General features: G+C 41.0%; 1 protein-coding gene across 1 annotated transcript; it reads right to left on the bottom strand.

Annotated features, from left to right (window-relative positions):
• Positions 1–96,721: 96,721 nt before the first annotated feature.
• Positions 96,722–416,860, bottom strand: LOC126484512 (protein madd-4-like). The gene is made up of 22 exons (XM_050108049.1): positions 416,772–416,860; positions 412,107–412,251; positions 403,346–403,475; positions 398,867–398,969; positions 377,704–377,799; positions 355,034–355,187; positions 347,128–347,236; positions 327,874–327,915; positions 310,251–310,439; positions 255,404–255,543; positions 240,710–241,050; positions 219,749–220,053; positions 214,940–215,067; positions 212,431–212,565; positions 182,828–183,033; positions 174,780–174,944; positions 167,439–167,559; positions 145,580–145,662; positions 131,337–131,523; positions 120,078–120,223; positions 117,534–117,681; positions 96,722–97,352 (listed from the first exon to the last, which is right to left on the bottom strand). The coding sequence occupies exons 1-22, from the start codon at positions 416,793–416,795 to the stop codon at positions 97,240–97,242; spliced, it is 3,210 nt and encodes a 1,069-aa protein (XP_049964006.1). The 5' UTR covers positions 416,796–416,860; the 3' UTR covers positions 96,722–97,239.
• Between the last annotated feature and the right edge of the window lie 159,856 nt (positions 416,861–576,716).

Genomic DNA, 576,716 nt, shown 5'->3' with positions numbered 1-576,716 from the left:
TGTTGAACTTTTTCTATTTAAGAGTAATTTAAGATATAAGCTGGCAGCTGTTTTGTTTGATCGAATATTGTCTTGTAACATAATTGATTGCAACCGTACACAACTTCCACATTACCGACGGTCTTGTAGATTAGCTGTGGTCCAGCATGAACTTCGACCCAAGATGACGCCGTCAGAATCACTTCAGCAGTCAGAGGTCGCAGTACTGACGTGGGGAGGCCACCTACGTGCTATTTACCATAGTTATTGTTGAAAACTTTGCTGAACGAAATTACGAAAGAATTGTTGCTGACATTTGTATCGCTACTAATGTTACGCCTTAAGGGTCGTATTAAGAGGAAAATGTCTTGCACATATGTGCAACAATAGTAGTGAAATCCTGGGGGCGAACATTAGGCGTCACATTACACTGGTCAACACTCATTTTCTTGCCAAGGATATTTGAGTGGCTTTAGGATGGGTTAGTGGTGCTGAGGACGAATATAGCAACCATTTATGCAGTTTGGCTCTAGTTTTTGAGATAATGCATGATTTATTCAAAAAATTAGAAAAAATTGCTAATACTGAACTCGAGCGCTACAAACTACAATGAAAAAAGAAAATAATCTTTATAAATAGCTTCTATGAAAACCTGATAGGCATTTGTCCACGTATAAAACATAATTGAAAAGTTTCTCTATAAGTATATCATTTTCCGTCCATGACGAACCGCTTCCTGCACGCTTTCCTTTTATAGGTATCTTCAGAACAGTAACGTTGCAGATTCCAGCAATAATCTGCCATCATATGCCTGTCCCATCTTCCTTTATATCTTTCCTCTATTCCTTTCATATCTTGATGGAACCGCTCTCCTTGTTCCTCACTGAAATCACCTAGATTACGAGGAAATCGATCCAAGTGGCTGTGAAGGAAGTGCAATTTTATGCTCATGTTAGCTCCTAAGTTTTGAAAGTTAGTGAGCATGTTTTTGACCAGTTCCTCGTAATTGGGAGCTTTATGATTGCCCAAAAAACATTTTACAACAGCGACATAACTGTTCCAGGCCGATGCTTCAGTGACAGTCATGACACTTGTAAAATTGGTATTGTTGATGAGCCTGCGAATTTGAGGACCATCAAATATTCCTGCCTTAAATTTTTCGCTACTGAGTCCAGGGAACGTATTGCAGATGTATGTGAAGCAATTACCATTTCTGTCTAAAGCTTTGGTGAATTGCTTCATTAGTCCTAACTTAATATGTAATGGTGGAAGAACAATCTTGTCCCTACTAACCAGAGGTTCATTAATGATGTTTGGTTCACCAACAGCCATATGTTCCCTTGGAGGCCATGTTTTCTGCTTCCAATGTTCGTGCTTTGCCCTACTATCCCACATGCAGATAAAACATGGGTGCTTTGTGTATCCACTTTGTTGTCCAAGCAAGAAGTTCACCATTTTCAAATCAACACAAATCAACCACTGGTGCTGCATATACTGAATTTTCTGCAGAACCATCTTGATGTTAGCATATGCTTCACAAAGTTTTGTTGAGTGGGCAATTGGAATAGATGCGTAACGATTGCCATTGTGTAGGAGAACACATTTTAAACTTCTAGTGGAACTGTCTATGAAGAGACGCCAGTCCTCTGGTCTATATTCCGGCAGCCCCAATTCAAGTAAAAGTCCAGGTATATTGCTGCAATACACTATAACCTCTTCTTGGTTGAAGTATGGAAGAAGGTTTTCTTCTCTCGTCCGGTAAGCTGTTATTTTAACACTTGGATGAAGACAGTTCTTTTCCTTAAGCCTGGATGCTAAGAGTTCTGATGCTTGCTTTGAAAGATTGAGTTCTCGTATCAATTCACTGAGCTCCTTCTGGTCGAACTGCTGGGGTTGTGTCTCACGTCCTTCGTATTCCGAACCACTACTTGTACATTCCTCGCCGTGCACATCGTCATCTGATGATGTTAGCGTGGGTAATGTTGTGAAGGTTGGTACAGGAACATCGTTGCTGTGCACCACCGGTCTTCTTGCTGACTCCAAATCGGGATATTCCCACTTTCGTTTTTTGAACCTATTAAAACCTTACACATTAACAATGCAAAAATAGCAATCATCTGTATGGTTCTTCTGCTCTCGCCATACCATAGGCACTCCGAAGTTTAAGCTTTTCCTCTTTCGTTTTGTCCACTGCCGTAAGCACTCCACACAGCATTTACAAACTTTATGGGGTGCCCACGCCTTGTCTTGATCTCCAAGTTTAATTCCGAAATATGCCAGATACGCTTCCTTCACAAAAGGAGTGATATTCTTCCTGTTCTTTTGAAGAACGTATTCACCACAAATGTAGCAGAACTCATCTGGATGGTTCACGCAAAGACGGCGTGAAGAACTCATGTTTTCCTAAAACAAAATTGCACAAATACTACATATTATGCAGAACTTTCTTGTATTTGCATGTCAATCACATCCAACAAACATCATTAATTGTTTTGTGTGAAATGAATACTCACCTCTTATTTGCTACGTCACGATGAAAAGGTTCTATCTCCTTGAAGTTGCACTGCACATGTGTGTGACTTTCGACCATCGCCATTTTTCTTGTTTACACTGAACGCTACCTATCGGCTGTTGCGGGGATTACCTCGGCCAACAAATGAATGTCGAGTACCGCCGAATTCAAATCTGCACAACCCTCAATATCTTCAACACACGCACCGCACAACAGGACTGAACACATGCTGACAGTGTGATGTTTGCATGATGTAATCCTCAACCACACAGATGCACTCCCTGAGCACAATTGTTTAATAAAGATAGTACAATATCACTAATTAAAAAACAGGTAGCAAATACATTACACCATATATGGACCCTGCAGTCGATATTATCCACATGAAACTCTCATTTCCACAAATAACCCATATCTCAAAAACCAGAGCCAATTTGGAAAAAGTACAAATATACTCGGAATGAGTATCATAACAATATCCCATTTTCGTTCAAACTTCCCTGGCAACGAAAAAAAAAAATTATTTTGTAGAGCTGTGTTATTGGCGAGGTAAAAGGATCAGTGTGGTAGTTCGCCTTTAATGTAGAGGCCAACTGATGCGGCTTAAAACTGCTGCGATTTCTCCTGATGTGGGCTTAGCAGTCACCAAAGCACGTCGTAAAGACGAGTGAGAAGCAGTCGTTCCCTGTCATTCGCTATCCATGCGGTTCGGTAACTCTCACTTTCAAACGGCACTCGCCGATTGTGACCCAACAGACGAGTGCCCCCCCCCCCCCCCCCCCCCACGCTGCTAGAAAACATGGCAGTCGTGGGGCATGTGGAAGAGCATCGAGCCTACGCAGGCTATAGCTCCACGCTGTAAGCACGTTCACGTGATTACTGCATGGTAATGCACGCTGCGCAAGTGACTTTGACAGTAGGCAGTGCGCAGGCACTTCCAGTGCTCCAGTAGCGACTCAGTACCAGCTGAGGTGGCTGGGGATGGGAGAGGGAAACGGCTGTGCCCACCCAATCAAGGCATTTTTAAGGCCATTTATGCAACCATAGGAAACCAAAACCTGGATGGGCGAAAGTAGGTTTGAATCCATTCTCTCCTGAACATGAGGACGAGATCTCTTTCTTGACAAACTCTTCGACCTCTAGTCGTGTTTATTAGACGTATGAACGACGACTATAGGACTGTGCAAGCATCCCAAGCCAAAATAATTAAACTTGTCCTTATAACTTCTGTGGCATGCTCACATTCATGACACAAGGCCATAACTGAAGCGCTTAACAAAAATGGAGTGAATTCCATCGAAAGGTGAAAGCAAAAGCCTGATATCATCACAAATATTCTATTACGCTGGGTATCACATGCTCCGTTCAATGCTGCCAGGCTTGTATATTCAGTTTAGGCTACGGTTTGCAACACAGTGGTACTTGGGGTTGCCAGGGGTCTGTCATCTTGCCTTACGTGTGCCATCTTGCCATAGCTGTGCCATTCTTGATACATCTGCACCATCTTGCCGCGTCTGCGTCATCTTGTCACGCCTTGCCTGCACATATTCCAAACTCTGTTTTTCCCCATAGTTTTTATCCTCTACAGCTCCTTCAAGTTCCACACCTACAACATTAGAAGAAAAAATGACCTATATTGCTCATTATTAAAACTTCAGTTAACTCAGAGAGGAGTTCAACATTCAGAACCAAACATTTTTGATTATTTGCCTAATACCATAAAATGTCTGGCACGTAGCAAAATGTAACCTAACATCTTTTCTCCTTGACAACTCCTTCCATACCTTGGACGAACTGCAATTTAAAAACCGGCAGCCTGAAAAAAGCTAATTTTTACGGCTAGTGGCATGAGTACGAGTACAAAATAATGTATCCAGTAATGTTAACTGTTAATTGACTCATTCCACATCACTTAGATAAGACTCGTTCAAACTGTTTATGAAAAATGTAACTCACTAACTGGAAGTTATTCCTTGATGTCTTAACACACGCTCCATCATCATGTTCTTTCTATTTGTCATTGTTTTCCACGTTTTTCTATCCTCACCTATTATGTGGAGAACCTCCTCATCTTTATCAGTTCCTCCGATTTTGAACATCCCTCTAAAGCATCATATCTCAGACCCTTCGATTCACCTCTTTTCCGGTTTTCTCACAGTCCAGGATTCACTGCCCTACAATGTTCTGCTTCAAACATGCATCATGAGAAGTTTCTTCTTCAAGTTAAGGACGATGTTTAATACAAGTAGGCCTCTTTTGGCCAGGAATGCCTTATTTGCCAATGCTGCTCTGCTTTTTTTTTATGCAAACTTGGTGTACATTTGGCTTAGTATGAGGAGACTACTAATGTGGGTGCAAGACAATCGTAACACCCTTATTTTTGGGGATGCAGAAGTTGTGACTGTGTATATATCACTGTATTGCCTGAAACAGTCTCAAGTTAGCTTAGAATAAATATGATTTAATATCTGGGAAAAAATAACATGTTGGAGGGCGGTGAGGGAGGCGGGGGAGGGGGGCGACGGCACCACTAGAATCGCTGGTTATGGAAGTGGGAATCAGATAACATGTAAAAAGAATCGAAAACTAGTGTCGAGTCGATAATTTCAGACGTTGTTAGTATAACTGCATGGGTTTGATAGGAGGTTTAGTGAGGGTCGGTACAGGCTGACATAAAAATAATGGAAAACGACGAATACTAGTATCGAATACCTACATCTCACGTACATCGAGAACCGGGGACTCAAGGATTCAAAAGCATGATTAAACAAAAAAGGACACGCCTGGCCAACACTCTGACATGTTTACTAAGTATATAAATGATTAACAAAAAGGAGGGTTGCCGGGGGGATTGGTATGATGACGAAATTGACTCTAGGGGAGTGTCTGGGGGATGTGGATAGGAAGGAATTTTTAACGTGACCGCCTCTCTTTCAATGAGCTGAAGTTAACGAAAAAACAAAACTGACAAATGAAAATATTAACTTCCTGAAAATTCTGACATGGAATAATTAGCAATCACGGCAACTTTAACGAAAACTGGGGCCTCTTTACATGAACTATAATTTCTTCGATTCCACTGTAATGCTATAATGCAAATTCTTAAACAATCTCAGTAGCAACTTCAAAAATAGTTACGGCCCACAATTAGCTAGGAAGGCAGTTCTTCTGGTAATCTATAATCTGACCGTGTAATTTAATGCTATTTCTTTTCGGAAGAGAATATATTATTTGTAAATTGATTGCAGTTTCTATCGGAATTTAAAGACAAAAGATAGCTGTGTATGAAATGGCGCTTAAAAAATCTATGGACAAGAAGAATAGCTTCCGCATTTAATTATTCCACAATTACGAATCCTGTAAGGAAAGGAGTGATATTTTAAATAAAATAAAAAATGACTTTAACAATATATTTTCAAAGTAAATGACACACACATTTACATTTGGTCATCACAGCGACTAATCGATAGTTATGTACATCTACATCTACATCCATACTCCGCAAGCCATCTGACGGTGTGTGGCGGAGGGTACTTTGAGTACCTCTATCGGTTCTCCCTTCTATTCCAGTCTCGTATTGTTCTTGGAAAGAAAGATTGTCGGTATGCCTCTGTCTGGGCTCTAATCTCTCTGATTTTATCCTCGTGGTCTCTTCGCAAGATATACGTAGGAGGGAGCAATATACTGCTTGACTCCTCGGTGAAGATATATTCTCGAAACTTCAATAAAAGTCCGTACCGAGCTACTGAGCGTCTCTCCTGCAAAGTCTTTCACTGGAGTTTATCTATCATCTCCGTAACGGTTTCGCGATTACTAAATGATCCTGTAACGAAGCGCTCTGCTCTCCGTTGGAGAGTTATGACGGAAAAACAAAAAAATGTCTGTGAACATAATACTTTTATATGATTCTTATACATTTAATTATTCCCGAAATGTGATTAAACATTTATTCTCCAGATAAGAACTAAGGGAAGAACACCCAGGTAAATTAAAGCCAGATCAAAGCTGGCGCAATTGAGAATCAAGCGAGATAACAAAGCGAGGGAGCAGAATAGAGAAAAAAATGAGATCAAAAAGTGAGATCAACGACCCTTGTACAATTGTTTATATAATCCCTCATGTCGATGATCGTTGTCCATTTAGAAATTACACTTATAGTTACAATTCATATATCACTTAAGTTTTATACTTTTTGTTTGTGCACTTCAAATTGTCTTTTTCCACATATTTACATTAATAAAATTCAGGGGAAAATTTTGTAAAGTTCGGCTGTGACGCCATAGATTTATACGCTACTCGCCATTAAAATGACTCCACCACGAAGATCACATGCTACAGACGCGAAATTTAACCGACAGGAAGAAGATGCTGTGATATGCAAATTATTAGCTTTTCAGAGCATTCACACAAGGTTCGCGCATGTGATGGTGTACTCAAGAAAGACAAAACGTCATTTTTTCTGATGAATCCAGGTTCTGTTTACAGCATCATGATGGTCGCATCCGTGTTTGGCGACATTGCGGTGAACGCACATTGGAAGCGTGTATTCGTCATCGCCATACTGGCGTATCACCTAGCGTGATGGTATGGGGTGCCATTGGTTACACGTCTCGGTCACCTCTTGTTCGCATTGACGGCACTTTGAACGGTGGACGTTACATTTCAGATGTGTTACGACCCGTGGCTCTACCCTTCATTCGATCCCTGCGAAACCCTACATTTCAGCAGGATAATGCACGACAGCATGTTGCAGGTCCTGTACGGGCCTTTCTGGATACAGAAAATGTTGGACTGCTGCCCTGGCCAGCACATTCTCCAGATCCCTCAGCAATTGAAAACGTCTGGTCAATGGTGGCCGAGCAAACTGGCTCGTCACAATATGCCAGTCACTACTCTTGATGAAGTGTGGTATCGTGTTGAAGCTGCATGGGCAACTGTACCTGTACACGCCATCCAAGCTCTGTTTGACTCAATGCCCAGGCGTATCAAGGCCGTTATTACGGCCTGGGGTGGTTGTTCTGGGTACTGATTTCTCAGGATCTATGCACACAAATTGCGTGAAAATGTAATCACATGTCAGTTCTAGTATAATACATTTGTCCAATGAATACCCGTTTATCATCTGCATTTCTTCTTGGTGTAGCAATTTTAATGGCCAGTAGTGTATGCATGTCATTAGTATATAATGGACAAAATATTTAAGTCTACGTTTAGTACAAAAATCAGCTGCTACTTTGAAAAGCATTACTCCCTATGCATGGGGATGAGAAGGTGGTGCATTAGTGTTGCATCTATAGACATTCATGAGCATCGGCTGATTGATGACAACCTCAGTGACATTTAGCCTAACTTGGTAATTCCCTGTAGGAAGTTAGTGTTCAAATAAATTTGATATCCCCTCTCATCACTCCCTACCAAGCTTTCTATGCAGTTGCCAGTTTTTTTTTTTTTTTTGTTTTTTTTTTTGTGGCACTGGAATGTTAGTGAATCAATCGGGAAGTTTCAACGAAAGGAAACACCACCGTGAAAGGCCTTTCTCTAAGGTAATATGATTTCTAAATCTACATCTACATTTATACTCCTCAAGCCACCCAACGGTGTGTGGCGGAGGGCACTTTACGTGCCACTGTCATTACCTCCGTTTCCTGTTCCAGTCGCGTATGGTTCGCGGGAAGAACGACTGCCGGAAAGCCTCCGCGCGCGCTCGAATCTCTCTAATTTTACATTCGTGATCTCCTCGGGAGGTATAAGTAGGGGGAAGCAATATATTCGATACCTCATCCAGAAACGCACCCACTCGAAACCTGGACAGCAAGCTACACCGCGATGCAGAGCGCTTCTCTTGCAGAGTCTGCCACTTGAGTTTGCTAAACATCTCCGTAACGCTATCACGCTTACCAAATAACCCTGTGACGAAACGCGCCGCTCTTCTTAGGATCTTCTCTATCTCCTCTGTCAACCCGACCTGGCACGGATCCCACACTGATGAGCAATACTCAAGTATAGGTCGAACGAGTGTTTTGAAAGCCACCTCCTTTGTTGATGGACTACATTTTCTAAGGACTCTCCCAATGAATCTCAACCTGGCACCCGCCTTACCAACAATTAATTTTATGTGATCATTCCACTTCAAATCGTTCCGCACGCGTACTCCCAGATATTTTACAGAAGTAACTGCTACCAGTGTTTGTTCCGCTATCATATAATCGTAGAATAAAGGATCCTTGTTTCTATGTATACGCAATACATTACATTTGTCTACGCTAACGGTCAGTTGCCACTCCCTGCACCAAATGCCTATCCGCTGCAGATCTTTCTGCATTTCGCTGCCATTTTTCTAATGCTGCAACTTCTCTGTATACTACAGCATCATCCGCGAAAAGCCGCATGGAACTTCCGTCACTATCTACTAGGTCATTTATACATATTGTGAAAAGCAATGGTCCCATAACGCTCCCCTGTGGCACACCAGAGGTTACTTTAACGTCCGTAGACGTCTCTCCATTGAGAACAACATGCTGTGTTCTGTTTGCTAAAAACTCTTCAATCCAGCCACACAGCTGGTCTGATATTCCGTAGGCTCTTATTTTGTTTTTCAGGCGACAGTGCGAAACTGTATCGAACGCCTTCCGGAAGTCAAGGAAAATGGCATCTATCTGTGAGCCTGTATCTAATATTTTCTGGGTCCCATGAATAAATGAAGCGAGTTGGGTCTCTCACGATTTCTGTTTCCGGAATCCATGTTGATTCCTACAGAGTAGATTCTGGCTTTCCAGAAATGACATGATACGCGAGCAAAAAACATGTCCTAAAATTCTACAACAGGTCGATATCAGAGATATAGGTCTATAGTTTTGCGCATCTGCTCGACGACCCTTCTTGAAGACTGGGGCTACCGGTGCTCTTTTCCAATCATTTGGAACCTTCCGTTCCTCTAGGAACTTGCAGTACACGGCTGTTAGAAGGAGGCAAGTTCTTTCGCGTACTCTGTGTAGAATCGAATTGGTATCCCGTCAGGTCCAGTGGACTTTCCTCTGTTGAGTGATTTCAGTTGCTTTTCTATTCCTTGGACACTTATTTCGATGTCACCCATTTTTTCGTTTGTGCGAGGATTTAGAGAAAGAACTGCAGTGCGGTCTTTCTCTGTGAAACAGCTTTGGAAAAAGGTATTTAGTATTTCAGCTTTACGCGTGTCATCCTGTATTTCAATGCCATCATCATCCCAGAGTGTCTGGATATGCTGTTTCGAGCCACTTACTGATTTAACGTAAGACCAGAACTTCCTAGGTTTTTCTGTCAAGTCGGTACATAGAATTTTACTTTCGAATTCACTGAACGCTTCACGCATAGCCCTCCTTACGCTAACTTTGAGATCATTTAGCTTCTGTTTGTCTGAGAGGTTTTGGCTGCGTTTAAACTAGCAGTGAAGCTCTCTTTGCTTTCGCAGTAGTTTCCTAGCTTTGTTGTTGAACCACTGTGGGTTTTTCCTCACAGTTTTACTTGGCACGTACCTGTCTAAAACGCATTTTACGATTGCCTCGAACTTTTTCCATAAACACTCAACATTGTCAGTGTCGGAACAGAAATTTTCGTTTTGATCTGTTAGGTAGTCTGAAATCTGCCTTCTATTACTCTTGCTAAACAGATAAACCTTCCTCCCTTTTTTATATTCCAATTTACTTCCAGGATTCAGGTATGCTGCAACGGCCTTATGATCACTGATTCCCTGTTCTGCGCTTACAGAGTCGAAAAGTTCGGGTCTGTTTGTTATCAGTAGGTCCAAGATGTTATCTCCACGAGTCAGTTCTCTGTTTAATAGCTCGAGGCAATTTTCGGATAGTGCACTCAGTATAATGTCACTCGATGCTGTCTCCCTACCACCCGTCCCAAACATCTGAGTGTCCCAGTCTATATCTGGTAAATTGAAATCTCCACGTAAGACTATAACATGCTGAGAAAATTTATGTGAAATGTATTCCAGATTTTCTCTCAGTTGTTCTGCCACTAATGCTGCTGAGTCGGGAGGTCGGTAAAAGGAGCCAACTGTTAACCTAGCTCAGTTGTTGAGTGTAACGTCCACCTATAATAATTCACAGGAACTATCCACTTCTACTTCACTACAGGATAAACTACTACTAACAGCGACAAACACGCCACCACCGGTTGCATGCAATCTATCCTTTCTAAACATCGTCTGTGCCTTCGTAAAAATTTCGGTAGAATTTCTCTCTGGCTTCAGCCAGCTTTCCGTACCTATAATGATTTCAGCTTCGGTGTACGATATGCAATATGTAAGTGGTATGAGTTCCAATACGATGCAAAAGCAACCCGCATTGGTGCGTGTCGAAATATTGTTGAAAACACTGAACTCGATCACACTGGCATGACAGTGATACAACACGAATACGATTATCTGTCGTACTGCCAGCTGCAACACGGAATGCTTGCTGTTCCTCCTCACACCTATATCATATGATACATGAAGAGGCAAATTTCATGTCACCTGATGTGCCTCAAAAAATTGGCTTATATAGATGAAGCAATGTTACATCTGTCTCTCTAGTTAATTTCTCATTAAAGTTTTTACTTTTAGTGTAAAAAATTGAAAACATCTATTCTTGGATTCGTCCATGTTCTGTGCTATGCAATCTTTCTAATTAGATTTTGAAGAAACTATTCGGTAATGAAATTAATTTTTTTGCATCATGTATTCATATCGAAGCCTTATATTGAACTGGTTTTCTTTTCGCTATCTCCCACAGTTCTTGTGATATTTCGAAATTAAATAAAACACAGCACATATTTTGAAAAGTTTGCAATAAAAAGTATAGTTGCCAGCCAGTTTATGTTGGTTCATATTGGATCATACAATGCTGCATACCAGATATAGCTGTACTGTTTTTAAGGGGATGTAGTGGCTTTGGTCCAAAAAATCGATTTTTCAAAAATATTGTTTTCTTGGTTTACACAGTTTAATCTGGGTTGAGTGTGAATTTTATCGTAATAGCAGCTTTAGAAATGCCTTTAAACTGCTAAATTGATTAACTCTGCAATGTCGGCCACTCCCACTTTTTCCGGAATTTGGGAAACTGCTTGCTTCAGCGGAATTTTTCTCAGTGTGGAGGCTATTTTCTTTCGATACCTTTGGCTGACATCTATATCCCTGACTGACATTTATATCTTTGCCTTTCTTGCGTGTGGTTTATTTACGTTTAGACAAAATTAACACATATTAATAGGATGAAGATTGAATTCGCACACCTTTACTTGGAGTCAAGATTTATGCATAATGGGTGGCGGAAAAACTGTGTTTAGGGAACGGAGGTTTCATGGAAATCGGTTTACCAACAAAAAACAGGAAGCAGCTCGAAATGAGGCTGCTGCAGTTGTGAGGATGTTCTCCAGATCTGAGGACCAGTATGGTGTTATATATACTAAATATCTTGGTGGTGGGGACTCCGCTTAGTTGAAAGCTGTAACAGATAAAAATCCGTACAATACAACAATAGAAAAGTTGGAATGTGTTGGTCACATCCAAAGGAGGCTTGGTGGTAGGCTTCGCCGCTTGCTGAAAGAGAAGAAAGGTGAAGTACTTGAAGGTGGAAAACCAGTAGGATGAAAAGGTTACTCTGAAAGAAATTGATTCTCTTCAGTTATTTTATGGGAGAGATATTAGGAAAAACACATATAATTTAGAGGCAATGAGGCGTGCGAGCTGTGTGGGCAGTATTTTTTCACAAACTATCCACTGACCAAACACCAGTGCAAAATTTGTGTCCGAAAGACGGTTGGTGTAAGTTCCACAACAGAAATGAGACGTATTCATGTAAATTCTCCATACCGGAACATGTTATGAATGTAGTTAAGCCCACATTCCGGTTTCTTGTAAACCGTGGTTTATTGATGTATTGATGAAGTGTCTTCACCGAAAGACACAAAATGCAACTGAAAGCCTCAATAATTTAATTTGGATTAGATGCTCAAAAAGGACATTCTATGAAATTGAAGTACTCAAAATGATGCAATTTTATGTTACAAAAACGGAAATAATGGCAAAATTGAAGTGCTGAAGAGAGTTGATATAGATCCTGGTGTGTTTACAACAAAAGCATTTTTACACCATCGACGAGAGCAGGGTCAAGAAAGCTAACAGATCAGTGTCTTACTTGCAAATACAGGCCAGGCAGATTCGTAGAGGAGAGAAGAGAAACCTGTAGGATGAGGAGTATCAGTATGAAGTATTTTTAAAATTGAGGTAAGCTTATTACATGTAGAAGTATGAGAAGAAAACCTTTGAACCTCATTTTCTCTGTTTTACGTTTTTTACGTTATTGGAAGCCTTTTCTCAAAAAGTATATGCGCTAATGGTATGAAATTTTCACAAACTGTTAGCAACGTGTTGATGCCCCCCTGGAACTAAAAAATTCGAGACCGTGCAATTACATTCTGATTTTTAGATGATTGTATGTAGAAAAAAACAGATAATTTGGAATGTTCAAAATTAAAAACTTCGTTAATGATACAGTTTGTACCGGAAATTAATAACTGTAGTTCAGTGGTCTTATAACCTTCTCAAGACACTACAATAAAATTTTCAGATTAATTGCATGATAAGAATTTGAGTTATGGCTTCTTATAAAAAAACAATAAAAATTAAAAATTCAAATTTTCTGGAAAAATATTAATCCTGCACATTTTATTATATTTTTCCGTTAAAACACAGCTATTTTGATTTACACATGCAAAAGTTTAGACTTGTATATTAATAAATATGGCTGTAATGATTTTTTAAATAAATGTTTACATTTTCCGTTACATCCCCTCTCAACACTGGAAGGAGAGCCATGTTTCTATCGAGTGTCACACAGATAACTGTGGTTGTGTCGTGTGACCGTTATTGTAACGATATCGAACCGCCTGTGTTATTCAGAATTATGATAGAGTGTTCCTTCGGACACGCATGCATGTTCAAAGCAACAGTCTGCGGCGAATACAGCAGTTATGAAACAGCCGTTATGTATTTGCAGTTGCGAATATGGATATCCATCAGCTGCATAATGGAATGACGACTATGAACATTTGAGCCAGACCAGGACTCGAACCCGGATTTACGCTTCCTGCGAACGATCGCCTTACCATCTGGCTATCTGAGCCAGACCCAGACTTCCACATGTCGTCAACCATGCATCTATAACCTGTCCTCGTACATCCATTATGTATATTCCCGTACAGGCACACATTTTACTTGAAAGTCGTTTGTCCGGTGTCGGCGGATACATACGAAATTGCAGTCCATGTCCAAAGGAACACTGTGTCGTAATTCCGGAATAACACAGGTACTGCAATATCATATTTACCCGCCCACACCGGGTAAGCGACTTTCAACTAAAATGTTGGCCTGTACGAGAATATACGAGGTGCGACAATAACGTAATGAGACTGATGTGGGAAAAAAAAGTTGCTTGCCGTTTTAGTCAAGTTTAGTATTGTCTCCTTCAAAGTAGTTCTCTTCTGATAGCACACACTTTTTCCAGCGCTTCTGCCATTGATGTAAAATTTCTGGAACTCATTTTCTATAACATCCTCAAAGACCCTCGTCACAGCTTTTTGGACATCTTGTGTTGTTTGAAACTGTTGTACCTTGGCCGCCGTTTTGACTCTTGGAAATAGAAAAATGTCGCACGGAGCGATATCTGGTGAATAAGGTGGTTGTAGTAGTACCGAAATTTGTTTTGAGGTTAAAAATTGCTGTACTGACAGAGCAGTATGGGACGGGGCATTATCGTGATGCAGATTCCAGTTATCAGCAATGTTGGCATGGGCACGAAGAACTCTTTTACGAAGTCTTTCTAAAATTTCTTTGTAGTAATATTGGTTAACAGTTTGTCCAGGAGGCACCCCCTCTTTATGAACAATTCCCTTAGAATCTTTAATGAAATTTGGTATAATTTGCATGGAATTTCATTAAAGAATAAAAGTAAATAATCAGTTACCTTTTTTAAATTTTTTGCTTTTAGTTAATTTGCCTTTCTTTCTTTCTGTACGTACGAACGAACTTTGTTGTAGAACCTCTCATTTACTTGTGGTAATAAAAAATTCATTTACACGGAACTAAGTACATTTAAAATTACGTGAACTCATATTAACTGATTAAGAATATTTATCTCAGAATTAAATCCTTTACATAATTCGGCCTTGGCACACATTTTCTAAATGCAGTGGTTTTTTTTTAAGTATTTACTGAATTCTTTCCCGGCGTTAGCTATGGAACACAAGACTGTCTCTATTAGCAGAAAACGGTTAAATATTGCCAAGCCGACGTTTAATTATCACTGATAAAACACACATCCCTATACACTTAAGTTATTTGAAAGAACCAAAATTGTTAAATTTCAACATTAACTATCCGCCTATGAATGCACAAATGTGAACTAATTTAAAATCCGTAAGTCTCAGGATCGCTGTAAAAGAAGAACATTTTCTTAATTCACTGCTAATTTTTATCTGTTCCCGATTTACGGGTTTGGTTAATTTTTCTTAGCGGAACGATTTTTTAAATGTGCCGCCGCTGCAAATCGTTCGGTCGCGGCACAGCCCAGCAACACCGCTAAAAATGCTGAAAATTCTTTCAAGAAATATTATAGATGACATGGGCAAGCTAATTTACATTAATAATACACACTTTTGATAAATTATAATATATTTAAACCACAACAAATATTGAACTCACATTAGTTTGTAATTTCTCCTCTAATGGCGGCAAAATCTAGCTACAGACAAAAGACGTCTACCCATTCATAAAATGCTTCGTCACAGCTTGCTCTCGCTTTCAGCTCTACAGGGAGACGACCAAAGAATACTCAGTACGTGGTGCTTTTATACTACTGCTGACTATTAACATCTCTTTGTGATCATATAACATTATTTTCGTCTGTGGCTGAATTTTACATTTTTGTTATCGCAGATATTGACACATTTTGCAATTATATTATGAATATAGAAATATTACCATCCTAAATACAGAAAGAATATTACTACAGAAAATATTACAATAATAATGAATGTCCTTTACACAAAATTCAATAATATTTTTTGTTAAATAATTACAGTATTTACAAATTGCTTTATAGCGGCGTGTATGGTACAATTAAATTTTAGTTTATTAATAGTGTGAGTTTGCCAGGGAACGTTACAAATCAAAGAAGCACACAAGCATGCATTTCACTTTTGACTTTGACATGTGAGCTTTTTTTGGTCTGGGCGATCCCTTTGAGCACCATTGCGAACTTTGGCGTTTTTTCTCTAGATCGTACTGAAAAAAAAAACCTTTCATCACCAGTGATAACACGGCTCAACAATTCTGGATTGATTTCCGTTTGCTCTAACAGATCGGCTGCCACATTTTTCCGTGTTTATCGCTGTTGTGGTGTGAGATTTCTGGGGACCATTTTTGCACAAATCTTTCTTATACCAAGATCTTCAGTTATTATTAGACGAACCGTTTCTCGATTGATGTTCCGTTCTTCTGAAATCATTTTCACGGACAATCTTCGATCAGATCGTACGAGTTCACGCACCCTGGCCAAGTTGACATCCGTCCGTGAGGTTATGGCCGTCCACTGCGGTCTTCATCTTCAACATTCGTTCTGGCTTGACTAAACATGTTATGCCAATGAAAAACTTGAGATCTTGACATAACCTCCTCTCTAAAAGCCTTCTGATGCTTACCGTAAGTTGTCATAGCGTTTTCACCCAATTTAACGCAAAAAGAAATGACACACCGTTGCGCAATATTATGCGGTTCCATTTCCGTGACGAGAGACCCAAACACGTGTTAACTTATTACAGCACAACTCATGACTGAGCAGTTGCATCGATGTGCTGCTTGGACTAGAAGCAGCTTATAGACCAAGGTCAAAGATATTGTGCCTGCGCAAGCCTGCAGGGTTGCCACATCTTGCAAAGAAAATCAGTCTCATTACTTTATTGTCGCACCTCGTACATCACAGATGAGCGAGTACAAGTTGTAGACAAGCGGTTGACGAAATATGGAAGTTTGGATCTGGCCATGAGTTGTGCTCGGATAGCTAAATAATAAGGTGGCCACTGCCGATAACCAGGAAATGCCGTTTCGAGTCCTGGTCTGGCACAAATGTTCATTATCGTCATTCAGTTGTACAGCTGATGGTTATCCATATTCGCAACTGCTGTTACATTAAGTGTATTTATTGTCGTACCACGTTCATATTGCTTCAGTGAGAAAAGCACCTTAGACGAGGTGCAAGTTGGGACGCAACTGACGATGGGCAAGGCAGGGCATCGAAGGTTTTGTGACACATGGGCGTAAAAACAAAACCACAAATTGAAGCACAGAACAGATCAGCACAGTGCCTTTTTCCGCCTTGCCTGTGCAGTGTCCAACACACAGTTTACTGCGCGAGCGCCACAAGTGCTCTCACGGGATCGTGTCTCAGATCGACGATAACGAAGGTGAAGGTATTGATAATATTGACAGTTACGAGGACGTTACATTGTCAAACTAAGGGTCGTGCAGAATTGGACATTTCCTCATCAACCAAGCATCGATGCTGTAAAGAACAACCAGTCAAAAAAAAATGAAGAAAACTTATGGTTTCAAGCTTATGCAACATTTTATTGTGTAGTCTGCCTGCTTAGCTGAGTGGTAACGTGTTTGCCTACCATGCAGCAATCCCAGGCTCGATTACCCCTGGGTTGGGGATTTTCTCCACTCGTGGACTGAGTGTTGTGATGTCCTCATCATGGACGCGCAAGTCGCCCTATGTGGCGTCATCTCAAATAAGACTTGCAGCCCGGCGGCCGAACTACCCCGCATGGGGCCTCCCGGTCAATAATGCCGCACGATAATTTCATTTTGTTTATGTTTCATTGTGCAGCATGAATGAAGGGCAAAGAGAAGAGCGATTGAACCTAAAAAGATTGAAGACTCAAAATCTGCCAATGACCAGTCCTACCATTTCTTAATGTCGATGTACGAGGCAACTAAAAATATACAACCAACATGTAACATTTAATTCAAGAAAAGTATCTAAAGTGATTTCGTAAACTGAGGTATCTCTCCTAGGACATCACAGTCCTCCTGCTCAAGAAGTCGAACCACCTCGGAATTACGACGCAACAAGTGCTTCATATGTATAGTCCTCTTCGGAAACCAGTGGTACGTCTTTAACACCTATTCAGAACTCAGTGGACGAACCTTCGAGAACAACTACTGGAGCTTACGTTCTATTCGTGAATAGTAATAACAAATTCTCTAATTAATTTTCCAAAGTAACTTATTTAACGCTTGCTTCTGTCTTTCCTTTATGAGAAATTTCAGTAAAACTTATCTAAAAAAAAAACAACGAGTTTTTCTTCTTTTCCAATTTGTTTTCGCGCATTACAACCTTCAGAAAATACAGACATCAAGAAAAGTTTTGCACCACCTCGGTTCCGAGAGTCCCGGAACCTGTAGAGAAAATTGGAGTAGAGATCAACATAAACATCATTTCCGCCCTTTTTGTAGCTCATGACAACCACACATTGCATGCTGTACCACCATACAGCGAGACCATCAGAGGTGGTGCTCAAGATTACTATACACACCAGTACCTTTAATACCCAGCAGCAGGTCCTCTTGCATTGATTCATACCTGTATTCGTCTTGGCATACTATCCACAAGTTCATCAAGGCACTGTTGGTCCAGATTCTCCCACTCCTCAACGACGGTTCGTCAACAAACATCCGTTTTCAATCTATCCCACGCACGTTCGATAGGGTTCATATCTGGAGAACATGCTGGCCACTCTAGTCGAGCGATGTCGTTACCCTTAAGGAAGTCATTCACAAGATGTACACGATGGGGGAGCGAATTGTTGCCCATGAAGACGAATGCCTCGCCAATATGCTGCCGATATGGTTGCACTATCGGTCGGAGGTTGGTATTCAAGTACCGTACAGCCGTTATGGCGCCTTCCATTACCACCAGCGGCGTAGTCGGCCCCACATAATGCTACCCCAAAAACAGCAGGGAACCTCCACTTTGCTGCACTCGCTGGACACTGTGTCTAAGCGTTGAGCCTGACCAGGTTGCCTCCAAACACGTCTAGTTGAAGGCATATGCAACACTCATCGGTGAAGAGAGCATGACGCCAATCCTTAGTGGTCCATTCGGCATGTTGCTGGGCCCATGTGTACCGCGCTGCATGGTATCGTGGTTGCAAAGATGGACCTCGCTTTGGACGTCAGGAGTGAAATTGTGCATCATGCAGTCTATTGCGCATAGTTTGAGTTGTAACACGACGTCCTGTGGCTGCATGAAAAGCGTTATTCAACATGATGACGTTGCTGTTGAAACGTCCCCTTAGAACAATTACACAGGACTGTGTTTAAACTGACACACAATATTTTTAGCGCAACGCAATCTGACTTTCAAAAATCCCTACAAAAGAATGGCCCTGACTGACATTAACCTATACGTTTCACAAATCACTTACCTCACAAAAATCTTCGTTACTCGAATTAATTGCAATACAGCGAGCGCCACTACTGCCAGCTAAATAAAAGATTCAAACTACTGAAGGCACTAACTACTAATAGGCATAGTTAGCAAATGAAAGATTTTGATAGAGAACAAACAATTTATTTACCTTAATAGTCATAATATATATAGCAGTTCATGACATCCAGTCTTACAAATTTCAAAACTCCGCCATCTCTCTCCCCACATCCACCACTGCTGGCGGCTCACCTCCAACTGCGCAACGCTACGCGCTGTTAACAGCCAACTGCCCAACACTACAATGGCCAACAACAATGCAAACCAGCCACAGACTGCACACAGCACAGCCAGTGATTTTCATACAGAGCGCTATGTAACGTTGCCAATAAGAAAACATAAACAGCCTACTTACACTGTCAGTGTTCCTCCGAGCCATAATCCGTAGGTAGCTGTCATCCACTACAGTAGTAGCACTTGGGAGGGCCGAGCGAGGCATGTAATCGACAGTTCCTGTCCCTCTGTATCTTGTCCATGTCCGAACAACATCGCTTTGGTTCACTCTGGGACGGCTGGACACTCCCTTGTTGAGAGCCCTTCCTGGCAGAAAATAATGTGGGCGCGATCGAACCGCGGTATTGAACTACAGACAACACGAGCCGTGTACCCCCTTCATGGTGGAATGACTGGAACTGATCGGCTGTCGGATGCCCTCCGCTAATAGGCGCTGCTCATCAGGGTTGTTTACATCTTTGGGCGAGTTTAGTGACATCTCTGAACAAAGGGTCTGTGTCGGTGATAGAATATCCACAGTTAACGTCTGTCTTCAGGAGTTCTGGGAACCGGGGTGATGCAAAACTTTTTTTGATGTGTGGTATATATTTCCGCACAAGTTCGTGAACCTCGTGAGACTGCTTCCGATCCAAGCAGAAATAGTCCGTAAACTATTTATCATAAAGCTCTAGACGTAAATGCGAATTCATCATAAGTATTTCTCATGTTTATGTATCTACTTTTCCATTCTGTTAATTTCTGTTTTCAAGTGCTGTATAATAACGACAGAATGTCCCTTTCCTCATCAGTATCCGACTCTGAACTAAGATTTGTGGGTTGAGCGATACTTTCGCAAGGAAGAACTCCACACTGGATCAACAAGGAAAGACTACGTGACAATAGCTAAAGCTGTAGGCGCACACACCGTACCGTCGAACGTCAACGTTGAGCATGCTTACAAGGGAACCTCCCCATCGCACCCCCTTCAGATTTAGTTATAAGTTGGCACAGTGGATAGGCCTTGAAAAACCGAACACACATCAATCGAGAAAACAGGAGGAAGTTGTGTGGAACTATGAAAAAATGAGCAAAATATATAAACTGAGTAGTCCATGCGGAAGATAGGCAACATCAAGGATAATACAACTACAGGAGCGTCGTGGTCCCGTGGTTAGTGTGAGCAGCTGCGGAACGAGAGATCCTTGGTTCAAGTCTTCCCTTGACTGATAAAGTTTAATTTTTTATTTTCAGTTTATATGACAAACTATTATGTTTTCATCAGTTTTTTGGGAGTGATTATCACATCCACAAGAAAGCCTAAATCGGGCAAGGTATAAGAATCTTTTTACCCATTCGCCAAGTGTAAAGTTTGGTGGGTCAACAACAAACTCCTGTCATGTGACGCACATGCCGTCACCAGTGTCGTATAGAGTATATCAGACGTGGTTTTCTGTGGAGGAATCGGTTGACCTATGACCTTGCGATCAAATGTTTTCGGTTCCCATTGGAGAGGCACGTCCTTTCGTCTACTAAACGCACGGTTTTGCGGTGCGGTTGCAAAACACAGACACTAAACTTATTACAGTGAACAATGACGTCAATGAACGATCGGACAGATCATAACTTTGCGAAAATGAAGACAGTAAATTTTTCTCTCGAGGGAAGACTTGAACCAAGGACATCTCGCTCTGTAGCTGCTCACGCTAACCACCGGACCACAGAACTATTGCGCCTACTGTCTCCTTGATGTTGCATACGTTGCACATGGACTACTCAGTTTGTATATTTTGCTTATTTTTTCATAGTTCCACACAACTTCTTCCTGTTTTCTCGATTGATCTTTGTTCAGTTTTTCAAGGCCTATCCACTGTGCCAACTTATAACTAAATCTGAGGGGGGTGCGATGGGGAGGTTCCCTTGTTAGTTCAACGTGCTGCTGAACGCTCAGGAACGATGCGACTCGTACATACGGTACGTGGGCCTCAACGTGGTATATGCGTTCACAACGCACTCCAGCGGCAGTTGCGGGATGTTTATAGTTCGTCAATCACACTGTTTACTAAACGGGCGCGCGTGAAATTCCCACGTCAGCTGTATTAAAACGCACATTTCTTCCATCGTCCACGACAGGGAAAGTACCATGTCAAATCAATAAGGACTCAGGCTTATAAAAGTTCCATTACAAACAAGGCGATACAAACTTGAAATACTTCTCCACATAAGATAAACATTATTTCATCATTCCCACATTTTAGTAAAACCCCAAGGTCAGTCTTACTTGATCACTGTTCCTACCCAGTGGCAGAATCTTTGCAACATGTGAATTACGAAGCGTAAAAGAAAAAGGAGCTATATATCTTTATACAAGTAGCGCAAGCTGTCCAGTAGATTAAGCCAACCGAACAAACTCACCCCTCGAAGAAGGTGAACTTATATTTACATAACATCAAATATTGTAGTATATACTTATATTAAACTAATAATAAAGTATCGGAACCTAATAAAAACGCAAATGTTAGAAAAAAAAATCGTAAGTTCCGGGACGTTAATCACCGCCCTACGTTACAATCTTATACGGATCTGTGACGCTACTCACAACGCTAAATCAACAACACACTGCTTATGACAAATCATAGCGTGTTAGCAGTTGCTGAAAACTTTGATCGTACATATGTTACTGATTGAAATTTAATTGTAACAAATTGAACCAAGAACAATGGGTTTTGGGTGGATCTACAGTGTATCGCTGCCTTCAAATAGCATACACTCATAACACGCAAGTTTCAATAATTCTTTTGCCACGAATATGATGTTTCTCATTATTTTATTGGAACGAATCACACAGTTCACAACGGGTTTTCCAGTTATTCTCAATTTCCTGGTGCTCAGATACGGCATGTATACATGTAGGCTCGAAATGAATGCCAATGTGGCGCTTCACGACTCTGTGCTGAAGGGAGATGGCGTGCATGTGACGTAGGTGGCGTTGTGCCATCTCAATGGTCAACGCTCAGACGCACGCTCAGAACATCTGACATGCTAGATATTGCTCTGTTCGTTAGCAAAGACTCTCGAATGTGCTATTGCACGCTATGACGTCAGAAACTCTGCACGCTCAACGTCCTGATGCACGGTCCGTGTGCCGACGGCTTAAACCACCCTCAATATGCGCACACACTGCATCGCGAAGTATTCCCTTCGCTGCGCTGCCATGCCATGCCCTTCGCCGGCTGCGTCCCAGTGTGCGTAGTGTCGAGCATGTCGCGTTGAAGTGAGCCGGGGCTGTTGTCGCCAGGCAGAGGCGACAGCGAGTGCGCGGCGGAGGAGCAGATGTGGTACTCGCGCTTGGACGCGGCGCGCCTGCTGTCTTTGGGCGGCCGTGGCAACGCGCAGAGGTGGCGCTGGAGCACCGATGCCGTCTGCGGGGGCGGCGCGGGAGGCTGGCCGCTGCGCCGCTGGCTGCTTGGCCGCTGGAGACAGGGCCGGAGTGTCGCCAACGCCCCAGACAGGCACCTCTCGCGCTGGCTGCAGCTACGGTACCAAGGTCTCTGTACTGTGCACACTCACCAGTGGTAGTCTTTGAGTCCTCCATCTCCAAACCCAACCAAAAATTCCTCTCCTACGCTAACCTTTCCATCTGTCTTCCTCTACAGTTTTTTTTGTCCTCAGTTGTTTGCTGGATGTATCTCAATCACTACGGCTCCATCCAGTACAATGGAAGTTACCCCTTGATATCTTAACAGACCATCTATCATCCAGTTCCTTCTTCTTGCCAGTGTTTTCTACATATTGCTTACCCCGTCAATTCTGCGGAGAATCTCCGCATTTCTTACCATATCAGGCCACTTAAATTTTCATCATTCGTCTATACCACCATACCTCATGTGCTTTGATTCTCTTCTGTTTCGGTTTTCCCAGAGTACATGTTTCACAGCCATAAAATGCCGTGCTTCGAGCATCCATTCTCAGAAATTTCTTCCTCAAATTAACGCTTATGATTGATACCAGTAGACCGCTCTTGCCATTGCTAGTCTACCTTTTATGTCCTCCTTGCTCCGTCCTTCATACGTTATTTTGCTGCCCAGGTAGCAGTATTCTTTAATTTCGTCTACTTCGTGTGGCGTCCCCGCACTCCAACAGCGTGCTGATATTGTCGACGCCGTAGAGCTGCTACTGCCACAGCTCTCGCGGTGGAGTTGAGACACGATGCGCGATGACTTAGGTCCCCTTGGTGAACGGGAGACAGAAATGGGAACTCGTACAATGGATGCTTCATCTGATTTAATATCGAGTGATTCATTGCCCGGATATGCAGTAGTTGTGAAATCTTATCCGCGTCGTACACACCACCAATTGCGAGGAAACATTGTAATTATCAGTCTCCTCGTACGTTGTTGGCTCGTTGCTATGGAGTTGTTGAACCTGTATGAAGCGAGATCCACAGATACTCTTTGATCACGTCTGAGTGAACCTACGCCGTAATGTTAAAAAAAAGTTCAAAAGTTCTCTTTTCAATTAATGAAGTAGGTATTTTGATATTCAGATTAAATTGTCCCTGCTGAACAGTCGTTGTTTAACTATCATTGATTAAATCACGTAATAATGTAGTCCACGCTTGATATTTCACTTGGAACGAACAGTTTATTGTTCCTTGGCCACTAAATACTTTATAACTTTCGCACCACACGCACACCCAGTTGGTTGGTAAAGTCAGTTCTATTACAATTAAGTTTCTTGACAATTACAACTTAACTCTTCAGCGTAATTGTATTATCTTCGTGAAGTCGTGTAACTGTGTCCTACTCGAGACTGAGTGTTGTCCTTTGATATACTATCCATTCTTCTTTTAGTTCCAACTATTTGAAAGTCAAGTCCAATATTCACTAGTTTCATCAATAAAGTTCAATTAACCCGTTATGCACGGTTAAACGCGTCTATCAGTTCCTGTCTCTGCTTAGAAAATCCGTTTCCGAAGTTCGTGAATCACGTCACGCAGGAAACACTTCTGAACGCAAAACAATCTCGTCGCGATCCGTACTTTCAATAACTAAGACAAGAATTGTTCTCGCACGTCTTTACAGGACGAGAGCCAGCAAGCGACTTCTTCTGTGAAAGAGTATTGTAGGCGCATTGAATTTCTTCGTTGCGCTTACAACACTCTTCCACATAAAAGTTATCTCTGACTAACATCTCCTCGGACTTAGATTTCAAGATATTAATTGCAATTATCACTTGGATATTTGTCCATTAATTAAATCTGAGGTTTCTTCCTCCTCTTTTCATAACAAAAAATCTCAGTGATGTATAATTTTGTTGTTATCGAAACTTCTTGGTGTTAGCTTATCGGCAAAGATGTCGTATTTGCCAAGATAACTCTTCCCTACTTCATATTATGATATTCTGTCTTAATTGACTTTAAGGGGTCGTTGGGGTGTTATATTCGCTACCTCCAATTCTGATGATCGGTTCCTCGCTGTTCACATTTCTGCTACTTCTCATTACTTTCGTCTTTCTTCGATTTACTCTCAATCCATATACTGTACTCATTAGACTGTTCCTTCCTCTCAACACATCCTATAATGCGTCTTCATTTTTACCGAAGATAGCACTCTCGTCAGCTAATCTTTATCATTGATATCTTTTTACCTTGGATTTTAACCCCATCTTGAACCTATTTCTTATTTCCGTCGTTGCTTCTTCGATATATAGACTGAATGGTAGGGCGAAAGACTACACCCCTGCCTCATACCCTTTTCTTGGTCTTCCACTCTTATTGTTCCCTTTTGGTTCTTGCACATATTGCATATTACCCGTGTTTCCCTTTAGCTTGCCCCTGTTTGAATATCTTGCACCATTTGACACTGCGTAACGTTATTTACAAGTCGACAAATCCTATGAACGTGTCTTGACTTTCCTTCGGTCTTGCTTCCATTATCAGCCGATACGTCAGAACTGCTTCTCTGGTCTCTCTATCTTTCCTTAAGTTAAACTGATCGTCGTCTAACACATCCTCAATTTTCTTTTCCATTCTCCTTCATGTTATTCTTATCAGCAATTTGGATGCATAAGCTATTAAGCTGATACTTCGATTATTCCTGTACTTCTCGGCTCTTGCTCCCTTCGGAACTGTGTAGATGATGTTTATCAGAAAGTCTGATGGTTCTACATCTACATTTACATACATACTTTGCAATCCACCATACGGTGCGTGGCGGAGGGTATCTCATACCACAACTACTATCTTCTCTCCCTGTTCCACTCCCAAACAGAACGAGGCAAAAATGACTGCCTATATGCCTCAACACATCCTCAATTCGTTCGTCGCCAGTTTCATATATTCCACAAACCAACGTGAGTAGCCTTTTTTTTGGCACAACCCCCAATGATTTTAGAAATTACGACGGAATATTACCTAGTCCTTCTACCTTACTTGCTGTTACGTGGTCCACAGCTCTTTATATTCTGATTCTAATACTGGATCACTTGTCTCCTCCGCCGGCCGGGTGGCCGTGCGGTTCTAGGGGCTACAGTCTGGAACCGCATGACCGCTACGGTCGCGGGTTCGAATCCTGCCTCGGGCATGGATGTGTGTGATGTCCTTAGGTTAGTTAGGTTTAAGTAGTTCTAAGTTCTAGGGGACTGCTGACCTTAGAAGTTAAGTCCCATAGTGCTCAGAGCCATTTGAACCATTTTTGTCTCCTCCCTGTCGACTCCTGTTCCTTCTTCTACCGTATCATCAGGCAATCCTCCCCTTCATTTTACTCTTTCCATTTATCCACTTTCTAACTATGGGATTCTCATTGCACTCTTGATGTTACCGGCCTTGCTTTTAAGTTCACCGGAGTTTGTTTTGACTTTCGTATATGGTGAGTCGGTCCTACCGATTATCTTTTTTTTTTTTCATTTTCTTCACATTTTTCACGCAACCATTTCGCCTTAGCTTCCCTGCACTTCCTATTTTTTAGTTCTTAAGTGATTTGTATTTCTGTATTCCTGAATGTACCTGAACATGTTTGTACTTCCTTCTTTCATTGATCAACTGAAGTATTTCTTATGTTAACCATGGTTTCTTGGCAGTTGCCGTCTCTGCATCTACAGTTTTCTTTCCAACTTGTGTTTTTTCTCTTTTTAGAGATGTCCATTTCTCTTCAGTTGAACTTCCCACTGAGCTTTTCAGTATCGTAGGATCTATATCCTCAGAGAATTTCAAGCGTATCTCTTCATTCCTTAGTACTTTCGTGTCCCACGACTTGTCCCACTTCTTTGCATATTGATTGTTCCTGACTAGTCTCTTAAGCTTCAGCTTACTCTTCATCATTATTAAATTGTAATCGGCGTTTATGTCCGCTAGGCAAAGAGTTTTAACTATCACGTCGAAATAAAACTGTGGGAGTGAAACCTAGTGAATGCTTCAGCCGTTCTCTGCGTATTCACTCTCTTCAATGGCATACATTATTTCTGACAATTGTTGATTTATAGGGGACTTCAGTTGTGCAAATCTGCATTTTGGCTGTTCAGGAAATATAACATTTCGAAAATCGCCTTGTCGACATTCTGGAAATACCTGGCACGTAAAGGATGCTTCATCCGAGGGAAGAGGAAGAAGTCACTAGGTAACATGTCAGGATGAACGAGAGGTGAGGTAAAATTTGATAGCCTCGTTGTCACAGAACGGAAACACAAATGAGATTTTCACTCTGCAGAGGGGTGTGCGCTCATATGAAACTTCCTGGCAAATTAAAACTGTGTGCCGTGCTTCGTCAGCCTCTCGTATTCTCGTCAGGAGAATACAGAAGTATGTCCCTGCGACAGTTTGTTTAGTGATGGAAGCAACTGGATGAAAACAATCGATCCAGCCTGTTGTTAGACAAGAATCGACTCATTTGTAGTTTTATATATCGGTTGGATTATTCATTCAAATGGCTCTGAGCACTATGGTACTTAACTTCTGTGCTCATCAGTCCCCTAGAACTTAGAACTACTTAAACCTAACTAACCTAAGGACATCACACACATCCATGCCCGAGGCAGGATTCGAACCTGCGACCGTAGCAGTCGCGTGGTTCCGGACTGAGCGCCTTAACCGCGAGACCACCGCGGCCGGCGATTATTCATTCATCGATTTAGTCTGTTGTAGAGAGGAGAAAGTACAAACTGGATCGGACTAGGAAAAGGAATAAGACAATGATACTGTCTATCACCTATCCTTTTCAACCTCTACTTGGAAAATATGATTGACCAATGCTCATTAGATGACAAAGGAGTAGAAATTGGAGGAAGAAGAGTAGGGTGTTTTAGGTTTTCTGATGACATAGTCCTTCTAGCCACATGGGAAAAAGAATTACAGGATTTAGTAGACACCATTGAAGCTAACGGAAAAAATTATGGAATGAAAATTAACACAAAGAAAGCAAAAGTATTGGCACTAGGAGAAAATAAAGAAATAAAAACTATGCTGAATGGAGAAATACTAGAACAGATGCAAAATTTTAATTATCTTGGAAGCATGATAGACACCGACTGGAAGTCCACCACAGAAATTAAAGCAAGGATAGCAATGGCAAAAGAGGCGTTTTATAAGAAAAGGAGAATTTTCTGCAGCGATTTGGACAGAGAACTCAGGAAGAGACTCATAAAATGTCTTGTATGGAGTGTTCTTCTATACGGCGCTGAAACATGGACTTTGAGGAAGAAAGACAGAGAAAGGCTGGAGGCTTTTGAGATGTAGACATCGCCATGACATGAGGACGGAAGGAATAAGTTGGATGGACAGAGTAAAAAATGAATAGGTACTGAGAAGAGTGGGAGAGAAGAGACACTTACTAGAAGTAATAAAAAGAAGAAAAAGAAATTGGATTGGGCATATATTAAGAAAGAATGACGGACTGATAAAAACAGTTGTCTAATGAAATAACGACAACGAAAAGTTTTGCCGGACCGGGGCTCGAATCCGAGTTTGCCTCTTATCAAGAGAGGTTGCCTTACCATTTGGCTATCCGAGTATGACTCACGTCGAGAAGTAAACTTCCATATGGTTCAAACGGTTCAAATGGCTCTGAGCACTATGGGACTCAACTGCTGAGGTCATCAGTCCCCTAGAACTTAGAACTAGTTAAACCTAACTAACCTAAGGACATCACAAACATCCATCCCTGAGGCAGGATTCGAACCTGCGACCGTAGCGGTCTTGCGGTTCCAGACTGCAGCGCCTTTAACCGCACGGCCACTTCGGCCGGCAAACTTCCATATGCCCTCAGCCATGTGTCTACGAACAGTACTCATATATCCCTTACGTATATTCCTGTACAGGCGAGACATATTACTTGAAAGTCGCTTACCCCGTGTCGGCGGATAAGTACGATACTGCAGTGCATGTCCAAAGGAATATTGCATCCTAATTCGGAATAACACAGGCACTGCAATATCGTTATCTGTAGTTTTTCTGTCGGTTGAACTATCTATTCGTTCTTTCAAATGACTCTGAACGCTATGGGACTTAACATCTGAGGTCATCAGTCCCCTAGAACTTAGAACTACTTAGACCTGACTAACCCAAGGACATCACACACATCCATTCCCGAGGCAGGATTCGAACCTGCGACCGTAGCGGTCGCGCGGTTCCAGACTAAAGCACCTAGAACCTGCTTAGCCACGCCGGTCGGCTTCGTTCTTTCAGCTGAAATCACTTATCAGTGCTTTAGCTGACTGAGCTGTCTATTATTTCTTCTGAGTGAAACCCGTCTGTAGTATCGTGATTAGTTGCAAAGAGCCATGGCATACAACAGGGGTACACATACCCCCGATGAGTATTCCTGCCTGCGGGGCTATGAGAAGACGTATGAGAGGGTATGCCGAAGTTACATGGTGAATAGATTAATCCTCCTTTCTATTATTTAAAGTGATAAATATATTACTGTGGCTTAGGTTGTTCCAGATGCAATTATCATGTGACTAATTATATCGCTAGGTTACAAAATTGAGGATAAAAGTCCCGTTAGGTGTATTGTAACGACGTAAGTTTTGTATAAATGATTTTCTTTTGACATATGACCATGTGCAGACTTCGTCAGCAACGTCAGTTACAAAACACTTCAGAATTATTTAACCTCTTTTTAAAGTGGTCGCTGAATGGTTCTTGAACGAAACTGTAATTAAAACATCATCATTTGAGTCGTATGCGCAGAATTACGTCACTCAGTCCAATTGGTTTCCGCAAACTTTTTTTCAATTTAGATGTCGTTTGTTTCTTCTCAGAAATTATATTAATGCACGTTATCTGCTTTAATAAATATTAGAACCACATTGAATAAACTTTTAAGACTCAAACTCGCGATGAACGTTGTCAAAAATTAATAATCTTGTCAAATAAATCAGTAATACTTCTTCCTTAATATAATTCTTCATAAATAAATTCTCGGAACACGTATTTAAACTTTTGTAGTATACACTAATTTATTATCTTCATATATACTATATACAGACGTGAACACGAGCCTTGACAAGATAGAATTGAACATTTACAACATGATTAAACTTTCTATGACGTCATTGTTGTAGAAACATTACAAATTCTTATTTTTTCAGTTATTAGAAGCACGACGCAACAACTCGGTTTCAGGATCTTCTGTTGCTCTTTGGCTGTCGACCCGCGACGCATAGTGGCCAGAAATTTTCTCTCTGGTCCCGGCAGTGAAGATGCTGTCTCCGTTCGTTGCGCCGCCCTCTCCGTACATGAAACATAAAAATAAATAAAAAACTTTAGATAATTCACAACCATTACAAATATTACAAAATACATAAACAAAACACTAAATTAAACTTATATTCACCTGCAAACTGGGCTGACACTGGTGGATGGGTAACGCTTCAATTTCGCGTCCCACTACATAGGATGATACATCACGAACTTTTAGCGACTGTTTGGATTTCGTTTTACTGAAAAGGTGTCAGGATGTCCCCATCTGAATGTAGCCCTTCAATATTTATTCAGCCATTTATTTTCGTGTGAGTAAAATATACTGTGTAGAAAATTACGGTACCTCCTACGTACGTACAACTCATATAGATGCACACAAACCTATTTGCCTGTTACAGCCTTTGAAAAGTAGCAGGGCATTTCCCGGACATGAAGTACTGTTTATATTCGCAAACACAGTTCATCCTCTCTCTGTCCGTCGCTGTTAATAGCCTGTAATCACCTTCGCACACTTCTGGGAGAGACAAATGGAGAAATCTCATCCCCGGCGCATTCAGTTCAAAATGGTTCAAATGGCTCTGAGCACTATGAGACTTAACTGCTGAGGTCATTAGTTCTCTAGAACTTAGAACTACTTAAACCTAACTAACCTAAGGACATCACACACATCCATGCCCAAGGCAGGATTCGAACCTGCGATCGCGCGGTTCCAGATTGTAGCGCCTAGAACCACTCGCCCACCCCGGCCGGCCGCATTCAGTTCCGAACGTCAACATTCGATAGGTTTGGTGCTGTTAAGTCAATATTGTTTACTGCATTCTGATATCACCAGTCGTCGCCGTTCTTGTCGCCTGATATTTGATTTCTGTCGAATGCCAATTAGTATATAATAGTTCAGTTTTTCGATAATGTTTGTGATGAGGCGTTTTCTTAACAGTGAACTTTTTGTCTGGCTCAAAATGTCGAAACGCTGAGTGGTGTGGGAATGGAAGAAACCATATGTCTTGATAAAAAGTGATTTTCAAGGTAAATTCAATGCGATAAACAGTATCTGCAAGGATGATTCGTATTCTGAGCTATTACATTATCAACATTCAAAGAAAATTAACGAATGATCACAAAAACATCTTGCAAAAAAATACTTACCGCAAGTGAAAATATATGCTTAAAAATCAAGTAATTAAATCAACAAACAAAATAAATTGCATGTTATATGGTTTCCGTCCACGTCACCTCGGCGTAAATCGAAAGAGAATTATTGGTGACGGCTGCAAACTAGCAGGATGAAAGATTGATTCAATAAATTAAAATAAAAAGGACATGTTCACTTATTTCACCATTAATTCATAACGTAGCACCAGTTGTTAACCTTTTAAAACCAACCAAAAATCCGAATTTATTGCGAGAAGTACGAAAAATTCTTATTTAAGTAAACACAAAAATTTTGTAAATACTTCATTTTGAGAAATATACTTCTTACTCACCTCTCCTTGAAATAAATTACGTTGTTTGTCGCTAGCAAAGTTGGCAGCCCTGGTCATTGTTCATGTATAACAGAAAAGACTGAAAAAGTATGTGAGTGAAATCCCTCACACCCGGAGACAGAATGAAAACATTCATATTACTTAGGTGACTGTGGACACTAGTTTCATTCGGCTGTTGCACTCGACTGCCAAAACCGACTGACGAAAAACAGTCGACTGGTCAATCGGTTGGGAAAACCAGTCCCATCACTACATTTGCCATTTACTAGTAAATGTTATTTGATGGATAAAGAAGCTCTTTAGCTTGGCATGACGCCTGCTGCCTCGCTTCGGAGGGCCTTATTGTTGGTTGTGAGCAGTCGCGAAGCCCAGTGGGAAGCGACGTTTTTCTTGTTCAAAATGTCCCATAAAATGTTGAAAATTGACCCTTGACTGATGTCCACTTTTTCCACAATCACCTCGACTGTGGTACTCCGCTCTTGAGTACCAGGGCATTGGCTCCTCCTGCGGCTGCCAGTTCTTCACAGAGAGATGGTCTACCACTCCGTTCTTCCACATTCAGACTTCTCTGACCACTCTGGCAGGCCGGTTGGGGTAGCCGAGCGGTTCTAGGCGCTACAGTCTGGAACAGCGCGACCGTTACAATCGCAGGTTCGAATCCTGCCTCGGGCATGGATGTGTGTGATGTCCTTAGGTTAGTTACGTTTAAGTAGTTCTAAGTTCTAGGGGGCTGCTGACCTCAGAAGTTAAGTCCCATAGTGCTCAGAGCCATTTGAACCACTCTGGAAGCGTCTGCGTCATTCAGTGGTACATTGTTGCAGTGCACTTCCACCAACTCAGCGTGGACTGTTACTACGTTGTGTGTAAATTAAATTACCGCACTGTACTCATCATCATGAATAGGTTGGCCTGGGTATTTCTGTGTGTGGAAGTACCACAGATATGTACCTGCAAGTAAACAAAAAATTAATTCCATAACTTTATTTTATTTTATTTATTTTTTTTTATTTTTATGTTTTTTTTTTTTTTTTTTTTTTTTTTTTTTTTTTTTTTTTTTTTTTTGAGGTGATGATTAAAACTGTATGACTGCATCTCATAAAGGAGCGTTCTCCGTCACTCTGCGCTCAGGAGGCCTTGAAGCTGCCTCCAGCCACCCACGCTTATGTCCATACTTCTCAAGCCAGCTTTCGACTTGCAGGGGAGGGTACTTCTGGTACCACTGCCAGTTTATTCGTTTCTTGTTCCACTAACGAAGGGGTCGCTGGAAGAACTCTTTTTATCGGTATTACCAAGATACTTTGCAACAAAAATTGTTTGGCATAGAGGATGTTACACGCATCTCCGCCAAATAATGAAATTAAGTGTAGATTTTGAAATAACAGAACAGCCTACACAGGAAAATAACTTCCTGTATAAATGCCGTCCTTAATAAGAGTTTCGAACAACGAGAGCCGGCCGCTGTGGCCGAGCTGTTCTAGGCGCTTCAGTCCGGAAACACACGGCTGCTAAGGTCGCAGGTTCGAATGCTGCCTCGGGCATGGATGTGTGTGATGTCCTTAGGTTAGTTAGGTTTAAGTGGTTCTAAGTCTAGGGGACTGATGACCGTTGTTAAGTCCCATAGTGTTTAGAGCCACTCGAACCATTTGAACAACGAGACGGTTGCATCACTGACACGCGTCCTACTGAACACGTCCTGTGTGTTTCACACTGATGTTGTTTTGCTAAAGTATCTTATTGTATTACGTATGCTGGTTTAATTACAAAACCCGCATAAGTATTGTACTTTGGTCTGTTTTATGTATGGAATTTATTTCTGTGATACCTCTGTCCATACCTACTATGGCTGCGCGAAACTCTTATTGGGAAGGCCACTACACATTACTTTATCTCCATACTTCTCTATGGATCCCGATATGCTGTAAGCACAACTACTTTTCATCGTGATATTGTTTGATAATGTCCAAGCGGACGAAATTAGATAATTGCTAAATGATGAAAGAAAGTATATATTTCCAGAATGAGATTTTCACTGTGTAGCGGAGTGTGCGCTGATATGAAACTTCCTGGCAGATCAAAACTGTGTGCCGGACCGAGACTCGAACTCGGGACCTTTACCTTTCGCGGGTAAGTGCTCTACCATCCGAGCTATCCAAGCACGACTCACGCTCCGTCCTCACAACTTTACTTCTGCCAGTACCTCGTCTCCTACTTTCCAGATTTTACAGAAGCTCTCCTGCTAACCTTGCAGAACTGAAAGAAAGGACATTGCGGAGACATGGCTTAGCCACAGCCTGGGGGATGTTTCCAGAATGAGATTTTCACTCTGCAGCGGAGTATGCGCTGGTATGAAACTTCCTGGCAGATCAAAATTGTGTGCTGGACCGAGACTCGAACTCGGGACCTATGCCCGCGAAAGGCAAAGGTCCCGAGTTCGAGTCTCGGTCCGGCACACAGTTTTAGTCTGCCAGAATGTTTTATTTATTTCGAAATAGAAGAACGGCCTACGCAGGAAAATGTCTTCCCATATGAAACTATTGAAACGACCGTCGAATCCGAGCATCATTACAAGACTGTGCCCGAGTTAACTTATGTTAAGCTTTACCGTAGCATGGCGGAGAACACCGATAGACAAGAGGCGGTCGGGGGCGACACGGTAGCTGGCGGACCTTCAAAGAAGACGTTCCAGAAGGCTCCGGAGCGCGATGCCCGGGAGGGGTAGGGGGTAGGGATGTTAGCTGTTTGGCAACTTACACCAGTGTGCCTGCGGCTGGAAAAAAGTAGTTCCGGTGTCAAGTTTCTGGGTGGTCAAGCGGCTAGCTATCGCCTGCTGAGCCATAGAACTCGCCGCTTCCTTATGCACCAGAGGTTTCCTAACCTGACGCAGCCTCGGCCGTTGGGACTGCGGGCTTTTCTGTGTTCGACCGAGAAGACATTCCGCTTAAACTTGAATCTTTTCAAAGGCCTCCGTCATTTTGAAAAATGTATTAATTTCTCTCAACATGACGGCAGCCCAAATCTGTCTACAGATTTCAGTTCCTCTGTGTAGAGAATTATTATTATACTGTTTCTTTCGTTTCTGTGATTATTTAGATGCTTTAATTCGCGGTTGAATTTTTAGATAAATCGAAATAAAATTCATACGTAAATTATGGATAGAACAGCGGTTTGTTCCTCACCAAAGGTCCCGAATCTGCCACCTGATCCCATATTCATCAATTACTTTTCCATCCGTCCTTGTTTTTCGACCTTGCGCGGTCGCCCAAGTGTTCGTCACGGCAAGTAGCGTTCTTGGGAGGATTGGGGTGTGTGTGTGGTTTGAAGTTTTCGGGCGCTAAACAGCGTGGTCATCAGCGCCCAGGAGGGGAGGGAGGGTTGCTAACACGGTGTTGGTTCAAATGGCTCTGAGCACTATCGGACTTAACATCTGACGTCATCAGTCCCCTAGAACTTAGAACTACTTAAACCTAACTAACCTAAGGACATCACACACATCCATGCCCTAGGCAGGATTCGAACCTGCGACGTAGCGGTCGCACGGTTCCAGACTGAAGCGCCTAGAACCGCTCGGCCACAACCATTATACCATGTACTTTATTTTCATTCCATTCGTGTATGGAGCTTGGGAAGAAAGAGTGCGTAAATGCCTCTGCACATATAGTAATTAATCTAATCTTGTCTTGGCAGTCCCTACGGGAACAATACATAGATTTTCAGTATACTCCTAGACTCCTCACTTATTACTGATTCTTGCAAATATGTCAAGACTTCCGAAGTATTCTTGACCTCTATCTTTAAACAGCTGCCAGTTAAGATTTTTCAGCATCTCCGTGATGTTCTCGCATGGGTTAAACAAAACTGCGACAATGCTTGCTATCCTCTATGTATATGTTCGGTTTCCCTTTTAGTCCCACTACACTACACTATAATGCTACCTGCGTTTATTACAAGCTGAATAGCATCATATTAATTCCTTCCCTTTCACAGCTAAGAAACATGACCCCATTTACGATTTATTATCTATCCCTGTGAGTTACCAACGGCGTTACAATACATAAAAACATAAGAACCATCAATACTAAAAGAAAAAAGAAGGAGATTGAAATACACAATGTTTCTTTTATAAATATTAGTAGTAACTGAATGTCAAAAATGTGTGATACACACTAACAGATTTCGAGAAATATTCATAAATATTTCCAAAAACGTATATGTAAATATTCTGGTCACGAAAACTGACAATGGCGGGGATAGCGGTGTGCTGACCACATGCCCCTCCATACCTGCATCCAGTGAGGCATATCGGCAGAGGATGATACGGTGGTCGGTCAGTACCATTGAGTCTTACGAGGCCATTTCGGACGGAGAATATGTATATATATTTTGCGTGAAAAATTAGGAAGAGGAAACCAGTTTTTAATAAATGGAACAAAAAATATGATTTCGCTTGTAGTTTCGTAAAAAAAAGGATAAGACAAGACAAAAGACAGTCTTATCACTTATATAGCTTTTTTATCTCCACAGACATCACAAGTGGCTACTCTGCTTTCGTAAATTTACGTAACAGGTCGTTATTGTATTTCACGCTACCGTCAGCAGTGGTTTTGGAGATGGAACTTGGGGCCGGCTGAATTAAGGTCTAGCGAAGAGTTGCAAGAAATAAACTCGTGAAAGTTAAGGTAGCAAGTATTTAAACAGTTAAATCGAGGGATACATTGTTCGAAAAATAAGAACTGAAAAGTACTTCACGTTGAGCAACAATACGGAAGTAGCTTACGCAGTTCGTGTTAGTGTGGATAAAGGTATGTGGAATAATTTATAGCCGACCTTGATCAGTTTCTTACTGTTCATCATGTACATACTGTCGCTTCACTAAATAAACGGACTTTGAATTGGTAATTATATCAGTGTTAACATAAAGGACACTGTTAGGCATTTTCTGTTGTTTCATGGTTAATAAACCAACAAAGGGACCGCACCTACTCTTCAACAGCTATTTCGTCTAGATTTATGGTATGTGCAGGACTTAACGGAACTGGGAACTCCAGAAGGCAGAGCGTTTAGGAAAATTAGCATTTTTCGCACGGGTCGGGCGTGGGATGAGCCATTTATGTCAGTGTAGTTCCCAGGCAGCGGAAAGGGGACGTTATGGTATTCCGAGGGTCGAGGGATCGAGTCTCCGTGCCAAAGCTAGTTTTTCTCTTTCCAGTTTCTACATTACTTGCCCTACAAATAAACGCAATAATGCTCAACGTTTTGTATAAAGGTCAGTCAAATGAAAGCGAAGCAGAAGAAAAAAATTAAGCAACCTGTTTTATTATTTCAAAAGTAATTTCCATAACTGTTAATACAGTTGTACCCAAGCACGTATCTCTTCTTCCTAAGCAAATCTACAGAGATCGGCTTCCCAGCGAAACTTCTGCAGCTTAATCGAAACAAAAGTCTCGCCAGTTCCGGGAAACTCATGATGGCCTTTCTGTTTGACTGATAGGGCCCGCTGCTCAGTGACTTTCTGGAACATGGCACCACGATTAACGCATGGCGGTACGTGGACACTGTAAAAACTGAAGAAGCCATCAAGTCCGAACTCCCAGGTTGTTGGCAGACGCTACAATTCTGTCTCAGGATAATGTCCGCCCACATGTTGCCAAGGTTCTTTCCAGTACGCTGCACAAGTTTCGCTGGAAAACCTCTACACATCCTCTACACCACTCCGACCCCTCCCCATGAGATTTCCATATTTTTGGAGCCCTGTAGAGAGACATTCGTGACATCTGGGTACAGTCATGGTTCCGTAGGCAACCGCAAACTTTTTTCCACGAAGCCATTGACAGTCTTTTCTCACAGTTGGATAAATCTGTTACAGTTACGGCGATTGCTTTTGAATTAATAACCGTGAACTTATTTTTTGCATCTGTCTCGTTTTCATTACGCTGCTCTTATATTTATTAACATTTTCATAAGAGGCACGAAAAGAAAATGCAAAAATTTGGGATTGCAAATAAATTTCCGGGAAGGGGCTGTAAGGCGTACACGAGAACTTCTATAAAATTCGATACTTTTATTATTTTACACTTGATGATATACATGTACTTGGTTGATATTCATCGTATAAACAGGGGACGAAGCGATTTTCTTGGTACCTTGCAAACGTTATAAACGTTGCATTTTTTACAATTAGATGGTTTTAAAAATTCTGGTTTACATTCATAAAAGATTGTCTCTCATCGCACAGTCTGGCAGCAAACCACGCCTAAAGCATCAATCACCCAACATTGGCAATGGAATTTATTCTGAACAATCTTCTAGGGATGTGATTCCTTTTTATCTCTCTCTTTCGATGAGACACAGTTTTGAAGCTTTTTCATCAATTTCTTTACAGCTAATTGGGTAAACAATTATTTTACTAACAGGTTAATAATTTTCAGTTTACAAATCCGTAGCGTTGAAGAAAGGTGAAGCTCTTGAATCTGTACTTCACATTAATACTGTCAGCTTCACAGTTCAAAGGAAGTGTTCCCTTAACGGTACCTCTAAAGTTTTTTTAAAGGATGGTGATCTGGAGTGACGCCCACCCAGCTACTCAAGACATTGGCACCGAAAATCATTCACTATTGGACATAGCTTTGCTTTATGTAAGCCGGTACCCTTTGAATGATACGCTCGGTGGTTCCCACTGCATTTTGCATTTAAACATATAATAAAATTGTAATTTGAAGATGTCGGTATGTAGGAGATATTTAAGAAAACTGAATATGAAGATGTTTTATACAACAGCTAACGAAGCGAAAGCATTATTTTTAGAATTTTTGTATGTATGTCTTACCCGCACCACGAAAAACTAATGCACGGAATTGGATGCGATTTTCAGTTGTATTTTTGGAGATCTGATACATCTTTCATTTTGACACGCCGGGTAGAAGTAAAGTTATCTCACCTTTGCCATAAAAGCGTATGCTGTTACACAGCATAGGACATTGTCGCTTGCTTCAATCAAATGTGCCGGCAGGACGGCAAAACTTTGAGAGCCGCCGACCACGTCGGCGTCTTCTATGCGCGGCCGAAGTCACGGGTAAAAGCTAGTCCCATATAAAAATAATGTCCGTTGAACGAAACTACGCACACAACTGTCGGCATATAGTAAATTTTTAGCAAAGCGTGTTTATTAATATGTTGTTCACAGTCACTCCAATTTCTTCGAAAACAGAAGCAAGTGCGGGCTTATTTCAGACAGTCCCTGCCCGCAATGGACGGCCCTGGATGCGGTCAATCCGAAGACAAATCCGGAGAAAGCCACACTAGTGACAACTCTAAAACAGTAGGCAATCCACTTCCACCAAGTTTCATCATCATTCCGGAAACGGCAGACTCTTTAGTTCTTCACTCATTGACAAGGTTTTGTGACCTGAAAACTATGACGGAATGAAAACTAATCTACTGTAATCGAGTATGATTTTAGAAAACATGTCTTCTCGAAACATCCGTCTGTATTCCTTGTCAGTAAAAAGGCTTGTCTGCTAAACTACGATCCCCGCAAAACAAACTTTGCTCAACTTGTGCCCCTAGTATGCACGTCGCCTCTTTTAAAAGTAGAAACAGAGGTGACAGCCAAGTGTCGATCTGCAGATACCGTTGGCATGTTGTGTAACTTTATATGGTATTACTGACGCGTAGATCGCACGAGTGTGTCGTCTTTCGCCACTTTTTGATTGGAGGACGACCATAGGTGATTTCTAAAATGAAAATACGCTTATATATATTCTATCAAAAGCTCACATAGACGCAGTAGATAGGGTGCCGTTGAAAAATTCTTCACACTCGTAACAATACCTAGTTGTTTTGTTGTAGTGTGATGGGTTACCTTTCGCACCACAATAGAGCTCTTATTGAATACGTACGCCCACGTAACAGATTATTTTAAAAAATTGGGCCTACTTGTATTGTGGCTACAACGTCCCATTACTCAATATGTTAACGTCGCGTACCGTCACGTTATTGTAGCATACGGTATTAAATTTATGTAGATTGATTATGTTTACCTTTGAATATATGTGCACACGCGTACATCGCTTTCTACCCTATTTACTGCCAATTTAAAGATCGTGTTTGTTATTATTGATATCACGTAGCAGACCCTTTGTGGATCACGTGAAGCTTCTACAGTTCCTCCTGCGGTTTTTCCATTAGACCTTCATTTTCTCGCTCATGGCTTTCTTTCTTTCATCTGTCCACTTTCTACCGGTCTTTTTGGTTTTTGTCTCTGGCTGGACTTCCCACTTGTGTATTTTGCTTCCTTAGATGCTACGGTCTGCAGTATCCTGAATGGTGAGTTGAGCATCAATAAGGTCCTCTTCGTACTTGTTCGGCCCACGCCATACCTTTAAGGTTTTCAGTGGCTCTGAGCATGTGTCTATACTCATGGAGTCTGTGTATGTGTTCATAGAATTTTAGGCGTCTTTTTCTAATGTCAGCAGCAATATTTGAAATTTTCTCTGTAGTTTTGTTGGTTTGCAGTCTATATACAGCTCCAGTTTTTCGTGGTCCAAGGATTGTCCTAATGACCTTTCGTTCTTCTTTTCGTAGATTTTGTAGCAGCATCTTGTTATGGAGTGACGAGGTTTCTGTTGCGTTTAGCGCCTCGGGTTTAATGACAGCGCTGTAGTGCCTGATTTTTGCATGCATGGACATGCACTTTTTATTGTGAAGTTGGTGTGTTCGACCGTAGGCTCTCTTTAATTTCTGTGCTCGAGTTCCTCGATTTTTTCTAGTCCAGTGAGTTCCAAAATTTCCCATATTTTGTGGTGAGATTCTGTACGTTCAAGAGTGTACACATAAATTCGGTTTTCCCAAAAGAAATTTGCAAGCCAACCTTCCCGGCGCATTCCTTGAGTATTTCTATTTGATGTACTGCATTTTGTTCACTGTCTGTCAAAATTCCAAGGTGGTCCGGCAAAGGCTAGGCGGGTGACTTCAGTTTTCCTTCCAATCTTCATTGGTTTCCATAGGCCACGTTTTCTAAGCTCACTCTCCCATTCCCTTATGAATTTGTCCAAAACGATATTAAACAGAATTGGAGATAGTCCGTCTCGTTGTCTTACTCTGATCTGTGTTATAATAATTTAAAAAAATCTTAACGGCCGTGAAAGATTCTCTTCATTATAGTCTTCCAGAAAGTGACATACCGTTTCGTATACTCCTTCGCTATCATCTCGACCTATTACTGATTATTTTCAATCTTCTGAACAGTCTTCATTATCACTTATTTCATTTTAGCGTCCATTGTCCTTACCACCATTGGAGGTTGTAAAGAAGCATCTTCATTTGGAAAGTTGTCTATGATATCTGCAACGAAACTGAAATGCATAAATAAGAGCGCAAAGAGAAGCCCATACACTTCCATTTGCATGTGAAATAGCCGGAAAATAATTATTATTGTCAGTCATGTATTTACTAGCTCTCGCTATTTTACATTCAACCGTTTCAATTGGACCGTCTTTCCATTCAAATCCAGGAACTGTCGCAGTGTAGCTCGTGGGTACCCGTTGAATCGAGGTTACGTGTGTACTAAGCGCTTAGGCTACAGAGCGACTGACGAACAGCCAGTGCGCACAAGTATAGACAGGTCTTGAATGCATACTTTCACTATGTGGCCAACATTCTCAAACTATGTCGTTTGTGGGAAACGACATTTTACCAGCGTGGTTCCCATGTTAAATATAAAACACGGAGCCAAGTTACTGATGTTTTGTTGAGCTAATTTAAAGATGTGCCTGAGTTTGTATTGATGGGTAGATAACATCTGAGAGCTCACTCTGAACTCGTTTTTTTCTTCTTCCTGCATAATTTTTGTGGGCAGAGATCAATAGAACTCGATAGGCGAAAAGCTGTAGTAGTATAAACTCTCGGAAGGCGAACGTCGATTTCGCCCCACTCTCGTATAGTGCTAGTGAGCAGACTCTCGGTTCTGCTTACACGGCACGTATCATCCGCAAAAGCATTTAAGCAGTCAACTGGCACTAGCTTCAGCAGAAAATGGACGTATATTATGATACCTATGCGTTAAGCAATCCGATTAAATAGTAGTGTTCCATTTCTTAAATTTATTTTCCCTTCTGAGAGATCAAGCTAACAACCTTGGGCAGCAGACAGAGTTACTGGACGCCTCTACGCTTCTGGAAGTGCAACAGATGAAAAGGAGAGAAAGACAGAAGCTGTTATATCTCAGACACGTACACTGAGTTTTTTAATACTCCGGATGATTTTGCCGAATATACAGAAAATGAAGTACAAAATACAAAAGCTGTAGTTGATTGTAAGTATGATAGTTATACTACAGAAGATTGGTCAGAATATGCAACTTTTTCCGATGCAGTTACGTTTTCCACAAGTGATACAGCAACTGAATAGACAGCAAGTCTTCCTATTTCAGCCATATCGTCTCGAAGCCAAACTGAATTGAGAAGCATTGGAAGTCCTGTCGGCCCACAGACCTCGTCTTCAAGACAAAGAGAAGTCGATCTTACTGCATCTTGTACAAGTGGAACACAAAGCGAAAGTAAAATATATTCTAACGATATTGGTGAGTGGTCAGACAACTTCGACAGAGATTATTGGATTATGAAAGGAAGTAGCCAAGTTCACCATATGAACAGTAGTTTCTTGTCTTCAATGAAAATATATGAGAAGGAAATAAGCCAAGATTCTGTAGAAAGTAGTTTCTCACGTATATACATAAACTAACGAATAAAACTTAAATAAGAGGTTGGTTATGCTATTCAGAAAGCAATGGGTGACTTCTGTTTTGTTTGCAAAGTGGCAGATTCTCCAAATATTTTGCTGAAGAGACATGAAGAAAACAGTTCACATAGAAAAGCGATAATTTCCGTGTTAGTTCTTAAAAAACAAAATGCACGTGTCAATTCTCAACTTGTAAGCCAAATTGAGAGCGAACAAAGGTATTGGCAAACACTATTAGAACGAATTGCGGCAGTTTTTTAGCTGAGCGAGGGCTAGCATTTCGAGGTAGTGATGGAATTGTTGGTTCAGCCCACAATGGAAATTATTTTGGGTAATTAGAATTCCTAGCCAAATTTGATGTGTTTCTGGCCCAACATATACGTATTCATGCAAATAAAGAAAAGGGACGTACGTCATATTTGTCAAAAACAATGTGCAAGGAATTTATCCATCTAATTGCGTCAGCCATACTGGATCATATTACTTGCGAAATTATGAGATTCAAACACAATATAGTCGCACTGGATTCTACTCCCCATACACTACTGGCCATTAAAATTTCTACACCACGAAGATGACCTGCTACAGACGCGAAATTTAACCGACAGGAAGAAGATGCTGTGATATGCAAATGATTAGCTTTTCAGCGCATTCACACGAGGTTGGCGCCGGTGGCGACACCTACAACGTGCTGACATGAGGAAAGTTGCCAACCGATTTCTCATACACAAACAGCAGTTGACCGGCGTTGCCTGGTGAAAAGTTGTTGTGATGCCTCGTGTAAGGAGGAGAAATGCGTACCATCACGTTTCCGACTTTGATAAAGGTCGGATTGTAGCCTATCGCGATTGCGGTTTATCGTATCACGACACTACTGCTCGCGTTGGTCGAGATCCAATGACTGTTAGCAGCATATGTAATCGGTGGGTTCAGGAGGGTAATACGGAATGCCATACTGGATCCCAAAGGCCCCGTATCACTATCAGTCGAGATGACAGGCATCCGCATGGCTGTAACGGATCCTGCAGCTACGTCTCGATCCCTGAGTCAACAGATGGGAACGTTTGCAAGACAACAACCATCTGCACGAACAGTTCGACGACGTTTGCAGCAGCATGGACTATCAGCTCGGAGACAGTGGCTGCGGTTACGCTTGACGCTGCATCACAGACACGAGCGCCTGCGATGGTGTACTCAACGACGAACCTGGGTGCACGAATGGCAAACCGTCATTTTTTCGGATCAATCCAGGTTCTGTTTTCAGCATCATGATGGAGGCATCCGTGTTTGGCAACATCGCGCTGAACGCACATTGGAAGCGTGTATTCGTCATCGTCATACTGGCGTATCACCCGGCGTGATGGTATAGGGTGCCATTGGTTACACGTCTCGGCCACCTCTTGCTCGCACTGACGGCACTTTGAACAGTGGACGTTACATTTCACATGTGTTACGACCCGTGGCTCTACTCTTCATTCGATGCTTGCGAAACCCTACATTTCAGCAGGATAATGCACGACAGCATGTTGCAGGTCCTGTACGGGCCTTTCTGGATACAGAAAATGTCCGACTGCTGCCCTGGCCAGCACATTCTCCAGATCTCTCACCAATTGAAAACGTCTGGTCAATGGTGGCCGAGCAACTGGCTCGTCACAATACGCCAGTCACTACTCTTGATGAACTGTGGTATCGTGTTGAAGCTACATGGGCATCTGTACATTTACACGCCATCTTCTCTGTTTGACTCAATGCCCAGGCGTATCAAGGCCGTTATTACGGCCAGAGGTGATTGTTCTGGGTACTGATTACTCAGGATCTACGCACCCAAATTGAGTGAAAATATAATCACATGTTAGTTCTAGTATAATTGTTTGTCCAATGAATACCCGTTTATCATCTGCATTTCTTCTTGGTCCAGCAAATTTTAGTGGCCAGTAGTGCATATCTCACGTAGATCAACTGAGTCTGATAGTGCGCTATGTCCTACCATCCGGACCAGTGGAAATATTTGTGAAGTTTTTGGATATGGAAGGTCATAATGTTGAACAACTCACCCAAAGCTTACTATCTTTTTTAACAGAGTATGGCATTAATATCAAAGATTGTCGTTGGCAAAGCTATGGCAGTGTCAGTAACATGAGTGGCAGATACACCGGCTTCGAACCACGAATTTAAGACATAAATAAGTGCACAGAATATATTCCCTGTTTTTCACATTCGCTAAATTTAGTCGCCAAGTGTGCTGCAGAGTGTTGTACAGAAGCATCCATTTTCTTTGATTTCCTTGAAAGCTTCAATGGTTCAAATGGCTCTGAGCACTATGGGACTTAACATCTGTGGTCATCAGTCCCCTAGAACTTAGAACTATTTAAACCTAACTAACCTAAGGACACCACACACATGCCCGAGGCAGGATTCGAACCTGCGTCCGTAGCGGTCACACGGTTCCAGACTGAAGCGCCTAGAACCGCACGGCCACACCGGCCGGCCCTTGAAAGCTTATATATATTTTTTTTCCGCTGCTACCTATCGATGGGCCCTTCTTTTGAAAACAGTTAAAAATAATAATACTAAAATTCCGATTTTGGAAAGGTTATCGGACACTAGATGGTCGGGCAGAGCTGATGCTGCAAAGGCGCTTCTATTTGGTTTTCATACGATCGAGCAAGTATTGAATGTCATATCTAGTAATATGTATCAAAAGGTAGAGTGGCGCATTCAGGCTCACGGATTGGGTTTGAAAATGAGTACTTTGGAAACGTAAATAATGTGTGTCGCATGGAACAGAATCCTATAACGCTTGCAAGCGACTAGCGTTTCGCTGCAGTCGTCTGGTCAAGATCTGAGCACCGGATTTGCACTTTATAAATCCTTACATGAATATATCCAGGGAATGAGGTTCACATTTTCAGAAATTGAGGCAAAAATCAATCCCTGACTAGCTGTGAAGAATATCAGCAACAAACATCAAGACGACACAAGCGAAACTCAAAGTACGACCATTTTAGTGGATCAACTACACTCGATGAGACTGTAGAAAATCAAACACCTGCAGAACATTTTGAATTTCAGGTGTTTTTAGTGATAATTGGCAACGTACTGGGGGCATTAGCTAAACACATGGAAAAATACGATCACCTGACTAATGCTTTTGGAATACTACGGGACTTGAAATCTCTTACAGCAGAAGAGATCTTGAAAAGAACTCCTGGAATAATCTGTATCACTTCAGGCAGGGGGTTACCTTCATAGTCCCGGATGTTATTGAATTTAGCAAATGTTAAAATTCAGGAGTAAATAATTAACACGTATTTTTTGTTTTCTCCAAAAAAATTCCTGCCCCGAGATACAGGCCTCCACTGCGAGCACCATTTTGATGGTGCGAATTTCGGAAAAAAAATTTTAAATGCGGTTTCTCTGTAACAGTTCTAGATATTTTGTTAGAGCTTTTTATTTTAAAGATAATTGCTTTATGATTACAATGGTATCCTCCGTTTGGACATATCTGTCAAGTTCTTTTACTGTCGCCTTTTGAATTTTTTTAGAATTTACTGAAAATTTTTTTTCAGAAATGCCAATCCAGAAAATTTTGATTTTTTTCTGTTGATTAGTGTCATGTAGTACTACATTCTCTGTAAAGGAGAGCTTCCATTTTTAAGTTGAACAGGTTTTATTTTTTAAAAAATCATTTTTTAACTTTAAGGGTAATGTGTGTCTTCTATGAAGTTGTTTCTTACTAATTTCTTTGTTGCAATGTTTATTTCTATTGTATTTGTTGCAGTTATTTCTTATCACTTTCTTTGTTGCAGTTATTTATTTTTACTTTCATTGTTGCAGATATTTCTTAGTTTCTTTTTCGTGGTTGTTCAATGCAGGTTTCTATATTGTAGTTGTCCAGTGTTAATTTGTTTGCTGAAGAGGCTTCTAAGAAATCTGCACAGCTGCAGTGTGTTTCGTGAAAAGGACTGTTTGATATGTCTTCTGACTGGGGCCACAGGAGAGTGAAGTGCGCTGACTGTTTGCATATCCATAAAACAGTTATATATAAGATAAACAAAAAACCGACTTTGTTCAGATTGGGAATAAGTGTTCTCATTTGAAGACTCTGTTTCAAAGTGAAGATGTTTCCAGTGACGACTTTTTGTGTTCTACTCATTTTGACAGGATAATAACAATGATAGTATCTGAACAAGGTGAAGCCTCCCATGGTGCAAATGATGCAGATTTTGCATCAATAGAGGAGGAATTAAATACTGTGAATCAGTCAACTACAGAGGCAGGTGTTAGTTCTTTTAAGAAACCGTGGTGAGTGAAGTTGAGTCATAAGCTCTATGCATCAAGAAAGCGCAGAGAAATTACTAAAGCTATGGATGAATACACTACAGCAAAACTGACCACACTCTTCAAAGTAGAAATTCCACCGTCAGAAGAAAATGAAACCAAAGCACTCTTGCACCTTCTGCCAGCAATTTTTCACAAATATCAATTCAGCTGTTGAATACTGTGCATCCTACAGTGACAAGGTGAAAGTTTTAACTATTATTCCACAGACATTTTCAAAGAAAACAATTTTGAACAACGTTCTATTAGTATCATAGTATATGGTAGACAAATCAAGAAATGTGAGGTCTGTAAAAGGAGTCTTTGGAAGACTAGATACGTATTGTGGTCATCCTGTAGAAGCAGCTCAAGTTCAAACAGTGCAGTCATTTTATCTGGAAGATAAATGGAACTGTTCTCGCCAGAGTGCCAACAAAAGACACTATAACAGTTGAAGGTCAAAATGTTGTGAAAGTGAAGAGCTACATTACTCGCGGTATGAAAAGAACTTTTGCAATTTATAAGAGCTACTATACAACTTCACATATTGAAAGATCAAAATTTTATGCACTACGACCCAAGTGGGTAGTTCCACACCCACCTTGAGATGTCTGTTTATGTGTGTACTGCGCCAGTTTTGAACTTTGTGTGGTAACTTTGAAGAACTTACTGGAGCACGTGACATATGATTCCTTGATTGGGCGTGTGAAATCATTAGTAGTGTGTGACGTCAAGCGAGAGACTTGTTTGTTTCAAGAATGTGGCGACTGCACTGGAAAGGGAGGACTGTCCTTACAAACACTGGACCCGGAAGCCGTAGCAGATAACTCTGCAGAAATTATACATTTTCGACATGGCAGGAAAATAAACTAATTAAGAAAACTGTTGGCTTTGACTGTTTCTTTGATAAATTTGGTAAATGGTCAGTGAAAGCAGTAACACACCAGCATCTGAAGAAATTGCAACAACTCATTGTAGAAGTGAAAGGGTGTGTACAGGCTGCTGAACTATGTTTAGTGCTTCACTGTGATTTTGCTGAGAACTGGTCTGTAACTCTCCCACAAGAAGTACAAGGGTATAATTGGAGTAATGACGAGGTTTCAATTTTTACTGGAGTGAAATATTTTCAAAACAAGACCACAAGTGTTGCTGCTATAAGTGATGACACAGGACATGTCAGCACACGCTTTGCTAGCAACACGCGAAATTCTTCAACTGCAAACAGGGGCAGGGATGGTCATCATTATTTCTGATGATGCTCCTAGACATTTTAAAAACCGTTACCGGCTGTTTGAATTGAGTAAGTCGCTTGTTCCAACTAACTGGGTATATAGCGTTGCTGGTCACGGGAAGGGGCCTTGTGATGGTGTAGGAAGCCTGCTGAAGCGCCATGATACAAAACATAATCTTTCCAGACCAAATACAGTTGCGATTCAGAATGCTGAGGATTTTACGAGAGTCGTGAAACCTTACACATCCACAGCCCTCATTCTTTTGTCCAAAGAGGAAATCGAAGAATTCCATCAGCATAAAAAAGAAGAATGGCCCAAACGAACTACTCCTGTGAAAGGAATTCAGAAGACACATTTTTGGACTCGAAAGTGATGGACGAAATCATATTGCAAACACTTTAAAGAGCAAGAAAGAAGAAATTTCGTTCGTTCGGCCAACACCTCAGAAACAGCAGGATAATGTACAGATTCATAACCTGAGAAGGTGGATGTTTGTGGCGTGTGTGCATGACTGCGACTGGTGGATTGCAGAGATTATGAGTTAAACGAAATTGTAGCGAACTTTATGCTACCACATGGACCAACTGCTGGATATAGGTTTCCAGCTGAAGGCCAGCAACAACGCCATCAGTGCTCACTACCTGTTTACAATGTTTCGAAGACTGTTAAGTGCTCCAGTTCCTGTTGGTTCAATAGGAAGGCATCACTCTATATCAAAGGAAGATACTGAAGCAGTGGAACGCATTTTTAGTTCATTGACTGGCCAATTTCGGTACAAAACAGAGTGCACAGAAGTTGTATAAATTGAAACCTTTAAGTCTTTGGACCATTTAAAATGCTTGAAAAATGAGTCTCTTACTCACTTTTCAAAACTGAATTATGTTAAATAAGGCTAGGTTTTGATTTTTATGAGCCTGTTATGTGATAAAGTGGTAATAAAACAGGTTTTATGTATGGCAAAAATTTCAATTGTTTGTAAAACCTGTTCAACATAGAAGTGGAAGCTCTCCTTTCCAGGGAATGTAAAAATATATGGTACTAATCAACAAAAAAAATCAAAATTTTATGGATTAGAGAATTTTTTTCCATAAATTATTTAAAAAATTCAGAATGCTATTGTAAAAGAACTTTGACAGATAAGTCCAAATGGAGGATTTCTTTGTAATCATAAAGCAGTTATCTTTCAAATAACTCTAACAAAATATCTAGAACTGTTCCAGAGATACACCATTTTCAATTTTTTTTCCAAAATTCTCATATTCAGTATGCGCAGTGTCATCTTTGTAGGGCTTGTATCTCGGAGCAAAAATTTCGTTGGAGAAAACAAAAAAATACGTGTTCCTTACTTAGTCCTTCATTTTAACGTACGCTAAATTCAATAACATCCGAGACTACGAAGGTAAGATTTCTTCCTATCCTACCTGAATTGATATGGACTATGCCTCCTAATATCGTGATGCTTACCCAGATTTAGAAGAGTCGCTAGGCGACGAATTGGTACAGTTAGCTGAGCTGCTGAAAACGGATATCGCTGCTGCCATTGACAGAAAAAAGAACGAAGCTTTGGAACTACAAATTACAAAATTTTATTGGAAAATTCGTTAGGATCGTGTTTTCCAAATGTAGAAATAGCCTTACGCATTTACTTATCCTTAATGATCACCAAGCGTAGTGGAGAAGGTTCCTTTTCAACGTTAAAGCGGATTGAAAATGAATTAGGAAATACGCTGGGACAGGAACGTCTAAATGACCCAAGTATAGTGAACATTGAGGTATGAGATCCTGTAGTAATCTTTTCCGAACATATTTTCTCCAGTTAGTATGAAACATATTAAGCTTTGCGAAGTGTCTCCCTAGCTCTGCTGCGGTACGTGGCTACTGCGTTCTCCATATTCTTAAGTTTGGTGGTTCACGTTTCCTCTTGGAAATAGAACATAGCCTCATCACTCATCAGTAAACACGAAAGGAAATAGTTATCCTCCCTCTCCATGCCGAAACTGAATTTCAAAAACTTTTCACGTGGTTTTTTATCACTGTCATGAAGGAAATGTACCAACTGACTCCTGTGTAGCTTGAAACGCAAAGGTCGCCTCGAAACACACTAGGCAGGGAATGATGAATGACAAACTCTTGGCAGGCACGACGAGTAGACTTTGTGGAGTAAGAGCGAAACCCAATAAAATGCGAACATACGGAGGCGACCTGTGCATTTTCTCTTACATAGTTAACTAGTGTCTTGAAACTGCTGGCGCAGTCAGTGATTTCTTGTAGCCGTAGGAGAAGCAGCGCCGTGCGTTCAACAACAATCACGCCGCACAATTCCAACTGAAGTGTATTTGTTGAAAAGGTGAACGCAAAACGCTTTTTGCCACAGTAACCTTTCGATGCCGGTTGGGTAATTTACAAGTGAGCTAGACATAACAGGGAAGTCTCTACCGGCTATTTCTGTCTTCTCTCATGTAGAGGTTGAAATGGGATGATTCTTTCTGAAACTTATTGCATTATGCCCAGTTATGTATTCTCGAACACACGAGTATTAGATGTTATTTCGGGACTGCAGCGGAATATTAGTTCTAGAAATGTTTAATATCCGTCTGCAGTGCCGAAACTTTAATGACAAAAATTATCCTTCAGTTTGTTTGTTTTGTTACCGCTCTGACTTTCTCAGAGGTTCTGAGCTACCATGCATGTGTGTGTGTTTTGTATAAGCGGTGCTTCTCCAGAGTGCGGTTTTTATTGCGCGTATTACTTTCGTTTTACTGAGAAAGCTAAGTACTGACATTGTCACATACGTAATGATTTTTCGGGTGTTCATTGTTTCAGCCAGCTACGCCTTTGACCTGGACTTCTACTGCACTCTGTGACTGGGAGCCGATGCCGTCAAAATACGTGAAAATTCCCCGTACTCGGCCGCCTCTGTCTTCGTCACTTGTTTGTCGTATTGTATGCATTTGACTTAATTTTGGTGATTGAAATATACCAAGCTGTGTTACTCTCCTCCTGTATGGATTTATTACTTGGGCACATGACGAGAATGAAAAATTTCAAAAGTTTGAGACGCGACATTAATCCAAAATTCTCTGACATTGCAACCAATGTGATAAAATCAGATTCTGCATTCGCGAAATGTTTGTCAGAAATGAGCTCAAATTTAATATCCCTCTATTTCCGGCGCAGCACGAAGATAATCGGAAGTTCACGCTCATGTGTACCGACCTACTTAGGAAACTGATTTCATCATGCGTTAGACGATCTGTGCGAGATAATTCTGTTGGGTTCTCCGCAGTTTTTGTCAATCTTAAGGCTGTCGATCAGCATCTAAGTGATTGCTTCGGGCCGGCCGCTGTGGCCGAGCGGTTCTAGGCCGCGCGACCGCTACAGTCGCAGGTTCGAATCCTGCCTCGGGCATGGACGTGTGTAATGTTCTTAGATTAGTTAGGTTTAAGTAGTTCTAAGTTCTAGGGGACCGATGACCTCAGATGTTAAGTCCCATAGTGCTCAGAGCCATTTGATTGCTTCGGATGGAACGCTCTTTGCTCGCCATTTCTTCATACAGAGAGATCCTTGTTCGTTATACAGAGTGTTTCAAGGTCTTTTTATCAAACGTCTAGGGGTGATGCTTAGTATTACTCGTATTTCGTATTGGTTGTGCCCCTGAGAAGCGTCAGGGAGTCGTTTACCTGCAGCATGACAATACCTCGTGTGTTGCCTATGACCAGTCATCTGCTCCACATGAAAGGGGGTAGGTAAAGTGAAATCTGTGTTACTGATTCGCTTTTGAAATCATATTTCTCCGTTTAGAGAAATACAGTCTTATAGTTTTCTTGTTGAAAATCACCCTAGCGTTTTACTAGGGTATGCAGCGCACCTGATTAGCAGGAGCTGTTAGGTCGATGAAATCACATTGTACTAGGACCGGTGGATACTGGTTCAAATGGCTCTGAGCACTATGGGACTTAACATCTTAGGACATCAGTCCCCTAGAACTTAGAACTACTTAAACCTAACTAACCTAAGGACATCACACACATCCATGCCCGAGGCAGGATTCGAACCTGCGACCGTAGCAGTCCCGCGGTTCCGGACTGAAGCGCCTAGAACCGCACGGCCACCGCGGCCGGCCCGGTGCATACTAAAAGACGCCTAGTGTCGCCGAGAAACGTCATCGAACAGTTTGTCTTTAACAAAAGTTGTTCCCCATGCTGTAATCTGTCGCCCTAGACATTCGATGCGAAGATTTTGAGACACTCTTTATGTATACAATGGCTGGACAGAAATATGAGAACACCGCGAGAAATGCAGGCTTGAACATAAATGCAAATGCTAGCCAAGCCTGCAGCATGTGTTGTTGTATTTGACAACGAATGACGACGGTGCAGTGTGAACGCGCTGTAACGGTCAGACGTGGTCAGTACATTGTTCTCTATTGTTGTAAGTGCATTGATTGTCGGAGCTAAGTGAATTCTAACGTGGGCAAATTGCTGGTGCTCGTATGCTTGGTGCTTCGGTAACCAGGGCGAAATGTTGTTTGGTGTTTCAGGAGACACCACATCTAAGATTCATTCCGCATACAAGGAAAGCGGAAAAACATCGTCCGCTAAGTCACAATGCGGACAAAAGTGTGTGTTAAGTTATCGTAAGAGGCGGTCATTAAAGAGGACTGTGAGGAAAAATAAGACGATAGCTGAAAAAGGCATTGCAGAAGTGATTGTCGCACTCTCGAATCCTATCAGCACCAAAACACGAGGGTTGTCCAGAAAGTAAGTTCCGATTGGTCGCGAAATACAAACCACAGTGAAAACCACAAACGTTTTATTTGCAACAGTTAGGTACACCTTCCACCTACTTCGCTACATAGTCGCCGCTCCAACTTCGAGTTTTGTCGTAGTGTTGTATCAACTTTCCAATATCCTCGTCATAGAAAGCAGCCGCCTGTGCTTTCTGCCAGTTATCTGCTCGTTGTCTGTGGAAAAATTTTGTCTTCATAACCAGCAGATCTTGTGAGTAGAGATGAGACTCAGGGGGAGCCAATTACGGACTGTATTGAGGGTGATCAAACACTTCCCATCGGAAACGCTGCAGGAGCGTCTTCATTGCCCCTGCAGTGTGCGGCCGAGAATTGGCATGAAGAAGGAACTGTTCGACAGTTGTGTTATGTGGGCTGCGTGACACAGGCTTAATCTCTAACCAGGCCCTCATACTTGGTGCCAGACGCTATTCCCTACGCATCTTTACGTGATCATTGTTCACTCAAAACAGAAAAGAACGACCCGACACGATCGACGGGCATACTAGAGACACTGCCCAACACATCTGTGCAAACCTTTACCGGATTTTCCCAGTGGTTTTCATTTCGTGACTAATCGGTACTTACTTCATGAACAACCCTCGTAAAACAACACGAAGGGATATCCAAGCAGAGCGAGGCGGAATTGCAAAACCATACACCAGTGGTGCAAGTGCCTGTAACAGGAAAACGTGGTACCGAAGACATAAAATCTACTATGGGGCAATGGAAGAAAGTCATTTGGTCGTACGAGCTTTTTTGCACATTGTATCCAATTTGTGGCTGAGTTTACGTTCAAAGAGTGAACCATGGCGTGCGTTCGATGATGATTTGGGCAGCCACATCGTGGGTACTCTCCAACTTCGCATTACTGCCCAGCCATTTTGGCTGCTCAGGTCCGTCTCATGGTAGAATGTTTGTTCCCTATTGGCGACGGTGTGTTTCAAGATGACAGGGCCTCTTATCTCATAGCTCACGTCATCGAGGACTGGTTTGGTGAGCATAAGAGTGAGCTGTCGCATCTCCCCTAGCCACCGATCACTAGATCTCAATATTATCCAGACTTTGTGATCTACTTTGGAGAGAAGGGTATGCGTTTACTATCCACCTCCATCATCGTTCCCTGACCTTGCTACTATTGCAGAACGCTGGTATAATTGCCTTGAAAACCGTTCACGACCTGTATACATCCATTCCGATACGGGTGGAAGCTGTTTTGAATGTCAATTGTTTTCGTACACCCTATTAGGCATGGTAATGTGTTTCTGGTGTTTTCATATTTTTGTCCACCCCCTGTACAAGATGTCCCATTTATCTCAACATTTTGTCCAGAAGAAAAATAAAAAAATGTATGAAGCAGATGTTGTTTTGCCCCCAGGGGAGGCATTAAGCAGCATGTTTGCCTTTCTTTTCACTTTACTCGTAATGAAGATACGATAGCATCCTACAATTTTAATCGGTATTCCGCGTCATTCCCTCACTACCTGTTCAAAAACGTTTCCCAATCTACCATTCACCGAAGCATGACGCTATTAAATACGGAACACGAAATTTACTTTGAATCTCCTGTTGTAGACGACAGTGCATGTATATGTACTTTTGGAGTTGAAAGTAAACTCACTGAAACACAAGGAAAATGCACAGCCGTCTTTAGTTGAATGTTTGTATGAGTACAATATACTCTAATGAAGAGAAGGTAGAAACTGCACTCATCTATGGAGAATGTAATGTAGTAGAACTACAACTGCAGTCATGTTGTCTTATGTACGAGGGCAGGAACTTTAATAGTGGCAACTATTTATTTACAGCTCGTACAATATAGATACGTGTTTCAAAGTTTTACTGACCTTTAAAGTAATCACCAACACTGTGATAACCCGTTGCCAGCGATGTGGAAATTGTAAGATACTCCTAGCAGTGCCAGATGTGTTGACAGTTCGAGCGGCGCGGTCTATTGCCCGACGAATTTGTAGCAGTTCTGAAGCGAATGCTGTGAAGTGTTCCCTTCAGTTTAGAAATCGAATTGAACTCACGAGGGCTTAAGTCATGGGAGCGCAGTAGGTGGTATAGCACTTAGCAGCCCCATCAGTCAAACAAATCAGTAACAGCTTGCACTGTACGTGCTTGAGCATTGTCCTGCAAAATGATTGTCAGGTCCCGCAGAAAGTGCCATTGCATTGGAATGATTTCCAGAATTGTGTAAAGTTTTGTCAGTGGACACAGCACCAAATACTTGCCATCCAGAGCTTCTTCTCCGATACTATTTTTGCCGATGAACGTTTGTTCTCAAAGGGCAATTAAGTACAAAGAACACACGTCATTGGTCCAGCAAAAACGACTTAGACATATGGAACATCAGAGTCAACGGTGTGGGCTTCTTAGTACTACAGCTTCTTGCCACAATTTCATCAATGGTAGCCTAAACAGCAGGACATATACCATCTTTCTCATACATATTCCTCCTCGTCTTCTAGATGAAGTGCTACTAAAAACCAGAATGTTTATGCGGTACCAACACAACGGATGCCTTGTGTACACGTCGTCTTCTGAACTGGATGCATCCTACCAAATGGACTGGTCACGGAGGAACAGTCGATTGGTCTGCTATTTCTTTGGGGATGTATAATCAGCGTTATCAATCGCGATAATCCTACAATGCCATAGAACGTACCGTATTTGCTTGTAATTCACTGCGGCAGGCAACACTGGAAGGAACAATGGAATCATCCATCCAGCACGTAGACCTGTTTACACTGTCCATGGTAACCATTTCGAGCATCTTTGAATTTTCTACCCCTTTACGGTGCTACAAAGTGGTATCGAGATCCCCATTTTTGTATTTTATTAGGGTGAATATTGTGTTCATGTGAACATGTAACAGGTTTGAACAGGTCTCTGGGTAAGGAATTTGATTATCGAATACAACAATAGAGTAAAACGTTTGTTTTTAACTTACTGGTACTCACTTTTGGCGAAATTCTAGATTTTGACTTTCACTAACAACTGTAACAAGTTTATTAAGTGATATCAATCAAAACAACGATTAATATCAATTATTTTTATTCGAAAACGAAGATTTACAAAACACTAGTAAAATAGCAGTAAAAATCGGGTAAAAATATGGGCCTTAACCAAAAACGGCACAAAAATCTTTTCAAAAGTTTTAATTAAGCTGGATAAAACATTACACAGCAGTAGACGATTCTACAAAGAGCAGCTTGTTTATTTAAGCATTTTATACACACATTAAAATGTTTTGCATCACCTTCGTTCCGAGAGTTCCGGAACCTGTACAGAAAATTGGAATAGAGATCAACATAAACGTCATTTCCGCCCTTTTTATTGCTCATGAAAACCACACATTGCCCGTACAGTGATACCATCAGCGGTGGTGGTCCAGATTGCTTAACACACCTGTACCTTTAATAACCAGCAGCATTGATGCATGCCTGTATTAGTAGTGGCATACTATCCACAAGTTCAAGGCACTGTTGGTCCAGATTGTCCCACTCCTCAACAGCGATTCAGTGTAGATCCCTCAGAGTGGTTGGTGGGTCACGTCGTCCATAAACAGCCCTTTTCAATCTATCCCAGGCATGTTCGATAGGGTTCATGTCTAGAGAACATGCTGGCCACACTAGTCGAGCGATGTCGTTATCCTGAAGGAAGTTATTCACAAGATGTGCACGATGGGGGCGCGAATTGTCGTCCATGAAGACGAATGCCTCGCCAATATGCTGCCGATATGGTTGCACTATCGGTCGGAGGATGCCATTCACACGTATCGTACAGCCGTCACGGCGCCTTCCATTACCACCAGCGGCGTACGTCGGCCCCACATAATGCCACCCCAAAACAACAGGGAACCTCCAACTTGCTGCACTCGCTGGACAGTGTGTCTAAGGCGTTCAGACTGACCGGTTTGCCTCCAAACACGTCTCCGACGATTGTATGGTAGAAGGCGTATGCGACACTCTTTGGTAAAGAGAACGTGATGCCAATCCTGAGCGGTTCATTCGGCACGTTGTTTGGCCCATCTGTATCGCGCTACATGGTTTCGTGGTTGCAAAGATGGACCTCGCCATGGACGCCAGGAGTGCAATTGCTAATCATGCAGCCTTCAGTCGCAACACGACGTCATCTGTCTGCACGAAAAGCGTTATTCGACATGGTGGTGTTGCTGTCAGGTTTCCTCCGAACCATAATCCGTAGGTAGCGGTCATGCATTGCAGTAGTAGCCCTGGGGCGGCCTGAGCGAGGCATGTCATCGACAGTTCCTGTCCCTCTGTATCCATATGTCAGAACAACATCGCTTTGGTTCACTCCGAGACGCCTGGACACTTCCCTTGTTGAGACCCCTTCCTGGCACAGAGTAACAATGCGGACGCGCTCGACCCGCGATATTGACCGTCTAAGCATGGTTGAACTACAGACAACCTCCTTCCTTGAGGAATGACTGGAACAGATCTGCTGTCGGACCCCCTTCCAACGAGGAGCTTATAAACACCTGACTTTGATGCCTTCATCAACAAATTCGCCTGATATGAACCTGATGAAAACGCTATCGGGGCGCCAATTCCGCTTTAGCAAACAACCGGCCAGCAAGGATACCTTTACCTGTATCCTTAAAAAGTTGCTCTTGTGTAAGAGTGAAAGCGTCAAAACGAACTTTGCCGGCAGTTTCTGAGTGATAGGGAATTAGGACTTTTGCAACCTCACTGTTTCATTTATTCAGATTACGCCAAGATCAGTCTGTCAGGGTAAAGAGATCTCGCAAAACATGCACCATTGTACATGAGAGAATCCTCATCAGTACTCTGAAGAGTCGTTGCATATATCAAGATTGGTACATTGTGTCCGCACCGTGGCATGATTCTTTCACCAAACTCTTCATGCTTATCAGTACCTGCAGAAACTGTTCAATCCACATGTGGATCAGCTCAGAAAAGATGAAAGACTATATGGATGTGTTCAGCAAGACCGAGTAATATCACGCACCGCCTCGGCAACCTTGTCACGTATGCGCGGAGTTTTCGGTCAAAAGAGTACATTCAGCAGGGGCAGCGCCATTTCCTAGCCATCCCGATCACCTGGTCTCTCTCCTTGCGATTCTTACCCGTGGAGAAAATGGATAGGTCAGCTGTACTCACAGAACGCTCAAGCACTGCAAGAGCTGCGGCGGAACATTGAAAACCATATTGGTTATATCCCTCAGACAGAGGCGTTAGACATTTCCCAAAGTTTGATAAATCGAGAACAGCGGTGTATCGACGTCAACGGTGGCCATTTCCAGCATATTCATTAAAAGGGGTCTATCCCGCGTCACTCTTACTGTAAATATTTTTTTCACAACTTTTATTGTGGCCACCCTGTGTATGAGCAGAACAGAGACGAGTGGGGGAGGGGCCACTGTAGGGACTAATAGGCTGTAAATGAGGAAAATCCACTAACATAAGATACTTTGGAAAATTGCACATTGTTATTACCCGGCTCATGAGACGGGGATCTGGGAAATGTCGAAGGTGGCTGGCTGTTGGCATGCTGCTATTGTGGGCATGCATAGTGGCTGAAAGACGATGAACCACGAGATAGCTGACAAGGCGATGGATGTCCACACTTCATCATGGAACGCGGAGGTCGGAAACTCAGCCGTTCTATAAAGCAGGATAGGCGGCGATCTGTGGCAGATCTGGAGACAGGTACATTGCTGGTACGGGACAAGTGTTTCAGATCGAACCGTTCAGAGAACATTGTTGAACACGGGGCATGATGACGTTGAACCGATACGCCGTCATTCAGGTGGTCGTCTGCTGAAAATATGCACTGCGCCACAGACAATTGGTCGTTGAGTGCAGTATTACGCTATGGGGGACGTTTACCTGGGATTCGAAGGAGACTATAGTAGTAACCAAAGCTACCAGGACAGCTGCGGTCCACAAGAATGCTATTACGGACCACTTGCATCCCCTCATATCTGATATTTCCCGCGACTGTGACAACTTCTTCCAGCAGGGTAATTGTCTGTGTGATAACGCCAGAATCGTGCCACAGTGATTTGAGGAGCTTATAACCACCTGACTTTGATGCCTTCATCACCCAATTCGCCCGATAGGAACACGATGGTAAACGCTATCTGGGCGCCAGTTCCACTTTCGCAAGCAACCGGCCAGAAATTTACGAGAATTACGTGACCTGTGCGTAAAATCTGGTGCCGAATACCTCTGAATCTTACCAGGGACTTGTCGAATACGTACCACACAAATCGCCACAGTACTGCATTCAGAAGGTGGACCAACGAGCTACAAAAATATGGGCGGGCTTAATATTTTGGCTCACCTGTGTATATGTGTGATTCAAAAAAGAGCTTTTCATATGAAAGAGTCGATGAATATACAGAGTCAGTACTAAGACGCAGCGTAGCATAGCATTCTTTGAATAAGACATCAATAGGTATTGGTTAGAGGTCATATCACAGCCTTTATACATCTGCCTGCACAACGACGCTTGTGCATCTCGCTCTCGTGTTTTGGTTCTGCTTCAGAGCACTTACTTTAGTCCGTCTGCTCTCTCTCTCTCTCTCTCTCTCTCTCTCTCTCTCTCTCTCTCTCATTTTGGCTTCACGCAAAAAATATCACTGTTTCCCACAATTGCGTATCAGGCTGACATTCCTGAGAAGTCAGCCTCTCCTGGATATTCCCGATGTATCTTGCATATTTCAATAAACGCAAATGGGATAACTCACTGACATAGGCGACATTTGAAAACAGCAGATTCTTATGGCCCAGACCATGGAACAAGCATCTCGAAAATGGAGATGGTTTATTTACGAAGGTGTGCTGAAAAGTAATGCCTCCGAATATTTATTCTGTTCTGAAAATCGGTTGAAGTATTACGTGTCATTCATAGAGCTCGGTCGACTTTCCCGCTTTGCTGACGCTAGTTGCAACCTTCTGCCGCTAGAAGACCCCGAATTGTAGCGTGTAACGTGGCGATGTGTGACCTAACCATGTCGGTGCGTGAGAACGCCTCAGAAAACTGAAAGCACGAATTTGAAGAGCGTTGCGATATCTGCAACAATCCCACATCTCGGATTCATTGTTATCGATCATCCTCCATACAGTCCTGACTCGACCCCGCACGATTTTCGTCTGTTTCCAAAACTCGAAGAATACCTTCGATTGTGATGAAACGGAGAAAGAAGAGGTGAGGTTGTGGCTCCGTCTACAAAGTCAACAGTGATGGTATCAACCAAGTGGTCTCTCGTTGGGAGAACTGTGTTCGTCACCAGGGTGACTATATTAAGAAATAAACTTGTAGACATGAAGAATAAAGATGTAGAACGTCAATAAAGTTTGTTTTATTTTAAAAAACTTTAAGAGTTTTTTCATAAAAAAATCGGAGGCATTACTTTTTTAGCACGATCTCGTAAGTGTCTCAAATACCCTGAAACATCAATATATTCCCTCCTGTCCACATTGCATGCGATGCTCTGAACAGTATTTTCGGTCCAGGAAGATACCGTTCGCCTTACCAGTATTACACTTGCATCACAGAACCATGATGTTTCCCACGTTTCTTTTTTTCTCTGTATCCAATCGCGCTTACGTAACCACGCTGCAAATGAAGTGGCACTCGCATTCTTCGCAGATCACCCGACGCATGAGGCTCTGAAGTCGTCACCGCTTCATAATCTGCAAAGAGAATGCTCCAACCGTAAAACAGAAGCTGTTACGTGTGATGTAGATAAATGGAGAGAAAGACAGGAAGCAGGCACGAGCTGCATTCGCGGTTCAAATTACGGTTGACACATGTATCTGTAATAGTTAACCTTGTGCAATGAGAGTTGATTGACAGTACTTGTAAGCTGCAGTGCCATAAAACCTCGTCGTAAAATGGGGAACACGATACTTCCTGCAAACGATTACTGCGTAAATTTTACGACACGAGTATCAGTTACTGTGAATATGTTTCACTGCCTATGCTACATCCCACGTGAACGGCCGTGGAGGCGTAAGAGGTAATGCCAGACGGATTGATTGTGAAGGAGCACCACATTAATAGCCTTAAGACAAAGGCAGCTCACTGCAGTTCCGGTGCACGATCTTGTATGCCCCGTTCACAGTAACTGATGCTTCTTGCAGCGGTGTACCGTAGGTCTCTAGAAGGATTGGAAAAGGGCACAGGTCATCCCCGTTTTCAAGAAGGGACGTCGAGCAGATGTGCAGAACTATAGACCTATATCTCCAACGTCGATCAGTTGTAGAATTTTGGAACACGTATTGTGTTCGAGTATAATGACTTTTCTGGAGACAAGAAATCTACTCTGTAGGAATCAGCATGGGTTTCGAAAAAGACGGTCATGTGAAACCCAGCTCGCGCTATTCGTCCACGAGACTCAGAGGGCCATAATCACGGGTTCACAGGTAGATGTCGTGTTTCTTGACTTCCGCAAGGCGTTCGATACAGTTCCCCACAGTCGTTTAATGAACAAAGTAAGAGCATATGGACTATCAGACCAATTGTGTGATTGGATTGAGGAGTTCCTAGATAACAGGACGCAGCATGTCATTCTCAATGGAGAGAAGTCTTCCGAAGTAAGAGTGATTTCAGGTGTGCCGCAGGGGAGTGTCATAGGACCGTTGCTATTCACAATATACACATAAATGACCTTGTGGATGACATCGGAAGTTCACTGGGGCTTTTTGCGGATGATGCTGTGGTGTATCGAGAGGTTGTAACAATGGAAAATTGTACTGAAATGCAGGAGGATCTGCAGCGAATTGACGCATGGTGCAGGGAATGGCAATTGAATCTCAATGTAGACAAATGTAATGTGCTGCGAATACACAGAAAGATAGATCCTTTATCATTTAGCTACAAAATAGCAGGTCAGCAACTGGAAGCAGTTAATACCATAAATTATCTGGGAGTACGCATTAGGAGTGATTTAAAATGGAATGATCATATAATGTTGATCGTCGGTAAAGCAGTTGCCAGACTGAGATTCATTGGAAGAATCCTAAGGAAATGCAATCCGAAAACAAAGGACGTAGGTTACAGTACGCTTGTTCGCCCACTGCTTGAATACTGCTCAGCAGTGTGGGATCCGTACCAGATAGGGTTGATAGAAGAGAGAGAGAAGATCCAACGGAGAGCAGCGCGCTTCGTTACAGGATCATTCAGTAATCGCGAAAGCGTTACGGAGATGATAGATAAACTCCAGTGGAAGACTCTGCAGGAGAGACGCTCAGTAGCTCGGTACGGGCTTTTGTTGAAGTTTCGAGAACATACCTTCACCGAGGAGTCAAGCAGTAAATTGCTCCTTCCCACGTATATCTCGCGAAGATACCATGAGGATAAAATCAGAGAGATTAGAGCCCACACAGAGGCATACCGACAATCCTTCTTTCCACGAACAATACGAGACTGGAATAGAAGGGAGAACCGATAGAGGTACTCAAGGTACCCTCCGCCACACACCGTCAGGTGGCTTGCGGAGTATGGATGTAGATGTAGATGTAGAATGAACAGCGCGTTGGGTCTCTTCCCATTCAAGATGAGATCCACCTAGTGGCGCTTTTCATCTTACACATAGGTCTATCTGTAAATGCTGATGGCGATACAATCATGACGCTGCAGTCTGTGGTCGTGACCTTCGTGTTGGCTTAAGGTACTGAAATTTGTCTGACATCTCGGAGGGTGTCGGGCAAATTCCTACACCCGGCTTGCGCCTCTAGTCCAGACTGCACCTATTCGTCGTCGACGACTTCGTCCAACTGCCCAGCACAAAGGAGGGTAAAAGAACAGACTCGCATAATTACAGACCAATATCCTTAACATCAATTTGCTGCAAAATTTTTGAGCATATTCTCAGTTCGAATATAATAAATTACTTCGCTACGAAATAGCATCTGTCCAAGAATCGGCACCGTTTTAGAAACAATCAAGTATGTGAAACTCATTTTACCGTTTTCTCACATATCCTCTGAACTATGGCTGAAGTGCAAAAGGTAGATTCTACAGTCCTAGGTTTCCAAAAAATCATTTGACATGGTGCCGCACTGCAGACTGCTAACAAAGATATCAGCATATGGAATAGGCTCCCAGATATGTGGGTGGCTCAAAGACTTCTTCAGTAGCAGTAACAGAACGTGCATAGTATCGGCGCACTGAAGAGTTCTTTACGCTACGCAACGAGCGAGGCCAAGATGTGCGAATGTACGTCACTTGTGAGCGGGCGGTCTAACGTAACGGTGTCACTATGTTTTCGAAACAGGTACAACGGAGTTGGGTAAGACGCTATGCAGCACGACAGTGTCATCAAGGTCTTAAAGAGGCGTGTGGGGAATCGGCATTGCCGTACAGAACGGTGGCACGTTGGGTAAAAGCCTTCAACGAAGGTCGGCAAACTGTGGCAGACATGCTTTGGGAAGGTCGTCCTAGCGTCTCTGAAGAAGTAGTGCATACTGTTGCCGCGCTAGTGGACAGTGATCGACGCCATACGATTCGTGAGCTCGCCCACGAAACCGGATTAGTACATACGACTGTGCTTCGCATCCTGAAGGAATGCATGGGAATGAGAAAAATTTCATCACGATGGTTTCCGCATGACTTGACGGAAATGCAGAAATGGATGCGTCATGACGCAGCTCAGACCGACTTGGAGCGCTATGAGCGCGAGGGAGAGGCTTTCTTACGCGGTATCATAACACTGGATCAGACATGGGTCACATCGTACGAGCCAAAACTGAAACGCCAATCCAACGAATGGCGTCATTATGGGTCGCTACGAAAGTCGAAAGTGCGTCAGAGCCCCAGTATGGTGAAAGTTATGGTGATTCTCATGTACGACTGTGGAGGTGTTATCCTAACGCATTACGTTTCTCCACGGCAGACCGTCAATGCACAGTATTACTGTTCGTTTTCGGAGCATCACCTGCGACCAGCTTTGCGAAAGAAGTGGCGACACTTTCTGCGCAACCCACCCATCATTTTGCACGACAATGCGAGGGCGCATACAGCGCAAGCTGTGGCTGCTTTGTTCGGTCGATGGGACTGGAAGTACTGCACCATCCACCTTACTACCCAGACTTAAGTCCTTGTGACTTTGATTTGATTCCGAAGATGAAGGAACCACTTCGTGGCAATTGCTTCAGAACTGTTCCAGAGATTCGACAGGCATAGACGCTCCATTCGCACCGTCAGCAGAACAGGCTCTGTTAACGGTATACTACGCCTTCAACATCGCTGGCAGCGTGTGACCTGTCGCACGACACAAAATCTAGTACTGGTATTAAGTCAACAAAAACGCCCATCGTTGCAGTTTTTGGGCAGTTCGTACAAGCACCGGTTTCGTCGGATGAAACAAAACCTGGAGTGGCTTGTGATCCGTTACTAAGTAGAATTTTCTGCCCTACAAATAATGGTGGAAGTTGGTGACAGCATACACAATAGTGCGCCGGTACCTCCCAGGTCCGGACACCGTCTAAGTATACTTTACTGATCATTATGCCCGGCGAGAGCATGAGTGAAGCACTTATTTGGAGGTCCGGACTCAAGAATCATGATAATATGTGGGAACTGAATCTATACTTTTGTAAAATAATTTTTTGATTATTTAATAGCACGCGACTCACCGCCTTGTTAATATAGTATTGCGAGAGGCGCTTTTAGAATTTATTGAACTGATGGCTACGTGAAGCGTTTATACCAAAAAGAAAGAAAACGAAAACATAATCTCAGGGTTGTATCTCGTGTCAGCATATTAAAATATAGGTGCTTGATGTCTTTGCTGTAGTGACAATTAAGTAAAATAAACCTTGAAATGAAATAAAGTATTTCCTCCTTTTTTTCTTAACAATTATTCTTCGTCTTGCCGAGAAGCGGCCAATATCTGATCTGAACGTAATGTTCTTAGTTTTTACTTTTAATGCAACATAAATTTGAATATTCACTTTCCTTCTCTTGATAATTACGTCCAAGTCTTTTAAAGGCGTCCGTTGATGATGGAACGCGACGAAATTCTTTCTAAACAAGACGTCTGCCAAGAATGGGTGATTCATAGGCCATTCTTGTCGTTTATATAGCACGCTGAAAATCTTACAAATGATATTTTTATTTCTGCATGAAGGCCACTAGGCATACGAAAGAAAAAATGCACAATCAGCATAAACTAATATATATTATTTAAAAATTTACACTTACAAAGTGAAATGGCCACCGTAGTATCTGTTAGCTTCGAGACTAGAACAGAGTGTGAGTAATACAGCTGGTCTTTTTCGTTTCTTTCGCCAGCGAGTAACATGAATTAGCACAGAGAACATATACAGCTATTTTATAGAGTCTCTTCCTACAATTAATATTTCACTTTATTATAAATTACTATTATGGCAGCTAATCGCTCGCACATTTTCAGTCTTTTACAATTTTCGTTATACTTCTTTTTGTGTCTGACTTTTCGTCGTACGATTTAATGTTTTGTACCGTGTGTCGGTACAATATCCAATGCGTCTTTCTGTATTTCCGAATAATTACACTGAACTTTTGTCAACACTTTTGATGCGAAAGCAATAGTCCTGTCGTTATCATCAATTCTGTGTGAAAACACTGCACCGATTCCATAAGAGGAAGTGCCAACTTGCAACATAACCGGTTTGTCAGGATCATAGTGAACCAAGCAGCAGTCACTGAGCAATGCATCTTTAAGTTTTTAAAAAGCTTCTTGGCACTCATCTGTCCAAACAAAGGGGACATTCTTTTGACACAAGGAATGCAATGGAGCTGCGATTTGTGTAGCATTCGGGATGAACCGAATATAAGTACATTTTCCCTAAGACTGACTGCAATTCTGTGACATTCTGAGGAACTGGGAGATTCTGTATGACTAAAAAATGTGACTGAAGAGGATGTACACCTTGACGGTTCATGGCATGACCAAGATACTGAAACTCAGGATTAAAAAGATAACACATGTCCAGTCTACACTTCAGTCCTGCATCAGATAACACACAAAACAAGTCACGCAAATTTGCAATGTTCTTCAGGTGTATGACCTGCTATGACAATATCGCCCACATAGCTTTAACAGTTTGGCACTTTGGCACTTGACCAGACAGCTGTTCCAAATACCGTTGGAAAATGGCTGGTGCTGAAGCACTGCCAAAAGGCAAACGCAGATATTCAAACAAGCCTAAATGAGTGTTCACAACCCACACTTTTTGAGATTCTTCACCTAGTGGTATCTGAGGGTATGCGTCGCACAAATCAATTTTTGAAACTTAGGCGACTAGCACCTAATATGTCCATGAGATCCTCAGGGCGTGGCAATGGATAAACATCAATCACAGTTTGTGGGTTGACTGTAGACTTAGTCAACGCAGAGGCGAGTGCGACGTGAAGGTTTGAGAACAAAACCAGTGGACTTGCCCATTAACTGGCTTGTGTAAGCGCAATAGCTCCGTTATCTTGCAATTCTTTAAGTTCAACGGCGACTTTGTCCCGTAACGCAATGGGAACAGTTCTGGCCCTGCAAAATTTCGGCTGAGCATTGTCTTTCATAGTAGTATGTGCAACAAAATTGTTAGCCTTGCCTAAACCTTCAGAAAAGAGTTCATGGAATTCTCTCAGCAAGCTAGCCACACTGTCATTGGCATTGAATGCAGTCACTGACAACACATTGTCCTGAATTTGAAAGCCAAACAAATCAAATCAATCAAGGCTCAATATGTTCTCACAATCGCGTGATAGCACAGTGAAAGTTAGAGTTCACGAGTGTGAGCGATACATAGCAGGTAAAATACATTTTCCGAGAACGAGAATGTCTTGTCCATTATAAGCTATCAGGTGCATGCACACTCATGCTCATAAATTAAGGATAATTGCAGAATGTGGTGCGATACAACGTGGCACTACACAAAACTGGTGCTAATAACGTAGGAACATAGGGAACACACACGACACAGATCTGTAAGTCCCTGGTATTAGTGATAAGTTGAGAAAATCATTCCAAAACACATGTGCTACAAAACGCCACTGTTTCCTGCACATGTACCCCGACACAATATGGGATATGATCACCATGTACACATACACAGGCCGCACAACGGTTGGCATACTCTCGATCACATTCTGGCACCAGTGCCTGTCGGAGCTCCTGAAGTGTCGTAGGGGTTTGAAGACGTGCAGCGGTATGTCGACCGAGAGCATCCCAGACGTGCTCAATGGGATTTAGGTTTGGAGAACAGGCAGGCCACTCCATTCAACTGATATCTTCTGTTTCAAGGTACTCCTCCACGGTGGCAGCTCGATGGGGCCATGTGTTACCATCCACCAGGAGGAAGTTGGGACCCACTGCACCCCTGAAAAGGTGGACATACTGGTGCAAAATGACGTCCCGATACACCTGACCTGTTACAGTTCCTCTGTCAAAGACATGCAGGGGTGTACATGCACCAATCATAATTCCACCCCACAGCATCAAACCATGACCTCCATACCGGTCCCTTTCAAGGACCTTAAGGGTTTGGTATCTGGTTACTGGTTCACGCCAGATGAAAATCCGGCGAGAATCACTGTTCAGACTATACCCGAACTCATCCGTGAACATAACCTGGGACCACTGTTCCAATGACCATGTACTGTGTTCTTGACACCAGGATTTACGGGCTCTCCTGTGACCAGGGGTCAGTGGAATTCTCCTTGCAGGTCTCCGGGCAAATAAACCATTTGTGTTCAATCGTCTGGAGACTGTGTCTCCAGAGACAACTGTTCCAGTGGCTGTGGTAAGGTCCAGAGCAAGGCTACCTGCAGTACTCCATGGCCGTCTGTGGGCACTGATGGTGAGATGTCGGTCTTCTTGTGATGTTGTACACTGTGGACGTCCCGTACTGTAGCGCCTGGACACGTTTCCTGTTTGCTGGAATCGTTGCCATAATCTTGAGATCACACTTTGTGGCACACAGAGGGCCCGTGCTACGACCTGCTGTGTTTGACCAGCTTCCAGTCGCCCTAGTATTCTACCCCTCATAACGTTATCAATATGTGTTCTTTGAGCCATTTTCAACACACAGTCACGATTAGCACGTCTGAAAACTTCTGCACACTTAACTCGCTGCACCGTTCTCTCAAACCGCTCACCAGAGCGCTGTTTCAACATGTATCAGCATTATCCTTAATTTATGAGCATGAGTGTAGTTTTAGACAATCATGGGGGAGCCTAACAGTTCATGTCAATCTAACAGATGCACCCGTGTCCAATTGCAATTTCACACGTTTTCCATTAATATGCAAATGTACAAAAAGTTTGTTGGACTGGCATAGCACTGAAGAAACTGTTCGCTTACTAGGTTTGCTACGGCCTGAAGCACGCTTTGCATACACTGCATTGATTACATGGGCCTTTTTATGAGTGGACAGAATTCTTATGTTTGTTCCATTGCAAACATACGGATTGTACATGACTTTTCATGCCACAAGCGTAACACTGCGCTTGTCTGGACGGGCAATCTTGACGTTTATACCAGGAATAGCACCAAGGGCGTCACTTAATTCTGTTCACCTGTTTAGAGAGCTGATTATGCGGCATGGAGAACTGTGTACGCAGTGTGACATGTGCATGCTGTTGCTGCCTACTGGGCTGGTCATAAGCAAGGGACGACTCAACCTGACAAATTGGTGGCTGCTCAGATCGGTTGACACAGCACCTGAATCGTACTGATCTAGTATTTGCAGTACATGTTGAAATGTGGATCTGACTGTTTCAAAATATGTTCTCGAAGTCTGAGGTCAGTTACATTGTACGCAATCACATCAGACAACATAACATCTGAATATAATTCACCACAAGCACATTTGAATTTGCATTTCCTTGCCATACCCTGCAAATCTGTTACCCACTTGTGATCCGTTTGTTCTGACTGTTTCTTGCAACGAAAGAATTGGTACCTAGCTGCTACCACATTCACGTGTTGGTCATTATAGTCTGTTAGCTAATCTACAACATGTTCATGGAAAAGTTCACTTGGAGTGGCGTTAGGGAACAATTTCCGAATGAAGTAAAACACTGCACTTCCTACCATTGACAAAAAGCTATGTAGTTTCACAGTACCTGGTACATTGTGAGCAATTACGTGGGCATCAAACTGTTGCAACCACTTGAGCCACTCCTCATCTTTGTCATTAAACTGGCGAAAAGGCGGTATGGCACTCAGAGCTACAGTGTGTGTCTACTGCACTGAGCAGTGAATAGATGCTGTACCATGTTTAGCAGCGTGCAGTTTGCTGGTCTGAAACTGAAACATCTGAGTTAGCAGTGTTGCCTATATCGCTTACAGCTGTGACACCTGAGCAGGGGGTGGGAAAGGTGGGTTGGTCGTTTTGGAAGGCAAATGTGATAAACGGACAATGCAAGCAATAAAAATAAGCACGCAAGCAAAGAAAAGTTCTGCAACGCCCATCTGAAAACAATGATTAGCAAAAACTCTATAGGAGACTTAAAGCAAGTGAACACTGCCCTGTAAGAAAAAAGACAAAATAGAATTAAGGAGCCATCAAAAGGTGTGGCCGCAAGGTGTGGGTTTTTCTTACTTGTTGCCAATTCTGCCTAGTCGTCAAAGATGGGGTGTCTAGGGAACCTTCTTTCTCGGATCACTAGACAAAAATTCACGAAAATCTTATTAATGAGTTTTACTACGAAAAGTAATTTACATGTTCATAGGAAAGTTCACTTGGAGTGGCGTTAGGGAACAATTTTTGAATGAAGCAAAACACTACACTTCCTACTGTTGACAAAAAGTAATGTAGTTTCACAGTACTTGGTACATTGTAAGCAATTACGTGGACATCAAAATTGCAACCACTTTGAGAATTATATAGATGTGTTGCAAGCAAAGGGTAACATCTGAAATAAACAAACTTCTTCAGCATAAACAATTCCTAAGCTTGAGCTACATAGAAGGTGCAAACAAAGGAATGAGCTTTGACACTGGTCTTGAAGATTCTCATAGGACTGGGGCTGCGGCAAGTTGGGCATGGTGCTTATGTTCTCTATGCATAGAGGCCACTGCTGTCACGTTCCTGGAGAGGGGTTGGTCAGCGTGCAACTATCTGATGTCTTCTTCACAGTCCTCTGTGCTCTCTCATTCCCGACTGGCATATCGGTGCTTGACTTTATATCATAACATTTTGTACATCACAAGGTCAGTATCATGACAATTATTTACATTTAATTCTGATAGAAATGTTTTTCTTACTTCATTATTGCAGAATATTATTATCTGGAGTCTTCAGTTGCCTCTACATGATCAGTGTGATGAAGATCTTTCACAATTTCTATTAGCATACGATGAACACAAAAAAATCAAATTGACCAAATGCATCAGAATATACTGTCACAATATACAAAAAGAAATTAATACTTCCCTTCTCATCACGTATGGCCAGTCTCCTCTGACCCACAGTTCTGGGTGACTTTTCTGAAATCTACCCCTTTTCCTAGACCTGTCCAGTCTTTTCCTTCACCCTTCTTTCTTCCCCTTCAACCCTCCTGCCTGAAGAAGAAGCCACTGGCTCCGAAAGCTTACCAATTACAACCATCTTTTATGTGTGTGTTCTGCCACCGCTTGGTGAGTAGATTTTTCATCTATCCAATTAAATAATTAATTCAAATAAAATTGTATATTGAGTCACAATGTCCACAAATACAGTTCAGTAATGAAACCAGTCAAATTATTTATCATCTTTTGCTAATTGTATTAAAAGTTTACTTTAAATATCAGAATATGAAGTAATTTTATTGTAAGACTTTGAAATTAAATGAAGTGGACTGACTACTCAAAGCTACATAAATTAGACCTATGTACATGTCAGGTAGTTTGATCATAGTGGCATAAAAGTTATTACAAACAGCACTTTCTGAAGTCTTGTATTGCAGCCACCTTTAGCTTATTTCTGTTTACTGGTATCTGTAATGAAATGAGCAAAACATAATCTTACACTCATATCTTTAGGGTGATTTTTTTTTTGTGTTTCCTTGTGTTGCGTAAATAATTAGCTCTACTAGAGTGGTATAGACATGCTCCCTATTTTCAAAGCCTTGTGGTACTGATATTACAACTTCTTGAACTGCCTTAATTGTTGATAGCCCACTTCTTAATCCAAACTGGGCCTTGTTAAGTAGTTTGCGACAATGAAAAACATAATTCAATTGGTCTTTCATTTAAGTTTCAATTATTTTTGATATTACTTGTACTACTACTATAGGTGATGAATATCTGCCCTCTTTTTTGTATATGGGTGAGACAACTGTTTCAGGCAGTCCAGAAATGTCCTCTCCCTAAGTATCCCATTTATAAGGTAAGACATTGGAGCACATATACTATCTGTTATTTTCTTTAGGTTAAAACTGGAGAAACCATGCATGTTTTAACCACATATGTTTTCAGTTCTGGAATTGCTCAGTGATCTGACTACATTCAGTGCATCCTTATGATAGATAGTTCTCCTCCCAAATTTTGGGAAATCTAGTGTCAGCTCCATTTCCTATGAATTGGGATGTCTGTCCTCAGTGTCATCTAAATTATTTTCGTCTGTCATAGCTAACTTTCTGGAATTTATAAAATTAGTATTTAGATCACCTGCACTTAAAGGAACAGGTAATTTTTTCTGCGGTTATCTCTGTTTTTGCTTCAACTATTTACCAAGCGGCTTGACATTTGTTACTGGACTGAGAAATTCAGTTATCATTTGGCTTGCAGAAATCATATCTTTTACGTCAATCTTTTTTAGTTTGTGACATGAATGTCTGTGCTTGTTATTAGTGCATGATTTATCATAGCAAATTTTTAAAAGAATTGTTAAATTATTCAAGTAAGGTGTTACATAATTAGGCCATTTATATTTCTTTTCTGTTTTTTTCCTTGCATTTAATCTATTATGTATAGTGATGAGGGGACAATACTCATTATAGATAGACTCTGAGTACTATTGGTTGATCATAATCTTATTTGAATCCCATTAATTTTGGGAATATTCCATCATGGTCAGAGAGCATAGGTTTAACAACATTTAAATCTACATCATCTTTGCAAATGATTGATTTCACATTACTTAGACAGGTATTCTGCCTGGTAGGTTTATAGTTAAGCAAGAGAAATTATATGACTTAAGGGTATCCAACAGAAGTTTACTTTCAGAATTTTGCATCATCACATCAGTATTAAAATTACCAATTATTAAGAGTTTTTTTTCTTTCACCCTGAGGCAGGCACAAGAATCATTAGAACTATCAGATAGAATGAGATCTGCATGGCCCAACAGTTTACAACTTATTTTCATCTGTAATTGTCTGTCTTATGAGACTCTGGAGGAATGTCTGTGATGTTGGCAGTTCTTGTCTGTTTATTGGAGTGTCTTTTGAAGACAAATTCTCTGATATTCTGGAGAGAGCTATGGTGTTCATAAAAGTTGGAGGTTGAATTTCTTTATGGATCTTTTATGCTTCATCATACAAAATCTTCTTTGTTGTTTTCATCTCCCATACATTCTTTTCTTGAAGTATACGGTGCATTTTCCACTCCTAGCTGGGCAATCCCAGAGCAATTAATGCACCTTGTAGGGAATGAACAAGTAACCCCATCATGGGCAGCCTTAAGCCTTATCTCATTTGTTGCAAGTGGCTTCTCTCTTCCATACTAGAGTAGTTGGCCCAAAGTATTGGCATTTAAAGCAGTACATCAGATTGAGAGTATGACATTTGACTTTTAAAAGAATGAATGCAGTCCTAATGTGTTCTAGGAGTGTTGTGCTATTAAATGCAAGAATAATGGTGCCTGATTTCACCAGTTTGCCTTCCACTCTTTTCAACATATTTTTCACATCAACTGTACCTTTTTGAGCCCACTTATCTTTTAATTCTTCATTGGGGGAATATATATTACATCCCTGCATGGCATCAAACCTTTGCTATGGAGGCTGTTACATTTCATTTGCATGCCAGCAGGCAGCCAGGTGCTGGCACAGGTGAGCAAGGATAGGCAAACTGCTGATGCACGGACAGTCAGGCAGCCTGGCCATAGCCTATGTGACAGTTGTGCACTAGCCTAATGCACGTGGGCAGGTTTGCCCAAGTAGTTTGTGCATGCAGAAAATACATGTAATATAGCCTCCTAGTGGGTAGCCTACATTAAATGTGTTTGCCCATGAGTGAGCTGAAGTGTTTCGGAATAAAAGACTGACAGCTGAGTCAGTTTTTGAAGTCTTGCCATTGTAATGCAAGAGGTGAGCAAAGGAGGTCAATATGAAAATGCTGGATGGCCCCAACTGGGTAGGACCACTGATGTTGCATGTAATATGGCTGCAAGATGGAGTTAATTGCTACACACAATTAGGGCTGGGCATCCAAAGTTCCAATGCAGCAGAATGACATCATATAGAGAGAGGGATGTCATCACTGTGTTGACCAAGCATAATGGAGTCAAAAGACATAACTCGGATGCAAGAATAGCTATTCAGCACACTGACTCTGCAAAATACACTCACCATCACCCCTGAAAGACGGAGCTGGGACACCTTTCAACTATGACCACACTGACTAAAGAAGCCAAAAAGCAGCCCAAGTGATGTCACTGCAAAACACATGGGCCAGCCCTGTATAAATATTACTTCTGTTCTGGTAGAGGATCTACTCAGTTCATGTGTCCAGCTTGGCAACCAGGAGATGACAGTCCATCTCCTGCTCATCTAATGATCTATAATTTTGATTGGACAGAAAGTCCCACTGGGTGACATAGCAGTCACGAGCTGCAGCATTGGAATTCTAGTCAAGACTGATGGGGAGCTCTGGGCGCCATCAACCAGTGGACCTCTTGATGGCTCAACCAGGGGATCCAAGCAGGAGGGCATGCCACTGCCACTGCCACTGTACACCTCTTTTCCTGTAGGCAGGCTTTGATGTTGCTGGCCTTTCTCCTGCCACAAAGCTGCAGCATAACTCATCATGACAATGCACACTCGATGCAGAGTTGGTGGGTGCCTTCCAGGTCATGACCTGGTCACTCAGTTCCCCAAGCAGCTAGCAACCATGGGGAATGCAAATGACAATGCCAGTACAGAGTGGCCAGTGTCCCTGTGATGTTGCTGGGGGCTGAGTTCACTAACCCCCTACCCCTACTGCTGTGGCCAAGACAGAATGCTGCACCCTTGCATCAGCACATTCCTGTGATGTGTGCCGTCTCCACAGTGTCACCACTGCAAGCAGTCCATGAATCAAGACAATTGTGTATCTTTGAACAATAAATGTTTACTTTGTCACTGATGTTTCATCAGACAGACCATTTCACACCTAGCCACTGCTAACCCTCAGTCAGGAGTGATGGATCATCTGGGTGCTGACCTTCATAACTCAATATATAAAGTCTGTTCTTGGCGGCATTACAGAGCTAAGGGGGACTCAATAGTGCCCACACCCTGTGGGGCAACATTGTAACAGCCTGGTTCAAGGTGTTGTGGAGCTTTGTTTCAATGGCATATTCGTCAAGACATTTAGGTGCATGGAGGATGGTTGCTTATTGGGAACTAAATATTTCAGCCAACTGTGTGTCATTTCTCAATTGCATTGTAGAGTTGGTGGGTGCCTTCCAGGGTGCTATCTACAGTGACAGAAATGCCATCTACCGTATACCCTTTTGGATATGAAAAAGTGAATCTTCCTTAAAGCTGCAATTAAAAATGTTCTAACTAGCAGTATGTGTTCTGTTACCGTTTATTGGGTTATGTTGAACATTCCTTTTCTCAGAGGAATGATTACATAAAACTGCTTCTTGTGTTAGTTGTTGCTACACATTGATAGTACGCTCATCCCACTGAGAATTCAGAGAGATTGTTTTGATGGTCCACCCAAACAGACCCTCTCTTTCCTGGGTAAGACTTACACAAAAGGGGAACAGCAGTAACCCCAGAGATTGCTTGCTAATGACTGTTTTACCTCAACAGATCACACCTACAGGTTCAGGTTTATTTTATGAATGTCTGCACCATCTTCACAATCCAGGTGATTAAGCCAAGATGCCCATTCCCTCTGACATGCAACTTTCCTCTAAGTTGTCATTTGGCAATTGCTGAAGCATGTCCAGAGCTTACAGTTACAGAGGACAGTTGGTGCTCTCTAGTACCCAGCTCAGGAACCATAGGTTCATCACACCAGCTCCCAGCTAACAAAGGCTGAGCTCCTGAGGCAGCTGCCATTTGGTATGACTCAAGAGCCATTTGTGGCTTGTCAGATCCCATACACAGGGTGAGCATTACTCCCCTTGATAGTTGTCATTTCTCTGTCTCACAGGTAGTATCACGTTATTTCAACATACACTGCTATATCACAATGCAGGCTGTTTCAAAAATATTCATCTGATTTCATACCGTATCTTCCAGATGAATGAAGATAGAAACTTGGGTAAATTTTAACTTACACATGTTGTGTAAGTTTTTTTTTCTTTTTATTCCACTCCAGACAACATTTTAGGAACTAGAATATTACCATACTTCACAGTATGTATGCCTTACAATCCTCCTTCAAAAATAAATCTGAGAAACAATTTGCATGTCGTACATCAATAAACAATTCTCAACACCATCACATTAAGGAATTTCCTTTCTTTTGTATTACCATCACATGGAAATTATAAAAGTATAGCTTTAGGAAGTTTATACAATTGTAGAGTTCAGTACCTCAGTCAATAACCACATAACCCTTAAAGGATGGCTTTCTTGTCTGTCTGTCTCTGTCTGTCTGTCTATCTGTTAAAAAGCTTCTTCGCAGCAACAGGTTGACATATAAAGCTGAAATGTTTTACAAATAATAAGACAGCCCCTTGGTGATGCAAAAAATTGAAGCTTCTAAGTCAATGCAATCAAAAGGTACGGCCATCTACGTTGCACATTTTGATACTCACAAACTCACTCATAAAAACCTATGGGTACCGTTGCTTCTCAATACAACCAGAATGAAAGTTGTTTATTTGTCATTATGTCACACACAAAAAATTGCCATTTGTTATCAAACTGTCTGCCCAACTGTCTGTTGCAACCCCCTTTTCTCAGGTACAGGTGCACATATCATGTTGAAATTTATGTTACATACTGAGGTCCTCTTAGGGTGTAAAAACGTTAAGCTACTAAGTCAATGCAGACAAATGATTCAACCAGTTACTGTCACATATTTTGATTCTCACAAACTCTCTCATCAAAACATGTAGAACTGTATTTGGAAAGAAGAAAGGTTTCACGGTACAGCCAAAGGAAAAAGTCTTAAAACTGATGACTTGTAATTATATCATATGAAAAAATATTCCATATTTCATTTGTTATTCAATGTCAAACTTGAAATTAAATCATTCCTGAAAGTCTGGGTATCCCTGGGATTGATATCTTGCCAGCAGCAATGTTGATACAGGAAAAAATTGTTGAGTTTCTCGATATCCAGAATGAACGAACTGTCTATGTACGTTATGAGGTTTGTAAAAACCTACAGTGTGCAAGTCCTACTCCCAACTGGCAAATTTTTATTTTTTTCCTTTATTTACATATTAAATCTATACTCTGCAAACCATTGAGAGGTGCATGGCAGAAGGCGTGCCCCATAGTACCAGTTATTAGGGTTTCTTCCTATTACATTCACATATGGGGCACAGGAAAAATGATTGTTTGAATGCCTCCGTGTGTGCAGTAATTATTCCAATTTTATTCTCACGATCCTTATGTGAGCGATACACAGGGGTTGTAGTATATTCCTACAGTAATCATTTACGGCCAGATCTTGAAGCTTTGTTAATAGATTTTCTCAGGATAGTTTACATCTAACTTAAAGAGTCTTCCAGTTCAGTTCCTTCAGTATTTCTGTGACGCTCTCCCCTGGATTAAACAAACCTGTGACCATTCATGCTGTCCTTCTCTGTCTATGTTCAATATACCCTATTAGTCTGTCTGGTGTGGGTTCCACACACTTGAGCAATATTCTAGGACTGCTCACATGAGTAATTTGTAAGCAATGTCCTTTGTAGACTGATTACACTTCCCTAGTATTCCACCAATAAACTGAAGTCTACTACTTGCTTTATCCATGACTGAACCTACGTGATCATTCCATTTTATATCCCTATAAAGTGTTACACCCACGTATTTGTATTATGAGTAGGCCAATTTCAACAGTGATTCATTGGTATTATGGTCATAAAATAATATATTCTTCATTTTGTGAAGTGACAAATTTTACACTTATGAACATTTAGAGCAAGTTGCCAATCTCTGCACCACGTTGAAATCATATCGAGATCTGACTGAATATTTATGCAGTTTCTTTCAGATAGTACTTCGTCATAAATAACTGGGACTTTAGGAGGTGGTGGGTGACTGGGGAGATAAGGCATGGGAGATATGTTTTTGTAGAAGGTCCCACTGTTTGGCCACAGAAGAGCATTCCCTTTGTATCTCACTACCACCCAGGCCTGGAGCAACTGAATCACATTCTCGGCCTGGGTTTCGCTAGCTCTTGTTGTGCCCTGAAATGATGACTATCCTTCCTATGCCACCCACCAAACCTACACAGTATCCTTGTCCACCCTACACAACACCTGCTCCCAACCCTTGCCTCATGGCTCATACCCCTGTAATAGACCCAGATGCAAGACCTGTCTCATACGTCCTCTCACCACCATCTACTCTCGTCCAGTCACAAGCATCACCTATCCCATCAAAGATAGGGCTACCTGCGAAGTCAGTCATGTGATCTACAAGCTCGGCTGCAAGCACTGTGCTGTATTCTACCTGGGCATGACAACCAACAAGCTGTCTGTCCACATGAATGGCCACCGACAAACTGTGGCCAAGAAACTGCTGGACCACCCTGTTGCTGAGTGTACTGTCATGGCAGTCTTCATTTCAACAACTGCTTCACAGCCTGTGCCATCAGGATTCTTCCCACCAACACCAGCTTTCCTGAATTGTGGTGGTGGGAACCCTCCCTGTAATATAGTCTACATTCCCATAGCCCTCCTGGCATCAACCTTTGTTAGACACTGTCCTCAACCATCTAGCCCCTTCCCTGTTCCTATTCCAGCATTACACAGCCTCTATTCCACCAATGCATCCACAGTCTTTTTACTTCTCTTCTTTCCTGCTCCCTCCCCCCCTCCCCTGTCCACCATCTAACCTTTCCACTGCACCTAGCTGCCCTACTCCCTCTCCGTCTCTTCCCTGTATGGTCTCACAAGCAGCATTTTACCATTCCCCCCCCCCCCCCCCTACCCTGGTATCCCTACCCTCCCTCCCCCCCTCCCAGACTCCTTCTTACCCCCACCAACCTTGTTGCTTCTCCCATAGATTGTGCTCATGTGTGTGTGAACTGCATTTGCATGAGTGTGTTTATGTTGTCTATTTCTGATGGAGGCCTCACTTTCTGACCGTCTTTTTGCTGTGTCTGTTGTGGCTCATCATCTCCGCTATATGGTGAGTAGTGACTATCCTTTCCATGATACTGAGTGTTATTTAGTGAGATTAGGACACCACTTGATTACACTGTCATTTACACCATTTAAATTTAGGTCAATCATTCCCAATGTGATTTAAGACCAATATATTCATTTAATTTTTCTTTCTCTTTAAGTAAGATTGTTTCTGAGAAATAAATCCTAGTACCCACTGTTCCTATTATTCTGCAACAATCAACATATTTTCAAAACAAATGTTGGTTTGGTGAATGAAAAAAAGTAAGTATAAATCCAATTAAATTCGCAAGAATAGTGTTGGTGGTAAAGAAAATTTTTATTGTAGCCCTTGAGAAACTTATGAACTTGTTGAATATTGTACATCTAAAGAAAAGTTGGCTGAAGATAATAAAACATTCACACATATTTGAAATTCAGTTGTAATTATTGTGTAAATGAATTTATGTAGAAACTATTGTGGACCTTCAGTAGCTTTAACAGTGTGTTTGATGTTCATAATTGCATATCATGCAAACCTAGTTTGACATATTGTAAAAAGTATGATGTAGAGCCTGTAACTAATTGCAATGAAAATAATTTGTCATTTAATGTTTATTTATTGTTAATACTTGCTGTAAGGTGTGGTTTATTGAGGTGTACTTTGAGAGTTTTAGAGAGAAATTGAAGTGTCTTGCTGGCCGGGGTGGCCGAGCGGTTCTAGGCACAACAGTCTGGAACCGCGCGACCACTATGGTCGCAGGTTCGAATCCTGCCTCAGGCATGGATGTGTGTGATGTCCTTAGGTTAGTTAGGTTTAAGTAGTTGTAAGTTCTAGGGGACTCATGACCTCAGAAGTTAAGTCCCATAGTGCTCAGAGCCATTTGAACCATTTTTGAAGTGCCTTATAGCTCTTACAAAATATGATTTATTATAGTTTGGCTGGATGTGTCACGTCACATGGTATAATGAACGTTTTAGTTATATTTATCACTGGTTTATTTTAAATAACAGTAAACAAGTCGCAAAAGAAAAAGAATGAACACTAACTTCTTCCCTTTATCTTCTGACTTCCAGATTCAGAGTTCATTGCAACTGGCCTTCTGCTCTGTCGTCTACACATCATTCGTTTGATCATTCAAAATTCCTATCTGGCTCTTTTCCTTTAACAGAACTACTGTAAACTGTAAAAATTTAACACATGTGCAGTTTCAACATGTGATGATTTTTCATTCTAGTGTGTGTTTGAATTCCCCAGTTCCTGCTGTGTTTTCACAACTAGTGGACACGTTTGAGGTTTAGCAATGTACATTGCCCATATAGAATCAGATGAAAGCTAGTTTCTCACCTACAATATGTCACAGCTTCACCATGACAGATGTTATGTGCATGAACCAACCAGCAGCTTCAGCTGATAGGTGTACTACCTTACAAGCAATGGAAACATTATTACATTCATGATTAGAAATTAAATTCCACCTTTGCCATATAACAAATGGGATAGAACTTGGTACAACACTTTTTTATGTCAGTAGCTAACATTGGTGTAAATTTCTGCTTCATATCTATGGTACAGTTAGAGCTACAAAAAGGCACATAAAAAACAGAATGTACAACTTCCATGAATAAGTAACTTCCTGAAAAGTGCATAAGCATCAGTTAAAAGTTAACGAAGGTGTTTGATGATAGACTTAAGCTTTCAGCAACAGAATGAAACTATTTTCTCTGAAGTACTAAGTTTTACATTTTCTTTTTTTCACCTCATAGTTTGTAACTGCTGAGTCTCCCAGGTTGTGTGGCTGTGGTCCTTGAAACTTTTCTGTTCCTACAGTTATGTCCAGAGCAGCACTGGACATCTTCAGAGGTGCTCCTGGTTCCACTGAGTCTCGCTGACTGATGGGCTGGACGTCGCAGAGCAAATACCTTTAAATAGGGAGCATGCTTGAGTTTACATGTGACTGGAAGAGATAACTCTTATCAGAGATGAAACTTAACTGTTGATTGTCAACTGTCAAAGATAAAACATGCCTATCAATTTGAGCCAAGTTTCATTGCTACTTCTTTTCTGTTAACATTTATCACTATCAGAACACATAAACATGAGTACAGTTTTAACAGAAAAGAAGTAGCAGTGAAATTAATGATATATGGACAGTGGCTCTATCTATGACACATGACAAGTTTTATATCTGAGAATATTTATCTCTGCTGATCACTTGTAAACTCAACCGTGCCCCTTACCCACAATATTAATGTCGTTTTCCAACATCTGACCCATTCACTGACAAGACTCAGCAGAACCTCTCAGGATTTACACTGCTGCTCTGGGCAAACTGTTGGAACCAAAAAGTTTCATGGACCATGGCCATGCAACATGGAAATTCACCAGCAACTAAGAGATTTAGTTGCAGAAACCAAATGATTATGATTTGTGTTAAATAATGCCCATTTCATTCATTTTATTACTTGAGTTTGAGAACTAACACACATGCTGGCAAGCTGTCAGCAAAGCAGAACCAATGAGAGGGCAATTTTCAGCACAGCTTAGCTGGGCTGGAGCGAATGGCATGTTTGATAGCAAGAGGTGAGCAGAAGGACGTCACAACTGGTAAGGATGGTTTTACTACAACCTTGGGAGTGGGCAATGCAGTTACCCATTTGGATGGCAAGAGTGAAATAAGCTGAGATGATAAAAATGGTAGCTGTCACAAAATGGCAAACAATAGCTACTTAGTAGCAGTTTAAAATTACATACTAATTCACCAGTTCATTGTATTGCAAACAAATCACATCAACATAATCACAGCATTGAGATACACGTATTGAAACTTTAGTATCAGTTAAATTATAAAAACTGCACAAGTTATGAAGGAACTATAAATGTTTAATATTATACAACAAAAAATGATTACTCTTGAACACCTCATATGATCTTTATGATTATGGTGTTGGATAATAGCTAAGGGCATTAGCTATCATCACTGAAAGTTCCACACCTGTATACATGGTGGTCCATTGATCGTAACCGGGCCAAATATCTCATGAAATAAGCATCAAACGAAAAAGCTACAAAGAATGAAACTTGTCTAGCTTGAGGGAGGGAAACCAGATGGTGCTATGGTTGGCCCACTAGATGGCACTTCCATAGGTCAAACGGATATCAATTGCGTTTTTTTTTTTTTTTTTTTTTTTAATAATACGAACCCCATTTTTTATTACATATTTATGTACACTCCTGGAAATTGAAATAAGAACACCGTGAATCCATTGTCCCAGGAAGGGGAAACTTTATTGACACATTCCTGAGGTCAGATACATCACATGATCACACTGACAGAACCACAGGCACAGAGGCACAGGCAACAGAGCATGCACAATGTCGGCACTAGTACAGTGTATATCCACCTTTCGCAGCAATGCAGGCTGCTATTCTCCCATGGAGACGATCGTAGAGATGCTGGATGTAGTCCTGTGGAACGGCTTGCCATGCCATTTCCACCTGGTGCCTCAGTTGGACCAGCGTTCGTGCTGGACGTGCAGACCGCGTGAGACGACGCTTCATCCAGTCCCAAACATGCTCAATGGGGGACAGATCCGGAGATCTTGCTGGCCAGGGTAGTTGACTTACACCTTCTAGAGCACGTTGGGTGGCACGGGATACATGCGGACGTGCATTGTCCTGTTGGAACAGCAAGTTCCCTTGCCGGTCTAGGAATGGTAGAACGATGGGTTCGATGACGGTTTGGATGTACCGTGCACTATTCAGTGTCCCCTCGACAATCACCAGTGGTGTACGGCCAGTGTAGGAGATCGCTCCCCACACCATGATGCCGGGTGTTGGCCCTGTGTGCCTCGGTCGTATGCAGTCCTGATTGTGGCGCTCACCTGCACGGTGCCAAACATGCATACGACCATCATTGGCACCAAGGCAGAAGCGACTCTCATCGCTGAAGACGACACGTCTCCATTCGTCCCTCCATTCACGCCTGTCACGACACCACTGGAGGCGGGCTGCACGATGTTGGGGCGTGAGCGGAAGACGGCCTAATGGTGTGCAGGACCGTAGCCCAGCTTCATGGAGACGGTTGCGAATGGTCCTCGCCGATACCCCAGGAGCAACAGTGTCCCTAATTTGCTGGGAAGTGGCGGTGCGGTCCCCTACGGCACTGCGTAGGATCCTACGGTCTTGGCGTGCATCTGTGCGTCACTGCGGTCCGGTCCCAGGTCGACGGGCACGTGCACCTTCCGCCGACCACTGGCGACAACATCGATGTACTGTGGAGACCTCACGCCCCACGTGTTGAGCAATTCGGCGGTACGTCCACCCGGCCTCCCGCATGCCCACTATACGCCCTCGCTCAAAGTCCGTCAACTGCACATACGGTTCACGTCCACGCTGTCGCGGCATGCTACCAGTGTTAAAGACTGAGATGGAGCTCCGTATGCCACAGCAAACTGGCTGACACTGACGGCGGCGGTGCACAAATGCTGTGCAGCTAGCGCCATTCGACGGCCAACACCGCGGTTCCTGGTGTGTCCGCTGTGCCGTGCGTGTGATCATTGCTTGTACAGCCCTCTCGCAGTGTCCGGAGCAAGTATGGTGGGTCTGACACACCGGTGTCAATGTGTTCTTTTTTCCATTTCCAGGAGTGTAGTACGTAAAGAAATATGAATGTTTTAGTTGGACCACTTTTTTCGCTTTGTGATAGATGGTGCTGTAATAGTCACAAACATATGGCTCACCATTGTAGATGAGCAGTTGGTAAGAGGTAGGTTTTTTAAATTAAAATACAGAAATTAGGTATGTTGGAACTATTTATTTCGGTTGTTACAATGTCATACATGTACCGGTACCTTTGTGAACTTATCATTTCTGAGAACACATGCTGCTACAGCATGATTACCTGTAAATACCACATTAATGCAATAAATGCTCAAAATGATGTCCATCAACCTCAATGCATTTGGCAATATGTGTAACGACATTCCTCTCAACAGCGAGTGTTCGCCTTCCGTAATGTTTGCACTTGCATTGACAGTTCGCTGACGCATATTGTCAGGCACTGTCGGTGGATCACAATAGCAAATATCCTTCAACTTTCCCCACAGAAAGAATCCAGGGATGTCAGATCCAGTGAACACGCGGGCCATGGTATGGTGCTTCGACGACCAATCCGCCTGCCATAAAATACGCTATTCAATACCACTTCAACTGCATGCGAGTTATGTGCCAGATATCCATCATGTTGGAAGTACATTGCCATTTTGTTATGCAGTGAAACATCTTGTAGTAACATCGGTAGAACATTACGTAAGAAATCAGCATACATTGCACTATTTAGATTACCATCGATAAAAATTAGGGACAATTATCCTTCCTCTCATAATGCCGACCCATACATTAACCTGCCAAGGTTGCTGATGTTCCACTTGTCACAGCCATCGTGGATTTTCTGTTGCCCAATAGTGCATATTATGCCGGTTTACATTATCGCTGTTGATGAATGACACTTCATCACTAAATAGAACACGTGCAAAATATGTCATCGTCCCATAATTTCTCTTGTGCCCAGTGGCAGAACTGTACATGATGTTCGAAGTCATCGCCATGCAATTCCTGGTGTGTAGAAATATTGTACGGGTGCAACTGATGTTGATGTAGCATTCTCAACATCGACATTTTTGAGATTCCTGATTCTCGCGCAATTTGTCTGCTACTGATGTGCGGGTTAGCCATGACAGCAGCTAAAACACCTACTTGGGCATAATCATTTGTTGCAGGTCATGGTTGATGTTTCACATGTTTCCTTAAATAACGTAACTATCCGCTGAACGGTGCGGACACTTGGATGATGTTGTCGAGGATACCAAGCAGCATACATAGCACACGTCCGTTGGGCATTTTGATCACAATAGCCATACATCAACATGATATCGACCTTTTCAACAATTGGTAAATGGTCCATTTTAACAAGGGTAATGTATTATGAAGCAAATACCATACACACTGGCAGAATGTTATGTGATACCACGTACTTATACATTTGTGTCTACTACAGTGCCATCTATCACAAAGCGAAAAAAGTGGTCCAACTAAAACATTCATATTTCTTTACGTGCTACATGATTATTTAATAAAAAATGGGGGTTTCCATTTAAAAAAACGCAGTTGATATCCGTTTGACCTATGGCAGCGCCATCTAGCGGGCCAACCATAGTGCCACCTGGTTTCCCTCTTCAAGCTAGATGAGTCTCGTTCTTTGTAGTTTTTTCCATTTGATGCTTATTTCGTGAGATATTTGGCCCGAGCACTATCAATGGACCACCTTGTATATTTTATTTATTGAATTATTCCTTGTACTGTGTCTTTTCAATATGCAAATGTGTCAGAACATTACGTTTGCCAAATTCACACAGAGTGAATGCAGTATGACATCTCTTGTAGCATGTATCATGTGTATAGTTTAGAAAGTAATTTCTTATTTAATTGATAAAATGTTAATTAAGTTTATAATAAAGGCACTCCTCACATGAAAGCGGTGATATGTACATAAAATCCAACACTACCATAAATAGAGTACAAAGAAACTTCTGTAAAGCAGACCGTCTTTGCTGTTTATCATGTACTAACAACAGTTTCTTTGTCATTAATATTGAGTGCATGCATCAAAATCATGTTTTACTTAATTGTGGATAATCTCCAACTATTAGATATGGTATATTGTGTGTAGTCTGAGGAGGGCTGTCAGAGAAAGACACTTCTTTTAACGCGTGTGTTGTATTCGCAAATTGTATATGTTTAAATGGTGGTCCATTTTATGTATTTTTGTGATCATTGTAAAACTTAGTGAGCTTCTAAGTGGGTATGAATGGCCACTCCTGTTCATTCTGCATCAAGCAGTCATTCCGTTGAGGTTATTTGGGTAGCTCTTAGTATGGTTTACAACTTGTAAAGTAATAGTTTGGGAAGAAAGTGTCTGAACAAATACTTTAACTTTCATTTGTACTTAGAAGAATTCTGAACTGAATGGGACTTATAATCTGTAAGCTAGCTGAGACCCTAACATTTTGTGAGTGTTAGACAATCGACAGCATTGTACTCTGAATTATTTCAGCTGCAATTTTGGAGTTGTTACTACAAGTTAATTAGTGTATTGATCTTCATTTCTTTGTGCGCTGGGAATTATTTTGTTTATATTTTAGCACACTGGGACTTGGTGTTTTCCAAAACACTGATGTTTAGTTTGTATTTGGGGGATGCACTACTACTTAAATATGCAAACTTAGACACCATTGATTATTATTATTGTTATTTTATTTTTTGATTACAGTATATTTGTAGAGCCACTATTTTAATTATTGTGTGTTTTTGCCAATTGAGTGAACCACCAGATCATTGAGTCTAGACTGTCTGATGTTGCCTACTATCAGCTATTCAAAAGAATAGAAGAATTCAAAAGAATAGAAGAATAGAACTTCATTAATTTCAACTTGTATTTTATTTTATTTTACATATCTTTCCAAAACTTAAATAACTTAGACTGCAGGCTCACAAGATTTGTTCAAATGGTTCAAATGGCTCCGAGCACTATGGGACTTAACATCTGTGGTCATCAGTCCCCTAGAACTTAGAACTACTTAAACCTAACTAACCTAAGGACATCACACACATCCATGCCTGAGGCAGGATTCGAACCTGCGACCGTAGCGGTCACGTGGTTCCGGACTGAAGCGCCTAGAACCGCACGGCCACACCGGCCGGCACAAGATTTGTAGCGAGTTTCACTGCTGAGTGGGGAAGCATATGGAGCATAACTCGGCATTAAGGCAATACTGAGCTAATATTTCAGAGTTGTGTATTTGCCAAAGTGTGTGTGTATGCGGGGGGCAACACGCATTTTGCCAGCTGTGACTTTATTTCAAATAGCTAAAACTCTAAATGGCATGCTGTATAATTATAACAAAGAAATTTTTGTATGAATTGAACATTTGCCAAACATTGTGTGAGCTTTCTGGTCCTAGAAATCCATGTGTTTATTTGGAACCAGGTTAGGGTAAAAACCTTAAAGTAGCCACTAGAGAGTATATGTTGTATGTATGAAAGATGTATTGCAAACTATATACAGGATGAACTTGATTATGTATATTTGTACATCAGGGTGATAATATATCGGAGTTTTCATTCAATGAGTGTCACTCATTTGGTAATAAATTGAACCTGGAACCTGAAATCATTTTTGCACCCTGTCAACACATAGAGTGCAACTAGATTTTCTTACAGCTTTTCCTGTCGAGAACATTACATGTTGTGCCAGTGCAGGCTTGTGCCTATGAAGAATTCACCCTAAGGTCTGTAAACATTCTATGTAGGGTGACAAACCATGCCAATGCAACATCTCTTTTGCCAAACGTAATATCAGTTAAAGCATTTATTAAAGTTCTGTGAACTGATCACAATATTATATGAAACAATTGTTTTTCTTATACAGGATGTTACAAAAAGGTACGGCCAAACTTTCAGGAAACATTCCTCACACACAAGTAAAGAAAAGATGTTATGTGGACATGTGTCTGGAAACGCTTAATTTCCATGTTAGAGCTCATTTTAGTTCTTCCACCTACGCTCAATGGAGCACGTTATCATGATTTCATACGGGATACTCTACCTGTGCTGCTAGAACATGCGCCTTTACAAGTATGACACAACATGTGGTTCATGCACGATGGAGCTCCTGCACATTTCAGTCGAAGTGTTCGTACGCTCCTCAACAACAGATTCGGTGACCGATGGATTGGTAGAGGCAGACCAATTCCATGGCCTCCACGCTCTCCTGACCTCAACCCTCTTGACTTTCGTTTATGGGGGCATTTGAAAACTCTTGTCTACGCAACCCCGGTACCAAATGTAGAGACTCTTCATGCTCATATTGTGGACGGCTGTGATACAATACGCCATTCTCCAGGGCTGCATCAGCATATCAGGGATTCCATGCGATGCAGGGTGGATGCATGTATCCTCGCTAACGGAGGACATTTTGAACATTTCCTGTAACAAAGTGTTTGAAGTCATGCTGGTACGTTCTGTTGCTGTGTGTTTCCATTCCATGATTAATGTGATTTGAAGAGAAGTAATAAAATGAGCTCTAACATGGAAAGTAAGCATTTCCAGACACATGTCCACATAACATATTTTCTTTCTTTGCGTGTGAGGAATGCTTCCTGAAAGTTTGGCTGTACCTTTTTGTAACACCCTGTATATGTGAGTGCACACATGAGACAATAGTGACCCTATGAATTCTCATAGAAGATAGTTTAAGGAAAGGTAAACCCACATTCACAGCATTTGTTGACTTAGAGAAGGCTTTTGACAATGTTGGCTGACATACTGTCTTTAAAATTACAAAGGTGGCAGGGGTAAAACACAGGGAGAGGAAAGATATTTACAATTCGTACAGAAACCAGATGACAGTAAAAACAGTCAAGGGGCATGGAAGGGAGGCAGTAGTGGAGAAGGGAACGAGACAGGGTTGTAGCCAGTCCCCGACGTTATTCAGTCTGTATATTGAGCAAGCAGTAAAGGAAACAAAAGAAAAATTTGAAGTAGGAATTAAAATACAGGGAGAAGAAATAAAAACTTATAGGTTTGTCAATGACATTGTAATTCTGTCAGAGACAGCAAAGGACTTGGAAGAGCAGTTGAATAGAATGGGCAGTGTCTTGAAAGAAGGATATAAGACGAACATCAACAAAAGCAAAATGAGAATAATGGAATGTAGTTGAATTAAATCAGGTGATGCTGAGGGAATTAGATTAGGAAGTGAGACACTGAAAGTAATACTGGAGTTTTGCTATTTGGGAAGCAAAATAACTGATGATGGTCTAAGTAGAGAGGATGTAAAATGTAGACTGACAATGCCAAGAAAAGCGTTACTGAAGAAGAAAAATTTGTTAACATCGAGTACGGATTTAAGTATCAGGTAGTCCTTTCTGAAAGTATTTGTGTGGAATGTAGCCACGTATGGAAGTGAAATATGGATGGTAAACAGTTTAGACAAGAAGAGAATAGAAGCTTTTGAAATGTGGTGCTACAGGAGAATGCTGAAGATTAGATGGGTATATCTCGTAACTAAAGTGGAGGTACTGGATAGAACTGGGGAAGAGAAATTTGTGTTGCAACCTGACTAGAAGAAGGGATCATTTGGTAGGACGCATTATGAGGCATCAAGGGATCACCAGTTTAGTACTGGAGAGAAGTGTGTGTGGGGGGCAGTGCGAGGGGAGGGGGTTAAAAATCATAGTGGGAGATGAAGAGATGAATACAGTAAGCAGATTCAGAAGGATGTAAGTTGCAGTGATTACTCAGAAATGATGAGGCTTGCACAGTATAGAGTAGCATGGAGAGCTGCATCAAATCAGTCTTTGGACTGAACACCACAATAACATACACTCCTGGAAATGGAAAAAAGAACACATTGACACCGGTGTGTCAGACCCACCATACTTGCTCCGGACACTGCGAGAGGGCTGTACAAGCAATGATCACACGCACGGCACAGCGGACACACCAGGAACCGCGGTGTTGGCCGTCGAATGGCGCTAGCTGCGCAGCATTTGTGCACCGCCGCCATCAGTGTCAGCCAGTTTGCCGTGGCATACGGAGCTCCATCGCAGTCTTTAACACTGGTAGCATGCCGCGACAGCGTGGACGTGAACCGTATGTGCAGTTGACGGACTTTGAGCGAGGGCGTATAGTGGGCATGCGGGAGGCCGGGTGGACGTACCGCCGAATTGCTCAACGCGTGGGGCGTGAGGTCTCCACAGTACATCGATGTTGTTGCCAGTGGTCGGCGGAAGGTGCACGTGCCCGTCGACCTGGGACCGGACCGCAGCGACGCACGGATGCACGCCAAGACCGTAGGATCCTACGCAGTGCCGTAGGGGACCGCACCGCCACTTCCCAGCAAATTAGGGACACTGTTGCTCCTGGGGTATCGGCGAGGACCATTCGCAACCGTCTCCATGAAGCTGGGCTACGGTCCCGCAAACCGTTAGGCCGTCTTCCGCTCACGCCCCAACATCGTGCAGCCCGCCTCCAGTGGTGTCGCGACAGGCGTGAATGGAGGGACGAATGGAGACGTGTCGTCTTCAGCGATGAGAGTCGCTTCTGCCTTGGTGCCAATGATGGTCGTATGCGTGTTTGGCGCCGTGCAGGTGAGCGCCACAATCAGGACTGCATACGACCGAGGCACACAGGGCCAACACCCGGCATCATGGTGTGGGGAGCGATCTCCTACACTGGCCGTACACCACTGGTGATCGTCGAGGGGACACTGAATAGTGCACGGTACATCCAAACCGTCATCGAACCCATCGTTCTACCATTCCTAGACCGGCAAGGGAACTTGCTGTTCCAACAGGACAATGCACGTCCGCATGTATCCCGTGCCACCCAACGTGCTCTAGAAGGTGTAAGTCAACTACCCTGGCCAGCAAGATCTCCGGATCTGTCCCCCATTGAGCATGTTTGGGACTGGATGAAGCGTCGTCTCACGCGGTCTGCACGTCCAGCACGAACGCTGGTCCAACTGAGGCGCCAGGTGGAAATGGCATGGCAAGCCGTTCCACAGGACTACATCCAGCATCTCTACGATCGTCTCCATGGGAGAATAGCAGCCTGCATTGCTGCGAAAGGTGGATATACACTGTACTAGTGCCGACATTGTGCATGCTCTGTTGCCTGTGTCTATGTGCCTGTGGTTCTGTCAGTGTGATCATGTGATGTATCTGACCCCAGGAATGTGTCAATAAAGTTTCCCCTTCCTGGGACAATGAATTCACGGTGTTCTTATTTCAATTTCCAGGAGTGTATAAGTGTCCAATAAAAAGCTGTAGTTTTAAATTTGCCTGGGGTGGTCCTCGTTCTTTCCACATCTTTCACAGAGAAAAAGATTTTAGTTTAACATCTTATTGAGAAAAGTACACTGAAAAGCTAGCACTAACACAGTTGGAGAGGGGACATGAAGAAAATCGATCATGGCTAACTCAAAGGAACCATCCTGGCATCCAACGAGCAAGGTGGCACAGTAGCTACCACACTGGATTCACATACTGGAGGGCAATGGTTCAAACTCATGTCTGGCCATCCTGATTTTGGTTTTCCATGATTTCCCTAAATCGCTTTAGGCAAATGCCAGGACAGTTCATTTGGAAGGGTATGGTGACTTCCTTCCCCATCCTTTCATAGTCCAATGAGACCGATGACTTTGCTGTTTGGTGCCCCCCCCCCCCCCCCCCCCAAAATCCACCAACCAGCCACCTTGGCATTCATGTAAAATGATTTATGGAAGCCACAGAAAACTAAAATCTGGATGGCGGTTGGTCATTTCAATCCCATTCCTCTCAAATGCAAGTTCAGTGTTCCATCTTGCTGTGTCTCATTTACAGAAGTAAAAAAGCAAAAAAGCAGATTGGAATGAATCAGCTGCTGAAATGAGATTTGATCACAGTAAATGTCTACTTGTCAATATTTTTTTTTTATTTAAGAGGGAGTGAAGTCCCAGATATGTTAGTCATCAGTGACATTACAGTCACAAAGTATGAAGTGTATTCTTAAACAAGTACCATTTTATTGAACATGTGCATTCTTAAAATAGTTTTGTTGTTATATGAAGATTATACTCTACTGTACTTTCAAACACAATTTTCACCTATATTGTAATAATGAACAACTTACCTCCAAAGCCCATTCTCATTATAAACTGCCACACTACTTGCCAACAACTGCTGAAAAGCCATTTTTGACAACATCATTGATGTCGTGGCACTAAACACTAAATCAGAGAGCTATAGCATGGGTGATAAAATTGTACCCAGTCATATGACGTCATAATGTCTTTTGCTGATTGACTCATATGCACATGAGTATTGTCATGAAGCAACAATTTCTTTTACTGAAATTACCAAACCATTTGTTTGTATTGCTCAACAAAAGTTTATGGACTTCCAACATTTTGGAGTAGCTGTGGATCAGCAACTTCTGTTAATTAATACAATGAAAAACCAGTCCAAAGGTACACATTTTACTCTTTTTATTCACTCAGTGGCTACTTTCAGGCTGAGACTCATTTTCAAATCATCATAACATAGTCAAAAATTGTATATCCAAAGATTTGAAAACCATGTGAAAAACGTACAATGAACAGTTACAGCCCATATAGATAACTTCTGTATCTGTATGTGCTGCAACTGTTCGTTGCACATTTTTGACATGGTTTTCACATCTTTGGATATACGATTTTTGACTATTTTATGATGATTTAAAAATGGGCTTAGGTCCATAACTAGTCACCGAGTCAATAAAAAAAATTAAAATTTACAACTCTGGACTGGTTTCTCATAGTACCAACAAAAATTTGTTTTAAATCTCATAATAAGTCACAGAACACACTGTGTTACCCTGAAGCGAATAATCCATATTCATAACCCCCCTACATGTCCCAAAACAGAGTACATATTATTTTTCTGGATGAAATTGTTTACTTGAACATCACCGAGTTTGGTGATATTGTATGCTTTCACTCCATCAATTGTTATTTCTGTTCTGTTGTAACATGAGTTCATTACATTTGATCTCAAGTTACAATTTAGCTTTAAAATCATCACGTTTGTTACTATAACACTCAAGGAAATTCAAAGCATTTGATACTCAATTAGTTTTGTGCACCACAATCAACTTTCTATTTAATATGAATATTAGTTTGGCCATCTTTAAATGCTCTAAACCAATTTCTCATGATTTCACTTGTAATGTTTTCTCCATAAACTTTAATAATCTGCACATAAATTTCAGAAGTGTTCACACCTGTTGCACACAGAAAACAAATTACTGCACATACTTCACACTCGGCAGGATTATCAATTATCTCAGGCATATTAATAGGTACAAGCAAGTTTGTTTATTTACTAATGTGGTGTTCTCTTTTTGTCTCTTATCTAGGTACCAGAACAGACCAAATGTTGTACATGAATTGGCATGAATATAACACAAAATTTTAATATAATGTCAAATGTATTAGTATAACTAAACACTATGGTGTTTCATGGGAGAAAACCTATGTAAAATATCTACATAAAAATAATTATTAACAAAAAAAGTCTACATACTACTCGTCGACCATCTGGCAGATACACGATCATCTGGAATCCAGAAGGCACATGCTACCGGGCTGCTGTACTATGCTGCATTGCTGGATCACAAATTTAGTAATTTATAAGTCTGGACAACACTATTACAAAACTGTACCTTAATAGCACTACACTACTGTACTTGGTATCAGAACAGAGCCAGATTTTCTCACTTATCTGTAAAGTTAATCCCCAAGCATGCTGAAACACAATTTAGGATTCACAGAGGCTGTGCTGTTGGTGCCACCTATTGTGTGAGATTGGGAAGTGCTGTCAGGGTCTCAGGAAATTCTTCCTGGTCCTCCCCAAGGCTCATCTCTTCACTGCTTCCAAAAGGCTGTTGTAGGTGGATGTTCTAGTGTGGTATGTCTCATAAGTCATAGAGTTTGGCATCTTCTTGGTTGTCTGTCAGGCATGTCACTTCACAGTACATAAATCAATATTTTAGCCGTCATCAAATTCAGCTTATGCCACAGTTCGTCATTCCTTATTATGTTATAAACTGTTGTATTAGCAAAGAAGTTCCTGTCTTGATATGTAACATCTTGTCTAATGGCACATTCCCTGACAGTGTGATCCAGATTGCCAATTGCTCCACATTTGCAAGTGTCTATGGTGCATTTAATATTTTCAGTAAGTACATGGTATATGGAACATGTCAAAGTAGGTAGTATATAGCTCATGTGGTTGGGAGCGAGGTGGCAGAGTGGTTAGCGCACTGGACTCACATTCAGGAGGACAATGGTTCAAATCTGTCTCCGATCGTCCTGATTTAGGTTTACCGTGATTGCCCTAAATTGTTTCAGGCAAATGCTGGGATGGTTCCTTTGAGAGGGCACAGCTGATTTCCTTCCCAATTCTTTCCTAATCCGAGCTTTTGCTCTATCTCTAATGACCTCGCTGTCGACAGGACGTTAAAACATTAAGCACCTCCTCCTCCTCCTCCTCCTCCTGTGGTTGGAAGGAAGTATGGCATTCTGGATCTTCCTTTTGGGTTAGGAAGGAATAGATAGGTTATACTCCCTGTTTCTGCCCTATCCCATACTTCTCGCCATTCTCTATCAATTTTATTTCCTAATTTGATGAGGCTCTTGTGGCCAGTATCTGCCCCTTTTGAGCCAACATTATGCACCTCTTTTTCGTACAGCTAGGTCCAGAGGTAGTCAGCCTAATATCCCCAGACAGTCAGTGTTGTTTTGTATGCCTGTCAGGTGCAGGAATATATTTCTCTGTGCTTGACATGGAGCCTGTGCTGTCCTTACCTTTATGGCTCTATGAGTCTAAAGACTTGATCCATATCCCACAATAGTGATTAAGGTTACATTGCGGTACACTCCATTGGCAGCTGAAAACTTCTTTGGCTGACTGTTGTTATTTTGTTCAAGATTTTAATGGTTCTTTGGCAGGTAATTTCTACATGTTTATGAAAGTTTTGCTTTTTGTTGATGTTTACACCAAGCTATCTATATATTTCTTTTTCTTTAGATAGGTGGGTCATTTATTCTGATTGTGGGCTTTCTATATCTTGATAACATTTCTTTTACCAACATATAAACTGCTTTGTGTGTCACTGTCATTATTTTGTTTTCTATGCAGCAGTTGTTTAGTGTTTCAAGAACATCCCTAGTTTTTTCCTCTAATTTGGCCCTCATTTTGGTGGACACTATAATCAGAAAATCATCTGCATAGGCAGTGCAGCCTCAAGTGTTTGTTATACTCTGATGCTAGTTCAGTAATGGCTAAGTGCCAACATCACAAAATTCTGGACCATAAACACAGTCCTGTGGGTGACCTTTGGTGATGTTTTTCTTTGTTTTTCACCATTTTCTTTCTGGCACATTCTAACTGCATGCTTTAGAGTGTGTGTGTGTGTGTGTGTGTGTTTGTGTGTGTGTGTGTGTGTGTGTGTCCTCTAACTTCTAAGTTAGCAAGTGTTCTTTCTCTTTTGCGGTGCCCATTGACAAATCAATGCCTCTGTTATTTGGCGAGTGGTTTCCTTTATTCAAAAATTATTTACATTCAGTCAGAATTTTCCTACATATTTTTATAATGTGGGATACATGGAATTTAAGAAGCCATGTGTGTAACACATTACTCTGGAAATGAACTTCTCTCATGAACCAGCTGCCAAGAAACTGTAGTCGGGAGAAAATTTTATTCCCAGTAATCAGGAGTGTCTTTTGAGTGATGTAGAAGAAACAGTATGGGAACAGAAGTTGTACAAAGAGTACACCCTGTTCAGCATGAAATGTACATGAATGTAGTGATCAAGACAACTACTTCTCAGTGTAATGCAGCATCATGTAGTGTTGCAAGTGTGTATTTGCATCATGTAGTAAATACAGAAAGATCCTGAAAAATGTAGACACTCTCTGATAGTAAATATCTTTGGAACGAAATGATGTATCACTGCAATTTTGTGTGGTAGCTAGTGCACTGTTTTGTCAACAGATCTTGGTTCTTGTTTTCTGGCAGATGACTGTCAGCAATGAATGAAGTAAGATCGTCATTTGAGCAATGCAGGGCTGTTTTCAAGTGGTACTGGAAGTACAAAAACACAATGGTGGAACAATGGAAGTGGCATGGTATTTATGGAACTCAAAAGCTGGTGGTAGTGTTCAGGATGTACATAAGGAAAGATCTGGCTGATCAAAAATATCAACAAGTCCAGCTTCCAGTGCTACTATGTTGCAACACTTCACTAGGCCCCCTCAAAAATCTGTGAAAGGGGGGGGGGGGGGGGGGGGGGGTAAGCCGATCAAGAAGGGCACAATGAATTCTGAAAGCTGCAAAGTAGAAAGTGTACATTCCAAGATCACTGCATGCTAAGATTGAGGACAACCTGAATCGAAGGATGGAGTACTGTGAGTGGTTTGAAGCATTGCTTTGCAAGGATGAATGGTTTACAGGTATGGTTATTTGATATGACAAGAGACAATTCAAACTGAACACTACTGTAAACCACCACAACTGCATGTACTGGGCTCCTGAAAATCCTCGCATTCACGTGGACAAACATGTTAATCTGCTGAGTGTGAATGTGTAGTGTGGTGTGGTGTGGTGGTGTTGTCTGTCATCATACTGTTTGATTGGCTCATTCTTCTTTAAAGGTACTATAATGGTGAGGTGTTTCTTCACATGTTGCAGACACCGATTTTTACTTGCCATCTGAGAGGTGTTTGGAGAGGAAAGGTTTTACCTACAACAAGATGGCACTCCACCTCACTACTACAGAGATGTCAGAGCTTACTTGGATGAAAATCCACCTGGATGACGGATGGGTCGAAGAGGACCTGTTGAGGACCCACCACGGTTTCCGGTCCTTATACGGCTTGATTTCTACCTATGGGGGACTTTAAAAATGAAATTTGTCAACAGAAGCCAGCTACTCCCAGAAACCGTTGAAGTGTCCTGGGCAGCTATTACACTGGCAACACTGGCTGCCATAGTTCGGTCAACAGTTCAGTGGCATTGACACTGTTTGGCAACCGATGAGGGTCACTTTGAACACACAAAAATAACCTTCCCCCCCCCCTCCCCCCCCCCCCCCCCCCCCCCGCCCCGCCCCCCGAGCAAGAATTGTAAGAATATGTTATTTTTTCCATTAATGTTGACTATCAAAGAGTGTTTACATTTTCCTGAACCCCTCTGTATTTTCGTGCCACTAGAGGCACTGTGCTGTGCAATGATGATGTGATTACTCTGTGGCTAAATGCTGTGCATCCTTTGTTATAAATAGTTACCTAATTATAGGCTTGGAACTAGTTAATGCTGTGTGGATAATACTAATGACAGGTGGAATTTCTCAAATTGTATTCTCCATTGACAAGCTCTTCCTTCCTGTACATTTCAATAAAGTTTGAGAATTGTTCTCATATGAAAGTGTTGCCTTTTGTGTGTCAGATACCCTGGTTGTAACATGCTCGATAACTGATCGGATAGCTTCTGATTCACAGCTATCTGACATGAGAGTCAATTAACAAGTAACAACATTTCACGATAGATTAGGAATCGAGATCAGGTGAACTTTAGCTTAGCTGACAAAAGAAATGTATCATGTAATATGTGATACAACATGTAAACTGTTTAAAAAAAATTCATTACAGAAGTGCATATAATCTTCATTTTGAAAAATAGGGCACATAGTTTTAATGTGTTACAAATTTTCATGCCAGCAAATATTTAGGTAACAAGCAAAGCATTTCACAGTAATAAACCTAGATTGTGCCAAACCAAAGTTCTCAATGTTCCTTCCTTGACAGTAAAAGTCAAACCTATGTCAGGATTGCTAGGAATGAAGATACATGAGTCGCAAGTTGAAGCTCTGAGTTGTTTTCTTGAAGTATGCTTAGATGACTGAACTGAAAGGACATAGGTAGGGTTGTACGACAGCAAAATATCTAAAAAAATTTCTATGAATTATGTCAAAGGAATGTATTTCAATAAATACAATATTTACAAGTATACTACAACTTATGCTACATTATTTACAAATAACAAATGGAATGTGTGCTTGTAGGAATACTGGTAACAACACCATCGTACTTTATGTGTACTTAAATATCTCATTACAGCAAGACAACAACTTTTTAAAAAAATAAGTAATGTAGTAAGAGTATTAAACTAGCCCCAATCTTCACTAATAACAGGACCAAACAACTTGGAAAACTGAATTATAAATGTCTTAAAGTAAATAATCTCATAATTTTAGATAGAATTTGTAAGTATCCAATGGAAGTCTTTCTAGTTTGATAATGTGAACAAATATGAAAATGGCAGGACATAGTTATTTTTAATATTTTCAGTCTTCAAGAAAATAGTACTCAAAGTTTTCACCCCCACTTAGGGTTTTGCGTGAAACATTTCACTATGGTACTTAGTACCATGTCACCAAAAATATGTGAGGGTCAATAATATGTCATTTCTGACATATTAATATATAGTTGTCTCTGAAACTCTTTGACTCTATTACCACACAGTGTCTTAGTCCACACTGAGGCAATAATTCACACAATTCATCAATAAATGATGCTAGAGGTATACAGTCACCAAACTAGGTTTTTTTCCGACATGAGTGACAACACTGGTTCCAGTATTGGTGTATCCCACAAGCTTTCATTGTTTTCACGATTTGGCAGTACTTTGATTGATCTTTGCACCTCGACACTGAAAATAAACACAAACAAAATAATTTTCTTTTAATAATAGCTTCTTGGAAGAAAAGTATTTCTTTTTCAAAATGTTATTTAAAAACTTGAGAATATTTTGTATGGTTGATAGGATGGGAGAGGGAGAGCAAATAGTACTCTTTTACCAAGAATTCAGAAGCATTAGTACAATAAAGCAAACTTAGTAGTGGCAAACAATTGACATATGTGTGTCACTCAGGCATGGCCAGGAAAAGTGAAAGCGGATACAAGTTACTGAAAAGTTATCTATAATAAGATATAATCAGAATGAACTGAAATGTAAACAAAGCCTAAAAGTAAGAAAATAATAGATATAACGTATGTATCACAGAGTACTTTCAAATTTTAGCACTTTAATTGGTATTCTAGACTACTGAGCCATAGTTATGTTGCCAAATAACAGTTCAGAGTATATATTTTTGGATCAAGAATTTTACTGTTCTGGTGTTCCAAAAAATTTCGCCTAAACGGTAAATACTTAATTATAATTTTTTTGTTCTATCTGCAAGATGTCTGTGAACATTTTCTTTCATATAAATCTGTGTCACTCTTACATCAGATGGACAGTCTTAACAGATATTTGATAAGTCAAAGGACGTGTTTTAACATATTTGTGATATGCAAGATGACAGTATATAAGACAGAAATGTGCATCTACTTGCAAACTGGAGCACGACCTAGTGTGTACCAGTGGAGAAAAAGATACAAAATCTTGATCTGGAATAAGCTTGGGCATGTAAACAGACACAGAACTGGATAAAGTTACTATTAAGGCTGGAGGTTGAGCTCATGACACTCAGCTGTTACTTCCATCTACTTACTTGCTGCTTTTACTTCAGTTCTTTTATGACTTGGGATAAATTTTCTTCCTTCCTTTCATGTATATATCTCTCTCTTTCTGGATTTTTCCAAATTTCCCTCTAAACAAAAAGATGCCTCAAGAGTCTTAAAGCTCACACTTCAATGTCCATTTCAAGCCTGTCTGCCCTTCTACAGTTACTCCTGGGACAGAAGCTGGTATGTAGGCACGTATCTTCTACAGCCTATTAATTGTAGCACAGTTGACCACCCCAAGCCAAAAACATGCTTTGTTGATGCTCCAGGATTTTTGTTATTTTTAGTGTGAGAAACAGTGCTGATCTTTGGCAGCACTATCTCGTCAAAAAATTGTTTACCCCTATTACAGTGCATGTACCATTGTGACTGGTGTAGACTTTCCACTTTTTTTTCACTTCCTGACCTGTTTTTCTAGGTCAGTGTATGGATTTTTATGACCTAGATGTGAACTTAACTCTTACAAAGTTGGCTGCTGTGGCATAGTATTGCATGTTCCCAGATATTATAACTGTCATATTGTGTTCCATTTAATTTCCTCATTCAACAACAATATATACTGTTCACATTTGTCATTACCAATGCTTTAAACATTGCTACACAAATCTGACAGAAGTGCAAAACATGAAGTTACTTTCACGTATCAGTAAATATTTTCCCATGTTCATAATACAAAGCACTTTCTTGGGTGTTATAACCTCAAATCTTAAAGGGGAGCATGTAGTCCTTGTCGTGTACAGATCTTGGAATTAAAATTGAATCAGGAAGGTTAATATAAATTATTTGTTTAGAATTCAGCTAAACATTGCACCAGCGACACTGCAGTGCCATTGCAAATGCTGTCATTGGGCATGGGATGAATTAGTAGCTGTTTGCAACCAGGCGGAAATTGCCCTGACTGCTGTCAAGTGACTGGAAGCTGCTGTGAACTGCTGTGTTGTGTGAGCTACAGAGACTAATGTACCAAAGGTAGCTTGAGCACTACCCTCTCCTATGGATACTGTCTCCTCTCCAGGAAATACAGAACTTATCACTACTTGGCCTCCTGACTGTGATTGGTGAGTCAGTTGTAGGTCTAGAAAGTGTATACAGGAGAGACAGGGACCTGGGAAACTCAAGATACATCTGTCCATAACCAACCAGTCTGGAGTGCTGTCTCCCACTGAAAGTGAAACTGAGCCATTGCAGTTTCTTCACCCATAGGAAAGCCTATTGGGTCTCGTAAGAGGGTTAAACAAACACAAAAGAATACAGGTATGTTAATCATCGGCAGTCCAGACACAGAGAGTAATGATACACAATAGGGAAAACACAAGTGATAAGAAGGATCACCTCATGTACTCGGTGTGTATGTCTAGGGAATTTTGCAGAATACCTTAGTGAAAATCTCAGTACCTAAGTTTCCCAAGCATACTTTTATCATCAGAGAGGACTTTAATCGTCCAGAAAACAACTGAAGTAACTACAGTATTATAGGTGTTAGGTAAGACAATATTCCCTGTGTCATACCTGAAACAGGAACTACAAAACATTAACAACTGAGCTGGAGCATGTAGAAGAACTGTGGTTCAAGTTTGAATGACAAGAAATGTACCTAGTGGAATAGTTCATCTTAATTGTACGGTCACCGTCCATAAATCTGCAAGGAAACAGCAACTATTGCATATTAGCTGGCAAACAAATCATATAGTTTATAGATAGAGAGATGGTGTATGAAAGAATGCGCCAGTTTAATTCTTGTAACACTGCAACTGACATTAATATCAGTAGCATTTGATAACAGCTGAAATTGTAGAAGTTGAACAAAGCTCCAGGGGCCATGAAATCACTATCAAATTCTATACAGAATTTGTGGCTGAGTTATTCACTCTCTCAGTCATAACGTACATTACATCCATCAAATACAATCTTTAACCAGTAGTTGAAAGGAAGCACTTGTCACCCTTTTCTACTAGAGTTGTAGCAGAAGTTATCCACAAATCTATCTCCAATCTCATTGACAACCATCTGCTGCAAAATCATAGATCATATTCTCTGCTCACACACATTGAGGAATTTCATCTGCCACCTCCATACCAGCAACATAGAATCTATAAATATTATGTGAAATACATACTGGGCTGTTTTCATGTGAGAGGCTGAAAGTCATCAACCAAAATAACCAGATGGATACAATATTTCTAAGCACTGGACTCATTAGCACACCAATGTTAACTAACAAAAGTGCGATAATGTCATGGTATCAAATAAAATTTGTCACTGGATTGGTGATTTCTGGTACAAAAGATGCTATATGTTATCTTGGAGAGAGTCATTGAAAGAAGCAGGAATAACTTCAAGTGTGCCATGGGAGAATGTATTGAGACTCTATTCACATTCTTTACTAATAACCTGGTAAAATGTATCAATGGTAATTGGCAGCTTTTTGCAGGTTATACAGTTATCTGTAAAACAGTCCATCTGAAAAAATCTGAGTAAATATTCAGGCAGATGGTGATAAGATTTCCAAGTGATGCAAAGACTGGTTACTCACTTAAAATGTACAAAATGTAAAATTGTGCATTTTACATAATGCAGAAACATAGTATTCCATGACTAACACCGCCAAGGATGCACAGTTGGAATCACTCATACAAGCACCTGGTTATAACAGTCTGTATGGATATACAATGGAGATCACATAGGCTGAAACCTAGGTAAAGGAGGTACCAGGCTTTAGAGCATTGGTAGGATATTTGGAAAACATAGTAAATTTGCAAAGAAGACTGTTTACAAAACCATGTGCAACTTAGAATATGACTCAAGTTGGTAGTATTCATATCAAATAAGACAAAAAGGAGATATTGAAGGGCAGTACAAAAGGCCACAGGTTTGTCTACCCCTTGCAGAGCATCATGGAAATGCTGAAACCCAGCATCAAGTGAAAGAACCAGAATTAGGCGAAGAATCAAGTAATATACATTGCCCCCCTGCATATCACTCCCACAGTGACCACAAAGAAAAGACTAGGCTAATTACAGTGTGCATACACAGCCATTCAAGCAGTAACTCTTCCAGCACTTCATATGTGAATGAAAAAGGGAGAAAGCCTAATGTGTGGTACAGGATCTAGCAACAAAACTTACTGTGAACAGTCAATTGCCACTATGTAGCATAAATTTCATACACACTTCAATATTCCCACCCAAAGTCTTAGTCTTGACTGTAAATTAATTATTTCATGGTTGGACACATGGAGGGCTACTATAAATGTGTGAAGGAGCACAAGAGGGCTACCACAGCCCAGAAAACTATCACAAAACGTCACAGCTGTAAGACTGTTTATTCTGTGATATCCTCAGTGTCAGCATGCAAGCATGCTGTAACTCTTCTGCTTTCTGAGTGTTCTGTGAAGTGAAATCTTCATGATGACCTCCATTTCCATCCATAAAAGTTGGCTGTGGTGCAAAACGTCTATGAATGCAATTTTGTTGCTCTGAGAAATACATGGGAGGAGCTGCTTGAAATTTGCTTAATGACTGGTTGGTGTTCTTTACTGATGAAGCACACTTTAATCTGCCAGTATACACAAATAAACAAAACATGTGCTACTGATGTGCTAGCAATCCTAGAGAACTTGGTTAGGGGCTGTTTCATTCATAATGTATGTCTGCTTGGTCTAGTAGAGAGAGTTTGTTCTTTACCATTTTACAGAAAATAAGTGTACAGTAGCTGAATTCTCTTATCCAGTGTAGCATCTTGTGAATTTATTTATGAGAAGGCTACGTATAACCTCCATTGTTTACACGGATCATTGCACATTCAACATTATGTTCAACAGAGTCGACCAGAACTTCAGAATCTTAATTTCTCTCTATATATACAAGACTCATCATCACCCAGCCCACACAACTAAAGACAGAAATGTGAAATTTGGAGACTTACACTAAGCATCATTTAAGAAGGGATTTTTTAAAATTCCACCCCTAAGGGCGTGAAATAGGGGATGAAAGGTATTTTGAAAATATTACACTATTAAGGCAATTTTGACATGAGAACCACAAAAATAGGAAATTGGTTTTACACTGTTTGCATAGTGTGTGGACTTACTCACGAGCAAGGGGTGTAATAATGTAAAATTTTGATTGAAGAAAAACAAAACAAAAAAATTAAGCAGACCATACACTCTACACGAACAAAGCACACATACACTAAAAAAACTATAAATAATATATAAAAAGAATAAAAACAGGCTCATCACAAAGGAATTATCCAAATGGGAATTAGTGTACATGTACAGATAAACAAGTGATTACAGTTTCAGAAAAACTGGACGATTTATTCAAGAAAAAGAGCTCCACAAGTCAATAATGCATTGGTCCACCTCTGGCCCTTATGTAAGCTGTTATTCAGCTTATTATTGATTGATATGAGTTGTTGGATTTCCTCATGAGTGATATCATGCCAAATTCTGCCCAACTGGTACATTAGATCATCAAAATCCTGAGCTGGTTGGAGGTCCCACCCATAATGCTCCATACATTCTCAGTTGGGGTGAGTCTGGCAATCTTGCTGGCCAAGGTAGGTATTGGCAAGCACAAAGATAAGCAGTAAAAAGTCTTACCATATGCAGGCTGAATTGTCTTGCTGAAATGTAAGCCCAGGATGGCTTGATATAAAGGACAACAAAACAGGGCATAGAATATCATCATCGTACTGCTGCACTGAAAAGGTGCTGTGGATGGAAACCAAAGGGATTCTGCTATAAAATTAAGTGGCATCCTGGATCATTACTCCTGGCTGTCAGGCCGTATGGCTGGTGACAGTCAGGTTGTTATCCCACCACTGTCCGACACAGCTCCAGATACATCTTTGCTGTTCATCAGAGCTCAGTTCAAAGTGGGACTCATCACTGAAGACAATTATAGTCTAGTTACTGAGAGTCCAGGCCACGATGACCAGTGAATATGTGTCCCACTTGGATAAATCCTTCATGGTGCATTATTTTTCTAGTTTGTTTGTGTGTGTGTGTGTGTGTGTGTGTGTGTGTGAAAAAAAAAAAAAAAAAAAACAGGTGTCTCCTAAGACTCATCAGGCACACTTTATTTGATGTTTTGGCAGATATTTGCACTGTCCTTTTAGCTATATATAGCTGGAGTCAGCCCAAATAAATATTGCTCATCGCATCTTACACGCAAGGGCCATAATCATGCCAAAGAATCGATCTGTTTAATGTTACAAATTATTTATAATGTGGAATTACACATGCCCATTCAATAGAGCAGCCTCAAATTAGTCTAGTGTGTTATCCGATGTAGCAGTATGTATTAACAGAGATCGTAATATGCCAGAATAAACAGTCCTCCAGCAGCGACTCATGTGCAACCCTGCCCTGTGCTGTCTGGTACTGCCATGTAGCAGTGCTTTTCAGTCACTTCTGGAGTATTAATTATTCTTTATGTTTTACTGTCCATGTTAATACATATTAATAAAACAAATTTAACACTAGGCTAATTTGGGACTCCTGCATTGAATGGACAAATAAAATTCTGCTTTAAAAATAATTTTGCTTGTAATGGTAACAAACTGATGCTTTCCACTGACACTGAGCGTTGCATGAAACATGTGGTGAGCTATTTGTTTTTGACCAACTCCATCTACATACTGCAGAAATGAAACTGCAAATATCTGCCAAAAACCAAGGGAAAATGCACCTGACATCTCTTAGGAGAGACACCCTGTATATATTTTTGCTGACCTTCAAATCAGCAGTTTTTGTTGCCACACACTACGCAATGTTAAGTAACCTCTGTCATGCAATTCATACCAATTTGCAGAGTATGTGTATAATGTGGATGTAGATATCAAGGGATAAGCTGCCAGAGACAAGCAGGTGTAACAGACTACTTTCATGTGGCACAGGAGCAAAAAATTCATCTGCCACATGAAATGACACTGTTCAATACTCTGGTTTCTTTGCATTATTTTGTTGTGTTATTGACATTTCACCCTTATTCACCTGCATTTATATTTTTGCATTCTCTTACTTCAATTCTATGACAGATCTGTTTTTATGCAAATTTTATTTTATTGTTAATAAAATGGCGAAATTTTAAGGAATGAGATAGGATACACGAAATCTTCCTTATGTTTTGATTCATTTGCCAGGCATTCTATTTTAGGGGGTTTCTTTTTACTCACAGTTTCTTTCATATGTATGTATAAGTAGTGAATGATCTGTGTGATACTTTATCCATCCTTAAAATATTACAAATGTGAACCCATTCTGAAGTTCTAAACCTATCGTCCACTCCAATTCCTCATTTCTTAGTCCATGTGAGGAAATATTTCTTACCATCCTTGCCGGTCTAGGATATTATTCTATAGTCAGGATGTTCTGCTATGGACATAGTGTTCTTAGATAATCGCAGCTCAAACTCCTGTCAAACTCAAATTTATCTTCTGTACCAGTGCATCTACTATGACTTATTGCAAACCGCAAAATACTTCTAGTTACTTACTTTCAGAAATTCATTACTATGAAAATAAATACATACTACATTCACAGTTATGGCACTAATGTAAGTATAAGTTGTTGCTGTACAGCACTGGTGGCACACTTCACAATTAGCCCTAAAACAGTATTTTAATTTTTATTAGAGAACAAAAAGTTACACAAGTCATTTATTTTGTTCTGTGCATATGTAAAATGTCCTTTAATCATATTTCTCCAAAATGTTTTCTCAGTTCTGTACCAGTTGGGCAGAATTTGGCATGATATCACTCATGAGGAAATCCAACAACTCTTATCAATCAATAACAAGCTGAAAAACAGCTTACATAAGGGCCAGAGGTGGACCAATGCATTATTGACGTGTGGAGCTCTTTTTCTTGAATAAATCGTCCAGTTTTTCTGAAACTGTAATCACTTGTTTATCTGTACATGTACACTAATTCCCATTTGGGTAATTCCTTTGTGGTGAGCCTGTTTTTATTCTCACTCACTCACTCACTCATTCACTCACTCACACACACACACACACACACACACACACACACACACACACACACACACACACACACACAGGTAAAGGAGAGGCACGAGGTGTGGAGGAGGAGGGATAGCAGGGTAGGGTAGGATGCTGTAGTACTGCCTGTGGTAGTGGGCAGGGACGTTGTGGGGACAGAAAGATGGGCTGCTAGAGGCAATATCAGATGGATGTGCTGTTGTTTTTATTCCATTCCAGATTTTCCATTGTTTGTTAGAGGTTTAGTCTATCCATTCATTTTTACATCATCCGACTCGTCTCCATTTTTATACAATTTTATAAACACAGCCTAAAGAAAAGCAAGTTCTCATTATCATAACTGTTTTCCACCTGGCCTGCCTTAGAAAACATATCATCAATAATAACAATAGTGAATTTCTAATTTCATCCTTCATTTTTAGAAAAGATGAAGAGCACAAAATCTAGCTTCTACATGTACTGCAGAATGACTGGCGCACACAGTCCGCTGTAGTGCCACAACACCCACGTCAGATCCGGCACCTGTTTACTGCAATCTACATGTTTACCCTCCAAATTGCTGTGGAGTGTTGTACCACATATTAGGCCTCCTTCTCGATCCATTAGTGCATAGAGTATGAGATAATTGATTGCTTAAATGTCTCTGTGCACACTGTAATAGACTAAACTTGTCTTCAGGGTACCTATAGGGGCAATGTGTAGAGGTCTGTAATATATTCCTACATTCCTCACTTAATACGGTTTCTTGAAACTTTGGAAGTAGGCTTTTGCAAGATAGTTAGCATCTATATTCAAGCATCTGCTAATTGAGGTTTCCCAGCATCCCTATGACTCTCTACCAAGGGTCAAATAAACCTCTGAATATTGCTTCCAATATAGTGTTCATAACAGAACATTTAAATGTTGCTAGGATAACCAGATAAAAGTGATTACAATTTATAAGGCACCTCTCTATTATGATCTACATGTACATCTACAGCAGCTCTTTGGTTTCATTTTCAATTTCATCCAAGATGAACCGAGCGAGGTGGCGCAGTAGTTAGACACTGGACTCGCATTCGGGAGGACGACGGTTCAATCCCGCGTCCAGCCATCCAGATTTAGGTTTTCCGTGATTTCCCTAAATCGCTCCAGGCAAATGCCGGGATGGTTCCTTTCAAAGGGCATGGCCGACTTCCTTCCCCGTCCTTCCCTAATCCGATGAGACCGATGACCTCGCTGTCTGGTCTCCTTCCCCAAAAAACAACAACAACAATCATCCAAGATGTCATACATAATTTCTGTTTTCAAACCAATACATATATGTTATCAGAAAGATGAAGTTGCAAGCACAGAACACAATTTACGGATACCCAGTCTTTCAAGACACAAACCTTTCATATTAGTAAAAACATAAATCTAAAAGAAAGAAGAAAATACTAAGAAAGATATATTGTAAATCATAAGAAATATGTTTTCTTTCCAGTTACTTACAAGTTAACACTGAATAGTTTGGCACACTGTGGTAATGGCCATATTTATAATAAAAAATGTTACCATTTTTAGCAAGAACTATATTAGCAGCACGATAGTGCCATGCATTAAAGGGAAAATGCATTAAGATGTAAAAATATAATTATTAAGAAAGTGTACCAGAATATAACTTTATACTAAATGCAATTAAAGATTACTCTGCAACAGTTCTGAATGTAACAAAACTCAGAGACTTTTAAGGTCTATCAAAATATTAAGAACTGAAATATGCTTTTTTGGAAGTGGTGAAAAAAACTGTATAGCTAAAAGAAATGGTGAATAATACAGGTGTTACATATTTTAAATAATGAAAGTGTAACATCCTGGATTAAATTTGGTGTCATTTGATTTTGAAATAGAGGACAGAACACTATCCTTCTTGTAGCAGTACTAGAAAATGCCAAGCACTACTTCCCACATAGTACTGCTTTGTGCACTGGAAGATGTGGCATCATTGCAGCAATATCCTAATATTGAACAGTAAATAAGTACGAATAAGAAAAACCATGGTAGTTGTAACATCTCAAGAGGTCCATTCATAAATACCATTCTAAAAATTATCAGTTCTTAGTGATAAGTCAATCATATTTTGATTTACTCTGCGAAATTATGATTACATGAAAACTAGAGTGGATTGCTTACATCCTACTACAGTAAATCTTAGAGAAGTGACTTGCACTGTATGAGGCATTCGTCTACAAGTAGACACACAATACAAGCACCTGATTATCTCCTAACAATGTTATCAAAAATTAGTAACTAATTGAAACTACAAGAAGTCTAGTGAGAGCTTTACGTTCTAAGACTGATCGTTAGCATTCACATGCGCTCCTGTTGCACCAGCCACGATTTCATGACTGACCAACAACATAGTAAAATTGTTGGAAAACAAGATACCAGTGAACTGGAAAGAATGATAACATGCTCTTCATGCAAAACAGACAAATAAAAATAAATCAAAACTGCCAAGACAGCTTCATACATTTTCATGCCATAAATTGTGCACCATACTAGATTCCTTTAATAACCAGTGCTGAGAGGTGTATAATCATGCACAAACACTTAGGTACACAACATAAACAATAAATATTGACAATTGTGCAGTCAATTACAGGTAACTGGGCCAGCACTGATTTCAAATGACAAATTACTTTATGTTATAATTGTTTTAAAATTATTTTTCTCAGTAAAACTTGTATATTAATATTATTAAAAAAACACAAAGAGAAAGAAGGAAGGACAATACTTACCATCAGGAGGCACACCTCCCTGCAGGTTTGATAGAAACACTTACAACACAACACTTTTAACTTCTGGAACAGTAGGTTTCTTCTTTCATTTAAAACCTTTTGCTGTTATCAGTAATTCATTCATTGTATCAAATGCACAGTATTTAATGTTGTTCTGTTTTAAATCAAGATTTTTTCCACTGATTTTTGTTAGTGACACAAAGGGTGTCTCAGCTAACAAAGAGAAAAAATTAAAAAAGGATAAAAGAAGAATTTTTTTATCTAGTAGTTGTATGTTGTATCTCCCTGACTGCTGTTTTATTTTACTCTCACTTCTTTAAAAATTTTCTTTATAGGTTCAATCTCATGAAGGGCTTATCTGATTATACAAATATCCTTGATACTTCAACTTACTTTTCCAAACCAATGTTTACCAATTTTAGTAATAGCCTACTCAGTGTCTAGGTCTATCAGACTAGATTGCAAACATGCACATTATAGAAGTATTTAGTTCACTTTCAAATGTACTGAAATTTTAAATACAGAAATTATACAAGATAACTCAAGAGAATAATCCAGTATTCTGGGAGGTGACAGAAACGGCCACTTGAGCAACAAATGTTTTATTCTGAGTGGTTTCCATGTACATTGTTCTAGTATATATGCAAAATACAGTTCCTCACATTTTGTTTATTTATGTTTAAGTGGGTTAGTCTAACAATTAGAGGCCATACTATTTTATCACTAAGGAATGCAGTATACTTCTACCAGCATGGAGTGCCTCCACCATGTACCATAAAGGTGAGACAGCATCTCAAAATGTTTTCCCTAGCCAGTGGATTAGTTATGGTATTACCATTGCCTAACAAACCTCCAGACCAGACAACATTATATTTTTGGTTATGGTGTTGAATGGAGACAGAAGCACACAGAGGAATGTTAGCTATATGAGATGAACTGCTAGATCACATGATGGACAGTGTTGACCATTTTAAGGGAGTGAACACTGACTTCTTGAATGTTGGTTGCAAACGTTTTGAAATTGATAGTTAACATTTGTCAGTTTACTTCTACTGCCAGAAGTGTATGGTGGCTGTAAAAAAATAAGTGACTTTTCAAATTGCATGCACAACATACATTTGATTATTGATCTTTTTTTTCTGTTACATTGGTACACATGTCCCGAACATTATGTTCACAGTTTCAAGTGTATGGCATACTTTGTTTGTTTTTGATAAATAGAAAGGTTAGACATGTTTTAGTGTGCTCAGCAATTTTCAATTATTATAAAAAATGGGGCAAAGAATTTGCATCAAATTTTGTGTGAAAAATGGAATCAAGTACTTTAAAACACTTTAAATGGTGACAGTGGTACAATCTCTTCCAAGATGGCCGAGAGGATGCCAATGACGAACCTTGCTCTGGATGCCACAGCACATCAACATCAGGATCAGCATCAGCTGTGAAGAAAATTGTCAAATTACTGTAAGAGACGTTTCTGAGGATGTTGGCATCTCAGTTGCATCGTGTCATGCAAATTTTTTCATGTTTTGGGCATGAGACATTTGTCAGCAAAGTTTGTTCGAAACTTCTCAATTTTGAACAGAGGAACCATTGCATTAGCATCGCTCAGGAGCTCTTGAATGATGTCAAAGATGATCCTGTTTTGGTCATAAGGGTCATAACTGGTGACAAAACATGGGTTTACAGTTATGACATCAAAACCAAAGCCCAATCGTCCCAAAGGAAGCATCCTGGAGAGCCAAGACCAAAAAAAGCACGCCAAGTTCGATCAAATGTCAAAGTTTTGCTCACTGTTTTTTTTCAGTTACTGTGATGTAGTGCATCATGAATTTTGGCCTCAAGGTCATATGGCCAATAAGGAGTATTACCTTGACATTATGTGCCATTTCTGTGAAGCAACATGCAAAAAACATATGGAATTGTGGAAAAACAATTCATGGCTTTTGCATCACGACAATGCTCCTGCTAGTTCATTGTTGCTTGCGAGAGATTTTTTGACCAAAAACAACATGGCAATCATGCCTCACCCACCATATTTGCCTGCTGCAACTCTTTCCTGTTCCCAAAATTGAAGAGACCTATGAAAGGATGAAGATTTGAGGAAATAAAAACTGAATCGCTGGAAGTACTCAAGGCTGTACCAAAAAGGGCTTATGAGAAGTGCTTTGAGGATTGGAAGAAGCATTGGCACAATTGTATTGTATCTGAGGGGGATTACTTTGAAGGGGACAACCTGAATATTGATGAATAAACAAATATTTTTTTATACAAATATAAAGTCACCTTACTTTTTGAACACACCTCGTATAGCAAACTTCTGCAAATGTGGTATCAGCCATTGTAAATGGGCACACTGGCAAGTAAATAATAGAGCACGTGTGATATCTGATCCTGAAAGCCTGTCAAGTGAAATACAACATTTGAAGACAGTGTTCCGACAAAACGGTTAGTCTGAGAGACAGATACGTAATGCATTCAGGCCGTGGCAAGTTAAATCTAGGTAGCAGAATGAAGATACGAAGACACCCACCACTTTGGCCTTTTTGGCATATTTTGGTGCCATATCATCCAGAATCAGAAGAGTCCTTAGAAGATATGGAATTAAGTGTGTTTTTCAACCATCTGCAAAACTGAGAAACCTGTTGGGTTCGGTTAAGGATGACCTTGGCCTAAGGAAATGTGGTGTGTACAAGACTCCTTGTCAATGTGGGGCAGTGTGTATAGGCCAGACATGCTGCACAATACAAGAAAGCTGTGATGAACATCAGCATCATGCACGCCTCTGTCAACCGGAAAAGTCGCCAATTGCGGAACACCGTCTAAATACAGGACATTGCATGATTTATGAAAAGACAGAAACTTTATCCCCAGAATCATTTTTCTGGGATTGCGTCATTAAGGAAGCAGTACATATCTGTACAGCCGATAATCTCATCAGCAGGGATGTGGGATTTCAACTGAGCACAGCCTGGAACCCTGCATTGGTTGCTGTTAAATCACAATGTGAAAATCAAGATTCTTTGATAACAAACCTGTCATAACATTGGTCTAGTACAACCTTTGGTGAGTAATATTTGGCCACACTGTTGGTAAATGCAGCGTACAGTACATGCGTGGGAGAGCTGCTCTGTGATTTTCAGCAGAGAGAGTTTGAATATGGCACAGTCTATCTGCAAAACATTGTGCATGCGCAATTTCCATGTCTGTGCATTCTTTGCGCAAGTGTTCTAGAAACGGGGCATCAACGTGCAGATACCGTCAGTCATACCTAGCCACCATCAAAGTTGAACTACCTGAAGATGTCGGACAGTTGCTCTGAGGAAATATTGCGGAATTTGCACAGCGTGATTCAGCAGCAAACTATTTATAACATTTCCACCAGGAAAGCTTGAAGAGTCACAAGTAAATAATAATCTGTCACATAAAGAATAACTAAAATTAAAAAATAAACAATGAAATAAAACCATTTAATAATTATGTAGATATTAACAAGTATTTATTTTTTCAATTACTTGAAGTAAAGGGTATGACATTATTAACTTTTTTTCTTCAATCAATGATTTCAGTTACATACCAGTTGTGTACCTTTCCTTTTTGGAAACCAAACATTATGTATTAGTTAACAAATTTACCACTAATGTGTACTACATGCAAATATTGTTTAAATATACACACACTATATACAGAATTTTAAATTTTGTTAGTACCTTGTTTCTCATTGTTGATTTTTTGTTATTCTGTCTTACTGTGATTCATTTCACTATAGACCCTGAGTGCCAATCTCGCTTTTTCAGGCCTCATAAATTTGACTTAACTATTTTGATTCACATTAAACAATGTTTTTAAATATTTGTATAATGTTTTCTGTCATATTTCAGTTACCCATTTACAATTCTTCGTTTTCTCTATCAGATGACGTGACTCCTGGATTCCAAACTTTCAAATATTTGATGTCTGTACATATGTTGCTGCCAGGAAAAATTTCTCCTATTTTTCTTTTGTTGTAATTATATTTTGAGTTACTATATACATCTCTCTTCACAATTTAACAGGCTACAAAAATTGCATGTAATGCAGTAGTGAACAATATACAGGGTGAGGCAGCTAAGTCATAAAACCCCTTGTATCTCCCCAACTGTAATAGATACAAAGATGCTATTTGGACAGTGAATTTTAGGGACAGGGGCTACTGGAATACATCACATTTCATGTTTGTGCTATTTTTTTATTACAGAGATATGAGGCCATCTTAGCTTTTTTTTTTTTTAAAAAAGGAACCCTATGTTAAATTTTAGCGTAACATGATGGGCTTAAAAAGATGGTTTCAAATATGTGTGTATCATAATATTTAGGCAAATAGTTTTTGAGACACAGATACGTTCCCATATAATATTCATCCTTCAAAGTGGCTTTGTCCAATGTGACCTTTTCTGTTGACCACTAAGTAACTTAACAGGGAATGGATTGTTTTCCTGCTTCTCGATAATGCCTCAAGGTGATGCATGAGGTAGCTGGAGAAATGTGCTACTGGAGTAATGAGACATCACATTTACATCACAGTTTCTTGGAGCAGACATGTATACCAATGAAGAAAAGTTAGATATGCTTCTAGTGTATGGCAAAAGCAGATGAAATGCTGTTTAGAGCAATAAAGCGATATGGTGAGCTGTATCCTGATCGTCAGCATCCTACACGCCAGCTTCTTGCATTTATTTGCAAGAAACTACTTGAATCGGAATCATGGAATGCCATAAAGAGGACAAGGCAGAAAACTGCAACTGGCGAGGCACATGAAGAGGGAGCATAACGACCCTGCTGTTTCATTGCGACATATCGCCTTGGAATGTGGTATAAGTCAGAGAAGTGTTCTATGCATATTGCATCGGCATGGATTTCACCTGTTTCACCTCTTATTACACCAAGCACCCTCTGGTGTGGATTTTGAACGGCACCAGGAATTTTGTCGGTTTGCTCCGCAGCACCTACAAGATGATTCAACGTTTCTTCAATGGGTGCTTTTTACTGATGAAGCAACTTTCACCAACTACGGTAATGTGAATTTGCATAATATGCATTACTGGTCAATAGAGAACCCTCAATGGCTTTGACAGGTACAGTATCAGCAACCATGGAGTGTTAACATGTGGTGCAGCTTCGTCGGAAATGTCATTGTGGGGCTGTACATCATTCCGGGTATACTAAATGCCAATAACTATGCACAGTTCCTGCGAAATATTCTGCCCATTTTGCTGGAAGAGGTACCACTAACTATGTGTCAGTGCATGTGCTTCCAACATTATGGCTGTCCTGCTCACTCTTCCCATGTGCTTACAGAGCTGTTAAACGAAAAGTTCCCGGATTGATGGATAGGGAAAATGTGCTGAAGTGATGTGGCCAACCCGGCCTCCTGATCTGACCCCTCTCGATTTTTTTATGTGTGAAGCAATCAAACATAAAGTGTATGCTCAAATACCAACTATGCCAAACAATATGAAGGAACGTATCATTGAAGTGTGTGCTGATATCTCACGACACCCTCACAGCCGTTCACAAATCATTCGAACGGCGACTACAAATATGCATTGCAGCAGAGGGGAAGCATTTTGAGCACATGCTTCAGCAAAGTTTTGTATCATGGACAGTATGTATTTTGCTCTTTGTGTGTATTTGCTTCGTATTGTGATCAATAGTAAATATTTTCAAATAAAAAACAAATACATACAAAATAATTCTGACCAACAAGAGCCTCCTCATTTACACTTGTATTTCTGTTACTTAAAATGTATTAACATCTTGTAGTATTTTAATACTGTATGTTGTCTGCTATTTTAGTATCACAGTTGTCAAATAATTGAATAATATTGCGCAACATCATTAGTTAATTTTTGCGCAAAATATCGCAGTATGTATTCCTATTGTCGGGTAAATGGGCGTGTTTGTGTAAGGAAGGACTAGCAACGTTTACCATGTACTGTACACAACAGGAAAGGTCACATTGGACAATGCCGCTTCGCAGGACGAACATAATACGAGAACATATCTGTGTCTCAAAAACTATTTGCCTAAATATTATGATATACACATGTTTGAAACTGTCTTTTTAAGCACATCATGTTATGCTAAAATTTAACATAGGGTTCCATTTAAAAAATAAACAAAGATGGCCTCACATCACTGTAGTAAAAAATAGCACAAACATATCACAATAAAAAGTGTAATGCTTACAGCATGTTACATTCTACACATCAGTGTGGGGAGAAAGCAATGTGGTGGCATCCTTATTGACACATTTTAACTGAGGCACTTTATTAAATATATTTTATTACTACTGGTTGACATTAAACATATATTTAATGTTTACAATTTACAACTTTTTCTTGACATCCTTTGAAGCACACACCTTCATGAGTTTTACTTTCCTCGAACGTAGGGGACTGCGAAGTATCAACATTGCCACCTTGCATTTCCTCTCTGAAAATCAATTTTCCACCATCAACATTTATGCACTTTTCAAAACTTGTATGATGCTCTTCATTACTTCTAAAATTGTACTAATTCTTGATACTACATACTCATAGTTTCCTTCCTATACTGACATGATTTTTTTTTCTTATGTGCTGTAACAGTAAATGTTTACTTCTTGAAGTAGCTTACTATCACAGTTTTCTTCATGGAATATCAAACTTGCTAAAATTTCTTATCATTCTAACAAATCATTATATGATTCATAAAGTTTTATTGACACTATCATGAAAGGGAACATTTTGTGAGTTAGAATGAGCCACGTATGTATTGACACAGAGAAGGAGCCACCATACATTAATTCTCATGCAATTTCCAAACCATTACCCACACCTGAGTGTTCCTACTTCTGCAGTTGTTCTCAATGTATAATCATCCCCATGCACCCAACTCACCACCACTTGCTCCAACCCCCGTCACTCATAAACAGCAAAGTCAGAGCATCTTGAGAAACTGTCCATGTTGTTTATCAACTAACATATCCGCACAGTGTTCCACATAGCAATGACCACAACTGAACTTGTGGAGCATGTTAGTCTTGGAGGTACCCAGTACCCAGTAGCTGAACATGCTCTACAACATAACTCAAGATACCTGTGTGCCGCTACACTACATGGATTATTTGGATCCTCCCACTCCATAATGACTTTCCTTAACATCAGAAACTGAACTCCAAGTTATCCTCACACTTGGACACCTTCCTGGGCTTAAAATCCATCAACTTCTCTTTTTTTATTATTATTATATTTTTAATTTTTATTATGTGTCTTAAACCTTTTTTAGTGCTTTTTAGTTTTCCATCTTCACTTCATTACACCCACCCCCTCCTCCACTCTCTTATGATTTTCTCCAATCCTTTTCCTCCTAGTTCTTTAATTTCTTTTCCTTTTTATCTCACACTATTCTCACTGAGTCTGAACAGAAGTTGACACAGAGGAACCATTGCATTAGCATCGCTCAGGAGCTCTTGAATGATGTCAAAGATGATCCTGATTTGCTCATAAGGGTCATAACTGGTGACAAAACATGGGTTTACAGTTATGACATCGAAAGCAAAGCCCAATCGTCCCAAAGGAAGCATCCTGGAGAGCCAAGACCAAAAAAAGCACGCCAAGTTCGATCAAATGTCAAAGTTTTGCTCACTGTTTTTTTCAGTTACTGTGATGTAGTGCATCATGAATTTTTGCCTCAAGGTCATATGGCCAATAAGGAGTATTACCTTGACATTATGTGCCATTTCTGTGAAGCAACATGCAAAAAACATATGGAATTGTGGAAAAACAATTCATGGCTTTTGCATCACGACAATGCTCCTGCTAGTTCATTGTTGCTACTATCTTTGATCTCCTGCTCTCTCTCTCTCTCTCTCTCGCTTGTTGAAGATTCCCCCTTCACATTTATTCTCCTCATCCTCACAACAGGCAGGTTCAACTCATCCTGAGGTTTGAGTGATATGCACTGCCCTTCTAAACTTTCCCAAACTATCTGAGTCAAGTTACTTTCATTCTTGCAAATCAAACTCAGGGTCAAGCTTCCTTCTTCCATTTTATTGAATATCTATCCTTTGATACATGATCTTTCTTCGCCCTTTCCATTTTCATTGACAAAAACACTTAGGAACTTTCAGATATTTTTCCTTTCCTCAGATCATATATTTTATCCACACTCAGTCCACTGGTCAGTAACTGCCTTGTGTTGATAATAGCAGCTTCTGCAATGAAAATATTTAATCTAAATTCTCTGACACTACAGGCCTTTTTTGCAAAATCAAACTCCCTAAACATTCAAAAGGAAGAAAAATGATTAAGTTTTAAAATTTCACTGATAGTTTGTTCAAGTTAAAGATGGGAGCACAAGCTCAGACTGTAGAAGGATGGGGAAATAAATTACCTGTGTGTGCGTGGGTTTTTGTTTTTCCTCGGCTGAACCATCCTAGCTTTTGACTAAAGCAAGTTACATAAACCAAAGACTATCTGAAACGGTATGGATGATGAGGTTTCTAATCTCGGTCCTACCATATGCAAGTCTTGTGTCAAAATTTGCAGATGCACAACTTTCCACTAAGATTTGATGTGACCTGTCAGTGCTTTACATTCTTATGACACTTTACTAAGTCTATGTGAGCCATAGTATCATGTTCTTTCCTCCTTTCCCTCGACTGTATGTGTTGCTTTCAAAGTTTTTTTTCTCCAACAGCTGCAGTAGATCATCTGCATAAGTTAGTTACTAAGACTATCATTCCACGTGCAAAACTTCCTATTCTTTCTAAAACTTATCATACTAAATATTCTTCACAGGTATAACACAGTGTGTGTGACAGACAGATACTGGTCCAATCACACACCTGTTCCAATCTCCACTCTTCCTCATTATCCAGATAGAGCTTAAAGATGTATCTTCTGTCCATCCAGTAAATCTCTTTGATAAGGGTCATCAAATTTTTCCATTTGACCACATCAAATGTTTTTACAGGCAGCTAGGAATTTTCTGAAGATGATCCTTCCAATTTCACTTATGTATTTGTTTCCACTCCCTTTTCTACTCCTAAATTGGTCTTCTCCCAATACTGTTTTACTTTCTAGTTGCCTCCTAAGCACATATGGCACAACTGTTTCTTTGTCATTTCTGTGGTTGCAACATTTCCTGGCACTGCACTTCTTCTTTAGGAAACACACCAGATTGACTATAAATTTCAGGCATTGTCAAGCAATGTGCATCTGTTGACAATTCAGTCATCTTTCTGAGTCCATTTTCTTAGATAGATGTATAGCTGTCACCTTCAGTTCCACTCCATATCCTTTAAGCTTTGATTCATGTCGCTTATAGCTCATACTCAATTCTACAAAAAAAAAAAAAAAAAAAAAAAAAGAAAATGTGCTTTGAATCCAGTTTCTATCATAACTTATAAACATTTCTATAAAAGTATGTAAGAACTGGATTTACTAAGTTACTAGTACCAGTCCAGCTAAACAGCATTATGGCTATTTTAGGCAAGTGTCCACTGGAATTTAAATGAATATATATACTTACTTTGAGTACAAGGTGGTCCTTTGCACATCTTCATGACAGAAGGGCGTGGCTGGCCACGACAGGCATTGCCTGCAGGCTTCTTTGTCCCATACCAGACACATTGGAGTATACGATACTTGATACCCTGCATCTCACAGGTTGCCGTGCACTGTTCCCACATTAACAAAAATACAAGAATGCATGCAGCAAAGCAAAAGCATCAGCAATGAATGTTAACAAGCAAAAATAAAAAATATTTTTGAAATGATTGTATTTTAAATTTATGTTACATAAAACAGAAACATAACTGAGAATTCCAGGATTAGCTCTAAATACTTAAGTCAACAATCTAATTTCAAATCACAACACAGAGATACAAAAAATTTATATTATTTTACATTTGTAAATACAAATATAAGGGTGTTACAATAAAATGTTTGTGATCTTCATTAGGAACCTTCTAGTTCAAAAGTTAATGACACTATCTCTTTAGTATAGTACAGTTCATAATACACATAGTTTTATATGCTGATAAGACCAAAGTTTACATGCCTCTTAACAGATATCTCACATGCAATAAAGACTGTGTTAAGGATATTTTGGGACATTTTAATCATCTATATAAATTCATACTTATAACATTTTTTTGTTAAATATGATAAAAGTATTTCCTCTAGTAAATTCATGTTGTGTTCCATTTCCTGGGAAAGAGCCCCCCCCCCCCCCCACCCCCCTCCCTGCCCCTTCTCCCCACAAAGGAAATTTGAAAAGCAAAAGGGAGTGATAGTGATGCTTTAACCTTCAGTTAGTTTCATTGGTATAAAATGAATTTTCAAACCAAATATTCTCTACTGGCATCTAATATCATTTCCACATTCTTGCAGAATATTGAAATGAAATTTAAAAAATAACAGCAAAAATATCATCAAACTAATTACACTAAAGGAACAAAATATTTTTGTTTATTTCTCTAGATTCTAGTATAAGTTTTATAAGTAACTATTAACATGTGAAATATGAATATTTGTAATCAAGAGATGAATGGCTTATTCTGAGCTATCAACAGACCTTCAACGTTTGTCCAACTGTTTTTATCGGTTCCAAAATATTGCTGTCGACTGGCTGAAAGAAAATAAGGCATATGTCTACACTGAAAACACCAAATATCATCCTCCTGAGTATGCTGTGAAACATAAGGGCAGTGACCATACTGCCTTGTTCATTACTCAATTAAACGGAGTACAGATCTCCTCCCCCTCCCAATAACAGTGCAACTGGACTTTAGTACAGGTGCTGGCTCTCCAATGAGTATTTGGAAGGATTTTCCATTCACTTCCATATGTATCCCCTCCTCTTTTCAATTTGTAATTTGATCATCACTCTACTTGTCTTATTTTATCTTATCCATCCTCTACTTTGACCCCACTCAGATCCATCTTTGGTTTTCTTTCTCTTCCTATTTCATTTACACCATCTAATTCCTTCAGAGTTCTGTTTTCTTCTTTGATGTGTTGAATACCAGCAGCTCGTTATTAGCAGTGTAATGTGAATTTTGTTTCCTATTGTATTGTTCTTTTCATATTCTTTACTGCAGTTTGACCTTCTCTTGATGTAACATTAGGAACAATTTTTCCTTTCTTGTCACATTCTATATCACTTCCTCCATCATTTTTTTGGTTTCTTATATTTACAACTAACCTCATGCAGAATATTTCTAAATAAACTTGAAGTTACAGATTAATTCTGTTTTTAAATCTGTAGGCACTTTAATTCTGTTTTAGTAATACTTGTTTTCTAGCAACGTGTAAATTATGCACTCTTCTTTTGCTGAACTATTGTGTTTGAAAAGCTCAGAACTTAGTCTGTTGTTTTAACATATTTTAAATGTGGTTCTGTGCCACACATTATTTATCTGCAGAAGAGTGGTTGCCTTTCCTCATTTTTTGTTTAAATGAATTTTATCTATATTTTCATGTAATAATGTTGTTTGCCACATTTCAGAGAGAGATGAAAATGAGCAGAAGGTCCACAGCTCAACCTATGTGATCTAGAAAATGAGCTGAAAACAATTTCACATACACCTAAAGTAAAATAATACGACATGCAGACTGAATTGACATCTGCCGTTAAAACCAGTGCATTGTACATTGCATTATCTGGATGTACCATATCACCCTAGAGGAACCCACATGTGAATATCCACAGATAAACATTAATGACATCTGTTGATGGCCACATGAATAAGCAGGTGCTCAATGAGTTTGCTTGTTCAAATGCACATACTGTTGTTCACACTGAAGGCCCTGTACATATAGTTGCTACATAGGGTATAAATAAAATTAAGAGAGAGAAAGATAGAAAAAAATAGCAACCATGCATTTCAACAAACTGTCGTGCTATCACATGCACTTGCCACACATTACTGTGAGCGTGCTCTGACAAAAGTAATGAAAGAGAAGCATTTAAGTAAAACATTGCAGATAGTCTCTTAACACAAATTTACCATATCCATCTTTACTTATTTCAAGCAAAAATTAATGAAAAAGAAGGTTAATATGGACTTACCTCAGACCATTCACCTACCCTCCAAGTTCCTTTACACTTTTCATTGTGACATTCTCGTCGTTGAGTGGGTTTCTCAGCTTCACTGCAGAGACCTTCAACTTCTGTACCATTGCTTAGTAAGCATGCTACCTCCCTGCGTTGCATCGCTATGGAAAACAAAATGTCATAAACATATTACAGTAACAAAGTAGCAATTTTAATGACTTTTGTTTTCAGTATTTATGCCAGATACACCATCTTATTCATTGGATATATTCCGTATGCAAAGTTTCTTTTGCTTTATACGTCTGAAAAAAAAAAATTTCCAGTTATTGAAGTATAAATCAACTTAACCCTTTGCACTCCGTAAGGCAGACACAGGACGGCTCTGCGTGCTCTTATTTAAATCATCGCCACCTGGGCGGCAGTGCACCGCAGAGATTTGCGCGGATCTCTTTGTGGAAACAATGTGGCCGCTGGCCAACAATTGGGGTATACATTAAAACAAAATGTGTTATTTCATTCATATATTTACGTAAGCTTTTACAGTACAAAACTTTCCATTGTGTGGTATTTTTTGAAACACTCTTCAGGGTGGAGAGCTGGGTTTCGTGAGCATGTTTCGCAGTAGTACACAGTTTCACGCCTGCCACCTTTCTTTTTTCTGTCTGAGCACACTGCATAATCCTTATGCTTTTTCCCAGGAAGCTTGTTGATAATGTGCAACTTTCCATTGAAGCGTTCCTCGTCATCAGAAGTTGACTGGCGTCCTCGTTGCTGTCCTAGAGTTCTTTCTTCGGCAACTAATCCTCTTATAACACTTTTACGGAATGCTTTGTGAGACAGTACTGTCAAGTAGTTTTTCTAACAGTGGTTCTTGTATAGTAAATAGCTGTTTACAAGTCCTACCTCCAACAGCCAGAAGTATAGTTTTCTCCACCAGTTGAGACTTTTCATTAGAAAACTGTAACTGGAAATCAAATGGTCAGATCGATCAACTCCACCCATCTTTGAAGTATAATCAATAATCACATTTGGTTTCTTTATTTCTTCCCTTTCCTTTCTGTTTCTCCTTTTATAAGTGACGATGAGTTATTGGCTTTTGTAGAAAGCATGAGAACTGTTCGTTTATCTTGCCATGCCAGAACCACCATTTTGTTGTTGCGGAGGCATTTTATTTCGTGCTTCCTTAGACGCAGAGCTCCTTTCTTGATGGCAGCTGGAAGGTTTTTGCGATTGGCCTGAATCGTTCCTGTGAGATGCATGTTCTGTTTCAACAGCTCATCAGCTAATGCAACACTTGTATAAAACCGGTCAGTGTACAAATGATACCCTGATTGCCCTGTAACATTTCTGATATTAGCTAGCAGCTGAAGAACTATTCTCTCAGAAAAATTCAAGTGTGGACAAATCAATGACTCAGTTGTTACAGTGCCAAAATAGGGTATCAAACTGCAGATATAACCATTTGATGAATCCGAAATTACATAAACTCTGAGTCCCCATTTTATTGGTTTTTGAGGATTGTACATCTTGAATAGTACATGACCCTTGAATGATTCTGTAGTTCATCAGCAGCTAAATACTGATATGGTCAATAAATTTTGAGAAACATGCCAGACAAGTAATTCAGTACATTTGTCACTTTACTCAGACGTGACTGAATCTGACTGTTGACATGTGTAGCACTCGTCGGATTAGAAACATGAAGTGCCCAGAAAATATGCATAAATCGTCGGCGACTAAAACAGTCTGGAAAGAAGTTGGATGATTGTAATCATTCTCTTGCAAAAAAGTCCTGCAAGTTCTTACACTTTTGTAATGCCATATTCAGTAGCACACCATGGAAGCGTTTCATTTCGTCCATGGTAACATTTATCCAGTCCCACCATGCAGAATGTTGTGGAAGTGGTGTCACTTTATGTATTTTTGATGTAGCATACCTACACGTTTCATCTGCTATTTGTTGAAATCGGTTATCTGTAAAAATTAATTGAAAGAATCCAACGGGCGATGATGGAACAGAACTACATTCTGTTATAAAACCACACTTTGATTCATCAAAAGGAAAATCTGTGAAGTCAGTGTCAGTGTCGCTCCACATTCACCACGAATCCTCTGCTGGATCACTAGAAACATGCACATTGTCACTGTTTTCTTCGTCATTGTCACTCGAATTGTTTTGAAATGAATCACTATCATAATCAAAATCATTTTCACACTTGTTTTCACTTAGAGATTGCTCTAAAAGATCTAGTATCTCTTCCTCAGAAAGGACTGTAGTAAGTGAAGAACTAGCCATTTCGAGCGCGTGGACTTGAACGTAATAATTACAAACTTTGACTTAACACAGCTGCTACTGTTCGACACCGAGTTAACACTAGTTCTCCTAGATGGCAGCACACTGCAGCAATAGTGCCTAGTAGACTCAAAATACGTCTGAGAGCTTTGAAAAGTCGTGTCGAATGTGGCTCGACATCGGAGCGGAAAACAAATTTCGCGATGTTGAGTAGCACTCGACACTGGAGTGGAAAGGGTTAAATTCTGAAATGTTTAAAACTTCTGACATATAGACTGTTCTGTGAAACTTTGACAGAACTGCTAGATGCATAACGTCCTGGCACAATATTTCAGGGCAGATTCTTCATATTTTCCTCATGCACACACTGGTGAAACTACACTAAATACCCACATTTCAAACCTGTCTGGTGCATGTGTGGAATACTCTTAAGTCAGCAAGTGTGAGTTACCTGAGCATATGCACCTCTGCTGCAAGTCTGTACATTTGTCCAAGTGCATCATTGGTTGCACTTCCGTGTAGCTCAGTTTTGTATTTTTGGTTGCAAGTTCCTAAAACAGGGTCTCATGAAAGAACGTTTCTGAACGTCTCTATTGCTCATCCCTGCTCTTCTTCAAACTTACATTCCTGATTTCTCCATAGTAAATCAGTCAGGCATTAGGCAACTATGAAAAAATTTGAGACAAATTTCCTAAAGTATCCTCAGTGAGAAGCCAGGATGGAATATCAAGATGGAAATGATTGATGGCTAATCACCAAATAGATGAGTCATTGGGCCATGCCATTGTTATTGTTCTTAAAATATACACTAGTCCTGCAATGGATTTCAATTGTGAAAAGTTTTGAAAGGCTTGTTCTTTTGAACATGACCCAAATAATAGACACCATTTTGAACCAACAGCCATTATGAATTAAGACACAAAGGAATTACAGACATTGGCTGTGAGTGAGCATTGATGGAAATCAATGGGGGAAGCTGAAATTTTGTGCCCAACCGGGGTTCAAACCTGTGTCTCCTGCTTACTAGGCGGACTCACTGATCACTGAGCCATCTGGACACAGTGGTCACTGCAACTGCATGGATTACCCTACCAGTCGGCCACTGTGGCCAAGTGGTTCTAGGTGCTGCAGTATGGAACCGCGCTGCTACTACGGTTGCAGGTTCGAATCCTGCCTCTGGCGTGGATGTGTGTGATGTCCTTTGACCTCAGATGTTAAGTACCATAGTGCTTAGAGCCATTTGAACCATTTCAAACTACCCTAGCACATCTCCCATCAGATGAGAGGCATGCTAGGGTAATCCATGCAGTTGCAATGACCACTCTGTCTGAATGACTAAGCAGTCAGAACATCTGCCTAATAAGCAGGAGACCCAGGTCCAAATCCTGACCCGGCACAAATTTTCAGCTTTCCCCATTGATTTCAATCAATGCATGTTCACACCAATGTCTATAATTCCTTTGTATCTTAATTCATAATGGCCACTGCAATGGCCGCTGGTCCAGATAGCCAGTAAGCAAAAGACCTAGGTTCGAATCCTGGTCAGGCATAAATTTTCAACTTTCCACATTGATTTCAACCAGTGCCTGATCACAGCCAATGTCTGTAATTCTTTTGTGACTTTGTCTACACTGCATGAAATATCCAAGTAACTATTCACATACTGGCATTTTGTATAATCAATTTGGAGAGAGCAAAGAGTGTAGAGTGCAAAGCACACAATCATATTGCAGTTTATTTAAGAGAGCTTCTGTAATGGGTCTTTCACCATAATTTTGTTTACTGTTTGTGTAGTCATAAACATGAGGCTCTCTGTTTCTTGTTTTTTACATCTACAAACTAGCTAGTACATTGGCTACTTGGTTCAAGCTATACCTGGACTTGTCAACAACTTCAACTCCTGGTAACTATCTTTTGCGTGTCCTGTAATGTTGGCTGTTGTTCTTTCACAACACTTTTCATTCTGACATCTGTGGTCTTTGTCTTTATAGAAATGTAATAATTCACCAAACCTTCAATATATCCTGGAATTTTGTCACTAATAGTGCCTTCAGTAGCTGACTCTGGTTTGTCCGGATACATATGAGATGAGCTTCCACTTCTGACTTCCTTGTAGTCAATATGTCATTACTGTATTTATTACAACTTCAGCTTCATGACATAGACCATTCCCAACTATCAAGTCTAAATGCATAGTTTCTCCAGAAACAATATATACAGTTGTTCAAATTTTAACTGTATCAATCTCAACAAGACCTGTTTTTCCCCAGTGCTTGTCATGATCACATCTGTTCCCACAATCTTGGAGCATACATTGTGTCATAATCAGCATAATAAATTGATTTCCTGTCCAATGAGTGAGTGCTTTCACCTCTCAGCTACATATTTAGATAGTTTTAAATTTAAAACTGTTATTGCCTTTCTAACAGTGTTTACAGTCATAGTTAAATTTTACTTCTTCTGCTTTTACTTCATGCATTTTTGTGAGATATGGCCAAAATCATGACTAAAACATCTATTTTTCTTGTTCTTGTGGTTGCAATCACTTGAAGCACTTAGATTCCAAGTTATGTTTTTGATGTATGTGTTACTTGAATCTTTTTATCTTTGATACTCGAGTTTCTGAAACTTCCGTTGCTGTAACTTCTGTTACTTCTTTTTTACAATGACTTCACAACACTTTGCAATGTCTCACTTTTTCCTTAAATTACTATCTATGTGCCTAACCTGATTCTATCCTATCAATCATATACTGGAATTATCAATATTAGCAACTGCTTTGATTATGATTAAATATTCTTGAACAGACTCTTGCTGTTTCTTCTATCAGTATACAGCAGTTTGTGGATCTCTGCAGCACTGGTCTTCACACTGGATTCTCCTGTAAAAAGCTTTTTTTTTTAGAAAAAATAATTTAAGCAGCCCATGATGTGAAACCCTTATTGTCCTAAATAAAAAGCTTAGCTAAGCCTTCAGATGTTTTTGTTGCACTTGGTTCCAATCCATTAAAAACACTGTTTCCTCACAGTCCAAGATCCACTTTTTAACAGGGTATCCATAATTGCCACTAAATAATTTAAGTGCACTCTTAGTGTCACAAAATGGCAGAGGAAACAAATATTGATCATGTCGAGGTGGTGAGAATTGTGCTTTGCTTTTATCATGTTCCTGAATTATTCCTTGCTGGCTTTTTCTCCAGTGAACTCAGTTTTTTTGTCAATATTCTTTTGGATACGATATTCTTCTTCTTCTTCTTCTTCTTCTTCTTCTTCATAAACTCATTAATTTCAATGCAAGTTTTTCAGTGAATAAATAATAACATATTTCAGTGGTCATCTCATTTTTATTCCACTCTTTATATACTACATTCATTGCCAAGTGCTCCCAACACCGTTACTGCAAATGACTTCATAGCTTGATGTTCACCAGAGTTTGACTGAAAAACGGAGGCAGAAAATCCTCTCACACATTTACAATTTTTTTCTGTTGTCTAGAACTGTTTCAAAAAAGCATTTATGTAAAGGTTTAGTAGCTCTGACTGGTGCAAACATTACATTTTCATTTATTTCTTTTATTTTGACTAGCAATGGTATTTCTGCATACTTAGACGATTTTCTTCACTCTTAACAAGTAGCCCAATGCTTTTACTATAATGTCTCAAAATTAATGTGTAGATAAACCTGTCACTGCAAGTTACAACTTGGCATTTGCCATTCAAACTTGATCTGTCTAACAATTTTTTTCGTATAATTTTCTTCTTATGTCATTATGCTACTGTTAATTGTCATTAAAACATGAATCCTCATCATAGTTTCAAAATGTACACAATCACATGTTGTGTTGCTACCTAGTTACAGGAAAAACAGTGCCCCGGAAAGTTTGGCTTAAATCTCATAGATAGATGTCCAAAAATTGCATCATCATTTATGCAATTGATCACAGCAGAGTGCCCTAAATTTGCAGGAAAAAAAGGTTCTGAGTTCCACATTATCATAGTTACAAATTCTATGGATAAATAAAATAAAAGAATTCTAGAAGTTGGTCGGGAAGGGGGGGGGGGGGGTGGCAGAATGGAATATTGCTTCACAAAAGGAGAGTTGGGATCCTCTGCTGACAAACTGGTAAAATATGATGTTGCTTAAAGTAGTTTTGGTAACTGTTTTGGAGTTCAGGGTAAAAATGTGTCTCCACAATGTGTGTGCCCAGGAAAGTAATACGATTTGACCCAGATATCCAGCGATTTCGAAGTTTTTGTCTGGGGTCAGCAATTTAAGTGTTGGTAGGCACACCCAGCATATTTGGCTTTCTTGATTATTGTAAATGGTACTTGTACATTAATATCATCCAGTGTATATTAATAAATAATAAGATGCCCATTTTTAAGTTAAATGATATTTATTGGATCAGATAGTGAGCTACTTGCCACTCTTATTCTTTTGTTAAAATGCATTTGAAATACATTGCAACCTATATTGCTACATAATAATATTAAAAAAATGCTTGAATCTGTTCAAATAACATATTCGCTGATTTCTGAAGTAATTTTATCCAATGTAATATGATACCCCATTGGGGGGGGGGGGGGGGGGGCTACAGCCCCCATAGCCACACCCCCTTGCCACCGCCCCTGAAAGAATATGACAATGCAACTCTCATCTTCTTCAAGAACATAGAAAAACTGCTCCTCACTGGTTTTGAAAACTTTAAATCCCACATTAAGAAGACCAATGTTTTATTAAATGACTCAGTGCATCAAAGAAAATAACACCTTTGTGAAAATATAATGGAACTGGAAGGAGAAAAAAATATAATTACCAAGCAGTGGCAGGAGAACACACGTATAAAGGTATTGAAATCTGAAAGCTTTCTAAGACAGTGGCTCCTTCTTCTGGCACAAGGGTTGAGGGGGAAGGAAGAGGGGTGAAGGAAAGCGACTGGTGAGGTAAAGCCTTCTTCTGGCAGCACTTTAGGCAGCAGTCAAAGATGAATTGGTGCTGCATAATTCTATCGGAGTCTAGTAAATATTATGAAGGGGAAAAACCCACACATTGTTCAGGAACACATTACAGAACATCAATGGTAACTCATCTCCTCCAAACCAAAAATCCACTAGTACCAAACAGTCTATTTCTGCTCATCATTCAATGGACTATAAAGCACTGAAAATTGTGGCTTATACTTTGAACTTTTGAGACTTCATCATTAATGAATCAGTGGAAATAAGTGTGACTGGGGAAGTTCTGTGTTTTGTGCAGCTGACCTCTTGTTGTGATTTTACAGAACAATGATGCTCAATCTGATATTCATAAATGGAACTTCCACCAGGTAGGGCACTCAGGACAATGCACAGACTTCCAGCAGAGGAGCCTGTGCTCAAGTAATGCCTGAGCATTGTGCTTTCAGTCTTAAATAGAGCAACTTAGCATATCTTTGCCAATAAACATCTGAAAATGACCATAAGACCTTGCGCCAAAATATTGTGGCAGAAAGTTATGGATATCCAGCAGCATTCCAAGTTTTCTATTAACTGATCCCTTTTTTTCGAAAAGTTGGGCCAAAAACTATTTTACTGCTTATTTGCTTCAGTACCTAATCATCGGGTATCTGATCAACCCATCTAATCCTCAGCATTCTTCTGTAGCAACACATTTCAAAAATATCTTTGTATGTAGTTGTAAACATGAATAATCACAGATGAAATGCTGTTATCTCTGACTGCTGTGGAGTCATAAGACATATTATTATATTATTTTTCTCCAAAGCTAAAGAGAAATAGATTCAGGAGAGTAGATCTGGAGGTATTCAGGAAAAGTGACTGACACACTGAAAATCACCCAATATATGGGAGGGGAAGGGTAGGTGCACGAGAGAGAGAGAGAGAGAGAGAACACCCCAAAGTGCGGAATACGAAATTGGTTGCAAGAAAATATAGAGTTATTTGTGCACACCTACAGAGTATCAGGATATGGATGTGTATCAGCTACAAAAGACATGATAAATACAAACATATATGCACAACAGCAAGATCGCAATACATTTACCACTATTTCTGGGCATTGAGGTCGGACTGCAATCAACTGCACCTGATGGAAGAAGCAGTCCATGGGTGGTAGGTGTAAGGAGAAGGCTGGGGTTGAGAGGGGATGGGTACCAGGGTAGGGGTGGGGTAGGGTGAAGTGCTGCTTGTGGGAGAATGCAGGGATGCTAAGTGCAGTCAAAAGTTTTTTTCTGGGGGGGGGGGGGGGGGGGAGGGGGGGAAAGGAGAGAACTAGAGGGGGATAAGACTAGTGGGTGCACTGGTGAAATAGGAAGTTGTGTAATGCTGGAGTGGTAGTAGTGAAGGGGATAAGTGGGTGAAAGGCAGAGACTAGCAAAGGAGGAAGGACTATATTGTAGGAGAGTTACCATCTTTCCTACCAGCACCAGCTTTTCTGAATTGCACAGGTGGAAACACTCCCTGCAATATATCCCACATTCCCATAACCCCCCTGGGCTTAACTTTCATTAATCTCTATCCTTCACCCACTGATCATCTTTCCTGATCCTGCTCCAGCAGTACACTGTCTTCTATTCCACCAATGCACCCACAAATCCTTTTTGCTTCTACTTCTCTACTTTTTCACTGTCCCCCTCAAACTTTTTTTACCACACCTAGCAGCCCTACCCTGCCCCACCACGTCTCTGCACGCACCCACAAGCTGCAAAACAGCACTACACCTGCTCCCCCACCCCTCAGTCCACCTGCTCCTTACCCCTAAAACCCATTGATTTTTTCTTCCATCAGGTGCATTTGTTGGCACTCCAGCCTCAGCGGCCAGTGACAGTGGTTTTGTGTGTGTGTGTGTGTGTGTGTGTGTGTGTGTGTGTGTGTGTCTGTGTGTTTTTTTTCTGCTTGAGAAGAAGGCCTTTTGACTGGAAACTTAAATGTATACCCTTTTTTTTTTTTGTGGCTGTCTGCACCTCAACATCTCTTCTGTATGTTGAGTAGCAATGTATATGTATTGTTGTTATCGCATTTTGGATTTTCCATTGTTTATTTAAACAAACATGTAGGGATGCTAAATCAATTATTCAGACTGGTAAAGTGATAAGCATGAAGAATAACATGGAAAATCTGGGGGCACACAATAGTCTTGATGTCAGTTGTTTACCAGATGTGAAGTTTAATAGTCTTCCACTTATGGATTTGATAACTTTTAATTATGTGTGACATTAACTTTTCAGTTACTGTGCATTTCTGTGTTAAACATACATCTATACTGTTCCTACAAATTACCTGTGGATGAATAAACAACAAGTAAACATCAGTCATCAGTGAGGACTCATAAAAGACATAAAAACAAAAATAAAAAGTAGACATCTATCAGCCTCCTCTCTGTGATGTAAATAATCTCACTAAAATTATTATGAACCACTTAGAAAAAAACATAAGATTTTAAAGTAGCAAAGAACAAGGTGGCTTGAGAAGTGAATACAGAACAATAAAGCAGTTGCAAGTCACAAATGCAATTACAGAGATGAGCAATGAGTATTAATTAACACTTTTTCTGAGATTCAAACATTTTGAGAAAGATTTTGACCTGAGAAACAAGACAATGACTCATCTTATGTTAGTATACTGCAAAAATACATGTATAATACTAAAATTTCCATTGGACTTCATTGGATAACAAGAAATTGAACACTGAAAGAGTAGTTTTCTGCAACCAAGGTGGAAATTTTCAAATCCTCAACAAATGGAATATTGGGAGGAATAAATATTAATGGAACATATCAACTACCTTCACTGATCTGATAAAATTGCTCTGTCTGCCCCTACACTTTGACAATGACATTGGAGTTGCAGAACCATTTGGCGAGTTTTTGTATTTAGAGCAGTTGAAGATGAGGGCTGGATGGAGAGAAAATAAATACACAGAAAAGTAAAAATGCCCTGGAGTGTGCTTGGTAAACTAAACATGGTTTTCACAACGAATTTCTGAAGTGTATGAGAGTAAAATTTTCAGAGATTGTGTATTTACAGTTTAGACTTAATGACAGTGTGACATGGATTTTCAATGTTAAAATCATTCAGAAACAGAGGCTTGCCCAGTGAAAGAATGATGTACATTGGAAATTATTAGGAGGATCAAGACAAATGGAACCAAAGAACAAACTGGAAAGTAAGATGTAATTATAACTACAAAGGGATCATAACACTAAGAATATGAAGCCATGTGAATGAATGGTAGCTGGACAAGCAGATGTATCTTTTATATATATCACTGAAACCATAATCCATGGAAAAGTCTATAGGCTTCTTTTCCTCAACTGACATTACAATAGTTGATGGTCACAACATAAACATTGATTGAAAGAAAACAGCATAAAAGTATGCAGCTAACTGAGAACACCAAATTATTTGCTATCAAACAATGGAAAATCCAGGATGGGATGTAACAATATTATGAACAAGACAGTTGCTACTCACCATATAACGGAGATGCTGAGTTGCAGGTGGGCACAACAAAAAGACTGTCAGAAAGCGAGCTTTTGGCCAACATGGCCTCTGTCAAAAATTGAGAACACACACACACACACACACACACACACACACACACACACACACACACACACACACATATGCAACTCACACACATGCACACTGTGGTAATGTGTGTGAGAGTTGCTTTTGGCCAACATGGCCTTTGTCGAAAATTAAGAACATACATACATACGCGCACACTCACGCATATGCGACTCACACACATGGACACTGTGGTAATGTGTGTGAGAGTTGCACTTGCATATGTGTGTGTGTGTGTGTGTGTGTGTGTGTGTGTGTGTGTGTGTGTGTGTGTGTGTGTGTGTGTATTTGTTTTACTCTAGCTTGTCAAAGGATAACTTCATCTAGCAAGTTTTCTTTCTTTTGTGTGTCCCTATTGACAACTCTTCTATGTGTATTTTATATAAAAGAGACAAATAATTGATATTTCCATTACCCTTATTCCATGTAAAACACCGTGAATCCTCACAAGAAGACCAGCTGCTGGTGATCCACTGTGGACATTCTTCAAGTCCACATTGCTGAGTGAGAGGAGGTGTTGGTAGACCAGCATCTTCACAGAGATTGCCTTGCACATTCTGAGTGTTGTTATTAAGTCGCACCATACAATGTGCAGTTCTTGTCTGTAAATAATTGAAATGAAGTAAGATATAAATAAGTCAGATGGAATCAAACCTGTATCATAACATGTATGGCAACAAACAAAATACTGATATAGGCACTGATTTTGTGAAATAAAATACAGATCGCTGAACAGAGGAGTAACAAAATATCGACCACATATTAGCAATATGACCCTGTTTTGTAAGAACCTAATTCAAAGGACCTACAGAAACTAAAAAAAATTGTTGTTATGGACTCTGGTTTTGACAATGCAGTTTTTATCAGCTTAAGTTTCTTGATATAACATGTTTAAAATAAATTATTTTCATAACATATTCATGTCTGCGGGCCACTAATGGGAACATTAATGCCTTTTTGGGCAGCCACGTAAATGGCACTTTGTATATGATCAGAGTATGGGAAACTTTATGGTGGCTTTCACATCTACTCATCAAGCAGCACACAGAAGCCATTGAGCTGGAGACTGTTCCATTGCAATGAATGGCTGTTGTGCCATGTGGGGTGCTAGTGGCTCAGCAGTCATTGTTACCTTTAAATCTTTCAGGCACACTATGACATGGCAGAGTCTCTGAGACAACTACAGTGTATAGATAAGTTCATTCATTCCATTTTTGTTTCCTACCCTGTAGGTTGATGTAGTTTCTTGCCATAGATTGACACATGGTTTGGAAATAAAACACCAAGTGATTAATTTCTTTAGTGGAAGTTATATGACAAAACTCTGGACAATGACAAGGGAATGATTCATATGACAATTGGATGGTTTCATATATTGAAGAATTTGAATGGACCATTTCAAGAGATGGATGACAATGTCAGTAATGAATACAGTAAGTTCATTGACTTAAAAAATGTTTTATTGTAACATTTTCAAAAAGATGTTTACCTTAAATGTAGTATTAACGATCTTTCTGAAGACTATATTTTAAATATCCATCAACTTATGACAGAACCAGTAATCTAATATTATGTTCCTTGCATTATTTGCTGCAATTTTTCTAATCATTCAAAAGTACTGAAAGAATTTTTCATGATCTCTATGGATGTCTTGACATATGATAGGAAATACACCACATTTGTTCCTTTTTACAGTGATTGGAAGAATCTACTGGGTTATGTACCTTTTCCTCCTTTTTAAATGAACATAAACTAAAACCCACACCAGCATTTGTTCATGTTCCATTTCACTGGAGCTGTTCTATATAAGATGATGTGACTTACCAAACGAAAGTGCTGGCAGGTCAATAGACACACAAACAAACACAAACATACACACAAAATTCAAGCTTTCGCAACAAACGGTTGCTTCATCAGGAAAGAGGGAAGGAGAGGGAAAGACGAAAGGATATGGGTTTTAAGAGAGAGGGTAAGGAGTCATTCCAACCCTGGGAGCGGAAAGACTTACCTTAGGGGGAAAAAAGGACAGGTATACACTCGCACACACACACATATCCATCCGCACATACACAGACAGAGACACAGACACAAGCAGACATTATATATATATATATATATATATATATATATATATATATATATATATATATATATATATATTATATATAAAAACAAAGATGAGGTGACTTACCGAACAAAAGCGCTGGCAGGTCGATAGACACACAAACAAACACAAACATACACACAAAATTCAAGCTTTCGCAACAAACTGTTGCCTCATCAGGAAAGAGGGAAGGAGAGGGGAAGACGAAAGGAAGTGGGTTTTAAAGGAGAGGGTAAGGAGTCATTCCAATCCCGGGAGCGGAAAGACTTACCTTAGGGGGAAAAAAGGACAGGTATACACTCGCACACACGCACATATCCATCCACACATACAGACACAAGCAGACATATTTAAAGACAAAGACTCTTTGTCTTTAAATATGTCTGCTTGTGTCTGTATGTGTGGATGGATATGTGTGTGTGTGCGAGTGTATACCTGTCCTTTTTTCCCCCTAAGGTAAGTCTTTCCGCTCCCGGGATTGGAATGACTCCTTACCCTCTCCTTTAAAACCCACTTCCTTTCGTCTTCCCCTCTCCTTCCCTCTTTCCTGATGAGGCAACAGTTTGTTGCGAAAGCTTGAATTTTGTGTGTATGTTTGTGTTTGTTTGTGTGTCTATCGACCTGCCAGCGCTTTTGTTCGGTAAGTCACCTCATCTTTGTTTTTATATATAATTTTTCCCACGTGGAATGTTTCCTTCCATTATATTGATATCATATATATATATATATATATATATATATATATATATATATATATATATATATATATATATATATATAAAAAAATAGAGGGAAACATTCCATGTAGGAAATATATATCTAAAAACAAAGATGATGTGACTTACCAAATGAAAGTGCTGGTAGGTCGACAGTCACACAAACATACACACAAAATTCAAGCTTTCGCAACAAACTGTTGCCTCATCAGGAAAGAGGGAAGGAGAGGGAAAGACGAAAGGATGTGGGTTTTAAGGGAGAGGGTAAGGAGTCATTCCAATCCCGGGAGCGGAAAGACTTACCTGCTTGTGTCTGTATATGTGTGGATGGATATTATGTGTGTGTGCGAGTGTATACCCGTCCTTTTTTCCCCCTAAGGTAAGTCTTTCCGCTCCCGGGATTGGAATGACTCCTTACCCTCTCCCTTAAAACCCACATCCTTTCGTCTTTCCCTCTCCTTCCCTCTTTCCTGATGAGGCAACAGTTTGTTGCGAAAGCTTGAATTTTGTGTGTATGTTTGTGTATGTTTGTGTGTCTGTCGACCTGCCAGCACTTTCATTTGGTAGATGAGACTTACCAAACAAAAGTGCTGGCAGGTCGATAGACACACAAACGAACACAAACACACACACAAAATTCTGGCTTTCGCAACCAACGGTTGCTTCATCACACACACAATGACCAAAGCCCCATGTCTATCTGTGCACAACAGCAGGTTGATAAATGAGGAATTCCCACAACAGTATGCTGTGAACATGTTGTCATATGGACGGCTGCTCAACATGTGTGCTTGTGATAATGCAGTAGCTGATTCAAACTTAGCTGATGAAAGAAATTATCATAGCAGGTTTTTAACTGGTAGAGACAAATGAGGTGTTGAGGTACAATTTGCAATCTCCAGATCAGTGTCCAGGTAATATCGCAAATCTCTCATAAAGTGAGACTGAGGCCCATGAGGACAGCCTGTGGTGTGTATGTCACAGCACGTGACACTGCAGGTCTTATGAGTGCTAGCAGCTGCCTCCATTGGGAAGTGAGTAACTATTTCAGAAGAATTTAATAATTCTTGACTGCACTTTTAAATGCATGCAAGCCCTCGACATCACACAAAAAAGTTAAGACCTTTAGCAGGTACCTTTTCAATTAAATATTGATTTCGTATGGGCCTTTCACAGAGCTGAGTGCTCGCAAACTGTGGCAGACAAGCCAACTAGTGTGACATCACAAGTTTGTTGCAGGGTCCATATATTTTTTTTGTCCTGAGTGAGACTCTGTGACACCACTGAAGTCAATGAGTACATCTGATGAGTGTGTCAAGCTTGGTAATCTCCTATGTGTTATTGAAAAGGAGTAGACTATCAACAAGAATGAGGTTTTAACCTGCCCTTCTTTTTTCTCATTCTCACCAGTGACACACACTCTTAGCAGTCACCTACACCAATTATTAGTACTTAGGACACAACTATTACACTTCATGAAGGAAATGTACCAGTGTGTGAGAAGATGGAATAGAGTCTCTGCTCTCAGGTGGCTAAGCCTACAACTTCCCCACCAAGTTTTCAGAGCTTAAGCAGGGAAAATGAAAAGTGGATTTATTTATTTCACATATTTATAATATTTGATACAGAGGACTGTATCTAATTATATGAAGATATATTGTATATGAAATTATTACATCTTACATCTGCAAAGGATTTGCATGAAATTGTGATATGTCCATGCAACTATCTAAATAAGGATGGGTGTGAAAACTCTTAAAGCCATTTAAATAAAACAAACATTTTTTTTACACACACACACACACACACACACACACACACACACACACACACACACACACACAAGGTAAATCTGAATAGAGACTATGTGCAGCACTTTCTCAATTAACTACAAGTTTGTTTAAAAGAAATATAGTAATTAAAATAAAATATTAATGGAAAAAGAAAATTGTCAACAGCATGGATAACAGAAATGAGGGAAGAACTAAACAGAAATACCATCACAGAATAAAAAGAAGAGAGAGAGAAAGAGAGAGAGAGAGAGAGAGAGGTTGAAATCTTGTGGAAAAGTAAAGCAATAAATGTCATAAATATACATAAGAGTAGTTGCAGGAAATATACACTGAAGCACAAAGACACTGATATAGGCATGCATATCCAAATACAGAGATAGGTAAACAGGCAGAATAAGGCACTGAAGTCGTCAATGCCTATATAAGACAACAAGTGTCTAGCAAGGTTGTTAGATTGGTTACTGCTGCTACAATGGCAGGTTATTAAGATTTAAGTCAATTGGAATGTGGTGTTATAGTCGGCGCATGAGTGATGGGACAGAGCACCGCCAAGGTAGCGATGAAGTGGGGATTTTCCCATATGACCATTTCATGAATATACTGTGAATACCAGGAATCCGGTAAAGCATCAAATCTATGACATCGCTGTGGCCAGAAAAACATACTGCAAGAATGGAACTGACAAAGACTGAAGAGCATCATTCAATATCATAGAAGTGCAACCTTACCACAAATTCCTGCAGATTTCAATGCTGGACCATCAACAAGTGTCAGCGTGTGAACCATTCAAAAAAACATCATCGATTACGGCTTTTGGAGCCAAACACCCACTCGTATACCCTCGATGACTGCAAGACACAAAGGTTTACACCTCAGCTGGAATCGTCAATACTGGCATTGGATGGTTGATGACTGGAAACATGTTGCCTCGTCAGACGAGTCTCATTTCAAATTGTATTGAGCGGATAGACATGTACGGGTATGGAGATAACCTCATGAATCCATGGAACCTGCATGTCAGCAGGGGGCTGTTCAAGCTGGTGGAGGCTCTGTAATGGTGTGGGATATGTGCAGTTGGAGTGATATGGGGCCCGTGATACGTCTAGATATAACTCTGATGGGTGACATGTATGTTTGCATCCTGTCTGATTACCTGCATCCATTCATGTCCATTCTGCATTCTGAAGGACTTCGGCAATTTCAGTAGGACAATGTGACATCCTAAAAGTCCAGAATTGCTACAGAGAGGATCCAGGAACAATCATCTGAGTTTAAACACTTCCGCTGGCCACCAAACTCCTCAGACATGAATATTGTTTAGCAGATTTGTGATGCCTTGCAATGTGCTGTTCAGAAGAGGTCTCTACCCCCTCGTACTCCTACTGATTTATGGACAGCTCTGCAGGATTCATGGTGTCAATGCCTTCCAGTACTACTCCAGCCATTAGTGGAGTCCATGCCATGTTGTGTTGCGGCACTTCTGCATGCTCGTGGGGACCTACAAGATATTAGGCAGGTGTACCATTTTCTTTGGCTCTTCAGTGTACATAAAAGGAGTTGTTGTTGTGGTCTTTGATCCAGAGACTGGTTTGATGCAGCTGTCTGTGCTACTCTATCCTGCACAAGTTTCTTCATCTCCAAGTACCTACTGCAACCTACATTCTTCTGAATCTGCTTAGTGCCTTCATCTCTTGGTCTCCCTCTATGATTGTTACCTCCAAGCTGCCCTCCAATACTAAATTGAAGATCCCTTGATGCCTCACAACATGTCCTACCAACTGATCCCTTCTTCTAGTCAAGTTGTGCTACAAATTTCTCTCCTCCCCACTCTATTCAGTACCTCCTCACTGGTTATGTGATCTAACCATCTAATTTTCAGCATTCTTCTGCAGCACCACATTTTGAAAGCTTCTATTCTCTTCTTGTCTAAACTATTTATTGTCCTTGTTTCACTTCCATACATGGCTATACTCCATACGAATAACTTTCAGAAAAGACTTCCCAACACGTAAATCTATATATACTCAATGTTAACAATTTTCTCTTCTGCAGTTTATATCCTCTTCCCTTCGACCATCATCAGTTGTTTTGCTCCCCAAATAGCAAAACTCATCTAATACTTTAAGTGTCTCATTTCCTAACCTAATTCCCTCAGCATCACCTGATTTAATTCACCTTCATTCCATTATCCTCGTTTTACTTTTGTTGATATTCATCTTCTATCCTCCTTTCAAGACACTGTCCATTCTGTTCCGCTCTTCCAGGTCTTGCTGTCTCTGACAGAATTACAATGTCATCGGAAAACCTCAAAATTTTTATTTCTTCTCCCTGGACTTTAATTGTGACTCAAAATTTTTCTTTTGTTTTCTTTACTGCTTGCTCAATATATAGACTGAATAACATTGGGGATAGGCTACAAACCTGTCTCAGCCCTTCCCAACCCCTGCTTCCCTTTCATGCCCCTCGACTCTTAGAACTGCCATCTGGTGTCTATACAAACTGTAAACAGCCTTTCGCTCCCTGTATTTGACCCCTGCCACCTTCAGAATTTGAAAGAGAGTATTCCAGTCAACAATGTCAAAAGCTTTCTCTAAGTCTACAAATGCTACAAATGTAGGTTTGTTTTTCCTTAATCTATCTTCTAAGGTAAGTCATAGGGTCAGTATTGCCTCAGGTGTTCCAACATTTCTACAGGATCCAAACTAATCTTCCCCCAAGGTCAGCTTCTACTAGTATTTCCGTTCATCTGTAAAGAATTCGTGTTAGTGTTTTGCAGCCTTGACTCATTAAACTTTTTATTAAACTTTTTCCAAAGCTGTTTCACAGAGGAAGACTGCTCTGTAGTTTCTTCTCTAGATTGTTGCACAGATGACAAAATGGTAGATATTGAAATAGATGAGAGAGGAATAGAAAAAGAATTTAAATCAGTCAAAAGAGTCAAAAGAGGAAAGGCCGCTGGACCTGATGGGATACCAGTTCGATTTTACACAGAGTACGCGAAGGAACTTGTCCCCCTTCTTGCAGTGGTGTACCATAGGTCTCTAGAAGAGCGTAGCATTCCAAAGGATTGGAAAAGGGCACTGGTCATCCCCGTTTTCAAGAAGGGACGTCGAACAGATGTACAGAACTATAGACCTATATCTCTAACATCGATCAGTTGTAGAATTTTGGAACAAGTATTACGTTCAAGTATAATGACTTTTCTGGAGACTAGAAATCTACTCTGTAGGAATCAGCATGGATTTCGGAAAAGACGACCATGTGAAACCCAGGTTGCGCTGTTCGTCCACGAGACTCAGAGGGCCATAGACACGGGTTCCCAGGTAGATGCCGTGTTTCTTGACTTCCGCAAGGCTTTTGATACAGATCCCCACAGTCGTTTAATGAGCAAAGTAAGAGCATATGGACTATCAGACCAATTGTGTGATTGGACTGAAGAGTTCCTAGATAACAGAACGCAGCATGTCATTCACAATGAAGAGAAGTCTTCCCAAGTAAGAGTGATTTCAGGTGTGCCACAGGGGCATGTCGTAGGACCATTGCTATTCACAATATACATAAATGACCTTGTGGATAACATTGGAAGTTCACTGAGGCTTTTTTCGGATGATGCTGTAGCATATCGAGAGGTTTTAACAATGGAAAATTGTACTGAAATGCAGGAGGATCTGCAACGAATTGACGCATGGTGCAGGGAATGGCAATTGAATCTCAATGTAGACAAGGGTAATGCACTGTGAATGTTTCAACTTATGTCTTTTAGTGCTCTATCAAACTCTTCGCACAGTATCATACCTTCCATTTCATCTTCATCTACGTCCTCTTCCATATGCATAACATTGCCCTCAAGTACATCACCCTTATATAGACCCTCTATATACTCCTGCCACCTTTCTGCCTTCCCTTCTTTGATTAGAACTGGTTTTCCATCAGAGCTCTCGATATTCATACAAGTGGTTCTCTTTCCCCAAAGGTTTCTTTAATTTGCTTGTAGGCAGTATCTATCTTATCCTTAGTGATATATACCTCTACATCCTTACATTTGTTCTCTAGCCATCCCTGCTTAGCCATTTTGCATTTCCTGTTGATCTCATTTTTGAGATGTTTGTATTCCTTTTTACCTGTTTCATTTATTGCATTTTTATATTTTCTCATTTCATCAATTAAATTTAATATCTCTTCTGCTACAAAGAGTATGGTCATCAGTACAAGATGCAGACTGCCCCAATATTAAAGTAGGACAATCTACCACTAGCCAAGTAAGTGCATTTAAATATCTTGGAAGCACAATAACTGAGGGCTTGAGATGTCACCAGGAAGTGAAAACTCGAATTGCCATAGTGAAGGAGGCGTTCAACAGAAAGAGAAGACTCTTATGAGGCAAATTGGATATAGGTCTAAGGAAAAGGCTTGGCAAATGTTTTGTGTGGTGTGTCGTACTATATGGGGCAGAAACATGGACGCTGAGACGAGAGGATGAAAAAAGGTTAGAAGCATTTGCGATGTGGATGTAAAGGAGAATGGAAAGAATAAGCTTGATGGAAAGAGTGAGTAATGAAAGAGTATTGGAAAGGGTTGGTGAGAGAAGATGTCTGCTGAAGGTTGTAAGAGAAAGGAAAAAGAACTGGTTTGGACATTCATTGAGAAGGAAGTGCTTGCTAGCAGATGCTTTGGAAGGACTGGTTTGTGGGAGAAGACTGAGAGTAAGAAGGAGATACAAGATGATAAGATGACATAAACGAAAGAGGAAATTATGCAGACCTGAAGAGGATGGCAGAAGACCGGGCAGCCTGGAGAACTACCATACTGATGATGATCTGTTACCCAAGGATTTCTGCTAGCCCTTGTCTTTTTACCTACTTGATCCTCTGCTGCCTTCACTACTTCAATGCTCTCTCTGAAACTCTCTACATCCTCTGGTTCTTTCAGTTTATCCAGGTCCCAACTCCTTACATTCCTGCCTTTTTGCAGTTTCTACAGTTTTAATCTAGAGTTCATATCAAACAGATTGTGGTCAGAGTCCACGTCTGCCCCTGGAAATGTCTTACAATTTAAAACCTGTTTCCTAAATCTCTGTCTTACCATTATACAGAGCGAGTCACCTAATACTACCACTGGAAACATCTCCCAAACCACAACAAACATTTTACATTGTAAAATGTTAATTACATCCAGAGTAATTTGCAATGTAAAGCTGATGCTTCAGTAACTCCTCAGCAGTTCAGTTGTATGTATTTGAGAGAACCGAATTAATTAGGGGCACAAAAAGAACAGTGATGTAAAGTAGGTACAGAAGAGAATTGAACAGCACCTTACGTCCACATGCTAACATTTTTATTAGTCTTTTTCTCTGAAGAATACTGTATGGCATTGATTTTTTAGTTAAATTTACAAATTTGTTTTTTGTTTTCAATTACAGAATGTAAAAGAGTGTGTTCTGACATTTCAGGTCTATAAATGTTCAAAGTGGTGCCCATCATTTGCTGCACACATTTTCAGTCTACCGAGTATTGAATGTCTTACACGATGCAGTACGTCTGGTGCAATATTGCCACAGGCTCCCTCATGTTTCATATCCGCTGGGGTTGTAGGCACATCATCGTACAGGTTCTCCGTTAACGTACTCCACAGAAAGAAATCTAAAGGCATAAGATCAGGAGAATGGGCTGGCCAATTTATGCGTCTGCCACATCCTGTGAAATGTCCGTTGAACATGCTGTCAAGGGTCAGCCTAGTGGTCATTGCAGAATGTGCAGGAGCACCATCATGTTGATACCACATATGTCTACACGTTTCCAGCACCACATTTTCTAGCAATGCTGGCAGATCATTTTGTAGAAACTCGATGTATTTTCCAACTGTTTGGATGTCCACAGACCAGTAATGCACGTTTCATAAATTCACTACACCGTGGTTTGTGAAACCTGCTTCATCGCTAAACAGATAGAACTGCAATGCATCCTCTGTTAATGCCCATTGACAGAAAATCACTCGAGTATTAAAATCATCTCCATGTAATTGCTGACGCAGTGACACATGATACGGGTGAAATTTGTGACGATAAAGTATGCACATTACACTACTTTGACTCATTGCACTGCCTCTAGCAATATCACGTGAACTCATGTGTGGGTTCATGGCAACAGCGGCTAACCCATCAACTGCATCTGCTTCTCCTGTGATGGGTTTGTTACGGACCCGTTTGCGTGTTACAACCACACCTATTGCATACAATTGTTTGTGATCTCTGTCCGGGTACCATTCTGCATACAACCTGCAGGTTGCAGCTGCATTTTGTCTATACTCGCAATAGATGAGTATCATCTCTGCATTTTCAGGGTTAGAATAAACAGTTCTTACAACACTTTACATACTGTTGTTATTGCGACCTTCTCATGTTCCTACTGTGCATACTTCTGTTCTACTTGTGTACAGTACAGTATCACAGATGTCTGGTAATACACTGTACTACAGTTATTCTGAGTACAAGGACAAATTCAGCAACATGTAGACACAGAGACAGCCAAATTCGTAAACATTGTAGTCTTCGTAAACATACCCCTACAGATCTTGCTCGTTACAACACATGACTGAACATCTAAGGTTTCAAGTGTCAACTTTTGGAAATTTACGGTAAGTTCCTGTGGGACCAAAATGCTGAGGTCATTGGTCCCTATGCTTACACACTACTTAATCTAACTTAAACTAAATACGCTAAGGACAACACACACATCTATGCCAGAGGGAGGACTCGAACCTCTGTAAGGGGGAGCCACGTGAACCATGGCAAGGTGCCATAGACCGCGCAGCTACTTTGTGTGCCGTCAACTTAATGTTACAAATTATTCTGGATGTAATTAAAATTTTACTACGTAAGAAATGGCATTGAATAAGTATTTGTTTCTATTTTCAGTTGTGCTAAAGATAATAACAGGTTTCCATTTAGAAAAAAATAAGTACGTGTTGAAAATCAGACTTCTGTGCATTACTCAGTGGTTTGTATTAACTAATTACAACAGCCCCTCTCCTCACTTTCGGTCTGCAGAATTGGTTATTCAGTGTTTCTTGTCGTTTGAAAGGTGTTTCCAGTGGTAATGTTACGTCACTCACCCAGTATAATCTATCTGAAACTTTCCAGTATCTCCAGGCCTCTTCCATGTATACAACCTTCATTCATGATTCTTAAACCAAGTGTTAGCTATGATTAAGTTATGGTCTGTGCACAATTCTAAGAGGCAGCTTCCTCTTTCATTCCTTAACCCTATTCCATATTCACCTTCTATATTTCCTTCTCTTCCTTTTCCTATTATCGAATTCCAGTCCCCCATGACTATTAAATTTTCGTCTCCCTTCACTATCTGAATAATTTATTTTATCTCATCATACATTTCTTCAATCTCTTCATCGTCTGTGGAACGAGTTGGCATATATACTTGTACTACTGTGGTAGGCATGGGCTTTGTGTCTATCTTGGCTACAATAAAGCGTTCACTATGCTGTTCGTAATAGCTTACTCCTACTTTTTTTTTTTTTTTTTAACCTACTCCTGCATTACACCTATTTGATTTTGTATTTATAAAAAATGGCTCTGAGCACTATGGGACTCAACTGCTGAGGTCATTAGTCCCCGAGAACTTAGAACTAGTTAAACCTAACTAACCTAAGGACATCACAAACATCCATGCCCGAGGCAGGATTCGAACCTGCGACCGTTGTATTTATAACCCTGTATTTACTGACCAGAAGTCTTCGTCCTCCTGCCAACGAACTTCACTAATTCCCACTATACCTAACTTAAAGCTATCCATTTCCCTTTTTAAATTTTCTAATCTACCTGCCCGATTAAGGAATCTGACATTCCATGTTCCAATCTGCAGAATGCCAGTTTTGTTTCTCCTGATAAAAGGAGTAGACTTATGGAAATCTGACTTTTATCAAAGAAATATTTTGTCACAGAGGAAGCCACTTCAACCAACCAAAGATTGGTCTGTATCATGAAATGAGACTGAGAGCAAAATAAATTCATTAATCTAATTTGGGAAAACGGACATTCACATATTTGGCATAATGAAATAGTATATGGTCTTTCTGAAGAAAGTATCAAAGAAGGGGACTCAGCACTTACACAGCTTCCATGTTATGATTTTCTCTACATATCAAAAACAGAGGTTTATGATCAATGGGAAACTCAGTGGCAAATATCACGGCAGCAAAAGGGCTTTTCACTCACTTCAGTTCAATGTACTATACTAATAAAACCCTGGTACAACCATAAAAATATCCTAAGGATATATATAACATCAATTATTAGAATGAAATTGGGACATGCATGTTTCCCTGCACATCTCTATAGGACTGGAGTGACAGTCGCTTCCACTGTAGCGAACATCCAGAAAATGAAGGAGATCTGACTCACATCATATTGCGATGTCCCAAATATATCCCACATTAAAGAAAAAAATGTGGGAAAAACCTTTTAAAAATGAAGATTCCCATGCCAACAAATATTAAAACATTAATGAGTGAATAACTTCGAAATTAACACTTCAATAGCTTGTTACCAGCAACAAGCATATATAAAGCTCTGACATATCAAAGACTGAATTTTATGCATGTACAAAACAGCCATGTCTTTAAAATTTAACTTTTCAGTCACTAACTTCAGCAATTGTAACAACAGTATTGTTTGTCACAAAAAACCAATAAATTTAATTAAAAAAAACAAATAATGAAAGACAGTATATAAACCTCTAACATATCAAAGACTGAATTTTATGAATGTACAAAACAGCCATGTCTTTAAAATTTAATTTCAGTTACTAACTTAAGCAATTGTAACAACTGTATCGCTTATAACAAAAAGGCAATTGATTTAATTAAAAAAATACGAAATAATGAAAGACAGTATGTTTACTATGCATACTGGTACAATGGCAGGTTATCAAGATTTAAGTGAGTTTGAAGATTGTGTTATAGTTGTGCATGAGTGATGGACATAGCATCTCCAAGGTACAAGGTACAACACGTTGTACATCAAGTTTCTACTACAACTAAAATTTTTATATGATTTCAGAGTTTTAGAGCATTTGATTATTCATGGAAATCCTTATTCTACACTTGCACCTACTGTCAAATGGAACAGAAAGAAACTGTTCAGCTTAGCTTCAAAATGTAATCAGTCATTTGTCATCTAAGCTCTTCCTTTCTCTTGTATTGTAACTGATCTTATACTGTAGTTTTTTACTGTGGTACATTCTAGCATGTCATCATATTTCTCTGTTACTCAAATTACTGTGCAATGTACAAATGTCTTACTTTTTCTTTTATGCCATCTGGCTCAATGGATCACGCTCTGCTAAAGGTTTCTTTTCCACTGTCTTTTATCCATCACTGTCATCTGCCATCCATCCTCCCAGGGGTGTCCTACCTGTCATGATGCAATCCTGGAGTTCCTGTGGACATCTGTCATGTTCCATCTGAACCAATGTCTAGCCCACTGTAGTCACTTGCATCTTATGATTTCTGCTATATTGGCTTCTTGGTACAGTTTGTCTAGCACATGGTTGTGTCTGTTATTTATCCTCTCTTTAACTTACTGCTAACTAGCCTACATATTTAATTAAATATATGTTCTCTGAAGCAAAAAATGTTTGATTTTCAAAGATGCAGATTATATGTTTATAGTACTGACCAATTGGTGTGATGTGGCAGCTCAGTGGGTGTCAGATTACAAATTCGAAGGACTGAGGTTCAGTGCCTGTTTGGTCCTAATATTGTTTCCATAACTTATCACTTTCTCTAGCAATAATTTATATACATAAAAAAATGTTGAGTTGCACCATAATTTGGAGTCACTGTAAATCCCCATAACTGGCTGAGTAAGTCAGTTCGAAGGTTGCAAGGGCAAACCATATCCAGCAGAACAATACCTAGTTAAACACTATGAAGTTCAAACCTACTGGCAGGTTGGTGACAACTTCACTATTTATGCCACAACATACTACTTTATGCCTACATAAATATGGTGTGTTTGTTTTCCAGTTACCTGAAAGCCACCACCTCCACAAGTCTGTGAACATTTGGACCACTCAGTTATCATCCAGTCAAACTTAAGGTTTTCAGCACTTCCTGTAACAAGTTTTACAATATTAATAAAGGAACCTTATCTTCATACATATCAGTTAAATGGAGAACAGTTACAATATCACACACAATTCATACTCATAAGAAAGAGGAGTTACCTCTAAAAAATGAGCATACAAATCAATAGACGTAACCAGGTACAATAGTATATTGTTTTTGTGCTGCATATACACATAAGCAAGAGGTATTCCTCTCAATATGTACCAGTTACATATTATAATCTAAAATGATGCTGGAAACCTAAGATACATGCTTGGAAATGACCAAATGTCAAAATTGGCCAATCATATAGACAAAAAAATAATAATGCAGCCTACCTTGACCATGTTTTCATTCACAAAACACATTGAGGCTGTGAACCGCCACAAAAATAATTTTTTAAAAAGATTTCACAAGTTAGAGTACAATGAAGTAACTTAGAAATGGTTCAAATGGCTCTAAGCACTATGAGACTTAACATATGAGGTCATCAGTCCCCTAGACTCAGAACTACTTAAACCTAACTAACCTAAGGACATCACACACATCCATGCCCGAGGCAGGATTCGAACCAGCGACTGTAGCAGCAGCGCTGTTCCGGACTGAAGTGCCTAGAACCGCTCGGCCACAGCGGCAGGCTAACTTTGAAATACATGGAAGATCAGTAAGAACATGAAACAAACTATAATCCTGCTTAATTTAATCCACTATAGATATGGCTGAACACCACGAATGTCAATGCAAATTCAGTACAGTTTCTTGAAATGTTAACTGGTAACTATTTTGTTTTAGGATATTTTTATTAATGAAATCATTATCAATTTCAAATTTGTCAGCATTCATTCTTTTACTTTATTATATTTAATTATTTTGTATCAGGACTCACATTGTAACAAACATATGTGCAACTGTTTGATCATGAAATATCAACAAAGTTAATTACAGAAGGTGATTCTCAGTTAAGTAACATATTAAGCTATCTGTGTAACCAGTTGTTCATCAGTGAAATATTCCCTGAATGTTTGAAATATCCTGATATTAAGCCACTGTTTAAGAAGGGAGATAAAGAAATAGTGGTAAATTTCCATCCAAATTCACTTTTGCCAGCATTCTCAAAAATTTTAGAAAAGGTCATGTACAATCAGTTTTATAACCATCTTATTACAAATAACATACTGTCAAACAAGCAAGTTTGGATTTCTAAAGGGTTCTGATACTGAGAAGGGTATCTACACTTAATGTACTTAATTGAGTAGATAAAAAATTGCAGGCAACTGGTATATTTTGTGATCCGTCAAAGGCATTTGACTGTGTAAATCACAATATCCTTTTAAGTAAATTAAAATATTATGGTGTAACAGGAAATGCTGTAAAATGGTTCAAATCTTATATCTCTGACAGGAAACAAAGAGTGTTATTAGGAAACAGACATGTATTAAGCTATCAGGCATGGGAACTAATTACATGTGGGGTCCCACAAGGTTCCATCTTAGGAACCTTACTTTTTCTTGTTTATGTCAATGACCTTTCATCAGTAACATTACCAGATGCCAAGTTTGTTTTGTTTGCCAATGATACAAACATTGCAATAAACAGTAAATCAAGTGTAGTCTTAGAAAGATCAGCTAATAAAATATTTGTGGACATTGATCACTGGTTCCTAGCCAATTCTTTTCACTAAACTTTGAAAAAACACACTACATGCAATTCAGAACTTGTAAGGGATGTCCCATGAGTATATGCCCAACATATGATGACAAGCAGATAGAAGAAGTAGACAGTATTAAATTCTTGGGATTACAGCTTTGTTATAACGTCAAGTTGAACACATATATTTCAAAACGACACAACACATATAAATCACTGAGCAAGTTGACAAAGCAAGACATGAACACGGTAACATTCGAACGAGCACCGAGTCCAAGTCTAGCGGCCGCTGGCTGGCAGGCTGCTTAGGTGGCGCAGCTGCTGCATGGCTGGCAGACAGCGCTGCATGTAGAGGACGCGCGTAATTGCGCGGCGGCACTTTGAATGATCGGCGAGTCACAACACTTCCCCCCCCCCCCCCCCCCCCTTCGAAATTTTTGCACCGGTCTTGATGGAGGTGGCCTGTAGATTGCTAACGTCCATAGGCGTTGTTTGACTGGCCGTAAAGTCTCGAGGGGGAGGCTTCCCGTACGGACGGAAGTGTCCCCGATGATAGCGGGTTGAGATGACAGGAGACGTAGGGGTCGAATCTGCTAGGGCCCCGTGCACCAATCTGCCCATTGCGGCAAGTCCAGCTGATATAACTGGAGACATGGGCGATGTGTCAGCATCTGTAGGAAAAGGAGGCGAGTAGATTGGCTCCGACAGATGAGGGTCATCCGGTTCCTGCATGGGCACGTCTCCTGGTGGCGTCCGTTCTTGTACTGGCACGGAGATGACAGTGAGAGGACTGCGTTGTGAGTAATGAGAGATGCCAAGATCCCGAGTGTCAGGTAGAGCCGAAGGTGGTGTAGCAGCATTCGGAACAGGCGTTGCCAGCACACGAGGCTGAAGCTGGTCAGAATGATGCACTGCAACACTCATGTCCGTTTGCATTTCATACAGGCGTTGGCCACAGTGTCGTAAGATGTGGCCCGGACTCCATTTTGGCCGCCTGACATATCCTCGTACCCAGACAAGGTCGTCGGCGGTGAAACGGCCAAGCGAAGGCACCCGCGGCCGTGAGGTGGAAGGCAGCAGAAGATGAAGTAGCATGCGGGGCTGCCGGCCATGTAAGAGCTCAGCCGGGCTGTGGTCGCCAATGGGGGTGAAACGGTAAGAAGCCAGAAACTGGAGAAGTGCATCATCAGCAGCAGAAGAAGTCAGGAGTTTCCGCATCTGAGCCTTAAATGTGCAGACCAGTCATTCAGCCTCACTGTTTGATTGTGGATGGAATGGAGGGGCAGTGACACACATAACGCCATGACAAGCACAAAAATCCACAAATTCGGAAGAGGCAAATTGTGGACCATTATCAGTAACAAGAGAAGAGGGAAGGCCTTCCAAAGACAAAATGCAGGCGAGAGCACTTGTGGTTGCCACAGTGGTAGGCGACGTGCAACGGACAATGAAAGGAAAATTAGAGCAGGCGTCAATTATGAGGAGCCAATAAGTACCTAAAAAAGGTCCGCAAAGTCAGCATGAATGCACTACCAGGGCGTCTCAGGTGAAGGCCACGGTGACAAAGATGACATCCGGGCGGTGGCCTGCCACGCACATGGGCCGCAGGCAGCGGCCATGTGTGCTATTTCAGAATCGATGCCAGGCCAGTACACCTGAACACATGACGGCACGCCAGAGATTTTGTGCGAGAGACATCCCAGTGCCCTTGGTGAAGGAGGCGCAAGACCGAAGCACGCAAAGACGTAGGTACCACCACACATGGCGAAGCATTGTCGGTGGAAAGGAGGATAACACCATCCCTAGCCGTGAGGCGGTAGCGAAAAACCGTAGTAGTTCCGCAACGGGTCAGAAGTCTTTGCGGACGGACGATCTGGCCAACCATTCTGAATACAGTATAAAACCCGGGAGAGGGTAGGATCAGAACCCGTAGCAGCCGCCAGCCGGTCCCCAGTGATGGGGAATCCGTCCACAACCTGCTGCTCGGCAACATCCAGGTGGAAACAGAAAAGTTCGTCCCTATCGAATGCCAGATCAGGACCCATGGGAAGGCGAGACAGTGCATCAGCATTCGCATGTTGGGCCGTTGGCCGAAAATGAATCTCATAATTGAAACAAGACAAGTAAAGAGCCCAACGCTGAAGGCAGTGTGCAGCCTTGTCGGGAAGTGACGATGATGGATGAAACAAGGAGCATAAATAATGGCCAAAGCTTCTTTTTCAATTTGAGAATACTTTTGTTGGGCATCCGTGGGTGTTTTGGAGGCATAAGCAATGGGTTGTTCAGAGCCATCAGAAAAACAGTGCGCAAGGACTGCACCGACCCCGTATTGAGAGGCGTCCGTGGCAAGAAGAAGATGTTGGCCAGGTCGATAAGTAGCCAGGCACGGGGCCTGTTTCAGCATAGTCTTCAATTTCTGGAAAGCCGCATCGCATGACGCGGACCAGTGAAAAGGCACGTTTTTATGCAACAGGCAATGCAACGGCTGAGCCACTGATGCAGCAGACGGTAAAAACTTGTGATAGTATACTATCTTCCTCAAGAAGGCCTGCAGTTCCTTAACAGATGTAGGGCGAGGAAGGGCATTGATCGCAGCGACAGTTTGCTGAAGCGGACGAATACCACCCCGAGAGAGTTGAAACCCCAAGTAAGTGATAGATACCTGAAAAAATTGTGATTTCTGAAGATTACACTTAAGACCAGCAGTCTGTATGACATGAAAAAGTGTGTGGAGGTTCTGAAGATGTTCTTCAGTGGTGGAGCCAGTCACAACAATGTCCTCCATATAAGTTATACACCCAGGGACAGGGAGCAATAATTGTTCCAAGAATCTCTGAAAGAGAGCAGGGGCGCTGGCAACCCCGAATGGCAATCGTTGGTATTGACAGAGGCCGAAAGGCGTGTTAAGGACCAGAAACTGCCGGGAAGCAGCATCGAGAGTAAGTTGATGATAAGCTTCTGACAGGTCAATTTTAGAAAAATACTGGCCTCCTGCAAGTTTAGTGAACAATTCTTCAGGTCGGGGCATAGGGTAAGTGTCGATGAGGCATTGTGCATTTACAGTGGCTTTAAAATCGCCACAGAGATGAATATCACCACTGGGCTTAGCAACTACAACAACAGGAGAGGACCACTCACTGGAAGTGACAGGAAGCAAGACCCCTGAAGTAGTGACACAATCCAGCTCCCATTTTACCCGATCACGAAGGGCCACAGGAATGGGCCAAGCCCAAAAAAACTTAGGCCGAGCAGTGGGTTTGAGCGTGATATGAGCTTCAAAGTCGTTTGCATGGCCTAACCCAGGAGAAAAAAGGGACGAAAATATCATTGACAAGGAATCCAAATGAGCATAAGGTATAGTATCAGAAACGATATTGACAGAGTCATCTATGGAGAACCCAAAAAAGTGAAACGCATCGAAACCAAAAAGATTCTCTGCAGTACTCTGGTCAACCACAAATATGGGAACAGTGTGAATAATGGATTTTTAAGATACCTCAGCATTAAATTGTCCCAAGAGAGAAATCTTCTGTTTATTGTACGTCCGTAATTGCCAAGTGACAGGTGATAGGAGTGGTGAACCCAACTGAAGATACGTCTGAGAATTAATGATAGTGGCATTAGAACCAGTATCCACCTGCATGCGAACATCTCGAGGACAGTGAGGAATAACTTTCCTGAAAGGGAAGAAGTACAATTGACAGACAACACAGAATCAGAATCAGCGTCATGTTCATGAAGATCATGTATGCGGTCGGATTTGCAAACGGAAGACACATGACCCTTCTTTTTGCAATTGTGACACACAGCCCAACGTTGGGGACAATCCTCACGTGAATGTTTCGTAAAACACCGCGGACATGAAGGAAGTTGCCGGGGGTTTTGCTGCATTTTCTTAGAGGGTTGTTAGCGGTTAGGCCGAGGCTGCACGTGGGAGCATGCTGCGGCCACGTCGGCCAGCGGGGACGCACCACACGCATCGTCAACAGCGCACAGAGGTTGTATTTCCCTGATGTCACCCCATGCCTCTATTTGCACCCCAGCGACGCGAGAAATTTCAAAAGACTGTGCGATGGATAGGACTTCATCTAAAGTCGGATTTGCCAACTGAAAGGCACGTTGCCGAACTTCTTTGTCGGGCACCGACCGGATAATAGCATCCCGTACCATGGAATCGGCATAGGATTCTTTGTGAACATCAGTAACAAATTGACACTTTCGACTGAGGCCGTGAAGTTCAGCAGCCCAAGCGCAATAGGATTGATGCAGTTGTTTTTGACAACGATAAAAGGCAACACGAGAGGCTACCACATGCGTTTGCTATTGAAAATAGACAGACAGAAGTGAGCACATTCCAGCAAAGGACAAAGACGCAGGATCTTTCAAAGGAGCCAATTGCGATAACAACCGATACATTTGAGGTGAAATCCAGGAAAGGAACAGAGACTTACATGCTTGTTCATCCATGACATGAAATGGCAAGAAGTGCTGTCGAAGACATTTTTCATAATCAGACCAGTCTTCCGCCGTCTCGTCGTAAGGAGGAAAAGGAGGTATAGACAACGACGAGAAACGCCCCACATTTGATGCCGTGACAAAATCACGAATTGCCGATGTTAGAAGCGTTTGCTGTTCAGTGAGACCTTGCAATAGTTGCTCAACAGTAGCCGTGGAAACCTGTGGGTCAACGATGAAAAGGAAAAATCCCATCCTTATCACCAATTGTTATAACGTCAAGTTGAACACATATATTTCAAAATGACACAACACATATAAGTCACTGAGCAAGTTGACATGTGAACACAGTAACATTCGAATGAGCACTGAGTGCAAGTCTAGCGGCCGCTGGCTGGCTGGCTGGCCGCTTAGGTGGCACGGCTGCTGCATGGCTGGCAGACAGCACCACGTTTAGAGGATGCGCGTAATTGCGTGGTGGCACTTTGAATGATCGGCGAGTCACAACAAGCTTGATAATAAATTCAACTGGGAGGAGCACACTACAGAACTGCTCAACTGTCTAAACAAATCTCTATTTCCAATGCGAATTCTGTCAGAGATAGGGAACATAAAAATGAAAAAGCTGGCATACTATGCTTACTTTCACTCCATAATATCATATAGAATTATTTTTGGGGTAATTCATCAAGCCAAGCGAAAGTTTCCTGGGAACAAAAATGTGCAATAAGGGTTATATGTGGTGTGAACTCAAGAACATCCTGCAGGGGCCTGTTTAGGAAAGTAGGGATACTAACTACTGCTTGCCTATATATTTATTCCTTAATGAAATTTGTCATTAAAGATACATCACTTTTTCAAACCAACAGCTCAGTTTGTGGAATCAATGGTAGAAATAAGAATAATCTTCACAAGGATTTGAAGTCACTTACTCTTGTACAAAAAAGTGTGCATTATTGAGGAACACATTTTCAATAACTTGCTTGAAATTCAGTTTATTGGTGGCCAACTCCTACACACACACACACACACACACACACACACACACACACACACACACACACACACAAATAAAAATCAGTTCTTCTACTGAGAAATTCATCAATGGAGTAGAAGGCGTTGGCCACCAATAAATCCTTTAGGCTTCTCTTAAACTGAATTTCATTGGTTGTTAAGCTTTTTATGGCTGCTGGCAAGTTACTGAAAATGTGTGTGGTTTAATTTACCAATGATTGCAGTGCCTCAATCATCACAGCATACAAACTACAGATAACTTTCTTCTGGCTGAGAAGAAAGATTGTTTGAGAGGAGCTGAGAAATTCATCAATGGAGTAGAAGGAGTTGGCCACCAATAAATCCTTTAGGCTTCTCTTAAACTGAATTTCATTGGTTGTTAAGCTTTTTATGGCTGCTGGCAAGTTACTGAAAATGTGTGTGGTTTAATTTACCAATGATTGCAGTGCCTCAATCATCACAGCATACAAACTACAGATAACTTTCTTCTGGCTGAGAAGAAAGATTGTTTGAGAGGAGCATAAAGTTGGAGTCAGGTAATTTTCTTAAAGAAATAATGTAGAAAAATGACAGGCTGCAGAGGCACATGTTAACAAGTGTAGTGACACAACACTTGTGAAAGACAGAAATTTGTGTGCTGTGTAAAAAGTGCCAGAAAGTGAATGTAAAAGGAATTCTGAGTGTGAAGCCACATGAAAACATAAATAAAAATCAGTTCTTCTACTGAGAAATTCATCAATGGAGTAGAAGGAGTTGGCCACCAATAAATCCTTTAGGCTTCTCTTAAACTGAATTTCATTGGTTGTTAAGCTTTTTATGGCTGCTGGCAAGTTACTGAAAATGTGTGTGGTTTAATTTACCAATGATTGCAGTGCCTCAATCATCACAGCATACAAACTACAGATAACTTTCTTCTGGCTGAGAAGAAAGATTGTTTGAGAGGAGCATAAAGTTGGAGTCAGGTAATTTTCTTAAAGAAATAATGTAGAAAAATGACAGGCTGCAGAGGCACATGTTAACAAGTGTAGTGACACAACACTTGTGAAAGACAGAAATTTGTGTGCTGTGTAAAAAGTGCCAGAAAGTGAATGTAAAAGGAATTCTGAGTGTGAAGCCACATGAAAAGTGCGCTTAAAAGTTATTAGTGTTTATATTAAATGGTCATGCCTAGGCTGTTTGTAGGAAAAAAACATGAACTTGTTTCCACTTGATTTCACAAGAAGACAATATGAAAGTGCTATGTGGTGACAGTCACACTTTAAAAGCAGAATTGTCAATCCTGAAGCAAAATAATTGTGACCTAAAGCATGAAAGAAATGTTTTTGTAAGAAAAGTTAGGCGATAGATGATAATATTCTCAAAAACGGCAACACAGTAAACAGTCGTCGTTGGTCCCATTCTTGCACGATCTTTTTCCAGCTGCTGCGATGTTAGAGATTTGATGTTTTGCCGGATTCCTGATATTCACTGTACACTCGTGAAATGGTCATATGCGCAAATCCCTGCTTCATCGCTACTTTGGAGATGCTGTGTCTCATCGCTCAAGCACTGCCTATAACACCATGTTCAAATCCACTTAAATCTTGATAACCTGCCATTGTAGCAGCAGTAGCTGATCTAACAACTGCTCCAGACACTTGTTGTCTTATATAGGCATTGCCAACTGCAGCACCGTATTCTGCCTGTTTACATATCTCTGTATTTGAATATGCATGCCTGTAGCAGTTTCTTTGGCACTTCAGTGCATTACAAAAGAATCTTCATCCACATTTGTATGAATTCTCATAGAAACAGGAGTAAAGAGGAAATTGTTAGAGCAACAAAAAACTTAATTCAATATGCCGGTAGACTCCAAAAGACCTAGAATTGTACTGAGAGGCACTGTCTGCAGATCTGTCAGTCATCAATGTAAAGAGAGAATTAAATGTGATATAAACAAAAACTGAGTCTAAGGCAAACTGCTCCTAGGCTGCCCCATGGGGCATTGGCACTGTGTAGCACCCATTGGCTCATTCACAGGCTGGTGCAGAATGGGTAGACCACCTGCCAGGCAGCTCTATTGGACATGTTCTGCTCATGTGCTAGTCACTTGGCCATTCACAGTTGTGGGCTCCCATCCACTGTAGTACTTTTGCATACACTATAGCACAGCTGCCTGACTGCCCGCCTATCAGCTACTTGCCCACCTGTGCCCATGGGACCCTGCCTGCCCACCAGGAAGCATGTGAGCTGGAACAACCTAGTCTAGGTGCAATGTTTATAAATATGAATAAGTTCTTGAGGAATAAATGCTTAGATAAAGACAGTTTACACTTAAGTAGATTAAGATCCAAAACTCTTAGTACAATGTTTGCTGATACATGGAAAATTCAAAATAGTAGGAACAACATACAAGGAAGGATAGGTATGATTAACAATGTTTAGTAACAAAAATGGTAAAATGAAAATACTACCTAAAAAAAGTATGCTTTAAATCATAAATAAGAAAGGAAGTCTCTACAATATGCACTGGAATATTAATGGTCAAATACTGACTTTGCAAACAAAAGTTATAAAGTTGATGAGCCACAAATTATTGATTACAAACACAAAATGTTTAACTTATTTGTCTCAATGGACATTGTTTTACAGATAATAAAATAACATAATATTAAAATTCATAATAAAACAGAAAATTTCGAATCAGCCAACAGCTTTTGCAAATAAAAGATATCATATGGAGACTCATGTACACTTCTACATTCCAATTTAAAATGAGAAATAAGAAATGAGTTTGATTATTTGAATGAATAGTGTATATCTGAGAGCTCCTGTATCAAGTTAAGGGACCTAAACACTATAGCATTTTCTATTTACTGTGTATCAGAGCTTCTGGTCAGATTTCAGCGCCTTGCTCAGATTTCGCAATAAATAAAAAAGGAAAAAAAGTTGTAAAATTTTCTGAATTCATTATTAATATTATAGTTAATAACAATGATAACTCCAAATTCAATTAAATAATAAAATCACTTTGTTTTCAAAGTAAACATCACTGAACCCAATACAGTAAATGCGCAGTGTCCTTTATTTATAATATTTTAACTAATTACATGTTTGAAAATGTTTATTAATTTTGCCTGGATTTAGGAACTTCTGAACACTCTGCATGTTTCATATAAGTACCAAAAAGTAACAGAGAAATTTCATTAACAAAAGCCATATGCAAAGGAACATAAATGAAAAATGCAACTATATTTAGTAATAAGTTAAAGGAGGTAAATGGTCTATTGACAGGACTCATTCAAGCAGTGGTAACTATGAGAAATTTCTAAGTAGCTTTCTTGAACTGTTAAATGAAACCTTTCTGCTTAGAACCACATGCAACAAAATATCTATCAGATTTGAAAGGATAATTCAAGATATAAAAATTTCTAGTGCCAGAAAAAGTAAATGCCATGACAAACTAAAATAAAACAAAACAGGCATTTTACTGTATATATTAGATGTCTAAAGAAAGCTGAAGAGGCCACAAAAGACAATACATTCATTTTTAAAAAGTAAAAGTAAGACAAAGACAGTGTGGTCAATTATCAAATCAAGAAATAGGCATTAGAGTTAGCAGTCATCAAGTCAGAGGATTTAACTAGATGATAGCTTCATTGTAAATGGATTAAAGTACATGATAGCTTTATTGTAAACCCAGGTCAAATATCAGAAGGTTTAAATGAATTCTTAACAAATGTAGCAAAGGCACATGCTATTCTAGCAGAGTATAACATTAAGGTAAATCCCTTTACATTTCACCAAGAATCTGAGTAGCTTACACATTTTTAAAAAGTTTCAATAATGAATGTGGAAAATGTTGTACTACCATAAAAAATCAGACACACTGCTGGGTGGGACAGGATACACACTGAAGTGATTAAAGCAGTGTAACACATGACAGCACCTCCCTTAACTGAAACAATGAACCAATTATTTGAAAAGGGATGCTTTCTTGATGTACTAAATTAAGCAGAAGTAGGATCGAGAGAAGACATGGGAAACCATCATCCCATTCCTATTCTGCCAATCATGTTGAAAGTGTTGGAGAAAGTATCTGCAATTCAGATTCAAAATTTTATAAATAAAATGATATTACTCTAAGTAACCAACTTACTCACCAAGCAGAGGCAGGAGAACACACATATTAAGATATTTCAAATTTCAAAGCTTTCAGAGCTAGTGGTTCCTGATTCTGGCAGAAATGTTCAAGAGGAAGGAAGAGGGGTGAATTACATTATATTTTCAAAAATTGATTATTTTTTCCTTCATATATAAGAAACCAGTTTGGATTCCAACAAGGAAAAAACAGCATAGATGCAGTCAAGAACTTTATTGAAAACATAAGCAAAACATTAGATCAGATAAGTAAAGTTTGAGATATCTTCTGCAACCATACAAAAAAATATGGCTCAGTACACCATGGTTTGATTATGAGTGTATACTACTGATGAGCATTCTATAATTTCAGCATGGGTGGCAGTTTTAAAATACTTGAAGTTCTCGATGAAGAGTATGACACTTGTCAAAATGTTGCAGATGGATGGAAACCTAACAGACTCTCATCGTGCTTTGCTTTTCCATAAATTAGATAAATATGAAATGAAGAGCAGTGCTTTGCAATAGTTTGTATCATATCTGCAGAGCAGAAAACAAAGCTTAACTGTAACTTCAAAGGCTGTTAGTTATTATTCAGAATAGAGTACAGTATCACTAGGCATATGTCAAGGTTGCATCTTAGGGTCACTCCTGTTCCTATTCCACATAAATATAAATTCTTTATTAGTCCTTTTTAGACACATTAAATCTGTTTAATTGAAGCTAAAGGTACAGAAAAAAAATCCAAGCTCTATTGCAAGCCCACTTGATAATCTAGAAAACTGGTTACAGTTAAATGGATTGAAACTGAACATTTCAACACCCCATATGGTACATTTAAAAACCATGCATTCAAAATGCAAGGAGTTTAAAATACAGCATAACAATTAAGTTTAGAAGAAGTTCACATAACCAAATTCCTTGGGCTAAATATGGACAAGAATTTAAACTACAATATGCATACTAACTCACTATCAAGTAAATTAAGTAAGCATGTAAAAAATATAATATCATAGCTATTTTAAATCTGTTATGAGGTATAATAAAGATCGCAGGGGGTGTTAAAATAGTGTATCTCAACTATTGAAGCTGTGGAAGAAACTTCTGAGATACATGTGCTATGCTTAGCTGAAAGAATCTTGCCACACATTGGTTCAGAAACTACCACCCCTAACCATCCCTTTCCTGTGTATTTACACAACAGATAAAAATTATTTGAAGAGAATCATACATATATCACCAGAAGTATCCACATGTGTAATTGACCACTAGATGTCACAAGAGGTTCAAAAGGAGGAAAGGAGGTAGAGAGTACTGTGTTGTCAACAGAGAAACAGTAACTCCAAAATGGGTCAATTAAGAGAGCCCAGTGGCATTCAATATGGAATAATCGGGGAAGGAATCACTCATCAGTTCCAAAATGCAACCAGCAGTCCAACTAGCACAATGACTGTGCATAACGAGTTAAAAAGAATGGGATGCAACGGTCGAGCAGCTCCTCAAAAGTTACACATTTCTGTAGTCAATGCTGTGTGATGCTTGAGGTAGTGTAAGAGCAATGCCACAGGACAGTGGATGACTGGACATGAGTGATGCTGAATGATGAAACAAGCTACACCCTGTAGCAATCTGATGGAAGAGTTTGGATTTGGTGAATGTGGAGAAAGTTACCTATAATCATGTGTAGCATCAGCAGTGAAGTAAAGAGGAGCCAATGTTATGGTATGGAATTGTTCTTCATGGTTATGGTATGGTCCCCTCATTACACTTAAGAAAATGCTAAATGAAGAAGGGTATGAACATATTTTATAGCATTGTGTATTGTATACAGTAGAGGAACAGTTCAGAGATGATAATTGTATCATTATGATAATCCACCATCATAAAGTAGCATCCTTGAGGCAATGGTTTGTGGACATTAATATTCCTGAAGTGAACTGGCCTGCCCGGAGTCCTGATCTGAACCCAATAAAACAGCTTTTGGATGAGTTGGAACATCATCTTTACTCCACCCCAGCATCCACCATCACCCCCATCTCTGGTTTTGGATTGTGAGGGAGAACAGGCTGCCACTACTCCACAAACATTCAGATACTTTATCAAAAGAGTCGCCAGCAGAGTTCAACCATCCTATAGGTGAAGTGTAGACATATCCCATATTAAGGTCCACTAATGAGCATGATGATACTTTTAATCAGGTAGCATACAACACGAGAAAGAATTTTTGTGTTTCCCATACACCAATTGAAATTACACGTACACTCCACAATATACAGGGATGAACATGTATGACAAATTAATATGCAATAACATGCTTCATATGAAACTATATACTTTAACAGTAAGACTGCAGCAGATTTTGGGAGAGAGAGGCTACTACTGAGCATGATTCATGGAGGATGAAACCAGTACTGTCTAGGATTCTTTTTCCATATTGACCAACTAGGATCACATAACAACTTAAGTTCCTCTTCTTTCTCTGTCATTTCCTGTTTTTCTAGAAGTCCTTCAGTGTCTCTCCATGTTGCCTTTTCCATTCTTCTGTCCACATTGCTCCCAATCTCTTTGTTATAACTTCAAGTTGAACAAATATATTTCAAGGAAGACGCAATACATGAAAGTCACAGATTAAGTAAACAGAGTAAGACGTGTGTACACTTTAACAGTCAAATCATAACTGAGTCCAAGTCTAGCGGCCGCTGGCTGGCTGGCCGCTTAGGTGGTGCTGCTGCTGCATGGCTGGCAGACAGCGCCACATGTAGAGGACGCGCGTAACTGCGTGGCGGCACTATGAAAGATCGGCGCGTCACAACACTCTTATTTCCTAAAAGTCTTCTAAATGAAGTATTTCATTCTTAAAAATGTTTCTCTCCATTATTTCTGATTATTTGGTGTTGTTTCAATCTAGTTCTCTTTTTACTTCTGTAATATATGATGTTAACTTTTTTCCAGAAGTACAGAAATATTTGTTTCATTAGCCTGTTTTCATTCATTTAGTACAGGTGTCCAAAGAACCTTAATCTTCACCTTTCCCTTATTTCAGATAATGTCTCTATATTTTTGTAGGTCTGCTCATTACTTCTCATTTTCCAACCATCTGTAGTTGGTACTGCACCCTTTATTTTTCTAATAATTCTTTTTCAATTACTTCTACTTACTGAATTCTTAGGTGTCCATATTGATGAGAATTGAAACTGGAAAAAGCACATTTTAGAACTCCTACAATGCCTTAGTTCAACCACATTTGCCCTTAGAATCACTGCAAATCTTGGGGAAAGACAAATCAGTAAGTTAACACATGTTGCATATTTTCATCCAATAATAAATGGAATAATGTTCTAGGGTAACTTATCTTTAAGAAAGAATGACTTCATTGCTCAAAAATTTGCTTTAAGAATAATATGTGATCTCACCCATAATCATGTTCTAGACATCTATTTAAGAAATTGGGTGTTCTGACTATTGATTGCTTCACAGTACATTTATTTCCTCATAAAGTTTGTTGCAAATAATCCACTGAAGTTCAAAAGGAACAATGGTCTACATAATTACAATACCAGAAGGAAAAAGAATATTCATTACTGCACATTAAGGTTGTCTTAGCACAAAAAGACGTGTAGCAGTGTTGCAACTAATTTTTTTTATAACTGCCCAGTGATATAAAATGTCTGATAGACAGCAAAGTTAAATTTGAAACCAAACTGAAAAAGTTACTCCTTGACAACTTTTAATCTTCTGTAGAAGAATTTCTGTTATTGTAGTGTGTAAAAGGTGGCAGGTAGAAATTAATAACTCACATCTGTATATTTAATAATAATGCTAATAATAATAATGAAACTTATAAACATTCAGCATGTAGCCATACTTATAAACTAATTTGTGATGTGAATGTAAAATGTCTCATCCCACATCATTACTGTTTAGCAAGCAAATGATTCATGGAATATGAAACAAAGTAACTATCTATCTGTTCTTTCCAGCTTATGGTTCATCATAAAACATTCATATGCATATAAACATTCTGGTCTTACTTTTATTTATTTATTTGTAGGATAAATACACAGAATACATTGTATGGATTGGGCAGGAACTGTATTACATGCACTGATAAGTAGACATTGCTTACTAACTAAAATTCAGCAAATTATGATTTTACACAAATAATTTCTAGGACTATTGCATTTTAAATTACAAATTTGTTTACATCACTTATCATATATGTGTACGTATATGTAAGTTAACCCTCTTGGGAAAAATATATCTAAAAACAAAGATGATGTGACTTACCAAAAGAAAGTGCTGGCAGGTCGATAGACACACAAACAAACACAAACATACACACAAAATTCAAGCTTTTGCAACCAATGGTTGCTTCATCAGGAAAGATGGAAGGAGAGGGAAAGACGAAAGGATGTGGGTTTTAAGGGAGAGGGTAAAGAGTCATTCCAATCCCGGGAGTGGAAAGACATATATGTCTGCTTGTGTCTGTATATGTGTGGATGGATATGAGTGTGTGTGCGAGTGTATACCCGTCCTTTTTTCCCCCTAAGGTGAGTCTTTCCACTCCCGGGATTGGAATGACTCTTTACCCTCTCCCTTAAAACCCACATCCTTTTGTCTTTCCCTCTCCTTCCATCTTTCCTGACAAAGCAACCATTGGTTGCAAAAGCTTGAATTTTTTGTGTATGTTTGTGTTTGTTTGTGTGTCTATTGACCTGCCAGCGCTTTCTTTTGGTAAGTCACATCATCTTTGTTTTTAGATATAAGTTAACCCTCTATTCGATACAGCAATTTCATTGCAATTTGTCTTATACTGTAGCGTACGCAAAATCGTTTATACTGTAGCAAAAGTTTTCTGCAGCTAAAGTATTAAGAGATTTCTTGATAATATTTTTATTGTTTATCTGTCTCAATTTTGAACAGAGGTTTTCTATGGCTTTTCGTCCTGCATGCAATGGCTTTGATTTGTTTTTCATGGTATTGTGTTTGGGCACATGGAGGAAGTTCCATTTCCTTGTGTCATGGTTGTGTAGTGCCTTGTTGTCCTGAGTATTGGGAGCACATAAGAATTTTGTTCAGCATACAAGTTTGTATAGGTGTATGTTGATTAGTGTTACTATCTTTGTTGTTGTTGTTGTTGTGGTCTTCAGTCCTGAGACTGGTTTGATGCAGCTCTCCATGCTACCCTATCCTGTGCAAGTATCTTCATCTCCCAGTACCTACTGCAGCCTACATCCTTCTGAATCTGCTTAGTGTATTCATCTCTTGGTCTCCCTCTACGATTTTTACCCTCCACGCTGCCCCCCAATGCTAAATTTGTGATCCCTTTGATGCCTTAGAACATGACCTACCAACCGGTCCCTTCTTCTCGTCAAGTTGTGCCACAAACTCCTCTTCTCCCCAATTCCATTCAATACCTCCTCATTAGTTATGTGATCTACCCATCTAATCTTCAGCATTCTTCTGTAGCACCACATTTCGAAAGCTTCTATTCTCTTCCTGTCCAAACTATTTATCGTCCATGTTTCACTTCCACACATGGCTACACTCCACACAAATACTTTCAGAAATGACTTCCTGACACTTAAATTAATACTCGATGTTAACAAATTTCTCTTCTTCAGAAACGCTTTCCTTGCCATTGCCAGTCTACATTTTATATCTTCTCTACTTCAACCATCATCAGTTATTTTGCTTCCCAAATAGCAAAACTTCTTTACTACTTTAAGTGTCTCATTTCCTAATCTAATTCCTCAGGATCACCCGACTTAATTCAACTACATTCCATTATCCTCGGTTTGCTTTTGTTGATGTTCATCTTATATCCTCCTTTCAAGACACTGTCCATTCCGTTCAACTGCTCTTCCAAGTCCTTTGCTGTCTCTGACAGAATTACAATGTCATCAGTGAACCTCAAAGTTTTTATTTCTTCTCCATGGATTTTAATACCTACTACGAATTTTTCTTTTGTTTCCTTTACTGCTTGCTCAATATACAGATTGAATAACATTGGGGAGAGGCTACAACACTGTCTTCCTCCCTTCCCAACCACTGCTTCCCTTTCATGCCCCTTGACTCTTATAACTGCCATCTGGTTTCGGTACAAATTGTAAATAGCCTTTCGCTCCCCGTATTTTACCCCTGCCACCTTTAGAATTTGAAAGAGAGTATTCCAGTCAACATTGTCAAAAGCTTTCTCTAAGTCTACAAATGCTAGAAACGTAGGTTTGCCTTTCCTTAATCTTTCTTCTAAGATAAGTCGTAAGGTCAGTATTGCCTCACATGTTCCAATATTTCTACGGAATCCAAACTGATCTTCCCCGAGGTCACCTTCTACCAGTTTTTCCATTCGTCTGTAAAGAATTCAAATTAGTATTTTGCAGCTGTGACTTATTAAACTGATAGTTCGGTAATTTTCACATCTGCAAACATCTGCTTTCTTTGGGATTGGAATTATTATATTCTTCTTGAAGTTTGAGGTTACTTCGCCTGTCTCATACATCTTGCTCACCAGATGGTAAAGTTTTGTCAGGACTGGCTCTCCCAAGGCCGTCAGTAGTTCTAATGGAATGTTGTCTACTCCTGGGGCCTTGTTTCGGTTCAGGTCTTTCAGTGCTCTGTCAAACTCTTCACGCAGTATCGTATCTCCCATTTCATCTTCATCTACATTCTCTTCCATTTCTATAATATTGTCCTCAAGTACATCGCCCTTGTATAGACCCCCTATATACTCCTTTCACCTTTCTGCTTTCCCTTCTTTGCTTAGAACTGGGTTTCCATCTGAGCTCTTGATATTCATACAAGTGGCTCTCTTTTCTCCAAAGGTGTCTTTAATTTTCCTGTAGGCAGTATCTGTCTTACCCCTAGTGAGATAAGCCTCTACATCCTTACATTTGTCCTCTAGCCATCCCTGCTTAGCCATTTTGCACTTCCTGTCGATCTCATTTTTGAGACGTTTGTATTCCTTTTTGCTTGCTTCATTTACTGCGTTTTTATGTTTCCTCCTTTCATCAATTAAATTCAATATTTCTTCTGTTGCCCAAGGATTTCTACTAGCCCTCATCTTTTTACCTACTTGGTCCTCAGCTGCTTTCACTACTTCATCCCTCAGAGCTGCCTATTCTTCTTCTAGTGTACTTCTTTCCCCCACTGCTGTCAATTGTTCCCTTATGCTCTCCCTGAAACTCTCTACAACCTCTGGTTCTTTCAGTTTATCCAGGTCCCATCTCCTTAAATTCCCACCTTTTTGCAGTTTCTTCAGTTTCAATCTGCAGTTCATAACCAATAGATTGTGGTCAGAATCCACATCTGCCCCTGGAAATGTCTTACAATTTAAAACCTGGTTCCTAAATCTCTGTCTTACCATTATATAATCTATCTGATACCTTCTAGTATCTCCAGGATTCTTCCATGTATACAACCTTCTTTCATGATTCTTGAACCAAGTGTTAGCTATGATTAAGTTATGCTCTGTGCAAAATTCTAACAGACGGCTTCCTCTTTCATTTCATTCCATATTCACCTACTACGTTTCTTTCTCTCCCTTTTCCTACACTCTTACTTACTATCTTAAGAACTTCAAATGCTGGAATGCATGAATCTCTCCACTTAAAGCTTGCTATCGTTCTTATTGCATTTTTTTGTGTTTTGAATATTTTATTAATGTTCATTTTGGAGTTGCCTCCCCACAAAATTATACCATAACTTAATGTCAAATGGAGTGATGCATAGTATATGATTTTCATAATACCTATATTCTTTAGGTAGTTAGGTTTGTGCAGCACATGTAGATTTGAGCCGAGTTTTCACTTAGACATACTATGTGGTTGTACCCATTTACATTTTCATCAATTATTATCCAAGAAATTTTGTGTGTTTGGAGCTGCCAGCTATGCACTCATCCATGCTAATGTTGAAATCTTCATTGTGCTCTTTTAATTTTAAATTTAGGGAAATTTTTTAGTAACATTGTCATGCAAATTTAGTTCAGTAATGTAGGAAAAGATAGATTGCTACTTACTATAAAGATGACACTTTAAGTTGCAGACAGCCACAGTTTTAAAGACATTTACACAAAGCTGTTGACCACAGCCTTCATCAGAAAATGAGAAACAGATCATCTATTCACACAAAAAGCACACTGCACACACAAACACACACAAAAGACCAGCAACTCCTGCAGCTTGGGCCAGAATGCAACCATTACGTGGGAAGCAGCAATTTAGAGAGGGCAGGGATAGCAGTGTACAGGTGGGAATTTGGAGGGGGCAGGGGGGGGGGGGGGGGGCAGAGAAAGATATGCAGGTGCGTTGGCAGAGGGCAGCAAACAAAGATGGCAGGAGATGAGAATGGGGAGGAGGTGATAGGACAGAGTGGGTGGAAACTGTTGGCTGGAGGGTGTGGGGACAGTAAGTTAATGAAGGTTGAAACTGGGATCAGTACGGCACAGAGAATGTGTTGCAAGGATAACTCCCACCTGTGCAGTTCAGAAAAGCTGGTGGTGGAGGAGAGGATCCAGATGGCTCAGGTAGTGAAGCAACCACTAAAATCAAGCATGTTATGTTCAGCTGCATGTTGTGCCACAGATTGGTCTACATTGCTCTTGGCCAGAGTTTGGCTGTGGCTGTTCATCCTGGTGGACAGATCGTTGGTAGTCTTATCAATATTTAAAAAACTGTGCAATGATTGCAGAAGAGCTGGTAAATGTCATAGCTGCTTTCACAGTTGGTCCAGCCCCTGATAGGGTAGGATAACCTGTGACAGGACTGCAATGGGAAGTGATAGGTGGGTGGATCAGGCAGGTCTTGCATGTGGGTCTTCTGCAGGGATATAATCCTTGTGGCAAAGGGTTGGGATTGGGAGTGGCATAGGGATGGACTACGATATTGTGGAGCTTGGGTGGGTGACAGAACACAATTTAGGAGAGATGAGAAGCATGTCCCTCATTTCAGGGCATGATTACAGGTAGTTAAAGCCCTGGTAAAGGATGTGGTTCAGTGGTTCTAGTCGGGGGTTGTACTGGGTTGGTTCTTGGAGACGGTAGGAGGATTGGGAGTGTGAGGGGAAATGGCACAGGAGATCTGTTTGTGGATGAGATCTGGGAGTTATTGCCTGTCGCTAAAGGCTTTGGTGAGACCCTCATCATACTGGGAGAGGGAGTCCTTGTCACCTCAGATACACTGTCCTCAGGTGGCCACACTGTATGGGAGGGATTTTTTTGCTTGAAAGGGATGATAGCTGTTGAAATGCAGATACTGTTAGTGGTGGTGGGTTTAATGTGGACAGAGGTATGGGTGGAGACATCAGAGAGGTGGAGGTCAATGTCTAGGAAGGTAGCACACTGGATTGAGGTGGACAAGGTAAAGCAGATGGGAGAGAAGGGGTTGAGGCTGTGAGGGAATGAAGATATGGTGTCTTGGCCTTGAGTCCAGATCATGAAGATATCATCAATGAACCTGAACCAGACTTACGGGCCTGGCATTTTTGGAGACTGGAAAAGTCTCCTCTAGATGGCGCATAAACATTTTGGCCCCATCAGGGGCTGGGTGACATGTGAAAGTAGGTATGACATTTACCAGCTCTTCTGCAATCACTGCACAGTTTTTTTATATTGATAAGACTACCAACCATCTGTCTACCAGGATGAACAGCCACAGCCAAACTCTGACCAAGAGAAAAGTAGACCACACTGTGGCACAACACGCAGCTGAACATAACATGCTTGATTTCAGTGGCTGCTTCACTACCTGAGCCATCTGGATCCTCTCCTCCACCACCAGCTTTTCTGAACTGCACAGGTGAGAGGTATCTTTACAACACATTCTCCACAGTTATAGTTATCCAGGTTTCAATCTATGGTAACATACTGTCACCACACCCTCCATCCAACAGTTTCCACCCCCTCTGTCCTGTCACCTCCTCCCCACTCTCAACTCCCACCCTCTTTGTTTGCCACCATTTGCCAATGCACTTGCCCATATTTTCCCACTCACCTCCTTTTTCTGCCAAAGTTGGTGGTCATATGTGTGTGAGGTGTACTTGCTTGTGTGTATGAATAGTGTGTGTTTCTCTTTTTCTAATGAAGGTGTGGCCAAAAGCTATGTGCAATTGTCTTTTAATTGTACCTGTCTGCAATTTAATGTGTCATCTTTAAGATTAGAAGTAATCTATTTTTTCCTACATTGTTGATATTCATACCTGGAGTTTCTGTTGATTAAAGTTAATTCAGTGATAGGCCAACAGCGTTTTAGTTTTTTTTCCAAATATGTATTTCTTGTTGTAGATATTGTTTGTAAAATCAAACTTTTTCCATTTTAATAACTTCTACATCCACTTCAAACATTTCTAGTCTATTCTGCCACATACAGTAGTTTGTCGGTGGTATTTAAATTTATTGACTTGCTCTATTCTACCTTTGTGGTTTTATGTAAATTTTGAGCCAGTACTATTCATCATTTTTTCCAAAAGATTAATTTGATTTGTTTTTTTATCCTCTAGTATGCATTAAAAATAATAAATACTACAAAAGTGAAAATGATTGTTTTTACCTCTTCCTAAGACAACTGCTGGACCAAATTCATCTTCGTACATGTCTTCATCTGGTTTGCCATATTTCACAATGGGTATTGAATCACTGACAGTGCGATGTCCTCTTGAGTTGCTGAAGGTCTGAAATAGCCAAAGTGTCTGTGCTCTTTGTTATTGTGCAAGTTCACAAAGACATAGCATCAGAAATTCTTGACAGGCAAAATAAGTATTAAAACATAATATTGTAAGCTGTCATAAAATGAAGTGAAAATTAACTTAATCAGGTCAAAACAAAATAAGAATACTAAAATAATATTTGCTAAACAGAGTAATACAGAAAAAAATTTGGGATGGTGCAGGATGTTGAACAGTGATACTACCTCAACTTTTGTAACAGGTAATGAAAATAAACTTTGTACCCAAGATCACTAGGTTTTTAATGTAGAATGGTATTATCAGAAAAAAAAATATTTCAGTTGGAAAGTGATGACTGTATAAAAAATCTATTAACCAGCCATAATGCAGAAGTAAATGGGAAGGTGCAGATGCCACCTGTCAGGATATTTATTAATTTAGGATGGAATCACTGCAGCCTCTGTACAAGCCATTTTAACAGAGAATGTTATTGTAGGCACACACAATATACCGGAGGCTGTATGTAGCAATCCTGCATTATTCAAACAACTGTGAATTTGAAGTCACAATCCTTGCAAGGTGGAGCATATGCTCATTTCATTTCTCTTTATGTGTCTTCTAGTTTCATTGCTCCCGTAGTTGATCAGTTAATGTCAAATTCCAAGCAGAATACATCTATCTTCTCTGTGTAGGATGAACATCTGATTTGCATTTTGTGATTCTTGTCTTCTAGTAAATGTGGTAAATTGTGAATAATTTGCTAAATCCATAAATTACAAGAGTAACTGAATTAATTGACATATATAAAACCAAATCTTGTCTGTTTACTTCAGCCAAGGTAAAAACATTGTTTATAACAGAAGATACAAACATGAAGTGAGATTTTTAAGCATACAGCATGACAAGTGATAGTAGCAGTGCAGAAAATATTTGTCTATACAGGTGTTTCTCTTCATAAGGCAAGGAAATTTCTATCCAACATTGAAAGAATGAGAACAGACAAATGCTAGTCACACTCGGTTACACACCAACTATGTCTACATCAAACAATGACAGATAATATATTTCTATTCATAACATAAGAAAAAAGAACTAATTGAAAGATTTAGAGTAGGTACTGCCAAAGTGCCAAAATGAAAGCTTTCAGACCAACACAGAGATGAAGCAAAGGAAAGAAACAACACCCATCAGCTCTTAAGCACACAATGAAGTGAGGAACATGCTTTTAGTCAATAAAAGTTTATCAAGGAATTTTCTGGAGTCAAAATAAGTAAGAATGCCATGGTAAATAATCCTCCATATATCATTATTCAGACATCAAGGGAATTTGTTTTAACTGTTTGTGCAAGACTTTCTATTACGCAGGTTCAAAATAACAAATAAATTACAAAACTTACCATGTTTTTTCATTACAAAAGAAAATTATTTTCAGCAGAACAAAAACTACTAATGAAATTTCAATTACGAAATAATTCATATGCTTGTTTATAGCTAGTTTTGGTATCCCCTCCAATAGGCATACATGTGGCTGCACATGAGCTGGTGTGGATCTCGAGACAAGAGTGGGGTGTATAGCTATAATAGACAGACACACAGAGCATTGTATGGGCAGAACCACTACCCAGCTGTTTACTTGCCAGTGGGAATGGGCCAGGTCAGTCAGTTCTTGCACTGAAATCGATTAACACGGATCTGGCTTTCACATTGTGCCGTGTTCTTGGTTCCACACAGTACTTGTTTTGTTCATTTGCTCTTGTTGCATTTTGTGCTTCTCTCCAGTCTCTACACAGCATTCAGACACTCTGGTTGCCAGTAGACTGATCTGCACATCGAGTTTTTTCCTCTCCATGGGTTGAATTTCGCAGCTTCTGTGTGGCACACACACTGTGGGAGTAGTGACATTTGTGCCAATAGGATGGTTTCCACAGCATTGTCACACCAGTGGAGGTAGAAAACTGGCAACAGAGGACATTCTTATGTGTGCAATGTTTAATTTTTTTGTTTAACATTAATTTGTGGTCACCATGGACCCAACATTTTTGCAATATTGGTGAAACAGTTGTGCCTCCAAAAGCATCGACAACTGCAGCAGGAGCAGATGCAAAAGCTGCTCAAACAGAATGCAGAACTGATCTGCTCTCATACAGTGCTGGTGGTGGGCTGGGCATCTGTCATGAAGCCTTCTCCCCTGCTGACCCTGATGCTGCTTGTGATAAAGCTATGGAAAGGTTGGAGAGTTACTTGTGCTGGTGCAGTGTGTCATCAGTCCAGCTGGGAAAGCCTCCTTGTTACTGTCCAGCAGTGTGGAATTGTACAAAATTATGCAAAATTTGAAGTCCTCTACTGAATGTGAGAAACTTAACCCTGAGGGCCTCTGTCAGTTGCTCACTCAGTACTTGGGGCATCAAACCCATGTGGTCATGTGGAGGTAGCATGACTGCAGTTCAACCAGTACTGGAAGTGCCCCAGATGGTACGTGGCTTGGATCACTGCCCACAAGATCTCTCATGCAAGTGTTGGTTTTGGAGTGCCTTATGTGCTTGTATGCAGACTCACTCATTAGGGACATAATCGTTCACATAGCATCTGACTCTGAGGCCCACTCTAGGACTTTGGACTTGTCCAACACTTTTTAGCTAAAGTTGCCCAGATTGACAATTCACTTGAACTTACGGCATCATCAAAGGATATACTTTCTGGCAACTGGCGAAGTTAGATATGTGCAGTAAACAACCCCTGGTGGGCCATGTGGTTGGCCAGGCGACCTTTGACCTTGCCATCTGCTTAGCTGCCATGTGGCGATGCTGTTGACAGTTTTAATGAAATAATGTCAACAGTGCTGCCAGTCTTTGCCTGTGGCAAGTACAGAGGGTACAAATAAGTCAAAGAGTCATGATCTCCACTTGTGAGCGACGTTATTAAGGTTTTCAGCATCATTGTCCTCCCGCATCTGTTTCCACTCAAAGGGCACAAAGGCAGTGCTACCCCAGTCATCATTTGGTGCATATCAGACAGGACTGCCTCTAGATGTCGTGTAGAATATGCTGAGAAACAGGCCATTTGGCATCAGCTTTTGACAGTTGGCATGCTGCAAGATGGTTATCAGTGGCCCCAGTGTTTTCCATGGTGTGAAGACTGCCTTTGATGCCCTCACAAATTCTACTAACATTGGTGATGGGTGGGCAACCAACTGAGTTTCAGGTAGACCCGGAGGCAATGGTCAGCCTAATTAACTTAGACACATGCAGACTCTTTGGCTGCCGTGCACTGTAACAGCCATTATATCAAGAAGTATTTTATAACAAGCAGCTTATTCTACGTCTCAGAATGTTATGAGGCTGTGGAAAGGCAACTTATATTATTAGTGGCAAATTCACTATTGACAGATTTCTGGATTCCAGATAGTTCACAAGGTCCACTTAGTGTCCCAATTGGTTCCCTTCAAGATTTGGACTCTTTAATAAGGTCATACAATCAGGTGTTTGAGAATACCTTGGGGCAGACTGAAGATTTTGAGGCCTATGTCTCCCATAAGCCATCAGTGATACATAAATTTTGTCACACCAGCCTAATTTCAATGCTGATTTGCATTGTTGACAGAAACTTGGCATCATTTCTCCTATTCCATATAGTCAGTGGGCCATCCCTCTGGTGGTGATTCAGAAGCCAGTTGGCACCTTGTGCTTTGTGAGAATTTTAAACAGACAGTTAACATGCAGTGTGTCATGGGTTCATTTCCACATCTGAAGGTGATGGTGAAGTTGTCAGGGGCCACTATTTTTCATGCATCAACTTGAGCAAAGCATACCTTCAGTTTCCATTTGACACCACTTCTCAGCATTTCTTAGTGTTCAACACCCCTTTGGCATTTGAGATTAATCTGCCTCTGGAATTTATCAGAGACATTTGAAGCATTTGATTAAGGACACTCCCTGTCAGGTCAACTACTTTGATGACATCTGGGTTATAGGCTCCACATGAGAGGGAACACTGCAGGCAGTTTCCCAAGTGCTTCTGGTGAATGGCCTTCATTTAAAATTGGAAAAACATAGTTTGTTTGGACCACAGGTGCATTTTTTGGAACATGTGCTTAGCAAAGATGGCCTCACCCCTACAGATGAGCATGTCAAAGCCATCATCAATATGCTGGTGCCCAAGAACTTGAAAGAGCTCCAGACCTTTTTGGGCAAGATTTCTTATTATGCTGAGTTAATTTCCCAGTCCACACACACCTGCCATCTTAAGTGACTTCCTCAAAAGGGCATCAAATTTGTGTGGTCCATGCACTATCAATAGGCTTTTCAGTCCCTCAAGCAGTGGTTGTGCCCAATTTCATATTTGGCCTCTTTTATGCCAGGTAAGCTGACAACCATGGCCACCAATGCATCCCAGTAAATCTACATATACACACAGACTCTGCAAGCCAGCATATGGTGTAAGGCAGATGGTATCATGTACCACTACTGGACACTTCCTTTCCTGTCCCACTACCAAATATAGTGATGGAAAAATGACTATCTATAATCTCTGTGTGAGCCCTGATTTGCCTCATCATATCATTGTAATCCTTATGCAAAATCTATGTTGGTGGCAGTAGAATCATTCTCCAATCTGCCTCAAATGCTGGTTCTCTAAATTTCCTGAACAGTACCTCATGAAAAGAATGTTGTCGTAACTGCAGCGATTCCCATTTGAGTTTACAAAGCTTGTCCATAATACTTGCTGGCTAATCAAACTTACCGGTAACAAACCTAGCAGCACTCCTCTGAATTGCTCTGATGTCTACCTTTAATCTCAACACATGGGATACTGGTGTGGGCCTATTGCATCAGAAACCAGCTAGCACCAAGCAGCCCCTCACTTATGAACTGTAGACACTTTCAGCAGTGCAAAGTAACTGTTCACAGGTCAATAAGGATGTGCTGGGTGTCATTTATGGAATTAAAAAATTTCATGTTTTTCTGTATGGAGCAAAGTTCCAACTCATCATCAACCACAAGCCACTGACTTCATTATCCCCACCCTCCCCCCCTCATTCCAAGCTACTGGATAGGACAGCTCTCCGATAGCAGAGCTTGGTACTCTTTCTTAGTAATTATTGCTATGACATTGATAATGCACCACACAGCACACTGCTGCATATGCACTATAATGTTACAAACAGCATCCAGTCTGGAGCTCAATAGACAGGAATATCTCATTTTCACACTGGATGATGCCTTACAGTAGATGCTGTTGGATTTTCCTTTAACAGCAAGGGAGGTCAGCTGTCACAGCTGCTGATCTGCTTTTACAGAAAACCATTTAAGCAGTCCAGATGGGATGGCCTGAGAACACTCCTTTGGGAGAGGCTTTGGTGTGCCATAAGTGAGGGGAAGGGGGAGACATTCCTTTCTCAAAGAAAATCCAAAATTGAAAGTAAGAGACCTGGGGCTAGATGAATTTGTGCACCAGGTCACTTGGACTCATCATACATGTGATTTCAAACAAAAAATCCAAAGGACACTATTTGCTTTGAAGTATATATTGTCTATATTCTATTTTATGTTTCCTTATTTAAATAAACTACATCATCATTATACACTGCTTAATGAAGGTGGTAAAATTAACTTTTTTCATGCAAGACTCATTCCACGTGAGGTACAGAAAAGGAAGGAATGGAATGTGAAGAAACTTTTTGCCCTGTGGCTGTATAGGAGGCTAGTGCTGAAGCTGAGTAAGTGCCAAGGGTACTTCATCATAATGGAAATAGTCGCTTTTTTATATGTTTTAAGAAGACAATTCAGCCAGAAACAAAGTGACATATTTATCAACTGAACCTCAAATGTTAAAATTACATGAACAAATCTTAGCATTTATTTTTTTGTGGGTGTAGTGACATGCAAAGTGCAGTGTTTTAAAGGAATTTTTATTTTAACAAATGTAGCAAAGGCTGAATAAATCAAGTAAAAATTGGTTCATGTGAGGCTAGTTGTTGTTCACAGAAGGAAGTACCATACTATAAAATATTTAAATGCTTTAGATTCTTCTTGGAGCATCTTACCACACAGTTTACTTTTGTGCTAAATCCAAAGAACAAACATAATGACTGAAAGCCAAATAACTTTTAATTCCTTACAAGAAGGGAATCATTATAATAAATTTTTCACAAACACAGTCAAAAACAAAACCAGTGCAATTACTGATGTAGATAACATCATAGAAGATTTAAGTACAAGGCAATCAGTGAGTAACATCACTGTGACCTGCAGAGGACTTAACTTTATTGAGCAATCAGATTACAAACTCCATTGCTCTATCTGATCACTCTAATTACTGAAGGGCTCAAAAAGATATTTTGCAGAAATATCGCTGAGAACATGCAGTCCATTAAGTTGCTAAGACACAAATGTACATGGATGAAGCTAGGACTTCCTAAAAATTCAAACTCTCAGGTAGGCTGAAGCAAAATAATTAGGCCTCTCAGGCTTACCTGTTATAACCGACATTGGATAATTACTGCACAAGGGAAAGAACTGTTCACATATGAAAATGTGGGATTATTTTGCTGCAGGATTTCAGTTCTGTGGTGTGTTTGAATCATAAAATCCTATAAGGAACACATTGATTAGTCTCCCAGCTACAAATTCGAAATTGTGTGTTAACAACATATAATAAATTTCTTTCTTTAATATTTCTTCCTTCAGACAGTATTACATTTGTAATATCATACCAGAATTCATTCAACTTCACAAATCAGTAAAATTACAGTCTTGTTTTATTCCTTATTATGATTGGATAAATATTGAATTATGCTTTTGCTTTATTTTTATTGAATAATCTTGCTCAAATTGTGCCTGTTTTCATTCCTTTGCACTTATCTCCTGCAGTATCTGTGAAAGTTCTTCTATAAGTGGAATTGATGACCCAGTGCAATATTCTTAGTGTATCTTTGAACTCTGACATCATATTATGTGGAATGTGAATGTTTAAAAACTACTTCAGTGACTACTAACTCTGTGTTTTTTCTGGTTCTACAACTTTTTATAAAGCTTTATTATTAAAGCTGTGTTTCTGTACATGCTGTGTTACCATTTTTCCCTCAAAATTTTAAAGCAAGTGTTCAGCATTATCATTTTAGCTTCACAAAATTAATATCTCTTGTGGTTATAATAAAGATGAAAAGTGTTTATCTATCATGAAAAAAAGGTACTAAACATTATCCTAGTAAAATTTTAGTGTCTCACCTGTAAATTAGAAAGTAGATGCTGGAAGTGCGGCATAGGACGTGCACTTCCGGAACTTAAATGAGGAACTGTTCCCTCAAAAGTGTCTGGCATTTGAGTAGAAGAAACAGCGGATAGTGTTACTGAGTCACCACCACGCAACAGAGTAGTTGCTCTAAATTCTTCCTGACCACAAGAATAAAACATAATTATACATAATATAGACAGCAACAGCCTGCCATAGCTACTAGAAGAATCAAACATGATATGAATTAATGAAAAATACATAGCTACTAGAAGAAACAAACATGGTCTGAATTTAATGAAAAATACACAGTTAAAGGGCGAATTAAAAGATTCTACTGAAGGGCTGTATTATTTATCTAGTAACAAGAGATACAGACTTTTACTGTCCACCACCATACTATATTATTAACCAATATTACAAATAATCTAACAAGGAAATGCCAATATTACTACATATCAAAAGAAGCAGTTACAACACAAATCACAGCAGCGAAGCATTTTGCATGACACTACAGCTCTGCCAGAGTCACTTATCCTAAAAGTGTAACATCAAGTTGTACAGACAGTAATGGGCTCAACTGTCAGTTAATAACAGCAGCTGTTGCTGAAGCAATACTGTTGGCATTTAAAAAAGCCAACTTGTGAGTCAGTTACCGAATTTAAGCAAGCTCTAATTTTGCCCCATTACTCTGTTGTTCATAGTCAAAACTGATTGCTTATTGAACCACACATACTTTTTACCTATTTTCTTATGGTACTGATATACAATACAGTACTGATACATCCTACATCATTTAGCACCTAGGAAAAAGGTTCATAAAATGGAAATATTTGAAATGTGGGTGGAGAAAATTATCTCGCAAATTCACAGTAGATGGAAAGAAGTTGAGATACCTTTTGGAACCAAGAGCTCCTCCTCCATGCATAAGAGAGGAAAGACTTGGAAAAAAGGGGCATTTAAGGATACAAGAAAAGTAAATAAAGTTGTATGGTATGTCTGGCTGGCAGATCTCAAGAGGCAGGTTCAGCCACCTCATAGTAAAGGTTTTCCTACTTCCATGCACAATGGCACCTTTCCTTCACTAATTGTGCGAACTGTGTCTCAGGTGTATCTGTTAAGGGTATGTGACAGTAATAGATGTGAGTATGGTTTAGTATGGCTGTGTTGTATGAAGAGGAGGATTGCCAGCTCATCGCCTACACCTCGTAAACGGGACCAAGAAGGCTACCGAACTTAACATTCATTTCCAATGGCCAATGGGCAAATTAGCATCAACAGTGGCATCAGTGTCAACAATGTCACATGCCATCAGTCTAACAGACAGTGTGTACAGGTTTGGAATTTAAGAGCTCAAAGTTTGGCAATCAGTCCTCTTCTTTCCTTTCCAGTCAAATACAGGGTGTATCAAAAAGAATCATTCGATTTGGCATGTCTATATTTCTGAAACTAATAAACATATACAATGAATTTTGTTTTTTGAGGAACAGGAAACTCAGTTTTTTTCATACTTTTTCATAGGTGTTCAATATTCCTCCCTTCAGATGCACAACATATGTCAATGCAGTATGCGTTTGACGTCTGTGTCAGACTCTCAGAGACGGTCTAGCCATTTGCCTTTACTAAAACAAACTATTTCTTAGAATTGTTCATACCATTGTCTAATGCTCTGTGCTGTAGGAGGATCCGCAGCACACCTAGTACAAAAGTCATGTTGAACAGCTATTGCTGACCTGCACTGCACAAAATGTAGAACACAAAATGCTTTCTGTTGTCCCGAAACCAATGTTACTAGAACTGAAGTGGGTGCACACTGCTGCTACCTAGCAGAAACCATGTAAAACTCAAGCATTCGCTCTTTCCAACAGTATGTTGTTCACACAGTTAACACAGTAGTTATGATTTTTTTTAAACAGATGGTTCTTTTTGATACACCCTGTACTAGTAATGAAAATTGTTCCAACACCAGAAATCAAACTGGTTGTCTCTGAGTCGAGTGCCAAAGCACAAGTAATTTCACCTTAGGAGGTGGGTATAAATGAAAAGTCAGAGGGAAAGTCACCTTGTATCTAGGTTGAGGGACATACGCCAGATGACATGGCAGGGAAAAATATAGTTGGCAATGGACAATATTTGTTAACCTGAGGAATCAGAAATTGCAAGGAGGAAAGAAGACATTTAAGAGATGAGAGACATAAGTGATAAAATGTCTTAAAGATGTAAAAAAAGATGGGAAAACTAAGTGCAGGAAGAGTTTTATAGGGGGAGGAAAAAATAAAGAAAATAAAAAAGTTAAGCAGAGTAAAGAAAGTTAAAAGAAGAACGTAGAAGAACAACAGATGAATCAGTGTAGAATGAGGTCAGGTGGGTAGTCATAATCAAGCATATGTCACTGACCATGTTCCCAAGTTCTGTGATACTAGTATCATGAGGGGAGCACCAGGCAGCACATGTCTTACAACACGTTACTGCTTATTGTCATATATACCCTATACATGAGTATATGTCCATTCATCTGTAGTGACAGCTTTGCTCTTGTCATACCAATTAAAAAAAAAAAAAAAAAAGCCAGACGGTGATTGTGAGATCATGATACTTTTATAGGTTGCCTTCTCTTTGTTGGAGTAGGTCATGCCAGTAAAGGCTGGTACAGGTAGTTGTAGGAAGGTGCACAGGACAAGTCTTACAGTGATGTTGCTTATAGAATAAGAACCACAATGGCAAGGAAGTGGATTCAGAAGGATCACAGGGTTTGATTGGTTGTAGAGCCAAAAGGGTGAAGTGAGGGACAAACAGCTGTTTTGCATGGTGTGGGGAAAATACAAGGCAGTACAGACCTCACATTGGCATGATTTAAGAAAATCATAGCCCTGCCAAAGAAGTTGGCTACTGTGTTCCAGATCAAAATATTATGAGATAATGGAACTTCTTTGATATTTTTGAAAGGAATGAACAGTTGACAGTTAGATAAGGTGGCCTGCAAAATCTGTTTGTGAATTAGGTTGGCAAGGTAATCATAGGCAGTAAAGTCAGGGTTGAGAGTAGCAGAGCATTCCATTAAGAAGCCAGCAACTGAGCTCATATGTTAACCATGAAGGTCAAGACTGTGTGAAAAAGAGTGTTCTTGTAAAAGAATGGTGACTGTCAAAGTGTAAGTTCTACTTTTGGTTTGTTGGTTTGATGTGTACTGAGGGAAGTGGCTGGTATGACTGAGATACACTGCAGGGTGAAGCAAGATTTACAAAATGGCCATGTGAAACTTTACTGCAAAAATTAGTTCAGAGGTTCCAAGAATTTCACCAGTTTAGTCTCACCGACAATAAATAAGTTCACTATATGGACCCATGCTAAGACTGAGTTCTTTCTCTCTCTATACCATTTTTTATTGGAAGACAGAGACACAGAACAGAAAAGTAATGCATTGGAAGATAGGGGGTCATATGTATGCCATGTAGCCCCAGTGACAAAATACCAAGAGCATTTTTTCACTTCTTCTTATCACAACCTGTACCAATTCCTATGATTACTTCTCTTTTCCTTGTATCCCAAATCCCTATCCCCAAAAGATTTAACATTGGAATCACCATTTTATAATCCTGACCCTAAAACTGGCAAAGCATGGCTTTGACAATTATTTTTTATGTGGTATGATGATTCATATTTTACTTATATATTTATGCACAACCCTGAAGCAGTTACTACAGAAAACTACCACAAATTGTTTCTACAGCCCCTTTTTGTGGTCTGTAATTAGAGTATTTGTTCATCTCTATTTTTATGGGCGGACCTCACTAAAGTAAATGCTGAGGTGACAAAAGTCATGGGATAGCAATATGACAAAGTCCTGGGATAGCAATATGCACATAAGCAGATACACTATGTGATTGAAAGTATCCGGACACCTTGCTGAAAATGACTTACAAGTTTGTGGCGCCCTCCATTGATAATGCTGGAATTCAATATGGTGTTGGCCCACCCGTAGCCTTGTTGACAGCTTCCACTATCAGAGGCATACATTGAATTAGTTGCTGGAAGGTTTCTTGGGGGATGACAGCCCATTCTTCATGGAGTTCTGCACTGAAGAGAGGTATCGATGTCAGTCAGTGAGGCCTGGCACGAAGTCGAGATTCCAAAACATCCCAAAGGTGGTCTTTAGGATTCAGGTCAGGGCTCTGTCCAGGCCAGGCCATTACAGGGATGTTATTGTTGTGTAACCACTCTGTCACAGGCCGTGCATTATGAACAAGTGCTCGATTGAATTGCAAGAAGGTGTTTAAAACATCAATGTAGGCCTACGCTGTGATAGTGCCACACAATACAACAAGAGGTGCAATCCCCCCCCCCCCCCCCCCATAAAAAACACAACCACACCATAACAGCACCACCTCTGAATTTCACTGTTGGCACTACACACACTGGCAGATGAAGTTCACCAGGCACTTGCCACACCTGTACCCTGCCATCGGACTGCCACATTGTGTACCATGATTCATCACTCCACACAAGGTTTTTCCACTGTTCAATCATCCAATGTTTACTCTCTTTACACTAAGCGAGGCATCGTTTCACATTTACTGGCGTGATGTGTGGCTTATGAGCAGCTGCTCAACCATGAAATCCAAGTTTTCTCACCTCTCACCTAACCGTCATAATACTTGCAGTGGATCCTGATGCAGTTTGGAACTCCTGGTGATGGTCTGCGTAGATGTCTGCCTATTACACATTACGGCCCTCTTCAACCATCGGTGGTCCTGTCAGTTAACAGACGAGGTCGGCCTGTACGCTTTTGTGCTGTATGTGCCCTTTACGTTTCCACTTCACTATCACATTGGAAACAGTGGGCCTAGGGATGTTTAGGAGTGTAGAAATCTCGCTTACATATGTATGACAAAAGTGACACCCAATCTCCTGACCATGTTTTAAGTCCATGAGTTCCGTAGAGCACCCCATTCTGCTCTCTCACAATGTCTAATGACTACTGAGGTTGCTGATATGGAGTACCTGGCAGTAGATGACAGCACAATACACCTAATACGAAAAAATATGTTTTTGGAGGTGTCCGGATACTTTTGATCACACAGTGTAGCAGTAGTATCATGTATACAAGGTACAAAAGAGCAGTGCATTGTGGGAGCTGTCATTTGTACTCAGGTGATTCATGTGAAAAGGTTTCCAGTGTGATTATGACCACATGACAGGAATTAATGGACTCTGGATGTGGAATGGTAATTGCAGCAAGATGCATGGAACATTCCATCTTGGAAATCATTAAGGAATATTCAGAAATCCAAAGTGTCAAAGATGTGCTGAGAATATCAGATTTCAGGCATCACCTCTCACCGTGGACAATGCAGTGCCTTATGGCCTTCACTCAAAAACCGAGAGCAGCAGCATTTGTATAGAGTTGTCAGTACTATCAAGCAAGCAACACTGATTGAAACAACCACAGAAATCAATGTAGGATGCATGATGACCTTATCTGTTAACACAGTGTGGTGAAATTTGGTTTTAATGGGCTATGGCAGCAATACATGTGCCTTTGCTAATAGCACAACATCACCTGCAGTGCCTCTCCTGGGCTCGTGACCATATCGGCTGAACCCTAGATGACTGCAAAACTGTGGGTTGGTCAGATGACACCCCAGTATCAGTTGAGAAGAGTGGATGGTAGATTTTGAGTGTGTCACAGACCCCACAAAGCAATGAACCCGAGTTATCAACAAGGCACAGTGTAAGCTGGTAGTGCCTCCACAAAAGTGTGGGCCATGTTTACATGGTATGGACTGGGTCCTCTGGTCCAACTGGACCAATCACTGACTGGGAATAGTTATGTTCGGCTGCTTGGAGACCATTTTCAGCAATTCACAGACTTCGTGTTCCCAAACAACGATGGAATTTTTATGGATGACAATGTGCATTGTCACATTGATCACAATTGCTTTGAAAAACATTCTGGACAGTTCAAGCAACTGATTAGGCCACCAAGATCATCTGACATGAATCCCACATAACATTTATGGGACACAATCACGGGTACAGTTCAGGCACAAAATCCTGCACCAGCAACACTTTTGCAGCTATGGGTGGCTATAGAGGCAGCATGGCTCAGTATTTCTGCAGGGGACTTCCGACTAGTGGAGTCCATGCCACACTGAGTTGCTGCACTACAATAGACTAGATCAAACACAATACTAAGAGGTACCCCATGACTTGTTATGTCAGTGAATCTTGATTTTTTCAGAAAATATTTTCCCACAAGTTAAATTCAGTGTTAACAATCTGAGTATTTCTGCGTTACTTTCTTTGATTGATTTTAAGATCATCACTGCAGAAACAGGTGGCTGATAAAAACATTTGATAATCAACTTGAGTTCACCTAGACCTGCTACTCATGTCCAGGTAACTTTAGTCAGACTCAATTTCAACCGTGATAGACAAAATATTTTTGTCAGCTACAACGAACGCTCTGCCTCCTATGGCATCTAAACTTGGCATATAAACATCTTCTTGAAATATGTTCCATGGCTCATGAAATATTTCAGAGCTTTCTACTTCAAGTTTCAGCCAGTGCTTGGTTTCGAGACAAATTTTAGTGTAACATATTTCCTGAGGTCAGCATATCCAAGAACTTGGTTATGAATATCTCAACAATTTGTGCATTGCACAAGCACTCTGCTACCTGAGTAGCTGCTTCCTTATTGTAATGCACCCCTGACCTATACAAGGGAGCCCTACAATTTACAATTCTCTACCCCATAATGAAGGTACAGAAATCTGCGGCCAAGACTGTCACAGAATCAACAAGGCCTTTGGTTGAGACCTTCCACACAGCTCCACACCAAAGAACCCTGATCAATTCTGGGAACAATGCTGCAAATTGTGAGTTCTAATTGCATCCTGTGTGTGGGGGCAGTGGTTTTCACCATTTCATGAACTGAGGATAGCCTCAGAACAGAAGTGATAGACACCACTGATACTAAAATGAGCCACAACTTGCAGATAACTGCACCCTAGCACCCTACATGCTCAAGAGTTGCAGGCACAGTCTCCTCCACATCTCTGATGAGGCTCCCTGGCACCCATACTGAGTGCACATTGGATTTGTTTCTGACCCTGAACACTATTTCCCTAATGTGTGTAACATTGGAGCTTCCAGTAGCTAATAAACCCTTCCCCCCACGTGTCTGCTTGGACCCTGCTGAAGGAGTGACCACCTGTTCACTCACAGGGTGAATGCATGAGTCCAGACAGCCAGTCTGTACATTGCCTCTCCACGTTGAGTGATGCAAATGCATTACCACCCACCACTCACCCAGCAATGAGGATGGATCCACCATGCCAGGTACACTGCACAGTGTCTCAGCAACAGAGCCCACAGTTGAAACAAGAGACACCTGAGGATCCTCTGCCACTGATACACCTAGAGACAAAAGCCTAAAGATGGCTGAGTATGGCCAAAAGCATATTCAGCTGTTTGTGAACTGTGGCTAGTCCCTCCTGCATCCACTCACAGCAAGCACATATCATATCCATCCTAATACTACAAACTTAAGAATTAACTAAAAAAGTACACAGAGAGAGCTGAATATGCAACTTGCTGATGTAGGTTGCAGTAAGTACTGGGAGATGAAGAAGCTTGCACAGGATAGAGTAGCATGGAGAGCTGCATCAAACCAGTCTCAGGACTGAAGACCACAACAACAACAGCCTCCCTGAACTGATTTAAGTCTAAATAAAAATCGAATATGTTGTGATATTGGAGATGGACTCTCACTTGCCTTTAAATAATTTATAGTAACATATCATGCCTCAGTTTGCTGTTAGTTGAGAATGATATCTTATACAGACTTGTAATTGCACGTGCTAATGAGAGATGATGTATGTGTGTCTATATATTGAATGGAAATTTAGCCCAGGGGTCTGTTTTTCTGATTATCACTTGTCCAGAAGTTGGCCCTATTTGATTTAGTGTTCTCTGGCTCAAAGCATAAAAACTGATATGCAAATAGCTTTGGCAATATGAGTATCATGTTGTTAGTTGTACCTGCTTTTGGTCTGACATTTGAATATTGTTGAACAGTTGCCAGTTGTCCACATTTTTCACATTTACCTCCTCCTCATGATTAGGTGATGGTGGAGATGTTGCCACTGTAGTGGTTGGTCGAACTGTCATTTTTCTTCCTTGTTTCTCCTCTGGCTGTGTTTCATGGCTTCGATCATCTCCTGGGAATATTACAGCATGTCTGGGACCTGTGAAATAAAATAGCAGAAATTATTAATTTATTTATTGAAAACTGTGTGTGGTAATGTCTCATACAAAATAGTAGAACTACATGAATCCGAATTTCCATAAAAGTGTGCTGACAGTGCAGAGGGAGGAGTATATGCAGTTGAGTAAGAGAAATGAAAGTTATAAAGGAAGACTGGGGTTTAATCTCACATTAAGAATGAGGTCATTGGAGACGGAATGTGAATGGGGAAGGAAATAAAGCAATGTTCTCTTCAGAGGAACCTTCCAAACATTCATCTTAAATCAATTTGGGGAACCATGGAAAAGCTAGGTCTGAGACCTACACTGAAGACTTTAGCACTGCAGTTCACCAATGGGTATTCTTAACAGTACTAAAGTATTGAAATGATTAGCAAAACTTAGTACTCTCTAGGTGAATATGAATAAATACTGCATGTCACTTACTCCCTGAGCCCAAACTCAGGTTGCATACAGATACAAGCCACAAATTGTGGAGATAGAAAAAACTGTATGGCTTCTATCCCTAACATTTCTCAAATTGCTTTAGCTAGTTCCAGACATATTCTTTGTTGTTGTTGTTGTTGTGGTCTTCAGTCCTGAGACTGGTTTGATGCAGCTCTCCATGCTACTCTATCCTGTGCAAGCTTCTTCATCTCCCAGTACTTACTGCAACCTACATCCTTCTGAATCTGTTTAGTGTATTCATCTCTTGATCTCACTCTACGATTTTTACCCTCCACGCTGCCCTCCAATGCTAAATTTTTGATCCCTTGATGCCTCAGAACGTGTCCTACCAACCAGTCCTTTCTTCTTGTCAAGTTGTGCCACAAACTCCTCTTCTCCCCAATTCTATTCAGTACCTCCTCATTAGTTACGTAATCTACCCATCTAATCTTCAGCATTCTTCTGTAGCACCACATTTCAAAAGCTTCTATTCTCTTCTTGTCTAAACTATTTATCATCCATGTTTCACTTCCATACATGGCTACACTCCATACAAATACTTTCAGAAACGACTTCCTGACACTTAAATTAATACTCGATGTTAACAAATTTCTCTTCTTCAGAAACGCTTTCCTTGCCATTGCCAGTCTACATTTTATATCTTCTCTACTTCGACCATCATCAGTTATTTTGCTCCCCAAATAGCAAAACTCCTTTACTACTTTAAGTGTCTCATTTCCTAATCTAATTCCCTCAGGATCACCCGACTTAATTCGACTACATTCCATTATCCTCGTTTTGCTTTTGTTGATGTTCATCTTATATCCTCCTTTCAAGACACTGTCCATTCTGTTCAGCTGCTCTTCCAGGTCCTTTACTGTCTCTGACAGAATTATAATGTCATCAGTGAACCTCAAAGTTTTTATTTCTCCTCCGTGGATTTTAATACCTACTCTGAATTTTTCTTTTGTTTCCTTTACTGCTTGCTCAATATACAGATTGAATAACATTGGGGAGAGGCTACAACCCTGTCTCACTCCCTTCCCAAACACTGCTTCCGTTTCATGTCCCTTGACTCTTATAATTGCCATCTGGTTTCTGTACAAATTGTAAATGGCCTTTCGCTTCCTGTATTTCACCCCTGCCACCGTTAGAATTTGAAAGAGAGTATTCCAGTCAACATTGTCAAAAGCTTTCTCTAAGTCTGCAAATGCTAGAAATGTAGGTTTACCTTTCCTTAATTTTTCTTCTAAGATAAGTTGTAGAGTCAGTATTGACTTACGTGTTCCAACATTTCTACGGAATCCAAACTGATCTTCCCCGAAGTCGCCTTCTACCAGTTTTTCCATTCACCTGTAATGAATTTGTGTTAGTATTTTGCAACTGTGACTTATTAAACTGATAGTTCGGTAATTTTTACATCTGTCAACACCTGCTTTCTTTGGGATTGGAATTATTATGTTCTTATTGAAGTCTGAGGGTATTTCGCCTGTCTCATACATCTTGCTCACCAGATGGTAGAGTTTTGTCAGGACTGGCTCTCCCAAAGCCGTCAGTAATTGTAATGGAATGTTGTCTACTCCTGGGGCCTTGTTTCGACTCAGGTCTTTCAGTGCTTTGTCAAACTCTTCACGCAGTATCGTATCTCCCATTTCATCTTCATCTGCATTCTCTTCCATTTCTGTAATATTGTCCTCAAGTACATCGCCCTTGTATAGACCCCCTACATACTCCTTCCACCTTTCTGCTTTCCCTTCTTTGCTTAGAACTGTGTTTCCATCTGAGCTCTTGATATTCATACAACTGGCTCTCTTTTCTCCAAAGGTCTCTTTAATTTTCCTGTAGGCAGTATCTATCTTACCCCTAGTGAGATAAGCCTCTACATCCTTACATTTGTCCTCTAGCCATCCCTGCTTAGCCATTTTGCACTTCCTGTCGATCTCGTTTTTGAGACGTTTGTATTCCTTTTTGCCTGCTTCATTTACTGCGTTTTTATGTTTCCTCCTTTCATCAATTAAATTCAATATTTCTTCTGTTACCCAAGGATTTCTACTAGCCCTCATCTTTTTACCTACTTGATCCTCAGCTGCTTTCACTACTTCATCCCTCAGAGCTACCCATTCTTCTTCTACTGTACTTCTTTCCCCCACTGCTGTCAATTGTTCCCTCATGCTCTCCCTGAAACTCTGAACAACCTCTGGTTTAGTCAATTTATCCAGGTCCCATCTCCTTAAATTCCCACCTTTCTGCAGTTTCTTCAGTTTTAATCTATAGTTCATAACCAATAGATTGTGGTCAGAGTCCACATCTGCCCCTGGAAATGTCTTACAATTTAAAACCTGGTTCCTAAATCTCTGTCTTACCATTATATAATCTATCTGATACCTTCTAGTATCTCCAGGATTCTTCCATGTATACAACCTCCTATCATGATTCTTGAACCAAGTGTTAGCTATGATTTCCAGTCACCCATGACTATTAAATTTTCGTCTCCCTTCACTACCTGAATAATTTCTTTTATCTCATCATACATTTTATCAATTTCTTCATCATCTGCAGAGCTAGTTGGCATATAAACTTGTACTACTGTAGTAGGCATGGGCTTCGTGTCTATTTTGGCCACAATAATGCGTTCACTATGCTGTTTGTAGCAGCTTCCCACACTCCTATTTTTTTTATTCATTATTAAACCTACTTCTGCATTACCCCTATTTGATTTTGTATTTATAACCCTGTATTCACCTGACCAAAAGTCTTGTTCCTCCTGCCACTGAACTTCACTAATTCCCACTATATCTAACTTTAACCTATCCATTTCCCTTTTTAAATTTTCTAAGCTACCTGCCTAAGGGATCTGACCTTCCACGCCCTGATCCATAGAACGCCAGATATCTTTCTCCTGATAACGACGTCCTCTTGAGTAGTCTCTGCCCGGAGATCCGAATCGGGGACTATTTTACCTCCGGAATATTTTACCCTAGAGGACGCCATCCTCATTTAATCATACAGTAAAGCTGCATGCCCTCGGTAAAAATTACATCTGTAGTTTCCCCTTGCTTTCAGCCGTTTGCAGTACCAGCACAGCAAGGATGTTTCGGTTAGTGTTACAAGGCCAGATCAGTGAATCATCCAGACTGTTGCCCCTGCAACTACTGAAAAGGCTGATGCTCCTCTTCAGGAACCACATGTGTGCCTGGCCTCTCAACAGATACCCCTCCGTTGTGGTTGCACCTATGGTATGGCTGCATCACTGAGGCATGCAAGCCTCCCCACCAACGGCAAGGTCCATGGTTCATGGTTCTTTAGCAGTTCATATTCGGAACTTTGCAGACCAGTCCAAATGTGTGACTGCTCTTGTAGATTTTTCATCCATGCAGCTATAGTTTTGGTAAGGAGGACATAAGATTTGTTATATCAGAACAGTACCCACTCATTAAAAGTGACTGGTGAAAGGTGGTTGTGTAGCTGGTTGATCTAATGATTGTGACCCAAGATACCATTAAATCAACAAATTAGGGTTCAAGGTTCCTTTTTTTTTTTACGGACCTATTTTCACGTAAATGTAAAAGATAAGTAATACTGTTCTCAACTCAAAGTTAATTTGTACAGCACAGTGCTTCTTTAGGCATGGCACATTTGGATGTGGTATCCTCTTGCCTTCGTCCAACATATGAAATGAATAACCAGATCAGTTATAGGGGATTCTATAGTTTAGTGTGGAATCACATTATTCAAAACATACCCAGAATATAATGCAGCCTCCCCCAGACTCCACCAGCCCTTTCATGCAGTCTATCCAGGAAATCTTCTCATCAAGTGGCAGCAGGGACGGACACACGGACACACACACACACACACACACACACACACACACACACACACACACACACACAAACGGATTGAACTTTTACAAGGTTTTGGAGCCAGTGGCTCCTTCTTCTGGTAGAAAAGTTGAAGGGGAAGGAAGAAGGGTAAGAAAAGGACTGGAGAGATTCAGGGAAAGGGGTACAGCTTAGAAAAGTCACCCAGTACCCTTAGTCAGGGGAGACTTATTGGACGGGACCAGTGCAGTCCCCAAGAATCAGCCTTTCCTTCTCATTCCATCCCTAAATCCTTTGTGTGTGTGTCTCCCTGCCACCACTTGGTGAGTAGATTTTTTTATCTACCTATTTAAATTATATTATGAATAATTGATTATTTTCACTGTTATAGACTATCAGGAAGGCGTTCCAATGTTTGCATTTAAATAATGAAGAGTAGTATCTAAGACTACATCTCCAGTCACACTCTTCAAACTTTCAGATGGTGTGTGTGTGTGTGTGTGTGTGTGTGTGTGTATGTGAAGATGTGAAGACAGACTATGGACATCATTTTGTATAATCCAAAATTTCTCTCTCTTTACAACCTGTGGTCATTACAGGAGACATATGTTGGAGATCTTCATACTTCTTGACTTGCTTTGAAATTTTGCCTCTCAGATTTTATGAGTAAGGCTCTCCATGGTGCAAAAATAACAGGAAGATTAGGGTTTGACATCCCATCAACATCAATGTCATTATGGATGGTCCGTAATGCATAACGGCTTTCTTTTAGTGTCCCCCACACCAGTGTGTTGAACATTTCTGTAACTCCCCCTCATTAACCAAATGAACATGCAACAAACTATGCTGCTCTTCTTCAAATATATTTACCTACTCCACTTATCCACTTGGTAAGAATTCTGTCAAACAATATTTAAGAATTGACTGACCAAGAGTTTTGTAAGCAATCCCCATGTGCAGCATCTGTCTTTCCTTTGACAAGATTTGTGTGTTCATTTGCCTTTATATAGCTACATGCAGATACTTCTAAATACTTGGCAATTGTGACTGATTTCTGATCACAAAACTAAAAAATGATGGGTCTTTTCGTCTATTTTATGCATATTCATTAAATTTATTTGTGCTGAAGTTCAGCTTCCAATCTTTGCATCAGATGCTCATTATCTGTGTATTTAGTAGCAGTAGTAAATATGAAACTTTCTGACAGATTAAACCTTGTGTCAGACTAAAACCTGTGGGCAAGTGCTCTACTGACTGAGTCAGGAAGTTTCATATCAGTGCACACTGTGCTGCAGAGTGAAAATTTCAGTCTGGAAACATCTCCCAGGCTGTGGCTAAGCTATGTCTCCTCAATATCCTTTGATCCAGCAACGCTACTCTTGCAAGGTTAACAAGGTACTGGTGGAAGTAAATCTGTGAGAATCGGTTATGAGTTGTGATTAGGTAGCTCAGTTGGTAGGGCACTTGCCTGTGAAAGGCAAGGGTCCAGAGTTTCAGTCTCTGTCTGGCACACAGTTTCAATCTGTCAGGTAGTTTTACATCAGTGCACACTCCACTTTAAAGCAAAAATTTCATTCTTGAATAGTAGATATTTTGGGAGACAGTAGTATAGAGTACTAAAATGTTCAATATGATAAGTGTCCAATTTTTGTTTGTTGCTGGGATACAGCTGTTAGATTGTAACCCAAAAAGTTGAAAGTCAGGTTTCATAAATTCTGCCCCTGATTTCAATGCATTTTTAAATTCTATTGACAACACCCTCTATAGCTCTTTTGAAGTAATTCTTTTGTGGGACAGCATTTTTCATAATTCATTTCTTATGGTCACTTTTTTTTTGTAGGCTTCGCCTATCAACCTTCCCAATAGACAACAATATAAAGGGTAAGGTCCAGAGACCTTGATGAGCAAGATATGCACCCATTTTTGCCAATCTGTCTTCTGGAGAATGTTAGGTTTAGATTATGTGTAACCTAATGACTAGAATGAGTGAGAGTCCAATCATACTGGAAGATTAGACCAATCCTTGCAGCCAAAACATCTTCTTACAATAATACTACAAGCTCATTTTCCATAATGTCCAGACAATGGGGCCCTGTAAAACAATATGGTAACACAAAAGGCCCAATTAACAAATTTCCTACAACAACGCACCACAGATTTACAGAGAAATGTTCTTAAAAATGAGCCTCCATAAGTCCATGTGGATTTTTGATGAACCAACAGTATGAGTTATGAGTGTTATTGATACTGTCATGAGTGAAAAGTGGCTTCATCAGTAAACAGTATTAATGGGACTACTTGGCATTTCGCAATTAATCAAAAACAAAAATCATATTGTTTGCCTTCAGTTCCTTCCTGAAGGTGTTGAATCAATTGTAAATGATAAGGACAGAGGCCATGCATACATAATGTTTGCATATTCTTGTATGTGGAAGACAGATATGTGTAGAAATTGGATGTATATCTCTTGAAGAACTACATTCTATTAACTGTACAATGTCTAGTTCTTCACCCACACTCTGTACCTTTGCATGTTCAGATGAAATATAACTGCTGGATACTGCACCAGTCTGTAACAGTTTAGTGAGAACACACATAAACACTTTTTAATCTGATACTCAGTGGTTGGGAAATCATCTACTATATTACCTACAACCAGCACCACCATTTCCATTGCAAAACCCAAAACCAAAGCACCATATTGGCATCCAAAAATACCTGTCATGTGCATAGGCGATACTCTGGAATTGAGCAACAAATCACAAGTCACAACATAGTTGATAAATGCAGTTATGTGTACTCAAATGTTTACTCAAGTGTTCATCCCCTTAGCTGTGCGATCTGTGCATCTGACTGCCATGCAGTGAGCCAGGGTTTGATTCCCAGCCAGGCTGGAGATTTTCTCTGCTCAGTGACTGGGTGTTGCGTAGTGTTGTCCTCATCACCACTGACAACCAAGTCACTTAATATGGTGTTAACTGAAAAGACATGCATCTCAGTGAACGAATTTTTCCCAGGTGGGGACTCGTGGCCAACAGTCCCATATCATCATTTCGTTTCACTCAAGTACAAGCTCACAATGTGAATTTCAAAAGAAAACCGACATTCAATAAATAAACCCACAACAACTGGAATACCAATATGTGAAATAAAAATGTAGCTTAGAAACCAGATGTCTCTGTAACTAATAAAAAATGGATACATGTTCTATGAAATGTTTTGTTTGAATTAGACTATACTATGAGCTCCAAAAATATTTGCTATTCACCACGAAACAAATTTGTGTGTGTGTGTGTGTGTGTGTGTGTGTGTGTGTGTGTGTGTGTGTGAACTACCTTCAGGTAAGTTGCGGGCTACGTACGCATTACGCTTACTAGATGAAATTTTGAAATTGTATAAAAGGCTTAATGGTAGTCAAGAAACACAGCAGCAAACTGCAATTCACTATCTACTGTCTTTTGGATCTCATGGGAAAGTTGCATTTTGCACAACTGATACTTATGGAGAACATGTTTGACCTACAGAGGAGTTGTTCATTCTTCAGAAAAAGTCAGCACATTATGTCCCATACTTCTGCAACATATAACATCAGTCAGAAAGCTATATAGTATGTTGCAGTACATCTGTCCTGAACCCTAGTTACATATCTTGTCCAAAGGTCTGCATAGAGATGACTGTAAGACATAATAAGACATGGATCACCCCTAAGAAATGGACCACCCAAGAAATCATGAATGCTAGAGAAGATTTAAAAGATCTTTATGAATGATACAGGAAATGTAATAATCAAACAGACTGTGAAATGTATAGACACAAGGAGAAGGTTTATAGCAAGATGATACAGCAAGCAAAATCTGTATGTTGTAAACATCAAATTGGAACATCATCAAAATTTCTAACACAGTGTGGTCACACATAAATACAAACAGGACTGAATCAAATAAGACAGAAAGTGGAAACATAGTACTTACAACACAAGGGAAGTAACTGACTGACATGAAGTGTGTGCCACTTTAAATCAAGATTACAGGGATCACACATAATTAAGGCCCTCAGAAGGAGCCACCGAAAAAAAAAATATTAAAATAAATTACTCAATAACTATTACAGAATTTAAAATATCAGAATGCATTTTGCATATTTCCCAACTGGATTTAAATAATGCATGTTTGTCAACATTTTGGAACTGTTGATATGTGATACCACATGATGTTTTTTGAACAGGTAGCTCTAGTCTTATGGCTGCACCTTGAAATCCTGCTTAGCTCAAGTGTACAGCTCTTATGGGCATCCTGAAGGCTCTGGTGTTTCGGCACACATTTTATATGTTCCACTGCTTAAATAAAAAATGAATGAACAGAGTTGCAGAAACTTCCCTATCGAATTCTTGTCTCTGCTGCTGGAGGTGGCAGGCATTTGTGCATGAGGTGTGCTTGCTAATGTGAATGAATGGTGTGTGTTCCTCTTTTTTCAGTGAAGGCTGTTGCTGAAAGCTTATGTGTAAGTGTCTTTTAATTGTACCTGTCTGCAACTTAGCTTGTTATCTGTATGGTATGTAGCAATATATCTTTACCTATATTGTTGAAATCCCTACTTGGAGTTTCCAATTTTGAGAACAACAGGTGTGACAGACGTTACAAATATAATTAGATCACTGAGAGACAAAGACAAAGAGGGCATAGATGGAATATTTGCAGAAGTAGTTAAACATTCCTCACAGTATCTAACTAAGCCTCTGACATTCCCAGTAAACTTAGTAATGGAGAAGGGAATGTTCCCAAAATGTCTGGAAAAGAATAAAGTAATGCTGATTTACAAACACTGTGGTAAGGGGATCCTGGTAGCTCTAGGCCTACAACAATTGCATCCACCTTACCAAAAATTGTAGCAACAGCTTTTTAAAACAGAGTTATAAAATTCAAAGAAAAATAAAATATCTTGGATAGAGCACAGCATGGGTGTAGGAAAGGGAAATCTATGAAAACAGTATTGGCAAGTTTCATGGCACACATAATTAGAGCTTTTGAAGAACGGAAGAACGTTTGTAGCATATTTCTTGCTCTCTCAGAGGTTGACTGTATATGTATAAACTTCCTAGATATGGTATCAGTGGGAATGTAGCCAGTCTAATAAAATCATTTGCAGAAAACAGAGAACAAAGTGTAGAATTAAGATTGAAGGTAAACAATATGTTGGAAACATTTTACTCTTATTTCCTAGTGGTAAAGTATGGTGTAGCACATGGCTCAATAATTGGTACACTAATGTTTATATAGTCTGTGAATGACATGACAGCATCAGTAAAAGAAAATGTAATCATGTATGCAGATGATATGTCTCTCATGGTAAGTGGTAGCTCAACAAATGATTTTGATACAAGAACTATCACAAGGAAATACTTGCAAACAGAACAATAAATGAAGAGAAACTAAAGTTCCTGGGATTGACAACAGACACATTTATAACTTGGAAAAATAATGTAGAAAAGATCTGCTCAAAAATAGGCAGCAATGTATTTTTAATGAAGGAAATGTCTCACACAGTGGATGTACTACACACAAATCCATCCTCATTTATCATATTGTGTAATATGAGTAATATGGTACCCCTCTCTGTGTATATTTGACCATCATGTACCTCTCAAATTAAATTTTAGACCAATGTTAAACTAGAGCTACACAGTTGCAGCACGACAGTCAAAGATAACTGTCACATAAACAGCAATCAACTACAAATGGCTGATGAAGACCCTATAAGGCAGGGTACTTATTACACAACAGACTGCTACACAGTTTAAAAAATATAAAAGCACTACCAGTTTTCAGAATGAAACTAAGAGAGTACTTAGAAACAGCATGTTTGTACTGTGTTAAGGAATATTTTGAGACTAGTACAAAAGAGTTGGAAAGAACTTGCAGTATTAAAGCAATATCCTAAGAACCATGCTACATATAATGTGTAAATGAAAAGTAAACATGGACATTTTCTTGTTTCATCAATACACAAGCACTGCAACAGTAACTGAAAGTGGTTGCCTACATCTAGTAAATTAAATGAGTACCAAAGTTTTTGTAAAATAATATCCATGCTCAAATTTTAATTTATCCTGTAATTATAAACGTATACTAATGTATCCAATATTGCTCTAAACAGTGATCAAAGGATGAATAAACAAACAAATCATAATGCCATACATCATTCACACAATGGTAGAACTGTGATCCGTTAAAACAGATAGCACATGTCAATTACTTCACAATCCACTGCTGATGTCTCTTCACCTACAGCCCTAAGTATTTTGATATATGGGAGAAAAGTATCATCAGAATAGACTTGAAAAAGAATTTGTAGTGAAAGTTATTGGAACATGATGGTTGCACAGGAGTATGTGTAATTTAATTTTGTCCTTACTACCCATAAAAGTAATTGTGAAAACTGAATGTGGTGCAAATACCTCTGATAGAATTATATGTAGGTTGTGAGAACTATGCTACATGGAAATCAGCTGTGGTAGCCTACTTACACTTGGGCAGTTTATGGAAAGAAGTGAATAGTGAACTGAAACCCACTGAACAAAATTATACAAATAAGCACCAGAAGGCAAGATCATGGTTAATGTTATTGGTAGACCCACTGAACATGTCCACATAGAGAAAGCTGTGAAGACAAAAGATGATTGGAACAAGTCAAGGAATGCATTTTGTAATGTCCAATAAGCCATCTGGACCATGTATAATCTCAAATTTACGACCTTATCCTTTTTTTGGTCTTATTTGAAATGTTTTAAACTCTGACTGTATAGCAGTATATGCCATGCTAACACAGTTAACCCTTGTGATTTAAAAATCAAAATTCATAAAGTTACTGTAATACAAAAAGACAAATTTTGTTTATGTGAATGTATATTATCATAATTTTTCTATTATGCTGTTGAGTGAATATGATTTTCTGTAAATGGTTTTCGATTTAATGTTCTATGTTTCGATCTTAGTATGACTATATCTTTACTGATGTACTTTGGAACAATGTTAACTGGTTGCCGGCTGATTGTATGTTGTCTGGCAGGAAGGAACAAAGGAGAAATGTAACGTTTTCCGGAGTTGCATACAAATGGAATGTATTTTGCTGAGTGAACATTGTAACTGATGGCAGCAAGGAATCTAGGACTATTAAAAATGAAAATTACATACAAATCAGTCTGTCATCTATGTTTTTTCAAGAAACAAGTCAACCTATAGGGTTTCCAGCTGTACAAGAGAACCTGACTTCCAGATAGAAGAAATTCAAGAGGCGGATTGAAGGATATCCCTCATAAACAAGATGAGTATTTTTTTCTTTAAAACTACCACTAGACCCAGCCAACAATATTTTAACTCCATGAACATTTATTACAATTAATGGTCTTCCAATTGTGCGTAACAAAGGAGGTCGTCAAAATTTGAAGTCTGAGGTCTCACAAGAAACGTCATTGCTGAGGTATGGGTGTGCACACTATTTAGCGGAACTGCCTCAAAAATATGCACCCATGATTATGGGGTTAGAAACCTCAGGCATACTGATTAAAGGAGACAGCATAAAAGTGAAGATCTCCTAGGATGCAAAAACTATATCAGATTGCCATACTGCAGAGAAGGAAACATAATCAGCATTTAATTGTAAGTATAAATAGAACAAACTAGTCAAGTGCTACAAATGTCAAGAGGATAGGTCAGTTCACATCCAGATGCAGTGAAAAGTCAAGTACTAAGTGAAAAAGGTATGTTGGAAACAGCCCAGATAGAAGAACTGCTAATCAAGATATGGCACTCACCATTTATTACTGTTTTGTAAAAACTGGTAACTGAGAACCAGAATGGATATTAGATTCAGGAGCATCAGTGCATACCATTTTAGATACGATAGCTCTTTATGATGTTATGTAACTGGTTGGAAAAGTTGATCTTAATATAAATGTAAATGGAGAATCACAAAGTATTACAGCACATAACGTTTACTGTGTGAAAGATGTTGCAATTAACTTCTTCTCCATTAATGTTAGAGTCAGGAACAGCAACAAAGTAAGCTTCAAAATAAACGGAGTTAGATACTGCTAAAAATGCAAATGAAGATGGAAACCATCCTGTGCACTCTACAAAAGGTTTTTTATGGCACAGGAGTGTAACACAATGATTTATATAAGCACGGATACCACATGCGGTGAGACATAGTGACTGTCCAAACCAAGCTCTATCCCAAAGGAAGAGAGAGAAATAAAACATTATTTTTTAATGTCAATCACACATTCGGTCTCCTGATAAAATCCTGGGTAATTTTATACTAAATTCAGACTTGTCAGTTGATTAATGAACAAGCTGCCAAACTTAATTACCCTTTTTTACTATTAAATTAATTTTTCCCAGGCCAGCAGGCACCACTGATGTCTTGTCTACAAAGAAGACCATCATTTAATATAGAAAATGCCTAAGATGGCAAAATCCAGCAAAGTTCCCTGGCTGTTATTTCAAAAGTAAGTAGAAGCCACACAGTGGTGGAGGCACACTAGTTCCTCCCTCATTCAGAGAACTGACACCCAAGAAGTTACCCTAGCCTGAAAGGAAAAGAGACCTTTCTATTGTCACAGCAAGGCCTCACCAACAATTCGTTTCCATCTCTGGTGGCACTGGCTGCAGGAACCTAGTTGTTAACGGTAGATGCACATCAAGGTGTGGTGTTCAAGTTTACAAATAGCATGAAGAGCCACTCTCCCTCACCAATTAGTTGTACTTTCTGGGTGAGTCTACATTGTTAAAGTCATCACGTGACAGTTACCACCATCTTGTTCCGAGTGTAGCCTTCCATCACTTTGGGAGCAACATTGTGTTCATCCATTTATGATCTGTCCATCATGATTTGCGTTAGGAATTATACCATAACTATGCTAAGGTGGCATCTGCACATCCCGAACTTGCTGAATTCTTTCATTATTGTGTTTCACTGGCCAGGGTGACTGAGTGGTTCTAGGCGCTACAGTCTGAAACCGCGTGACTGCTACAGTCGCAGGTTCGAATCCTGCCTCGGGCATGGATGTGTGTAATGTCCTTAGGTTAGTTAGGTTTAAGTAGTTCTAAGTTCTAGGGGACTGATGACCTCAGCAGTTAAGTCACATAGTGCTCAGAGCCATTTGAACCATTTTATTGTGTTTCAATTTGGTTTACTCTACACACTTCCTCAAGGGACTGGAATTTATTCTGCTAGTGTAACTGTTTATAGAATTAATTGTTAATTCCTACTTGTCCTACAGTAAGTCAATTACCTGTCAAGAGGCTGCTATTTGTGAGCAATATCTTAAGGTAGACATTGTGACAGGGCTACCTAGTATTTTGTATTAATTTCTGAATACACAACTTCATTACCAGAATCTACTGACTTTCATTGGTTTGTAGCTTCCCTGCTGTCACTTTCTAGTTTGATCGATTCATTAGTGGGCAATGAAACAGATGTAGCATCAGAGGAAGTCCGATGCCAGGAATGCATATTAGTATGTCATCCATATGGGAGTCCGTCCAATGGTCAAATGATGGTATGTCTGTATGGTTCACCTGTGTGAACGATTTCTTGAAAGTGAAATTTAAAACTTCAGCTTTCATTTTGCTATCTTCAGCTACTACACCAGACTGAGCAACAAGGGACTGAATGTAGGCCCTTGACCCACTTAGCGATTTTACATAGGACCAGAATTTTCTTGGGTTCTCTGCCACATCTTTTGCTAAGGTGTAACAGTGATAGCTGATGTATGCTTTGTGCATAGATCTTTTCACAGATGCATGAATCTCTACTAACCTTTGCTTCTTGTCATTTGTGTGTTTTCTTTTGAACTGAGAGTGCAACAGCCTCTGCTTCCTCCGCATCTTCTGAATGTCATTATTATAAAACCATGGTGAGTCTTTTCTGTTCCTTATCCACTTAATAGGTATATGACCCTCTAGACCTGATTTACAATCTGCTTAAACTTTGCCCATAATTCCTCTACATACATCTCACTGAAACTAAGTGATGTCGGTTCACTCTCTTAATGAGATGCCAACAACTGCTTATCTGCTCTATCTAGCATAAGCACTCTCCTAGCCTACTTTACTGATTTATTAACTTTTGTTACCGTAGTTGCTATAATGACATCACCATCACCAATCCCTGTTTCCATACTGACATTTTCTATAAGGTCCAGCCTATTTGTAGCTAAAAGGTCTAAGATATTTCCATTGCATGTGGGCTGCCGAGGTAGCTGCTCAAGACTGTTTTCAGAAAACATGTTCAAAAGTATTTCACATGACTGTCTGTCTGTACCCCACAATGAATCCACAGACATCCTAGTCTATATTCAGTAGGTTAAAGTCACCTCCGATTAGTATTGCATGATCTGGGTATTTACTTGCTACTGACCATATACTGTCTTTCAGTGACTCTAGAACTGTTACAGCAGACATGGGTGGCCATTAAAAACACCAAATAATTAACTCGGTTTCACCTACACATATTACACGTGACTGGAAAACTTCACTGTCACACTCTACTTCAAGCTCAACAGAGACAATATTTCTGTAAACTGCAATGAACACTCCTCCTATAATCTGTCTTTCCGATATATGTTCCATATTCGTTAAATATCTCAGAGCTTTCCACTTCAGGTTTCAGCCAGTCTTAGTTCCAAGAATAATCTGAGTGTGAAAACTTTCCTGGTGGGCAATAAATTCAACAACTTTATTGCAAATACTTCAACAGTTTACCGATAAAATTTTGACTGTCAAAATGTCTATACTCTGAACGTTGTCTGACTTCCCTTGTTGTGTATTGACTGATGAGTGTTCATTAGAGCACCTCAAACTAGCACCCACCTTAAAAAGCCCTCATGTGCAATGAACAAGTACTCTGCTACCCAAGTACCTGCACCCTTTGTGTATTGCACCCATGGTCTATCAAGGGGGTTCCTACAAATCCCCACATGATAACATAGGTCTAGAAATCTGCAGCCAAGACCATCACAGAGTCGACGAAGCCTTTGGTTGCGAGCATCCACTTGGCTCCAAATCAAAGGATCCCGATCAGCTCTAGGAACAATGCTGCAAACTGAAAGCTCTGCTTGCACCCCACACACAAGGCCACTAGTCTTCTTCACCTCCACCAGCTGCCTGTATGAACTGAGAATTTCCTCAGAATCCATGCAACAGGAATCATTTGTACCGATGTGAGCAATGACCTGCAGGTAACTACACCCTGCATACTCGATAGCTGCAAATAGGGCCACCTCCACATCTCAGATGCGGCCACCAGCAGATGTACTGAGCACACATTGGCTTTCTTTCCAGCCCTGAATGCTACCTGGCTACCTGACTAAGGGGCTCCATAACTTGCCTTATGTTGAAGTTCCCGATAACTAGTAACCCCCCCCCCCCCCCTCCCCCTGTGTGCCTGCTCGGGCCCTGCTGAAGGAGCAGCCACCAATCCACTCACAGGATGAATGGGTGAGGCCAGCAGCCAGTCCTCACAGTGGCCCTCTGCCTCGAGTGACACGAACGTGTTACCACCCGCCACTCACCCTGCAGTGAGGGGCAGATCAACTGTATCACATAGACTATGAGGTACCTTGGAAGCAGAGCCATGGGCAAAACAAGCAACACCTGAGGTTTCTCATGTATTGCACCAGATTCTCTGCCAATGCTATATCCTGAAGCAGCAGCCTGAAGGTGACTGACCATAGCCAATAGCACTTTCATGTGTTCCTGAACTATGGCCAGCTCCTCTTACATCTGGACACAGCATGCATACATCCTAACCATCCTAGCATGACTAATTCAAGAAGTAAACTGTAAAAGCAGCCAGAATCCTACATACACAACTTGCTACCCTCCTGATGCATCACCAATAGATGCTGATACATTAATGAGCTATATAGCTGGTTGTTCAGTGAGCAACTATTGTGCTACAGACTGGATGAATTTGCCTTTATAAAAATGTGAAACTGAACCTCTTAAACAGAAAAACGTGCATGAAATTGAATATTTATTCTATGAGAAAAACACACAAAATGATAGACACTTAACTTGCCACTCTGCAGATGTATATCAACCGAGAGCTGCAGCCTGACTGACTGCCTTACTAAACTAACAGATGGTCGCCTTCAAAAGAATACAAATGAGAAAATACTGCACTACACACTGAATGAATTTACATTTACAAAAATGCAAGATTGAACCACTTAAAAAGAAAAATACACACAAAATTTAATAAATATACTATGAGGAAAATACAGAAAAAGATAAGCATTCAACTTGCTTCACTGTAGATGTATACTAGCCAAGAGCTGCAACCTCTCTTCCGCCACCAGCTTTTCTGAACTGTGCAGATGGGAGTTATCCTTACAACACATTCTCTGCTTGCAAAGTTATCTTGGCCTTAATCTACAGTAACCTACTGCCCCCACACACTCCATCCAACAGCTCCACCCCCTCTGTCCTATCACCACCTCCCTACTCTCATCTCCAACCCTCTTTGTGTGCTACCCTCTGCCAATGCACTGGCCCACCTTTCCTTTTTCCCACTCCTCTCCATTTTCACTTTCTGTTCTCCCATCCCTTCCCTACCTCCCTGTCCCACAGCCTCTTGGTGCTTTGCCTGTTGGCAGTCTAGTTCCTCCATGCTCTGCCCAGTTCTCCAAGCTCAGCACAGTTCTCTCTCCCACCTGTACTCTGGTATCCCTTCCTCTTCCCCTTCTCCATCCTCTCCAGACAGCTGTTTCCATTCTATGAACAGATACATCCCAGTCCAAGCTGCCATAGATGGCAATCTCATGTGTGTGAGGTGTGCTTATTTGTGTGAAAGAATGTGTATGTGTTACCTTTTCTGATGTAGGCTTTGGCTGAAAACTGATGTGTGTCTTTTTTTTGTGTCTGTCTGCAACTTAAAGTGTCATTTCTATGGTAGCAATCTATCTTTTCCTTCTATAGTTGATATTCCAACCTGGCATGTCCATTATTTAATTTTCATTTGTGTTAGATGTACGGGTTAGGTGTAATACAGAGGAACAATAGTGAAGGAAGAGAAATAGTGAGAGAGGAACACTAGGGGTACCACACTATGGTTGTGTTGGGCTTGACAAACTGCTCATTTAGCTATTCTTGGAAATCATGATTGAGAAAAGGCTAATAGCGAATGGAAAAGCTGCCTGATGAATAAACTAGTATCTGCCTAGCAACTCTTGTTCAGGAATAGTAATTTGAAAAGAACAAGGAAACTCATGAGGCAAAGGCAAATCAGTGCAAGTAGAGGGTAAAATGTTGTTTGTTGTAGTAGACTGTCAAAGTTGAGATGAAATGGAGGCATAGTACAATTAGTGTAACATTAGTCTCTAGAAAACAAACAGACCAGGGCTGTTTATCCAGATAGATGGGGTTATGTAATGTTAAGCAACTGTACAAGTGCTGGGTGCTTGAGAATTGAGGCAGTATCACTAAAGAAGAAGGTGACTAAAAAGGGGAATTATTATACAAACATATTAGGCCATTTGTTATGTATATTGTTTTGTGTTAGCTACAAAATATTTATTTGTGATGCTGAAGACTCAGGGACGCTGTCCTGCAACTGGGTCATTGTAGCTTGTCAGGCATAGGCTTAAAGTGGTGACAGCTTGGGGAGGGGGGAGGAGGAGGGCAAGTGCACATCTTTCAAAATCACCGGCTAGGAAGGAACAGCATGGTCAGGTGCATAGGTGTGTGTTTCAGAGTTGTCAATGATCAGCTGCTGCTCGAGCAATGTGGAGTGTGGTCCAATAGGCTGTTAGCCATAAGTGGCCTCAGCTAGCTGCAGGAAAAGTGCTAGTAAAAGCAGAACCATGGAGTTCTTCCAGATAATACATACAGACATTTGTAGACTGATGGAGTGTGAAACTATAGGAGGAAGCTATAAATTCTTACATTTACAGAAAACTACTGAAATATAACCATGTTTATTTTTTAAGTTCTAACGATCAAGTGAGTGATATATCTGAGAAATTTTTGACGTGTGTTAGAAAGAGTAATGGAAATGAAGATTAAAACTGTCAGATATGATAATAAGACAGAGCACATCAAAAAAATTCAAGAAACATGTGGAGGAAGCAGGAATTAGACACCAAACCAATGTCAGATAAAGTCCATCCCATGATGGAGTTGCTGAGAGAACAAATAGGATTATTACTGAAAAAGCAAGAAGTGTGTTAACTGATGGTGGGTTACCTATACGTTTTTGGGCAGAGGCAGTGTCAACAGCCATGTATTTGATCAGTCTTTTTTTTTTGGTCATCAGTCTACTGACTGGTTTGATGCGGCCCACCATGAATTCCTTTCCTGTGCTAACCTCTTCATCTCAGAGTAGCACTTGCAACCTACGTCCTCAATTATTTGCTTGACGTATTCCAATCTCTGTCTTCCTCTACAGTTTTTGCCCTCTACAGCTCCCTCTAGTACCATGGAAGTCATTCCCTCATGTCTTAGCAGATGTCCTATCATCCTGTCCCTTCTCCTTATCAGTGTTTTCTACATATTCCTTTCCTCTCCGATTCTGCGTAGAACCTCCTCATTCCTTACCTTATCAGTCCACCTAATTTTCAACATTCGTCTATAGCACCACATCTCAAATGCTTTGATTCTCTTCTGTTCCGGTTTTCCCACAGTCCATGTTTCACTACCATACAATGCTGTACTCCAGACGTACATCCTCAGAAATTTCTTCCTCAAATTAAGGCCGGTATTTGATATTAGTAGACTTCTCTTGGCCAGAAATGCCTTTTTTGCCATAGCGAGTCTGCTTTTGATGTCCTCCTTGCTCCATCCGTCATTGGTTATTTTACTGCCTAGGTAGCAGAATTCCTTAACTTCATTGACTTCGTGACCATCAATCCTGATGTTAAGTTTCTCGCTGTTCTCATTTCTACTACTTCTCATTACCTTCGTCTTTCTGCGATTTACTCTCAAACCATACTGTGTACTCATTAGACTGTTCATTCCATTCAGCAGATCATTTAATTCTTCTTCACTTTCACTCAGGATAGCAATGTCATCAGCGAATCGTATCATTGATATCCTTTCACCTTGTATTTTAATTGCACTCCTGAACCTTTCTTTGATTTCCATTATTGCTTCCTCAATGTACAGATTGAAGAGTAGGAGCGAAAGGCTTGTCTTACACCCTTCTTAATACGAGCACTTCGTTCTTGATCGTCCACTCTTATTATTCCTTCTTGGTTGTTGTACATATTGTATATGACCCGTCTCTCCCTATAGCTTACCCCTACTTTTTTCGGAATCTCGAACAGCTTTCACCATTTTATATTGTCGAGCGCTTTTTCCAGGTCAACAAATCCTATGAAAGTGTCTTGATTTTTCTTTAGCCTTGCTTCCATTATTAGCCATAACGTCAGAATTGCCTCTCTCGTCCCTTTACTTTTCCTAAAGCCAAACTGATCGTCACCTAGCACATTCTCAATTTTCTTTTCCATTCTTCTGTATATTATTCTTGTAAGCAGCTTCAATGCATGAGCTGTTAAGCTGATTGTGTGATAATTCTCGCAGTTGTCAGCTCTTGCCGTCTTCAGAATTGTGTGGATGATGCTTTTCCGAAAGTCAGATGGTATATCGCCAGACTCATATATTCTACACACCAACGTGAATAGTCATTTTGTTGCCACTTCCCCCAATGATTTTAGAAATTCCGATGGAATGTTATCTAGCCCTTCTGCCTTATTTGACCGTAAGTCCTCCAAAGCTCTTTTAAATTCCGATTCTAATACTGGATCCCCTATCTCTTCTAAATTGACTCCTATTTCTTCTTCTATCACATCAGACAAATCTTCATCCCCATAGAGGCTTTCAATGTATTCTTTCCACCTATCTGCTCTCTCCTCTGCATTTAACAATGGAATCCCCGTTGCACTCTTAATGTTACCACCGTTGCTTTTAAAGTCACCAAAGGTTGTTTTGACTTTCCTGTATGCTGAGTCTGTCCTTCCAACAATCATATCTTTTTCGATGTCTTCACATTTTTCCTGCAGCCATTTCGTCTTAGCTTCCCTGCACTTTCTATTTATTTCATTCCTCAACGACTTGTATTTCTGTATTCCTGATTTTCCCGGAACATGTTTGTACTTCCTCCTTTCATCAATCAACTGAAGTGTTTCTTCTGTTACCCATGGTTTCTTCACAGCTACCTTTTTTTACCTATGTTTTCCTTCCCAACTTCTGTGATGCCCCTTTTTAGAGATGTCCATTCCTCTTCAACTGTACTGCCTACTGCGCTATTCCTTATTGCTGTATCTATAGCGTTAGAGAACTTCAAACGTATCTCGTCATTCCTTAGTACTTCCGTATCCCACTTCTTTGCGTATTGATTCTTCCTGACTAATGTCTTGAACTTCAACCTACTCTTCATCACTACTATATTGTGATCTGAGTCTATATCTGCTCCTGGGTATGCCTTACAATCCAGTATCTGATTTCGGAATCTCTGTCTGACTATGATGTAATCTAATTGAAATCTTCGCGTATCTCCTGGCCTTTTCCAAGTATACCTCCTCCTCTTGTGATTCTTGAACAGGGTATTCGCTATTACTAGCTGAAACTTGTTACAGAACTCAATTAGTCTTTCTCCTCTTTCATTCCTTGACCCAAGCCCATATTCTCCTGCAACCTTTTCTTCTACTCCTTCCCCTACAACTGCATTCCAGTCGCCCATGACTATTAGATTTTCATCCCCCTTTACATACTGCATTATCCTTTCAATATCCTCATACACTTTCTCTATCTGTTCATCTTCAGCTTGCGATGTCGGCATGTATACCTGAACTACCATTGTCGGTGTTGGTCTGCTGTCGATTCTGATTAGAAGAACCTGGTCACTGAACTGTTCACAGTAACACACCCTCTGCCATATCTTCCTATTCATAACGAATTCTACACCTGTTATACCATTTTCTGCTGCTGTTGATATTACCCGATACTCATCTGACCAGAAATCCTTGTCTTCCTTCCACTTCACTTCACTGACCCCTACTATATCTAGATTGAGCCTTTGCATTTCCCTTTTCAGATTCTCTAGTTTCCCTACCATGTTCAAGCTTCTGACATTCCACGCCCCAACTCGTAGAACGTTATCCTTTCGTTGATTATTCAATCTTTTTCTCATGGTAACCTCCCCCTTGGCAGTCCCCTCCTGGAGATCTGTATGGGGGACTATTCCGGAATCTTTTGCCAATGGAGAGATCATCATGACACTTCTTCAATTACAGGCCACATGTCCTGTGGATACACGTTACGTGTCTTGAATGCAGTGGTTTCCATTGTCTTCTGCATCCTCATGTTGTTGATCATTGCTGATTCTTCCGCCTTTAGGGGCAATTTCCCACCCCAAGGACAAGAGAGTGCCCTGAACATCTATCCGCTCCTCCGCCCTCTTTGACAAGGCCATTGGCAGAATGAGGCTGACTTCTTATGCTGGAAGTTTTCGGCCGCCAATGCTGATTATTTATCAAAATTTAGGCAGTGGCTGGGATCGAACCCGGGATCAAAGACGTTTTTTTTTTTATTATGAGTCAAAGATGCTACCCCTAGACCCCTAGACCACCCACGGGTCAGTCTATCACCTACTAAAGCAGTAAAAAATAGAACTTCATATGAAGTGTGGACATGAAAGAAGCCAAACCAAAACAACTTAGAAGTTTTCAGAAGCAGGCTATGGTATAGGAGGAAATGGGACTCAAAGTCTAAGAAGTATCTCTGTGTAGCCTACCATAAAGATTCAAAATTTACTGATTTGCAAGTTCATGAATAAGAAGATACTGACCGGAGATTTCGTATTCCTTGAGAATTATAAATATGAAATGAAAGATAGTCGGAAGGAGTGTACAATCATTTTATTAACTTCGTCAAGTTTAAGAAATATTTATTCTGATAAGAAACAGAAACTGGAGTGGAGGAAGAAGAAGATTGTCAAACATATAAATAGATTCTATGCCAATGAAGTTCTGGCAGATGGAAAATAGGAAGAAAATATTTAAAGATGTTCTTCTCAAGCATCTAAAGAATACTATGGTTATGAAATGTATATAGCCCAATATTTTATGATGATCATACAACAGTTGAAGAGGCTATAAGTGGTATGAATTCTCAACAACAGAGTCTCCATTGTTGAAAAGAGAACTGCAGTCATTTTCTCAAAGTGATACTTTCACACGGGCTGAAATGGAAAAAAAGTTACAGGCATAATGAGTGTTCGATGCAAAAAATTCTGACAGATCAGCATCAAAATACAATACATGACTTTTAGTCAAGGAATATTCACAAAAAGAAGGGATATTCTGCAGAGAAATATTTTCACCAGTGGTAAAATATTAATAATTTGGATATCTTTTAGCAGAAGAAGGTTTACTAATGCACCACATAGATGAGAAAACAGCTTACTTAAATGGGAAATTAGCGAAAGAAATATGTGTAATCCTAGCAGAAGAAGGTAGAATATTGCCTAAAAAAAGGTAAGATTAGTTGACTGAAGAAAAGGCAAGAAACCTTGCTAAAGAGGGGTATGAAACAACCCAAGGCAGATACCAATATCTATTGCAGAAGCAGTGAAGACATCACAGTAATAAGCTATGTGAGTGGATGACTGCTTCATTTGAACAGTTTTAAGAGACAACCCAAAACCAAATTTAACATATATGACCTGGAAGAGGTGGAGCAGTACTTGGATCCACAGATGGTTACAAAGAGGACTGTAGAAGAGTCATGCATAAACTAATTGTCATACACATACAAAGTTTTGACAAAAAAATTGGTATCACAGACTACAAATCTGTTCCGACACTTATGGAACCAGGAGCTGAGTTAATGACCAAGAAATTAAGTGGCAAGTGCAATGGAAATGTGGAGTACCATATTTTGAGGGAGTAGGGAACTTTCTGTATCTGTCACAAACTTGAAGGAATGATATCACTTTTGCCACAAATGTTGTAAGGATATCCCACAAAAGCCCAAGAGAGCAACATTGGAAAGCCTATTAGGCGGAGGGGGTCCGACAGCTGATCAGTTCCAGTCATTCCACCAGGAAGGAGGTACATGGCTCGTGTTGTCTGTAGTTCAACCATGCCTAGACGGTCGATACCACAGTTCGATCATGTCCGCAGTGTTACTTTGTGCCAGGAAGGGCTCTCAATGAGGGAAGTGTAAAGGCGTCTCAGAGTGAACCAGAGCAATGTTGTTCGGACATGGAGGAGATACACAGAGACAGGAACTGTAAATGACATGCCTCGCTCAGGCTGCCCAAGGGCTACTACTGCAGTGGATGACTGCTACCTATGGATTATGGTTCGCAGGAATCCTGACAGCAATGCCACCATGTTTAATAATACTTTTCATGCAGCCACAGGATGTCGTGTTACAACTCAAACTGAGTGCAAAAGGCTGCATGATGCACAGCTTCACTCCCGACATCCATCTTTGCAACCACAACACCATACTACGCAGTACAGATGGTACCAACAACATGCTGAATGAACTGTTCAGGATTGGCATAATGTTCTTTTCACCGATGAGTGTCACATATGCCTTCAACCAGACAATCATCGGAGACATGTTTGGAGGCAACCTACTCAGTCTGAACGCTAAAGACCCAATGTCCAGCAAGTGCAGCAACTTCGAGTTTCCCTGATGTTTTGGGGTGGCGTTATGTGGGGCCAACGTATGCTGCTGGTGGTCATGGAAAGCACCTTAACAGCTGTATGATACACGAATGCCATCCTCTGACCGATTCGTGGATGACAGTTTACGCCCCCATCGTGCACATCTTGAAATGACTTCCTTCAGGATAATGACACCACTCGACTAGAGTAGCCAGCATTTTCTCCACACATGAACGTTATCAAACATGCATGAGATAGATTGAAAATGGCTGTTTATGGATGACATGGCCCACCAACCACTCTGAGGGATCTACGTCAAATCGCCATTGAGGAATGAGACAATATGGACCAACGGTGCCTTGATGAACTTGAGGATAGTATGCCAGAACGAATACAGGCAGCATGCATCAATGCAAGAGGATGTGCTACTGGGTATTAAAGGTACCAGTGTGTACAGCAATCTGGACCACCACCTCTGAAGGTCTTGCTGTATGGTGGTACAACACGCAATGTGTGGTTTTCATGAGCAATAAAAAGGGCAGAAATGATGTTTATGTTGACCACTATTCCAATTTTCTGTATAGGTTCCAGAGCTCTCAGAACGGAGGTGATGCAAAACTTTTTTTGATGTGTGTAGATCAGGGTGTCATAATGTAAGACACAACTAATAGCACAGCCACCAAAGACAAGAGATTATTAACCACATTCAAGTACACACAAGCATAGTACAAAACAAATCATTAGAACACATCTGACAGCGAGCACCTGCTGCACTGTCCTAATATAGGGAAGAGCTCCGGTAGATGGACAGCAAGTGCCATGCCGTGTGTACAAGTCACAGGCGACCTCTGGTGGCTGGCTGGTGCAGATGCTGATGGTGGACTGTTTGAAAGTAGCCCACTGGTGGCCACACCCATGTTACGTATCCAAGTATGATGGATGTACAGATTTATAGCACCTGTCCCCCCCCCCCCCCCCCCCCCTCTTCCTTTAGGAATGGACACTTCACTGATGCTGGCATCAGGACAGCTATTAACAAGTCCATGACATTTTCAGTGGGCACTGCAGGTGGTGACAGTGGTGATGGAAGGAGATTCCGGGCCAGAACAGGTGAGAAGAGGTGGAAGTGGTGCAGCCATGGACACACATGGTAGTCACCTCCCATGAAGTACCAGAAGCGAGGACAGGTGAAGAGGGTGCAGGAAGCATTTTACTCCTCTAGAACCTTGACGTAGCAGAACTGTGCTGATGGGAAAGGTGCTGGCTGTTCAGGAGGGAGTATCAGGAATGCAGCACTGAGGGACCCAGTGGTGCCAGTCCAGCCAACAGCAGAAGTGCAGATGGTGGTGGAGTGTTGTGGGAAGAGCCAGCAGCAGGCGTAAGGGCGCTGGATCCCAGAGAAGAGCCAGGAGGCAGAAACATCCATATGGAAGGCAGGTCCACCACTGCAGCAGGAATAGTCACAAGATGAGGACAGGAGGCACTGAGGGAGGAAGCAGAGGTGACAGCGGCAGACATGCAGGCCTTGTCGAGGTGCAAAGATGCAGCTGATAATGATGGTACGCCACTGTCAGCCAATGTTGAGCACTACACAGGTAGTGGCCGCACCAGCTGTGAACTATACCCACAATTCGTTTCATTTGGCAGCCAAGCCCCCATGCCAGGACCAAACGGCAATGAGGGTCATGGCAACGGATGTTGGTGAGGCAGCATAAACAGATGGAGGAGGGTGGGGGTTGGTGACTATGGAGCACCTCAGCTGGGTTCCAGGATAGTGCATTGGTGTTGACATGCTGTGAAGTAGGGTGAAAATGTATCTCATAGTTGTAGCAATACAGAAGCAAGGCCTAATGCTCGATATTGTTTGCTCTCTCGTTGGCCAACATAGCAGGAAGGGTAAAAAATTAAACTAAAGGCTTCTGGTCCATAATGAGTTGGAATTTAGACCTATACAAAAATAAATGAAACTTTTTGGGGGCATAGACAATAACAAGCACTTCCTTTTCAACTCGGGAGTAGTGCTCCTGAACAGAGTTAAATGTTTTTGGTGCATAAACTATTGGACACACGGAACCATCCTCATAGCGATGTGTGAGAAAGGCCCTGAGGCCATACTGGGAGGTATCTGTAGCTAAGACAAGGAGCTGGTCGGGATGGGAGGTAGCCAAACAAGGAGCAGAATGTAATTTAAATTTCAAGAATTCATGGTGATGTTCTTGAGATAGTTGATGCTGCCCTGTAACGGCCATTGTAAACTGTTCCAAAAAACTCTGAAAAATTGCAGGGGTGCTAGCCACACTAAATGGGAGGCACTGATATTGGTGCAGCCCGAAGAGTCTGTTAATCACAAGGAACCTGAAAACAGGCTTAAGATCAATCAACTTTAGAAAAATCAGGCCCCCAGCAAGTTTGGCCAATAATTCATTCTAATGGGGCACAAAGCTGATTATTCAGTTTTTTATCAATCATGAAGGGGGTAGACCACTCACTTCATGTAATAGGCTGGATGACCCTCAACAATGTCATGTATCCAACTAGGATTTCACATGTTCATGCAAGACCACAGGAATAGGACATGCTTGGAAGAAACACAGCCTACCATAGATTTCAGAGTAATGTGGGCCATAAAATTAGTGGCACAACCTAACCCATCAAAAAAAAAAAAAAAAAAAAAAAAAAGATGATGAGAACTCAGAACACAGAGAATTTAACTGCTATAAGGGACCAGGTCAGAAACAAGATGCACTGCACCTGCAATAGAGAACTCAAAAGCATTAAAATCATCCAAACCAAACAAATTGTTGGTACCAGTTTCATCCACCCCAAAAAAAGTCAGAAACAAACTACTGATTTATGCACAGTGGGAAGTGCAATGTTTGCCAAAATTGGAATATGCTGCTTGTTGTAGCTCACCAGCCATTGAGTAGCAGGAGACAACACTGGGGATCCTAAGTCCACATACGTTTGTGAGTTCAGTTATGTCACAGCTGCACCAATATTTGCTCATAGCTGGAGCTGTTTGTCCATCACTCACACTTCAATAAATTGTTTGTTGATATGTATAAGTACTGGAGACATACAATTAACATCCACATCCTTATCTGCAGGAGAAGGCTGGGAATGACACACAGATGCTTCATGTCCTTTGTTTCTGTAGTTGTTGAAGGTCACCCAGCACTTAGGGCATGTGGCCATGTCATGTTGCATAACACAGTATGGACGAGTGGGAGCACCAAGTACTGCCATTGCTGTGGTTGTAGTTGTTGCTGTTTGGCATGTTGTTGTCTGCTGCAGCAGAGAGGCTGCATTTATACTACTGCCACATCCCTCTCCCCCAAGAACTAACTGACACCGGATCACCAGGAACAGAAGCCACCCTGGTGACATCACAACAAGCCTCAATCTAGTCACCAGCAGTACAGGACACCTCAAAAGACTGGGCAATATTCAGCCAAAGATGGATTTTTGCACTGCAGTGCCATTGACACACCTCCTTGTTGAAAGCCAACCAAGTGGACCATAGAATCAGCACAAGAATCATGGGGATTGATAACAAACTGACATTTGCAACTGATGTCATGGAGTTTGGCTGCCCAAGCCCAGTAGGGCTGGTGGGGCTGTTTATGACAGTGATAAAACCCTACATGTGCTGCAATGATGTGTGTGCATTTATAGTGATAATTTGACAACAGCTTACACATTTTGTCATACGAAAGCAACACAGGTTCCTGGTGCAGGGCTAACTGGCAGATCTGAGGAGAAATCCAAGAAAAGAACAACGCCTTACACGTGTTAGCATCAGTGACACCAAAAGGGAGGAAGTGTTGCTAAAGATGCTTCCCATAAGCATTCCAGTCTTCGCTGCACTGTCATAAGGGGGTAATGGCACTGAGTATGCTGACAGCATGGGAGCTTGCGAAGTCAGTGTGGTTGAGAAGTTTGTTATAGTAACAATAAGAGCCTATTGCTGCTTGAGGAGAGATTTGAGCACTGCCTCTGTAAACTGAAGGAACAACCAATAGACTGAGCACACAGGTGTGAATACCACAATCATCTCCAATTGTGTCATAATTTAAGACAGTGTGGCCACCAAAGACAAGAGCTTATTAATCCACATTCAGTATAGGAACAAAACAAGGCAGTAGAACACATATGAAGATGAACACCTGGTGTGCTGTCCTTAGATAGGAAACATCTCTGGCAGACGGCAGAGCGGGTGCCGTGTTGTGTGCACAATTGACAGGTGACCTCTGGTTGTCAGCCTGTGCACATGTTGATGGCAGACTGCTTGAATGTAGTGCATCAGCAGCAGCCACACTTGCAGTGGGTATCCAAGTATGATGTACAGGGATACAGCAAAAAGTAATATTGAGGCAGACTATTTATACACAGAAGAGATGTTGGCTGATCTGTTAAACAAGCCCTTGAAGAAGCACAAATTTCAGAAGATACTGAAACAAAATGGTTTGACTTGTGAAAGCAATGTCTGAAATCTATGTTCAAATGGGGGAGTTGGAGACATTTGAACAATATTATGTAAGTATGTGTCAGCAGCAAAGTCTACTGCAGAGAATGTAATAGATCTCTCTGTCAGTGCTGTGTTGTTTTGTTAACACAGTCTTATGAACAAGTTCTGAGTTTTTGAACATTAAAACATAGTTTTCCTTATTTCTGTAAGGTAAAATTCAGAGTTTCTTATTTCATTTTCCTAGTTCTAACTATAACGGTCTCTAACAGACAATTCTGCTCCAGATATCAGTGTGATGAAATTAACTCTGGAGTGTACATTTAGAAACATGTTGGAAAATACAGGAGGACAAGTGTTGACATCCTGCAGCAAGTCCTTCCTTGTAGAGGAGTTTTCTCCAGATCCATTATGAAGGTCTTCCAACATGTTGCTAGTAAGCATACATGCAGCATGTGGCAATATACCCTTGAATTCTGTGCTATAAATCCACCATTACACTACCTCTCCAATACTGTGACTTTGCTTGCAGAAAGAAATTAGTCCTGTTAAAATTGAAGACATAGAGCTTCAGCCAGGGAAGTGTGGAACAATGACTGGAAATGTGGAACGAAGAACAGCAGAAGTCTTCCAAAAATAGGGGAAGAACTTTCTGAATTTTCATTTGTAGAGTAGATCATTGGCATTAAACGGTAGTTGAAATTTCCACAATACAAAGTATTGAGGGAATAAATTGCAATATGGAGAAAGAAATCAATATCTAACAAACTAAAAATGCAGCAGAAGCAATAGGGCATATATTAGTTTAAACAGTCAAGTTAGAAGTTAAGAGATGAAAAAAAGTTGAGAAAGAGTTGTCTTTTGGAGAACCTTGTTTACATACCATCAATGATAGTGATAACTACAGAATTCAAATAATGCCCAATAAGGAGCAGCACATCTTCTAAGAAAACCGATTTATAGTTAAGACTTTCAGACTGACATATACCTCCAGCCTTGAGTCTTCTGTCTTCTGAGCGTGATCTTCCAGGCAATACTTTGTTGGCATTCTCAACTTCTTCAGAACTTGTTCTTGTCAAAGGAAGCTTCACTGAAAGGTATAGATCAGCTTTTGACTGACCAGCTGCAACACGAACATTGAACATGGTCATTTATACTTTCTTTGTAATAGACATGCTTGCATAAAAATTTAGAAAAAATGTGCCTCTGTTATTTGTCAAGAATGTAATACTTCTAAAAAGTTCCTTATTATTTAAAATTATTAATCACAATTCATTTCATTTCTTTTCTTCTTTCACATAATTATGATCTGAACAAAAACAGCAATACACAAAATTCATTTTCTTGGGATTTTTGGAAATTATTTGACAAGTTGCAAAAGAGTATGTCAACAGCCACGTTATCTAATATTCTACCAGAAATCAAATAAATGTTCTGCTAGTTACAAAACTCAAGAGTATACTTAGTCCTTTCAATTAATCTTTAGTAAACTCTTTCAAATTTTGTGCATTAACAGGTGTTTAAGGTCAGGTTTCATTGGAACATGAACTGTAGACTCACAAAGTAGTAGTGTAGCTCATTTAATTATTTAATGGCAATGCAAATATCCTAAGACTAGAGAAGTTATATTACTTCATATGTCTTTTCATGGTTCATAGCAACAACATTTTTCAGCAGAGAACAGAGTAGTCCTTTCCTACGTGCCTGTAATAAAAAATAGATTCATTATGTTAGTACATATATGTAATGCCTGCATTCCTTCAGAAGACCAAATTCTAATACCTTCTCAAACTATCACCTCTATTTTTCAGTGGTTGCATAGTAACCTCATGTAAGTTCACATACAGTCAATTAGCACTTTCATCCACAAATAAACTAGTATCCAATAATTTGGCGTAATTCAGAAATGATAAATTTGCACCAAGATCCCCTCAAAAACTGGATGGGCTATCTGTGTTATTAAGGAGAATTGTCTGCTCAGTAGCACATTAAAATATAATGAAAAGCAGTGCATTAGACCCACAATTTCTTGCCAGTGCTTGCACATTTGTTGTCAACAGAGCATAATTTCATGGTGAAGTTTACAAAGTAATGTCACAAATGTCTTGTTTGGCATCTCTTTTGTAGGATACAATTTTCAGATGCAATGAAATAGATCACACAGAGGTTGCAATAAAGTTGTGTATGCCACACCATCACCAAAAGTAACCACATTAGAACAGCATCAACCTTCAACCTTAGTAACATGATGAAATCTAATAACAGCTACAGCACAATTGTTGCATAGCTTATAGCTTCCTCAGGAGTTGTACTTTCACAACACATTGTGTAGGAGATACTTGGAGTTGAGTTATGTTTCTTCATTTCAAGCCTTTGGCAACATCACATACTTGATTTTAGCTACACAGCTCAAATGCAGAACATGATGCACAATTTTTGACTAAAATGCAGAATATGATTCACAATTTTTGACTAAAACACAGAATATGATACATAAGTTTCCATTAGAGTATCACCTTTCTTTGGTTTACAGTTTTAACTGTATTGTATTCTTTGCCTTATTTACATACCTATATATAAAGAATGTGACACAGCAACCTGTTTTTCATGTGCTTTCTGTTCATAATGATTGAGAAGAGCAATTACTGTATGCCTGTGAGTGAGCAAGGTGACCCAGTGAAAAAGGAAGGAAAATGTATTCCGGAGGACAGCAATTCAAATCCCTGTCCAGTCTATCACATTTAGGTTTTCCATTATTCCCTAAGTCAAATACTGAATGGTTCCTTTGAAAAAGGTATTCCAATATCCTTTCCAAATATGGGCAAGTGCTCCATATCTAATGACCTTGTCATCAATGAGCTGTTTAACCTTCCTTCCTTTATGTATAGATGTGCACTCACATGTTTCTAAATATGCACAAAATTGGATGTCATAGTCTTTTGTAGTGCCTATCATTATTCCATCTTGGTTTTTCCATTGTTTGATTTTGCAGATTTCATCGTTACTATCATGATTACAACATTAGTTAATCAGTCAAGTTGTTTTCTTGACACACTTCTTGTTTGTATGTTATTTCATGCTGAGTGTTGCTGCACAAACACACCTAAATTAAGCAACAAGTCCTGATATCAACTATGTCTTTCACATATTGATTTTAATTGTAGCTGATGATGCTCAGGGGGTGTCCATATGCAAAATATACAGTCAGAGGTGATTTGAAATGGAAAACACCTGTCATATTTTGACTGTTGTATAAAAAATTTTGAATCGTTACAACCAGTACTTTGATTTGTATAAAGTATTTCTGTTACTAGCAATTTTATTTTTAATGCCCTGACATGTTAATGAACTTTCTACATACATCCTGAAAAAAAGTTATTATCACATCAACTTTTTTAGAAGCACCATATAAAAAGGAAACATTATGCTGTTTGATTTCTATTTCTGCAGAATAGACTTATCAAATAACTTCATTTATACAATGATAAAGTACTCACCAATACAGGTGTACTTTCCACTGTCAGTGAACATTATGTCATGTATTTTCAGTGCTCCTTGTTTAGTAACCTTATATTTCCTAGAGGTTGTTATCTGTGTGCTGTTCTTTTCCCACTGTATTTTAGTCCTGGAAATAATGAGTATTTGGTCAATGAAATGCTTTAAACAGTTAGAGAGCTGCAACATAAGTAAACAAATAGTAAAGGACTCTGATCATGAACTGCTTTACGTTTGCTGTTCATACTCGTTCCAGTTCATGTCACTTTGCAACATTTTTTAAAATTTTATTTTATTTTTGTTTATTTAGCCATCCGTGGACATTTTAAAATGTATGGGTGTTGTCTGTTTGTGTACATTCATATATTTATACAGTTACACCTACATATTTACTTGACGTGACTGTATCAGGCAGCACATCACTAATACTGAATTATTTTATCCATTTTGGGTGGAGAACACAGAAGCTGTTTTCGCAAATTACACTGTAGGAAATGAGGCTACCATCCAGAAATTTTCTTGAAAGTATTTTGTTATACAGTCACACGCCTGAAACTAGTAATGGCTAGTAATGGTATAATAAATTAATTTAAAAAAAAACTTATGGCTGGTTGTAGTACTTCCTACAGCGTAATGTACTAATACTGTAGTCGAACATTATTGGATTGTTTTTCAAACTCATCTGCATTAATTTGCATTTTTTAAATTTATAGCAAGCTGAAATTCATCACACCAAACAGAAGTTCTAAATCATTGTATAGCCTCCTACAGTCACTTAGCAATAACAGTTTCCTATACACTACAGTGACATCAGCAAAAAGTTGCACAGTGCTGCTCACTGTATCCATCAGATCGCTTATCTATTTAGAGAGCAAGAGCCAGTCTACCACACTTCCCTGGGACACTCCTGATGAACAATCGTCATCCAAGACAATGTACTGGATCCTATTACTTAAGCTATCTGCATATCAACTGGCAAGCATTCGTCATGTGCACCCTGCTACCCAAGTATCTGCATCCTCTTTGTAGTGCACCCCTGACCTATCGAGGGAATCCTACAATTATCCACCTCATAATGAACTCCAGAAATCTTCAGCCAAGACCATCGAAGAATCAACAGAACCTCTGATTGACACCTTGCACTCACCTCAAAACCAAAAGACACCAATCACTTCTGGGTACAACATTGCTAACTGGTTTCTCCCATTGCATGCCACAAGCAAGGCCAGCAGTTTTCATCACTTCTGCCAGCTGCCAAGGATTGTCTCCAAACTAGAAAGAGTGGCTGACACGAGTCACAACTTGCAGGTGACTGTGTCCTGCACTCTCAATAGCCACATGCAGAGCCTCCTCCACATATCTACTGAGACCTCTTGGCAGACAAACTAAGTGTGCGTTGGACTTATTTCCAGCCCTGGACACTACTTCCCTAAGGAGCTCCATAACACATGTAACACTAGAGCTCCCAATAATTAGCAAACCCCAACTCATGCACTTTCTCAGACCCTGTTTGGAGAAACAGTTACATGTCCCCTTGTAGGGTGGATGGGTGAAGCCACATGATCAGTCCTCCCTTTGACACGCTGCCTCAAGCGATGTGCACTTGTAACTACCTGTCACGCACCATGTCATGATTGTGGCCCCCTGCACTGGAAGGTACTCCACCAGCAGAGAAAAGAGACAAACAAGTGACATTTGAGGAGCCTTACATGATGCACCCATCACCACATCACTGCTACACCCCAAGGCAACAGCCTGTAGATGGTTGACTATTGTCGACAATGTTTTCAGTACAATATGCACACTCCATTTCTCCAGCCTACTACTAAATTTGATTGAAAACAATGGGTAAAAAATAAATAACAGCCAAAACACTTGTCTTTTAAACAAGGTTTTGCATTACCAAACTTTATTAAAAACATAAATGCAAACTACTAAAAGACACTGACCCTGTCACTGACATTAGTTTCATTGCATGCTGGTTGACAAGCACTCCTCTGAAAATTGGTAAGCTCTTCTAGTTGATGTTTAAGGATATTCAACAGCAGCTAGCACATGAAGAACACAAACTGGGCAAATATCCTCATTTGGGCCAATGTAATGGTGGCAAAGATCCTAAAGGATGCATAAATTGTACTGCAACATCATGTTCTGTTGTATTTAATTTAATGATTATCTCAAGGTACCTCAGACTGAAATATTTACAAGCTACATATATTGGTCCTATCAAATTTTCTGCTCTCACAAAGGATTCCTTATCTTAGCCCCATATTTAACATGGGCTCCACGTCGCTACTGATACACCATGCTTCCACATTACCTATGCAGTTTAATGGCTTATAGTTATGGAAACTTCTGTGACTGATTATCAGGCATCATATTTGTAGCATATGGATGTGTATTCATTAAACAGGCTGAAATGAGCCCTCTAAAGGGCATAACTTAGAGTATAGAGGTATAAGATCATAATAATATAATAGAAATTATTGTTGTGAATATAATAGAAAGAAACATTCCACATGGGAAAAACATATATAAAAAAAAGATGCAGTGACTTACCAAACGAGAAAGCACTGGTAGATAGACACAATAAGTCACAGCATCTTTTTTTAAGAAATTATTGTTGAATACAATTAAAGACTAAAAGGTGTAATCTGTTTCTCAAAGTGATGGGGGGGCATTATTAGAAGCTAAGGAGTGTACCAATAGACTAATGTGTGTTGGTACTACATTATAACTTCAACACAGAACAGTTTTATAAATAGATTTGTACAAACACAATAGCAGTGTGTGATGGAAGTGTGTGAAGAACTGTAAGTGTATTGTGAACACAATCCAATGGTACAGCATGGAACACTATAGTACTAAGCATAGTAAACTAAAATATTAAATCAGGAGGACTGAAAACAGTTTAACAGCTTTATTTAAACTGGTCTAAGGGCCTTAAAACAAGAAGGGTGTTTGGAAACTGACAATGTGTTATGGCAGTGTAGTAACAGATGGACAAAGCTGTGATATCAGACTGTGTGTAGACAGTGAGAATGAATGAACTATCAAGCAATTGAGAACAGTGACCTAGAGTTGAAGTTATTAGTGGTCTGTGTGATGTAAGCCACTGCATGTATACATGTAAGGGTAGCTAATGGCAGTGGAAGGGCCCATCCAACACCCTTGCAGACACTCTGCATTGCAAATTAAACCCTTAATAGATGCAGGAATGATTCATAATTGTTTTCTTTTGAGTAATGTATTTCTCTCCTAAAGACTGCATTTGATAAATGTGTCACATTTATGTTTGTGTGAAATGTCACTAGATGTGTATTTATACCAGTTCCAGAAAATGATTTGTTTGTATACTATTTGGATGTGGTATAAAGGGGCACAGAGTTATCACATTGTTCTCTCAGCTGTTGTCAACTTTGCAGATTTCAGAGGCCCTACTTTGCATTCAAGTAGCTCCTCATTTGACCTCACGAGGCTAAGTGCTCTCTGTTCCAGTCCTCCCACCAAGGAACATCACTGGTAATACTGAGAACTGACCCCAGGTCTTCTGCAATACTGGTGAAATACATATCAATGAACTATGGAGGCAGACACTCAAATTAACAGTTATACTTGCATTGACCTTCATTAAAGTATAAGTGAAACAGCAGTTTCTTAATTTTTGACATGCACTACCATGTTTGTATTAAATGTTCTGTCCTTTACAACCTCGGAATGGAAGGGAGCTGGAGATGCTCTGATGCTTATTTTCTATATGAATATACTAGCAAATTTCAATTTTTTTTTGGAACTTCTTGTTCTCTTGAGTAATCATGCCAAATGATGCTTTACTAAAAAAAAAAAAAAGCACTAAAATTTTCAACTTATTACACAGCCTCCATCTGGACAGCTTCAATTAATTAACAACAATGTTGTGGGCATGACTGTTTCAAACAAAACAATCTCCCATTCCTTATGAGCTTTTACCACTCACTGGTCCTCTGGAACCTACTTTTAAGGTCTCAAGCCTTCCTTAACTATACTGCAATAAACCTTGGTTCCTACTCATCTGAGTAACCCCACCTTAAAATATTTCTAAGGCATACTCCAACCATCACAAACTGCAGATCTACCAATTATCTGTTTATATAATGCATAATAAATAGAAAACCATAAGTGATATTAAACATGTGAGATATTAACTATCAACTATCAGTAAATTTTACCTATTATTTTGATAGTTGTACAACCACCACCAAGCCATATCTACAAATAATGCCCATACACATATTTGTCTTCACAATCAACACACAACATCCTAAACAAAACAAGTTAAGAAAAATGAAAGCAAGAGATACTTGCTTCACCACTCAAGTCATCTGTAACACCTCCCCCTTTTCAAAACACTACAGTATTCCCAAGACACATTTACTGTCCACTTGATCTTAATAAGTTTTTCCATTCTTTTATTCTCCATTTCCTTTGAAGGCCCTCCTTTTTCCTCTTTATTACTTACAATCTGTATTATCTCTGTGACACCCTATTGGCATTTTTTGTTGTTTCAACTTTGAGCCATTGAAAAATATAAAAAAATTAAACTGTTTTTCAAATTCTGAATCTTTCATTTTGATTTCTACTAGATAATATCTTTGGAATTCTCACATCCTTGCCACATTTGTTTCCAGCAGCTGATTCTTAACACTCTGAACTAATATTAAATCAATATCATACAGTATCTGACACTAGCAAACAAAGTAAACATTAGGTTACTATAGGATGGAGGTTGTCTGTAATAATATAATACTTCTAGGTGAACTTTATTATCTTACCTGTTAAACTTCCTCACAGGACATCTGATCTTCACCTGACTTCCTGCAAATACTATGGCTTGGCCACCAATTTTAAGATTCACTTTCTTTTCATTGGCATTTTCCTGGACATATGTCTTGTTTTCAAGATGTATCTGTGGCTGAATACTCTCTACTGAACATGGTTTCTTATTACATGCCTTTTTCTCAGGCGGTTTGGGGCCCGTGCATTTTGTAGTATGCCGAGGTATGATATTATTTTGTGCCATTGTCTGCTTGCACTCAACAGATCTCGTCTTTGTCCCTCCTCCACATGTGGCTGAGCACTGGAATTGAGGAGACGAACTTGTTGAACAATTTTATAGTGACTTACTTTGCAGGAAATTAACTTAATAATAATTTACCAAATTCATTTCAAATAAATTAGTGAGTTTTAGGAACCAATGAAATCAAGAATACTGCAATATTTAAGCGAGTTACATGAAACTTTGTGTGAGAAATGCAAAAAACAAGTTGCAAATTTTGAGGAATTTAGCTACGTTTGTATCTATATATTGGTAGCTACGTTTGTATCTATATATTGGTACTAAAACACAAAGCACTTATACAATGGACAAAAAGGATGCCTACCATCTTATAAAAGCTTTAAATACAGCTAATTCAAAAATAAATAATTCTTTGGTATTTGTACTTTCATTTAGGGGCAGTTTGATAATTGTGCTTTGTGTAGTCTTAATGGATATGTACTGACATGAGCCTAGACAGTTGTGTTTGATGCTGTAAAATGGACCACTTATAGCAACTTGCTGACCCAGTGTTGCACCACAATGATCAATGGGCAATGACGACTGATTGCCAATCAGTGTCCAGATTATTACAATAACTGAGGTTACTCTGGTATGTGGCATATGTGAGTTTTGCAGCCAAAGAACCATAACAAACCCATTTTGGCATGAATAAATACTGGCCATCCGGCATGGCTGGGCATATGTTGAAGCAGTGAATCACTGAGTCATCTACAGTAATACTGTTGGCCTTAGCTGTGAGGTCACTGCCACTGCTGTAAATGTGACAGGCCCACCTGTCTATCAGCTTCCTGATGAGCTGAACATCACACTCAGGCCTTCCCTGCTACTGAGCTACTGGGGCACTTGCCAGTGCCCGTCACCATCAGTCAGCTGCCAGTCCAGGATTCCCTGGACATCTACACTTGTCATTTGCCACAGCCAGGTGTGGCTCAGTGTCTTGCACTCAGCAGACACAGACACAGACAGTGTCAACCTGCCATATCAGCCCTGACATTTCTCGGCAATTGCCAGAATCACTGACTATGCACGATTGCGCCACATTTGGACCACATTAAGCACAGCGGCAGCTGGAGTTCTACGGCAACAATTTGCTGCCAGGCTCCGTGGGTCAAAGCTTGCCTTCACTACTGTCTGATATGAACCTGACCTGTACTATGAACTAATGGGTGTAATAAAGGTATTATACAGCTCCTGAGTGGCTTCCAGTGCCTGGATCCACCATACTCCACCAGAGCATACACACACCCTCTGCAAGCAGTGTCAGAAGTGGTGATGGAGACTGCAATGGTAGCTTGACATTTTCAGCAGCAAAGGGCAACACAAATAGAAGTATATGCATTCTATAACCATTTATTAAGCCCTTTTATCTGTTGTTCCTCTGTTTCTCCTGTTCCTAATGCCCTTTCTTTTCTGTTATGTCAGGTATAGATTCAGTTGTGGTGCCTGGAAGTGGTCCAGGGGCTGAACCAATGAAACCAGTTGTGTGGACACAAGGTAACCTAGCATGTCATGAGGCCTAGAACACTGAATCGCACAATGTAGTATGCTGGATATGCTATCACAGAGAGCATTACAGTAGGCAATGTAGGTAGCATGTTTGGTTGAGATGTGAAAGGTACCAGGGAAATATAGACCAATGTAGAACATAGGCAACTGAAGGCTTAGTTGATCAACACAATGTAGATAGTAAGCAACTGATGGCTTAGCTGGTGAATGCAGTGTTAATATGTGAATTATAATTTTAAAACTTCTCCAAATGCCTACACTAGAAGATATGTTGTTTGCCAAACACAGAGTGCTTGAGCTGTGTGTGGAGCTTTTCTCTTCCTTCCTGTTGTTACACCACTCTCCTCCTACTTGTTCTATTTCCTAGTAAAGTAGTTCCAAATCATGGTACAGCACTGATGAAGCAAAAATAGATCAGTGTCACAGCAGTATCTTATAGTTTGGGGGTTTTCATCTATATATCATGTGATGTTGTCTCAAAACAGTATAGCAGGGAGCTGAGATACAATGGATGTGAGATGGAGCACTGGCCATAATGTCATATCACACCTGGTCCCTCTAAGTTCACTGAGCATGACAGCAGAAAATTTATGCAAGATAACTGTCCAAACCAGTGTATGGTAATGATAAGAGAATTGTGGAGTATTATAGAGTTGTGTTAAGGCACACAGGTTGTAGCTAATAAAACCACTATTGTTCAGTGAATATGTCAGAAGTATCGCAGAGCTCATGGAACCTGATAAGCTAGATGGGTCTCTCGGGAATGAGAGGTGACGGTTAGGGTTAAGTGCTAGTTCAATCATCAATGGAGATGCAATGGTAGTGACTCTTATCATGGTTTCCCTCTGTATATAGTTCATTTAAAGCTCTTCTATCTGAACTTCTCTGATTATCTTTCCATGATGTGATGGTAAGGCATAACAGGTGGTCAGGACAGTGTGTCACATGAAGGCTGGGATAACTAGGTCAAAGAAGATTAATTGTACCTTTTAAAGAAGATAATGCTTGGAAAAGGGTTGGTGTGAATGTTCATAATGTTAGTGGGAATACTGATATACAATGTCTCACAGATTCCCACAATCCTGGTCCTGCAAGTTGGTTTGAAGGAATATTAATGTCCCAGTGTCATTGAGATCATTGGAGATAGAGCGCAAGCTCAGATAGCTTCAAAGCTGGGCAAGGAAATCAGCCAAGATCTATCAAAGGAACCATTCTGGCATTTGCCTGAAATGGTTTAGGGAAAATGCAGAAAACCTAAACTATGATAATCAGATGCTGATTTGAACTGTTGTTCTCCCACATGCTACAGGATGGTTTGACACAGCTGCCGACACAGAATGAAAATGAGATATGGACTACTCATTTATACAGATTGGGGAGTACTGTTGAAAGCAGCGAGCATACCATGAAAAGGAACTTAAACCATGTGTACTATAAGTGTGATAGCACATCTCTGGTATTTGTTATCAAGACTAGCACAAGTTTTCAGAGACAGCCTGTGGATGGAACCATATATACTGTGGGAAGATTCCAAATGCTTCAGGGTATCTGCTTTAGCTGCTTCTTTACATGTTGTGAGACAAAGGCTAACCAAATGTGTCATCAATGGACTGTAAAGAATTAATTATTTCAAGATGCCGCAACATTGAGAATTCAGTGGATCAAATTTTTCGAAGGGGGAACGAGTATAACAACATGGGCCTCAGAAAATGGACTCTATGCTGTAAGCAGGTCACCTTAGGCAATACACTAACTCAGTGTTGTGTAATGATGCTTGCCAGGCAACATCATGCCTGGATGGTTAATGTAATCAGGGAGGTCTCTGGTACGTGACTTCTGCAGCAACAATACCACAACAAACCCAGTCTGGTGTGAATAATACTAGCTGTCCAGCCAAGCTGGGCATATCTCAAAGTAGCCAGTCAGTGAGTCATCAACTGTCATAGTATCAGCCTCCACCATGAGGTCATCGTTGCTTAGCCATCATCCTGACAGGACTGCCTGCCGAAGGGGCCCAACTGCCGCTTTGTGAGAGAGTTGAACTGAGGCCTTCCTACCCAACAAGTCATGGGGGCTCTTGTTAACATTGCTCACTGCCAACCTGCTGCCAGTCCAGGGTTTGCTCACTGGATATCAGTGCCTGTCACTTGTCACGGCTGGGAAGGACTCAGCATTCCACACTCAGCAGACGATGATAGGCAGCTGGGTCTGCTCTAACATCGCTCAGCCACCACTGGGACCACTGACTATGCAAGGTCGCACCATGCACCAAGTGTAGCAGCAGCAGCCTGAGTCCAATTACAATGCTTCACTGCCAGAGTCCATGGGTCGAGGCTCACATTCCTGGAGCACCTGAAGTGGGTCTGAGTTGTACTACCATCTATTGTGACTAATGGGATTATATAGCTTCTGAGCAGCTTCTAACTCACCCCAACATACAATCCTGCACCACATCCTCCGCAGTCTACTCATTTTTTAAGCTAGAGAAGTTTTTTTTTTTTTTTTTTTTTTTTTTTTTTTTTAATAATCTAGTTTAATTTCACAACAGTGAAACTGTCTACTCTTTAGATAAGTTGAAACTTAAAAAAGAAATCTTTCTTTAGGTGAGTACCTACTTTTGCCAGAACATTTAACATCAGTTAGATAATGTTAGTGCATTTGGTTTCGAAAAGAAGCAAGAAAAGAAAAGTACGAATTCTGTTGATATTGAGGTTTTTAGCGATGGAACACAGTGGAAACAAGTTTTTAATGGACCCATGGCTTTGTCTAGAGAACCCTTTCTGTATTAACCCACATTATTTAGGAAAACATAATTGAATGCATGGGGATTTAAACCCTATTCCACTGTGCCACATTGCCCATTGATTTGTGGATGAGTCATTGATACCAGTCAGATCAATGGACATTGTGTTCAGGCTTGAAGATTGTAGTGCTCTTTGAGTAATAAGACTGGCTCTGGCTGAAACATTCTGTTAAATGTATAAATGCAGAACTTCTTCAAAACTTGCTCAACAGATAGGGGAAATCACAACTGTTGTTACTGATGTGCCTTGAACACAATTGCATTACACTTGTTCCAGATCAGGACGTTTCTGATAAGAGGATACTTGTACAACTAATTTCAAAAAGCGTTCAGTGTAGCCAAAGCACCATTTGTCCAATCACTGTGAGTTTCAGTATCTTCACTTGGCCTTTTTTATGGTAAATGTTTCTGAAACACAGAACTCTGGAATAACTACAGACACAGTTGCAAAAATCAGCAAGAAATCAAAACAGGAAGCTTGTATAGTACAATCATAATAAATATAGAATTTCCCATTAAAGCACATGGAGCTTGTTTAATAAGAAAGATCTCAAGCTTTTTCTACAGATGTTATAGACATAACACAACATTATTTGGAAGTCAGACAAGTTGAAGAGAAGGAACTAGATCAGGGGTATCCAAACTTTTCCTCTGACAGAGCACTTTGAGAATCCTCGTATTCCGATGAAGCACCTCCTTCATTTTGAAGGTTCACAAAATTTTAAAAAATGAAAAAAAAACTTTTTCATTCAGTCATTACTTCAGTTTTAAATCATAACTCATAAATTCCGCGGAACACAGTTTGTGAAACATTGACATAGATGGGCACAAGTTAGTATCACATTACTTTGGTAGTAATATAAGGAAAGAAGGAGTGGGTCTATACAGAAAATATGAAATACAGGATCAGGCCATAGACTTAAATAAGGTCTGTATTTAGCAGATCTTTGAATTCTGTACTTCACTAACATATTTGCAAACATTAAACAATTGGACAAGATACTAAAAAGATATAGTAGAAATAAGAAAAAAGTCATTATATGTGGAGATTTCAACATTGGTTTCATTTCACACAGTTTTGATGTCCACCTTCAGTTTGATCCCCAGAGTGACATTCCCACCAAGAATCCAAGAACATTGTGCGACAGTGATTGATAACTTACTTGGCTCAGTCACACTGTTCAGAGACAATTTACAGGATGAACAATGGGAAGAAGTCTATCAATGACACACAGTGGATGAGAACTTTTACTTTCCCTAAAAATGTTTTCACAACACTATGAATCCAGATTTTGTCTAAAGGATATATATCAAGAAAGAAGGGGCTTATGAATACAGTCTTAGAGTGGTATGTGGAAGGGAATAGGAGGCTAGGAAGGAAGGGATTTCAGACCCTGTATAATGTGATGGACAGTACCACATACAGCAACATTAAGAAGGAAGCAATAGATCACAGGAAATGTGGCTGACAAGAACCTGCTAATATACCAGAAAGCTGATGATGATGATTCTAAAGTGAGGGTTGCAAGTCTTATAACATCAGGCACCTGCAGTTTTGAAGTCATAGCTGCAGATACAAAAATCAGATCTGTCTTCAGCCCAAGAACTTTATCCTTCACCTCAGATGTGAGGTGGTCTTTAAGGGCATCCACCACTAACATAGGACTCTTACTGAGCACTGCACCAGGTCTATGATTCCAATCAGCTTGTCCATCATTAATTCAATTGTCATCCATCATTTCCTTGCCACTCATAAACACTTTCAGCAAATTTTCCTTGTGCAGAATAACATTGGGACGACAGTGAGGGGGGAAGGGGGGGGGGTGCAGCTTTCCTCCCTATGTTGTAACTGCAAACATGATAGTAATTATTTATTTTTTTCATTTCCAGTTGTTCTTGATGAGATAGTTCTTTCTCCTTCACAGCCCACTGTCATATTAGTCTACATATCTCAAAAGACAGATGTCTTGTCAGCGTTTCCTATCTGGTGTGGAGGGTAAGACTGCTGCTGCCTGCAGAAGGTGCTAATTTTCTCAATGAGCAGAAGGTTCTAAGTTTATCAATGAAAGTTTCAGTCAAGCTCTTCAGTGGTGAAGTACTTCGTCAGTTAAAGAGGACAATTTTATTCTTAAACTATAATAATTTTGAAGTGCTTTAACTGGTTTATTCACCCAGAGACATTACCCCATCTTCCATTTTATCTCATACAAAGCAAAGGATCATAACTTCATGGTCAGGGTATTCCTCAGCTTGTGGTCCTCTGTAGGTTTTGTTTGATGAAAAGCAGTTTGTAACTTATTCTCCAAAGCAGTCCAATGCCATGCAATAGTGTTGTGCAAACAATGCTTTTTGCCAACATGTATATTACTTATAAATTTCTGTTGATGGTGACTGCAACCACGAAATCAGGAGATGTTTGGTGGTTGTTAGAAGAAATGTGGAATGGTGAAGAATAGACTTCTTTGACTTTTGGTGTTGAAGGAAACTTCTTAGAGTCCAAAGGACTGCAAAGGGAAGAAATATGTCAATATTAGAGCAAATAAAACCAGAGTGCTCCCTGGAAGGTCTGATACTAAGACAAAAGCTGATCTACTTTGAACATATCATGAAAAGACATGTTTCACAAGAAAAAACACTAATGCTGGGAAAGATCAAAGGCACTAGAAGAAAAGGACATCAGAGTATGAGATGGATCAATGGCATCACAGAAGTAATGTATTGCAACCTGGAAATGTTGCAGGAGAAAGTGCAGGACAGAAGAAATTGGTGTGCTTTGGTCGATAGGGTCACAGAGAGTTGGAACCAACTAAAGGAATGGAGAGAGAGAGAGAGAGAGAGAGAGAGAGAGAGAGAGAGAGAGAGAGAGAGAGAGAGAGAGAAGAAGGGGGGAAGAGAGACTAGTTGTACTTTTCACATATGACTAGCTGTGAGTTCGAAATTTGCATCACAATTTATTTATAGTTTTCATTCAAAGTTACCAACAATTGGTGGAGGCAAAATTTTACTCTTTCATTGGAGAAAAGCTGTTCCATTCCTGTCACATAAAATAATGGCACTGGGAGCACAGTAACAGTCAGTACCCCCATAAATGTTTAACAATCAAAGATGGTAACATTGTTACTGTAACTCATACACAATGAAGAATTGTCAAATATTAGCAACAATGTTGGTGAACTATGGAAGGAGTACTACAGTTGATGTTTATATGATCCAAAAATATATCGGTATTTGTAGGTCATGCAGATAAGTTCCAGTCTAATTTTTCACAGTTGACTTTTTTGGTAAAAAGTAAGGCTCATATCTGAGCCAATACATTACTTAGCCCCCCCATGAACCATGGACCTTGTCGTTGGTGGGGAGGCTTGCGTGCCTCAGCATAGTGAACGCATTATTGTGGCCAAGATAGATATGAAGCCCATGCTTACCACAGTAGTACAAGTTTATATGCCAACTAGCTCTGCAGATGATGAAGAAATTGGTAAAATGTATGATGAGATAAAAGAAATTATTCAGGTAGTGAAGGGAGACGAAGATTTAATAGTCATAGGTGACTGGAATTCGAGAGTAGAAAAGGGAGAGAGGGAAACATAGTGGGTGAATATGGATTGGAGGAGAGAAATGAAAGAGGACGCCATCTGGTAGAATTTTGGACAGAGCATAACTTAATCATAACTAACACTTGGTTCAAGAATCATAAAAGAAAGTTGTATACATGGAAGAATCCTGGAGATACTAGAAGGTTATCAGATAGATTGTATAATGGTAAGGCAGAGATTTAGGAACCAAGTTTAAAGTTGTAAGACATTTCCAGGGGCAGATGTGGACTCTGACCACAATCTATTGGTTATGAACTGTAGATTCTGAAGAAATTGCAAAAAGGTGGGAATTTAAGGAGATGGAACCTGGATAAATTGACTAACCCAGAGGTTGTACAGAGTTACAGGGAGAGCATAAGGGAACAATTGACAGGAATGGGGGAAAGAAATACAGTAGAAGAAGAATGGGTAGCTCTGAGGGATGAAGTAGTGAAGGCAGCAGACGATCAAGTAGGTAAAAAGACGAGGGCTAGTAGAAATCCTTGGGTAACAGAAGAAATATTGAATTTAATTGATGAAAGGAGGAAACATAAAAACGCAGTAAATGAAGCAGGCAAAAAGGAATACAAACATCTCAAAAATGAGATCGACAGGAAGTGCAAAATGGCTAAGCAGGGATGGCTAGAGGACAAATGTAAGGATGTAGAGGCTTATCTCACTAGGGGCAAGACTGATACTGCCTACAGGAAAATTAGAGAGACCTTTGGGGAAAAGAGAGCCACTTGTATGAATATCAAGAGCTCAGATGGAAACCCAGTTCTTAGCAAAGAAGGGAAAGCAGAAAGGTGGAAGGAGTATATAGAGGGTCTATACAAGGGCAATGTACTTGAGGACAATATTATGGAAATGGAAGAGAATGTAGATGAAGATGAAATGTGAGATACGATATTGCGTGAAGAGTTAGACAGAGCACTGAAAGACCTGAGTCGAAACAAGGCCCCGGGAGTAGACAACATTCCATTGGAACTACTGACGGCCTTGGGAGAGCCAGTCCTGACAAAACTCTATCATCTGGTGAGCAAGATGTATGAGACAGGTGAAATACCCTCAGACTTCAAGAAGAATATAATAATTCCAATCCCAAGGAAAGCAGGTGTTGACAGATGTGTAAGTTACTGAACTATCAGTTTAATAAGTCACAGCTGCAAAATACTAACATGAATTTTTTACAGACGAATGGAAAAACTGGTCGAAGCTGACCTCGGGGTAGATCAGTTTGGATTCCGTAGAAATGTTGGAACACGTGAGGCAATACTGACCCTATGACTTATCTTAGAAAATAGATTAAGGAAAGGCAAACCTACGTTTCTAGCATTTGTAGACTTAGAGAAAGCTTTTGACAATGTTGACTGGAATACTCTCTTTCAAATTTGAAGGTGGCAGGAGTAAAACACAGGGAGCAAAAGGCTATTTACAATTTGTACAGAAACCAGATGGCAGTTATAAGAGTCGAGGGGAATGAAAGGGAAGCAGGGGTTGGGAAGGGAGTGAGACAGGGTTGTAGCCTCTTCCTGATGTTATTCAATCTGCATATTGAGCAAGCAGTAAAGGAAACGAAAGAAAAATTTGGAGTAGGTATTAAAATCCATGGAGAAGAAATAAAAACTTTGAGGTTCGCCGATGGCATTGTAATTCTGTCAGAGACAGCAAAGGACTTGGAAGAGCAGTTGAACGGAATGGAAGTGTCTTGAAAGGAGGATATAAGATAAACATCAACAAAAGCAAAACGAGGATAATGGAATGTGGCCAAATAAGTCGGGTGATGCTGAGGGAATTAGATTAGGAAATGAGACACTTAAAATAGTAAAGGAGTTTTGCTATTTGGGGAGCAAAATAACTGATGATGGTCGAAGTAGAGAGGATATAAAATGTAGACTGGCAATGGCAAGGAAAGTGTTTCTGAAGAAGAGAAATCTGTTAATATTGAGTATAGATTTAAGTGTCAGGAAGTCGTTTCTGAAAGTATTTGTATGGAGTGTAGCCATGTATGGAAGTGAAACATGGACGATAAATAGTTTGGACAAGAAGAGAATAGAAGCTTTTGAAATGTGGTGCTACAGAAGAATGCTGAAGATTAGATGGGTAGATCACATAACTAATGAGGAGGTATTGAATAGGATTGGGGAGAAGAGGAGTTTGTGGCACAACTTGACAAGAAAAAGGGACCGGTTGATAGCACATGTTCTGAGGCATCAAGGGATCACAAATTTAGCACTGGAGGGCAGTGTGGAGGGTAAAAATCATAGAGGGCTACCAAGAGATGAATACACTAAACAGATTCAGAAGGATGTAGGGTGCAGTAAGTACTGGGAGATGAATGAGCTTACACAGAATAGAGTAGCATGGAGAGCTGCATCAAACCAGTCTCAGGACTGAAGACCACAACAACAACAACATCACTTAGCTAGGCACTCTTCCATCACTCATCACTTTGTCAAATATTATGTGAGAGAGGTCACAAAAATCATTAGGTCATTAAAAAGCTGTAACTTTCCTGGCTATGACAGTGCTTCAACCAAAGTCTTAAAATCTTGTGCTGGCTTGGTAACACCCACCTTGAGTCACTATTGTAGCTAGTTGATGACTCAGAGCATGTTTCCCAGAAGGACTGAAGTAGGTTACTAACTCAGTAACATCCATTTACAAAATTTTAGGTAAGCGACTGAACCATCTCCCTTCTTCCCAAAAATTTTTGTGAAGACATTACAACAGAATACTACCACTGTGACAATAATATTTTCATAACAGTTTGGTTTAGCTTCTGCAGAGTCATAAACTACCTACCTGAGAATAATATTTTAATAACAGCTGATTTTGGCTTCCACAGAGTTTTCTCTATGGGTGAAACAGCAGTGTATGGCCTCATAAACTCATCTCTTGAAACACAGCTTGTAACCTATGCTTTTTAGTGCTCTCTCCAAATCCGGTGTAGAAATATCTACCAATTTTCTGTACAGAGAAACTTCCACATTCATCATATTTGATTTTATAAATTACTGACAGTGTAAATGTCTTATTTTTCCTTTTTTGTGTGTCATTATTATCCCGACTTTGTAGTTAATGTGGAACCCAAATATTATTGGCTTTTTTATCTGATGTGGCACCATAATAAGGTAAAGCAACATATCTCGTTTTTCTGGTTATCCTTCTCATGTTGATATTATTTCTTTATCAACATATTCGTTTTTGTTCTGCAATTTTGTACGAGATATTTTCTCTACCATATTGTCACCACATGTTATGTGTTTTAGTACATATAAGTACGGTATATAACTCTCTGGTGTCTCTAGTGCAGAGTGCCCTATCTTTGACTCTGACCTCTTTGATCAGCTTTTGCTCTTTGTCTCTCAGTGAACAACTTCTGTTGAGCCATGTTTGTTCTTTCTGTCTCAGTGATTAATAAATGTATAAACAATACTTAGTGTGTTATTACTGACCACCCACATGTGATAACCACAGTGGTGACCCCAACATCATCATTGTGTGATCGCAAGTTATTTTGTACTTGTTTTTGTCATTAACGAACTTCATGTGCCAGGCCACACTGTTCTTGCCACAATGGATCTACCAGTGTCTTTCTGTGCTAGTGCCACACACCCTATTAATTGTGCTTGTGACCACGAGTGGTCACGTGTACCTAATGCACATGTGGTTAAAAGTGAACAATTATTTAAGCCGGTGGCCGGCTAACCTTAACGGGCTCCTGCCTGGCCTAAATATTCGACAGCAAGAGCACTGCTTGACAAGTGCCTTTCTCACCGTCCAGAGGAGGCTATCTGCCACATTATTCACGACGAGCATCTAGATGACTGCACCCCTTCACAGCTTTGGTGGCGCCTACCTGCATTAACCAACAATCAAGCATTGCCTGGCACCGCGCTTGGAACGTTGTGGATGGTCAAGATGCCTTCAGATCTGCAACTTCATCTGCTGTCTCACGTCACTGACCCACTAGAGGTTTGATTATGCATGGCAGATCAGGCTTACACTATCATTTGTCACAGTCACTGCCTGTCACGAACAACGTCTCAATCAACCTTAGTTGGTATGCCTGCACCTTCGGTTCCGCACCCAGGCAGCAGAGGCCGGCGTGCTCGCCTCGGCTGCTAGTCAGGAGCCTCCACCTAGCAGCCTACCCGTGGTACTGCCAGTGGGCTCCCAACAGCTGGTGACCTTGCCTGAGCAGCAATCTGATTGGCTACCGGCCCCGTTGCAGTCAGCTACTGTCTCCTTCCACACAGCACGGCACCGTCCCGACAACCGACCTACCCGCTGTGCTGGTTCCACACTACTTACAGGGCCACTGCCCGCAACTGCCACGTTCTTTGCGCCTACCCAAATGATTCTGTCAGGCACGTTTAGGCGCCACGTCACACCATGTTCCTTCATGGCACCTACCGTCTGACACTGCGCCACTCGCTTCAGCGACGTGATGCCTCAATGCCACAGATATGTCATCAGGCACCCACTTTCTCATTGACACTGGTGCCAATGTTAGCGTTATCCTGGCCAAGTATGCCAGTGACACACTTTCACCTGCTAACCTCACCTTGATTGCTGCCAATCATTCTCCTATTGCGGTCCATGGCTCCATCAAGATGTCGCTTCGCCTATGATTGGTCCACACCTTTCCCTAGACATTCAACATTTCTGATGTGGATGAACCTTGATCGGGTTGGATTTTCTACACCATTACAAACTTTCACCAGACCTGCAGGCCACCGTGCTCCGCCATGCATCCAGCTCTACTGTTCTGCGCTCAAATGAGTTCAGCACAACTTCGCTCTCTGCCTCCATGGCTATGCTTTCCATATGTGCATCCCTCCTCGAGCGCCTTGTTACACAGCTCACAAATTGACGAACTCCACATCCAGAATGATGCATTATGCACCCGCATTGCCTGTGCTTCTGCTGAATTGTCACACACATGACATATGATATGTCGCCTATCTGAAGAACCACTACGGGGTGACCCAACACACGCCTCTGCTGCACCTTTCTCCCCAATCTGTTCCTGTGTCTAGCATTCTTCCGCCTGCTGTCATTTTCTCACCACCGCAGACAAATCTACAAGACGCATCTCCATGCTCTGATCCTGTACCCTGTCTTCCCTCGCCAACTTCAGTCAATGCACCGCCTACGCCGCCCTGATTCAGCAAGGTCAGTGAACCGACATTCCTGACCCCTCTTGCCGACCTCCCTTTGCGAGTATCGGCCATCAGTAATGGCACTTCCTTCGGCCTATTTGAATACAGTTACATGCCTTACGGACTGAAAAATGCTAGGCAGACATGGCGGCAGGTCATTGATTCCATTTTGCTACCTCTGCCACTTGCTTATGCTTACTTAGATGATATACTGATCTTTTCCTCCACTGCTGAGGAGCATCAAGTTCACCTCGATGCAGTCCATTTGGTTCTCACTGCCAATGGCATGGTGATCAACCATGATAAATCTCAACTCTGTTCCATATCAGTTACCTTCCCAGGCCATAGTGTCTCTGCCGACGGCCTCCGTCTGACGAATTCTTGTGTCGAAACCATACTCATTCTTCGTCTTCCTGTGATTATGCTCAGCTCTGTCATTTTCTGGGTATGACAAACTTTTACAGCCACCATGTTCCTCAAGTTGCCTCCATCCAAATGGCCCTCACTGACACCCACTCTGGCAAAAACACCACTGGGAAACAGAAGTTGGACGGGGCAAACCTATGCTCAATGCATTTATTTTTTCAGAGAAACTGACTAAGAGCCAGTGTAAGTGGTTGGCTTTCGATCGTGAGCTCCTCACTGTGTACGAGGTGATTAAACACTTCTGTAGTGACATAGAGGGGCGACCTTTCACGATCTACTCAGATCACAAGCCTCTCGTGGATGCTATTCATAACCCAGCTAAAGACTTTCTGCCAAGGCATTTCCACCATATGGACTACATCTGTCAGCACATGCTATATCCACGGCGCAGAGAATGTTGTGGCAGACTACCTATCCCAAATCTGCGTACTAACCGCAACACTGAATCTGGAAGAGCTCGCCTGACTTCAAGCCGAAGATGACGATATACAGTGATTAATTTCAGACAACGAGTCATCGCTCTCTGTCCAACCTCATATCCTACATGGGTTGATGACGCCAGTCCTTTGCGACATCTCTATGGGCACTCCCCGCCACCTGGTCCCTACTGCCCTTTGTCACAGTGTCTTTACTGCTTTGCACGGGTTGGCTCACCCTGTAACGCAAACGATGATGAGACTTGTTACTGAGCGCTTTGTCTGGCCCGGCGTGAAGCATGACTGCTGCACTTGGATCCACGTATGCGTACCATGGCAGCGTAGCAAGGTCGGCAGGAACACTCAACCTCCATTAGGCAAGTTTGATGTTCCAAGAGGGCACCTTCGGCACGTCCACATCGACGTCGTTGGTCCCCTCCCCCTTTCTGAGGAGTACAGATACATCTTATCGATCATCGACCGCATAACCCACTGGGTCAAGGTGGACCCTCTTGTTGACATCATGTTTGAGACCATTGCTCGTTCTTTCATCTCGGCATGGGTTGCTAGTTCGGCTGTCCCGTCTCTCACGACTGACCAGGTGTGACTAAGAAAACTGAGATATTTTAATTCCCCTCTTGTTTTGCCATTTGCCTCCTTAAATTCATTTTTTCATTTACTGGACTACGATTAACATACGTGAGTATAATCTGCATTTTCATAATAGAGAAAGGTTGGCCCTCAGTTTTAAAGAATATAATACCAGATCAAATTTTGTGCTTAGTTTTATGTATGTAATTGATTTTATAATTTATTTTGACTATTGCTAGTTAGTATCTTTCATTATAGGGTGAAATCAGTAATTGTTTTGTAACTTAAATTCTATTGTTGACATTTAAACAAATATAAATTCTGCAATAACTGTAAACATTTGGAAGACGAAATGCTAGTAATTTTAAAGTATTTATTTGGCTCTATTAAAAAACATGTGAACAAAGCCAGCCCTTAATTAATTCCAAAGTAGTTAACCGTTTTGTCAAAAGTATTGTTTGCGTAATGATATATGTCAATTTCATCATTTAAACAAATAATTCGGCCTAAACCTTGTAATAGACAAAACTGTTAAAAGGAAGGAATTTTTCTATGTATTCAGTTAATTGAATGAGTTAAGTTTTAATTGTAATTTCTGTAAATTACACTTTGAACAATGTGTAGTTTCAGTACCTATTATTGTGATGATATATAATAGGGCCCGATTTTTGGTCACGAGACAGTCAGTCCATGGCTGAGTTTCAGACGAGAAACCTGTGTTGGTTAAAACAACAACAATGCGTCAACTTAACTGTGGAACAAGTGTTAAACTATTAGGCTGTGTGTAAAACAAACGACGGTGTCTGTTCCATATGTACCTGATTATTCCGAAAGAACAGTGAATTATTTGGTTATGCTTTCACTGCTCATAGATGTTCAATTGTAAACTATTGTAGCAGTATGTGGAGGTCCACGTGCTAAATATTAAGGAGGCTTCTGGTAAGTATAACAATAGTGCAATGGCCATGTATTAAATGTGTATATGGGGGGTTGTGAAAAGTGACAGTAAAAGACAGTGAAACGTAACTGTGCATCAGTCGGCTACATTATTTACCGTAGTCAGTGTCCAAATTACAAACCACATTTTTCAGCCAGTGTAGTAACGCAGTACATTGACACCGAGGACAACAAATGAAGAAATAAAGTGGGCGGAACTGTGGCACAGGGACGACAGTTTGGGCCCAAGCTCTCTACATGACTGTGTGAACTCTCCAGTGTTGCTAAATTCCACATCACGGCTTACCACCCACAGACGAACGGCCTGGTCGAATGGTGGCATTGCACTCTCAAGGCCATGCTTATGTGTTATGACGGCTGATGGTCTGAGGCCCTCCCTTGGGTCCTGCTGGGCATTCGCTCGGCCCATAAAGACGACTTGAACGCATCGCTCTCTGAGATTCTCTACGGCGAACCCCTCCTTCTTCCAACAGAGTTCGTGGAGGGTTCACCGTCGGCTGATACTATGGATCTTCCGGCTCTGGTTGAATGGGTACGTGCACATGTTGCATGCCTCTACACTCCTCTTGCCACGCCCTCACTCCACTCTGCCTGTGTTCGTCCACAAGGACCTTGCATCATGTGAATTTGTGATGCTGTGTGACAACTCCATGCAAGCAGCCTTGCAGCCACCTTATTTGGGACCTCACTGCGTGTTACGTCAGGGAGCAAACACGTTCATTATTCAACTACATGGATGACCACAGCCTGTGTCTGTTAATAGCCTGAAACTGGTGTGGTCACTCTCCGACCTGCCTTCCAACGCTTCTGACTTGGCTCCCGTCACTGTCAGTCTGCTTCCCGACACCACCAACCTGCCTTTGACTGACATATCTCCTCCTACACAGCAGTTGACCACACAGGACCCTTGCAGCACAGTTTCCAACGTACCTACTTCTCGTGCCGGCTGCTGTCAATGACCGCTGCGCTGGCACGATGGTTACGAATTTGAGTGATCAAGCTTCCCTCCGCCATGCTCCACACTACAGGGGGGGAAGGGGGGAGGGTCGGCTCTGTGGCGCTGTGGCATCTCTGGCACAGAGCACTCTATATTTGACTCGACCTCTTTGAACTGCTTTTGTCCTATGTCTCAGTGCTTAATAAATGTATATAAGATACTTAGTGCAAGTTATTACTGACCACCCATAGGTGATAACCACAAATCTTTGATAATTTCACTCTGTTCTAAAGGGAGCTTAATTATTCTGTTGTCATGTAGTAAAATCAGACTTCCTTATGTATTTCTGCATGGCATGAACAGTTATATACAGTTTATACTTTCAGTGCACGTTGATTTCCAAAATATTCCAAATGTATTGGTGCCATTGTCATTTTGTATCACTGATGAATCTAAAAAATTGCTTGTCTAGTTCCACAGTAAAGCCAATATTTGGATGGACACTGTTAAATTCTGAAAGCATACTTTTGATTTCAGTAGTTGTACCATTAAAAGAACAAGATTATCACCTTCCTACAGATCATTATATAAAATCTTCTTAGTCGTGTTAATACATTTTTCACAGAAATGGTTCTCTACATCATTTACATAAATATCTGCTAGTGTGCTAGCAATAAACTGCCCATGGCAACACCACCCTGTTGTGAATACATCTCAATTTGCAATTTAAAATACTTGAAAGACAATATCAATTGTAACAACTGAATAATTTCATCAGTTTTGGCTATTCCAATTTAATTATGTTTGAGTAGGTTCTTTTTTATAACATCAATGATTTCTATTATCAGAGCATTAGCACGTTTAAAGAACCACCACAATATACACTCAATAAACAAACAGACCTCAGAAATAAAAATTTTCTCAGTTGTTTTTGACATTTACTCTAATGTATTATAAGCATACATTTCTTAAGATGTGTCACCCTGTCATGATATACACAGTCCACTCAAAATTACATTACATAAAATGGTTATCTAATTGATAACTGACTGGTATCATTAACTGGTTGCTCTTTGATGTGCATGAATATTTCACTGTAAACTGTGCCCCATGTCAGTCAACCTGTATGTCAAAAATCTTGTAAGTAAACAAATGTCAACAAAATGATAACTGTTGTGCATACTGTTAATCCCATACTACACTGTTCTCAATATGTTGTATTTCATTTTGTAGCTGCTTGAAAATGACCCAAAACGCTGAAATTACAATAATAAAACAAAAAAAACTAACAGCTAAAAGCAACATGAGATCATTTAAAAAAGCTACTTGTTATGCTCCCATGGCTCTGCAGCATTGGGGCAGTTAGAAAACCACAGTGAGGTGCAACTTGATGGAACATTGCTGGACAAGGTCTGTGATGTTGGAGTCAATATTTGCCAAGACTAAATGTTGTCACGCCAAACTTTTCATATGTGACATGCCTCAGCGGGTGATGTTGCGGAGGCACAGTACTTGCAGCTGAAGAGAATGTGGAATCAAGATGTGACAGTGGTCCTCAAGTGAGATCCAGAACAGAAACCCTTGATTTAGGTGTAGCAGTTGCTGCTGTGGCCAGAAGAGAAGAAATTTGGCTCAGACATGTGTGCCCTTCCAGCCATGCTGTACAAAGCAGGCAAGTCGGTGTAATTTACCGTGGATTATTCATTTGCAGAGGATTACAAAGCTGGAAATTTAAGTGTTCCAGGGATGAGAGGTCACCATTGCCGCATCTCAATCGATATTGGAATGAATACCAGCTCTGTGAGGAGCAACAATGTGTGGCTAAGCATCTCTAGGTTCAACAGAGAGTTTCACAGTTTCTTGCTTTTGAGGCACACCAGTGATTAATATGGAATCTAAAGATGTGATTGGACATGAATACTTCATCGGATGAAGTGTTTAATAGAAAGCCAAGTAGTGTACTGACTTTTATGATTGTAAATCAAAGGAATTGTGGCCAGTAACTCGCTTGTAGGGAAAGCCATCCAACATTGAAGCATTCACGAAAGCTGAGGTTCTATTCAAGTCCTTTGGCATTATTTTGCTACTGCAATTGGATAATACCTTGCAACAATGGAAATAATAAATCTAGTCCATTATGCTTAATGAACTTCACCCAACTGGTCAACAGCTAATACTAATGCAGAAAGAATTCATCACTGAAAAGGAGAAGAGCAATTGTCAAAGAAGTGTGCAATCGAAGAGGAACTTCACAAATTGTGATTCCTACTTAGCTCCTGTAGGTCGGCAGCCCAATCCACATAAGATGGCTTTGGGTCCTTTTTTCACTGCAAAAATTCTAACCTGACGGCAATAACTGTTTAACTGTTTTTTTTTTTTTTTTGGTCAAATAATCTACTTGTAACATAAAAAAATATTATAGACAACTAAGATATGCCTGGGTAGGCCCTAATTTTTATATTATGTGATGAGTTCAGGATTTCCAGACAAGAACATGGTAAGCGTCCCGCTCTTCATGTTGTTGGTTAAACTGTGGAAAAGCCATAAACATGAGTGAGACAGGATTTGTTCCTGGTACATTCATTAATGCTTGCTTATAATACAGTTGTTGTTAGCTTCTGATAACTCTGTGTGGCTTATGTTAGTACTAGTTACCAGTGTTCCATGGTTGAAAACTCTCACAATTGTTCAAGGTCCAATTTTTACACTTGACAGGTCCCGAGTCATTGCCACTTTGATAAAATATGATATATGGACATTACCAACAGAGGCTTGCCCAGTTTATTCACAACAAGGGAGATATAGAAGATGCTGCTCAGAAACTGTACAGGCTATCTTAAGTTCACATTCCAAAGCAAAGCCCAGTCCATGCCTTAACAAAGTTAAGCCTATGTGTCTATGAGGAACCGAGTTCACAATATAAGCACATTACCCAAGCTGATAGCATACTCGCAGTGAACTCTACAGATCACTTCACAACTGACTCAGACCCACCCTGGACCAGCTTACATGGAGAATTCTTGTGTGGTATCACCAGAAGTCACTCCTGATTACAAGCACCCTCCAGGTAGTTCATCACACCAGTTGACAGTAATGATGCACCAGCTATTTGGTTTCCCTAGCGACATCAGGTGATCTAGCTACATTACACATGAACAAAAATCGGCTACCTGCTTTATCTATGTCTGAGCCTGTATGATTATTCCGTATCATATTGCCACAAATACCTGAATGAGTTAAGTTGCTCTAGTCCAAGGTGACATTGGGTAATGGATGATGTGCTCTTTTGCGGCTGGTTCTTCAGAATGGTTTGAGTGTAAAGCTATGTTTGGAATAAGTCAAATTGCAAAAGTAAAGAAAGATATACTAGAGTTGATGTAAAGTTACTTTAAAGCCTACAGCAGTAGATGCACCATGTACAGACAAGCTGTAATACTTCCAGCTCCTTTAGGTTGTAGCACATGAGAAACACACAAAAGAGAAAAAAGGTACTAATAATAAGCTGGGTGGAAACAACAGGTCAATAAGACAAGAAATTACAGATTAAAAAAGTGACAGAAAGACACATGGTTAGAAAAAAATCATTGTTAATGTTCCAGAAGTTGAATCTAAAGTGTAATACAATGCAGACCTTCATCTGTCTTACAGCATTTTCTCCTAGTGAACGAATGTCTTGAAGGGCACAGAAACTAGGAGTTTACTTTTACAAAGAACATTGAGAACATCGACATTTATCCATGAAGTACATTTAATGCAGCTTTAAGGTAAATATTAAACTAAGAGAAAAAAATTCTTTGGTTATCCAAGATGAAAATGTAGGTAGAAGCTCTTTAAGCAATGATTAAGATTATTGCCAATTTTGATTTCCCAATAATCCGTGCCGTATGTTCCTATGTGTGGCTCACAGTTCATGAGCTTATTCAAGTTATCCTGTTTTATGTTTATTTATTCATTCATTCATTAGATGCCGTTAAGAAGGGCCACCTTTCAGGAATGTGGCAAAGTCATTACATTTTGCAATTTTGTTTACATTTTCTCTCCTACACAAAGTTATAAAAGATTGATGGTCAGTTTCTGTTCTTGAGCAGCTCCCTTACATTATGTTTTCCCCCAACTTTCATTTATGTTTGAAGCTTTCATTTGTGATTTTATTGTTTAATTGAAAATATAATGCTGTAGCCAAAAATAGGTATTGATATTTCATCCATGAAAAACAAAATATTTAAATATTAAATATGTAACTAATTCTTATTTAGAAAAGTGATACTTTAAATTATATTTATGCCATTACTGACCTTAGACCAGGTACCAGTGTGCCACTTCACAGGACAGTCCACAATGTTGCAATACTGTCTGTTAGGAGGAGGTGGTTGAGGACACATGCTATTTGGCACAATGATTGTATTACTTCCTCCTCTTGTTACCTCATGGATGCACGTTACTTCTCTTGTTCTTATACCAATGCCACAAGGCTTAGAACAAGCTTGATACTCAGAATAATTCCATCGAGGAGGACATGGAAATTCATTACATGTTCGATATAATGTTTCTGGCCTGCTTTCTTTATCACAGAAATATGGGTTCACAGTTTTCTGTGTGCTTTCATGAACACATATTATAAATGACTCTTGCATACCTATTGAAAATAAAATGAAGATATGATAAAATTAATGCAGAATTACATAAATATTTATTTCTTCCTTAACATATATGTCCTAGTTGTGCTATGATTTATTTCTAGAAATGTTCTAATTTCATTAAAATGCATACAGTCATGAAAATGTGTGCAAAAGTCCAGTTTGCTTTATGTTATCTTGACATCATGAAACTATGGCTTGTGAAAATGTTCTTACTGGAAATAAGAACAACAACAAACCCTCTATTAAATGTCCTATTTATTTGTCAGTGCACACAATTAAACTTCATTTAGTCCACTGATTCATGAGGAGTATGTATTTTGAATTTAATGTTATGCAAGCACACGCACATGCCCTCACAAAAAAACACACACACATACACAGAAACACACACACACACACACACACACACACACACACACACACACACTGTTCACTTTAATCTTTCAATATATGCATGAGGACAAATCACCACTCTTCAAATAGAAGCTGCTGAGTGTCAAGCAGATAAGAAACAATGGTAACTAGTTGAGATTTAGGAAAAGTTTTTTTCAGCTCGCTCTGTTTGTGTGTGTGTGTGTGTGTGTGTGTGTGTGTGTTAGTTCTCTCAAGAAGGGTTTTGCTTGAAAGTTCAACTGTTATCAATATTTTCTACATGCGAACCTGTTGCTCAGTGTTTCTCTTTACTTGATCTATCCTCATTTATATGCTGTCCTGTACATTCCACTGACTGACATAATTTTGTTTCCCAAGCTTTTATCATCTGTACTCACCTTTATTTAAATATACCTACTCAGTATTGCAGAACAGTAAAATGTTGAGACTTCATCATTAGACAAGAAAAATTATGAACGTAAAAATTTTCTGTAGTAGTTTTACAATTTCTCTTCCTTGGATGCAGCCAAAACATATTCATATAAGCTAAATTATATATTAACTTCTGGCAGTAATTAACCCTTAACTACACTACCTATTCAGACTGAGATTAGTAAATTCATGGGATAGTTTTCACCCCAAAAAATGATAACCATCTGAAACTTATTTATTTCTACGTTTCTCTAAGCTACTGTGAAGCAATCACTAGAACAAAGGTTTCTATTTATGAAAATACAATCTGTATTAAAAAAGAAAACACAATCTTACTAACAATTAAGGCTGCTACATCCTTTTAAACAGAGTTTTTGGAATGAACTTAAAAAACAAATAAAATCTCAATAATATTCAGAAACATGTTTCGAGATCAAATAATGATTGATTAAGTAAACTAGAAAGAGAAAAATAAACAATGACTTTCAATAAAAATGTGGCAGTAGATACATGAATGAATCAACTAAAACCATGAAAAGTATCCTATTTTAAATGATGGGACTTATTTTCACTCTTCACAGTCAAAATGTACTTTTTTGTGAAAGGAAAGAATTTTGTACACTTATTTTTGACATTTAGAACATTTTTGGTAGTTTTTGTGTCTTTAAGGCACAGTCATATGTGACACCATTACAGCCTTGACTCTTTTGACTGACTTGATGTCACTTGTACTTGCACTACAATTCAACTCTGCTATAATTTTCACAATTTTTGCCAGGAACTTCGTCCACTGCAGTCTGCAAGTCACTAGAAAATTTTTGGAATTCATTTTTCTCTTTTTGATATTTGCTTTAATCAGTGCCATCTACATCTTCATTTACATCTATACTCTGCAAATCAGTGTGAGGTGCACGGCAGAGGGTATGTCCCATTGTATCAGTTACTAGGATACCTTTCTGTTCCATTCACATATGGAACATGGGAAGGATGATCGTTTGAGTGCCTCTGTGCATGCAATATTTATTCTAATCTTATCTTCATGATCCCTATGTGAGTAATATGTAGGGGGTTGTAGTATATTCCTAAACTAATCATTTAAAGCCAGTTCTTGAAACTTTGTTAATAGACTTTCTTGGGATACTTCACATCTGTCTTCAAGAGTCTTCCAGTTTAGTCCCTTCAGTATCTCTGTGACACTCTCTCAAGGATTAAACAAACCTGTGACCATTTGTGCTTCCCTTCTCTGTACATGTTCAATATCCCCTGTTAGTTCTATCTGGTATGAGTCCCGCACACTTGAGCAATATTCTAGAACTGGTCACATGAGTGATTTGTAAGCACTCTCCATTGTAGAATGATTACACTTCCCCAGTATTCTACCAATAACTGAAGTTTACCACCTGCTTTACCCATGACTGAACGCATGTGATCATTTCATTTCATATCCCTACAAAGTGTTATATCCAGCTATTTGTATAAGTTGTCCAATTCCAACACTAACTCATTGATATTATAGTCATAGGATACTACATTTTTTCATTTTGTGAAGTGCACTCTTTTACATTTCTGGATACTTAAAGCAAGTTGCCAATCTCTGCACCATTTTGAAATCTTGTCAAGATCTAACCGAATATTCATGTTGCTTCTTTCAGATAGTACTTCATTATAGATAACTGAACCATCTGCAAAAAGCCCAGTTCTACTATTAATATTGTCTGCCAGATCATTAATATACAACATGAACAGAAAGGGTCCCAGCACACTTCCCAGGGGCATACCAGATGTTACTTTTACATCTGACGAATACTCTCCATCGCAGATAACATGTTGCATCCTCTCTACCAAAAAATCCTCAATCCAGTCACAAATTTCACTTGATACCCCATATGATTGCTCTTTTTAAGATAAGCATAGGTGTGGTACTGAGTCAAATGATTTTTGGAAATCAAGAAATACAGCATCTTGATCCAAAGCTTTCAGTATGTCATGTGACAAAAGTGCAGGTTGGGATCCACGTGATCGATGTTTTCGAAATCCATGCTGGTTGGCATTGAGGAGATAATTCTGTTTAAGATACCTCATTATGTTTGAGCTTACAATATGTTCAAAGATCCTACAATAGAGTGATGTCAACGATATTGGACAGTAATTTTGCAGATCACTTCTTCCACCCTTCTTGTAGACAGGTGTGACCTGTGCCTGTTTCCAACAATTGGGCTCAGTTTTTTGTTCAAGTGGTTGACAATAGATTACAGTTATAAGAGCAGCTATCTCAGACACAAATTAAATATAGAATCTGACAGGGATTCCATTGGGGCCTGGAGCTTTGTTCAATTTTAATGATTTCATCTGTTTCTCAAGACCACTGACGCTAATACTTATTTCATTCATCTTTTGAGTGGTACGGGCATTAGATTGGGGCAATTCTCCTGGTTTTTCACTTGAAAACAGAGCTAAGTATTTCAGCTTTTGCTTTGCTCGCCCTCAACTTCAATTCCTATCTCTTTCATTAGGGATTGGACACTAACTTTAGTGCCATTAACAACCTTTCCGTACGACCATAATTTCTTTGGGTTCTGTGAAAGATCACCTGCCAGTATTCTGCTACGGTAGTCATTGAAAGTATCACGCATTGCTCTCTTGACAGCCAAATGTGTTTCATTCAGTATCTCTATATCTACAGCCCTACACCTTGTTTTACACCTTTTACGCAGTAATCTCTGTTGCTTTAGAAGTTTCTTTACAGTGACTATATGCCATGGAGATTCCCTGCCATTACAGACCATTCTAATAGATACATATCTATCCAGCACATGGTCAACTGTTCTTTTAAACTTCAGCCAGAGTTCCTCTACATGATCCTGCCCTGTGCTGAAAGTTTCAAGTTCCTTATTGAGATATAACACTACTGACTTTTTTTATCTAGTTTACTGAACACATACCCTTTCTGCGTGTTTTAGTTGTCCTTTGTACTTTGGTAACCATTGTTGCTACAACCACATCATGGTCACAGATACCAGTGTTGATGTGGACATCCTCAAAGAGGTCAGGTCTATTTGTTGCCATTAGATCCAGTATATTTCCATCATGAATGGGGTTCCTAACTAACTCTGCCTCAGCGATACAGATGGCCGTACCGTAGGTGCAACCACAACGGAGGGGTATCTGTTGAGAGGCCAGACAAACATGTGGTTCCTGAAGAGGGGCACCAGCCTTTTCAGTAGTTGCAGGGGCAACAGTCTGGATGATTGACTGATCTGGCCTTGCAACAATAACCAAAACGGCCTTGCTGTGCTCGTACTGCGAACAGCTGAAAGCAAGGGGAAACTACAGCCGTAATTTTTCCCGAGGACATGCAGCTTTACTGTATGATTAAATGATGATGGCGTCCTCTTGGGTAAAATATTCCGGAGGTAAAATAGTCCCCCATTCGGATCTCCGGGCGGGGACTACTCAAGAGGACGTCGTTATCAGGAGAAAGAAAACTGGCGTTCTACGGCTCGGAGCGTGGAATGTCAGATCCCTTAATCGGGCAGGTAGGTTAGAAAATTTAAAAAGGGAAATGGATAGGTTAAAGTTATATATAGTGGGAATTAGTGAAGTTCGGTGGCAGGAGGAACAAGACTTTTGGTCAGGGGATTACAGGGTTATAAATACAAAATCAAATAGGGGTAATGCAGGAGTAGGTTTAATAATGAATAAAAAAATAGGAGTGCGGGTTAGCTACTACAAACAGCATAGTGAACGCATTATTGTGGCCAAAATAGACACAAAGCCCATGCCTACTACAGTAGTACAAGTTTATATGCCAACTAGCTCTGCAGATGATGAAGAAATAGTTGAAATGTATGACGACGTCAAAGAAATTATTCAGGTAGTGAAGGGAGACAAAAATTTAATAGTCATGGGTGACTGGAATTCGTCAGTAGGAAAAGGGATAGAAGGAAACATAGTATGTGAATATGGATTGGGGGGAAGAAATGAAAGAGGAAGCCGCCTTGTAGAATTTTGCACAGAGCATAACTTAATCATAGCTAACACTTGGTTCAAGAATCATAAAAGAAGGTTGTATACCTGGAAGAATCCTCGAGATACTAAAAGGTATCAGATAGATTATATAATGGTAAGACAGAGATTTAGGAACCAGGTTTTAAATTGTAAGACATTTCCAGGGGCAGATGTGGACTCTGACCACAATCTATTGGTTATGAACTGCAGATTGAAACTGAAGAAACTGCAAAAAGGTGGGAATCTAAGGAGATGGGACCTGGATAAACTGAAAGAACCAGAGGTTGTACAGAGTTTCAGGGTGAGCATAAGGGAACAATTGACAGGAATGGGGGAAAGAAATACAGTAGAAGAAGAATGGGTAGCTCTGAGAGATGAAGTAGTGAAGGCAGCAGACGATCAAGTAGGTAAAAAGGCGAGGGCTAATAGAAATCCTTGGGTAACAGAAGAAATACCGAATTTAATTGTTGAAAGGAGAAAATATAAAAATGCAGTAAATGAAGCAGGCAAAAAGGAATACAAACGTCTCAAAAATGAGATCGACAGGAAGTGCAAAATGGCTAAGCAGGGATGACTAGAGGACAAATGTAAGGATATAGAGGCTTGTCTCACTAGGGGCAAGACAGATACTGCCTACAGGAAAATTAGAGAGACCTTTGGAGAAAAGAGAGCCACTTGTATGAATATTAAGAGCTCAGATGGAAACCCAGTTCTTAGCAAAGAAGGGAAAGCAGAAAGGTGGAAGGAGTATATAGAGGGTTTATACAAGGGCGATGTACTTGAGGACAATATTATGGAAATGGAAGAGGATGTAGATGAAGAAGAAATGGGAGATAAGATACTGCGTGAAGAGTTTGACAGAGGACTGAAAGACCTGAGTCGAAACAAGGCCCCGGGAGTAGACAACATTCCATTAGAACTACTGATGGCCTTGGGAGAGCCAGTCATGACAAAACTCTACCATCTGGTGAGCGAGATGTATGAGACAGGCGAAATACCCTCAGACTTCAAGAAGAATATAATAATTCCAATCCCAAAGAAAGCAGGTGTTGACAGATGTGAAAATTACTGAACTATCAGTTTAATAAGTCACAGCTGCAAAATACTAACGCGAATTCTTTACAGACGAATGGAAAAACTGGTAGAAGCGGACCTCGGGGAAGATCAGTTTGGATTCCGTAGAAATCTTGGAACACGTGAGGCAATACTAACCTTACGACTTATCTTAGAAGAAAGATTAAGAAAAGGCAAACCTACGTTTCTAGCATTTGTAGACTTAGAGAAAGCTTTTGACAATGTTAACTGGAATACTCTCTTTCAAATTCTGAAGGTGGCAGGTATAAAATACAGGGAGCAAAAGGCTATTTACAATTTGTACAGAAATCAGATGGCAGTTATAAGAGTCGAGGGGCATGAAAGGGAAGCAGTGGTTGGGAAAGGTGTGAGACAGGGTTGTAGCCTCTCCCCGATGTTATTCAATCTGTATATTGAGCAAGCAGTAAAGGAAACAAAAGAAAAATTCGGAGTAGGTATTAAAATTCATGGAGAAGAAGTAAAAACTTTGAGGTTCGCCGATGACATTGTAATTACGTCAGAGACAGCAAAGGACTTGGAAGAGCAGTTGAACGGAATGGACAGTGTCTTGAAAGGAGGATATAAGATGAACATCAACAAAAACAAAACGAGGATAATGGAATGTGGTCAAATTAAATCGGGTGATGCTGAGGGAATTAGATTAGAAAATGAGACACTTAAAGTAGTAAAGGAGTTTTGCTATTTAGGGAGTAAAATAACTGATGATGGTCGAAGTAGAGAGGATATAAAATGTAGACTGGCAATGGCAAGGAAAGTGTTTCTGAAGAAGAGAAATTTGTTAACATCGAGTATAAATTTAAGTGTCAGGAAGTCGTTTCTGAAAGTATTTGTAAGGAGTGTAGCCATGTATGGAAGTGAAACATGGACGATAACTAGTTTGGACAAGAAGAGAATAGAAGCTTTTGAAATGTGGTGCTACAGAAGAATGCTGAAGATAAGGTGGGTAGGTCACGTAACTAATGAGGAGGTATTGAATAGGATTGGGGAGAAGAGAAGTTTGTGGCACAACTTGACTAGAAGAAGGGATCGGTTGGTAGGACATGTTTTGAGGCATCAAGGGATCACAAATTTAGCATTGGAGGGCAGCATGGAGGATAAAAATCGTATAGGGAGACCAAGAGATGAATACACTAAACAGATTCAGAAGGATGTAGGTTGCAGTAGGTACTGGGAGATGAAGAAGCTTGCACAGGATAGAGTAGCATGGAGAGCTGCATCAAACCACTCTCAGGACTGAAGACCACAACAACAACAACAACAACAACAAACTAACTCTGATCTAGATAGTTTACAGAGAAGGCATTTAGTGAAGTTTCACAGGTTGTCTTATGACACCCACCACTAACAAAACCATAATTTTTCCAATTAATTGTTGGACGATTAAAGTCTCCACTGATTGTTACAGTATGACTGGGTAACTTACGTATAAGTAAACTGAAGTTTTCTTTAAAGTTCTCGGTTACATCAGGAGATGAGTCTGGTGGGTGATAGAAGAATCCTATTATCATTTTATGCCCACCTCTGAAACTGAGTCTTGCCCAGACAATTTCACATGCAGCTTCAATTTCTACCTCAGTCGATTTAAGTTTCTTGTCTACTGCAACAAATACACCACCTCTATTTCACATTTGCCTATACTCTTGATATACCCTTAAATTTTCCCCAAAACTCACTGCTATCAATTCCAGGTTTCAACCAGCTTTCTGTACCTAGTATTATGTGCGCTTCACTGCTTTTCATGAGCACTTCGGCACTTTGTTGCAAATGCTTCGGCACTTTACCATTAGGATTTTCGTAATCTCGTGTGTGACCTTACACTGAAACTTCTGGGTTTCCTACAGCTATCATTATCTGAATTGGACAGAGGGAAAAATTTATAAAAAACAAAGATGATGTGACTTACCAAACGAAAGCGCTGGCAGGTTGAAAGACACACAAACAAACACAAACATACACACACAATTCAAGCTTTCGCAACAAACTGTTGCCTCATCAGGAAAGAGGGAAGGAGAGGGAAAGATGAAAGGATGTGGGTTTTAAGGGAGAGGGTAAGGAGTCATTCCAATCCCGGGAGCGGAAAGACTTACCTTAGGGGGGAAAAAGGACGGGTATACACTCACACACACACACATATCCATCCACACATATACAGACACAAGCAGACATATACAGAGGCAACCGTTTGTTGCAAAAGCTAGAATTTTGTGTGTATGTTTGTGTTTGTTTGTGTGTCTATCGACCTGCCAGCGCTTTCATTCGGTAAGTCACATCATCTTTGTTTTTAGATATATTTTTCCCACGTGGAATGTTTCCCCCTATTATATTGATATCATTAATGTGAACCCAATAATTTCGTTTGTTATTGTCACTGTTGCATTTCGAAATCTTTTCTGTCGTCTTATTTTCTCTTTCTGTTTTTGCCAGTAGTTTCACTTTGTATTCACCTTCTCCTTTTTACCGTAATCTGCTATACAATTTTATCCCGCCTAGATATACTCAGTAATACGTAACCCACTTCCAAACCATAACCAAAAAAAATTTTTTTGCCGCTTTCAACACTACCGCCGCTATAAAATCCACCATTTCCAGTTCACAAATAGTTCCTTTCACCTTTTAAACAACCATTTCGGCTAGTTCTAATAACTTTCGCTTTATTTCCATTTCCGTTTTTCCCACATCACTGATAATTTTTAGCCGCTTCCCACAGGTTTTAACATCATTATTTCTTCGTCAGACAATTGTTAGCCTCATTTTCATAATCTGCCACCACAAAACCACTCCTTTTAATATATTACACGCAGTTTTTTCGAAATTTTCCCGAATTTCCCCGTCCTCTAACGTGTTTTGGCGGCAACACAACCACCTAACCTTTGTGCACATCGTTGTCTACCAACCCAAGTCCAACATAGCCCAGCTGTAACCAACACCTTTTCGCCTTTTTTTCACACCAGATCTCCAGTTACTTTCCACTCCACCTTTATCTCTCCCCATATATTTATATTTTCATTTTCATTTCAGCCTCATGTTACACTTTCCACCTTCTAATACCATGTCACCCTCACAACACCCCCACAACGACCCCATTAAGTTTTATTTACATTCCCTCCGCAAACATGCCTTCGCCCTAGCCAGATTACGCTCCCATATTCTATTTTCTCAGGCTTGTCTGACATTTGGCATTACCCCCAAAGGCCTCACACTTAAAGTTCCCATCTCTGGCTGCAACCCTTCTTTCCATCAGTCCCAATACCAGTTCCAAACTGAACAATCCATTGTCCTCACCCACCTAATCCTTCACCTACACATCAACTCAGCCAATGAACACACCCGTCAACTCCTATCCATAATAAAAGTCCTCAATCTTTCCTCTCCCACATCCACACCGGCTGTTCAGAGCATCCTCCTACAGGCCAACCGTAAATTAGAACAGCATGCCTATTATAGGTGGATGGATATGTGTGTGTGTGCGAGTGTACACCTGTCCTTTTTTCCCCCTAAGGTAAGTCTTTCCGCTCCCGGGATTGGAATGACTCCTTACCCTCTCCCTTAAAACCCACTTCCTTTCGTCTTTCCCTCTCCTTCCCTCTTTCCTGATGAGGCAACAGTTTGTTGCGAAAGCTTGAATTTTGTGTGTATGTTTGTGTTTGTTTGTGTGTCTATCAACCTGCCAGCACTTTCGTTCGGTAAGTCACCTCATCTTTTCTTTTTATATATAATTTTTCCCACGTGGAATGTTTCCCTCTATTATATTTATATCATTAATTTGAATCCAACAATTACGTTTGTTAATGTCACTGTTGCATTTCGAAATCTTTTCTGTCGTCTTATTTTCTCTTTCTGTTTTTGCCAGTAGTTTCACTTTGTATTCACCTTCTCCTTTTTACCGTAATCTGCTATACTATTTTATCCCGCCTATATATACTCAATAATACGTAACCCACTTCCAAACCACACCAAAAAAAAATTTTTTTTGACGCTTTCAGAACTACCGCCGCTATAATATCCACCGTTTCTAGTTCACAAACAGTCCCTTTCACCTTTTAAACAACCATTTCGGACAGTTCTAATAACTTTCGCTTTATTTCCATTTCCGTTTTTCCCACATCACTTTTAGATTAGATTAGATTAATACTAGTTCCATGGATCATGAATACGATATTTCGTAATTTTTAGCCGCTTCCCACAGGTTTTAACGTCATTATTTCTTCGTCAGACAATTGTTAGCCTCATTTTCATAATCTGCCACCACAAAACCACTCCTTTTAATATACTACACGCAGTTTTTTCGAAATTTTCCCGAATTCCTCCGTCCTTTAACGTGTTTTGGCGGCAACACAACCACCTAACCTTTATGCACATCGTTGTCTACCAACCCAAGTCCAACATAGCCCAGCTGTAACCAACACCTTTTCGCCTTTTTTCATTCCAGATCGCCAGTTACTTTCCGGTTCACCTTTATCTCTCCCCATATATTTTTATTTTCATTTTCATTTCACCTCATGTTACACTTTCCACCTTCTAATACCGTGTCACCCTCACAACACCCCCACAATGACCCCATTAAGTTTTGAAACTTCCTGGCAGATTAAAACTGTGTGCCCGACCGAGACTCGAACTCGGGACCTTTGCCTTTCGCGGGCAAGTGCTCTACCATCTGAGCTACTGAAGCACGACTCACGCCCGGTACTCACAGCCCTACTTCTGCCAGTATCCTGTCTCCTACCTTCCAAACTTTACAGAAGCTCTTCTGCGAAACATGCAGAACTAGCACTCCTGAAAGAAAGGATATTGCGGAGACATGGCTTAGCCACAGCCTGGGGGATGTTTCCAGGAACCTATCCTTTGGGGTACCCCAACATTTTCACACATCTCTTTCTTTCTTTCAAATTTCTAAAACTATTGCAACTCACAACTCACAGCATCTCCTCAGTCTTTAATTACAACACAGTCATCTAACCTATAGTCAATATGTAAAATAACGAAAAGGCAACCACTCACCTATAGCGGAAACAGAGTAAAACATAACAAGGAAACAGTATTCACACTATCTTTCGAGCATTAGCTCTTTTTCCAGCAATAATACACACATTCACACACACAACCAGACAGGCACTCAAACAAAAACCCCTATGACCACAACAGCCCTGTGAGGTTGTGTGTATAAATGTGTATACCATTGCTGGAGAAAAAGCTAGTGGTTGAAAGCTAGTGCGAATGCTCTTATTGTTACATGTTACTGTGCTCCATGCATCAATCTGCTATAGCTGATTGGTTGCCTTTCCATTATTTTACATATTGCTCCAACCAGGAAAAACCTATATCCAATGTGACATACCCAAGTTGGTGTAAATTAATTACTGACAGCTTCACTGGGCTAGGCACAATAGCGTCATGCACATATCTCAACCAGTCATGCAACATGAGTCCGTAAATGTCTCTGTGCTAAAGCCTCCTTCTATCACAGCTCCATAGATGGCTATTGTTGTCATCTCCAGCCATTTGCACTTCACAATTGAAAGGTGGTAACAGTGCTACTAGCTATCAGGGATCTTCTTATGACAATTTGACTGTAGTCTTACAATATTATGAAAAGGATAGTTGTTACTCACCATATAGATGTTGAGTCGCAGACAGGCCCAATAAAGTGACTGTCACACAATAAGCTATCGGCCAACAAGGCCTTTGTTAAAAATACACACACACACACACACACACACACACACACAAATGCAACTCACACACATGACCACAGTCTTTAGCAGCTGAAGCCAGACTACAAACATCAGCTTAAGGTGGAAAAGGCAACCAGATTGGGTAAGGAAGAGACTTGGGTGAAGAGGAGGAGGGATAGCAGGTAAGAGTGAGGGATAATAAAGTGCTCCTGCGGGAGTGTGCAGGGACAATTTAGAGAGAGGGTAGGACAGCTAGACGCAGCTGGGAGGTTAGACAGAGGGCGGGGTAGAGAGGGGGAGGGGAGAAGCGGAAAAGGAGGGAAGTAAAAATACTGAGTGCGTTGATCCACCAATGCAACCAGTCCTTTCACTTTTCACCTCCCCCTCTCTCTACCCTGCCCTCTGTCTAACCTCCCAACTGCATGTAGCTGCCCTACCCTCTTTCCACCTCATCCCTGCATGCTCCTGCAGCAGCACTTTACTGCCCCCACCCTTACCCCATTATCCCTCCCCCTCTCCACCCCAACCCCTTCCTTACCCCTACCCGACTGCCTCTCCCATCATGCACTGCTGCTCGTAGTCTGGCTGCAGCTGCCTGAGACAGTGGTCATGAGTGTGTGAGTTACATTTGCATGAGAATTTGTGTTCAGAATGAGATTTTCACTCTGCAGCCGAATGTGCACCGATATGAAATTTCCTGGCAGATTAAAACTGTGTGCCGGACCGAGACTCGAACTTGGGACCTTTGCCTATCGCGGAAAAGTGCTCTACCATCTGAGCTACCCTTACACGACTCACGACCGGTCCTCACAGCTGGTGTTTATTTTTGACAATGGCCTTGTTGGCTGACAGTTTATTGTGTGACAAACTTTTTGTTGTGCCTATATGTGACTCAGCGTCTCTGCTATATGGTGAGTATCAACTGTCCATTTCATAATATTGATACATTCCATCCTGGATTTTCGATTGTTTGACTATAGTCTTAATAACATTAATGTGAACTACAACTCACATCAGTGAAACTGCTAAATTTGGCTGAATGGTTCAAACATAGATGCTTATTTAATAGTTTTGTGTTGCCTGAGCGACAATCACTGTATCAGCAAATAGGAGCAGCATTTGCCTTCATGCAGGTTGTGGCACACCATTCACATTTTAAATAGCTTGACATTATTCACAGTAGCTTCTTTTTCTTTTCACTTCTGAAAAAGTTTGTACTCTTTTTGATTCTTTTGGTAAAAAATTGAATGAGTTTCTAGCTTTGCAAGTTTAGTGAAGGATAAAGAACTAAATCTACATTTTTGCTAAAGCAGTTAATACAAGAGACTTACTATGATATAAGTATATAATCTGAAGCATTTTAGGACTAGATACTTGAGAAATGAGGGTTATTTGAAAAAAATAGTAAAAATAGTTTATGGAGGGTAATGGTAAACCAGTTCAAGTGAGGTGCTGTAAATAATGTGATTAAGATTAGATGTTAAAACGTAACATTTACTGTTGTAGAGACAAATGCTGAGTTTGCTCACAACTGTTACAGAAATATAGACAGTCTTTAGTGACCATGCTGTCGATGAGCTGTTAAACCTAATCTTCCATCCTTCTACAGATATACAAAATGAATTGTAATAGTTTTTCAGTGAACATGTATACCCTCAGTAACACACAATCAATATTTTTCATAGGATATTATATTCACTGTTGACTGTAGAAATCATTTATTTCACAACTGCAGTTTCAGGCTTTGGACCATTTTCAAGTGGAACTGCAAAAGAGTTTGCATCAGCAGATGTCAGACTTTAAAATCCTCAGAGATGTATAATGTCTGGAATGTGCTGAAGAAAATTTTTTTACATTACCACTTGAAAATGGTCCAAAGGCTGAACTGCAATTGGTAAATAAATAATTTCTATAGTCAAGCGCAAATTTGATGTCCTTTTAAAACTTCTACATGCCTGTGAACTGTGAGCACAAGAAGAAAACCAGACTTAATAATTGCAACAATATGTTAGTAAATAGCTTTTCCAGGTCACAGTTGTTGCACCAATGAAGCTTCGTTCAGGCCTTAAGCCATATTTAACTCTCTTGGAAATGTTTTATTTAGGCAGTTCCCCTCAGATAGTTTCAATAAACACTGCATTCTCTAATCGAGTATTGGGCGCAGAGTCATGTTCACAGCAGTGGTAACTGTAGCATCCAAGAATTGCAAAGACAGTGATGTATCAATAGAGCAGGGAAGGATGATAACTTCTGCTACTCTGAAACATGGCACTCTCAGTCACCCCACACTAAATGACTGCTACCAATTCTCGTCATGCCCAGTGAGTGCTGGGCCTTATTTTAGTGGGCAATGCTTTGAGCTTAATGTTGCAAGCCAGCTCAACAGCATCAAAGGTTTTTTACCTATTTATTGAACTTCAGCTAAGAATTCAGACTGCAAATGATGTTACCTACTTGGACTTAAGTAGGTGCTTAGCTTGGCAGATTTATTCTTTGACTGTTGCTATTTCCATGACAGTCTATATTCACTGACCAGCTTACTACTGCCTTTAATCTGTCGCATAACCTGGGATTTTTTTTTTTTTTTAACTATTATGAGCAACTTCCCTGCATCTTTGACGTTCTTGTTTTAGCTATTTCACCACCATAAGAAATAATTTTGGATTCTAAAGGAGCAATATTCAGCACTAATCAACTGTCTACAGCAGCTGGTAGCTTTTGGTTTGAATTCATAGTAAAACCTTATAATCAGCAATTTAAGATATCATACCTCCCAAGCAAGAAGCACTGCATGGCTTGTAGCCCATTGACTTCCATATGTATGGCCCAGGAGAAGTTCTTGCTATTTTCATATCAAATGAGGGTTCCTCATGGACGGCCTGGTAACTTTGAGTGCCATCAGAATCCATACTGAAAAAGAATTGACAGTACTGTACACCATACTCATTTTATTACATTTGTGCACTATAAAGTTAAAATTAAAAATAAGAAAGAAGAGTTTTGCTGCAGATGACTTACACCTGTTATAAAACTGATTTGGAATGTAATATGTTAAGGAGATGGTGAAAAGAAATAGGCAACTTTTATGTGTATCAAACCAAGTAAGGTATGAAATTCTCTTACTTTTCTGATAAAATCTTGATGAAGTGAAATGATAATGATAATGAAATAATTGCCAAGATCTACAACTTGGACATTCACACAAAGTGAAACAGAATGTGATTGGTAATAAAGCAAATGAGAAGCCAGGAAGCCATTTTTAAATTGGAGCAACATGTGTTACTTTCCTCCACTGTATGTTACTTTTCTTCAGCCTTCTTTTATACATGTAACAATGTTTAGGAATCTTGATAGCTTTTCATGTTTTCTTTGTAATGTTATTTGCCTTCATTATTAACTCTACAGGGGCTTTGCAGCAGGTGTTGTCATTTATAGTGCACCGAATCTCCTGCAGATATTTATTCTTTTCCTCCCAATATTTTGTTTTCTCAACAAAAAGGAAAAATCTTAGATCTTTAGTTGATTTATCTCTCAACTATCTGAGAAAAAGTAGGCCATACAGGAGTAATAATTAAAAAGAAAATTTCAGAAACACTAAATCATCATTTCAATGCTTATTAACATTTTATGTGCAATGCAGGATTACATTTTATAAAACAATTCTAATTCACTGAAATCTATGCTGTCATGCAGCAGAATGTGAAAACAGTGTTTGTGCAGAAAAAGGCCCTGTTTCTGAATCAAAAATTCTTATCACCAGTTTCATAGTTTGTACACAGAAGTATATTTATATATCACATCTTTGTTTTTCATTCTCTACTTAGTTCATTATACTAACAGAAATAGAAATATGAAAGAAGCACCATAAGATAGAGAGGAGCACAGTAACCTGTCTACCAAATAAATATGTTGGATGACTGACTCCCAAATAATTACAGAGTGCATAGATAAATGTGCAAGTTTCACAGCAGAATGCTCTAAAATGCTGAATATATTTTGTTATTTAAGTTAAAATATACCAAGTTTCCAAGAAGCTATATTCTTATTGAGTGATCAAAAAATACGTAATTAATCATGTATGGCTGTGCCCAGTGCTTCTGAATTTGCAAAGTGGTGAATGTCTTTAGGAAAAATGGAACATCATGGGCTAATCACTACACTCGATACAGAAAGAGTTGATCCCTGATAGCTGGCAGCTTTCAATCATGAATTTCAAAAGGCTGCTGTCAGAACTGTCTTGACAGTCACCTACAAGTGCAGAAACACTGAGTCATTGACATGGAAACGTCAATGAAATTGCATTACAAGACAGTTTATGGGAGACATGTGAAGCAGCTGCATCTAGCCCACTTTAACTGGTGGGTATCTATTTTCACCATACAGGCTATAGTGACATCATTATTGTTATCATCACTAGCAGATGAGGACAACAGTGTGAGGTATTCAGCACTCGCATCACTTTATGATGGCAGAATATAACTAACATAGATATGCCAAAAGCTTGTGGTCTTTAAATCATGTGACACATCTGGAAGCTCAGTAATATTTTAACTAAAATATATTGCTGTGTATTAATGGGTATTTTTCTTGTGCTCAAATTCATTAAGTCTTAGGGAAATATGAAGACAGAAGGAAGCACAGCAACAGATATCACTGTTTCCATGAATGTAAATGTGATAAACTCTATATTGTCTACTGTCAAATTCAAATAATGATAATACAAAGAAGCATGTAGCAAAATAATACTGAGATGTTAGATATACCCATATCTCCAATTTAAGAGATTTCCAATGGTATTAAATGACCAGATGTCTTAACATAAAATAAGGTATAAATTCAACATATTATCATTATGCAGTCCATTATCAGTTTGGTAAAGTCAGTGCAAACTTACATACTTTGTAACAAAAGCAGTAATATCTTATAATACATGTAGTACACTGCTACAACAATCTATAGTCCCTCAAGCTACAAAATTAGGTTGTTTCTTACATGCTCATAATGCAACAAGATTTTTGGAATGGCTTTCATTGTGCATAGTTACAAATAAATTCTCATTTTTCTTGATTATAAGGAGCAAACATGCATATAAAATGATTGCTATCAATGGAGTAGAGTTATACAAACATTAGAAACTGTGTTGGTACATTTCTTATATTTTCAGAAATTGTGAAAGCAGTTTTTGAATTACAAATGAGATTATTCTCTACAAACCAATTCAAAATAATTTGCAGCCATAGACTACCCATTCATACATGAATTCTCCAAACATTATAAGCAGCTTGAATTGAAGAAAGAAAAAAGTTTTTACTTCAAAAACTGAAAAGAAAAGAAAGAGAAATGCATTCTAAAAAATATAATACAGAAATGATATGGCTGACCACTAAACTGAGGAAAGAAATTGTTATTTGCCAAAAAATATATATGTTTCAACAAGGACCCATGATGTTCATCCACATAGCAACAGGAATAACAAATCACCCCATGACAAGAACGTAGCTCAGAGAGCTTTAGGGGGGAGAAGGTAGAGTTTGGGGGAAAGGAATTAATGAATTGAAGACATGAAAAAGGAGTGTGTGAAAAAAAAAAAGACAGACTAAAAGTGCTTAACAGAGACACATGCACGTATGTACTTGTACACAGACACAGGTGCCCCCCCCCCGCCCCCCCCCCCCCTCCTCCACCTCCTCCTCCTCTTCTCTCTCTCTCTCTCTCTCTCTCTCACACACACACACACACACACACACACACACGCACGCACACACACACACAGAGAGAGAGAGAGAGAGAGAGAGAGAGAGAGAGAGAGAGAGAGAGGGGGGGGGGGGGGGGGGGAGGGAGGGAGGGAGACGGAGACGGAGAGCTTTAGATGACAATACCAACTGTAGCAATGCAATAAAGAACTAAACAATGCTATAAGTTATATATGTTTCCTCTCTCATTCTTTTGCCTTTAGTCTCTTCAGTCTGTTTATGTCTTGTTTTTACTCTTAAGATTTATCTTTTACTTTGTTTTCCACTGCGCTATGAATCTGATTAATCTTGTCTTCCAATTTATTGTATTTCCTTGCAGATAATGTACTAACTGATAAATGAAAATCTGCAGCTACTGCAAAAATGTTAGAATATCTTACATAATGCAAAAAAATATTCAGAACATTTTGCTCACAGAAGCAATACAACTAGTAATTAATGTGGAAAATGAAAACAGGTACAAACTGACAAAGACACAAACAAGTATGCTAAACTTAGGTGAAGCTGTCAAGTATTACAATAGGGACTTCATCAACATTCTTTGCTCTGGATCTGGATATTAAACAATGGCATTTTTTGCAAAAGCAGTGATTTCCTCTGATCTCCAACAATTTTTTTTAAACAAAAGGAATAATGCTTAATACTTAATTTAAAAATGAAACATGAGTCAGTAGTCCATGCAAAAGTATCAAAATATGTATTTCAATGAACATGCAGATAATACAAAATACACAGTACTGGCACATATTCTAGTAATAATAGTCATTACAATAGACTTTGGTGTCACAAAAGCTTGTAAATGTAATCAGTGCACGTATCATCATCTACTGAATCATGCAGAATTAGACAGAAGGGTCAAAATGATTCCATATGATGCATTATCTTTGTTATGGAAAACAAGAGAGTCATTAAAAAGATAATTCAATTACAAATATAATATAAATAATTATTTAGTTTTGCGATTGACACAATTTCATTGCTTTTGAAATGTAGGATGAAATTCAGTTTACTATTTAAGAGATAACTTGAAATTTAATTTTGCACTACCACTGAAAAATTATTGTTTTACAGATATGAGTATTGAATCTTAACCACAATAAAAACTGGTATGCAAAGATAGAATCTACTGTAATATCTCTCATTTTGGAAGGTGAACACAGCAAGATATTGCCTTCTTACGGCATAGGAATGAACTACTTGTAGCGAGATATGTAGTCTAAAATAGCATTTTAACCACAAGGACACTTGGTATTTTCTGATATACATATTGATCATAAAGTATAAAATATGGGACTGCTTGGAGAAACAGAATGCTCCAAATCTCTAATTATGAAAATTCAGGTGCTGTACAATAACTGTGAGAATAGTGCACAAGTAGGAGATGAATGGTCAAACTGATTTAGTATTAAGAGCAGTATACAGCTGGGAGGTTCCCTTTTCCCATTACTCTATAATCATCAATACTGTAATGAGTGACTGCAAGGAATTGGAAAATGAAGATGTAAATGTTCTTACATTTGTTGAGAACTGTCATATGAGATAAACTCAGCATGAATATATGGAAGAAACTGGATATGTGAAAAGTGATGCTAGTGCTAATCCTGAGGTTCTGCATAGAGTAACCAAAAGATCTAAATTCTTCAATCTAACACAAAGATATGTCTGTGGTAGGGAGGTTCCCATGAAAAGCCAAACAGACCATGTTCAAAACTTTCCTTCTGCCCATCACTGATTATTGTCTGGAGAGCTGTGTCATAACTAAAAATCATGAAAGTCAACTGCAAACAGCTGAAATGAAGTACCTTTGGTCTACTCTACAAAACAGAAGAACAGACTAGGTCAGATATGAAAATACATGGAGTTACTTGTAAGTGAAAGTGGACATAGAGGAAAGGCTGAGTATAGTGAGACGGAGTTGGTTTGGTCATGAGAAATAAAGTGATGAAAAAAGAAATTCCAATACCAAAAAATAATTGATGTACAGTAATGAAATTTCAGGAATAGGTTTGGCTAGATAATATATTTAAGTAATTAACATTGCAAGAAGACAGGCTAATGTAAGTACAAGATAGACCATTACAAATGTGAAATTCTGATACATTAGTAACCAGTATAACCACCAGAATGTTGAATACAGGCAAGCAAATGTGTCTGCATTGTGTTGCACAGGTGTTAGATGTCAGTTTGTGGGATGGTGTTCCATGCCTGTTGTATCTGGTTGGTCAATACAGACTGTTAATGCAAGTTGTGGATGACGATGGAGTTGTCACTCACACACTGAGAGGTTAGTTAAGAGGCCCTCAACTAGCCTCCTCCTAACCATAAAATGGCCATTACTGGCACCTAGGCAGAACCACCTTTCAGCAGAAAACACAACAGACCTCTACTCTGCTCTCCAATGAGCTCTTGCTAGCCACAACTAAAGTTGCAAATGGCAGCGATTTGGGATCAGTGGAATGCAAGTTACAGGACATCTGCCTTGGAGCTGTCTTTGAAGTAACCAATTTGTAAGAGTTCACTGTGTCACTGTTGAGCCAACTGCAGCCCAGACTGCTGCTGCAGATGCAGTACAATGTGCCAGAGCTATAAGCTGAACACAATGTAGTGCCACTTGGCAGTCCAGAGCTTGGCCTTCTTGCGACCATACATTCTTGTGAGAAAGGCTGCCAGAAATCATATAGTGGCGACATTCCTGCCACGTTTTTCTGCAGTATCATTTAAGTAACATCCAGATTCTTGTAGCCCCATTACATAACCTCGTTCAGTGTCAGGGAGGTGTTGATATGGCATCTTTGTCACCTTATAGGCATTCTTAACTAACATCAGTTCACCACATCCTATCTCAACTCACGACTGCTATAGCATGTATTTAAACAAGCCTGATTTGTATCCTCATAGTGGCTTTACCAGCACCACTCATATGCAACTGGTGCAAAATGTGAACAGACATCATCTTTCAGATGTAGAAACATGCCTATAAACTTTCATTTATGTTACATAACTCTTTCTTAATGCTGCAATTTTTTCCCTGTCAGTGTAGAAGCAACTAAACTGAACCCCCATCAGTGCTTGGGATAACATGTGGCAGGCAAACACCATAAGGTGTCCATGAAAGAGTTGGCTGGACCTGATTAAAGAAGAACTTAAAAGTAAAGTAGAAACTTGGTGAGAGAGAAAATCCGCCAAGACAGAAACAGATGGGGCAAATAATTCAAAAACTACCTAAACTGGCTTGTCAGAAGGAGATGATAATGTGATGGTGGTGGTGATGATCATGATGATGATGATAAATGTCTAAAACACATATGAAAGTGTATGATTCTAGTTAATACTGCTAGTCACTTCACTAAGTTGGGCTCTACAGTGGACTGCATCTCCACTTCCCCTTCTTTAGAAACACGTTTAGAGTGTAACTCAGCAATTATGACCAAGACCAATGATAATTTTTTTCAAGATTCAGATCTTTCTTTAGGGAGGAAGTCTTACTTCAATGGGTAAATCCTTCTTTTAAAATATTTGTCATCCAGGGCAACTGAGAAGCCCATCTAACTCAAGCAACTAAGCAAATAAGGTGTAGCCACACACTACACATACAATAATAGATTAGATGAGCAGTCTGTAGAAGTGAGGGTGTTAGAAAAACTAATAAAGAAAGACATAGTCTCCACTTTATGTAATTCTTAGAATTAAGCAATCAGTTATGCTTTCAACTGTCACCTGTTCCATATGCTGGAAACATTTCAGAAAAAGACGACATCTTAATGCTGTTGCTAGTGAAGGAAACAGGCTTTCCAATAGAATAATGTGTACAGTCAGCCACAGAAAGTGAGCTCAGGTATACATAGTTGTGCCCAACTGACATATCATCATGACCTGATCAGTGTCCAGACAGTGAACATTCATTAATCATATTCCATCATAGTCAAGTATGTACTTTTGTTCTGTGCATGACTGTGATGAGTGTTTGTTATGAATGAAGGAAAGGAAGATGGTGAAACCCAGTACTAGTACATAGCCTTCTTTTCCTGAAGCACACCGAGGGGGCCACCGAGCTTAATGCCCTCTATATGAAAGCTGCATCGCCTTCAACAGAGTCACCTGCCCTCACTTCATGAGACACTGCAGAGGTTTGGAATTAAAACCAGGATATTGGCACAGAGACTAGTGATCAGAAACCTTACACTGTCACCTATTCTCCCTTTGCTGGCCAGAACCTGGCAGTACACATTTTCCACTGCCAGGATTTGAATCAGCTTACCTCCAAACTGAACACCACAGCACAGGCATGTGTTAGTGACCGTGGGTATGGAGGCTGGATTATATTCTATGCATCCCATTATTTAGGAGAACTTTTGGGATGAAAAACAAGGTATGCATTAACATAATGAATTAACTGTTAGAAACCACATTAAAAATTAACTCCCATTAATATTTAAGTCACTTCTGGCAACACTTCAGAAAGAAACATAAGTGAGCTGACATATTATATGAAAGAATCGAACCAATAACCAAGGGGTGCAGTGATTATTGTTTTATTAAAGAAGCCAGGTAAAAAAAAGCTAAGTATAAACCTTAATTTCAGCCAGTAGTGTGTTTTTGGTTAATTTTTCTTGTAGTCTTCACCACAGATTTACTATTATATCCTCTCAACTTGTCTTGAGATTGCTATTCTTGGACATGTCTACATGAAAAGCATCATGAAAGACCTGATTATAACTAATTTTTGACTTGGGGAAAGAACACAAATTATAACAGAGAATTTCCCTTTGTAGCACTAATACACATAGCTGCTGAAGGGAAATAATGCTTTTTCACAGGAATAACGTGGACAATAATGGACAATCACTGGCTCCATTAATTCTGGGTGAAACTTTTTCTGTTCATTATCATGCATCTAAGTTATCTTATTCACCTCTCAACACTAAAATGAATAATCAAGTTTTCTTCATATATAGAGTCATTTTATGTATTATTGTTTAATGTAAAATGTGTGAGGAACACTATTTATTCACAATAAAGAACTATGGGGATCTTTTTACACAATCTATGAAAATAAGAGTAGATAAACTGAAGTACACTTCCCGGGTTCGATTCCCGGCGGGGTCAGGGATTTTCTCTGCCTCGTGATGGCTGGGTGTTGTGTGCTGTCCTTAGGTTAGTTAGGTTTAAGTGGTTCTAAGTTCTAGGGGACTGATGACCATAGATGTTAAGTCCCATAGTGCTCAGAGCCATTTGAACCATTTTTGAAGTACACTAAATAATTACACACATCTACTGAACTTGGCAGATGCACATTTTTTACATAGAAGGTAGGAGACATTCTTGGGAAGAGAAATACCACACTGCATAGAGCTACAACCTTAAATACCCATAACATTTGCTATATAAGTTGAGCCAAATGTTGAGGTCTGATCTTCGAACATTCCCTTCCTTACCTTATTTTAGCTAATATTCAGTCTTTAGTTATTTTTATGTAAATGGGTTGTTGATCTATATCTTTCTTCCACATACTTCAGATTCTCATATTTTGGATATTTTAATATATTTAGTTATTCTGCACACCAAAATTTATAACTGTATTGAGATTCACACAATAAAAATAAAGATAAATAAAATTACTTGAAATAATTTTGTTAACTGGATAAACTCAGTCAGTATTCTGAATAATATGTGCTATTTCAGTTAACACAATTGGTCACTGTTTTACAAAGAATTCTATCATTAGCTGATTTTGGGTAGTTTTGCCCCACTGCTGATGGCTGTTTGATTTACTTGTGTACTTCTTTTGACATCAGTAACACATGTATGCTGATGAACTGTAGGTCATTAAACACTTTTGCATCTGCTGGACTTTGCTTGGCTGCAAGCCAAGCACAAATTTTGCAGTTAGCACTACAACACAGTCTACTTATTACTTGTTTCTCAAAAGGTAAATTATGATGTAATGATAGACTATTTCTTTCCACTCCTTGTATACATGCAGTTACAGCAGACCTTCGCACATCCTATTTGGCAATGCAATAATGAATAATAAAGGGACTAAAGATAAGCTACTTGTCTAAAGTATTGCACACCCTTGATTGCTTTTATTAGTTATGCACTTACAGGCATTTTTTCTTTTTGACAACTCTTAGCAACAACGTGACATACTGTTAATTATTGTCTCTGAAAGTGCTCCTTGTTAACTAAGGTTTGCTGTTTGCTGGCTCGGTCTGAAAGTATTGCTGGATTTTTTAAATTTTCTTCCTACTGTGCATATACCCATTTACCATCATGGTGAAAACTCATGAAATCACCCCTATAAAGAAAAAGTGCATCAAGGTTTTACACAATTAAGGCCAAAACAACACTGAAATTGCAAAGAGATTTAGCTGTTTGAAGTCAACTGTGAGTCAAAATCTGCAAAAGCTGACAGCCAAAGGAAATGTGGGAAATTTACCATGAAGCAGTGCCCACACATTTCTTTGCTCTGGGAGGACAGAATACTTCCTTGACTAAGCCAAAAAAACAGGAGTGCTACTCCAGTTGAATTGGCAAAAGCATGACAAGAGCAACAGGAGCTGATTCCAACTCATCACTTGTCAGGAAAAGACTCTGTGCAATGGCAATGAAGGCTATATGTGCCAAGAAGAACTGCTGCGGTGAGGAAAAAAGAGGATGGCATGGTCCAGACTGCACATAAACTGGAGAAAAGAGCAGTGGAGAATTGTGGTACTTTCAGATGAAAACCGATTTTCCATGATTAATGACAAACCACAGCTCTTCAGGTGTAAACCCAATAAAAGGATGGATCCTGACTGCCTTGTAAGAACCACGAAACATGTTCCATCGGTAATGGTGTGGAGAGCAATGACATGCCAAGGTGTTGGAAGGCCGTAATTTGTTCAGGGAACTATGAACAGTGATCAATGCAAAGTTGTGATTCAGCACCCTCTGACGTTCACTGTATGTGATGCATGTGATGCTTTCCTGGATGCACAGTGCATTTCCCACACCACATATCGAAAATTGTGGATTTTGGTTATTTTATCTGTGTAATACAATTTTTAAGGTTACTGCTGTTACATACCAGCAGAACTTCCGTGGCAGGAAATTTGCCAGACCTTAATCCAAATGAGACTTTGTGGCAACTGGTTAGGAAAAGGGTTCAAAAAAAGAACAAAATAGGAGCTGTTAGAGGTGACTGTGAAAGATTGGTACCATGAAACTGACATCAGCTCGTTTAGAAAATTGATTGACTCCATGCCTGACAGAGTGAAGGTTGTTACAAGGGCAAAGGGAGGGAGGGGGGAGGGGGAGGGAGTGTCCAACAAAATACACCTTTTAGTGAAAAAAGTCCTCAGAGTCGTGCAGACTGCCTGAACTTGCTACCCCCACCCTGCTGCTGATTGTAGCACAGAACAAATAACAAGTATGTACGTGTGCATGAGAGCACGTACGACATTATGCTAATGCTGCTGATAGCAGCAGAAGTGTTCATATCCATGAGCGCTTACAGTCAAGGGGTCAGCAGCTGAACACTTCACAGCTTCCACAGCATTCTGACAAAGTGGTTTCATGAAGAAAGAACGTGGATTCACGAGCACCATGGAATCATAGAGTAGCCAATGACTTTTTACAAGAAGGAACACTTTTCCCATTCAAATATGCAGCTTCATTAATTTCTGTTGTACAATGTCTAGTTGGAGTCAATAATTATCTTTACTCATTCTCAATTAATTCTGAAATGAGTATTCATACTCTAAAACAAGTTATTTTGAAGAAATGCCATGTTTCCCTTGACCTTCCATCTGCTCATTCTTTTTTTCCCCCCATAATAACTCTTCTTTTCATGTTATTCAATGCCAGGGCATATAATGCTGTGTGCCTGCAGAAAAAGTAAGACTTGTTGATTTCCTTTTAGCAGTCAATGCCACTTTGGTTTGCATTGTTCGTGCAGTACTGATGCACTCTATCTGGTCCATGCAAACACACAGGACTTTTTCCGTTCACTTTATAATGCACTTTGTTGGGCGTTTTCAGGACTGTGTAAGTATCCACTAAGGTGACATGCTTCAGTTAAGAATACTGCAGCATTGTAAATTGGTCTGTTTCCTTTTGCACCAAAGAAAGGTGTATAGAGCATATGAGCATGAGTTGGACAGACATGCATGGAGCTTTTAAGTAGATAGGACAGTGAGCTGCCCTTGGTGGCTAGTCTGACATAAACCCATATGGCTGGAAAGTTAGGTCAGGTACCCAGTGCAGAGGAAGCTGTGTGTTTCCAGAAAATTATATAAGCTTTATGCTGTATATAGACCATCCATAGTGTGTGAGATGCTAGGTATGGCTTAGTCATAGGGAAATCTGCTTTTGGATACCTGCAGTGTGAGGTATCAATGTCATGAACTAGTAATATTTTGTAATTGACTCTCCAGGTAGGTCACCTGCACTTAAATAGTTAATGTCAGTCTGTCAGTTTGTAGTACTGATGTTGGCAGATATTCACCTTGAACTCTCTCATGGGAGGAGACACCCTGCCTTTCACAAGTCAGGATAAAGAGAAAGTGGCAGAGGAGTAACATCTCCTGTAATGAATCTAAAAGATGTGTAACACAGAACATAATGAAATGAAGAAGGAGAATAGTTAGGCAAAAGTTACAGCATGATTTGCTGCTGAAAACAATATTTGAAGGAATGGTAGAGAGAGGTAATCACAGGGGAAGGCCTACAAATGAGTACATATGGCAGATCAATGATGAAATGAGATGCAGCAGTCATGCTAAAACATTGGGTTCAGCTGGCAAGTAACAGGAATGGTGACATGCATGAATCAAGCTTAGGATTGATGCTTAAAACAAGAAATTCCCACTCCTCCAGACTGAAGTCTGAATAGTAGTAACACGACTGACTGTGGTAGACAGGCTAAAGTTTTTGAAATGATTAAGGCCTCCTACAACTCACAGCTTCTTTGTTTATTCTCAGTGCAATTTTCACACTGCAGCCTGAAGCCATTCTAAGTACATTAAATGTAAATCACAAGGCAGAATCACAAAGTCTCTCATGGCAAACACTTCAATGCTGGTCTTTGCACTGTCTTGTAAATACACTGGTGTCCAAAATTAAAGCAACAAACTGCTATTTCCCCTTCTTGTGTCTAATTCATAATATAATCATACAAACTGTCAACAGATGTCATTATGATTGTGTTCTGCAAGGAAGATGGTATTCCAGTCAATGACCATGTTAGCAATGACATCAGGACACATATCACGCAGGGCAGTGATTGCAGGGTAGTCCCATAATGACAATTGCTGTGTACACAGTCACAGACGGTGCAGTATGGCACTGAGATGATGCCTACAGACTCTCTGCTGTGGAGGGCCACAGGAAGAATGGAAGCAGGAGTTACAAACTGATGTGGCTCTATGGCTTAATGTGAATCATTCTGTTGTTAATCAGATGCTGCAACAGATTATAGAGACCGAAACCATATCCCAGAGACCAGGATAGAGCTGACCATGTGTGACGCCAGAAAGAGTGGACTGTTATTTGGCTGTAAGGGCATTATGGTACCGCCTTAGTACTGCACTGCAACTGGCATATGACCTCACAGCAACCCCTGGATGTGTTGTATCAAGGCTTCAGCAGAATGGTCTTTGTTATTGTAGACCTGCTGTCTGTTTACCTCTGGTGTGTCTTCACACAAGGGAACATCTAGGGCGGAGCTGTCAACATGTCACCAGGACAGTCGTACAGTGGACCAATGTTCTTTTTGCAGATGGGTTCTGATTTGGTCTGGAGAGTGATTCTCTATCGATTCGCTTCTGGAAGCCACGTGAAACATGATTTCGGGACCCAGATATTGTGTAAAGAGACTGACATTGAGGAGGACCGCTAATGGTGTGCAGGGATTATGTTGACCACCCAAACACCTCTTCATGAAACTGAATGGGTGAATCAGCCAGATTTAACTGCTGTCAGGTACTGTGAGGAGACCTTGGCATTTCATGTGCGGTTGCTGCAAGATGCCATGGGCCCTGACTTTGTATTGATGGACAATAATGCTCGACCTCATAGAGCATGGGTGGTTGATGTTTTATTGGAAATGGAAGACTTTGTGCACATGACGTGTCCTGCTTGCTCTCCCAATTTGAATCCCTTAGAGCATGTCTGGGATGCATTAAGGAGACAGGTTGCATCATGTCAGCATCCATCAACCACTCTCCAAGACTTGTGAGCAGCTCTGCAGGAAGAATGGGCGTTAGTGCCTCAACATGAGATTGGTGACATCATTCACAGCATGGCTCATCATTGTCATTGGTGCAAGAGGTAGTCACAACCCACACTGAGCACATTAACATATGTGTGAAAATCCTTTAATTTGGAAAAAAATGAATATTTTTGTCTACCACTATGCAAGTTGTAGTTGTTTACATTCTGTATTCTTTACATTGTTTCTACTTTACTGTCACCTGTTTATATGTTTTGTGGCACAATAAACACAATCTTGCAAAATCTCCGTTTGTTGTTAATTTTGAACACCAGTGTAATTTATTTGGTTTGTTATCTCATTCAGATCACTGGGAGGGGACTCCCAAAGTAGAGATGACCATGAGAAAAGGATTCAACCACCAAAAAAAGGATAATGTTCTGTGAATCTGAGCATAGAATATCAGAAGTTTGAATGTAATAGGGAAGCTAGAAGGGAGATGCTACGGTTCAATCTTGATATAGTGGGTATCAGTGAAGCGAAATGGAAAGAAGACAATGATTCCTGGAATGATAAGTAAAGGATAATATCAACAGCAGCAGAAAATGGTATAACAGGAGTAGCATTCGTTATGAACAGGACTGTAGGGCAGAGAGTGAGTTACTGTGAACAGTGCCGTGATAAGGTTGGTCTCATCAGAAACAACAGTGGACTAACACCGAGTTCAGGTATACATGCCAATGTCGCAGGTCAAATACGATGAGATAGAGAAAGTATATGAGGATATCAAACATGTAATTCAGTCCGTACATGGAGATGAATCTCTAATAGTCATGGGGGACTGGAATTTGGTTGTAGTAGAGGGAGTGGAAGAAAGGGTTATGGGAGAATATGGACTTGGTTCCAGGAACAAGAGAGGAAGAAGACTAATTGAGTTCTGCAATAAATTTCAGCTAGTAATAAAGAATACTTTGTTCACTAATCACAAGAGGAGGAAGTATATTTCGAAAAGGCTGGTAGATATAGGAAGATTTCAGTTAGATTACATCATGCTCAGGCAGAGATTCCAAAATCAGATAGTGGATTGTAAGTAATACCCAGGAGCAGATGTTGTTGTTGTGGTCTTCAGTCCTGAGACTGGTTTGATGCAGCTCTCCATGCTACCCTATCCTGTGCAAGCTTCTTCATCTCCCAGTACTTACTGCAACCTACATCCTTCTGAATCTGCTTAGTGTATTCATCTCTTGGTCTCCCTCTACGATTTTTACCCTCCACGCTGCCCTCCAATGCCAAATTTGTGATCCCTTGATGCAGCAGAACATGTCCTATCAACCGGTCCCTTCTTCTTGTCAAGTTGTGCCACAAACTCCTCTTCTCCCCAATTCTATTCAATACCTCATCATTAGTTATGTGATCTACCCATCTAATCTCCAGCATTCTTCTGTAGCACCACACTTTGAAAGCTTCTATTCTCTTCTTGTCTGTCATCCATGTTTCACTTCCTTACATGGCTACACTCCATACAAATACTTTCAGAAACGACTTCCTGACACTTAAATCTATACTCAATGTTAACAAATTTCTCTTCTTCAGAAACGCTTTCCTTGTTGTTGCCAATCTACATTTTATATCTTCTCTACTTCAACCATCATCAGTTATTTTGCTCCCCAAACAGCAAAACTCCTTTACTACTTCAAGTGTCTCATTTCCTAATCTAATTCCCTCAGCATCACCTGACTTAATTCGACTACATTCCATTATCCTCGTTTTGCTTTTGGTGATGTTCATCTTATATCCTCCTTTCAAGACGCTATCCATTCTGTTCAACTGCTCTTCCAAGTCCTTTGCTGTCTCTGACAGAATTACAATGTCATCGGCGAACCTCATAGTATTTATTTCTTCTCCATGGATTTTAATACCTACTCCGAATTCTTCTTTTGTTTCCTTTACTGCTTGCTCAATATACAGATTGAATAACATTGGGGAGAGGCTACAACCCTGTCTTACTCCCTTCCCAACAACTGCTTCCCTTTCATGTCCCTCAACTCTTATAACTACCATCTGGTTTCTGTACAAATTGTAAATAGCCTTTCGCTCCCTATATTTTACCCCTGCCACCTTTAGAATTTGAAAGAGAGTATTCCAGTCAACATTGTCAAAAGCTTCCTCTAAGTCTACAAATGCTAGAAACACAGGTTTGTCTTTCCTTAATCTATTTTCTAAGATAAGTCGTAGGGCCTCACGTGTTCCAACATTTCTATGGAATCCAAACTGATCTTCCCCGAGGTCGGCTTCTACCAGTTTTTCCATTCGCCTGTAATGAGTTCGTGTTAGTATTTTGCAGCCATTGCTTATTAAACTGATAGTTCAGTAATTTTCACATCTGTCAACACTTGCTTTCTTTAGGATTGGAATTATTCTTGAAGTCTGAGGGTATTTCGCCTGTCTCATACAACTTGCGCACCAGATGGTAGAGTTTTGTCAGGACTGACGCTCCCAAGGCCGTCAGTAGCTCTAATGGAATGTTGTTTACTCCCAGGGCCTTGTTTCGACTCAGGTCTTTCAGTGCTCTGTCAAACTCTTCACGCAGTATCGTGTCTCCCATTTCATCTTCATCTACATCCTCTTCCATTTCCATAATATTGTCCTCAAGTACATCACCCTTGTACAGACCCTCTATATATTCCTTCCACCTTTCTGCTTTCCCTTCTTTGCTTAGAACTGGGTTTCCATCTGAGCTCTTGATATTCATACAAGTGGTTCTCTTTTCTCCAAAGGTCTCTCTAATTTTCCTGTAGGCAGTATCTAACTTACCCCTAGTGAGATAAGGCTCTACATCCTTACATTTGTCAGGAGCAGATATAGACTCAGATTACAATTTAGTAGTCACGAAGAGTAGGATAAAGTTTAAGAGACTAGTCACTCAGTGTGCAAAGAAGTGGACTGCGACAGTACTAAGGAATGAAGAAATATGCCTGAAGTTTTCTGAGGCTATAGATACTGAAGTAGTGAAGAGCTCAGTCAGTAGTTCAGTTGAACAAGAATGGACATCTCTAAAAAGGGCAGTCACAGAAATTGGAAAGAAAAACATATCTACAAAGAAGATAACTGCATAGAAACCATGGGTAACAGAAGAAATACTTCATTTGATCAATGAAAGAAGGAAGTACAAAACTGTTCAGAGAAATTCAGGATACAGAAATACAAATTGTGTAGGAATTAAATAAATAGGAAGTGCAGAGAAGCTAAGGTGAAATGGCTGGGTGAAAGATGTGAAGAAATTGAAACAGAAATGATTGTCAGATGGACTGGTACAGCATACAGAAAAGTCAAAACAACTTCAGTGAAATTTGTTAAATGCAGAGGGTAGAGTGAATAGGTGGGTAGAGTACAGTGAGGGGGGCCTCTATGAGCGAGAAGACTTGTCTGATGACATGGTAGAAGAAGAAACAGGAGTCAATTAGAAGAGATAGGGAGTCAAGTATTAGAACCAGAATTTAAACACACTTTGGAAGACTTAAATCGAATAAAGCAGAAGGAATGTATAACATTTCATGAGAATTTCTAAAACCACTGGGGGAAGTGGTAACAAAATGACTATTCATGTTGGAGTTTGAGGTCTAGTGATGTACCATCTGACTTTTGGAAAGACATCATCCACAAAATTCTGAAGATTGCAAGAGCCAACAGGTGCAAGAATTATTGCACAATCAGCTCAACAGCTCTTGCATCCAAGTTGCTGACAAGAATAACAGGCAGAAGCATGGAAAAGAAAATTGAGGATTTGTTAGATTATGATCAGTCTGGCTTTAGGAAATGGAAAGGCACTAGAGAGGCCATTCTGACACTTCCGCCGATAATGGATGTAAGACATGTTCACAGGATTTGTTGTCCTGGAAAAAACATTCAACAATGTAAAACAGTGCGAGATGTTTGAAGTCCTGAAGAAAATATGGGTAAGCTATAGGGAAAGACAGATGACACATATGTACAGAAGCCAAAAGGGAACAATAAGCATGGAAGACCAGGAATGAAGCGCTCAGATTAAAAAGGGTGTAAGACAAGGATGTAGTCTTTTATCCCTATTGTTCAACCTATCCATCGAAGAAGCAATGATGGAAGTAAAAGAAAGCTTCAAGAGTACGATTAAAATTCAGGGTGAAAGGATATCATTGGTGAGATTTGCTGATGGTATTGCTATCCTCAGTGAAAGTGAAGAAGAATTGATGAAAGTAATGAGAAGTAGCTGAAATGAGAATAGCAAGAAACTTAACTTCGGGATTGGTGATCACAGAGTAGATGAATTTAAGGAATTCTGCTATCTAGGCAGCAAAATAACCCATGACAGTCAGAGTAAGCAGGACGTAAAAAGCAAACTAGCACTGGCAAAAAGGGCATTCCTAGGCAACAGAAGTCTACTAATATCAAACATAGGCCTTAATTTGAGGAAGCAATTTCACAGAAGGTATGTTTGGAGTAAAGTACTGTGTGGTAGTGAAACATGGACTGTGGGAAAACCAGAAAAGAAGAGAATCAAAGCATTTTAGATGTGGTGCTACAGAAGAATGCTGAAAATTATTTGGACTGATAAGGTAAGGAATGAGGAGGTTCACAAGAGAATCAGCAAGGAAAGGAATGTATGGAAAACACTGACAAGAAGAAGGGACAGTTTGATCAGACATCTCTTAGGACATGGCAGAATAACTTCAGTAGTACTATAAGGAGCTACAGAAGGGTAAAAACTGTGGAGGAAAACAGATACTGGAATAGATCCATCACATAATTGAGGAAGTAGGTTGGAAGTGCTACTCTGAGATGAAAAGATTCTCCCAAGAAAGAAATCTGTGGCGGGCCGCATCAAACCAATCACAAGACTGATGAAAAGAATAAAATAAAACAAAATAAAACAAAATACAATAAATTAAAAACAAAAAGACATCATTTACTTTTGTGTATGTGACACTTTCATGACAGTGAAAAAAGGTCTGTAATATGCAAGCACCAAAATGTACCACATAGAATGATCTGCAGATGCCAAAGTACTGTGATTTTGTTGCTGTTGTTGGGGAAACAGCTCAATGTAATGTCTTTGTGCCACTCTTCCAGTGCATTCAGTGAACCCCTGCCCAAGTTGCACACTAGCTAACTGCTCATCAGGAAACCTATCCATACTGTTATTTCTCCCATTTTAATGTACAACAAATGCTGCTGGAAAAGTAAACAAACCTGAGACAGAACCAGGTAGTACCAAATCCAAGCCTGAGTGTAAAGCAAAAGTCATCATTACTGTTACCAACAGGAAGTACCACTAACAAGGATAGAAACTTGTGTGAATCCATCTACATGAAATTATAGACTGGACAGGTGGAGGACACAATACAAAATATGTGCCCCTGAGGTTATTATCAGGAAAGAGAAGAAAAAAGTTCTTCCAAAATCATTTCTTTTTACCATCATGCACTTATGTTATCAAGGATGAACTTTTAATTCAATTTTTGAAGCTATGGAAGACAGAACTGAATAGTGTGTTGATTAAGCAATCCCAATGTCTGTCCAATACATGAAAATGACAAAGAAGTCCATTCAAATGGGATTTCAAGTCCTTAGAGTTCTTGAGTCCAGTTACTTAGAGGGGGGAGAAAAGGTAATAAAACGTACTGTATATATGTGAATAATCTGCGGATATTTTTTTCTGAATTTATGGACAACAAACTGGATTATGCAGGTTAATCGTAAGAAGGCTGGTACTGCTCTGCCTCCAACAACTGATCCTATCATACTAGAGTGTTGTTCCAGCCTCAGTCTGTGGCATTTAATTAACATGCTATAAGTATTAACCATGTGTTAACTCATTAATTATGGTGACAATTTCTCATTATAATTCACACACAACTAAAGAAAAACTTAAATTATTGAAAAAGCAGAGGACATTGAAAACCATGCAGCAGGACAAAAGTATGACATGAGTGAGAGTTGTATTCATGACTGTAGGAAAAAAGTAATTGCAGCTTCAAGAAATGAATGGTAGTTGCCGGGGATTTTGTGGCCAAAAAGCGAAGCAATCAGTCCTTGATAAAAGGTTCTGCAATTATGTAGGTAAGAAGGATAAGAAGCGACAATGTGGATGTGCAGTGAGTAGGGAGCTGTGCCAACCCAAAGTTTTGGCTTTAGCCAAAGAATTAGACATCACTGGTTTCAAAACTAGCTGGGAATGGCTATCAAGATTTTTCAAATGGATTAATTTTCCAAAAGAAAACTACCATCACTCAACGGTTTCCAGTTGATTATGATGAATTTTCATCATTCATTGTTAAATTTGGACCATAAACAGTCCTTTACACAAGGTGTGTGAGAAAAGTAATGAGACAACTACCAAAGTGTTTATTTTTCTCAGACAACAATATTGCCCCCTTCAGCAGATATACACCAGCAGAGTAATTGTTCCCAGTCTTGGTAACAGTGCTGAAAGACTTCTGGTAGGTCCTTTAACACCTTGGTCACATTCTTTTGAATGTTTTCCAGAGTTCCAGAATGATGTCCTTTTGAGACAGTTGTCAATTTTGGGAAAAGAAAAATATCGAGGGGACTCAGATCAGGTGGACGGGGGGCCTGCGGAACAACAGGAATGCCTTTTGAAATCAAAACTTCCATGATGCTAGTGGTCGTGTGACATAGAGCATTGTCATGATGCAGCATCCACTAGTCTGCGTGTCCAGTCTCACTCAATTCACCCTTTTGCTAAACCTTTCAAGGACATCTTTGGTCAAACACTTGGTTGACAGCTTGTCCTGAAGGAACAAATTCTTTACACGTGATACCCCTGCCATCAAGAAAGCAAACACACTGTTTTGACCTTTCATTTGCTCATTCAAGCTGATCTGGAAGGGATGAACACACCAGTCTACATATAAGTAGTACAACATGGTGCAGACTGATTGCAGCGTTGTCAGTCTCATTACGTTCTCACACACTTTGTATTATTGTAAGCTGGTAATGTGGATCAAACATCAGTCTATTTTGAGATGCCGCTCAACAATGTCATGAACAGGTAAGGGGACTCATCATGACATGAACTGTTGGCAATGAGGAGCAAAGTTGTACAGTGATGTTGTGTGTAATTGGTTATGGACAAAAGCTGCCACCTTATGGGATACTTATAAGGAAAACTATTCCAAAAATATTGGTGAAAGGCATACTGGTGAGAGCTAATATGAAAGGGTGAGCGGACACTGATCTTGTGGATGACTGGTGACACATGTTTGGCAGCATCACCCTGGTATATTACTGAATTTACATAACATGTTGGTCCTGGATAGCTCACACAGACATATAATTGACGAAGAACAGTATTGGTTACAAAGGGGAAAACTGACTTGGTCATTATCCTTGGAGGCCTAACATCCATCATGCAATCACTAGATGTATGTATAAATCAGCCATTCAAAGCTACATTTAAACAGGAACATACAGAATGGATGGACAATGAAAAGCATAGGCTTATGACGAGTGGAAAAATTAAGTAGTCCTATTTGTCCCAGATTTGTGAGTGGGTGAAATGTGCACACGGCTCCATTTCAGTACCACTGCTGAAAAACTACTTCAAAAAATGTGGTCTCAAATATTCAGATTTACTGGATGGAACTGAGGATGATGCTCTAAAGGAAGATGGTGATGACAACAATGATTCTTCCACTATTGATGATGATGAAAGTGATGATGGATCAAATCATTATGTTATAATTTTTTCAAACTAAAACACAAATTAAAGCCAATATTTCTCTTTTTCTCTTCCCTTAAAATTAGATTGCATCAATTGTTCAACGGCAGACAGTATTGGTGTATATATAGAATTTTCTGGCGTCAAAATCTTGCAAAATGTATTATACACAATATTTTTTACTTTTTCAGTCAAAATACTGATAGCTACTTAACAGAACTATATGGAGAATATTCTTCTTTCGGAGTATGTTAACTAGGTGAATACTCTTCAGTTTTTCGTATATATGTAGGCTTTCATAGCCAGCACTGACTTCACTAAAGACTTTTGGGCTGATAGGCTGTAGTCAGTACATAAAACTTTCACCTAATGTTTCATCTCTGAGTGTGGAAAATATCTTCAGAGGTAAAGCAGTGAACTGCAGCCAGAACTTGATGGAGCACCAAATGTAGAGGCAGTGTAAAGGGAACCACCATCCACCACATGACATTGGCTATGAGATTATCTCTGGTAATGCTAACAATCTTGATTGAAAGTAATCGATCAGCATTCTTTCAGTGCAATCTTGACATCCAGATTTTACCTAATTTAACAACTTCCTCTTTTCTATTAAAATTATTATGGTGTTTATAAATCTCAATAGCCTCTCTATACATGCAGACATGTTAATGTGTTGCTTTCAGTATGACACTCGTCTCGATAAATTTTATTACTTGATTACCCTCTCGGTAAATATGTTCCACTATGGCTGATTTATGTGTATGTCTCAGGTGATAATTCCTCTTGTGTTCAACAAGGTATGTGTCAACACTTCTTTTCGTGTTTATATTGGTACCACAAAAAGAAGTGTTAATGCATGTCTGGTTGAACACAACAGGGATTACCACCTGAGATGTACGCCTGGGACTATCGATTACTTTCAGTCAAGAACACTGGCATTGCCAGAGATAAACTTGTAGCCAACATCATGTGATGGACAACAGTGCCCTCTACATTGCCTACAAACAGGGTGTTTCAAAAAGGAGTGTACAACTTTGAAAATTCATATAAATTAATTCATAGTACCTACAGAGGTGACTGTAGTGTCAATTTGTAAGGAAATACATCAAGTTTTGTCTCATATAGTTCACTAGTGCCAAATTGCACCATAAGGAGTGCTAGCGGCAGTTGTGTTAAAGATGGCTGCCTTCACTGGACCCACTAGTTGTGTATTTTGGTTTGAAGAATTGAAATTGGCAACAACAGTTCAGTGTAATTTCCGTACCAAGTACACTAAAGAGCCTCCTAGTAGGCCCACAATTTCTGAGTGGCATAAATGTTTTGTAGAAACAGGGTGCTTTGTAAGAAATGGAAAATCATCAGGTCATCCAAGCACATCTGACAACATCGTTGAGCGAGTGAGACAATGTTTTGTCTACAGCCCTATGAAATCAACCCGGTGTGCATCTGGCGAACTGCAAATCCCACATACGACTGTTTAGTCCGTGTTGAGGAACTGTTGGCATTTGGAATAGACTGACAATCATACAAGCAATAAAAGACACTGATAAAATTACTCACATGAAATTACGCGTGGATATGTTAAATCGATTACATGAGGATGAACGTTTCTCGGATGAAATCATTTTTCTGAATGAGTCAACTTTTCAATTAAGTGGCAAAGTTAACACACATAACTGTAGGATTTGGGGCAGTGAAAATCCACATCAAACATTGGAATAAGGGTGTGATAGCCCTAAACTGAATGCTTTTTGTGCATTGAGCAAGAACAAAGTGTACAGCCTCTTCTTTTTCCATGAGAGACCCATCAACGGGATAGTGTACCTGGATATGTTACAACAATTTTTGATTTCAATGAGGATGACCAAGACTGAAATGTTTACTTCATGCAAGATGGTGCACCACCCCACAACCTGTCCAACCTGCCTGATGTGCAAGATTTTCTCAGTGACCACTTTCTAGGTCAATGGATTGGCCCTGATGTGCCAATTGCATGGCCCTCTCGTTCCCCAGACCTGACATCTCTCGATTTTTTTTAGTGGGGCTTCATCAAGGATATTGTGTTTGTACCTCCTGTGCCAGCTTCTCTACCTGAACTTAGAGCAAGAATTTACACCGTCACTGAGCAAGTTACACTTGCAATGAACAGTACGTTTGGGAACAAATTGACTTCCAATAGGATGTGTGCAGGATAACCAGTGAAATCCACATACAACATATTTAGTTTTTAAAAAAAAAAAAACTTGATGTGTTCCCATACAAAGCAACACTAAACCCAGCTCTATAGCTTCTTTCAATAAATTTATATGAATTTGTAAAGTTGTAAAGTCCTGTATTTGGTGCTCCGTTGAATTATGGCTGCAGTTCGCAGCTTCACCTCTGAAGACATCCCTGGAGTCAAAGATGAAACATTAGGGGAAAGTTTTATGTATTGACCATGGCCTGTCAGTCAGGAAGATTTAAGTGAATTCTTCAATTTATTCCAGCAGTCTCTGAGTTAGTTTTCACAAGACATTTGAAACACAATACATACAATTTCACAATAGAGTACAATAGACGCATTACTGATACAATGATCAAACAATACACATGCAGTAAAAATTTCCCATTTTTCTTTCTTTATTTATTTACTTATTTATTTTGGCATGCATGCATAAAAGTACAATCAAATGTAACAAGCAGAACTACAATAAGTGATGAAATTGCTAATCTGAATAAACAAGAATTTAAAACATCAAATGAATTACATACAAAATCACAACTACTGATACAAACATATTTGATAAAACTTTTAAACCTAAAATGAACCATGAAGTAGTACAATGGGAAGATGAGCAGTAATCAAAATGGTAAGAAAAAAATCAAAGACTTAAAATTACCTCAGTAATTACACTGAAATATTTAATATCTCTTCATCACAGTTGAGAAATCGTGAAATCAAGAATATATGCTCCATATGAAAAGTACTGGAAGTAAATGTTAAAAAGTAGCAGAGGATAAAAAGAAGACCCACTGTACAAACCAGAAGACTAGAAGAAGCTAGTAGTTTTATTTGTTACAGTTAGTCCTTGTGATGAAATAATATGGTACTGAAATCTAACTGACATATAAGGTAGTGGTACGTACAGTCACTGAACATGCAGATGTATTACAAAATTTTGATTACACAAAACATTTAACTTTTGCTATATCTCTTTGTGCTACAAACTTACACATTTTTAAATGCTCTGTAAGAAGCACAAAGCACAAGTGTTATACTGCATCTGTTCTATACGAAGTAGGTGAATAATTCTCCTTCACCTTGTGGCAGTGCATGGGTGGGGCAAAGTTTCCATCTTATTCTCCTCCCCCCCCCCCCCCCCTCCCCCCACACACACAACCCTTTCATCCATTAGGATCCAATAAAGATTGCTGCTATTCATTACCATCAGCATCATCATTATCATGACCATACTAGAATTACTAGAAATAACAAGGAAAGGAAAACATTGTTCTGAAGGCACACATGTAAAGGATAAGTTAGTAGGAAACACAAGGTGAGCAATATGTCACATTGTATTGGAAATTTAAACAGCAGCTATAAAACAAAACCAAATTATGACCAACATACAGCAATCCTCTTGGGAGCAACAAAACTGCTGTTTGTGAGTAGTTTGGCTAGCTGCTGTAGGTTGCTCATTTTGAATACTGAATGTAAACAAGCTGCAATGTTCAAAGTAGACTTATCATTAACTGGTACTGTAATTTTTGGTTCAGATTTTACAAGAAACTGTACAGGAGACTAGTTTCTGTGCAACATGTTATACAGTGCCACAAACCCCCCACACATCATTCTTTAAACAATTGAAGTAGGTGCACATAACACAGCTTCAAACATCTGAGCACTTCACAAATGAGTTGAAGTATGAAATACTTGATGTTAACCATGTAAAATCTTTATGATTCAAAACACAAAACACTAATTATGTTGGTTTTATTAGTTTTGGGTTTTTCACCCAATATTTATGATGATATAGCTTCTAAGCTATGTGTCGCACTGTGACACAATTCTGCAGGTACATTCAGTGTTATATATGGATACTGTCTGCAAAATTTGTTGTGAACAGAGTTAGTGGTAAAGCAGGAATAAATTAAAAAGTCATGCCTGCTGCTTAAGTTTTACAGCATGAACTGTGAAAATGTAGTAAGCAATAAAACTTTTCCCTTGTCATTATTTTGTTGGGGTTGTCAGTGAGAAAAAGTTTTGAAATGGTTTCAGATTATGTGTAAAGTTCATTGGAAGTCACTAAGTTCTCTCATTCTCAAATACTGGATGATTATAGTCCTGGTAACCTGTGTGCCTTGAGTTAAATTACCTTAGGACACACACACAGTTTCTAACTGCAATATTTGACTTAACGTGTTAAAATGTTAATGTAATATTATACCACTCAATGAGTCCTATGACAGCATCAAAAATTCTTTAAATTCAATCAATAATTATATGAAATACTAAAAACAAAATTTTCGCTACACCTAAAGCTGTTAGACAGACAACCTGCAACTGGGACCAGGTGACATTTTAGCTATTTAGTAATACAGATCTAAACCAAAAGTATACAGCACAATTGAAGCCAGGTGCATTATACATGGTATGGCACCTAGAAGTCCTGAGCACTCACTACATGTCATGGAACTGGAAAAACTTCGAAGGTGATCTGACATTACACCACTCAACCATATTAACGATATGATGATTCAGCAACTGGCTGTAGGGACTCCAGTCAATGAGAAGATGAAGAATGGAGACTTCATTGATATGTACACATCATACATGCACCGGCAGTTCAGTCATCAGTACACCCAACCATCTCACTATCGAAGGCCAAAGACAGTATGGAAGACCTAAAAAAAGGTCACTGGACACTGGTAGGAGGAGGTAGATCAAAATAGGTGGAGGAGAAGGAAATGACTGAGACAGAAGGAGGAGGAAGAGTTGGACAGAGATACGGACAGGAGGAGATAGACAGAGAGAGAAGGAGGAGGAGATGGACAGAGAGAGGAGGAGGAGGAGGAGATGACAAGAGATATGAGGAATAGAGAGGTAGGGGTAGGGAAAGAAGGAGGTGGAAAGAGAGGGAGAGGACAAGGAGATGGACAGTGAGAGAGGGGGAGGGGAAGATGTGAGCAATATATGTGCCATACGCATATGCAGGTGACTCACATGTATAAGAATATATACATATATAAAAATGTGAGTGTATGTGTGGATGAGTTTCAACCAAATTTGGTACACATACTATTTACTGTCTGGGAAAAAGAATAGTAGTGGTAAGAACCACCTAGCTCCCAACAGGCTTGTTGTAAAGGTTCTGTCAGGATGCTTTGCAGGGGCTATACGAGTAGATGGGCTTGGCTGACCAGAAAGATGGGGAAGAAGGAGAGGAATAACAGTGATTTGCAAGGATGAGTTGGACACTCAAATCGGGAAGGAGGAGAGGGACAGACAGAGACAGGAGAGGAGGAGATTGACAGACAGAGGCATGAGGATGAGATGAACTGAGAGAGAGCAGACAGTAGAAGTGAGGAACAAAGAGGGATGGACCGGCAGGAAGGGGGGATGAAAAGATATAGAGAGGTAGGAGGACAAAGTGGACAGAGAAAAGGAGAAGAAGGTGAAAAGAAGTAGGGGAGAGGGAGAGAGAGAGAGAGAGAGAGAGAGAGAGAGAGAGAGAGAGAGAGAGAGAGAGAGAGAGAGAGAGAGAGAGTGATGTTCCATATCTTCTCCTAAATCAGTGAACTGATTGCAACCAAATTTGGTACACATACTATTTATTATCTGGGAGGAAGTACTCTGATGGTAAGAAATACCGAGCTCCCATAGGGATGGGTAGGAGAAAGTTTTGTAACCCCTGACATCTAGGCTGCCCTGCACAACATGTATGTTGTGTGGGTAGCATTGAAGTATGCTCCATGGGCTACACTAGCAGATGAGCATGACTGAGTAGAGAGAAGAAGATGGATAGTAAGAGAGGAGGAGGAGGAGGATGATAAGACAGATAGACGAAGGGGAAGGACGAGATGGACTGATAGAGAAGAGAGGAGGAGACGGAAAGAGGGGAAGGAGGACATAGCCAGAGAGATAGGAAAAGGAGATGGAAAGAGAGAGGGAGAAGGAGGAGGGGATGGTCAGGCAGAAGGGGGAGGAGAAGCTGGTCAGAAAGGAGGAGGAGCAGGTGATGTGAGCAATATATGTGCCAATACACACATGTAGCCATGGGTAAAAGGCTAGTGATTTATAATATAGTCAGTGACAGATTATATTATTAGTACTGGTACTAACATTCAATATAGAGGTTTTTTTAACACTATTTGGTATCGCTGATACATCTTAGCTTTATCCACTATACCATGAAGTTATTTCATTGGAATGGTCTATTGTTTATCACATTTTGGTCAACAAATTTCAAGTAAACCCACAGAATATCCAAACTGGAATAATTATTTACATTAGGACAGATAGTACCTATTATGACTGGAGTCAGACAAAGATCGGAAGCACCTCAAAGAACCTGCAGGAGCTTGCCGACTGTCTGGAGTTATCACCAGTGGATCATTGAGTGCAGAAGGAAGACAACAAAAAACAGACAGATGGAGACAACATGAGAAACAAACAATTACAACAAGTAATCCAAACAAAGTAATTAAGATGTAGCAAAGTAGAGAAACAAGAAAACAATGTGTTACAGCTAGCAATATGAGTGCAAGCCAATTGCACCACTGCAAGCTGTACCATGGTATTGCAGAATCTTTAGGACATCCATGAGCACTCATTAGGTGGCAAGAGAAGTGTGGTATTGTGACAAGATAAGCACTGCAGCATAATGAGGATCATGGCAGCTTCACTTAGTGGGTGTGGTCAAGATCCATACTCTCCAGCGGGCTTTCAAACTCTCCGCTGGGAAGCGGCAATGTGGGCATCATTTGCTGTGGTTGAAAAAGACATCTCCTTTCCCTTGCCCTTGGAAATCACCACTGGTGGTCTGGAGTACAAGTCATACCTGTGCAGTGGTGAGATGGCAAATAGGGGCTGTACAGATATGGGTGGCCCACCAGTGGTGGTGCTGCTGCTAGGTGGGGACAGAGTTGTTTGTTATGATGACACTCCTAACCCCTAAGAGTCTCATCTGACATAAGGCACCACCTATGGGTGGTAACCACTGCAAGTTGGTATCCACAAGTCTTTCACTCCATATGAACATGCCCATAGTGCTATGCCCAGTATGTAGTGCCTGGCATGACAGTATGGGGCTAGGAGATGGAGAAGAGTTTGAGACAGCCTCCAAATAGAGGAGCTCCGCTGGGCTATGGCCATGGATGGGAATGGTCCTGTATGTCTTTAGAAACATCATGAATGTTATGCTACGGTGGTGGAGTTGGTAATGGTTCTCACTGTCTTTAATATTTGTTGTTTAAATGTCTGCAAAGTACACTCTGCTTCACCAATGGAGAATGGGTGAAATGGTAAACTGAATAGGTGTTTGATGGCATCTGATGCACAGAATTGTTCAAAAGCTGTCGCCACGAATTGGGGCCCATTGTCTGACACGATGGTTTGGGGAATATCTTTGATGGCAAAAATTTGGATGAGCACATTAATTTTGGCATCTGTTGTGGTGGATGCTATGTTGACCACGTATGAAAAGTTAGAGCCACATAGAGCCTAGAAACGGGCTCTCAAAGTCCATACAAATGCAGTACCAGGAGCAATAAGGGATGGCCCTGGAGCGAAAGATTGAGGTGGAGAAGACTGATGACAGGCACAAGCAAAAGAGCTGGTTATCATGGCTTCCATGTCCTTATTTAACCCTAGCCAGTAAGCCTGTCACCATTCTTGGGCTTCCGCCCATGAAATTCCCCAGCACCAACATGTTGTACAACTTAAAGCTGCAGTGCAGTTGGGATGATGACATGGTGAGTATTTGCCAAAGTGTAAATCAGAAGAACAGCAGAAATGACAAACAGATGGTGGGAGAAGTGAGCCCAGGCCCAGAGTTCAGGACAGCATTCTTTGAAAAGTATATGGACCGTCATGGAACACATAGAGTGTGCTTGCCATAAGATAGGGTCGCAGGACATGTCTGTGATTCAGGCATCTGTAATGGGAAACATGTCCCAAGTTTGTTGCTGCTCCACATCTGTGTTGAAACATGAGATTTCCTGCTAGTTAAAGGCTGGATATGGTCCTATGGGTAGGCAGGATAAATTCTCTGCATTAGCTTGTTGTGCTGTGTGCTTGTATTTAATGGTATGAAAAGTGTACAACAATGGAGCCACTGCGATGTTAATTCTGGAAGAATGGAGCATGGTACAAATAGCATTATGAAAGGTTTGTAGACCATAATTAAAGTGAACTTAGTCCCAAAGAGGAAGACATGAAATTTCTTAAATGGTGAAATTCCCTAGTCTATCAGCAAGTAGTTCATTCTCAATGGCAGCCATCCATGGTACTGAATGCCTTTTTTCCATACCTGGTTTAGCAGATGCATCATACTGGCTGCTTGTGGGAGGAAGTTAGAATAATAATTCATCTTTTGCAAAAAATCTTGGAGCTCATGTGAGTTTTGTGGGCAGGATAGAGTGTCAATAACTGTGACATTGTAGTCAGTGGGTTGGATCCATTCTTTGTTGTGCAAGTGCTTGAGACATTCCATTTATTCCTGAAGAAAAAAAACTGGCATTTGTCTAAGTGGCAATTTAGCCCTGCATCACATAACATAGTAAAGAGGGTGCAAAAGTTTCTTAGATAGTCCTGATATGTAGTACCTATGATAATTAAGTTATTGAGATAGTTAGTGCAAGCTGGGATGAGCATGATTGATTGTTCCAAGTACCTCTAGAATATTGCCAGAGCTGACAAGATTCTGTTTGCATAATTTGATAATCACAATGATCTGCCACTCCTCATCCAACAGGATATGCAAATATGGGTCAGCAAAGCTTGTCTAAGAGAAATATTCTACCACATCAAGCTTAGTGAGGAGTTCCTCTGGACTTGGTATGAAGGAGGTTTTTACTTGTGCCTGGACACTTGAGTGTTAATTTAATGTCTCTGTATAGCAGGAGGGAGCCATTGGGTTTTTTGACCACTACCAAGGGCCTGGCCCAAGTGCTGGTTTTAACAGGTTGTCACCCCAGCCTTGTAGAGTCGATCAAGTTCCTGCTGAATGCAAGGACATATAAGCCTGTAAATCTCTGGCACATCACATATCCAGTTGGAATGTAGATGCAAAAGCAGCACAAAGATAGTCAAGTTCCTGAAGGGAACAGTATCAGAGTTTACCTCAACCTTGCCACTGATGGAGAATCAAAACAATGAGAAGGCATCCAAACCAAAAAATGTTTCCAGTTACGTGACTATCAATGACAAACAGGATTATCCACTGTGTGACCTTTGTGTGGTGATTGTAAACTGACCCTGGAGGGGAACTGAACTGTCACTATATGTGACCAATATGTGGGAGGGTGGGGCCAAGCCTTCTCCTCCATTGCTTCCTCTACCCCTGCAATCTTTCTTTCAATGATTCATCATAGCAGACAATTTCTTTGGGTTACTTGTCTCACACAATGTGCCTTCCTTGCTCTTATCTTTTTGAATAGTCTTCGTGTTTCACAAATTTGTAAAGTATTTTATTTATTTCAAATTTCATCCAATATATACATTTATCTTAAGCATTTTTCTCCACAACCACATTTCTGTGGTTTTACTTCTCCACTTATGATAATACTGTTGTTGTAGTTTTGGTGATCTACAGTTCAAAGACTGGTTTGCTGCAGCTCTCCATGCTACTCTATCCCATGTAATTCTCTTCATCTCCGAGTAACTATTGAAACCCACATCCATTTGAACTTTTTTAATTTAGTTGTCTTTTAGACTCCTTCTGTAATTTTTAATCCCTACACTTCCCTCCAATACTAAACAGACAATTTCTTGATGTCTCAGAATGTGTCCTATCAACTGAGACCTTCTTTTAGTCAAAGTCTGTTCAGTACCTCCTCATTAGTTATGTGAAATACCCAATACCCACTACAATAGCTTCTATTCTCTTCTTGTCTGGACTGCTTGTTGTTCACATTTTGCTGCTGACAAGGCTACACTATAGACAAATGCCTTCAGAAAAGACTTCCTAAAAGTTAAATTTAGATTCGATGTTAACAAATTTTTCTTCTGTAGAAACGCTTTCCATTCCATTTTCAGTCTGCATTTTATAGCGTCTCTACTTTGGCCATCACCAGTTATTTTACCGTCCAAATACCAAAATTCATCTACTACTTTTAGTGTCTCATTTCCTATTCTAATTCTCTCACCATTTCCTAATTTAATTCACTTGTGCTCCATTACACTTTTTGTGCTTTTGTTAACCCAGCAGAAGTTGCACCATGGTTCATACCATTAGTAGTCGCTATGGACTGTCGGCCCATGTGGAGGTAAGTGTAGATTTATAAGTAAAAATTAACAAAGTAATTGTGAATATATAATTTACTATGTTTAAATTCTAGTGACAGCTTAGGCTAATAAGACGACAGGCACAGAAAATCTCTTTGTCCAGTGTAGCTGACTGGAATGTTAGCAGCATGGATTAACTACAGAACTGATACTTTCAACATTAGCAGAGAATAAAATATGTCAATGGGCATTTGCAAGAATTTCTTGTGCACATTTAGACAGCAAACAACTGTCACACATGTTTACAACTCCTTTTTTCTTGTTGTATATAACTATCATTTCTGCTGTGCCTTTCTCTTCACCAACACTGTCAACATGGTGGAGACAGGATACAACATTTTTGCCTTTCTTGGGAATAAATAGTACAAGATTTTCCTAATACAAATCTGAACCTTCTGGACATTTACTTTGCTTCTTGAACTCAGCAAAAATATATAAACAGAACAACTAACTGACCTGTCCCTATCAAAATAATGCAACTGAGAGAAGGTAACATCGCAATAATAAGAAATACCTTGAGAATAAAGTATAGTAAGTCTGTTATGGCTTCCCTTTTACTGTTTATCCTCAAAGCAACAATGCAAATTATATCAAATGCTCCTGCTCTCATGGGACTGTCAGACCATAATTCTTGACCATTTCACCATTTCTGCTCTAGTCAAAACGAAACAAAAGAGTAATGTAGTACTGCTAATAAATAAAGGGTACTCAGGTCATGTGATTCCTAGGTCGGAAAAAATGGAAAGGAAAGAAAAAATAGATTCGTGCAGACTGTCAGTCCATGTCCAACTACTGCAGGGTTAATGTTCTTTGTATGTCTTCCAATCAAGACACTGACCATTCCTTTTAACCATAATTTCAAGTTCTTTGCTGACTCTGACAGAATTACAAGGTCATCAGCAAACCTCAAAGTTTTTATTTCTTCTGCCTCAACATTAATTTCTTCTCCAAACTTTTCTTTGCCTGCCTTACCACTTTCTCAATGAACATACTGAGTAAATTGGGGATAGGCTACAACCCTGTTTCACTCCTTTCTCAACCACTACTTTTTCATGTCATTTGATTCTTGTAACTGATGACACTTGCAGTATTTTGCTCCCTGTATTTTACAAGTGTGAATCAAATATAAATCAGAATTTTTGTTTTATGCATCTTTTTGTAAACAGAGAGCAGTATAATCCCTGCTCATTGTTGCTTTCATTTCCAGTGATTGTTCTCCACAGCCAGAATGTTGCAGTACTGTTTCTTTAGTCAGAATCGCAATGTCAGAGCAAGAGGTACCATCATCTGTTATGCAACACATCATAATCAGGTTTCTCACAGCAGAGGGCATAAAACTATCCAAAATTTTTAAAAGATTTGGTGTACGGTTCAAGATGCAAGTGTATGTGTGGCACAAACTGTTTTTACAATGATGAGGCACAGTTGAGAATCCATCTCACCAATGTTGTCTGAGGACCAGTATGAATGAGGAGAATATTTGCAACAGACTTTTGTTGATTTTAAAGAAGTTCTTCTCATCAATTTTCTCCATGAACTCAGTACTGTGAATACTGCAGACTACTGCCGAATTTTGGACTAAACAAATCATCGGAAAAGGCATTCATTTCCGATACAGGATGTGATTGTGCTTCATGACAACACTCGACCCCGCACAGTTGCCCAAACTCAACAAAAAATTCTAGAATTATTCTGGACTACACTAGAAATCATCCTTACATCCGAACTTGACACCCTGCAGTTTTCATTTGTTTTGACCACAAAATGAAACAGTCAGAGAAAATAGGAAACTATACAGAAAAATAAGTTCATGTGTATGAGTTTTTCTGAAGCTTAAATAAATTTATAAAAAATTCCATTTCACATTTTATTCACCTTTGCCCTTCTGCTACCTTCACAATTTCATAGAATTTTTCCTGTTAACAATATTATACACTTTCTCTAAATCTACAAAAGCCATAAAAGTAAGTTTGCCTTTCGTTAACCTATTTTCTATGATAAGTCATACGGTCAGTATTGCCTTGTGTGTTCCAGTAGTTCTCCGGAACCCAAATTGATCTTCCCTAAGGTCGACTTCTGCCAGTGTTTCCATTCTTCTGCAAATATTTTGTGACAGTAGTTTACAACCGTGACTTATGAAACAGACAGCCTGGTAATAGCTCACATCCCACATAAAACAATTTACAAATCTCTTCCTTAGTTCTATCAAAATTCATTTTGCTGTTAACAAACCTTTCACTTCTTCAAAAGCTCTTTTACCCAGACATATTGCAATTGTCATTTTCCTCACACAGCTTCACTTTTCATCACTACGCTCCCAAAGTAACAAAAAAAATATTACTTGTTTCAAATTGTTCCTTTCCAATGATACTATGACAGGACTGTGCGTTTTGATTCTCATTAGTTTGGTTTTTTTACATTTGTCTTCGTTCTACGCTGAGGTGACAAAAGTCAAGGGATACCTCTTAATTTTGTGTTGTATCTCCTTTTGCCCAGCATAGTGTAGCAACTAGACATGGCCTGGACTCAACAAGTTGTTGGAAGTTCCCTGCAGAAATATTGAGCCATGCTTCCTCTACAGCCATCCATAAGTGTGAAAGTGTTGCTGGTGCAGGATTTTGTGCACAGACTGACCTCTCAATTATGTGCCATAAATGTTCGATGGGATCCATTTAGGTGGTCAGGGTGACATAATCATTCACTTCAATTGTCCAGAATGGTCTTCACACTGATCGCAAAGAATTGTGACCTGGTGACATGGTGCATTTTAATCATTTGCTCGAATTGTCCAGAATGGTCTTTCAAACCAACTGCTAATAATTGTGGGTCAGTGACATGGTGCATTGCCATTCATAAAAATTCCATCATTGTTTGAGAACATGCAGTCCATGAATGGCTGCAAATGGTCTCCAAGTAGCCGAACATAATTATTACCAGACAATGATCAGTTCATAAATACAGCCCACACCATTATGGAGTCACCGCAAGCTTGCGCAGTGCATTGTTGACAACATGGATCCGTGGCTTTGTGGAATCTTTGTCACACTCAATCTCTACTAGCAGCTCTTACCAACTGAAACTGGGACTCATCTGACCAGGCTGTGACTTCCAGTCATGTAGGGTCCACTTGATATTGTCACAACCCCAGGAGATGCATTGCAGGCAATGTTGTGCTGTTAGCAAAGGCACTCATTTTGGTCGTTTGCTGCCATTGTCCATTGACACTAAATTTTGCTGCATTGTCCTAATGGACACCTTTGTCATACGACTCACACTGATTTCTGTGGTTATTTCATGCAGTGGTGCTTATCTGTAGCACTGACAGCTTTACAAAAATGAAGCTGCTCTCTGTCTGCATTGTTCTTGGTGAGAGGTAAGGCCTGAAATTTGGTATTTTTGGCACACTGTCGACACTGTGGATCTCGGAATACTGAAATCCCTAATGGTTTCCAAAATGGAATGTCCAATGTTTCTAGCTCCAACTACCATTCCATGTTCAAAGTCTGTCAATTCATGTTGTGTAGCCAAAATAACATCAGAAACCTTTTCACGTAAATCACCTGAGTACAAATGATAGCTTCATCAAGGCAATACCCTTCAATACTGCCATATGTATATGTGCATATCACTATTCCATGACTTTTACAACCCCCTCTATCACAAATTGTAGTTCTTATGATCCTGTTATCAATGCTTGGTGTTCCTTTCTCCTTCCACTATTATGTCACTTATTTCCTAAAAAAAGGTTTTATTCCTAAATTTCTCAGAATCAATACTGAAAATCATTGGTGACAAAAATCTAACACCTCTTTGAATAGTCAGATTGCCTATTCTTGCTACACTTTGTCTTTCATACAGTTCCTTTATGTACCTTCTGTCCATAAAAGTCTCAACAACATAATTAAAAGTCTTGAGGAGGCTGGAGCAGTCAACTCTGTGAGTCATGAGTTATGGTCAGTGATACAATTTAGCGAACTGGTAATTCACACTGGACATATATAGTAAACTGTTTGCATTTAATGGACTTAAATTAAAAGCAAATAAATCCAATGTACAGAAAAGAAAACATATCTCTGTTTGGGCTAAGATACATCAGGCTGGAACCTTATTATAGGTGCACTCTGAAAACACTTAAAAAATGGGCACAAGTCTTCCATGGTAATGTAGAATTCAAAATTTGTTTGAAGTTCTGATAGTTGGCAGGAACTATCAAATAACACAAGTCCTTCATATTTTAACCCATTTATTATCTTCACACAGATATCAAAAATTTAAATTAGAAGGAATTGTAACAAATCAGCCAGACCACGAGTCTCTGGTACAGTGTAAAGGTTAGTAATTAGTGCACAAAAGGTGAAAAAGTTTGAGCAAAGCACTAGGCTATTACAAGATGCTCTGCAAAAGTTTGACGGTTATTGAACACCGATAACATAGGCATTTCTTTTTGCTCCAGTCTAGCAGATAGCACATCCTCCACTACAGATTGAAAAGTGTCATTTGGGAACATTTACATTTTCATTGAATACAATTAAAGCAGAGCAAACAATATTTTACTCATTTCAGCAGTTACAGGCAATGACGAGTGGCGTAATTGAAAAAGTCCACTTAAATAAAAGAGACAGCTACAAAAAATTTCACTGAGTTCCTATGATGAGATGGGCAGAAAAATAAATGAAACAGATTAACTATCTTCGTTTAACTTCCTGCAGTTTTAGCATAACATGTGATGCACATACATGAAAGTGGATAGGCTGTGTGCCAATGGGTTTTCATTGTATACAGCCATTACTTTTGGAACATGTCACAAAGGGAAATATCGCATCCATAAAAAATAAATCTTAGAATAATTAAACTTGTGCCTCTTTCCTCCACAGAAAACAAGATTTACTGAATATTCTATGAGTACAATGCATTTGCACCTTTGAAACAGCATAATAAGCAACTCTCTACAAGCATTTATTACACTTTACAAGTATATATTAGTAGTGGAAGTAAAATATTACCTCATCTATCATCCAAATAACTTTCCACTGGGTGCTACAAAATAGTCTCAGTAGATGAATATGTTTAAAGATGCTTACATCAAACAAGTCTCATATACTTTCAGTTTCCCTCCAGAAAAAGAGGAGAGTAAACATAATGATGTTGCTCAGAAGAATGTTTGCATATTGCAGACAACTTAAGGGGTTTACTTAATGAGTTAAGTTAAGGAGTGCACATTTGTAATAACCCTCATATTAAACATTACACATTTTTGTAAATTACTTTTATGCTTACCAATTGCACTAATATAGATATGAAGGCTTTGTTTTCATTAAGTACCAGCTGTGGTGTCTGTATTGTTGGTGCCTTTACACATAAAGTCATTCCCAAGTTGTTAAGTTAGCATGAGCAATACATATTTATTGGCTATATAGTGTATAATACATATTTATGTGACTCTAATTTAGATGAACTCTTTAAGTAAGTTTCTTATATTAGACGCAATGAGAACACATTGCAAGAGAGCTACATTTGAGAAATCAAATCAAAGACTGCAAATTTTTGATATCCCCTAATTTATTATCCCACATTATTCAGATTCTATAGATTTCTGTGGGACTTCTCTGCCCGTTGCTGAATCTCATAGTTCAAGTATCTAAAATAATGAGGTGAGGTACATATGAGGCTAATCATGTAGATTGTGTTTAAGAGCACTGAACCACCTTTTTTTGAAACAGTTAGTTCCCTTTTTGAATATTCATTTTATTAGATGTGTTTTATTTCTGAGATTACATGCCAATTTAAACTAAAACTGTAAAACATTCTGCCACTAATAAAGTTTTTAGTAATTTTCAATATTTTTAATCACACAGTCATGAACTACTGAATTAGTTACACTCAATAAGCAGTGGCTAGCATCATGATAGCAACATTATCATGAAGTTATACCCATGAAACATTAAAGGCATTGGGAACCATTCTGGTTAACGATCACTCAACCATGACTGATAATTTACATGAATTGGTCATGAGACGAGTCTTAGGGTCTCAAATATGCTAAACAGGGTAGATGTTAAGGGTGATGGGGCCCACACAGGCACCCTCATATCTATGGAATGTTCCTAGAGGCATTCTGACACATATCAGTAGTAGCAAGGCACTGCATAGTAAAGCTGAAATTATGGGTTGCCTGTAGGACTCTGTAGGCAAACAACCTTATATATGATTGATCACTAGGTTCCAATATTGTTCACTAGTGACAGCAGGCCCATCAAGCAGAATATCTTCACCTATCTGAATGATGTCCTGTTTTGTCAAGCAGGAAAATTACCTCATTTCATTTTCCACATTCTCTTACATAGTCATTGTTTTTACTATGTGAATTGTTGCTCATCAGCCAGATGACCCGAACATTCAGTGGCACTGTTTGCATAATGAGCACTGTAAATTGCGGTGAGTATAGATTCATGCCTGAATTAGTGTCTTCTGTATCCCCTTGCAATGAGGTGAATCTAGATGGTATTGCTGCCACCTGATCCCTGTAGTGCAGCAATTAATTGGCAGGTGATTCACTCATGGTGCATCTTTTAAGGCAGTGGCACCTTGTTTGTCCTTGGAAATTGATTGCCCCATGTATTGGACATCATCAAATAGGCCACTCCTAAATGTGCTGACACTGTACACCTTGCCTGTCCTGTGCTCAGCTGCCAAGCCAATGATCAGTACAAGCCATGACAGCATCCTAGTCATGTGGCACAATGAACTATTTACTCCCTTTGGTGTGCTAACAGGAGTGCTCCCTTTACAAAACATTAGTGAACTCTTGATTCCATTGATCGTGAGTGTGTATGTTCTCATATGATTTCTCTCCTCCTCTTCTACTTCTTCTTCTTCTTCCTCTTCTTCTTCTTCCTCTTCCTCCTCCTCCTCCTCCTCCTCCTCCTCCCCAACCTCTATTACTCTTTCTTTTAAATTCTTTGGAATTTTATGCCTCCCCCCCCCCCCCCCCCCTTACTTCTCTGCTTCCCATATTCATCAGTAATTTTCCATTTGTTATCAAACTTGCTGATATAATTGTTTCAGACATACTACTGAAGTCCACAGTAATATCTATGACAGGAAAGCACAAAAAATTTATTGAAATATTATGAAATGAGGCAAAATAAATCTTTTACAAAATTACGCTTGTCAAGTTAATAACAAATTACGTGCACAAGCGTAAATCTGTACCTTCTGACTTTCCTCATCAGTCAGGCACTTTCTTGTCATATGATGATCTAATATATTAAATGAAACTTCCTCTGATGTTTCATAAGAATGATCTTCAAAACAAGCATAATTTAAAGAAGACTAGACAAGAAGACATGATAAGTTTTACTCAAACAGCAGAACTACTTAATGGCAATGGAGTAATTTGCAATGCTCTTTTTTTTTCTGTAGGTACACAATCCCATTGTCTTCAACCTGTACACTGTTTTGATGCAACATTTTGTGCTCCTCAATTTTGTCCAGACCTCTTCATCTCTGCATGAATTACTGCAACCTAAATCCATCTTAATCTACTTTCTGTGGCCAAGCCTTGATCTCTCTCTCTATAATTTTTATCTCTCACACTTTCCTCCATTCACGTTGCACCATGGGAAGGTGAGACAGACTCCTAGAAATAGAGGAGATATAAAACCCAACAAGAAAGAAAGATTGTTTAAGAACTGAAATGGGGGAACATGATTTATCCTCATGTTCCTATCTTCTGCCTGTGAAAAGTTTTTCCCCTTGACCCACTGTTGCCACAACATTACTTACAGTGTCATATCACCCACAACAAAGAAATGACTGAAGGCTTCTGAATTTTACTGATTTCTGCTAACTGAAGTCTGAGGACTGACAGTGAAGGAAACAACCAGAGGGTTTTTTTTTTTTTGGGGGGGGGGGGGGGAGGGGGGGAGGGGAATTTGAAATTTACTGGTACATCCCACCAGTAATTTTGTTGTTTTGCTTGATACAATCTATTATCTAAAAAAGAAAAAATAATTTGAGAATAAGCCTTCTACAAGTGCCTTATAATACTATGCCCATCTAAATTTAAAGAAAAAAAGACAACTGTCAAATGTACCTATCTTGGTGACAGAATACCGTACAGAATTTAAACTTGACTTCAATCACCCAGTCAGTGAGTTTCCTTCACTCAAAGGAAATGCAAGTTAAAACTTTAACAAAAACATAATTCTAGAGAGGGTTATTTTCTCAACACTTAATTATAAACACTACAATGATACATTTAATTTATAGTGACAATTTTTTCTTTAATATAATCCATTTAAGTAATATTTTCCAATATTGCTTCATTTTTATTAACCCTCATTACAAAATTATAAAATTTTCTAAATCTATGTAGACAAAATTGCAGAAATGTTGTTTACGGGGCATGGCTTTGGCAGTTCTGTCAGAGACAGAGTCATATTGGTATGACACTGCCTCTATTACCAAATGATGATTCTTTGATGCTTTAATATGAGGTATATCAAGCCATCCTTTCTTTTAGCTATGCTGTGACATATGCTTCTTATTTCCCCCATTTCAATTCATTACCAATTTGTTCGACCCATACAGAAAGAGAAAGTAAATTCTTTGTTGAAAGAGAACAATATCTACTCATAGATGAAATGTTTTATAACTGAAACACAAAAATCTGGAGGTCATCATGGCTCTGTTGAAACGAAATGTTGCTAATACTAAAATGTTGTAGTAAAACAATGAAATTACAACTAAGCATTTCTCAAATTTAAAAAAAAATGTTTTATAATAGTCAAAATATAATGTTAGTAAGAACAATGACTAATATCAAAATACTCTTCTATAGTTTTCCTGTGAGCATGAGGAAGTCACTATTCCACAAAGGATTTCTGTAGTCTTACAGAGGTTGTTATTAAGTGGGAGTACTGGTTGATAAGTAGAGAGGAACAGAGGGTAATGTCATTGTAATGTGTAAGGGGGGGGGGTGGTCAAATGAAATGAGACAAGTGGAAAAAACAGTAAGTAAATTGTTTTTCATTTCAAAAGTAATTGCCATACTGCTAATGCATTTATCCCACTGTGAGAGACAAGACTGTTGATTCCTTCATGGAAAAATGTTCATGGTAGCCTTCAGGCTCATAACTGCACCAATCTGTGTATCTCTTCATGCAAAGAAAATTGCTGGTCATGACTGTCTTGCTTCAGGGCCACAAAAAATTTGAAATCACATGAGGAGAGATCAGGACTGTGACAGTATTACGATGTGTATGGGGCTGTTTAGACTAAGCTGCGGAAGTTTCAGTGGGAGCCTTTACACATACTCCCTACAGTTCTGCTCTCTCCCCACGCAATGTCCATGTTTTTGGAGTCCTGAAGAAATACATTCATGGCTATCAATTTGCTTCACACAAAGAAATGCACACATGGGTGCAATCATGGTTCTATAGGCAACCACAAACACTTCTCCCTGAAGGCACTGACTTCTTTCCATCAATCTAGTTTTCATTTGTCTGCCCCTTATACATTTGTCACTGTGTAGATGACATATCTTGCATAAACAACTTAAACTATACGAACGTTTGCACTCATAGATTAGTGCATATTATGCAATGGCAGTATTATAAATGGTTAGTGCTTTATTCAATTATTTTATTTGTTCTTCAGCAGCAAGAACAGATGTAAATTGCACTTTTGAATGGATTGCTGAACTATCAGTTTTAATTTGCTTCAAACTGTATGCTGTTTTCCACTTTTATATCATGAAATTTACTTAACGCCAGGAAGAAACAAAATCTAGGCACTTGGCAACTGATTTAACAAAATATCACAACTTTTAAATTTGTTTATTCTTATGCAGGTTATCCTTGTACTATATATTACCGACTTGAAATGGTACGAGACCTCTTCACTCACATATTAAATAAATAAACTATGCTAGTTATGGGGTTGTAGTGTACACGAGTGTTTATTCACAAGTATCCTATAGTGGGATATCAAAACTGCTGGCTATTATGAGATAAATACTGTTCTCAGGACTATTCATCTGTAAACACACTAAAGAAATTGAAGCTGGCTATGGAAAGCCTGAACACAATGTGGGAAGTACCTTCCAAAAGACAATATATTGCTGCATGTCTTCATGTATGTAACAGCACATCTACAAATAAACGCATGTGCTCTCTCTCTCTCTCTCTCTCTCTCTCTCTCTCTCTCTCTCACACACACACACACACACACACACACACACACACACACACACTCTCTCTCTCTCAACAAACTTTCGATGTCATATTTTATTCAAGTATCATTTATCAATGTCTTTAGCATTTGTCAGGGATTTGTCTTTCTGCTTACTGTTTAGATGATTTCCATTCTACTCTAGTCTCCTCTCTATAAAACAGCAGTTTTCTCTTGTGTTACAGGCCTTGTTTTTTACACTGTATGTGTCAATCTTTGTCTTCACCAATGTGAGTTAAGTTCAGCATTTCCATTATCATTCTTCTCCAAACCTTCTTCTCTTGCTTTTCCTTTTTTAACAGCCGAAGGTAGTTATCTGCCTCTTGCCTGTAGAACCTCAACTGGCTCTCTTGCTGAATTTTTGAATTAATCTTCATTTTACAATTTTAGCTACCTTCACCTTTAATTGTAGTATCAATTTTTGAATGCTTTATTTCATTTCACAAGGATCTCTGCAGCAAATGGAAATACTGTTTTTATATTTCTTCTGGCAGTTTTGGAGGAAAATTGGTTCTACACTCTCTCTCAGCCTACAGATGAGAATGTGATAATGTGTAACGTGGACAAGTCAGTCCACTTGAGTTTTCATTCTTCAGATCACTTCCTCACTCGTCCAATCAGTACTATAAACAGAGCTATAATGTGTTGAAACATATTAATTGAAATCGTTTTTTGGGTTAACTGCAATGGAAAAGGGGATATTACCAAACATGTAGCTAATCTGGAAAATTAATTGTAGACCTAAATGAAGAATTAATGAAACATGACAAGAATACATTGTCTGAAAGAATATTTAATGGCTGAATTTTATCTACACAGAGAAAATTATCAAATTTCATGAATAAAATACAAAAGAAACAACTCCATTTCTCATTTCTAACACATGAAAAGGGAATGGAATAACAGTCACTATCAAGATGCCAAATGAGTAAGTGAATCAAAAATTTTCTTATTAGGGAAGGTAAGTTGCTACTCACCATACAGTGGGAGTCACGATAGGCACACCAAAAAGATTCACACAATTATAGCTTTTGGCCATTAAGTCCTTTGTCAGCAATAGACACACACACACACACACACACACACACACACACACACACACACACACACACGTGCAAACGCAACTTGCACACACACGTCTGCTGTCTCAGAAAACTGAAACCACACTGCAAGCAGCAGCACCAGTGCAGGATGGGAGTGGCGACTGGGTGGGGGTATGGAGGAGGCTGGGGCGGGGAGAGGGAGGGATAGTATGGTGGGGGTGGCAGACATTGAAGTGCTGCAGTTTAGATGCGATGGAGGGCAGGAGAGAAGGTGAGGAAAGGGGGGGGGGGGGGGGGGGGCGCAGGCTTAAGTTGCGGAAAGGAGAGAAATAACAAGAAATTAAAAGACTGGGTGCGGTGGTGAAATGATGGCTGTGTAGTGCTGGAATGGTAACAGGGAGGGGGTTGGATGGGTGAGGACAGTGACTAACGAAGGTTGAGGCCAGGAGAGTTATGGGAACGTAGGATGTATTGCAGGGAAAGTTGCCACCTGTGCAATTCAGAAAAGCTGGTGTTGGTGGGAAGGATCTATATGGCACAGGCTGTGAAGCAGTCATTGAGATGAGGGATATCATGTTGGTAGTATGTTCAGCAACAGGGCGGTCCACTTGCTTTTTGGCCACAGTTTGTCAGTGGCCATTCATGCGGACAGACAGCTTGTTGGTTTAGTGACCGGACTGGAGTAGGTGGTGGTAGGAGCATGTATGGGAAAAGTCTTGCAGCTGGGTCTATTACGCGGGTATGAGTCATGAGAGATTGGGAGCAGGAGTTGTGTAATGATGGACGAGTATGTTGTTTAGGTTCACTGGATGGCAGAATACCACTTCAGGTAGTGTGGGAAGGATAGTGGGCAGGACATTTCTCATTTCAGGGCACGATGAAAGGTAATCGAAACCCTGGTGGAGAATGTAATTCAGTTGCTCCAGTCCCGGATGGTACTGAGTGCTCCTCTGTGGCCGGACTGGGAGGCTTTGGGAGGTGGTGGGAGACTAGAAAGATAAGGCACAGGATATTAGTTTTTGTACATGATTGGGAAGATAATTACGGTTAGTGAAGGCTTCAGTGAGACCCTCGGTATATTTTGAAAGGGACTGCTCATCACTGCAGATGCGATGACCACAGGCGGCTAGGCTGTACGAAGGGACTTCTTGGTATGGAATGGATGGCAACTGTCGAAGTGGAGGTATTGCTGGTGGTTAGTAGGTTTTATATGGGCAGAGGTACTGATGTAGCCATCTATGAGGTGGAGGACAAAATCTAGGAAGGTAAGTACTCAACCCAGTCGAGTAGGACCAGACGAAGCAAATGGGGGAGAAGTTATTGAGGTTCTGGAGGAATGTGGATAGGGTGTCCTCACCTTCAATCCAGATAGCAAAGATGTCATCAATAAATCTGTACCAGGGGTTTAGGATTCTGGATTTTTAGGCAGGATTCCTCTAGATGGCCCATGAACAGGTTGGCACAGGATGGTGCCATGCGGGTGCCCATACCTATACCCCAGATTTGTTTGTAGGTAATGCCTTCAAAGGAGAAATAATTGTGGGTGAGGATATAGTTGGTCATGGCGACTAGGAAGGAGGTTGTTGGTTTGGAATCCATAGGGCATCTGGAAAGGTAGTGTTCAATAGCAGTAATGCCATGGGCATTAGGAATGTTAGTGTACAGGGAGGTGGCATCAGTAGTGACGAGCAGGACACCATGTGGTAAAGAGACAGGAACTATGGATAGTTGGGGAAGGAAATGGTTGATATCTTTTATATAGGAGGATAGGTTCTGGGTAATAGGTTGAAGGTGGTGGTCTATGAGAGTAGAGATCCTCTCAGTGGGGGCACAGTAACTGGTCACAATGGGTAGTCCTGGGTGATTGGGTTTATGGACTTTAGGAAGCATGTAGAAGGTGGGGGTGTGGGGAGGGGTAGGGGTAAGTAGAGAGATGGACTCTGGGGAGAGGTTCTGGGATGAGCCTAAGGATTTGAGTAGTGACTGGAAATCCTGTTGGATTGCTGGAATCGGGTCAATGTGGCGGGGTTTGTAGGTGGAAGTATCTGACAGCTGACAGAGTCCTTCTGCCAAATAATCCTTGCAGTTCAAAACAAATGGTGGAGCCTTTGTCTGCAAGTAGGATTATAAGGTCAGGATCAGTTTTTAGATGGTGGACTGCGGTTCTTTCTGTGGATGTAAGGTTAGTTTGCATGAAGGATTTGGGGAATGATGTTGAGGCAAGGTTCGAGGTTAAGAAATTCTGGAAAGTTAGCAGAGTTCCAAAGGCCTCACCTTTTGCCCCATAATCAAATTCAATTCCAAAGGCCTCACCTTTTGCCCCACTCCCAAATTCAATACTGCAGGACTTGTTAAAGACCTTCTCTCCTTCTCCCAGTCCCTACAGTGGAAACACTTTTTGGCCACCAATCTGAGCAAGCAGACTCTACCAAAGACCAATACTGAACCTTGTCTAACTCAGTTCACTCCTCTATCCAACCGTGATCCACCACATGAGTCATGTTGTCAGTAGCACTACTGTTCAAAAACAGTAGTGCTACTGACAACGACTCATGCATATGATGTTATTTATATATATTTGATGACGCTGGTGCTGATTTTGCATTTAACATTTGATGATGCCACTTTGGCTGCAGTACATTAGGACTTTCTTTTTATGAAACAGATCTAATGATTGTCATTATAGACAGAAACTGGTAATCTGTTAACAAAAAGTTTGTGACCATAGACATAAATTAATGGAAACATTTTCTCGCTGGGCCAGCTGCTCTACTTGAAGCTACACTGATAGAAATAAATGATACTCTGATAGTGATGCTATTACGCATATCACTCCAAACAAACAGTACTTTGTTCCTTATAGTTTGTTGTTCGCGAAGTGACTTCATTGGGAAAACAAGGTATTAATAGGTGTGAATTTGGCAAAGGAACAGCTGAATTTGAAAATAGCGGGAGTAATGAATACTACATTGCTAGAATGCCTGATGCAAGTGTTCATTTGTTCACAGCCACAGCTGATGCATACAATGGCAGCAATATAACATTTTTATTATAAAGTGTTAGGACTCAGGAAAATCCAGTGGCGACATTATTACATGCTATATGAAAGAGCAGCTGTACATGTTAAATATGTATGTCATCAGGCTATGAAAGAGCATCAAGTGAACTTAATGGCATCCCCTCAAACACTGCAAGCATATCACGAAAGATTTGGTCATCAAAATAAACAACATGTCAAAACATCTTGAAGAAATGTGACATCAACGTACAAGGTTGCAAGGTGAATTTTCTTATGGTTATGCATTGTGAAAGATGCACAGAATACCATTCAAAAAATGAGTGAACACTCCACACTTACTGGCAAACTAATCCACACAGATGTCAATGGACCAAAGAGTAGAGTGTCATGTGGAAGCACTTTATGTAGCCTTTATAGATTTCAGTCAATTACACTACTGGCCATTAAAATTGCTACACCACTAAGATGACGTGCTACAGACGCAAAATTTAACCTACAGGAAGAAGATGCTGTGATATGCAAATGATTAGCTTTTCAGAGCATTCACACAAGGTTGGCGCTGGTGGCGACACCTACAACATGCTCACATGAGGAAAGCTTCCAACCGATTTCTCATACACAAACAGCAGTTGACCAGCGCTGCCAGGTGAAACGTTGTTGTGATGCCTTGTGTAAGGAGGAGAAATGCGTACCATCACGTTTATGACTTTGATAAAGGTCAGATAGTAGCCTATCGTGATTGCGGATTATCGTATCGTGACATTGCTGCTCGTGTTGGTCGAGATCCAATGACTGTTAGCAGAATATGGATCGGTGGGTTCAGGAGGGTAATACAGAATGCCGTGCTGGATCCCAACGGCCTCGTATCACTAGCAGTCGAGATGACAGGCATCTTATCCGCATGGCTGAAATGGACTGTGCAGCCACATCTCGATCCCTGAGTCAACAGATGGGGACGTTTGCAAGACAACAACCATCTGCACGAACAGTTCAACGACGTTTGCAGCAGCATGGGGTATCAGCTCACAGACCATGGCTGCGGTTACCCTTGATGCTGCATCACAAACAGGAGTGCCTGCGATGGTGTACTCAATGACGAACCTGGGTGCATGAATGGCAAAACGTCATTTTTTTCAGATGAATCCAGGTTCTGTTGACAGCATCATGATAGTCACATCCGTGTTTGGCAACATCGCGGTGAACGAACATTGGAAGCATGTATTCGTCATCGCCATACTGGCGTATCACCCGGCGTGATGGTATGGGTGCCATTGGTTACACGTCTCAGTCACCTCTTGTTCGCATTGACAGCACTTTGAACAGTGGATGTTACATTTCAGATGTGTTACGACCAGTGGCTCTATGCTTCATTTGATCCCTGCGAAACCCTACATTTCAGCAGGATAATACAAAGCCGCATGTTGCAGGTCCTGTACGGGCCTTTCTGGATACAGAAACCGCTCGACTGCTGCCCTGGCCAGCACATTCTCCAGATCTCTCACCAACTGAAAAAGTCTGGTCAATGGTGGCCGAGCAACTTGCACATCACAATAAGCCAGTCACTACTTTTGATGAACTGTGGTATCGTGTTGAAGCTGCATGGGCAGCTGTACCTGTACACGCCACCAAGCTCTGTTTGACTCAATGCCCCGGCGTATCAAGGGCGTTATTATGGCCAGAGGTGGTTGTTCTGGGTACTGATTTCTCAGGATCTATGCACCCAAATTGCGTGAAAATGTAATCACATGTCAGTTCTAGTATAATATATTTGTCCAATGAATAACCGTTTATCATCTGCTTTTCTTCTTGGTGTAGCAATTTTACTGGCCAGTAGGGTACATCAAAGTTTCTTTCTGAAATGCAAAAATGAAGTGAATGAAGCTCAAACCAATGAACATGCTATTAAACAGTTTATATGTGATGGAGGCAAATGAAATAATAATAAGAGCATTACAGCAGTTACTCATAGATAAGGGAACAGAATTACTGATTTCTCCACGCTACATCACTGAACAAACTGGTGTGGGGCAATGTGAAAATAGAGCTATTGTTGAAGCTGCATATTTGATGCTGAACACAAGTAAATTACCAAGAGAATTGCAGACAGAAGCTTGCAACATAGCAGTCTATATCCTAAATCATACTGGAAGGTCTTCAGTTCCAGTCAAAATCACATGTGTGTTGAGGTACAATAAACCAGAAGGAAAACTCTATCACCTCAGAATTTTTGGCACAGGTTGCTACATTCACATCACAAACATTTTCATTCAAAGTTTGAAAAATAAAGCTATTTTTTAAAAATTTGGTAAGTATTTCATTGGTAAAATGGATTTACAGTCTGGATTCATTCTGAAAGGAAAGCAACCTCGAGTCATGTCATAATATGTAACCCAGAAGTAGTTTGTAGTTTCTGTAGTGATCATGATAAATTTGAAATATCTCTGCAAGAATCTCAGGACAGATACAGTTGGATATGGCCTCCAATGCAGAAGGCTATCTGCTTCCAGAGGAAGTCTAAGTGAAGAAAAATTTGGTGTACATGATTCTAGAGGAATTCATGTGTGAAGTGATGGTAACAAAGAAACAACAGAATTCCTAAAAACAGAAGCTTCTGAATTTTCTGAAAAAAATAAACTGGAGAACAGAAGAAAATGAAGAAAACCTGCCTGGATGGAAAGTGAGTTCTTGATGCTAACCGAAGTTGGTGCTGATGAACAAAAAGTTCCAAACCTTTTTATGAAGTGCTGCAGTCAAATGAGAAACAAAAATGAATGCAAGCTATTAATGAAGAAATTTAATCACCTAACAGAAACAATATAAGGATCTTTAATTGGATATCCTATGAATGTCAAAGTATTACAGAACTGCTGGGTTCCACATCAAAAAGTTATGGCTGACGGAAGTACTTGCTTCACGGCCCAATTGATTGCTAAAGAGTAAATTCGGGAAGCAGGAACTGATCATGAAGATGTATTTACACATGTTGCACATTATGAAACCATTCACAGAAGATTATGGTAAAACAACTTGATGTGAAGACAACTTCTTTGAATGGAATGCTTGAAGGTGAAGGTTTTGAAGATAATACGGGCTGAGTATCTCTCTTGAAACAAATCTCTAGGGTTAAATGAAACAACAAGTTTACTGTTACCAGTCACCGTGACTGGTAACAGTAAACTTGTTGTTTCATTTAATGTCAGTAACAGTCACGGTAAAGCCTAACCTAAAAATGTTCGCATTTAAAATCTCTAGGGAATCAGACAAGCACCACATTGTAGGAACAATTTATGGGAGCCATGGGGAAGATGCATTTTCAAAACAGTACTGCAGATCCTTGTCTGTTTTAATGCAAACACAATGAAAATTAACATGGACAGGGACTGTGGATAGGTGGCACTAAGTGAGTATGCGGCTCACCAGGAGGTGTACCAAGATAGTGGATAACATCAGAAGTTCACTGAGGCTTTTTGCGGATGATGCTATAGTATATCGAGAGGTTGTAACAATGGAAAATTGTACTGAAATGCCGGAGGATCTGCAACGAATTGCCGCATGGTGCAGGGAATGGCAATTGAATCTCAGTGTCGACAAGTGTAATGTGCTGCGAATACACAGAAAGAAAGATCCTTTATCATTTAGCTACAATATAGCAGGTCAGCAACTGGAAGCAGTTAATTCCATAAATTATCTGGGAGTAGGCATTAGGAGTGATTTAAAATGGAATGATCATATAAAGTTGATCGTCGGTAAATCAGATGCCAGACTGAGATTCATTGGAAGAATCCTAAGGAAATGCAATCCGAAAACAAAGGAAGTCGGTTACAGTACACTTGTTTGCCCACTGCTTGAATAGTGCTCACCAGTGTGGGATCGTACCAGATGGGGTTGATAGAAGAGATAGAAAGGATCCAACAGAGAGCAGCACGCTTCGTTACAGGATCATTTAGTAATTGCTAAAGCATTACGGAGATGATATATAAACTCCAATGGAAGACTCTGCAGGAGAGATGTTCAGTAGCTCGGTACGGGCTTTTGTTGAAGTTTCAAGAACATACCTTCACCAAGGAGCAACCAGGATATTGCTCCCTCCTATGTATATCTCACGAAGAGACCACGAGGATAAAATCAGAGAGATTAGAGACCACACAGAGGCATACCAACAATCTTTCTTTCCAAAAAAATACGAGACTGGAATAGAAGGGAGAACCGATAGAGGTACTCAAAGTACCCTCCGCCACACACCGTTGGGTGGCTTGCGGAGTATGGATGTAGATGTAAATGTAGATGTAAATAGTGACCGCAATGCAATAAACACTGTGTCTGGGTGGGCATGTTGGTTAACGTAACTGCCTAATAAGAAGGAGATCCTAGGTTAAAATTGCGGTCCAGCACACACTTTCACTCATCACCACTGATTCCGCATAAAGTCTCAATGCAGCTGACATCAATAGTCACTTCCTTTTCCTTTCTTCCCCCTCCAACTTCAATTTACATAATAAAGAAAGTAGACTTTATGTAACAATTTATATTGATGAAGGCCTAATTGTTGTCATTAAAAATGAAGAAATTATAGCTTTCTGAACAACTGACAATGTGAATTTGATATAACAACAGGTATTCCTGGCAGTTCCCTTCGCATAAAAACAAAGCAAAATGGAGATGGAACAATTGTAACAAGTCAAGAACAATATACAAAACAACTACTGGAAAGATTCCAAATGTCAGCATACAATATGATCTCAATTGTCATTGGATGTGAAGAAAATACTGAGGACTGGAATCAAGTGTAACACATATTCCAGTATCTGAAAGGCACATTAAATTATGGTACTAGTAATGACATAGAATAACATTTGAAAATTTACAATGAACTACTTTCACTAATGACAAACAGACAAGGCATTCAACAACTTACACTGTGGCAAAGTACGCTGGTGGAGCAATATCATGGACAAGTCAGTTGCAAGAGGTAGTGGCTACAGATACCACTGAATCAGAAATTATTTCAGCAAGTGAAGGAGCCAAAGAAGCAATTTGGTTGTATTGCTTACTAAGTGGATTAATATATCTAAAAACACAGATGATGTGACTTACTGAACGAAAGTGCTGGCACGTCGATAGACACACAAACAAACACAAACATACACACAAAATTCAAGCTTTCGCAACAAACTGTTGTCTCATCAGGAAAGAGGGAAGGAGAGGGAAAGACGAAAGGATGTGGGTTTTAAGGGAGAGGGTAAGGAGTCATTCCAATCCCGGGAGCGGAAAGACTTACCTTAGGGGGAAAAAAGGACAGGTATACACTCGCACACACACACATATCCATCTGCACATACACAGACACAAGCAGAAAATGTCTGCATTAAAACTACCAATAAATCCTGAATATCATCAACAGTCAAAATGCAGAGGTCTAACACTACTACATTTGTGAAAGACTCTGAATGGTGAAATTATGTTAGAAGATATTGCTGCAAAGAACCACTTGGCTGGTCTTCTGATGAAGCCACTTGAATGAGTTTGGTTTAATTTGTTAAGAGCAAAGATGAAATTGCAATAGCCGAACTTTATAATTTTTTAACAATTTTAAAACAAAATAACAACAAATGAAAAGATTTACTAGATTACATTTATATGGCATAATCACAAATGCTATTATTAAGTTTGCGCAGTTAATGTATTAAGTTTCTATGATTGTTTTGTCTTTTGGTAATATATACCTAGATGTCTTCCTCCAATAGGATCTGTGAACATGATGAATGAAAAAAATGAATGACAATCTATGGATAGAACAACTACTGGAGTTATATTAGCCTTAACACTGTTAAGCTTCAGTTGTCTGAGAAATATTTTACATGTACCCGCTTGAAGCACCTTCAGTTTTCAGAGAAAATTTGTTGTTGACTATATAAGATACAAGTGCCATGTGTCATATACATGCTAGCATGGAACATATGACAGGGGATACATTATGTACTCAGCAGCTCTTAACTTGTAACTGCACTGTTCTGAAACATCATAATGATTCACTTCTCCATTTTTTCCAATTCCTGCATAAAGTTAATGTTTATTATCACTTAAATTACACACATCATTCACTTTTAGTTACTCATTAGTATAATTAATTTAACTATCACCAACCAGCTGCTGACACCTGGGTGCTATTTTCTGCCTGTAACATTTTTTGTAATTGATTTTTCCTTAAATTTGGCTCAGAGACTAGATAAACCAAAACAAGATGAGATCAGAGTTGAACCTCATTTGCAGCATGCTAGTGGCTGATTCAAATTTCTATTTTACAGTATTACTCACAGGCATACGTGACTGAATAGCAAGAAAATTGATCTATGGAACTTCCATAACTGCCTGTCAATCAATAACCACATTTCGTGTCATAAGAGTTGCACTGTCATGCTCCATAATTGGACAAAGTGCACATCTAGTCTCAGTAGTTATGTAGAAAAGCTATTGAAATATTTAATTTCTACAAATGTACACCAAATGCCAAACAGAATGCAGGCAGAGCAGTAGTATAATTAGTCATGCACTGCCATTGCTGTCTCCAGTATGCAAGGGCGGTAAGTTTTGTCTCAAGGTGTTAAAAGGCTGCAATGAAGTAGCGCAAATTATTACTACTAATTTCACCTGCTAGCAATTATAGCATTAAATTTTGTTGTAGTGTGAAACTCCATGCCTGCAAAGGAAAACAAACTGCTATTTTCATTTCTGCAAATGCATTCCAAAGTGATTGAGTAACATCTGCACTATTAAATTGCTTTTAATAATACATTAAAATAACAGCCTCTGGAATTCCTAAGAACAAGCTAAACTGCATTCAGTATGTAACTAATAACATATAAAACAATACCAGTTTTGCTTAACTCAAAGATAGTGATAAAAGCTACCTTGGCTGCAATTACTTATGAAACAAAAATTCATCTCAAAAAATATCATGCTTGTAGCTGTTTCTGACTCTATGTGGCATCATTAGTAGTGTGAATGATAATCTGAAAGAACTGTTTCACAATAAGATAAACATTCAGTAATTCTGAAATTAAGAGATTTGTTGTTGAAATAGGTGTTTAACAGTCTTCTATGACTAATTAAAAGTGAAAACAAAACATGAAACTCAGATAGAGTTCAAATGCTAAGTTACTTGCTCAATATAAATAACAATGACCTTAAACGTACTACGAATACGTCTGTGCACTCTGCAGTTCAACATGAATATACATTTTCGGAATGCAAGAATATCAGCAGAATTGAAGAGGTACATTAGTTTTGGATTGGGGTACATTGCCAAAGAAAAATGTAATTATATCCAGAACACAATGGAGTACCAGCATATTACTTTTATAAATTCTCACAGGTAACATATCGTAACTAACCATATACCACATTAGAAAGAATTGTCTTCTCTGTCAAACGTATTGTTACAAGAAATGAATAAAATAATTGAAAAATGGGGTATTTTGGAATATAAAATATTATAACCAATGGGAAATCACATAATATCACTGAGGAGAGATTCAAATGTTGTTAATACATGTAGTGGCAAAAGATATGGAGCACGGAAAGGGCAAAATATAATAATAAAAGATCTAGAAGAAGAGGCATCATCCAGCAAAATGCTGCTCAAAATTTTGCTTACACATATTTGCTTGCTTCTTTGTTGAAATTTTGAATATTAGAAGACAACCACATTCTATTCCTTTTTCAATGAATTGACACAGTTTTCTACTACTTACATATTTGCTTGCTTCTTTGTTGAAATTCTGAATTTTAGAAGACAACCACATTCTATTCCTTTTCAATGAATTGACACAGTTTTCTACTACTTTCATAATTTTTGTAAATATGGAACTAAGTGTATGACTCACAATAATTAAATATTTTATAAACTGTGCAGCCATAACATTACGACCACCCTATGTTTTTTGAATGGGAACACTTGCATCAGACCAAGAGCATGTGTCATGGTAAAATAAGTAACAGCTGTTGAAGATAAAGAGGAGTGGCTTCATGTGCACAGAATGGGTAAAACTGTTGATTTAAGTGATTTTGACATAAAGCAGACTGCGATGTTACTCTGTTGTGATTTAATACACGGAAAGTGGTGGCACTAGTACAGCATTCACATTTTGCCATCATCTGCATCTATCAATAATGGATTGGATAAATGAATGATGTGATGTCCCCCTTAGCACCATTGTTCTCCAGTGACATATGGCTGCTGCAGAAGGAGCCATAAAAGTTGTGGCCACTTTATGAAAGACATGTCTGTTCCAGCACTTAAGGTATTTTCCATCACGGCAGTCCTTCATTCAAGACTGAATTAAAATACTCTTAATTCCCACTGATGCTTTGGCACTGAATTCACAACACATCAGTCATTCTGAATACTGATAAATATCATCAAGCACCCATTCAGAGTTTACATTTGCATGCAAAAAGTGAACCCAAGTGCTATAGGGCAAATGATCATATATTCTGGTTTTTAAAAAATTTAAAAAGTCATGCAAAATAATATTTACATGGGAAAAATTGCTGCACACTTTCAGAGAAAAATTTGTGAAATTCTGTATTCATCTAACTGGAAATGAAACATCTGCTATGGCTGGAGAGAAATGTACACAAGAAATGTGTTAAAAATTGAGACGTGCAAAAAACATTTTCACACTAAACAATATTGCAATTTCAAAAATGTGCTTTAATAATGTAGTCAGTGCAATTTATCATTTCCCAATATACATTAAAACAAGAACTTCAATAGCATCCACCAGAAAATATTTACAAGCCATTGCCCAAGGGAAAAACTGTGATTGCAAGATATTGTAGACGCTACAGAGGAAAAAGGTAGTTATGAATTTTAAAGAAAAATCTATATTAAAATATATAGAAGGAAAAAGAAACAAACTACTGAAAGTAAAAATTCACTAACACACATATCCCAGAAAAGGTGAGTTCTACCAATACCTAGCCAATACATAAACAAACAATTTACTACCTTCTAATAAGCACCTTTGGCAGTAAATACTTAATAGACTGAATATACCTGTAGTTCTCTCAGCAAACAAAAACAAATTAATTCAAGCTATAACAATCAAATTATTATTTTTCCTTAACAAAGAAGATAAACACATCAGCCTTTTTCATATCGCCTTTCTTTACCTGAGTTCATCATTGCACGGATCTAGTTTACATTTTTCAATTTCTGCTGGTTTCTTCCCATGGCATTGGGCATCTGGCACTCTAGCATAGGTCTTGACGAACTCCAGATATGTCTTGCAATGAACTTCTCGCTTCCGAACCCCTACACCACACGTCACACTACAGGGTCCCCACTTCTTTGCCATGAAACTGATATAACAAGGATATGGCTTGTAGCAGTCTCTAGGACCACAACTTTTATTAAGTATATGAGCAAATGGTAACAAATGACACAGGTAAGAGTGAATAATCCTAATTTTCCATGTACTTTCACAAGCTGGATGATAACTTAGCTATGTTCAATAACTTGTCTATAGTGTGTGTACTTTCTGTATTATTCCAGGTATTAGTATATTAAATTATTTGTTTATCAACTAATGAAGTGACTTCATACATTACTTAATGATACAACAATTATATCACCCTGTCTGGTATAGATTAAAGCAACTATATTTAAAGTTTCAGTGTAAAATCACTTATACATTTACCTCCCAATTCACAAAAGTATAAAAAGATCTTGATTCTGCATAAGCCACAAAAGAACCTTTTTTGTGAAAATTTAGTTATTTGTGTTCGTGTGAATATAATTATTGATAGGTGCTCCATGAAGCCCTAAGCAAAGAAGGAAAAGTGTAGCACAGCATGTTAAAATATATTTACTCGGTTATTAAGCAAATGTTCTTTTAGGCACACATATTCTTTCAAAACTCACACAGCAGAAATGGATGAATGTTTTCAACTAAACATAATTACAGTTGCATTTCAACAATCTTTTAAATTATTATCATCTATGAAGTCATGATAATCTAGTCAATGTTACATCTTCACATAATTCATTAATATCTTATTTTCACCTGCACGGTAAAATACACACAACAGGCATGCTAGCTAAACTATTATTAGGTTTGTAATGTAACAAGCTTCTTACATAGTACTCTCTAAAGGAAAGGATTCTCTTCCTATGAGTACAGGGTTCTGACACTATGACTAAAATGTAACAGAAATAAGATTTTCTCTTCTTTAATACACATTTTAAAACATATGTCAGTAATTCAATACAGTCAATGATAGGTATAACACACTCAAAGATAAAAATTAACTTGCAGTAGTTTGTCTGCAGTGAATTTCACAGTAATTCACAAATCAGATTGGTTTCTGAATCCATTACTTATTAGGTACAGTTATCTATTTTTCACACCTGTCTCTTGTAGCACATACTTTAAGTACTTTGGAGTAACAAGTAAAGACTTGCATGTATTACTTAATTAAGTAAGTGGTAAATGATAAGCCATGTGGAGTAACAGCTGAAAATCTGATTTAGAATCATTATTTCTGCTATTATCAGTCTGTCATCTACTCATTACAATTACTCGCCTCAGGGCATACCAGGAATTGTATTCTCTATATGTGAAAACATGCATGAAATTACATATGTGTTGCCTCACAGCATTTCTTTTTTTTTCAGGGGCTGAAAATAAAATAATACTATGTGGCGTTCCACAGTCTAAAGCCATAAGAATTTATAAACTTAGTAAAATTATTCAGTTTAGAACATAATCAAGAACTTATCTCCTAAATACTTATAACAATATTGGACAATTTGCAAGAAAATACAATTCAGCAGGGATGCATATCTGCATTTATCAAAACAAACTGACCACTTAAAGTTGGTTATTCATACTAATAGCAACAGCACAATGACTTACTCTCTTATTAGCACAAATTTACTACAATCATTCCTAGCCTGCAAGAGAACATGCTTATGTCTCTACCTCATGAAGAACTAAAGGAATAGAAACTATGAGACATAAGTTACATCTAGCACAAACTATTAATTTCTCTTACTTGATCCTACATCTAAAAAATCACAGAAAGTTAGCATATGTAATGTTAAATTCATCACAGTCTTTAGTTTTTCAGAAATTAAAATTGATGGTACCATCAGCTTGATTGCTGGAGCACCTGCAGATTTTTTTAATGAGTATTTCTTAAGTAAAACTCATTTTCGCATCTCTCCTCTGAATGTACTGTACTGTACTGTACTGTACTGTATAGTGTATATACTCATCAAATTTCAATGTTTTTTCATGCAATAATAGAATCATTAGTTTAAAAAAAAAACATTATACAGAGGGAGATACATACACTGTTAATATCAAATTGCTCTGGAACCACTGAATATACCAAAATAAAGTGATAGTACTGATAAGGATAATATTGTGCTGTACTGACTGCATCTGTAAGTTTTTTTATTTGCAAAGTTATTGAAAAAAACGTATCCTTTCCTTAAAAGTGTTTGAAAACCATTGAAAAGGGGAGTATAGTGATGTGATGTTTGCCATGGTCCACAGTGAGTTTTTTCACAAACATATATCCATACCGTGATAAATATGAAAACAAAGGCTGCTGACGAAGTGGGGTTTACGTTGCTCCACCCCGTAAACTTTGGGTAAAAGTGTAGAATCTGCATTGTACAAGCCCTTTTGACCTTCATATTTAGTATATTCCTCACCTCTGTTTTGAGGAAACTTTCACTGAAAAGGATGGCCCACTTAAAGGATCAAAAACAACATTAAAACTGACAGTCAGATTTTTTTAAAAATGCACAAGTAAAAACCTGTGATCTGCTACCTTCACTGCTTTCCTTAACAATTGAGGTTAACAGTCAATATGAGACCCTAGATATAAGATACTTTTTTCATGCAGCTGTGTTAGCTTGTAACAGGCAAACACAGCATCCAGATATGATGGATTAGTTTAAAAAATAATATACAAACAAAACTTAAAAAATTTCATTAAATATCTTAATTATAAAATACTATTCAAGCTAAGTGTATGTAGTGAGTAAGGAAATAGAAAAGCCCACACCATCCACAAAAAATATTATCAAATATCTCAAAACACTAGAAAGTAAATAACAATACTGAAGTTTTGAGACTAATAGTTTCGCCCTTGTAAGTTCTCAAGGAAAGAGCAAATAACTGTCTGAGAAAATGTTCAATATCACTACAGCCACTAACTAACAGGAAACAGAAATAAGGATTCAGATGAAAGAAGACAAGGAAGTAAAGCCATAGTTCTAAGATAAGAACTAGAATGTAGCAATATCTATCAAAAATGTGTTCACCAGGAGCTGAGATTGATGTTTCCTTTCATTTACTAATTAGTTGGAGTGTGATATTGTTTCTTGTTTGGTATTTCCAGAAACTTACAGAAGTGTCTATAATTTAAGAGTAACCAAGTTTTATCCATAGGTACCTGGAGAATTAACTACCATTTAAGAATCTGGCCCTTAAGCTAGTTTGCAGAAGTGAAAAACTTTAGTTGTTTAGTAAGATTTGTCTTCTGCGTAAGCAGAGCCTTCTGAAGCTGTGCCTTGGAAAACTAAACATCGGGCTGGTGTGTAAGTTCACAGCATTTTTCCATATTATATTGGAACAAATAAGCCCTCGGTCACAAATATTAAGTGAAAATTGACCTGGTTTTGACGCTACTATGAGCATTGTCTTCAGAATTAGACTAACTGTTCTAAAACATATTAGGTATATAGTACATGAATAAAATTAAAGTTTGTACTGACTGGAAAAGATGCAGTACTTACAAGGCACATAGAGGAACAAGTCAGTCTTGTTGCAACCCTTGTTCACAGTACGAGCAGCCCTTAGCGGCTCGCCATCTCACAACTGTTCATGACGTCGCCTTTCCGGCTCAGACCTTTTTTAATATGTGACTTGTAAGTACAGCATCTTTTCCAGTCAGTACAAACTTTAATTTTATTAATGTACTATATACCTAATATGTTTTAGAACAGTTAGTCTAATTCTGAAGACAACGCTCATAGTAGCGTCGAAACCAGGTCAATTTTGACTTAATATTTGTGACCGAGGGCTTAGTTGTTCCAATATAATTCTGACACGGTCACTGAACCTTAGCAGCTATGTTCAAAGTTTTATTTTTCCATATGTTTAATAAACATAACAGATGCACATAACAGGAACTTTAGTCCTCAGTAACATATTATCCTTCACTATTTACAACAGTCTGCCAATGCCAGGATAACTTTTCGAACCCACAAATGTAGAAATCACATGGTTCTGAGGTGAAGAACTCATCGAGCCATGTTCAGAGCACATTTTCATCCAGAGAGGAAGTTCCTTGAAGACTGTTTGATGGTGAACAGAAAAGGTGAGAATCTAAGGATGCAAGATTAGGTGAATATGGTGTGTGCAGAATGACTTCCAACCCAAATCCTCCATAGTTTTTTTTTCTTTTTTATCAATTTAGCAGAATGCAGGTGGGCATTATCATTGAGTAGCATCACTTCACGCATCTTTCTGGTTGCTGTTCTTGGATTGTGTCTGAAAGACATTCATTCAGTTGTTGACAATAAATGTCTGTAGTAATTAATACACCTCGGGGTAGCAACTTGTAGTACACTACACTGCTGTTGTTCCAGTTTGTTTGAGCTCAACCATTCCTTTCTTTTCCTTATGTTAGCATAAAGACAGCATTTTTTGTCACAAGTAACAATGCAGGATAAGAATGGCTGGTGTGTTCCTCAGCCAATTGATGATGAACATGCAGACGCACATATCGCCACCTGCTGATTTTTGTGGGTTAGAGCATCCGGTACCTATACACCCAATTTTTGAACCTTCTCCATTGTATGCAAATGCTGCACAGTAGTGGAATGATCTCATTTCATAACATTTGCCATTTCTCAAGTACAATAATGTGGATCATTGTAGGTTAATGCATCAATAAATAAACTCATAGCAACTGGAATACCAACATTCATAACATAAACACTATGATTTAGGCACCAACCTAACACAGGTGCATTGAAAAATTTAAACATTAGGATACAGCCTTTCAGAGATACTTTATTTATCCTACTGTCACAATTAGATTAACAAAATACATGAACCTTTGTAGATTTATATTACTCAATCTACTCCAACAGAATAAATGTTTACTGAGAAGATATGATATGTTAGCAAAGACTTATCTCTCTATCACTTTCATCTGCAAATTGGCCAAAAGTAAAAAAATATGATTAGAGTTTATTTTTAATACATGCAAATAGGTTTATGACAAAGGATATGTTTTATTGTATCACATGTCATAGTCTGTTTCAGTTCCATTCACAGAAAGAGTACTGGAAGATCTAATGCTTATATCCAACTGTGGAAACATTTATTATTTCCTGATGGAACAATGATGTGCATTCTAAAAACAAAAGAGCGTCAGCAAAACAAAATAAATAATGAGGGAAATAATGGTAACAAGTCACCATGTAGTTTAGACACTGAGCATTCGATAGACACATACAAGACTGAAAACATTGTTAACTTTTCAAATTACATCATTCTTCAAAATACACATGAATACACACATATTCTGCATGGCTATATTGTCCCAACTGATTACATTGCCCCATCTCTAGTGTCAACCTGCAGTGTTGGTATGATGTAGACAGCCAGAACAATATTGCTTTGCAGGTGTATGTGCATGTAATGACTATGTATTCTGTGCTAGTTTGCTCTAAAGAATTATTTAGTCCAAAAGCTTAGCACCATTTTCAGTCTTGTTTGTGTGCGTATCAACTGCTCAGTGCCTCAATTAAATGATGAGTTGTTATCGCCACTTCTCTCATTATTTATATTCCACCCAGGACTTTCCATGGTCACAGTTGTTTGGTGGACTCTCTTTTAGTTCCAGAAGTCACATCATAGTTAATTAGGGAGTGATACTTTCATTTAACTTATTCTTCAGTTTTATTATTAATAACAGGTTTTTTAATCATCATTTCCTTCAACAAGGCTATTGACAGCAGTAAAAATATGGATGACAGAAGGTTCAGGCATGTCTTTGTTAATTGATTTGATTTCTGGAAAATGTGGGAAATCTAATTGGTATGACCAGAAAGGGATTTGACTCCTTTTCTCTTTGAATAGAAATCTTCTGTCACAACCACTGTGTCATTAAACTTAGAACGTGCCACTTTCATTTAAACTAATGCAGAAGAAAGCTAGACCTTTCCTGTTATTAATATAAAAGCATGTCTGTTTCCATATACATTCCTTGCTTTATTATTTTCCTTCAGATCTGATTATCATCCCCAAAGATTTTAGCAAATAATCTGTAGCATTTATTTGTTACTACATGCAAAAAATTGAGTTGCTCTCATCACTTTATCTACAACTGTCATATTGCTACATCTGTATGTTGTTCATGGCTGTCTCTCAGCAGTGATATTGGATTTACTAAATGATACCTATTTATAAATGAAAATTACAGTCACAGATTATGACCACTATGTACCAGTACTGACAATCTTCATTTATCACAATATCATTGACGGATGTGCCACAAAACATAATTTGACAACAATCATCCCCAAAACACCAAGCATATAGTAGATAGTCCATCATTGGTGAAAGCAATCCTTCAGTGATCCATCATAATAGAAAGATATCCTCTGCATGCAGATTGTGACCACAGCATATGTCTTTTCATAAGATTAACAACATGCCACTTTTGACAGGGCCTAACCCAGTAGTGAAGACTGGCTGTCAGACGTATGAGGACAATGCTTGACGAGCTATGTTCCTTAATGCATCCACAAACTTAATTCTAGATCTATGAAGATGCCTAGTAATGATATAAATCAATCAGAAACGCAATTGTAAATGAAATCTGAAATTAACAACAAATACTTATCCAACAGTAAACCCATTTTTATACAGCAAAAGGAGATTGACAGAGATTTCCACTTGATTGGAACATATAAACAGGATTTTGTGGAGCAAGGTATTTACTTCATAACTAGTTATGCAATATTTCTTAGTAATTACATTAATTTTTTTTCTTTGGAAACCTACCTTTACATGCAATAAATTACTCAATGTGATTCTAGAGGTTTGCATTAACATGTCAATTTATAAAAAGCAATTGATGCACTATTCTGTTGATTTACAGCATATTTTCATTTGAATAAACAAACAAAATCTCACGTTATTTGCTGAATGTCTTTCCACAATGATGGGTTATCAAAATAGGATATTCATGTAATCTGAGTATAAATCTCTATTACAGCACAACAAATTTCAATAGGTATATTAAAAAATGGTACTCATGAAACATTTTCTGAAATATAGGACTGTGAACCCTTGTTATTTCAACATGATATGAATCTCAATTACTTAAGTCATATTCTAACACAGGCTATATTGCATATAGCATATTACAAACAGTAAGTATGAAAAGAATAGACTGTTACTCATCATGAAGATGACAGGTTGAGTTGCACACAGGCATTCTTTGGAAAAGAAAGGAGAACACAAACACATCCACAAAAGCACGCACATCTCATGCATGCATGACCACTATTGCTGGTTCTTGGACTGCAAATGTTGCATTGAATAAAAGCAGCAGGAGTGGAGCAGGAAAGGGGGAGGGATAGAATATGTATGAGTGGTAGGAGGAGAGAACTGTCTGGTGGAGCATGCAAGGACTAAAAGGTCGCAGAACAAGACTACCAGGGTCAGCGTCAGGAGGCTGTGGGGAAGAAGGGGGGGGGGGGGGGGGGGGGAACAGGGAGCAGAAAAGGGCAAGGAGCAGAGAGGGCAAAAGACTCATAGTTTCACTAACAGAGAAGGAGAACAATGAGGGTGAAGTGACATGAATTGAGAGGGCAGAGAGGATGGAAACTGTTAGTTGGAGGGTGGGGGAACACTACATTATCATTGGTTATAATTTTGGGAGCACAGAATATGTTGTAAGAATAACTCCCATCTGTGCAGTTCAGGAAAGCTGGTGGTGAAGGGGATGATCCAGATGGGTCAGTTGTGAAGCAGCCATTAGATTCAAGCAAGTTATGTTCAGCTGCATGTTGTGCCAAAGTGTGGTCCACTTTGCTATTGGCCACAGTTTGGCAGTGACCATTCATCCTGGTGAAGAACTGGTTGGCGGTCATGCCAATATAAAAAGCTGTGCAATGATTGCATTGCTCATCTATCATCCAAATAACTTTCCACTCATTTAAGTTCTGGACAAATGCCAAATCAAACTCTTAGCCTTGCAAGAAATGAGATTAATGGATGCAAATACAATGGAATTTGAGGCATATAAAATTTTTAGGGTGAAAAATGACTGGAATACACTGGGATCCCACTCCTATTAACAGGATTAATTGTTCACAGCCAAATAGTAACTATATAACAGATTTATATTCACCACATGAGTGTCTTTCAATTTTAGTCCTATGATGTGTGAACAAAGCTTATACTTCAATACATTGCCACACCCCAATTAATAAAAATAATAAAAGAAATGCTTAGCATGAAATGCCTAAAATTCAAGGGAACAATACCCAAATACTACTGGATGACTTCACTGTCTGAATAGGATGAGAGAAGAAATATGTAAAAACAGTTGGAGAACATACAGCTCACAAAAGAATGAATAATAACATGGAAAGACTAATATAACTGTGCACAGAATCTAACCTCATGTCAATGTCCACAACTTTTTAAAAACTTACAGAAGACAGAAAACACGGAAATCACCAAATTCCCTTTTAGGAGAATTTCAGATTGACAATGTCATCATCTTGTTTCAACATGAAATGAATGTAGAAGTTAAAAAAGAGCAAATACAGAAACAGATTACTATCTTACCACTATAAAAATTAGATGTGCCCCGACAAGGAGAGATTATTATTAAAACATAAAACCTTAAGAAAAGATACAGATATCCTGAATGCTAAAGAAAAATATTTTCGAGAAAAACTTGATATACAGTCATAAGATCTGGATGAAATTCAATCTAAATTGATCAAGTCAGTTCTTGAAATGGCTATGGTAATAGGTAGAGGAAAACAGAGAGTGAAATTCACAACGTGAAGAAGCACTAGAAATAAGAAAATGAATTTGGATGAAACACTGCTCCATCAAAAAGCCTGAAGATTATATTGAATTTACAACACAAAGTTCACTGACAGCAAAAATTATTAGATTAGTTAAACGGAACGATGAGAAGGACCAACTTTTGTAAATTACTGAAGAAAGGGAACCTTAAACAGGAAAACTGTAGAATACTAGAATACTGGTAAGAGACTAATAGACACCTGTAAAGTGTGAAGAACTGAACAAGAAACTGCCAAAGCAATTCCACAACATAACTTTGGATTCACAGCTGCAGAGCATTCAGGAAATACAACAAATTATTAAACAACTAAAAAACAACAAAGCTCCTAGGGATGATCATATAATTGAAAAAAAAAAAAGTGTGATGGAACTGTCAAGCAACAACAAGAAGGAATTGAAAATATCTCAAAGACTGAACAAATACCACAAGGTTGGAAAATAGCACTTATTTATACATCACACAAAAGGGGTCAAAACAGATGTAAACAATTACAGAATGATATCTCTCCTTTCAGCAATGTATAATATCCTGTCAATAGCTTTGCAAAATTTATCAGAAAATCAAACAGAGGAACAAGTAAGAGAATATCGGTGAGATTTTAGGATATGATGATCACATGTCGAACAAGTGTTAAACATAAAGCTCTTAATCAGGTATAAGCAACTTAGAGTTAAAATCTTTATGTGACTCTTTTCAGCTTTAGAAAAGCCTATGATTATGTTGACAGAGTCCTAGGAAAATTTAGATCTAACAATAAAACAATGACAATCAATAAGTAAACTTTGACTAACAGAATTTTCAACACTAAGTTTGTTGGCAAAATGTCAAAATCTTTTGAAATTTAAAAAAAAAGCATGAGCCAGAGGGATGTATTGTCTTCATTATTATTCAGTAGCATTTTTGAGAAAATACTATGAGAATGAAGCAAAAGAACAGTAGAAGAAGTAATAAATAAAGCAAAGCTTGTAAGAAAGAGGGGGAACTTCAAGATTTTCTGTTTACCTTTTGCTGATGAATCAGCAATGTCGACAGAGAATTTACAAGATGACTGCAACAGATAAAACTTCCATCAAATAGTAGCAGGAGAAACTGGATTCAAATTACAAATCTTGTTTGAGAAAGTGTATGCCTGACCAACATTAAAGGTGCACCAATATATATGGAATTAAAATATTGAAAAATAAAGAAAGAGTGTTCCAGAATTTAAATACTTGGGCGAAATAATCCAGCCAAATGCTCTGGAAAAGACAGCTAATCTAAACAGAGCCAGAAAAAAGGAAATGGCATGATACTTAACAAAGAAGATGTACAATAAAAAAATGCTTAGCTATTAATACAAAACTGAGGCATTAGAATCTGATGATTAAAACTGGACATCTTTATGCCTGAGAATTCCTTGCAAAAAAAAAAAAAAACAAGGAAGTGTACTGAAAAACTGAGACTATAATAGATACAATGAGAAAGTGAAGGATTACATAATATGGCCATTAAAAAGACTGGATAACAAGAGGCTGATAAAGAAATCAAGTTCTTTCATAAAACTCAAAAATCTAATTTTTTTTTTTTTCACAGAAGTTGAGAAATACCAACAGTAGTTAGGGATAACAAACAAAGACATAGAAAACGGACATGAATTAAGGGGAAAATGTACAAAAAATCATGGTTTTTACAGAAGAAAATACAAAAGAACAGAGAAGGGACATGGCTGAAAGAAAGAAGAGAATAACAAAGAGCAAGAATAAGAATGTGGTGGGAAGTTAAAAAAAAGGAAAAGAATAACGATATAAATTACTGCTTCATGTGGTCCTGAGTTTACCAAATTCAAACAATAACAATAATTGAGGTTCATCATTTATACCTGCAACCTATCCAACAAATGATATACACTTGCAAGAGACATATTTATGTTATGGTTATGCCTACTTCAAGAATTTCTAAAATGTATTAAGTGCCTTTTTTGTTGGATATATGCTGGTCTACAAGCTTTGATAATCAAGAAGAACTTGTTTGATTCTGTAGAAAACTCATACTTCATCCCAAACATATACCGAGCGAGGTGGCGCAGTGGTTAGCACACTGGACTCGCATTCGGAAGGACAACGGTTCAATCCCGCGTCCGGCCATCCTGATTTAGGTTTTCCGTGATTTCCCTAAATCGCACCAGGCAAATGCTGGGATGGTTCCTTTCAAAGGGCACGGCCGACTTCCTTCCCCTTCCTTCCCTAATCCAATGAGACCGATGACCTCGCTGTTTGGTCTCTTCCCCCTAAACAACCCAACCCAACCCATCCCAAACATACAATTATCATGAGCACTAATGAGAAGAGAATATAAAAGGATATGAAGCCATAAATTTCAAATTAGATCATAATGTCAGCTACATAATGAACACTAGAGAAAAATTATTCTGAATGCAGAGTCAATATAAAACACTATTTACCAACAATTTAAGGCCTTGTGTATTTCCTCCATTTACAACATGTTTGCCATTCTATGTAGAATAATGAAACATCTAAAAAGTATCCTGAATATTTAAAATTGTCCTAAAATCTTTCCTAACAGAAGAACAAAAAAGTTTTATGTTTCACAGTTGTGTTGGGTGTCATCTAATATTGCAGATTCTCAGACAAAGTCGTCGTTTCCTTATACATCACAAACTGTAACCAGTCACATATAATGACCCAGCCATTAAATATTCAGCACCATATTCACTGTACTGAAAAAAAAAAAAGCTGCTGGTGGTTTGAGAAAATCCAGGAATATAGTCAGAGGTGCAATTTACACATTGACTTACACCATTCTTGTTCAACTGCTTGCAGAAAAAATTGACTTACTGTTGAACTCACCAAAAATAGCAACTAATGTGTTATATATCATAATGTGCACTAATAGTTGTATAAATAACAAATTTTACGACTTTGGCCTTAACTGAAGCATGCAAAACATTGAGTCTCAACATCATTATTCTGACTACTGAGGTTTGGTATGAGGATAAAGATGCTGACACTGCTGCTTTAGAGCATTCAACACATAATTATCAGTGTCCTTGGCAATAAGTTGGTAGCAAAAGGGAGAACTCATTCGATGGAAGTTGATGTTAACTTTTAAGGAAATTTAAAGGAAACAGGTAAATTTTAATTTTCTGTTAAAATTTGAGAGCCTGTGAACACAATTTCAAACATAAAATATATGTGTATATTATCAGTAAATGTTCTGATATTCCTGTAGCACCTCCTTTCACTGCTTGAATTTTACATAACTGTGTGTTTTCAAACAATAATATATATTTTTTAAAATAATTTATTTGTCTCCAGCAACGTCATCCCCTTCGAAACAGTCCCCATGACACATTGTACAATTACGCCAGCCCCTTTTTCCTGTCCCCCAAACACTCCTAGAACTCTTACCTTTGGGATAGCTCTTTCAGCAATGCATTTTCAATCTCATATATACTAGTAAAGCAATGGCCTTTTAACATTTTCTTTCATTTTGAAAAAAGTAACAAGTCACATAGGGCCACGTCTGGCAAATATGGAGTCTGGGGCATCATTGTCATGCTGTTTTGAACAAAAATCCCTGTACAACTAATGAAATCTGAGTAGGTGCATTATTAGGATGCATTAGCCATGAACTGTTTCCCAACAAATTGGGGCATTTCTTCCAGATTGTTTCAAACAAATGGCACTGAGCTGATGAGTAGTCTGTCTTATTCATCGTTTGAAACTGTTGCAAGAACTCATAGTGCTCTGTCAACTTACAATAGAAGAATACAGTGAGTATAACCTTCACATCGGAGTGCACCTGTCCAGCTTTTGTCAGTCTTGGTGATACGTGGAGGAGACAGAGCATTAGTTTCTACAACATATCCAAAAACGCATGTTCTGTCACTTGCTATTACATATTTCGGTAGTTCTGTATCATTGCTGACTCCTGAGTAACTTGCATTCACACCTATTTTTGTTTGAAATTCAACAATTTTGGAACCAATTTTACTGTCACAAATTTCATAGCCAAAACATCCTAAAAATTTCAGGGCATGAGCCAGCTGATATGCCAACATCACTGATTGTGATTCATCAATAGCTGTTAACAATTTATTTAATTTTTACATGATTTCAGCAGTTGATCACATCCTGGGCATCCCGAGCACTCATCTTCAACATCTTCATGACCTTTTTCAGAACATTTATACCACTTGTATACCCTTGTTCAACTCACAGCAGACTCACCAAAAGCAAATTAATACATGTAAAACTTTGTAGCACTTTATTTTATTCTTATATGAAAATTTAATACAAATTCCCTTAATGATTCTTATAGAAAGTAAACACTCACTGGTACTATTAAAAACACAAGTAAGCTTTTTGACTACTGATGAATGACTACATATCCAACATGGATGTCAGTGTATAGACACTTTCCAGATAAATTTAGCAAACACCAACGAAAAAATGGTGTGAATTGCTTTAATATAGACACAAATTACAAAACACACCTTGTCTATAAATTTGATATATTTTGTGATGATATGATCACATGCAGAAACATATGATAGACTGATTAGAAGATGAACCATAATTAATACAGTATGTTTACCTTCCAATATGGGAGAAATAAATACAAAGCCTATGTACAATAGTACAAGACTTGCATGTGATATTTATATGGCACAATAGTTCCTCCCTGATACTGAGTTACATGTCAAGCAAAGTACATGCATTGCACAGCAGAGCCATTGTGTTCATCAGCACATAAGCATCCCTCTTCAGGAACACAAGATATGGGCAGATAAGCATGCAGATGCTTGCAAATTCACAACACTAGATGTACATCTGAAAGAGATTCACTTAGATGAACATTTGGGAAACGTTCACTGTATTATTTCTGCATGTTTCTCTGCATAATTAAGTAATATCATTGTCTGGAAGTGTGTGATTTTTTTATTTACTGTTTTATGTATTTTCTACACCACTAACAATACTTTGTCTGACATTTTACTGCTTGCCTTGTCTATATTCTTCATATAGTTAACCTAATCAAAGAAAAGAAAAAAACAGAACCTTCAAATGTCTTCATTAATAGAAATGTGAATTGATGGTTGGTGACACTTGAATTAGGATATTATAAGCTTCAGCTTTTGAAAGAAAACCTCACTTTCTCTTAGATACTTAGCAAAAAGAAGACACGTCAAGTTACAGACAGGTACAATTAAAAGATACTCACTAATAGCTATCAGCTGCAGCCTTCATTAGTAAAACACACACACACACACACACACACACACACACACACACACACAAGCATGGAATGTAAAATCACATGGGATGGGAGCAGCAATCTGCGGGTAGGGAAGGGGAAGGGGAAGGGGAAGGGGCAGGGGAATGGGGAGGGGGAGGGCAGGGATAGTAGTGTACAGGCGGGGAGGGAGACGAACGTTGTCAGGGATTAGACTGCCAACAGGTGCAGCACCAGGAGGTTGTGGGGCAGGGAGATGGGGGGGAAAAGGAGAGGAGAGGGACACGACAGGTGAATGCATTGGCAGATGGCTGCAAATAAAGAGAGTAGGAGATGAGACGGGGAGGAGACGGCAGGACAGAGTGGGTGAAAACTGTTGGGTGGAGTGTGGCGACAGTATGTTACAAGTTGAGACTGGGATAGTTACAGGAGTGGAGAATGTGTTGTAAGCACTTACACCTGCGCATTTCAGAAAAGCTGGTTGTGGAGGGAAAGATCCAGATGGCTTGCCTACTGAAGCAGCCACTGAAATGAAGTGCGTTATGTTCAGCTGCATGCTATGCCACAAGGTGGTCTACTTTGCTCTGGGTCAGTGTTTGGCGGTGGCTGTTCATCCTGGTGGACAACTGGTTGGTAGTCATACCAATATAAAAAGCTGTGCAATGATCGCACCACAGCTGCTTTCACAGGTGGCCTAGCCTGTGGTGGCATAGGATTAACCTGTGGCAGGACTGGAGTAGGAAGTGGTGGATGGGTGGGTGGATAGGCCAGGTTTTGCACTGGGGACTTCCACAGGGATATGATCCTTGTGGCAAGGGGGTGGGAATGGGAGCAGCATAGGGATGGATTAGAATGCTGTGGAGGTTGGGTGGCTGATGGAACACCACTTTAGGAAGTGTGGGAAGTATCTCAAGCAGGATGTCCCTCATTTCAGGGGATGATGATAGGTAATCAAAGCCCTAGCAAAGGGTTGTTCCAGTCCAGTGATACTGGGTGGTGATGAAGGGGACACTTCTTTGTGGTTGGTTCTTGGGGGCTGTGGGAGGACTGAGGGTGTGGGGGGAAATGACATGGGAGAAGTGTTTGAGGACTAGGTCTAAGGGATAGTGCTTTTCTGTGGAAGCCTTGGTGAGATTCTCAGCATACTGGGCAATCGAGTTTTTGTCACTGCAGATACACCATCCCTGGATAGCCAGGCTATATGGGAGGGATTTTTTGGTGTGAAAGGTATGGCTACCAACCAGCTGTCCACCAGGATGAATGGCCACTGCCAAACTGTGGCCAAACGCAAAGTAGACAACCCTGTGGCTGTGGCACAACATGCAGCTGAACATAATAAACTTTATTTCAATGGTTGCTTCATTACCAAAGCCATCTGGATCTGTCCCTTCACCACCAGCTTTTCTGAACTGCACAAATGGGAGTTATCCTTACAATACATTCTCCACTCCCATAACTATCCTGGACTCAACCTATGGTAACATACTGTCATTCCCACACCATCCACCTAAAAGTTTCCACCCCCTCTGTCTTGTCATCTCCTCCTCATTCTCATCTCCCACCCTACTTATTTGTAGTCCTCTTCCAATGCATCCGTCGATCTTTTCCCGGTCCTTTCCTTTTCTGCTCATTTTTTCCCCATCTCCCTGCCCCACAACCACCTACTGCTGCACCTGTTGGCAATCTAGTCCCTGCACACTCCACCAGACAGTGTTTGTCTCTCCCCCCACCTGCACACTACTATCCCTTCCCCTTCCACTTCCACTTTCCCACCCCCTCCAGATTGCTGCTTGCATCCCACGTGATGTCGCATTCTGGCCCAAGGCGCTGGATTTGGCGGTCAGGTGTGCTTGCTCTTTTGTGTGTGTGTGTGTGTGTGTGTGTGTGTGTGTGTGTGTGTGTGTGTGTGTGTGTGTGTGTGTGAAGGCTGTGGCCAAAAGCTCAATATAAGTGTCTCTTAATTGTGCCTGTCTGCAACATGGCATGTTTTCTTTACAGTAAGTATCAATCTGTTACACACAATGCACACAACACAATTTGTTACTCAAAATAAGGAAAAAGAGCTGACAGCTGGAAAGCAGAACCTACACAGAGTGATGAACTCAGTATTTCCTATTTTTATGTCCTACTGATCTAAAGTTCTCAGTGTTTTACCCTTCCCCAATAGTGACGTTTTTCCATTTGGAAAGACAAATACAATATTTTTCTATTTTTATTATTTTTGCTATTTTTGCACATTTATACCTAATTATAATTTTTCTTTCAATATCCCAAGTGAGCTCATGAGATGATAAAACATCTCCGCAGCAAAAAACGGTGTTTTCTTCAAATTGAATGATTTTATTTGCTGAATACACAGGTAAGTTCTGTTTAGCCAGGGTACACAGAACTACTGTTGTTGTTGGTGACACCAGTTTCGTTGAGACTGTTTATGTAGTTGTTCATCTACATGTTTGATTGCAAGGCTTAAATGTGTCACATAGTCTGCTGTGATCATAACAAATACTCTTGGTGGTTCATGATGATCAGTTCTGCTAACGAGATAGTTCAAAGAACATAATTAATAAAAAATGTTGGTGGAAGATGTATTAATAACTTGTCATGCAGCTTTTATTGTTCTACATAAAGAACATATCCCTCATACTTCTTGCTTATCTTCACCAACTAAAAAACTGTTTATAGCATTTTCAGCAAACTCATCATTGGGTATCACCAAAGAAATAAAATCAAATCAGGAAGGAAAGTGTGAAGATGTCAGTTTAGTAAAACTGAATAATTTTATGTGTTTATTGTAAAAGTGTATTTTCATATTTTTCTTTACTGCAGCCAGTTTTCTTTACAAGTGAAAGACACAACAGTCAATTCTACTTTCTATATAGAAGTTTTCAGAAATAAAGGAGCCTGAAGTTCTATGAGTTTCAGTATCAAATTGAACAGTTAATCAGATTTATTTCAGCTTAAATTCATCATGTCATATCTGTTTATGTCATTCACTTGTAAAGTACTGTATATTTACAATCAAAAAAACCATGAAGAAATAAACCTAAGATTTATGTATATAGTGACTTATCATTTCATGCCTTACAAAATGTAGTTGAATGAAATGCATAAAAAATTAACTTGTGCTCTCGTTTCACAGCTGTCTTACAATTCCATGGCCCACTAAGACATTTGTAATCTAATCTAACAAAATGTCTTAGAAATAAGGGAACATGCGAAATGATTATACCATTGGGTTCTTCATTAATCCCAAGATGCAATGTGGTCAGGTGAGCTAGAGAAAGCAAAGTGCCTTGTTAAGTGAAATCTGTAGTGAAAAACTCAGTTTAAAGTGTTTATCTAGAATGAAAAGTGCTTTGTGGGAAGAGCGTGATGTGAGATTAGCTCTATTCAACTATGGTAAATATACATACTGTACCTCAAATACAACCAGCCGCAGGCAAAGAACATTTTGAAAGGGCTGAAAATCACAATGGAAGATGGTTTTCAGGTCAAGATATGAGTGCACTCATTTAAGAGTTTGTGTGGCAGCAGATATGTATGGCAAAACATAAAATTAACACGGAGGCTTGCAAAAGACACAACATTGGAACAACTGTGTTACAGTGATAATGTGGCAGTGTAGAGCCTACTTGTGATTTTTGTGCTTTACAGAAATATTTCCACAATAATCATTCTACTTATGTTGTGAAGACATCAGAGATAAACAGAACATTACTAGTGTAATTAGAGAATGGATGTGCTGCAGGGGTATAAAATAGTGCCCTTCTCAAGTAGGTTGTCAAAACAGAACTACCTTGCAGTGCAAAATTTTGTTTTGTAAGTTTCTATGTGCTTTTACAAATTACCGTTAGAATGTAATTTCATCTATAGGTAATTCCTCTTTTATAAAAATATGACTCTTCAATCTATTATCAGTCTTATTTTCTGTTCATGTCATTACCAACAATTCATTCCCAGCATTAAACACATTTTTTAAAACAAGATTTTTCTAGGAGATAATGATGGGAATTTCTGTAGATAATTATGCACTGCACAGAAATACTGTTCCTAAAATTAATTACCTTCTACTGTCACTATTAATAAATTATAAAGTTGTATCTCAGAGAAAATACAACACAAGGTAAGCATTACCAATACAAAATACATACAGAATTATACTGCTCAAACTAGTATGGTTGCTTTAGTGGTTAAATTGAGAAATAAAAATTTAAAATGAAGTTTGTTATTCTGGGTGACTAAGTCCTCATTAAATTGTCCATTGAAATTAAGCTCTCATTATGAGGTAATTTTTCATAATTGTGAGTTTATTTCAATATCTGTTAAATACTGCCTACAGTTCTTCAAGATCTTTCTCCGTTTTCTGATATACAGGTATGGATTTTTGAAAAAAAAAAAATCACTGTCATTTTATGCCCACTTAAGAATGGAAGATGGCTGTATGAAAGCTGGTGTTGCAAGGGTGATGCAGCAAGGCTGTAATACCACAGGCTGGATAGTGCAAGAAAATCACACATGAACACATGGAGTAGTGCCTGTGAGTGGGCCACCCAAAGAGATGCTACTGAAGATTCATGTATTATGTGCAGAATAAAGAAATGAACAGATACCAAATAACTCACACGAAACGTCATAGTACTAATGTCAAGTAAAACTGTATGTTATTCAGAGATAAGTAAGAGTATCTGCCGAAATCCTAGATGAACCAAAACAAGAACTGCAAATAACAATGTCATATTTGTATTTTGTGTAAACAGCTCTGAGATGATAGCAATCACATAAACAAATATCCTAATACTCTCTGGATTTCCTTTCCAGAATGAATTTCTCACTCTGCACTCTTTTCAAACTTTTAGCAGATTAAACTGTGTGTTGGACCAAACAACTGGCTCAGTTCATGAAACACAGTCAACAAGATCAGTGATGGCTCATTCAGAGGCACAATTATTACAGCATTCACTAGAACTGATTTTAAGAAACCATAGAGACTTTAAATCTATATGGACAGATAGAAATTTTCTTAATTAATATGAGTCCAATGTCTTAACCACTGCTTCATCCTACTCTATGTATCACATAATCTTAATCTGCATATACATACATACTCTCAAAACCACCATATGGTGTATGGCAGAGGATACCTTGTACCACCACTAGTCATTCCCATTCCAATTCCACTTCCACTCACAACCAGAGCAAGGAAAAAACAACTATCTAATGCCTCCATATGAATCCAACTTTCTTATCTTGTCTTCGTGATCCTTAGACAAAATGTGTGTTGGCAGTAGTATAACCATTCTAACATCAGTGACAAATTTTCTAAATTTTCTTGATAGTGCTATGCAAAAAAGAATGTAATCTTTCCTCGAGGAATACCCATTTGAATTTGAAGCATTTCCATAATAACCATTTGTTGGTCAAACCTATTGCTAACAAATTGCTTCATCTTGTTTTAATATGAGCAGATGGGGATCCCAAGCACTCATGCAGTTCTCAAGAATGGGTTGCACTGGTGCTCCATAAGCAGTTTCCCTTATAGTGTTGAACTGCAAAATAATTTACTGGGGACAACTGAGCAAAATTGAGAAAACTGCCATGGCTAACACAAGAAGCCATGAAAGATGGTCAGACAAGAGTTGATTGGACTCTGTTAGATGAGGGACTGCCTGCTGATACAACAAGAGTTGTTGCTACCATGCCAGGCAATTACCACATCACAGGGAGTCGAGGGACCAGAGTTGAAATATCAGCAATGCAGCAGAAAGACAAGGCCACTGCAGCATTGGTGGGCTGATTTCTCCACATCCAGCCTATGGTTTTGCTGGGCTTATGCAACAGAAACTGATCTTGTAGCAAAACAAGGACAGGCCAAGTCCATTTAAATACTTACCATTTTTAGTCAAAAATATCACAGTCTGCCAGCCACCAGTCTTGAGGGGGAACCTATAACAGTCTATAAATCTACATGGATCAACCAGACACCACCTCCAGACTCTGCCTTTGCTAGCTGTGGCCCTACTACCTTGCAACCAGTGGGTCACATGGGGCTACTTCAGTTGCTACTAGCTCCTACTTTGGAGGCCTTCAGTTTGATCCTGGGACCAATCAGCCATTCAAACATCATTGCCCCAGCAGGAAAACTCCTTGCTGTCTGTCTTTGCTTGTGTAGACAGCCACCAATGTCAATGTGAACCATTTCATTCACAACATGAATCTCCATGCCTTTGTGCAGTATGTCCTGCATTGCCAGACAGTCTCTAGAATGCATTGTGAGTCACTGCTCATTGCTGCAGTCAGTCCCCTTGCAGAACCTCTGCCACCTCATCACAAGCCACCCAACACTGCAAGCTGTTAGCCCTCTCACTCATAACTGCACCTCTTCATGGGATGTACATAGCTTACATCACACAGGCATTGACTTCCCTGAGTATCATCACAACTGTTGTGGTTTATGAGCAATAAATGCTTGTTTTAACAATGATTTGTATGACACATATTAAGCATCTATGAGGCATCACTCACTGTTCCACTGCTGCCCTTCCCAGGGTGGTGGACCATTGATAGGGTATACTGGCAGTAGGCATCATATGCCCATTGCCAGCCCAACATTTCTACCATGTGAAGTTGCCTACACATCACCCACGAAAGTTTCTGCTCCAGCCATTGTGAATTCAAGCAAGACAGGCATCATGTGTCACAATGCCATGCTGTATACAAACGGTATATTTAGGTGCCATTTGTTCCACCAGTTCCAGCAGGGGCATCAGATATGCTGCAGAACAGTGCGCACACCAGCAAACTAGAAGTGCTGCTATCATGGATTGAAATGTACTTTCACCTGCTGTGTACATGAGGCCAGGCACAGCTTCAAGTAGGCCAATTCCAATTTGGATTCCAGTGTGAGTTGCAGTTTGAATTCCAGTATAGTGCAGTTCAATTGCCGAGTCAAACCAGGATGCTCTGCTCTACTCTGCTTCGCAATATCGCCATGCATACACTACTCTACACAGAGTTGTCCCTCATAGATACTGCCCTACAGCCATACAGGATCCAGTTCCTATGGATCAGTTACGATGACAATAAATTTTGTGTTAGTTAATTCAGTGACAATGACCAATCTTTCAGTATTTGTTTTGGGACAAACATCATTGTGACTTTGTGCAGATAATAATGTGTTTGTATTGCAACTTCAGAATTGTCTCTGAACTCGGCAAGCAACCACAGTATTGCAACTTTAGAATTGTCTTTGAACATAGCAAGCAATCACAAACAAAGAGAAGGAAAGGAAAATGATGATGAGTTTGTGTCCATGTGTATTAAAGTATAATGTTGGAGTTGTTTTTTCTTTCCTTGTCTGCCATAGAAATACTGGCAATGAGATTTTTCATCTGTGTTTTATGGTTCCTGCTGTTGATTAGTTTGTTTGCTAGACTAACATTCTGTTTTACTCACTGCTTGAGAGGTTTTCAAGCGAATAGACCTTTGCCTGTGTAACTCTGTTTTGATGGGACAGCGTATTCCTGTTTTTGGTGTTGTCACAGTCTGTATTCAGTGGTGTTAGTCACATTCTATGAATCTTCACAGAAGATCTCAAGCATACCATGGTGGACTAGCTTAGCATTCCTGGGAAGATTTCATGAGCAAATATTCTAGAACACTCTGGGTTTCTTTTCCACAATGAATTTCTCACTCTGCACTCTGTACTGTTGTTTCCAAAGGAATTTTTTAGTTGATGCTGTTGGGTCTGTATTGTCTTCATTAGTTTGTTAGTGTCTTTCATATTTCTGTGATTATTCAAGTGGCATGACTGGCATTGTGTTTTTGCCTACAGTTTGAGTGTCCTTTTCCATTATCATGTCTCCCCAATCAGTGGAACTGTTTGTGTCTCATATCATTCTGTTACAGCAGCAACAAATTCAGACACTGCCACAGGGCATCACTCAGTTCACTCAGGTTTTGGCTGCTACAGCCACATCTTGATATTCCACTCCCATATCTGTGCTGGTTTGTGTTTTTACGGTCATAATGAGGACTAGCACCAGTATTGTCAACAGTTGGGGTTGCACTTTAATTACTACACAATACCAGGAATGCAATGCAGTGCTAATTTTCTTCCCAATACAGGTGCAGAAATGTTTATTTTGTGTTGTTAGTTTGTGTTGTCGGTTTTTCCCAGGTTCTCATCCAGAGGACGCAGACTACGAATAGTTAGTGGAATGGTTAAATGTGCAGTTTTGTTGTGTCAGTTGCCTCCAGCTGAGCAATGCACATGCCATGCCCTAGTTAATGTCAGACAGTCATTTTCACAGTGTTCAAGTGAACTTGTCCCTGAACAGAGTCCCCACAGAGCATCCAAGTTTTGTGTGTATGCCATGGGCCCCCTTCAGTCAGGTTGTTTACAATATTATTGTCATGCCGTGCAGCACTCCGTGTCATATTCTCAGAGCTCTACAGCTACAGCCACTATTGGCCCAGCGCTTGCCTGTGATACCATCAGATACTGCCTGTCTCATCGTCTGTGTCAGTCCCTTTGGCACTGCCCCCCTTATGGTCTGCCCTCCTCTCAGTGTCACTCCTGTCAGCTCTGACATCACCTCTCCATTCGTCCATCTGTTCCTCACTCTTCCTGCTGCCACCCCTGTTCCGGCAAGCCTTCCTGACGTCACCAGCCCTGTGGAACTGCTGCCAGTTGTCTTGGTAGTGTGTTCAGTGCCAGTCCTGCTGTGACCAGTCCTCTCATCACTGCTGCCACCTCCGCCGCCACCCATCGCTCCCATTGGCTTTGCAGCAGCTGGCATGTGGCCACTCCAGTTGTCGTTTCCGGCCCAGCCACTAGTTTTGTCATTTGCGCTGGTGTCACATATCTTGTACTGAGACGTTTCTGGCAAGTCAAGGATTCTGGTTATATACTCATACATTGTTTTTGGTTCTGTTCAGTACTGTGTACTTGAACACCGGTTGTTTGTTTGTTGTTCCATGGCGTTTATGAAGGCTGCTGCAAGTAGCGAAACACTGTCAAGGGGTACAATTGACTACTGATGTCCAAATATGTGGTGAACAATGGCAAGGGTGACAGTTTGCCACTGATAACAGCTGTCACTCATCCAAGTGACTGGACTGGTTCAGTGTCTCCTCGTCAGGCTCCAGTGCATAATCTGAGTCCTATGCCTCTGATGGCTCTTGCACCGTCTCCTGTTGGATTCCACATGCTGCACCTCGACGCATCTTCATCAGCGTCATCCTTCCCAGCCAATGATGCCCCTACCCTCCGCCGCACCTGATGCTGCTCTGTCACATTGAGTCTTTGCTGTAACACAGCAGCCATGGGCAGCCTCCTACAAGATAGCTTCAAATCTCATTTGCTGCGGAGTTGCCTACCCACTGCCCTCAAGTGTCCCTCCTCCAGCAATTGTGTATTCATACAAGATGGGCACTGAGTCCCAACACCACGCTGTATACAGACAGTATGTTTATACACAGTTTGTTACAGGCTACACCAGGGGGCACCAGCTATGCTTCAGAGCAGCGCACACCAGGAAACCGGCAGTGTTGCTATTGAAGAACAAACACACATACCAGTTATGTGAACACAAACATATTTCCACCTGCTGGGCACATACGGCCAGGCATAGCCTCCAGCTGGCCAGTTCCAGTTCGAGCTGCAATTCTAAGTTTCTGCACAGTGCAATGAAATTACCAAGACAAGCCAGGGAACTCAACCCTGCTCCACAGTCGTGCCTACGCTATTCCATGTGGTGCAGATCCTCACACATATCACCTTACAGCCATAGAGGATGACGCTTCCAGCAGATCAGTTGCCACAGCAGTAAACTCTGTATTTGTTAATGTAGTGGCCACAAACAATCTTTAAGTACTTGTTTTGGAACAAACATCATTGTGATTTTGTGCAGTTAATAAAGTGTTTGTACTTCAACTTCATAATAGCCTTTGAACACAGCAAGCAACCACTTATAAAGAGAAAGAGAGAAAAATTAACCTTCTGACCTTTGCCAACCCACTTTCAGCACCCACCATAGAGGCATACTACTGCAGCTTCTATAACAGAGGAGCTACATTCTCCCAATAAAGTGAAGTTCGTTATTCACCTTCCCTACTACTGACGCTACACTTTGTACATTATTCCTAGATATTTAATCAATGTGACGGGGCCAAACAGAACATCACTAATACTGTATTTGAATATTAAAGGATTATTTTCCCTACTCATCTTCATTCTATATTTACAGCAAGCTGCCATTCATCACACGAAACAGAAATTCTATCCAAGTCATCCTGCATACTCATACAGTCACTCAATGGAACTTTCTCTTACACTACAGCACCATCAGTAAATAGTGACAGATTTCTGCTACCCTATTGGTCAGATCTTTTAGGTATATAGATTCCTATCATACTTCACTGGGGTACTCTCAACAATATCCTTATCTCTGATGAACTCTCGCCATCCAGGACGACATACTGGGTTCTCTGTGAATAAGTATGATATTATAGTGCTTGTGTTGTTTAGAATTATGATGCAATGTTCCTTCGTATATGCATGCATGTCTGAAGGAACAGGCACTGCGGTAATTACAAATGTATGAAATACAAGAAATGTATTCACAGTTGTGAATAAGGACAACCGCCAGCTGTATAATGTAGTGATGGGACTAGTATTTATTCATCACCGAGTGCAGTTTATAGGCATGTAGTTGATGGTACTTGGAAGTTTGCATCTGGACATGGAGTATGCTCAAATAGCATAATGGTAAGGTGACTGCTCACAATAAGTGGGAGATCTGGGTTTGAGTCCCAGTTTTGAACAAATTTTCATTGTATGGCTGATGGTTGTCCATTTTCACAACTGTGAATACATTTCTTTTATACTAGAGTCTATTATTTGAGAAATCTTTGTGCCATTCACATATCTGAGAACCTATTCCATATGCTTGGACCTGCAGTGGGACACTGAGTCAAACATTTTCCAGAAAGCTATGAATATGGAATATGCTTGTTGTTCTTCATCTATGATTCACAGGATACCGTGAGAGAAAAGAGCAAGCTGAGATTTGCACAAGAGATGCTTTCTAAATTTATGCTGATTTATGGACAGAAGTTTTTCTGTCTTATGGAAAATTACTACATTCGAACTTAGAATACTGGTATGCTCAATAAATCTGCAGCAAACCGAGATTAAGAATACTGGTCTGTAATTTTGCTGGTATGTTCTTTTACACTTCTTATGCGGGAGTCACGGGTGTTTCTTCCACGCATTTGCACCTTTGTGCTAGGCGAAAGTTTCCTGATACATGCAAGCTAAGTAAGAGGCCAATGCTGAAGAGTACTTTCTGCAAAACTGAAGAGATACTCATCCACACAGGTGACTGATTTGTTTCCATCTCTTTCAGTTGTTTCTCAGTGCCATGGATACCTATTTCTGTATCCTCCACCCAGGAGTTTGTGTGACAGACAAACAATGGCATCTCTGTATGACGCTCCTACATGAATAATTTTTTTTAAACATGAAGTTTAAAACTTTGGGTTCCTTTTGCCACTTCTGTTGCCACACCAGTCCAGTAGGGAAGTGACTTACAGTTTCTGCTACTTTGCACACACTCACTCTGTGGTCAATGAGAATCATGTCATGGAATTTTCCAATGATTTCTTCAATACCCATATCTGTCAAATACTCTAGATGATCCTTGCCATAGACATATGTTCAACCACATTTAAATTTTTAAATCAATATCTAACTGTTATCAATGATGGTGAAATGTCATCTTAAACAGCATACAATTTTACTTCTATTGTGTCAAATGTTTTCTAATTCAAAAGCAAAAACCAAATCGCTGAATGATTGTGCATGTTTCTTTTTTTTCCTCCAATGAAAACTACACAGTAAAATTTAACTGAAATAGCAGGTAAAAGCAAAATAACTATGCCTCAGATGCTGGCATCTATCAGATGACAGCTTGTGCCAGAAACATCTGTCTTAAATTACGGGGATTTACTCAGCCACCACATATCTACTCCTGTAATGTACTTACAATTGTGGAAGCTTATGATTCAGATCTAATAATTTAGGTTTCTTTCACACTTGTTCTCATTTTTATTGGCAACAGGTCTGGTCTGTCTGCGTAAGGTAGTGAATGAACTACTGCCAGAGCAGAAAAGTGAATTAGGTCAAATAATTCAAACAAGTACTCTACGCACTCCTCTGTTCTGCCTGAATTGTACAAATTGAAATGAATAACCCCTCACCTACCTTTAAAAAGTGTGCTGTTCCTTAAATTCATGCTAGTTATATTATAAGGACAAACAAGGAGGAATAATAATTCTGTGTGGCTTAATGCTGTTGAATTTTCACATCATTGAGAGGTGTGAGATAGATTAAAGGCTGATTGAAAACACTGTGCTCCCACAACATTTCGGTGTTCAGGTACACAATTTCCCATTAGACAATGAAGCTCAACATAAGAAGGATGATGATAGTGAAATAAATCCATAGGAATTCCCCACAATAATAAACATTATTTTTCCCATGGTTTATGGTGCTCACATTTCACCTTTTCTACATCTACATCTACATGGATACTCTGCAAATCACACTTAAGTGCCTGGCAGATGGTTCATCGAACCACCTTCAAAATAATTCTCGATTATTCCAATCTTGTACACTACGTGGAAAAAAATGAACATCTATGTCTTTCTGTACGACCTCTCACTTCTCTTATTTTAATGATGTCAAACCCAAATCCTGTATCATTTCAGTGACATCTTTCCCCTATGTTGCAATAATAAAAAAACATGCTGCCTTTCTTTGAACTTTCTTGATGCACTCTGTCAGTACTATCTGGTAAGGATTCCACACTAGACAGGAGTATTCTAAAAAGAGGACAGATAAGTGTAGTGTAGGCAGTCTCTTTAGTAGATCTTTTACATTTTCTAAGTCTCCTGCCAATAAAATGCAGTCTTTGGTTAGCCTTCCCTACAACATTTTCTATGTGTTCCTTCCAATATAAGTTGTTCAGAATTGAATTTACAGCCTTCGGATTTAACTGATTTATCGTGTAATTGAAGTTTAATAGATTTCTTTTAGCACTCATGTGGACGGCCTCACATTTTTTGTTACTTAAGGTCAATTGGCAAATTTTGCACCATACAGATATCTTGCAATTTTTTTGATCTTCTGATGACTTTGCTAATTGATAAATGACAGCATCATGTGCAAACAACATAAGACAGCTGCTCAAATTGTCTCCTAAATTGTTTATATAGATAAGGAACAGCAAAGGGCATAAAATACTACTTTGTGCCAGAAATCATTTCAGTTTTACTTGATGACTTTCAATCAATTACTATAAACTGTAACCTGTCTGAAAGGAAATCATAAATCCAGTCACATAACTGAGATGATATTCCATAAGCACCCAATTTCACTACAAATTGCTTGTATGGAACAGTGTCAAAAGCCTCCTGGAACTCTACAAATACAGAATCAATTTGAAATCCCTTGTCAATAGCATTCAACATGGCACGTGAGTAAAGAGCTAGTCGCATTTCACAAAGATGATGTTTTCTAACTCCGTGTTGACTGTGTGCCAATAGACTGTTCTCTTTGAGGTAACGCATAATGTCTGAATACAATATATGTTCCCAAACCATGCTGCATATTGATGTTAATGATATGAGCCTGTAATTTAGTGGATTATTCCTTCTACCTTTCTTGAATACTGGTGTGACCTGTGTAACTATCCAATCTTTAAGTACAGATATTTCGGTAAGCAAATGGTTGTATATGATTGTTAAGTACGGAACTACTGTACCAGTATACTCTGAAAGGAATCTAATTGGTATACAGTCTGGACCAGAAAACTAGCTTCTATTAAGTGATTTAAGTTGCTTCACTACTCCGAGGATATCTATTTCTATGTTGCTCATGTTTGCAGCTGTTCTTGTTTTGAATTCTGGAATATGCACTTTGTCTTCTGTGGGGAAGGAATTTCACAAGGCTGTGTTTAGTAACACAGGCTGTGTTTCTTACACAAGGTGTCACCTCTAACCATTGTACTGTGATGCACAGACAAGCACTGTATATGGGCCATGTGGGCTCAATACTCAATTGATGTCCTCCCCCTAGGATCGTCTTTGCCTCTTAACTTTGGACCTCATGAGTGGCACCCTTGATAATGATAAAAGCGCAACATGTGAAGGTTTCTTCATCAGCGAGGTCAGTGAGGAACTGGAGTTTATGTTGGAACAGTGAGCACCTCCAGGCTTTTGATAGTGCGGGGCCCAATGGTCAAGCCTGATGATGTGGGAGTGCCTGGTTCTAGTACAGTTTGGAGCTGATGGCTACTTGGAGGTGTTTTAGATCAGTTCAACACTAGCAGAGGTGGCCCAGTCCTTTTACATCTTAAGGAACGGAAGAACAGTCCTGTCCTGCCCAAGCTAAATGAACTCCCTTTGTCTCTTGCATCTCCTCCTCATCTTTCACCTTCTGGGGGGTTTTGTGTTACCTTCAAGCATGAGCAATCCCACTGCAGCAAGACTATTTGCTATAACCATTTATTGAAGACTGCTGCCTTGCCTGCCCCCCCCCCCCCCCCCCCCCATTTTAAAAATAGTTGTTTTTTACTTATGAAAAAATCTGTACTTCATTTCAACATATGAAAAGATGTTTCATAAGTAATGGCAGCTGTCTACACGTAACTTTGCTGAGCTTGTTCAGTGCATTAAGTGATTACAGATTTAAAAAAAGGAGAAACCTGTATCTGGTTGCTTAATCAAATAATTTGGTACAGTTGTTTAGTGAAGAGACCTGTCTTGCTTGTCTTCCTTTAATATCATTGTTTGCTGCTTACAAAAATCTGTAATTCTCATTTCAATGTAATGACAAATGGTTTCTATAACTAATGATAGCCATAAATGAGAAATTGTCCTAAACCTCAGTGCATCATTTAGCTGACTGTAACTGTGCACTAAGTGATCACCTATCTTAATTTGGTAAAACTGATTATTGGAGTCTGTTGTCTTACCTGCCTCCCTTTAAACATTATTATGTCCTTTTCGTAATAGTAATTAAAAAAAGACTGTTCTCAGTTTCAGCATAATGACAAGTGTTTTGGTAATTAATAGCAGCTCATTCTGAGACATTCAGCTAACTTCTCTGTGAACTCAGCTGACTATTCAGTCAGTGCTGGTTGTTTGTTGAAGCACTGATATCTATTTGATGGTAATTAATTAAAATCCTGGCAACTGTTTTAATAGTATTTGTTTGGTATCAGTCTTAATAAAATTGTTTTTTTTTCTCTGTCTCTCTAAACCTGTTTAACGCTGTAACAACCATATGGGAACTCAAAGACTTCCATTTGGGGACACCTTCTGAACCTTCCCACTTCCCACCCCAGTTTCACCTATAAATGAGAAATGTCTTTTGGCTTGCATGCAAATACATCCACTCTGTAATGGCATTTGTGGTTAATAACAAAGGTGAACACAGTATAACCTATACAGTTAACAACCACATACGCAGAAGTACAAATAACATCTATATCAGCAATGCATCCCTATTTAAGCTCAGAATGAAACACTATTTTCTTGTGCCAAGTTGGTGGTAGACTTCAGGCAGGAAATCAGGAATCCCCAGATAATCAAAGGCAAAATGACAGAGTCCCTTATTATATCAATGAAAATAATCAATTTTTTAAAATACAAAATGGATGGACAAAAAATCTACTCGTCAAGTGGCAACAAGAGAAAACACATAAAAGTCAGGGAAATGTGCAGGCTTTTGGAACTAGTGGCTCCCCCTTTTAGCAGAAGATTTGAAGGGAAAGGTAGAGGAATGAAGGAAAAGGACTAGCAAGGTTTAGGAAATGGGAAGAGTGACACAAAAGTCTCCCAGAACCCCAGGTGAGGGGAGACTTACCAGACAGGGTGAGAATGAAAGACTGATTGTTGTGGACTGCAACGGACAAGATTTGAGATTTCAAATCTCATCCAGTTCAGTCCCCAACATTCAGTCTTTCCTTCTCATACTATCCTGTAAGTCTCCCCTGACACAGGATTCTGGATGACTTTTCCATGATTCTCCCCATTTCTCAAACCTTGCAGTTCTTTTCCTTCATCCCTCTTCCATCCCCTTCAACACTTCTAAGAAGGAATCACTGGCCCCTAAAGCTTGCTCATTTCATTTTATCTCATGTGTTTTCTCCTGCCACCACTTGGTGAGTAGATTTTTTGTCTATCCAATTATATTACAGAGTCCATTATTAGTCACTCTTTCTCTAATTTATCAGAATACTTGGACTCATGGGTGGAAATTCCACTTAACTCTAACGTTAATTTTAAATAAACTGACTTTGCCAATATGTAGACAGCTAATAGCATTCTGTGTAAAGATACCTAAACCATTTATTTCAGGTATTAAATAAAACGAGCACTGAATAGTGTGGGGCTTTTTCCAATTCAGCTGCTATTTTTTTCGCATATGTATAAAGTAATCTAGAAGTAATTCCTATGATTAACGAAGTAAGTAATTAATATTAGTCATTTTTCATTATCAGTATATTGTATAGCACTGTCCTGCACTGGATACTTCTAACTGTTAGTGTAGAACTTATCCCATTATAGGATTAACAGAACAAAATGTCTGAAAGACTGAATTCAGTGTGATTTTTTGGTCTGTGGTTTTTTTATCTTAAACTGAAATGTTCAATAGCTTTCCAATTATGACCTCAATGAGCAATATGCCATCATCAAATGGTGCTCCTTGTTTGAGAAATCTGTAGCAACAAGTCACAATGCCTTCAACAATTTACATGGATAATGCTTTCCCGACAGGCAAACTTTTATGAGTGATTTTAACACTAAAAACAGTTTATCACAATCAAACAGAATCTACATCTGGCACCCCATTCAATTTCCAGAACAGATAAATAGCTTCTTATAACGTATGGTGCATTTGAGCACGGCCATTGTATAACAACTGGTGAACTGGAGGCAATGTCTGAAATTTCCAAGAGTTTATGCCAATGGATTTTAATAGACATTTTGAAGGTGTAATAGGTCAGAGTAAAATTCATTCTTCATGTGTGAAACAGAGAACCAGCTGTTTGAATGTATGACACCAACAGAACATAGAAGTCAGAAATTAAGGAAGACATTACCATGTGGTACTGGTATTGGTAACAACAATGAAGCCAAAGGAAGGGAGCTTCATCAACAAACTTAATAAGGCATAGCAGATGAGATCTAATGTGAATATAATCCCTGCTTTTTTTATGTAACTGTTTCTAATCATGTCACAGAAAGCGAACAAAAATTCCTTTGTGTGGTAAATGATTATCTAAGACACTATGGCACTTCTTCACGAAAATTCTCCTATGCACATTACAATGAATGTCAGGCAGTTTTGTCCAAAACAAAATGAGAATTGTTTCTTGTCAACCTTATTCATGTGATATCTGTTTCCTAAAATGAAAAGAATCTTAAACTGATGCATTTTTTAGGCTTATTAAAGATCAAAATAAAGTTTCTGAAGGCAGTAAACAACATCAATTCAGACAACTTAAAAAATTATTTCCAATAATGGGTAGACATGGAACAATTCCATGAAGTCTGATAGTACATTTAAGTGGATTTCATTTTGAAAACATTCAGTCAAATATTTTAATAAAAGTGTAGTTATAAGGTTCAGTTAGCACTTGAGTTAAACTTGTGACCATGGCAGTAATTATTGTTCACCACATACCTTCATAAACCTACTATTTACTACCTACATTACTCTTCAATCATAGATTTAAGAAAACTACTCATATTACAAAATATGTTTCATTTTTCTATCTATGGAATATGCAGATAGATATATTATGTTACAGTACATTTGTCAACATGTAATGCCTTACGTACTGGATCTTATCAAATATGTATATAAATTTATAAAGACCCTCCAAGAAACTGGGATACAGTCAGGTTGGTTTTGTTCTTTTCTTTTCTCAGCAAGAGGAGACTTCTTTCATCAGTGTCTATACATTATTTTAATCGTGACTGGTAATCAAAAGGTATCTTAGCTTTCAATCTTAGCTTTCAAAATATTTTTCACAAATAACCTGCACTCCACCAAATGCAAATTTTAGAGCACTCTTCTGCACTATTAATGTTGCTCCTGATATCTACAGTACAGTGGGATAATACACAGATGAAGAAATTTAAACAATATTTGCACATAATTTCTTTCAAATGTTGAGCGGAGATTGAATTTTGAACTTTGACTCCAGGTTCCACGAATTTTTGATAAGACATCATGATTCCACTAAGACAGTCTGTTATTTGAATAAAATGTTTTCTTCATGATTACTAGTCACTGACCACATGGTCCTCATCAACTGCCATAATAAACAGGGTGTCTCTGCTAAGAGTTGTCAGGTGCATTTTCTCTGGTGTTTTGGAAGATATTTGCAATTTTGTTTTTGTAGTGTGCAGCTGTAGTCAGTGCAGATGAATATTGCTCATCATTTCTTTCATGCAACACCTAGTGTTGATGGAAAGTGTTGGTTTGTTTCCCATCACAAATAAAATTATTTTTAAGTGGAATTTTACCTGAACATCCAAATTAGTCTAGTGTGATATTCATTTTACCAGTAAGTTATTAACATACAAAGGATACCAGAACTCCAGCATGACTGAGGAGTGCTGCTGCATGATGGTAACAGTCAATGTGGGCCAGGGCAGTGCTGTCACTGCTGGATTTCCGTCCCTTGTCAATAAAACAAACTTCATACTAGGTTAATTTGAGACCACTCTAGTTGTTCAGAATGCAAAATTCTGCTTTAAAAATAATTTTGTTTGTAATGGGAAACAAACAGATGCTTTCCAATGACAATGGGTGTCACATGAAAGATGTAGTGAGCAGTATTTGTTTGGACTGGATCCAGCTGCACATTGTAGAAAATAAAAATATCTACCAAAACAACAGTGAAAATGCACCCAACAACTCTTGGGAGGGACACCCAGTATATTCCAATAGCAGATCACATACACAGTCATAAATAAGAATATAATAAGTAGTAAAAGAAACTCTCCAATGGTTGACCAAATTCATTCCAATTCCCTGAACTGACTATAGACTGAATTATAAAGTGTGACAGATTACTCTACACCCTTGAATAGCCAAATGGAATATTTAATTTGGCAATAGAAGTGAGTAGACTAACCTGTCATGTTTTGGAATGCAAACTATGGCCAACTGGTTTGAAATTCATTTGAACATGCCTCACCATTTTATTTACAATGTAGGAAAAGATAGATTGCAACTTATGTGAAGAAGACATGTTACGCTGCAAACAGGCACAATCAAGACACTTACATAGAGCTTTTGGCCACAGTCTTCATCAGAAAAAGAGAAACACACATCATTCACATACAAAAGCAAGCAAACGTCATGCACACATGTACCTGAATTTTGACAGCTGTCTTTCCTTTCACACTAAAAAATCACTCCCATACAGCATGGCCACCTACGGATGCCATGTAGGCAGTGACAATAACTCACTTGCTCCGTATGCTCAGGATATCACCATAGCCTTCACAGACAGGCACTAGCTCCCAGACCTGGTCTGCAAACAGATCTCCCATGTCATTTCCCCTCACACTCCCCAATCCTCCCACAACCCCTAAGACCCCTAAGAACCAGCCACACAGGAGTGTCCCCTTCATCATCCGGTACCACCCTGGACTGGAAAAATGGAACCATATACTTTGTCAGGCTTTTATTACCAGTCATTATGCCCTGGAACGAGGTACATCCTACCAGAGATACTTCCACCCCTCCTAAAGTGGTGTTCCTTCAGCCACCCAACCCCCACTACATGCTATTCCATTTCTATGCCACTCCCAATCCCAAACCATTGTCACAAGGATCATAATCCCTGTGGGAGACACAGGTGCAAGAACTGCTCAATCCACCCACCCAGCACTTCCTATTCCAGTCTTGTCACAGGTTTGTCCTACACTATCAGGGGCCAGGCCAACTGTGGAAGCAGCCATGTCATTTACCAGCTCTGCTGCAATTATTGCACAGCTTTTTGTATTGGTATGGTACCAACCAGCTGTCAACAGGGATGAATGGCCCTGCCATACTGTGGCCAAGAGCACCCTGTGGCGCAACATTCAGCTGAACATAACATGCTTGATTTCAATGATTGCTTCAGTACCCAAGCCATCTGGATTCTCCCCTCCACATCCTCCACCCAACAGTTTCCACCCACTCTGTCCTCCCATCTACTCCTCACCCTCGTCTCCCACCCTCTTTGCTTACCACCCTCAGCCAACACACTAACCCATCTTTCCCTGCTCCTCTCCATTTTTGCTCCTTTTTCTCCCACCTCCCTGCCCCACAACCTCCTAATGCTGTGCCTGTTGGCATTCTAGTCACTGCACGCTCCACCAGATATTGTTCATCTCTCTCCACATCCATGCACTACTATCCCTTCCTTTCCCTGGCCTGTCCATATTCCTGCTTGCATCCCACATGATTGTTACATTCTGGCCTGAGATGCTGGAGGTGGCGATCGATCATGTATGCATGAGGTGCGCTTGCTTGTTTGTATGAATGGTGTGTGTTTCTCTTTTGCTGATGAAGGCTGTGGCTGAAAGCTCTATCTAAGTGTCTTACTTGAGCCTGTCTGCAACTTAGTGTGGCTTCTTTATGGTAAGCAGCAATCTATGTTTTCCTACATTGTTGATATTCCTACCTGCAGTTTCCACTGTTTGATTTCACCTTTTTATTTTTTATTTATGACTGATTATGCTCTCTCATTAGCATACATATAATCATACAACAATGACCATGTGGTTAAAATCAGCCAACAGTAGGGATTAAAAACTTTAATTCAAATAACAGGCAGCTTCAGCAGAACTCAGGACATCTTATAATTGGTGTTTAATCCTTGAAACTCATATGGGAAACAAATGCTACCGGATATTGTTTCAGATGTCTTCTCCTGTCTCAAATTTTGCAAAGCTATTTCAATGTAGTGCACAATTATTCTCTTGAGAAAATGCCAAACGGACTTCATTATACCTCAAGTTACACCGATGGCCAAACCAAGTAAGTTTTGCCCCGAACAAAGTTCTTTATAAATGACTGAAAAATACCTGAGAAGTGAACACCAAAATTAGTTAATTTCAACTGTACAACACTCTTATGTCACTTTTGAGTCACATAAAATACAAATATATTACAAGTTTACAGTAAATCAGTAAATAATGTTTTTTTCCCTTCAAACAAGTATTACATAAAAATGAGGTTTATCAGAAAGAAGAAATAGGCTACATTAACTGAGGTCATTTGTTTCTTTAAACACAAGAATCTGACGGATTTTCACTCTGTAGTGGAGTGTGCAGTGATTTCAAACTTCCTGGCAGATTAAAACTGAGTGTCAGACCAACTGTCAAACCTGGGCTCTTTGTTTTTGCTGGCTACTGCTCCACAAACTGAGCTATCCAAGCACAACTCACAACTTGATCTCATAGCTTTACTTCTGCCATACCTCATCATCTACCTTCCAAATTTCGCACAAGTTCTTCTGCATTTCTACCAGGACTGCAATCCTGACAGAAATGATACTGTAGGGACGTGGCTTAGCCACTGCCTAGGGGACTGCTTCTTGTGAATTTTCACTTTGTAGCTGAGTGTGTGCTGATTTGAAACTTCCTGGAAGATTAAAGATGGGTTCTTGACTGCAACTTGATGCTGTGACCTTTGTCAGCCAGCCCTTCACCAACTGAGCTTTCCAAACTTGGGTCATGACCTGTTCTCACAGTAGGTCTCGAGTCATGCTTCAGTTCATGAAGCACTTGCTGGTGTAAAGGTCCAATGTTCAAGACCCAGTTTGGCACACAACTGCCAGGAAGCTACAGTTATATCATGCCTGTAAGAGTTAACTTTCTCATTAGGTCTCAATAATTGGCTAGTTATAAATGTATTTAACTTTTCCAATCAAATTTATAATTCACTGGCTGTAATATAATTACTTCTCCACACTCTTTATATGTGTTTTCACTGCTGGATTGTCATGACATTTAGTTTCACTATTTGTATTGTGCTATTATTGCTGTTTCTTACATGCAACTTGCAATATTTCCCAAAAATGTAATGAGAAAGAAAAATCCCAGTTATGTTTCAAAAAATCAGATATGAGACAATAAAGGAATTCGAAACTGGAACTGATGTTCTCCCTTAGAGACTTCCTGAATATCTATAACAATGAGAATTCTGAAATTATACTATACATATCAGTCTGTCATTCTTGAGGCTCTAAGTTTATCACGAGATTCTCAATAACAGCTACTTTCACTTGACTGGGTTCATAAGACAGATGTTTCTTTTATCTCTGTTAACATGATATCTGTTAATTTTTGTTATTTTAATAATAGTGGTAGTAGTAAATATAAATGTCTACCTCATTTTCTAGAACTTACCTGTGAGCATGACAGAACTCTGTTTGTATTTACACAAATCTTTATTTTTGGGTGACTTAAGATTTATTATCTGATATTAATAACTCTGCAGAAACTACCACATCTTCATCACAAACTTTTCTTAAAATTTAAGATAACATTAATTATCACTATTAGCTACCATGGCATTTAAAAGCAACATACTTACGAAGGCTGCTTTGCATTTTCTTCATTTTCTGAAGGTACTCTTGAAGGACCATAAGTCTGTATCAATGAGTGCCTGTTATCTCCTCCAGGCATTTTATCTTCTTCTTTTCCTGGAATGTCAGAGCAATATGTAAATGGAACATAAAGAGTTCACTACCTCAGTTCATAAAGTGAACACAAAATGTCAAAACAATAAATTTGTCTGACTAGCAGTAAAATAACAGCTGCTTATACGTGAAGAACTGGTGTAAATGCCAAGACCAGGAAATATTCTCTCATTTAATAACTAAACATTTAGTTACTAGCTGAGTACTTAGTGTTGCCTGGGTATGTATTTATTCCAATTCCATTATTCCATTTCCACCTTTCACCTCTCTCTGTCCATGTCCTTCTCCCCCCAGTGTCCAATGCTTGCAACCCCCCCCCCCCCCCCCATCTGTCTCCTCTTCCTCCCTTGCATGTCTCTTTGTCTCTTTCCTCCTAGCCCTCTCTCTGTCCCTCTCCTCCTACTCCTTTCTCTGTCCGTCTCCTCTCGCCCCCTCCCCCTCCTATCTGTCAATTTCCTCATCCTTTTCTCTGTACATTTCCTCCTATCCATCTCTCTGTCCATCTTCCTACTCCCTTCTCTCTCCATGTTATCATCCTCACCCCAATATGAGGTTGCCAGTTCTTTTCTGTCTTTCCAGACAGCACATAACATGTGTACCAAGATTGACTGAAACTGATTTAGGCATTTAAGAGTTTTTTACTGCAGCTTTGACTTCATACATACACCACACATATTTCACATACATTTAACAATTTCACAGATATCTGTTCACACATTTCATCTGTATGTCTAGCGAATTTTGCCCTCCAGTTTCATTTTACACAGCTCAATGTTTATGACATCATATCTCCTGAATGTGTGTTGTACAACGATATAATTTGCAAGTACATCCTATTTTTTATGTGGACATTCCCCTTATAATGTGTTATTAACAGCATTAGTAATAAGGAAGTAATAAATTAAAATGTCATCCACGATGCAGCAGGTTTTTAACACATCTAGTGTTTATGATGTCATATCTTGTGAAATATGTTTCATACGATGATATATTTCTGCACGCACAATCTGTGTTATATCTGAATAATGTTTGCAAAAAGTATTGCAAATACAGTTATTAGTAAATAAGTAATAAATTAAAAGGTCATGCCTGATGTGTCAATTTTACTGCATGAACAATGAAATTGCATTAAGTGATAATATTGTTTCCTTTCGTCATTTATTGGGGGCTGCCAGAGAAAAAAATGCATTACAAAAGTTTTAAATTATGTGCAAAGTCTGCTGGAAGTTGTTAAGTGTTGTCATTCTCAAATACTGGATAAATCTAGTAGCTATTTCTGCATTGTGAGCTACACCTCTTTTTCACCACCACATCTCTCTTTGACAGACAGATGTTTCTTACCCCATAGTGGTTCTTTCCAGATAGTATATGATATGTGTACCATGTTTGTTTGAAATCCAGCCAGTGGTTTAAGAGGAGACATGGAACATACACAGATACATTCACTTTTAAAATATGTATGGATTAAATATGATATAGAACTGACTACCAGATCAAAGCCTGACATTTAGTATATGGCAGACTTATGGCAGCTAGAGCTGATGCATATTTGGAAAACTAACAATTGTAGGCATCTGAATGACTACTTGCTATGCACAAATGACAAAGGATGAAACATCTAAATAATTTTTTTAGAAAATTTACTGTGCGTAACTGTTAGTGGAAGATTGTTTTTCCATCCACAGTGAATTTCAAAACATCAGAAAGACTTGTCAGTTATATATATGAGTTGTTTAGAGCAATATGAAGATTCTGTGTAACACACCACTCAGTATAATGAGCTTCACTTAGTCGCAGAAGGAATTCTTGGTACAGTCACAAATTAGAGGACAGTTTCTTTTTATAAATATACTGCAAGAAATTCCAAGTTTAAAGGCTCTTCGTTAAGGTCTTGATCAGAGGAGAGAAAACTCAGATACAAATTAAATGTGACATTGAGCCAAGATTTTACCATTGCTTTCAGCATACTTCTATTGTCTCCAGTTGCTTCCCACTAGTGGGAATAGAAATGGTGACACTAAAAATTTCCTTCTATAATTTTCCACAGTCTGCATTACAAATCCACCACAGCCTAACTGAAATTAGTTAGTTAGTTTCATGTTCTCTCTCTCTCTCTCTCTCTCTCTCTCTTTCACACACACACACACACACACACACACACACACAAAAGAGTCTCCTCTGGGCCCCATCCCAGTCTGTTTTTAATGTCCTCCTTGCTTCACCTGTCAAGTGTTGTTTTGATTCCAAGGTAGCATATTTCTTAACTTCATCTACTTCATGGTCATCAATTTCAATTTTACATTTATCACTAATCTCATTTCACTACTTCTCATTTCTTTCATCTTTCTTCAGTTTACTCTCAATCCACAACGTGCTCATGAGACTGTTTATTCCATACAACAGGTTTCTGCAATTCTTCTTCACTTTCACTGAAGGTAGCAATGTCGTCAGTGAATCTCATCATTGTACTCTATCACCTTGAATTTTAACTCAACTCTTGGACTTTTTTTTTTATTTCATCATCGCTTCTCTGATGTGCGGATCGAAAGACAGGGATGAAAAACAGCATTTTTATCTTACACCAGTGCTAACCTGAGTACTCTGTTCTTGGTCATCCATTCTTAGTAATGCCTCTTGTTTCTTATACATATTGCATAATAACCATGTTTCCCTATAGCTGACCCCTATTTTTATGAGAATTTTCAACATCTTGCAAGATTTTGCATTTTTAAATGCCCTTTGTGGATCAACAAATCTTATGAAAGTGTCTTGATTTTTCTCAAGTCTTGTTTCCATTATCAAGCACAATGTCAAAACTGCCTGTATGGTGCCTTTAGCTTTCCTAAAGCCAAGCTAATAGTCATAACAGATCCTACGGTTTCTTTTCCATTCTTTTCTCTGTCACTCTTGACAACTACTTGGATCCATGAACTGTTCAACTGTACAGCTGACTGAGTGATAGTTCTTACACTTATATGTCCTTGTTATTGTGTGTAGTATATTCTTCCGAAAGTCTCCGAAAGTCTGGTTGTATGTCACCAGTCTCATAGATCCTAGCCACCAACCTGAATAGTCACTTGGTGGGAGTTTCCCCCATGACTTTGCAAATTTTGACAAAATATTATCTAACCCTTCTGCCTTATTTGATCACAAGTGTTCAAACACTCTGTTAAACTCTAACTCTAATTGGTTCCCCTATGTCTTTCATATCAATCTTGTAGAGGTCCTAATCTACTCTTCCTCCTGTCTGTCTCTGATCTGTGTTTTACAGTGGGCTCCCTGTTGCAATCTTGATGTTGCCACCTTTGCCTTAAATTTCACCAAAGGTCTTTTTCATTTTTCTATATGGTCAATCAATCCTTCTGACAACCGTTTCTTTTTCAATTTCTTCACATTTTTCTTGCAGCCATTTCACCTTGGTTTCCCTGCGCTTCCTATTTACTTCATTCCTAAGTGACTAACATTGTTATATTTCTGTAAACAAAAATAAAAACTTTGAGGATTGTCTATGAAACTACTATTCTGTCAGAGACAGCAAAGGACTTGGAAGAGCAGTTGAACAGAATGGACAATGTCTTGAAAGGAGGATATAAGATGAACATCAACAAAAAACAATGATAATGAAATGTAGTTGAATTAAATCAGATGTTGAGGGAATTAGATTAGAAAGACACAAAAAGTAGTAGGTGAGTTTTGCTATTAGGGCAGCAAAATAACTGATGATGGCCAAAGTAGAGAGGATATAAAATGTAGACTGGCAATGGCAAGAAAATCATTTCTGCAGAAGAGAATTTAGATTTAACTGTAAGGAAGTCTTTTTCTGAAGGTATTTTTCTGGAATCTTGCCATGTATGGAAGTGAAACATGGATGATCAACAGTTTAGACTAGAATGGAATAGAGGCTTTTGAAATGTGTTGGTACAGAAGAATGCTAAAGATTAGCTGGGTAGTCCATCCGACTAATGAGGAGATACTGAATAAAATTGGGATGACAAGAAATTTGTGGCACAACTTCACTAAAAGAAGGGATCCATTGACAGGATACATTCTGAGACATCAAGGGTTCACAAATTTAGTACTGGAGGGAAGAGTGGGGGATGAAATTCATGGAGAGAGATTCAAAAGAATGTAGGTTTCAGTACTCACTCAGAGACAAAGAGGCTTGCACAGGATAGAGTAGCATGGAGAACTGCATGAAACCAGTATTTTTGGTGCAGACCCCAACAATATTCCTACCTTCCTTGAACTTTTTTGTATTTCCCTGTTTTGTTTATCAATTCAAGTATTTCTTCTACAACTGGAGGTTTCTCCACCATTAACTTTCTTGTTCCAATGTGGGTTTGTTCAAGATCTGTGATTGCCCTTTATAAAGAAGTCCTATGTAAGTTTGTTCAACATCTGTGACTGGCCTTCATAGAGATGTCCACTCCTCTTCAACTGAACTGTCGACTGTGATATTCATTGTTGCAGTATCTACAGCCTTAGAGAACTTCAAATGCAACTCATAATTCCTCAATACTTCAGTATCCCATTTCTTTACACACTGATTCTTCTGCACAATTCTCTTAAACCTCAATTTACTCTTCATCACTACTAAATTGTGATCTGAGTCTATATCTGCTCATAGTTATGCCTTACAATCCACCATCTGATTTCATAATCTCTGTCTGGCCTTCAAGTAATCCAGCTGGTATCTACCCACATCTCCAGACCATTTCTATGTGTACTTCCCTTTAACGTAGTGGTTTCCATTACCTTCTACATTCTCATGCATTCATCAATGCTGGATGTGCAGCCGTGAAGTTTGAGGCACCATGTCATGGACTGCATGGCCCCTCCCGCAGGAGGTTAAAGTCCTCCCTCGGGCAGGGGTGTGTGTGTTGTTCTTAGCATAAGTTAGTTTAAGTAGTGTGTAAGTCTAGGGACCAATTACAGCAGTTTGGTCCCTTAGGAATTCACACACACACACACACACACACACACACACACACACACACATCAATGCTGATTTTTTCCACCTTTTATGGATAGTTTCCCTACACCAAGGCCAAGAGGTAGCCCTGAACCTCTATCCTCTCCTCTACACTTGATATACCTTCACTTATGACATCCGTGATTTCAGAGATTGCATGTCCATACAGTGTACAGGTTTGTTTACAGAGGCCACCTGGGTCAGTTGCCTGGTGCACAATGGTGAGCCACCAAAGAAACAGTATTATTTAAGTGATCACAAACAAGTACTCAGCTTATTCAGTAGCCTGTATTATTGTTGTTCAGGCCATGTGTTCAGTGCTATGCACAAGCTATACTTAATTGTATCTTACATGTTGCTCTATGAAGTACTATGTTCCATAAATTGTGTTTGTTCTTACTATGGCAACCCTCTTTGACAAGGCCATTGGCAAAATGAGGGTGACTCCTTATACCATAACTCTTTGTTTACCATTTCTGATGAATTTTATTTAAAATTTAGGTAGTGGCTGGGTCTGAACCTGGGGCATTTTGATTACTCATCAAACATGTTACCTTCCCCCACAGAACATTCGTTTTACTCATCTGACTGTGATGGACTGCCTCTCCCTGAATGTGGTTGACTGGTGTAGGTATTTTGAGACATATTCTTGTTAATCATTTAACTGTGGCAGAATACAAGGTCCTTTCATAGCAGTGCTACAAGTAGACTCTCATCACAGATTACCATTTCCTCTAAATTCAACAGATGGCATTTCAATTAAGAGTACACAATAATGCTGCCATTTTATGTGAATGTATTTGGCAAACACACAGTAAACTTCATAGTTTTCTATAAACTCAGTAAATAACTTCAAAAAATATATTTCAGGACCTCAATGTCAGCAGTTTGGCTGTCCAGTGCAATGCTTTGCATTATGTTGTAAACGTAGCAGTTGAAGTTTCATAGTGTACCTGGTTTTTTGGTTGATTCTACCTTTTTGCTCATTACTGTGAGACTGTATGTTGTTACAGACTGCAGTAAATGGGGTAAATATTGTAAATAAGGACTCTTGTCTCTCTTAGTGCTTTGTCAAAAGCCCAAAATATAACAAACAAATTGAGCACATTGGTAGCATTCAGTGTACAGTGTAAGTTGAGAGACACAATAGCACGACACCCGAGTCACAGCACCCAGTCTTGTACGTAGCAGTTAAAAGTGTTTTACTGTAATCAAACTAACACTGCATGATGTCTTTTCTTCAACTGACCAATTTCATAAATAGTCTCCATTTCACCCTTATTTGTTGCTAGGGGCAGAAGAAGCAACAAACTTCCAGTAATCCAACTGGATGTGTTAGTATGTTTGGCAACTCATAGAAGATGACACACATCCATTATACCATTTTTGGCTTCAGTGGTTTCTTTAAGTGAATACATGGGTGATTTCCACAAGAAAACAACAGCTGATTCTGTCTTCCTTCCATATCCTACATGATCAGAATAACAGGATTGAAAGTCACACATGGGAGGTAGCAGGTGTTGCCAGTTCACCTTTCTCTGCCTATACAATATCGTTGTGGTAGCAACAGCTGGCCGTTTCCATCCTGGGTACATTCACATGTTGTCTGATAAATTCAATATTGGGTTTGCTTAGCAGGTTGTTGACAGTCTTATCAATTCCCTGCATATTTTTGGAATCAGTTTAGGACATTCAGTTGCATAAAATGTACTCTACAAAAAAATAATGGAAACACTGAAAACAAATAATGATTATTACCTTATTAGCAGGAAATAACACCTGCAACTGACTGTGGCAACTCGCACTCCAGGTAGCAGAGCAATATGACAAAGATAAGCTTGACAGGAGGCACGACTGAACTCATTCTCTAATTGGTTGTTATTATGGAAGCTATCCTGTGAGCAAGTAGCTGTCAATCACTTTGTTAATCTGATCCAGGTATAGTGCTTCATCTAAAATGAACTCAATATTACTGGGATTCTGAACTCCTAACCTTTCTTCTGTATTACTAATTTCTTTAGCTTCTTATAAAATCCAAAATTAATACCTCAAATTAACAGATATTTACTGTCCATGGTCTCCATTGGAAGCACTGTTACCTGCTGCAGGCAGGAAATGCTATATGAACCTCAAGCAAGCAATGAGTAATATCCATTTGAATCTATTAATAAAGTGTTGCACTAATGTATTTCACGATATAACTATGAAAACCTGTTCTCACAGTTAACAAATGTTATAATGGGATGTCTTGGGGGTGATATAAATAATGGAAACAGTAAAGATAACAACTCACCAAAATAGTTGGGGCACTGAACCATCAATAGAAATGTAAACAAGCATAAACAACACACACACACACACACACACACACACACACACACACACACGCACGCACGCACGCACTCCCGCACGGCACCATTTTCCAGGCTGGGTGACTACACTGTATTGGCACTGTCACTCTTGGCTCGGTGAGGCTGCAGTCATGCATGGGAGATGACGATGTCATCAGTTCATATGTGTATGCCTGTTTTGTAGCATTTTACTTCTGAAGAAAGATGTTTGAAGGTGTAGCAACATTTTCTGTCTTTTTTACATGCCTGCCCACCACTCAATGCCATAACTATACAGTGGGTTGTTACCTTTATGCCTTCAATTATTTAGTTTACATATTTTCATTCATATCACTATACTTATCCTGTTGTCTTACCCATTTTCAGTTTCAAAGTAGTTATTGTCAAATACGCAAACATTATTTACCTGCAGTAATCACCGTGATGATAAAATGGGGCAACTGTAATTGAAAAATGATGTGTTTGGTAAGCACTAACCTGTCTGGTACTCTGGTCCAGGGCAAATGACTCCCGTTAGACATGTCTGTTTGGGAGGTGGACGTGCTGTAGGGTCACAAAGGGCACTTGGCTCAGTACCTTCAGCACACCACACAGCTCTGGTCTGAACACCCACACCACATGTTAGAGAGCACTAAAACATGATTGATTAATGTTAGGTACAAATAAGGTATGTTATGGGTAAATATCTTTAATTTCAAAAAGTCAATAAACTAGATATAACTCCTTGTAACTAGATATAAATAATACATGCAGTGAAGTCAAATTAGAGCATAATAACTGTCAATAAAATGAGACTATTGGCTGAAAGTATGACACAACTTTTGTCAGCTGTGGATTTGTTGATGTCAGTATTATTATTATTATTATTATTATTATTATTATCAACTCCAAGGGAAACTAAATTTTAGCAAAGAAATGTCTAGAATTAGAATATAACAATTAAAAAACAAAGGTTCATTTGTCCAGCATTTACATGTCACAGAATTTATCAAAGGTGTCTATCATAATCAACAGAAAATAGTGCTGAACAGAGTTTTCAATTGATTCACTGGCATACTACTTTATCTTCATCATTTTCTAATTTAGATTACTACCTTATTCTATTGTTGTTGATGAAAAGTCTTCATGGTTCCAACTTCTGTGTCAAATTACCTATCATTTCCTCTTTCAAATTAAGTAAAATATTTTTTAGCTTCCTGTGTATTCTCCACATTTTGCATTCTGTTTCTCTAGTACTTCACATTTTCTTACTTACTGTCACTGATTACTTTTTACATTCTTTTGTAATTTTATATTTCTCATTTTATGGCCTATGCTTATTTTATTTTACTACACATATCCAGAAATGTCAGCTTCACTCCTTACATATTTTTCACTTCATTGCCCCTACTGATGGGAGTTTAATAATTTTGAAAACAGTCAAAACATTTCAGTCACTCTGATACATTGTAAGCCTAATCTATTTAAACCATTCATGATGAAAATCTCTTGTTACTTTTATTTGTGTTATGTTTCTCTCATAACATTTTACTAAACTTCATCACAGGTCCAACAGTTTGAAGACAAACAAACAAATATCTGGGATATCCCATTGTGTATTAAGAATTAGAAGCAGAGGATAGAATAGTGTGGAACTTCAGGGAAAAGTGATGAACTTGTGTGAAATAGAATAAACAGTGAATTGCATCAATCAAGTTAATTTGGATTTTTGAGTGAGTGCAAAGAATCAGTTGAAAGCATGATCAAGAAACAACTGTTCCTCTGTTATCCAGTCATACCATTGTACAAAGAAACAGACACAGAGATAGAGTATCAAATGTTACAGCTGAAATGACAACCGAGTAACCACCGAAAATGCAGCTTGTATTCTGAACACAAAAGTTGAATATTTTATTTTGAAGACATACAAGAGAGAGAGAGAGGTTTCATGGGTGACTGGTCAGTAGTATAGCCCAAGGTCTAGATTAGGTAGGACAGTGATATTTTTGTTGGGAGTTGACAAAGACAATGAAAACATCATAACCACTAACTCTGTTTGTAGAATAAATTGTGCTCTGAAGTGTAGCCAGAAGCATAAACTAGGCTGGAAGGTCATATTTTGCTTTTAACTGGTGAAGTCAACAAATGAATAATAACAAATGTTTTGTTTTGTTTTTATATACTGCACATTCCATATTTAATTATACCAAAACCCTTGAGTAATCCTTATTTTCAAAGTTTTTAATATGTTTGAAGGCTTTAATAATGAGAACACTACCACCCAAAACCCCTACATTCCTAAGGGGTTGAGAAGCTCTGATATTTAAAACACACATGATTATATGATGTCATAATCCTCAAACTGTTTGATATTGTCACTAACCAAAAATGACAGGTTGTGCTGTCTTTGTCACTACTTCCAAATACGAGAACCCTCAACATCGGATACTACTCATGAAGAATGGGCTGTAAAAAATATTTAATTTTATCATTATAATATAATATTTACCTTCAATCTGCAACAATTACACACAGCTGCATTTTAACCATATCCTTTATACAACATATACATCTCATCTCTTCTGTTGCACAAATCCATAACATTAAGAACAATACTGGGTTACTTATTCAGTGTATTGATGAACATAGATTTTTATATTGCCTTGTTGTATGAAACTGCAATAACAGTTCTATTAATAGTAACATATGAGAGTAAAGTTGCTGATAAGAGAACTTTCAGTACATCCCAATGCTTTGATTGCAGTCAGCAGAGAATCTTCTTGTTACAGAGGCTGAAACCAATTTTTCTTAAGAACCCTTATAAAAGCTGAAACAGAACTAGTTGGCCTCCATAGCACAGCACAACTCATCAGAAATGACACAAAATGGAAACTAATAAGATACACGAAGTAAAGGAACCAAAGGGAGAAGATCTGCAAAGAAAAGAAACAGTAAATAAATGTTTGAAGTTGACTTAAAAAGTAATGAACACCTTCAATGAGATAACAGAGTTTGGTATCAAAAATTACTTTATTAAGAGACGTTATGTCACATGTGATTGTGCTTTGAGGAGTTATGTTATCAGATTTTTTGCAAAGTACATTTTTATTTCTGTGAGTAACTCTACTCTGCTTTATGTTACATATACAAAAAGGAATATATTGACTTTCAATTTACAATCTTTAATTAATTGTCTTTTAACTTTTAATTCACAAGGAGAGCCCTGGTGTACTAGTAGGAACCACTTGAAAATGGCTTTTACGAAAAATTTTATGTCAGTATACTTCCATTTTGAAAAAAAAATGTCGATGGTCATGATTCAGGAGCCTTCCCAAACCAAGTGTAATCAACAAATAAGAGAATTTTACACATACATATCAAGCCTGTAGTCTAACAGGTTCATACAAATAGTACAATTAATGTTTTGGATGCATTGCTGATATATTTGAGGAGAAAAGCCCATGCTAGCTGGAGCTACAGCCAAGTGGTATAAGGCCTGCATTTTGGATCACAGTCAACTTCCTTGTATGTAAAACTGAATAAGACTTCCACTAAGAGTTTACAACACTTTAGTTGTTGCTGGTCTCCCATTGGGCACTTCCCCAGATTGTGGATAGAGGATTGCCCACGAGATATGGTAGGTACCAGGAAGATAAAATACCATGGATGGACCAAACCCAGCAGCTGCTACCTTGTAGCACGATATTGGCTTATCAAAGGCTGAGGGAGTTGACACTGAAAGAAAATCCTCAATTACATTAGGCCTAGCAAGCCAGTAAAAGAGCTTATTTGTAGTTTCTTTCAAGACACATGAGAGCCTTGGAATGCGATCAACTCGATTAAGTTACCTGCATGAGCAAACTCTTGTCAGGGATGATGGTTTACGACCTGATGATAGACAGGGTCTTGCAGAAATGCAAAAATCCTGGAGAAGACTTACATGGATTGGGACTATCAACTTACTCAGCCTCACAGGAAAATGTGAAGAATTAGTGGACATTATGGAAAGGAGAAAATTAATGATACTGGGGATGAGTGAAACAAAATGGAAAGGGAAGGGCATGAACAAATTAAAGAAACAGTGCACACTGTATTGGCATGGAAATAACAAAGAGATGAAGAATAGTGTCAGTTTCATCATGAATAAAGATCTAGAAGGAGTCACTGACATTCAGTGCATTAGTGAGAGAATAATAAAGATGACTTTCCATTTAGGGAAAGAAAAACAAACTTTAGTACAGCTGCACGCACCTCAAATTGGATGCTGCCACGAGGATAAGAACAAGTTTTTTGAAGATTTGGAAAAAGTCATTAGTAAAGAGAGGGTGACCATTATAGGAGACCTAAATGCACAGTGGTCTAGGGGCAGCGTCTTTGATTCATAATCAAAACGTCTTCGGTCCCGGGTTCGATCCCCGACACTGCCTAAATTTTGATAAATAATCAGCATTGGCGGCCGAAGACTTCCGGCATAAGAAGTCAGCCTCATTCTGCCAACGGCCTTGTCACAGAGGGCGGAGGAGCGGATAGAGGTTCAGGGCACTCTCTTGTCCTAGGGGTGGGAAACTGCCCCTAAAGGCGGAAGAATCAGCAATGATCAACAACATGAGGATGCAGAAGGCAATGGAAACCACTGCATTAAAGACACGTAACGTGTATCCACAGGACATGTGGCCTGTAATTGAAGAAGTTACGTGATGATCTCTCCATTGGCAAAAGATTCCGGAATAGTCCCCCATTCGGATCTCCGGGAGGGGACTGCCAAGGGGGAGGTTACCATGAGAAAAAGATTGAATAATCAACGAAAGGATAACGTTCTATGAGTCAGGGTGTGTAATGTCAGAAGCTTGAATGTGGTAGGGAAACTAGAAAATCTGAAAAGGGAAATGCAAAGGCTCAATCTAGATATAGTAGGGGTCAGTGAAGTGAAGTGGAAGGAAGACAAGGATTTCTGGTCAGATGAGTATCGGGTAATATCAACAGCAGCAGAAAATGGTATAACAGGTGTAGGATTCGTTATGAGTAGGAAGGTAGGGCAGAGGGTGTGTTACTGTGAACAGTTCAGTGACCGGGTTGTTCTAATCAGAATCGACAGCAGACCAACACCGACAACGATAGTTCAGGTATACATGCCGACGTCGCAAGCTGAAGATGAACAGACAGAGAAAGTGTATGAGGATATTGAAAGGGTAATGCAGTATGTAAAGGGGGACAAAAATCTAATAGTCATGGGCGACTGGAATGCAGTTGTAGGGGAAGGAGTAGAAGAAAAGGTTACAGGAGAATATGGGCTTGGGACGAGGAATGAAAGAGGAGAAAGACTAATTGAGTTCTGTAACAAGTTTCAGCTAGTAATAGCGAATACCCTGTTCAAGAATCACAAGAGGAGGAGGTATACTTGGAAAAGGCCGGGAGATACGGGAAGATTTCAGTTAGATTACATCATGATCAGACAGAGATTCTGAAATCAGATACTGGATTGTAAGGCATACCCAGGAGCAGATATAGACTCAGATCACAATATAGTAGTGATGAAGAGTAGGCTGAAGTTCAAGACATTAGTCAGGAAGAATCAATACGCAAAGAAGTGGGATACGGAAGTACTAAGGAATGACAAGATACGTTTGAAGTTCTCTAACACTATAGATACAGCAATAAGGAATAGCACAGTAGGCAGTACAGTTGAAGAGGAATGGACATCTCTAAAAAGGGCCATCACAGAAGTTGGGAAGGAAAACATAGGAACAAAGAAGGTAGCTGCGAAGAAACCATGGGTAACAGAAGAAATACTTCAGTTGATTGATGAAAGGAGGAAGTACAAACATGTTCCGGGAAAATCAGGAATACAGAAATACAAGTCGCTGAGGAATGAAATAAATAGGAAGTGCAGGGAAGCTAAGACGAAATGGCTGCAGGAAAAATGTGAAGACATCAAAAAAGATATGATTGTTGGAAGGACAGACTCAGCATACAGGAAAGTCAAAACAACCTTTGGTGACTTTAAAAGCAACGGTGGTAACATTAAGAGTGCAACGGGAATTCCATTGTTAAATGCAGAGGAGAGAGCAGATAGGTGGAAAGAATACATTGAAAGCCTCTATGGGGATGAAGATTTGTCTGATGTGATAGAAGAAGAAATAGGAGTCAATTTAGAAGAGATAGGGGATCCAGTATTAGAATCAGAATTTAAAAGAGCTTTGGAGGACTTACGGTCAAATAAGGCAGAAGGGCTAGATAACATTCCATCAGAATTTCTAAAATCATTGGGGGAAGTGGCAATAAAATGACTATTCACGTTGGTGTGTAGAATATATGAGTCTGGCGATGTACCATCTGACTTTTGGAAAAGCATCATCCACACAATTCCGAAGACGGCAAGAGCTGACAACTGCGAGAATTATCACACAATCAGCTTAACAGCTCATGCATCGAAGCTGCTTACAAGAATAATATACAGAAGAATGGAAAAGAAAATTGAGAATGTGCTAGGTGACGATCAGTTTGGCTTTAGGAAAAGTAAAGGGACGAGAGAGGCAATTCTGACGTTATGGCTAATAATGGAAGCAAGGCTATAGAAAAATCAAGACACTTTCATAGGATTTGTTGACCTGGAAAAAGCGTTCGACAATATAAAATGGTGAAAGCTGTTCGAGATTCTGAAAAAAGTAGGGGTAAGCTATAGGGAGAGACGGGTCATATACAATATGTACAACAACCAAGAAGGAATAATAAGAGTGGAAGATCAAGAACGAAGTGCTCGTATTAAGAAGGGTGTAAGACAAGGCTGTAGCCTTTCGCTCCTACTCTTCAATCTGTACATTGAGGAAGCAATGATGGAAATCAAAGAAAGGTTCAGGAGTGCAATTAAAATACAAGGTGAAAGGATATCAATGATACGATTCACTGATGGCATTGCTACCCTGGGTGAAAGTGAAGAAGAATTAAATGATCTGCTGAACGGAATGAACAGTCTAATGAGTACACAGTATGGTTTGAGAGTAAATCGGAGAAAGACGAAGCTAATGAGAAGTAGTAGAAATGAGAACAGTGAGAAACTTAACATCAGGATTGATGGTCATGAAGTCAATGAAGTTAAGGAATTCTGCTACCTAGGCAGGGAAATAACCAATGATGGACGGAGCAAGGAGGACATCAAAAGCAGACTTGTTATGGCAAAAAAGGCATTTCTGGCCAAGAGAAGTCTACTAATATCAAATACCGGCCTTAATTTGAGGAAAAAATTTCTGAGGATGTACGTCTGGTAGTGAAACATGGACTGTGGGAAAAGAATCGAAGCATTTGAGATGTGGTGCTATAGACGAATGTTGAAAATTAGGTGGACTGATAAGGTAAGAAATGAGGAGGTTCTACGCAGAATCGGAGAGGAAAGGAATATGTGGAAAACACTGATAAGGAGAAGGGACAGGATGATAGGTCATCTGCTAAGACATGAGGGAATGACTTCCATGGTACTAGAGGGAGCTGTGGAAGGCAAAAACTGTAGAGGAAGACAGAGATTGGAATACGTCAAGCAAATAATTGAGGACATAGGTTGCAAGTGCTACTCTGAGATGAAGAGGTTAGCACAGGAAAGGAATTCGTGGCGGGCCGCATCAAACCAGTCAGTAGACTGATTGGGGGAAAAAAAAAAAAAAAAAAAAAAAAAAAAAAAAAAAACAGGATATGAAAATGTAATGGGACCTCATAGATATGATAGAAGAAATATAAAAGGTGAGCATCTCCTTGACTACTGTATGAGGAGTGGGTTGGTGGTGAAAAACAGTTGGTTTGAGAAGAGACAGAGACATAAGATAACACGATACAGTTGGGATAGATTACAAAAGACTGTAATTGATTATGTCATCACAGATGAAGAGAGGAGTATAATGGTAACTGATGTCAGAGTAATCCCCAGCAAGAGCCCTGACAGTTATCACCATCTATTAAAAGCAGACCTGAGAAACTTCCATGTGCGAAAAGTACAGAACAATAAAATGCAAAAAATAATCCTTGCTACCAAGAGATGAAAGGAAAAATGGAGAGGCAGAATGGACCAGACTAAGGTACACATTGGTAAAGGAAGCCACCGAAGTTTGTGGAAAGACAAATTCGATGACAAGAGAGAAGGAAACACCTTAGTGGAATGAATGAAAGTGTGAGAGCAGTAATCAGGGAAAGAAATCTCTTCAGGAAAGAGAGGGAACAGGAGAAAACTAAACCGAAACTTATTACAGATAAGGCAAAGCTCAGAAACGTCGAACAAATGTACTGAATCAAGAAACTGGAAGTTAAAAGAACAGGTGCAGAACAAAAGACCAAGGCATGGAAGGTACTCACTCAGAAATTGGAGGAGGACAGTAGAGGCAATAAGAAACTGTTGCGTAGGGTTGTCAGAGGTAAAAGCAAACCAATGAATACTATAAAAGCACTTAAAGATGAAAATGGAAATCTGACATGAGAGAAGTCCTGAAAAACCATTTTGACCGCCTATTAAATAGGTCAGTTGAAGAACCAAACACGTAACTGGAAATCCACACTTACAATGAGGAAACTCCCATCACCTGGACAGAAACAGAGGCAGCCTTAAAATCTATGCCTAAAGGAAAATCTTCGGGTGCAGATGATACTGACATGATAAAGGCAGCAGGTATCCAAGGCATACAATGGCTGCACTGAGTAGTCAGTGCCATATGGGCAGATAACAAAATACCTGCGGATTGGAGCAAGGGCGTAATTATTCCCCTGTTTAAGAAAGGTAGCAGGCGGAAACGCACCAACTACAGAGGAATAACACTACTGTCTCATGGGCTAAAAATACTTGAGAAGATCACAGAAAAGAGACTGAGAACTATCATAGAACCACAGCTGAAAGAGGAACAATATGGCTTCAAAAGTAACAGATGAACAATAGATCTAATTTTTAGCACCAGCATGTTGATGGAAAATTATTGGTCATTTTATTCCCGGATATAGAAAAAGCCTATGACAGTGTTGTAAGAGATAAGATCTGGGAATGCCTGAGGAAAAGAATGTGCTTGGAGGACTAATAAGAAAAATTCAGATGTTGTACGAAGACTGTACAAGCTATGTACAAATTGGGGAAGGACGATCATCATGGTTTGAGACCAAGAGTGGAGTTCAGCAAGGAAGTGCACTGTCCCCACTACTATTCATCACTGTTATGGATACAGCAATGAAGAATATCAAGGAGAAGTCAGGAGAACTGAATGCATTTGCTTTTGCTGATGACATCATGATATGGGGTGAAACTGAAGAGGAAATAAAAATCAGACTCAATGAATGGAAATCTCAGTTCCAGAAAATAACCTCAACATCAGCAAGACCAAGACAGTGGTGATTGCAGTCAACAGAGATGGACAACCAGCAAGTGTAAAACTAGGAGACCACCAACTCGAGTGTGTGGACAGTTTTCCTTATCTTGGAAGTGTAAAATCCAATGATAATTTGGTCAGAAATGAAATCACCAACAGAGTGCACAAGGGATCTGAATTCTACCAACAAGTAAGATCACTTTTATGGGATGACTTGATTCCAAAACCGGCCAAACTGATGATATTTAATAGCTATTTCATACCAATATTGACCTATGGTATTGAAACATATACCCTCACAAAAAGAGAATCATCAAGGCTGCAAGTGTCAGAGATTAAATTTCTTAGACCGGCCATCCAGAAGACCAAGATGGAGAAGTTAGGGAATGAGGAGGTGAGGAAAGAAGCAGGAATAAAAACATCCTATTACATCGAATTGGCACATCTAGACTTCGATGTTACGGGCATGTGATGAGAATGGAGCCAACTAGAACAGCCAAAATAAACTTGGAAAGACAGGTGTGTGGGAAAAGACCTCAAGGAAGACCTCAAACCTGATAGATGGACTTGATTAAGGCTGAGCTAGTACCCTGAGGATGGACAGTGGATGATGTTTTCCATGAACAGGTGTATTTGGACAGGACGAAGTGGAAGAAGCTTATTACCAGTATCTGGGAAACTGGAACTGTTAAATGATGATGATGAGCAATAAAATAAAAACCATCTTGAAGTTTATCTATTATTGTTATACTAAATGAAATTAATTTTATTGTGAACACAGTGGAAAGAATTTCTTTGCTTTCCCTGCATCTGTAATGCATTCCCCCCCCCCCCCCCCCCCCCCCCCATCTCGATATATACAGGCCATTAAAATTGCTACACTTGCTACAGACGCAGAATTTAACCGACAGGATGAAGATGCTGTGATATGTAAATGATTAGCTTTTCAGAGCATTTACACAAGGTTGGCGCCGGTGGCGACACCTACAACGTGTTGACATGAGGAAAGTTTCCAACAGATTTCTCATACACAAACAGCAGTTGACCAGTGTTGCCTGGTGAAACGTTGTTGTGATGCCTCGTGTAAGGAGGAGAAATGCGTACTATCACATTTCCGACTTTGATAAAGGTCGGATTGTAGCCTATCGCGATTGCGGTTTACCATATCGCGACATTGCTGCTCGCGTTGGTTGAGATCCAATGACTGTTAGCAGAATATGGGATCGGTGGATCCAGGAGGGTAATACAGAATGCCGTGCTGGATCCCAATGGCCTTGTATCACTAGCAGTCGAGATGACAGGCATCTTATCTGCATGGCTGTAACGGATCGTGCAGCCACGTCTTGATCCCTGAGTCAACAGATGGGGACGTTTACAAGACAACAACCATCTGCACGAACAGTTCAATGACGTTTGCAGCAGCATGGTCTATCAGCTCGGAGACCATGGCTGCGGTTACCCTTGACGCTGCATCACAGACAGGAGAGCCTGCGATGGTGTACTCAACGACAAACCTGGGTGCACGAATGGCAAAACATCATTTTTTCAAATGAATCCAGGTTCTGTTTACAGCATCATGATGGTCGCATCTGTGATAGGTGACATAGCGGTGAACGCACATTGGAAGCGTGTATTCGTCATCGCCATACTGGCGTATCACCCAGCATAATGGTATGGGGTGCCATTGGTTACACGTCTCGGTCACCTCTTGTTCTCATTGACGGCACTTTGAACAGTGGACGTTACATTTCAAAAGTGTTACTACCCATGGCTCTATCCTTCATTCGGTGCCTGCGAAACCCTACATTTCAGCAGGATAAGGCATGACTACATGTTGCAGGTCCTGTACGGGCCTTTCTGGATACAGAAAATGTTCGACTGCTGCCCTGGCCAGCACATTCTCCAGATCTCTCACCAATTGAAAACGTCTGGTCAATGGTGCCCAAGCAAATGGCTCGTCACAATACGCCAGTCACTTGATGAACTGTAGTATCGTGTTGAACCTGCATGGGCAGCTGTACCTGTACATGCCATCCAAGCTCTGTTTGACTCAATGCCCAGGCGTATTAAGGCCGTTATTACGGCCACAGGTGGTTATTCTGAGTACTGATTTCTCAGCATCTATGCACCCAAATTCCGTGAAAATGTATTGACATGTCAGTTCTAATATAATATACGAACACACTGAACCCATGAGTATAAAATTTCCTGTAATATGAACACAGGGCACTTCCACCACAGTTAGCAATGAGTTTGTTCATCAAGTATACCTGTATGAATGGAACTCACAAAGTCTCAGATATGTATGTATAAAATTTCTTAATTTTTGAGAGTTCTAAGAATTCAATTTGATCAACATGGATCCTATTTCATAACTTTTGATCTTCATTCTTAAAAATTAGGAGTGTAATGACCTGAACCTTTCAGAGGAGTTACACGTTTTACTGGCCCTCAACAAGTACACTGAAGCTCATCAAAATAGATCGGTCACAGAGTCTGGACTCCGACAGAACTCAGGAAACTGGTTTGAATGCGATAGTGCCATCCCATCCACTCCCTCTGGAAGTCTTGACTGAGTTGACAGACTGCTCTGTAGCATAGCCTGAGGTCTAGATTTGGTTGGGAGGTGACAACTTTTGCTTCTGGGTTGTCAGAGGCAATAGCTGTGAATATGAAATAAAGGTTACTAACAGCATTGCCAAAGGTCTATGTTCTCTCCTAATTTAACACACTTTTCATTGTAAGAAAATGTAATTTTGAGTAAATTCAGAAGAGCTGTAAAGCGTTTGAATGCTTGGTACTCAGCAGCTTGTAAATATTTGTTAATGAACATCTTCTAAACACCATTAACAGCACTTAAAATGTTTATAAGCCAACCAGTATTCAGGTGTTCGTGTCATCAGTGGAATCTGATACAGAGGGCGACAAACAGTTATATGTTCATTGACAATCTACAACAAGACAACTGTACACATAACAGCATGGTTGTAATTTGATTCTAGTTACCCATATGGCTGTTGCTTACTAGATGAACTTCAAGATGAGCATCACAAAAAATCTGTGACAGGCATGCAGGTATTGGTATAAAGGTACATAATGTAAGTTGACTTACGTTACCACTAATACCTATACAATTATCTTGTTGTAGATATCAATGCACATACAACTGTTTGTCATCCTCTGTATCAGATACCATTGATAATGGGTTATACAATCAACACCGGTTTGGTTAATAAACATTTTAAATGCAGCTCATGGTATTTAAAAGATGTCCGTTATCAAAACGGCTGAATTACGAGTACATAATACACAAATCTCCTGAGTATCTTGGTGCATATTATTATTATATCAACAATGAGAAAAGCAGGGATAGGTGGTTGGTGTGTATGTCTTACCAGAAAATAATAATTTTGGTTTAAAATTTGTTTGCTTTTCTAAATAAGAAAGAAAATGAGATCCACTCCACATGCATCCTTCAGGATGAAAAAAATGTGTTTATTACATGGAACAACTATATCTTAAGAAATGGCAGTTCATACTACAACATTCACACATCATTTCAAATCACACATTAAATAACAAATCTAACAGTCTTCTGATAAAATTTGGAGTCCCTGACTTATACAGCACCACAACATTATTTATATTACGATAGAGCTAACTGTTATGCCATTGCAATCCAGAACCTTATATAAATGATAGCCTATTGATTGTTAATGTCTTGATCAATAGATGACAGTATTGTACAAGCAAATACTTGGGGCAAAATTTCTCACAAAGAACGAAAGACAAAATCCTGCAACTGGTGCTCTAATGGCAACTCTTAATTAATGCCTGAAGGCTGTAAAATAACAGTTAAATTATATGAATGTGACAAACAGTGCATCTATTCATCCTGGGACTGAAAAAACTATGCCCAATTTGTGAGAGTGGAAAAAACAAAAAACAGTGACACTGCTGAAAGGTAAATGTGATACATTGCATATCTCAGTAAATGTAGATATAACACAAACAAAGATGGAATAAGCAGGGAACAACACCAGGAATCACTGCCAGAAACTAAATTTCTCACATAAACTGACATACTGGTACTTGGAAGAAACTGTGCATGTGTTTTAAATTATTTATTGCAAGAAAAACTCTGTAACATTATCTGTCAAACCAGGTGTGCTACGTAATGAAATCCAAGCACTTAGAAAAGAAGATGCACTGGTAATGCTCACTTGATCTATTAGCAGTAGTAATAGGAAATGATGTACTTGGAAACATAATGCACACAACAGTGATATTGTGTACAATTCAGTACCATCAGGGTAAGGTACAGATGAATCATATATATAAGCTGAACAAATATGTTCTAAAAGCAGCTGAAGAATACAAATCATGTCATAGTAGTTGATGTAAATAGATTCCTAAGAAGATAAGGTTTCACATAGGAAGGATTAGATATGAACAAAAAAGGAGGAAAGAAACTATGCAGGGAACTACAGTGTGCATAAACAACCAAAATGCAGATCACAGTAACACAAAATATCAAAAACCAGGAAGACGTGATAAATGGACCATTACACTCCAAAAATGCATACATTTCCAAAGGAACATTGCATCATAATTTGGAATAACACAGGCACTTCAAAATTGTATTTATCTGCTGACACTGAACAAGTGGCTTTCAATTAAATGTTCCCTTGTCCAGGGATATACATCAAGAATACATGAGTGCAGGTTGTAGACACATAGTTGATGACACACAGTAGTTTGGTGAGGTGACTGCCTGTGAAAAGAGGGAAATCTGGGTTCGAGTCCCAGTCCAGCACAAATTTTCAGTCATTCCATTACACAGCTTATGGTTGTCCATATTCGTAATTGCAAATACACTTCATGTATTTCATAATGGCTGTAGTTGCCGCAATGCCTGTTCCTTAAGACATGCATGCATGCACGCATGAAGGAACATTGCATCATAATTCAGACTACCATAGGCACTGCGATATCGTAAAAATGAGGAAGATCATACTAATCTAATAACAGTACAAGATGGCACAGCATTAAGTGTAGTACTGGAACCTTCACACTGTAAAAAACAGGAATTATCTAGTCACACCTCAAGTTCTATCTACAACTGATTTTCAACAATGCAGGAGTTATCAGAAGGAAATAACATTAAAGTTTTGCATCAAAACATTCAAAAGAAAGAAAGTAGAAGTGCTCCTAAGTGGAAACAGCCAGAGTTATAATGTCTCAGTAAGGATGGGTGAAAGGAAGCAGAACTTCACAGCCTAATAATGAGAGACTAAGATCTACTTAATTATTTCTTCTGCAAATTACAACATAAAGGCGCATGTCTTACTATATACAGTATGTGGCAGAGAAGCAGGCTGCTTTAGTTAGTCTCTAAAAGTGAAATAGCATTATTGGCAATACCGGATGTTTGTAATACATTTCAGGTAGATATGCCATTTGTTGATGTGGAGGACTGGGGCAGGGCTGAATGCGATGTGAAAGCCATCTGCAAAAATGGTGACTGTGTTGCTGCTGCTAGATGGGAGCATCAAAGTACCAAAGTTGGCCACCTACAAGACATCATTTTTCAGACATGAAGAGTGTGTGAAATGGCAATATACATGGGCTTCATTGTTGTGGTTGAAAATGTTCAACAGTATAATCCTTGGCATATTTCAGCAATATCCAAATCAGCCTATATTTCTGCCACATCGTGTACAAGAAGAGAACTGTTAGTCTACAACGTAGTGAATACTGTAAATGTATAAACTTACCAACTTGCTTAGAAAACTATTTTGAAATTACTGGCATAATGAATGAAAAACTAAAAGCTTCATGTGCATACAGGTCTCTAAGTGGTAATATTACAACATTTCTGAAAAACTAGCAAAATTAATAGTGAAGTTTACAATGAGAGTTGTTGTAATATGTGGAGACTATAACACAAACTGTCACTAATGACCTTATTATTGACTTCCTTCCTTCCTTTTACAGTGTAGAAATGGGTAAAGAATCAAATCCCAAACAAGAATTAAAAGAACCTTTATTACACTTTAAAATGAAAATCATAATAGAGCACCTGATCAAAGCCAGACCATTACTGACAACACTATCATCAATACTGAAAACAATGAATGTGAAGCAAAAGTTCTGCAAACAGCATTCTCTGTGCATCATGTCTCTGCTATATCCACAAAATAAAACAGAAATAAAGTGAGCCATTAGAGAAGTTAGGATTATCAATCTACAAAACAAGAACATTTTTAAAAATAACATATGGGAAAGAAGTTGGACTGAAACAGTGCAAGCACAGATGAGAAGCGTAATGCATATGTTAACACAATAATGCACAATTTTCATACAGTTTTCTCCAAAGTGACTGGTTGGAAAAAGAAGGGTGCACACAGGCAATGGATTACCAAAGAAATAATCAAACTAATTACTATACTTAACGATCTCAGACAGAGTGGGAATATAGAGACATATAAACAGAATCAGAAGACGTCAGACAATTAATAAGAGAAGCAAAGGCCAGTTCAAAGAAAATAGCCATAAAACAAACTCAAAACATGAAACTAAAACAACATGGGACATAATCAACAATGAAAGATACAGTGACAAGAATATAAATTACACGAATATTACTAAAGTCAGTGATAACTGAGTACATGACAGTTACAGATGGAACAAAAATTGATAACATACTCAACAACTATTTCACTGATGCTGTACAAAATTTAAAGTATCAAAGAAACCATCATGAATTGGAGCGACATATAAGGCTTGAGCAACCATCACACTCAATGTTCTGGCACCAGTGACAAACAGGAACTTAAACAGAAATAATTCAAAAACCAAAATCCATCCAAGAAATCTGCAGGAGATGATGAAACATGAAATTATGTAATAAAGCAAGTAAGTGAAGAAATAATTGAACTATTTTTGGATACCATACAGCAAACAACTCGTTTGGGGAGAGTATTTCCAGAAAAATCAAAAATAACGAAGAGGTACCAATATAAAAGAACGGCAATGAAGTGACCCAAATAACTGCAGACCAGTATCTTTAACATCTGATTTCTCAAAAATACTAGAGATGCTTATGTGCAGTAGGCTGAGTGCATTTCTAGGCCAACACAGTGTTCTGATTCTGTCATAATGCAGTTTTCAAAAAGGAAACCCACAAAACAACTAGCTATGTCAAACCTAACCAGACCCGTTATAGATGCATTAGACAAAATAAACTTGGTATCTCCTATGTTTCGGGATTTGTGTAAGGCTTTTGGCATAATCATCCATACAGAACTAATTGAGAAACTTGAAAAATGTGGCTTACGTGAAGAAGCAGAGTGATGGATGAAATCACATGATGGTAACAGAAAGCAGTATGTGACTATGGAGTCTGGACGTAAATCTGAAATCAAGACTATTAGGTACAGCACACCTCAAGGATCTGCATTATAGTGACTTTTGCTCAGTCTGTTCACGAAAAATATGGAAGTCATTAAAAATGAACAAAAGCTACTATATGCTGATGATATTACATTAGAAACATATAAAAAATGTGGAAGCACTGGAAAGAAACATATTTATTTCGACAAACAAACAGTCCAGGTTTCATGCAGATAACATTGTGCTTCACATATATATTAAAGCAGTTTACAGGACAAAATTGGTTTCATGGTACAAAATGATTAAAGTACAACACACATACAGTTGACATTACAAAACTGGGTCCTAAGGCCCTCAAAGTAGATCCTGCAGTGTTCGCCATATGGTGCCAATGATGTGGTAGGTGCTGAATATCATCTGCACCACCATTTGCCGTATCATGTCTGAACAGAGTAATCTGTTGTTGCACTGCACTGGCGATGTCTTCTCATGTTGCAAACCATCAATCACATAGTGGTTCCTTTACCTGAGATCAAAGTCCCGTGGTGAAAGGTCAGGAAAGTACGGCAGGTGCTCCAAATTCTTCCACTCCCCAACATTACAGCTGCCTCTGTACACACTTATGTTCTGTGTGGTTTTGTGCTGACTGCATTTTCCACAAGATCTGGACCTTTTCCTGAATGCCACATCATACCTGTCACACCAAAAAATCCTTGTAGTACACTGCACTTACTGTTCTGCTATGAGGAATTAAATGGTGCATAATGACACTCCTCATGTTATGTACGACAATCACCATCAATTTCATGGTGTAAGGAGTCTGGCGGAACTTCTTATGCCTTAGCAACCTGGCATGTCACCACCCCATGGACTGATGTTTCACTTCCAGTTTCTAAGATTCATCTCCTTCTCTTCTTCTTCAATTGGCACTCCATCCCAGGATGGGACTTGGCCTCCTCAAGAATTTTCCACCATTCCTCTCAGGACTTTGCAGTAGACCTCCAGTTACGGCAGCCAACTCGGGCAGTGTCTTCTCCAACCTCATCACTCCATCTCAACCTCGGTCATCCTCTTTCACTTCTTCCTCCAGGTTCACTGCAGCAGGCTTTTCTTGCAGTATCTGTATCATGGAGTCATATTACATGTCCGGTTCATCTCAATCTACACAACTGTATGAACTTGACCAAATCATCCTCCCTATGGCAGTCATAGAGCTCGTCATTTCTTTGCCTTCTCCAACTCCCATTCTCATAAACAGGTCCAAAGATTCTCCTCAATATACTTCTTTTGTGTGATCTCAGTCTACTTTCACCCTGCTTTGTAATTGTCCATGTTTCTGAACCATACATAAGTACTGGGTGTCTCAGCATTTTATAGAGTCAGCACTTAGTCTCTCGCAATCGAAGCTTGGATTTAAAAAGTCACAGCATTCCAAAGCAAATCAATTAGAAGCACTTATGTGGGCCATAATTTCAGCTTAAATGCTGTCATGTTTCTATCTTTGCCTCCAGATAAGTGAAATATTCCATTCGCTCAAGGGCATCAAGGGCTACTGTGAGCTGTAAAGGTTGATTTGTGCCTCATCAGTTTTCAGGCCCACCTTCTCAGCCCTCAGTTTTACAGCTGAAAAGGGTTTTAGAGCCAAGAAGGCACTTTGTAGATCTCTAAATGTTCTATTCATTAGGCCCAAATCATCTGCATATCCTACAATTGTACAGACTTATAGGAGACTTGTCTGAATACTCAGTTCACACACCACTTCTTCATGTGCCAAATTAAAAGCCCGTCCCCTTATGGGAAACTGGGGTGATAGCCTAGTTTGCACTTGCGCAGTACACTGGGGATGCCTTAGGGTGACCTTTATCAAATGCACTAACTCCTCAGGCACCCAAAATTTCCACATTGCCTCATAAAGTTTAGCCCGATTTATTGTCACATTCAGATTTGATATCAATGAAAAGATGGTGCACACCAAAATTAAATTCATTGGTCTTGTCTACTATTTGCCTGAGAGTAAATATCTGGTTCACAGTTGACTTTCCTGATCTGAATCCTCATTGATAACTTCCAATAATGTTTTCTGCTATAGGTGAAAGTCTACTAAACAAGACATTTGACAATATTTTATATGCAATACTTAGGAGTGTTATGTCTCTGTAGTTGCCGCATTTAGATATATCTCCTTTCTTGTGTATCAAACACACTATCACTAGATTCCATTCTTCTGGCAACTCTTCCTTTTCCCAGATAAGGCACAACATCTTGTATATCCTGCGATTTAACTCAACTCTTCCAGCTTTCAATAGTTCTGATGTTATACAGGGTGATTCTAAAGTCACTATACATTTTATATCTCAACAAATTTTATTAACCAATATGTAATGGCATTGCAACTTATGTTACAATAGGACATAATTTCAGTACATTTCAATGTGACCACCTTGCATGTCTAGGCACACCCCCCAGCGCTCCACTGTAGACCGAGGAACCTGCCCAAGCATATCTGGTGTAATCTCAGCAGCTGCAGCTCGAATCTGCTGTGTTAAGTGTTCAGTGCTGCGGATGTTCACCTGGTATACCTTAGACTTGATAAACCTCCATGCATAAAAGTCTAAGGGTGTCAAGTCAGGAGAGTGGGGTGGGTGCCCACATCCGTGGAGAGGCACGACTAATCCATCTGCCGGGAAATGCTTGATTCAGATAATCCCGAACAACGAGGGCAGAATGGGGTGGTGCAACATCCTGCTGAAAAACAACAGTATCCATAATCCCATCAGATATCAGTTAGGGCTCCAAAAACTGTTCCAACATATCTAGGTATGCGCTTCCAGTAACGGTTTGTTCTGCGAAGAAGGGCCCTTGCACTGTTGACCTCGTTATCCCTGACCACATGTTCATTTTTGCTGTGTCCCGTTGCCACTCCTGCAGCACACTTGGTTGTTTGTCTGCCAAGACCCTGCAGTTGTGTCCGTTCATGTGTCCACAGGTATGAAATGTAGCTTCATCACTGAACAAGACGTTTGCATCAAATTATCATTTTCCACAGCTTGTAGCAAGTCATGACACATAGCTTGTCTGGCTGCGTAGTCCTCCACTTCAAGCTTATGTACAACCTGGACATGGTACACAAGTTTGTGCAGCTTGTAATAAAGAACTCTCCATACGGTGATCTGAGTAATACCAAGCTCCCTACTAAGTCTCCTGGTAGATGCAGAAGGGCTACGTGTGATCGCATCCTGCACACTTTGTACAGCGTCTGGCATTATGGCAGGCCTCCCTGGACGTTCTTCATCTGCAACACTACCAGTACGCTGGAATTTATTGATGAGGGTCTTGATAGCAAGGCTGGTGGGGACTGTTTTCCGGAATTGATGGGCAAAGTTTGTCCACACCTGTTCATATGTCATTCCACGAAGACGAGCAGAAACAACAGCCATTCGCTCTTCTTTGGTTAGCATTCTGTCGTAGTACCTGCGAGAAACAAATATTCTATTACTATATCACTGAAATGTATAGTGACTTTAGAATCACCCTTATTATTGGTCCGTGGTGCTTTATTGCTCTTCAGTCAGGATATTGCTTTGTCTACCTCTCCTTGAGAGAGGAAGGACTCATCATCTGCTTCTGGATGGATTATGATCTCTTCAACAGGGGGCTCTGGAGCATCCAACAGTTCACTAAAATATTCTACCCAATGTTCCAATATCTCTTGGTCATCAGTTAGTAACTCCCCATTTTTACTTTTACATATACTAATACATGGCTTAAATGTTCTTCTTTCGCTATACATCTTTTGATAGGATTCGTTTTTTGAGTCATTTACAATTCCTCAATCTGCTTTCTTTCCCATTTCCTTTTCTTCTTCCGATGCAGTTTCTTCTGTTCTTTCCTTTTAATTTGATAATTTTGTACCGCTAAATGTGTATACGATTTATTAAGCGTTTTCCTGTAAGCCTAATTTTTCTTGTGACACTCTCTTACAATCTTCATCAAACCAGGTATTCCTTGGTTGTTTTCCTTCTTTCCTTAGAACTTCTTGTGCTGTTTTAATGACTGTGTTCTTGCAAGCACTCGATTCCTGATGCAGTGTCAGTTACACTAGGAGAGTATAGTGCAAGGTTCTCAGTAATCTTCCCAGAGTACGTTTTAGCAATCTCTTAATTTTTTAGCTTCAATACCATATGCTTTCTTTGAGATGTTCCTTTCATTTTTCTTGCTTTAGACATTCGAGCTCTTAGTTTTGCAATTACAAGGTGGTGGTCTGAATCCACATTAACTCCTCTGTAGATACATACACCTAATAAGTTTGAGAAAAGACTGTCATCCACAATTACACGATCATTTTGGTTAGTCCAAACTTCATCAGTATCAATTATTCATGACAGGAAGTGGTCACTGTCCTTTGGCCAGTGTGCTATGCGGTCGGAGCATATTACATATTTCATCCAGCGCGGAACTTCCATCAGTTCATGCAGTACCCACCACAATGTGATTTTTCGCAGCAGCGGCTCTGTCCAATGCATCCTATGGATTGCACGTTTCTTGATGCCACTTGCCTCTCTAACTCCAGTAGCATCCATTGTCTGTCTTTCTTCAGAAGCTGCTCAACGACAACATCTTGCCAAACTGGTCCACACTCTGACAAGGTGTCACAAATGTTGCTGATCACTGGTTGCCACACATTATTGTTGAAACTTTCCCAACCATCATCCTACTGTTCAGTATGGGAGGGCATTATTCCCATGGGCTTCCACCAATTTACTGTGACATTCTCTCATATTTCTCCTCCAGAAAAAGGCAATTTTGATGTATGCATACTGCTCGACATGAATTACTTCCATCTCACACAATTCTCACCATACAGCTGATTTTGCAGCACACACTGTACTACTACCAGCAATCCCAGAGCCATTTGTTATTGTGAGAACACACTATGCCTCTACACAGGCTCATCCATAGGTAAAGCAGGTGGCTGACTTCCTGTTAGTGGTAGAATACTAGGGAAATGCAAATGGCCTACAAGGACATTGCTTACAAATCACTAATGTGACCAATCCTAGTATATGGCTCAAGTGCGTGAGACCAATACCAAATAGAGCTAACAGGATATTGAATGCATGCAGAGAAAGGCAGCTCAAACGGTCATAGGTTTGTTTGACAAATGGGAGAGTCTCACAGAGATTGTGAAGAAACTGAACTAGTGGACACCTGAAGATAAACTAAAACCATCCTGAGAAAGCACATTTACAGAGTTTGAAGAACTGGCTTTAAATCATGAGTGTAGGAACATACTACAACCACCTATGTATCAATCCCGTAGGGCCCGTGAGGATAGGATCAGATTAATTACAGTGCACACAGAGGCATTTAAACAGTCATTCTTCCTGTGCTCCATATGTGAATGGAAAGGGGAGAAGCCCTAAACTGATGCAATGGAGAGAACCCCCTGTCATGCACTCCAGTGGTTTGTGGAGTATGAATGTAAATGTACAATTGCCTTCCATAATCTAAAAATATTGAAATTTCTATGTACTTATAGCCTGTAAAACAATAATTTCATCAGTCAAAGGCAACACACTGCTAGGAGAAAATGCATATGTTCATTTATAAGACACAAGAAATGAAGGTCAGCTGAGAAGTATACCACACAGGCCGACAGCTGTTGAAAAAGAGCCTTGATATTCAAATGTACAACTGGCAAAGTGTTTTCCTAGGAGTCTACAGGACAACGGAGAGTGAAAGACATTTCACAAACATCTTAAGGATTATTCAATAGAAAAATAATTTGATAGTGTAGAGTAGTAGTCCTAATGTGTAAATACGAAGGGATGTTTTTATAACATGTGTATTGTATTGTCATCACCCAAATATACTGCATGCTTCAAATGTTTTTGTTATGTCCTTCCTGTAGTCATCAGAGTTAAAGAGTGTGCAAATAACTTGAAGACCTAAATATAAGTTGTGAAAAAATGTATGAAACATTACTATTACATTTGCTAATTTGATGTTGTACATTGTAATATGTATATTAAATATTTTAAGGCATTATATTAAGTTGACATGTCCTATATTACAAGTACACACCTTGTACAAAATATAATCAAATGGAAACAAATAAAAAACAATTAATTGGTCGCTTGATGAGTTTGCCACATTATAGAGTAAATGGACATCATTGTCCACAGCACTGGAATGGACATAGAAGAATGCAGGTAATTCAAAAGTGTGTTTCAATGACAAGGCATGCAATATACATAGAATGTAGTTATAAAGCTACTATTCTACCAAAATTCTCTTCTTCATTAATAAATTACAAAAAAAATTGTATCTGTTAGCTTTAACTTACTGTGCTTCTGTAACTAAACGTAAAAAAGTGACAAAAAAGATGGCAACAATAAAAAAGCAATGTAAGTTCTATGGCACACTGTTCATAAAATGTACCTCAGACCATGGTCCAGAGTTCCAGATGGGGCACTCCTCACTGTTACATGGTTGGCTGTGGTGAGGTCTGAGAACTGGACACTGTGAATCGGGAACCTGCAATAACACCATCACTAAACTTTTATGTATAGTACTTACATCTGTCACTTACATTTGCAAAAAATTTACACAAATCACTGGACTGTCATTTCATGTTTCATGCTTTATTATAAAGAACAGGAAATGATAAAGAGTTCCAAGTGAAGAAGTGGAATAGTTACAGCATTAGGAGGTGAACAGATGTCCTGCATTAGCAGGGACAGAGCCCCTCCCCCCTTTTTCTTTCTTTTTAAAAAGTTAAAGCAGATGCCAAAATGCCCCTTTTCCTGCGGCGATGACTTATATCGGCATAAAATGTTGTCAATTCAAAATGCCCTGTTTTGCATCAGTTTCATGAAAAATTTAAAGGTACTAACAACTGACAAAGCAATGTACTTTTTATATTATGGGTCTACTAATCATACACACCTGAAACCAAGTGGAAACTTTGCTTGGAAAAGTACACTGTACAGTTGTGAATGACAACTGAACTGTGTTGGTAATTGAGTAACAAACAGTTATCACTCATGTTTTGATGCAAGTGCTGCTAACTATAACAAAAACTGTAAATACATATGCTTCAGTGTGACTCAAAAGAAATTCATTACAATTGAAATTCATTACAGTTGTAACTTTGGTAAAAGACAATACCGTGTTCTGCATTCATGACATAATAAAATACAGTGAACTTTTGTAAACTGCCAGTGCTAAAACACTTGAAATTAATAACACACTACTGCTGAAAAAGAAGTGTTTTTTAATAGCGACCTACAAAAAGTATACCCAATTATTAAAAAGCAATTAATGATTCAAATGTTCGATGCAATAAGCGTGCATCTTCTTTCGTTATAAGCCATGGAGGGAGACTGGATACATCACAACACATAACCAGTGAAAAACATACAGAATGGTGCATGCAAATGCTTCCTCTAGCATTGCACCAAGTAATTGTTTTAAAAGTTAAAATTTTGTTACTAAAGATGTGAAATTAGAAGCTGTTGAAGGAGTCACTTACCATTCTGCTGACACAACCAATCTTTCAAATCAATGGACTGTACTGCTAAATTTATTCAATGTCCCTTTGAACCAAAATTTACTTGTGGCCTTATCAAAACCAAGGCATGTCTATTAAAACTTTTAAACGAATTTGCAATTTCTCAACCTGAATCTAATTTACCAAAAGTTAATTTTATTTCAATAATGACAGATGCATCAAACCATAAGGACATAAAAATATTTCCATTGCTTGTTACATACTTTCATTCTATTGAACGGATTCAAGTTAAAATATTAAATCTTATGTCTTTGCCGGGAAAAACTTAAAAAATCATTGCTACATTTTGTGAGTGTCTGAAAAATATAACCTAAAAAAAAACAAAAACATTATCCTTTGTGCAGAAAATGTGAAATACAATTTTGGAAGTGTATCTAGAAAGGTCACTAACAATGTCTTCCCAAAACTGAAAGGAAATTTAGGTCATAACTTACTTGAGGGTTGGATGTTCTGCTCGTTTAATCTGCAATACTATCCAGATGGCTGCTGATGTCCTTCCTACTGATATTAAAGGCAATGTTTCTAAAATATATTTTTGTTTCTATGTGTATACTGTAAGGGTTGAAAATTTTAGATAATTTTGTAAATTTGTAGACCAGTAGTACAAAAAAATTTAGGCTATAATGAAACAAGGTGACTTGCTTTACTCTCTGCAGTCAAACGTCTTCTGACTATGATTGTGCCTCTAAAATCATATTTTGAATTTTAAAATAAACATTCACTCGCCATTACGTTATTTTTTGAAAATCCTTTACCAGGAGCTTGGCTAGACTATCTTCACAACCAAGCCTCAACTTTTCACGCTACAGTTCAAAGAGTAGTGGGTGAAAAAATTACAGCTTTTGAAGTAATTTCTGTGTTAAATAATTTAAAAGCTAATTTAGTTTCCAAGGGTGAGGGTTTTTCATTACGTTACCTGTCACATCAATTCTTGGTAACCTGGAAAATGAGGGTATATTACCAGAGATTCCAAATTTGGACAGTAATGGCCACACATTTTATCAAGTTGCAGCTGAATATTTAAATAAGTGACTTGAACCCACTGAGAATTGGAAGGACTGCAGTTAGCAGTAAGCCGGAGTACTCCAATGGAAGGATATACAAAAGACTGAAGATTTCCTTCACAAAATGGCTCCTTCAACTCTAACAGATGTTTCTAAAAATGGGAACTGGAAGAAACATCACCTAGTGTCTATTGAGTAGAAATTATTTCACACTGTAATATGAACAATGTGCATCATGCTAATTTTCTTTAAAACTTTAAATCAGGCAGTGAATCGTATCTGACGTTTAACTACATGATTATAATATCTCAAAGTGCATCCTCCTGTGCTCGTTCTTTACAGACATTTCAGTGAATGTTTCCCTTCATCTCTTCCTTGGAATATCACATATGCTTTCAAAACACACCACATTTTCTCAACGTCACTGTATCTCTTAGTGGGCAAGTTTTCTTTCAAGTCTGCCACTTTTTTCCTGCAATATGTAATGTATAAGGATTTTGACAGCACAACGTTAAAAGTAACATCTGTCAGTGAAAGCAGTTCTTCAAACACTCACAAAAGGTTCAAATGGCTCTGAGCACTATGGGACTCAACTGCTGAGGTCATAAGTCCCCTAGAGCTTAGAACTACTTAAACCTAACTAACCTAAGGACAACACACACATCCATGCCCGAGGCAGGATTCGAACCTGCCACCGTAGCGGTCGCGCGGTTCCAGATTGTAGCGCCAGAACCGCTCGGCCACCAGCGGCCGGCCTCACAAAAGGAAGTTAAATTGAAAATCTTGTAACATCATAAGAAATTCATGTCTTTCATTAATAGCATTTGTGTCCAAGTTTTGTAATTCTCCAAAATCTTCAAGTTCGACTCCATGATCTTCCACAGTTTTTACCAAGCCCCTTAATCTTGTTGGTGCAAGTTTTGGAAATCTCTTCTTCGCTGTTGTATCCAATAACTTTTGAGGAACGTACAAAAATGTCACAAAACCACTAATATTAGCAAAAAAAACCACTCTACTTACACTCGCACACAATACTGCCTGTGATAAAATCAAATTCATTTTGTAAGTGTTCATACAAATATATATGGCATGTGGGATTGCTTCTCTACTTTTTGTTTGACACCATTTGAATGTCCCCCTGTGACGGCTGCCCTAACGTACATCTGCGTGACCAACTTATTTTTTGAATTCATTCTTCAGGATGGTCTACTGCAACCTTAGCTGTGGCCTCTGTCAATCTATCACTGCTAACATCACTAAACTCTACAAATCTTTCAGAAATCTGTCCTTTCCACATGTATCTGAATAAAGTTGATAATTGCGAAAGAATTGTGACATCTCATGTTTCATATAGTACTAAAGAGAAGTTAAGTGAACTCTATTTTCTTTTTATGGATAAGAGTTCCATTACTCTTCAAGTGATTTGTACAGATGATCTTGGATTCTTGGCGACCGGCCATCGCAAGTTCTCTCTCCTTTCTTGTGCTGACTCACATAGTAGTTCTCACAAGAGTTTCTTTCCGATCAATGCGTCATGCAGCACTGAATATTCGATGTTTCAGCTTGGTACTGCATGCAAGCCAGATCTGAACGTCTTTAACGATGTATTGTAAATGCAAAGATAATAATTTACAAGAATTTTCTGCGACAAGATGCAATGAGTTTGACACACAGTAGACAACAGTAAGATGAGCCAGAGTTTCTTCCAAATTGAAGAATGTATTACGCTTTCCTACCATAACTTTAGCGCCCCCTACATTATGTATTACTAGATCAATACTCTTATATCTCCAACTATAAATAAATTCAATTACTTTTCGATAATTTGAAAAAGGCTTTTAGAAGAATAATAGCAATACAAAACAATAGCAGTTACGATACCCTTTGTGCCATAAACAATCAAAATCAGATTCAGAAAATTAATATATGGAATTAAATCTCTAGCCTAATTAACAAAATATAGGTAATTGATCGTTTAGCATTGTTAGAATGCTTATTTCTGCAATTTCAATATTAATGTGATTTTTATGTGTTTAGAAAATGTCTTAAACTTGTTCTAGCAAAGCAAGGAATATTGTAGAGTGTTTGATTGTTGTTGCATCTCCGCGTTTATCAATGCAGACCGGTATCTTCGCGTGATTCCACTAAAACGAGTATAAGCCGATTACTTCAGCACTGGCACACAAATCATCCCCAAAGCCCACAGAGCCAACTCAACGTAAAGAAAAGCACAAACTGGCAACCAAATCCAACCTAAAATATTTCATTACTCTACTAAGTACTCACAGACCTCACTCAATAAATAGGTACCATAACGGTACCGGGCATGGTTTTTACGGCGTCATTTCGCCATTATTTATTTATTCTAAAAAATCAGAGGAAAATCATTAATTTGCAACTTTTAGCTTTACTTTAGATAAGATTAAAACTTTAGTTTGGATCAAATAAAGTATCTCGCAACTGTAGAAATTAAGAAACTTGTCGGGAAATGGAGTTCGGCTATCAATGCAGACTTATCTTCGCGTAATAATTAGTTTAGGTAACAGATACTTCCTTCCTCACTTTCAGTTAGTATAGCGTAACAATTAAAAAACGCTAAGATGCAATAACAATCAAAACGCCCGCAAAACAACCACTTCAAAACGCACATTCAAACCCTCAAATTTTTTACTTTTGTGTTCGTAATAAATAATTTATTTGTTGAATGCAAGAGAAGAGGCAGAAATGTACCCAACGCGCAACAACAAAACCTCTACATTGTTATGCTTCATTTTGGAGAAATCGCAACTACTTGTCAAACGGCGGCCGAAATCACTGCTTACTACTTTTTACTCCTACAAAAGTGTAAATCACATAAAAACACGTCTCTCTTCGACTCCGTAGGGGAGAAGTAAAACTTTTGTATCAGACATTGCAAGGACTGTCAGCTTCGGCTGGCAAGGCTTGAACATGTCCTCACACCGAAATGTGCGACACTTCTACTGTATCGATACCTTGCAACATCAGAGTTGACAAAAAGGAAAGTGAATCAATCGATTTGAAGAGAGAGAGAGAGAGAGAGAGAATATCTATAAAAACATGTGTTGTTTGAATTAAAATAGTAACAATAGGCAGGTAAAATACTTACCCAATTTCTCCAGTAGCGAAAGTTTCTTCCCCAGAAATTTCCCAAAGGTTTTTGTCACTCGCCTCCTCTCCCCCCCCCCCCCCAAAAAAAATCTCCAAAACTGCGAAAATAATCTGGAGTCGTTCGAATGTCCTACCATGTAAGTTTCTGTTTAAATCTCGTTTCCTTGCTCATTAACCAGCAGAAACTGGAATACCTTTAATAGACAAAGTGTATGCAAACCTTCGCGCTGAATCATTGGTATCAAGGACAATCAACAGCGGCATTGTTAAAAATGGAATTTAATTCATGGAGCTAAGTTGTGAGTATACTGTACAAAACAAGTAATTAAGTCATTTTTTCTGAAAGAAGAAGAGCTATTTTGGTTTATATGAAGGATCTAATCTTTTGACAACTGTGCAAGGAAGGTTTAGCTACTTAAGAAGCGTAATAATACTTATGTGATATTTATAGTGTTGACAGCGCTAGGCGGGGAATCGCATATCCCCACAGACCTAGGTACAGTCTGTTCACAAGAAGAAGAGCGAATTATGACGTTGTGCGCGGAGCGGAGGAAGCAAGCTCCGGCCATCGACTCCCAGCACAATGACTCCACCGATGGACAATGAGGGGAGCAAATCGCTCTCGCATGAAGCACTGCTGACAACACACCTGCGTTCACATACAATTTGAGCTCTAAGCGAAGTCGATAGTGCCATCAACTAGATGCCGCCGTATCACCTGTCAACTGCTAAGTACTGCATGTCTATAAAAGTAAAAACTGAGAAGGGGCGTAACAAAAGGGATTGGTGAAATCGAAATTCATGGTTTTATGTTGAATAATGATGCTTACAGCTACTAATTCGTTATCACTTTTCTTAGAAAATTCGACAGTAGAAACAGTCAATAGTAAAATTTACACTGTAGCAAAATTCGCCGTTCCTATTGTAGCTTTAGTCGATGGTAGGAAATTCTCCTCCATGAACCGTGGACCTTGGCATTGGTGGGATGGCTTGCATGCCTCAGTGATACGGACAGTCGCACCGCAGGTGCAACCACAACGAAGGGGCATCTGTTGAGAGACCAGACAAACGTGTGATTCCTGAAGAGGGGCAGCAGCTTGGCCAATTGACTGATCTGGCCTTGTAACACCAATCAAAACAGTTTTTCTGCGACGGTGCTGCGAACAGCTGAAAGCAAGGGAAAAGGAACTACAGCCGTAATTGTTCCCAGGGGCATGCTGCTCTACTGTGTGCTTAAATGATTATGGCACCCTCTTGGGCAAAATATTCCAGAGGTAAAATAGTCCCTCGTTCAGATCTCCGGAAGGATATCATCATCAAGAGAAACAAAACTGGCGTTCTAAGAATGGGAGTATGGAATGTTAAAGATTCCTTAATCGCGCAGCTAGGTTAGAAAATTTAAAAAGGGAAGTAGACAGATGGAAGTTAGATATAGTGGCATTAGGAGGACTTCTAGTCAGATGAATACAGGGTTTTAAATACAAAGTCAAATAGGGGTAGTGCAGGAGAGCGTTTAATAATGAATAAATAGCAATGAGGGTAAACTACGGTGAACAGCATAGTGAACGTATTATCTTAGTCAGACGCAAAGCCAACACCAACCGCAGTGCTATAAGTTCATGTGCCAGTCAGATCCGCAAATGATGAAGATATGGAAGAAATGTACAATGATGAGATATAAGAAATTATTCAGATAGTTAAGGGAAATAGAAATGCAAATGTGCTGGGGAAATGGAATTCGATGGCAGGGAAAACGAAGAGGTTGAAAAATTGTAGGTGAATGTGACTGGGGGAAAAGAATGAAAGAAGAAAGAAATACAGCAGAGTACAAATGAGCAGCTTTGAGAGATGAAATAGTAAAGGCAGCAGAGGATGAAATAGGTAAAAAAGACAAGGCCTCGTAGAAATCCTTGGACAACACAGGTGATATTGAATTCATTAATTAAATTCTCCTCCGAATGCGAAAATATTTTGTTGACACCGACCTACATAGGGAGGAACGATCACCACGATAAAATAAGTGAAATCAGAGCTCGTACGGAAAGATATAGGTGTTCATTCTTTCCGCGCTATACGAGATTGGAATAATAGAGAATTGCGAAGGTGGTTCGATGAACCGTCTGCCAGGCACTTAAATGTGATTTGCAGAGTATCCACGTAGATGTAGATGTAGATGAGAAAAAAAACCGAAGAGCCAAAGAAACTGATACACGTGCCTAATATCGTGAAGGGCCCCCGCCAGCACGCAAAAGTGCCGCAACACCTCGTGGCATGGACTCGATTAACGTTTGAAGTAGTGCAGGAGGGAACTGACACCTCGAATCCTTCAGAGCTGTCTATAAACCCGTAAGAGGCACTTGCAAGGCATCCAAGATACACAATAATAGTCATCTCTGTGGCGTTTGGTGGCCAGCGGAAGGGTTTAAACTCAGAAGAGTGTTCCTGGAGCCACTCTGTAGCAATTCTCGACGTATGGCGTGTCGCATTGTCCTGCTGAAATTGTCCAAGTCCGTCGGGATGCACAATGGCCGTGAATGGATGCGGGTGATCAGACAGAATGCTTATGTACGTGTCACCTGTCAAGAGTCGTATCTAGACGCATCAGGTGTCCTATATCACTCTAACTGCACACGCCCCACACCATTACAGAGCGTCCTTCCACCAGCTTCAATAGTCCCCTACCAACATGCAGAGTCCGTGGATTCATGAGGTTGTCTACATATCCGTACACGTCCATCCGCTCGATACAATTTGAAACGATACTCGTCCGACCAGGCAACATGTTTCCAGTCATCAACAGTCCAATGTCGGAGTTCAGTGGCCCAGGCGAGGCGTAAAGCTTTGTGTCGTGCAGTTACCACGGGTACACTAGTGGGCCTTCGGCTCCGAAACCCATTATCGATGATGTTTCGTTGGACGGTTCGCACGCAGACACTTGTTGATGGCCCAGCATTGAAATCTGCAACAGTTTGCGGAAGGATTGCATTTCTGTCACGGTGAACGATTCTCTTCAGTCGTCGTTGGACCCGTCTTGCAGGATCTTCTTCCGGCCGTAGAGATGTCGTACATTTGATGTTTTACCGGATTCCTGATATTCACGGTACACAAGTGAAATGGTCGTACGGGAAATCCCTGCTTCATCACTATCTCGGAGATGATGTGTGCCATCGCTTGTGTGCCGACTATAACACAACGTTCAAACTCACTTCAATCTTTATAACCTGACATTGTAGTAACAGTAACCGATCTAACAGCTGCGCCGACACTTGTTGTCTTACATAGGCGTTGCCGACGTCAGCGCCGAATTCTGCCTGTTTACTTACCTCAGTATTTGAACACGCATGCCTATACCAGTTGCTTTGGCGCTCCAGTGTATAAAAACGCAGCAAATAAAGCAGGCGAAAAGGAACGTAAACGTCTAAAACTGAGACTGACAGGAAGTGAAAATAGCACGAGGACAAATGTAAGGGTTCAGAAGCATATTTCACTAGGGGAAAGATGGACGCCGCCAACAGGAACTTTAAACAGGTCTTTGGAGGAAAGAGAAGCGGCTACATGAATATCAAGAGCTCAGGCGGAAAATTACTCCTAAGCAAAGAACGGAAAGTTGAAAGATGGATTGAGTGTACAGAGGGTCTATACAAGGGAGATGAACTTGAAGGTAATGTTATAAAAATGGAAGAAGAGTAGATGAATGTTGGATAGGAGATGTGATACTCGAAAAGAATCTGACAGAGCACTGCAAGACTCAAGTCGAACCGTTGTAGTCAGACGCAAAGCCAACGCCTACCACAGTGGTACAGGTTCATGTGCCAGCTAGCTCCGCAAATGAGATGAGGTATAAGAAATTATTCAGATAGTTAAGATAAACATTGTTTAAAGGTGACGGTGGTCTGGCATTCCGTCAGACTACTGATAGCCTTGGGAGAGCCAACCATGACAAAGCTCTTCCATCTGGTCTGCAAGATGTATGAGACAGGCGAAATACCCTCAGACTTCAAGAAGAATGTAATAATCAAATTGCAAAGAAAGCAGGTGCTGGTCCCGTTGTAATAGTTACAGTTCCAAAGAAAGCATGTGCTGACAGGTGTGAATATTACCGAACGATCAGTTTAACAAGTAGTGGTTGCAAAATATTGACACGAATAATTTACAGGGGAATGGAAAAATTGCTAGAGCCCAACCTTGGGGAAGAAACCTAGAAAGATACTGATCCTACGACTTATCTTAGGAGATAGGTTGAAGAAAGGGAAACCAACAATTACAGCTTTTTTAGACTTAGGGAAAGCTTTTGATGATGTGGGCTTGATAACCTCTTTAAAATGTTGAAGTCTGCAGGGATGTTGTACAGGGAGTGAAAAGTTATTTACAAATTGTACAGAAACCAGATTTCAGAGTCGTAGGACATGAGAGGGAGGATAAAATTGATAAAGGAGAGAGACAGGGTTGTAGCCTATCCGCAGTATTATTCAATCTGTACAATGAGGAAGCTGTGAAGGAGAAATTTCGAAAGAAATTAAAGTTGAGCGAGAAGAAATAAAAACTTTAAGGTTTGCGATGACATTTTAATGTTGTCAGAGATGACTAAGGACTTCGAAGAGCAGATGGGCGGAATGGAGAGTGTTTTGAAAAGAGACTGAAAGAGGAAGATCAATAATAGTAAAATAAGTGTAATGGTGTGTAGTCTAAGTACATGAGATTAGGAAATGAGACACTAACGGTAGTAGATGGGGTTATTATTTGGGCAGAAAAATAACTGATGATGGCCGAAATAGAGAGGAACTCTCTGAGGTGACAAAAGTCGTAGCGATATGCTCATTACACATGGCTGTAGTATTGCGGACGTAAGGAAAGAACGACAGTGCGTTGGAGGAACTATCATTCCGAATCGAATATGGCCGCATGACGGGAGTTAACAGATTTCGAACACGGGAAGGTAGTTGGAGCTAGACGCACCGGACATTCCATTCTGGAAATCGTTAGGAATTCAATATTTCGAGATACACAGTGTCAAGAGTGTGCCGAGAATAGCAAATTTCAGGCATTACATATCACCATGGACAACGCAGTGGCCGACGGCCTTCACTTAAAGAACGAGAGCAGCGGCATTAGCGTAGAGTTGTCAGTGCTAACTGACAAGCAACTCTGCGTGAAAAAGCCGCAGAGATCAATGTGGGGTCTACGACGAACGTATCCGCTAGGAGAGTGCGGCGAAATTTGGGCTATGGCAGCAGACGACTGAGGCAAGTCCTTCTGCTACTATCACGACGTCGTCTGCAGCGCCTCTCCTTGGCTCATTATCATATCAGTTTGACAGTGGACTGGTCAGATGAGTCCCGATTTCAGTTGATAAGAGCCGATGGCAGGGTTCGAGTGTGGTGCAGACCCGCGAAACCCTGGGCCGAAGTTGTCAACAAGGCACTGTGCATGCTGATGGTGGCTTCTTAATGGTGTGGCTGCGTTTACGTGGGTCACTGACTGGAAGTGGCTATTCTCGGCTACTTCGAGAGCATCTGCCGCCATTCATGGACTTCATTCCCCCCCCCCCCCCTCCCAAAAAAAAGGTTCAAATGGCTCTTAGCACTATGGGACTTAACTTCTGAGGTCATCAGTCCCCTAGAACTTAGAACTACTTAAACCTAACTAACCTAAAGACATCACACACATCCATTCCCGAGGCAGGATTCGAACCTGAGACCGTAGCGGTCGCGCGGTTCCAGACTGTAGCGCCTAGAACCGCTCGGCCACCCCGCCTGCTTCCCAAAAAGCGATGGAATTTTTGTGGATGACAATGCACCATATCACTGGGCCACGATAATTGTTTGTGATTTGTTTGAAGAACATTCTGGACAGTTCGAGCGAATGATTTGTCCACATAGATCTCCAAACATGAGTCACATCGAAAATTTATAGGACGTAATCGAGAGGTCAGTTCGTGCACAAAATCCTGCACCGATAACACCTTCTCAATTATGGGCTGCTATAGAGGTGCTTGGCTCAATACATATGCGGGGGATTTCCAACGACTGCCAATGGCCTTGCCTCAGTGGTAACATCGGTTCCCGTCAGTTCACCGAAGTTGAGCGCTCTCGGGCTGGGCTAGCACCTGGATGGGTGACCATCCGGTCTGCCGAGCGCTATTGGCCGGCCGATATGGCCGAGCGGTTCTAGGTGCTACGGTCGCAGGTTCGAATCCTGCCTCGGGCATGGGGGTGTGTGATGTCCTTAGGTTAGTTAGGTTTAAGTAGTTCTAAGTTCTAGGGGACTGATGACTTTAGAAGTTAAGTCCCATAGTGCTCAGAGCCATTTGAACCATTTTTTGAGCGCTATTGGCAAGCGGGGTGCACTCAGCCCTTGTGAGGCAAACTGAGGAGTTACTTCATTGAGAAGTAGCGGCTCCGGTCTCTGAAACTGACACACGGCCGGGAGAGCGGTGTTCTCACCACATTCCCCTCCATGTCCGCATCCAGTGACGCCTATGGGCGGAGGATGACATGGTGGCCGGTCGGTACCGTTTGGCCTTCATGGCCTGTTCGGGAGGAGTTTAGTTTTTTTAAATTTCCAACGATTTCCAGAATGAGATTTTCACTCTGCAGCGGAGTGTGCGCTGATATGAAACTTCCTGGCAGATTAAAACTGTGTGCCGGACCGAGACTCGAACTCGGGACCTTTGCCTTTCGCTGGTAGAGCACTAGCCCACGAAAGGCAAAGGTCCCGAGTTCGGGTCTCGGTCCGGCACACAGTTTTAATGTGCCAGGAAGTTTCATTCCAACGATTTGTTGAGCCCTGACCGCGCTGAGCTGCAGCATTACCCCAGACAAAAGGATGTCTGACCCGATATTAGTATAAACTGCAGAATGGCAATAGCAAAAAAGCATTTCCAAGGAAAAAGAACTATTTAGCACATAATAATAATAATAATAATAATAATAATAATATACAAAAGAAAATAGGAGAAAAAATTGAAAAATACATCCAACTGGCTGAGGAAGTCAAGGACATGTGGCATCAGGATAAAGTTGACATTATACCAATTATACTATCAACTACAGGAGTCATACCACACAATATCCACCAGTACATCAATGCAATACAGCTACATCCAAACTTATACATACAATTACAGAAATCCGTAAGTATTGATACATGTTCAATTACCCGAAAATTCCTAAATGCAATATAACATATACCGTACAGTAAAAAGGAAGTGACGCTTGATCAAGGTCCTCGTCACTTTCCATTTTTAACCAGACTTAACGTCTGAGAAAGTAAAGAAATAATAATAATCGTAGTGGAAGCCGGCCGAAGTGGCCGTGCGGTTAAAGGCGCTGCAGTCTGGAACCGCAAGACCGCTACGGTCGCAGGTTCGAATCCTGCCTCGGGCATGGATGTTTGTGATGTCCTTAGGTTAGTTAGGTTTAACTAGTTCTAGGGGACTAATGACATCAGCAGTTGTGTCCCATAGTGCTCAGAGCCATTTGAAGCCAATGGTAGCGGAAAATATAAAAAGAGTTTATAGATCTACAGAACACATTTTCTGATACAGTGAGTTCTGGGGAAAGGAATTTTTAGCAGATTGCATCAGCTAAGAATATTGTGAAATGAGGACGATATGGTCGGGAAAAAGGATGTATAGGGGAAACGACTCCATACAGGGACAATGGTAGTAATTATTGTTGCTTTAGTAGATGTGTCAATAATTGTCTTCTGAAACTGGAGACGTTATTCAGGTTTCTAATGTAATGCAGGAGGTGATTCCTAACTCTGCTTCCCGCTGCTGACAAGGACTTCGAAAAAGCGGCTGAACGGTGAGTGAGATGGAAATCATTTTGCTCTGATGGGAACGGGTGTTATTGCCATGATGTTCACATAAGAGCCTTGGGGTCGAGAAGAGATACGAGGGACAGTGTACGTTGACACGACGGTAGAGAAGACAGAAGGTATGGAAATCTCTGCGCTTGTCTGCACGCAGCGAGGACAGCTGCTCTTACGATGCTGAAATATGATCAAAGAGTCGAACATCACAAATATATCGATAATACGCGTTCATAATCAGTTCCAGGTAATGTCAGCTTCCCTAAGAAATTCCTTACTGGATGACATAGCTATAACCAATAACTGGAAGTGTAAGTGTTAGTACAAGTTCCTTTTTCAGGTCAAGAGGGAAGAGCTTTTTATATTTTTGTAGGGAATGGAGAGATGCTGAATCCTTCTCGCACATTGCAGTTACGTGCTCAGTCCAATTTAGAATTTCAGGTATTTTTACTCCTAGACTCTTTGCTGAGAGAGAGAAGTTGATATTAAAGATGGTAGAGATTCCCGATGATTGTGGCTAATGAGCCCAGAATGACCAACCAGTACCAACTTGCGTTTGTGCTGGGAGAATGTCTGTTCCTGACCCACCTCTTTATTGTTGGTTATACTCTGCTGGAGTGTTTCGGGAACGAATCGCAGTCTGATTTTTTTGTTCCCATTAGTTTATCTGAAAGTCGCAACTCTCTTAAAAATTCCTCGCAGAGGTTTAACGTTAGCATCGATAGCCGTTTAAGGTGGTCAATGTTACCGCTGCAACTTCACCAGAAGATCATCAGGCCAGACATTTTTGCGACTAGTATAAATAGAGTCTGGCCAAGAGCTGTGAGGCGGCCGTAAAAAATTACAGAACTGTGAACAGAGAGTGTCGACAGAAGAAGATGCAGGTCATGCGCACGTGAAGGTAGAACGGTGGGAATAAGCGTGCGGATGAAGAATAGTGTACATGATAGCGCGTGCGTTAACAGTACTAGAGCTGCGAACTAATGGCGCACGGGTCAGAAAGTTGACTGTGTCTTAGGAGAGCTAGTGGCTGCTTAGGCCGTAGGACTGCGGAGATGCACTGCGGCAGGCCTTGGTGCAGTGCGGGTTGCCTATCCCCAGGGGGCAGCAGTCGCGCCGTGGCAGCACGCCAGCCACAAGAAACAACTAGCAGCGAGACGGGTAAACCGACCCGGCCGGGGCTAACAGACGCGTACAACCGATCTCGCAAACACAGCTCTCAGCCGCTTCTTGCTGCATTTTCGCTCTTCAGTAACTGCGTTGCTGTTTATAATTCCTTACATCTGGGGCCCACAGCCTCTGTAAACGTACTTGCATGACGTCAGTTGAAGACTGGAACTGGGAAACGCTGAAAGTGCCAAAAAAGAGTATTTCCGTTTGTTTCCTGGAAACCGCTGAATGAGCCATAGCTAATAACTTGTCACTGGTTAGAAATACCAGAGAAGCCTCGTTGTATTTCAAAATATTTCCACTGAATTTAGTAGTATGTAAGTTTCTTAGTTCGTGACGTGAGGGACGCTGAAAAGTGCCGATCGTGTCTGATCTCGATGGTAAGCATGTTATAACCTGTTCTCGCTCGATTTCCTACAAGCAGCAAGCAATAGTACATTTTACTCATTTTCGACGTCAATCTTTTGTGTTCAGTGCTTTGTTATGGAAAGAAAAGCCAAGGTTAGAAATATAAAGAAAATTAATGAGCTGAGAATTCAAAGAAAGCCGTCAGGTAACAAAGGGACAGCTGTTGCTCAGAAAGTTAAAATCATTAGAATTTAAGTGCGTATTGTGCAGAATAATGAAATAAAACGAAATATCGTGTGATTTTGGGATCCAAAAACGCATGACCTTCCATCCCAGGAAATATTTCTCGTTTTCTATTGGCCAACAAATTGAGTGCTGAAAAGAAAGAAGGACCTATTAGCCAGGGTCGATTTTCTTGAAGTGAAATACAGGGAATTTTACTTCCCGCTGCGCCAGTAACGTCAGTACTGTATTCTCTGTTGCGGATCAAAAAAGAAGTGCTTCCTTGGTAGGGAAGCGTGGCACTTACGTTTTTACCTACAGCTACATTTCTATATATTTTTAAATTCTTAACTTATTACACTTTTGCAAACGGAAGTCAGACGTTAAAAATTATGGTTTGTAATGTGAATCTGTCATGTTTTTTCCCTGTTTCCTTACGTTTTGTCATTTCACACTTTCGGCATTTCCCTTTCCCAGTCTCCAGTTAGTCTTTATTGGGCTTTACTTATTAGTCAAAAGTTGATAGGTTGGTTGGTTTGTTTTGGGGAGAGGATCAGACAGCAAGGTCATCGGTCCCATCGGATTAGGGAAGAATGGGAAAGGAAGTCGGCCGTGCACTTTCCAAGGAGCCATCCCGCCATTTGCCTGAAGCGATTTAGGGAAATCACGGAAAACCTATATCAGGATGGCTGAACGCCGGTTTGAACCGTCGTCCTGACGCTTGCGAGTCCAGTGTGCTAACCACTGCACCACCTCGCTCGGTCTAGTTAGAAGGCTATATGTCTAACATAATCAGCAAATTTCGACCATTTTGGTGTTATCACGTAAATTAATGGAAGATACAGGGAAGAGGGAGACCAAGAGATGAACACAGAGCAGATTCAGAAGGCTGTAGGTTGCAGTATGTATTGGGAGATGAAGAAGGTTGCACAGGATAGAGTAGCATGGAGAGCTGCGTCAAACCAGTCTCTGGACTGAAGACCACAACAACAACAACAACAACAACAACAACAACAACAACCACAAATGGTTCAAATGGCTCTGAGCACTATGGGACTTAACTTCTGTGGTCATCAGTCCCCTAGAACTTAGAACTACTTAAACCTAACTAACCTAAGGACATCACACACATCCATGCCCGAGGCAGGATTCGAACCTGCGACCGTAGCAGTCCCGCGGTTCCGGATTGCGCGCCTAGAACCACGAGACCACCGCGGCCGGCAACAACAACAACCACAGGGAAGATTCGTGTAGAGCTGTAGGATTAGTGATGAGTAGTTGAGGAGCCGTAAAGGATGAAAACTGTAGCAGAAGACGGTAAATGGAGCATTTCCAAAAAATAATTGTGGACGTTGCGTGCAAGTGCTACACTGAGACGAAGAGAGCAGAAATTGGCATAGGAGGAATGCCGAATAAAACCACTAAGAAGACAGATGACCCAAAGAAAAAGTTTGTTATCATCTCAGAAAGGTTCAACAAAGCTCAATGAAAGGCGTTACAAAAAAATTGTGTTGCGTAGGACAGAGCAACTAAGACTTGAAACTTCCTGGCAGATTAAGAATGTGCCCAACCGGAATTCGAACCCGGAAACTTTGCCTTTTGTGTATATACATTCAACCGACTGAGCTACCCAGGCACGACCCTCGACCCGCCCTCACAGCTCTACTTCCGCCGCTACATCTTCTACCTCCCAAACCTCACAGAGTTCTCCTGCATACGTTTTGCACAGATCCTCACCCGGTGCAAAGTTTTAATCCGCCGGGAAGTTTCTAAACAGCCGAAATTCTGCTGTAGAGTGAAACATTTTTTGTTATAAAAGATGTCAAAGTGTTCACTGCTAAGCCGTGGGTGCCATGGTGGAAAATGACGTCAGTTTCATCTGTTATGCTCATTTTTCTTGTAACACATTAACCTCTATCTTATCAAAATACTTGGAAACAGTGTATATCAGTTACACCTCTTTGGCTTAAGTATTTTGCAGATTTAACTGCTGAAAAAAATCGATATATGTATAAGGAATTAACACACAATATCCTCAGCTCAGAAAGCTACCTCTAGGAAATGAAGGTGATTTGGCAGACCTGGTGAATCACATTGTGTTTCTTGCCACTTCCATCTCAACTGTCATGCATTAAGATAGAAAGGAAAAGGAGAGAGAAAATTTTTCGAAGTCCCTACAGCCCGGCCTCGCTCAAGCACATGGATGAAAAAAAAAAATGGTTTAAATGGCTCTGAGCACTATGGGACTTAACATCTATGGTCATCAGTCCCCTAGAACTTAGAACTACTTAAACCTAACTAACCTAAGGACATCACACAACACCCAGTCATCATGAGGCAGAGAAAATCCCTGACCCCGCCGGGAATCGAACCCGGGAACCCGGGCGCAGGAAGCGAGAACGCTACCGCACGACCACGAGCTGCGGACATGGATGTATCAACACGAGACGGCCACTAGGCGAAAACAGTTCGACACGCTTAGTTGATCACCGAGAGTGCGACATCAACACTTCCGTGTGTGAGTGCGAGCAAGCTCAGCGGTAGAGAGTAAGACATTTGCTGACGAACCTGCCTCTGTTACTCTCCTAACTTTATGTATGGAGTATTAGGTAGGACGCAAGAACGCCAACCAGGGATTTGACGAAGCAGTTATGATACTGAAACAAATTGATTAGGCCAATATAGCAATAACCAAGACTGCTGATGTAATGAGCGAATCCAGTTCGGTCATACAAATGATGATGTACAGTAAAACCACTCCTCAGCGTCATAAATACTCCACTCTGCTAGCCTACAGTCTGTCGACCAGTCGAGTTGATGCCGTTCATGTTGTTGGGACTCGAGTCTCTAATTATTATATCGTAACCTCTTGTTTGAGTTTGTTCCAGTATTGGTCATACTCTTGCTGCCTGATGAGCTGACCACTGATTGATAGTCACAGATGACTACGAGGTGTGGCTAGAAAAAAACCGGACTAGTACTGGTGAAACAATAAAACGAATGCAATAAGGCTGAAAGTCGCGTGGCCTGTCACGTGACTCTCGCTCCGCCTGCTGCTCGAGTTTCATCTGCCTCCTGCACTCAGTCTGCCCGTCGCGTCTGTTTTAAGTAGTTGACGTTTTGTCAGTGCGTCGGAAAATGTTGAGAGTACAGAAAGAACAGCGCGTTAACATCAAATTTTGTTTCAAACTAGGAAAATCTGCAAGTGAAACGTTCGTAATGTTACAACAAGTGTACGGCGATGATTGTTTATCGCGAACACAAGTGTTTCAGTGGTTCAAACGATTTAAAGATGGCCGCGAAGACCCCAGTGATGACACTCGCACTGGCAGACCATTGTCAGCAAAAACTGATGCTCAGACAAAACGTCAACTACTTAAAACAGACGCCACGGGCAGACTGAGTGCAGGAGGCAGATGAAACTCGAGCAGTAGGCGGAGCGAGAGTCACGTGACAGGCCACGCGACTTTCAGCCTTATTGCATTCGTTTTATTGTTTCACCAGTACTAGTCCGGTTTTTTTCTAGCCACACCTCGTATGAAACAGCATCCAGTACTGAAGCCGCCAGTGATGAGTAGGCTATGAGTCTACCAACACGGTTCCCATTCGGGGCACCAACTGCTCTGAAAATTTAGCATCATCGGGTTAGACGGTCTACCGAACCGGTGTGCCAGTATAGGTATTCAACATGGCATCTTGCCATCTGACATCACGGTGCATCTGGACAACACAGGCAGTGACAGAGGCATATAAGGACGGCGTGTGAGCCAGAAGACACGCGCCTTGGTCACTTCCTCATATGTAGCCAACCAGCCGACGGGAAGTGCCAACAGATAGGCAACCCGCCACCCTCCGTGTCACAGGCCTGCGCTCGGGGCTGATGCAGCGAGCTTCAGCAGTCCCGAGTTTGTCTCCGGATTCAGCAAATGCCACTCTGGCTTACGAAGCCACCAGCGACCACAGAGGACAAGGCCTGTAAGATATGTTCTGAGAATAAAGGAAATAATATTTAACCTTGTTTTACTGCGTTCGACGATGTCACACTGGTTCATGGGCATTCATCCGACGAAACAGTAGTGGTGTCCAGTTAGGGACTGGGCGACCCCTACACAGTGTGAGAGTTCTGACAGTTGTTAGAAATGACTGCTTATTGTTGTACGGTCTTGAAGGTTTGTGGTTTGTGTTAACACAAGAGAGGGAATGCCCATGTAAATAACGCATTCTGCAGAGAGTTAGCTTAAATCCAAAAAGCAGAAACTGAATCTTCTTGCAAATTACGGGAACTGCGTAAGCTGGTGTCACGTTCCTTTGGAAATCTTCCAGGGGTGTATCGAATCCATGGCCTGCAGGATAGCTGGCGTATTGCATTACAAAAGTGGACCAACATGCTACGAAGCATGTGGTCACAGTGTTTAGGCCCATCAGTGTATGGACTGTCTTCCCCACCAGCTAAGGTCATTATTGAAGCTAGAGACGGTGTAGCACTCTATTAGCGCCAAGTGTACCAGGAGTGACTAATTTTTTGTCCGCTGCGCACGTTTCTGTGAAAGTTTTTCCCAAGACGATTTGTGTCATTTCGTTCCATCCTTTTGTGGGCGACGTCTAACACCAGGCGAAGTGTGGTGCGCTGATAAGACACTCAGCTCGCTTCGGTGGCATCGCACTGCAAACGGTCGCCCAGCCAGTCAGCTTCTCTGTCGTTTTCCTAATTCGCTTTAAGGAAACGCCAGAATGGTTCCTTTGAGCAGGAAGCACTTGATTTCCCTGATATTATTTGACTCCTGCATGTAATAAAAGATAATGCACTAAGTTCAAAAAGGAAGACCCTTCCTAATGATCTGCAAAATTATATTTATTTGGTCGATCCAGCTTTCGGCTTCCCAAGCCATCTTCAGGTGACAACTGAATGTCGCAAACACAAATGGACATGATGTGCGACTTACACAGATATGATATGTACAGAAGATAAAAAAGTGACAGAGTGTTTACATAGACCAACATTACACTTTTTGTCACATAAAATAATTACACTAACTAAAAAAGAGGTAAACATTTTTTTATGTGGAGATCCATTTAAAAATTATTGATGAGAAGTAAGATGAATTCAGAGTTTGAATCTAATGTTTTTAACGGAAACTTAATTCAACAAAAGGGAAAGTGGAAATTGGGTCTGATCGTTTTACACTAGGCTGACAGTCTGTGTCATGTGCTTGTTTATTTTCAGTAAGGTCCTCTTTCTGCTTTTATTAACAGAATGTAAAACTGCGCATTATACATCACATCAATAGTTTTCTGTTAAAAAGGTAATAAGCAAAGGTTGAATGTTTATTTCTTAATGAAAGATGACCCTAGTAGAAACACTGGAAACCAGTGGGCACATGACATAGAATGCCAGTCTAGTGTTAAATGATCAGTCTCAGTTCCATTTTCTCCTTTGATAAATTAAGTTTTCGTAACGAACACTCGACACAGACAGTGAATTCATCATATTCCTCATCAATTGTTAAATGTATCTGCACATGTTAAGTTTGTTTACCTGTTTTATATGTAATGTAATTATGCCTGTGTGACAAAAAGTGTAATGTTTGCTTTTGTAAGCACTCTATGTCATTTTTGTTATCTTTTATATAAATAATATCTGTGTAAGTCCCATATCACGTTTATCTGTGTTTGCGACATTCGGTTGTCACCTGTACATGACCCGGGAAGCGAAAGGCGAGTTTGTGACCAAATAAATATAATTTTGCATAACATTATGAAGTGTTTTCCTTTTTAATATTTTCATCGTGTTCTATCAGGCACCAATGGAAAATTCAATTAATGTGAAAATGCTTTAATCTCCATTTAAATGCAGAGTAAGCATGGATACGGCACAGGTTACACGGTACTTTGTTCAAAGTCGTATTATTGAAATGAGAAGGACACGAAGAAAGCTTTAGCTTTACCAGAACTACAGCCAAAATGTAGAACGTATCCGATCTAGGATTCTAGTAACGGAATGATGGTAAATGTACGATATGTGAGGAGGGGTAGTGGGGTCACCGGTGACAAAGAAATCGATGAAGAAAACAGAGTGAGTAGGAATCACGTCACCTATCTGGACGCATCGGCACTAGCTGAGCACATCTAGTCATTGGCGCAACTTCACCGCCACAGCCCGCCCGATGAAAGTTATGTCCACTCACGTGATTTCAACTGACGCCATACTGAGAGAGGCAGTATAATTTTAAGCGTGGCGTCAGTTCAGTTGCATGTGTGGACCTGGCTTTCATTTGACACCCCAGTGGCTTTTAGCTGCGCCTCTCATCTCTGCCCTGCTGCCGCAGAGAGAGTTCGAACGTACCTGTATGGTGGTCCCGTTGATGTCCTGCAGGCAGCGAACAATCCTGTGGGTGTGTCCGCCCCCGCAGCTGACAGAACACGGTCCCCAAGGATCGGGCACCCACCTGCAACAGAATCAACACAGGCAAATTCTGCTGGCGGCACTACCTTCTGTGTGCCTTACCTCTGGTAGATTCGATACCGTATCACTATATCTCATACTTTTTCTCACTGAGACTTGACCATTACAGTCCAGCTATATCAAGGCTGGAAATAGTCTCGTAGAACTATGAGATCTACTTCTACATTCTTGCTCCGCAAGCCTCCATACCGTGCGTGATTGACTGCACATAAAAAATATTTTTTGTTGGATGCGCTCCACAGCTTTTATAAATCATCATTCAAGTGTTATAAGCTTTTGTTGACATTGCTTCCGTCTTCTCCAGAATATAGTGTATTTATTTTTATATTTACCCAAACATGTTTCCAGAGCTGGTGTCATCTTCTGTGAGTCAATTTATTTCTGTATAGATATTACGCAAAGTTCATGGTTGTTTTTCTATTTTAGGCTAGTTTCGTTTTCTCACCTGAAACTATAGTAGTTGTGGAAATGAGTTTGTACAGGTCGGCTTGAGTTTATGTTTTATTGTCATCTGTGCAGTAGTCGAAAGAATTTACTTAATGTGTTATTAATTTTGAAATATTATATCGAGAGTAGTGGTTTTGAATGTCTTAAACTTAAATTTTTCGTGCTGTTGTTCATCTTTGGTGTGCTTTCTTTGTGTATTACAATTACATGAACTTTCTTCAATACCACAAATTGTAAGATTGTAATTGTTACAACCATACTTATACGTTTAGGCGACAGAGCTCGGCAGTTCAGTTCAAAGCAGTTGTGAGTCAGGTTCTCTCTTTGCTTTTTGGTATCAGTACCTGCAGTACGCAGATGTTGAAATTGTTTAGTTTGCGTCAGAACACGCAATGTATAATTTATAGTGATTTAGAAATGTGTAAATGAACAGACTTATTCAGATGTTATGGTAATTCACTTAATAAAACAGAAGATCGAAAGTAAACTGCATTCAGATTATCAGTGAAGAAGATCATACCCGGAAAACTACTGATCCAATCCCTGAAGGTAAGTAACATTTATTAAAAAATCAATTTAATTCTGCGTTACTATCTGATACTATTAACTCTCGGTGATGTTCATGGGCTAGTTCCAATCGGATCACCTGAAAATGACATTTCTTGGCTATTTGCAAATTTCGGAAAGTAACCATGAAATCTCGACCTCGTGTAATGTGTTGGTAGTGTTATACTTTCCTGCTGCAAACTGATAATGTGTATGTAGTCTACAGTTCAAATGACCCTTCGGGCCATACTGACACACTAAGCAGTGTACAAAAGCTGAGATGTCCCAGCTACTATTTACCTGCATCGAGAATGCTAGTTTACTTTTGCCTCCATTACACAGGTGGCTGCCCTGAGGAAAATAATGATTTCACTGAAAAGTAAAACTTCGCATGGAATCGATGGCAGTTCCAAATGCTAAATCTTGTTTCAACAGATAAGTAGGATTTTCAGCCACATATGTAACAGCTCACTGAAACAGGGCATTTTTCCAGGTAGACTGGAATAAGCTATTGTTAAACTACTGCATAAAAAAGGGGATAGAACTAATGCTAACAACTACTGTACAATCTCACTTCTGACAGCTTTATCCAAAATTGTTGGAAAAAAATGTATTCAAGAATATCTTCACATATTTGTAAAAATGAAGTACTAACAAAACTTCAGTTTGTTTTTCAGAACCGTTTTTCAATAGAAAATTTTCGATAAGCTTTCACTGATCAAATATTAACTGCTCTGAATAACCGATCATCATCCATTGGGGTATACTGTGGTCTCTCAAAGGCTTTTGACTGTGTGAATCATCAAATTCTTCTAGATGAGCTTAAGTATCAAAGTATGAGTGGGACAGTGCATCAATTGTTTAATTAATGTTTAACTGGAAGGCTGCAGAAGGTTGAAATTAACAGTAAAGATAGTCTGAAAAAATCAGCAGATTCCTCTAGCTGGGGAGGTATCAAATATGGTGTCCCATAGGGTTCAGTCTTGGGTCCCTTATTGTTCTTAATATATTTTGACTTGCCATTGTATATTCTTGAGGGTGAAAAGCTAGTTCTGTTTGCTGATGACACAAGTATAGTAACCAGACTCAACAAACAAGAATTAGCTGAAGAAATTGTAAACAACATCTTTCAGAAGATTATTCAGTGGTTCCCTGCAAATGAACTCTGATTAAATTTTGAGAAAACACGGTATATACAATTCTGCATAGTGAATGACATAACAGCATTGATAAATATAGACTTTGAACAGAAGTCTGTTGCTAAAGCAGAATATTCAAAATTTCTGGGTGTATGCACTGATGAGAAATTGAATCGGAAGAAACACATTGATAATCTGCTAAAAAGGTCGATTTAGCTGCTTATGCGATTAGGATTATTGCAAATTTTGATGATATCAGTAAATTAGCCTACTATGCCTATTTTCATTCACTGGTTTAATACAGGATCATATTTTGGACTAATTCATCATTAAGAGAAAAATATTGATTGGGAAAAAGGATGTAATTAGAATAATAGCTGAAGGCCACCCAAGATCATCTTGCCGACATTCACGTATGAAATTTGTTATTACACTACTGGCCATTAAAATTGCTACACCTCGAAGATGACGTGCTACAGACGCGAAATTTAACCGATAGGAAGAAGATGCTGTGATATGCAAATAATTAGCTTTTCAGAGTATTCACACACGACTGGCGACGGTGGCGACACCTACAACGTGCTGGCATGATGAAAGTATCCAACCGATTTCTCATACACAAACAGCAGTTGACCAGCGTTGCCTGGTGAAACATTGTTGTGCTGCTTCGTGTAAGGAGGAGAAATGCGTACCATCACGTTTCCGACTTTTATAAAGGTCGGATTGTAGCCTATCGCGATTGCGGTTTCTCGTATCGCGACATTCCTGCTCGCGTTGGTCGAGATCCAATGACTGTTAGCAGAATATGGAATCGGTGGGTTCAGGAGGGTAATACGGAACGCCGTGCTGGATCCCAACGGCCTCGTATCACTAGCAGTCGAGATGACAGGCATCTTATCCGCATGGCTGTAACGGATCGTGCAGCCACGTCTCGATCCCTGAGTGAACAGATGGGGACGTCTGCAAGACAACAACCATCTGCACGAACAGTTCGACGACGTTTGCAGCAGCATGGGCTATCTATCAGCTCGGAGACCACGGCTGCGGTTACCCTTGACGCTGCATCACAGACAGGAGCGCCTGCGATGGTGTACTCAACGACGCACCTGGGTGCACGAATGGCAAAACGTCATTTTTTTCGGATGAATCCATCTTGTGTTTACAGCATCTTGATGGTCGCATCCGTGTTTGGCGACATCGCAGTGAACGCACATTGGAAGCATGTATTCGTCATCACCATACAGGCGTGATGGTATGGGGTGCCATTGGTTAGACGTCTCGGTCAGCTCTTGGACGCTACATTTCAGATGTGTTACGACCCGTGGCTCTACCCTTCATTCGATCCCTGCGAAACCCTACATTTGAGCAGGATAATGCACGACCGCATGTTACAGGTCCTGTACGGGCCTTTCCGGATACAGAAAATGTTCGACTGCTGCCCTGGCCAGCGTTTCTCCAAATCTCTCACCAATTGAAACATCTGGTCAATGGTGGCCGAACAACTGGCTCGTCACAATATGCCAGGCACTACTCGTGATGATCTGTGGTATCGCGTTGAAGCTGCATGGGCAGCTGTACCTGTACACCCCATCCAAGCTCTGTTTGACTCAATGGCCAGGCGTATCAAGGCCGTTATTATGCCCAGAGGTGGTTGTTCTGGGTACTGATTTCTCAGGATCTATGCACCCAAATTTCGTGAAAATGTGATAACATGTCAGTTCTAGTATAATATATTTGTGCAATGAATACCCGTTTATCATCTGCATTTCTTCTTGGTGTAGCAATTTTAATAGCCAGTAGTGTAATAACCCCTCCCAGTTCAAAAACAACAGCGAAGTGCATAGCTGCAACACTAGAAGAAAGTATGAACTTCACTATTCTGGGTTAAATCTGACTTCGGCACAGAAAGGGGTGAATTATGCTGCCTCAAAATCTTTCCTCATTTGCCAAATTGCATTAAGAGTCTGACAGGTAGGCAACCAATATTTAAAATCAAATTAAAAGAATTTTTGAGTGGCAACAATATGAAGTAATGAAAACTTATGTTAAACTGAGACAATCCATATCACTACGAAATGTCGTATTCATGATATACGGAACAAGTATTAATGTAATGTTGAAAGGATTACTGAAAACGAGCTTCCAATCAAAAGAACACCATCTGTGCCAATAACGTGTTATTTTGAGCAGTTACTTGTGTATGTTGTGTGGTGTGTGGAGTACTCACTTGGCGGGGCAGCGATGGGTGTTGCAGGGCAGCAGGAGGCGGGGCGGCCGCTGCGACGCGTTGCACAGCTGCTCATCCGCCTCGGCGCCCGTCACCCGGTTGCGACACACCGTCCGGGACATCTTGCGCCCTGCACCACACGCCACTCCTCTCAGCACCCACAAGAAAACTCACTCCACCGGCCCGCAGGCACTCAACATCGTTCTCAACACACCGGGTACACATTACTAAACAACCACAAGACACCACGCCAATACCGTGCATTGCCACATTTTGCCTCGATCGTGGCCTCGCTTCGGACAGAAAGTGAGGAATAGTATGCGAATACATGGTTTCGTAGCGATAAATACTGATAAAATTCTCTAGGACTTCCAGGCACGTCAGGTGATTTAAAGTCCACGAGCTTTAACCCGAGCGCTCCTTGGCCACTGTCAAGTGATGGCTGCCGTGTTATTGCTGCTGCAGTCCTAAAACAGCCGCGCTGCCTTCTGTGACGTCACTGGTGCTCACGCTAACGCCATATACGACAATCTCTGGTAATCCATCAAATGGGACTGCAGTCGGACACGTAGTACTTGAATGATAATGACAAAATCAGCGGCTGTATTTGAATCTAACGTCGTTTCTTGTTTTTAAAACATGCTACCACTTTCGACACCATGTGGTATAAGCTTCAGACCCCGAACGTAACCTGGCGTAACGCTGCAGAGCGATATGAAGTGGGACAAGCATGTAATGGCAGTTGTGGGGAAGGCGGATAATCGTCATCGGTTCATTGGAAGAATTTTGGGAAGATGTGGTTCATCTGTGAAGGAGACCGCTTATAAAACACTAATACGACCTATTCTTGAGTACTGCTCGATCGTTTGGGATACCTATCAGGTTGGATTGAGGGAGGACATAGAAGCAATTCAGAGGCGGACTGCTAGATTTGTTACTGGTAGGTTTGATCATCACGCGAGTGTTACGGAAATGTTTCAGGAACTCGGGTGGGAGTCTCTAGAGGAAAGGAGGCGTTCTTTTCGTGAATCGCTACTGAGGAAATTGAGAGAACCAGCATTTGAGGGTGACTGCAGTACAATTTTACTGCAGCCAACTTAATTTCGCGGAAAGACCACAAAGATAAGATAAGAGAGATTAGGGCTCGTACAGAGGCATATAGGCAGTCATTTTTCCCTCGTTCTGTTTGGGAGTGGAACAGGGAGAGAAGATGCTAGTTGTGGTACGAGGTACCCTCCGCCACGCACCGTATGGTGGATTGCGGATTATGTATGTAGATGTAGTTGCAGATGTCGTCCACAACCGTTTCTTTGTGCAGGTTACGTTCGGGGCCTGAAGACGACACCTTGTGCTGTCGAAACTGATAGCGTGTTTCAAAAAGAATAAACGATATTAGATTCAATACAGCCGCTGGTTTTGTCATCGTTATTCAAGTAATATATGACAATTTTTTTGCTGCACACCGGCCGCGTCCACTTCAATCTTCCGATGGCTGGCTCCCAAGCCGTGCTTAGCTGCAGGCCGCCGTCTTTAGTGAGAGTGTTGTCATAAATTGTTATCTCAATCGCTTTTTTGATCACTCCAACCCAGGATTCATTTGTCTGTTAAATAAAAGAGGCCCTCCCGAATGAAATTCGGTATCTGTTTTCCAAAGCATGCCCTGCTGCCGCCTAAGTCTCAGGATACTGCAGGAGGACACACTTTCCGTCTTCTACACGGCTCTGTTCAATAGTACGCCCAGTCTGTGAGACTTAAAATGGCCCACAACAGTATGGTATTTTGTATACCTCTTTCACAGTCGTCATGAGCTGTCGCAGTTTTGCTGGAGATCTAAAAATTGAGTTCTCTTCAGGAGTCGGCTAATTTTTCTTGTTACTGAACCACAAAACGGAAAAAACGCAAGCTCCTTTGCGACCATTTTGCCGTACTGTGGTGGATTTTAAACAATCTGACGCAGCTGTAAGCCAGAGAGAATTTTATGACGAGAGCTATAAGTTTCTGCAGATATGCAATGTGCAGCCGAATTCACTCAGTGATGATAACAACGCGTAGAGCTACCAAATAGCGGAGATTTTAATTGCTATGTTTCACTCTGTGTTTACCATTTACTGGCAAGGTTACTGAGCTGTAATCAATTATTCAAAATTACAGTCACAATCGCAATATTTATTTTGCCGCCAACCGGTTTCAGCCCGCGATGGGGTCATTTACACCATTTGGTCGCTCGCTGGAGTCGTCACCCTGGCTGTGCACGGTTGGTTGATTGATTATAAGTAAATTAATCGCTGTTTATCTCCATACAAATATGTTGTCTAAAAATTTACTGAGCTACGTAGGAAGAACGTCAGTAATATTCCACAACTTTATTGGAATCTCACAGCACAAATCATTAGTCAGCCACTTAACACCGTTCGCTTTGGAACGCCGTGGATGGTGTACAACTGGTACCAAGCAGTCCTGTGACCCTCCACCGTGGACGTAACTCTTTCCGTTGAAGTGGCGTAAATGTCCCAGTCGGTTGTATGGAATCACTGAGGTATAATGGGTCGACGTCGAGATGGGAAAGGATAATAGAAAAGAGATACCGTATCTGGACATGTCACGAAATTATCGATGCCTGTAATCGCCGAATCAATGTAAGCAGAAGTCCTGTTACAATCTGTATTAAATGTTAAGATACGTGTTTCTTGTCTGACCACAAAAATTAGTTTTTTTTTTTTTATCTCTGATCTCGGGGAGAATGTGTGATATTTGTGAAGACTAGCAGCGCTGTCGAATACTTGGTCACAAGCTGTAACGCGTGGAAGGCCGTCGCCCATCAGTGTATATTGTCCCTGTTTACCACGGAGGTAAGAAAAGAGGGGAGCTGGAACTATGTCACAAACTTGGAGCCGACGTTCGCCTCTTACGTGGCCCAAAACATCAAGTTCACTGCATTTGTATCTCCATGGTTCACCGCGGTGATACTTCCTCATGACGCCTCTCTGACGTGCAAGCGCCCAGTTTCGACCGCTGGTAATATCTATCAACTCTCATGCTCGTATTCCAAATAGCATCTGGTTCTTTGACTGTGTGAAGACGGAGCTGTTTCATCAAAAATGCAAGCCTGCGTCGTTCCTGGATATACTAATCGATCCAATAGTAATGTAAATGAAGGAACTATGATAAATGTAACTGCAATACCAGAAGAAGAAAGTGACATTCATTTCTCCACTTTAAGGTTTTCTGTAGGACAATCAGGGGTTCACAATGCTACAACCAAAACGATTCTCTTTCACAACTCCTCCTATTCCGCAGAAGTCTATCTATTATTGTAATGTGTAGATCGTGATGGACAGGAATTACTAGTATCTGTCTGTTTGTAATTGAAAACTAATAAAGCATATTTATAGAAAGTTGATGTTAATATAAAATGATTCATTCCACAGCACTACGGTTTAATGTGCAAATGGTACATGGGACACGAAACTAACTTACTACTGGTATATAACAAAGGATGGTATAGGCCTATACACTCTTAATACCTCTAAAAGAAATTCAAAAGTAAAATCAAGCATATGCTTAAAGTGGATATACCGGGTGATCAAAAAGTCAATATAAATTTGAAAACTTAATAAACCACGGAATAATGTAGATAGAGAGGTAAAAATTGACACACATGTTTGGAATGACATGGGGTTTTATTAGAACAAAAAAAAAGTATTGCTAGACGCGTGAAAGATCTCTTGCGCGCGTCGTTTGGTGATGATCGTGTGCTCAGCCGCCACTTTCGTCATGCTTGGCCTCCCAGGTCCCCAGACCTCAGTCCGATCGATTATTGGCTTTGGGGTTACCTGAAGTCGCAAGTGTATCGTGATCGACCGACATCTCTAGGGATGCTGAAAGACAACATCCGACGCCAATGCCTCACCATAACTCTGGACATGCTTTACAGTGCTGTTCACATCATTATTCCTCGACTTTGAGCATTTCCTGTAAAGAACTTCATCTTTGCTTTGTCTTACTTTGTTATGCTAATTATTGCTATTCTGATCAGATGAAGCGCCATCTGTTGGACATTTTTTGAACGTTTGTATTTTCTTGGTTCTAATAAAACCCCATGTCATTCCAAGCGCGTGTGTCAATTTGTACCTCTCTCTCTACATTATTCCGTGATTTATTCAGTTTTCAAATTTATACTGACATTTTGATCACCCGGTACTACATTCCAACTGTGATATATTTGATTATTCCTGAAAAACTGAAAGACTTACCGGTGAGAAGTATTCCGGAAGAAAGAAGCAAAAAGACTAGTGTTGAAAGGTAGGCTCATATGTTACACATGTTAGGCTACCATTATTCAAAAATGACTTACATATATACTAAAACAAAATAACCATTTACTGGGTCTAAGCATTTGAGACCATTCCCTTAATAACATTTACAGAATTGCACAATGCTGGAACAAGTTTACAAAAATTATATCTTTTTTTACCCTATAAATTGCTATTATTGGCCACACACTGAACGATGCGTCTTAGATAAGATTTCAGGCTGACAGGATGTGTAAACTGCAGTGGCACTAATGCACTGATGGTATACATCTATGCAATTCTGTTTCTTTCACATTTCAATAATCGTTCACTTTGTTCACATGAACAAGATACGATAGCTTGCCTTGCTTCTAACCTCGTTACCCAAGTTTATGGGCTGACAGAGAACACGTAAGTAAGTTCTTTTTGCAGATGTGAACAATAAAATTGTCGTGCCTACAAGTTGAAACATGAAAATGTAACGAACAAAAAGCGGCACCAGTAAGCAAAGAAGTATTGGTTTGGGAGTTCCAGCTTCATTTGCTGTCGATACAAATACAGTAAAAGTGGAATTAAGTAAATTACGAAAGCATTCCTTTTACAACACATCCTTGATTATTCGAAATACGAGCATATTAACAAAAAATGAGTTACATTAACGAGGCTAAATGTGTCATATTACTCGAGAAAATACACATTCAAGAACAGATTCAAACAGCTGTTGCACACGAAAGAAATAAGGATCAAGAAACAATCGTAAACAGTGTTCTGCTAATGTTTTGCGCTATCAAAGATGGTAGCAGGCCCCTCCTACCCCGGCTTCAAAACAACGTACAGCCTAAGTCTATAGCGCCAACTTCCTTCTTCTTTACGTCTATGCTGTTTTCTACGTGAGACTTTTTCGTAATTTTTGTGATTCATGTAATGAGAATGGATTTGAGTTAAGTGCAGTTTTTGTCAGATTGGCTTGTTCATTCAGATATACAAAACTTTCAACACTAAATAAATGTTTGTTGAAGGTGTAAAACTATCTGAAAAATATGTTACAAATTTTTGTTATATACTGGAACCCAGAGAGGTGTTTCTTGAACCGTGCGAAAAAGGTTAGTGACTTTTTTTTAACTGAATCAGCTGTGGGTTCTTGGTAAAACACTGTATTTCGGAGAAGAAACACTTTCTTACCTTATTTCACAAAATTTTATTATTTTTGAAGGACCTGGGTTTCAGGTTGTAAGTCCATTTTCCAGTACACAACTGATTCAACAAAGATAAACACATGCCAGCTTCTTAATCTATCGATTCTCGACTTATACTGCAAAACGTATCTCTGATGGCTGTTTTGACAAACAGATGACCTTTATAGTATAAGTCAAGAAATAATAGAGTAAACATTTGACATCTTTGCAATCAGTAACGTAATGGAAAATATACTTACAGCCCGGAACCAACGCCACCCAATAGTAGTAGTTAAGTTTTGTGAGACAAGGCCGAAAAGTGTTTCATTTAGTTTATACGGTTAATGACTTACCTAGACATTCGGAGACAAGTTTGAGGGAGTAAATTTTTTATTTATTGGTTTAAACAGTGTATAGGAGTCAAGTGCAGCTCAGTAGCTATTTAATGAATTCAGCTGATGACAGATTGATTCAAAGTTTATCACAGTCCTCATCCCTGCTCTACGAATCCTGTTATAATTTCCTTCTCACGCTATGGACAGCCGAACCTGCAAACGAATGGAAAATTGCATTAATAGTCAACGACCAAGCGACATCCACAGTGCTCATAGCCACACGGTTAATAAAGCCGCCCCATTTGTTGGTGCAAGAAATAGTGAACCACTCGCAATCATGTAACACGGTATAAAAAACTGTGGCCATAAAAAGGTTCTAACCGACAGCTACCGGAAAAAGAGTGTCACGGGCGCCCTGTCGGTGACAATCGGTTTCAAGCCCAACAGGCGTTGCTGCTACTACTGACTGCAGGGCCATCTTAACCAGTTTCCATGCAGACAGTGCTAATGGACATTTAGAGTCAAGAACCTCACAAAATGCCACTGATCACAGCAGCACGTCTTCAATGGACTAAGCAACACAGTAGTTGTCTGAAGTCGTGCATTGTGATCAAATGACTCGAGATTCATGTCTTCTCAAACGAGTGCACCGAGGCGCCAGTGATGCGCTTATTCTGTGCAGGGTGCAGATAAGGCCAGAGGTGTTTCTGTGTTGTTTTGAGGATGTTTTTCGCACCTTGGCATGGGCCTATTCATTCACGTTAGCGCGAACATGGTCCTGAATGATAGTCTGAGGCATTCTCGCAGACCAAGCGTTGCTCATTTTTCTACATCATGACAAGTATGCTGTGAAGAGTTCCGTTTTCCACGACGACAGTACCCTTTTCGCATGGCTGCACACGTTATTTGCTCTTCTGACGAAAACTCAGACACCCGTCATCTCTCGACTAGCTCTCTTAGCCACTTCACCACCCACCACAAACAACGTCTAAGAGTACTTGGAACAACAGGTGAAATACACACATCAAAAAAAGTTTTGCATCACTCCAGTTCCCACAACTACTGAAGATAGAAGTTGACTCTGGATATTATATCACAGGCACAGTCCCTTTGACTGTTCAGAGACGTCATTAAACTCGCTCAAAGATGAAAACAACCATGCATGAGCAGCGCCTATTACATGGATGGGGCCGACAGCTGATCAGTTCCAGTCATTCCACAAGGAAACAAGTACTTGGCTCCTGTTGACTGTAGTTCAACTATGCCTATACGGTCAATACCGCGGTTCGATCGCGCCCGCATTGTTACTCTGTGCCAGGAAGGGCTCTTAACAAGGGAAGTGTCCAGGCGTCTCGAAGCGAACCAAAGCGGTGTCGTTCGGACATGAGAAGATACAGGGAGACGGAACTGTCGATGACATACCTCGCTCAGGCCGCCCAAGGGCTACTACTGCAGTGGATGACCGCTACCTACGGATTATGTCTCGGAGGAACCCTGACAGTAACGCCACCGTGTTGAATAATGCTTTTCGTGCAGCTACAGGACGTCGTGTTACGACTCAAACTGTGTGCAATAGGTTGCATGATGCACAAATTCACTCCTGACGTCCATGGCGAGGTCCATCTTTGCAACCACGACACCATGCAGCGCGGAAGACATGGGCCCAACAACATTCCGAATGGACCGCTTGGGATTGGCATCACGTGTTCTTCACCGGTGAGTGTCGCATATGCCTTCAACCAGACAATCGTCAGAGACATGTTTGAAAGTAACCCGGTCAGGCTGAAAGCCTTAGACACACTGCCCAGCAAGTGCAGGAAGGTGGAGGTTCCCTGCTGTTTTGGAGTAGCATTAGGTGGGTCCGACGTACGCCGCAGGAGGTCATGGAAGGCGCCGTAATGGCTGTATGATACGTGAATGCCGTGCTTTGACAGATAGTGCAACCATATCGGCACCATATTGGCGAGACAGTCGTATTCATCGACGACAATTCGCGCCCCCATTGTGAGCATCTTGTGAATGACTTCCTTCAGGATAACGACATCGCTCGACTAGAGTGGCCAGCATGTTCTCCACACATGAACCCTATGGAACATGCCTGGGATAGATTGAAAAGGGCTGTTTATGGACGACGTGACCCACCAACCACTCTGAGGGATCTACGCCGAATCACCGTTGAGGACTGGGACAAAAAATGGTTCAAATGGTTCTGAGCACTATGCGACTTAACTGCTGAGGTCATCAGTCGCCTAGAACTTAGAACTAATTAAACCTAACTAACCTAAGGACATCACACACATCCATGCCCGAGGCAGGATTCGAACCTGCGACCGTAGCGGTCACGCGGTTCCAGACTGAAGCGCCTTTAACCGCACGGCCACACCGGCCGGCGACTGGGACAATCTGGACCAACAGTGCCTTGATGAACTTGGGGTTAGTATGCCACGACGAAGAGGACGTTTCACTGGGAATTAGAGGTACTGGTGTGTACTGCAATCTGGACCACCACCTCTGAAGGTCTTGCGGCATGGTAGTACAACAAGCAATGTGTGATTTTCATGAGCAATAAAAAGGGCGGAAATGATGTTTATGTTGAGCCTTATAACAATTTCCTGTATAGATTCCGGAACTCTCGGAACCGAGGTGATGCAAAACCTTTTTTGATGTGTGTATAACAAGCAATTTGATAGCCCTACGGCATCAGTGTATAGTGCTGGGCAAGGCATACCTGAAGATACTAAAGAACTCTCTTCCTCGCGAAACAGAGGGCGTTTTCAAGTTCACTGCGGCATCAGCGTGAAGTCCCGCGGGGGTGGTTCACTTATTGTCCACTGTGCTTACGTGCTATCTACTCTGGAGCCTCTTACAGACGTCTCTTTGAAGAGCTGGGCACGCTGACAAGAGTCTGAGAGGACAGTGAGGACCCTTAGCTGGCGCTGCAGGTGCGCGTAGTACTTACCGCCGCCGCAGGGGGCGGAGCAGAGTGACGCGGGGGCGTGCTCCCAGTGGAACAGCGGCTGCGCGCAAGACGAGCTGTCTCCCCCGCACACGCCGCACGCGTCCACTCGCTTGGACGACCCGATGCGCAGGTCGCAGCCCACGCGCTGCAAATGCCACCGAACATTCATCCATCCATCCAAACTACCAAAAACATTTACTGCAGTTTACAGTTCAATTTCTAAATTATGCAACTACAGGGTTATTACAAATGATTGAAGCGATTTCACAGCTCTACAATAACTTTATTATTTGAGATACTTTCACGATGCTTTGCACACACATACAAAAACTCAAAAAGTTTCTTTAGGCATTCACAAATGTTCGATATGTGCCTCTTTAGTGATTCGGCAGACATCAAGCCGATAATCAAGTTCCTCCCACACTCGGCGCAGCATGTCCCCATCAATGACTTCGAAAGCATCGTTGATGCGAGCTCGCAGTTCTGGCACGTTTCTTGGTAGAGGAGGTTTAAACACTGAATCTTTCACATAACCCCACAGAAAGAAATCGCATGGGGTTAAGTCGGGAGAGCGTGGAGGCCATGACATGAATTGCTGATCATGATCTCCACCACGACCGATCCATCGGTTTTCCAATCTCCTATTTAAGAAATGCCGAACATCATGATGGAAGTGCGGTGGAGTATCATCCTGTTGAAAGATGAAGTCGGCGCTGTCGGTCTCCAGTTGTGGCATGAGCCAATTTTCCAGCATGTCCAGATACACGTGTCCTGTAACGTTTTTTAAGCAGAAGAAAAGGGGGCCGTAAACTTTAAACCGTGAGATTGCACAAAACACGTTAACTTTTGGTGAATTGCGAATTTGCTGCACGAATGCGTGAGGATTCTCTACCGCCCATATTCGCACATTGTGTCTGTTCACTTCACCATTAAGAAAAAATGTTGCTTCATCACTGAAAACAAGTTTCGCACTGAACGCATCCTCTTCCATGAGCCGTTGCAACCGCGCCGAAAATTCAAAGCGTTTGACTTTGTCATCGGATGTGAGGGCTTGTAGCAATTGTAAACGGTAAGGCTTCTGCTTTAGCCTTTTCCGTAAGATTTTCCAAACCGTCGGCTGTGGTTCGTTTAGCTCCCTGCTTGCTTTATTCGTCGACTTCCGCGGGCTACGCGTGAAACTTGCCCGCACGCGTTCAACCGTTTCTTCGCTCACTGCAGGCCGACCCGTTGATTTCCCCTTACAGAGGCATCCAGAAGCTTTAAACTGCGCATACCATCGCCGAATGGAGTTAGCAGTTGGTGGATCTTTGTTGAACTTCGTCCTGAAGTGTCGTTGCACTGTTATGACTGACTGATGTGAGTGCATTTCAAGCACGACATACGCTTTCTCGGTTCCTGTCGCCATTTTGTCTCACTGCGCTCTCGAGCGCTCTGGCGGCAGAAACCTGAAGTGCGGCTTCAGCCGAACAAAACTTTATGAGTTTTTCTACGTATCTGTAGTGTGTCGTGACCATATGTCAATGAATGGAGCTACAGTGAATTTATGAAATCGCTTCAATCATTTGTAATAGCCCTGTATTAATTCAATTATTATAATAATAATTATTATTATTATTTTGCCGTCTGGGGGCTACTGTAAATAAAGGATGATTCACATCAGACGTGTTTTGCTTTTTTTTAGAAAACATCATCCGTACTCGTTCTGTACAAACTCACTGAGATGACAAAAGTCATGGGATACCTCCTAATATCGTGTCGGACCTACTTTTGCCCAGCGTAATGCAGCAGCTCGAACTGGCATGGACTCATCAAGTAGTTGGAAGTCCCCAGCAGAAATACTGAGCCACGCTTCCTCTATAACCGCCCATAATTGCGAAAGTGTCGCCATTGCAGGATTTTGTGCATAAGCGGAACTCTCGAATATGTCCCATAAATTGATTGGATTCATGTCGGGTGATCTAGGTGCCTGAACCATCCGCTCGAATTATCCACAATGTCCTCAAACCATTGACGGTGACATAGAGCATTGTCATCCATAAAAATTCCATCAGTATTTGGGAACATGACGTCCATGAATGGTTGCAAATGGCCTCCAAGTAGCCGAACATCCGAGAATCCAAGTCCAAAGTGATCCTGATTCCGATAACATACGGTTCATGCAAGTTGGGGCTAGACCCCATCGAAACAGGAGTGTGTTTTATGTCCTGGAGAAGAAGCACTTTGGGGACCACATTCTGGCTCTGTGGTACCCAGAGGCCACTGGCATGGGCCTCGATTGGCCGCCATAATCTCCGGATCTGAACACATGCGTCTCCTTTTTGAAGGGCCGCATTAAAGACAAGGTGTACAGCAATAACCCCAAAGCCATTGTTGAGCTGAAACCAGCAACGTGGCACTACACAGAACTGGCGCTAATAGCACAGGCACATAGGGAACAGTCACGACACGGATCTGTAAGTCCACGGTATTGGTGATAAGTTGAGAAAGCCGTCCCAAAACACATGTCCTACAACACGCCACCGTTTCCTGCGCATGTACCCCGACATCAATACGGGATATGATCGCCATGCACATGTACACAGGCCGCAGAATGGGTTGGCATACTCTGGATCAGGTGGTCGAGCAGCTGCTTGGGTATAGCCTCCCATTCTTGCACCAGTGCCTGTCGGAGCTCCTGAAGTGTCCTAGGAGTTTGAAGACGTGCAGCGATACGTCGACCGAGAGAGTCCCAGACGTGCTCGATGGGGTTTAGGTCTGGAGAACAGGCAGGCCACTACATTCGCAGGATATCTTCTGTTTCAAGGTATTCCTCAACGATGGCAGCTAGGTGGGGCCGTGCGTTATCATCCATCAGGAGGAAGGTGGGACCCACTGCACCCTTGAAAGGCGGACATACTGGTGCAAAATGACGTTCCGATACACCTGACCTGTTACAGTTTCTCTGTCAAAGACATGCAGGGGTGTTCGTGCACCAATCATAACCGCACCGCACACCATCAAACCACGACCTCCATGAAGATCCCTTTCAAGGACATTAACGGGATGGTAGCTGGTTCCTGGTTCATGTCAGGTGAAAACCCGGCGAGAATCACTGTTCAGACTACACCTGGACTCGTCCGTGAACATAATCTGGGACCACTGTTCCAATGACCATGTGCTGTGTTCTTGACACCAGACTTTACGGGCTCTCCTGTGACCAGGGGCCAGTGGAATACACCTTGCAGGTCTCTGGGCGAATAAAGCATGTCTGTTCAGTCGTGTGTAGACTGTGTGTGTGGAGACAACTGTTCCAGTGGCTGCCTTAAGGTCCCGAGCAAGGCTACCTGCAGTACTCCGTGGCCGTCTGCGGGCACTGATGGTGAGATGTAGGTCTTCTTGTGGTGTTGTACTCTGTGGACGTCCCGTACTGTAGCGCCTGGACACGTTTCCTGTCTGCTGCAATCGTTGCCATAATCTTGAGGTCACGCTTTGTGGCACACGGAGGGCCCGTGCTAAGACCTGCTGTGTTTGACCAGCCTCCAGTCGTTCTAGCATTTTACCCCTCATAACGTAATCAATTGTGTTCTTAGATCCATTTTCAATACACAGTCACAATTAGGACGTCTCAAAACGTCTGCGCAATTAATCACTGCACCGTAGTCTGACATGCACCAACACACCTCTGCGTATGTGGACTGCTGCCAGCGCCACCGTGCGACGACCGCAGGTCAAATGCACCGCATGGTCATACCCCGAGCTGATTTAAACCCGCAAATCGCCCACCAGAGCGTTGTTTAACCATTGTGGTGTGCGTACTGTAAGACCTTCGGTACAGACACCATCAGGTTATTTGACTTGTCGTGCTAACGAAGTAGGCGAGTGTCAGCAATATGTATCGTGGTCTTATCGTGGCGTGTGTATCTTCTGCTGTTAGGTCAGACGATAGAAATGCCACTTGCACGCTTAGAGTAGCAGATTGACGGTGACCAACTTTAAACAGAACTTGATTAATTTTCACACACATTTATTAAAATAATAACAAGCATAAACATTACGTAACTTGATTCTGGATGCTATTTACAATTGACAATCTGAAGTTCCTTTGGTCTTGGTACGTTAATCTTATTGTCACATATCTCCGATACTTGACAAAGTGTCTATCCATTTCTCTTCATGGCTATGTACAGGAATATGATAATCTTATTAGGCGCAGACTGAAACTTGACTGTAGACTGGTACAGACACATGGAGACTGGTACAGACTAATGCAGACAATTGCAGACTGACTAATCGGCGAGTGTGATCCGCGAGGAGAAGAGGTTCTACGTTAGCAGCAATCTCATTGGCTGCGTTACATATTAATACGCGGATCGGCGGAAGCAGAATTTGGTCCGTCTCTAATACAGCGCCATCTCGTAGTGCGGAGACGGACGAGCGCTGCGCCTGCGCTGTTGTGCTTAGCGGGGCGCGCTCTAGTGGGAAAGTTGTGTACGCGCTGACTACGCCGAACTATGTACACAACAACCATGTATCAGCATTATCCTTTATTTATGAGCACAAGTGCAATTTACGTTTTTTTTGCATATAGTTCAATAATTGTCACCCTGTATGTAGATGTAGATCAAGAGTGAGCAACAGGCAAATGCGTAACAAGAAAGACGGAGGAGAGTGAGCGGCGGTACGCACCTGGCACTGGCCGCTGATGCACATGTCTAGGGAGCCGGGGCGGCAGCGCGTGCCGTCCCTGACGCGGTCGGCCAGGCGAGCTACGACGAGCGAGCCGTCGGGGCGCGTGGCGCGGCAGGTGAGCGCGCACGGGGCTGCCTCGTCCTCGTGCGCCGACCAGCGCAGCAGCTCGCCCTCCCACGGATCTCCGCTCAGCGCCGCGCACTGCTCGTCTCGGAAGTCACCCGCCTCCGGGCACGGCTGCCGACAAGCACATACACACATATATATATATATACACTCTCAGCGTCTTATTTAGCATCCGTAGACCCCTACATCTAGGCATAGAGAGAATCTAGTACAGTGTTTCCCAACCTTTCTTGGACCGCGACCCCTGAGTGCAATTAGACAATAGCTACACTGAAGCGCCGAAGAAACTGGTATAGACATGCGTATTCAAAACCTCAGATATGTAAACAGGCACAAGACGGCGTTGCGGTCGGCAACGCCAATATAAGACAACAAGTGTCTAGTGATGGGGAGCTCGTGAATGAGTCGTTCAAATGAAGTGTGAACTAACCACTCAATTTCAATGAACTGGTACTTCAAACTCTTCACAGATAACACACTCCACACTTTTTTCTAGTTCACTCACGCTCTTCCCCTCTCCCTCATCCCATTACATCGGCGCTACGTCACTCATTCTCCCTTCTCTTCAGTCCCCCCCTCTACTGCCTGTCGACGAATCGCGCGGCGTTTGTGGGAAACGATAGGTTTTGTGATGGGTTGTGGAGGTGAGGGGCGAGGGGAAGGAAGCGTCAGCTGCTTCCTGCAGTGCTGACATCATTACCCGTGACTATTTGTGCAGTTCAGTTATACTTCGCGTCTAACGGTAGCCTACCGTTCGCAGCGCTTACGGACAAATGAATATTACAGATACAAATGAAGAGGCTGGCTATGTGAACACGCACAGCCAACACGAAAATAAAAGGTTTGTTAATAACACTGAAAGAGGGATTTTACCTGAAATCGTACCAAAGACTACAGGTGACAGTTTACGCTTTGAATCTGGAGGGTTATTATTCTCAACAAAAATAAAATCTACAGGAAAACTTCTGAATAATTATTTAACGTTGATATATAGACTTTGTGACAGTGGTAAACATACTCACTCTATTTTGGATTAAATTTTAAAAGAACATAAAATTGGACTGCATTTCGTTGATAGCCCTAGTTTTCAGTCCATGAATACAACAAATAATGTTTCACTTGACAGATAAAGACTTTTTTGGGCGCTTCATGAGAAAATGTCGAGCAAGATTAAATGTAATACCTTCTTTATATGTGACAGGCATCTCTGTTTATCTTTCGTTTGTCCCCTTCGACCATGCTCTATTTAAGTTAGCTCAGACGCTGTAAGAGCGTAAAACGTTCCGTGCACGTTACTGCATAGTTCGGCCATCTGTTGGTAAAATTATGAAGTATTACGAACCTTTATTGTACGAGGGAGGCGAAGCGAGCGTAGCCGCGGCTGAGCGGCGAACCGGCCAACTTCGCCTGGCTTCCGTACTTCATGAATGAACTTCATTTGAACGCTTCACGGCAAAGAGTGAAATGAATGAAGTAGTTCACGGGAATGAACGAGTTCGACCCATCTCTACAAGTCTCTGGCGCACTGTTAACTGCTGCTACAATGGCAGATTTAACCCTTTCGTGAGCCGTTGTACCTTCGCGCAGAGGCATTGTATAGTTGAGTGTTGCTCTGTAGAGCAGCCTTTCAGTGCTGTTTGCGTGACATTTTGTGATTTTTTTTCCTCAAAGCTACAGTATAAGGTAAATACTTTTGATTTACCCAAATTTATGAAGGAAAATGTAAAATTGGAACGAGAAGAATTCCAGTTTGAAACAAAAGGAGCCATTTCTGCAGTAAAATGGATGGATAACCGTCCAATCACTTTCCGGTCCTCAATTCATGACCCATGAGAAACAGCAGCAATGAAAAGGAATTCGAGGATGGTACTAGTACAGAGATGTATTGTCCTGAAGTTGTGGCATAATACAGCAAAATAATGGGTGGTGTCGATAAGTTTGATCAATTACGAGAAAGGTATGCTATTGGCAGACGTTCTGTAAAATGGTGGCACAGAATATTTTATTTTCTGGTGGACGTTGCTGCAGTGAACAGTTTTATCCTGTGGAAAATTTGTAAAAGAGAAAGTGGACAGCATGATCAGCTCACATACGGGATCCATCTAGCCAGACAATTGACCGCTGGCTTCTCATCCCAAAAAAGGCATGGACAAAAATATGTCTTTCTGGCAAAGAGGTGTAAAGTACCTAAAGATTTTCGTCTTGATGCTGTAAGGGAGCTTCAACCCATTTTAGGAGAAACATACTGGACGTGCCGTCATTGTGCCGGCCGGTGTGGCCGTGCGGTTCTAGGCGCTTCAGTCTGGAACCGCGTGACCGCTACGGTCGCAGGTTCGAATCCTGCCTCGGGCATGGATGTGTGTGATGTCCTTAGGTTAGTTAGGTTTAAGTAGTTCTAAGTTCTAGGGGACTGATGACCTCAGATGTTATGTCCCATAGTGCTCAGCGCCATTTGAACCATTTGCCGCCATTGTAGTGCCAGTGCTGCGGAAAAGAGCACTCGCTGTGTTTGTACATATTGTCAAATACCACTTTGCATAGACCCATGTTTCAGAAAATTTCATGGCAAGTAATTGTGAACAATCATTGCAACAAGAGAAGTAAATTTATCAAATAAATATGACATATATTGAAAAAGTTGTTTTTGTCATTTAACTCCAAGGAAGGAAGAATACTTCCCACCTTCTTGTGTGACCTCACTTTCACAGTTGGAACAAATTTGATATTCTGTATGATAAATATACCTATCTGTTAACTACTGTCTGTTCTCCATTCATTAAAAAAAGTGCTCAATAATTTTGCCCACGAAAGGGTTAAGTGAGTTTGAGCGTTGTGTTGTAATCGGCGCCCGACGGATGGCATGCAGTACGTCCGAGGCAGCGATGACGCGGGGATTTTCCCCTACGACCATTTCACGACCGTACCGCGAATCACAGGAATCTGGCAAAACATCAAATCTCCAACACTGCTTCACCCGGAGAAAGATTCTGCAAGTACGGGACTAAAAACGACTCAAGAAAAAAATGGTTCAAATGGCTCTGAGCACTATGGGACTCAACATCTTTGGTCATCAGTCCCCTAGAACTTAGAACTACTTAAACCTAACTAACCTAAGGACATCACACACATCCATGCCCGAGGCAGGATTCGAAACTGCGACCGTAGCAGCAGTGCGGTTCCAGACGATTGAAGAGAATCATTTAACGTGACAGAAGAACCCTTCCGCAAATCGCTGAAGGTTTCAATACTGGGCCATAAACATGTGTCAGCCTGCGTACCGTTCAACGAAACATCATCGATATGGGCTTTCGGAGACGAAGGCCCACTCCTGAATCCTTGATGACTGCACAACACAAAGCTTTAGGCCTCACCTTGGCGCCGCGACACCGACACTGGACTGTTGGTGATTGGAAACATGTTGCCTGGTCGGAAGAGTCTCGTTTCAAATTGTATCAACCTGATGGACGTGAACTGGTATTGAGACAACCTCATGAATCCATGGACCCTGCATGACAGCAGGGGTCTGTTCAAGCTGGTAAAGGCTCCGTAATGGCGTGGGGCGTGTGCAGTTGGAGTGATATGGGATCCCTGATACGTCTAGATATGACTGACAGCTGACACGTACGTAAGCATCTTGTTTGATCATCTGCATCCGTTCATGTCCACTGTGCATTCCGACGGACTTGGGTAATTTCAGCAGGACAGTTCAACACCCCACACGTCCAAAATTGGCTCCAGGAAGATCTTTCTGGGTTTAAACACTTACGCTGGCCACCAAACTCCTCAGGCATGAACATTATTGAGCATATCTGGGATGCCTTGCAACGTGCTGTTCGGAGGAGTTCTCCACCCCCTCGTACTTTAGCGGATTTATGGGCAGCCCTGCAGGATTCGTGGTGTCAGTTCTCTCCAGCAGTACTTTGACATTAGTCGGGTTCATGTCACATCGTGTTGCGGCACTTCTGCGCGCTCGCGGGGGGTCCTACATGATATTAGGCAGGAACTCGCCACTGCGTTCCTCGACCTACTCCATTACAATCCTGGCTTTGTGACACCGCGCATTATTTTCAAAAATGCCACTGCAGTCGGTGAACATGATCGTCATGAAGGGGTGCACGTGGTCTGCACCAGTATGCGATACTCCTTGGCCGTCATGGTGCCTTGCACGACTTCCACTGGACCCAGGATGCCCACGTGATTTTCCATAGAGAAAAACTGAGCAGCCGCCGACTTGTCTCCGAGCCACAGCACAAGTTGTCAAGGAGCTGTTCGTCTGGAAGAAGACGGATTCGCGCCCTTCCATCGGCTTGATGAAAAAGATATCGGGATTCATCAGACCATGCAACGCTCAGTCACTGAACCAACGTCCAGTGCCGATGGTCAGATACCGATTTCAGCCGTAGTTGCTGACAACCTGGTGTTAACATTGGCACGCGCGTGGGTCTGCAGAGGTCCCTCGTCAGGAGTGTCCGGTGCACAGTGTGTGTGTGTGTGTGTGTGTGTGTGTGTGTGCAGGTACACTTACACCCTGCCCATCATTAAAGTCTGACGTTAGTTCCGCCACAGTTCGCTGCCTGTCCTGTTGTGCCAGTCTGCCGCCCGACATCTTTAATGAGGGGTGCCTGCCCAGCTGCACTACGTCTGGACGTGCTTTCGCCCTGGTTTCACCACTTATAGAAGATATTCACCACAGCACTCCTCGAACCACCAAAAAGTCGTGCAGTTGTCGAAATGATCATGCCGACCCTCCGGGTCATCACAATCTACCCTCGGTGAAACTCAGATAGGTCACGCTACTTCTCCATTCTACACATGAACAACACACTCACTGATACTACATGCACCGTGTGGGCTTCTGACGAGCAGTCATTCCTCGCCAGGTGACACTGTTATCGCCTGTGTAACAGTTCTGATACTAAATGTAACTGGGTTTTCTCTTTTGGTGCTAGTCAATTGTCAGGATGAGCATTATAAAGCATTATGTCAGCGTGACAATACTAAATTAATTAATTTTTCTCTCTTAACAACATGTGGGCAGCGTGGGTTCTTCCTTGGCTCGGGTATGAGGTAGAATGAAACAGCATTTTTACATAAGATAACTTTTATTGAAGATTTGTACAACTGCTTCCTTACTCGATGTTCTGGCTCTGTGTGCGGCAGATGTGTCGTTTGCGAAGCCTTCTGCTGACGGCAGCGGCGGCGTCTCATTATGCGTGGCAGTGTGTATCTCGTGTCGCCGTCTCGCCCAGCTGACTGGAGACGCGCAGCGCGAGGTGGCCCATTTAATTATTGCGAGCGAAGTCGTGCATCGGATGGTGATACCTTGGATGTGGCATCCCAGTGTTTTTCTCTTCTCTAAGCGGCCGCGTGGTATGCGTCGGCCAGCGGAGCGGTGCGACGGGCGAAGGCCAGTGTCCCGGACTCGAACAATGGACTCCCGCTTTCCAGTCTTCGGCTGTCAGATCTTCATCCCAGCTCAAAGGTGACTGCTGATGTGAGGCCATCTCCTTCCCATCCTCACGAGTCACCCGGGTACGTAAAAATCAGACTTCAAATACCTTTTAACTTCTGTCTTCTGGCGCCGAGGCTGCTGCTTGCTATTCCATTACAGTGGCGGGCTTGGTGCGTCTGTGCATGATGTAGTCTCTTCTTGCATGACGGTCTTCAGCACCGAAACTGACTGAAAACTACTGCTACTCTTCTCTTCTTCCTTCGTCTGTCAGGCTCACTGCGTCCCGCGTATTTATTCAGTTCAGTTTACTGGAGGTGAACGACTTTACGGTCATTGCCTCTTCTGTCGCGTTGAAAAGCTTCTCGCAGAATCTTCTTAACGTCAGTCATTGGCTCTTGGAATGTAGGCGAGGGCCTTTGCTCACATGTGACGACTGAGAAACACGTGAGCCGGTCATTGCCTCTTCTGTCACGTTGAAAAGCTTCTCGAAGAATCTTCTTAACGACGGTCATTGGCTCTTGGAACGTAGGCGAGGGCCTTTGCTCACATGTGACAACTGAGAAACACGTGAGCCGGTCGGGCGATGCCCTGACGGCTGAATCGACAGCGTCCGCTTATGTGGAACTTGCTGACTTCACGGTCATTGTCTCTTCTGCTTTGCTGTTCTGCCCGCTGTTTGCCAGTATGTAACTCTCTAAACTAAACCAAGTTTTTCATTTACATTGTAATTTCTACTTCGCTTTGATTTCACTAATTTATTTACTTAAGTACCACTCAACACCTGGACAGGTTTATAACGATAGTAGGTCGGTAGTCATAATGTTCTGGCTGATCAACGTAATTCAGCTGATCGACGGATGAAGGAAGTAAATAACGTCCAAGAAAGGAAAGAAACCTAGGCAGGATATAAGGAATGAAATAATACGAAATGAAGGGAAGCCAGGGCGAATTAGCAATAGCAAAAGTGTGAAGTAATTAAAAAAAAAAAAAAAAAAGAAAGAAATGGTCGTCGGAAGGACTGATTCAAAATTATACAAAGAACATTTGCGATATTAAGAAGTACAACTTTAGCATTAAAAATGCAAGAGGAACTACATTGTTAAACGCAGAGGAGAGAGTACATTTGAGGCTTCTGCGTGGCGATGGAACTGTCTAATCACTTGGTAGAGGAACACATGGGAGTCGATATGGGAGATTCAGGATATCTAGTATCAAAATCAGTAGAGCTCCGGAAGAGTTGCGATCACTCAAGGACGAAGGCATGAATAACTTTCCTTCGAAATTTGAAAAATCTCTGGGAGAAGTAGAATCCAAATGACTATTAAGATTGGTTTTCAGAATGTATGATTCTGGGTAAATACCCGGAAAAACATCATCCATACAATCTCAAAGATAAGTGCGACAACTATCGCGCAATTAGCTTCATAGATCATGCATACAAGTTGACGAGAATAGTATACAGATGAATCGAATATAATAATGAGCACATGACAGACGGCAATCTGTATGGCTTTCGGAAAGTTAAAGGCACCAGAGAGGCAGTTATGAGTTGTACTTGAAAATGAAAGCTGGATTTAAGAAAATTCATGACATGATCATAGGATTTGTCGACCTAAAAATATAAAGTGTTTGAGTGCTAGAAAAGCGTTCGACAATGTAAAATGGCTCAAGGTTGGAAATTCTCAAGAAAATAGGCGTACTATATTGCGAAAGTCGCAAAATACACAATGTGGAAGAAGCAAGGAAGACATAAAAAGCTGACTAGCACAGGCGAAGTGGGCGTCCTGGCCAAAGGAAATCTACTAGTACTAAATAACAGGCTTAATTTAAGGAAGAAATTTATGAAAATGTGTAGTTTGGTGCACAGCACAGTAGAAGTGAATCATGGACTGTCGGAAAAACGGAAAAGAAGAGAATCGAACCATTTGAGATGTGGTGCTGAAGAAAAATGTTGAAAGTTAGGTGGACTGATAAAGAAAAAGAACGAGGAGGTTCTTCCTTGAATCGGCGAGGAAAGGAGTATATGGCAAACACCGACAGGAAGAAGGGACTGGACGACAGGACACCTGTTACGACATCAGGGAATACTTTTCATGGTGATAGAGGGAGCTGTAGAAGGTAAAAATTGTATAAAAAGACACAGATTGGAATAAGCCCAGCAAATACAATGACGGAAAGAAAAATCGAAACACCAAAAAGTAATTAATGTAGACTAATGAAATTTAGGGAATACAGTTGTCTAGGTAAAACACGGGTTAACGTAAGCGGGAGATAAGACATTACAAATGTGAAATGTTGTCACATTAATAACACGTATTGGGTGCAAGCATGAAAACGTGCGTGCAATGTGTTGTACAAGTGCCGGATGTCGATTTGTGAGATGGAGTTCCATGCAGAGGTGTACAAATTCCCCTTGCAGCCTGCTTGCCCCTAGCACCTCTGCAACCATTCATGCAGGTCAGCCTGCCGCGATGTAAACACAAGAGTGCGCGTGTACTGAGGCATAGTGGGCAATGCGGGCGATACGGGCTCCCGCAAGCCCGGGCTACCTGGGTTCCCGCAAGCCTGCCAAGCTTCACGGGACCCGCTCAGCTTGCTGCGCCTGACAACAGGTTGCTCTGTCAAGCTACCGTGACTAGAGTAGCCTGCAGTTCATTTATCGCAACGGTGGAGGCAGCACAATGAATAGGTCGAACTTTAGTGAGATTGAAAAAAAATTGACAACTGGCGAATACATGCTGGTAACGAAACAGAGCACAAGTGCCGCATGGGAAACGTTTTCGTGTGTTTATGAGGCCGCTTCAAATAAATCGGTAGGTGTGTCTCAATGCAAACTATGTAAAAAGCTCTTAAGTACTTATTCGGGAACCTCGAGTATGTTACGACATGTGTGCAAATTTGACAAGCAGTTCCCTCACTCCGTAAATATCTTGAAAGAGGACAAAGGTTTAGTGGCCGAAAAGTGCGTCGAAATGTGTGCTAAGGACCTGAGACCATTTAGCAGTATAGAGGGAGAAGGATTTCTTAATTTAGGGCAGACACTGATCGACATAGGTAAAAAATATGGCTCAGTTGATATTAAAAATGTTATGCCTTCCCGAGTGACAGTAGCTAGGAAAGTTCAAACCTTAGCTGATAAAGTGCGCAGCAAAATGCTCCCAGATATAGTACATGCGTTCTGGTATATGTGCCAGTACAATTGATCTATGAACAGACAATTACAAAGGGGTGCATTACATGTCCGTGACAATGCATTACTTAAATTCAGACTGGCGTTTGAATAAATATGTCCTAATGTGCTCTGCGTTTCCTGACTGCCCAAAAACTGGCTCGAATATTCGAAACGAGTTGGAAGATGGCTTAGAAACTATGGGTGTTTCTCGTGAAGACATTGCCAAAATTACGTTTGTCACAGACCAGGGCAGTAACATTGTCAAAGCTCTCGAAGTATATCAGCGTCTTCCATGCATGGCTCATAGTATAAACACAGTCTTGAAACATGTTCTGAGCGAACAGTTTTTGAAAGAAAATGTTCCAAATATATTAGCCATTCTTAATACAGTGCGGGCTACGGTTTCGTACTTCAAGAGAAGAGGTCTCTGTGTGAGACTGAACTCATCTTTAAAGCAGTGGGTTTCAACTCGTTGGAATAGTTATTTTGACATGCTTGTATCAGTCCATTCTCTGATTGATTCAGTGAAGGCTGTTTTACATAATGAAGGTGCCTCTGATAAGATGCTGGGTTATGACCACCATATAACTGGCCAGCTTATAGAATTTCTTAAGCCGTTTAAAGAAGCCACAGTTGATCTAGAGAGTGACAAGGATCCAACCCTACATTTAGTTCTACCGTGGTTTTATGCCTTAAAAACTCACTGTACCGTACGGGATAACGATGAAGAGGTTTGTAATTTTATTCCATCTGAATATTATAGAACCACTTGTGAAATATGTATATTGAGAAAATGTATTTTCAGGACATGAAACCTTTGAAACAAGCCGCTGATGCCTTCCTAGAACAGAAAATGTGCGTTAGTATGTTGCATAAAATTGCAACGTTTATGGTGGCTAACTACCGCACATTAAGAAAGTTAACCGAGGATGAAAAAATTGAAGTTTACCAAGCAGCACGACAGATGTGTGCTGAAGGTAAGCCCCTAAGATAATGCATATATTCTTCATCTACATGTACATGGTTACTCTGCAAGACACACGCAAGTGCTTAGTTGAGGGTTCATCGAACCACTTTCAACTTATTTGTCTCCTTTTCTCGAATTTCGCGCGGGATAGAACACCTACAGCTCTCCGTCTGAGCGCTGCTTTTTTGTATTTTATTCTGATAATCATTTCTTCCAATGTATATGGGACTCAACAATATCTCTTCGAATTCGGAGGTGTAAGTTGGTGATCGAAATTTCATATATAGATCGCGCCACGTCAAAAAACGCCATTGTTGAAATGATTACCACCCCAACTCTTGTGTAATTTCCGCGACACTCTTTCCCCTGTTTTACGATAATACCAAACCAGCTGCCCTTATTTAGACTCTTTCGACCTCTTCCGTCAATAGTAAGGCTCTCCAACTTCGTAGCAATGCTCCAAAAGAGTGTTTTGTCATTAAAACGCCTACAGCATTTTCTGTGTGTCCATTCCTATTTAAGTAGGTCGTAATTGTAATCAGAGGTATTAAGTAGAATCTACAGCCTTTAGATTTGACTGGTTGATCTTGTAAACGAAGTTTAACGGACTTAGTTTAGTACACACAGGGATAACCTCGCTCTTGTCATTATTTATTGCCAACCGCTAATTTTCACACCAAAAATATATACCTTATTTAAATCGTCCTGCAGTTAGTTTTGATCTTCTGGTGACTTTACAGGACGATAAATGATAGCATCATCTAAAACCTATTATAATTTCAACTATGTGTAGTACGATCTCCACATTATTCTGCAAATATTAATTGGAACCTGTACAGTTTCAGTACAAGTGCCCAATCACAGCAACCAAGAAACAAATCGAGGGCCGTACAAAATGGCGAAATTTGAGGACTGGGCAGAAGAGCCTCCTCTCCTACATGATGAAGTCAGCAGATACTTGCAAGAACACTGTGTGAACGAGGGAGATATTCTACAGTGGTGGAAAAATAACTCCCAACGACTTCCTCGACTTGCGTGTGTGGCAAGAAAAATATTAAATATACCAGCCACTAGTGCGTCTAGTGAGAGAATTTTTAGTTGCGCTGGAAACCTAATTAGCGAAAAACGATCACGTCTTAATGCAGACAGACTTAACGATCTCGTCATAATTAATTCAAACACTAATCAGCAGACACATTGAAAATACAGTAGAACATTAAACGGGAAACTATGAGTTTGAGCGCAAATTTACTAATTAAGAGTGCATATTTCTTTCTTGTGCTTTCTGGGCGTCAATTTCTGAGATAGAAATTTTGTAATGCATACAGTTCATTTTTATTTTAGACTAAAATTTTTGATTTCAATCCTTCCAAGTGACATTAATTATTGTTTGTAAACCATTTTCTGTTACTTGGGTTTGCAAAAGTAGCCAAATATTTTTAGGAGTATCTGGTTTGGCCTAAATAATACTTTCAGGGGAATTGAAGGAAAATTTGTAAAGATTTTATGTTGAAAAGCGTTCTGCAAAATAAAATATTCATTTGTGGAGTAAGGCAATACACATTATGAGTTTAAATTACAATTTATTTTGTTGAGTTCCACACACATTGCAAAATGTAATTTTATCCTTGTATTTCTATATTAAGGGGAATCCCACATGCAGAGTCAAGATGCTGAAAACCTAGACACTACAAATACTCCTAAAATGAAGAGCGTCTTTTTCCATGAATGTATTGTAGTAGGAATATAATGGAAACTCTGAGCCACTCTCCACAGCGTCTATATCTGCGTCATGAGGATTCAGACTCGTCGTTTAGGTCTGTGTTATGAGGGTCTAGAGTCGTCGTTTAGATTTGCATCATGCAAGTAAACACTCGTCGTCTTAGTCTGCATCATGATGGTCCGAAATATGGTCCCTCATGATACAGACCTAGACTACAAGTGTGGACTCTCATGACACAAACGTAGGAGCCGCGAAAAATGGCTCAGGGTCGCCATTGTATTCCCAGTACTATAGTTTTTAGACGAACTGGATACGAAACAAGTCCTTCGATTTTGTTAAAATGCATTTTGGCAATTTAAAATGATTTTTCCAACTTCGAATGAATTCACAGAACCAGTAAAATACATCCTGGAAACGTAGTTAAATATTTATATAATTGGTGTCATACTTGGCTGAAACATACTCAAGTTAAAGAATCTAGACTTCCAAAATCTTAATTTGGTTCTCATTGCAGTACAGTGGTTAATAGGAGCGTGGATAATTTATTCTTCTGGGGAGGTGACCAATCTTCTTTTTGGGGGGTGGAGGTTCACTTCTTTAGTACAAATATCCATCCATTTCGGTGTTGAAAAGTGCAGCACAGACTGCATTGCGTTGCCTGGGCATTTATTTATTCCATACTCTCGTAGTCCATCTTCCCTCCCGTATTTTCTCTCTATCCATTTAGTCCTCTCCCACTATCTCTTTGATCACCTCCACCCCCCCCCCCCCCCCACTCCCCATCCCTTGGCAGGCCGAAGTCGCCAAGCAGTTCTAGGCGCTACAGTCTGGAACCGCGCGACCGCTACGGTTGCAGGTTCGAATCCTGCCTCGGGCATGGATGTGTGTGATGTCCTTAGGTTAGTTAGGTTTAAGTAGTTCTAAGTTCTAGGGGACTGATGACCTCAGAAGTTAAGTCCCATATTGCTCAGGGCCATTTGAACCATTTTTGAACCCATCCCTTGGCCCATCTCCCCCCCACCCTCTATCCTTATCCTCGACCTCTCTCTGTTGGATTCCGCCACCTCAGTTCATCTCCTCTTCACCTATCTATGAAAACTCATATATATCTGTCAACTTTTGTGGTGATCAGTGAATCAGTGTCAAAGTTTATTGCTAGGTAGCATTTATTGTAATACTTTTTGATACGCAGCATTGATAGTTTTGTTTTCTGGTGCGTAAACAAATGAAGTTGAAGGTGTCCCGACAGGGCAATATGCGACATACAAATAGCCATGTGAAAAACATGATTTTCAAGATTGATGCCACAAACATATAACAACTGCCCCTGCGATTTATCTATCGACATGGCAAATGTAAGCTGCACTGGAAATTATAACCGTTTAAAGTCGAATGGCATGTCGGTCGGAATCTTAGCGATATTGGAATCAAACTGTCCTCACCTTTGTACTTTCCTTTTAAAATTGTGGCTTCGATTACGTTGTTCTTTAACTTCTTCCCCGCAAGCCGGGTGACATTACAAAGACGTGGCCGGTTTACCTTTCGCAACATGATTGCCGATCCGACTTAATTACAGATTGGGAGGCGGTAATCCGGGGAAATCCAGCGAATTTAAAAATTCCGTAGGATAGTTGACTACATCATCTTGGTTAGTAACGGAATAAACCGACATGTATGTCAGCAATTCGCCAGGTGTCATATTTTGAATCTGAAAATTCATTTCGTTAACATCAAGGTTTTTTGCAGCCAATATAACACGTTCACTCAACCAAAAATGGTTTGCAACTGTTAAACGACATTTGCTGTGCGTGAATTGTCCAACACGATGACTGTGAATGTGTCAGACAACTCTCAAATTTCAAAAAGATCATAAACATTTCGTTTAAAAGAAATATATACATTTCTTTTAAACGAAATGTCTATGATCTTGAATAGAGTACCTTACAAAAGATTTTGACGTCGTTTGCGGGTTACCATGAAAGTTCACTATGTAAGCATGTTTCCATGGAGAAGGTTTTTGAATATTTACATGTGCATGTAAATTTATATATATATATATATATATATAGACAAATACATATATATACATATACGTACATATATATATATATACTCATAGACAAATACACACACACACACACACACACATATATATATATATATATATATATATATATATAAACATATATACATATATATATATATATATATATATACATGCACATGTAAATATTCAAAAACCTTCTCCATGGAAACATGCGTACATAGTGAACTTTCATGGTAACCCGCAAACGATGTCAAAATCTTTTGTAAGGTACTCTCTTCAATGTACTGTCCGAAATATTATGTAGACAGTGATGTTCCTCTTGATGGTCAAGTGTGCCAAATTTCTTCAAGATCGGAATAAATACGTACAATTTGTCGAGTTCCGTTATGTAAAGGAACCTCTGCCATGCACCATATGAAATTTTATGTAGACTGTGACCTTCCTCTTGGTTTCAAGGTATAGTGTGCAAAATTTCATCAAGATTGTATGCAATACAAACACACGGACACAATGAAAACGCACTTTCAGTTTTTGTCAAATTTTCCAATTTTTCGGTCGATTTTCGAAAAATTTTATTTCATAAAAACCTTGTCCTGAGAATTACGAACACAGCAAAAAAAATTTAGCCGAACTGGTCCAGGCGTTCTCGAGTTTTACGCTTATCAACACATTTGGCAATTAATTTTTATTTATACAGATAAGAAGCCCGAAATATACGCGTAAAGGAAGAATATACAAATAAAACCAATATTTTTTTTACCTGAAATTAATACATATATATATAATGTTGGGGTTTGTCTTTTGGTGCTCAGGTAAAATAAAAACTTTTGATTAACGTTCGTAATACGACAATGACGCGCGCAGACTAAACGGCTGCGTAGCGCAGCTCAGCAGTAATATGGGCAGGCAAGCAAGTTTCCCGCAGCCTGCCCGGGTTGGGTTCTGCTTGGCTTGGCTGGGAGTGAAGCAGCCTGCACGTTCTGTTGACAACGAGCGGCGGCCTGCCCGCCTGGCCACCGGGCAAGCATGGGCGGGTTAAAAGCGGGACATGTACACCTCTAGTTCCATGGTTGTTTTACTTAGTCTATACAGGGACGGTTAATGCTGGTTGTGGATGACACTAGGGTTGTCGTCCGATGATGTCCCGTATGTGCTCGTCTGGAGACAGATCTGGTGATGGAGCAGGACAAGGCAACATTTAAAGCGTAACAGCGGTATATAGGCGAGCGTTATCCTGTTGGAAAACACCCCCTACAATGCTGTTCGTGAACGGCAGCACAACAGGTCGAATCACCAGGCTGAGGTCCAGTTTTGCAGTCAGGATGTTTGGGATAACCACGAGAGTGCTCCTGCTATCATGCGAAATCGCACCGCCTACCATAAGATGCAAGTCTACTGGGTGTAGCACGCAGGCAAGTTCGTTGCAGGCCCTCAACTGGACTCCTTGTAACCAACACACGGACAACGCTGGCACCGAGGCAGAACCGACTTTCATCACAAAAAACAACAGACCTCCACTCTGCCTCCCAATGAACTCTCGCTTGACACCACTGAAGTCGCGAACGGCGGTGGTTTGGGGTCAGTGGAATGCACGTTACAAGGCGTCTGGCTCGTAGCTGTCCTTGGAGTAACCAATTTGTCTCAGTTTTCTGTGCCACTTTGGTGCCACCTACTGCTCAAAGTGCTGGTGCAGGCACAGTAAGATGCGCCCCAGCCGTAGGTCGAAGACGCTGGTCTCCCTTCTTGGTAGTGCCATGTGGCCGTCCGGAGCCCAGTCTTCTCGCGACCGTACGTTCTCGTGACCACCTCTGTCAGCAGTCATATATACACTGGCTACATACCTGCCAAGTCTTTGTGCAGTATCACAGAGGCAATATCCATCTTCTCGTAACCCTATTACACGAGCTCGTTCAAACCAACACCGGCTCAAAGGAAGACCTCGGCGCTTGTTCGTGGGGTCACGTCAGCTAGGCACGGCCAACGCCAAGTCTGTTGCAGGTATACTTATAATGGTGGTGTCTCCCTCTCTGACACAGGAAAATGTGAAACTATTGGCGGTAGTTGACCAACACACATTGTTCTGAGAGATTTCTGTAATCAATTAATTGCGCAATTCATTACACTTCGTAACAAATAGTGTACTCCTGAACTTAAGGGGCTCCGGAAAGGCTCAAAATCATGAAAAGTTCAATTTTTACTTTTTTGCGTTTTCTGAATCTGCAGACTATTACCTTTTAATAGATATATAATTTATTCAATTCCGAAGACTACAACTATTTTTAAATTTTTTTTGAAATGTGTTCTACATGGGCGTGCCCACCGTGGCGCTGTTAAACTGCTGTCAAATGGTGTTATTATTAACGTCCGTGTTCATCAGGTACATTTCAGTGATGTGAGATAAAGTATGTGTTGTGGCTAACCTGTGATGGTTCAATATATATCGCTGGTGTGATTGTCGATTGTTTCATGTTCATTTACTCTGTCGTTATCTCGAAAATATTCGTAATTAATTCTGTTTCTTGAGTCTCTGTTTTGTTGAAGTATAATAATGAGTAAAAGTAAAGTTGTTAGAAATCCTCTGAAGGCTTTTAAGAAAAAGAGAAATGTTGGAAAGCCAAAGGTATGTGTTATTACTGTAAACAATAAAGACGATAACCAAGTGAGTGAACCTAACCTCTCAAGTACACCTGCCCATAGCAGTCAAAGTGGGAAAGAAAATACTTCACAGAAGAAGCTTGGTTCAATGAGTGAAAACTATGAATGTTTTATGGGCGAATCGGATGTGAATGAAATATTTGATATGTCGGTTCTCAAAGGAATTTTTTCAAACTGTGTAAGATGTATTCATTGTAGTGAAGTTGGTCTGGAACTCTCCATAATAAAGCACGTAGGACTTGCTAGTGAAATACAACTGAAATGTGATAAGTGTTCATACATGACCACCTTTTGGAACAGTGTTGCAGTAACTGCAACTGAAGAAAATGGTAGCAAAATCTACGAACACAACAACGAGCGATGCTTGCTTTAGACAAGGAACGCCTTCGGGTTGCAGACAGGGCTGTAAAGAGTCTAGAAATACAAGCAAGAGTAAACAGGAGGAGGAACAAGAGGAAGCTGGAGGAGGAGTTTGCAGAGGATGAAGATAATCCATCCTATGGACCTGGAATGCACTAAAAAGTTAATCCAATCTTTGTCGCTCGATTCCCAAAACTTTTATTTTCTCATACTAATTACATGTTTTCTAAGTATCTTCCAAACATATTTGTTTCAAACTTTCAGTAAATGTTACACAGTACCTTCTGCATAATTTAACACAGCCTTTTTCCAGAAAACTGTATATTTTTGAATATATAAATAAAAAATTGCAAAAAAATGTTGTGAATTTTCATTACAATTGAAAAAAAATCATCTTTAATAACTGAACTAAAATTTTGTAAAATCCCTGTGTTAAGTTGTAGCCCATATTCCAATAAATAATCTGTAAAAAGTTCAACTTCCTACCTCAAATACTTTGTGAGGAAAGATGTAATTTATAAGCGTTATTTTAACATTGCAAGTATAGGGCGTTCCGGAGCCCCTTAAATTTCCGACTGTTTTAAGGATTGACATACAAAAACAACTGCATGGTCCAGCAGCAACAGAATTCGTGCTTCTTTACCTTATTTGTAAATCTGAGGAAGTTACGTTTGTACTGGGATGCTTTTACAAGATACTGTGAACATATTGGTGCTCTTCTTTAGGTATCTTGGTTGACTATGGGTTGAGGAGTACTGAATGTTAATGAAATATCTTGAGATTGTACACGTTGGGGGAGGGGGTGGGGTACAGAAGAAGAGGCAAAAGAGAGATACTTGTTTTATTAAATAAAATTTTTTTATCTTATAAAGTTTCTCCTTTCAGTTGTAAGAGGGGCATATTTATCTTTTCTAATGTGCATGTTTAAAAAAGTTTAAGCTCACCAGTATTTTCGATGTATGAAGCTATTTTGTTTCCTGTTTAGAATTCATTTCGTTGAAAACGACTGTAATCTAATGACTGGCAACACTTGGACATTTACACATGTAAATTAGTTCACATTTCCAGTGACGGGGTCAAACGAAAATAAATAAATAAATAAAAGAAACGAGTTCATTGTAAGGGGGTTGGTGTAAGTTTCGATAACAAAATGGATCAAGTAAATATAGTTACTTGAATGTAAAATTTCCGAAGCTTTCAATGGGGCAAAGCATCTTCTCATACTGATCTACGTTTGTTTCGACAGGATTCAGTAATACAGAACTATGATCTTCATTTGTAGCTTTACGATGGTAAGAAAATCTTTCATCTAAATAAAACTGCAGAATCCAAAACAATACCAAACATTTTGTCCAAAAATAAGAGATTTATAGTGATAACCACGCCCAGGCGTTTCTGCCTGCAACAGACTTGGCGTTCGCCGTGCCTAGCTGACGTGACGTCACCAACAAGCGCCGAGGCCTTCCTTTGAGTCGGTGTTGTTCAAACTCAGTGAGGTGTTGATAATGGCGTCTTTGTCGCCTTAAAGACATTCTTGACTGATTTCAACTTACCGCGTCCAATCTCAAAGGCAGTTAACGCTCACCATTGTTAAAACGCGTATTTAAAGCGAACCTGATTTGGATCCTCATGGCAGCGCTACTAACGTCACTCTAATGCGAATGGCGCGAAATTTGAATAGACATCTCTCATATGTAGAAACACGCCTACCAGCTTCCGCTTATGTCGCACAACTCCTTATTGGTGTTGTGATTTTTTTTCTTCAGTGTATCTGAGGATGCTGGGTGCAAGTCCTGCTCTGATTTGAAGAGTCTGGAACAGGAGAAGAAGTTTTGTTGTGCCACATTAAATCATTCAGATGACTGATGGGCAGCGTAAAGGGTCCGCTGTTCTTTTACGATTTACATAAACGATCTGGTTGATGGTATTGACAGCGGCATTAGACTGTTTGCCGATGATGCTGTAGTCTACAGGAAAGTAGTATCACACGAAAGTTGTGAACAAATCAATGAGGATTTGCAGAAAATTAATGCGTGATGTAATGCCTGGCAGTTATCTCTCAATATTAGTAAGTGTAACCTACTGCGTATAACAAGGCGAAAATCCCCATTAATGTACAAGCCCAGTCTTTGGAAGCGGTAACATCCGTCAAATATCTGGATGTGACTATTCGAAATGATCTCAAATGGGATCCTTACCAGTTGGGTCTGATTCAAGAGATTGAGAAGGTCCAAACAAGAGCGGCAAGATTCGTGACTGGTACATTTAGCCATCGCAAGAGCGTTACAAATCTCATGGAAAGTTTGAAGTGGGGCACACTTGCAGATAGACGGCGTGCTAAACGGAAGGGGCTGCTCACTAAATTCCGAAATCCGAACTTCACCGAGGATGTAGAGCATATATTATTACCTCCAACTTTGAAATCGCGCAATGACCACCACTCAAATATAAGGGAAATATGGAAATTAGAGCTTGTACTGAGGCGTACAGTCGCTTTTTCCTCGCGAGATCCGAGAGTGGAACAGAGTGAGGGGGAATATGACTTTGGCGCGAATTGTGCCCTCCGCCACACACCGCTTGGTGGCTAGCGGAGTATATGTGTAGATGTAGATGTAAAAACGAATTATAGAAGAAATACGAGGTTCATTCTAAAGGTAAAGAACGTTTATTTCTCCAGACACTTTTAATCAAGATAATGAAAGAAAACTTATTTTACAACATATTTTAATATCCTAGCTATTTTTCACATAGTCGCAGTATAAATTTAAATAACAGTCGTAGCGTTCCACTAGGTTTCCTATGCCTTCTGCATACTCAGAAGCCACTAAGTTGCTGAACCGGCCATTAACTTCATATTCCAATTCATTGTCATTTACATAGTGTTTTTCTCCAAAAAATCCTTCACTTTGAGAAAAAAGACTGTAATCACTCACGGGCAAATCCAGACTTTAAGCCCGATGTTTAGAAACTTTGCTTCAGTTTAGAAACTTTGCTTGAGATACTGAAGCAAATCGTTCGGCAACAAGCAGAAGAGGATTTTTCGATTCCAAAACATTGTCGTCATAAGGTTTTTGGTATTTATGGTTCGTTCAGTTTATTTTATTGGGGGGGGGGGGGGGGGGGGGGAGATCGTGAATGATGCCGTGCCATTGAGAGGCACTTTGTATCTCGACTTTTATGCAAAACCCTTGTATCGTTACCAACAAAAGTGTGGTTCAGGAACTTGATTCAGCAGTTGCTGACTGTCCTTGTTGTAACGATAGAGTAGTCAGTGCAGCTTCCATTTTTGTTTTTCGTGTTCGTTGAAAATTGAAGAACCCACCCGACACATACTTTTGGTTCACAATGGTTCAAATGGTTCTGAGGGCTAAGGGACGTAACTGCTGAGGTCATCAGTCCCCTAGAACTTAGAACTACTTAAACCTAACTAACCTAAGGACATCACACACATCCATGTCCGAGGCTGGATTCGAACCTGCGACCGTAGCGGTCGCGCGGTTCCAGACTGTAGCTCCTAGAACCGCTCGGCCACTCTGGCCGGCTCACACTTTTCCATAGTCCAAATCAACACTAGCAGTTTGATAAATAACTGCTCGTGAAATTGCTGGAAAGCGCAAGCTCAGTAGATCAATACTTCAATTTTTCCTTCAGTCCTTGATTTGAACCGCGAATGTTTGCCTATGCTGGATACGATGGCTGGAACTACAGTTTGGCCCTTTAGTATTTGTTACGGCTACTGTTGCTTTACCAGTCATTGCCTTGACATCATCTGTTTTAGTATCGATTCTCTCATATTCTGATGATTTATTTAAAAAAAATTGTTAGTCGTATTATAAATAACCTATCCGTTAGTGTTAGTTGGCGACGATGTGCACATAAACAAGTCTTCTTCGAACGTTTACTTGGATATCGTACAATTATCAGCAAGACGGCCAGTCCAGCAAGATCAGTCAGCTCATCCATTTGCAATAAGAATTTTTTGAGCTGAAGGCGATCAACTAGATCTTGTGGCCTCCAGGAGGCTGTTTTATGACATCGTTTGCTCTCACGCTGATACAGTCAGTAATCATTCTCGAATTGTTCCTCTGCCGTACACAGCGCACAATGATATAATCTGCGTTTACTTCCTTCCGCATTTAGCGTTTTCTTGAGTGCAATAAGGGGACCACACACTAACCACGAAATATACCCATACAGTAACACCCCATCCTTCATCGTTGGCACTAAATATGAAGTGAGGTATCGTTTTCGAGGCACTGTCTAAAACGTATCCCTTCCGTCGAATGGACACGTGGTGCAGCGTGTTCCATCACTCCATATCACTCGTTGCTAGTCATCCATCGCCCAGCTGCGTCGCTCCTTAGACCACCACACGCGTCGCTTAGCATTCACTGCTGAAACGTTTGGCTTATGAGGAGCTCCTTGATCACTGTAGCTCATTCTTTTTAACTTCGTACGCACAGCCATTCTGCTAGATAGATTGCTGGTAGCACTTTGGAACTCCGCTAATTTCATGCGATATCTTACTGCTACCCTCCCCAATGCCTGGTCTTCACTTAGCTTTGGTTCGCACCACCAACAGTCGACTTGGGCAGCTTTATAAAGGGTGAAAAGTCCCTATTGGATTTGTTACTCAAGTTATTTCCAATGACTAGTCCACGTTCGAAGTCTGAGTCCTCCTGAATGACTCATTTCATCTGCTGGATCCGCCGCTAATGACGTCATGTCGTCAATACGTCGTTCCAAACGTGCATACAGATACTCCCGATCAGATAGTGTACATTTTAAACTGCCCACTGGTTACACTCCTCTGTGACAAAATTAATCACACAACCTGCACGTGTCAGTGAAGATAATCGGATTTCACTGACACGTCGTTCAGATTGTCACCAATCAAGTTATCGACCCTGAAACCTACGATTTCCACACTACGAGGTGCATTCAAGTTCTAAGGCCTCCGATTTATTTTCTCCAGACTGGAAAGAGATAGAAACGTGCGCATTGTTTTAAAATGAGGCCGCGTTCATTGTCAATACGTCCCAGAGATGGCAGCACCGTACGACAGATGGAATTTTACTGCCAGCGGCGAGAATGAGAACTGTTTTAAATACTTAAAATGGCGACGTTTTTCTTACTTGAACAGCGTGCAATCATTCGTTTTCTGAATTTGCGTGGTGTGAAACCAATTGAAATTCATCGACAGTTGAAGGAGACATTTGGTGATGGAGTTATGGATGTGTCGAAAGTGCTTTCTTGGGTGCGACAGTTTAATGAAGGCAGATCATCGCGTGACAACAAACCGAAACAACCTCGGGCTCGCACAAGCCGGTCTGACGACATGATCGAGAAAGTGGATGGAATTGTTTTGGGGGATCGCCGAATGACTGTTGAACAGATCGCCTCCAGAGTTGGCATTTCTGTGGGTTCTGTGCACACAATCCTGCATGACGACCTAAAAATGCGAAAAGTGTCATCCAGGTGGGTGCCACGAATGCTGACGGACGACCACACGGCTGCCCATGTGGCATGTTGCCAGGCAATGTTGACGCACAACGACAGCATGAATGGGACTTTCTTTTCGTCGGTTGTGACAATGGATGGGACATGGATGCCATTTTTCAATCCAGAAACAAAGCGCCAGTCAGCTCAATGGAAGCACACAGATTCACCGGCACCAAAAAAATTTCGGGTATCCGCCAGTGCTGAAAAAATGATGGTGTCCATGTTCCGGGACAGCGAGGGCGTAATTCTTACCCATTGTGTTCCAAAGGGCACTTCGGTAACAGGTGCATCCTACGAAAATGTTCTGAAGAACCAATTCCTTCCTGCACTGCAACAAAAACGTCCGGGAAGGGTTGCGCGTGTGCTGTTTCACCAAGACAACGCACCTGCACATCGAGCTAACGTTGCGCAACACTTTCTTCGTGATAACAACTTTGAAGTGATTCCTCATGCGCCCTACTCACCTGACCTGGCTCCTAGTGACTTTTGGCTTTTTCCAACAATGAAAGACACTCTCCGTGGCCGCACATTCACCAGCCGTGGTGCTATTGCCTCAGCGATTTTCCAGTGCTCAAAACAGACTCCTAAAGAAGCCTTTGCCGCTGCCATGGAATCATGGCGTCAGTGTTGTGAAAAATGTGTACGTCTGTAGGGCGATTACGTATTGAAGTAACGCCAGTTTCATCGATTTCGGGTGAGTAGTTAATTAGAAAAAAAATCGGAGGCCTTAGAACTTGAATGCACCTCATAGTATCAGTTGTGGATCGCTTTTACATGACAACCTATTCCCGCAATCATCTCCACGCCTCACACTGAAACATCTCGATCTTGTCCTCCTCAATCTGCCTAACGACATTGAAAACTTCAGATGTCACGCTAATATCCGTCGTTTTCCATTATTTTCACACTTCATCCACTCCACTTTCCAATGTGTGCTAATGGTTTCTTATCCAAAGAGTATTTGTTTTCTCATAATAAGTTATGTTCTTCCAGAGATGGCTTGAAACTTCTTAATATATTTCAGGATAACTTTTATTTTCACGCCGCGCGGGATTAGCTGAGCGGTCTCAGGCGCTGCAGTCATGGACTGTGCGGCTGATACCGGTGGAGGATCGAGTCCTCCCTCGGGGATGGGTGTGTGTGTTTGTCCTTAGGATAATTTAGGTTAAGTAGTGTGTAAGCTTAGGGACTGATGACCATAGCAGTTAGGTCCCATAAGATTTCATGAACATTTGAACATTTTTTTTTTTATATTCACGTTTCCGCCGTTGTCTATTATGTGTCTTTCACTATGGTTGCTGTGAGTCTGTTACAGCCTCAATCTTTCAGAAGTTTTCCAGTTATTAAGTCACAAGTGTACCAAACAAAATTTAATGTCTGATTTAAATTTCTCCAGTCATTCCAGAGAACCTCCCCACTCGCCCACAAAGATGTGGTGTGTCTTGAGCAACACGATGCTCTAAATTGGCTTCTTATGCTTAGAACCAGACAAGCCGGCCGGTGTGGCCGTGCGGTTAAAGGCGCTTCAGTCTGGAACCTCATGACCGCTACGGTCGCAGGTTCGAATCCTGCCTCGGGCATGGATGTGTGTGATGTCCTTAGGTTAGTTAGGTTTAAGTAGTTCTAAGTTCTAGGGGACTGATGACCACTGATGTTAAGTCCCATAGTGCTCAGAGCCATTTGAACCATTTGAAAACCAGACAGATTCCCCCCTCCACCACACCAGTGAGACCTCTTTCTACAGATCTGTCTTGAATGACAGCTACTGTTTCCATTAGTCGACTTGGCTTTCTTCGTAAGTACAGTATTCCGTCCTTGCCCAGGAACTTCACACCCAGGCTACCCCAATGGCTGAACAACCGTCGCTCCGCCACTTTTGTTTCCTTAAGAATGACGTATTCAACGTTAGCAGAAAACTCTACAACAGATGTTCGTATCGCGTGACGTCATTCGCCAGGTACCGCTTTGAGCCCGGCTGAATTTAGAAAATAATGCGAGTCAAGCGCAGGGGGAGGTGGTCGATTTAAGTTTGATATGGCCTCAGGAGAGCCCTAAATTAAAGAGAGCTCCGCCCCGGGACTTGCAATCAATCACCCGGCTGAATTAATTTGCGACTAATGTGCTTCCGAATGCGGCGGACGCAAGTTTCCGGCGCAGGCTCACCGAGTTGTTTCTCAAAAAGCCGCCCTGACATCCCACGACCGCGAAGAGGAATTAATTGTCTCGCTTACTTCTCTCGTTCGAAAGTGAGAAAGAGGTTGCGCCTATGTGCTTTTAGCATTCTCAGCGCTGCGGTGGGAGAAGCAAGTTCTCTTAAATTCGTGGCGGTAGACGAACTTTTTAATTCAGTTTTAGAAAATGTAGACAGGAACACAAAAGATTAAGCTCAGCTGGAATAAGACTGGGTAATAACATAATAAATCGGCTTACATATGCGGACGATGTTGTTCTAAGTGATAGCAAATAGGAGTTGCAGCTCGTAATAAGTTCTTACTGAAGTATTACCAGGAAACCTGGGCTACAAATTAACGAGGGGAAAACAGATTACATGGTGGTGACGATAGCACGAATGAGAGTACTGCTTTGACAGTTGATGAATTCACTTTTAAAAGTGTAGGCGTACACTCTAGGAAAAAAATCGAGGCACCAGAAAGGAATATCCCAATGGAACGGAAATTGGTAGATTTGATGTACATGTACAGGCAAAGGAATGATTACAACGTAACGTCACAATAGTTGTCGTTACATGATTAAAAAAATGAGTGATGCAACTAATTAATCTCAGGCCCAACAACGGCATGCCTGTAGAAGCAATATGGGTCTACACATTTATCCTGTGTCCTGATTTCCAGTTTTCACCCTTCCTGAAAGTGTGTGGTCAAATGTGAATGATTTGAATGCAGTATCAGACGAACCAGACAAGTGGTCGGTTTCTTAATCTTCTACCAACCTAAACGGTGTTGGTGGAAGGCAGAGAGCAGGAACAGGAGGACATCGCCAAAGATGAGTAAAGCAAAATGTTTTTCTAGCAGAGATTGGTCATGGGCCGCCCCCACCACTTCGGGCGGTTCTTAGAGAGCTCCGCGCGACGGTTACAGGTGGAGTTGTTCTGAAGACAGGTAAGCGATCAGACGTTCCCTCAGAACGTCTGTGTCGAGCAAGGGACAAAAGGTATTTGACTCTGTTAATAATAATTTGTTAATCTCAACAATTTCTTCACCTAGCCAGTTTTTGAATTACCATTTAAGTTCTGGTTACAATTTTTGGTTCAGGTAATCAGTGTCATAATAGTGTCATTTCCGTTAGGCGCGACCACGCGGTTTATACTGCAGATTCAAAGCACAGCCCAAGCCTTAAAAGTTACTGTCTGCCATTTTATTTTATTTGTGCGGAACATTTTAAATTATCAATAAAACTGTACCGAGCGTATGTTCGGCGAGATGAATCGATTTGATTCCAAGCGCTTCACGCAAAGATACGCAGCCACCAAAATCCTGCTCGACGCCAGCAGCGAGGTGCATACAATTCTAACCATTAATAAATGCTGTCGACATTTTGTTTACCGCGTGAATTAGTGCATGTGAATGTCTGTGTTACAAACTTGAGCAGTGACCACGTGCTCCCAGATTTTCCCACCCCACAGGACTCTACAGATTAAAGCCAACGTGGCTTGTTATTCTCGTATGAGAAAGCCTTTAGATCGTATATAAATGTACCAGGAATGTTTTGTCCATCTATTAGATGCAAAAAGATTACTGTTAACATGCGAAATATTAGTCAAAAATAAATATTTTATCATTTGAAGCTATTTCCGTGATCGTTAATTTATTTTCAATACATCTGAAAATTGTAGTATTGATGATTTCGCTCCTAAAATCCAAAGTGCTTGGCTCAAGCTTAGGTAACGGTACGTAGCTTTCTCTTACTGCCCATTGCGTTATCCGTTGCGACCTTAATAAATTCCATCAGTGAAGGAATTGTTCCTAAAATTTAGATGGGTCTAAATCTATTTCAAATAACGGGCAAAACTATTCAGAGAAGGTTACGTCGCCAAAGAAAAATAAGAGCGATTGTGAACAGGATATGCCATCATAGCAGGCTGGAACAAAAGGAATAATAATGATCAAAAGAAGTTCCTGCTGGTGAGCATAAGTAACCCTCCATAGGCTGCCTCTCAATGAATAGGAAGAAAACCAGTGGTTAGTTACAACAATTTCAGAAACACTGATGATTTATTCAAGAAAGAGCTTCACAATGTTAGCAAGTTGATCCACCTCTGGATCTTATGCAAGCAGTTATTCTGCTTGCCAATGAATGACAGAGTTGTTGCTGTGGGGGATATCGTGCCAAATTCTGTCCAATTGGCGGGCTACATCGTCAAAATGCAGAGATGATCGGAGGGCCCTGCCCATAATGATCCAACCGTTCTTAATTGGGGACAGATCCGACAACCTTGCTGGCCAAGGTTGGGTTTGATAAAAACGAAGACAAGCTGTAGAAACTCTTGCCGTGTGCAGCCGAGTGTTGCCTTGAGAGGCACCCACATGCCTTGCTCATACTGTGGCATCAAGCAGTCAGGCCTGCAAGATGAGTGGTCTGCCAAGCGAGTGGATTCATTCTTATTTATCAAGTAACATGAGCTCTAGTACTCACAATTAAGTTACAAATTATTCTTCTGTTCGAATTTTACACAACGGAAACGCACATCTGACTATTAGTAATTTACACAACTCTGACTGTTCACTACGCACTGGCAATACCACATTTTCTTTCATATTTAACGGCATTGATCAACACGTGGCCATCGCACTGAATATGAATGGCGCACACATTATACATTCTGGGTATCATGACAACATATTATTTGAAGGAAAAGGCCACCAATCTTTTTCTTTTCACTATCTTATTTATTCCAACAAATTCTATAACCTAAACACACAAATTCTATAACCTACGCAATAACACATGAGAAATTCTGACCAGTGGGCATGGCTTTACATAGGTGATTCTCTATCTTATGGTCTCGTAATTATTTAACGCTACAGTGCACTTTCTGGATAGGATGGTAGATCTTTTGCTATATCTCACACTTCGACTCTCACACCCATCATCACGAAAATTTCCTCCAGACCGAGCGGTACGAAAGGAACATGCATAACCCACTACCTCTGAAACTATCTTGCTACTCTCCCATGCAAACCACACATACTTAAATTACATGAAATACACCACACAACACCAAGAATAGTCACAACATTATAATCGCATCACTTTCAGTTTTCCCACTTCAATTAATGTTCATCCCAGCTTCACACGTCACTGCCCCACTTCGTAACTTTCCTTTCCTACTACGAACTGTGGAGGATATATGCACGTCTTCCTGTGCAATGCAAGCCAAGTGGCGTTGCTGGATAGACGGCTGACTCACCTTGCTTCTCTCTCAGAGTATTATAGTTTGAATCAAGCGTCACAGGGAAACATAACACGCAAAGTAATATTAAGAACATATTCATCACACACGGAGTCCTCAACTGATACCATGGACGAGTACTTCTCTTTATCTTTTGTCTCATACACAGATTGAGACTCACACAGTACTCACCACGTAGAAGTACTCGTCTCTAATTTCAAGTCCTGCACACGCTATTTCTTAAATATTTCCAACTTATAGTACACACACTAGTAATTCAGCTTAACTTAAGCACTCGGAAGTATTTCAACTTATTGCTACACGTGGTTTCATTGTGACTGTTGGTCACTTCCGAAGATTACTGCGATCCCATTAATATTACCTGCCTGACATTTAATTCTCCCCACAAAAGTTCCTGAAATAGAGAAATTATTATTCCAAACTACTCTTAAGTATTCCACATGCATACCGTTTATTCCACATGCATACCGTTCTCTCCACTCTTTTGTCTTTACGGAGCACACCTAAGACAGGTCTTACCAACACTAGATTCAGCGGCAGAGTGCCGAAAACTTGGCCGTTCTTCAGGTCATCTCGCACCTCTGCCGAAGTGGGGGAGCACCTTGCTACCGTATTGGTCAGCCACATTTCAGGCGCTCAAATCTCCGGTAAATTTCATCTATTTGGTTCCAGCAAAAGTGACCAAAGGATCGTCTCAAAGATGATCATATATTTACATTCACTATCTGCGGTTAGCAGACGACCATACATTCATTCATTTCACAGATCTCACCAAACTGAATGTAGGGATTTATTTTGTGGGAGTGCACATGTGATCAATTAAATAAACAAATTGTCATTCTTTCCTACACTGGTATCTGGCTTCGGTGTATTAAGTGAAATTGAGTTATTATTACAAAAAATATGTTGTTCTGACAAGAATAACGAAGAATGTTGTACCTACTTTCAATGTCGGGCGGTACTGTACCCTTTCAACCTCACTGAAATCTCAGCCCAGAATGGCGAAGGTCAACAAAACGGGGCGTAGAATGTTGTCGACGTCCTGCTGTACTGTGAGGGTGCGGCGGAGGACAACCAAAGGAGTCCTGCTATGAACGAAATGGCACCCTTCACCACTGCTGGTTGTCGGGCAGCATGAGGGCAACAGTCAGATCGAGGCGTTCTCAGACACTTCTTCGCTGGTTATCAGGGCTCAGTTCGAAGCCGGGACTCATCACAGAAAACAATTCTAATCCAGGCTGAGCCTTGCGTGCTCGTGTTCCCGCCATCATCTATTTTACACTCTGTTTTTAACGTACTTCCACCTCATTACCTTAATTTAAATTACTGCTGTCACTGAGTTGCTGCTTTGCCTGACCGTGACCAGCGCTAGCATCGCGTATCGATATATCCCCTCTCGTAGTATCTTTGCTCGACTGCTATTACTTCCCAGCCGTTGTCTGTGGTAAGCGAGTTCGGGTGGAGAGTTCGGGTCTGCCAGTCAGTTGGAACGCGTCTGGAGCGCAGTCCGGACCTGCCAGTTGGTGAGTTGCAATGCGGCACTAGTGCAGTCGGGTTGGACCAGTAGTGAGGTCTGCGTCGACATGGCTCGCCCGACCATTGCCGCCACGCATCACTTGAGCCGGGCCACGGTCTTGCTGGATCGTCGGTCGGTCGTCCTACCGGACGACACGTTTTGGCTCGCCGATCGTTCATGAGTCGGCTGTGTGTGTGCGCGCGCATCAACTCCCGATTTGTCTTCGTGTGTGCTTACGAGGGAACCTCCCCATCGCACCCCCCTCAGATTTAGTTATAAGTTGGCACATTGGATAGGCCTTGAAAAACTGAACATTGATCAATTGAGAGAACAGGAAGAAGTTGTGTTGAACTATGAAAAAATAAGCAAAATATACAAATTTAGTAGTCCATGCGCAAGATAGGCAACATCAAGGATAGTGCGAGCTCAGGAGCGGCGTGGTCGCGTGGTTAGCGAGAGCAGCTGCGGAACGGGAGGTCCTTGGTTCAAGTCTTCCACCGAGTGAAAAGTTTACTTTCTTTATTTTTCACAAAGTTATGATCTGTCCGTTCTTTCATTGACGTCTCTGTTCACTATAATAAGTTTAGTGTCTGCGTTTTGCGACCGCACCGAAAAACCGTGCGATTAGTAGACGAAAGGACGTGCCTCTCCAATGGGAACCGAAAACATTTGATCGCAAGGTCATAGGTCATCCCATTCCTCCACAGGAAAACACGTCTGATATAATCTATACGGCACTGGTGACGGCATGTGCGTCACATGACAGGAATATGTTGTCGACCAACCTAACTTGTACACTTGGCGAATGGGTAAAAAGATTCTTCTACCTTGCCCGATTTAGGTTTTCTAGTGGATGTGATAACTACTCCCAAAAAAACTGTGTTTCGATGTTTGTTAGGGTGTAGCGTCCCCATACTACGGCGCAGTTACCTCGCATCGGGCAGACGGACGGACAGATAATAATTGTCTGAAAATGAAAAATTAAATTTTTCACTCGAGGGAAGACTTGAACCAAGGACCTCTCGTTCCGCAGCTGCTCACGCTAACCACGGGACCACGGCGCTGCTGAGCTCACAAGGTCGTTGATATTGCCTATGTTGCGCATAGACTACTCAGTTTGTATATTTTGCTTATTTTTTTCATAGTTCCACACAACTTCTTCCTGTTTTCTCGATTGTTCCGTGTTCAGTTTTTCAAGGCCTATCCACTGTGCCAACTTATAACTAAATCTAAGGGGGGTGCGATGGGGAGGTTCCCTTGTTAGTTACTGTTGGGTATCGTTCAGGTCTTCGTCCAAGTGTTTGTCATGTTGTGTGTGTAGCTGGCGTTATGTCCACTGGCGACTATTTTAGATGTTGTAGGCTTTCTGTGGCGAGTCGGTCGGTTGCTGCGGACCAGGTAAGTTATCTCCACGCGCGGCTGTGTCCGCTGGTGGTCCCTGCGCAGTGTCGGAGTATGTGCGGAGCTGTCCGATCTGTGGTGCCACCGCCAGACACCACACTTGCTAGGTGGTAGCTTTTAAATCGGCCGCGGTCCGTTAGTATACGTCGGACCCGCGTGTCTCCACTATCAGTGTTTGCAGACCGAGCGCCGCCACACGGCAGGTCTAGTCTAGAGAGACTCCCTAGCACTCGCCCCAGTTGTACAGCCGACTTTGCTAGCGATGGTTAACTGTCTACATACGCTCTCATTTGCAGAGACGACAGTTTAGCATAGCCTTCAGCTACATTTGCTACGACCTAGCAATGCGCTGTATTCAGTTACTATAATTACTATCTTCAAGAATGTATTCTGAACAGATAAAATTGTGAATCATGTACCGTCAAGACCGACGCTCATCATTAATGGATTAAAGTTAAGTATCAAACTAATTACGTCCGCTTTCTGAATTCTCATTCCTTGTCATATTCCAGACCTCACGCCAGTATAGTTCTTCCCTCCTCACGCCAGCCTGCGTGAGCTAAAACGCGTACATTTCGGCCTCCACTCGTAACACGGTGTTGGCTCTTCTGCTAAGACAAAACGATCGCTGCGAGCTTCGTGGTTCACCGAACCAGGACGTCAAACTTGAGTAGTGGTTTCAACTACCCAAGCCACGTCCACTCATGTTGTGGTGGTTCGTTTAGGTAGTTCGCTGTTGGGGAGGTCTTCCTGTGAGCAACACCGAGTGTTTCTGTTGCTGAAATTTAGCCACCATGTGGTGCAATTAACTATATTGGTTGACTACAATTCAAGTGCACCAGGGAAATTTTCTGCCTTGTGGTCGTTATTGGTCTGGTTACTTACCCTGGACACTGACGTAAATACAGGCAGGTTTCCTTTTGAGTGAAGTTAACTATATTACCGTATTTCAAATTCAAGTGTACCAACGGAATTTTCTGCCTTGTGGCCGTTGGTGTTCCGGTTACCTGCCCTGGCCACTAACGTAATTTCAGGCAACGTCCTTTCCTCACCTGTTGCCACTGTCCAACATGGTGTGTAATTTTGACAGCTAATACATACATCGCCGGCCGAAGTGGCCGTGCGGTTAAAGGCGCTGCAGTCTGGAACCGCAAGACCGCTACGCTCACCTGTTGCCACTGTCCAACATGGTGTGTAATTTTGACACCTAATACATACATCGCCGGCCGAAGTGGCCGTGCGGTTAAAGGCGCTGCAGTCTGGAACCGCAAGACCGCTACGGTCGCAGGTTCGAATCCTGCCTCGGGCATGGATGTTTGTGATGTCCTTAGGTTAGTTAGGTTTAAGTAGTTCTAAGTTCTAGGGGACTAATGACCTCAGCAGTTGAGTCCCATAGTGCTCAGAGCCATTTGAACCATTTGAACCAATACATACATCATTGTGGTTTATCACGTTCGTAACCTTTTGTGTTTGAGTTCTCATTTACTGATTGATGGCAAGCAAGTCGTTGTCTCGGTCGCTCCATGGCTGTCCCCTGGTTGGGTTCCGACAGATCAAGTGTAGTTGCTGGAGGCTTCTGAGTGCAGTTGTCTTTATTGTCTTTCTCACCGGTGTTTAGTCATCTGTTTTCAGCTACTTAAAATTTTAGGCTTATGGTTATTTTTTTTTTAAATTTTGAAAAATTAATTGTGGGCTTTCAGCCTTGCAACTTTATTTTTAAAAAATCTTTCAAGCATAAAAACTGCGGCCTTCTGCCTTTAAAAGATTATGGTAATATATTTTTAAATTTTTGAAACTTAATTGTGGCATTCAGCCATTTGTATCGCACCTTGCATTTGTTTGTTCTATCTACTTTGCCTTGAGTCTTTCCGCCTAGCTGCGGCATATGTTTCTTTAATTATTTTCTTTGCTATTTTAACTGCATTTTAATCTGTTGATTTTTAAGATTTCTTGTTTGGAGGTCTTCAGCCATGAAAGAGTGCCATTTGATAAAGGTTCGGCTATGTGCCGCTTTGGTTGTAAATGTGTTATTAAATTACAATTAGAAGGTGAAACTGACCCCAACTTTATTTGGCCCTTTCCACAATCCTAATTAGCTGTTCTGCCCAGTGGGTTTAGCGGGCGTCTAACAGGCCATGCAATTTCAGGCCGCAGACGTGTCTGGAGACGTCCTGGACAGTGATGGGATACCAACCCGACTGTCGCCCGACATACGCGCCGACAGCCTGGAGTTATTGTCTGAGGCGCCATTTCATTTCACAGCAGCACCCCTTAGGTGTCGTCCGCGGATCCCTTAAAGCACAGTAGTACATGACAATACTTTACGCCCCATTTTGTTGCCCCTCCAGGCTAGCTACCATTGGCTTACATTTCAGTGAGATAATGCCCTACCCCCACGAACCATGGACCTTGCCGTTGGTGGGGAGGCTTGCGTGCCTCAGCGATACAGATGGCCGTACCGTAGGTGCAACCACAACGGAGGAGTATCTGTTGAGAGGCCAGACAAACATGTGGTTCCTGAAGAGGGGCAGCAGTCTTTTCAGTAGTTGCAGGGGCAACAGTCTGGATGATTGACTGATCTGGCCTTGCAACACTAACCAAAACGGCCTTGCAGTGCTGGTACTGCGAACGGCTGAAAGCAAGGGGAAACTACAGCCGTAATTTTTCCCGAGGGCATGCAGCTTTACTGTATGGTTAAATGATGATGGCGTCCTCTTGGGTAAAATATTCCGGAGGTAAAACAGTCCCCCATTCGGATCTCCGGGCGGGGACTACTCAGGAGGACGTCGCTATCAGGAGAAAGAAAACTGGCGTTCTACGGATCGGAGCGTGGAATGTCAGATCCCTTAATCGGGCAGGTAGGTTAGAAAATTTAAAAAGGGAAATGGATAGGTTGAAGTTAGATATAGTGGGAATTAGTGAAGTTCGGTGGCAGGAGGAACAAGACCTTTGGTCAGGTGAATACAGGGTTATAAATACAAAATCAAATAGGGGTAATGCAAGAGAAGGTTTAATAATGGATAAAAAAATAGGAGTGTGGTTAAGCTACTACCAACAACATAGTGAACGCATTATTGTGGCCAAGATAGACACGAAGCCCACGCCTACTACAGTAGTACAATTTTATATGCCAACTAGCTCTGCAAATGATGAAGAAATTGATGGGACCTGGATAAACTGAAAGAACCAGAGGTTGTACAGAGTTTCAGGGAGAGCTTAAGGGAACAATTGACAGGAATGGTGGAAAGAAATACAGTAGAAGAAGAATGGGTAGCTCTGAGGGATGAAGTAGTGAAGGCAGCAGAGGATCAAGTAGGTAAAAGGACAAGGGCTAGTAGAAATCCTTGGGTAACAGAAGAAATATTGAATTTAATTGGTGAAAGGAGAAAATATAAAAACGCAGTAAATGAAGCAGGTAAAAAGGAATACAAACGTCTCAAAAATGAGACCGACAGGAAGTGCAAAATGACTAAGCAGGGATGGCTAGAGGACAAATGTAAGGATGTAGAGGCTTAGCTCACTAGGGGTAAGATAGACACGGCCTACAGGAAAATTAAAGAGACCTTTGGAGAAAAGAGAGCAACTTGTATGAATATCAAGAGCTCACATGGAAACCCAGTTCTAAGCAAAGAAGGGAAAGCAGAAAGGTGGAAGGAGTATATAGAGGGTCTATACAGGGGCGATAACTTGAGGACAATATTATGGAAATGGAAGAGGATGTAGATGAAGATGAAATTGGAGATACAATACTGCGTGTAGAGTTTGACAGAGCACTAAAAGACCTGAGTCGAAACAAGACCCCGGGAGTAGACAACACTCCATTAGAACTACCGACAGCCTTGGGAGAGCCAGACCTGACAAAACTCTACCATCTGGTGAGCAAGATGTATGACACAGGTGAAATACCCTCAGACTTCAAGAAGAATATAATAATTCCAATCCCAAAGAAAGCAGGTGTTGACAGATGTGAAAATAACCGAACTATCAGTTTAATAAGTCACAGCTGCAAAATACTAACGCGTATTCTTTACCGACGAATGGAAAAACTGGTAGAAGCCGACCTCGGGGAAGATCAGTTTGGATCCCACAGAAACGTTGGAACATGTGAGTCAATACTGACCCTACGACGTATCTTAGAAAATAGATTAAGGAAAGGCAAACCTACATTTCTAGCTTTTGTAGACTTAGAGAAAGCTTTTGGCAATGTTGACTGGAATACACTCTTTCAAATTCTAAAGGTGGCAGGGGCAAAAATACAGGGAGCGAAAGGCTATTTACAATTTGTACAGAAACCAGATGGCGGTTATAAGAGTCGAGGGACATGAAAGGGAAGCAGTGGTTGAGAAGGGAGTGAGACAGGGTTGTAGCCTCTCCCCGATGTTATTCATTCTGTATATTGAGCAAGCGGTAAAGGAAACAAAAGAAAAATTCGGAGTAGGTATTAAAGTCCATGGGGAAGAAATAAAAACTTTGAGGTTCGCCGATGACATAGTAATTCTGTCAGAGACAGCAAAGGACTTGGAAGAGCAGTTGAACGGAATGGACAGTGTCTTGAAAGGAGGATATAATATGAACATCAACAAAAGCAAAACGAGGATAATGGAATGTAGTTGAATTAAGTCGGGTGATGCTGAGGGAATTAGATTAGGAATTGAGACACTTAAAGTAGTAAAGGAGTTTTGCTATTTGGGGAACAAAATAACTGATGATGGTCGAAGTAGAGAGGATATAAAATGTAGACTGCCAATGGTAAGGAAAGCGTTTCTGAAGAAGAGAAATTTGTTAACATCGAGTATAGATTTATGTGTCAGGAAGTCGTTTCTGAAAGTATTTGTATGGAATGTAGCCATGTATGGAAGTGAAACATGGACAATAAATAGTTTGGACAAGAAGAGAATAGAAGCTTTCGAAATGTGGTGCTACAGAAGAATGCTGAAGATTAGATGGCTAGATCACATAACTAATGAGGAGGTATTGAATACAATTGGGGAGAAGAGGAGTTTGTGTCACAACTTGACTAGAAGAAGGGATCGGTTGGTAGGACATGTTGTGAGGCATCAAGGGATCACAAATTTAGCACTGGAGGGCAGTGTGGAGGGTAAAAATCGTAGAGGGAGACCAAGAGATGAATACACTAAGCAGATTCAGAAGGATGTAGGTTGCAGTAAGTACTGGGAGATGAAGAAGATTGCACAGGATAGAGTAGCATGGAGAGCTGCATCAAACCAGTCTCAGGACTGAAGACAACAACAACAACAATGCCCGTCCGTACACAACGAGAGTTTCAAATGGTTCAAATGCCTCCAAGCACTATGGGACTTAACATCTGAGGTCATCAGTCCCCTAGACTTAGAACTACTTAAACCTAGCTAACCTAAGGACATCACACACATCCATGCCCGTGGCAGGATACGAACCTGCGACGTAGCAGCAGCGCGGTTCCAGACTGAAGCGCCTAGAACCCCTCGGCCAAACGAGAGTTTCTCATACTTGTCTTCGTGTTTACCAAACCCCACCTCGGCCATTAAGGTCGCCGGATCTCTGCCCAGTGGAGAACGTTTGGAGCCTTATGGTCAGGGCTCTCCAACCGCTCGGTGTTTTGACGATCCAAGGCGTCAATTTGATAAAATTTGGCACGATATCGCTCGGGAGGACATCCAACAAATCTCCCAATCAACGCCAAGCTGAATAACTGTTTGCATAATGGACAGAGGTGGGTCAACACTTTAGTGACCTGGTCAGTTTGTGAAGCTGTGTATTTAAATATTTGGGTAACATCGTTAGCAAACGGAGTAGAATGGGAATTGAGATCAAGACAAGAATTGCAGTGAAAAATAGAACATAGTTTGTAGTTTCCTGGCAGATGGAAACTGTGTGCCGGACTATGACTGGGACGCAGAAGCTTTGACTTTGGCGGGGAAGTTCTCTACCAATTGAACTACATGGACAGGACTCAAAACCCGTCCTCACAGCTTTTCTTCCGCCAGTACCACATATTTTGGTTTATGGGACGTGCTCTGCGTTACAAACGTTTCGAGAAGTTTTAAAATCAGACTATACCAGAGCATAATTTTCCTTGTGGCTCTATATGGCCCTGAAGCATTTACTGAACAAAAACTGATAGTCTTCGACAGAAAGGAATTGAGGAAGAACTTTGGCCCTAACGGGGTCCCACAATCATAGAACTGGAGATAGTAAAAACGCAGGAATGTGAGAGCTATACTCACAAGCTGATATTGTCAGCACTGTAAAAAGTTCTACCACTGAATTTGTGTTACACAAGCCAGCTACTCAGATGCAATAAACTATGCTTTCATTAAAAAAAATTAATGCTTTTATCTCGGTGATTAATATTGTTGCGTTCCACAATGGAAAATGGTGCGAGACATTCGAAATTCTGAGAAAAATTGGCTAAGCTATAAGCAGAGACGGGTAATTCACAATTTGTACACGAACCAAGAGGGAACAATGAGACTGGAAGACCAAGAACGAAGTGTTCAGATTAAAAAGTGTTTAGGACAGAGATGTAGTCTTTCGTCTGCACCGTTCAATTTGTACACCGAGGAAACAACGACAGAAGTAAAAGAAAGGTTCAAGAGTGGGATTAAAATTCAAGTTAAAGGGTATCAATCATAGGATTCGTTGATGACATTCTTATCCTCAGTGAAAGTGAAGAGGAATTACAGGCTGTGTTGAATGGAATGAACAATCCACTGAGTACGGACTTGAGAGTAAATCGATGAAAGACGTGAGTAACGAGAAGTAGCAGCGATAAGAACAGCGAGAAACTTAACATCAGAACTGGGTTCACCAAGCGACTGAAGGTAAGGAATTCTGCTGCCCTGGCAGCAAAATAACCCGTGACGGACGGAGCAAGGAGAAAATAAAAAGCAAACCACTATTGCAAAAAGGGCATTTCTGGCCAAGAGAAGTCAGCTAGTATCAAACATAGGTCTTAGTTTGAAGAAGAAATTTCTGAGAATGTACATTTGGGCCACATGTCCCCAGTACTAGCGTACCAGTCGGCTAGGACTTACATCTTCTTATAATTTTTGAGCGAAGCTGTTACTTCATTCCCTGATTAGGCATAGTTTTCTAGCGCTGACAATGAACGTTGTCTTGTAAGTTCTAAGCATTTTGGTGAGTGACCGTTTTAACTTTATAATTTCTCATATGTTGTAGCTTAACACGGTAAAACAAGCGCATGTCACTCTTTATGTTCCTTTAATCTTAACTCCAAGTATCTGATGGTGGCAGAATCCTAAACGGCGCAATAAATAAAGAAATTTTACTAAGCGATCTGTACCGTTTCATTTCCAAAAGAGTCAACAGATATTTGAGGCAAAAACATTGTGCACTTCACCCTATACGATAAAACTTTTCAGTGCTATGGCCAAAAATTAAGAGATGACGCACCTCAAATTAGCGAGTCTTTAACTTTTAACGTAATCTTTCAGTTTTTATCACAGTTTATCTTTTCTCGGCTGCATTAGAGTTTGTCTTCCTCTTAAACGAGTACAGGAGTCTCCCTGAGAAGGAAAGAAACTCAGCGCTATGTAACACGCAAGAATTGTGGACGAACACCTTGCTCGCCTCGCCCGGACACGCAGCGGTTAAATAACTTGCCACAGTAAACACAGTAATTCCAGAGATGACAGTACACAACGTCTGCACTGTGTTGACCGTCGTTGAATAATTCACAGAGGATCGTGACGGTATTTTGAAAGATAACCCGCTGCTTAGCTTCTTCTGAACGCGACCATTTCTTCTTTAAAAATAAGTTTGCCGTCGTGTTCTTATTTTTCTTTCTCCCTCTGGGGAACAGAACCCCTCTCGACTACAGTGAAGGAGCCGCAGAGGCGGCAAACAGAACGCACCAACTGCGCTGTTTGCGTTTCCATCTGTTAACGCCGCTTGTGCTGCCGCCACCGTATTTGCGGTGAGTTCTGTAACTGCATCCACAATCGTGTGATGTCTGCGAGCTGGAACGCCCGCGTCGTGCTGTTTGCTGTGTAAGGGTTGTGCCGTCACCCTTTAAGTCACTCATGTGACCCGAAACAGCAGTTTCATAACGGACTCAACGGTCTTACAATTACTGTAGCGTTTCGGTAGCCTCTTTCATCTCCTTTGGCACAGTTGCTGTGGATAGAAGAGTAAAATCCACTGTAGGAAAAGGCGTAGACTGCACTTCTTTATACCCACCAGAAACCCCAACGATCCCTCCAACTCTACCTGTCAGCTTATCTCCTGGCACAACCACTTTCTCATCAAAATAAATCCTTCACGACTACCCGCAGCTTACGACACGATGACACATACCATTGACTACAGTCTTACCTAACTAAAATGTCTTGGACCTATGCTCGGATGAAGTAGTCAGAAAATGGAAAGAAAATGTTCACCTTGGAAAAGAAATGAATAACATGCATACACCGTCTGCCCAAAAAGATCCAAGGCTGATTTTCTTTTTGGCGTATTAGCGACGTCATGGACTAAAAACTATGAACTACAGTCAGTTGTGACCAGATGGTGTTTAATAGTAGACCTGGGGCCGTAGTGTGTCAACGTTGTTGAGACGCAAATCATAATGGAGCATCATCTCTAAATCAATTGCTCGAGACATTTTCCAGAATGTTTGAAAGAAGAGAAAAGTGTGGGCAAAGTTTATTCAAATGGTTCAAATGGCTCTAAGCACTATGGGACTTAACATCTGGGGTCATGAGTCCCCTAGACTTAGAACTACTTAAACTAACTAACCTAAGGACATCACATACATCCATGCCCTAGGCAGAATTTGAACCTACGACCGTAGCAGCAGCACGGTTCCGGACTGAGGCGCCTAGAACCGCTCGGCCAAAACGGCCAGCAGCAAAGTTTGTCCAGCACTCTTTGACTGCTAAAGAGTACATAAATGAGGTAATAAATGGTAGGATTACTGGTAGTATTGGTAGCGTTGGTATGGAAATAAAAATGAATGTGCAAGAGAGAAACTGGAAGGCGAGGACTTCTCATCGTCTGTTTGTTTGTTAGTCTACGGTAGCCTACTGTAGTTTACAACTCCACTCTTGAACATTTACGTGTGGACGCCTGCAGCGACTTAATTGAAACGAAAAACGTGGACAACTCTTTTCTGGAAAAAATCAACACGACTGATGAAACATGGTGTTATCAACGCCATCCTATCACAACACGACGAAAGTCAGAAATTCACATGAAGGCTCAATGCTTTGAAAATATCACAAACATTCAAGCCATCCCAAACAACGACGATTTCGCATGATTGTATGAGCGTTGTGCGCGTTGTACATAGATTGGCGGAGACTATGTAGACCACGTGAAGCGTTAAAATGGTTCAAATGGCTGTGAGCACTATGGGACTTAACTTCTGAGGTCATCAGTCCCCTAGAACTTAGAACTGCTTAAACCTAACTAAGGACATCACACACATCCATGCCCGAGGCATGATTCGAACCTACGACCGTAGTGGTCGCGCGGTTCCAGACTGTAGCGCCTAGAACCGCTCGGCCACTTAGGCCGGCGAAGCATTAAAACCCCAATCTTTTATGTAATTGTAATTAATCAAGTCTCGAAGAGTTTTGGATATTATTCGCGAGTGGTCAATTTATTCTAGAGGAAGGTGAAGACAAACTCAGAAGATCTTAGTGTACCTTAAATATTATTGGTACAAATTACAACCTGTAGATATCCAGCATGTAAACAAGAGTTATAGCATGACAGGTAAATATCCTATTAGAGCTAAGATAATAGTAGACAATCAACTGATTGAACACATCTCCAGTTTTACTTACCTTCGTTGTGAAATATCTCTTAATGACGACGACGAAGTGAAAAAGAAAAAAAAAACTTTACTGATCTCATTAAAGGTGTAGAACAATTCAACTCAGATTAAAACTATGGCTGTACCGATTTAGCTCTATGGAAGTGAGACGTGGATGAGTAAGATAAATGAAACGAATAAAATAGAGGCACCTGAAATGAGATTTCTGTGAGCATTGAAAGGTCACTCCCTAAAAGGTAGGAAAAGGAACGAATAAATTAGAAAGCATTTAAGGATATTTTCCTTGAATGACAGAATATCTCAGAATAAGCTGGGAAGACCACCTAATAAAAAAGAACAACAGACTCCCGAAACTTGCCCTCGAATATCATCCTATTGGAAGAAGAGATGGTTATACCATGAAAAGATGTTCTAAATCTGAGATCAGAACAGGCTACAAACGTATCCATGAAGAGGAAATAGGTAAGTAAGCAGGATGTTATCGAGACGTTACGATGTGCAAAAAAGGGGAGATATGCTGAGCCGTGGCTGGCTCATGTTATGCGTTGGATTAAAACTTGGTTGCTATTCTGTGTTTAGTCTCCTGCAGTTATCGCCATTATGCTATAATCCTCTCTGTCCGCGAGTGGCAGCAGTGGTGTGTAGCTATATTGGCACCTTGTACTATCTTTGGCCTGGCGCTTATAGTTTCCGGCTGTGTTGTGTGCGACCAGTCGGTCGGTTGGCGTGGAGCAGCGAGGTAAACTCCGCGGCGCGTAGTTCGGCCGGGTTCGCAGGCGGCGTCTACGCGCGATCGGAGTGTGTGGTGCTGTTTCCATTATTACGAGGTCCATGGCTCACCGATCCTGAACACGAAAGTTGATTTTTATGTAATCTACCAGCAAGTCACGACTGTTCACATTGTGTCGTTTGGATTTCATTGTCGGCTGTTGGGACATTCCCGCGAGCAACAACGCGTGTTTTCAAGTTGGCAAATTTTAGCCAGCCTCTGGTGGAGTTTAACTGTACTTGGTTGTTTTGAATTGACGTGCACCAGCGGAATCTTCTGCCTTGTGGCCGTTGACGTAAATTCAGGCAGTGTATTTTCCGCATCGTGTTGTCGCTGTCCTGCACGGTATGTAGTTTGACAGCTCAATATATAATTGGTTGTGGACTCCAATACCTTATACGTTGTTCCACTGAACTCCCTGTTGTGTGATGGTCGGGTGTGTTGGAGCTTATGGGCGCTCAACGTCGAGGTCATCAGGGCCGTGATGGTCGGGTGGAGCAGAAGTTATCTTGTCGGTGGATCCGTTGACTGTCTGTCGGTGGGGTGCCTGTCTCACCTAAGCGAGCGTGTTTGAATTCCAGGCCGACGCTCGGAAATTTCTGAGCGCCGCTGGGTGTACTGCCTTTTCTTATTTGTTCTTGTTGCATGTATTTGTATGGGTTCTAGCCGATTTTTAAATTAAGGTTGTTTTGCCCTTAAGGCGAAAGATTGTTTGGGCTTTCAGCCTAATTAAAGAACTGTTTTAAGGTAAGGCCTTTGGCCATTTAAAAATTTATTTTGGTTTGAGTCTTCAGAGATGGGCCTTCAGCAGATTGAAAAAAAATTAAAGTTACTTTGCTCTTAAGGTGTGAGATGGTTTGAGCCTTCGCCTAATTGAAAGAACTGATTTAACATAAGACCTTCTGCCTTTTAAATTTCTGATTTTGGTTCGAGTTTTAAATTACTGGCTTTCAGCCGATTTTAAATCAAAGTGGTCTTGCCCTTAAGGCACGAGATTACATGGTGTATTCATCCGGTTATTAAGTTCCAAAAATTAATGCTGTCTTTTTTTTCAAAAAAATTTCTTGGCTCTTGTAATGTTTGGTCAAGTAAATAAAGTTGTATGTTCGAGTGTAACTGACAGCCGCTTATTTTGGCCCCTTTCTACAATTTAAACTACCTGTCCTGTCCTGCGGGTTTAGCAGGGCGACTCGTATACTTTGCATAAAACCTACAAAACCATGTGGTATACAGTGTCATCTGGCGTACCGTCAGTACGAAAAATTCACAAGTGCGTCCTTTCAGGGGTGCATGCGTCTCTAATTTCGTTTTTACAGATGACAACGCGCTATCGCATCGAACTGTGTAGTTGGAGTAGTTCTTGGAACGAGAGGACGTTCGGCGAATTGATTGGCCTGCCCGTTCTCCGGACTTAAAACCCATCGTGCACGCGTGGTAGGCGCTGGAGTGACGTATTGCACCATGTCCCATTCACTAAAGTCCGTCCAACAGTTGTCAACCGCACTGGTGGGGGAATAGGACGCCCTTCCACAAGGACTCCTTATCAACATTTTAGCCAGCATTGCAGCACGTTGCAGAGCATGCGTTGCCGCCCGTGGTTATAACGCAGCCTGTTATGAAGCATGACTCACGTTTGGTAATGCCCAGAGGACCATCATAAACAGCGGTGACTTTAGTGTAATTAATACACTACTGGCCATTAAAATTGCTACGCCACGAAGATGACGTGCTACAGACCCGAAATTTAACCGACAGGAATAAGATGCTGTGATATGCAAATGATTAGCTTTTCAGAGCACTCACACAAGGTTAGCGACACCTACAACGAGCTGACATGAGGAAAGTTTCCAACCGATTTCTCATACACAAACAGCAGTTGACCGGCGTTGCCTGGTGTAACGTTGTTGTGATGCCTCGTGTAAGGAGGAGAAATGCGTACCATCATCTTTCCGACTTTGATAAAGGTCGGATTGTAGCCTATCGCGATTGCGGTTTATCGCATCGCGACATTGCTGCCCGCGTTGGTAGAGATCCAATGACTGTTAGCAGAATATGGAATCGGTGGGTTCAGGAGGGTAATACGGAACGGCGTGCTGGATCCCAACGGCCTCGTATCACTAGCAGTCGAGGTGACAGGCATCTTATCCGTATGGCTGTGACGGATCGTGCAGCCACGTCTCGATCCGTGAGTCAACAGATGGGGACGTTTGGAAGACAACAAACATCTGCACGAACAGTTCGACGGCGTTTGCAGCAGCATGGACTATCAGCTCGGAGACCATGGCTGCGGTTACTCTTGATGCTGCATCACAAACAGGAGCGTCTGCGATGGTGTACTCAATGACGAACCTGGGTGCACGAATGGCAAAACGTCATTTTTTTCGGATGAATCCAGGTTCTGTTTACAGCATCAAGATGGTCGCATCCTTGTTTGGCGACATCGCGGTGAACGCACATTGGAAGCGTGTATTCGTCATCGCCATACTGGCGTATCACCTGGCATGATGGTATGGGGTGGCGTTGGTTACACGTCTCAGTCACCTCTTGTTCACATTGACGGCACTTTGAACAGTGGACGTTACATCTCAGATGTATTACGACCCGTGGCTCTACCCTTCATTCGATCCCCGCGAAACCCTACATTTCAGCAGGGTAATGCACGACCGCATATTGCAGGTCCTGTACGGGCCTTTCTGGACGCAGAAAATGTTGTACAGCTGCCCTGGCCAGCACATTCTCCAGATCTCTCACCAACTGAAAACGTCTGGTCAATGGTGGCCGAGCAAATGGCTCGTCACGATACGCCAGTCACTACTCTTGATGAACTGTGGTATCGTGTTGATGCGTATCAAGGCCGTTATTACGGCTAGAGGTGGTTGTTCTTGGTACTGATTTCTCAGGATCTATGCACCCAAACTGCGTGAAAATGTAATCACATGTCAGTTCTAATACAATATATTTCTCCAATGAATGCCCGTTTATCATCTGCATTTATTCTTGGTGTAGCAATTTTAATGGCCAGTAGTGCAATAAAAGTAGAGGATGGCAATTATTGAACTATAAAAAAAAGTAAATTAGTTACAGACTACGACGTGTACATACTCTATTCAACATGTAAACGTCAGTACAGGTAATCGGACTTAGGTTACGACATGTTCGATATGCCTGCTATCATTGTCGATGATGTGGTAGAGACGAATAGCGAGATTCTGCATGAGCCGCTGACATGTTGGAACATCGATGCTGTCGATGACCTCCGGAATGGCTGTTTTCAGCTCAGCAATGGTCCTGGGGCTATTGCTGCACACCATGTCTTTAATATAGCCCCACGTGTGTTCAGATCCGGAGAATATTGCGGCTAATCGAGGCCCATGCCAGTGGCCTCTGGGCACACCAGAGGCAGCATGTGGTACCTAAATTGCTCCTCCAGGACATCACTCTCCTCCTTCGATGGTGTCGCGCTCCGTCTTGCATGAAACACATCTTGTCGAAATCAGGGTCAGTTTGGATAATGAGGATGAAATGATGTTCCAAAACGTTCTCATACCGTTCGGTAGTCACCGTGCCATCGAGGAATATCGTATCGATTATTCCGTGACTGGACATTGCACACCATCACTGCCACCCGTTGAAGGAGAAAAGATTTCTCGATCGCGAAATGCGGATTCTCCGTCCCCCAAATGTGCCAGTTTGGCTTCTTGACGAATCCATCCAAATGCAAGTGGGTTTCGTCGCCAAACCAAGCCGTATTATCAAAGTCCTGTTCGTCAAGTCTGTGGACTGTAGTGTTTGCGAGACACAATCGATGTTCCATGGCCTTGCGGCTTAATGGCTGATGGGTTTGAATTTTGTATAGGAAGAGATGCAGGTCTTGAACAACAATTTGTCGCAGTGTCTCCCGGCTGGGTCCCACCAGCTGTGCAGGTCGTCTGATCGATTTCCTGGGGCTGCTTTGAAACACAGAGCGTGTCTTCTCGATGTTTTAGGCGTTTTCACCCTTTCTGGACAACCGACAAGCCCAACACTGTCATCACGAACACTACCCGTTCTCTCAGCTATCAACAGAGACGTCCACTTGAGCAGCGAGGTGTTTGTTTGCAATCCGTCGATCAACTCTAGTGGGAGTTTCCGCACGTTCTGACACTGCAAGTGTCATAACTGTGTGCGACCGGCCGGAAGGCGGGAGGTCGGACACTGTTGCTCGACCTTACTGCGATATGAATCGACGACAGACGCCTCGCCCAACGACTCACCGTGCTTTTGTTCACTGCCAGGTCTCCGTAACATTCTGCAAGTGCCTATAAATACCCACGATGCTCTGTTTTTCCTCCAAAAGAAACTCAATGAGAGCTCTCCGTTTGGGACGCATCTCCGTTGCAGACTCCATTTTGAAGGCTACGCACAGTGCCGTCACCTATCGGAACTTCATGAAACTATAAAGGCTGAAGCGGGAATATTCCACGATGTCCCACAGCGAATTCCGCATTTTTTCAATCGAAATTGGCCGGTAAAAAAGTGTTGCATTACTTGCTGAATTCCCCCCATAAAAAGCCTTTCGAAAGTCAAGACGTACGTAGCTCTTCTTACACAAGTCGAGTACGTTGAAAGTAAAGTAGAAACGTATAACTCTGTAGATGTACGTGACACGACGGGCAGTCGCTAAAAAGATTCAGAAGAGAAATATAGCCCTCATGTGTCATTAACAGCCGGACGAACAGATAGAAGGGACGTGCGGAACTGCCAGAGATGGATGCGACAGCGGCAGACCGCCGGGGCGCTGCCGGCGTTATGGAATCCTAATGTGTTCCGCGAAACAGCTTGTTTGTCATTCCTGACAGATGGTGCTCGAGAGCGGCGGTGAAGGAAACGCGGGATAGAGAGGCCGACACGAAAAACAAGGTGATGCGCGCGATCGTAGGAGTCTGTCACTGCGCGCCATTAAGAAGTTACCCGCGCTGTCTAAGAGGGGCGGATCTTTTCCGAAACAGCAAACAGCTGCATAATGGAGAGTCTGTGCTTTCACAGGTGGCGCGTGCTGAATCCAACTTCAGTAAGAGCTGCAAGGTGATGAATGTTCATTTCTTTTTTGGGTCATGAGTCTTCTGACTGGTTTGATGTGGCCCCCCACGAATTCCTTCCCTCTGCCAACCTCTTCATCTCAGAGGAGCCCTTGCACCCAACGTTCTCAATTATTTGTTGGATATATATCGATCTCTGTCGATCCCGACACCTTTTACCCTCTACAGCTCCGTCAAGTATCACCTAAATTATTCATTGGCGTCTTAGTACGTGTCATGCCATCTTCCTTATTTTCCTCAGTCGCGTTTCCCGTGTGATTCCCTTATAGTCGACACTGCAGAGAACCTCGTATCGTATCGTAAATTTAAAAACTTCGTCCACAAGTGCTGGCGGGTCCATCAGGGTCGACCGACCGCCATGTCATCTTCCGCCAATGGCATCATTAAATGCGGTATGGAAGGGCGTGCGGTCAGCACACATTTCTCCAGGCCGTTGTCAGTTTTCGTCACCTGGAGCCACTACTAAACGGTCTAATATCACCACAGCTGGCATCACGAGCCTGAGTGCATCTCTTTCCTGTTCTACCACCTAGGAGACAAATACGTGGCAGAACCGAGAATCGTCCGCCCCCGGTAGCTGAGTGGTCAGCTCGACAGAATGTCAATCCCAAGGGCCCTGGTTCGATTCCCGGTTGGGTCGGAGATTATCTCCGCTCATGGACTGGGAAAACAAAGGAAGTTGGTTACAGTACACTTGTTTGCCCACTGCTTGTATATTGCTCACCAGTGTGGGATCCGTACCAGATAGGGTTGATAGAAGAGAGAGAGAAGATCCAACGGAGAGCAGCGTTACAGGATTATTTAGTAATCGCGAAAGCGTTACGGAGATGATAGATAAACTCCACTGGAAGACTCTGCAGGAGAGATGCTAAGTAGCTCGATACGGGCTTTTGTTGATGTTTCGAGAACATACCTTCACCGAGGAGTCAAGCAGTATATTGCTCCTTCCTACGTATATCTCGCGAAGAGACCACGAGGATGAAATCACAGAGATTAGAACCCACACAGAGGCATACCGACAATCCTTCTTCTCACGAACAATACTAGACTGGAATAGAAGGGAGAACCGATAGAGGTACTCAAGGTACCTTCCACCACACACCGTCAGGTGGCTTGTGGAGTATGGATGTAGATGTAGATGTAGATTTAGATGTAGATGTAGGTGTTGTGTTGTCCTAATCATCATCATTTCATTCCCATCGACGCGCAAGTCGCCGAAGTGTCGTCAAATCGAAAGACTTGCATCCGGCGAACGGTCTACCCGAGGGGAGGCCCTAGTCACACGACATTAATTAACCGGGAATCGATCCTGGTTCCTTCACTTCGCAGGCAGCAGCGCCGACCACGCAGCTACGGGGGCATACATCTTATCAGTCCACTTAAGCCGGCCAGGGTGGCCGAGCAGTTCTAGGCGCTGCAGTCTGTAACCGCGCGACCGCTACGGTCGCAGGTTCGAATCCTGCCTCGGGCATGGATGTGTGTGATGTCCTTAGGTTAGTTAGGTTTAAGTAGTTCTAAGTTCTAGGGGACTGATGACCATAGATGTTAAGTCCCATAGTGCTCAGAGTCATTTGAACCATTTGAAGCCCACTTAATTTTCAACATCTTTCTGCAACACCACATCTCAAATGCTTCAATTCTCTTATTTTCTGGTTTCAAAAAATTCCATAATTCCTTCCGCACAATGCTGAGATACACACGTACATCACATATTAAAACCTATTAGACACTTGTGGACTTCTTTCGGCCAGGCCGAGAATGCCCTCTTTGCTTGTAATAGTCCTGACGCTTTTTTTATATTTCCATCATTGCTTCTTCGATATACAGATTGAACGATAGAGGCGACAGTCCACATCCTTGTACTACACCATTTCTGTTCGAGAATTTCTTTCTTTGTGTCCCATTCTTTTCCCACTTGTTTCTTGTACTATTTTTATCTTTCTTTATAGCTGACATCCTATTTCCTTGAATATTTCTTTCAACATTTTTCATAATCGAATGAACGTGTCTTGGTTTTTCTTCAGTATTGCTTCATTATCAAGGACAAAGCTACGATTTTCTCTCTCATACCTTTCTTAAAACCAAACCGACTGTCATCTAACACATCCTCCATTTCTTTTCCATTCTTCTGTATATTATTCTTGTGAGCAACTTGGATACATGGAATGTTAAGCTGATTGTCCAATAATTGCGTGACAACATTTTTCCGAAAGTCTGATGCCATGCCATGTCTCCAGGCTCATAGACTAAAAAGCCGTTTAGTTCCCCTCTAGTAGTTTAGAACTTCCCAAGGAATATCATTTATGTCTTTCGCTTTACTAGATCTTCATTGTTCCACAGCTCTATTAAATGTTTATTACAAAGAAAAAGATATATATTTTGGGCAGTTAATGCATGCCTCACAGCCCGTTCTGAAAACGTCATATTTCAATCGTCAAGAGCTTTTTGTGAATAATTCTGTACTTACAACCAGTTTCGATCTTAGATCATCTTCGGATATTCTAAAATTATGTACTTAGTAATATCAACACAGCATAAAAATCATTTTGTGTCACTGCTGTTAATAGCAAAATTTCGTTACTGGGCAGTATGTAGAGTACCTGCAAATGGAAAGATGGAGCTCTATTTTAACAGTAATAACAGACGAAGATTAACAATGGTAATACGTTTTACTGTTAAATGTGTTATGTATATATTACTATTGACGGCGTGAACTGTATGGCTTTTATGTTGTTTGATGCCACGTTATTAATATTCGATTCTAGTCTGATGTCGATAAATTTAAGCTCCCTGGAGATGATCGGAAAGTAGAAACAGGTTATATTTAAAGAAATATTTATTAACAGCTGTGGGCCGTTGAAATGAGATGTTTAGCACGGAGAAATAAGTCGATATTATTGGATAATTAGTTACTGGTGAACATCGGTAACCCTCGATAATGTAAAATTATTGAGGAGTTCTATTAAGAAGCGACATAAAGTGTGAAGAACATGTAAAATCAGAAACAAGGAAGGGAATGTGAGACTTCGGTTTGTTGGGAGGTTTCTGAGAAAGTACAGTGCTACCGCAATGGAATGCGCATACGAGACACTGTTGTGACCAATTCTCTTGCCCCAGTGTTTGGAGTCCTTAATAAGTAGGCGTAAAGCAGAAATCGAATGAATTGAGAGGCGCACTGCAAGGTCCAGGACAGCCCATACGAAAATATAACAGATAAGATTGGGGTACTTATACGCGGAATATTTGGAAGAAAGACGATGTTGTTTTCCTGAAATCCTGTTGAGTAAATTTAAAGGCTCCGATTCGAGAAAGAGTGAGCGACAGTTATGAGGGCAGCATCGTATATTTCGAGTGAAGATAATGAGAGCAGTAGTGGTTAGGTCACGTCATTTCTCCATCGCTCAGTACAAGATTAGTATAGGAACGAAAATAGATAATAATGGTACGAAATACCTTCCGTCATTCACTGTGAGTAGCTTGCGGAATAAACGTACGGACGTGAATACATCACTACCATCAGTGATCCTACCTGTTGTTGTGTAACTACTGTTTAGCATACCCCTCAGATGCTAAGAAGATCTGAACCCTTTTGTATCCCGCCTGGAAGGCGGCGCGTGGGTTTGCTCCTGTAAACTGAAGGGTACGCCGAACGTAGGAAGTGAGTAGGAGAAGGAAAAGGTAAAACACGTTGGTACTGCAAATACAGTTAAAGCACCTTTACTAGTGTATAAACATATACAAACATATCACATAACTTTAGATGATAAGCACGTAGGTGCGACGTCGTAGACCCACCGTAACTGATGCAAAGTCTCAATAGCAGACTAAGTTGAAGCGATGTTTACTGGCTGACTGCATTTGATGAAATGGGCTGAATCTGGAGCGGAGCTCGTAGAGCTCTCCCGCTCCAGCTACAGTGCGCTGTCGTCGGTGTCTGTGTCGTAGTACCAACCTACGCCGTGGTATCATAGCTATCTATACCACAAACCCCGTCACTCATACAGTGAAGAGACCGGTCCCCATAAAAACTTGTGAATTATTAGGAAAAATTCGCGCAATGGAAACTACTGAACATCTGAATTTAAGTAGGGTTGGCGGCTCAGTTAAACACGAACTACGGGCACCACAACTCATGCCGATATAATTAAAAAGAGTTTCATCGAACTTTGGATGAAATTAAAGGTCGCGATAAAATACCGTTTATTACTAAGGTGCCTTAACTTGATGCCAGCCATTCAATAGGCAATACAAACAATTATTACGTGATAAAGGTTCAAATGAATCATTAAACCTACGGTCGCAGGTTCGAATCCTGCCTCGGGCAGGACACCAGGCTTTACGGGCTCAACTGTGACCAATGCTCAATGGAATGCAACTTGAAGGTCTCCGGGCGAATAAACCATGTCTGTTCAGTCGTCTGTAGACAGTGTGTCTGGAGACAACTGTTCCAGCGGCTGCAGTAAGTCCCGAGCAAGTCTACCTGCAGTACTCCGTGGCCGTCTGCGGGCACTGATGGTGAGATATCGGTCTTCTTGTGGTGTTGTACACTGCGGACGTCCCGTGCTGTAGCGCCTGGACGCGTTTCCTGTCTGCTGGAATCGTTGCCATAATCTTGAGATGACGGAGGGCCCGTGCTACGACCTGCTGTGTTTGACCAGCCTCCAGTCGCCTTAGTATTCTACCCTTCATAACGTCATCAATATGCATTCTTTGAGTCATCTTCAACACACACTCACCATTAGCACGTCTGAAAACGTCAGCACACTTATTCGCTGCCCCGTACTCTGACATGCACCAACACACCTCTGCGTATGAGGACTGCTGCCAGCGCTACCGTGCGACGACAGCAGGTCAAATGCACCGCTTGGTCGTACTCCGTGGTGATTTAGACCCACAAACCGCCCACATGAGCGTTGTTTCACCATGTATCAGCATTATCCTTAATTTATGAGCATGGGTGTATTTCTACGACTTTATATAGGATGTGTCTTCTAAGATTTGACAGATGCCTTTTCCGTGGCGTTTATGGATACGTATACCATTTCGCTTTTGTACTGTACAGTTGTTGGAGTCAGCGCTAGAATAAGAGAAAGAATGACTATCTCGATGTGTAGTGGTTTCTCGTGGACAGTATATCAGCTTGATACTATTCGCTGATGACATGACAGTAGTCGCCGAAATTGAACAGAAATTGATTCGGATGGTCAATAAAATGTAACAGGATATATAGACAAAACAGTAACGTATATAATGGTGTGCACAAAGGGTGGAGTGCTGGATGGCTAAACGCTCCACTTTAGCTAGAGAATTTTGAAGTGACGGGAGAATATAGGTATGTAGTAAACAGAATATATAAAGAAGGAAGCTACAAGAAAGTCTTCGTCTTGGAATCTAATTGGTTGGAGTAGAAATGTCTGCAGCGGTAAGTCCAGCTTTGAATTGAGCTCCGATTACCAGTGAAGATGTGTCTGGAGAGGTCTCGGCCAGCAGTGGGATACTAGCCTGACTGACGCCCGGCATATGGTCCGACAACCAGGGATGCTGGTCCGGGATACCATTTCTTTTCATAGCACGACCTCTCCAGTTGTCATCCGCGGCACACTTATTGCGCAGTGGTACGTCGACGATATTCTACGTACCATTTTATTGCTCTTCATGACTAGCCATCCTGGCTTTACGTTTCAGCAAGATAACGCCCGCTTGCACACGGCGAGAGGTTCTATTGCTTGTCTTCGCGCTTGCCAAACCCTACCTTGGCCAGCAACGACGCCGCATCTCTCCCCAATTGAGAACGTTTGGAGCATAACGTGCAGGGCCTTCCAACCATCTCGGGATTTTACGGATCTAACTGCACAGCATTTGGCGCGATATTCTTTAGATGGACATACAACAACTCTATCAATCAATTACAAGCCGAATAATTGCTTGTGTAAGGGCTAGAGGTGGGCCAAGGCGTTATTGACTTTCCCAGTTTGTGAAGCTCTTCAATAAATCATCCATTTTTTTCGGAAATTGTCATCATTTGTTTGTCTGTACCGGTACATCACATCTACCGATTTCCACCCCATCCGGACCATTCCTTCGTGGTGAGTCTTTCTTTTTCTTTTGTGTTTGTCTATGGCGAGAGCATTAAAGGCAGTACACAAGCTCGTGTATGACCCCGATGTGGAAGGAAATCTGGAGTGTCACTCTCAAAGGAACTGTCTCAAATGGTTCAAATGGCTCTGAGCACTATGGGAGTTAACATCTGAGGACATCAGTCTCCTAGAACTTAGAACTACTTAAACCTAACTAACCTAAGGACACCACACACATCCATGCCCGAGACAGGATTCGAACCTGCGACCGTAGCAGTGGCGCGGTCCCGGACTAAAGTGCCTAGAACCGCTCAGGCACGGCGGCCGGCAGGAACCGTCTCAGCATTTACTTTTGTCGATTTAGGAAAACCGCGGAAAATCTGTGATTAGCGGTATCAAGACTTCATCTTAGAAGCTGCGCAACTGCGAGTCCAGTGTAGCTCCAACTGCGGTGGTCTTTTTTATGCAGTACGCAAACGTAACTTTCTCTTGTTGCTCTCTAGCTATGAAGTAAACGGAACACCTCCATGACAGTTTACTTGGGCAATTCAGAACAGGCAAACACTTATGGAGAAGCCAGCAGGTAACCATGCGAATAGAGTTAGTTAATTTGTTCGAGTAATATTTACGTGGAGATAATGTCTAAGGCAACAAAAGTGTGCCATGAAGGCACTCAGGAGGGAGGAGACCATGCTAAATAATTTCCGTAGTCTGCAACTGGCTGAACTGGTCGCAGATGAAAGAATTGCAACGCCGAGAAAACCAGAAACCAGTATCCCTTCATTTGATAATCCATTATTTACGCGTTTCGGCGTTAGCTATCATCAGAATCGGGGTTCAGAAAAAAACCAGAGGATTACAAAGTAACACGGTTGTCTGCTCATATTCGTTGCAATCCTCTGTTTTTTATCTGAACCAGGATTCTGATGACGGCAAAGGGCGAAACGCGTAAAAAATGGATAAATAAGTGAAGGAATAATGGTTTCTGGTTTTCTCTGCATTGCAGTTCCTTTATCTGCGACCAATTCAGCAAATTTCAGACTATGTAAACGTAATAAGGTCCTAGTTACGATGGTAGCCTAGTTGCGATAGTGTGTCCACTCGATGAAAGGTACACTGCGTGACAAAGGAAGGCATCCAGTAGACAGATACGGATGTCTATGATCACTTCGTACACCACAGGTGGGTGTGTAAAAGAATAGTGTTGCAATTCCCTGTGGCAGATAGAACAGTCACCAGACTACATTAGTGTTTCCAGAATGAGATTTTCACTCTGCAGCGGAGTGTGCGCTGATATGAAACATCCTGGCAGATTAAAACTGTGGTCCCGAGTTCGAGTCTCGGTCCGGCACACAGTTTCAATCTGCCAGGAAGTTTCGTTACATTAGTGTTGTTCGTCCTTACTGTTGTTACCAGGCGTGGTAGGGTGTATAAGGAACGCTAACAGCCTCAGATGCTACGTATCGTGTGAGACAGCGTTATCAGCAACTCACACAGTTTGAAAGGGGTCTCTTTTTGGGTCACCATTTGGACGGCTATACTAATCGCGCAATACCCACATTTGTGAGGCATTCGGATCTGACGGTGGCCCGATGCAAGGGAACTTGAGGCCACACATACTCGTCGCTAAGTTTCCGGTCGACCGCCCTGATCACCACAAAGGAGGATCGCCGTATCATGAACCAAGCACATGGTGACCACATCTGCGCCTGTCTTCTGAGAACAAGTAATGGACTCCCTGCAACGTTCTGTGCCACCCCGAAACTTGATCGGAGACTAGCAGCCCAACTAAGAAATTACGTCCCTGGCGTAGGCTGCTGGAGTGGCATCATAACCAGCAAGCGTGGACTGCTGACGAATGGCATCGCACTGTGTTCAGCGACGGATCGCGCTTTTGCTCTACCACGGATGACCATAGTCAGAGAGTAAGGTCCCATTCTCCCAATATTTTGGACAGGCACAACGGTGCTACTCCCAGCATCATGGTGTCGGGAACCACAGGCTAAGACACCAGGGTCACGGCTGGTTGTGACTGATGGAACTCTGACAGCTCACCCTGTGTCCTCACGTGTTACCTCTCGTGCGACGTGTCACGTCGCCATTTTTCAAGAGGAAAATGCTCCCCCACGCATCTTTGTGAACAGTCTGCGTGATGTTGAGGTATTCCCATGGCCAGCTAGTTCCCCAGATCTGTCCTCGATGGAACATAAGATGGCACCGACCCGGATGTCAGCTCCATCTCAGTGCCAATATGCGGGATACTAAGGACCATTTCCAAAATAAAACTGTGTTAGCTTGCCTCAAGCGAGAATTGGCGTCTTTACGACATCCTTCTAAGCGATCATGTGCATGCGTCCAAGCCAGGGCGGCTCCAATGACATACAGGTAACTGAGCTCATACCACCAAGTTCTTTGTAGAACTGGTTTTGTTATCAGTGACGTAACGTCAGATGCCCTCTACAGGGGTGAATTTTTATTTCATTCACTCATACCCTTCTGGGTATTCAGGCCGGCTGTGTGGCCGAGCGGTTCTAGGCGCTTCAGTCCGGAACCACGCGGCTGCTACGGTCGCAGGTTCGAATCCTGCCTCGGGCACGGATTTGTGTGATGTCCTTAGGTTAGTTAGCTTTAAGTAGTTCTAAGTTTTGGAGTTTAGGAGACTGATGACCTCATCTGTTAAGTCCCATAGTGCTTAGAGCCATTTGAACTTCTGGGTATTCACTTTTCTCGTCAGGCAGTGTACCTCTGCAGGACCGCGTTCAGTGACCCGATTTTTATTTTCTGAAAGTGTATACGCGTCATAAATACTATCGCGTTTGAAGAAACAAAACAGCCACATTTCTATGAACCGTGCGACTTTTTACGCGTGGGTGGAAATGTTTATAAATGACCGCAAAAGCATAAGCGTAGAGCACTTCTAGGTGTATCCGATAGTACGAGAGATATTGAGTAAGGTTCAAATGGCTCTGAGCAGTATGGGACTTAATAAATGGCTCTGAGCACTATGAGACTCAACAACTGTGGTCATCAGTCCCCTAGAACTTAGAACTACTTAAACCTAACCAACCTAAGAACATCACACACATCCATGCCCGAGGCAGGATTCGAACCTGCGACCGTAGCAGTCGCGCGGTTCCGGACTGCGCGACTAGAACCGCGAGTCCACCGCGGCCAGCAGTATGGGACTTAATATCAGATGTCATCAGTTACCCAGAACTTATAGCTACTTAAACCTAACTAACCTAAGGACATCACACACAACCATGCCCGAGGCAGGATTCGAACCTGTGACCGTAGCAGAAGCGTGATTCCGGACTGAAGCGCCTAGAACCGCACGGCCACCGCGGCCGGCTATTGAGTAAGCAGGTTGGTTTCATTCAAGGTTCCAGTACAGCGTATTATTAACCACTCTTTTGGATATAAAATACTGTTTTCAGCATAAGCTCCGTTCAGTGCAACGGCCTTACGCCACCTTATTGAGAAGCTTTATACGTCCGCATGGTACTACTCTACTGGTAGACGTCGGAGCCAACGCATTACTGCTCCAGTATCTTCGCCATCATCCACGTACTGCTTTCCGCGAAGTGCATCCTTCATTGTGCCAGATAGATGCTCCTTCGTCTTTTTTTTTTTTTAACCCCAGCTGATGGACGGATAGATCAGCACTACCAACAAAGACGTCCACTGAGCAGCGAGGCGTTTCACTGGGATCTGTAGATCAGGTCCAAAGAGAGTGTCAGCACGTTCAAAAATTTCAGGAGCTGTTTGCGGTCGGCCGGCACGCAGGAGATCGGAAAGGTTTGCGTGACGTTGTGCGATGATAACAGACGCTTCGCCTGACGACTCACCGTGCTTTTTTTCACTCTCAGGTCTCTGTAGACATTCTACAAGCGCCTATGAATACCTACGATGCTCTCATTTTCTACTAAAAGAAACTTAATGACAGCTCTCCACTTGGAACGCGTCTCCGTTACTGACGCTATTTTGAAAGCTGCGTGTAGAGCCGTTACCTATCGAAGTTTCACGGAACTAAAGGGCTGCAGCGAGAATATTCCACGATGTCGAACAGCAAGTTCCGCATTTTTTCAACCGAAACGGCCTAGAAAATAATTGTGTTGCATTATTTACTGAACGTCTCTCTTAGCATCTATGTCGGACTTTCCAGCTTTGCTCGGAAATGTCGAGTAAATGTTGGCACAACTACTTCAAGACTTGTGCCAGTTGGGTATTCAAAGATCTTACCACTCATCATAAAGAACAGAGATTTCACATTTGCTCCGAGCTCAGAAATCGCTTCAGTAGTGAAGGTGATATGTTTTTGGACAAGATACTAATGTGATGTTTTGTGACGGCTCCCAAACCCAAGGTCCTCGGCGGTACTTTTGGGGCAGTCACCACAAATTGTATAAAGCGTGGGTACTGACCAGGATGTAGTTATGTCTGTTGGCCGAAAAATAATTAATGACAAGAATTGCGCAAGCTAGAATGAAGAGATAACTTATCTTTATTTCTGAAGAAACGTGCACCAGCAATACAAGTCCAAGTAATATCCAAGAGTAATCCGCGTACTGAGCCTACAATAGCAAATATCACACTGCAATGGCTCCGCTATAAATTACACGAAAGGCTAGCCATAGACAATTGACAATAGACTGTCCGTCTCGGGGCCAGCGCTCCTCCTTATATGCAAAAGGCAGAGGGCGCTGCGGACCCGAGCTCACCCATGGCGCGACCTCTTCCGTCGGCGGTAACGCCCTGAGACGCCGACGGCCGCGACAGGAACTGTGGCCAGCGATGTCAAGGTCAGGGCGCGCGTGCGCGAGTTGGTTGGGTCCGTGGGTACAACATGATGTAACTTTTATACAACAGTTTCAGCCGGTGTTCAAGCGTCAAAGCACGCCTGTCAATAAGAAATTCAAAATGCAACCATTAGCTGGTAGCGTCACATTAAACATCCTTTGGAATGGCTATTCTGTGCTATAAACAGCCTATGCTGTTCAGGAAACAAACAAGCCCACACTGAAGAGGAAATATCGGGATGGCGAAGGAAAGGCGTGTTGCTGCTCCAAGACACCGCTTGACTTTATTCGGTACAACTCAAAATGGTTCAAATGGCTCTGAGCACTATTGGACTTAACATCTGAGGTCATCAGTCCCTAGAACTTAGAACTACTTAAACCTAATTAACCTAAGGACATCACACACATCCATGCCCGAGGCAGGATTCGAACCTGCGACCGTAGCGGTCGCGCGGTTCCAGACTCAAGCGCCTAGAACCGCTTGGTCACCCCGGCCGGCGGTACAACTCATGCTGGAAACTCTTGGCAATGTGGGTTAGAAGCCCTTACTTCATCCTCCTTACGTCCCTGACCTTGCCACTTCGGATTTCTGTCTGTCTGATCCGACGAAAGAAGCTTTGTGTAACATCAAGTTCAACGGCGCGGAAGAGGGAAAGAAAAAAAGTACCTACCTAAATCGTCTTTGATACTAAGGTAAAGAATTCTTTGCTGAGGGGATTAGAAGAGTCTTAAAAAGATGGAAAAAGTGGATAGAAGTTGATGAGAGTTTACGTGGGAATAGAGGCAAAAATTGCTCAGCTATTTTTCTATCTAATTACTCCTGTGGTTTGTGCAAAGTACAATACTATGCCACAGCATTTGACTTCGTGAGAATTATGTTAAAACCGCGATCGTAAAAGTAGGAGTACTGCACTGATCACATAGTATCTACGCGGCAATTTAAACAACTTTCCAAACTTTGGAAATAAACAACTGCAGTCCATAACCGTTGAATTATTACAAAATAAGTTACACTCGATACTTGTAAGCTTCCGAAAATGCTCGAAAATACTCCTTAAGTCACTTAGTTATAACGTTGGGGGAAATGATTGTCTGAACGAGAATACTACAGCCAAACTTGCAGAAATAGAGGCATAGTTTTCCACTACGAAACTTGCCTTTAATGGGTGCTTCACGTATCAGCCACAAGATCGTGACATTTTGTAGAGGCCTGTTGAAAAAGCAGTAGGGTATATGAGAAAACATCACAAGTTTTCGAGCAGCAATTAGAGGAAAATCCTCAGTCCCCACTATTTCCCGCCCGACCCGTACGCTATGTAGCAACCTTTTTTAATTAACTGAACCTAGAAATAATGAGAGCGAACTGTTAATAGCCCATCGAGGCGTGCCGCGCTATCGCAATTATGCGGGTGAACTGAATAAGTTGTTTTCTGAATTTTGTCCCTCTGTCTCGCGGTGGGTATTAATTAGCAGCAAAGGGCGCGCGTTTCCTTTCAGCTCGAGTGCTCCCAACGAGTGAATGCAAACTATCGGGAAAAATTTACACAGAAATACATTAATGCAGAAGTTTGGTGAGTTAAGGCTTCATCGTGCTTTCTCTACTGAATAACTTAACTTTTCCCTTTGAAGCTGGTAATACATTAAACCGCACTGTTCGCGGTTCGACAACAAAGAAAATGCGGATGTTTCATTATTTGGAACCTGTGACTGCGCATCTACAAGCTGACTGATTTTCATATCTGTGTAACCAACTGTGTAAAAGAACCAGTTCTGACTTAATTATTGTTATAATCGGTCGTATTCGGACTTGAGAAGCTATCAAATATGTAACCCCTCTAAAAACCCCAGAACAGTAATAATTACCTACTACAACAGTATTCTGCAATCAATGCGCTACCAAAATCCCAACGTAGTTAACTTAGCGGTGCAGCATCATCCACTACAGAAAAAGGGTCAGATTATTATATCGGCAATAACTAACACTAAATAGCCGCTCAGCTAGGAAAGGACACAACAAGAAGCGGACGAAGTATGGATATAAAAGTAAGCAAATATTTCTTGGGACGGAATTACGAGATCCATAAAAACAAGACGTAATTGTTATGCAGGTTTAGAGTTTTTCACAACAAGACAACCATGGTTTACAGAGACCAAAAAATCGAGGAAGATTATGTCGCCCTTTGTGTGAGTGGGTCTCTGTCACGAGTCTTTCCTCATCCTCTGCGTAAAAACAGCGGATTGGATATACAAGTATTACTTCCAATGTGATGACGCAATTACCGTCATTTAAATCTCATCCTCATTCAAAGTTTCTTTTTGAATGCAATGTTGGCTCTTGCTCACAGTGTACCCGTCAACACTACTGGAGTTTTTGGTGTGCATGTGATGGTATAATCTTGTCCGTAGCAAAGGAAGAAATAAAGATCTATAACGAAATATGACTGCTGAACGTAATGAAAAACCGGCTGAAGCATTTAAAAATTGCTTAGACATTAACCTATGAGGTATGTCTCATGTATACCTTCTAAGAGTTTTCAGGCACATTTTCCCTAGCTTCAACAGGTATCAGTATTTTAGTTTTACCGTGTGTAGATGGGATCAACCCAAACAAATACAGCTCCTCACGCGTTTCATGTGTCGCTCAGCGTGAAAAGAAAACGTTGGTCTGATTGTTGTTAGAAACAACGTATTTGTTCAATACTGGCTGCGTACCACCCAGTTGTACAGTCTTCCTAAAATTCATAAAGGTGGTCTGTTTTTAAAGCGAACAGTAAACAACACTGATGTGCCTACATATGATTTAGTCAAACTTCGTCCTACTTTTCTGAGACCACTGGTGGGCAAATATTCACAAAACGCACGTAACCCACCTCACTCTATCTATTCATTGGGGAGTCTCCACAGAGTCGTTGTAGGCACTAACATTTTAGCCTGTCATCACTGGTACGCTCTTCCTTCAACCCATTTTATATTCAACCAAGAATATTTTGAGCAGACTGATGGAGTCGCCACAGCAGCCAAACATTTTATGGAGGGCTTTTGATGAGAGAGCGCTAGAATCAGTTCCCCTTAAACCAAATGTGTTTTGGAAGTATGTTTATGATACTTTCATGGTGTGTCCTTATGGAGAAGATATATTAATGAAGTTTTTACATCACATCAACTCCATTCTTAAGAAAATCGATTGCACTATGGAAATGGAAAAAGGTTGTAATCTGCGATTTGTGGACGTTTCCGTTAGATGGAAGAATAATGGCTCTCTGGGTCATTCAGTTTATCATAAGCCTATTCAAACTTAAAACACCTGTCCCATGAGCGTGCTTAAAGCAATCGCACACAGATCTCAAACCGTCTCAGATCGTTGGCCTATAGAGCTCGCCCATTTACTAACGACGTTCAGAGAAAATAGATATTCCACCAAAAGAATTAACAATACACATTCAGTTAAAACCGAAAACCAGCAAGTTGATGAAAAGGAAAGCACTGTTACAAGTACTCTGGCCTGTCTTCCCTTCCTTGGCAATCTTTCCTACAAAATAACCAGAATCAACCGGCAGTTTAATGTTAAAGGGGTTTTTCGCACACCATCTAAGTCTGCAGCCTTTCTGGGCTCAGTGAAGGATAATTTGTTACTATGGGGGTTAGACTTCACAAAGTAGCTTACCAGTGTGATATGGCCTGTGTAGGTCAGGTCAAGAGCACCGTGGAAAAAGGCTGCACCGAACATCAACGCCGCATGCACCATTTGCAACCAACTCTGCTGTTGTTGAATATTGTATCTCCACCGGACATTCAATGCCGTGTGATAAAAATAATGTTAACCACAACAACCTTTTTTGGGACTTCATTATTAAATAATACACGGAAATAGGAAAAGAGGAAAACTGATGAACTTTGGTAGCGGGTACCAGTTAGATAATGTGTTGAACCCCATCATTTCCACTTATTACTCTAAATGAACACCATAAAGTACACCGATGGCCACGCTGAGTGGCAAATCTAAACCCCGTAATCCCACTAGCGACGGCTCTGCCAGGCGGAGAGTGTGATAAGGTAACAGAAGATGTGATGCTCGCCATGAATGCACGAGAGGAGACTACCTTGTGCTTCTTAGACTCCAACAAAGCCTCTGACACTGTCGAATCCGACGTTTAAGTTACCAAACTTAGCACCCTAAATTTCTCGCCAAATGCAGTGTAATGGTTTCACTCATATTTGACGTCTCGTGAGCAATGCGTCACGTCCGGCACCATAAAGTGACAATGGAGTTCAGTTGTATCAGGAGTCCCGTCACGGTTCCGTATTAGGTCCTAAACTCTTTTCATTGTATGTCAGCGATAAGTCATCACTTTCGTCCTACAGCAAACAACTAACGTACACTGGCGACCTCCAATTGTATCTGAGTACAAAACCAACAAATCCGGATACAGCTATCGAGAATTTCAATACTGACCTGTATGCACTATCAAAACGGGCGCAGGATATAGGGTTACAGCTCAATCCATTCAAAACCCAAGCTATACTCGTTGGTCATTCTAGCTTCATTAACCCGAATTACCAGGAATCTTTAACCCTACATGAGACAAATATCCTCTTCTTCAGCAAAGGATGTAGGTGTAATAATGAATGAAAATCTAAATTGGACTGAGCAGGTAACTGTAATGTGCAAAACAAGCTGTCAGATTCTCTCCATCTGTTGTCGTTGTGGTCTTCAGTCCTGAGACTGATTTGATGCAGCTCTCCACGCTACTCTATCCTGTGCAAGCTTCTTCATCTCCCAGTACCTACTGCACCCTACATCCCTGTCAATCTGCTTAGTGTATTCATCTCTTGGGCTCCCTCTACGATTTTTTACCCTCCACGCTGCCCTCCAATACTAAACTGGTGATCCCTTGATGCCTCACAACATGTCCTACCAACCGATCCATTCTTCTAGTCAAGTTGTGCCACAAACTCCGCTTCTCCCCAATCCTATTCAGTACTTCCTCATTAGTTATGTGATATACCCATCTAATCTTCAGCATTCTTCTGTAGCACCACATTTCGAAAGCTTCTATTCTCTTCTTGTCCAAACTATTTATCGTCCATGTTTCACTTCCATGCATGGCTACACTCCATACAAATACTTTCAGAAAAGACTTCCTGACACTTAAATCTATACTCGATGTTAACAAATTTCTCTTCTTCAGAAACGCTTTCCTTGCCATTGCCAGCCTACATTTTATATCCTCTCTACTTCGACCATCATCAGTTATTTTGCTCCCCAAATAGCAAAACTCCTTTATTACTTTAAGTGTCTCATTTCCTAATCTAATTCCCTCAGCATCACCCGACTTAATTCGACTACATTCCATTATCCTCGTTTTGCTTTTGTTGATGTTCATCTTATATCCTCCTTTCAAGACACTGTCCATTCCGTTCAACTGCTCTTCCAAGTCCTTTGCTGTATCTGACAGAATTACAATGTCATCGGCGAACCTCAAAGTTTTTATTTCTTCTCCATGGATTTTAACACCTACTCCGAATTTTTCTTTTGTTTCCTTTACTGGTTGCTCAATATACAGATTGAATAACATCGGGGAGAGGCTACAACCCTGTCTCACTCCCTTCTCAACCACTGCTTCCCTTTCATGTCCCTCGACTCTTATAACCGCCATCTGGTTTCTGTACAAATTGTAAATAGCCTTTCGCTCTCTGTATTTTACCCCTGCCACCTTCAGAATTTGAAAGAGAGTATTCCAGTCAAAATTGTCAGAAGCTTTCTCTAAGTCTACAAATGCTAGAAACGTAGGTTTGCCTTTTCTTAATCTAGCTTCTAAAATAAGTCGTAGGGTCAGTATTGCCTCACGTGTTCCCATCTTTCCACGGAATCCAAACTGATCTTCTCCAAGGTCGGCTTCTACCAGTTTTTTCATTAGTTTGTAAAGAATTTGCGTTAGTATTTTGCAGCTGTGATTTATTAAACTGATAGTTTGGTAATTTTCACATCTGTCAACGCCTGCTTTCTTTGGGATTGGGATTATTATATTCTTCTTGAAGTCTGAGGGTGTTTCGCCTGTCTCATACATTTTGCTCACCAGATGGTAGAGTTTTGTCAGGACTGGCTCTCCCGAGGCTGTCAGTAGTTCTGATGGAATGTTGTCTACTCCCGGGGCCTTGTTTCGACTTAGGTCTTTCAGTGCTCTATCAAACTCTTCACGCAGTAACGCTCAGATAATTGTCCTAAAAGGACAAATTATCTCAGCGGGACAGGGACCGCCGCCATGCTGACCCCGGGGGCCCCGGTGGGTAAATGACCTTGGGCGCTCATGAAACGAAGATATGACGACTCGTCTTCATGAAACAAAGACATGACGACTCGTCTTCATGTTTCGAGCGCCCACGGTCATGACCTTGGGCGCTCATGAAACGAAGACGTGACGACTCGTCTTCATGAAACGAAGACATGACGACTCGTCTTCATGTTTCGAGCGCTCAAGGTCATTTACCCACCGGGGTCCCCGGGGTCAGCATGGAAGCGGTCCCTGTCCCGCTGAGATAATTTGTCCTTTTAGGACAAATATCTGAGCAAGCACCCACGCCAGCAAAAGGTTGGCACATGTAAAAGTTTTCTTTTTGGAGCAACAGACATATGAGTATTGATAACTGAAGTTGGTTAGCAACCACTCCAGTATATAAGGGGCATGGTATTGTCGTCTGTACATTATGCCCTCTGAATCGACTTCGAGAACTTCTATTGTCGCTAACGAGCTGCCAGAAATAGTAAGTACACTTCTATTACAATGGAAACTTTGTACAAACTTGCACGAATTGCTGTTTGTGAAGACTGCAAAATGCGTTGGATGTTTTTCAATTAGATGTAATACAAACTATAGGGGAAGATATTCTGTTGGTATTTCGTGTTTCGAAATTTAATTTCATGTTAAATTCGTATAGGTTGCCAGAATGTTATATATTTAATAAAAGTGAGAATGTTCCAATGATTTGTGAGATCGTAAATGATGCATTAGAAGCCTGAATACTCTCTTTCAAATTCTAAAGGTGGCAGGGGTAAAATACAGGGAGCGAAAGGCTATTTACAATTTGTACAGAAACCAGATGGCAGTTATAAGAGTCGAGGGACATGAAAGGGAAGCAGTGGTTGGGAAGGGAGTGAGACAGGGTTGTAGCCTCTCCCCAATGTTATTCAATCTGTATATTGAAGAAGCAGTGAAGGAAACAAAAGAAAAATTTGGAGTAGGTATAAAAATCCATGGAGAAGAAATAAAAACTTTGAGGTTCGCCAATGACATTGTAATTCTGTCAGAGACAGCAAAGGACTTGGAAGAGCAGTTGAACGGAATGGACAGTGTCTTGAAAGGAGGATATAAGATGAACATCAACAAAAGCAAAACGAGGATAATGGAATGTAGTCGAATTAAGTCGGGTGATGCTGAGGGAATTAGATTAGGAAATGAGACACTTAAAGTAATAAAGGAGTTTTGCTGTTTGGGGAGCAAAATAACTGATGATGGTCGAAGTAGAGAGGATATAAAATGTAGGCTGGCAATGGCAAGGAAAGCGTTTCTGAAGAAGAGAAATTTGTTAACATCGAGTATAAATTTAAGTGTCAGGAAGTCGTTTCTGAAAGTATTTGTATGGAGTGTAGGCATATATGGAAGTGAAACGTGGACGATAAATAGTTTAGACAAGGAGAGAACACAAGCTTTCGAAATGCGGTGCTGCAGAAAAATGCTGAAGATTAGATGGGTAGATCACATAACTAATGAGGAGGTATTGAATAGGATTGGGGAGAAGAGAAATTTGTGGCACAGCTTGACTAGAAGAAGGGATCGGTTGGTAGGACATGTTCTGAGGCATCAAGGGATCACCAATTTAGTATTGGAGGGCAGCGTGGAGGGTAAAAATCGTAGAGGGAGACCAAGAGATGAGTACACTAAGCAGATTTAGAAGGATGTAGGTTGCGGTAGGTACTGGAAGATGAAGAAGCTTGCACAGAATAGAGTAGCATGGAGAGCTGCATCACACCGGTCTTCGGACTGAAGACCACAAGAAGAACAACGTATGTCCGGGTCACTTGATTGAGGTGTATACATGAACATATTTGTTAACAGTTTTGTGCGTATGCGTGTGTGTGTGTGTGTGTGTGTGTGTGTCTGTGTGTGTGTATTTTTGAACACAGTTACCAAGTCTCTATAAACAATGGTCGCGAAACTTCCTGGCAGATTAAAACTGAGTGCCGACCGAGACTCGAACTCGGGACCTTTGCCTTTCGCGGGGACGATCACGCCCGGTACTCAGAGCTTTACTTCTGCCAGTATCTCGTCTCCTACCTTCCAAACTTTACAGAAGCTCTCCTGCGAACCATGCGGAACTAGCACTCTGCAGCGGAGGTAGAGCACTTGCCCGCGAAAGGCAAAGGTCCACAGGTCGAGTCTCGGTCGGGCACTCAGTTTTAATCTGCCAGGAAGTTTCATATCAGCGCACTATATCTATTTCATCTTCATCTACATCCTCTTCCATTTCTATAACATTGCCCTCAAGTACATCGCCCTTGTATAGACCCTCTACATACTCCTTCCACCTTTCTGCTTTCCCCTCTTTGCTTAGAACTGGGTTTCCATCTGAGCTCTTGATATTCATACAAGTGGCTCTCTTTTTTCCAAAGGTCTCTTTAATTTTCCTGTAGGCTGTATCTATCTTACCCCTAGTGAGATAAGCCTCTACATCCTTACATTTGTCCTCTAGCCATGCCTGCTTAGCCATTTTGCACTTCCTGTCGATCTCATTTTTGAGACGTTTGTATTCCTTTCTGTCTACTTCATTTACTGCAATTTTATATTTTCTCCTTTCGTCAATGAAATTCAATATTTCTTCCGTCACCCAAGGATTTCGTCTTTTTACCTACTTGATCCACTGCTGCCTTCACTACTTCATCTCTCAAAGCTACCCATTCTTCTTCTACTGTATTTCTTTCCCCCATTCTTGTCAATTGTTCCCTTATGCTCTCCCTGAAACTCTGTACAACCTCTTGTTCTTTCAGCTTATCCAGGTCCCATCTCCTTAAATTCCCACCTTTTTGCAGTTTCTTCAGTTTTAATCTACAGTTCATAACCAATCTGTTGTAAAAGCATTAAAAAATCTCTTCCCCGTTGACCTGAAACAGAAACTTGTACAAACGCATCCACTTTCAATTTACTGAGATGTTTTCCTGGAAGGCCTGTCTCACGAACCGCCTCCCAGTCACTTACTTGACAAACGATCCATTTAGTCAGTAATTGACAGTGTGGTCGACGCAAAATCCGCCCTACTTTGGTTAGAGCTGCGAGACGAACCCGCAGTTGCAACTTCGTCACCGTCGCAAACGCTTCTTGCTACTGGCATTTTCACTTTAGTGGAAGAAGTCCAGTTATTCGGCACCTTGAACAGAATACAGCAACGTCACTCGCGTACCGTCGCCATTCAGTTCACTCGGTGACTGCAAGCATCTCGTGCTACGACTGTAAAGTCACGCCACCAGCCAAGTGGTGAGGCAGAGTGGAATCTCCCTTCTTTGTCACCTTGATTTGCTCTCTATTGGTCTATACTCTCTCCGGTTTGATCATAGTTCTGCCTATTGGGCTATGGCTTCAATATGCGTGCTCTGTGTAGTTTTTTTTTTTTTTTCTCGGCCATCAGTCTCCTGACAGGCTTGATACGGCCCGTCACGAATTCCTCTCCCGTGCCAGCCTCTTCATCTCGGAGCAGCACTTGGAACCCACTTCCTGAATTATTTGCTGGATGTATTCCAATCTCTGTCTTCCTCTACAATTTTTGCCCTCTACAGCTCCCTCTGCTACCATGGAATCGTCCTGTCCCTTCTCCTTGTCAGTGTTTTCCACCTGTTCCTTTCATCTGTGATTCTGCGCAGAAACTCCTCGTTCCTTACCTTACCATTACACCTAATTTTCAACATTCGTCTGTAACAGCACCTCTCAAAAGCTTCGATTCTCTTCTGTTCCTATTTTCCCACAGCCCATGTTTCACACCGTATAATGCTGTGCTCCAAACGCACATTCTCAGAAATTTCGTCCTTAAATTAAGGCCTATGTTAGATATTAGGATTTCTCTTGGCCAGGAATGCCCTTTTTCACAGTGATAGTCTGGTTTTGATTTCCTCCTTGCTCCGTCCGTCATTGGTTATTTGGCTGCCTAGGAGTAGAATTCCTAAACTTCATCTACTTCGTGACCATCAGTCCTGACGTCAAGTTTCTCGTTCTTCTCATTCGTTCTACTACTCATTACTTTCGTCTTTCTTCGATTTACTCTCAATCCATATTCTGTATTCATTAGACTGTTCATTCTATTCAGGAGATAATGTAATTCTTCTTCACTTTCACTCAGGACAGAAACGTTACCAGCGAATCCTAACATTGATATCCGTTCGCCTTGAATTTTAATTCCACTCTTGAATCTTACGTTTAATATTGCTTCTTCGATGTACAGATTGAACAGTCGTGACGAAAGACTACATACCTGTCTTACATCCTTTTTAATACGAGCAATTCTTCCTTAGTCGTCCACTCTTGTTATTCGCTCTTGGCTCTTGTATACATTGTACATTATCCGTCTCTCCCTTTAGCGTACTCTTATTTTTCACAGAATTTCGAAGATCTTGCACCATTTTACACTGTCGAATGCTTTTTTCCCAAGTCGACAAATCCTATGAACGTGTCTTGATTTTTATTTAGTCTTGCTTCCATTATCAACCGCACAGTCATAATTGCCTCTCTGGTGCCTTTACCTTACCTAAAGCCCAACTGATCGTCATCTAACATACTCTCAGTTTTCTTTTCCATTCTCTTTTCCATTCGCGTTAATCGAGAAATTCGGATTCGAGTGCCGGTCCGATATAAATTTTCACCTCTTACCACTGATACATTTCAATGTACAGATGCGGCTAACGTCAGTGCAACCTTTGAACAGTTTCTGTTTGTCTCATTGAGCATATCTTTCAGTTATCTTGCGTATTATACTGTAGCAGGTTTTTCTAAGTATGGTCATAATTTCATAGAGCTTTGTTACTTGGCAGTAACACATTATTCGAAAGTTACTTTCGTCCTCAAGATTATCGTTGCATAAAGTTAGTGAAGGCTGCCCTCGGCTAAATATTGTAAAAATTTCGCTTAATGTTATTTCAGAACACATCAACATTTTTGTCACTCCTTATTTCTTATTATATTTGTGATATCTTCCCATGTTTGCCACTATTCAAACAAATCGGGGAGTCTCTGTAACTACACTGATGCGCAAAACTGGAGGACGAAAATAACTTTCGTATGACGCGTAACTGCCAAGAAACATAGCTCGATGAAACTTGGAACATACTTAGAAAAACCTGTTGCAGTATAATACACAAGATAACTGAAAGAAATGCTCAGTAAGGCGAACAGAAAGTGCTCAAAGGTTTCACTGGACACTGAAATGTATCAGTGCTAACAAGTGAAAATTTATGTCGGACTGGGCTCGAATCCGGATTTCCCGCTTTAGCGCGAGTAGTCGCCTTAACCGCCTTTTTTTTTTTTTTTTTTTTTTTTTATTATTATTTATATGAAGGAAGGTAGGAGAAACAGAAACCTTTATTATTCACAAAATAAACATAGTACGTCCTGTCACATGATAACTGTTCTGGAAGGATCCTTGCTGCCGTCCTACCATGCAGCATGAAATAACAACAAAATCGAAGTGGGGCCACCTCCGGCACCCTAAAGAAAAGTATTTTGGATATGAAAACAAAATTTGAAATACATCCATTTGATAACTGTTCAAGCGTGAGTTTTTCGCAAGTCGCATACTCGCATAGTGTTCTTAGTCGATCACTTTAACTTGGTCGGTTTCACAAGACAGCACCGCCGCTCATCTTTGCGCACCCGGCACACCCCAGGTATATGGCGGGTCCGCAAAAACCGTTACTAGGAAATTGGCATACCAATCCTTGTACTTTTGTAGCCGTAATAGTTTTGTGTGTCCATCTTGCAAGTATTGCCAGTAATCCACGACGTTCAGTAAGTTCGTACGTGTGTCTCTATAGATGTAATGGACCGTCATACCTGTGATCCACGCCACCGCGTTCGTCTTATGACGCGGAAAATACGTTTCCTCTGGAAAAAATACTATGTCAGAAGAGACTGCTGTATAGATAGTGCGCCGCATGAACGCTATTATCTTTCTTGCGAGAGTCCAGACAGCCAATGCCTCGCCGCAGACCAGCCGATGGTCGTCCGTATCCAGCACGCCGCATTGCTGACACAAGGGCGAATCCGCCAAATGTATTGCGTACTTTTTATCATTTGTAGGGTATTTTCGGTTGACGACAAGGTACCATGTTGATCTGACTGATGTAGGTAGGTGGGGGTGGTGGACCGTGCGCCACACCACGTGCCAATTAACAGCTGGATGTTTCCGTTCCACCCTATTCCGGGCGATCTGTCGAAGGAGCAGATGGTACATGTCCTTCGATGTCGACTGTCGGGTCGTCGGTAAACGCTCTCGAACGTAACTGTGTTCCACGATGAACGTGCGCACATACGTTAAAGGGGGCGATATATGGCCGACACTGACTGGAGGAAGATGCGATGTTGGTACGAGTTCTTCGATGATCGTCCCCGTAAGCGAGTGGTTCCAATTGCGCCACCGTTTGAGCATAGTATTAATAAACATGGCACGCGCCTTCTCGTGCACGTTCACTAAACCAACGCCCCCCTCTCGCGCTGGGAGGGTAAGCGTGTTGTACTGTACCTTAAAGAGTTGTCCCAGGCACACATAGTACCCAAAAGCCGCCTGAATCCTCATAGCCATCGTACGCGTCAAGGGGAGAAGGTGTGTCAGGTGGCACATCATGGGCGCGAGAAAAAGGTTGACGAGTAACACTCGCTGCAGCATATCCATCGACCGTAGGGCGTTTAGTCGTACTGCCGTGCGTACTCTGAGTAACAGTCTTCGGTAGTTGTCCGCAGCCGTTCCCGCTGTCTCTTTATGAAAGGTGATACCCAAACAGCGAAGGGTTTCCACCGCAGGTAAGGGTCCTTCCGTTCCTGGTTCTAGGCCACGCCCCACATGCATGAATTGTGATTTTCGGTAGTTGACCACACTTCCAGCTGCCATCCCATCCAGTGCTGTTTGAGTCTCCCTCTCATTCCGTACGAGGAACACAATATCATCCGCATATGCTCTGCATTTGAATGATAAATGCCGTAGGGAGATCCCGGTAAGACGGCGGCGAAGGCCTGCGAGGCACGGTTCTAAGGCAATCGCATAAAGGAGGATCGACGAGGGGCAACCCTGTCTCACTGATCTTAAGATCTTAAAATACTCAGTTCTCCCTCCGTTGACCACCATCGCTGATCTGGCGCCGTGCAACAGCCGCATCACAGCATTGGTCAGTAATGGCGAGACACCCATCCTGTTCATCACCGCCGCGAGGTACACATGATCCACGCGATCAAAAGCATGATCGAAATCTACAGCAACCATCGCCCCCCGGAGGCGGCATGCAGCCGCGAGGGCGACGACGTCACGATAGTCTCCCAAGGCTGTGTGGATATTACTGATGCCGCCAAGACAAGTCTGATCGGCATGTATTCGATGCTCCAGCGACTTTTTGATACGACTTCCCAGGATGCGCATAAGATCTTGTAGTCACTATTAAGGAGGGTCAAGGGGCGATAATCACAAGGCCGTTTGCCACCACGGGGCTTCGGTATCGGTATCATGAGTCCTTCCGTGAACTGAATGTGAACCGGTACTTCTTGCCGCAGAAGCTCATTAAACATACATAGCCACATCGGTGTCATAATGGTCACGAAGGCACGGTAAAATTCCAACGGGAATCCATCTGGACCCGGGGACTTGTTGCAAGCACCTCGTGTAATCGCTTCTTCCAGCTCTTCACACGTAATTTCGGATAACCCGTCTGCTTCCCCGTTCACAGTCGTCGCGTCAGGGATCTCTTCCAGGACGTTCCCCAGCTCCCTCTGACCCTCCCCGTTGCTCGCATAGAATCTGCTAAAATGATCCGTGAACGCCTGTGCTATGCCCCTTTGTGTTGTATAACGACGTCCATCGCCGAGATCGATCTCATGTATTAAATTCCTGCGTCTTCTTCGTCTTTCCTTTATCACGTAATGCATCGAGGGAACCTCGTTGGGCAGGAAATCCTGCGACCTCGCGCGTATCATCGTACCTGCCATCCTCTGCGTCGCAAGTTGTACCAGCTTCGCCTTAACTCGGTGGACGGCCGTCTGGCGTTCTGGTGTAGGTGGTTGAGCTAACAGTTCCCGGAGAGCCGAAAAGTAAAACTCAGTGGTCGTGCGCTGCCATTGAGAAACCTCCTTCCCGTAACCTATTAACGTCCTCCGTAAAGCTGGCTTCGCGCACTCGATCCACCACTGCAGGATAGAACCGAAAGAATTTCGTCGACGGAGGCAGCCATGCCACGCGTCCTCCACCATGCGTCGGCATTCTGCATCTCGCAGGTGGGAGACGTTCATCTTCCAATTACCCCTCCGTCTCCACACCTGCTGTCTATCAAGTTTAACTGTACAAATATATGCCTCGTGGTCTGTAAACGCTGTCGGCCATATTTCTGCGTCCACCGTCGACACTGCTAACGCCCTTGAAACGTAAATTCGATCCAAACGGCCCGCGGAGTGGCTAGTAAAAAATGTATATCCTGGTTGGTTGCGATACTTCAGGTCCCATGTATCGACTAATTCTATCCCGTTGACCAGCTCCCTAAGTTCTTGGCTAGTAGTATAGTTAGGTTGTTGGTCCTTTCTGTCAAGCACACAATTAAAATCTCCGCCGAGTATGCAACCATCGTATCGTCCCTGGAACAACGGTGCAATCTCATGGGCGTAAAAATCTGCTCTGTCCCTTCTCTTATCCGAACCTGACGGTGCGTATATGTTGATCAAACGTATTCCTCCTATGGTCACGGCCGTACCACGGGCAGAAGGCAAATACTCTACTTCGTCTGCACGTATCCCTTCCTTTAATAGTATAGCTGTACCAACGCCTCTCTCGTCACACGGGGAACAGTAAATGTCGTAACCGTAAAAGTCCGAGGGGGGAAGTACCCGAACTTCTTGTAATAGTGCGATGTCTAAATCCGCAGCCTTTATCATGTCACTGAGCATCTTGATTTTCACCGGCGTCCCAATGCGATTGATGTTAACAGACCCTATCCGATAAGCTTGGTGCATGGCGGTCAACGTAGATAGGGTACCGTACGGTCGCTAATTTTGCCGTACATAGGCTGCTGTCGGACTAACGTCCCCCGCCGTCCCCTCATATAGTTTGCCATTATTCCGTGCACCCTGCCGGTTTTACACCGGGAGAGTGCGTGGGAGCAGTTCCTCCGGCATCATCTGTTCCCCAAGGGGGTGGCTCTTCTGACCAGTCCCCTAGTGTCCCATCGTTGTCGTGCGATGCAGGCGCCGTAGCCTCCTCAGTAGCCTGTTGCCGTCTATCGAGCTCCTTCGCTGTGTCTGGAGCATCGTCAGCAGTAGGTCGTGCCGCCGTCCCGCTGGCCACCGTTGCATCCACGCGAGGTAGTTCTTCTGTATCCATGGTCGTCTGTTCTATACCCGTAAACTTCTCAGAATTATCTAATAGATCAGAGTGATCGTTCTCCACCGTGAGGCGGCGCTTCTTCCGGCGTTTTGGTGAGCGCTGTTTAGGTTGCCGGGCCTCGGAATCAGAGGTCAGCATGGTCTCCAGTTGTTCGTGGGGGACGTCAGAATCGTGCGCCGTCGTATTTTCGACGTCTCCAAGTGCCTTATTTGAAGGGGCCTCAAGCGGAACCGAAGAGAGGGCGTCCTGTGACTGCTGCAGGCGGTCCAGCGCAACGTCGTCTTTCTGTGGCTCGCCACGATCCGCCGCTGTCTGTGTGTTCCGGTACGCGTCTGTCTCGCGGCCCACGTCATCGCGTAATGCGGCGACGTAAGTCATGGGGAGCACAGTCGGATGCGGCGTGAGGGGTGGACCATCCCGTGGCAGCTGTAATAACCTTCGTTGAGCACACTCAGAACGTTTGTGTCCCTCCTTCCCACATCCAGAGCACGTCCTTGGTTGTCCGTCGTAAATGACAATCGCCCTACAACCGGCGATGTACAAGTATGACGGGACGTGTTTTCGGAGTTCAATCCGTATTTGTCTGACGCCATTGAGGACAGGGTACGTCTTGAAGCTCGCCCATTTTTCAGCCACGTGGGATAGGACCGTTCCGTAAGGACGCAGGGCGTCTGTCACCAATTCTTCTGGCACTTCGAATGGAAGCTCAAAGACGCGGATCGTTCTGAGTCCCATGCCGGCATGTTCAACTGTTACCGCTCCAACATTCCCGTCCGAATGACAGAAACGAAGTCCTTGTCTGTGTCGAAGTAGTAGTTCGTCACATGCCGCTTCATTTACAAGCTTGACATAAACCACGCTGCTGACTATAGATAAGTGGATTCCAACTAGAACGTCAGGTTCGATTTTCACCTCGTCCCGTAAATAACGTTCGATCTCGTAAGCCTTCGGTCGAGCATATTCGTTAACAAAACTAAATTTCAGTGTCGATTTGCGGAAGGACAAGGCCATGATTCGTTCTATGTATTACCGCGACACACCGCTACACACGTAACGTAAACACCTCTCGCGCAGACGTGCGGCAGGGACGTAAACACCGTCCGAACCGCTGCGCCGCCGAAGGCTGACTGCCTCGGATATGCGAGCACACTTCTCATTCGGCCCAAATACCCAGACTTCCACACACAGCTTACGCAGCATCATGTAACCCTGAACCCCCCTCGCAGATTCCTAGTTCGTGCAAGAGATCGGGATTGGTATGCATCCGCAATGAAAGCAAGGATCATTCACTAGTTGTCATCACCTGATATACCTAAATGATACTTTTATTTAAGGACAATACAGGGTGGGTGTACATTAAGTCCGGAAACACATTAAATTATTTATTGCAAAAGAACCAAACCTTGTGCAGATATCATAAATATGTCATTTTGAAGAGAAACCCTGATTTTTTTTTTGATTTTTTTTTTTTTTTTTTTTTAAGTTCATGTATACCGCTACAGCGTTGTCTGATAATTTGCCGATAGTCAGCGCTAGTCGCAAACATGGCGAGTTCAGGCGCGGAGTTCGACAAAAACAAGTGTGCTACAGCTGTTCAACGGCTGTTTTGTGCCCTGCAAAGAGAAGCGGACGTCCCAGTGTGAGTGAAGTGAATGTGGAGCGCGTACGAGAGACATCCATAAGGAGTCCAAAGAAATCGGTGCGTCGTGCATCCCGTGAACTCGAAATGGCTCCAATAACAGTGTGTAAAGTCCTGCGACAGAATCTGTCTATGAAATGATTCAAATTGGAGCTAGTGCAGAACCTCAGTGACGACGACAAAGACAAGCGTTTTGAGTTTTGTTCGCAGTTGCAACAATTTTTAGCGACGGAGCCACTTTTCACACTAATGGGGAAGTGAATAGGCATAATTGTCGAATCTGGGGTACTAAGCATCCACTAAGCATCCGTGAATGCATTGAATTTGAGCGGGATTCCCCAAAGGTATTTTTTTTTTTTTTGTGCCTTGTCACATCGAAAACTGTACGGTCCATTCTTCTTCGCTAAGAGCACTGTCACTGGATATTCCTACTTGGAATGTTGCAGCAATGGCTGATGCCTCAAATGCAATTGGACTCTCCATTCATCTTTCAGCAGGATGGGGTTCCACCCCATTTTCATCGTGAAGTTCGTGGGTACCTGCATTCGGAGCCGCCACATCGATGGATCGGCTGTGCTACAGAAGGGGACAGCTGTTTCATGAAATGGCCTCCCCAATCACCAGAACTCACTCCGTGTGACTTTTTTCTGTGGAAACACTTTAAAGACCTGGTGTATGTACCGCTTCTACCACGTGATGTAGCAGGGCTCGGGAAGAGAATAGGGTAAGCGACTTCCATAGTTGACGATGCCGTGCTGGGACGGGTATGGCAAGAATTCGATTACGTTATTGACGTCTGCCAGATCACTCATGGTTCGCATATCGAATGTTTGTAAAAAAAAAAAAAAATTAAAAAAAAAATTCAGCGTTACTTTCAGTGTAAACATCACAATAACTATGACCATTAACGAAATGAGGGCACATCATCATGAACCTGACATATGAAGCTATAAGTAAAGCAAAAATGAATTCTTTTTACTGAATAGTTTCTGTAAAATGTTTTGAGAAAGATTGCAGGTTGCGCACCTCGATTCTGCCATCGCTGACCGGCCGAAAGGTGGGAAACCCTTACTGGCTTTCCCTTCCAAACAAGACCTTGCCCAGCATTGGTCATTACGCATCGGCCACCGTACCCTGCACGAGCTATATCAAGCTTGAACGCTATCCACTCGATTGCCGCCAGCCTAAGCTCAGATCCGCAGTGCACCGGTATACATTTGACGCATAAAACCTCTTTTGAAATTTTCTCGAAGTTGCCTAAGCAGTACGCTTTAACACTTGCACTTTATGTTGTCCTAATGGACTACCAAAAGTGTCCAAAGTCTGAAGTAAATACGTGACTCAAACGTCATGGCCTCGCCTTGTGAATCTATGTGATCGTTCCGTTACTTGTTCCTATAAATTGCAACAGGTTTTTCTATGCGTTGACTGATTCAGCTGTGGCTCATTGATATTGTAACAGGTGCGCTGCCTAACACTGTAAAGGGTGCGTCATAATTATTAGCAAAAATGACAAAGGTTGAAAGTTCACGCTAATAGCAGCAGAAACGTCCCAGTAAATATAGATCGTATAAGGAAAGACAGTAGTGAAAAGCTCTTGACCTACGTTTCAACCCTTATAAATGGGCCTTCTTGAAAAGTCTTATTACGTTTTACATGCTAATCATGATGTGCCGCCAACAGGCTTACTCATAATTAAGGATGATTAGTATTTAAAACGTAATAAGACTTCTGTAGAAGGCCCATTAATATGGGTTGAAACCTAGGTCAAGAGCTTTTGACTATTACCTTCCGCAACTGGTGGCTGTTTTTATTCCATATATTACATTTGCACATTTGCTGCTGCAGCCATGCTTAAGATTCTACACCGACATCTGTGAAACAATTTCGAAGTGTGGTTACGAGCTACCACTGACTTCAGTGTGAAATACTGTTCTAGGCAGTTCAATTTTAGTGGAAGAATAATGTTTACGATCTACTCCCCATATAAATGGGCTCAAATTTCAACCCTTGCCAATCATAACATGAAATTCAGTATTGCGTCCACAGGTTGAATGTTAGAATTCATCAAATATCTTCTTTTCTATGTGACGATGACTTTCTTTAATGAAATGCAACACTGAAGTTAAAACAGGGTGTCTGGATGCTACTGAATGCATCCGAATGACACGAACGTCGGGACTAAGAGAAGCTGAGAATTTAGAGAGAAAGATCCTACACATAATAATGCACCCAAAGATCGTAGAGGGACAACAGAGATTACGAGGAAGGGAAAGACTGTACCAGGATTATGAAAGATTAATCGAATCAGTTTGAAAGGTAAGAATAAAATTTAACAGACATCTCCTTACGTTGGATGAGAAGAGGATGAGAAAATAGACCTAAGGTTTCCGACGAATGGTTCCGGGAAGTGAGAGAGAATCTTCGACGTTCTGCATTAAATCTAGATTTCACAAGGAACCCCTTGAGTGCAAGGTCGCAAAAGGCCAATGATGTTTACGGCATTCGACGCCCCATATAGTGTCTACCAAGCAACCACCATATTGGCTGCTAATGGCAACACGGGGCGGAACTGAAGGTATCCAACGGCTGAGAACTTGGAGCACTCCCCTTGGTTAAATAGGAGTTGAGATCCTTGTTGGTTTGTTTCACTGTGACAGGGCCGACCAGTTAAGTGATGTAAAAGATCCCAAATCTTATCTCTTCATTTCCATTTGGTGTATAACCTAGGCCCACAAGGCATTTATGAATATTCTTAGGGTGCTCTTTGTATGCTATTTTTCTCTTACTACGTCGTCTGCCGTTTGGTTTTGCTTCAAGTTGCATTTTTGAAGCCGTAGCAGCTAATTACATCACCAGTTGAGATACTACCTAGGCCGCAAATATCAGTATTATTGTACTTAATAGATTACAGCGTGACATTTTACTTTAAATGAAGGTAGGTCCTCATGGGTTTCCTCCACAAAATGGTTCAAATGGCTCTTAGCACTATGGGACTTAACAGCTGAGGTCATCAGTCCCCTAGAACTTAGAACTACTTAAACCTAACTAACCTAAGGACGTCACACACATCCATGCCCGAGGCAGGATTCGAACCTGCGACCGTAGCGATCGCGCGGTTCCAGACTGAAGCGCCCAGAACCACTATAAGTATTATATTGGATTTTACTTTTAAAAAATAAATTTAAAAAATGACAAGCTTTGTTCAACGAAGTTCCTGATTGTGTACTGTCTAGTTCTGGTTTTTTAATGTTTTTGCAAGTTCCCTTGTAAATCTGTCCAAATGGTTCAAATGGCTCTGAGCACTATGGGACTTAACATCTGAGGTCAACAGTCTCCTAGAACTTAGAACTACTTAAACCTAACCAACCTAAAGACATCACACACATCCATGCCCGAGGCAGGATTCGAACCTGGGACCGTAGCGGTCGCGCGGTTCTAGACTGAAGCACCTAGAAGCGCTCGGCCACATCGTCAGGCTGTAAATCTGTGGTGTTACATAAAATGACTAGTAAATATCTAGACATGTTTTATTATATTGTGCTGGATGTGCACAGAGATTTGGTTTAAAGCCACTACTTTCATTTTATAGCTGTAAGCGCTTTCATGATTACCCGTCACTTTCTGAGAGCTTGTTTTATAGACGCTGATGTACACTACATGTAAACTCTTATTATATGGCATAGTGGAATGCCGAAACTGATAGTCAAAATAAAATGAAGTAAAATCTCAGTTACAAGGCTGTTGGCGAATTTCATTGACGTTGGCAGATAACACATTTGAAGGCGTTGTGTGCTGCGTTCAGTAGAGTAGCAGTCTGTGTTGGATGACCGTATCAGCATGACAATGCATCGCAACATAAAACAGCATCTGTAAGGGAATGGATTGTGTGCAACAGCATCCGAAACCGACTGGCCTGCCCCCGGACCAGATAAGGTAGAACATTCACTTCGATTAAGACGTCAGCGTCGAATATCGCTGCCACCTCTGGTTTCGGCTCTTGAGGAATAAAGGGCTGACATTCCTCTGTAGACATTCAGAAACCTCACTGGAAGTGTTAGCACCACAGTTCTAGTCCTCATAAGTGCAAAAGATGGATCCACCCATACTGATGTCCACTAATAAGTGTCCAGATGCTTTTGATCAGACAGTGCACACAACTGAGAAGGGGAAGCCACGACGTTTGGAACGCGGATTTACTGCAAACTTCGTACACTCGTACTACTTCTTGAGGACAACAAAATGCGTAAGCAGTAGCGCGTACTTCTCAAGCGTTATTGATAAAATCGCAAGGTAATTTCGGTCGTCGAATATATATTTGTGCGTGGCCATTTTAACCATGAAGCGGCTGCGGGCGAATGGTGCCGGCACGGTAGCTCAGCGTGTTCGGTAAGAGCGTTAGCCGTTTAACTTTATGTTTTTACGAAAAATACCATCCTGCAACTTGTACTCGTAATGTCGAAAGCGACGATTAATTGTACGTCTTTCGAAAGCCGTCTGTGCCGGTCAAATCTTGGAGATAACAAGTCGTTTCGGGCTCCTTCCAGGTATAAGAGATTTCTCAAATCAAGGACAAGCATACATTTTCAGTATCACTTTATGCATTTGGTCGTTTACTAGTCGATAGTTATGAATATTACATTATTTATGATAATAAGAATTAGTAGACTGCCAAATAACATTGTAAATTTAATGAAATTACATCCGATTATACGTATTTCCCCATTACATCAACTGTAATATAAATAATAAAGAAAATAAATGTGTTGAAAATAAAAAAGGACTGACGAACGGAACTCGATCTAGCGATCCAGCGGCTTGAACGCCAAACACTTTTTTTTTCTTTTTTGTTCCATATTGTTCGTTCAATTTGTTCAGGGCGGACGTCCGATGACACCCGTGCAGTTTGTTCGTTCATCCGTTCGCTCAGTTTCTTTGTTATAAAGGGTAGCTAACGCTCTGACCAAAAACGCTTAAAAAAAAAATCTCACTTTGGTCGCTTTTGTTCGTTGCGTCTGCTCGGGGCGGTTGTCGTAAGACATCCGTTTAAGTTCGTTGATGATGGATTAACTCAGTTTTTTTTATTACAGAGGGCACGTAACCCTCTGACCGAACACGCTTTTTTTTTCCTTTTCATTTTCTTTGATATAGTTCGTTGCGTTTGGTCTGGGCGGACGTCACAAGACATTCGCTCAAGTTGATCGTTGATTCCTTGACTCAGTTTTTTTATTACAGAGGGCACGTAACCCTCTGACCGAACATGCTTTTTTTTTTCATTTCATATTGTTTGATATAGTTCATTGGGTTTGGTCTGGGCGGACGTCACAAGACATTCGCTCAAGATGATCGTTGATTCCTTGACTCAGTTTTTTTTACAGAGGGCACGTATCCCTCTGACCGAACACGCTTTGTTTTTCTTTTCATCTTGTTTGATATAGTTCGTTGCGTTTGGTCTGGGCGGAGGTCACAAGATATTCGCTCAAGTTTATTGTTGATTCCTTGACTCAGTTTTTTTATTACAGAGAGCACGTAACCCTCTGACCGAACACGCTTTCTTTTTCTTTTCATGTTGTTTGATATAGTTCCTTGCGTTTGTTCTGGGCGGACGTCACAAGACATTCGCTCAAGTTGATCGTTGATTCCTTGACTCAGTTTTTTATTACAGAGAGCACGTAACCCTCTGACCGAACACGCTTTTTTTTTTCTTTTCATGTTGTTTGATATAGTTCGTTGCGTTTGGTCTGGGCGGACGTCACAAGACATTCGCTCAAGATGATCGTTGAGTCCTTGACTCAGTTTTTTTTACAGAGGGCACGTATCCCTCTGACCGAACACGCTTTGTTTTTCTTTTCATCTTGTTTGATATAGTTCGTTGCGTTTGGTCTGGGCGGACGTCACAAGACATTCGCTCAAGTTGATCGTTGATTCCTTGACTCAGTTTTTTTATTACAGAGGGCACGTAACCCTCTGACCGAACATGCTTTTTTTTTTCATTTCATATTGTTTGATATAGTTCATTGGGTTTGGTCTGGGCGGACGTCACAAGACATTCGCTCAAGATGATCGTTGATTCCTTGACTCAGTTTTTTTTACAGAGGGCACGTATCCCTCTGACCGAACACGCTTTGTTTTTCTTTTCATCTTGTTTGATATAGTTCGTTGCGTTTGGTCTGGGCGGAGGTCACAAGATATTCGCTCAAGTTTATTGTTGATTCCTTGACTCAGTTTTTTTATTACAGAGAGCACGTAACCCTCTGACCGAACACGCTTTCTTTTTCTTTTCATGTTGTTTGATATAGTTCCTTGCGTTTGTTCTGGGCGGACGTCACAAGACATTCGCTCAAGTTGATCGTTGATTCCTTGACTCAGTTTTTTATTACAGAGAGCACGTAACCCTCTGACCGAACACGCTTTTTTTTTTCTTTTCATGTTGTTTGATATAGTTCGTTGCGTTTGGTCTGGGCGGACGTCACAAGACATTCGCTCAAGATGATCGTTGAGTCCTTGACTCAGTTTTTTTTACAGAGGGCACGTATCCCTCTGACCGAACACGCTTTGTTTTTCTTTTCATCTTGTTTGATATAGTTCGTTGCGTTTGGTCTGGGCGGACGTCACAAGACATTCGCTCAAGTTGATCGTTGATTCCATGACTCAGTTTTTTTATTACAGAGGGCACGTAACCCTCTGACCGAACACGCTTTTTTTTTCTTTTCATGTTGTTTGATATAGTTCGTTGCGTTTGGTCTGGGCAGACGTCACAAGACATTCGCTCAAGATGATCGTTGATTCCTTGACTCAGTTTTTTTATTACAGAGGGCACGTAACCCTCTGACCAAACACGCTTTTTTTTTTCTTTTCATGTTGTTTGATATAGTTAGTTGGGTTTGGTCTGGGCGGACGTCACAAGACATTCGCTCAAGTTGATCGTTGATTCCTTGACTCAGTTTTTTTATTACAGAGGGCACGTAACCCTCTGACCGAATACGCTGAGCTACCGCGCCGGCAACACACTGAGCTACTGTGCCGGCACCATTCGGCCGCAGCTGCTTCATGGTTAAAATGGCCACGCCCAAATATATATTCGACGCCGAAATTACCTTGCGATTTTGTCAATAACGCTCGAGAAGTACGCGCTACTGCTTACGCATTTTGTTGTTCTCAAGAAGTACTACGGGTGTACGAAGTTTGCAGTAAATGCGCGTTCCAAACGTCGTGGCCTCCCCTTGTGAGACTGTAAATCTAGGCGCTGCAGTCTGGAACCGCAAGACCGCTACGGTCGCAGGTTCGAATCCTGCCTCGGGCATGGATGTGTGTAATGTCCTTAGGTTACTTAGGTTTAACTAGTTCTAAGTTCTAGGGGACTAATGACCTCACCAGTTGAGTCCCATAGTGCTCAGAGCCATTTTTTTTGTAAATCTAGCTGTGTATTAACTTTATTCAATTTGTGAAGGTGGCGGTGGTACTGACCTGCATGTTGCAGATCTTGTAGCGGACGGGTTCGCCCCGGCAGCCGGCGGCTGTCTCGCAGCGTCGCAGCTGGAAGGACGCGCCGCCGTCGCATGTCCTGGAGCAGGGCGACCACGCCGACCACGGCGACCAGCCGGCGTCCGGGCCCGCGCGACGCTGCACGGGCTGCTGCTGCTGGAACACACCACAGCGTCTTGCTCACTGCCTGCCCACAGTTCACCACAGTACAGTAAGGCTAAATCGTGTGAGGGGCAGGAATCGCAGATTGCCACAGGCATCAGTTTTGGGGCAACCCCCATTTAGCTGCCGAGAATTCTTCCGGGTTGTATGGCCGTGGTCCATGGAACTCTTCTAACCTGACGTTTCGTCCAAAGCTACGTTGGACACCTTCGGAGGTGCTCCTGGTTGTGATGAGTCGGAAAAACTCAGCACAACCAGGAGCACCTCCGAAGATTTCCAACGTAGCTTTGGACAAAACGTCAGGGATAGAAGAATTCCACGGACCACGCCCATACAACTCGGAACAATTCTCGGCAGCTGAAACATCCGGGCGTGAAAGCCTTCATTGTACAATCCCCATTCCTTTCACCTAGCAAATGAACTAAGCGCACTGAAATAAAATGAACCGATCGTTGGATTCATGTGTGCCCACATCAAACATTTCAATTCAGTCTGCTTCCGTACGCAGAATAACACACACACATAAAAAAAAGTTTTACATCACCCCGGTTCACAGAACTCCTGGAGATAGTCGTTGACTGTGGACATTGTATCACAGACACTCCGTTTGACTGTTCAGAGATGTCACTAAACCCACCCAAAGATGTATACAGCCATCGATGGGCAGCGTCCATTAGACGGAGGGGGTCCGACAGCCGATCAGTTCCAGTCATTTCTGTACACCCAAAGGAAGGATCGTCTTACTTGAACTATCCTACAGCACAGCGTCAAAGATTGAATCTTACACACTTCCTCCTTCTTAGGCAAATGGAGAAAATCGTTTGGTTCTTTTTGAATTAGATTAGATCTATGGTGCGTCTTAAGGGGCTTATGGAGGCAGCACTTAATTCGTGGGTTGCTCCTGACAAAATATGAAAACAGCGTTTTTCAACCATCCTTTCGCCATCAGCAACGGATATTGCAAATAACTAACAGCAGCAAAATATTCAAATTTTTCTCTAGGCATTTATCTAGTAGCGCCATTTTTCCTTTTAAAAAATCTTTATCCGTTATCGAGAAACACCCCAAAAACAGAGTTTTTGGGTACCAAAGCCGAGTCTTGTATTCCAAGACGACTTTGCACAGCAAATGGCTGTAACGTTCACGATGTATTCCTAAGATCCCGATTTCGATCCATCTCGAAAATATTCTTGATATCCCTATCTGTTTCCGAGATACAAAGATTCAAAGTTACCGTACTTGTACACGTAAAATACGCACGTAAAATCAGGTGTGAGCCGAAATCTAAATTGCTCAAATTTTAATGGTATTCCCTCTAGGCATTTATGTGGAAGTTCCATTTTCCCGTTTTCAAATATCTTTATCTGATATCAAGAAGTATCCCAAAAAACATCGTTTTTGGGTACCAAAACCAGGCCAATATATTTACAGTATAATCCTCAGATCCCGATTTCGAATAACCTTGAGAATTTTATTGATATCGTTATGTTTTCGAAGTACAGATGTTCAAAGTTACCCTACTTGTACACATAAAACACGCACGTAAAATACGCTGTGAGGCAAAAATGTAGTGTACAAAGTGATATAGCACGAAGAAATACGCTGTAAAGTGTATTCATAATTATCAGAATTCCGGGAACCCCATGTTGTAGTACTGAAGCACATGAAAAGTTTTTGTGCACGTAAAACCCGGTCTGAGATGTAAAATTAGTTTTGCGTTATTTCAATTCCACGTAAGTAAGATATCCACATTTTACTGACCGACAGAGTTGTTCCCATATGAGTGATATGCCCATTGTAGCAGGGAAAAGAAGGGAACCAGCGGAAAAATGCTTCTATCGGAGCACAAAAGAAGGCGAATATGCTCCTGTTTAAAATTGTCTGGAAAGTCGGACACCAACCGTCTCATTCTACCTTCTCAGCACCTTTAAAAAGTATTGACATGCGAGAATATTTGTGCTTTTTATGCAGAGAGAGTTGGAGGCAGTGGCAGTGGGAAAGAGAGGGAAAAGGGATAATTACTGGAAGACAGTGGTGTTGGTGTAGAAATAACGAAGGAGATAATGCAGTGGGAAAGAAAGATACGGACACAGTGGCTGTGGTACTTAGCTGACAGTGACAGAACAGTGCAAGGAAATAGTGAAGAGACAGTGCCAATGGGAGAGGAATAAAGAGAAGGAGAATGTGGAAGTGGATAAGAGCCAGTGATAATGAGAGACAGAGTAAGATAGAAATAGCGAAGTGAGAAGAGACAGCAGTAGTGGGAATGAATGGATGACATAATAGCGACAAGAGAAGGTGAAAGGGAGACTGTGACAGTGAGAGGAGCTAATGGTAGTAGGACAGAAAGAAAGAGACTGTGATTGTGTGTCAGCAGACTGTGACGGAGAGAGAGAAAGAGATAATGACAATGAGTTGGGCTGAATGAGTTACATTGGGCAATACGACTGGACGGGTACGATCGTTACAGCGGTTCTAGGCACTTCAGTCTGGAACCGCGCGACCGCTACGGTTCAGGTTCGAATCCTGCCTTGGGCATGGATGTGTGTGATGCCCTTAGGTTAGTTAGGTTTAAGTAGTTCTAAGTTCTAGGGGACTGATGACCTCAGATGTTAAGTCCCATAGTGCTCAGAGCCATTTGAACCATTTTTGAACTTCGGTGTAGTTTTTTCCTTTCGTTTTGGTCATCTAGAGAGTACGTGAGAAAATTCAGTTCCTCCTAATCTGATCTTTGCTTCTCCTCCAACATTCTTTCATGGTTTTTTCTTTCTTCAAACCACTTCACACGTAATGTTCTCTTATTGCTTCTGTTTTGGAATCCTTCTGAAAACAACTCTATTTTTTTTTTTACATATTCTTATTTAAAGGAGTTATAGAATCCCCGTCTCCCCTCCCTGGAAAGCTTATATCAATTTTACGTGTAGAGCAGTAAAGCAGAGCGTGGGAGGTTACAAATGGTTCAAATGGCTCTAAGCACTATGGGACTTAACATCATCAGTCCCCTAGACTTAGAACTACGTAAACCTAACTAACCTTAGGACATCACACACATACATGCCCGAGGCAGGATTCGAACCTGCGACCGTAGCAGCCGCGTGGTTCCGGACTGAAGCGCCTAGAACCGCTCGGCCACAACGGACGGCGGGAAATTACAGGTGGAAAAATGTAGGAGCAGACGCAGATTAGAGGAGACAAGTCAGTTTATCTATAACGTTTGGTATAAATGGTAGGGAACGGTGGAGAATCGAACTCGAAAGTGACTGGTTGACGATTTACTAATACTTAGCTACGTGCAATCCAGTAATTTTTCTTCGTAATTAAAAAAAGAACTAAATAGATCGGATGATCACTAATAAAGAAGACAGCCTCCCCTAATTAAAAAAAGAACGAAAGAGATCGTACGATCACTAATAGCAAAGAGAGCCTCTCCTGTTACCCATTATATACCAGCAGACTGTCATAATGAAAAATGTTTCAGTTTCAGTAAACTGTGAGAGAAACACGGTACATCTCCTCGCCAATTCGACAAAAACTGAGCGCCTAATAAACGCTATCACGGCTGAGGGCGCCACCCTACCGTATAAACGACATTTTGGCCGCTTTAGCTCCGACCAGCCCCCGCTGCGCATTTTTAACTTATTTCCGTTTTTTAGCAGGGGTCATTCAGAAATTCAGAGCTAATCACGTTACGTTGCATGATGCTGTTTCAGTTTTCTCTTGTGCCCGTGAAGACAGACCGCTTTAATTAAGGTGAGCCGGAACGCACTTCGCTAGTAATTCACGAGCCAATCAGCGAGAGGCTCACTGCGTTGCGCTTAATAAAGGGCTGCAATCTCTCTCTCTCTCTCTCTCTCTCTCTCTCTCTCTCTGTGTGTGTGTGATTGAGAGAGAGAGAGAGAGAGAGAGAGAGAGAGAGAGAGCGGGCGTGCGCACTTGTAGTATGCCATGGTGATATTGCAACACAACACTGCAGCTCTCGGAATCAGCTTTGCATGGAGCACCTGAACACATCTGTCGGAACGTCAGATCCGCATATCTAGAGGCACTCAGTCATGAACTGGGAAACTGGCGTCTATGCATACTATGTTGCCGTAAATCTTGACACACTCAGCTTCCATAGTCCAGTCTATTATTATTATTATTATTATGAACCACGATCTGGGCGCCTGTTAATGTAACTTGCAGATTAAATTGTCTCGCAGAAGCTCAGTAGCCTGGTTATATCTGTATGTATGGATACAAATTCTTCAAGAGAAGTGAGCTGAAAGTGCTTTTCTATGTCATCAGATCCAAAATCGGTAAATTCTTCAAATTAGCTAAAAGTGCTTCAGTATTTAAGGCGGAGACTGTGGCGTGTTTGCAACCAATCAGTTTTATGTCTTCTTCTTTCGTGTTAAAGATATTAATCGAGTCCGGCCCCGAGAGTTTTCTTAAAACAAAAGCGGAGTTGGAATAAAAAATCGCAGTTAATAATAGATACACATAACAGAGGCTTTAGTCATCAATAACATATTGCCCTTTACTGTTTACAAGACTCTGCCAACGACGGAGTATCTTTCTGATTCAGCGACTGTAGAAATTACGTGGTTTTGAGGCGAAGAACTCCAAGACTCATGTTGGCAGCGCATTTTCATTTCGCAAACGAAGAGAACGGAAAAGATGAAAATCTGGGGTGGAAGATCAGGTTGAATAAGGTGCGTGCGGAATGACCTCCAAACCCAACCCCTGTATAGCGTTTTTGTCAGTTTAGCAGAATGCGGCAGGGAGTTATCGTGGAGTAAAATCACTTCACGCAGTGATCCTGGTCGTTTTTCTTGGACTGCGTCTTCAAAACTGCTCAGTTGTTGACAATATTTGATAGAGGTGATGGTTCCATCTCGGGGAAGCAAATCGTGGTATACCAGACAGTCGCTGTTCCGCCACATGCAAAACATTATCTCTTACAAATGCGCTTAGGTCTTTGTATGGGGAATTACTGTTTTTATTTTGGTTTAACCATTGCTTTCTGTCCCTTAAGTTGCCAGAAAGACACCATTTCCCGTCACCAGTAACGATACAGGACAGGAATTATCGGTGTTGTTCACGAGTCAACTGATGACGAGGAAGTAGAGATGCACACTGTTTTTTGTGATTTTGGCTTCTACAGCTACCTCTACATCCATAGTCCGCAAGCCACCTGACGGGATGTGGCGGAGGGTACCTTGAGTACCTCTATCGGTTCTCCCTTCTATTACAGTCTCGTATTGTCCGTGGAAAGAAAGATTGTCGGTATGCCTCTGTGTGGGCTCTAATCTCTCTGATCTTATCCTCATGGTCTCTTCGCGAGATACACGTAGGAGGGAGCAATATACTGCTTGACTCCTCGGTGAAGGTATGTTCTCGAGACTTCAACAAAAGCCCGTACCGAGCTACTGACCGTCTCTCCTGCAGAGTCTTCCACTGGAGTTTATCTATCATCTCCGTAACGCTTTCGCGATTACTAAATGATACTGTAACGAAGCGCGCTGCTCTCCGTTGGATCTTCTCTATCTCTTCTATCAAGCCTATCTGGTACGGATCCCACACTGGTGGGCAATATTCAAGCAGTGGGCGAACAAGTGTATGGTAACCTACTTCCTTTCTTTTCGGATTGTATTTCCTTAGGATTCTTCCAATGAATCTCAGTTTAGCACCTGCTTTACCGACGATCAACTTTATATGATCATTCCATTTTAAATCACTCCTAATGCCTACTCCCAGATAATTTATGGAATTAACTGCTTCCAGTTGCTGACCTGCTATATTGTAGCTAAATGATAAAGGATCTTTCTTTCTATGTATTCGCAGCACATTACACTTGTCTGCATTGAGATTCAATTGCCATTCCCTGCACCATGCGTCAATTCGTTGCAGATCCTCCTGCATTTCAGTACAATTTTCCATTGTTACAACCTCTCGATATACTACAGCATCATCCGCAAAAAGCCTCAGTGAACTTCCGATGTCATCCACAAGGTCATTTATGTGTACTGTGAATAGCAACGGTCCTATGACACTCCCCTGCGGCACACCTAAAATCACTCTTACTTCGTAAGACTTCTCTCCATTCAGAATGACATGCTGCGTTCTGTTATCTAGGAACTCTTCAATCCAATCACACAATTGGTCTGCTAATCCATATGCTCTTACTTTGTTCATTAAATGACTGTGGGGAACTGTATCGAACGCCTTGCGGAAGTCAAGAAACACGGCATCTACCTGGGAACCCGTGTCTATGGCCCTCTGAGTCGCGTGGACGAATAGCGCGAGCTGGGTTTCATACGATCGTCTTTTTCGAAACCCATGCTGATTCCAACTGAGTAGATTTCTAGTCTCCAGAAAAGTCATTATACTCGAACATAATACGTGTTCCAAAATTCTACAACTGATCGACGTTAGAGATATAGGTCTATAGTTCTGCACATCTGTTCGACGTCGCTTCTAGAAAACGGGGATGACCTGTGCCCTTTTCCAATCCTTTGGAACGCTACGCTCTTCTAGAGCCCTACGGTACACCGCTGCAAGAAGGGGGGCAAGTTCCTTCGCGTAAGCTGTGTAAAATCGAACTGTTATCCCATCGGGTCCAGCGGCCTTTCCTCTTTTGAGCGATTTTAATTGTTTCTCTATCCCTCTCTCGTCTATTTCGATATCTACCATTTTGTCATCTGTGCGACAAGCTAGAGAGGGAACTACAGTGCAGTCTTCCTCTGTGAAACAGCTTTGGAAAAATACATTTAGTATTTCGGCCTTTAGTCTGTCATCCTCTGTTTCAGTACCATTTTGGTCACAGAGTGTCTGGACATTTTGTTTTGATCCACCTACCGCTTTGACATAAGACCAAAATTTCTTAGGATTTTCTGCCAAGTCAGTACATAGAACTTTACTTTCGAATTCATTGAACGCCTCTTGCATAGCTCGCCTCACATTACATTTCGCTTCGCGTAAATTTTGTTTGTCTGCAAGGCTTGGGCTATGTTTATGTTTGCTTAGAGCATTCGGTAGTCATATAGCAAATTTCTGAACCTTCCCCAGTGCATGCAAATGTCGAACGATGGTGGAATGATCACAATTCACAACTTTTGCCATTTTCCGAGTACACTGTCATGGATCATTGTGGATCAATGCTTTTAAACGTTCTTCATTAAACCCCGAAGATGTCCTGAAGTTGGAGGGTCACTAAGCTCAAAACCATTTTCTCGTCGAGCTCTGTCCAATGGCATTGTCCCCATACACGGCGCAATTGTTTTTGGCTGTCTCTGTTGTTGTCACCCCTCTATTGATCTCGAACAGAAGAATATATCGGAAATATTCCGATTTCTCGACTTGGCTTTACATTTTCTAGCGTTCACAGCTCCACTCACTATCTCCAAACGACAATATGTAAATTCAAATAGCAACAGTGAACTAGAAGTAAAACATGAAAATCGATAAATTATCCCACCAACCAAATATTTTGGGTGCGATACTGACATACGTTCGCCACAAACGGAGAAGGCAGAAATCAATCTGCTGTGAGTATATTCACACGCTGGCATCAGCCATAATTATGGAGCTGGCATCGTTGTGAAGCAAGCTGCATCTACAAGAACTGTTCTAAATTTGAAATTGCCCTATGTAGGCTACTTGAGGAGTCGAGTGCCACGGAAAACAGTAATGGCAGAAGATGCGCGCTGTGTCCCAGCAAACGAAAGGTGGATATTGTGCGGCATTACAACCTCAAATTCCTTCAAGGCCGTAGTTTACAAGGACGAATTTCGATAGATCTAAGATTTATAAGATCATTCGACTCCCCTTTAAACACGCACCTTTTTCAATACATCTATATGGAATCAACAGTTACGATTCCCCTGCATGTGAGTGTGATTTTGAGTCAGAAGCTTACGTAAACCACATCTCGTTTTCGTGTCCCTAATTTGACTGTGAAAGAACGGAAGTTTTGAAGACTTTGACGTCTATGTGTTGCCTCCTCCTTCAAGCAACTTCTTCTATTCTGATTGTTAAAGACACTTGACTTTATAAAGTGACTGTTAATATCCTTAACAGTATAAAGAAAAATCTGTAGATTACTTTGGTACTGGCATTTTCATTTATTTGTATCACTTACGATTAAGTTTAAGTAATAACGTGAACGGATAACACATGAATGTCAAGTTTACTTATCATGCTAGTTGTTAAAAATTATGCTGTGGAAGAAAATTTTGACAGCTTGAGCTTATAATTCTGTAACAATGCACTTGTGTGTTTTGTCTGAACAATTATGTTTACAGCGTAAACATGTGTTTTAGTTGGCTTAGTGGTGTACCCAACTCTGTAGTGCAAATAAAACGAGGGAAGAAACCTCCTGACAGTGGACGCGTGTCGTAGAGACTGGCTGTCAGAGAGTATCATACTCTGTTCACCGTAAATTTAGTACGGCAGTCAAAATTGCGCTACATATTCCTCCTCTCTTGTTTCTTACGTCATTAGATTGTCCTTCGCGAGCATGTTACCCTTACCAGAGTCCCAAGTTTCGCCTCCCTTGCGCTTCCCCGTCACCCACTTCCTCTCGCATAAGACTACACCCCCCCCCCTTTTTTTCTACGCAGATGTAGCAAGTTTTATGCTTTTGTAAGTAAGCTCTATTCTCTATTATTCCAATTTCGAACAGTTGACGGAAAAAAATGAACTCTTGTTTCGCCTATTTTGTTATGATGACCGTTTCCTCCTAAGTAGGTCGGCGTCAACAAAATATTTTCGCATTCACAGGAGAAAATTGGTGACTGAAATTTCGTGAGAAGATTCCGCCGCAACGAAAAATGTCTTTGTTTAAATTATGTCTACCCCAAATCCTGTATCATTTCAGGGACACTCTTTCCCCTATTTCGCTATTGTACAAAACGTACTGCATTCTTTGAACCTTCTCGATGTACTCCATGAATTCTATCAGGTAAGGAGCCCACAGACCATATTCAAATATGTGTGAATTCCTAAGAGACCAAACTGCTGAGGTCATCGGTCCCTAGACTTACACAATACTTTAACTTATGCTAAGAACAACACACACATCCAAGCCCGTGGGAGGACTCGAACCTCCGGCGGGAGAGGCCGCGCGATCCGTGACATGGCGCCTCTAACCGCGCGGCCATTCATCGCGGCAGACCATATTCATTCAGTATTTGAGAATCTGAGTACTTAGCGACTTGAAACCTTTATGAAACTTATTTTCGTTGACACTCTCCTCCCCCTCTCCCCAACAAAACAATGAAAGGAGAAAGGTTTATTGCTTACTACACTTTCCATGTCATCAATAAAACTTCAGCATCCCGCATAATGTTTTAAATTATTATTTCTTAATTACCCACTCTGATTGCACCATTTGACAGACAGTATCCTGAAAAAGCCTAAAACAAGTTACACTTCGCACTATGTGCTAAAAAGGTCTTAAACGAACATATAAAGATGTTTTAATTTTTTTGGTTCTGACTTCTTCAATAGTCTATGGGTGAATAATTCGGACTTTACAAAACCAATACAGGGTTTCGTGTCTTCAGTCTTAAAGGTTTTAAATGTTTAACATCAATTACACTGATGCGCAAAACTCGAGGAGGAGCTAGACAGGGGAAAGGGTTCAAATGGCTCTGAGCACTATGGGACTTAACGGCTGAGGTCATCAGTCCCCTAGAACTTAGAACTACTTAAACCTAACTAACCTAAGGACATCACACACATCCATGCCCGAGGCAGGATTCGAACCTGCGACCGTAGCGGTCGCGCGGTTCCAGACTGTAGTGCCTAGAACCGCTCGGCCACCTCGGCCGGCGCTAGACAGGGGAATGCAACGTATCAACGACTCAGTGAAAAAAAATCAATGCGCAGGAGCATGTCTCAGAGGTCTCCTAGCCATGCACAGAAAGCTGGACGTCAGCTGCCGTGAGGTCAGCGTGACTGTAGCGACAAATGGGGCTGGCCCGTCAGCACGAGGCAGCTGAAGGGACGGGAAGACTGTATATGTGTGTGTGTGTGTGTGTGTGTGTGTGTGTGTGTGCGTGTGACGAACAATTACGTTGCACCGTGGTGTTCTACACAGAAGACACAAAGAAACTGGTACACCTGCCTAATATCGTGTAGGGTCCTCGCGAGCACGCAGAAGTGCCGCAGCACGACGTGGTATTGACCGACTAATGTCTGAAGTAGTGCCGGAGGGAACTGACGCCATGAATGCTGCAGGGCCGTCCATATATCCATTGCCCAAGTCCGTCAGAATGCACAATGGACATGAATGGATGCAGGTGATCAAACAGGATGCTTACATACGTGTCACCTGTGGAGTCGCATCTAGACGCATCAGGGATCGCATACTACTCCAACTTCACACGACCCACACCATTATAGAGCGTACACAGTCCCCTGCTGACATGCAGGGTCCATAGATTCAAGAGGTTGTCCACATAACCGTACACGTCCATCTGCTCGATACGATCTGAAACGAGACTAGTTCTACAGGTAACATGTTTCCAGTCATCAACAGTCCAATGTCTGTGTTGACGGCCCCAGGCGAGGAGTAAGGCTTTGTGTCGTGCAGTCGTCAAGGGTGTACAAGCGGGCCTTCGACTCCGAAAGCCCATGTCGATGACGTTTCGTTGAATGGTTCGCACGCTGACACATGTTGATGGCCCATCGCTGAAATCTGTAGCAGTTTGCGGAAGGATTGCACTTCTGTCACGTTGAGCGATTCTCTTCAGTCGTTGTTGGTCCCGTTCTTGCAGAATCTTTTTCCTTCCGCAGCGATGTCGGAGATTTCATGTTTTCCCGGATTCCTGATATTCACGTTATACTCGTGAAATGGTCGTACGGGAAAATCCCCACTTCTTCGCTGCTTCGGAGATGCTGTGTCCCATGCTCGTGGGTCGACTATTACATCATGTTCAAACTCACTTAAATCTTGATAATCGGTCATTATAGCAACAGTAACCGATCTAACAACTGCGCCAGACATTTCTTGTCTTATATAGGCGTTGCCGACCGCAGCGCCGTTTTCTTCCTGTTAACATACCTCTGCATTTGAATACGCATGCCTATACCAGTTTCTTTGGCGCTGCAGTGTACATTACAATATTCCCAGGAAGACAGCAAAGGATGTCTGTACACCTCGAAGATTCATCGGGAAACTTGAAGAAGGACGAAGTTCGACGAGTGTAACCAAGGAACTTTGTATTGATCACAGAAGGGTTCACGTGCATGCGATGCGTTCCGAACCACAGGCACTACATACCGAGTGAAAAGGAGTGGCCGACCATGGTCACCTACATTGTCCAATATGCAAGAAAGAATCCACAAAAAACAACGACTGCAATTTCAGCTACATTTAACGGGAATGAAAAGCATGCAATCTCATCCCCCGCAGTGGCATGGCGACAGCGTGTTGTTGATCTCTTTGCCCGACGAACAGTAAGTACATTGTTGATACACGCACATCGGCTGCACCATGTGCGGTGGTGCCGAGAGCATAGGGACTTCAGCATAGGCACTTCAGCACACGGACTTAAGCATAGGCACTTCAGCACACGGACTTCAGCACACGGACTTCAGCACACGGACTTCAGCACACGGACTTCAGCACACGGACTTCAGCACAGGGAATGCTGTCGCGTTCTCTCCAGGGATAAAGGCAGATTCTGTCTAGTAGTGATTCTGGACTTACCCTCATATGGCGAGAGTGTGAATATGTAATGCACTTAGTAACATTGTCGAACGTTATCGTTTTGGTGCTCCAGGAGTTGTGTGGTGTGAGAAGGCACAATGCTCCGTGGGAGACCGCATTGAACTGCGCAGTGGAGGAGCTCTTGGAATAAGATGATATTCAGAGAATGAACTGGCCTGCCCGTTCCCCCAATTTAAATTCCATCGAACAGCTGTTGGATGCATTGGAGACAAGTATGAAAGCACTTTCACTAGCACCAATGACCATCCAGCAGGTGTCAGCAGCGCTGGTGGGAGAACGGAACGCCCTACCACAAGAACTCCTTGCCAGTCTTGTGGCCAGCATGGGAGCATGTTTCATAGCATTCACACGCATTATTAAGAACTAAGTCCTGCCTGAATGAGATTTTCACTCTGCAGCGGAGTGTGCACTGATATGAAACTTCCTGGCAGATTAAAACTGTGTGCCGGACCGAGACTCGAACTCGGGACCTTTGACTTTCGCGGGCAAGTGCTCTACCAACTGAGCTACCCAAGTACGTCTCACGACCCGTCGCCACAGCTCTAATTCCGCCAGTACCTCGTCTCCTACCTTCCAAACTTGCCCGCTAAAGGCAAGGGGCCCGAGTTCGAGTCTCGGTCCGGCACACAGTTTTAATGTGCCAGGAAGTTTCATATCAGCGCACACTCGGCTGCAGGGTGAAAATCTCATTCTGGAATCATCCCCCAGGTTGTGGCTAAGACATGTCTCCGCAATACCCTTTCTTCCAGGCGTGCTAGTTCTGCAAGGTTCGCAGCTTTTGTGAAGTCTGGAAGGTAGGAGACGAGGTACTGGAGGAATTAAAGCCGCTGGGACGGGTCGAGTGTTGTGGTTGGGTAGCTCAGTTGGAAGAGCACCTGACCGCGAAAGGCAAAGGTCCCGAGTTCGAGTCTCGGTTCGGCATATAGTTTTAATCTGCCAGGAAGTTTTATGTCCTGCCTTTTGTAATGTACTGGAGACCATCGCGAACCACAGTCATTTCAGAGTAATTATTGTGTTTTAATAAGTATGCCACTTCTGTTCGTCTTATTGCGTATTTCTTTCAGTTACTTTCCGTACTATACTGTAAGAGTTCTTTCTACGTATATGGTCCAAGTTTCTTAGAGCTACGTTGTTTGGTAATGACACATCATGCAAAAGTTGCTTTCGTCCGTAAGTTTTGCATACCGATGTATTTAACGCTTTACCTCTGGAGCTATTGGTAGTATATAAATTACGAATTAGAAACAAAATAAAAATAGCTGCAAGTGACTGATGAGAAAAGAATTACGTTTTCATTTGAAGTGGAACAGCTGTGTCGTACTCTGTTGCAAAGCAACTCAATTTACCACTTCCCATTCACGCATACTCGACCGTAAGCACTTTTTTTTCATGTTTAGTTTGCTGAGGCTGTGTTTAAAGTTGCTGAAGTCACTGGCACTACAAATACTCTCAAAACTATTTCGGTATTTGGATAAATACCTCTTAACCTATTCATTGGAAAATCTTTCAAAACATGCAAATGCGAATCGTGTCAATGCTCATCTTCAGTCCTGGAACTTGAAAGCAGACAGTCCTTAAGTAGCGCCGATGTATCCATATTTATGGTGTGTTTTGCACCAAAATCAGCTGCACATTTTTTCACGATACAAAGTTTTCACTTAATATGTTTGCAGGCAAGAATTAAAGTCAAATGAAATAGTGCATTACATGCGAAATCAGTTTTCCATTTCACTTATTGTGCTATAAAACATTACGAGTATTCTAGCTAAAACAGTCTCGCTCCGGTCTTCAGTGGGCAGCAACCGGCAGCAATCGGAAGCCTTCGGTCAGTGAACATATTTGCTTCATATCGCTGGGTGGCTATAGAAATTCTATAATACCACAACTAAGGAGCACCAAGAACTCCATTGTTGAACATACGAGAGTTGTGTAGGCAGCTGTGAGTACAAATGCACTGTTTCCGCATGAACCATGAAAGGGAAAGACGCCAGTTGGGTGGTAGTCGTTTCTTTATGATGCTAATTGGAGCCGGCCGTTGTGGCCGAGCGGTTCTAGGCGCTTCAGTCCGGAACCGCGCTGCTGCTACGGTCGCAGATTCGAATCCTGCCTCGGGCATGGATGTGTTTGATGTCTTTAGGTTAGTTAGGTTTAAGTAGTTCTAAGTCTAGGGGACTCTGGTGTTAAGTCCCATAGTGCTTAGAGCCATTTGCACCATTTGCTACTTGGAAAAAATGACACTGTGACAAAAGTATGTTTAGAGACACGGGCTGATGGAAAGGCTACATCTCGGCAGAAGATAGGAATAAGAGAGATATTCCCTAGACAAGTTAGTAAAAAAAGGGAGGAAATAATTTAAAAAATTTTCGAACTTGGCGAATATACTCGGATGAAACGTAGTGCTAAGAAAGAGAAAGTCGAGTCCGGTTAGTCGAGATGGTCAAGGCACCCGCCTGCGAGAAGTTGGAAAGCCGGGTTGGAGTCCCGGTCCGGCACATATTTGTACTTGTCGCCAGTGACATTATTCCAAAGTCTGATTACAGACGAGTCAGAAATTATTTCTTGATCTATATTTACGACTGCACGATCATGATTTTTGTATGTTCTTCGAGACATGTGCGAAAAAGAGGCACAACACATATATAGAAAAAGAGAAAGGTCCCTCACCTCTCCATAGGTAGGGCGCGTCCCGCCTTTCTCCCTCACCTAAAGCCAATTTCTTCCTCTTTTTCCAAATCTGTATACAAAATGGATTATTTTAATAAGAGAACTATAATGACCAGGGGCGTTTAATAAATAATGCAACAATTTTTTCCTGAAAGCAGGTTGGTTTCGTTCAGGATTCTAGTACACCAAATTATTCCCCATTCTTCTGGCAACGAACCCTGTTTGTCAACATAATGTCCGCACAATACAATCGCCTTACACTATCTTACTGAGAGGGCCCGGATGCACGCACTGTACCACTCTACTGGTCGGCGTCAAACGCAGCATATTTCTACATCAATAACCTCTCCATAATCCACGTATAGCCTCCCATGGAGTGCATCCTTCATTGGGCCAAACAGATGATAGTCGATAGGTGCACGATCTGGGCTCTAGGGTGGATGAGGAAGAACAGTCTAATGAAGTTTTGTAAGCTCTCTAGATCGCTGAAACTTGTCAGGCTGTATCCAGCTTCGTGTTTCATTCTCCTTTTCACTCAGCACACATAATCCATCGATAAAATAGGTCTATTGATTGTAGAGGATTTTCTTTAATTTCTCTTAATTCTTAAGTCTGCGCTGAATCCATCCCGGTATTTATCAGGGAGTGAAAACACGGCCCTTACAGTTTCCGCTCGCCTTTGCCTACATTCAGCCGACAAAATGGCTGACTGGATTTCGCTTTGGGCTATTGCCCGGGCAGCTGAACTTCACGCTACCTGCCACTTTCCCGGTGGATGTGAACCATTCAGCACCTCGGCTTCGTGTGACGGCCCGTGTTCGCCTTGGACTTCATTCTTTTGCTACGGAAACTGCTCCAGATTCAATCTATCGCTGTAAGTTTCCCGACCTTCGCACCGAATTTCGCGATAGTACCTTTGTGTTCACTGATGGCTCTCGGACTGACCGTGGTGTCAGGTATGCCTTCGTCGTTGGCACCGACTATTTTCGGTGTCGGCTTCCGGATCACTGCTCAGTATTTACAGCGGAGCTCTTCCCCGTGTATCAGGCCATGCAATACATCTGGCGACACAGGCTTTTCAATTGTGTCATGTGCTCCAATTCTCTCAGTGCCATGCAGAGCATCTCTGTGCTGTACACATTCCATTCCTTAGTACAGCGGGTCCAAGAGAGCTTCCGTTTGCTCTCTCTTGAGGTATCCACTGTGATGTTTTTGTGGGTCTCTGGTTACGTAGGTCCTACGGGAAAGGAAACTGTTAAGGCAGCTACCAAGGTTGCAGTTCTCCTTCCTCAGCTCGCTTGTTCTTCCTATTCCTTCCGACGAAATCCGTGTTGTCATCCGTCAGCAGATGGTGTCACTTTGGCATCACCAATGGTCTACACTTCATGGGAAAAAGCTCCGCGGAATTAAACCCTTCCCATCAGCTTGATCGACCTCATCTCGGCCCCCACGCCGCGAGATCATTTTAGCTAGGTGGCGTATTGGTCATTGTCGTTTTAGTCATCGCCATTTGTTAAGTGATGATCCCTGACGACTTTGTGCTCACTGTCATCAATATTTGACGGTTCGCCATTTCCTGACCGAGTGCCCTTTTTCTAACAGCTTAAATTTGTCGTCTTAGTTATCTGCCGTTCTAGCGAAGGACGCGCGGACAGAGGACCGCGTTTTACTTTTTATCGGTCGTAGCAATACGACGAAGGATATTTAATCTTTAGTTCTAGATCTCCGTTGTTTATATGGCCTATTTTGTAGAACTTTGTCCACAAGGACGTCCTTGTTCTTAGCTCTCTTTCCTTCCTTCGAATGGGCTTAACGTGTAGTCGCTTTGAACTACTTTTTTTCTTCCTCGTGTCCCAAGGTTCTGACATGGGCGCCTATGACTTTAGTTGCTCTAAAAAAAACTCTGGGAGGTAGCGCCAGCTGGTGCATGGTCGTGCTCAATCGCATTTATCGTGACAGAGGCCGGCATGCGTCCCTGACTAAATAAGGCAAGCTCGGGAAATAATGTACTTGCACGCTGAGTTCAGCAGACCTGCAATACTGTGCAGTAGCCACGGGGACCTCCACAGGCGAGTCTTTTTGTGTAGAACCGAGAGGCCATTGACGCCTTGAGTGTAAACACTGAGAAGACGTTGTTGTTGTGGTCTGAGACTGGTTTGATGCAGCTCTCCATGCTACTCTATCCTGTGCAAGCTTCTTTATCTCCCAGTACCTACTGCAACCTATATCCTTCTGAATCTGCCTAGTGTATTCATCTCTTGGTCTCCCTCTACGATTTTTACCCTCCACATTGCCCTCCAATACTAAATTGGTGATCCATTGATGCCTCAGAACATGTCCTACCAACCGATCTCTTCTTCTAGTCAAGTTATGCCACAAACTTCTCCCCAATCCTAGTCAATACCTCCTCATTAGTTATGTGATCTACCCATCTAATCTTCAGCATTCTTCTGTAGCACCGCATTTCGAAAGCTTCTATTCTCTTCTTGTCTAAACTATTTATCGTCCATGTTTCACTTCCATACATGGCTACACTCCATACAAATACTTTCAGAAACAACTTCCTGACACTTAAATCTATACTCGATGTTAACAAATTTCTCTTCTTCAGAAACGCTTTCCTTGCCATTGCTAGTCTACTTTTTATATCCTCCCTACTTCGACCATCATCAGTTATTTTGCTCCCCAAATAGCAAAAGTCATTTACTACTTTAAGTGTCTCATTTCCTAATCTAATTCCCTCAGCATCACCCGACTTAATTCGACTACATTCCATTATCTTCTTTTTGCTTTTGTTGATGTTAATCTTATATCCTCCTTTCAAGACACTGTCCATTCCGTTCAACTGCTCTTCCAAGTTCTTTGCTGAGAAGACAAAGATACGCAAAGTTTTTGGCGGGATGCCGCTTCATACGTCGGCATCCGGAATCTTTGGGAGGGTGGCATTCGCAAAGTTGTGCAAAGCGGACTTTGGATAGGTCGACGTTCAGAATCTTCCAAAGAACTTATGCCAAAACTTCCGGAACAAAATTGTTACGAGCTTTGCGATTCACGAAATAAAGTGCGTGGTCCCACATGGTCAAAGTGGCAGTTTTGGCGAGCTCACACCGAGAAAGAGCGGGAGAGGAAAGTATGAGACACTCCTACTTCCTCGATGGGAGCCATAGTAAACACGTCTTCGCCAGGAGCCACAGAATACACTTCTTCGCTGGGAGTCACAGTAGACGGACTTGGTTGTCAAGAAGTGTAGGGAGTAGTCCTTTTCACCACAGGAGGAGATGAAAATTCATGAGCGGACAGGCCACGCCCACCTGCAACCCCACCATGCCTCGTCTCCATCAAATGACGTGGCGTAGCAACGGAGTACAGAATGATATGCTTGTTGGTTCAGATGGATCAAACGTTTTTCGTAAAAATTGAAAAGTTGTAAAAAAATTTAATTGAATGCCCATTTTTCCTAATTTGTCTGTATTAACAGGATAACTCACGTATATCTTCCGGTTAATTATGAAAGCGCTCTTCTTTCTTTCTTTTTCTGGTCAGTTTTCGCGCTCCCTCTCTGCGTACAACCTTTACGAAGACCTATCTCGCCGTTCCCTCGGCACGGTCCAGAACTATCCCTTTATACCTGCAGCTGCTTACGATCATAAAGATAAATTTGTACTGCAATTTCGCTGCTCGCCAAGCGAGGATTAGGTTGCGTTTACAGTAAGAACGTAAACAAAAGAAGGAAAAAAGTAGCTGGTACAAGCGAACCGTGGTCTCCGGTGGCGCGTTACAGACTAATTGCGTTTCGTTTCATTTCTTCCCCATTTATTTTTATATGTGCATCACACTGAAATTATCCACACACCATTGCAAGTGTCTACAGTATGTGCCGTGAGTCTTGTTTGCAAACAAACTTGTTCCAGTCACTCAATTTTGTTTCCAGCTAACTAATACATGTATAAGTGAAATCAAATGAACAGTTCACGTGTGAGAAAATGTTAAAGATGTTTCTGTGTTGTTTTAGAAGTCATTGTGTTCGGAGTTGCGCAGCTTCACAATAACAGAGCTCAAATGAAGCTAGTAAGAGAGACACAGTATTTATTTTGACTTAAATGCATTTACCATAGTGTGAATAGCACATTTTCCCTTTTCATCTGAGTTCCAGACTTCACTTTCAGAAACAGAAAGTTTCCCCTTCGCTCTACATTTCTGTATCAATTCTTCAAACTATCGGCGATGATGGAGGTCAGTGGAAGGAAGTTACGTGCCTCCGATCGTTCTTCGCCTCAGGAGCTTCTGTTGGTATGTCATCTCCATAGAAACATCCGAGTATCTGTTGATTAGTAATCCGTTTCTGTCGGAAATGAAATGTACCGGTGATCAGCACTTGCAGTATTGTCTACAGTTACACAATTCTTATGGTACTCAATGATTCTATATGTCTGCACTTTCAACTCTCTTTGATTATCTGTTAGAAGTGCAGGTTCTTCAAAGTAAAGAAGAAGTTTTTGTAATCTCTGATCATGAATTTTTAAAAGTCAACAACGCTCATATTCCTAGAACATTCCTGTATTGTCTTAACTCACAGATTAGGTGTGTAATAAGTCTTTTGCTTTCTTTTCTTCAACTCTATACGGGAAAATGACCTTCACAATTCGGGTAACAAAGGCTTTGGTTCAAATGCATCACCTCTGCTGACAATCATAAGAGCACTAGTTCATAGACCTAAGCTATTAGTACCATAGTTACAACTTTGCAGCCGTGGTATAGAGGTGGCGTCTTTGACTATAAACGTCCTCCATCCCGGGTCAAACCTTGCCACTACTTAAATTCTAAATAGAGATCATCAGAAATCACAGCCGAGGACGTCCGGCATAAGACGTCACCCTCGTTCTGCTAACGGCCTCGCGAAACAAACCGGAGAATCGGAGAGAAATTAAAGGCACTCTCTTGCCTTGGGTTGGGAAACTGCCCTTAAAAGGCGGAAGAAACAGCAACGATCAACGGCATGAGGATGCAAAAGGCAATGGAAACCACTGCATTAGTGACACATAATGTGTATCCAGAGGACATGCGGCCTGTAACTGAAAAGTGTTATGATGTTGTCTCCATGGGCAAAAGATTCCGGACTAGTCCCCCCAAACGGATCTCCGGAAGGGTACCCCAAGTGGGACGTGAAATGGAAGGAGGTCAAGGCTTTCTCGTCCGATGAATATAGGGTAATAGCAACAGCAGGAGCAAATGGTATGACAGGAGTACGATTCATTATTAATAGGAAGGTAGGGCAGAGAGTGAGTTACTGAGAATAATTCAATAGTAGGGTTTTCCTCACTAGAATCGACAGCAGACCAACACCGACAACAGTAGTTAAGCTATATATGTCGATGTCACAAGCAAAAGATGAAGAGATGTCGAAAGTATATGAGGATATTAGTAAGTAAAGGAAGAGGAAATTCTAATAGTCGTGCGATTGGAATGGGGTTGTAAGGGAGGGACCAGAAGAAAGAGTTACGGGAGAATAAGGGCTTCGTAGTAGGAACGAAAGGTGAGAAAGACTAACTGATATCTGCAATGAAAAGCAATTAGTAACAGCGAATACTCTGTTCGAGAATCATAATAATAGAAGGTATTTTTGAGAAAGGCTCAGAGATACGAGAAGATTCCAGTTAGATTACATCACGGTCAGGTAGAGATTCCAAAACCAGATAGTGGATTGTAAGGGCAGTGGGCGACGTCCTGTCGGACATCCTTTTACCCAGCGTAGTGCAGCAGCTCGACGTGGCATGGCCTCAACAAGTCCTCCGAAGACCCCTGTAGAAGTACTGAGCCATGATGCCTCTACAGTCGTCCATATTATCGAAAGTGTTGCCGTGCAGGATCTTGTGCACGAACTGTCATTTTCATTATGTCTCATTAATGTTCGACGAGATTCATGTCGGATGACCCGGCTGGGCAAATGATTCGCTTAAATTGTCCAGAATGTTCCTGAAACCAATCGCGAACAACTGTAGCCCTGTGACCTGCAAATATTCTCCAAGAAGCCGAACCTAACCATTTGCAGTGAATGATCGGTTCACTTGGACCAAAGGACCCAGCGTGTTCCAAGTATACACAACCCACACCATTATCGATCCCCTACCAGGTTGCACAGTGCCTGGATGACAGCTTGGGCCAATGGCTTCGTTGGGTCAGCACGACACTCGAACTCTACTATCAGCTCTTACCAACTGAAAGGTGGATTCATCTGACCTGGTCACGGTTCCCCAGTCGTCTGGGGCCCTACCGATACGGTCACGGGCCCAGGAGAGGCGCTGCTGACGATGTCGTACTGTTAGCAAAGACACTCACTTCGGCCGTCTGGTGCCAAACCTCATTAACGCCAAATTTCGACGCACTGTCGTAATGGACGAGTTCGTGGTACTTCCCACATTATTTTCTGCAATTATATCATGCGGTGGTGCTTTTCTGTTAATACTGACAACTCTACCTAAACACCACTGCTCTCGGTCGTTAAGTGAAGGCTGCCGGGTACAGTGTAATACCTGAAATTTGGTATTGTCGGCACACTCTTGACACTGTGGATCAATGAATATTGAATTCCCTAATGGTTTACGAAATGGAATGTGCCTAGCATGTAACTCCAACTACGAGGGCTATTCGAAAAGTGAGGAACGATCGGGCGCGAAATGGAAACCACTGTGAAAATCTGACGAAGCTTTTCACAGACGTTTTGGGCAGTGTCTTTAGTATGCCCATCGATCGCATCAAGACGCTCTTTTCAGTTGTGAGCGCACACAGTTGTGTGCCTAGAACAACAATGTCTCCCGCCAAGTAGGAGGGCCCGCTGAGAGGCTTCGCCTTAATGAATGCAGCCCACCTAACACAGCTGCCACGCACTTCCTACTTCATGGCAATTCTCAGCCGCACTCTGCAGGGGCAGTGAAAACGCTCCTGCAGCGTTTTCGATGGGAAGTGTTCGATCACCCACAACACAACCCTAATTCGTTCGTCCTGAGTATCATCTCTGTTCACATGAAATGCTGGATACAAAGACAACACTTGGGCGCAGGCTACACCCTACAAACCAGCATAGAGAATTATCGGAAAGCACAGGCGGCTGCCTTCTATGTCGATGATGTTGGAAATTTGGTATAACGCTCTGACAAATGTATGACTATGTAGAAAAGTACCTGGAAGGTGTAGCTAAATGTGCAAAGAAAACAGTTTTGGTTTTCACTGTGGTCTACATTTCGCGACCGATCTGAGCCGCGCAGGGCTCGCATTTATCCCCTTTATTGTTTGTCATCTTCTATTACGGTACTCCCGCCTCGTTTTCTTTTACCATTTACTCCGACGGAGGGAGGTTGGAGCGGGACGACTGTTGGTTGGTCGTTCGGTTGGCCGTCTCATCGGCCGACGTATATTTGGTCGTTTCACTGCTTCCGATCCTGGGCCATCGGTCGGTTGGCATGGAGCAGAGAGGGATTATCCGCGGGACGTAGTTTGGCCGGGGCAGCTGACGTCTCTACGCGGTGTCGGAGTGTATGGGGCTGTTACCATTGCTACGAGGTCAGTGGCTCACCGACCCGGGACACCAAAGTTGAGTTTTGATTTAATCTATTAGCAAGTCAAGACTGTTCACATTGTGTCGTTTGGAGTTCGTTGTTGGCTGTTGGTTGGTTGGTTGGTTTGGGGAAGGAGACCAGACAGCGTGGTCATCGGTCTCATCGGATTAGGGAAGGATTGGGAAGGAAGTCGGCCGTGCCCTTTCAGAGGAACCATCCCGGCATTTGCCTGGAGTGATTTAGGGAAATCATGGAAAACCTAAATCAGGATGGGCGGACGCGGGATTGAACCGTCGTCCTCCCGAATACGAGTCCAGTGTCTAACCACTGCGCCACCCCGCTCGGTTGGCTGTTGGGATATTGCCGCGAGCAACAACGTGGTTTTCAAGTTGGAAAATTCTAGCCATCCTCCGGTGGAGTTTCATTGTATTTGGTTATTTCAATTGGAGTGCACCAACGGAATCTTCTGCCTTGTGGCCGTTAACGTTCCGGTTAACTGCCCTCGCCGTTGACGTAAATTTCAGGCAGTGTAGTTTCCGGGTGTTGTTGCTGTCCAGCACGGTGTGTGGTTTGACAGCTCCATGTATGATTGGTTGTGGGCGCTAATGTCTTCTACGTTGTTCCGTTGAGCTCCCTATTGTGACCTGGTCGGGTGAAGTGGAAGTTGTCTGGTCGGTGAGTCCGTTGACTGTCGGTCGGTTGGGTTGTCGTCGGATCGTGAATGGTTGGCCCGACTGCCCGTCTCACCTGAACGAGCGTTAGTGTTTGAATTCCAGGCCGACCTTCGAACATCTGAGCGCCCTTGGATGTACTGCCTTCTTTTATTTGTTCTTGTTGTTTGTACTAGTATAGCTTCTAGCTGATTTGTTAAAAAAATTAAGGTTGTTTTGCCCTTAAGGCGTAAGATTCTTTAGGCCTTCAGCCTAATTTAAAGAACTGTTTTACGTAAGAACTTTGGCATTTTAAAGGTTTTAGTGCTGTTGAATTTTAAGTGTTGGGTCTTCAGCCGATTTTGAGTTTGAGTTGTTTTGCTCTTATGGCCTTCAGACTAGTTCAAAGAACTGTTTCACGTAATGCCTTTGGCATTTTAAGATTTTAATGTTGTTGAATTTTAAGTGTTGAGCCCTCGGCCGACTTGAGTTTGAGTTGTTTTGCTCTTAAGGCCTTCTGCCTAAATTAAAGAACCGTTTCACGTAAAGCATTTGGTATTTAAAAAATTTAATGTTATAGAGTTTTAAGTCTTAGGCCTTCAGCCGATTTGAATTTAACTTGATTGCTCTTGAAGTGTCTGATTCTTTGGGCCTTCAGTCTAACTAAACAATTGTTTTAAGATTAGGCTTTGCCTTATAAATTTCTGTTTTGGCTGAGTTTTGCCTAATTAAGAACTGTTTTACGTAAGGCCTTTTTTTAATTTTAATGTTGTTTAGTCTTAAGTGTTGGGCTTTTAACCGATTTTGAATCCAAATTGTTTGCTCTGAAAATTTCATATTCTTTGGGTCTTCAGCCTAAATAAAGAACTGTTGTAAGATAAGGCTTGCCTTTTAAATTTCTGATTATGCTTGCGTTTTAAGTTATTGGCCTCGAGCCGTTTTTTTTAAATGAAAGTGGCTTTGAGCGGGTAATTAAGTCCCAAAGGTTAAAGCTGTGTGTTAAAAAAAAAATTTGTGATACTCTTGTAATCTTTGGTCGAATAATAAAGTTGTATGTTCGAGTGTAACTGACAGCCCCTTATTTTGGCCCCTATCCACAATTTAAACTACCTGTCCTGTCCTGTGGGTTAAGCAGGGCGTTTCACGATTGTTCCTTACTTTCCGAACAACTCTCGTAGCATCCCTCATTCAAGGTCTGTTAATTCCCGTCTTGCGATCATTAGCACGTCGGTAACCTTTTCACATGGATCACTTTAGTACGACAGCCCCGCCAGTGCACTGCAACTTTACGCCTTGTGTACGCTCTACTACTGTCAGCTGTATATGTGCGTATCGCTATCCCATGGCTTTGTTACCTCAGTGTAAATCAAGATTGTAGCGGAATTTGACAAACGATGCGTGTGTTCGTCTTTTTGTGTTTCATATATCTACTCGAATACGTGCGGTTTATTATATCGCAGCATGACTGTTAGCAGAATATGGAATCGGTGGGTTCAGGAAGGTAATACGGAACGCCGTGCTGGATCCCAACGGCATCGTATCACTATCAGTCGAGATGACAGGCATCTTATCCACAGGGCTGTCACGGATCGTACAGCCACGTATCGATCCTTGAGTCAACAGATGGGGACGTTTGCAAGACAACAACTATCTGCACAAACAATTCGACGACGTTTTCAGCAGCATAGACTATCATGGCTGCGGTTACCCTTGACGCTGCATCACAGACAGGAGCGCCTGCGATGGTGTACTCAACGACAATCCTGGGTGCACGAATGGCAAAACGTCATTTTTTCGGACGATTCCAGGTTCTGTTTACAGCATCATGATTGTCGCATTCGTGTTTGGCGGCATCACGGTGAACGCACATTGGAAGCGTGTATTCGTCATCGCCATACTGTCGTATCACCCAGCGTGATGGTAGAGGGTGGGGGGGGGGGCATTGGTTACACGTCTAAGTCACCTCTTGTTCGCATTGACGGCACTCTGAACCGTGGACGTTACATTTCAGATGTGTTACGACCCGTGGCTCTGTCCTTCATTCGGTCCCTGTGAAACCCTGCATTTCAACAAGATAATGCACGACCGCATATTGCAGGTCCTGTACGGGCCTTTCTAGATACAGAAAATGTTCGACTGCTGCCCTGGCCAGCACATTCTCCAGATCTCTCACCAACTGAAAACGTCTGGTCAATTGTGGCCGAGCAACTGGCTCGTCACAATATGCTATCCACTACTCTTGACGAACTGTGGTATCGTGTTGAAGCTGCATGGGCAGCTGTAGCTGTACACGCCATCCAAGCTCTGTTTGACTCAATGCCCAGGTGTATCAATGCCGTTATTACGGGCAGAGGTGGTTGTTCTGGTTACTGATTTCTCAGGATCTATGCGCCTAAATTGCTTGGCAATGTAATCACATGTCAGTTCTAGTATAATATATTTGTGCAATGAATACCCGTTTATCATCTGCATTTCTTCGTGGTGTAGCAATTTCAATGACCAGTAGTGTATATCTACAAGAATACGTGACGGAGCCATTGAAAACGGTAAACACATTTCACCGTCGGTGTGGGCCCGGACGCATGGCGCCATAGCTCCGGTGTAATAATCTCGAAGGGATAACGAGCGCGCGACGCGAGAAGAACAATGGGAGTTTGGAGGTGGCTGGCTGTGCAGTGCGTGTTCACGGTACGGATCGCAGTAATTGCCATGGGTCGGCCAGCCGCCGGCGGCGCCAGCGAAGCAATGAGGAAGGACGACAGAGATAGCGGCTGGAGCATTGTCCAGCGCGGGCCATCGCTCAGGCTGGGAGCCGGTCTAATGGAGATGGAGGGCGGCCGTTGCGCCGGCTTATCGAGTGCCGGGACACGGCCTCGAGGACGTGACGCTCTGCTGTTTCAATCGGCCGCGGCGCAGCACGTCCTGTCGAGAGGCGGGAAGGAGGCGCGCAACCCGGGCGCCGACCAGCGTGTTAAGTGGTGGGCTACCTAGCCGTTTCTCGTCTTGATGGCCGGGGCACGCTCTAAAAGAGGCCACCGGCCTAGTCACGCATACTGATCTCGGCAAAGCGTGGGAAGCACCGTTCCTTGCTGACCGCGGCGGTCCTTTTTAACGATAATAGTCATCGATGACAAGATCCGCTACAGAGGTAACATATTTTATCTCGTAAAAGAAAAGCACAATTCTGTTTCGGGACCTGTGTCCCATCTTCAAGTGGAACTGTAAAGTTATAAATAAGTAACGAGGCCTATCGAAATTGTTAGCATTTTTGTTGTTGTGGACTTCAGTTCAGAGACTGGTTTGATGCAGCTCTCCATGCTACTCTGTCCTGTGCAAGCTTCTTCATCTCCCAGTGCCTACTGCAACCTACATCCTTCTGAATCTGTTTAGTGTATTCATCTCCTGGTCTCCCTCTACGATTTTTACCCTCCACGCTGCCCTCCAATACAAAATTAGTGATCCCTTGATGCCTCAGAATATGCCCTACCAAACGATTCCTTCTTCTAGTCAAGTTGTGCCACAAATTTCTATTCTCTCCAGTTCTATTCAGTGCCTCCTCATTAGTTGTGTGATCTACCCATCTAATCTTCAGCATTCTTGTGTAGCACCACATTTCGGAAGTTTCTATTCTCTCCTTGTCTAAACTAATTGTCGTCCACGATTCACTTCCATACACGGCTACACTCCAAACAAGTACTTTCAGAAACGACTTCCTGACACTTGAATCTATACCCGATGTTAACAAATTTTTCTTCTTCAGAAACGCTTTCCTTGCCATTGCCAGTCTACATTTTATATCCTGTCTACTTCGACCACCATCAGTTATTTTGCTCCCCAAACAACAAAACTCATTTACTACTTTAAGCGTCTCACTTCCTAATCTAATTCCCGCAGGATCACCCGATTTAATTCCACTATCTTCGTTTTGCTTTTGTTGATGTTCATCTTATATCCTCCTTTCAAGACGCAGTCCATTCCGTTCAGCTGCTCTTCCAGGTACTTTGCTGTCTCTGACAGAATTACAATGTCATCGGCGAACCTTAAAGTTTATATTTCTTCTCCATGGATTTTAATACCTAATCCGAATTTTCCTTTGTTTCCTTTACTGCATTTTCAATATACAGATTGAATAACATCGGGGACAGGCTACAAGCCTGTCTCACTCCCTTCCCAACCACTGCTTCCATTTCATGCCCCTCGGCTCTTATAACTGCCACCTGGTTTCTGTACAAATTTTAAATAGCCTTTCGATCCCTACCACCTTTAGAATTTGAAAGAGGGTATTCCAGTTAACATTGTCAAAAGCTTTCTCTAAGTTTACAAATGCTAGAAACGTAGGTTTGCCTTTCCTTAATCTATTTTCTAAGATAAGTCGTAGGGTCAGTATTGTCTCACGTGTTCCAAAATTTCTACGGAATCCAAACTGATCTTCCCCGAGGTCGGCTTCTGCCAGTTTTTCCATTCGTCTCTAAAGAATTCGCATTAGTATTTTCCAGCCGTGTCTTATTAAACTGCTAGATCGGTAATTTTCACCTCTGGCAACAACTGCTTTCTTTGAGATTGGAATTATTATATTCTTCTTGAAGTCTGAGGATATCTCGCCTGTCTCATACATCTTGCTCACTAGATGGTAGAGTTTTGTTAGGCCTGGCTCTCCAAAGGCTGTCAGTAGTTCTAATGGAATGTTGTCTACTCCTGGGGCCTTGTTTCGACTTAGGTCTTTCAGTGCTCTGTCAAACTCTTCACGCAGTATCATATCTCCTATTTCATCTTTAGCATTAAAGAAGCTAAAATTTTTGGGTACACAAATGTAGACAGGGTGTTTCAGAAGTGATGGTCGATATTCAGGGATATGACAGGAGTGATCACTCGAAACAAAAATGTCAAGTAAACATGGGCTCTAAAACGCGTACCTTCAGTGCTATTAGCTATGAGCAGCTCTTCATCTTAGACACCGTGGAACTTCCTGCTGAGGTAATAGAAGAATTGGGAGTCGATTTGGAAGACGGGGGGGATCCTTGGGAGACTGAGTCAAGGCTTGAGGCTTGAGTCAAATAAAGCTGAAGATTTAGATAACATTCCTTCAGAATTTCCGAAATCATTGAAAGAAACGGCAACAAAATGACAAATCAGATTGGTGGGTGGAAGCTATTAGGCCCAAAATCGGACTTTGGGAAGAATGTTATCCATATAATCACAATATGCTTAAGAGCTCATGCATCCACATTGCTGACAAGAATAATGTTCCCAAGGATGAAAGATACTGAAGATCTGTTAGACGAGTTTGCGTGCTGGAAATGTAAAGGCACGGAATCAGTTCTCAGGTTTCACTTAATACGGCACAAGACTTAGGGTAAAAAGCAAGACCCAGTAAAAGAGCTCGACAACGCAAAACGATGAGTCATTTTTGAAATTCTCAAACCAACAGCTACATAGAGTCTCCTTGTGATGGCCAGTGGGGTGTAACGCTCGTTGCTATTGCGAAATGGAATAGTCTATAACCTATCGTCTAAGACTGCCACTGTACGCAAAGGAGAATGCTGACAACAAAGCAGAACTTGGTAGTATGCCTGTTATAATCGTATTTTAATGGATGTCTTAACCTGGAGAGTTGTAAGACCAGTAAAGGATCAAGAAATTAAGGTCACCTCTACCTTTGACAGGCTTTAATTTTTTCACAAAGGTGATTCAAAAGTTAACTAAGAAAACGAGTAATTGAGTTGCGAACTGCGTTAACAGAAGTTTTGTAGTACTGCGGGAGGTACCAAATGAAAGGAAGACTGTTTGGAGAATGAGGCACCAAGATATCCTATCTGTGCTGTTCAGGGATACAAAATGAAGAAAAAAATACAAATTGGAACGTTGCGCAGCCGAAACATACGAGACACGAACTTCTCAGATTGCAGATCGTGGTACCGCGGCTTGCCAAGACACATTTTCTCAAGTTGAACAAAGGATGCCAACAGTCTCAGTTGGGAGTCAGCTCCTCACTCCTCCAACAGTCCATTCTCGAATGCTTATTTTCTCCTGCACGACTTCCAACCTTCCAAAAATTCAACGAGAAAAGGATGAATCCAAGCTATTGCTTGCTTGTGTAACGGACAAGAAATGTAACATAGTTTACGAAAATTCAGGGAAATGACAGCGAACATCCACTTTTTGCGTATAACACACATTTTATCCTCACAACGTTGGCAATGGAGTGAAACTGTGTTACCTTGATTGGTCGGACTGTGCACGCTATGCGTTGGATGGCATCATGCATTATCATTAGATAAACCAAAGCTTTGGAACAATAAGGGGCCGATCGTCCCAATCTAGCCAAATGGCATCGTTGTGTCTGGGCCTTTGGAGTTAGCACAAAAGGCAAAAATGTCGTGTTCAGATTATCCTGAAGGAATGCCAAGGCAGGCATGGCGTTCACTGTCCAGCACATGGGCATGCGCTAGCCATGTTAACGCAAAAGCAGCAGAGCAGGCCACAGCTTGGCTTCCGTGAAGGGTCGCCGAACACCCAGGGAGGCGTACTTCATCTGATGATATTCATAGATTACCCTCTGACGATAAAGAAAGCCCAAGACCGTAATGCAGCCCACCTCAACAGTTTGAAGAGCGCGAATCTTCCTCACAAAGAACACATTCCGAATGCCCCAGAAATTTAAACGGAGCTAGTGACCGAAAAATAAATTCATATCGCAAAGTGACATACGACAGTAATGTCACAAGCCATAAGGAAATACAGGTCATTTACAGTGTCTAGAAGAAGCAAGAAAATGGTTCAAATGGCTCTAAGCACTATGGAACTTAACGTCTGAGGTCATCACTCCCCTAGACTTAGAACTACTTAAACCTAACTAACCTGAGGACATCACACACATCCATGCCCGAGGCAGGATTCGAACCTGTGACCGTAGCAGCAGCGCGGTTCCAGACTGAAGGGCCTAGAACCGCTCGGCCACAGCGGCCGGCCGAAGAAGCAAGAGGGAACAATAACAACGGAAGACAGGACAGAATTGGCCAGGTTAGAAAGAACCAAATGAGGAAATGAATAAGTGGAAAATATCGACCAGAAGAAGGTACGGGATGGCATGACACGAGTTAAGACATCAGGGAATTACTTAAATGGTGCTAGAGAAAGATGTGGAGCGTAAAGAGTATGGGGAGACCGATTTTAGAATGTTACCAACAACTGACCTGACATGAAGATATTGGCACAAGAGAAGAAGTCATTGAGGGCTAAATCAAAGCAGAAGACTGAATACCCATTCTCCCTCCCCCCCCCCCCCCCCCCGGCCCAAAAAAAAAGAAGTGTCAACAATCATAGCCCATTTTTTAAGCCTGTGTGTCCTGACACAGGGAACTTTCCAGTCAAAAGTGGTCACTTGTGGCGGATGCGTTTCACGTACCTGCATACATACGCCTATTAGGTCTAAAATCCTAAGTAAGTTGAAGGGTGGGCATACGCAGAAACAGGGGACTGTTCCGCCTCCTGATAACGGCAGTTATGATGGCTCTATAGTCCCCAACCTATCTGTCGTATGGCAGAGAGTACTCCTGTTACCACTATAGTTTTCCTCTCTACCCTGTTCCAGTCACGAACGGTGCGTGGGAACATGTTGGTAAAGGCTCGTATGAGCTCTAATCTCTGTGATTTCCTCGTCGTGCCTTTTTGCAAGAAGAATGTGGGAAGAAATAATATGTTGCCCTAGTCTTAAGCTTTCTAAATTTCAACAATAAACCTCTTCCTGACGCACAACGCCTCTCTTGTAGCGTCTGCCACTCCAGCATATTGAGCATCTCCATAGCGATCTTGCCTACATTACACGGTCCCGTGACGAAAGATGCCACTCTTCATTTGACTTTCTCTGACGCTTCTATTAAGGGTAATTGATAAGGATCGCAGCCTGATAATCAAAACCATCTTATAAGTGTTTCATACTCCACTTCCTTCGTGGATGATTTGCATCTCCTTAAGATTCTGCCAATGACTCAGCCTTGTATCCTCTTGTCTTACTCTTTCTTTTATCTGGTCTTTCTACTTCATGTCGCTCCGGACGGTTACTCCTTGGTACTTTACGGTAGATAGTGCTTCCAGTGAGTAGTCGCCAATACTATAATCGAACACTAGTGGACCTCTTCGCCTGTTTATGCACAATACCTTACATTTATTTACGTTCAGGGCCAACTATCAGTACCTGCAGCAACCATCAATCCTTTCCAGGTCTTGCTGTATTTCGCTACAGTCTTCTGGAGTCTGCTTATTGACAGCAACATTGTCCATAAATATCCTCACGAAGCCTCCAACGTTATCCGCAACATTATTTATAGAAATTGTAGATAGAAGCAGCCCGATACCACGCTCTTGCCGTTGTGCAGAATTATATCTGTCGATTCTGTTTCGTCAAGAACGAGATTTTCAATTGCATTGGCGAGGAAGTCCTGAATCCAATCGCAAATCTGGTCTGACACTTGATGAGATCCTATTTTGATCACTAAATCACAGTGCATAACTGTACCAAGTGCCTTCCGGAAGTTAAGTTTCACCGCAACAACTAGGTCCCCTTCGAATACGGCGCTATGGATCTCACGGAGGAACCGAGCGAGCTAGGTTCGTAAGGTCTCTGTTTGGGAATACATTTTAATTTTTATAAAGGAGATTTTCTGCTGAACTGGACGAAAATAGACCTGTCTCGGTACTACGCTGGGTCCTTTGGTTTGCTCTGGAAGGAGACCAAGTGGATACTATGATACATAAAATCTTAGTACAGTTTAATACTCTCTTTCAAGTTCTGAGGTTAGCAGGGGTAAAATACAGGGATCGGAAGGCTATTTACATCTTTTGTACAGAAACCAGACGGCAGTTATGAGATGAGAAACTTGTAAGGGAAGAAGTGGTCGAGAAGGGAGTGAGTGTTGTAGCCTATCCCCAACGTTATTAATTCTGTATACTGAGCAAGCAGTAAAGGAAACCATAGGAAACTTTGGAGTAGGAATTAAAGTCCACGGAGAAGAAATATAAATTTGGCGCTCTGCTGATGAGATTATAATTCTGTCAGAGACTGCAAAGGACTTGGAAGATCAGTTGAACAGAATGAACTGGACATTGAAAAGAGGATATAAGATGAATACCAGCAGAAGCAAAACAAGGTTAATGGAATGTAGTCGAATTACACGCCTGGAAATTGAAATAAGAACACCGTGAATTCATTGTCCCAGGAAGGGGAAACTTTATTGACACATTCCTGGGGTCAGATACATCACATGATCACACTGACAGAACCACAGGCACATAGACACAGGCAACAGAGCATGCACAATGTCGGCACTAGTACAGTGTATATCCACTTTTCGCAGCAATGCAGGCTGCTATTCTCCCATGGAGACGATCGTAGAGATGCTGGATGTAGTCCTGTGGAACGGCTTGCCATGCCATTTCCACCTGGCGCCTCAGTTGGACCAGCGTTCGTGCTGGACGTGCAGACCGCGTGAGACGACGCTTCATCCAGTCCCAAACATGCTCAATGCGGGACAGATCCGGAGATCTTGCTGGCCAGGGTAGTTGACTTACACCTTCTAGAGCACGCTGGGTGGCACGGGATACATGCGGACGTGCACTGTCCTGTTGGAACAGCAAGTTCCCTTGCCGGTCTAGGAATGGTAGAACGATGGGTTCGATGACGGTTTGGACGTACCGTGCACTATTCAGTGTCCCCTCGACGATCACCAGTGGTGTACGGCCAGTGTAGGAGATCGCTCCCCACACCATGATGCCGGGTGTTGGCCCTGTGTGCCTCGGTCGTATGCAGTCCTGATTGTGGCGCTCACCTGCACGGCGCCAAACACGCATACGACCATCATTGGCACCAAGGCAGAAGCGACTCTCATCGCTGAAGACGACACGTCTCCATTCGTCCCTCCATTCACGCCTGTCGCGACACCACTGGAGGCGGGCTGCACGATGTTGGGGCGTGAGCGGAAGACGGCCTAACGGTGTGCGGGACCGTAGCCCAGCTTCATGGAGACGGTTGCGAATGGTCCTCGCCGATACCCCAGGAGCAACAGTGTCCCTAATTTGCTGGGAAGTGGCGGTGCGGCCCCCTACGGCACTGCGTAGGATCCTACGGTCTTGGCGTGCATCCGTGCGTCGCTGCGGTCCGGTCCCAGGTCGACGGGCACGTGCACCTTCCGCCGACCACTGGCGACAACATCGATGTACTGTGGAGACATCACGCCCCACGTGTTGAGCAATTCGGCGGTACGTCCACCCGGCCTCCCGCATGCCCACTATACGCCCTCGCTCAAAGTCCGTCAACTGCACATACGGTTCACGTCCACGCTGTCGCGGCATGCTACCAGTGTTAAAGACTGCGATGGAGCTCCGTATGCCACGGCAAACTGGCTGACACTGACGGCGGCGGTGCACAAATGCTGCGCAGCTAGCGCCATTCGACGGCCAACACCGCGGTTCCTGGTGTGTCCGCTGTGCCGTGCATGTGATCATTGCTTGTACAGCCCTCTCGCAGTGTCCGGAGCAAGTATGGTGGGTCTGACACACCGGTGTCAATGTGTTCTTTTTTCCATTTCCAGGAGCGTATAAGGAACTTCGAAAACCATGACAGGCTTACATTTTCAGGAAAACTTTGTGTGTTTGGTTGTTTACTTTTCGATAACCAAAAAAATGGCTCTGAGCACTATGGGACTTAACATCTATGGTCATCAGTCCCCTAGAACTTAGAACTACTTAAACCTAACTAACCTAAGGACATCACACAACACTCAGTCATCACGAGGCAGAAAAAATCCCTGACCCCGACGGGAATCGAACCCGGGAACCAGGGCGCGGTAAGCGAGAACGCTACCGCACGACCACGAGCTGCGGACATTTTCGATAATCATAAATATACAATTTGTTGTAATAATTGAAACTAATACACAGCGAAATACCTTTCTAAATTTAATAAAATTCATGTAAATGCATATCTTTTTCATTACATTACCTTTCACATGTCATGTATATGAAATTTTATCACCAGCGTTGAAAAAACATACATTGAAAAAACAAAAAAGAGAACAAAAGAGCGGCACTTGATCTAGCGATTAGAGGGCTTGAACGCTAACCTCTTGACAGCCGCTATGTTGTGCTAAGAACTGACAATACACTGGTACATATTCGACTCGCAAAAGAGCTCTTCCGATTTTCTTGAAATTGCCTAAGTAGTACGCCTTACTGCTTGCACATTATGTTGTTTTAATGGACTACTAAAATGGTACAAAGTTAAAGTAAAAACGTGATCCCAATGTCGTTGTTGGATTCGAGAACTTGGGGCTTATCACAATTTTTTTCTGTTCTGCTGCAACCCCGCTGAAAACGAAACCTCCTGCATAATACACACCTTTCTAAACAATCCTCATGGAAGTGTTATTAATATGCAAATCGTTTCTCTGTCTAGCGTTCATTGAATGGTGGTTGTGTTTCTCCTGAAAGTGTCAGTACTGTTAACAACAAACGTCCTGATTTAGAGAGACGGCAGAGTTGTTAGGCGCAGAATGTTTTCATACTGAAACGCAGTTGTGTTCTTTTCTACCCGATAACAGCATACACAATGAGTTCCAATTAATATTGTCACTCCCAATATTTCTGAAGCCCAAAATGACAGAACGCAAAGGAAGAAGTAATTCGAAGTATGGTTAATACCAGAAAATTCACCTGTCGACGAACTGTAGTGTAAGACGGAAATCAGAAGGCACAGCACATTCTAAGCCTTGTTACGCTTCGTTTACACTTTATACAGTAACGGACGTAACATTGGACTGATTCGACAGACATTCGTTTCGTATTTAGTATATTTCGCTGGCGGTTTTCCTTGGCTGTTTTATTCGTTGTGCTCATCTTTGTAAGAAGAGCATTTGAGCTTCTTTTTCTTCTTTTTCTCTCAGTGTCTCTTCATTTATTCAGTGTGTTTCATCTTATGTTCTTCCCATCCTGAATTCTGCAGGTAGCCTCCTAAAATGTATTTGCAAAATGGAATTTTATATTCAGTTCCATCTTGAATGATTTCTGCATCAACGTCAATTTCATTTACGTCTTCATTAACTTGTGTTACGCAGTTGTGATTTTTGGTCAATAAGGCTAAGTATACAATTATCTTTGTGAGCTTGTTGTTACCTGTTCTACATAAGTGAGTGCGATACAGAATTTTTGTTACATGTGTTCCAGGTGCGTTTGTATGCTCTTCGCAGATTTGCAATGCTTCTTAACTCCCCGATGTAGCGCGGCCGGTTCCATGATTTCTCGTAAATATTTGAATTTGTTTACTGGGGAGATTTTGACGAATCTGATGATTAAATTTTGATACTTGAATCTTATCCTTGTATTCCATCTTTTTATATGATACTCGGTGCCCAATTTTCGCGTCAATTTAATGGATTTTCTCTACAATTTGGATTGCTTCTGGCGTGCTATTGGAGAGGATTGAAATGTCACTCATAAACGCTACACACTGAAAGCTAATTTTACTTTGGAGACTTACTACTGTTCAAACCTTTAGTTTCGTTTTGACGTTTTCTGACCACTTTTTCCAGAACTAAATTGAACTCTAATGGCAATAAGCGATCTCTTCTCTCCCCCTTTTTTTCTAAATATTTCAGAAATTGTAACTTTTGGTGCTGGGTTGGTCGGAGTAAGTTTGTTTATTTCCCTTGTTTCGTGACAACTTGGAATCACTCTAGTAAGCTAAATAGTCTTTGTCTATCTATTGACTCATGTGCCTTTTTTTAATCAACATATATGATTACTGTTTTCGTTTTGTATTGCGAATTTCGAGAATGGTTTTAAGGTTCACGATTTGTTCACCATATGAATATTAATTTAAGAATCTCACGATACTTCTCTCTTCTAGAGCTACTGAACAACATTACTCAAAACGTTGGAAAAGTGTTTCATTTCAATAATACCCTCATAATCTCCTGGGATTGTCATCATCTTGCTTTACTACCTGTACAGCTGAAGTTTCCATCTTGAGCTTTTTGCGTGTACACTAGTTATAAATTATGAATTAGTTTTATGCAAATTGGCAAATGTTTCCCTGTTGGTCTCTTGCACTATCTTGTACATAAATCTATGGGATAGGCTCAGGGCTTGGATTTATGTACGAGACAGTGTAAGAGGCGAATATGGTAATATTTGACATAAAAGACTTACTGATCCCATGTACATAATGTGCATCTAGTGTATTTCAAGAATTGATTCAGTTCAAAGCTGTACAAATTGTATTGAGATTAAAACGAGAAGTTCGCAGTTGCAAGTAGCTTGGACCCATTTAATGAAATAAAAAAATGATTTCACTTATAATAGCTATTTCTTCAGTATGTCTGCAGAAATATTGGTTGAGATTACTACTGACATAGACAGTTACTCGTTACTTTGCGTCCTATCATGCAGTTAAGGCTTTGCAGTAGCTTAATTAGATCGTGAAATATGAATTTCCATGTTACACAGGACATGTTATATTTTAGTCTATTGGAAGTATAGATTACTTCAATAAAAGATTTCTGTATATCTGGTTTGCCTGTAGTGATTTATAAACTTTTCCTATAGACAGTTTTTGTATTAGTGTAATTAATATATTATTGGAAATAAACGATAATTCACATTATCAAAGAAAATCCTTAATAACAATCAGTTCTGTTTATTATGTCGCTAATTCCGTTTTATGGTTTTGTTTAAAATGATTTTTATTGGGTTTACTCGTATATTTTCCTAGCGTCGCAACATACAACATTGTCAAATTAGTATTATTTCGAAATACTCTCAGTTCGCTTATATGATTTAAAACTACGTTTATAATTTGATTTTATTACTTCGTTTTCGCATGTAAAGTCATTTATGTTTATAAATATAGAAGTGTATCGTGTATCGAACCCCATACCAAAATAACATTTATTTTTTCCCTGTCAGAAGGTGTTTAATGAACGCTTGTACTGCGACTTCGAAGTCTTGATTTCACACCATTGGACTGCCTACTACTTGGAACTTTACGATTTTTAGCAGTTTCGTGGAAGAGGTTTGGAAGCTGCTTCTATACTCACGTTCTGTATGTTCCATTGTCTGTAGACTGAAACAAAATATCCGTTCTCTGTCTTACTATAAACTCTGTTCATATTGAAGTTTGCCATGAGGAGCACAAAATCTTGCACGTTTTCCCCCAATGCGTCCACAAAATTAAAAATTCTCTTTATGCACATTAACAAATAACTGTTGAAAAGAATGTGTTTTTAGGAAACACATTGCAGCAACAAGTACAACTGGATAGTGGGATATGCCTTTCTCTGAGTTAAGCGCTCATCTCCCAAATACAACTTTTTTAACTTAGACACATGGTGGGGGAAGTAGTGTACAACATTATTTCGCGACATTAATACGGCGAATAATGCAGCAGACCCACATTCGCTGCTCGATTCAGAAGATGGTAACGACACAGAGTGAAGTTTCTGGCTATTACATTCACACAGAAGTGCGAAAGGCCTTCCAACTTTTCAGCTTCCTTCTTCCCCTTTGTCGGTTTAATCTCGGTCCGTTTTAAAAATAGCTCCCGGCATAAAACACCTTCTCTAAACTACCTTGCGCTACAACTCGTTGCCTCTGGATTAAAAATTCATTAATTTTAACGACCAATATCTCCCGCAGGGCGCGCCTTTTCATCAAAGCTCGTCTGAATTTGTTCATTGGTGGGCACGAATTCATTTCACTAGGAGTGAGAAGGTCTTGCCTTTATTCTGGAGCTGAGCATGCTTTAAAATTATGCGCAATATAGAAGCGAATTGCATTATTACTTCTAAATTAAATGATTGGTTACGTAAACCATCATTGCGAAGGTCTCGTAGATCTTTTGATTTCTGTCAGCGGTACTCTAGTTACCCCGGTCGTGGTATCAAACCAGTCTGACTCTACACTGATGAGCCAAAACGTTACGACCGTTACGACCGCCTGATTAATAACTTGTTTGTCTGTGTTTGGAACGAAATACATCGCCGATTCTGCGTATCAGGAATCCGACAGTTTTTTTGGTAGGTCTGTGGAGGTACGTGGCATTAAATGTCTACTCACAAGTCATGTAATTTGCGTTAATAACGGGACTCTGATTTGCGTATGCGGTGATGGCGCCCGATACCGACCCATATGGGTTCCATAGTATTTACATCAGGCGAATTTGGTCGCCGAGACATGAACGGGAGTTCACGATAATGCTCCTCAAACCACTGTAGCGCGGTTATGGCTTCGAGACACGGACAATTATACTGCTGAAAGATGACGTCGTTGTCGGGGAAGATATCCAGCCTTAAGGGAGGAAGATGGTTTGCAGCTGTCAGCGTGCCTTCGATTATTACCACAGGTCTCTTGCAGATCGTAGGAGAATGTTCTCCACAGCATAATACTACTCCCACCAGTCATGTGCTGCATGTTTCGAGCCGCCGTTCACCTCGATGACGGCGTTTGTGGAGACGACCACCGATCATGTGTAGTAAACATGTGATTCACCCGAAGAGGCGACACGTTATTATTGATCGACGGTCGAATCCCTATGGTCCCGTGCCCACAGCGATCGTAACTGAGGGTGTCGTTGTGTCAAAGTATGTACACTTAGGGTGGTCTGCAGCGAAGCTCCACGTTGAACAATGTACGATGAGCGGTGTACTCCGAAAACATTTGAACGTGCACCAACATCGTGCTCCTTGGGCAGAGATGCCACAGATCAGTGTAATCCTACTTTACAGAGCAGACAAGCCTCCGAAACCCGCGTTTTGTAAAGAGTAATCGACGTCCAACCATTCAGCTCCTAGTGATAAATTCACTCTCCTACCTCTTTCCATAGATGCTCACAACAGTAGCACGTGAACATTGGACCAGCTACGCCGTTTTCAAGATACTCGTTGACAGACTCTGCGTAAGAACAATCTGCCTGCTGTGAAAGTCTCTTATCTCAATGGATTTCCCCAATTGCAGCCCAGGGTGATCCCTCGTCCGTGTCTCTTCCGCTTACGCAATTTTGGCTCCGAGCACTTTGCGACTTCACTTCTGAGGTCATCAGTCGTCTAGAACTTATAACTAATTAAACGTAACTAACCTAAGGACATCACACACATCCATGCCCGAGGCAGGATTCGAACCTGCGACCGTAGCGGTCACTCGGCTCCAGACTGTAGCGCCTAGAACCGCACGGCCACTCCGGCCGGCTTACGCAATTTTGTTAGTGCATAACGTGGCCGCAACACCACCATGCGCTTCCGTCCGGAACCGCGGTGTTGCTGCGATCGCAGGTTCAAATCCTGCGTCGGGCATGGATGTGTGTGATGTCCTTAGGTTAGTTAGGTTTAAGTAGTTCTAAGTTCTAGGGGACTGACGACCTCAGATGCTAAGTCCCATAGTGCTTAGAGCCATTTTTTGAGCCACCACGTGACCTCCGTCGTCGCTGAGGGCTTATTACTGTAATTCTGTGTGACTGGACTCCAAATCCCCTTATGGTACTTTTTCTCTAAATCATTTCTGGGATGATTACGTGTCTAGGCCACTTACATTTCTCTCTTAAACCCTTGTTAAACTCAGTAAGTGCTCCGGGTAACGCTATTGCGGGTTGATGCCGTGTTTCTCGACATTTTCGTACCACAAACAGTACAAAAACTATTCATTTTTCTAGAGTTCCTTAATATTTTGATAACACCAAGTTTAAACACGGAAACCTTCAAAAACTTCACTTGCGCTTCACAAAGCTGTAGACCAACGCTTCTGCTTGTTTGCTTCCATCAGTCACACTACAGGACAGGGTCCGCAGCTTGTGGTCTCGCGGTAGCGTTCTCGCTTCCCCAGCACGGGGTCCCGGGTTCGATTCCCGGGGGATCTGGGATTTTCACCTGCCTCTAAATGACTGGGTCTTGTTGTGTCGTCTCATCATCATTCATCCCCATTACGGTTGGAGGAAGGCAATGGAAAACCACCTACGTTAGGGCCTTGCCTAGTACAGTGGTGCGTGTCTCCCGCATCGTTCCCCTACGCTCTGTCAGGGAGTATAAGACTCCATCATCATCACAGAACAGGTGACGCCACGCGAACTTTTTTTCTGTCCATAAAATACTGTAGAATGAAATTTGTGGCGACAAGCTGAACTGTAGCAAAGCCCAAGATTTAGGTCACGCCGCAAAATGGTAAGCTGGTTGTGAGTTGCCGAACGAATGTGATACTGCAAGAAGCTATTTATTGGAACGAAGGCTATTGTGATCTGCAGCGTCTCCCGATGTCTAAGTTTGGTTGAAAGGTGATAATGTGATCTGAGTTAGTGCAGATAACTGATGAGATTTTATAAGAAACTGGCAAACAATTCGCAGAATACGGAATAAATTCTGTCATCATGTGTGACAACGCAGTGACATTTGCATTAAGTCAGATGCCGTTTGCTGCGATCGGCTGACTGACGAAAAACCGAGCAAACGTCATAATGAATTACAGCTCTGTGAAAGTCAAGTGCCGAATTTGATCAGTGTGGCCACGCGGTTCTAGGCGCTTCAGTCTGGAATCGCGCGACCGCTACGTTCGCAGGTTCGAATCCTGCCTCGGGCATGGATGTCTGTGATGTCCTTAGGTTAGTTGGGTTTAAGTAGTTCTAAGTTCTAGGGGACTGATGACCTCAGATGTTAAGTCCCATAGTGCTCAGAACCATTTGAATCATTTTTTAACCGAATTTGATGGTTTTCGTATTTCAGCTGGCGTCTACGAGAAAATGCTCTTTCGATACAATGGTCCAATAAAAACGACTCTAATACGCTTCGTTTCTGAAAAGCTTGTGCCGCGAAATTGTCAGGCAATCCAATCTCATCGTTGACAAAACGTAATCTTACATCTTTCCTTCATTATTTGGAATTTTCTTGCCACAATGCTGATTTTTCTAAATCCGAAAACGGCTGATTTCTAAACACTGATGTAGCTCTGCATTTTCGCACTTGTGGAATAACGTAGGAATTAGTTGCGGACAAATTTCCTTTCGACCGACAAATTTTGCATTTCCTGTCTTCTTGAACATATTGTACAGCTGCTCGAGGGCAGTATGAGTCTCGGCATAACTTATTTACTGGGTGACAATTAATACCCCCTGCCGTCTTGTGTAACCCAGTTTTTTCTCATGTAAACAAGGGCCACATCTGCAACAAAAAAGGAACATTCTCTCAAAAGATTTCGTTACTTTTAGAGCATCCTGTACATACCACTATAGTAACTTGAATGCCGAACATCAGAAGAAACAGGAAAAATTTATGACACGTAGCTGTGCGCATGCGACTTTTTTTTTGTTAAAGGTGTGATCGTTATTTGTCTGGATTATAATATTTAATTTTTAGCTATAACTGCATAGATAAATCAGTTTAATGTATTTGTGTTCTGTCGATGGGTAATAATTCATGAGGACATTAGTGCTTGTGATTTATTGCACCGCCTGAATCTGCGGATGCGTAAGAAGTTGTAACTCATCGAAACACTCGTTAACACCAGTAAGATAAAACAAAAAAAAATCTGCTCCATTGTTAATCTGATTATACTTCACGTCACCTCGTAGGATTAGTGAGCCCTGCAGCTCATTAATGAACATCGTAACAGTGTGGGATATTGCACATTTCATCATGGCAAACTTGGCTCTGAGCACTATGGGACTTAACATCTATGGTCATCAGTCCCCCATGGCAAACTTAAAGCATAAGCAAGAAAAGACGAAGTATTTCCCGAACTGAATCTCGAAAGGATTTCAGAGCAAGGTGAAATCAGTGACACGACATATGTCGTAGACAGATACCAAGCCAAAGATACAATTTAAAAGAAAACAAAAAAAAAAAAAAATCTTCTCGCTGAAAGTTTCACAACAGCGCTCATTCTAGTCTGACAGAAAGATATATCTTGGACGCTACTTATATCAGGAAGTCGGTATACACGAACTGTACCCACACTGAATTCCATCCCAAAATCAAATTTAGAAACAAATTGCAGTACTGTTACAAAATAAGAATCATTGGATGCTTACTGTTTTCAAAGATCGTTTTCTTTTATAATTCACAAACAGCAGTGGATGTTTACCTTCATTCTGAAAAAACATACGTACCTATCAAATTTGGTGGCTTAGGACTCTTGGTACAAAGACATTTTTTATCTTGTGAGATTGTTTTGACAATGTGCATACCATGTCTTCTTATTTCTCTGAGTGAAATGAGGATGCACAGCGTGCAAGGTACACGTTTTTTGAGTCCCAGGGGGCTCTTAAATTGTCACGTGTAGACAATGTGAAACGTGGATCTCCGCAGCGATGTTTCTTGTTATCTTTAACTGCAGAGCCGGCCGCGGTGGCCGTGAGGTTCTAGGCGCTGCAGTCCGGAACCGCGGGACTGCTACGGTCGCAGGTTCGAGGAGGAGGAGGAGATTAGTGTTTAACGTCCCGTCGACGCAGGTTCGAATCCTGCCTCGGGCATGGATGTGTGTGATGTCCTTAGGTTAGTAAGGTTTAAGTAGTTCTAAGTTCTAGGGACTGATGACCTCAGATGTTAAGTCCCATAGTGCTCAGAGCCATTTGAACCATTTTTTTAACTCCAGAAAGAGATGAACTCGATGATTAGCTTTGGTCTGGCGAGATATGGCTCCATCTAGATGTGTGTGTGAACGCTCAGATGTCAATCATTTGGGCTCCATGAAATTCACATCACTTTCTCTAGTAGCCTATGCCAGCACAAATAGTGGGTATTTGGTGTCCAACGTCGCGTGGGCGTATCTTCAACACATTATTTCGTGCCACAGTGAACAGTGAGCGCTACATGAAGATCGCTTAACAATTTGTATACTCTGTGCCTGAAGATCAGTTACTGTTCATATGGTTTTAGCCGGACCGTCCTGCATTTGATACAGTCAACAACATCATGACTTCCTTGTGTCACTATTTTCATGAAAAATGGTTCCTAAGGGGTCGTGGCCCCTTAAACCCAACTAACCTAAGGACATCACACACATCCATGCCCAAAGCAGGATTCGAACCTGCGACCGTAGCAGTCGCGCGGTTCCGGACTGAAGCGCCTAGAACCGCTCGGCCACCGAGGCCGGCGTTTGAGTCGTAATACGACGTCATGTGGCTGCGCAAAAAGCATTATTCAACATGGTGGCGTTGGTGTCAGTGCTCCAGCAAGCCATAATCCGTAGGTAGCGGTCATCCACCGTAGTAGCAGCCCTTGGGCGACCTGAGCGAGGCATGTCATCGACAGTTCCTGTCTCTCTGTATCTCCTCCATGTCCGAACAACATCGCTTTGGTTCACCCCGAGACGCCTGGGCACTTCCGTTGTTGAGAGCCCTTCCTGGCACAAAGTAACAATGCGGACGCGATTGAACCGCGTTATTGACCGTCTAGGCATGATTGAACTACTGACAACACGAGCCATGCACCTTCTTCCTGGTGGAATGACTGGAACTGACCGGCTGTCGGACCCCCTCCGTCTAATAGGCGCTGTTAGTGCATGGTTTTTTACGTCTTTGGGCGTGTTTAGTGACATCTCTGAACATTCAAAGGGACTGTGTCTGTGATACAATATCCAGTCAACGTCTATCTTCAGGATTTCTGGGAACCGGGGTGATGCAAAACTTTTCTTGATGTGTGTATCCGACACCTATACGACGTTGTGAAAGCTTTTCTCTACAATGTGAACGTTATCGTGAAGTCAAAAAATCGTAGCATTTTGTCTGTGGTATGGTTCCTGGAGATCTTGACTTTGTCGGACAGTTAGCTGAGTCCCCGTTTTGCCGTAGCACGCAGCAGATCGTCCGTCGGGAGATAATATTGGTAAGAGTTCGCGTAAATTGGTAAGTCTAAGTGCTGAGAGAGGCCGTGGTTAGCTCGTCTCGAAATTTGTACGATTTACGAAATTTACTAATGTTCGTAACCGTGAGGTTCCGCATGTCAGAATTTGATTTATTAAGCTGCGAATGGAGTTACGTGGATTAGGGAGATCGCCTATTTGAGTTAGGAGCTGGTGCAGTAAACTGTGTATTAGTGGGGCTGGACAATTCCAGTGATGGTTCAAATGGCTCTGAGCACTATGGGACTCAACTGCTGAGGTCATTAGTCCCCTAGAACTTAGAACTACTTAAACCTAACTAACCTAAGGACATCACAAACATCCATGCCCGAGGCAGGATTCGAACCTGAGACCGTAGCGGTCTTGCGGTTCCAGACTGCAGCGCCTTTAACCGCACGGCCACTTCGGCCGACATACAATTCCAGTGGAAGTGTTTATTTGGACTTAAGGGGTCCTGCAGTTCCGCGAAAGGGTGTTAGCGGATCCGCTGGCCGACTCTGAGGTGATAGAATTCGTGCTTATTTGCTGTTTATTGGTTACAGGATTATTGTGGTTTCCGAGAGGAGATCCCGATCTAATTTATATTTTGTGTGGCACTCGCTAACGATTCGTAGGTTAGGAACTGTCTCCTATTTTTCTACTGCACGCTGCGGTTTACTTGAAGTTTTCGATCTACCCTAACGTATAAAGAAAATGAACTGAAGGTCAGAAAAGTTGGAACCACATTACGAGGCACTGTGCATCTATTTTAAGACTACTGTAGATATTTGTGTCGAGTGACTTCCGTAATTTGTTTGAAGTAGTGGGACCGAGTGCTGTCAGCGCATGAATTGGTTGAAAGTTCTTCAATTACCATTCAGTTACAGTATCCGAAGTGGCGATGACAATTTTTTTTATTACGTTCGTGGGGACATAGTTTTCTTGTCGAGACTGGCAGTGGAAGTAACACTTAAAAACTCTTCTTTTAATTTCGTAGTGTGATTGTGTTTACGTGTGCTGGAAGAAGCAAAAAATTATAAATATTGTGGTCATATGTCGCGTTATTTGGAAAGTACTTTATGACTTCTAATTTGTTTGGTGTAGTGGGACCGCTAATTGTCAGCGCCTGTCTTATTATTATATATTTAATCAATATAGTACTTTTATACTAGCAGCCCTCCTGCCGTGTCATCTAGTGGTATGTTTCACATTACATAGGGTGTCCGCATACTTTTGATCAAACAGTATATGCCTCAACCAGGCAAACTCCGCAATGATCGGAACTCATTCCATCTTGCCTTTTAATATAGTACAGGTTTTTGTGTCATATACCTTGTGTTAATGTCTATCATTTAAGTGAAAATAAAGTGAGAGCAGTTAGTCCTTCCGCACTATGCACTCAGAAGTGTGCGACCCAGAGGAACAAGAGTCCCATAAGTGAAGAAGTGCGTACAATTTGTTTAAGAAGATGCAACGCAGTATTCGCAATCTATTCGATTATTTTATAAGAACAATTTTAGGTGTGGGTCTATAGGTGATACGGTATCTTTCCTTGAAATAGCAGTTTCATGGATACACTTTTTTAATTCTTTTATTTCTTTATTTGATGCTAACTACAGGGACGTGATCCAATTTTCAAGTTTGAATGGGGTTGAGTGCTTGAGGATGGAGTTACGACTCCGAAACTAGCATCGGGCAGAGAAACACAGAAAGAAAAAAGACTAACTGCGGAACCGTTTACCTCCAAGAAAAAGAAGTCTTATTCACTTATGAGAAGCAGCAGAAATGAGAACAGCGAGAAAACATTAGAGTAGGGAATCACGAAGTAGATTAAGAATTCTGCTAGCTAGGCAGCAAAATAACCCACGGTGGACGGAACAAGGAGGACACAAAAAGGAGAGTAGCCCAGGCAAAAAAAGCATTCCTGGCCAAGAGAAGACTGCTGGTATCAAACAAAGGCCTTAATTGAGGAAGAAATATCTGAGAATGTATGTTTGGAGCACAACATTATATGGTACTGAGATATGGACTGTGGGAAAACCGGAACAGAAGAGAGTCGGCCCGCTGGTGTGGCCGAGCGGTTCTAGGTGCTTCAGTCTGGAACCGCGCGACCGCTACGGTCGCAGGTTCGAATCCTGCCTCGGGCATGGGTGTGTGTGATGTCCTTAGGTTAGTTAGGTTAGTTGTTGTTGTTGTTGTGGTCTTCAGTCCTGAGACTGGTTTGATGCAGCTCTCCATGCTACTCTGTCCTGTGCAAGCTTCTTCATCTCCCAGTACCTACTGCAACCTACATCCTTCTGAATCTGCTTAGTGTATTCATCTCTTGGTCTCCCTCTACGATTTTTACCCTCCACACTGCCCTCCAATACTAAATTGGTGATCCCTTGATGCCTCAAAACATGTCCTACCAACCGATCCCTTCTTCTAGTCAAGTTGTGCCACAAACTTCTCTTCTCTCCATTCCTATTCAATACCTCCTCATTAGTTACGTGATCTACCCACCTTATCTTCAGCATTCTTCTGTAGCACCACATTTCGAAAGCTTCTATTCTCTTCTTGTCCAAACTAGTTATCGTCCATGTTTCACTTCCATACATGGCTACACTCCACACAAATACTTTAAGAAACGACTTCCTGACACTTAAATCTATACTCGATGTTAACAAATTTCTCTTCTTCAGAAACGATTTCCTTGCCATTGCCAGTCTACATTTTATATCCTCTCTACTTCGACCATCATCAGTTATTTTACTCCCTAAATAGCAAAATTCCTTTACTACTTTAAGTGTTTCATTTCCTAATCTAATTCCCTCAGCATCACCCGACTTAATTCGACTACATTCCATAATCCTCGTTTTGCTTTTGTTGATGTTCATCTTATATCCTCCTTTCAAGACACTGTCCATTCCGTTCAACTGCTCTTCCAAGTCCTTTGCTGTCTCTGACAGAATTACAATGTCATCGGCGAACCTCAAAGTTTTTATTTCTTCTCCATGGATTTTAATACCTACTCCACATTTTTCTTTTGTTTCCTTTACTGCTTGCTCAGTATATAGATTGAATAACATCGGAGAGACGCTACAACCCTGTCTCACTCCTTTCCCAACCACTGCTTCCCTTTCATGCCCCTCGACTCTTATAACTGCCATCTGGTTTCTGTACAAATTGTAAATAGCCTTTCGCTCCCTGTATTTTACCCCTGCCACCTTCAGAATTTGAAAGACAGTATTCCATTTAACATTGTCAAAAGCTTTCTCTAAGTCTACTAATGCTAGAAACGTAGGTTTGCCTTTTCTTAATCTTTCTTCTAAGATAAGTCGTAAGGTTAGTATTGCCTCACGTGTTCCAACATTTCTACGGAATCCAAACTGATCTTCCCCGAGGTCCGCTTCTACCAGTTTTTCCATTCGTCTGTAAAGAATTCGCGTTAGTATTTTGCAGCTGTGACTTATTAAACTGATAGTTCGGTAATTTTCACATCTGTCAACACCTGCTTTCTTTGGGATTGGAATTACTATATTCTTCTTGAAGTCTGAGGGTATTTCGCCTGTCTCATACATCTTGCTCACCAGATGGTAGAGTTTTGTCATGACTGGCTCTCCCAAGGCCACCAGTAGTTCTAATGGAATGTTGTCTACTCCCGGGGCCTTGTTTCGACTCAGGTCTTTCAGTGCTCTGTCAAACTCTTCACGCAGTATCATATCTCCCATTTCATCTTCATCTACATCCTCTTCCATTTCCATAATATTGTCCTCAAGTACATCGCCCTTGTATAGACCCTCTATATACTCCTTCCACCTTTCTGCCTTCCCATCTTTGCTTAGAACTGGGTTGCCATCTGAGCTCTTGATATTCATACAAGTGGTTCTCTTCTCTCCAAAGGTCTCTTTAATATTCCTGTAGGCAGTATCTATCTTACCCCTAGTGAGACAAGCCTCTACATCCTTAAATTTGTCCTCTAGCCATCCCTGCTTAGCCATTTTGCACTTCCTGTCGATCTCATTTTTGAGACGTTTGTATTCCTTTTTGCCTGCTTCATTCACTGCATTTTTGTATTTTCTCCTTTCATCAATTAAGTCCAATATTTCTTCTGTTACCCAAGGATTTCTATTAGCCCTCGTCTTTTTACCTACTTGATCCTCTGCTGCCTTCACTACTTCATCCCTCAGAGCTACCCATTCTTCTTCTACTGTATTTCTTTCCCCCATTCCTGTCAATTGTTCCCTTACGCTCTCCCTGAAACACTCTACAACCTCTGGTTCTTCCAGTTTATCCAGGTTCCATCTCATTAAATTCCCACCTTTCTTCAGTTTCTTCGGTTTCAATCTGCAGTTCATAACCAATAGATTGTGGTCAGAATCCACATCGGCCCCTGGAAATGTCTTACAATTTAAAACCTGGTTCCTAAATCTCTGTCTTACCATTATATAATCTATCTGATACCTTTTAGTATCTCCAGGTTTCTTCCAGGTATACAACCTTCTTTTATGATTCTTGAACCAAGTGTTAGCTATGATTAAGTTATGCTCTGTGCAAAATTCTACAAGGCGGCTTCCTCTTTCATTTCTTCCCCCCAATCCATATTCACCTACTAAGTTTCCTTCTCTCCCTTTTCCTACTGACAAATTCCAGTCACTCATGACTATTAAATTTCGTCTCCCTTCACTACATGAATAATTAGGTTTAACTAGTTCTAAGTTCTATGGGACTGATGACCTCAGATGTTAAGTCCCATCGTGCTCAGAGCCATCTAAACCAAGAGTCGAGATGTGGCGCAACAGAAGTTTGCCGAAAGTTAGTGGACTGATAAGGTTAGGAATAAGGAAATCCTTCGAAAAAATCGGCGAGGAAAGGAATATATGGAAAACACAACCAATAAGAACGGACAGGACGATAGGAGGTATGTTAAGACATCACGAAATGACTTCAGTAGTGCCAGAGGCAGCTGTAGAGAGTAAAGACTGTAGAGAAATACAGAGACTGGAATACATACAGTAAATAATTCAGGATGTAGGTTACAAGTGTCAATCTGAGATGGAAAGGTTGGGACAGGAGAGGAATTCGTGGCGGTCTTCATCATCCCAATCAGAAGACTGATGACTAAAAAAAAAGGTCAGTTATCCGAATCGCGTAATGGATGCCACTTTCAGGAACTTCTACATCCACGTGATTGTTATTCACAAAAAAGTGCCTGGCAGAGGGTTCAATGAACCACCTTCAAACTGTCTCTCTACCGTTCCACTCTCGAACGGCAAGCGGGAAAAACGAGCACTTAAATTTTTCTGTGGAAGCCTTGATTTCTCTTATTTTATCGTTATGATCACTACTCCCTATGTAGGTGGGTGCCAACAGAATGTTTTCGCAATCGGAGGAGGAGAAAACTGGTTATTGAAATTACATGAGAAGATCCCGTCGCAACGAAAAATGCTTTTGTTTTAATGATTGCCACTCCAATTCACGTATCACGTCTGTGACACTATCTCCCCTATTCCGCGATAATACAAAACGAGCTGCCCTTCTTTGTACTTTTTCGATGTCATCCGTCAGTCCCACCTGATGCGGATCCAACACCGCTCAGCAGAACTCCAGAATAGGGCGGACAAGGGTGGTGTAAGCAGTCCCTTTAGTAGACCTGTCGCACCTTCAAAGTGTTCTGCCAATGAATCGCAGTCTTCGGTTTGCTCTACCCACAAAATTATCTATGTGATCGTTCCAATTTAGGATATTTGTGATTGTAATCCCTAAGTATTTAGTGGAATTTACAGCCTTCAGATTTGTGTGACTTATCGCGTAATCAAATTTAGCTGATTTCTTTTAGTACTCATGCGAATAACTTCACACTTTCCTTTATTCAGGATCAATTGCCACTTTTCGCACCATACAGATATCTTATCCAAATCATTTTGCAAGTCGTTTTGATCATCTGATGACTTTAGAAGACGGTAAAGGACAGCATCATTTGCAAACAATCTAAGACGGCTACTCAGATTGTCTCCTACGTCGTTAATATAGATCAGGAACAATAGAGGGCCTATAACACTCCCTTGAGGAACGCAAGATATTACTACGAACTGTGACCTTTCTGACACGAAATCACGAATCCAGTCACACAACTGAGACGATACTCCGTAGGCACGCATTTTGGTTAGAAGACGCTTGTGAGGAACGGTGTCGAAAGCCTTCTGGAAATCTAAAAATATGGAATCAATTTGACATCCCCTGTCGATAGCACTTATGAGTATAACGAGCTGGTTGTGTTTCACAAGAACGATATTTTCACCGAGCGAGGTGGCGCGGTGGTTAGACACTGGACTCGCATTCGAGAGGACGACGGTTCAATCCCGCGTCCGGCCATCCTGATTTAGGTTTTCCCTAAATCACTCCAGGCAAATGCCGGGATGGTTCCTCTGACAGGGCACGGCCGACTTCCTTCCCCATCCTTCCCTACTCCGACGATGACCACGTTGTCTGGTCTCCTTCCCCAAAACAACCAACCAACCAACGATATTTTCTGAAACCGTGCTGACTATGTGTCAATAAATCGTTTTCTTCAAGGCACTTCATTATGTTCATATACAGTAAATGTTCCAAAACCCTACTGCAAATCGACGTTAGTGATATAGGCCTGTATTTCGGTGGATTACTCCTACTTCCCTTTTTGGGTATTGGTGTGACTTGAGCAATTTTGCAGTCTTTAGGTACGGATCTCTCTGTGAGCGAGTGGTTGTATTTTTTTTTGTCATCAGTCTACTGACTGGTTTGATGCGGCCCGCCACGAATTCCTTTCCTGTGCTAACCTCTCCATCTCAAAGTAGCACTTGCAACCTACGTCCTCAATTATTTGCTTGACGTATTCCAATCTCTGTCTTCCTCTACAGTTTTTGCCCTCTACCGCTCCCTCTAGTACCATGGAAGCCATTCCCTCATGTCTTAGCAGATGTCCTATCATCCTGTCCCTTCTCTTTATCAGTTTTTTCCACATATTCCTTTCCTCTCCGATTCTGCGTAGAACCTCCTCATTCCTTACCTTATCAGTCCACCTAATTTTCAACATTCGTCTATAGCACCACATTTCAAATGCTTCGATTCTCTTCTGTTCCGGTTTTCCCACAGTCCATGTTTCCATGTTTCACTACCATACAATGCTGTACTCCAGACGTACATCCTCAGAAATTTCTTCCTCAAATTAAGGCCGGTATTTGATATTAGTAGACTTCTCTTGGCCAGAAATGCCTTTTTTGCCATAGTGAGTATGCTTTTCATGTCCTCTTTGCTCCGTCCGTCATTGGTTATTTTACTGCCTAGGTAGCAGAATTCCTTAACTTCATTGACTTCGTGACCATCAATCCTGATGTTAAGTTTCTCGCTGTTCTCATTTCTACTACTTCTCATTACCTTCGTCTTTCTCCGATTTACTCTCAAACCATACTGTGTACTCTTTAGACTGTTCATTCCGTTCAGCAGATAATTTAATTCTTCTTCACTTTCACTCAGGATAGCAATGTCATCAGCGAATCGTATCATTGATATCCTTTCACCTTGTATTTTAATTCCACTCCTGAACCTTTCTTTTATTTCCATCATTGCTTCTTCGATGTACAGATTGAAGAGTAGGGGCGAAAGGCTACAGCCTTGTCTTACACCCTTCTTAATACGAGCACTTCGTTCTTGATCGTCCACTCTTATTATTCCCTCTTGGTTGTTGCACATATTGTATTTGACCCGTCTCTCCCTATAGCTAACCCCTACTTTTTTCAGAATTTCGAACAGCTTGCACCATTTTATATTGTCGAACGCTTTTTCCAGGTCGACAAATCCTATGAAAGTGTCTTGATTTTTCTTTAGCCTTGCTTCCATTATTAGCCGTAACGTCAGAATTGCCTCTCTCGTCCCTTTACTTTTCCTAAAGCCAAACTGAGCGTCACCTAGCACATTCTCAATTTTCTTTTCCATTCTTCTGTATATTATTCTTGTAAGCAGCTTCGATGCGTGAGCTGTTAAGCTGATTGTGCGATAATTCTCGCACTTGTCAGCTCTTGCCATCTTCGGAATTGCGTGGATGATGCTTTTCCGAAAGTCAGATGGTATATCGCCAGACTCATATATTCTACACACCAACGTGAATAGTCGTTTTGTTGCCACTTCTCCCAATGATTTTAGAAATTCTGATGGAATGTTATCTATCCCTTCTGCCTTATTTGACCGTAAGTCCTCCAAAGCTCTTTTAAATTCCGATTCTAATACTGGTTCCCCTATCTCTTCTAAATCGACTCCTGTTTCTTCTTCTATCACATCAGACAAATCTTCACCCTCATAGAGGCTTTCAATGTATTCTTTCCACCTATCTGCTCTCTCCTCTGCATTTAAGGTGGAATTCCCGTTGCACTCTTAATGTTACCACCGCTGCTTTTAATGTCACCAAAGGTTGTTTTGACTTTCCTGTATGCTGAGTCTGTCCTTTCAACAATCATATCTTTTTCGATGTCTTCACATTTTTCCTGCAGCCATTTCGTCTTAGCTTCCCTGCACTTCCTATTTATTTTATTCCTCAGCGACTTGTATTTCTGTATTCCTAATTTTCCCGGAACATGTTTGTACTTCTTCCTTTCATCAATCAACTGAAGTATTTCTTCTGTTACCCATGGTTTCTTCGCAGCTACCTTCTTTGTACCTATGTTTTCCTTCCCAACTTCTGAGATGGCCCTTTTTAGAGATGTCCATTCCTCTTTAACTGTACTGTCTACTGCGCTATTCCTTATTGCTGTATCTATAGCGTTAGAGAACTTCAAACGTATCTCGTCATTCCTTAGTACTTCCGTATCCCACTTCTTTGCGTATTGATTCTTCCTGACTAATGTCTTGAACTTCAGCCTACTCTTCATCACTACTACATTGTGATCCGAGTCTATATCTGCTCCTGGGTACGTCTTACAATCCAGTATCTGATTTCGGAATCTCTGTCTGACCATGATGTAATCTAATTGAAATCTTCCCGTATCTCCCGGCCTTTTCCAAGTATACCTCCTCCTCTTGTGATTCTCGAACAGGGCATTCGCTATTACTAGCTGAAACTTGTTACAGAACTCAATTAGTCTTTCTCCTCTTTCATTCCTTGTCCCAAGCCCATATTGTCCTGTAACCTTTTCTTCTACTCCTTCTACAACTGCATTACAGTCGCCCATGAGTATTAGATTTTCGTCCCCCTTTACATACTGCATTACCCTTTCAATATCCTCATACACTTTCTCTATCTGTTCATCTTCAGCTTGCGACGTCGGCATGTATACCTGAACTATCGTTGTCGGTGTTGGTCTGCTGTCGATTCTGATTAGAACAACCCCGTCACTGAACTGTTCACAGTAACACACCCTCTGCCCTACCTTCCTATTCATAACGAATCCTACACCTGTTATACCATTTTCTGCTGCTGTTGATATTACCCGATACTCATGTGACCAGAAATTCTTGTCTTCCTTGTATATAATTGATAAATATGGAGCTATTTTATCAGGATACTCTGAGAGGAAACTGGCTGGTACACAATCTGGACCGGAGGCCTTTCCTTTATTAAGTGATTTAAGCTGCTTCGTTACTCCGAGGATATCTACTTCTATGTTTCTCATCTTGGCAGTTGTTCTTGATTGGAATTCAAGAATATTTACTTCGCCTTTCGATAACAACATTGTCCGTAAAGGCTAAGTTAGTTTTGGAACAACCTGTACTCCGAGCACTGTAGTACGAAATCGTGCACAAAATGCACTTAAAAATATGAAAAGTCTGTGGCAGAAGTAGCATGAAAAAAAAGGTCGTCAACTGTGCGTATTACGAGTACGGCTCCACGCACAGAGGACGAGCCACAATATTTTTTTATAAGTGCACGCTAATGGGCGCGATTCATTTCATTAGGGAAACATTTGGCATTCAGGCGCGGACGCCGGCTTCCCCGCGTCCTCAATAGCGGCGCGTTTCCTTTTCCGCCCTTTTGCCGCCGTGTTCCCGGAAGCGACGACGCGCGTAATGCGCCCACAGCGGCTGCCTTCCATTAGCGGCGCGTGGTCGCCTAATTGTCCCCCGTTCTGGCTGCTAATTGTCCCTGTTGGGGGGGGGGGGGGGAGGGGACCGAGTAGGTGGCGTGGGTGGCTGTTTACCTTGCCGGGGCGGCCGGCTATCTCATCCGAACCGAAAATGCTACCACCCAGCGTCCAAATGATACCAGCGGGCGAGTTGTCAAGCCGGACAGGAACTATCAGACCGTATCAGAGGCACGTTCCTACACTCCTGGAAATTGAAATAAGAACACCGTGAATTCATTGTCCCAGGAAGGGGAAACTTTATTGACACATTCCTGGGGTCAGATACATCACATGATCACACTGACAGAACCACAGGCACATAGACACAGGCAACAGAGCATGCACAATGTCGGCACTAGTACAGTGTATATCCACCTTTCGCAGCAATGCAGGCTGCTATTCTCCCATGGAGACGATCGTAGAGATGCTGGATGTAGTCCTGTGGAACGGCTTGCCATGCCGTTTCCACCTGGCGCCTCAGTTGGACCAGCGTTCGTGCTGGGCGTGCAGACCGCGTGAGACGACGCTTCATCCAGTCCCAAACATGCTCAATGGGGGACAGATCCGGAGATCTTGCTGGCCAGGGTAGTTGACTTACACCTTCTAGAGCACGTTGGGTGGCACGGGATACATGCGGACGTGCATTGTCCTGTTGGAACAGCAAGTTCCCTTGCCGGTCTAGGAATGGTAGAACGATGGGTTCGATGACGGTTTGGATGTACCGTGCACTATTCAGTGTCCCCTCGACGATCACCAGTGGTGTACGGCCAGTGTAGGAGATCGCTCCCCACACCATGATGCCGGGTGTTGGCCCTGTGTGCCTCGGTCGTATGCAGTCCTGATTGTGGCGCTCACCTGCACGGCGCCAAACACGCATACGACCATCATTGGCACCAAGGCAGAAGCGACTCTCATCGCTGAAGACGACACGTCTCCATTCGTCCCTCCATTCACGCCTGTCGCGACACCACTGGAGGCGGGCTGCACGATGTTGGGGCGTGAGCGGAAGACGGCCTAACGGTGTGCGGGACCGTAGCCCAGCTTCATGGAGACGGTTGCGAATGGTCCTCGCCGATACCCCAGGAGCAACAGTGTCCCTAATTTGCTGGGAAGTGGCGGTGCGGTCCCCTACGGCACTGCGTAGGATCCTACGGTCTTGGCGTGCATCCGTGCGTCGCTGCGGTCCGGTCGCAGGTCGACGGGCACGTGCACCTTCCGCCGACCACTGGCGACAACATCGATGTACTGTGGAGACCTCACGCCCCACGTGTTGAGCAATTCGGCGGTACGTCCACCCGGCCTCCCGCATGCCCACTATACGCGCTCGCTCAAAGTCCGTCAACTGCACATACGGTTCACGTCCACGCTGTCGCGGCATGCTACCAGTGTTAAAGACTGCGATGGAGCTCCGTATGCCACGGCAAACTGGCTGACACTGACGGCGGCGGTGCACAAATGCTGCGCAGCTAGCGCCATTCGACGGCCAACACCGCGGTTCCTGGTGCGTCCGCTGTGCCGTGCGTGTGATCATTGCTTGTACAGCCCTCTCGCAGTGTCCGGAGCAAGTATGGTGGGTCTGACACACCGGTGTCAATGTGTTCTTTTTTCCATTTCCAGGAGTGTATTTGGAATGTGATGCCAAGGTAAGTGAAAACTTATACAAGCACGACAGCTCAGCTAAGTTATACCGGTGATAGAGCGACGCCCAAATAAATGGCTGTTAAAATATACGCTGCTGCTCACTAAAATGCCAACATCACGAACGCATCATCCAATAAACAAGAAACTGAGATGAAGCATATTACATGTTTGGATATGCAAATCATTAGAATTCCACCGCAGCCACCCACGATTCGCAGCATCCTAAAACACATAAACATGCAGCCTTCCACTCGATGGTGCTCCGCCTGCTGTCTGTAGTCCAAACCAAACCAGATTTTGAAAATGAATTGGAAATAATTAAAGAAACAGCATACAGTAATGGTTATAGTCCTACACTGATTGACAATAGCCGGCCGGTGTGGCCGAGCGGTTCTAGGCGCTTCAGTCTGGAACCGCGCGACCGCTACGGTCGCAGGTTCGAATCCTGCCTCGGCCATGGATGTGTGTGATGTCCTTAGGTTAGTTAGGTTTAAGTAGTTCTAAGTTCTAGGGGACTGATGACCACAGATGTTAAGTCCCATAGTGCTCAGAGCCATTTGAACCATTTTGATTGACAATATACTCACCAAAAAGAAGACAGGAGATAACAGCTCTCCTTTAACCATCTCAGACAGCACAAAACCACACTGATAGCAAATGGGTCCTCATGCTATATGTGGATACGACTTCACAGGTTCTTGCCAGGAAAAGTCCAGGAAATATATTCCAGCAGCTTTTCACACTTGGAATACTGCTGACCACCTTCTATTCAACAGCAAAGATAAGACTCCACCTTTCAAATGGAGTGGAATTTATAGAATTTCCTGAATCTGTCCTAAATATCTCGTGCAGTTTTGCTGAAAAGCTAGTAATTTGTATACCAAATGTGCTAATTTGACATTTGCTGCATGTAACGTTCATAATATTGCAATTCCAATGGCCAGGACAGTTCATATATGCTCGGAGATAGTATGGGATATCTTCCAGTAAGCCGCGCGGGATTAGCCGAGCAGTCTTAGGCGCTGCAGTCATGGACTGTGCGGCTGGTCCCGGCGGAGCTTCGAGTCCTCCCTCGGGCATGGGTGTTTGTGTTTGTCCTTAGGATAATTTAGGTTAAGTAGTGTGTAAGCTTGGGGACTGATGACCTTAGCAGTTAAGTCCCATAAGATTTCACACACATTTGAACATTTTTTTCTTCCAGTAATGCGGAGATTGTACTTCTCCAAGAAACACGTTGTGCACAGAGGTCTTAAGGGGGTCGAAGCGTATGTGTTAACCCATCACTGATTAACTGTAAACCTGTGTTGGTGGCTAGTTACAGGTGTAGAGTGGGGATTCCCAACGGTCCAAGCATGACTATCTTTCCTGTTGAGCATCCTGTCTCTGGGGAAACAGGCTTCACCCAAAAAGAATCCACAGGAAATACAGTGTGGATTGACCGTACAGCAATGCAGCACCGATTGGATTTATAGGATGCGATGTACCATGTCAGCAGGAGTTAAAGCTTGCACTGCCAATGGTAGTGGTGCAGTTACTGTTCCTACATTACTTTCCAAACAGTACTCGGCACGATTTCAAATACCTTTTATCCTCGTCAGTCCTTATATTGTACCATGTGGTTATAACTAAAGTGTAGCTACTCGCAGAGATCGAGTGTGGGCTGGAGCTATCGTATGGCAGCAAGACTTAGTAGATATTCTAATGCTTTAATGCAGAATCGATTCAAGCTGCAAAAAGTTAGTTCCAGCTTTGACCAACAGGTGCAAACACGGCGCTGTGAATGCAATAAAGACGTATAGATATGTTTCCACAAAATGACTGCATTACCATATTTACCAAGTTTAGCTACCAGACGATACTTACATTCGAAACTGGGCCTCCGCGAGTAACTGTACTTTAATTATAACCACTTGGAAGTACCACTTACTCCGTTTTCGAGGGTCGTTGAAATGGTCCCACAAATATGGTGCATGTCGGATGGCTCCTATAGCGGAACTCGTCTGAATACAAACTGTCTATTTCTCTACAGTTTTCATTTACTCCTTACGCCTGACATGAAAATTATATCTGATAATTCCTCACCAAGTGAACACCATTTCAGTGGGGCTAGTTGACGTTGCATTTCAAGACCGACCGCAGTTATATCAAAACTGTAAATACACACACGCAATGTGCGGCGCATGAACAGAATATCCTGTCCCTAGATCTCATGATGTCTGCCTAAATGTAGATCGAATTTGCGTACTCTATAATGTCGGTAAGTACACATGTGATTATTTACACAGGTGGTCCAAAACATGACACCTGCTAATAACTTGAATACAAAGCATTGATGTTCCAGAATAATATTTACTAGTTCGTTGCGAACCGGCTTTCGGCTTCTTAGGTCATCGTCAGATAACTTAATGCTGAACCGATAATCCACGAAACTTCGGTGAATATTCATAGCTGTACGAAGAATACTGCACAAAAATACGTGAAATTCTGTGACTATATCAATACAAAACACAAGCTGGATGTAATGCTTAAAGAGACACTGAACAAATAAATCTTATATTATATTATATTCAAATATTAAACCATATGAGTGTATAAAACAGAAATGTTTTGTAAGTGAGTAATGGCACAGGTTACTATGTCATATGGACAAACTGGTCAATGGGACGAACAGACCGAATAAAGTGAGGAAAAGAAATACATCTACGGAATGTGGGTGTGGAACTGCTATAACAAGCTAAATGGCTAATGGCGAAAGGAATAATAACTGGCTGCTACTCCAATAAGGGTGAGTAGTGGAACCGTGTTTGGTTATTAAAGACCAGGTCAGAATTCTTTGATTTGTATTTATTAATGGCCAGAATTTCAAGTAATATTAGTTTTCTCCCTTTAGTTCCTTCATGGGGCACCTCACATTTCACATTATATGAATGTCAGTCGTTCAGAACATGTTCAGCCAAGGCGGAATCTTTCTTTCTCAGTCTCCAACTCCTTTCATGCTGAGTCAGCATGTTTATGTGTTATGGGATGCTGCGAACTGGCTGGTATTACTGTGTCTGTTAAGGTTACTTTCCTGTATATCTTAAATTAATGCTGTTGGTTACTGATGATAGTGGTGACTCACACAGTTTTAATATTAGAATATATTGACTCAGCCTCCTTTGTACGGCCACGCATCCTCACCGAAGTTGTGTGGATTATTTTTCAGTATTAACGTTGTATACAAGGAAGAATCCTGGAGTTACTAGAAGGTATCAGATAAATTATATAATGGTAAAACAGAGATTTAGGAACCAGGTTTTAAATTGTAAGACATTTCCAGGGGCAGATGTGGACTCTGACCACAATCTATTGGTTATGAACTGTAGATTAAAACTGAAGAAACCGCAAAAAGGTGGGAATTTAAGGAGATGGGACCTGGATAAGCTGACTAAACCAGAGGTTGTAGAGAGTTTCAGGGACAGCATAAGGGAACAGTTGACAAGAATGGGGGAAAGAAATACAGTACAAGAAGAATGGGTAGCTCTGAGGGATGAAGTAGTGAAGGCGGCAGAGGATCAAGTAGGTAAAAAGACAAGGGCTAGTAGAAATCCTTGGGTAACAGAAGAAATATTGAATTTATTTGATGAAAGGAGAAAATATAAAAATGCAGTAAATGAAGCAGGCAAAAATGAATACAAACGTCTCAAAAATGAGATCGACAGGAAGTGCAAAATGGCTAAGCAGGGATGGGTAGAGGACAAATTTAAGGATTTAGAGGCTTATCTCGCAAGGGGTAAGATAGATACTGCGTACAGGAAAATTAAAGAGACCTTTGGAGAAAAGAGAACGCCTTGCATGAATATCAAGAGCTCAGATGGAAACCCAGTTCTAAGCAAAGAAGGGAAAGCAGAAAGGTGGAAGGAGTATATAGAGGGCGATGTACTTGAGGGCAATGTTACAGAAATGGAAGAGGATGTAGATGAAGATGAAATGAGAGATAGATACTGCGTGAAGAGTTTGACAGAGCACTGAAAGACCTGAGTCGAAACAAGGCCCCGGGAGTAGACAACATTCCATTAGAACTACTGACGCCTTTGGGAGAGCCAGTCCTGACAAAACTCTACCATCTGGTGAGCAAGATGTATGAGACAGGAGAAATACCCTCAGATTTCAAGAAGAATATAATAATTCCAATCCCAAAGAAATCAGATATTGACAGATGTGAAAATTACCGAACTATCAGTTTAATAAGTCACAGCTGCAAAATACTAACGCGAATTCTTCACAGACGAATGGGAAAGCTGGTAGAAGCCGACCTCGGGGAAGATCAGTTTGGATTCCGTACAAACATTGGAACACGTGAGGCAATACTGACCCTACGATTTATCTTAGAAAATAGATTAAGGAAAGGCAAACTTACGTTTCTAGCATTAGTAGACTTAGAGAAAGCTTTTGACAATGTTGACTGGAATACTCTCTTTCAAATTCTAAAGGTGGCAGGGGTAAAATACACGGAGCGAAAGGCGATTTACAATTTGTACAGAAACCAGATGGCAGTTGTAAGAGTTGAGGACATGAAAGGGAAGCAGTGGTTGGGGAGGGAGTGAGACAGGGTTGTAGCCTCTCCCCGATGTTATTCAATCTGTATATTGAGCAAGCAGTAAAGGAAACAAAAGAAAAATTTGGAGTAGGTATTAAAGTCCATGGAGACGAAATAAAAATTTTGAGGTTCGCCGATGACATAGTAATTCTGTCAGAGACAGCAAAGGATTTGGAAGAGCAGTTGAACGGAATGGACAGCGTCTTGAAAGGAGGGTATAAGATGAACATCAACAAAAGCAAAACGAGGATAATGAAATGTAGTCGAACTAAGTCGGGTGATGCTGAGGGAATTAGATTAGGAAATGAGACACTTAAAGTAGTAAATGAGTTTTGCTATTTGGGGAGCAAAATAACTGATGATGGTCGAAGTAGAGAAGATATTAAATGTAGACTGGCAATAGCAAGGAAATCGTTTCTGAAGAAGAGAAATTTGTTAACATCGAGTATATATTTAAGTGTCAGGAAGTCGTTCCTGAAAGTATTTGTACGGAGTGTAGCCATGTATGGAAGTGAAACATGGACGATAAATAGTTTGGACAAGAAGAGAATAGAAGCTTTCGAAATGTGGTGCTACAGAAGAATGCTGAAGATTAGATGGGTAGATAACATAACTAATGATGAAGTATTGAACAGAATTGGGGAGAAGAGGAGTTTGTGGCACAACTTGACAAGAAGAAGAGACCGGTTGGTAGGACATGTGCTGAGGCATCAGGGGATCACAAATTTAGCATTGGAGGGCAGTGTGGAGGGTAAAAGTCGTAGAGGGAGACCAAGAGATGAATAGACTAAGCAGATTCAGAAGGATGTAAGTTGCAGTAGGTACTGGGAGATGATGAAGCTTGCACAGGATAGGGCAGCACGGAGAGCTGCATCAAACCAGTCTCAGGACTTAAGACCGCAACAACAACAACAGTAAGTTATCTGACGATGGCGTAAGAAGCCGACAGCCGGTTCGCAACGATTTAATTAATATTGTTGTGGAACATTAATATGCTGTATTCAAGCTACTAATATGTCTATGTTCTTGAAGAACCGACGAAATTTCCACAAATACATGGCACATGCGCGTTGGTGTTCTTTTGGAACGCAATGCAGCAGCGATTCTGCACGAGATGAATTCAAGTCCTTGGTGGGTTTCTGGAGGCATGTGGCAGCAGATGTCTACCCACAGGTCACGCAATTCCCGTAAATTTGAGGCCGATTGTTTGTGGTCGCCGAGCTGGAGCGCAATTGCGTCCCGGACGTGTGCCGTCGGCATCGGACCAGGCGACTTTAGTGGCAAAGACATCAAAGTGAGTTCTCTACCAGGCTCCTCAAACCACTGTAACACGATTATGACCTCATGACATGGACATTTCTCCTGCTGGAAGTGCCATAGCCGTCAGGGAAGACATCAGACATGAAGGGATACAGATCGTCCACTCTAATGAGAACAGAATATTGGTTGAGACTAAACCACAGCCAGACGAAGATACCGAAAAGTTGCAGAAATAAAATTACCAACAAACGAACATCAAAATTTGTGATTACAAAGTAGATGAAGTGAAAGAATTTTTCTACCAAGGCAGCAAAATAACCCATGAAGGAGAAAGCAAGGTGGTCACAATAAGCTAACTAGCACATGTAAAAGGGGTATTCCTGGCCAAAAATGGTCTACTAATCTCAAAATTTGAGGAAGAAATTCCTGAGATTGTAAGTTTGGATTACAACATTGTATGGAAGTGAAACATGGACTATGGGGAAACCGGAAAGCAAGAGAACTGAAGCGTCTGAGATGTGGTGGTATTGAAGGACGCTGGAAATTAGGTGGACTTTAAGATCGGGAATAAGGAAGTTCTACGCAGAATCGGCGAGGAAATGAACATATGGAAAACACTGACAAGAACAACATGCTGACAGGACATGTTCATTAGAATGAGCCGTAAAAGGTAAAAACTATAGGGAAAACAGAGATTGGAATACATCCAACAAATAATTGAGGACGTAGGGTGCAAGTGTTACTCTGAGATAAAGAGGTTGGCACAGGAGAGGACTTTGTGCCGTGCCGCATCGAACTAGTCCCATGAATTGTGCGGTGGCGGAGGCCTGTTTCACGCCTTTCTCCTCACATTTTATCCTGTTTGAAATCTGAATCGCATGCAAGAGTCTCTTGCTTCATTTATTTTCCGATTCGGTTTTTGTTTATCGACTTTTCAATTGTTTTCCGCGCTGATTACTTGAGTGGTTAGGTCCGCAGCTTGTATCACTGTAAATAACTAATCTCTCTGTACCCAATCTAAATTTCATTCTTGTAGTGATTTCACTCTTTAATGTATCTTGTCCTGGTCAAGGGAAATCCTCATCGCTGGGGATGGGAACAGGTGGAACGTTTCACATGCTGCAGAGGAGCTGCCTGCCGCTCGAAGTGCAGGTTTCATATTAAAGGACCGCACGAGCAGCCTAGCGAGTCTTTGAGGGATTATCCTGCAGATACCTCGAACAACGGGCGGTACAACGTCGTCCTCTATAGCAGAACGGGAAATTGCTGGTGGGTAACAACTAAGTTTGGAACCTAACTTCCGTTGGGTTCGTCAGCTGTCCGCTTGTCGTACTCCTCCTGTTTTTGGTCTCCAGACATCGTTTCCACAAACTACATATATTTTTTATTAAAAATGGAACTCCACCAGCTGTACTTAAGATTTGATGTTTATTTGGCTACTAGTTTCGTCGTTGCTTCAACGCCATCTTCAGGCCCTATACAGGGTGTTACAAAAAGGTACGGCCAAACTTTCAGGAAACATTCCTCACACACAAAGAAAGAAAATATGTTATGTGGACATGTCTCCGGAAACGCTTATTTTCCGTGTTAGAGCTCAGTTTATTACTTCTCTTTAAACCACATTAATCATGGAATGGAAACACACAGCAACAGAATGTACCAGCGTGACTTCAAACACTTTGTTACAGGAAATGTTCAAAATGTCCTCCGTTAGCGAGGATACATGCATCCACCCTCCGTCGCATGGAATTCTTGATGCGCTGATGCAGCCCTGGAAAATGGCGTATTATATCACAGCCGTCCACAATACGAGCACGAAGAATCTCTACATTTGCTACCGGGGTTGCGTAGACAAGAGCTTTCAAATGCCCCCATAAATGAAAGTCAAGAGGGTTGAGGTCAGGAGAGCATGGAGGCCATGGAATTGGTCAGCCTCTACCAATCCATCTGTCACCGAATCTGTTGTTGAGAAGCGTACGAACACTTCGACTGAAATGTGCAGGAGCTCCATCGTGCATGAACCACATGTTGTGTCGTACTTGTAAAGGCACATGTTCTAGCAGCACAGGTAGAGTATCCCGTATGAAATCATTATAACGTGCTCCATTGAGCGTAGGTGGAAGAACATGGGGCCCAATCAAGACATCAGCAACAATGCCTGCCAAAACGTTCACAGAAAATCTGTGTTGATGACGTGATTGAACAATTGCGTGCGGATTCTCGTCAGCCCACACATGTTGATTGTGAAAATCGAGGAAGTACAGTACATACTGACGAAACTAAAATGATCTCTGACATGGAAATAAAGCGTTTCCGGACACATGTCCACATAACATATTTTCTTTCTTTGTGTGTGAGGAATGTTTCCTGAAAGTTTGGCCGTACCTTTTTGTAACACCCTGTATAAGAAACCATACATAAAACAAAAAATATCAGACATCAGTGGTCTGTGAGCTATTGTGCAAAGTAAATATATTATAAACATACAATTTAAAGGATGACTTCATTGAAAGTAGTTACATTTCGTTCATTTTCATTAAGATGCAACTTACCTTGACATTAGCAATTTATATAGTACAAACAAGTACAAATGAGGTTATACTGGGTGATGAAAAAGTCAGTATAAATTTGAAAAACTGAATAAATCACGAAATAATGTAGATAGAGACGTACAAATTGACACACATGCTTGGAATGACATGCGGTTTTATTAGAACCAAAAAAAATACAAAAGTTCAAAAAATGTCCGACAGATGGCGCTTCATCTGATCAGAATAGCAATAATTAGCATAACAAAGTAAGACAAAGCAAAGGTGATGTTCTTTACAGGAAATGCTCACTATGTCCACCATCATTCCTCAACAATAGCTGTAGTCGAGGAATAATGTTGTGAACAGCACCGTAAAGCATGTCCGGAGTTATGGTGAGGCATTGGCGTCGGATGTTGTCTTTCAGCACCCCTAGAGATGTCAGTCGATCACGATACACTTGTGACTTCAGGTAACCTCAAAGCCAATAATTGCACAGACCGAGGTCTGGGAACCTGGGAGGCCATGCATGACGAAAGTGGCGGCTGAGCACACGATCATCATCAAACGACACGCGCAAAAGATCTTTCACCCGTCTAGCAATATGGGGTGGAGCGCCATTCTGCATAAACATCATACGTTCCAGAAGGTGTTTATCAGCCAGGCTGGGGATGATGCGATTCTGTAACATATCGGCGTGCCTCTCACCCGTCACGGTAACAGTTACAAAACCAGAATCACGCATTTCCTCGAAGAAAAAAGGCTCGACAACGGTAGATGTGGTAAATCAAACCCATACCGTGACTTTCTCGTCGTGCAATGGAGTTTCCACGACAGTTCTAGGATTTTCGGTAGCCCAAATTCGTTTTGCTGTCCAGTGCCATCTGTCGGACATTTTGTGAACTTTGTTTTTTTTTCTTTTTTTGGTTCTATTAAAACCCCATGTCATTCATTCCAAGCACGTGTGTCAATTTTTACATCTTTACCTACATTGTTCTGTGGTTTATTAAGTTTTCAAATTTATACTTTTTTTTTTTTTTTTTTTTTTTTTTTGATCACCCGGTATATACACGGTTATTTCCGTTACGCCGGCCGAAGTGGCCGTGCGGTTAAAGGCGCTGCAGTCTGGAACCGCAAGACCGCTACGGTCGCAGGTTCGAATCCTGCCTCGGGCATGGTTGTTTGTGATGTCCTTAGGTTAGTTAGGTTTAGCTAGTTCTAAGTTCTAGGGGACTAATGACCTCAGCAGTTGAGTCCCATAGTGCTCAGAGCCAGCCATTTCCGTTACAGATCAATACCTGACTTTTGAAGAAAGTGGGGATTATACGTAAGTCTAGGTGACAAACCTTTACTCTTAGAGCTAATAATATAGGGATGAAACAGTACAAAATTGTGTTAAAAGAGAATAATGATACCCTAAACCCTTTCTTTGCGTACACAGTTTAACTAACAGGAAGGAAAATATGCATTGCCAATCAGACATATGTAAGGCATGATTCCATTGTTTATAAACAGTGAAAGGTGGGAAAAGTGGAAAGGAGTTACATTTGCATAACATTTCTCTTTAACACTACTTAACCTAACTTACGCTGTGGACAACACACACACCCATGTCCGAGGGAGGACTAGAACCTCCGACGGGGACCGTGACAAGGTGTCTCAAATCCCGCGGCTACTCCGCGCGGCCAGTTACAAGTAATAGTTGTGTTGCAAGAATAGCTGTGTTTTGTTATCACAGTGTATCCTTATGCGCACACTTTCTGTAAAAGTGTGTGATTTGGTACCAACTGGCCATCACAATGGAAGTAGACAGATGGATATTAATGACAAAAGCCGCCCATACTGTCGCAAGCCAGCACCCAGCATTATGCCTGAAATAGCTTTGTTACTTCCTGTACACCAGATGAAGATGAGCAAGAAAAGGTTCGAAAACCGGTTTATGGAATGAATTAACAACTGTTTCAAAAAATGACTGGTTGCAGTTTTATGTATTTACATTTTTAAAATCTGTTTGCTCCTCCTGGCAAGGTTTCCAAAGGTGAATGTACAGCTCATATCGCGACGGGTAATGTTCTTATACTTGGTTGAAAGTTCTTTCAGTACCGTCTTCCGCCCTCCGTGACCATTGGGGCTTATGGAGTAGGTCAAATAAATCAGAGTCCTTGACGTAAAATCGTACCCTCGACTTTCATTACGTCATAGTGTTTCAGCTGCCAGTAATCCTGTGGTTCCTACTTCGTCGTCGTCTTAGCCTTTTTCACGTCATTGACTAACTTCTGGTAACTGGATTAGATTAGGAAAACACAGTTCTTAGCAGCATTGGCTCTTACTTGAGATAATTCATTGCACAACCATCGTTGCATGTCAGCATGGTGTGATTCCTGTGTTGGCACTATACTCCCTTCCGACATAGTGAAACAAGAGAAACGGGGAAGGCTGGAAGGATGGATGGAGAACATACGCGGAACTTCAACCGGACGCCTGTACACTGGAGAACTATTGCGGCGATATCGCTGGCGTAATAGTTGAACGTCGTACAACAATACGCTGCCTTCGCAGCCATTATATAGAGACCTCAACGCCACCGCAAACAGTAGTGGCTAGAAAAAATGGCGGGACCATGCTATTATACACTTTGCCTCCAGACAATCCGGCAAAGTATACAATTACTAGGCAGTGTATAAAATGTCAAACTTTTCACAGTTTGAAGTTCGATTTCAGGCTTTCTGTACATTACCTAGGCAGTCTATAGAATGCCGGAGTTCACAAAATGCCAGCAACATCTTAGTATCAGTTTTTTCGGTATTATTGTTGTTGATTTTACACACTTTTTGCATAATCTTTCATAGTCTTTGATCTATCTTCGCCATGGTCATAATTTCGCCTTTTATAACAGATTATAATTTGAAAATTATGCACACTGGTACATAAATAAGTTTTCTTTAGGCGTATGAGGCAAGTTTCTCTCTGAACAAGTCTACGAAATGTAGGACAGACGAAGTTCAGACAATGCCGGTTGGACATAATTATAGGATATTGCAGTGCCTGAGTTGTTCTGAATAACGATGGAAAGTTCCTTAGGCCATGCACGCTTATCCAAAGGAACAGACACAATGAGATACAACATGAGATTGATACAATAAATCTCATATTGTATCATACATATCTCATATTGTATTGTGCCGATATGAGATACAATAAATGTATTCGTAACTAGAAATATGAACAACCATCAGTTGTAGAATGGAATGACGACACTGAAAATTTGTATTAGACCGGGGCTCGAAGCCGGATTTCCCGCTTACCGCAAGCGGTCGCCTAACCATTTGGCAGCCGGCCGTTATGACCGAGCGGTTCTAGGCGCTTCAGCCCGGAACCGTGCGACTGCTACGGTCGCAGGTTTGAATCCTGCCTCGGCCCTGGATGTGTGTGATGTCCTTAGATTTGTTAGGTTTAAGTAATTCTAAGTTCTAAGGGACTGACGACCTCAGATGTTAAGTCCCATAGTGCTCAGAGCCATTTGAACCATTTGAACCATTTGGCTACCCGTGCACGACCCACAGCTAGACTCATACTTCATAAGTCGTCAACATATGAACGTTTGTTCAAAGGAACTCTCCATCGTAATTCAGAATAACATAGGCACTGCAGTAAGGTATTTATCCGCCGACACAGGTCAACCGACTTTCTCACAAAATGTCTCACGCGTACCGGAATATACATAATGGATGTACAAGTACAGGTTGCAGACGCATTGGTGACGACATATGGAAGTTTGGGCCAGGCGGTAAAGCGTGCACGGATAGCCAAATGGCAAGGGACCGCTCGCGGTAAGCGGGAAATCCGAATTCGGGACAAATCTTCACTGTCGTAATACCATTCTACAACTGATGGTTGCCCATATTCGCAACTGCGAGTACATTTAACATAATTATATGCCAACCTCAAAAGATCGCAGTTTCGGTACATATTTCACTCAATACACATGTTTAAATTAGAGTTAAATCATTTCACGAAGAAATACGCCCAGCGCATTCAGACAATGTCATTTCTACTCAGATTAAGGAATAAATTTTATGAATTAATCCTTTCCGTGTCCGCCTCGGCAGCCGCACCGTCTGGGTATTGTGTTGTCCTTACATTTGTATTGTCATAACTTACATTCCAATATTGACGTGGCTGAATGGGTACAAAGCCAGTAAATTGAAAACTTTCCGCCAGAGTCTCGTCCGTTTTCTAGAGTGACAAAGTAGCATGGAGTTGAATTCATGCACTGACATTCTGGTGGGACGTCTATGTAGCTTCGATATAACGCAGGAATCTCTTTGATGGTGTAGTTCAAAGTCTCTGCGATAGAGACAGAAGAAAACGACAGACAGTTCCACTGTTGTATTGTACATTTAGTCGTAAGAGGCTATGTACCCTGCTGACGTGAAAGGACATCACTGTGAGTGTTTTGATGCTTATGATCTGATTCCGTGTTGGTTTAGTTAATGTAAACTGATATTACTAATAAAATAAGTAAATAAATGGATTAGATACGATGAATATATCATGATGAGACTCACCTGTATTTTGTACAAAAAACAAATACATTTGTTAAAAAGCACTACTCTGTTTCAGTTGCGTTGATGACTGTCACCAAAGATTGAATCCAGTTTTTCGTAGTTTGGGCAGGAAAGGGTTAAAATGACTTTTCTGTAAGAGTCAGATTAATATCAGTTTAATTCACTGATCAGTAGGTGACAAGCATTTTCACGTGCACAGGTAACAGCAGGAACACTTTCAATAGGTCTTCCGTCCTTCTATTGTGCGTGTGTTTTTGTGTTTATTTCAGTTGTTTGAACGTAAAATTACAAAAATCGATCTTCTGTTTGTGTGTAATCCGAGTAAGAGCCTTTGAGACAACAACGACTTCGTGAGATCTTTTTTTTGTGTAGGCTAGACATCGTACTTTGGTTTTTCGGGTCCCGTTTGTTAGGCTATATGGAAGACTTATTGCTTAATCATGTGTCGTCCTCTCGTGCCGTATGCCCGAAACATTTCGGATGTCCTTTCTGTATAACGGAAATAAATCGTACAGTCAAGGAATATAGACTCCTGGAAATTGAAATAAGAACACCGTGAATTCATTGTCCCAGGAAGGGGAAACTTTATTGACACATTCCTGGGGTCAGATACATCACATGATCACACTGACAAAACCACAGGCACATAGACACAGGCAACAGAGCATGCACAATGTCGGCACTAGTACAGTGTATATCCACCTTTCGCAGCAATGCAGGCTGCTATTCTCCCATGGAGACGATCGTAGAGATGCTGGATGTAGTCCTGTGGAACGGCTTGCCATGCCATTTCCACCTGGCGCCTCAGTTGGACCATCGTTCGTGTTGGACGTGCAGACCGCGTGAGACGACGCTTCATCCAGTCCCAAACATGCTCAATGGGGACAGATCCGGAGATCTTGCTGGCCAGGGTAGTTGACTTACACCTTCTAGAGCACGTTGGGTGGCACGGGATACATGCGGACGTGCATTGTCCTGTTGGAACAGCAAGTTTCCTTGCCGGTCTAGGAATGGTAGAACGATGGGTTCGATGACGGTTTGGATGTAGCGTGCACTATTCAGTGTCCCCTCGACGATCACCAGTGGTGTACGGCCAGTGTAGGAGATCGCTCCCCACACCATGATGCCGGGTGTTGGCCCTGTGTGCCTCGGTCGTATGCAGTCCTGATTGTGGCGCTCACCTGCACGGCGCCAAACACGCATACGACCATCATTGGCACCAAGGCAGAAGCGACTCTCATCGCTGAAGACGACACGTCTCCATTCGTCCCTCCATTCACGCCTGTCGCGACACCACTGGAGGCGGGCTGCACGATGTTGGGGCGTGAGCGAAAGACGGCCTAACGGTGTGCGGGACCGTAGCCCAGCTTCATGGAGACGGTTGTGAATGGTCCTCGCCGATACCCCAGGAGCAACAGCGTCCCTAATTTGCTGGGAAGTGGCGGTGCGGTCCCCTACGGCACTGCGTAGGATCCTACGGTCTTGGCGTGCATCCGTGCGTCGCTGCGGTCCGGTCCCAGGTCGACGGGCACGCGCACCTTCCGCCGACCACTGGCGACAACATCGATGTACTGTGGAGACCTCACGCCCCACGTGTTGAGCAATTCGGCGGTACTTCCACCCGGCCTCCCGCATGCCCACTATACGCCCTCGCTCAAAGTCCGTCAACTGCACATACGGTTCACGTCCACGCTGTCGCGGCATGCTACCAGTGTTAAAGACTGCGATGGAGCTCCGTATGCCACGGCAAACGGGCTGACATTGACGGCGGCGGTGCACAAATGCTGCGCAGCTAGCGCCATTCGACGGCCAACACCGCGGTTCCTGGTGTGTCCGCTGTGCCGTGCGTGTGATCATTGCTTGTACAGCCCTCTCGCAGTGTCCGGAGCAAGTATGGTGGGTCTGACACACCGGTGTCAATGTGTTCTTTTTTCCATTTCCAGGAGTGTAGTTCTCGTTAGGTTTTGCGCATGCAGGTACCATCTTGGACCATGAATCCGAACGTTGTCCTCGATATTTGTCGTTCCTTTTCCTGACGGTATCCACACTGAGGGTTAATGATGATTTCTCAGCTGTGTGGAGTGCTTCAGCAAACGACTCTGGTGGCGCCGAAATTTGGCTCTGACGGGAAGGAATTTCTTGATACACATATTCTTCATAGATTTTATTGATCGCTCTGTCAATACCAGTGTTTCCGAAAACTGCATATAAGCACTTCAAAGCGTTTGACGTGTCTGATGATGTCATATCTCATCGTGAGGAATCCCAGGTATGTGTGTCTGGACTCCATGTACTGTGTTTTTATTTAGTATGACTTTTGGAGACTAGCTGTGATGGCGACCTTATGAAATTCCCCTAGGACATGTCTGGCTTCAGTGATAGTCTGCTAATTACTGATCAGCAAGGGCGAGATACTTGATATTGATTCGATTACTTTTTGTGCGCCTATTCATCCAGTTTCTTTCTACTCTGTTTTGATGGTTTTATCTAGGTTCATAATCTGTTAATTAATCAGAGTTAACTGTGTAATTGCGCACTGTAATCCAAGAGAGACGCTGAATCAGTAGATTATGAGATACTACATAACATGCTATACAATTTCTGCCATTGGTAGAAGTCGATATTGCGGGAGGCGGTAGAAACTATTACTAGCGGCAAAATATTTCATAAAGAAAAATGCTAATGCTATATTTCAAGTGAGTCCAAAGGTAAAAGCACGTAAATTTTCATTATCATTATGAAATGATTCTTCTCAACACTATACTCTTTGCAAAAGAGCTAGCGATTTTAAAAAATTTGCGATGTTGAACTTCAGCGAGCGTCTCGCATACTTACGAAAGTAGCACAAGGATTAATCTGAACTTCTCTGTAACAAAGACCAAACCGATGGCACACATCTGAATGTGAACCAAACCGCCTCAAGATAGATGTACTCGTATTTCTAGACTTCTTAACAGCTAATGAGGTTTGTCAGTACTCATCCTCTACAATTTATGCTCTTCCCAATCGCTCTCTTGTAGATTCCAAGAGTCCTTAGCTTCCTTGATGTCTGTCATCCATATTCTATGCGGTCTACCACGTTTCCTTTTACCTTCGGGGTCAATCTCCGTATCTTCTTTGATCATTCTAAATGGTCATAGTATAGTAACCTTTTCCGCTCATTATCATCCTTTATGTTCGCTTCTAGTTCAGTTATTTTTGTGATATCTTCATTTCTGATGCGGTCTAATCTTGAAACTCTAGCACTTCATCTTTGTAATCTGTCACTTGGTCTTTTTCTCTTTTCTTATTTCCCAGACTTCTGGCCAATACATTCGTATACTTTCTATTTGGGCCGTGGTGCGCCTTTTCTGGCACACCAGCTCTTCGGCACGTGATGTCGATTACCCAGCTGTACTACGATCTTTGCCCCTGCTGTGATCTGCCGCGCGGGATTAGCCGAGCGGTCTTAGACGCTGCAGTCACGGACTGTGCGGCTGGTCCCGGCGGAGGTTCGAGTCCTCCCTCGGGCATGGGTGTGTGTGTTTGTCCTTAGGATAATTTAGGTTAAGTAGTGTGTAAGCTTAGGGACTGATGACCTTAGCAGTTAAGTCACATAAGATTTCACACACATTTGAACATTTTTTTGTTGTGATCTGGCGGCTGTTTTGGCGATCGGAGAGTTGGAGCCGGACTCGCTACGAGGTGGAAGGACCTGCTAGCGGGGACGAAGGAGGAAAACACGCGGGCTCGGTCACCAACTTCGCGGCCGGTGTACCTTGCAAGACGGGCGCGAGTTTGTGGGGGATCTGTCTGATGTCAACTCCGGGCGTTGCTCATTGCATTGCTTCGGTGCCTGTTGCCTCGGAGAGACCCATCCCTAGAGACCATCTCGAACAACGCTCTCCATCGAAGGTGTAAATGGTTTTGGTGCCTTCGTTTCGTTGAACGATTTGCGTTCCAGCGAGTGTACTTGTTTGTTCGTTGCCGTAATGTATGTGTTGCTGAAGTGAGAGCAGCCGGCAAGGTCTGTGACCACATGGAGACCAGCAGTCACTACCTCCTTTAAAATATCAGTTTTCCCAAAAGATGTGGTAACTGTAAAGTATTCAAGATAGTAGGTCATAGTCTAGTTGTAAATTTCTGCATGCTTAGCTTACACTACTGGCAGCTACATCGCAGACCTATGCAACGAAATTAAAGTGCACAACATAGTATCCTTGTGAAGTTGTGCATTTGAATGACGTGATATTATCTTGAAATTATTTCCATTTCATCTTTGCACACATTGTCGGCCTTAATCATATGTGTAAATTTTGTTTGGCAAACTATGAGAGTGTAAAAGTCTGATACTCTATTTTCAGCATTGGAATGGTGTACAGTTCTTAGTTTAAATCTTTTACAACATTGCTTTTGCTGAAAAATTTCACTCACTTCTATTAAAAGAATTTATGGGTTCTTCATTTACATTGTTTATCGATCTCTTAACTTACATTAATTGATGTCTGGTTGGTGTTTGCCGTGCTTTCTGCGGTCTGTTTGTGTTCCAGTTTTCTGCGAGTTGGGGTGTGTGAGAGTGGCGCCACGTTCTGCTTCGGTGCGCAAAAGCTGTGACGTGGCATCTATTGAGAAGTGACTCCCGCTTGGGCCCCGGCATTTAGGTGTTGTTTTGTACGGTTGGTCTGCCGCTTCCGGCATTTTAAGTTAAGTCCCCTTTTACCCAGGACAGCCTGGCGCCACTGCCCGTTTGGTAGTGATTGAACCTATTTTATGTATATGTAAAAAAATGAGGTTTTTAATTTGCTTGGGAATCAATTGTATTAATTAACTTGTTGTGCTCCTTGTGTTATTTGGGTTCGTAACGAACGGGTGTGTGTTGTAAATCACTTCCATATTGTAGATTATTGCCTTAAAAAAAGGGAAACTGCCTGTGCCACCTTTAAAATCACCTGCAGATAGTAATTTGTCTCTTAAGTCTTGAAATCTCCGTGGCTCATCTTTTAAGGAAGTTGTTGTAACTGTATACTTTGATGTTGTCTTAAGAATGGCCACTTGTTGATTGCCTCTAATCTGTTTTATAAAAGCTTCTTTTTAATAAATTGTTAATAACTGATTTGCTAGTTGTTGTGTTAAGGAGTGGCATGGTGGGGGCCTTGTCCTTCCATGCTTAGTGTACCCCTCATCCCGACTTCCTAAGTCACACTACTGTTGTTTTGTAATAACAGTTTTCTTTTGTTTGTGATCTTATTCGAAAGGACTGGATTTAATTGTTGAACAACATGCTTCCATTGTTTAATATTCTTTTCTGTATAGAAAAGGCAATGTCCTGACTGAATGACTGACTGACTCATCATCGACCAGCCCAAACCGCTAAGGATAGAAACTTTAAGTTTGAAGAGAGTGTGGATCTTATAATGTAGACATAGTCCGAAATTCTGTTCCTAAGGAGATGATATAGGGGATGAAAGACTTTTTGAAAATATGTCTCTATTAAAGTTAAAAAATACGTGTTGCAGCATTTTTGGAAATTCGACCACTAAGGGAGCAAAATAGTGGGTGAAATTTTTTTGAAATTAAATAATGCTAAAGAACTACTAAAGGATTCTTAATAATACATCTATGATAATAGGTATTTGACTTCTAGGTTAAAAATAAAAAAAAAAACGTGTTTCAGTGTTTCTGAAAATACAACCCCTAAGGCAGTGCAATAGATGATGAAAATTTTTAAGAAAATATTTTGTTACGTTAAAAAATTTTAAAGCTAAATTTATGGAAAACAGTATTTCACTTCTCGATTAGATTTAAAGAAATATTTGTTAAGGGATGAAAGTTGCTATGGAAATATCTACACAAAAACGCAAAAGGCATGATTAACAAAAACTTTAGACTCCAGATACGAGAATCGCTTTTTGGTCAGAAGTACATTCGGAAAACATCATACTTATGTGGCCTTAATTAGTTGTGAACAACAATAAAACCAAAAAATCTCTGCAAGCCTTATAGTCTACGCAGCTACTCATATTTACACATATAATTTAAAAGAACAGCAACATTTGATACTAAAATTCCCAGATTATAAATCATACTGTTCTCCCACACAATCAGATACTCTCCTTTATTAGTATTTATTTTTAAACCCCATTCATCATATTCTTCAAATTGCTTCATCAGCGGATAGCTAGAGTCGTCAATCTGTTCGGCAACAGTCGTCTGGCCATCATAAAATAGGAGAGAGTATAGTTTACCACCTCTCACTGACATTCCCATTGGGCTATATTTACTTCTCCATGTCTTTGATATTTCTTCTAAATAAATTTTAGACAACTGAGGAGCCAGAGGATAACCCTTCCGAATCCACAGCTAATCTGGAAATCTGGAATTCCCCCGATAAAACATTACCATTTTCAGTAAACAAATGCATCGATAGTATGAGATTCCAACTGCATTATTGCAGGGTATCAAGACACCATTACTCCTAACGCTCAGCCACAACCTGTTTAATGGCTATACGGCATAATCCTTTTCTAAATCTACGAATGGTAAGTGAACCGTTCGCCTTCAAGACAGCTATTAACAAGGAATCAATGGAACAGGCCAGTAAGTCCTTAACCTGGGTTGCGATAGATGAGACACTTAAAGCTCTGTCAACTACTAAGTACTTCGTTGTTGGGATGGCTACCTTCTCCAGCTCCATCTCCAGCTGGTCGAGGCTGGACAGTTCGTACTCCTCACTGCTCTCCAGACGGTGCTCTCCCTGTTGATCCAGTGAGGAGAGGGTCTCGTTGTCCTGTGCTAAGGCCGCCACCGCCAGCATCTGCAAGTCAAACGAAAATTAATTTATTATATGATAAGCAGAGCACTTTTCAACTTCTAAACGCTAACAAATTTTAACAAGAAGCATTTCCTAAGTCTTCGGTACAGAAATGTGTTTGAAGACAAGTCTGACACACGAATTTAAAAGAATAATTTGGTGTTCGTAGGCACTTTCTCTGCTCTTTCCTTTCAACAAGGAGTGTTATGCCTTCCTCAGTCGGGACCTGTAAGCAAACGTGGATGTAGAAGTAGTCAAGTCGTGTGACATCAGAACATGGAATTCCAAGTTGCGGGGCTTTCCTACGCGCGAAAGCGAGAATCAGTTATTTCCATTTTTGTGTCGTCGAAAGAAACGTGGCCAGTGATATGTGAGATAGCTTTCTACGTCATAAGCAGAACTTAGAACGACGCCGTAATGGGTTACAATATTTGCAGGTTGACGCTCGTATTTGGTGGTTTTAATGTTAGAACTTCCGAGCTTCGAATGCATGCTGTTTCGATTGTCCAGTCTTAGGATTAAGCCTAGTATTTAAAATAATGATATTAAATACTAAAATTTCCCGCATTTCACCATGCTGTTCGTATATGAAGACAGTAACTGTTCCTGAAAGAACAGATACCATTGATGACCTTCATCTGTGCGAATGCGCACGGGTTGCCCGAACTCTTAAGAGAACCATCAAAATTGGTTCAAATGACTCTGAGCACTATGGTACTCAACTTCTGAGGTCATTAGTCCCATAGAACTTAGAACGAGTTAAACCTAAGGGCATCACACACATCCATGCCCGAGGCAGGATTCGAACCTGCGACCGTAGCGGTCTCGCGGTTTCAGACTGCAGCGCCTAGAACCGCACGGCCACTTCGGCCGGCCGGGAATCATCACCTTAGTTGGTGAGTAATGAGTGGATGGGCAAATGTATATTAGGAATATTACGTTTGTAAATTGTGGACAGTTGGGAATGTGGACTTCACGGGAAGCGTGCAAGGGATAAGTCCCTGCAGTCGCGCTATTCATCTGTATGTTCGGTAGCTCAGATGGATAGCCGGCACGGTAACTCAGTGTGTTCGGTCAGAGAGCTGGTTGGTCTCTGTAATAAAGAAACTGAGTGAAAGTCATGTGACGCCCGCAACGACCAAACACAACGATCAAGAACGAAAGGAAAAAAAAAATTATGGGTAGAGCGTCTGCCATGGTAAGCAGGAGATACCGGGTTCGAATCCCGGTCGGGGCACATATTTTCAGCTGTCCCCATCGAGGTATATCAATAACACCCGTCGGCAGCTGAGGGTTTCAATTAATTAACATGCTGTTCGTCACTACTCGCCGCGCCGGCCGGAGTGGCCGAGCGATTCTAGGCGCTACGATCCGGAACCGCGCGACAGCTATCGTCGCAGGTTCGAATCCTGCCGCGGGCATGGATGTGTGTGATGTCCTTAGGTTAGTTAGGTTTAAGTAGTTCTAAGTTCTAGGGGACTGATGACCTCAGAAATTAAGTCCCATACTGCTCAGAGCCGTTTGAACCATTTGAACTACTCGCCGCTCACTGGTGAACAGTTAAAGCAAAAGGGGCAGAGATTGTAGAGAGGCGTGTTCATCACATACACAAGCTATTTTGTCCATGTAACGTATAAGACTGTGCCAGTACTCACACGTGTACTGTTTTGGCCGATCCATTCTTATACTTTTGACTATAATGTAATAAAAGGTTTATTTCTATAGAGCTTCTTTGTGTACTTCAAAATGCTTGTGTTTTTTGTATAGTTACACAGTCATAAAAGATGTTATATCTTTGGCAAACAATCATTGTACAGCTATGAACTCTCGCTGATGATGTGTGGAACATTTATTTTGTCTTACGTGATTGGCCAAGAAAGTCAAATAACGGGTCGCAAAGAAATACAAAATAAATATTATTATGGAAGAAGGGTATTGTGTGTTTCAGTTCTTAATACAGGGTGATTCAAAAAGAATGAACAGATTTCAGTTGTTTACTGCAAACTACAAAAAGTAGAAGCACATTGCACATGTCACTGGGTAGAGGAAGGTTCAAAGTTTTGACACAATAGAGTTTTTGTGTATAGCAACATGGCAACTACACCAAAAGAGATATCTTTTTGTGAGTTGGAATTTGCCCGAAGTCAATCTATTGTTCAACTGCAAGGTGCATTCCCTCGTAGATTAGCTAGAAGCCACCTCTGCACGAGCAAATTTATCCCTGGCATGCGAAATCCTCGGAAGCTGGTCGTATATGTAAAGGGAAGAGTACTGGTCAGCCTTGCAAGTCAGATGAAAATGTCGAGCGTATCAGAGATGCGATCAGACGGAGCCCTGGGAAGGCTACACGACCCTAAAAGAAAGTACGAATTTTGCTTTGCAGTCCTCCAGGATACGGCAGAGGACGCTTTTTCCGCGCATATTTTAGGACGAATCGACGTTTCATTTATCAGGTAAAGTAAACTCCATAATATAAGAATTTGGGGGTCTCAGAATCCTGGCGTTGTCGTCGAACGTGAAAGAGGCTAAACGAAACTCAAAGTGTTTTGCGCATTTTCTGTTTACAAAGTTTGTGGACCTTTCTTCTTTGTGGAGGAAGCTGACAGGAGTGGAATACTTCGGTATGCTGCAAAACTGATTGTTTCGACGTCTGGCATTATCTTAACAACACCACGTTGAATTGGAAGAGGTGGACAAAAAGATCTTGTTCACTGTTTTTGGCCTCCCACCTCACCAGACTTTACCCCTTGCGTCTTCATCCTGTAGGGCTACATGAAAGTCAGAGTCTTTGTCGTGTATATGACAGTTACTCTTCAAGAACGTGTGGTCTAAACGTACGGCTTTCTGGGCGGGAAGGAGCGCCGGTCCCCGGCACGAATCCGCCCGGCGGATTTGTGTCGAGGTCCGGTGAGCCGGCCAGTCTGTGGATGGTTTTTACACGGTTTTCCATCTGCCTCGGCGAATGCTGTCTGGTTCCCCTTATTCCGCCTCAGCTACACTATGTCGGCGATTGCTGCGCAAACAAGTTTTCCACGTACGCGTACACCACCATTACTCTACCACGCAAACATAGGGGTTACACTCGTCTGGTGTGAGACGTACCCTAGGGGGTTCACCGGGGGCCGAACCGCACAATAACCCTGGGTTCGGTGTGGGTCGGCAGAGGGGTGAAGTGGACTGCGGTAGTCGTCTAGGGTTGTGGACCGCTGCGGCTGCGGCGGGGACGGAGACTCTCCGTCGTTTCTAGGCCCCCGGTTAACATAACATAACATAACATACTCTTCAAGAGCTGAGAACT

This window comes from Schistocerca serialis, chromosome 6 (genome assembly GCF_023864345.2).
Source record: "Schistocerca serialis cubense isolate TAMUIC-IGC-003099 chromosome 6, iqSchSeri2.2, whole genome shotgun sequence".
NCBI lineage: Eukaryota > Metazoa > Arthropoda > Insecta > Orthoptera > Acrididae > Schistocerca > Schistocerca serialis.
The sequence above is the reverse complement of the archived record's forward strand: the minus strand, read 5'-3'. Positions and strand labels throughout refer to the sequence as shown.

Coding starts and splice junctions, on each gene's coding strand:
- LOC126484512 (XM_050108049.1), bottom strand. CDS start 416,795: ATGTGCATCAGCGGCCAGTGCCAG. Junction 255,544..310,250: donor CCGTGCAATGATGAACTCAG/GTAAAGAAAGGC, acceptor ATTCTTTTTCAG/TATGGATTCTGATGGCACTC. Junction 212,566..214,939: donor TGGAAAGTACACCTGTATTG/GTGAGTACTTTA, acceptor TTCGTGTTGCAG/CTGGTCAGTCAAAAGCTGAT.